The sequence below is a fragment of the Strigops habroptila genome, chromosome 11 (assembly GCF_004027225.2).
Source record: "Strigops habroptila isolate Jane chromosome 11, bStrHab1.2.pri, whole genome shotgun sequence".
NCBI lineage: Eukaryota > Metazoa > Chordata > Aves > Psittaciformes > Psittacidae > Strigops > Strigops habroptila.
The window spans coordinates 34171011-34597281 of record NC_046360.1 but is presented as its reverse complement, the minus strand read 5'-3'; the positions used below and the strand labels follow the sequence as shown (position 1 = coordinate 34597281).

At 41.2% G+C, this 426271-nt stretch overlaps 1 protein-coding gene across 1 annotated transcript; it reads left to right on the top strand.

Moving 5' to 3' along the window:
* The first annotated feature begins 890 nt into the window (after positions 1-890).
* On the top strand, positions 891-406307 carry PTPRG (protein tyrosine phosphatase receptor type G). The gene is made up of 29 exons (XM_030502207.1): positions 891-1481; positions 90414-90518; positions 213333-213512; positions 219077-219225; positions 263012-263107; positions 289840-289906; positions 300690-300847; positions 306853-307045; positions 320822-321006; positions 323005-323113; positions 324876-324925; positions 327307-328102; positions 335740-335872; positions 362819-362910; positions 375425-375516; positions 385474-385570; positions 387263-387345; positions 387570-387704; positions 387940-388074; positions 388467-388639; positions 389156-389291; positions 389631-389777; positions 391776-391869; positions 393145-393221; positions 393651-393779; positions 396171-396317; positions 397166-397308; positions 400309-400444; positions 401135-406307. The coding sequence occupies exons 1-29, from the start codon at positions 1397-1399 to the stop codon at positions 401279-401281; spliced, it is 4269 nt and encodes a 1422-aa protein (XP_030358067.1). The 5' UTR covers positions 891-1396; the 3' UTR covers positions 401282-406307.
* Positions 406308-426271: the final 19964 nt, after the last annotated feature.

Genomic DNA, 426271 nt, shown 5'->3' with positions numbered 1-426271 from the left:
TTCTGAATGAAATTTAAGCTTCAGCAGACCACAGCACCACCAGGAAATGCCAAGTACAAGCAGCCGTCCCTTCATCCTGAATTCACACCATTTTCTGTTTCTGTTTCCTGTGCAAAGTTATCAATCACTCGGAAAACTGTTGCCAGGAGGGAGGAGGGAGGGAGCTGTGGATCAGGCTTTGGATGCAGAGTGCCTTGGGACAGCCTTCACCTGACTCTGCAAAAACCAGACAGCTCCCTCATGTTGAGAGGGGGCTCTCTGGAAATATGTGGTGTAAAGCACGGTATTGGGGGGAAAAACAGCAATTTGAGGGGGGGCTTTTGGCAATACCCAGAATGATGAGTATTAACTGGGGGAGAAAAAACCCGATATGATTTGGGGGGAAAAGGATGACAAAAGGGGGTCTCTGGTAGTACCCAGTGCAGTACTGTGGGGAAACAAAGCTGTATGATTTGGGGGGGGGGACCTCTGGCAGTCTCTAGAATGATGCTGTGTGGTTTGGGTGAGTATTGCTGGCAGCACCCAGCGCAGCACTGAGCTGTGTGGTTGTGTGTGGGAACCTCTGGCAACGCGCAGCACTGAAGGGGATGGGGGAGAATGACAGGATTTGGGGGGCGGACATCGCGTGATGTACACATGAAGTGGGGGGGACACGGACACCCAACACGGAGCTTCAGCCCCCCGCAGCGCGCACGGAGGGCGCGCAACGACACAAGTAACCTCAGCCACACACGCGCAAAACCCGCGCAGAGCTCCGCGGCGCAGTCACGCACTTTGTCCCAATCCCCATCCCAACACACACGCACACTCCGCAGGCACAGCGGCGGCCGCAGGGGCAGCGGTGCGGGTGCGCGCACACGAGCGGGCGCGGCCGCTTTAAGGGCGGCGGGGGCGCGCCTCCGCCTCGCCTCGCCGCCGCGCCGCGCTCCCTCCTCTCCCGCTCTCCCTTTCCCTCTCTCTCCCTCGCCCCGCTTTAAAGTCTCCGCCAGGATCCGGGCTCGCCCGGCACTTCCTGTACGGCAGGATGGAGCGCGCCGGGGCCCCGGCTGACCGCCGCCCGCCCGCCCGTGCGCGGAGGCGGCTCTGAGCGCCCCGTCCGCGGCATGCCGCGCTCCCCGCTGCCCGCCTGAGCCCCGCACCCCGCCGAGCGGGGGGACCCCGCGACTCTGCCCTGCCCCATACCCGGGGTGAGGGGTTTATTTTTGCCCCCCCCGTTGAAGAGGCGAGCGGGAGCCCCCCGCTTCCTCCCGCAGGAAGAGAGAGGGCTGCGGGAGAAACTTATTTTCAACAAGTTTGGGGTTTTTTCTTTTAATTTTTTTTCTTTTTCATTTTTTTTTTCCCACCCTGTGCGTTAATTATTTCAGCCCCTCTCCCCTTTCGATGTGCGGCTTTGGACATGCGGAGGCTACTGCAACCGTGTTGGTGGATCTTTTTCTTGAAAATCACCAGCTCCGTGCTCCATGATGTGGTGTGCTTCCCCGGTGAGTGAGCGCGGCGCTTCGGAGCGGGGGGTCCCGCTGCCTCCGACACACGTGTCCGCGACCCCCGTCTGGGGTACCGGCGGGGCACCCCGCGAGTGAGGAGGATGCGCCAGGGACCGCGGTGGGAGGGTGGCTGCTCCGACGCCGGGTTTCCCCCAGCCCCGCAGCACCCTCCCGGCTGCGGGCAGCGCTGCCCGCGAGTGGGGCCGTGAGCGGTGCCCGGGCTCCCGGCGCGGTATCCGCGCTCCCCGGTGCACTGCAGCCCCCGATGGCGTGGAGCGGGCGGGGAAGGGGGGGTCCTGTGCGCTACCCGTGTTCCATGGGGCTGCTTGCGGAGCCCCCTTTGTGCTGCGGGACTGCCGCCCGCCGCCCCGCAGGGAGCGCGGCTCCGAGCCCTTGTTGCAACCCCGCGTCCCCCGCCAAAAACTTGGCCGTGCGCGGGTCTCTGTCCTCCCCACCGCATCCGTGTCCGCGGTGGGTGTCTCGCCGTGCCGGCGCCTCACCTTGGCGGGGCGGCTGGTGGTGGTGGTGAGGGGCGCGCCCGCTCCGCACCGGGGCTGCGCTGTGCAAGCCACCACCGCACGCCTGCGGGAGAGGGGTTATGCGGGCGAGGAGCAGCCGGCGCCCACCGTGCTTTACACACACACTTAACCCGCACCTCATGGCTTGTGCCTGTCGCTCGCACCCCGCACCGGAACGCAGGGGCCGGGTCTGCCGGGGCCGGGTGGGCGCCGGGACCCCACGTCCGGCCCCGGCAGCGCCCCCGGCCCGGGGGGAACTCGCGGGGCTCCGGCTCTCGCCGCCTCCGCAGTGCCCGCGGCCGGCCGCTAGGGGCGCTATGGTGCCGCTGGGCTCCCCCGCGGGGCCGCGCGTAACCCTCCGCCGGCGCGCGGCGGCCCCCCCCCCTCACCCCGAGAGCGCGCGCTGGATTTTACTGTCGTGTGTCCCGTCCCCTCCCGCATCAAGGGTTTTCCTGATCAGGGCTTCGCACCCCCCGGAGCCGTTTGGTTATTCCCCTGTTTGCTGGGCTTCGGCGGGATGATGTGGGGGGCCGCGGGCAGAAGCCCCCCTTCCGCCGTTCCTCTTGACCCTCGGTGGGCGCCTGATGCGGACCCGGCCGTCGGCTGTGTCTGTACGGTTTTGCGAGTGTGGAAAGAAAGAATTACATTTAAGAAGCTTCATTGAAACTTCCACTTCTCCTTTTTCTTTATCTGCTTTCCTAAAATACACTTTTTTTCCTAAGGCAGAGATAAGCAGTTAGACCCATCCTCTCCCAGTCCTTCCAGCAGCTTCTCACATGTTAAAATTATTTGAAGCAAAAAGAAAATAAGTTGGAGAGAGGGTTAATATCTCTGCAGCTCTTGAAGAAACATTTATCTTCTTTGTATTGATTTCTTCTCAATTTCAGCCCTCAGAGTGAAGCCTTTCTCTCTGGTTCTGATATATATTGTACAGTAATTACATCTAGAAGGCAGGCTCCAGGAATGCTTCAGGAAAACAAGCCGTGATGTCGGATTAATATGACAGTATTGTACGACTTGCTGATATAGATCAGCGAGGTTTGAACCAGACGATATTTGCGTTACAGTTTGAATACGAAGATGAATGTGAGCAGAGAGTAGTAGGTCTGTGGATGTTTGCTGTGTGTTGGTAAACTCTTTAACGCTGGAAGCACCGAGACAGCTGTGTAACACTTAGGAATGCTTCGGGGCTGTTCACGGCTAAAGGTTTGCTTGCAAAGCAAACTATTTTCCAGGAGGGTTTTTATGGGTTTAGTTTCTGTACAGAGCTACCGTGCTAGCCCTCAGTGCTTGCTCACTGCTGTATGCTGCCTTCTGAAGAGCAGTAATGTCTGGTGTGCGTGCATGTGTGCGTGCAAGGGGGTGTGAGTGAGGCAGCGTGATAAACCAGACTCTGATCCAGTACATCCGAGATGCCCGAGGCAGGGAAGCTGCAGGAAGCATCTCAGTGGACTATAACAGGACATTGGTGCTGACAGCATCCAATGGCAAATCATCGGAATTTGTCTTGGCGGGGAATCCCGGCCAGATATTAACTGTTTAGTATCTACCACAAATGTTTCGGTGCCTTTTCATGGCATTTTCTAGAGAGAATTAGTGAATTAAGGCATTTATTTTACATGTTAATTCACAGGCATCTTTCTTCCCTCTGCTTCATATCTAGCTCTCTTCAAAGAGAAGAGAGGTCACCATTTATTCTCTCCCCTGCAAATCAGTTTACTTTCTGAAGAAACATAAAGGCTATTCATTTTCTTTGTTCAGCGACAATAAATGAACCATGTAGAAAATAAGTCTTTGCAGTGTTCTTTTGTTCTGAGGACTGTAATAGGTTTTCACTGTTTAAGTAGGTATTTTTGCTGTTGTTCCTTTGGTTACATTAAGAGGAGGGAGTCATTCTTGCGCAAACAATATGTGGGTAAGGTTTTGCTCTTTCTGAAGTGTTTAGTGCATTTCTCTGTGGGCTTGTCACTGGTAATTGCATTGCTTAATAAATCAAACTAAGACAAGGTAAGAGAGGTTGTTTCCATGGGGTCTGTTTGCTCATTAATCTAAATTCACAGTACCAGAAATCAGTGAGACATAAATATTAACATTGCTGTGATATACTTAGTATCTAGTTTCTTAGTGTTTTACCAAGAGAGGATAAATATTTTTTTTGTGAAGGAAAAAGTACACATGTGTGCAGTCATTAGCTGTTGCTGTGATGATCCTGTCACCTAAGGAGTGACAGTTGTTAGCATTCTCTTGGGCTAGATGCATGAATGAAAGTCATTTTCCTGAGTCTGGATTAGCTCTTGGGTAATGGATCAAATTGTTGCTGACCTGGTAACTGCCTGTTAAATGGGTTTTGGGTTTTGAGTCTTCATAGTTCTGAGTTGAGAGTTAATTTTGCATGTAACTGCCTCCTGCTTGGAGGAAAAAATATACTAGGAGCTTTTCCCTACCACTAATCAAATGCTACTTCAGGTATTTTTAAAGGCACGGAGGAGACTGGCTTTCTCTATGAAAGGTTTTGCAGAGGAAGGTGCATTGTGCACGTAGAGAAACACGGAATGTACAGGAGAGGGCCCTCCAAGACTTTATTTAGTCCTGTGGCTTTTATGAAGATGACACTTCTTACATTTTAATTATCCCTTATTTTCAGTGCCTTTTTAAAATATGCTTTACGTTACGGGAAGTTGCTAATGGAGTCCTTGTAGATAAAGAATGTCAACTGAGCCTATCCCAGGCTATAAGAGCTGAGCTTGCTACATGCTTCTGGGGGAAAAACTCTAGGGAGAGCTTGCTACCCCTTAGCAGGTTTACAGGAGCTGATTTGTGGTTAATAGAGCCCGGACACAGGTTTCAAAAGTATTTGAGTACTTGCAGGAGCTGCCTCCGCTAGTAGCCAGGGTTAAGAGGCTATTGAAGTTGGAGAGGGGGGAAGAGGCATCATGATGGAAGGGGTTTTGCTGTATTCAAAAGAAAAAGGAACACAATTTGAGGATAACTGGAATTACCTCAGTGTCTACAAAGCCTGTATCCAGGCTGGGGACATTGCTCTGCTTGAAGGAGTGAGGAGAATGTTTGCCTATGTGTATGAGTTAGGATTTCTACTACTGCTCCTTCACCCCCTATCTCCTTTTTGTCTAGGAAATGGGGATGAAAGGGGCTTTGATCCTGTTAAGAAAATGGGTGTCTTGGTCAGAGGAACTTGTGTGAGTGTAGTGCAGGGATGTCATGCCATTCACCCGTCCCTCTGCAGCTATACTGGGAATGTCTGCTGGGCAAATAGGTCCTGCTGGCCAGCACAAAAATCACCAGAAAACACCTACTGATTTTGGTAGGGTGATGGTTTCACTCCTGGTTTCTGGGTCTTTGCAGGGGCAAGTGTCTGAAGTTATGTACATGCATTCCGTTAAAGCTGGACTGTTATCAAGATGTGCAAGTTTAGTGGTTGGGGTTTGTTTCCAATTACAGAAAAGACAGATAGCAGTGAGGACTCTATCCACCTTATGATCAGTGCTCAAGGGCTAACATACTTAGGGTTTTCTGAAATAAAGTTATATTAACATTGACTCTCATTTCAATGTTCAGGTTTTCATGGTTGAATTGACGAAATGGACTTCAAACTATTAATCTCAACTGTCCTTATTAAAAACCACTAATCATTGGGTTGCTGCTTTTTAGCAGCTGAATGATCACGTGGCATGATGTGCTCTGAAGCCTCAGGGTACAGTAATACTACTTCACTTTAGCTAATATATAACTTTAATCTGAGAAATTATGAAGAAATGAGGCTAATTTCTGTTTGCCCAAGTCGCCGTGCTTCCATTTTTAAAGATCCCAGTTGCTTCTGTGTGTTGACAAAATAGTAATTATTCATGTTTACATGCCACCCTACTTAAAGTTTAATTCTAAACAACAATTTTTAAGTATTTTGGGAAGTGGAATCTCATCAGACAAATGTTCTTAAAAGATATGGTGTCATCAGAGGATGCAGATATGCACCAAATGTGTTAATTTGTGCTTTTGTAGATCCCTTTTGGGGACTGCCTGCTGCTTTAGGTGCCTAAATATCTTTACAAATCTTTCCCTTCTTCATGGGGTAAACTGTCAATATGTCTTCCAAGTGAAAACTGTGAACCTGCATCTTCTTGCACCAGGTTGACTGGAATGTGACTTCATCGATTGCTGGAGTTACTCTCAGGAAGAATTAGCCTGTATGAGCTTCATGGAGACATGCAGGGGTTGGAAGCAAAGCAGAGAAGGAAGCTGTAAATTAATGCATTCTTTCAAACTAAGCAGAGGAAGCTGGGGCTTGGCCAACTGGAGATGCCCAACTAGAGACTAAGTGTAGATGAAACCACTAGTTTATGTATTCGTGTGTCAATAAACCTTTAGAGAAAACCTGAAAAATCACAGAATGATCCTTGCTTGCTCTTAATTTTTCCATTACTCAGTATATTCTGGTAGTGCTGACGATCATGTTATCCATGCTGTAGGCTACAGATACCCATCCACATTACTTACCCTGGGACAAGTCAAACTGGCTTGCTTCTTTTAATGCTGCTTACACATGATACAGGTCTCCAAAGTGATCTTGCCCACCTCAGTAAGGACAGGTGTATTCTTAGGTGAATCAGGGCTACTTCGGTCATGTCTTGAAATGCTTGCTTTTTGACATAGAGTCATCTTGTTAAGGCACAGCTGCCAGGACGCAGTGGTTTATGCCTTGAGCTCTCACATATTTATAGCCTAAGCAAAGGCTCTTCCCACCCAGCAAGTGAACAGATGAATGAGGGTGCAGATTGCAAGCACAGCAGTGAAGATCCTGCGATGCTCCATGGGTGTTGCTGTTCTTGTTTAATTTTTCCTTTTCTCTGATTGCTAACGGGAAACTGAAAGAAACAGTGGTGGTGAATCAACTCACCAGCTGACTGGAGGAGTAGGGAGGACACAGGGCAGTAAGGAAACGTAGAAGTTTGTGCAATCACTCTAAGATATGTTTTTATTACACCGGACGGGCTCACCTCACAGCAATTTGAATTACTCCTCAAGTGAACTATGGTTAAAGTAAAATCAGTTCATACATAGCCTTTCTTTCTTTCTTCATGTGGTTTTATTATGCACCTCTATGTTTGCTTGGGAGTTGAAGTACCAGCGTTCTTTATTACCAAGTCATTTGAATAATGATGAACCATTTTCTAGAACTTAAAACTTGACCGCATCGTGCACCTGCCAGCAGCACTGACACATAAAACCTCAATTGACATGGGTGTTGCAGGCTTTCTGTGCGTAAATGCTGCAGTGATGCTTGAATGTGCTTATCCTGTGCCAGTGTCCTTTGAGGGAGTTTGCATTCAGAGCATGGAGGCCTAAGTAAAGAAAATGTCGGTGTTTTGGGACTTGGGTGCTTAGCTTAGGAAAGCTGCTTTGCAAAAGTCCTTTTCTCTGCTTGCAGGTATGTAATGAGTGAGATCTTGAGCTCTGAAGAGCTGTGTTGGTATTTAGGAGCAAAATGTGGGGTATTATTTGGTCTTGTGGCAGCCAATTTATTCTCTTATTTTTAAATAGAGTGTGCCTGTCTCCCTGACAGAGTGTTGTTAAAGTTCTGTTGGGATTAGCTTTATTCTGCTAACAGTAAAGGAAAACTATCTGATGACTCCTCGCAGGCAAAGTGGGCAGTTGTTCAGTTTTTCTGCACTTCCCTCTTTCCATCTTCTGTCCATGCGGGAGGCTTGTAAGAGGCATATATAATGCTGTAATACTTGCTTTAATCAAAGTGATGCCTTGCTCTTTCCTTACTCCTATAGAAGCATCTGCAATTTGGATTATTGTATTTTTATTAGTCTGAAGTCTGAGACCTGGAGTTCTTTGGTCAGTTTGTCAGACTGGTTTAAACAACAGCGTTAGTTGTCCTGGAGTGGAAGAGAACTTCACCATGATAACTGGCGAACACTGAGTATGGGGATGTGAAGGTGGAATCCCTTGTGCCAGTGCACTGGACAAGCCATTTTTCTAATGCAGAGGTAAATAGAAACAGTTCTGTCCTGACCCTTGCTCATCCTTAACAGTTAGCAAGTTAGGTTTTTTGGGCCTCATTCCAGTCCTTTAGGGCAAGGATGTCCATGAAGTAAACCCTGCACTGCTGAGGACCAGTCCTGCCTTTGTGTCAGTTTGGTGTGCTTAGAAATGCTCTCCTTATGGATGTATATTAATCTAAACTTCAGTTTAATCATTATTTATCATGTGCCTCAGCATGAGACTGTCGTATCTGTCCTATTTTCCCTGTGGAAACGCCAAGCTGAGCCAATAAAGATACTACTAGCTTTCAAATAATTAAGTGCAGATCTACATTGCTATCACAAGCGAGTTTAGGGATTACATTTCTGATAGACTTTCATTGGTATTTAGATTCCTAAAGTGCTTTCAGACTTTGGGAGATTATGGTATAGATTTACTGCAGTCCAAGTGGAAGTAAGGGTTTGTGCAGACTGTCTCTTACCCATTGCATCCATTCAGCAGGTGGGCAGAGAGAGCCGGTTGAATGTTTGTTCTTGCTAGCCTCCATGCTACTTGTAACTAGTTTATTCATATTCTTATAGTGCAGTAGCTCCTGTATTTTGAATTTAAATCCAATGCTTAAAAATACAACTAAACTTTGCCTGTTGACAGCAGTTGCATCATATTTTAATTGGTGAGAATTGCTAATGGAGCGTTCAGGTTCTAAAATTAGTTGTTTATTTTTCCTTCTTTGCCCAAGGGTTTTGCATCAGATTTATACAGTTTCTGTATAACTGTTTGTGTTCCAAAGCAACACCTTTGTGCAGCTTTAGCTATTTAAGTAAGTGTTAAAAGGATGGGCTCAGTGACAGCAGGTTCAGAAACTGTGATTTTCTTAAAGTTGTTTCTTACTACATTGTTTATGCATTGTAAAGTGCTTCTCTTTTGTTTACTGTGAATTAATTCATTGTCATCTTTGTAAACCTGAGGTGCAAAATGTGCAAGTTTGTAATGTTTTATCTTAATGGCAGGTCCTCTGCTGCTGCAGATTGTCGTAGCACGATTGATGCGCCTGTGTCTATGGCATCTTTCATCAGGTGAGGATTTGCACCATAACCCTCATCAGGACATTGCTCTCAAATACAACTGTGCATATTCTCTTCAGTATTTCCATAGGCTGGCTTTGTGTCAAAGGTGCGCAGCTTTTATAGTGTCTTTATGCTTCTTGGAGGCTTTTACTATGTGGCGAAATGCAAACCCACCTCTTTGTGCTTGCTGTGAAGCAGAGGTGTCCAGTCCTTCCATTAAAATTCTCTTTGGAGGATGTTTTGTTATGTGTAGCAGTCCTGGGAATTGCTCTGTTACATTGTACCTAGTTTTTGACCAAAGCTTTAAGGTTTTCTGTCAACAGCTGTCTGTTGTTTGTGGTTTTTTTAAATCAGTGCCTTGTTTGATGCCCATTGAAGTGATAACCACCTGCTTTTCCTTGAATAGTTACCAAAATAAACAACCCAAAAAGTGATTGTTTGAATTGCTCACTGTAGCTGTGAATCTCAAACTGCAAATACACATCCACTTTAGCAACTGTCTTGTACGTTTTGCTTTTCTCTAGTAGTTTAAAGAGCCCTCTGATATTTTGTTACGGGGAAGTACTTACACATTACAGTAAAACCATGTCACAATGTTCTGATTAACTCAGTGACCAAACTCCACAAACCCTTTGCCATCATTTTTGTAGGAATCTTTTTCTTTTCCTCTTCTCTGTTTTTTCCGCCACCCAACTTATTTTTAGAAAGGTGCACACCAGAGCTCAACACTGATCTTCCTCACATCATATGTGCATGGTGCTGTTGCCCTTTCTGTTTGTCCAAGGATTTTCAGTGGCCTCTTTTTTTGCTGCAGCAAGAAAGAGCATGTTTATTGTTCGCCTAGTATGACTTCTAGGTGGTTATTGAAGTCAGTGCTGAACAACATAGTGTGCTGTTCAGTGGATGTGGCCTGGATCAGGAATTCTTAAAGGTTTTAACTTTATTAAAGTAAACTCTTTGAGTATATCTCTTTTTTTTTTTTTCTTTTTTTGGGGTTTTTTTTGTGTTTTAATGTGTATTGAATACTGCTGTAATGGTAATTTTAACAGTAGTAGGAAAGGCAGGCCTCTTTGGCTTAAGTCCTCTGCAATCTTAGTGTCATCATTTGTTCTGGCTTTGTTTCCTTTTGCAGCACAACAGTTTTTAAGGGAGCAGCAGTCAGTGCATCCCATAATAGTCCAGGTGCCTGCTGTGGAGTTATCTAAAATGGGTCTTTTTGGGTTTGAATTCTGTTAAGCGTTGTGTGAAGCTTTCAGTTTACAGCTGCAGAACATGACTGTGACTTTCTGGTCACAGTTATCACCTTTGTGTGATAACACTTATGTGGCTAACACTTGAGCTTCATCAGAAACTCAGGAGTGGGGGTTACAGCTTGAATGTAACCCCAAGGAGGCAATAGATTTCGTAGGAATGTGGGCTTTGTCCCCATCCATTCCCTCACCCCATTAACCCCATCTGCTCATGCTGCTGGTTTTGGTAGAAAGTGTTTCTTGTAGTGTCCTTTTTCTGCTGCTGCTGCTGGAGGCAGGGGTCTGGATATTGAGCCAGCTGCAAGAATTTAGATCTTCTCTGTTGCCATGGCCCTGTTTCCATTAGGGTGGCCTCCCTTGGATGCTTTTAGCTTTCCACCTTGATTGCTTTAGGCGAACTTGTACCATGCATCAAATGAAGAAAACCAATTCCTTCTCCACCAGCTAATAATACCCTGTCTGGGAAGACGCTGGTGTCTGTGAAGGTAGGTGAGAAGGTGGAGAGATCTGTATGACTAAAGTAGAGAGGGAGTTCAATCTTCCAAATATGATAGCCTTCACAAAAAAACATTGAGAACACCATATCCATACCTATCAGCTAATATTGGATCAACCTCTGGCATGCTGAAAGGATGATAATCTTAATCGTGCTTGATCAATACTGATACTTCTCATGTGCTTCAGGAGGATATAGTGCAGCATGAGCCAGGCAGGCCCTGGCAGCACATGCTGCCTGGAGAGCAGAGGGCAGTAACCAGGCAGCCTGCCAGGAAGGTTTCAACTAGTCTTTAAAGTGATGGACTAGATGGCCATCACCAAAAGTCCCTTCCAGCATTGTTCTATGCTTCACATACCTTACTGTGCACATGAAGCCCCTGGTTGTCTCTGGGGGCTGGAGGAGTAAAGTGGAACTGCAGCCTGTGTGGTCAACGAGCCTCTGCTGTGCGTGGAAGGGGAGCCTGATGCCCAATGGTACTACTCGCTAGAGCGTGAAGGCTGCAAGTAATGCTAATACAAATGTATTTCAATTTGTAACCTGGCCTTCTGTATCAAGATTGGACTGCTTCTGTTGCACATGTGCATCACTTGGGGAAACATGCTGATAGTACTTAACATTTAATTGCTTCTCTTGATTTTATTTGTAAATTAGATTCTAGAGGATCTGTAAGGGAAAAAAAAAAACCAGTAGAGCTTAATTGGACAACACTTTAAAGTAACAAAAAAAGACGTAACTTTCCAGCTTTTGGAGCTGAGACAAATGCTAACGTACTTATTGATCCATACGTATGATATCATATTTTAACTACTGTTTAAACTGAGGTCATCTCTATGCTAGATTGCTTCAGAATCTGTCTATCTTATCACATCTTGTACTCATTTACAGTTGTTTCCATTTCTGGCTTTGTTGCAGAGACAGCTAGTGTTTCAACCTAAATTAAAATCAATAAGAAGCAATTTCATTTGTTTTTTAACTACTAGAGCAGACTTTTTTTAGTAAACCTCTGTGTGTTCAACTAAGTCACTTTGTTCTTTCCATCAAGATAATTGCCAGACCTCATTAATTCCTAATTTTTGCATATGGAGGAAGGGGTTTATTTTCCAATGTACCTAAGAGAATGTCAAAAATAATTTAAAAATAAACATGTATTTCAAATTAGTGCTGAGAAATAGATGCAATAAAGAATTCTTGGCAATTAGAAGTAGTTTAAAAACATCTTGAGGGGAAGCATATGCTTGGGGCTGTGGTGAATGCTGTTGACACAGGAATCCTGCACTGGCAGGGGACCACAGGCTTCCCCCCCTGGTGCATTTGGGCAATATTCTGCAGGGATGACTTCCAGTGGAAAACACAGACTCTGGGTCTCTGTGCCTTCAGTCCTTGGCTTGGATCTTTCTGCATCACACCGATTCATGTAAGAAGCTGTTGTCATGTTGTCAGCTGGCTTTTACTGCACAGCCAGCAGATTGCCAGCAATAACAATTAACCTGGGTCAAATTCAACATGGAATTCAGGCTGGAGTAATGTTGGTACTTCCTAGATAAGGCAGTGGTGAACCATAATGTAATATTAGGGTAAATATCTGAAGGTAACGCTCTGATGAAGTGTCCAAAATAGGATGTGTTGATGCTCTGGCAAGTTGACCACGGGCAGGAAATCACCCTCCTTAGTCTGTAGTACGGGCTGCCCAAAGGGACAGAGATGGATACGTTACTATGGAATGGTTGCCCTCTATGAAGTTTCCAAAGGTTCAGTTTTCAATGTCAAGGCTTCCAGTCCCTGGTGTGGGTATCTAGTTGGAAGAAATAGTTGTGTCTTAAGAAACAGCATTTCAGAAAGGGCAGACCAGCTGCTGTGGTGGAGAATCTGGCTCTGGCATGGATGCTTTCTCTGAGGTGTTTGCTTCTTCTGGGTGAAGTTCAGCATCTGCCAATGTTGGGCCACTGTCTCTATGAGCAATTATATTCTTCTGCGTCTTCTTTTAAGTTGTCCAAGGTGAGACTTAAGTCCCTGGAAAAATGCATACTCATGTTTTTCAGATGATTCTTTGGGTTTCTGTGATTTTTGCCTAGTGCTTCTCAGAACATGAGAAACATTTAAGAATTCCTGGATATCTTAATTCCAAATACAAGAACCTTTTAGATGGTCTAAATCTCATTTCCTGTTTAGTTCCTGAGTATTATGAGCTACCTGTTACTTCAGTCTCTTGGGTTCAGTTTTCTCTCACTTTTGCTTCCACTTGGTTTGGTTCAGATACGTTAATGAATCAAGAGGGCAAAACAAGGGCAAAAAGAGGCAGATCTGGCTACTCTGATAATGAAAACAAGAGTCTGTTCCGTAAAGAAAACTGCTAAAGCACTGCTTTGTAGGAACAAAACATAATTAGTAACTAGATGACACTAGATGACACTGGATGACAAGGATGAAAAGCACATTTCCTTCATCCTTGAAGGCAACTGAAGAGTTGTGTGTAAATTTCTTGAGTTTGATATAAAAACGGCACACCGTTTCTTTTTAACTAATCACTTAAAACCACACAGGAATTCATGTTTATGTGCCAAGAAGCCAGCTGTGTTTAAAAGCACATAAGCAGACCTGGCACACAGTGATCCAGGAATGTAAGGTAAAAGTGACTTGCCTACGCATTAGTGACAGCTATTGTAAGTGAATCCCAAGCCATAGTTCAATACATGTGATGTATTACAGCACAAATAGGTTCTCTGTCAAAAAGGTAATTAATACCTCATGTCAAACACTATCTGCATGTGCTGCTTTCTCTATTTCATGTTATTAAGCAGTGTGACCTTTTCTCTTTCAACAATTAGCTTTCAAGGTGAAAACCAACTTAGAAAATGAACTTTTTTCTTTGGATCTGAGGAGTCTTATAGTTTCGCAGTAGTCTTGAGTGCACCTTCACGCTTTACAGTTTTGATTGCTGTCTTGATCAATGACTCCTTATTTCTGTAGTCTGACATTGCATTCCCCTGTTTGCTTCTGTATTTGGGAGGCATCATCAGGCATTTTGGGTGCAGACTGTGCCTGCAGAGCCAGATGAGGCTCGTGAGATAAGTGCTGTCAGCGGCTAACAACTCTAGCTTGTCTCATTTGCACCCTATTAGTAACAAGTTCACTTGCTAAATAATTCTGTTCTGATCTTCAGTTTTTAATTTACCTGACAGTTGTGCTTGCTGTTGAACTGAGATGATGAGCACCCACTGTAATAAAGCAGAGCTCTCTTTCTTTGCAAAACCAGATGTTTCTAAACTGCATACAGTGAGTGTGAGAAACAGGGCTTACAGTTTGATTTGCCTTTTTGCTTATGTTGTGAAATAGAGGCCATCCTGGAGTTTGCCACGTTTGGTTGCGTTCTTTGGAACTAATGTTGAAGCACATGGGCCTCACAAAGAGTATTCTTTCTGGATGAGCTGGAAATAAAATACATGGTTTTGGTGAACACCATTTCTGTAACCACTGACTGTCTGGGCCATACAATACTGAGCAAAATAAAGGATCAAAGCACTGTCCTGTCTGCCCTGGAAAGCTGATGGATTGTTCAGTGCTTCCCTTGGTGCCTTTCAGTGGCTTCTGCTGTCATTGATCCAGACAGCATCAACAAAATTTGGACCCTTCTGCTAGCTCTCATGCTTGCAAGTGGAGAAAGCTTGATTTGTTTTGCTGCTTAAGGCTTTGCTGTCCTTGCACATGGGCTATATGAGGTCTGCTTACATGTTTGCTTTTTATTATGTAACTCTGCTGTTCTGCTTTCCAGGATGACACTTCAGTGGTGCCAAGATGGTTGTGAAGTAGCTAATGCTGTGGCTATATATACATGTATAAAAAAGTGTTTCAGATAGCATTGAGCTGGACTGTAAAGATACTGCAGTGTTAGTGCCTTTAATGTTTGCAGCCTCGCAGAAAGAGCTTCGACTGAGGAACTGTCTTGTTCGTGACTATCAGTACCTTTAGAAAGATACTTTGCCATTCCTTTGCTCTTTCATCTTGACTGGCTTCCACTGTTGAATAGCTCCGATGGTCACTGGCCTTTGTGGTTTTTCTGGTAGTTTTGGCCGTGTGGGTTGCTGAGCCATTCTCCATGCTACAAGACCAAAGTCCAGCAAGAGGTGCAGTGCTGCCTTCCTGAGCATTGTAGTGTCTCTGCTGAAGGTGTTTGCCTCTCACCTGCATGAACACCGCTATTTGGACTGGGGGCTCCTCTTTGTCCCATCGCTCTCCAGTGTGACTGGGCCCTTATGCTAATGCAGGGTTTGTTACCCAGGCCTTCTTATGTGGGCTTCAAGCAGGAATCCTTAGTGCCTGAAAGTGTAAGCTGAGGCCTGCTGTCATTCATCCCCTTGTTGATGAGCAAGTATGTCAGACATCAGGACCTGATTGCTCAGGTATCTTGTATCTCACCCTTACTGGTAAGGAGAATGCTCTGCTGCTCTCTGATCAGTCTCTTGCTCTGTCTCCTCTGAGGTGCTATTTTGCATTCAAGTTGCTGTGTGTTGCTATATATATATTTATGTATGAATGCTACTGCTTTTAAAACCTGTCATTAATATTAATTAAGCTTAGGAATTATATACCTGAATAGCTGTCTTCCATTAGTAAAGCAGTTAGTAGGTGGTTTAGAACGAATATTCATCAGATGCTGTAGTAGTAGAGTTGACTCAACATCTGGGATTCATAATGTGTGTCTGAATTCACTGTTACAGACAAAACTCTGAAAAAAGATTTTATTGTTTTTTGAAGAATAGTTTTGTCCAAAGAACAGATGAGGCATCTTTATAGGGTAGGAAACTTCTTTGGTAGGTGATACTGAAGTCGGGTGGCCTTGCGATTCCTTTGGCAGAAGTATGATGTTTAGCTAATGCTTTTTGGTAAACTTTAAGCCAGGGTTGTACATAAGTACATAAAAACTGATAGCACCAGTTAATTCTGCACTGGAGATGAAGTGGTGTGGAGAAAGGCTATGTTATACAGTGACAGGTAATTAGTTATACAGGACTATTGACTTCGCTCTGGACAAAACCTCCCTGTTCAGTTCAGTGGAGATTTCCACCTTCAGTGTGGAATGGCGCAACATCGGATGGAATCTGACTAGTGAGTGATTTACTGCAATGTTGACAAGGAAAAACTGTCTAGTACAGGATATGTTGATAGAGGACAATGATGCTTCATTGCAGTTTCTTCCTTGAAAAGCTACAGTGGCATTGATGTTTTATTGTTTACATGTTGCTTCATCAGTTTGGGCAGCTTGTGTCATGGAGGGGAAACGTGTGGAGATTGTGTGTTTTCAAACACTAATGCCTGTTGATGCCTTCCTTTCAATGAGAAAAGCCAGGGAAGAAGCAAGCTATTTGTACAATCATTTTCACAGTCAGATTGCTTCCTCTTCCTGACTATGCTCCATTTTACCAACTATATATTTTCTTCAGTGTTTCAAGAAAAAGACTGAAAAAGCAACAGGAACAGTGGCAGCAGCCTCTGTGTAAAACACGTATTGGTGTTCTAAAAACCAGTTTAATTTTAGCATGTATTTTAATACAAACTATAGCTATATTTTTCTTTGCCACTTCTTCTCCAGTTCAGCTGTTTTCTATTCCAAGGAGTGTTTGTGAAGCCCAGAATTCTCACTGTGCAACACACGAGAATTCTGGAAGTGACAATTACGTGGAAGTTGTGTGATGTGATATACCAGATCATAGGGGATTTGCCCAAGGCATAAAATAATTCAAGGTACCTAATGATAATTTTGAGGGGAAAAAAACCCCAAACCCAAACTGTTGCTGGGGGACTGTATATTGTAGAATCTTAAACTATATAGGTTCAAACCAGGACACTAGAAACTTACTTTGAAGAAGTGTAGGCCTCTAAGAGCTGTGGGGTGTGTTGTTCCTCAAGACGTCTATCTCCCGGTGTTCCAGGATTCCAGGGAAGGGCACCAGCGGACTGGGCTGTAGCTATTTTCGAAATGACAAAGCTGGACAAACATGCTAAAAATACCTTCTGAAGTTGGCTTGTATGTAGCCAGCACTCCTCAGCTGACAGACTGCATTTCCATCACTTCAAGGATGTTGAACCAGGTTGAATTGCTCTAGTTTTTGTTACTGGAGTTGGATCTGACAGCTACAGAAAAGCTGAATCTGGTACCCTGCCTTCCTGGCAATGAAGGCCAGTGTGAACACACTGTACTTGTGACTGGTAAACTGAGCTCCTTTGTTTTCCTTAAACCAAAGTCACCCCTGATTTTAATGAACAGTTTGGACCATGTTTATCAGAATATACCCACGTACACAGTCTGTCCTGGCTCTTATTGTTCCTGTATCTTGTGGTGATGCTTAAAATATTGCAGTGAAAGGAGACACTAAGGAAGACATCCAGTGGTTTCCTTGCGTTCAGTAACAGGCATTGTTTTGGTCAGAGACACATTGTGAGATTCCTTGTTACATTCTCTCAGCTGTGTGAGTGTGGCTTGAAGGTTCTGGTTTGGTTAACGTGGGAGCTTGGGTGGCTGAAGATATATGTTTGGATGAGAAGCTCTAAGGAGGTGGCTGTGTTTTCTTCCTCCTAGACTGGCTCAGTAGGGTGCTGGCAAAGTTATCGATAGTACCTTGAAGACTTGCTGCACAAGGACGAGCAGTTGCATGCCCAAGCATATGCAGTCAAAGCTGACTGAACCAGCTTGCTGAAGCCAGGATGGCTTCTCTTACTATTGTGGCAAAGAGGGCAAGCTCCTGTGCTGCAGTTTGAGCCTCAGCTGAATTTAATGAATTTAATCAAATGGCAAATGACTTCCTCCTGCTTTAATTCCTGTGGAGATCAAGACCAAGAGAGCAGCCAGGGTACTGTGGAGCTTTTTGCATCCTGGGAGAGAGGAGCACCTTTCTGCTGGGGAGCTCAAGATCTTGATGTATTGCCATGCCATCAGTGAAGCGAGGCTGCCAGAAAGCCTTCTTGGCCTGTGAGTTGTACATGCCGGTACCAATCAGCCTAGCTGATTTCTCTCCTTGGGAATGAAGACAAGAAGTGTATGTTGCACAGCAATAGATTGATCTGAGTGGATCAAAGATGCTTGTGAGGATTCTGTGGTATCTGTGTGGGCAGTGGTTGTCAGGCTAGGAGACATCCTAATGTTTGACAGTGCTGAGTGTGAGTACCTTGACAATGAAGAAGAGATGGTGTATATTCCCCAGATAAGTTGTTTTTTCCTTTAATGGCTTGAATTCCTTTTGGATGCACCTGTCTATCAGACCACCCTACACTTCAGCAAAAAGAAGCCTTTCCTCAGTGTTATCTGAATTTCTCTGACCTACAGGACATTACAGCTACGCCTTCACCCTTTGAGCTTCTTTATGGTTGGCTTCAGGATAAATCTGGTTTGCTCTTGAGCTTCGTAATCATGAAGTCAGTGTTGATACTGAGCTGGTGGAGTTTTTCAAAGGGACAAATAGCAGTAGTCTCTCCATTTCTCTTGATCAGATAGCCTCTCTTCTGAGAGAGGCCTCTTCTAAGAGAGGCTAGGAGCTGGTGAACTGATGTGCAGTGGCTGAGACAGATCAAAACTGATGCATCCACTGATTGCAGAATAGTATCTGAAAAAGCAATTCTTTTTGGTGTATAAAATAAATTGTCTCTGGGTGATGGTATTGGTATGCTGTTGGTCATGCTACAACCATCTTCGCAAGCCCGAGTTTTCATTTTAAAAGGCATCATTGTCTGTTAAATATTTGGACATTCATACTCCCCCTGGGTCGATCAACTATTTGAAATGAATTATCTGACAGTGCTGTCACAATTAAAGAGCAGTGTGCTCAGGTGGAAGGGTTTGTCTGTTTCAGAGATTGGAACGATATGCTCGGTGAAAATGAACATCCTCCCAAGGTTAAATTATCTATTTAAAGCTCCTGCAATTACAGTGTTAGATAGAAAAATTTTTTTCTGTTGTTAATGTGGGTAAGAGTTAGCAGAGGACAAATGACATAATTGGAGGGGGAGAGAGAGACTTCATACGTGCTTGCATCTAAAAGAGTGAGAGATAAGCAGAAGGCAACTCCAGGGAACGGCCTTCAGACATCTTAGTCCTTTCTGGTTGCCTTAATCTGAAGCAGTCTCTGCAGATTGGGAAAGAAAAGAGCAAGTTACTTTGAGTGTAAAAGCTTCCTTTGACTTCTCCTGGGTGTGCACTGTGGGGCTTGTGAGTTGAATTGACATATTCCTTGTGCACACGTTGTAGCAACTTAAATGAAAATTACACTCGTAGCAGGAGAATGCACTCTGCTTAAATTAGATCAGGGGATTATGACAGAAAAAGATCATTGAATAAAGGGGGGTTTAAAGTAGCCAGTGAAATAAATGTATGACTTCAAACTTCATCTTGCCAGAATTTATTAATACAACACAATGAGGTTTTTGGAATACAATGCAGACCTCTTCCTTTGAAGGTTACAGTGTAATTTGTGTAATTGTTTGTGTAATTTGACTTCAAGACATTCCTTGCAATTTGGTAAACTGCGGGTCTTGCTCCAATCTATTTCATTTTTCTTGTGCCTCATATCGATGCATCTAATTACCTCGTAAGTATATACTCAGTTTAAAGCCATTGCACTGCTCTCTGGACCTTGAGAAATTCACCTTCCAGTCTGTGATGATAATGTCTGTATGGATCTTATCTGTGAAGGAGCTGGCCACCTTTGCTTGCTTCCTAACTAAGTACACACAGCTAACTGCTGTTCTGAATAACCAACTGCTATTCTGAATAACCTCCTTTTGCTATCATACAGCTGAAGCAATCTTAGTGTATGATGCCTTAATTTTTCCCAGCTGCAGGATGCCCTCTTTTGGCAGGGAAGCCAGGACACAGCACTCACAGGCATCCTCTTGTCAGGGGCTGGCTGAATCTCAGTGAGAATATCCCCCAGCATTGTATGTCTACAGCTCTGTTTCAGCGGATCCTTTACTGAATGTGTGTTTCCTGCTGGAATGGGGTAGAAGAGTAGCTTTGGGCAAGGCAGTGATCAGCATTGGTAGGATGTGTATGTTATTATGAATATATTATTACAGTGACGCTTATTAAATGGGGTTTAAACTTGAGGTTTTTTAGTATAAAACAGGTGTTGAAACATCTGGAAAAAAGTTATTCGTTTAGTGCTGCTTTGCTGCTGAACTGTTCTGAAATCAACAGAAAACGTGGGCAAATTATTTATATCTGGAGACACTAATACGATGTGTGTGTGTTGAGTTTGTTCACCTAAACAATCTGAGATGAGATTGCTCTTGGCTGGTGAAGCAGGAAGAAATCTGGGATGAAAGCTCAAAACTGCAGAGGGAGGTAAAACCAAATTGGGTAAGAGATGCCTATGGGGGGGTTGAGGGCAGAGAGTCATGTTGAGAAGTCAAGCCACTGGAACTTTGGGTATAGACAAAACTGACTTCAGATTGGGGTTTTACTGTGTTGCAGGGATTTCTTCATTCGCTTTACACAGCAGGGCCTGAAGAAATGGCTGTTAAAACCCTCAGGAATGTAAAGTGTCTTTAAATCTTAAAATTTCACACAATTTTGTACAAAAATTATTTAGGAAGGATACCTCTTCACATATGTATTGATTCTTAAATCAATGGTATGAGACTTGAAAAGAAATTGCACCATTTACAACTTATTTCTACATCCTTGGATTGAAATATTATGTATAGAGTTCAGAGCAGGAGACGTTGAGTGAAGTTATACAAGCTTAATAAAAATAAACCTACACATGACTTTGCATAAAGGGGGTGGGGGGGGGAATCGAAGGACTAACACATTTGCATAGATAGCATTTGAATTGTTAATTCCTATTGCACTTCATTGCAAGGATGTAATTTTTAATTAGAAATAAAATGTGGCAGATATTTGAAATGGGAAATGATTATAATTGCAGATGGAAATTGAGGTAATGAGAACTGGCTTAATTAATTGTTAACATTTTCCTTCTTTGTTTTTTTCTTTATAAGCTTGTGGTCTGTGGACACGACATTTGTTTTGTCGATGTGTATATTTAAGCATCTAATGATTAAGGCATGGAATGTTGGCAGCAAACACAGTTTTAGTCTTGAGTTGTATCAGTTACCTGAAAGGGTCTGTATGGATGGACTTTTGAGCATCTTTGGTAGACAGACTTGCTGTTCGCAGGATTGGTGTGAAATTGTGGTGTAAAAACTCTATTCTCAAAATGTCCTTTTGAAACCATATTTGTCTTTCGCTGTGGGTTTCACAGATGGTGGAGATACTTCACGGGACGGAAATGAGGTGGTGTTTGTACCAAACAACTGTTTCTTTTTAAAGTTCTCCATTGATGAATATGACAATACTGTATTGACCTGAATTTAACTCTGCAAGATTCTGTTGAGCTGTTGTGCTCTGTCTGTGGTTAATGGACATGGTCCTGCAGGAAACTGGGGGCAGCTCTTGCTATAGCTGAGCAGATGTGTGCCTACAGAGGAGGGAATGAGAAACCGGGTGGTGCAGCTCCTATCATCAAAAAGCCTGCGTGTGTCTGGGAGGGTTCCTGCAGCTCCAAAGAGTCCAGCAAAAGTCTGCCAGGAAGAAGATGGTGATACTGGAGGGAGGGAAACTCTAGATCTGTGCAGAAGCAGCCCTGCTACTTTGCTATGCCACAGGGGTATTTTGGACACAGCCTGTTCTGAACAGCGTTGGCTGCTGCGGTTATTGGAGAAGGTCCTTCAGCCCTGTGTACAGCACCAGATTATAGGCCCCTATAGGGAGCTGTGGATGGGATTTGAGTGGGGACTCCTCACTTTAAGTTCACATCACTTCTCAGTGTGCACTTGATCATTTTTTTTTTCTTGTTAAAACTTTGTCAAGGTTTCCTTAAAAGTTACAACCTTGTTTAAGGAAATGCCCCATAAAAATCTACAAACCAGTGACTTTCTATTCAGGTAGCTATGACATGTGAAGTAAAGAAAAATATTTGTGAAGAATTCTTACGATAGAGGGCACTTTACCAAGCTTTCACATGGCAGAGGTTATTTACCAAGCTTAGAGCTTTGCATCCAGAAAGGATTTTGAAGTGAATAAAATTAGTGTTGCCACTTCTGTTAAGAACCATGTATGAAGACTCTGTGATCTCTGGCTGCGGAGGGACTTGGAGAGAACAACAATTAGCGCTAATTGGAATTGCATCTGAATCTGCTGTCTGTTGGTGGAAAGAGGGACCCTTGGAGTGATTGGCAGGAACTACCTGCCTACTCTAATTCCCTGAAGAGCTGCTCTGTTGCATTGCAGCACATCACAAATGAGATGAGTGTTTACCAGGACCGACCATGCCTGAATTATCCATGCAGCACAGATGTTAAATTCAATGCATGTTACACAGTGAGTGGGGTACTTGTAGCTATAGTAGTAATAGAGATGCACTACGGTTTTCTTCTGAGAAGTCTCGAGTTTTGATCCCTGCAGATTTCATTGCTCTGTGATGTTCCATAGAATGGGTGGAAGAGAAGGTTTGGCATACCAAAGAGTTGTCTGAGCTTTTCAGTACGTGTGGGTTTTGGTTTGCTTGTTTTCTCTTTGTTTTGGACTCTTATCTTGCCCCTGGAAAGCAGCACTTCATCTGACATGGAGCTTGTGGTACCTCTGTTGGTCATGGGGAAAAATTTTGCCAAAGTAGATAAAAACTATATAAACATAAAGACACATTTCTGCTTGGTTTCGTTAGGTAAATAAAATAGAAACCCAAGGAATGAATCAGTAAAATGCTAAAAGAATTGAATGACAACATAGTGGTGGGTTTTTTTTCCTCTGCAGTATGCAACCAAAGATATGAAGTATGGTAATGTCACTAGGGTAATACACAGCTGATAGCAGTGCATTCATTTGAATTTCTTCCCCTTACCTTGTGTTTCTTTTTTTTTTTTTTTTTTCCCCTGAAGCACATGTGTTGGGAATCGAAAATGCAGTTTGCCTGTTATACACTGGCAGTGATCTTCCTGGTTTTTTAATGTAAAAAATGAGGCCACAAACATGAGCAGCCGCTGATGTATGGGGCTATTGATGGGAATTGAATTTGCAGAGGGAAAATGGGATTTGGTTGTAGTCTGAAATGATAATGATGTAGCCCAAATGGATTTGTAATGGTCATTAATTAATTCCCCCCCCCCCCCCCTGCAATTTTGTGGTTTGACAAAACATATTTATTCAGGTGACTATGAAAGTAGCATAGGTTCACTCTGAGTGGGAGTTAATGGCTAATGGCAAACAATAAGTATGCAAAGTCTGAGCTTGAGCCTGTTCCCACAACTTCATTAGGTGAAGGAAGGAATGCTGTGACTTATTTTCCTAAGGGGGGGGGGGGGGGGAATGGTCGGGTTAGTGCTGCTTTGTGAGATGTAAGAAATAAGAAGAACAAAACGTACCTTGACATGGATTCTTAAAAATGCATGGATTTGTAGTATCAACCTAGTGAACACTTTATGCAGCACAACAAATGTATGAGACAGCTTGCACAGTGTCTAGTAAAACATAGACTTTGACCTGAAGAGTTTCCAGTCTAACCATGATCAAACTAATGTGCATTACACTGAGGTGCTGTGTTGGATACTTGTGTCTCTATGGGACAATCCTCCCCAGCCTGTAGTCTGAGTCTCTAATTTGTGCTTCCCAGGGGACTGCAGAGTTTTCTATATATCCTGGTTGCAGTTTTTTGTGCCACTCTTTTGTGGTGACTTTCATGTTGGTCTGATTCCAGTGGACCTCTGTCTTCCCTCCTGTGAAAGCGAGGGGAGAATGACATGCCAGTGTTTGCATGGTCAGAACAAACTGGTGGTGACAGGAAAAGGATAATTTAATGGTGTGGATGGTTTTTTTGCTTTGTTTTCCTCTTGTTTCTATTTTTTTCCCCTCTTTTTTTGGACCAGTGGACGTCACACTTGTAAACTGCCTTCCTTTTTAACCGGAGTATAGCCTTTGTTAAACACCATATAATTTAAAAGTATGAATAGAAGTAATTATGGAGTATAGAAAAAACTGCTTCTGGTTTTATAAATATATTCCTTATTATAATTTTTTCCATTTAAAATCAATACAGCCAGTGGTTCAGATGCAGAGGCTGAAACGTGCCTGTGTAAGGAATCTTCTCTCAAGCTGTAGAAGACAGAAGGGGAGCGTGTGGGGAAAACCGGCCCTGATTTACCTGTAGTTAATATCATCCTCTTTTTTCCTCTTGCTGCTGATTAAAGCCTGAGCTTTCTGAAAGAGCTTGGCTTAATGCTCTGAAGCCAAGCTGCGATGCAGCCCTTGTGGGGCCTTCCTGGGGGAGAGCAGGCAGCAAGAGGATTGCTGGTGCGCAGCAGGAAACCGCCTATTGTAAGCAGAATCACTTGAGTATTTCCTGCAATGTAACTTCAGCTATTTTGGCTGCAGGCCTGACTGCTTTTGTCTTTTTCCTTATTTTTTATTTGGTGAGCATTCCATGAATGGTCCTGATGCAGAGAGGCTGCGAGCATCATAAGTCTGTTTATTTTAATTGGCTTTGCTATCCTGATGAAGCTCAAGGCAGCAAGAGCCAGGCGGCTCAGAGCGCTGTGGGTGGGGTTTCGTTTGTTTAAATACCAGCATTTGGGAACTGCTGGTTTGTTTTAGAACCCAGCAAGACTAATGTGGGCTGGGTTAGGCTGACATCCCGTCTGTGTGAACTGTTTGGGGCAGAGACTGTTTCCCTGCCTGTACAGTGTTCAACACACCGCAGACCTCTTCAGAGCTTTCGAGTGCTGCAGCAGTATAAATAGCATGAAGGGATGGTACTTCTCTCTGTCTCCTTCCTTTGTGAAGTATGGCAGTTTCCTCTCCTGGTCTATTGTTTTGGTCTATTTTGCACTACGATAAAGGAAAAGCTGCAAATACCAAGATGTGTCTGTCGCTCTTTAATAGTCAACTTTGAATGCAGAAAAACCTCTTCTGGGTCTGCCTGTAGAAGACTTAAAGGATAAGTGCTGAAAGACACAAAGAATTTTGTTTTGACTATGAGATTACTAAATGTTTCCCCTCTGAATTTTCAAATGTTGAAGTAAAAAAACTAGATTGGTTTACTTTAAAAATACTATAGTGACTTTTTAATACCTTAGTATTGGTTCTAATGGAATATTCAATATCTTAATATTTATTCTAATGGAGTGTGTTTTCTGTGAGAGATTTAATCTTATTTTTTTGCTACTTAGGACTTGCTACTGGGCAAGCTGATTCCTTCTCGTGTGTTAATTCACATTTGTGAAGCAGGGGTCCAGAACTGTCAGGTCTGTGGTGTAACTTGTACTTTTACTGAACATCATTTTGGGGGGATGTGGACCCCTAAAAGTTATTTTGCACTTTAACCCGGTGCAGTGAGTACTGTGAAAGGTCAGATGCCAGCAGTTGTAACGCTGAGCTGACACAGGCTTTGTGGGTGTCTCTTCAGAAGCAGTGTATTTGCAGGCACTGATTGGAAGCCATGAGCTCATGGATAGCACAATTCAACAGGTAGCCTATGTGACATTCTGACTTTGTGCTCCAGGCACAGCTGAATAAAGGTGGATGGAACCATCATGTTGCTGACTTGTTGGAGCAGGAGCTCTTAGCTCATGTAGGATGTTGTAAATTTAGATGAGATATGAGGAAGAAATTCTTCCCTGTGAGGGTGGTGAGGCACTGGAACAGGCTGCCCAACAAGGTTGTGGCTGCCCCATCCCTGGCAGTGTTCAAGGCCAGGTTGGACACAGGGGCTTGGAGCAACCTGCTCTAGTGGAAGGTGTCCCTGCCCGTGGCAGGGGATTGGAACTGGATGAGCATTAAGGTCCTTTCCAACCCAAACCAGTCTGGGATTCTATGATTATTGTTCTTTACAAAAATTATAAGTAAATTCTTTCTGAAGCCATGTAGGTGACTGTACTGCTTGGTGTTTCCCTTCTATTTTGGCAAAATAAATAGTTGTTGCTCTAATAACTTGCTGCATGTACACCTCAAACACCTATTCACACACTGCAAAGGGAAGAAACTTGACGTGCCATTGCAACCAAGTTTGCTCAGACAGAACTCCCATGAAGTGTCCGTTTTGCTCTGAGGTGGGTTGTCTTCTGTCTCCTGGAATTCAATAGAGGTTTGCACTTCTACACTTCTATTTTGAAGTGGTTTGGTGATACTATATAAATAAATTGGAATTGTCAAGTGTAACCCAGAAATGCTCTGGTTGACCAGTGAAAGGATTTTTTATGGTGTGTCTATGCACGTGCAAACATTTGTCCTGAATACTTTTATTCAGTGGCTCAGGGTTCAGTTGTTTTACTGGAAGTAGCAAGTATTTTCTTGTCTTTTCCTTACTTAGCACCCGCATAAAACATCACATTCATGAAACATTTATGGTAGCGATCTATTAACAGGAAGACAAAGGCTTTTCTCTAAAGAGAGTCGCCAGAATGTCTTGCTGAAATGAAACCTGTTCTCCAGCTGTTTTGTATGCATTATTGCTGCCTCTTATTGCAGGTCGAAAAGGTCCGTGTGATGTAATGCGATGATACCTTTGTGTGCAAAGCTGCTTGGAAGCAATCTGAGTCAACAGGAAAGCAATATCTTCTTAAAGCTTGTGACTCATATTAGTTTTGTGATCTCAGGTATGAAGGAGATAAAAAGGGCAAAGGTTTACTGTAGATTCTCTTGAAAGCATGTAGGGTTCTTGAAGTAGTAATAAATGGCAGATTAAAATTGATCTCGGTGAGACTTCCAATGTTAACCAGTGTTAAGGAAGTAAATGACTTCAGCTTTTTGGTCACTTCATCAAAAGTATCATGTTGTATTGTGCTGTCAAGAAACTGCTTTATCTGAAAATTCCAGCTATGGAAAGAGCCTTTCCAGAGTGTCTCTAGAACAGTAAGCTTAAAACTATAATGAATGATTGAACACCTATTTGTGTGTATATACACACACATCATTTTAATGGCAGAGATAATGTTCTTGACGACAAGATTAAGGATTCAGAGGAGCATTAAAGGCAGAAATATTATTTCTAAGTGAAGGGGAGGTGAGAATTTGGTATTAAAATGTTAAAATAATGATTAGTACTGCTAGGAAATAGAGGAAGAACTGTCTGGTTCAGCTGGTATAGATAAGCAGTTTTAAAACCACAATATGCCATGAATCTCTTCCTCAAAGTGACAGGAAGAGAGGGTCACTCGGTGTGTCGTTACCAGTGATGATTCTGTTGCCTTGTGAGCCTTTTGGTGGAAGAAGGGGAGAAATTTGGCTATATAATGTGCCTTTACAGTTGAGAGCAACTGACTTTGCAAGTGCTAGAAGAACGTGGTGATAGGCCTGAAATAAGCAGCTGTTTGAATACAGAGCCTGCACACAGAGCCCTGATCAAATTTACCATCAACCAAAATAAGCACATTTCCGCTGAAGTCAGTGGACTTGTGCCTATTTTCACTACTTCAGAAACTGGCAGATGCTTTGCTTCTGATGTTCACATGTGAACTAAGTAGTGCCGGAGAGAGAGGATAGGGGGAGATCCTTGGTATTCTCTGCTGCTGAAATACCACTTACTGGCACGGTGGGTTTCCATGAACCCCTACACTCTAAAGCAGTCACATGGAGAAGGAAAGTTTTAAAGAGATAAACATGGAGGATTTTTATAAACAGTTTTTTCAGTTTGTTTTGGTTTTAATTTCTTAATGGATGTGGGCAACATAGGAGATGGTCTAATAGTCATGCCTGGCGCTATTGCTACCTCAAGATCTGTTTCCAGCACTTTGGTCCTTCACAAGGATGCTCAAAGGTTTAATCTTTAGTCTTGGCAATTGCTCACAGAGCCCTGAGTGGAATTTTGTTATAAAAACTATGATGTGCTAAGTAGGTTATGTGTTTTGCCAGGCTCTATAGTTTCCAGAGGAAAGAATAACAATTATGTGAGTTCCCAAGTGCTTAAAATGTCCGAAATCTGATAGAGAAGTGATTGGTTTTATAGTGAAGACTAGAACTTACTATATTATCTTCCATGGGTGAATAAAGCTATTCTATTTTTGTTCTGCCACACTAGTGTTAAATTCATGAAATACAAATCTGAAGTGTACGTACTGTGCATATTTGCCTTAAGCCTGCAAAGGAATAGAAGTTTATTACCAAGTACAGAACAATTTTTTGAGGTGTTGGTTTACATTCCTTTTGCTTAGTAATGAACTATGGAAATTGCTTGCTAATGAGCTATGGAAATGGAGATTCTGCCTTTTCTCAAGTATGAAAGTGTTCTCTGCACAGTACGTAAAATGACTTGTTATAGGTCGTGGAGTACACGGCTATTCAATGTATTGCTTTTATGTTCTGTGGGGCCAGAGCTTCAGCAGCTCGCAGCTTTGCTGTTGCTGCCTGCAGTTTTCTTCTAATAGTTCTGAAAATAAAGGTATGTCATAGATGCATGAATCTGCAGAACTCTAGTAAGCAGGTTCTTGCATATAGAAATAATAAGCTAAGAGATGCTGAATATACTGAGTCAGAATTGAACTTAGGTGATTCAGGTTTGCTTGGAAGTGCTGTATTTCTAAACACTAAATGTTGTATATTGATCCTTGTGTGCTGTGTGGCCTGTGAGCACAGCTGATGTACTCTGATGTCTGGTTTCTTTTTTTAGCACAAAAACTAGGGAGGCAGGATGTGTGAGATCTGTACAAGGAGGTAGAATGCTGATTTTTCCAGCCATTTGCAAATCTGCTGGAGATATAGAAGACCTTTCATGAGAAATTAGGTTAAGAGCTCCTCCAGTTCTGCATATGGATTTCAGGTCTTGAAGCCAGTAAGTTTATGTGCAAATAAAATGTTAACCCAAGTTAGAGATGTTGAGTGTGTGTTTGTATACACACATGCATATAGTAATATTCAAAAGCTTTAGAAGGGTGGTTGTTTCTGTACTTAGAGTCATGAAGAATTAACTGATTAGGAAGAGAGTAAATATAAACAGAAATAGTTGGAAACTATTTAAAATCCCTTGGTTAGAGGGACTAGAAAATATAAATAATAAAAAGGAGAAACTTAGAGGGCAAAAAATATAAACAAGGCAGTAGTGGTAAAAGCTTTTACCTTGGTGAAGGAAGGTGTCAATTAAGAATCACTGGTCAACCGATCTGTGCTAAATGAGAAGGAATATTTTGAATGAAATGAGACAAGCCAAATATGAAATTTTATGAATGAGGATGGTAAATTTGCCAGTATCCACTTGTCTGTATCATACTAAATGAATGTATCTTTTGTTACAAGAGAGGAACCAGATGCTGTGTTCTCATAGTGCAAGAAAAATAACACAACTTTTCTTCCCTTAGTAAAGAGGGTGTTAAACAATCACTATTAAGGATAAACATTTTTTGACAGCAGTTTACACCCTCAAAATACTGAAGACTTCTAGGATATTTTAGGACACTGAGAAGCATGAGGGATTAGAGAACAACCATTATTTTCAGGTGGCTAAAACATGGATGAACTAGAGATAATGTATTGGCCTGAAATCCATCCCAGGCAAAATAAGGAAAAGTATATGTGGGAAGCACTGAATAGTGTGAATAAAGACAGTACTGTAATTGGTGCTGACCACTGATGTTTTATGGGAACCAGTCAGGCTTTCTGCAATAGAGCTTCAAGTTTGACTGAAACACAACAATATGATAGACTTTGATTTCTGTAAGGCATTTGGTTTAGTTTCTTGGGAAAGAGGATGGGGTAGAAGGGGAGCGGAGCAATAGGTAAAACTGGGCAAATTCAGTCCTGAAATGAAGCACACCCACTTAGTCCCTCTGGGGTGTAAGTGAGTTCGGGTGCTGGCCCAGTAGCACTCAGTTGTAGTATTCCTATGATAGCAGATCACATTCTTTCTCTAGAAGTGGCAGAATAAAAGATGCCTTTTCCCCCCTTACATGAGTAGAAAGAGCTAATGCAACAGGAAGCAATGTCTGATGCGAATACCGTCAGTTTGTTTGTTTTGTCAGTGTAATACTGTCGAAGCTGTATTGAATGAACTGACTTCAAGCTGTTGATATAGTTCAGACCTTGGCAGCTCTCTAATCTCCTTGAAGCTTTAGTGTTTGATTGCATTCGTTTGCCCTGCAAATAGTCAACTGTGTAAGTTATCTCGAAGTGAGAATATATCTAAAGCCTATATTTATAATGGACAAGGTTCACAGGAGTGCAGAGACCTAGTAAAACACACATGAACTCTTTTGAATATGCAGTGAAATACTGAGTTCTGCTTCCTGAAACCTGTCAAACCACGTGGTTGCAAGAACCCTTTGGACACTTTTGGCTCTAATTGTTTGGTGGCATGTGAAATGACTGCCTGTTGTTGGCGGGTCACTGCTTAGTTTGACGTTGATGTTACAGGATGGTGCTCTACCTCTTGTAGATAGGTAAACCATCATTTTTTGTCGCTATTGGAGGAGAGTGATGGGATATGCAAAGTGATTATTTGATTTATTTATTTTTACTTAGATGGTTGACTTCTGTTGTGATTGTCGTGTTTTGTCATCTGTATCCAACAAGCATTCCTTTGCAGGTTATTGTAAGGTATGGAAAACCAATGCATGTGATCAGTTCCTCATTGATAAACTGATTCAAATGCCTGATAACACAGGTATAATGCAACTACTTCAGTTGAGGCTCTGTAAATAGTTTCATTCTAAATGGTCCCTCTTAGGGCATTGTATCTTCTTTAGGGTACCAAGTGGACAAATCTGTGCTTCGTGCAGAATAACAGGGCTGAGAACTTGAGTAAACATATATTGTCTGCTTTTTGAGACTATAGAAAGAGTGTTTTAAGAAATGCAGACTTTTTTGCGTCCTTTTTTTCGTGAGTATGTAAGCTTCTTTAGTGAGTTCTTTAAAAAAAACAAAACTACTTTGAAGGGGAGAGAAAATGATAGGAAGGATTCTTTTCTGCTTCAAGGGAAATTATTAAAGCAAAGGGGTTTCTTCTCCCTTTCCCACCCACAGTTTCGTTTGAGGGAGTTGCTGTTACTATTCTGGAGGCAGTGGGTGAATACTGCACCCTTGAAAACTTTCTGTTCTAGAACCAGGGACAGATAACGGCAGTCTATGAAAGGAAAAGAATGCGGCCATTAGTCTTCTGTTTATACCTTCTTAGGACAATAGGAAACAAAAAGCCCCCATTAAAACCAACCAAACAAAACCCCATTGATGGTGACTGTCCAGGAGCCTTGATGTTGATTACCCTATATCCGATTACGACAGACTCCAGTAGTTATTACTGCAAATGTATTAATTTGTGTCTTGAAGGAGAGGAGTGGATGGATGGGCTGTCCTTTGTGTCTGCCCACCTGCAGTTCTGTGCAGTTTTTGCTGGAGGCTTTGCTGCTTTGTGTGGAGTCTTCCACAGTGTATTGGCTCAAGTATTCTCGTTGGCAGGGCAGTGATCAGATTTTGGGAGGAAACACCAAAACCATCGTTTTCCAGATGGATGTGTTTCTATCTGGTACATTGCACAGCTGTTCAAACTGCCGTGCTAAAACAGTGGGGGAATTAACTACTGGAAAGGCATGGGCAGGATATCTGCTTCCAGAAGTCTAAATGGAGAGTGCTGTTAAATTTCTGTGGTTGTTTCTCATTCAGCTGTAGTAGGTCCTAAAAGCTTCTGATCAATAGTACAAGCAGGTGATTAGCAGTTTGAGTCCTGAACACTTCTCTTAATTTGGCTGGTGCGGATTGCTGAATATTGAAGGCTGCACTAAAAGGCTAGGGGTGGAATGAATGAGGGAAGGAAAGCAGAATCTCAGGTGGTTTTGTGAACTGAAGTAATGCCAAGGGCTCATAAGCTGTCAAATTGGAACTTGTTGCATGTTTTGGAATGAAAAAAAAAAATCACTTGGTTACTCTGGATCGATGGACTTGCCAAGGTCACTTGATGTGCCACTGAAGGAAATCAGTGTTTGAAGAGAGCAATTCACTACATTGGATTGTGCAAAGGAATCATTTTCCCATTGATGACATTTCCATCAAACACTGAGGATTTAAGTTCCTCCCTCATGCCTCCTGATAGCACCTTTAGAAATTCCTTTGTGTCAAAATGTATATCAAAATTCAACTGATAAGGTCCTAAAACTAGTTGAAAAGAAGCAGAAATGCAGGTCTGTCAAGAATGAGCTTACTAAAATGCGACACAACTTGAAGCAGCTCTGCTAGAATCTTTTGTTTCTGCAGGTATAAAACTTGCAGGTAGTTTAGGGTGCTGGTGATGTATTCTTCAGTGCTCCCACTGCACTTGTGCATTGATTGTGGCATGAATCTTTTGCAAATACATGATTCGATAATTCATCTAAAGACTACAGTCTCATGCAAATACAGCAGGCTAAAAAGTCCCTTTTGTCTAATTTGCTTTAATGTTGCCACTTGAATGCTTCAATCTGCAGCCTTAAAATAGCTTTCAAATATAGCTTTCTGAATGGAATATATAAATAAATGCACTCTTCCTTTCCCAGAGAGGCAGGAAGGGTGTGTATGAGTTTAACTGTTTCATAATTCTTTTTCAGATGTGTTATTAGCACAAAACAATACCTCCTTCCCCCCATAACAGGTTTGAAAGAAGCACTTATTTCTTGGTGGAACACGTGGCTGTATCCTGATGTGATTAAAAGACTTATTTAAAAATCTGGTTTCTTCCAAGGCAAGTAGAAGTTCAAATGAACACTAAAAGTTAGAAATGGCAAGTATAGAAATGCAGAAAGGCCTCAGGAGGGTTGTTATATATATATTAACCTATAGAATTGCAGTCCTGTCCTTGCCTCGAAGAGACCCCTCTGTGAGAGCTTGAGGCATACATGTGGCCCTTCTACCGCACGACTCTTCTCATTGCATTTTTCAGTACTTAAATCTGCAGAAGTAAATTGGCTTCAGAACACGTGAGTTTCTGCTGCTTAAAAATAAATTAAGCAAACATGAAACCTTTCTTTTGGTTTTGCAACCCCAATTTATCTGCTAACTTTCTCCTTTCTTCCTTTCTCTCTCCTTTCTGAATGTTCAAGGTTTGTTATTACAGACAATTTAAATTCCTTTCCCTTCTAATAATCTCTTGCTTGCACATACAAGATAACAGTCACATATATGGCTTTGCTGACTTACTAAATTGACAGAACACCAGAGAAAACCAGCAATGTGTTGCGAGTAGAATGAGCTGCTGTTTAACCTCCTTTTTAATTTATTCAGGTTCTACTTGCCTGCTTGGCTCTAGTAAAAGCAGCCCAGTTGCTTGCTTCAGATCGTTCTGTGGCATGCAAACCGATTACAGCGACCTGTGAAGATGAATGCTTGGTGTAACTGGGAGAGCCTAGAGCCAGAATATTTGCAGGGTTTTTTTTTCGGCAGACATCCAGGAAGAATCTGCTCGGTAATCTGTAAATGTGTAATCCTTTTAATGCATCGACTTTGTTAGAACACATTAGTGTCAAATGTTAAGTGTAATGTTTTAGTCTGTGAAGCATATTGCTGAAACAAAATTAAACTGAAAATGTAACGTGGTGATGGTGGGGGGGGGGGGCGAAACCCAGTGAAATCTTCTGGAGATGAATCTGGATTGGCTTCATTAGGTGTTCTCCATCAGCCTCTAAATGCTGGTACCGTTACATTTGCGTGTGTTTAGGTTGAAGGTGTTTGATCTTTAACTAGTGGTGGCCTTGGGAGACCTTATCTGGTTTGAACTAACTGAAGATGAGACTATGTGTTTCTGGTCTCTTCTCCCAAGTAGCAAGAAATAGAACAAGAGGAAATGGCCCTAAGCTGCAACAGGGGAGGTTTAGACTAGATATTAGGAACAATTTCTTCCCCAAAGGGTGGTCAAGCATTGGAACAGGCTGCCCAGGGATGTGGTGGAAGTGTTAAAAAACCATGTAGATGAGGCCCTTGGTGACATGGTTTAGTGGTGGTCTTGGCAGTGCTGGGGTGACGGTTGGACTTGATGATCTTAAAGGTCTTTTCCAACCTCATTGCCTCTATGATCTAGGTTATCATAGTGTTTTTTCTTGTTAATCCATTTCTGCAGTGTACCCTGATATATTTCCAGTGGAAATTCAACTAGTTTATGGAGGTGCTTCTTGCTAAAGGTACGTCCCTTTCCAGTGGGGTGCAAGGATGCTTGTGGGGTTTGAGCTGTTATGAAACGTTTGAACTGTGTCCTTTCAAGTTGGTGTGTTTTTTTGGAAAGGGGAGAAAATGTTGTTCTCAATCTGCAGACTTTTCCTTCCTCTGTAATTTTAAACCCATTTCCTCCCTTTTCCTCCATGAACAATCCAATGTGCAGAACCTTATTTTTCTTGAGGGTTTTTTCCCTAGTTCCAGGGTGGGGCTGGGGGAGCCTGTGATAGCTGTCAGTGTAAGACTGGTGCAGCCAGGGCCGTAGCCACCTGCGTAATTGTTGTTCTCTACTTCTGTTGTGCTCATGTCTTCCTGCCCCTTCATTGATTTACTTGGTAGTACCCAACCTGTGTCTGGGCTGAATTATTGATGGGTTTATTTAGGCTGAGGATAACTGTCCTCACCATGAGATCCTCCCAGCTTGTAGTGTCTCCCTGGTGTTAGTGTACTGACAGGTATTAAATGGACACAGAATCTTTAAAATCAGAAGGAATTAGTATAAATCAAAGCTTGCTCGGATTTAAGCAGCATGCTTGTTTGAGCCTCTTTATCCGTAATGCTACATCCCCCAGCTCTGGCCAGACACTGTAAATCTGCAGCTTGCTCCAAGTGCCTTATGCAGATACTGAAACATCCCAACCTTTTCTCTTAAATTATCAGTGCCTTGACATTAAATATTTCAAGTGGGTTTTGTTGAACAGAGTGTAGCTTTTTTTGTGTGTTGTTCTTAAAGGTTACTTCTTGTTGGAATGAAATCGAAGGTTGGGAGTTCTTGTCAGATGTTATGATTAAATCTGACTGGTTGTAGGCTCCTTCCTCCCCCAGCTCCCAAATGTAGCATTTGGGATGATGAATAGCAGAATTTATAAGTGATGTCGGTAGGTCTAATTGTTCAGGTTTTGGTGTATTTGTGTGTGCAAGAATAAACTCTTTGAGCAAAAGCTGTGCTGCAAAAATGATGGTTCTTATCTGACTTGTAACTGTATTTTAATATGTCAGTAAGTCCCCTTCATATGGGAATGTCCTGATAACTGTGAATGAATGGTTTGATACATGACTTCAGTAGCCTCAGCTGAAGGTAAATCACAGAAAGGACTTGATGTGTGTTAAGTCTTTTCTATATGTCTGGTGGACAAATTTTATGTGCTTACACATTTTGGATAGGTTTTGTTGTTCTGAAGCACAGGAACTAGATATTACTAAATCTTACCTCCAAAGCAGCTCTTCTTATTTCTTTTTCTTCTTACAGTGAAATTGCCCGCTATCAGGCTGATGTTGACCCAGTCGTCTAATACGTGCCCCTCTCGCCTCCAGCTCTTCAGCCTTCAATTTGTAAAGGCATTGCTAAATTGAGCACAATTGAAAGCCTGAGTAGTCCACCAACTGCTAAAAAATTTTATCATCGTCCATGTACATAAATGTGTCTAAAGTCTTCAAGATACTGTGGGAGAAAAAGTACTTTTTTCTTGTCCAATATGATATTTAACTTGAGGTTTTAGTAGCAGTGCTGTATAATGAGAATGAAATCAATGCCCCTGTGGCTGAATCTTAGAAATAAGCATTATTAATAAACTTAAAAACAAGAGTTCATAAACTCATGCATGTGGGTATAAAAGCTTACACATTTGGATCAGGTGAAAACTGGGCTCTTCCAAGGAAAGCCCAGAACTTCCAAATTCTCAAAATTGAGTCACTTTGCCCTGTGAATTCGTAACATCTAAACCTACACAGGTTTATTTGCCTCGACTCTTTTGTGGTTTTTTCAGTTCTTAGACTTTTAAGATTTATTTTCAATAATGATTGCACTTCTTTTCACGTGATTTGATATTTGATATCCTACCAGTATTGCCCATATGAGTGTAGTGTTCTGAGTGACACAAAGCTATTGCAGAAGACAGTGAGCAGTGTTTCTTCCTTCATGAGGTCCCTGACCACCTTCTGCCATACATGCTGGGGAGTTGAGAAGGGTGGTAAGTATAATTATTGTACCTCATCACATGTTGTTTTAAATTTGTTTTGGTTTATGTAGAACAGCTAAGCTGTTTGCAGCCACTGCAGTGAGTTTCTAGTGCCAGCAGAGATTTCTGGGGTGATCTCTGTGGAGCAGAAACCTTTAGTTATGTTATGTATACAGTACTATACCCTTGCAGTGAAAAGAATGATCTGGGGCAGAAGTCCATTATTTCTGGACCAGCTTCATTTAAAGTTACTAGTTCACCTTTGAACTGCTGTGCATTGTCTGGTGGCTTTACAAAGGAGCAGGTAAGGCTTATTGAAACCTAAAAATCAATTAAAAGAAAATCCAGCATCTCTATATATCCATTTGTGACCTCAAAGTGGAGAAGGCACACGGATGCCAGACAGATTCTACTTTCATCTTGGATAAATATTGATACTGAAGTATGTTTTACAAAGATTGGCTGAAATTCCTAGAAACAGTATCTACCTACAAGAGTCTCTTAGTGCCCTGACCTAGCTGAAGATAAAGTATATTAAATATTATTAGCACAGAAAAAAATTAACCGGCTGCACACAGTGGGTTACAATGTCCTGTCTGTCTGGAGGAGCACTGAGAAGGCTGCTAATGCAACTTGAACACCACTGCTGATAGTGCTGGGTCTGGCACTCAGGATGAAGCAGGATGTTTTCAGTTGTCAGAATGAAAGTAGACTCAACATTTCATTGTCTCTGTTTATACAGCAGCAGTCTATATTTAGTGATCTTGAATCCCTGTTGACAAGCAATAGCATTTAAAAGAGGGGAAAAAAAAACCCAAACCAAGGAAGAAAAATCCCTGTGTTTGACAAATATGATGGGCCATAGTCCCCATGGGCCTTACTGCACTCTATAGGATGTACTAGGGTGTACTGTTTCAGGTAGAGGTGAAATAGCAAACGAAGGACCCTGAATTATCAAGCACTGAATTATAAAGATTTCCAGCTAGGATTGATCATACTGTTACTTTTACTTCTCACTCAAGTATTTGTCTAGCTTCTAATTTTAATGATTCTGGGAAAGTAATATATTACTTTTAGTCATAAAGTGTTTATTACATGGAAAATATATTATAAAAATGAGGTTTTGTTATTGCCTTCAACAGATGCAGAATTTCATTTGTTTCTTGATGCTTTGTTAAAAAGCTGTAAAGAAAAGACAATAATCTCTACTGATAGATGTGAATCTCCCTTGTACTGCTGCACATGCAGCCTCAGAGCAAGCTGCCATTTCAGTGAGACAAAACCCTATGATTCTTGGTAAAAGTATGGCCAGAACATTTCCACGTTAATGCTTCAGTGGGTGCTGCTTACCATGGTTCTGTTCTTTAGGATGCAGATGACATGTGCTTCTGGGAACATGTGGCTGGCTGCTTAGACGATGCCACTGATCTTAGAGTTTGATTGAGATGTCCTTTTGGGTAAATCTGTACTCATTATTTCTTTACTATTAATAGAATGAGACAATGCATGAAATCCTGGCTCCAGCAAACTGGATGGCAGAACTCCCACTGATTTAATATGCCTGGGCTTTTTCCTTCGTGTCTTGGTGGTTATGACTTTTTTCCCTTCCTATCAGTGTTGCAGCGATCTGTTCAAGGAAGGGAGTAGAGCAAGCAATCTCCACATAATTGAAACTGTCACTCGGCAATCGTGCTGCACAGCAGCTGAAGGAATGTGACACTTTTGGTGGTCATAGGCCTTGACGGTGAACTTGGACCCATAGAGACCTGTCCAAGAGTATGCTTAATCAGTGTTCCTCCAGAGAGCTTTGCCATTCTCGCTTGCCTCTTGCTTATGCCACTGTAAATTAGAAGTTACTCTGCTGAAGTTGAAGTAACTAAATCAGCATTAAATGGGAAGAGAATTAGACTTGTGCCTCTTGGTTTTAAACAAATGAAAACAACAAAACCTTAGTTATTTTTCAAAGGACCGTGTGAAACAAACATGTCTGGTAATTTCCAACTGGCAAGAGACATTTTCCTGTTAAACTGAATGACAGGCTTAACTTCACCTCCATCAGACTAGGAAGTATTGTCAAAACTGAAGGTCAAAGACCAGTGACATTTACTGACATAGGAGCTTGGGGGTTGGTTTGGTGGCTTTTTTTCTGTAGTTGCTCTTCACTTCCTGGTGAAACTGTTAGAATAAATCCGGGTTCAGTCAGGACAGTGTCATCTTCAGGAAGACACCTTTTTAGTGAGCATCTTGACTTCACCGGTGGCCTTGTTAAACATACTGTGAATAGATGTTGACTTGCTGTCTCCTTTAGACCTCACTTTCCTTACCTTCAGGAAACATGAAGAGTTTTCCAATATGTGGCAATAGGGAGCACATAGAGGCTGTATTAATGACAAAATGTGCTTAATGATCTTTGTGGTGGCTACATGCGAAGTATCTGGCCACACTTGAGAATTACTGCTGCGGATACAAAGCGAAGTAGTTTGAGGTCTTTGCTTTCATTTGTCATGCCATTCAGTTACTCCGGGCTAGACCTGCTGGGCTTTCTACTGTAATGTGATTTTTGCAATTGCTTGTTGCTGCAAGTAAATGTAAGCTGGCTGAAAACAAAAGTAAAATTATATTAACTTAGCATGGTTTAAAATAATGCAAGGTGCAAAAATAATTTGACCTGTTATTTCCCTTGGAGCATAAATTTGGGAACCTGTCTGCTGCTCGGCTCTTTGTGTTTGTGTAGGAACTTTGCACATCTGAGCTTCTAATCTTTGCTGTAAACTATATTAAAATACCAGTACAAACCTTTTAAAACCTCATTCGTATAAGAACAGGATTCAGCAGTCTAGTTTCTTTTTGTGTGGTATGTGAGGAACACGGTGGCAGTCACTCAATGGTAACACATACTCTTAATGATGCAGATAAATTGTGCTTGCTCGTCTCTCTGTATATACATTTATATTTCTTCCCTGCTGTGCACAATTTTATTGCCTGATTTATCAACCTCAATTACAGGGGTAGAGCTTGATCTCGTTTCCTACATCACTTCTATATGCAGCCAGATGGGTGCATTGGCTGCCATGTTTTTTAAAAACCAAAAACACTCAGCAGCCCATCTGGAATCTCGGTTGGCGTTGGTTAAAGCCAGCATCGAGCAGAGATTCCAGATAAGTGCCAGCAGCAACACATTTCTCACTGTTAAAAAAAATACGTCTTTTTTGTTCAGTTCTTGAGTTGAAACTTAAGATGGAATCAAAAACTGTGTTAGTTCCAAAAATACAGAAGCGTTGCAATGTTAATGCAGATGCTTTTTGAAATATTCAGGGACTGTTCTGCAAATGTGCTGAGAACCCTGCAGCTAGTAAGAGGCTGTGGTTATGCTGCACTTGAAATCTGGATTGCAGTTTATGCAGGCATTTATGTTGTATCTCTACTGTAGCTGGTGCGTGTACCACTTAGCAGGAACTTTGTAGTACTGGCTTCCACATGGAATATATGAGCCCAGCTGGGAATCTGATCACAGCTTTGAACAACCTTCCCAAAGTAAAAATGATTATTTTTAAGTGAATTGGAGTGTGTGTAGAAAAAATGTGACCTTCCCATTTAGCTGTGTAAGTAGTTGTTCAGTGTGGAGCTAGACATGTTTCTGCTCCCGAAGTTACTGATAGCTTATGCACAAATTCTTAAGTTGATATAATAAGCAATGTGTGCATGGGAGGTAAGGATGTAGGGGAAAAAACAAAGGCAAAAATTCCCCCTCACTATCTTGCATTTAGAGTAGGTATCATAAGATTATCTCACACTGCCTGTGTGAATGGAGAAAACCCCCACAAAAAATTTTGAATTTTTAAAAGGAATATTGCTTGATTGTAATTAATTGCTGCAAAAAGACATGTGGCAGGAGTGGGAAACACTCCAGGATCTAGCCTTGAATTCTTTTCTGCAGGTGTTACTCTTATTTTTAATGTGAAGTGAAATGGGAAGCTTTATTTTCTGACTTTGTGGAACAAAACTGGCCCATCTGAGAAGGAGCTCTGCCTGGCAATAGAGGGAGTGCAAGGAAATTCTGTCCCATCTGAAGTGCAATTACAGCTGTAATTACTGATCATACTATAATTCTGCTTCTAGATCTCAACAGACTATCTCAGTGTGATTTTGGGGGGGAAAGAGTTGATAGAGCAATTTAGATTGGTAAATAGCTGTGTTAATAAGAATTGAGATTCTTTAGTTCTTTCTTTAAAAGAATAGAAAGCTCAACCCAAAACTAAACAAAAAACCCAAAGAAGAATGGTTTTCTTTCCTCCTTAAAACATGATGCTTAATTCGAAGTTGTTCCAGCTTGATCTTCAGTTTCTCAACAAGGAGTTTCAATCTGTGAATATGTATTCTTTGAGTACGTTGTGAAGCCTTATTACCATGTGCATGGGATTTTGAAGTTGTTTCCATTTTCATCCATGATGAAGTATTCAGAGACTGTATGTTAACACAAGAGCCATAATGAAGTTAGCTTTATTTACATGCAAGTTATAGGGTATAAAATTCAAGTTAATTCATACTGTTTTGCTGCATTAACTCCTTTCCGTCTTCTTTTGGATGCAAGAGTATTTTTGTTTCTTTGGATTGGAAATTTACTTCTGTCATTCAGATGGAAGAGAGAAATGGAGCTGGAGACAAGCACTGAGTGTGCCTCATCTCTGCATCTGAACAATGCTGAAGCCAGTGCTATACACCCCTCTGGTTATGTCAACAACTTTGCCTTTTTTTGAGCCATGGTTTCCAATATATCAACTCTGAATTCTCCCCAGGCTATCCTTTTACATACTTTTTGTTGAAAATGCATGCATGTAGGTGAAATATAATAGCAAATACTGTTAACTTGGTCCTATACACTAGACTGCTGTATCTAGTGGAGCGGATGGTGGAGATGAACTGAGGAAGCCCTGCTCATCACAGGACTCACTGGCCTCATCCTGGGAAGCAGTGAGTGTCCTTGGCAGATCAAGGAATAGGCCTCCCATGGGTGCTTTCTCGCCTACCCTCTTCTTTAACTTTTTCCTCTCCCATCCCCAAGTAAAGAGGACATAACACATTACTGAGTGCTTAAGGGAGGCACTGGTTAAGGGTGGGGGGCTCAATTTTTGTATGGAAAGGGGGATTTGATACACGGGAGGTTTAGGTGTTGTGGACAGACTTGAGTCTCGCTGTCTTCAGTCACCGCTGTTGAAAGTGCTGTGCTTTGGCAGTCTGATGTGAGACTTGATACTGGAAAGTTCTGGTGTCCTGTGATCTGTGAAATAGGCTGGGCTGGTGGGTCATTTTGTAGTACAAGTGGTTGCTGCCTGGTTAATTGCAAACAAATTAAAACTCATAGGATTAGGGACTGAGCTTTTGAAACTTGCCTGGCTTGCTGTTGAAGGGTGCCACTGGCATTAGGTGGTTCCTTGGCCATGAAAAGCTTTATTGCAGTTGTCAATATTGTAGTTCAAAACAGTGCTACAGAACACAAGAGTCTGGTATCTACTTACAGTTTAGGTAGTCTGTTTCATTTAATGTTTTTTGTAGTCTGCCCATTTAGAGTGGTATTTGTGTCTTGTACAGCAGTGGAGAAAGACATTTGAAATTAGAGTGATATAACTATGAAACGTGAAATCATAGAATTGTTTAGGTTCAAAAAGACCTTTAAGATCATTGAATCCAACCATTAACCTGGCATTTTGGATTTTCCAGATTGTGTTTCTTTAAAACTGGAATGACTTTGAGCAGCCAGATAATGCTAAAGCTTGTAGCATAATAATGTGTGGGTGTGGTGCCAGGAACTGTTATTTCCCTTGAGAATATTTGTCATCCTTTGAATAAGATCAGAAATAGATTTGAGCACTCACTACTATGAGTACTTCTTGGTATTTATTTTATTCTTCTGTTAGGTGCTGTGTGCCTTATTGTTTCCTCCTCCTCCCAATACCTCTTCACCCTTCTGCATGTTTAGTCTCCAGCTTGTCCTGTCTGCCTTGTGGGTTATGACCTGTCGTGGCCCGGAACTAGTGAATTCCTGGAAGGGAAGTAGTGTTGTCTGTTTTTCCTCCTGCACCTTGCACAGCAGGGCTCTGAGCTTGGGAGTAAGCTCCAACACATTGCTCTAATGCAATGGTAAATATTCCTGCCTACTCTTCTAGGGTATTTCTCATCTTTTAAAGATAATTCTAGCTTAAAAGAAAACCAAACAAAACAAAGTGCCTACCCAGAAACAGCTCCCTACGCTGCAAGTAGGATAACACCCCATGTCCCTGCTGAACACTGGTCAGGCCAGTTGAGTTGAGAAACTTCCTGAAGAGTGCTGTGGTTAATAGTGGCTTCAGCATCCGAAGAGATGTGGAGGATGTAGTCTCAGCTGTGACTCTGTGTTGTAACCCCTGAAACCTTCTCATCACCTGGGCTTTCTTAGGTGCTGTTACCAGATGAGATATTTGACTCCCAACTTCATTTGGCTGGAAGGAAACAGGAGAGGAGCTGCTCTCAAATATATTTTAATCTGCTTTGGAAAGCCAATCTTAAACCATGTGTAGGATGTTTAATAAGTAGTCTGGGCATGAATCCGTTGCATAAGCATTGATATGCATATAATACCTTTCAAAATGCTGTTGGGTATTTGAGACAATGCCTCAGGGTCAGCAAATCTGACACACAACCTATGGGATGGATACCCATGTCCTTGTGAAGCAGCCTCTACAGCCCTGGAGAGTGATCTCAGAGCATCTTGGATGGGGTGCGAATGAGAAACTACATAGTTTCACATGTTTTCTGCCCACATTAGACATGAAGCCTCTGGATTGTGTGCTGATGGAGACAGGAAATATCTTCATCTGTATATTAGAATGAATCTGGCACAGCTTGGGTACCACATAAGCAAAATTGGATCTCATCATCCATAGCTCATTTTTATTAACTTTGGTACTGATATCAGCATTTCATAAATGAGAACAGCATCTTATATCAAGCCAGCTTTCCTTTCTGCTGCTTAGTTGATGGGATCTGGGTGGCAATGGGCCACTAACTGAAGGCATAATTTTGGTTAATACTTCAGTTTTATTTTTCCCTATTCAGGAAGTGCTGTCTCTCTCTCTATATATATGTTTTTACTGGCCTTTTCTGTTTACATGGGGGTTTGTTCCTTGCCCCTGGCAGGTTGCTCCCGAACTTTCTTAAGTATCTGTAGTTTCAGTGTCTCTTTCAACTTATTTTTTTGTTTGTTTGCTGTTATAGGGAAAGAATATTCATTGTGCTTTATTTCTGTTAGGATTGTTAAAATGGGGCTGTGAGCTTATTTTTTTGCTGATAGGGAGCTGCTTGCTCTCTGCCAAGGTAGAATTCCTTGTCTGTCTGTCTGTCTATTTATCTATCTCACTGGCTTTTTTTTCGGTGTCCCCAAGGAGTTTAGAATATGCAGCAGTTAATCATGTCCTATTTTTCTAAGCAATTGCAACTTTGCAGTCAATTCTTTTGTGCACGTAGACTCCCAATACACTTCTGTGTTAGTATATTGAGAGAGGGAGTGTGTATGTGGTTTTGTATTTGGCAGTCGGAATTCACAAGACCTGTAAGAGGTTACCTTGCGTATCTGGAGTTGGAATGATTCCTTGCATTAGTATGATTCTTTGCCTGTAGAAAACCTGGAGTGGTGCTGACAACTTCCGTGCTATATGGACAGGATAATGTGCCTTAGAATTGTTTTCTGTTGTCTGCTCAATAATTAGTAGGCAGAAGAATGCTTCTAAGCTATGTTTATTTAAATGTAAGAACTTACAGCAATTGATAGACACACTTGAGCACTGAAGTCAAGTCTGCAGTACACAGCAGATGTAGCCATCTCTCAAGTAGCATAAGGATGCCTAATAAATAAACTCAAATCCCTGAGAAAATTATCCTATGTTCGAGGGGATATGTGTGATCTCCTTTTATCAGCCTCTGAGCTGCTGGTGTTGTCCTCTCAACGTGGGATTAGTAATAGTGGGATTAGTAATAACATACTAGAACTAGGCAAAGGGAAAGGAGACACCACATTATAAAGCTGCATGGTGTCTGCAGGAGGAAGGGTGATTTGAGTGGTTAGAGGTCAGCTGTTGAAGCTATGTTTGGTGTGGGGATGTTTTTGAGAGCAGGAAGGACAGCTGTAGTCATATGTTCTCTTGCTGTTGACAGTAATGGGCATCTAATGTTGCTGGTCGAATGTGTTATAACAAAAGTTGTAATAGGCTTGTTTTTGAATGGCCAAGTGTTTGGTCCTTGACGCTTTGCCTCTTCTGTGAGATGATGCTCTTTTCAGTTGTTAATGTTCCCCAGTGATTTTTGAAGGGAAGAGATTGTTCTTAAGGCTTTATTCTTGGCCCTTCTCCTCTTCACCTTGATCTTCAGGTAGCTTCTACAATTCATAGCTGAACAGAGGATAGCTGATGCTCTCATATCTCTGTGCAGATGACTTTTAAAAGTGTCTCTGTCCTCTGCTAAGTTTCCTCTTTCATTGTTGTGTACTGGCTTGTCTCTGTAAATTGCCTTACAAATGTCTTCTTAGAGCAAAGAAGACTGTTAGAGAAACCTCAATATCTCCTGTGGCTCAGGACCACACCAGGCAGGTTATTCTGAATTTCCTCCATCTCTTCAGGGTGTTTTCTTGTTCAGGCATTGCTCTGCTAACCTGTTCTGATTAATATATATTAAGTAAATCTGTCTTCTCAGTCATAGTCATTACTCCTTTTGGTCCAGCCGAAACACTTCTACCCTACTTGTTCATGAAATTGCTTTTAGAAATCCCCTGTAAACTTCTCATCAGTTATTTTATCTATTTTTTTGTCAGTCTTGAAAGATGTACATAACTGTGAGCCTCTCCATTTAGCTTCCCTTGCTAGACTTTCCAAGGTCTCTTGTCACTTCTGCTCTGCTACTTGCTTGTCAGATGCTTTGTGATCCATCTTTGTGCCTCCTTCTCTGTGGCTTTCTCTATGTTAATTTGTGACCTTCCTGCGTTGATCTGTGCAGGTCCCTATCCTGTCGGCTTTGTAAGTCCCTCTTGAAGACCTCTGTGTACTGTGCTGCTCAGTGAACCGAGCTGACAGACATACAAATTGCTGACTGCTCCCTGAATCAAGGTTTGGAAAAGTGTTTGGAAAATGCCTCGCATCTCTCTTTGCTGGCAGCACCCAGAAAGCAATAATACTTGAAGTGGAAATCAGTCTGACTTCTTGGTACAACTTCTCCACTTGTAACTCCTGGCATGGATGGCTGAATCATCTTCGTCTAAATAGACAGTACTGTGAACAGATGGTAAATAATTTACGAAAAGTGAAGCTATGAGCAGGCCTGAGATTGAAATTTGTGTCATATCGTTCTTACTGTCATAGATGTAGACTTGCAGCTCTGAATCACAGCAGACTGTACTCCATTTCTAAGATGAATTTTAAGTCGTTTAAGAGTAAATGAGACAAAGCTGAATTTCTTGAATTAGGCTAATAACAGGCAATGATCCCCCAGAACAAAGGGCTGTGAAGGGACCGAAAAGCATTGCCAGAAATTCATCTTCTGCTTCTACCCAGAAGCCCTGGTCCAAAGTAATGCTGAAGCCACTTGTCATTTTCACTTCAGCTGTTCCACTGACACGCTTCAACCCAGCACTCGATGCTGTGTCAGAAAGCTTCTTGATGTTTGAAGCAGCAGCATTAACTGTGAATTGCAGAAGACACTGCGGGAGGAATAAATTCAGTATTGTAGAAGTAAGGGGCCATACTAGTAAATACATGCTTTAGGAATGTTGACCAGCAGTGATACATCTGTAAGCTCAGGGTGACTTTTATAGTAGTCCCCACTGTCCAAGATCATGGCATCTGCTAGCATTTAGGATAGACATGCAGGGGTCTGCAGTCCCTGGGTAAGTTACAAACCTGCTCTTGTAATAAGGGACTGAAAGTGGTAAATAACATTATTCTTTAAATTATTACAGTAAATCTTGTGTTTAATTTTTTTGTTGGTCCCCCCCTCCACTAATTGTGGTTCTCTATAAACTCTTTTAGGGGAACGCAGTATTAGTACTTGTTTGATGTCATACTCCAGCATATAGAGCACTAATTATCTTTCAGTTCTCATGTGATTGCTTTGAAAGCAGAACCAAGATAAGTCAGCATCAGATGCTTTCAAATAACCAATTGAAGAGGCTGCATTGTCTCAATGCTGTATTTTCAACATGCAAAATTGGTACTAGCTCTTTCAGGGAGGTGGTGGTCTGGGCCAGCATAACAGGTCTTGGAGAAAAATAAAGAACAACGAAGAGGTACAGTATATTTTCTCCTGTCTTTTTGATCAGTTAAGCCTGTCCAGATGTTTTATGTTTCCCACACTAGTTAAGGTACTGGATAGAAATAGCTGCCCAGTTTCTCCCTGCAGCAACTGTCTGTCAAAGGTTGGGTTGGCTGAGGACTGCCTGATCTCTTTTCATCTAAAAATGAGTGTATCTTTGCTGAAATCAGCAGGCTGAGTGTTGACTTTTATAGCTTGAAGTAGTCACTGTTCTTTTGAATAGTTCCCTCTTCTAGAAGAAATCATTACCTTCATAGACTTCTGCCACTGCATTTGTCCTGATGTAGATACTTTTTCCAGCCTAAGATCTGATTTTTGGCAGTGCCTACAGATCTGTTGACAAGACTTAGTGGAACCATCGCTTAATTTAGTGGCTTGTAGCACAGCCTGCCCAGGCTAGCCATGCTGTGTATTGATACCTGCAGTTGCAGTTACCTGATCCCTGCAGTAATTGCAGTTTTGCTGAACTATGGGTACAGGTTCAACAGGGACTATGTAACCCCTTGAACAAGTGCTTTGTTATTCACAGAGCCACAGCACTCCAGATGAAAAGTAGCTGGTAATGTTTGCTGGAAGTGAACTTAATCCAAGTAGCATCTGACATGCTATAGTCAGTGTTTAGCTCTAAGATGTTTTACAGAGGGAGTTTCATAGTGATTGATGTGTGAAAAGTCCTGGATTCAGTTTAGGCTTAAACACCTCCTTTTTTTTTTCCCAAGTTCTTTTATAAGTATTCTTTGAACATGCACCCTTTAATCAAAAAAGTCAGTTGTAAGGCTCCTCTGCAGTAGTAACAACGCTACTCCTCATTAGGCATGAAGACAGACTTAGGTTTCAGTCAAACTGATGAGTAGAAATTTTGTTTGGAATATCAAAGTAGTGATACTGTAGAAGTTTTATCACAGTAATGGGTGATTTTTTTGTCCTCTTTAGTCAGCCTTGTGGCTAATAGTACAACTTACATGATGATTCCTGCACAAAGAGAAAAAGGTGTAATTCTGCCAAATGAGAAGTTATATGATTCATTACAAGGACCTTTAATTTGCCTTATTAATTTTTTTTAGGAGTAATTATGAAGTGTGTTAAGCACAGTAGTCTGGCTGAAAACAGTGTGTGATCTCAAAATCCCCAAAATTCTCACAATTATTTGTGAGATGAGCGCTATCCTGTGCTAAAAATGCGTTGTGCCACTGCAATCATTTTGTAGCTGGATTCACTCCATCACACAAGCTCTTTATCTGAAATTGCTATAAGCCATAACATAAAGCTTTTTACTTGCACACATCTAATTGAGGGAATATTTATTTGGTGCATATTAAATTCAAACTGGCCTACTTCTGAAGGAATATTTATTACTTCAAATCTCAGTACTTTGAAGAGAGAAGTTTTGGAACTACTCTTATTCATATGACAAAGTTAATTAGAAACTTGTACTTTAGTTCCTGTAATATTTGAAAGGGAGTAGTGTAGTGTTTGACAAATAGGTATAGTAAATCATGGTTTGTTGACAAAATTAAACTGTAAATGAAAATTTAACTTTTATTGGGCATATTTTGGAATGCTTTACAGGATATGTAGGGAACTTCACAGACAAATCTGCTGTGTTATAGCTTAGAGCTTATAATTCAGCAACGTCTATTCTGGCTTTTACAGCTTGATCATACATTATGGATACGTAGTAAAACGGGGACATGTTCCCTGCTGTTGGCTTGGGGAAGCAGTGTGGCTAACAATCCCAGCATCTTTTATAGAAACTCTTGGGTTTTATGCATATGGAAAAATGTCAAGAACCAAACTATCAAGAACCAAAGCTTTGTCTCAAATATTTATGAAATACAGATTAACTTGTTAAATCTCACTTTGGCCATAAAGCTGTGCTTGTGATTTTTGAGTGGATCCTGTAGCACAGTATTTGGCTTCTTCCACTGAGGAATTACCAGCTTACTGCAACCACAACCACTTGTTTCCTCCCTCATAAACCCCTCTGAAGCAGTACTATGGGTGTATTTTGAGAGGAAGCCATCTTCCAGTATACTGTTCTCTCTTGCTGATGATAAAGATGAAACTTGCATGCTAGAAATCAGCAGTAATGAACAGCAATTATTGGGCTGAAGCAGTTGGAGTTCTGTGCAGCACATGTTTAAAAATAGGTGAGTGAAGTAATTCATTTATCATTACATTACATGGCAAAATCTTTGATGTCGCACGTCTCGGGCATCTGTAGTCATGTAATGGTGAGCTATTCCTGCCTTAGCCGGGGTTATGCTTAGGATTAGAGCTATTTGCTCTATGATTACATATTTCCTCCACCCAGCTAAGAGCTTTTAGCCTGAAATGTGCTAAATCCCAAGCAGTGTATTTGGGATGTTACACATTAATGGTGGGATGGGCTTGGATGGGGGTTTGGTGCAGCTCATGTGAGGAGTTGTGTTTGAGACAGATCACTTGCGATTATTTTCCACTGTATATTTATTTTGCTGGTAGTGTCCCTAAAACTGGCAAGAGTCTGAAATCTATACTTTGCTTCTCCTGGAGTTCCTAAATAAAATTCTTCTCACTTACCTGGACAGAGCTCAGGCTTCAGTGTGAACACTTAAAGGATTCTACTTTATCTGGGCACCTATAGGCATATATGTGCAGCTGTATGTATTTTTTTCAAGCCTGTATGTATTTTGCATTTCTGTGGTGTGTGTATAATGTTTGAGGTGTTGGGTAAAAAGTCCAAGGAAATTACAGATAAAAAAGAACAGCTAACAACTTGAAGTTGGATGTTATGTCTTTGACCAGATGCAGCCCAGGCGCAGATGAGAAAATAGAAATGCTCTCAGCTCCTTTTGTTCAAAACTATAGGAAAGCTATTTCATATTATTTAAAAGTTCAAAAGCAAAGATAAATCTTCAGCCACTTATGAACTAACAAAGAAGACTTTGAGACAGTATCTCTTTAGACCATCTAAAGTCTTGACCTTCTGTCAGACAGTTCTGGAGTACCTGGTAGAGGCACACCTTATGGTCGGAATGCCTCCTAAATTATTAAGAGGTCATTAATATATGTTGGAACTATTTGAAACTGATTTTAAATATGAATGCAACAAGTCAAAATGTAATGGGAAATAGGACGTGAAACCGAAGTGAAGGTTATAGTATGTGAAAGGCAGATTGGGGAAGAAGGGGTGAAACAGAAACGCTGTGAAAACTGGGCTCATGTGAGAGTCTGTAGCAGTTTTTGTACCAGACTGTTTAGAATTTTTATTCCTGGGATTTCTTGTGTATTTTAATTCCTTTGGCTTGGTACTCTTAAATTGCGTAGTATAGCAGTGCAGCTTATAGGCTACCAAAGCATAGATTCTCATCTTGTGATGTACCAGCAAGAATAATTTTCTAAAATGGTAAAAACCATATGCTTAGGGAAATAGCCTACCATAAAGTAACTAGAAGGCAAATGCCATACAGTATGTTCTGCATCTTTAACTATGTAATCATAGCAGAAATAGATCTGCTCGTGAAATGGATCACACAACCACAAATTCAAGGTGCCATTGGCTCTTGGCTATCTATCATAATATCATAGTTGAATTCAACCTCGGAATACTGTGGAAAAGGAGCAGTAATGTGGCTCAGTGATCTTTGCAGATAACTGAAGGTAGCCAGAGAAGTGCAAGTGAATCAGCCTAAGCTGATGAGTAAGTGTATCAAGAATTACTCTCTGAATGTTGCCAGTATCGTATTAGAGGTTTGGTACAGGTTTTTATATAGTTTGCCAGAACAGGGCATAGATATCTCTTCTCTGAGTAAACATTGGCCATAAGCTAGATGGGAAGCAAATACAGGAAGAGTAGACCTACTTTGAAAGTATGGAAATACCATCTCTTTGCCAGGCTTAAGCAAAAACCCCACTGATATCCCTGAGAAAGTTAAAGACCTAAGATGCTGAATGCATGGAGTTCACTACCTTGCACTTTAATAACTACTTACCTTGTGCTTTAATTACTATGGTTTTTAATTACTTGCTATGGTCAGCCCTGTTATTCCAAATAAAGATCCGTCACTGCTAGAGATGTAGATGTGTTCCTGGAGCACTACAAAACAAAATGTGATTGGGGATCTGAAGTCATGTGTGTGGGAACTGTTGAATATTCTGCCAACAGTGGGTTGTTGGTTTTTTGGTTTTAGGTTTTTTTTTAACATAGTTTCACTTGCGTAGAATTTTATTCTCTATCCTGGAAGGGTGAAAGGAATGTTAGACTAGTTGTTATACAAATGCACAATGTGATTTTAACTGTTTCTGTGTTTAATTTACTCACTAGAAAATCTGCTCAGGGCATGGTTGAGGCATGCCTTTGAGAAAATTGGGAGATAAAAAAAGCCTCAACCTCAGTACAATGGATTGCTGCTCATAGGACTGTTCTGTTTCTCAAAATGACTTCAGTCAGGGAGATGGGGAGTGTTTGCAGGCAGATGGGAATTCATGCTCTGCTTCACACAGATGTGGCTACACTCTGAGCTCTAACGGGTACCTGTGATCCTGTGGCTAACAGGGTGGATTATTGGCCAAAGTAGGTAACTCCAGTTTGGCCAATGTGGCTGCACAGGCTCTGGCCCAGGCAAGCTTGCATCTGACAGCAAAAGACGATGAGAACTACCTGGAGGGGGAGCAGACATCTCTGCTGCTTCATCTCCCTTTCTGAGAACTATTCCCTGTACCAAGCATTGCATGACGAAACCCAGCAACAGCACAGCATGTCTTCCCAGGACTGCACACTTGTTTCCACAAAAAGAGCTCAGAAAACTGCATACTGGTACCTCTTAAGATTCAGAGGCACCTGCGCTAGTAACAGGCAGGTTATGAGATCTTGACCCTTCTGAGATTATCTGGTGCTCCAGAAATCTTGTTGCATTCAGTGGGATTATTTGTGATATAAGGTGGTATGTAACACAAGTAAGGGATATCACAATCTGTCTCTTTAAATTAGCAATCTGTCACAAAAATCAAATTAAAATTAAGGTCAGATTTCCATTTTCCCATGCACGTACTTGGCTGACATGCAAGTCAACAAGAGTTCTGTGTGCGACTCAAGATGCAATTTGGCCCTAAATTAATTTCATTAGTAAAACTGAAACTCAAACATGGTGTGAATGAGACATCTGTTAGTCTGCTGATTCATGTCTAAAGAGAAATGTCATAAGGATTTTTAGAATGCGATGCTGCATATGAAGCAGCTGCACTGACGTTGCAGATCAGTCTGTTTCAAATGAAATCTTTAAACAATAAACCCTTCTGTGATTCTTTTTGTTGTGAATGTATGTCTTTGAAAACGCAGAGATGCGTAACAGTGAAAATGAGATGGGAATGCAGTGAAAGAAGCGTTGCAGCTTCCTGCTAGTGCTGACCCATCAAGCTGAGGGAAATAGTCACTGTCCCTCCTCCAAAGACAGGCTTTAGTTAGGTCTGGCAGCACACAGTAGTAAAGAAATAATGTACCTGGGAAATAACAGCTTGAAATGAGTCTGTTACCCTCCTGTCTGAGCTGGCATTTAATCTGCCTTTTCCATCTAATTTTATTGGATATATTTTGCATTGTGCTTTTTTCCTGGTTGGAAATGTATTTGCTCCTATTTAATACTCACATAATCACAAACCTTCACTAATGGTGACAAAATGTTATTTATTTATGTTTATTTGTTTTTTATTGGCTTTTATAGCATCTGTTTCCTTTGGCATGTGAGCCTCCCTGCTACTAAAACTGGGATTTCAGGAACATGAACTGAAACTGCAATGGGATTGCGCTTAAAACTGCCTTTAATGTGTTTTGGTGGGAGCCTGGATATGCAGGGATGGCCGGGTAGGTAGCATGCCTCTTCCAGTGAGGGTAAGCACTAGGAACACAGGAATGTCAGAGCAGTAACAATCCCGTTTTCATGCAAATTTCCCAGGAGTAAGAGAGGCATATTGTAGATGACACATTAACAGGCTTGTTTTTAAATAGAATGTTTTTTCAAAGTCTTTCTTGGGGCACCAATGACTGTTCAATGCAACATTAATGGATGCATTCTCCTGATGGAATAATAAGAATTTGGAGACTGAAAGAGGTACTAAACTTGCCTCCTGCCAGATTTTGTATATCTTTGTTTTTCCTCCAAATATGTACCTGGATTGAGGTCTCAGAGCAAGGGAAAACCCATCCTCATGCCCGCAGTGCCAGTGACCTCTATTAGAAGGAACTTTTCTACTGCATAACTTTGAGAGACTGTGAGCATCCAGAGCAGTAATTGCAGCTGCTCCCAATGATTTGAGTACCGGAGATGTACACTCCAGCAGCTGGAGTGCTATGGGGATGTGGAGTGTCTTCTGAACATGGCTTTGGTGGTGGGAAGATAATAAAGAGCCTGTACATTAGTGTAGTTCCTAGTACCCACAAGCACCGACCATCAGATTGGTTCTGCTTTGTCATGCAGAAGCCTTGTAGCTGCTTGGGAGTTCATAGGGTAGTGAACAGCTGTACCGCAAGCAGTGATAGAAATGAAAAGCAAATGCAAAATACAATTTGGCCTCTGAAGAGTGAAGCGTATTTCCTCTCCTCCTTGGCCCCAAGGGAGTTGCCCTCCTGCCCCATATGATTTGGCAAGTCAAGTAATTTTGCTGGTTTTCAAAATATTGGCTTATTTGACTGGTCATCTGTCTTTTTTTCTTTGTCCTTGCTCTCTTTTTATACCTTTTGTCAAAATCAGGAGCTTTGAAGGGTGTCTCTTTTCTTATTAAAGCGGGCGCTGCAAATCAATTTGGGCACTAAAACTCACCCTTTCACTCATCTCTTATTCCTTCTGCATTGCCATTGATACACCGTTATACCTTTGGTCTCTGATCACATTGTGGAAAGGCTGTATAGCATAGCATTATAGCATCAGCAGATTTCACTGGCTGTGATGATTTGGTACAACTTCCATCTGGATTGTGTGTGATTTCGAGGTCTCTCGTCCGAGGGACAAGAAGTGTTTTGTATTTTGAGAGGTGTGTTTTTTATTTACTTATTGGGATGAAATCATCAAGTTGTCTGGATGAAGGTGGCTTAAAGTTAGCACATCCTTAGAAAGCTGAGGTTGCTACAGTACTGTTCCAGGGACATGAAGTATCTCAAGCCTACCAAATGTATCTTCTGCTCTTTCAGGTTAAGTCTTTTGTTACTTGCCACTGAAGCTGTTTTACTCTACTTAATTTAAATACTCATTGTAGCAGAACCTGGAACTTGAGTTCTTTCCTCTTCTCCTTTTTCTGCCCCAGGCAATTGACTCTTTTTCTGATCCAATGAATATTTAAATATTTTATACAAATATTTTCTATATATTAATTGAGAACACATCAGCAAATGAGAATAACTCCGTATGCTGATGCTTACTATATTTTACTGGTAGTGAGGAAACAGGATGATGCCAGAGCTCCAGCACATGCTTTAACAAGTACTTGTTAGGTAGAATGAGTAGCTTTGATGTGATGTTCTGCCCCTGGAATATTCTGTAGCTCAGTAGTGTAAGGGTGCTCGGTGAGTAGGAGATCCAGATCTGCCAGAAAGGAGGTTTAAACCTGCTTGTCCCCAGGTGAATGTTTTAATTGCTTATTTAAATGTGAGTTAAGTTCATGCACAATTTTGGTTCCTTAAAACTGTATTTATTCTTTTTAATTCTTTGAGGGAGGAGGAAGACTGACTTTAGTACTAAAAGGACCATTTTCGACCTCATCAGCTTATGCTACAAGTCACCTGTATTTCTAAGACCTTCTTTACTTCTACATAAGCCTGGAAGAGCAGGGAAGTGCTGACACTAAAACTTATAAGATTGAAATGCTCCGATATACTCCAAGCACTTCTTTTTAAGAACATGAAAATTAGAATCCACCATATATGATAATTTAAATTATATTGCTTAATTCTTGACTTGGCATCTCTGATATGCTGGAAAAAAATGTCTACAGAGTCAAATGCCATTGTGGCCATTAATTTCTTCACCTTAATCCCTTTCTTGCTGAAGTATAAGCAGTAAGAGGGGAATATAAGAAAGTAGATGGAAAAGAAGTGGCTAATCTTTTTGTATTGTTTTATATGGTTAGCTGATGCAAAAGGAATAATTAATGAATGTTACTGCTTTATGTTCCAGTATGTAGGTGTGTGTTTAAATGTCACTCTCTTGTCAAGCAACCACCTCTGGCTAGTACTGAACTGTTAACTTGGAGTGAACAAAAAGACTTTTGAGGGAAAAGTAACAGAGCAGGTTTTCGTGTGGGATTTTGTTTTACTTGGTTCTTTTATAAAGCCCCGAGATACCTGATGAGAGAGAGTGCCTGGCAGAGCACCAGTATCTTGATTGTACAGGAAAGCTGCTTGTCTTTGTTGGCAATCATAATTATTCTTCATTGACAACAGGGTAGAGTCCTCTAATATTTTTCACTCTAGTCGTGGACTTTCAAGATTGAAACCTGTTATCTTACTATTAATTATTCCTGCTAATGGTGATGAATGTAGATGCTTCTCTGCAAATAAGCCCGTACGTCCATGAACAAGCAAGTCTGGCAATCATTCTGCTAGTAATGCTGCAGGAAACAATAAAACATATGAGTAAGCATATTACTATTTCTGCATACCCTTGAATGGAAATCAGTGGCTTAGACTTATCAGTCACTGAAAGAAAGTGCTGATACAGTGCGTGTGTCTCCTGTTAGATCTGAAAGACTTGAAGAAAACTTTCTCTTCTCAAGATCATCTATTTATCTTGGCTGAACCTAAGAGTAATTCTGAATTGTTTTGGCAAAGTGGGGGTGGGAAATGATGGACACAACAAAATCCCTTCCCAAAACAATTGTCTAATTCAGTAGATTTGGTTAAGCTGGAAGAGACATCAGGGCTGGCAAGTTTTGAAACATTGTCTTTGGAAACTTAGCTAAGCGTTTTCTTTTAAAGCTAACTATTCCCTAATCCTAAATTAAACCTTGCCTTCAGCCAAAACCAGAATTCCAGTAATACACTTGTACAGAGCCGAAGCAGCTGCCATGGTAAAGGAGTGGAGATTTTGTCCTTTATTTTCTCCTTTGACCATCCTCCACAAAAGTAATGCAGAACATTCATTGTATCCTACTACTTCAGCTCATGCGTTAAGAACCAAGACTATCCAAATAGTTAGGTGTTGAGAAACCACTGCAGTTCCTCACAGGATAATCAGCAGGGCTCCCTCATGGGAACAGGAAACACTGGATTGCTGTTCTCAGTGCTTTTTTCTGGATCTCTGGTAGAGTTGCTTGACCTTAAGTTTATTAAAAGGAGTTTAGTCAAGAGCTATTGAGCATCTGTAAGGGTGGAGCAACTTATATTCAGGTGATAGAGCTTCATTTGAATAAAAAATAATGAAAACCTGTTCCTTTTTTTTAATTAGATTAACAAAAATCTGAAGAATTTTTACATCAATGGTTGTAGGAAAACTTGTTTGGCACAGAGTACTAGTAACTGTTAAGAGCAGTTCACTGAAACTGCTTTTGAATGCCTTTAGCACTCTTGCACAACGGATGAGAGTATCACAGAAACAGTTTTGAGGTATTACATTAATAATATTCAGCAGCATATGATATAATCTCACGAATTGATTGATAAAATGGCTCTGCAAATAAGAAAGCTTAACTTCCTCATCTCTGGAAAAAGCCTCGAAGCTGTTGGCTCAAATCCATGTCAGTGTGGGAATGGAAGGTCTAATGATACAGAGCAAGGATATTTCACGCTGCTGAACAGTTTTGTCTCAGTTTTGTATTAAAATTTGATAGTCTGGTGCATCACAAACAGCTTCCTAGAGCCAGCAGTGAGTGCTGATGCTCCTGGGTTTGCTTCATTGCTTTTTCTAATTCGTGCCTTACTATTTTGAGAGATCTTTGTCAGCAGAAAGCATATGTTTTTAGGCATTGTTTGGTTCTTTGGAGGTTAGTATGGCTTAAACTAACAGAAAAGTTAGTTGCTGGGGAGCTCAGGTCATCTGGAAGGTAAAGATTCAGCTTTGCCTGGTGCACTGGGCCCCTCAGACCGAAGGCTTTGTACATCCTGTGCCACGTCCAGCTTGGGATGCAGGGCCACTTTCAGTTGCTAATTTCTCCCTGAGCCAGCAGCTTAGTGGGTTTGTACCTCTGGTTGTTAGCTGTGCTGCTGGCTAGAATTAGCCCAGAAAACCATGACTCTGAGGGGGCTTTTTGAAGGGAATTTAAACCTAATTTTGAGTCTGACTAAGCCAGGCGTTTGCTGGAGCAGTTACATAGCGTACACTCAGCAGACAGTCTTTGTACAGCTTACGGCTGATCCTCTCCCAAACTGGGGGAAGAAATCAGCAGTGCCTTTGTGCAGTGGGAGAGCATAGTTTATTACCCAGTAGGTGCAATTTAAAAAGATCTGAGGGAGAGATGACAGATGTGAAGAGAACTTTATGTCCAAGGAAGGTCAGTTATATTTAGATGCCCTGGTATATTTGTTTTTAGAAATGGCTTTTTCAGAAATAGCAGGCTTAAAAGGAAGACCAAAGCCTTGCCAAACAACATGCTGTTTGATTTTACATCCAACTTTTAAGACAGGATAATATTCACTCCAGGGAGAAAGAGTGGCTGAATAAACATGTAGAAACTTAAAGGTACTGAGGTTTTGAGTAATCAGTGTGCAGTGTCCAGTGATGACTACTGGAATCTTATGAAACAGCTCTGTCAATTTGGTTGGAGTGGAATTTAACCTACACTGTAATTATGGAGTTGGGGTTTTCGCAGAAGCAGTTGCCTCTGACAGGTTTGTACCAACATTTGCTGAGCCTGGGTGCTTTTGGTGGTAGTGTTTTTGTTGTTGGGGATTTTTAGCTTTTACTAAGTGACCCATGACTCTGCCCTTTCTAATTCATCAGCTGTTGAATCTTAACCTCCAGCCAACCTTGCCAAATGTTTTCAGCAAGTCGTTTAAGTCTCTGCCTTCTCCATTTTGGGTGACCTAAATTGAGTGTTTCTATAACTTCATGATGTGCTCCTCTGTTCCTGATCCCCTCTGGTATCCTTACCTATTACTTTTTAAAGTAGAGTAATAGCTCCTTGGGGGAGGGCACCTGAGTGTCTCTGTGGCCATGCAACACTGAGTTGGGTGGATTTCAGGTCATGGGCAGGGCCCACGAGCTTTGATTTCTTTCAATAATATGTTTTATTCACTAATGAAATAACTAGTAGGGAAAAAAATTATGGCATAAAAACAAGTGGCCAAGTTAGTAGTATTTTTTCCTAGGAGAAAAAATGGATGATCCTTCTGTTGTTTTCCTTGCCAATTTAATATTCCAATACGGACAGTTTTGTGGTTTTTTTTTCCCATAACAAGGAATTCTTGGCAGTTGTATAATGAAGTGTTAATTTTTAATGGTGTGTTTTGTTTGTTTGCTCACTTTGCTGTAGGGTTAGCCCCGTGTGGTGGGTTTGTTTTGTTTGTTTTGTGGTTTGCTTTTGTTTATTTGTTTTCCCTTATTAATTCATACACGACCTAAGTTAGGTGGTGTGGGACTCTCAGATTTGACGAACCTTCCCCTCTTCACTACTCAGCGACATCCTTATTTGCTACCTTAAGTTTCTGACTTGGTAAAAGCCATTGCTGTTGGTTTTGCTTCTCCCCTTTTGTCCCTCTGATGGGTGTTCCTGCAGCTGCTCTCTGTCAGTTTGAGGAAGAGCCTGGTGTGCAAGCAACCAGTTGTGCTCAGCAATAAGTGAAGCTTTCCATCTTCTCTACTAGAAGCTACCAGTAGGGGTTGGACATATTTCTATTCTCCCTGCAGTCCCCTACATCCAACTGATTTTCTGCTGGCTCTGTGTTCAGTTTTATTTACCACGTGTTGCTGCTGCTTCTTTCTAAGTCATGGAGACATGTTTGGGCCACCCTTGGTGACAAAACTCTTGCATGTTTTCCTGTGAAGTCCCTGGAGTGGTGTTTATGGTGTTACACAGTGCTTTGCCCCTGTGTTAGTGTAGAATGACTGATTGTAGATGAACATGACAGAGGGATGTGCAAGGAAGCTGTTTCAGGGTTTAATGATCCACTGTGGTTTGACTCCTTTGTATTGGTTGTGCCGATTCTTGTGATATTTAATCAGAAACCTACAGTACTGCTTCCCCAAGAATCTTCGTTCCTCGAGATGCGGGATTATATGAGAAGCCTGTCTGGGTGTTTTGTAGTTGTGTGCCTGTTGTTTGCCTTTTAGTAAAAAAATAGATCCCTTGGTCCTTAGAGCTTTAGAGAAAAGCTTAAAAATGTCACCCAGTAAGGTTCAAAACCTGAAGGGGAAATTAAAAAATAACATTATTTCCGTATAAAAACACACGACAAGAGAAAATCCTCTTGTGACTGTTCTAAGCTGTGTTTGTGAAAGGGCTGGGATGAGAGGTAAGCGTGGAGCAGACCCTGCAGATTTGTATCTTCTTGTATTGCTTTACCCCTTTTCCAGAAAGAAAAAGGAGGGGGAAGAAATAACAAAGGAGGCTTTGCAGTGAAGTGCTGTTGAGGGGGGTACTGTGCACATCCTAAAAAAACACATTCTTTGGCAAACAGCTGCTGCTCCTCTTTTTAAGTAGCTTTAAAATCATGTGCTAGATAGTGAGGAGGGTGGTACCTTCGCTTCTAGCTCAGAAATGAATATTTAGTCATGTAGAAAGGGTTTATGAAAGCAGATTCCCTTTTCAAAGATGATTGTCACAGTAGCTTAAATTGTTTGCCAAGCATCTTAATGGAGTTTTACTACTGTAGGAAAACAAAAGCAGAAGATAAGCTTAACTTGCTGAAACAAAAAGAGAACAAAGGGGGAAGAACAGCAAAGAGTCTCACTGATGACAAGAGAGCATGGTGATTTCCACGCAAGTAGCAACTTGAAAGGGGCTCCTAAAATAAGGTTAATACACTGAACAGAGGCAGAGGTGTTCCCTTTCTGCTGTAGGGCTTGGGTGCTATGGTGATAAGCATGGGGGAATGGGTTTGTGGGCTCCAGAGCAAGGCCACCCTCCTGTTCTTCGAGGTGGGGCTCTGAGGCAGCATCTGGGGCCACACGCACATCCAAAAGTCCTGTTGTGCAGAGAAGGAAAGAAATACCTAAGTGAGAGGAATCATGAAGTGATGCAGACGTGGCCCAAACCAATTTTTGACCACTTCATTTCTTGCAGTCTTTGTCCCTCTGCTGGAAATTGCATCAGTTGACTAATCTTGCTCTTTCACTGTTTTCAGTTGATACTAAAGGCATGGCTTAGGCCAAAAGACAACACGACAGAAGGTGTCTAGGTAAAGCAATGGTATTGGAAACTGTTTTCTTTTCAAGAAGATGTTTGCCTTTGCGATAAGCAGTTAGGAGCCACTAGCACTGTCAGGAAGCCAGAGCTCTCTACCAGTCTTAAAACAGCACGTATATAGTTTCTGTCTAGTCTTTGCAATCTCTGAGGCTTCCTATTTTGTTTTCATTTCTTAAATTGTTTATAAATATTCATTATCGCATATGAAATGAACGAGTGAATATCAACCAGGTGAATAGCTCCTAAGACTGTAAGACATACCGTCTATTGGGATGTAGCAAGCTGTCTCAGTTTCCAGAAATTCAGCCGTAATCCTGCATATGTTTAGACGTTTAGGCTTCCTGTAGTGAATATTTGTGTGACTAGACTTGAACATAGGATTTGAATCTGTGTGTTACAGCATTATGCTGAAGTATGGAAAGGCTTGCCACTACCTCACTGCAGTGCTCCATAATACACCTTCTGAACTCCACTTTCCTATGAAAATGGGAAAGTATATAATGCACAAAGCCTTAGAAGTAGCTTGACCACACCGCTTTTCCTCTTTAAACATTGTGTTTATGGTGGGGTTTTGTTTGTTGCTTTAAGTTTGCAAACTACATATAGAAATAAATGATGAGCAGAATGGCAGATGCATGACTGAAGCTCACGCCAAGCTTTTCTGCCTTCACTGCCCCTTGGAGTCAGTGGCGATGCTGCAGGTGGGGACATTGGATGGTTGAACCTCGTGTTCAGACTTGTGTAATTAATTCATCTCCTTCCTTGATAAGAGATCCCCAACACACATTCCAGAGCAGTGACACTAAGTATGCTGTTACTGCCCGTCTCCATTAACTGCACGCAGGACAGAGCTAAAAGGTTGATCTGTGGAAGTGCTCAAGGCCAGGTTGGACACAGGGGCTTGGAGCAACCTACTCTAGTGGAAGGTGTCCCTGCCCGTGGCAGGGGTTGGAATTAAATGATCTGTAAGGTCCCTTCCAACCCAAACCGTTCTGGTCAGGTGGCACCTCCATGCAGTGAGGCAGTGGGGTGAGCTGGAGTGCCTTTGTGCACTGGCTGTTATACATCTTGACTTCAGTGCCTTGCTGTGGAAGTACTGGTGGGTGTTGGATGCAAACTTGGCTAGATCATGGTGATAAGAGTTTTCTTGTCAGAGTTTTACTTTGAGAAATGTGCAGAGTAATGTCCTGAGCATCACTTGGAAAAGGCCTGTCCTGGTACCAGTTCTATCCAGTATTTCCATTTTCATAGTGATTGAGGTAATGCAGAAGGGAGTGTACTTCAGCTTGCAGATGATGTGAAGCTGGGATCGGCTTAGAAGTAAATCACATAAATCATCTTAAAAAACCAAAGTTCGGATGTGATTCACTAAAGACAAGTGTAGGAACAATCCCTTGGATTTGTGCAAAATGCTTGTGAAGAAAGATCTGGAGCTGTGGTATGTCACAAGCTGAACATGAGTCAGCAATGCCATTGCTGTGAGAGCACTTTTTGCAGTGTTGCAAGAAATGCAGTGGTTATGTTGGCTATGCTGCCTCCAGGTCACCTGGCATCATCCCTTTGCTTTGTGCTGTTCCTGATATCCCTGTGAAGTTATTGTGCCTGGTTTGGGGCCCTGAGCTTCAAGGGAAAAGGTGGGGTGGCTGAGTTGAGTTGACTGATGGTGCTTACACTGGAGAAGATTGTCATAAGGCATGATAATAGGCTTCAAGAGAGAAATCCATTCTCTGCACTCCCTGTGCAAGAAAATCAAGTATCAGGTACAAGGAACAGCCAAATGGTAAAGCTGGGAAGATTCATGATAGATAGTTTGATGGGGTCTGTTTGACAGCCAGTAACAGGCAGGTGAGGTCTGTTAGCTTTATGGTAAGCTTGGTGGCTTTGTAGTGTTTCCTGTGAATTACAGTTGATGTTACAGCCTGCTAAATCACTTCCTCTTTGTGAATGAAACCCACCCATTAGCAGTGCTTGGTGTGTCATATGCCTCTTAGACAAGTGCTCACTAATCCTACTGTCTTGAGAGCTCAAGGAGTGATGCTGTGGACATTGGGCAAACTGAGATGGGGGTTATGTGTTTTGTTTATCTATTTCCATGCTTTTTCCAATCCCAATACAAACAGTTGTGTTGAAAGAGTGTAAAATCCACGTGTACTTCTACTCCCTCTGCTGCATGTATGCAAGAATATCCAGGTGAGTTGGTACCTAGGTGCTAGAGTGCTGAGCAGGGTGTGCTTCTGCCTGTGTGGTTTCTGTAAGGGTGAGCTCTTTATTTTGGGAGCATGTCATGTCTGGGATTGGTGCTACAAAGGTGTAGGAGGGAACTCTTGTCCACTCCAAGGAAGCATGACAAGGGGAAATGCAGGAATCTATTACCTATGTGCTTGTGGCACGGTCTGCTGCCTCTCTATGGTGGTGGTGCATGTTCACTTGTACTGCTGCTCTTCAGTTGTGTTGCACCACTTTAGGCACTTTATGTGATCTTTACAGACGCACACAGTAACCCGAGTCAATGAAGTGATCTGAACTACACATAGCCATCAAAGAAAACTGTTATTTTGCTGAAGGCTTTTTTTGGCTTAAGTGTGGTTCCCCACTCGAACCCACAGGCAGCTGTACCAGCCCAAGTGGGTTTTTTGAGCAGGGAGAGGAATGAATGGAATGGGAGGGCTTGGAGGATGCCTGAACTTTTACTTGTGCCAGAAAAAGCATGCCTTGCTGCAGCCCAGAGGCTCCTGCATCTGGAGCAAGTGCCTCAAATACAACAGCTTTGGAAGCTGTTGACTTCAGGTGTGCCACAGAGGCTGTATGTAGCATGCAGGTATGTTGTCTGTCAAGTAGCAAATATGTAACTTGTATTCTGTCCCCATTAAATTACATGCTGTTTTAGTTATGGAAGCACTTTTATATTTAAAGCCATCTGAACTTTAATGGCAACAAGATTTCAATTACTCTTGTAATGATAAGGATGAAAGTTTCCTAGTTTATCTAGAAAAACCCCTGTTCTTTAATGAGCCTCAGTAATTAGAAATGCACTAGTTTATAAGTGAATTTCTAATGAATAATCTATAGATTTAGCAGCTCTGTCGTCTTTCCCCTTGTCCTTTATAAAAAGTTCTCAGTAAGCTACGTATTTCCCACTGTGCACTCATAGAATATGCTACTGTCTTGCCATATGGTTGCCTTCCTCTAGCAGTTAATAGGATTGTATGCAAAGGCCCCTGAATCTTTGGGGACTATATATTTGCTTGTGGTCTTGTCAGAACATGCAGCATTTCGATAGGCAATTTCTCACATTTATGTCCACTGAATAACAAGTTGCCCAGAAGGCAGCACAGGAACATAATTGTGCTGAACTTAAACAGGGCAATTTGGTTTATACAATCTAAAAAGATGAAATTTAGAGTGGGAATATCTTTTCAAGCTTCTTAGGTCGTTTTCTAGAACTAGTTTTTATGGCTGGATGCATGTTGCATGGAGGCGCGTAATCAGTTTCCCAGCAAATGTATTTACATGGCCATTATTTACAGTCATTTTTTCCCCCTGCATTATTTAAAAATGAATATGACCTCAAAGAAGTAAACTTGAGAGAGTTAAGTCACATTGATAGAGATGTAGTAAGGGAAGGAGGAGAAAGATTATGGAAGCAATAGTCAAAGGTCTTTGTGTGAAAAAGAGGTTAAATAGGAGTGTATTGATGTTGCTAAGCAGTGCACCTTTACCCCACTTACATGAGCACTGAAGCATTTGAAGAGTATTTTAGATAATTTCTACACCGGTTTTTCATCAGAGATGAGAAATACAGGCATCTTTTTGGAATAAATTTTGTCTGAATTATCTCTCTTGTGCTGCTGGAGTCTGCTTGCATGACATTTGAAAGTGGCCACGCATGATTTCCCCTTCCTCGTAGCTCTCATGGGCTATGGCAGAAGTAGTTCTACACGGAGACCAAGCAACATTCAGGGGTTTGAGCTGCTCTGTGTTGGAGCATCACCTCTGTGGTGTCTGTGTGGGAATGGCTTTAAGCTGACAGAGGGGAGATTAAGATGAGCTCGTAAGCAGAAGTTCTTCCCTGTGAGGGTGCTGAGACGCTGGCACAGGGCGCCCAGAGAAGCTGTGGCTGCCCCATCCCTGGCAGTGCTCAAGGCCAGGTTGGACACAGGGGCTTAGAGCAACCTAGTCTAGTGGAAGGTGTCCTTGCCCATGGCCAGGGGTTGGAATTAAATGATCTCTAAGGTCCCTTCTAACCCAAAGCACTCAATGATTTTTATGAAATATGGCTTAATTGCTTTAATGGAAATTGAATAATCTTGGCCAGTTCCTGACTTTTGGGCAACTCAGAACAAGCCTCTTGCTTAAAAACTATTTAGACTGTAACCTTGTGGAAGGTGGAGCATGTCACCTTCTGTATATACTACAGCGTCTAATAAAAAAGGACCTTTTTCTGCATGTCTCTGAGATAAGATTAAGGGTATCTTTTTGGGTGGAGTTTAGTCCTGCCAAAAGACATGGGATGTGGGAAAGATGTATTGCACCTTTTGCACAGAAATCTTAGCAGCACTGGGGACATAATGAGTCAACAGAGCTGACATTCTGAGCAAGTCAGTCAGTGTTTTAGTGCACCAGTATGATGGTGACTTGAAGGCTTGCTTACATGCCAAGGAATTCAGGAGGCTGTTCAAACCTTGTTTTCTTTAAGTACATCAGGAAGGGGAGGAAGAGAGGGGATGATGGCAACTAATCCTCTTGTGATGCTGGAGATGATGATTTGACTAAATCTGTTAAGTTTCTGTGGGTTTGCCTGGAAAGTGGTTTAGGGCAAGGGATTACAGTGCTTGTAACAACTATCAGATGCAGAGATGCAATGGACTGCCACTGGGTCCCTGCCTTAGCTTCTCCTAAGGTCATGTCAGCATGTGTCTGCTTTATGTGCATACCTTGATTCCAGGATACCTCCTAAGCATCTTGGGGAAGAGTTCTTCCCACACCTCCAGTTTAACTCTGAAAGCTGGATTTTTTTCTCTCCACCTGCCCTTCAGCCTGGAATGGAAATATCAGTATGTCATACTTGACTATGCCCTGTGAACATCAGGTAGTTTTGAGCAGATATACAGAGGATGCCAGGCTTATTTCTGTCTACAAACCTGTTGAATCTACATCAGAAAATTTGGCTAGAGGTTTTAATACTGAAAGTGCAGCTGTTGCTCTGTTGTTGCTGTTAAAGATGCTTATATGATCTGACAGTGTTAATGAGTGGGTAACATCAGCTAAGTCTAAAAAGCTATTGCACAGGGAGAATCCCTTAAATTTCATGGTCATGGGCACATTTTGCTTTTTTAGCTCCTCTGAGGAAAGAAACATATTTATTTTAGAGTAACCCAAACAAATTGAGCAGCTTGTGTCCCTGTCCCGTTAGGTTATGTGTCTTTAGGTAAAATGAACAGTGACTGGGCTGGACCTGGGCTGGAATGCTGCAGTGCTCCAAGAAAGGTTGACATAAATGCATGTGGTACAGGAATATCAAACAGTAAATGAGCAAATAGGAGCTGTACTAATACATTTTGGGCTTTTCTATTTGGCATGTGAGTGGTGGGGAGGTGTCAGCCCCCCTTCTATAGTGGTTAATTATGTTTCCCACATGACATTTCCCTCTCCTTGACATATCCCATCATTCGCATCAGTGATGATTGTCACCAGCCCCGCCGGCATCTCCTGTGCTTGTTTGGAAGATGAAGCCATTTGTTTAGGGGGAAAAAAATCCCAGTGTTTTTTTTTCCGCTGTCCTAATTTTCTCACCAGCTTAGTTGAGATGCTCTCTGAGGTTTTTGTTCTCATAAACAAGTTTATTCTCCAGATAGGCTTTTCCCAGCTGTCTCAGCCCTATTAGATACCTTGGTTTCCATGTGTCTGTTACCTATGAGAGGAGTGTGTTTGACACACTCTTTTTCCTAACTAGAGAATTTTCCTAACTAGAGAAATGTATTTATACTCCGTACTTAACAGAATACAGCTGTTCTGTGTATCGAGTTTGAGCTGGTGAAGTTTTTCAAGTAGGCATTCTCTACATGTCTAAGTGTCCAAACAGAAATATTCTGTGTACATAATGTGTTAAAAAATGACACCAGCCTTTTGTCTTCTGGAGGACAAGGCAGCTTTTATCATTTTAAAGGCCTCTCAAGGAAATGAGACAATACAATTGTGCTGGTTTATTTTTGTTGCTGCTGTTATACCAGTATCTCATTTAAATTGTTTTACTTCAGAATAAGAATCCACATGGAGGTAACAGCAGTCCTAGTAGCTATTCTAGGAACTAGTCCAACAGAAATGAATGCTGAGCAGCTTCCTAGGATGATGCTGACCTTTGGGTCTGGTAGAGGGGTAGCCCATCTGCCTAATCTTCCTCTGTCAAGTCTCATAGGAATGGGATCAACACAGTGACTTGCAGGAGAGTGCTGCCTTCTTTCTGTGACTTCAACATGAACATTGCTGAAAGCTGCCCAGATAAAGAGTCTTTGCCTTTGTTTTTATTAATGAAAATAATTTTCCCTATAATGTTGCCAAACTATGTTAAAAAGTTGTTTCACCTTTACTTAGGCACTGCTGTGCCAGCAGATGTCCAGTTTCTGCCTCTCTAATCGCCCTTTAAATGACTAACTCCCACCTTGTTAAATATTCCAGGAGATTTGAAGCTTCATGGTGTTTTTACCTCACAAGTCAGGGCTGAACCTTGGCCAAGCAATGGAAAATTAGATTTAGATTTGGGAAAAGGCTAATAGACGGGATCCCTGTGCTCCTTATGCTATGCATTCCATTTTTGTTTAAGCAGGGATGGGACATTATGCAGAGTCGTTTAGGTTGAGATTGAGGAGCTGTGGAAGGAGGGTCAGGGAGGCCTGGGAAGGAGGGCAGCAGTGTGGTGAGTACTGTATGGGGCTCTCAGCATAGGAGGCATTAGACCTGTCACTGCACCTGGTTGACTTCTGAATTAGCGGTAGTCTCATGGGGACAGAAGACTTGGGCATTAAGGTGAGCTGCTCAGTGCAACATGGTGGTGAATGCTTGATGGCAGTTATTGATTCAGGTCTCAGAAACTGGCGTATATATTGGATTTCAGAGGTGATGTGTTGGGCTGTCGGAGAGGAGCAGACAGTTTCTGCTCTCCCCCTGACGAGTGGATTCAGTCATAAGACCAGCAATTGCAAGGCATTAAGCTTGAATGGATCTAACTGCCTGGGGCAATTAGGGTGGTGCTCTTCTGTTTGTCAGAGTAGGGAAAAACTCTTCTGAGGTTAAAAAGGCAAAACAAAGCAGAACTTAAAACCATTCAGGTCTTTGCCCTTGCCAAAGGCACTGCTGAAAAGTACAGTACAGGAAGATGAGGGAATGTCATATATATATATATATATATATGCATGTGTGTGTGTATGAGGGGGTGTCATATATATCTGTAGATGAGGGGATGTCATATATATATGTGGGTATGTATGCATAAAAATATATATATTTGTGGGGGGGATGGCAGAGGGGAACTTGAAAAGGTTGCAACTCTTGGAAGCTGGTACTGGATCCCATCCCTTGGATAGCTAAATTGATGCCAGGTGAGCTCCCAACATATCATTAAAGAAGATGCTGCTGAAAAAGTCTGTGTGTCTGAAAAGTCTCTTGTGCCAAAATGTAAGATACATGAGATGCTGCATAGCTTTTGTTAATTATTCTTAGTTAAAGAGAAATGTTCCAAGACTGCTTTTAGTCTGCCTGACCTTGGACTCAGGTTCCCAAAGGATCTGTGCAGCTAGTCAAAACCCTATTGAACCTACATGGTAGTAAGTGGCTCAGAGTATATCAGGGCAGTATACTTTGGACATGTTCTAAAAATGAGTTACAATTAACCTGGAACTTTGCAAGCAGGTACCAGGATAGCAATGTTGCCCCTGGCTGTAATATATTGGTGGCTTCAGGGACTCAAGATTTAGTTAATGAAAAACCCTCCCCTGTTTCTTCAGTTGACATTAAATGCACAGTCCTCCACGACTTTTGAAAAGAAGACTGCAAAGTATGGTAGATGCAAAGGCAGAGGAGATGTAGGTATAAGAGGAACCTCCAGCTGCACTTGCAGTCTTACGACATTTTACACAAGGTGGCACAGCAGTGAAATACTATTCAACAGCAATAAACTCCAGCTGAGGTATTCCAATGGTTTGGGGAATTCCTCTCTAACTGGTATAAATCTGTAGATTCAGAGGGGTTATTCTGATTCAAAGTGCACAGTTTAGGAAAAGCTCTGGTCCTCTGTTTCTTTAGAGCTCTGCTTATCAGGGCACTTTAGGATGAAATCACATCGTTGTTGAAGTCAATGACAAAGCTCGCACTTACTTTGTTGGAGTCGGATTTCATCCATTGCAAATTGCTGAACATTATAGAATTCAGTCAGATGTAATCAAAATATAAATGCAAATTGGTATCATCATAATGTAGCAAATACAGGGGGAGTATCTTGTGAGTGGTGGTGTGAAAGACACATCTGTGCATATTTTTAATGCACCTATGCCGTGATGAACAGATTTAGATACTATGTCATTACGATCACGGGGGAGATACATTTGCACTGTCATTGACTGATTGCTTCTGCTTATTCCTTCTTCTTTCGTAGTAAGAAATCTAGGCATTATGATGGACAAGGCCCAATAAATAATCTAGCTGTTTGTGCTGTGTTTTCAGATGATGGGGACCTTCTCCCCGCAGCTTGAATGTCAGCTGCACATGAATGGTAAGAGGCAGTGGAGCTTCATCCTTTAAGAATCCAAGGGAGGGGAGAAAAAGTACCTAGCCATTATCAGGGAGTTACTGTGATGCCAAAATTACTGAGTGCTGATTAAGTACTGGCTGCTTCAGAGCCCTCTGTAGATCTTCTCAAATCAGTGTTATATTGGAGAGTGTTTTAAGGTAATTTCTTAAAACACAGGAAATACTTCCTGAAGCTTTTGAAAACTCAATCAGATTTTCACAACACTTTCCGGAGGAAAAACTTCTCAGGACAGTGAGAGTGCTGATGATGGGATTTAGGTTATTTACTTGGTACAATCAGTCAATTCACTGATTAAACTGTTCTTGAACCTTTAAGATAATCACAAGTTAAACCTCAGAACTATTATTTTAAAACTCAGCCTTCAAAAACATTGAGGGGGAAGACTACCTCTTCCAAGTTATCTGAGTCAGCGTGGGAACCTTTGTTATCCAACATGATTCATTTTAGGGAGTGAATCAGGGCTAGAGTTGTTCAAGAGGGGGAATCAAAACAGGGCTAGGGTGTTGAAGAGGGGGAATCAGAATAGGGCTAGAGTGTTGAAGAGGGGGAATCAGAATAGGGCTGGGTGTTGAAAAGGGGTGGAAAAGTATCCTAATTTATCTTCCAAGCAACAATTTTAACTTGAAAGCTAGTTCTTTCTTCTCCTTCCCTGTTAATATAATGGGACATAGCAATGGATAAGCTAGTTGGCAGAGCTGGAGACAAGTTGGACATTGATGAGATAGGTTTGGAAATAGTTGTGCGGAGTTGCGTAACTGTCAAGTACTGTAAGGAAATGGGATCAGTATGTTTCTGTAGTGAGAACCAGTAAACCTGCATGGGTTATGAGGAGCAGCACAGGTGGGGTTTGCAGGCAGTTCTGGATAAAATGAGCTATATATTTGTGGTCTGTTATTTAGGAAATTTTGATTAACAGCTCTCTGTGAGGTTTCAGAGTCTGTTCAGCATTTCTGTCATCAAGTATTTTGGGAATGAGAAGAATATTCCTGCTGTTAAGGCAGCCATAAAAGAATACGTAAATTAAGTATTTCTGATCGAATGGTGAGTCTTCTCACCTAGGGTTTTGAATTAAAATTTCTCCATGAATGTGTGCTGTGGTCAAAAGGAGAAAAAGCCTTGTAAGACTTTTGAGAAACAGGTAATATATCATGCTGATGCCTGTTAGAGTGTGACATGAGATTCCTTTTATGCTGTATCACCGTGACTAGAGGTGTTCCCTTCCTTTGTAGTGGTGGTTGGAAGCTAACCAGGAGATACAAGCTTATGTCTCATTTCTGTAATGTAAACCCTAAGTGCTACTGTGGGGCTTTTAATAGTTAACTGCATTGATATCAACATATTAAGCTGCAGGGTGGCCCTAAGTATTGCAAGTTATCGTAATAATAAACTTTATTTCATAGGAGTGTACCTACACCAGCAGGATGGAGAGTGGGGAGGAGGAGAAAAAGGAAGGCAGTCTTTTTTCCTGAGCTTCTAATAAAACTTGTGTAATTGAACATGTACTAAATGAGAGCAGCCTCTAACCAGAGTAGAGGAGCAGAATGACAATTGGGGCTATGCGCTTCAACCTTAAAACCAGGAACAAGGGCAGTAAACATACCTGGTATGAGCAATGTTCTTTGGGAACAAAAAAAAAGTACGGTCGTGATTCCTGTAGCACTGTATCATGTCCTTTCTTTGTCCTTAATCAGCTGCAGCAGAGGCTTGGAGTTCAATACATATTGACTTAGAGCATATGCTGGAGTTTGAACTACTTGGGTTTCAAAACACCGGTTGTCAGGAGCAGCATACAAATCTGGGTTAAGCTATCTGTTCTTTTAATGTTACTTCTGCAGTGTGGTCACACGTTTAATTCTAACATATTAAACTCTGAGGTGTTTAAAAATCCATGCATCCCTACCACAGAGCAGCTTGTTGGAAGAGCAAGCGTATAACTCATTACAGAACTCTGATTGCCTTTAGTACAGCATTGCCTGTGTCCATTAATCTCAGTAACATTATATACACATAATATATTGATAAAATGTTAATGACCTAACTTAATGCCAATAAAAGCAGGAAATGAGAGTGTAGGAGTTCAAAGTGTAGCACTCTTTAGCCTTCACTCTTTCTGGTTGGTTTATTTGTTTGCTTACTGATTATTTTTTTAACCCTCCCCCTGTATTGCATCAGACTGTATGCAAAAGCACACATTGTGCCCAGTTTCTAAACTAGCTATTCACACATCAGAGGATGAGAAATGTCCTCAGACTGGCCAGTGCACAAATGTTTTCATATTCAGATCTCCTTTGCCAATTTGTGCTGTTCTTTGGGCACCTTCTGTGCACGTTGCTTGTTGCACGGTGGCTTCAGCCAACAATCAGTGCCTGCCCTGCCCCTGTTGGCAATCGGGGATTGAGTTGTCTCATAGCATGCCAATCACTTATTTCTTTATTTAAATGGCAGCTGGTAGCTTAACAGGTTTTCCACTGGGAGTAAGAGCACACGAAGTTGAGTGGTCTCACTTGGAGCCTCTCAGAATATCTATACTTGTGATTGGTGAAAACAACAGCAAACACTTCTATATTGCTGCTGAGCCAAACTTTGCTGCTGGTACCTACACAGCACTGTGAAACCCGATGGATTTCTGTAGCTGGAACGCAAAGAAAAATGCAGCCTGGAGAGGTATTAAGGCTTCCAAGTATTTCAATTAAAACTTAAATCTGACTCTGCAACGCATCAAGTGGACAGAGGAGAAACAGAGCAACAAAAATCAATAGCTCATGCTAATGACATTTAACAGTCCTGCCCTGCGGTGTGTTCTCGTCCAGGGAGGAGGCAAGTGTATTGGTATTGAAGTCTTACATAAAGTGTGAAATGAAGAATGCGTGCTGGAGGGCATCTATATAAATATCATAATATGTTTTAATTTTTTCACCCCCTAATTAAACCAAACGAAGCTTATAGCGATGCTCATGGGATTTTCTTCTGGAAGAGAGGGAAAAATGAACTGCATCTTAGATTCTGTATGTTGAAGGTTAATTCTAATAAATCAGAAAGCAAAGATCTTGTAATAGGAAAGTATTCTCTGCACTCACCCAATTAAATGTTAGAAGCTGGATAATGGAATAATTGTAGTTAGTCAATTGCTACAAAGTCACAATAGCTTGAGTAGAGCTAAGACTCCAAGGCAGTAAAATGCCGGTGGTAAAATAATAAAACCATTATTTCAATAATAATCTCAAGTTAATTAGAATAAAGCAGTGCAGCGTATTTTTAATACTAGACAAAAACAATTAGCATAGTACTTAGTAACAACAATACCCTTATTATCTGAAAGACAAAATAGGATTAATACAGCAGTAAAGCATTGAAACCATATGTCAACAAGAGATCACAGAGGAAAAATAACTTTGTCAATAGCCCAAGACCCAACTCAAGTGATGGAAACTTCCACCTCCAAGGAAGGGAAAGCTTGGTTGTAGCAGATGTATGGTTGAGTTTCTTAATACAAGTGTGGTCTTTTCCCTGTGCCAAATGTTTGTTTGTGTGGATTCGTTCTTCACAAAATGTCTTGAGTCTGTTCTGATTATTCCTCCCTCTTTTTTTTATTTCTCTTGGCAAGATCGAGGGATGATATATCCCCACATGCCTGCCTGAGTACATAATAACTAAAAGTTAAGGCTAGAGGGATTACTCAAATCATGGTCTGACCTCCTGCAAAGCACAGACCAAAGAACTGTGCCCCATTACTCCCGTATTATCAGGCTGACATTTGAAGCAGATGTGTGTTGTAGATGCCTCAAGTTTCAGGACTGCTTTACAACATGTGGCAGTCAGTATTCTGACCCCATCACTTCTTAATGATAGGGCGAAAAACTGCACTATATTTTGTTGCAGTTGGCCTGATAGAGATCTGGAAGGCTGAGAATCCATTTAGCATTCAAACCACACCTCATCCTTACGGCTGCAGCAAGCTTTCCATGGGGACGTGGGAACACAGTCTTTTGACTTGCAGAGAACAGTCAAGAACAAAACGCTCATTTTTGTTCTAAAAAAATCTTTATAATAGCTTTCAAGATGATCCACAGAACATGATGGTATTGTCACTTTGGTGCTGCTGTTCCCTGGGTCATTGTTACGTTTTCAGGGTTTGAGGTGGAGCAATCTCCTGCTCACCCTTACCCTGCACTATTACTCATGAGGTAAATGAGGTACTCCTCCATGAGGGAAAACAATGATTAGCAGTAGTTTTTGCATTAGTTCAAGTCCTCTAAGCTTCACTGTCTTGCTGCCTCTGGCTTGCGTTCAGTTTCAGGCTAATCTCAGCTCAAAAAGCTGGTCAGCCTGGCTCTTCACCCCCCTTTTGAAATCTTAGGAAGAATCCAAAGTGCATGCTTAATTATGTCCAGGCCTTACCCTTGCAGGATGGGGTAATTTGAAATGCACATTCTTCTTTGTTTTTATGCTGAAATCTGTTACTTGGCTATCCTGGAATAGCACAAGGGAGAGGCTTTCTGCCTGTGCTGCCTGACTCTGTGCTCACCAAAGGCAATGGTGAAGGTCCTTCTGGCATGAAGGGGTGGAAGGTGCCCTTGGCTTCCCTGCTGGGACACCCAACAGATGCTGACCAATACTGCTCATTACCCAGTGTTGTGTGGATACCACCTCATGGTAAAGGCTGTCAGCTGGGGGTGGACCTGAGCAGATTCTGAAATGGTGACCTAAATGGGAGAAGCCTTGAAGAGCTGTGGTGTGGAGAAGAGATGAAGAAGTGGCATAGGGAAACTGGGAACATGTAGATCTTGCAACTTGTAGGCTGCTGCTCATCATGGTATAAATCAGGAGTGTTGGATGTCTGTGAGCTAGATACAATTCTTTGAAAGTCTTGGTCTTTTTGCCTTCTGTATGTGTTTTACAGAGAAATACACATGCTTGTGTTCTGGCAGATTTGTTCATTATTGCTGGTAAAAGAAGGGCAGTGGTTCTGGAGAAACTTGGCTTTTTCAGAGAAATACCAAGCATTCCTGCATAGCTACAGATATCTGGGTTATGTCTGCCACGTTGCAATAATATTTTGCAATTTAAGCCCCAAGATATAAATTCAGGAACTGCAGCATAGTCAATAAACTAAAAAATTGCTTGGTGTGGATAATTATGGCACTGATCTTACATTACATTTTAACCTACATGAGACCCTGCTGACTTGACAATGTTAGTAACTTCCTTTTCTTGTAATGCATCATGCTAGCCAAAAAAAAAAGGGCCATGGATCTGTTCCACTGTGTGTATTCCTATTTTACAGTACAGCTATTTCATAACCACTAACCAGTCGTATCCTCAAAGATCCAAGAGATGCGCTGTAGGAGGAAATATTCTAAAAGCATAACTTTAATTTATTAGAATGGGATCTCAGCATCTTATTCCTCTTCATTATCATTTATGATTTTGCTGCAAGTTGTGCATTCCTCTGGGTTCTATCACTGGGGATAACGGCTGACATTTGGCTGGGGAGCGTGGGGGTGGTGGAGAAGGTTAGGAAACTTCCCCCTTCTCTGTCATGACAGTTTCCTATTTGATCTAGATAAAATAAGGATCCTAATGAGATGTGTCCTATGAATGGTTTGTAGCATTTTGCATCCTGTTAATTATAACTAATTGTCTGGGGAATCGGTAAGAGAGGGCAAAGTCTCACATAAAATCAAGCATTTGAAAGAAATCAAAATATATAAGCTAATTCCCACAAACGTATCTTGGAGAGAGAGGCATCTCCCAAAGGCCCTTTACACGATGGGAAAGCTCTTATTTTCAGCAACATCCTAATGTCTCTGTGTTGCTTGAGATTTTCATGATGCTGTCAGCTGCTGCAGACATATGGCTCCAATTGATTTGTCCTGACAATAACAGTTACCAGCACTCATTTCTCCACACTCAGAATGAGGCACATCTGTTATAAATTTGTTGACTGTCAAGGACCAGTAAAGACCTATCTGAAAAACTTCATTTTTTTTTTTGTCTTGTGCTTCCACCGCTCTCTCTGCCCTCTCTTCAGTGTGGTTGTGACCTGTTGTCCAAGACCATGGCTGTTCAAAGGTCATTTCCTTGGTATGGTGTATATCCTGGGCATTGATTTTTATCAAGAATTTATTGCTGTGACTAAATAATTCCTGAGCACACTTGCTCATTTTATGCTGGGAATTCTCAGTTGCTCAGAAGGGGGTTTTGAGGGCTGCTTTGGTTTTTACTCGGAGACGGTAGCTCTGCCCCTTAGTCCCATTTCAGGCTGTAGGTGGTTATTTTAGTGTGTATTTTTGCCCTTGAATAGCAAACAGAGGTTTATTTTACTTTGAGTCTGGGCTAGAAGATTCCTGTAAACTATAGTGGGGACTTATAGCAGGAAAAAGAAAAGGCAGAATCTTTTACGATATGACAAATACACAGAGAAATGTTTCTCCTGCTTGTAGGCAAGTGTTACACAAGCATATGCAGCAGCAGGTTATCCCTCTGCCATGCAAACCCCCTTTGTTTCATGTGCCTCTTCCATCAGTTTCTTCCGTGGTTGACTATCTGGATGCACTTTCTGACCTAGTGCAGTCTGAACTTCTGTCATCACCTTGTGTTTAACTTTTGAAGGACAAATTGGTGCAATTGCCTGGATGGAATATTCCACTGGCATTAAGGTCTGATCCTGCATTTTAATTCTAATTTGGCTGATAGCCATCAGATGATACTGCGTAATGATTGCTCCTCTCTGCACCTCTGTTTTTCCAGCACTGAGCACCTTTGCAAAATGCTGCGGTATCTAACATTGTACAGGACTATCTAAGAGCAGTTTTATTTAGCTGTGATAGAAAACCTCCATGACTTGGTGGGAGCAAGGAAATGAGACTTTGCGCTTTGTGAGGGGTGTGTGGAATACAGTGATGCTTAATGATTTCAGCAGAAGTGTGGGCCAGGTCCTGGAGTGCTTTGTGGGACTGCTTTTTGGGTTCAGCTTTGGTGACCAAACTCTGTGGTCAGAGTTTGACCTACTATCAAACTACTCCTAGTATTTTCCACTCTGTAAGCCCCAATGTGTTCCCATTGCTCTCATCCACCAGAGTCAGGAAATGTAAGTATCTCACAGATAAGAGAAGTTTACCTTCTCCTCTGGTGGCACTGCAGCAAAACATGCCTTCTGGGTGGAAAAGGGAGTGGGATGGACAAGCACTGTGCAGGTATTTGCTGCTTCTTTGCCTGGCTTGACTCAATGGAAGATGACTTCTGTTGCCTTGCTCTGTACTTCCTGGCATAAGGATGACTATAGTGATACAAAGCAATAGGCTTTACCTGTTATCCTCTACTTCAGCAGGAGGAACATGCATCTTGTCTCAGGACCTTTGCCCTTAGATTACACCAAGATGATAGTTTTGGCTTTCTGGTATCTGTAAGACTTAATGAAGTTTAGTTTTGTCTTTTTGTTGAGTTTGCATAAAAATGGTAAAGTTTCCTTTCCTGCTTCTCATTCAATAGCTGAAGCTGGGATTCATAATACTGCAAGGGAAATATTAATTTAGAAGAAAAATCCTTTTCCTTCACTTGAAATTAAATTTCAAATGAAGGAAGACATCTCTATTCCTCCCGTGGTAATCTTTCTTTTGTTTTTAATACAATGTATTATAACATCATAAATAGAAATGTAATCTTATTAAAAGACATGCAGCAAGTGCTACTTTATTAGAAACTTTTTAAAAGGGATAATTTACCAAGTTGAAATATTAATGCAGCTGGCTGGAAATTGCTGATTTTTTACTAAGGCACAGTCTTTTTTTTTTTTTTTAAAGCAAATTAAAGTAGATATATTTTAAAGTAGTCACATTTCCGATAGCGCCAACCTTTTACTTGCATATTCTGGCACCACGATATGCTTATAAAAATATATATATTTTTTAAAAAGTTATTTAAAATTCATTCAAATGTAAATAAAATAATTAAAAATATTCTTTCTTTTTCTGTCCCCTTTTCCCCCTGTGATTTTAATTTGCAGTGTTTGTAAGTCTGGAGTAGGAACAAAATGATCTTAAAAAGTCTCAATTTGACTGTCACTTGACTTTTATATGGTCCAAATAAACTTACACCAACCAAGGCCCTTGCCTGAGAACGACAGTGTATGCGTGTAACACCTTCTCACTTATCTCATTCTAAGGGCCATGAATGCAGAGTGTGCTGCATCAGACCTCGGTGGCAATTAAGGACTTGCAGCTCTTCCAAGGATTTCTTTCCTCCCAAATTGACACGTTCCTTACTGCAACCTGAGAAGCTCTTTTTTCCTTTCCTTACCCACACAGAAAATAATGAATAGTTATTGATTACATGTTGCTGAATGGGCTTTAAAAAATTCACACTTTAAATAAAATGTGTTTCCAGATTAATGGGGACTATGTTCCTTTGCATTTAACACAGCTCTGCTGCAGTGGAGTGGCTAGAAATGGAGAAGTAGCCTCCTGCTCTGTCTTTTTTTGTTCTTGTAATATTTAGACTTACATGAGTGGGTTACTGACAAGAAAGTAATCGGTGCCATCCCAAATTCATGATGGGTACTCGGCAATTACTCTGGCAGTCCTTGGCCCTAAGTGGAGTACCAGTCTATGCGATATGTCTGTTATTCTTTGATTTGTCCTATATCTCGGCTCTCTCCTCCTGCCCTGTCTCCAATCTGCTCTGGCAGCGCTCCTCTGCAGTTTTGGCTTCACATTGCCCACCCTTCTGCTCCAGCTACCTGGAGCCAGAAGAAGCTGTTACGTTCCTGTCCCAAAACATTCTATTTTTTGGACTGCTGTGCCTTTGTCCTGCTGACCTGCCAGACCTGCTGCTGAATGTGTTCTTCAAGCCAGACCTTTCTCAGTGTAGCCAGGCTGTGTCTGAACATTTTGTGTTCTTTCTGCATGGCATCTTTAAGAAATAATCCTCCATCTCTTTCCACCCTGCCACATACCTACCCAGGGTTTTGTCCTTGAGCAGTCTGAATGATCTTTGCTGGTCTTGTGTCCATTTAGAAAGCTGCTGGGAAGTCTGGTTTTCAAGCCTGTCCCTTTGAGTCTGGGACCTTTTTCTCTTGTACCAACCAACGTCACATTCCTTGAGGCTCAGTCTTACCCCACATGTCCTAATTCCAGCTGAGGCTGACTCTGGTCTTATTGCTGCTGTTCAGTTCTGAAACCTCAGCCTCTGTGCCCCTTTTCTGTGCATTTTGTGGATTTGGTGAGTGAAAATGGGGATTGTTTGCTGTGATTTTTAGGCATGTTGCGTGGTTGGGTTATGGACTTCCAAAATCCTGGGAAGTCCTAGTATCCATCTTAATAGGATAATGGCTAGAGCCAGCTCTGCTGGAAGCTAAGCTTCTTGCAGTTTCTTGGTATTCAGTAGATCTGCTTAAACTAACTCCTTATCTCATGTTTGTATCTTTTACTTCCTTTTAGAGCAGTGCAATAATGAGGGGGTTGTGCTCCATGTGGACAAAGATGGTCTTTGTATACCCTGTATTAAGATGGATAACATCAGTTGCCAAATGTACTCTACATCAGTCTTTATTTTCCTGCAGCTTTAAATCTAATCACATACAGTAGATGATATTTTACTAATCACAGTTAACTTTTTTCTATAGCTATTTAAAGTCCTGTGCTCAAATCGGATTTGGTTGTCAGTTGGCAAGTCGCTTGAGTCTATAGATACCTCTTTGTAATACATCAGTTTGTTCATCAGAGAAAATTACAATGTCAAGAGTCCTCTCCTCTCTCCCCCCCCCGGAATGTTGATGCATGTTTTTTTGAAGAAGTCATGAAAGGATTTAAATCCAAAGCTGAAAAGCCTGACTGGAACTGATTGCTTTGAGCTTCTTGTTTACAAAATACGAGTTGGGGGTTAAAAAGAGAAAGTCAACAACATGAGGTTTTCTTATTAATAGTCTTACTTTTGATTTCTTTAGCAAAGGCTGTGGTGTTTATGTAGAATGTAAAAAAAAAAAAAGAATAACAATAAAGGCAGATTTAATGAACAACTTTTTTTGAGGAAAAACTCATGTTTGATAGTCTGTGCAGTGTTGATAGAAGTTCTTTATAGTTGTGAGGTGCAGCTTTGCAGATCCCTGTGATGGATAGGGCGAATACTGTCACAGAACAAGCACTGATGTGCTGTCAATGTATAATGCGTTTGTAATTTTAAAAGTAATTTCCTTATTATAATGTATTTTAAAATTGTTTAGGGTAAGATAGAGTATCTGTTGTGATATTAATATCTCCTTTCTGTGCACAAGCTAGAACATAGGATATTGCCATGAAGAAATCTGTTAAGGATTGCATGGAAAGATGAATCTGTGTTTTAACACTGACACCAGCTATAGGGGAGATGGGATATTGTTCCAGTTCACAGTAAAAGCATAAAAGAAGCATAAAATATGGAAATAGCAACTGTGGAACACATGCACACACTCTGGAATTAACTTGCCTGGAGGGAGTTCTTGAGTAATTAAACTTTCTGTGGGTTTTGAGGATCATTCTGGGGCTTTCAGAGTCAAGTGGGGACTAAGTACAAAGTTGTGTTGTAATTAAATAGCCAAGCCAATCTGCTTGGGAAGTGAGAAACCTGCAGCAGTCAACAACCTTGCTTTCTGCAGGAGGGCTGAAGTCTTTGTGAGGATTCTTATGATCCATCTTCCACAACACAGTGCTTTTGTTGTGTACTTTAAGTGCTTGTAATGACTGTAGGATTAGTGACACTGGAAGCTGGGGAGTGTTGCAGAGTGGTTGAGGATGGAATAGGAGGGGGTCGAGTTTCTGTGCCTGAGCCTTGCTGAGAAGCGGTGCTCTAGGGGAAGTGAAAGCTTGGGCATTGAGTGCGCATCTCTCCAGCTTGCTTCTACCCTGCCAGAGCTGACTTCACTCTTGTTTGCCTGGCAATGTGGGGCTGTTCATATTGGTCAGGGGGGCTGGTTGCCTCTCTACTGATGATCACTTAAGCTATGGTCTCTATGCTCAGCCAGAGCTGATCTGCCACTCAAGCAAAGCATGAGTTGTTCCCAGCACTTGTATGCACTGAGCATCTCCTCTCAAACCTGCCCCTTGCCTAAAAGATGCTGCGCAGTTGAGCTCTCACCATGCCTGCCACGAGGTGAAAGCATCTCTTTTGTTCCTTACGGAGCTCTTCATCTCCTCCTCTTTCACTCGTGTGCTGTGAGAGCACTTCTTGTCTCAAGATCAACACTTCTGAGTGCTCTAAAATCTAACTCTTTATGAGGCTTGTTATGAAAATTGATGTATGAAACAAGGAGGTGGAGAGTGGAGCATTTGAGACTTGAGCATATGAGCATGGGTCATGCTGTCCAGGCCAGCACAGAGCAGGGCACAAGGTTGGTGTTAAAGATGCTTTGATTCATTCCACGTGTCATGTGTCGTCCCCCGTTGTCCCTCCCTCCCCTGCCCCAGGTCTTAGATTTTTTGGTAAAAAATGGATTTTTTTTCCTCTTTTTCTTCTTTTTCCTTTTTTTTTTTTTTTTTTTTTCTTTTGAGTAATGGGCTTCAAACAGCATGTGGCACTGCAGTGACAGTCTTGCCAAAGACTGTCTAAAACTGAGTTATTGCTTCCAGTATCTCTGTGCATGTGCCCCAGGATAGCAATTGCCTTTTTCTGCAGTGGTATTGCAGCATGAACTTTCATCTAATTCATTATCCACCCTAATGCTCAAGTCTTTCTGCATTACTGCTTTCTAAACAGCAGTCTCTCACTTCATTCCTGCACTGATTATTATTTCTCCCCAACTGCATAGCCTTACATCTATCTTCAGTGGAATGTCTCACTTACATCAGCCCATTTCGCTGAGCTTGCCAGACAGCTGAATATTTTTGAGGCATTCTTGCTTGCTTCTCCTCCTCTTGGTTTAGTATCATTTACATCTACTGACTGTGGCATTAGCTTTGTCCTCCAGATGGTTAAATTGGTTGTATGGGAAAGAACAGTGACCCTGCTCCTTTTCAGACTGTGCTGCATACCATCGCTGTATGATTACAAAGTGTGCACCAGTGCTGGCAATTTTTATCTATTTACTTCATCTGAGCTCTAATACTGTTTTTTTTCTGTTCTTGCTGCCAAAGGCCTTTAGTGCTTTTGCTCTTAGTAGTATGAGGTTTTGTGTCGAGATCTTTATTGCATTCTCGGGAGACAAATGGCCACCAAGGAACCAAGTATTACTTTTGGATCCTAAACAGCACCAGATCCTCCTGCTGGGAGATATCCAGAAAACTTCTTGCCTGGGTGAAAAACTAACGGTGAACTGCAGAGTAAAGGTGGAAGTTTGACTCATTTTACAGATCAGCTGTGTAGTATTCATAGTGTCTTTTTCCCTTTGAACAATGGAACTAACTTGGAAGGAAAGCAGAGTTCTCTAAATGGTAGGTCATGTTTTTGGGGCATATATCCCTGACTAACAACTTGTTCAGTCAGCACAAAAAAAAAATCTCTATCTCAGTTTCCACTTTAGATTTGTATTTTGGGAAAAAAATGTGGATGAAACCCTTTGCTACAAAATGTGTATGTAACACAAGCTGTCAGCATAAAAAAAGATGAAAAAAGCCTGTTTTGTCGACCAGAAGCCAAATTAAATACGTTTTTACACAAATAAAAATGAATGCTTGTTTGCTTCGTTCTGCTCAGCTTTTAAGTTTGATCCTAAAATAATTTTTGTGGATCTGGCTGGAATTTCTGTCACATGCTGGAGGCACTAAATCTGGCTACCTGAGCTCTACTGATCTGTTTCAGTGTAGAGTGATACAAATCTCAAGTTATTTCTCCTCAATCCGGGGGAGCATGCTGGTTTATGCCCTTCCATCATTCCTCCAGGAGACTGTGCAGCTATAGATGGTGCGACCTGACTGCAAACTGAGAAGAAGATATGTCACAGTGGGACTAGAGCATTTCTCCTTTCTTTTCTTAAATAGTTCTTTATTGAGCTTTCCACCTTCTGCATTAATTTGAGAGCCTGAACCAAATAACCAGGAAGAGATTCATGTGGCCTCACTTTATTTCCCACAGTCAATAAATTGTTAAATGGGCCAAAGGACACGGGTTAAAAAAATCATTTTGTATAAAGAATGAGGGATTTTTATTAGCTGACAGAGCCCCTGTCTCTGAAGACTTTATAATGGGGCAAGTTTGATCTCATGCCATGCAGTGGGAGCAGCTCCATTGGCTTCATAAAGTGCCTTGCCGTTCTCCATGTGAATGAAATCGGCACTGTGCCCTGTATTTCCTGCTGAATGAATGCTGGGCTTGCTGCTCCTTCCGTGTTGGAGGCAGGTGAGTTTGAAGGGATGCTTTGGGGTGAGGACTCCCTGCGGTGTTGATGCTGAAGTCTTCCCCAGGAGAGATCTGGCATGATCTTATGCAAGAACAGAGTCTCCAGAGGAAGACTGTTGAAGTTTAGCACAGAAGGCCCTGCTGTATAGATATATGCTTGTCTTTACTGATAAAATGCAAAGGTGGCTTTAATGGGATGATGACATGAGTAAATGAAATTGAAGGCTACCTTTGGGGAAGCTGGCTGTCAAGAGGGCAGCCTGGGTGGACAAAAGTCATGCACAGAGCAGGTCTGCATCACAACATCCTTGCTATGTTTATTTGGATGAGTCTAGTAAATATTTGTTTTACCAAGATACTTCATGTTCTGTGATTTAGGGAAATCTGTTTTCAAAATGTAATAAGGCTGCACTACAACAAATACTGGCAGCGGATACAGGCAAATTATTTCCTGAGCAGAGAGGTGGGACTGGTGATTTTACATGAGTTTGAGTGGTTTTGTGAGTGTTACTGGATTTAGTGAAATGAAATTGGTATGATGCTGCATTAAACGAGGAATTGAAAATACTCCATTGAAGTCACATTTATTTGCTATTCAGACGCTGCTCTTCCAACACTGTGAATGCTACAGCCACCTAAGGAAGAGAGAGGTGGTTCCAACTATGATGTTGCCAGTTGTAAAACCCTTAAGGTTTAGCTACATGGGATAAGGCAAGACGTGAAATAAAGCCCCTTTTGCCGTAGTCAATTCATCGTACATACAAGTTCGCACTATACAGGCATAAAACCATGCCACGAATGAAGGGACTAAGATGGCCCCTTCTCAGTGTGCCTGTGCCAATGGATTCAGGTCTCTTCTGCACAAATACAGTGTGGTACTTCTGGATTCCAGCTTGTTCCAAGCTTGACTTCAGGCCTTCCCTTAGGGAAACAATGCACAGACATTGGAGCTGGCTGTGTGAACAGCTGTATTGCCCTGATAACTGGGTTATTGCCATGGTTCACTCTGACCAGGTTACCCTAGATATTGGAGAACTGAGTTTACCTGTTTTCTCCCTAATAGCTGCTGTGATTCAGTCAGCACTGGCTGAGAGAGCATCAGCTTTCTGTGGAGGTCAGCCTTGCTTATGAAACTCTGCTCTGAAGTTTTATTTCTGTGTCTGCATCGTGCATTGTTATGAAAAAAATTCGGAGGTGACATGACCCTTATGAAGTACAGCATGGAGAGGTGATGAACAAGGATGAGGATTCCTCCTTTTAAGAAATGCAGATAATGACGGTTAACAGAAGTCTGAGTGACTGTGAAGGATGCACAGACCAAGAGTTTTCAAGGTTACAGAGTTTTCGGGTGCTCCCAATTATTCTTCTGACTACCCAAATCAGAAGTGTCTAAAAGGAGTCCAGCTTTTACCATGTAATGTGCATTAGTCTTCTTTCAAGTATCTCAACTTAGAAGCCTAGAATGCCAGTCTGCTTGAAAAGTTTATCTTAAAGGTAAATGAAGTGTATTTCTGGATGCAAGGAAAAGCCAGGGAACATTTCAGTAGGATAAAGATTTTATTGTGGGTTTGGATCAAACACAGCTGGGTTTGATGTGTTTGCAGTGCTCAGTGATGGGGGATGAGTGTTTCTGGAGCTGGGGTCCTCAAACTTGGTTTCTGCAGCTGTCACCATCACACGCTGTTTGCCGTGTGACATGAACCACAGCCCCCTCCATCCTGAAGAAGTGCAGTTTTCTGAGCTGTTTTTTTCTGGTCAGCATTTCTGTGTTTTCCCAGTGGAAAAAATAACAGATTGGGGTGGGTTTTGGGTTGGTTTTTTTTTTCCATGACGTGTTGCTCACCCACGGGAAGATTTGAGCTGATTTACTGCAGTCCGAAAACCCTTAGCCTAAGGGTATTCCCCAAGTGCTCTGGCAGAAATTCTGCTACAGGGCAGAGGTTGATGTTGCAGTTGGTTTAATTTGTGTGTGTTTATCTTGAGATGGAAATCGTTGGCACTGTTGGTTATCTGGATGACTTTGCTTATTCGTAGCAGAAGCACTGCAGGTGATGCCAGTTGACTTCAGTGGTCCAAATTCACCAGCTATCTGTCATATCTTGCACAGCTGATGCTAGCAGAGTGTAAGCCATGAAAACACAAAATCAAGCCCTTTCTAATCATCCGGCAGCATCTGTCTCTTCCTGGCCTCCCAAGCTTCTTTTTCTGAGTCCCCTTGATGGAGCATCATTAATGCAACTTGAAGTTGCCTCACTGTCTTGCTAATGAGCTTTGCTAACCTTGCTTATGAAGCCAGGCAGGCTGAGAGAAGGATCCATGGGAACTTATGACTGAGGAAACTGGTTTGCTTTTCCTTGGGAGGGCATCTGCTCTGCTGGAGAATGGCTGGTAGCAGTAGGAATTGCGGTACGCTTGTGTGTCCTTGTTCTGGGTTGCCATAAGGCTTGTTCTGAACTAGGAGACTTTCCTGTGACCCTTAAACTCCATCCCTTGTAATGTAAGGAAAGGACTGCACTGCAAATCTGTTTTCTGTTGCTTGTCTACATCATCTCTAGTGCTTTGGGACTTGCATTGTGTTGATGCATTGGAATACTACAAAATTTCATTTCACTTAACTCACTGGCTTTGAACTCAAAGGTTACCAAGGGTTAATGCACCTAGTGACTGGGGTGTTCATGTCTGGGATAAAGGTTTTTAATTCCACTAGTTAATTTAATCTCCGCAGTTTGACAGCGTGTTCCCTGGACTGTTCTTCAGCTTCAAATTGCAGTCTGCTGGTTAGTTCCTGTAAAGGTCTGCTGTGCTCTGCATTTATGTTCTTGTTCTTAGGATTTGCAGTGTTTCCACATAATCTGTTGGACACGTGAACCACAGAGAATGGATGAGGTGGGAAGTCCCTATGTCATTTTTAGGAATAGACCTGTGGAATTAAGGGGTTGCCTGGGTGACCGTCATCTGGGAAAGGGATATACATATCTTGGCAGATGAAGCATCTGGATGTCTGTTATTTCACTTAGTCACGAGAAACTTATTTGTAACTCCCATATTACATTAATGGAAAGCTGTGAAAATTGCGTATGCATTCATAGGAGAATAGATTTTTGTCTTTTATCTGATAATCAGAGGAAATCTCTGCGGCATAATCAAAGGAAGAAGTCTCCTTCAGAATATAATTTGTTGATGTTGTCTGACCACCATATGTTGCTTTAACTTTCATCCTTCTTTGGCAAGATATAAAATAATCTGCAAAATATGGGAATCCATGGTTGAAGAATCTGTTTAAAAGTAATGCACTGTCAAAATGGATTAGCTGTGCCTAAATATTTCTAAATTTATTTGCTGTCCAAGGGTAGTAAAATATTTAAGGCAGATAGGCTAGTTTTGTTTAGGGAGTGGTCTGTGAAAGAGCTTAGAGAGATGAATTTAACCATTATTTACTTTAATTGTACAAAAATATTTTAATTGTTTAATATTATAAATTTATTTCCTATCAGTTCCCCCCCCCCCCCTTCCTCTCTTTCTCCCTTCTGGCCCTTTTGACAACATTTATTCTAAGAAATTGCCCAGAAGCCTAAGCTGTTTTCAGCAGAGCGTGTGTTACAGTGCGTAGCACTGCAGTGTCTTCAGCTTATCTGCTTCTCTTTAGCACAGTCCAATTAAAAATACAGTAAACGCACCTAGATAAAGATGCTGCTTTTTTTTTCCGTGAGGCTTGCTTGAAGCTTTAGGCTTGCAGATGGCTGAATGTCTTGGCTCACTGATCCCTTAAACTCCATTCAAGAGATGACACAAAAGCCCTTCGGGTAATGTGTCTGTGCCCCCTCCTCCTTTTAGAGTGTGGTGGTGTGCAGTCCTGCAAGAAAATAGGGGCTTTCTTGGATTTGAGAAGTTTCTATTTAGAGGAGTTGATTTGATACAGGACTAACTGCTAACCTTCCTTTAGTGGGTTGTTTTTTTACATGCCAACAAGATCTTATTTTTAACCCCCCCTGCTTTAAGTGTTTTCATAGGGTGACATTACTCTGGATTCCAATGGTCAAGTCTCTTCTTTCCAAAGGCTGGTTGTTTTCCAGGTTGAACCACATCAGTTAAGAAGTATGTCCACATTTGGGACTAGGACTAAAACCGATTCAGCTGCTAGTGTGGTCCGCAGTGGCAAATACAGAATGATTATGAGCTGGGCAATGTGTGTACCTTTGACTTTGTACCGTTTTAATCGGGACAGCTGGAAACAGATTTGTGTGCAACCCTTGTCTTCAAAGAAGGCTTAAAAGAATCCGAGTTTGGCACGCAATCTAGTTAATCTACCATCATAACTAATGATTTCACCATTCAGACATAAAGTATTGACCTTAAAGGATTTTTCTTACATAGCTGATGGCTTGATACCTTTTAAACACTAATGCTGAGGGTGTAATCTCTCCGAATAGTATAATAGCTTTATATTTAAGGTAGATTGGGGATAACATTTTGTGTTTTCAATGTGGCCTGTGAATACCAGTAAGGTATTCAGGCAGGAATTACCTGATCGTACCTTTGAGGGCACTTATCAAATAATTTTTATTGGAAAGTTAATACATTGAGACAGAGTGAATGGAAGGCTGATTGGAATGCTAAGGCGTATCCCAGCATTACATTGCTTTTGCTGTCTGCAGACCTGCGGCACAGGCTGATTCATTTACCACATCATCTGAAATCATGTAGCGTTCAGGACCGATTAAAATTATATGAAATTGTGTGTAAGAGATTTCTCCATGTTAGCTTTGAAGGATCCTCTCTTTGCAGCAGTAGTTCTGGAAGGCACAGCACAAACTTGACTGATTGCACGTGTCACGCTCCATAGGCACCAATGCTGCACCAGCAGCCAGAGAGTTGCTCAGGTTTTAATTTCACGCTTGTGTATCTGAGTGTAAGATTGGTCCCTTCTCTTTTAATTGTGTATCTGCAAGTCTCAGACCATAGATTATGGTATTCATTACTTCTCTGTCATCAGCACTGGTGTGATGTATCAAATGAAACCCTGCAGGGCAAGGGCTACTGCTGTCCCTTGTCGCTGCCTCCTGCTCTGTGTGTGTGTGTACCTGTAATCCACCCCACTCCTCTAATTTGGCTGCTCCATTTTGAGCCTTACTGGAGCATGTTCCTGCTGCTCCTATTGTCCCGATTTCCACTTCCCTAACTTTTCCAGGGCTCCCAGAAGAGGGGAGCTTCCATGTGTTTGCTCTGTGCCGGACCAGCCTAATTGTTGGCTTTTCTCCAGCATCCAGTTCTGCAGGAGTGGAGCAGGAAACCACTTGGCTGCTCCCTGTTCTCGAGCTGTTAACTGTCTCCCAGCTGAAAGAGACTTGTCAAAACCTGTAGTGATTGGTGCTCATATAACTTAACTTCCTTAAATGTTTTCTCCAGAACTTATCTGGACATTAGGAACACTGGAAAATGTCAGTTGAGTTTGAGTCCCTTGAAACTGTGGAATTGGAACATTTCACAAAAAAATGAATAAATGCACTCTAATGGCTGGAGCTGAACAAAATGTTTTCAGTGGAAGAAGCAAATTCAGCAGCACCAAGATGCCTATTAAATTTTCATTGGTGGTGTCATGTTGTTTTGGTTGGAAGGTACATCCCCCACCCCCCGCAGATCTGGCAGAAGTAAGGATTCTGCCTGAAAGATAAGATGGTTTTGATATACGAAGCACTTTCTTCTTTGAAATTACCTGAATGCTTTGGCTCTTCCAAACCTTTTATCTGAAAAGCTACTGTATGCTGTGTTCTGAACCTTGCACCTCTTCAGGAGTCCATTGACCCTAGCTGACACTGCAGAACAAAAGCACCATGAGATTTCCTGATGACTTTACCAGTCTAAGATATTGCCAACAATAGCTATTTGTTCCCACAGTGTTTTCTCAGAGTGTTTGTGTGGCCCCACACAAATGTATGGCCTCATCATGCGCAGGAGAACTGAGCTAGCTTAGGGAAGAAGGTGGTGTCATGATTTTTGATAGAGAATAGACCATTACCTTTCTAGTTCACAGCATGGCCTGGAGATCTTGACCTATCATCCTTTTCTCAGAGTTCCTGCAGCTCGCCAGTAAGCATACATCTTCTCTAAATTGCTAATGACTACTGAATTATCGCACGTTTGTAAGGGGACTGCTGACATTAATGTTGGGCTGCCTAACAGCGAGGCAGGATTTTATTTAGAACAGGATGTTCCAATTTGTTTCTTTTTCAGTCCTACAGAAGATACTTGCTGGTACAACCAGCAAGTTCCTTCCCACAGTTCTCTTGACAAATACTTGAGCTCTCCTCTTGGTTTGTAACAGCCTTTTTGGTGGAAATGAATCTGTGTAGAGCGTGGCTCTTCACCATTTATGAGTATAGATAAATGTACAAATCTATTGAGTGTCTATGCAGAAAACTAAAAGTGCATATTTTGACAAGGATGTCAGGTTTTTAATTGCATAATTAAGATGCTGACTGAAGCAAATATTCAATTTCACATTAAAGTTAGGCATTCATAAAGGCTTGGATTAGCATAATTTAGTTTTCTGCACAGAGGATACTGGAAATCAATGGCATGATTCATAGTCATACCATGGTTGCCATGTGGCTTTTTGATGGTTCAAGCTAGAAGTACAAAGGGTTTTAAAACTTCAGATGTTTTGCACTGACTTAGAGCCTTTTTGCCTTCAACAGATATAGATTATTTAGACATAGTTTCTTTCTTCTGATGGTAAACACACAGAGGGGCTCACTGAGCAGATACCTGCAGAAGTACCTTATTCCTTGGAGGAGGCAGGGTAAAATCTTCCTTCTGCCTGCAGAAATAAAGTTCTCTGGGTCACAAAATTCCAAAACTATTTGCCTCCTCTATGAGGAGGATGCTTGGAAGAAAGCTGCTGTTGTCTTTCACATTGTAATAAGGAGGGACTTTAGGTCTGTTTCTCGGCACATGTGATTTAAGTGAATAATCAAACCGCTTTTTCTAATAGCCTTTCCAGCCACCGACCCAGGTTATTTCTGTGTTCTCTTCCTTGGGATTTTATGGTCTCTGATCTTTGCTCGGGTTTTCTTGGTTTTGTCTGGTTTTGGTTTTTTTTTCCTTCAAGAAGGTTTGGGTCTCCACATCCCTAACCCATTATTTCCTGTTGAGTGCCTGTTGCCTCCCAACCTGGTAGACACATTAGTCCAAATCAGAAGATGAAAATAAGGTATGTGATATAGTGTTGCCTGCAAATCCTGGTAGCATGATGTGTTCCAGCATTTCTAGTTTCCAGCCTGGAGTGAATTAACATTTAGAGAGTTGCCAAGGAATTCTAATTCTTGGAAAAGTCATTCTAATCAGAGGCTCATAATAAATTTCACAATTAGTACCTTTGCTCACACAAGAGAAAATTTGGCAGGGGCAAACCTGTAATGCCTTTCCTGAGATTGCATGACTTTTCCTACCACTTCAGGATTCCAAAACCTGTAGAAACCTGGGATCCACGCTGCAGAATGAAGGTTGTCTACAGAGTTGTTTAGCTGGACAGCCCTTGGACACAGCTACTGTGGTACAAAGGGGTTGTCACCCAGGAGCTTTTCTGAAGGGAAAGCCAAATTCTGAGTTGCTGGTGCTTGCTGTTCCATGAAGTCCTGTTACAAGCTTTGTTTCAGCCCAGCTGTAATTGACCTGGGAATAGAAGGGATTTCAGTGCTTGGTGACTCCATACAGGTAGCAGTGCTTTACATGGCTTCCTGAAGTTTTAATTTGAATTACACAGCTAGTTTCTTCCTGATCAAATAAGTGGTTTGGGATCAGTTGGAATTAAATTTCCACAGAGCCAGTTGGTGCTTACTGGTTCTTCACATTTATTGTGCATTTATTATAGCACAGAAGTTTTCAGCTTTGATGCTCTGAGGAAGGTGCTTGAATTTATTACAGACTCTCTACTGACATTTATTTATTCACACATCTCTAGTTTGATTCAGTCAGATGCATAGAAGCAATAAGCAAACTTTGTACATAAACCCCCCAAAACAACCCATGTTCTCATGGAAGCTGTGCATTTCTCCACAGGGAAAAAAGTACATATTGATGTATGAAAGGAAAATCCTGGGTTGCAATGTAGGATGCATTCTTTTCTGGTTTGGGTGATGAATTTAGTTCCTTCTAGCTTGTGAAATTTTACAAAGACCTGAGGGCTGTACATAGAATCATAGAATCAACCAGGTACATGGAGGAGATTCATTCGGTCCTGAGTGAAACTGTTGTACTTGTGGTTTTCAGATGTGGTTTAAAATAGGTGCAGTTATGAGAACCAGGATAACACTGTACCAGCATATTCTACCTGCTTGCATCATTCTTTTAAGGATCTTGATAATTTCTGTGTTGAATTCCAGCTAGTAGTTTGGTAGTCACTAGCAAAGTAAAGTGCCTGTTGGGTCTAGACAGAGAAAGTTTGGTCATAAGTCACGGCTCATAATTGTTTGTTTGTGTATATCAGAATGTCCTTATGGAAGTTACTGGATTTATGCATGCATGTGCCAGATCAGAATAATGGCATCAGTGAATCCTCTCTCCTGTGAATCTTCTGGTGATGAGTTTTCATGGGTGAGGAACATGCCTATTAGATTTTGTTTTTTTTTTTTAAGCAATGCGCAGTTTCTAGTTTTTGCTTACCAAAGATTTAAGCTTCACAATGTAAACTTCAGGGAGTAAATATCACATTCCTAATGATTTCTGCTGCTTCCCTTTGCAGCTCTGACTGAAGGTTATGTTGGCTCTCTGCATGAAAACAGACATGGTAGTTCTGTGCAGATACGGAGGCGAAAAGCTTCGGGGGATCCTTACTGGGCATACTCGGGTGAGTTGACTTCTTCAGAGAACTGAAACATGAAATATCCCCCAAATCAACTTGTTTACTTGCTTCTTGTTACTGCTATGCTTAGAAATAGCTTAAATTACTTTTACAATGCATTTTCTTCAGCTGACTTCCTTACAAACTCCCTCTACACGCATCCTCTCCTTTCTTGCATTCCTGCATTTACCTGTAGGATTTGCCTTATCACTCTGCTCCCTCTGTGCCATCTTTAAGATTTTTAACTCAGCCTTTTAAAGGATTATTCCCACAAACTTTTCTTTACTCTCCCTGTCCAATCAGTACATTCACCGTTTGCTTACTCTGTCAAGGTTCTAGGAAGACTTAAGTATCCATATAATACATCCAGATAAAAAAAAATAACATGCATATTTTACAATTACTACTTTGTGTGCATGTATTTGTGGTAGTATGTAATGATGACATTGAGACCTGTCAGTGCAGCATCACACCAGGGTGTGATGCTGAGAAGGTAGGATATAGGTGGGTATTTTGTTGTTTGTCCTACTGCTCATAAAAGTCTTATGTAAAACCTGATGTATCTGATCAATTTTTAAATGCCCCAAATCAAAATATACTTCAGAATGATGTCTTTATATGGTTTGACAGTTGATTCTGGTCTAGAAAGTATCAGGGCTGTATTTGAAGTTAACATGATTTCAAGTTCTTGGATTTATTAATGGCTATGTTGACTCTGGAAAAATGTCTAATATCGAGAAAGTGTTTGTGAAGATTTTGAACATCATAATGAATTTGTGTGTGCTGTTTTGGAAGGTCTGAAATGCATTTCAAACGTTTGGTGCTTGTCCAAGAGGAATGTTGTGCAGTACTGGTTTTAACTGAAGGAAAAATATTACTTTCAAAGAAGTCTGAATACTGATACCAGATAAACAGGCGAATGTTATTTTTTGACTGCCAACTCCTCTCTTTTATGCAGACCATAAATCTCATTGGAAATCAATGATTATACATGAGCATAGAGGTTTTTTTCCATTAATAAACAAAATACCAGATGTGACAAGTTTTCTCTATTAGTTCTCAGAATATAAGCTATCTCATTTGCAAATGAGGTCCCACAAGTAAAAGAAATCTATGTATTTTAGTCATATAGGACAAATGATCACTCTTTGTTAAACTTTGAGATTATTGTGATGGACAAATATTGCCACAAGATATACTTCCATATTGCAGCTTAATAACTTCTTCAGATTTTAAGCCCCCAGATTCATAAAGAGTAGAAATAAGCAAATAGAGGGAAAATTTGTATGTTAGAATGAATGGCCTGTTCCTATTTGCCGTCCTGTGTAAAATATTACAAGTGCCACTTGGCAGGTTTGTTTTGTTTCTGTTACTGAAAAATGTATTTGAAATATTCATTTCAGGTAGTTAAATGAAAATGGTTTTAAAGAAGGTAGATCACTATTGGAATTATCCTGTTGTCATGTGTGTCAAAACTCTCTGCTTGAATTACTGGACTTCTTTTTACCAGTCCTGGTTTAAAAATAAAGGTGGGGGGGGGAACCAGCCCCAAAATAAACAAACCCCACAAACCCACCGCACACCAGTTGATGCATAGATACTTTTCCTTATTCTTTTTTTTGTGACGTTATTCTTCCTTTATGAGTAACATCACTTGTTCACCCCTCCATAAAAGCTTTTACCACCCACGAATCCTTTTAGATTTGTGTCAACATAAAATATATAGTCCTGATGTGTAATTATACCTTACATTTTGGCGTTTTTGCATCCTTTTGTCTATTGATAAATCTCCTGCTTCTGGGGGGAAAATAGCCAATCTGTTTTTCAGAGAACAGATAGTGACTTCTCAGCTGTCAATCACATGCCATTCTACCTGATTAGTGCTATCTAATTAGAAACTTTTTGTCACAATTGCTGATAGAAGGAGTACATTAGGAGATGGAAAAGGTGGAAATGAGATATTTACTAGCACTTGTCAAGAAACTAGAAGAGGATATAATATTATTTTCTCACGATGCCTTGTCAGTCTGCTATTAGAACAGTGACCTGGAATACCATTCTGTGGGAATGTGGTTTGGGATCAGGTATTCCAGGTACAGAACTTGGGTCTTCACTAAAGTTTCTGTGACATGAGATACATGTGTGAGTAAACAGCCTAGGTACTGCATGCCCTGGATGTATGGGTTGTGCATATACTGCATCTGAGCAAGCCCATCTTGGAAGTGGATGGAGATCTGGTGTCCTCCTGAGCCACGTTGTGGTCTGTGCCTGCAACGAGGAGCAGCTCTGCCTCACTGAGCCCCACACAGGATGGCCTGGGAGCAGGAGAGCAAGGCAATGTGCTGACTGTGAATGCTGAGATGTAGGCAACGATTTGGGTTCTGTCTGAGAGGGAAAACAGAGAGGCAAGTAGTGTGTTGGGAAAGAGTTATTTCTAAAGGAATTTTCCAGCGCTGATGCGGTGTCCTGCAGGAGACTCAGTACAGTCAGCATCTCCCTGAGAAAGGGAGGAAATTAAGATGAGCAATTAGGTGGGGAAAGGAACCCATGCTCTGTTAGAAATTAGATGTTTCTACAGGCTGCTGCTTTGTCATGGCTTTTTGTATGTAAGGGTTTCTCTTTCCTCCCCTCACTTGGTTCCTTCCAGCCCCATGTGGGAATTTCAGCCAGTTCAGCCGTCCTTATCTGATTTTTTTTCCCCCTATTTGCTCACTGAGGGCACCAGAGGTAATGAAAATGCCAAGCTTCTGTGTTTAGGTCGAAGATGGGAATAAATGGTGAGTAGCAGAGCCCAGATGCCAGACAGATGTTTGTTTCTAGCTGAGCACAGTGAGGAGGATGATCATGTTATCTGTTTCTTTCTCCTTGCTTCTTCGCTCTCCAGAATATTTCCCAGGAACCCTGAGCAGGGCTTGGCTAAGCAGTTTATGTACTAACGACGTTTGTCCTGTGGGTAGGGTTTTGGACATGACTGGGAAGTTGACATCAAATGAGCCTACAGAGAGCAGAAACTTTACTCTGCAGTAAGCAATTAGCCTTGTCAGTGGTTTCCAAGCTCTTCTACAGACATTATCTGGTAGGCTGCTTCTCTTCCCTATCCTCACATGGTTAGGCCAGCTCCCCTCTGGTTAGTTGTACAACATCTCCTGGCCCAGCCCCAGCAATTACAGCCAGTGAAGAAAGTTATGCTAGACTGTGTGCTGGTGAATCTGATGCTGCTTCTAAGGGAATTTGCCAATGGGAGTAAATAAGACCAGGATAGCTTCTGCCAGATCTCAGTGCACAGCTATCTGTTGAACCCCAATATTGACCAGCCTGCCCATGTGTCTGTTGAGCCTATATTAGGCTGAACTATGGCTTTATATTGATTTCAATTGAGCTGCACTGATTTATAGCGGCAGAGGCCTCTCAAGTTTATGGCTGCGCCTGCCTGCTTGCAGAGCGTTAGTATTTTTGGACTTAAGTGTTCTGTAATAAATCCTGAGGCAGGGTGCAGAGGTCTGGAAGCAGACAGCCAGTTGTGGTTTTCCTGCCTGGGGGTGGAAAAAGGGCACAGCTGTATTGCAAGGAGCCCTCAGGTCTTTATCTTCCACAGGATGTATCTGTCCTACGCTGTGCTTTAAGAGCAATTCCTCTGTGGCCTGTAGGAAACCCTTCTGCTGCTCCATGCTTTTATGGAGGGTGGATGGTTCAGGAGCTGGATTAACCACTGGGGAATTTTCATGGTTTTGCGAGCGATCTGTAGCATTACCATGCACTGCCTGGTAATATCCCTCCTCTAAGGCACAAGTGTTTAGAAAGGATAAATGTTAGTTATTGATCAGGAGTCAGATAACCTTCATGTGTGTAACATTTGTATAATGTCGCTGCAACTACGACTCCAGTGCTCATACTGTGTGTGCCCTAGACAAAGCTGCAGAGCAGCACCACAGAGCTCCCACTTCACTGTCTGATTGTAAAGGAAAGGTTTTTTAAGCCTTATAAAATAAGCCTGTTGTCTACAGACACAATTCTGACTATAACATTTATTCCAGTTCAGAAATAAAACCCGCAAAAAATAAAGACTAGATAATGAAATGAAGAAGGCCCATTTTAAATGGCTTCTGTCAAAAACACAGAAGAAAACACAATCAGCCTTTCAGAAGAAACTTCATTAAGTCCACACTAGCAGCTCTTTAAACCAAATTCAGAAGTGAGCAAACACTGAACACAGAAGAGTAACTTGTCTTTAAATAGGAACTGCAAGACTGAACAGAGCCTGAGATCTCCTAGATGTTCTTTTTAGGGTTTTTCAGGAAGCTCAAACTACATTTCTAGGGGGATTTCTCTGTGCATGTGTATTCGTGTATGTTTTGGCAAACTATTTATTCCATGATCGTGTCTTACAGTTTGCCAAAGACTTCCTAAATTGTGTCTGGCCACATTAGTTGCAGTGTTACAGGAATGTGGAATAGGCACAGCAAGAAGTAGGTGTGGATCCCTAATGTACTTCAGTGCAGTCTTTTCACAATAAGCTTTCTGTTAGACTAACCACTGAATGGACAAGTTTGAAGTGATTTTTAGCACATCCTTATAATTGCCACAGAACCACTATGTTTCTAATACCCGTAATAGCAACAAGCAGTACTTTAGGTGCCATAAGTGTGGAAGTATTTTTGTAAATATACAAGCTGTTTAAACAAACAAACACAAAATAAAACAAAACCTGAAATGCTACAGAAATATGCCGTTGAAATGTCTACCAGATCCAGGGCTTTCTGACTGGCCCTCCCTTGTGTAATGTATGCTACTTCACAGAGCATAATATTGCAGACATTTAAAGATGTCTTTCAATTTCAAGTGTTGCAAATGTCAGTGCTGAGAACACTTTGCTAGTGACCCGAGCAGACCCTTCGTTGCCTTGTAGTAGCCCCAGAAATGGGTAATGAGAGGGTCAGGACTTCAGAATGAGAGAACAGTATGAGATGCTGATGCAGATGCTTGTATCTTAAATGATAGTATCTCTGAAGGGCCTATACTTATATCTGTTTTTCTATTCTGTGAAATTAATGTGAGAATCATTGTCTGAGACTGCAGAAAGCCAAAAATGGCTCTGGGGAAATACTGCTCCTTACTGTTCCTCAAATTGGGAAACTGAGTCTTCAGATGAAAGATGCGGTGTGTAATTTTTCCCAGTATTAACACGCGTGATCAATGGGCATGAAATGGGAAGGCCCCACAGTCCTGGGGCAGGATGTTGTAGGCGATGGTGCTTTTGCCACTGGAGTTTCCCAGTTGAGTTGTGATGCTGGCACTGGTGGGACTGGGGTACCCGGCTCTCTTGGTGGCTCTGCTGCCAGCTGGCTCATTCAAGGAATACTCTCTTTTTAAGTAATCAAAACCATTTGGGCTTCTCAGAGAACAAAAAAGCAGACACTGGCCAAGGATGTATACATGTTCTTTTTACTTGTTCAACTATGGCTTTGTGAAGAGAACCCTATGTAGAAAATGCATACAGTTGTTTTTTCTCTTTAATCTTACAGAGTATTCAAGGCATCTCTTTCCTCTTTGTACCTTTGATCTCCTATTTTCTGTGTGAAATTATTAGCACTACTTACGATGCTTCTGTTCTTTATGCATGTCCTTTCTGATGTTTTTTCTGTCTAAAATGTTGGATCTTTTCTTTCCAAGATTCTGTGCAACTACCATGAACATTAGTAGAAGTTAATAGAAGAAAAGTAGGCTTCACAGGAGTAGGGATGACCCTGTCAGTGGGGAAAAGTGTCCATTAAGAATATGAACTGTGGCCATGCTGTCACCCAAGTGGACACTATCAGTGTGTGAATGCTTTGTCCTACAACACTTAAGCAGATATTGCTGTCCTTTAAGATCCTATTATTTAAAATATAATTGGTGGTGAATATAAGAATTGAGTGTTCCTCTCAAAAAGCAATTGCTAGAATTAAAACAGGAAAGATCAGTAAAGGTTATTTCCTGAAAGGATAGCAAATGGTGTTAACTGTGATGAAATGTAACTCGCTGATGTCCTTTGTAAATGTGTGAATTTCTCTCTCTTTGCTTAGATTGTTCTCATTAAATAAGCTGCTAATGTGAATTGGACAGGAAATAATCAGCACATAGTAAGGAAAGCATCAAGACTTATTGAACTGAGAGGTAACTAATGGCCTACTTGCTGCAGTCAGTATTTTACTCTTTCTGTCCCCTAGAATAATAAATCTTAATATTGACCAAAACTCTGGCATCCTGCGTGCACGGTTAAAGTTCCACTGTAAGAGCGCTCATCTCCGTTCAATGCAGGATGGCCAAAATGGGCAGGTTCTGGCTCCTTTCCTCACTCTTCTAAGCTGACTTTCTAAAGAAGAACCAAGATAAGAGAACTAGGAAAAATATTCCCATTAATATCTGATCAGTAAACTAAGTTTTGAATATTTCATTTGTGTTCATCAGAGATGAATGGTAGTCTTCACTGAACCCTGCTGAAACCAGCTGTGATGCATTCATTTCCATGTGCAATCTTATTAGAGTAGCAGTTGTTCCAGAAATCGATGCCACACAGTTTCCTAAGAGAAACATGGAAAACCATAGCTTGAGAATTTGCTGCTACTCTCTAAGCGTGAACCCTGATTTTTAATGTGCACAGCTATAGTACTGTACTGCTGTGTGTTTTCTCAAATAAGGAGGAAATACCATCTGTATATTTTGATTATTTGTATCTGACAGTACTGGGTCATGAGTCTCCATGTCCATGAGCAAGGCATTGTACAAATGTGCATCCTTGTTTGCAGAGTCTGTATCAAAATGTGCACTTACTAGGAGGATGTCAAGGAGAATGCTTTTTATCTGTCTTTAGCTATTCTGTTTGTGAAGTACCAAATACAAAATACTATCTTTTGTTTTTCTTATGAGAACGAAGAAACAAGTTTTCAAGTCCGTATCCCTGAGAACAGGATATATCTTCCTAACCACAAGCTAGCGTGAATAAAGAATTCATAATCACATGTTTGTGTTGAGCATTTAACATTAGCAGTCCTCTAAGGAGAGCCAGCCTTGCCGGAAGCAGTCCAAATAGTCTGTATCATTTTTACTAAGCCATATTGCTGGGGAACACAGCTCTGATTGAGAGTCTTGTCATTTACTTTGTTTGTCTGTTGGCAAGTTTCTAAATAATCTGCTAAGAAAACCTCAGATAGTAATTTAGTTCCTACTTAGACACAGACACGATTTCCTTATTGAATACCATTAATACTGTTTACTCTCTCTTCTTGCTTCCTTTTCGTGTGTGCCACGCTTACAGTTTGTTCCAAGTACTGTCACAGTCAATGCTGGTATCCAGTCTATAATGCAATGGTTGACTGAATTTGTAAATGTTGGACGCAATTATGGAGAAATTACTTTTTTTTTCTTTTGGCAGGATTCTTTCAGGAAGTTGATTTGGTTTTTGTACCTTAAATACATTAGAGCAAATCTCAGATTTTTTGAATGCTCTGAATTTTTTCTTTACTGTTATTGAGTAGATAGGCCATTGGCAGATAAACAGCTTTGAGAAGCTTAAATATAAGAGGTGCAAAGAACAAGATGTTCCCTCAACTTTCATTCTCTCATGAAATTTTTCCCTACCACAGCACAAAAGTATGAAATAACTACAACAGATGTTAGATGAAATCTTCAGAGCTTCAGATACGGTTGTTCCAATACTACATCAAAGTGTTTTTACTTTGCGCTGCTGCAATCACAGCTCTGGCTATCTGTGCTGAAATGAGGAAGCACAAAGAGCTGCTTTTGCTGGGGAGGGGGGACCTATCACTTCTTTAAATGTACTGTGCTTTTTGTTGCATTTTGTTTCAATGCGAACACTGGGACATTTGTAGAAAGCCTGTGGAATGATAACAACAAGAGCACTGTTTCATGAAACTGAAAGTGTGCTGAATTGCAGCAAGAAGTTGTCAATTTAGCTGATTTTTAGACATTGAAATAGGAAATGGTATGAAATATTTCAAGCTCTTTAGACATAAAAACATGTGAAATGCCTGTATTTTAAACATACAAAAGAAGGATGGAGTATTTGGGTAGCAGCTGTGGTACAAGCTCAGTAAATGGACTGGAGAATACACAGAAGGTTGGAGTCTGCTGTTGCCTTGAGGTTCCTGAATGATTGCAGTAATACATTCAACTTCCAATCTTGATTTCCTATGTAACCAAATGCATATAAGAGAATAACAATGGGGAAAAAAGTATGTGAACAGCACGGATACTGCAGGGAGAAACAAAGCAAGCAGGGAAGCTCTGAATAGCCTTGTAGTGTGTGGATAAAAAAAAGTAGCTTGGCACAAACATTATTGCAATAGTCCAAGCATGAAATAATCAAGGAATGAATCAGAATTCTAGTTGCAGGATATAAGTGGAGCCTTTGTACGAAAAGCCTGAGCAAGGCCAATACTGCAGTTGATGCAGTAGATGTAGAATTTTATCTATTATTTTCTGCAATGTCAGATGGCTGCTTTGTGTCATTCCAGTTGGTGTTCAGAAGATGTTCTTCTTTCCAGTATCTCTGCCCCAGGAATTGCCCCATCTCTCCTGATTCTCGGAAAGTGTCTCCATCTTGCAGAATGTGGCATTGAAGACTTGCAGTTTTAAATCATTATGAGCCTCGAAAAAGCAGCCCCTGCCTGTCAGAGGAGTATGTCTGCCCCACTGGATTCTCTTGCCAAGGGAAGCGTGAGCAGAGGCAGTGCCGCGGTGGGCTGCTGGGTGCTGGCAGGGCATTTCCAGCAGCACCTTGTAGGTGGGTGGAGGTGCCATGCATTTCTTCTATGTTGAACATCACATCCCTATTAGGGAAAGGCAGAATTAAAGAGAGTCTCATCTTTGTGTGTTCTGAGGTGTTCGTTGGTACTGCAGTATGAGTACTTGGCAGTTGAGGGTGTTCTGATTCTTATAATATCTCTGAGGTAGGCGTGTTTACGTGGTGGGAACTGAAGGACAGGGCAGTTGAAGTAACTTTGATGTACCCCACCAGCATACAGCAGAGTTGGAAAAGCAGCCGGAGTCCCAGTGCTGTGCACTGTTTCTTACGCCACACATGAACCTCATCAAATGCTAATTGAAGAGATCTTGGTTGCTTTGGAGACTGCCTCTTTTTGGGGGGCACCATGTCCATAGCTCCTGAGCTTACAGGAGGCCTTCCTGGAGGTGATCCAGCTGTGGAGCTTAATTCTTCCTCCAGCAGCAAACTGAACTTCTCCCTGTGCTGGCTGCTTTGTGGAAGCTCTCGGTCTGTTTGGTTTTTGAGAAGCTTTTGAGAAGCTTTTGAGAAGCTCTCAGTTTTTTCCACTGGGGTTGGGACAGTGTTGGGCTTGAGTCATAAGACATTCTTTTCCTATTCAATGCACTGAACGTTTGGCTTTAAATTACAAAGTTTTTTATTACAGACTTTGTGTGCCCGAAGAGTCGGATGGGCACACTTTTAACCATCAAATTAAATAAATATGAAATCCTGCAATGGAGTGCAGAGCTGTGCATATAAATTACATCTTTAAACAGCACTTGAGTGATTTTCTGGAAATGTTTTTAAGTCTCCTCTGAACTCTTAAGGGTCATCTCTGTAGCCTTCCTATCTGGGGGAGGCTATTGGCACTGGGATGATTTACTGGAGAGGTATGTCGCTCTGCGGTGTAAAAGTAATGTCAAGCTGTACTGAGAACCCGAGTCTCAAGCTTCTGTTTTTGTAGAGCTGGGAAAGCAAGTGGGTTTAATTCAATTGAACCCTGAATGGATGTTTCCTAAGTATGTGTTCTCACCCACTCCCATCTCTTGACACTGCCAAGTTGTGAGGTGAGTGGGACTGCGGGCTGACGGTGATAATGGGATGATAAGGACAGTTAGTGAGATGACTGATTTTGTTCATGAAGAATTAGGAACCCTATGTTCCTGTTGAAAAGATAAGAAGGTTCCATCTAGTGCTGCCATGATAAGGACTGGTGGGCATCACTGACTCGGAGTCCTTATGTTTGAACCCTCGGTACGGTGAGGTACTTTAGAGATATGCAACTCAGTTAAAAATACTTAGGTAGACTGACTTGACCAGCAAGCAGCTCTTCCACCAAAGGAGTCTTTGCTGCCACGAGTATTAGACCTTGTCTTTCTCCATCTCAAAGAAAATCCTGCCTGTTGTCTTCCAAACACTACTGGCAAGTTTAACCTAAGCCAGTCTGTCCTACCCGTGGTTGAAGTAAACCCTTCCTTCCCTACTTTTCTCTTTGCATGCACTCTTACTTCATGCATGTTTGCCCCACACTGCTATGGGATAACAGCCTTGCAGGCATGTACGCTGATGCACATCTATCCTAGCATAGCTGCTATGAAGTCATGTTGTAGTCACTGTCGTAAAGACCAGAATGTCACAGAGAGGTTGGGTGCTGTGTCTCACGTGTGGCTGAGCGGAGGGATGAACTGGGGTTCCTGATGCTGGCCTGTACTGCCTTTTTTTACCTTGCTGTAATGAGAGCATTTGGGCCAACATCTAAGTTGTCCAGCTGCCAGAAAGCTCAGGAGGAACTGTTTCACATGGGCTTCTTGATTACTGACTCACTTCCGAGACTTTCCAAACTGTCTTGGTATATAAATTTCCTCAGAAATGAACAAAAGAGGAGACGTCCCTGCAATTGAATGCCTGAAGGTAATGAGTATTGGCATGTGGACTGCAGTTTCTGTTGCTTTTCCTATGTGGAACAGTGAAACAAACGTCTCCTGTCTCTTTCCCAACACGCCTGTAATACACACACAGCTATAACTGTGGTGATGAAGGTCCCATAAATGTCAATCACGTGCTTTTGCACCATGCTGGATCAGGACCTCTCAGGACTCCTTTGCTGTATTCCACATCATGTGGACCTTCAGCACTGGGGTCAATCCCATGTGCTGAGCTTCTGTACAAACCAACCAGTAAGTGGATGCTCTCAGAACTGAATTGTTCTTTGTGTTTGTGTGGATATAATTGTCAAGTACAGAAATAAGACATACCCTGAGGTGATGATGGTGGTGAAGTCATGGAGAGTTTAGATAGATCACGTTCAGTATTACATGCTGTCTTTGGCTCCCGAGGTGTGGTGGTGTGTCTCAGGCTGCTGCTGAAGCCTTCTGGCCCCTTGGGGCATGAAAAGCCATTTTACATGCCACATGCTAGTCTGCTCCTAACCAGAGGTGACGTGAACTTTTCAGATAGATTCCAACTTGGAAGCTTCAGTGGCACTTCACATCAGGCTTTTAATTTATATTTCTGTTGCTGGAGACTTGAAATTGAGACACTTACATACATGATACAGTATAATCACATGCTGATCTCTGATGAAGGGGATTTGGTATGTGAAGCTTGCAGAGAGAATTGGATGTGACTTCTGTATAGAAGGGTTGGGTGTATGTAGTTCAGTTATTGTTTATATTGCGCAAGAGCTCCCCAGCTGTTAGCAGGGCTTAATTGCTCTCAGTGCAAACACAGAGAAGTTACCTCTATTTTTAAATTTGTACAAGCCGTCTGAGAAATGGCTTAGTATTAAATGCATGAGTGGCTGAAGCAGGGTGTAACGAGGTGAGGACTATGAGCTGGAGAAGGTACTAAGAGCCTTCCCTTTCTCTGCTGTTAAAAACGCTAGAACTGTGTAGCTCTATGCACAGCTAAGTGCTTCATATTCCTGTGAGAAGTCTCCAAGGCCAAGCTTTGGGCTTCGGTAGTGCTCTTTCAGTAGTGCTTCCTGCCTCAGTTCCCTGTGTTGATGCTTGTGCTTCACAAAACTGGTGGCTATGTGTATCACTCACTTCCCTCAGATCTGGTCAGTTAGCCAGCAGGTTCCAAAGTGGAGGGGGAGGAAAGGGGAATTGGTAGACCAGGCGCAATAGAAGGTTCAAATGCATAAGCTTGTTTCCTTGGGAAAGTAGGCTAATCCATTACGGGCCCCTGTTCAGAACTGCAAGCTCTCGTGAGTAGCTTTTCAGAATACCTGCCAGTTAAGTCTTGCTTCTGCATGGAAGTCCCTGTAACTTCAGCAGATGGGTTCTTAAGACTGGAGAATGTCTGGGTAGTTCAAGTGGTCAAAATACTAGTCACAATTCTGTCCTGATGTGCTGTGTATAACTGTTCAGATGTTGAGGTTTTTCTTTCTGGTGGCCTTGTTTCATCAAGACCATCCACTGTCTTGATGATACGTGCCAGTGAAGGAGGTCTGCACAGAAGCCCTTGGGGAGCGCATGGTATACAACCATCTATTTGGCATTAACAGAAGACATTACATTAGGGCAGGTGGTTGTGTTGTGGTGCCTGGACATGTGATTTGACATTGCATCTTGTGATTTCTGTGTGAACTGGAGGGCAGAGTACAGTAAATATTTTCAGCTTTTTTCCCCCCAAAGTACTATTGGAAACTGTAATAAAAAGTAACTGCTGGGAAAGTAGTTTTGCTGAGTTAGGCTATTTTTGAAAATGCATAATACTCCATAGGCTTTTAAGTGATACTGGGCATATTTAACATTCTTTGATGTTAATTTCCTGGTATATGGACATCTTGACTTATTAAAATAAATAAGTACTTTCAAATTTAATGAAATGATGGAGGAAATGGCCTTTTTTCACATTCGTGTCTGCTTCGCTAGGTAATTTAATGTTTTAAAATGTAAGTTCATATTAAAGTTTAAAATTCAAGTATTGGTTTTTGAAATTCTGTAATAAAAAGGTTTTGCTGTAGGAGAGATGTATGAATTAGTGAGCATGATAACACAATTAACAAAGTCTAGCTGGTGATCTCTTCTGTACAAAACGCTGGCTTTAAATCCTCCCACTAGGACCTACAGTGATGCTCTGGTGGTAGGATCTTCTGGTACTAGTAGCTGTTCCTTTCCTGGGGCATTACTCTGTAGGAAACGTCTTCTGTTCACCTTTTTTCCCCACACATTTTACTGTCTGTTGGAGCTTACACTGTAAGCTCCTTGGGTCATTTGTGTTGGCTGGCAACAAGATCTTTTATCTTCTTTTTGTACTAGATTTGTATGTTTGCTTCTAAGGTCTTTGTATCTAGTGGGAAGGATTTCTTTATAGCCTTAGGCGTTGCTGTGTTATTAAGTGAGTATAGGAAATGCAATTGGTCCTCTCTGCTGAGGGAGGGTAAGAATTCCCTGGAGGACAGGTAATGCTCAGTTTAATTGACTGGATATAAATATTTGAGTCCTAAATATTTAATAAAAATCTTTGTGTTTGAATGTAGGGATGTCCAGAGGATGGAAGTTTGCTCTGTCTTGCATTTCTTGAGGGACTGCTTACGTGCTGTGTTGAAGCCAAGGATGGCTTTATTTCATTTCAAGGCAGACTAGAGACTGAAGAACTTATTTTCAGGGAGAAAAATGGCAAGGGACCCAAATGAAAAACCTACTCAGCTGAAACAGAGGTGACAAAGTTCATTGTGATTATATTGATTTTAAATTACTGTGTAGAGCTGGGACTAGCCTATGTCTAGTCCTGATCATGATGAGAAGAAGAAAGGAAGAAGGCAGGAGTATTCCTCTCTCCTCTGCTTCCAAGTATTTTGTTACCAGTAAGATAACAGCGGTCTCATCCTCCTGATGTCCCTGACATGCAAAGGCAAGGGCGTTCCGGCATCCTCAGTGGAGCTGAAAGGGGATAAGAGGCACAGTGACTCAAATGTTTTTTTTTCCTCCTCAGCAGCCTACCCCTGTGCACTGGCTGCCTGAACCGGAGAAGCATGCAGTGCCCTGTTCAGTGTGTAACAGATGCCTCCAGTCTGTGTGTGCTCCCAGCTCTGAGAGATGACATTAATAGGAAACAGAGCATGTCTGAGTTTGATGTATTTTTGGTGAAAAGTACACCTGCCCATACCACAAATTATAACTAAGCTAGAATTAATAGCCATTAACAGCACCAGTATTAATTTACTAGAAGTTTTACAGAAGAGTCATTACTGTTTAGCTTCAGTTTTCATTTGTTTCACTGTCAATGAGAAAATTAGTCATTAATGTTAATGTTTTATTTTAGACCAGTCTTATCTATTTTAGTATCTAGTGTGCCTTTTGGGAACAAAACCTAAGAGCAAATAAAGGTAATTATGAGAGAAATTCGCTATTTTATTGTAATGAAACTCTTAGTTCCCACATGACTTAAAGAGCACAGAAAAAATGTCTTGTACCTGCACTAAATCCAGCAAAGTTGTGATGGGAGATGTTGTGTCTCCTTGTTTGGTGTGATGGAGAGAATGCCCGAGGCACTTGGGTAGGGAACATGACTATTTCTGTTTCTTCCCCATGGTTTTTGAGCAGTTTGACATAGCGTGCATGCCTGGGCCTATGCCAAGCAGAGATGCAGCCTCCAAGTGAGACTGTATTACTACAGTCCTAGATGATTAATTTTGTTCCAAATTGTATGGACCTGATTAACCCAGAACACGATAATGTTTTTAGAAGATCTTTAGTGCATCCATTGCTTCTATTTCCAGTGTGCTGCTTCGCAAGGAAAATGTTTGTCTCTTACCATCAAACCTTCAGGTAGAGTCTGGGCCATAAAAATCAAACTGAGCTCACAGTGGCTTGTGAGTTTCTTATGTTTAATTTTGACTTCATTGAGGGAATGTCTGAGATGTCATTACTGGTAACACTTTTGTAAGGCCAGAGACTATTGCCCCACCATTGTAAGGGGGAAATGAAAGCCATTATCTGTCTCGAGCCATCCAGAAGACTGAGAAAGCCGAGACTAGAATCAAAACCAGGGTTTGTGGATGTGCTTCATCTGCAGGCTACTTCTGTACGTGATAGCACGTGTGTCTGAGCCACCCAGGGCAGCAGGTGCTTTGTGCATTTTCTAATCAGTGAGGCTCTAACTAGTTGGAGCAGGAACTGTTATTCTCACAGTGCAGTATTTATTGAGGCTGCAGAGCTGGCAGGAGGATGCTACCTGCCTCTTAGTGCTGCATCTGAGGAAGAGGGAAGAGTTGGATGGTTCTTCAGGCGGGGCAGGACTGCTTTTGTGTTCACAACTCTTTAGCCTTTTTTAATAAGATGTTGCAATAGATTTGGGATGTGTTTGTTGGGGTTTTTTGTTTGTTTTTAATTTTAAATTCTGAAATACTGTGCAGCTCCCTTGCAGAAGTGTAGGTCAGAATAACCTATCCATATTTTGCAAATCACTGAACTTTAATACCTTTATCTAAAAGCTTTTCTTAGGCACTGCCAGGCTCTTAGAAACCCACTGTTTGTTAAATCACTCTTGAGGTTTTGTATAGTTCAGGTGTTTAAAAAATCAGAATAGAAAAACCCAATCTTCCTATTGTCCTTGGAAAAGCCTTATCAACATCGCCTGGCTTGTCTGGGGAGAGCAAATACACCCCCTTATGCCAAAGGCCATATACAGGCACAGTCTCATATTATTTGTGTAGGACCATGACTTCTGTGACCCCTTGCAGGTGAGTGTTTGCATGAATAAATAATATGTGTGCTGCCGGCTGAATGTACCCGTGCTGGGAGAGCAGTGATGGTGCGAAGCAGGGAGCACCTGTTCAGATGCTTGCTTTTATAAGCAGCAGCATTTTTGCCAAGTCTGGAAGAAGAAAGAATGGGTGTGAGAACCCTTTCTCTGTACAGCATGCAGTCTAGGTGTCACCTACATAACCCCATCAGAAGGCCCGTGTCATACTCAGAGGTTTCATATCTAGAAAGGAGACAGGTCAGACTTCATGTGGGCCTCCTGAGCCTTATTGATGTCTTCCGAGATGAGGATGCTTAGCAGAATCAGCTGAGGTGACCTCAATTTCCCAACACACAGCAGTTCTGCTTTATGCTTCTTTTCAGCCTAGGTCAGTCTTCAGCTAAAGGTGGTAGACTTGGGTCTCATTATCCGCTCTCATCAATACTCGGTTTCCTTGACTCCACACATCTTTCTTCCTTAAATATCTGTACCAAGGCAGAGACCTCCAGCCAGTTACACTGCTCAGTCTCTCCTGCAAACACTTTTTTGACTAATTGTGTCCTTTCTGCCCAAGACTGGCTTTCACAAAGGATGTATTGCTGACTTCTTAGACACCAGCTCTCATTATCTTGATGCAAAGACATTGTCTCCCTAAATGAAGGGAAAATTATTTATAATCAGTGAAACTCTAAATGCTGTTCCTGTATGGTTTTAAACCCAAAGTACTGGAAACAATCTGTGTTCTGCCAGCCATTGCCTCTGAGAGGTGTTTCTCAAGCGAGCTACCTGCCTGGAGGCTGATAGGGAAAGCTTACTTCTTAAACAAAATTGCTTCCAAAAAGTCAGGTTTTGGCTCCCTGGAAGCCTGTATTTTTTGCAGCCACCTGTCCCGGCTGCTTCCTGGTGTGATTTAAACCTGTGCAGTCTGCCAGTGTATGCTGATGGAGATTGCTTTATGGCAGGCTGGGCTGTGGGACTGTGTCAGGATGTGCTCTAGGAGTATTTCACTCCCTCCGCTTCATGGAGGTGGGCAAAAACCCAAAACCCCAACTCGAAACTCTGCATGGTTCATATCAAACTGTTAGGCTGTAGACTGAAGCAGCACACGTTGAACTGTCGGAAACTGGGTCCATCCTCGCTTACAAAAAGGACAGATAAAGGAAGAAGCATCTCCCGCAGGCAACTTCTATAAGTGGATTTTTATTACATACAGACCTCCAGGACAAACCAGATGAGGACTTTGATTTATGAGATAATAGTTACCTTTAAAATACTGAAGAGAGGATTCAGGAGATGGTTATTGATTAATTAGTGTTGATAGAATTGACGCAGGTATAATGTGACATTGCCACAGTGGATGGAAGCCACTGGGTAGACAAGCAGTGAAAGCATGTTTGTTTAGTTTTCTACTCACTTCATCTTCTTGTTGTACAGGTGACTCATGAACAAACCTGTACAGATGTTATGTTTTCACTGTTTAATGCTCTGATAAAAGATGAAACATTGAAGTTTTTATATAGGAAATGCATTATAAATTAATTTAAATGAAGTGCCTCTTTTCGTAGTTTCTCTCCTAATATTCAGTGATCCCTGTTTTTGGGCTTTTTGTATGGTGGGTTTTTGTTTGCTTGGTTGGGTTTTTTGTGGCGTTTTTCATTCCCTCCACCCCCCCCCGAATATGGGTATTAAAGCAAAGCCAACTGATGAAAAAGAGGAATATGCGTTCCACAGCACTAAAAATAGATGGAGAGTTTTGTCTTCAATGGCTTAAGAAGGGAGCTTTCAAGACCTTACAGTATGAATAAATTCTGCAGACTTAAAGTTTTTTCACTTGTGTAATCCAAAATAATACCAGTATCTCCTACAGAAATGGATAATACAAGCAAAGTGTAGGACTTCATTTTCAGGGAGATGAATTTGGTTGAATAAATGCTACTGGAAGGGACAATTTAGGAGAAATCTTAATAGAAATCTCCAATTAGTTGAATGGCTGGTTATCTTTGACAAGACATATTTACTAGACACTGGAAGCTGCATGAGTACTTACAAAGAAAAAAGTAAAATAAGATTAAAGTTTGTGTACTGTGTGTTGTGAAATGTGGGCAATCTTTGCAAGGCTTTATGGCTTAAATAAGTTTTAGAGAAAATATTGAGAGAAAGGTATTAGTGGAGCATAATATTATGAAAATGGCAATGTTTGGGTACCTTGTTAAAATCTTTGCCCCAGAGCCATTTTATTACACTTGGCTCTAATTCGATAAGCAAGGCTGGCAGAACTGGGCTCTGGGTTTTTGTTAGTAAAGGCAGCTCTGTGAAAAGGAGGAAGAAAATCTATCCTTTTCAGTGCATAAATAAAATAAGTTGAAACAAACTGAAAGCTACATGGTAAATGATATGAGGAGTCACCCCTAAACTCCTTTAATCAAATTAAAACCTAAAATAATAATGAAATTCCACAAGAAACAATTCTATGAAAATTGCAAAGTCTGTTCTTAGTCCTAGACATGACTTGAATCTTGCATTGGTTAGTCATAAGTGTGAGGATGAGGTGAAGTGGCACTAACTCATTTGTAATTCCAGGGGAAATTTTATAATGTGAAATGTCTATATGTGGCTGTATATGTAGAAGAAAAAAACAAGATAGGTCTCGAAACTGAGTGCTTCATATGAAATATGGGTCTGTATTCATCACTGACAGTTTTACAGGTAATTTACAAAGCATCTTTCAGTCCTCAAGCAGTGGCATTTTCTCCTTTTCCTATGCAGTGCAAGGTGAATTTAGGGTTTCACCATCTCTTCTGAAGCCAGTTAATATCAGATAGAAGCACACACCTGGGTGTAGCTTGTACCCCTGCTTTTGCATCTTGGGTTTTCTTTTTCAATAGGAGTTAAAGACCTGTAGTGATTTATGTTGTATAGTCCTGATGATGATAGAGGGCATCCAGACTTTTGAAGTACCCTGTTGTGGCTGGGAACTGAAGCAGCACAAGAGACTTTAACACAAGTAAATGAAATGCTCTAAGGCGAAAGGCATGAGATGAAGAGACACTGAAACAAGACTGTGGGATGGAAGTAAACCAGAGATGCATCTCCCCTTACTGTGTTTGGCTTATTTCACCACTAAATGTTCCTGCTTCTAGTAGCAGTTGGGCAGTAAGTGTCTTGAGAAATAGTCCTACAAAGGCCTCAAGTGCATGCTGTATATATCATTGCATCTGCTGCACAAACACAGAGTGGGAGGGGAAAGGGATGAAGGGATAAGATTTTTATTTATTTTTCCTTGTCTGGAAGAGTCAGAGAAGAAGGTAAAAGGGTGTTGAGTTGGTGGCCAATGACTGAGCATCACTGGTATCTCCTGGAAGAGCTGAACAAGGAGTTAACATTCCCTATGCTCCCCCTGCTACTCCTGCCCTCAATCAGAAGGTTTTCTCAAACCCTGTGTGAGTTGAAAATGCAACAGTCTGGCATGAATGAACACTGATACAGATCTGTCTAAGCTCCTTTCTCACTTCAAACTCAGTGATAGTTAAGACAGGATTATAAAGCAAGAAAACTTGTCTCAGAAGTCTTGAAATCAAAGCAGTTCAGTAAAACTAAGGTATTCTCAAACCTTTGTGCCAATTAACACTGGGCTGTGACAGCAGAGTCTCTTTTACCTCATAAAAATTCTAACTTGTGCTTATTTGGGTGGGTGGATTTAAGCAGGGGGAACCTCTAAGACTTCCTTTTGATTAGCTTTCCCCAGGCGTTACGTCAGATCAAGCAATGCTTGACAGTGGGATTTTTATCACTTCAAAGAAGAAAATATTTAGCATGATTCAGAGATTAGATGCCCATGCTGATGCTGTTAACTGTGCTGAGGACACCTTTTTTTCAGTCAGATATGTGTCTCAGGGGAGGTGTTTCTTACTACAGAACAGAAGCATTTGAATTTGGAAAAATTTCTATGGATTTGGGATCAAATTCTACAAACTAGATGATCTTAAGGTCCTTTCCAACCCTAACTATTCTATGATTATAGGGAATAAATTAGTAAGCTCAAATTTTGCAGTCACTTAAGCAATCATAAAATTTAATTCATATCAGTAGTTCTGTAGAACTAGTCATATGAATTTACACTGCATCTATGCTTTTAATAACATCAGGGCACTGGCGTCCAACTGTGCATGAAATAAATAGGAATATTGTTGTAATCATCTTCATGAGTGTTTAAAAATTACTGATTCAACCCAAGTAACATCACTAGCAATACTGTAGGTGTTTTTACAATGGACCTTTTCCATCTTAAAATTCAATTAAACTCGGCATGGTGTAATTAATTTTTTAATTGTATTCCTTCCAGGGAGAGAAATAATTGGCTGCTCTTACAAGATGGAGTTGCTATAAAGAAAAGAGTAAAATCAGATCTCAGTGTTTTCCAGCTACCTGGGATCCTCTGAGAGTAATGATGTGACAATATATAGAGTTCACTCCAAGTACAGCTGAAATTTGGTCAGCCAACTCCATGGTGAAATGAAGCAACTGTTTAACAACACTTAAGAAACAAGAAGCAGCACAAAACAGATCAGTACCTGAAGAATATTAAATTACATTAAAAGTTTTAGGTGGACAGAGTGTCATTATTAAAACTGAAATTGTCAGGCTCCTGGGATTAATATCTCTGTGCTTTAAAAATTGTCATAATATCAATGACCACAAGTGGTCACGACCTTGGTTCTATTTGGAGAGCTTTTAAAGGTCTCCTACTGACCTTAAAAAGTCAATTTCCTGTGTTTTAAATAAGCCCAGTCTTGGAAAGGTAGGAACACAGAAGGATCCATAGTGGAGCAGTGATTAGGTTCCTTAGTTCAAGGTTACATCTCCAGCTGTGGTCAGTGGTTTGTGCTTGTGAGTTTTTGATTAAATAAAAGTGATGCTACCTGGAATTGGAATCACCTCTTTATGCTGCTGCTCTGTGCAGTGTTAGGGCTGCCAGTGGAGTCGGAGTTTGCAGGGAGAAGAAGCCGTTGCCATGGGAATTCTGAAAGCTGTCATTGTTTCATCCTTTGCTAGCAACTGGGGAGAAACGTGACTCACTGGAGCAAATTCTTCTTGGGGTATAACTCTCAGCCATGCCGAGATACCCAGGCGATGCAGAGACTGGGGTAGCTGAAGAGGTTAACAAGAAGGAGCAGGCTTGCTTGTCCCTTGCCCAAATCACCAGCAGACTTTGCTAGTGACTGAGCTGATTCGGAAACTCATGACTACCAGGGTTATTAGGCCATCTTACTTTTTTCCCAGAACTTGTGCTTCTCCAGCAATCTCCAGGAGGAACTTTTCAAAGGAGTTCTCTATTCCTGTAGAAAATGGTTGTGAAAATGAAAAACTCTTTTGTAAAGGTCAGCCTGTTGGGTGCTGAACTGACATTTATGCCTTTCAGAAGTTCCTCTGAGTTGTTGCTTTGTATGATGAAGAAACTTACTTAAAAGGCATGAAGTAATTTTGGTTTATTGTTTTATTTGTCTTGTTTTTAACTTATAGCACCTGTTTGATACCTCTCTGGGCAATACTGTTCCAGCCAGCTGCTCTCGCTTTTCCTGGCAAAGTTCTCCTTCAGTCTGACACTTCACAAGCTTTTCCCAAGCCAGAGATGAATGAATACTCTTGGAAAGTCTGCTAAGATTCTTTAGCCTGCTATTTTCTGTGCTGTCTAAGAATTTAATCCAATAACCATTGCTAGTGGCTGTGTCAGGCTTTGGATCAGACCCAAAGCGTGCAAAAAAAAAAAAAAAGGGTTAGATGTTTATGGAAAACATCCTTCCTTGGCAGCAGAATTTTGCCAGGTAAGTTTGTGTCTATCCCCCTAATTTCTTGTGTGCCCCTGTGCTCAAAAGAGGTAGAAAGAGAATGCTACTTTTTCTTCCCTGCCCATCACCTGTAGTCTCCTAAGAAAGTAATGGTTTGCCTTCATATTGTTCTTTCTTCTGGGCTCCCTGTTTTCACTTCTTCGCTTTCCCAGTTTGCTCACTGGCACTGAATGTGTAATGCAGTGACACTTGCAAATGATTCCCCAGTTATTTTTATTTAAACCTTGAAAAGTTCTTGCAGATCTTTATGAACCTCTGTCATCAGACTGCAAATAGACATCATCACAAGGCAGTTTGCTACGTGTCTGATACCTGGCTGTTGTCCCATTTTCTGTGACTTTGTGGCTGGATAGAAGTTTTGGACTTACTGTCAACACATCCTACATCTGAATACAGAAACCAATAGAAATCTGAATCTGTGTTTCCTCATTCTGCTGCCTTTTTCTTGATCTACGGAGTATTTGTGGGCAATGAAATAAAGCAGATGAAGAGCCTTATCTTACATTGATCCGTGAGAAAAGGTAGAGCTCTGCTTGTGAAAACATCTGCTGGGATATCCACCTCCAGACCACACACATGTTTGTGGAGAAATCAGTGCCCGATCTGCTAATTTTATTCATGTACTTCTTACTTGCCCATTTACTTTCCCCCAAGCAAAGGATGACTTCTTCTTTGAGGGCTGTTTTTCCTCAGTTATCAAAGCACAAAATAAAGCAGCTGTTTATACCAATTTCTGCCATACTGTAAGGATCATTTAGTATGCAAGAGACCAGAAACTTCACTGAGTCTAATGATGCCATTTAACAGACAGTGTTTTTCTTGGCATAAATTAAGGCCCCTTAGAAAAAGGTTATAAAAGTTGGAAGAAGCTGTGTTGTCTAAGGAAAATGCTGAAAAAAGAGAGAAGTGGATTGAGGAAGACAATGCTGTAGTTTTAAGAGCTGATAAATCTTCAGCTGAGCAAGAAATTTATGTTGTCATACACTGAAGTTCAAGAATTGCTATTGTTTTCTGGGTTGAGATGAAGTTCCTGTGCTTATGGAAAGGCATTAAGTAGAAGAGTTTTTTTATCCTGCATTTCTCTAACTCTAGGGCATTGACTTTTGAGAGAAGACATTGCAGAGGAGACTGTCTCAATTAAAAGAGCTTTTCAGAAAGCAGTTAGGAAGAATTTGTATTTCTAATACAGACATGCAAAATATATGCTAAACAGGTTGATTAAAATGGCCACCCACCTCAACCTGACAACCAGAGCTATGTTGTGCCTAGAGCCTGAATTCTTAAAGGTAAAGAAATCCCTCTCTTGTGTGCGTGTTCTCTTATTTCCATAATTAAAATAGGCTGACACTTCCATTGTTTTTGGTTCCCTTTTTTACTGGGCTCTCTAGGATTTCATAAGGTTTCCCATTGCTGTTGTATGTGGTACCTTCCTTACAATGCAATCCTGAAAATCTCTTTTCTGTTGGTGTTATTCAGAATGAAGTTAGACTGATTGACTGATTTGTTTTTAATAGTAACATCCCAGAATCCTGCTGCTTATCTTTCTTGCACCAATTAGCCCTCTGTTAACCAGAGGTGCTATTGCTTTCAGTATGTCTTCAGAACTTGTAAAAAGATAATTGTTAACCTAGATGCCAATAGAACTTTAGTGAAGACTTGTTTAGAGCTCAAAGGTTTCAGCAGCAATCGATTTGATAAAATAATGGCTTCTGTTCCCATGTGGATATATTTCTGTCTTTTCAGGCACTGTTTGTTGAATGGAGGGAATTGGTCATCAGAGCCAGAGCCCTTAGTAGAGAGCTGCTGAAAGCAGTTGTGGTTTGTTCCCTGTAACTTGCATCTTTGAGACCTGTTCGATTATGGAACTGAAACAGAAGCAAATATTTTGTGTGACTTTGTCGGTGCTGTTCCCATGCTTGTCAGTGTTCTATGCTACACCTTCCTATCCAAGCCATTGCATTTTGCATATAATTTTCTTCTTTTTTTACTAGGCTTTCCCTGTTTAAACTCCTGATGGATGTAGGTGCTGATTGCTTTAAGCACATTTAAAAACCTGGCAAAAAAAATTTAATTGGCATCTAAATGTTCATACAGATCTCCTGCATAGCCTTTTAGGGATGTCTGCATACTGTCATGACAGCCTGCTGCTATTAAACAATTAGCTTCTGTGGCCTGCACAGGTAGGAAAGCTTGAGAAACCAAGGGATGTGTAGCTGTATTTAAGTGCTATATTGGCAGAATCCCCTGTATGAAGTGGTGATGCTGCTGCTTCTTTCCTCTTTAACTCTTATACTGCTGATGATTGAGTTGAATGCTTCCCTGCTGCTTGTTTGCAAGCAGTTGGTGTTGTTCTGAGGGAGCTCTTGCATTGGTTTGGCTTTTCATTTTAAGTTCATGCATTGTAGTTCAGAAGGACAAAATAGACTAACTCTTAGTCTCGCTAACTCTTCTAGCTAAATGCTAGAAGAGCCTATCAGTTTCTGTAAGAAATAATTTCTCTGCCTTTTAATTTATCCTATGGGAAAAATGAGTGCGTTGAGACATGTTACCAGGTTGGGAACTTGCTAGGAGATTTGCGGGTTGCAAACTGAAGGTGGTGGCTTTTCTCAGCTCCCTGATCCTCCCTCTTTTTGCCAGTAATGTTTTGGGAGAAGGTTCAATTTAACCTTTTCCTTCTTCCCTCTTCTTAATCTAGTTTGTTCTTTTGCTTGGGACTTACTCCTGAGAATAGGGCATATCTACACGAGAGATTTTCCAGTGAGGAGTAGGGAATGGTAATGGTGCCCAGATTTGCCTTTGGTAGAACAGCTCAGCTTTCTGATCCAGTCAGGTATGGGTAAGAACAGGAACTGATCACTCACTTGACGCTTCTCTCTGCTTGACTACTCAGGATCAGACTGTGACCACAGGCTACAGAGTCCTTCCACATGTTTAATAGCGCAAACATATTTTTACAAACTCTACTAATACATCATAGTTTGTTTTGACTTGAACATAGTCAAGAAAACTTACCATCATAGTATCGACTTCTGTGATGTTATAGAGAAGGGTTTAGTGATTTGAAAATGAATGAATTTAAAATTGGGTAGTTGAAGGTCAGAACCCTATAGTGATAACTCAGCTAATGTAATATTCATACCTTGGTCTAAAATAGCGCTGTTTATCAATATGCTGTCTCTGTCTGCCCTGATTATATAGGGTAGAAATGCATTTGTGCACTGACAAATATCTAAGGGAGAAAGAAACAGGGTGTTATACAGTCAATATATAGGAAAATTCAGGAGTGAGGCACCTGAGAGGATTCATAGGCCATGAACCATTATTCACTTCTGACTAAAGCAAACTGTATTGTTTAACCATTAACCAGTGTCAATACTTGTCACAGTAGAATTGCCTGGACCATCCTTCAGCTGGTTCTGTGCACCAGCTTAATGCCTCATTTTTATAAAAAGCACTGAACTAGGAGTGGGGGAAACACCTGATTTGCTTCTAGTGGGCTTAGTTCTCAAATCAGAAATGTGTCCTAAGGGCTGAGAATTATTGTTGCCTCTCCAATGTGGATGGACCAAATCAAACACAATACATGAGATATGGACACACTAACACCAGGTACTAGCCTGATACAATTTATTTCGGGTCTGAAAAGCAAAATCTCATGCATGCATTTACAAGTCAGAGGTCTGGTTTGTGCTGGCAAGGGTTTCTTGGACACTGGTTCATTGGCTGCTATCTCCCCCTGTCTTCTCTGAGCTACGTTGTCTGGCTAGGGAAATTTCCAGGCTACAGTGTTCAAAATCTGAATTATCCTTTGTCATCCTGAAAGAAAAGGTGTGATAAGTTTCGTGAATTGTTATCCGTCAGTTAAATGAAGGCAATCTGCTCCATTGGTTTTAAGAAAGGAACATGCCTTGCCCTAAAGAGGCATGAGATGAAACTATAGGACAAGGGTCTGTTTGGATCCCAGGATTGCTGGATGAAGAATGAAAAGGGAGTGCAATTGTATTTGCAAACATTTACTTGGGGAAAACCATACCAAAATTAGCATTTGTATGTAAACTCCAGTGAATTGCTTACAAGAGAGACTTAGCACCTGAACTAACAATAAACACTCAACCTATAGCTGGCTAGATGAACCTTCTGTATGCATTTATACTGTCATGCGCCAAAAAGAGCGCTTGGTCCTTTACTCTGTATCACAAGCAAAGGCCTGAATTGTAGAGTTAAAATGTCTTGAGGGAGGAGCTGTAGTGGTTTGTTGAGTTGGATGTGGTGGCATCAGGATTTGGTGTCTCTTTCTTGGTATGCTTCTAAGTATTCAGGGCAAAATTGAACTGATGTTGAGGAGCTTTTTATTGGTGTTTTGTTACGGGTTTTTGTTGTTGTTTTTTAAGTCTTTGGAATTTGGCAGTGAACTCGGGAAGTCTTGAGGCTCCTTTCAAATCCCGTGTCTCTTTGTACCATTCCCATAGGTATATTGCAAACCACATTAATGTGGTCATTGCCAGGCTAAAAACATGCCACCTCTCTGCTATCTTGACAGCAAAGGGTAGTCTGTAAGAGCTAATCCACCGCCTGAATAGGAGATGACTTATTTTTTATGGCTTTCAAAAGGGCACCTTTTATAGGAAGATATGACAGAGGATCTTCTGCAAAGGAGACAAAGCACTTATATGCAAAATGAGAGCTGAAAAAGAGAAGATCTTCAAACCAAATTATAAATACAAGTATTTTTCCTCTGTCACTGTTACCAGATTTCTCAAGAGTCAAGAAAATTAATCAAAAGTAAGCTTCCTTAAGAGGATATCTAAATAGATATTGATATTTTTTTTTTTTTAATGCAGTTTGTTTTGCACACTTTTGTAGTTTAGAAGCCCTTTTAACTCATGAAATGGGGGAAAACTCATTGTGATATTTGACAGGTGGTTGCGATAATGATCAAATGCCTGTCACTTCTAATTGTGCAGCAGTAAGGGGGAGAGGGGGAGAAATTTTATGCTTTCATACCATTACTGAGACTATTACGGAATTGCATTATTTGGGTGAATATGTTGAAAAAATTGCTTGAATGTCCTATATTTTGTGTACAACTAGAGGAAGATGGTGTTTTCTTTTCAAAAAGGATGCAGTCAGCTACTTTAAAAACAACGTTTGAAATTATAATAATCTCTGGGGGTTTATCTTCTGGATTTATATAAACAGATCTCTCTCTCTTGAAAGAGAAGAAAAGCAAAGAAAGGATTCAAATGAAAATAAGAATGAGAGGTGTGTTAAAAAGTCCTTTTCGGATTCTGGTGACCACTAGAGAGGGAAGAAACGACAAGCTTTGCCCCAGGCTCCCTGATTTGACGGTTTAGCTTGTCCATGATGTATGTGCTTTTGCTCCAAGCTGTGGGAAAGCTGTGTATGTGATTTTGGGTGGCTTGATGTTTTGTTTGCCTTGGTGGAGGCTCAGATACAAGGGGTTGTCATCTTCCTGTTTATTTGTTTGGTCTTAAATGGTTAACAGATATTCATTCTGGGCTTAGGCAACTTGTCTAAATAACTAAACATCTGAGGTTCATTATACCCATGGCACAGAGGAAAGATGAGTTTCAATAGGTGGCAAATGTATGCCCTGTGACAACAGGAGATGCTAAGTCCAGCTCAGCAGTGAAAAGGGCATTGAAACTTAGAAACCCTTAGAATAAGGAGGTTCCCTCTCCCACTTACTGTGAGGAATGAGAATTCAAAGTCCAGTCTCCAGTTAATCTGTCTGAGGTTGAGTGGTGGTCAATAGTGTCTTTTTGACTTCTCCATTCTCACTTCATCTCTAAACAAAAAGAAAACTGATGTGCAGTTATGATGAGCCAGGCATTTGGTGTGACCAGCCTGATGGTGCTCACTCAGTGCTTCTGGTGATGCAGTGAGGATCCCCATAGTGGTGGAGGATCATGTCCAACCCGTTGTGGCAATCTTCACATCCCAGGCTCTGTTCTCATCCTTATAGTGGGGGCTGAGTGTACCAGCCCTGTAAATCGGGCTTTCTGTAGCTGGTGGGGCTCCTGCAGGCTGACATTCTGTATGAGACATGAAAAACACCCAGTATGGCTGATGCTTTTTGTCTCTCATCAACGCAGGAAAAGAAAAGAACCCCAGAAAACCATCGTGTGAATTTGTTGACAGTTTCAATAGGGAGAGTGTAACGAAGTTGTAGATAATACTTCAAGTTCCTAATGGATTCTTTAAAAAGGTGTTTTTGTTGGGTTTTTTGCCTTTTTTAAAACATGGGCTGAAAAGTCACTGCTGTAAATGTATTTGAGAGCCATGAGAGATAACAGATAATTTTCTTTCACATAAAGCTTTAATGTTTTCTTTTCCCTTAAGTAAATAACACCTTGCTGAGGCATATTTAAGTGTGCCAATTTCTCTCTGGTAGGAAGACTGCGAAGGTGTTAATTACAGTGAGCAAACTAGTTATTAATGGTATTTTTACATTCTTGTCATCTATTGGTGGCTAAAGGAGGATGGGGGGGAGGGATGCTTCATTTGTAGTATGGGTTCATTTCTACCAGCATAAAAAGGGTAGCAAGGACAGGGAAGGATTATGAAGTTTTCTAGAAGGGTTAAACGAGCTGGCATTTGTGCATGGAGGGCTGGTTGATGGAAGTTCTGAAGAGTTGCCTTTACTGCCTTTCACTTAAGTGATCCGTGACCTAAAGTGTCCCCAAGTAGAATATGACACAACAACCTGTGACTTGCTCATTAAAGGCTCATATTAAGGCCTGTCTGGGAACTCTCTAATGCCAAATCGCTGAGACCATGGACCGGAACAGAGCCTTTAGAGCTATGATCCTTAATGGTAATGCCTCAATATCTGGCTCATGGGCAGAATATACAACACTGCTGCCCTGTGGGACTGTTAAAGACTGTTCTCAGAGACCCTTTCAGATGAAGATGATTGATACAATGGACTTAAAGTGGTTAGTGTTCTTTGTGCCAGTAATCTTCATCAGATGGCAGCAGAGCCATGAGTTGACAGATGTTATTGTAGCATAGTAATGCTATATACATAATCATAATTTCCTGACAGTGAAGCAAGGCCAGCCTAGGAGGTCTCTGAAAGATATATCTGTATGTTTACTGTATATTGCTGCTCCATATAACGTTGGTGTGCCTGTACCTTCAGTGCTCTGTGCAGTTCTGGTATCTGCACCTCAAGAAAGATATAGCACTAACTAAAAAACTTGACCTATGAATGGGAGCTAATGGGAATTGTCAGAGATGCATCTCTTAACATTCCTGATCCAGCACGCTTTCATGGACTTCCTAAACAGCTTCTTCAGTTAACACTGCTGGAGAGACAACAGTAGGCTGGCTGGGCATCACTCTGACCCACCAGGACATCTCATTTGTCCATACAGCCTGTTAGAGTGCGCTGTGCTGGAACCCAGTGACAGTAAAATTTGACCAAAGCTAAATGAGAAAAAACCAGCAGGGAATAACTTATGTTTGAACATTAAGCTGCTTTGATCATCTATTTCATCTCAATATTTTTGAAGATATACTTTTATGGTCAGCAAATGTGTCAGGCTATGTCATTTCATGCTGATGGAGCACATAATACAGGCTGATTTTTTACTGATAGGCCTTTTTCTGTGAAGAGATGCAACAGAACTTGAGTATAATCAGTTATTCAGCTTAGAACAAAGGTATGTGGTGCCATCTTAATAGAAAATGTTTTTGTGTACAGATGTGTTTTAAGGAATTCTGTTGTATTATGGAGAGAGATTAAATGTGAATAGAGTATAGGTAGTGCTTTGGGGGAGTTATATGATGTTTTGGGTTGGTTTTTGTTTGGGTTTTTGTCATGGTTTAAGCAGTATATATTTTACAGTGTAATAGCATGGGTTGTAGCATTTATGTGTTAGCAAAAGCAAGGATGGTAATTTTACATGCAAGTGTAAAGTGTAAATTCCCATCGTGTCTGTACTTCTGGTGTATGTCAACTGGACTGTGTATGTACAAGGCAAAACTCTCCAAGTTGCTGCTTATTCAGCAGCTCTTCAGGCCACAGCTAAGGTGCTAGTAGTGAAGTAACAGCTAAGCTAAGAGCTGTTGTTACAAAGTGAGTATCGGGAGTCTTGAATCTGGCTTAGACAAATCCTGAGCATTGGCATGGACTGAGTGAACCCTGGAAGGAATAAGCTGTGTTTGGCACAGCAGTAAACGTGGGCAGTGATGCTACTTCAGTCTAAAGCCCTAAAAGGATATGGACATGTCTGTAAATTGTGGGGGCTGATGCTCATACTGACAGGAAGTCCAATAGATGGAAAGTAATTTGGGGATTTAAAATATGTATCAAAAGGGATTTTGAAGACTGTGGTCCTTAGTCTTGATTTCCTGCTTTGAATGAGAAACATAATGAAGATGTATGTTGTACTTCAGTATTAGATGAAATTGTATTGGTTCAGGATCAGTGTTAGCCATTTGCTTCTCTTCACACCCCCCTGCCCCACACCTAGTCCCTCAGAGTTTTCTGATGTTTTCTCAGTATATTGTATTTTTTCCCCACTTTGAGCTTTTCCTGGTTTGGGTCTATCCACCTGAGTTAGGCACGTGCATTGTTTATTCATGTGCTGCTATTATTGCATGATCATTGGTTTTGATCCCTCTTATTTCCTTAAAGATAGTTATTGCTTCAATAGTTACTGTTTGGCTTTAGTTAGAGGTTGTTTAGCTCTAGCCCTTCCTCAGAGACTGGGGGTCAAACCTTTAGCTGGGTAAAATCAATGTAATCAATAGAGCACTGCTGATACACATCAGCACAGATGAGCCCTTGTGTAACATCAGCTCAGCAGAATCCTACTCGAATCCTTACTTTATTTCCCAGTTCAGCTTTTGGAAGGCATTTATGGTCACAAAACACTTGTTTTCTTTCTGTAAACCCTGTGGTTTTCAAAGGATAGAGCAAACAGAACTCAATTAAGAGTGATAGCTTCCCATTAGGCATGTCAGAAATGTGCCCTTTTTTTTCTTTACAATTAAATTGAAGCTTGGAATATTTTAGAGGAAGAATTGTGATCTTTTCCCCAGTGACTGAATATATTAGTTCACAAGTCCCATATTCCAGGCATTAGCCATTTGCCATTTCATGACACTCTACAGCAATAGTAGCTGTTTATGTGGAGTATAATTAGGAAAATATCTGGTGCCTTTTTGCCTTTGCCTTGGCAATAAATCCCATGTACATGTGTGGGAACAAGGAGAGCCAGCAGTACTTGGCCAGCCAATTTCTCAGAACATCAACCAGCAAATGTTCCTTCTGCAATTGATATGCCACCAACCACAACTTAAAACCACTGGTTTAAATACCTGACCCAGCTACCACTAAAAAGGCAGCAAGAAAACTACGGGTGAAGCCCAACAGTGGTGGCTTTTAGTCTCCTTTATATATGCTGCCTCTGTGTGTCAAGAGACAGTAATACATCTTCCTAGAATAGATGGCTGCAGGATGTGCTAGTAAATTTGTTGACTGATGACATGAGCAAAATCATCAAGAGATTTGAGGTACAAGCACCCTATCCTGGAGCATCTGCATGGGCAGTTAAGAATCTGTCAATTTTCAGTGAATTTGAGAGATGTATCGTCTTTTTTTTACATGTCCATTGTCTGCAAAGGAAGCTGTTAGGGTGGAAAGGGAGAATCTTTCAAAATATGACAGTAATTACGATTTGTTCTTGATGAAAAGCCTCTTCGCTAATGGGTGGATACCCTGCATGGTTCTTATGCGTAGCACACCCACTACCTGTCCCCGTTTCAAATAGGAAAGGCTTAAAACAAAGGAGGGAAGAGCGCTGATTACCAGGAAATTGCAGTACAAAATGAAGGAACATCAGAAGAGAGTTATGTTACAAACAGGCCTCTCTTTCTGACCTGACCTGCAATGACTTAAGGGTCATAGTGCAGAATTGAGTCCTTTATCTACAGGTGCTGCTGGGGCAGGCTGGAGTCTAGCAGGTTTCTTCTGGTGGAGATCATCTGCCAAGTGAGGCCAACTTGACATGAAAGCAGCAAAAAGCTAAGTTTGAGAGATGGAAAGAGCCAACATCATAGTAAATATTTGTTTTGCCTCAGTAAACTTTGAGTTTCCCCTCTTGCAATATCCTCCAAAGTCCCTGCAGGAAGCAGGGACGCTGTTTTTCCCCAAATGCTTGTGTCTTTGAGCACCTCTTGATACCCTTTTCACATACAGATGGAAATCTGCACTGGAAGGATGCATCTTCTTTCCATGACCTCCCCTCCTGTCTCCAGCTGGCCTTTTGTCAAGTTTCCACAATGTTTTTTAGAAATCTTGCATTTCCTCTTGGTTTTTCATGACCAGTACTCAAGGCTGTGTTGTCACCAGTGAAGGAGCTCTGTTACACCATTTACTCAATAGCATAAGAAGTGAGGATATGTTCATGAATTACGATCTATAAAAAGCAGTCCTCCCTAATGCACAGTTGTGCAAAACTTAATGCAGCATTCTCTTGAATGTTCATGAAAGTGTTGTATTCATTGCAGGCTGCTGGTAGCCCTTTCCCAGCTGCTCCCTGAAATCTAAATCCTTTGTGTATTTCAGCAACTAGTGTATAAATAAGAATTAGATGTTTAAATACCTTCTGGGATGTAAGCCTGAGGTTTTTTCCAGTTTTGGAAAATACTGTTTTTCCTTGGTTTATCTCTTAGCTTTGGGCTTAAGTGGTGCCACACATTAAAGAAATCTTTCTGCTTCAGAGAAACCATGTCTTTCAATCTGAAAAACAGTATCTTAGCTTGTGTCTCGGACCTATCTTTGAAGATACCCTTGATTTAGTTCATTAATACCTGTAAGGAAATAGAAAGGAAACTGCTCTCAGTAAATTCCAGAAAAAGAAATAATTACCTAGTCATGTACACATCAGAAAATTTCAGAACATTCAGGGTGATTAATGATATAATGTATAATACTTGGCAATTAGTGTAGATGCAGGGACCTGGCTATAAGGAGTTTTATGTCACAATTTTTAGGTGCCAAAAATAGGATAAAAATCTTACTATTTTTTAAAACATCTACTTAGAGACATAGATTTGTTTACATGTTTTAAAATACTCTTTGGAACTCTCTTTAGTGCCTGAGTGTGCATTACAGACCTGCCAAGATTCTTCCTGCAGTTACACGTTCACTTGTTAATGACTTTGTCTTAATCAATACTTTCTCAAATGGAGACGCTCCGATGTTCCAAGAGTCACCTTAAAAGACCTCTGGCAGATAAATAATTAAATGACCCGCTGGCTGCCTTCCTTTGTGCAAAGAACTCCTGGTTAGAAACCTAATTGTCTGATTGCAGAAATCCAAACCTGCCAACCTCTTGAAAAAGGCAGTTTTAGCTGTTTGAAGAATCTCATTGCTTATAACAGGTCATCGGAGTGTTGGGCTGTCGAGTGAAAGGAGGGATACTTTTAATCTTGAAAATACTGAAGCTTGCAGAAGAGAAGTGCGATGGAGGGCAGGAAGGTTGAAAACTAGGACATAAAATCTGATCTTGCCAGGTTGCTAATTAGGAGCTTGATCCTGGCATTTCTCAAGTGTTTGTACAACTTTGCTAGTCTGAATTGTGTTGACTGCATTATGCATGTACGTGTGTGCTTGAAAGAGGAGACACATGAAATCTGTTTCCTTTACTGCCCTGACATTAACTTCAGTGGTAGTAGGGGAGTCTGGTTGTTGGGGCTAATTCTATCCTATGTGTCCTGACCACTGGATCCTCTGCTCTGACTATTTTGAGCTCGCCGGAAATACCTTGGACATGATGATAGGATGTGTGTTAAGCTTCACAAATGCACATATTAATTTGATAATGAAACAAGCTAGTATTTGTCCTTGTTGTTTATTAGATTGATGTATTATCTATCTAGACAAGAGTCTGCATCTTTTGGAGGCAGTGCTCAAGCATGACAGCTGCCAGCATAGAGAAGGGATGGAAACTGGCATCTCAAACTCCTACTCTTCAGGGGAAAAGCATTTGCCAAAGCTGGTCTGTTAGTAGCCTTTCCACATTTTGTATGTCCTGTAGTTTGTAAATCATCGCAGGCTTCAGTAGATGAGTTTAGTCACTGCAGAGAGTATATTGGGGATTTTATTATGTTATTTATATTGGATTGATTATTAAGGTGGACTGTCGGATCATTTGGAAAATGTGACTGGTTCCTCCGAGGAGGTTCCAGCCTCCTTCCATCTGAGGAAGCAGGATGTGCAAGTCCACATTATTACATTTTAGGAAACATCTGACACAACAGTTGACTTGTGAATTATGTGAGTACAGTTGCCTGCTGCTTTGAGACTGTTCTGAATGCCAAAGGGCTCTGCTGTTACAGTCTGGATTTTAAGTATCTGTAAGCTGGTGGGATCTCTTCACCCTGTGTAACTCACGTGTGTGATGGTCAGATCTTCAGCACCATGCTGGTAACCTCTTTCCCATTAAGGGAGTCCGGTAATCAACCTTGCCAGGATGAATATTAGCCATGGTTAGGATTCACTGGTGAATGGTGGCTAAGTGATGTGTTGCTGTGGAGTTTGGTGGGATCAGCACAGCTAGGCTCAGCACAGAATCTTGGTGAATGGGGGATGGATCAGGTGGTATTAGTAGGTATGTGTTAGAGAGCAGAACTGATGTTCTTTGCCCTCTTTGAGTAGATTAGTTTTTAATCTTGGTTACCTGTTTTTAACTTCATTCATGTGTGTTTATATCACGTATAAAGTAGTACAAACGCTGTCTTTGCTTTACATTGAAGATCAAAATTAAAGTGTCTCAGATTTCCCCAGGAATTAAAATAATAATTTAGCACAATATCTGGAAATAAAAGAATTTGACAATCCATTAAGGGGAAAAACCCTGAAGTAATACCTGAGAACAAATGAAGGATTATATCACTGTGAGTTTTGAGTGTAAATGTAGTTGATCAGCAAATTCTTCTGAAGTTCATCAGGATCCTGAGTAGAAAGAATTCAGCTCTTGTACCTTTTGTATTTTTGAATCACGGTTTGTGTATTATAAGGCAGTGTGTGGTCCCCCTGCCTCTGAGCCATCCACCTCAGTAAAGGGGTGGATAAAAGTTGCTTTCTCTCTTCAGTTGCCAAGTTCTAAGTTTCTCAGATAAACTGTTGTTTTTACTTAACTAGTCTAGACCTTGATGTGTTTAGTTCCCTGCAGTTGTCAGATGAGCATCTTGGTTATAGCAGTTGAATAGGTGTACTTGATATTTATAAACTTAAGGAGGTTGGATAAACCTGCAGTCCAGCCATGCTCAGTATCCTCTGCAGAGCTCTCTGTTCAAATATTTCCTCCATTACCAGAAAAGCAGTTGCATCAGACTTTTCCTTCTTCCCTAGCCAAGAAGATTCTATTTCAGATAGAGCTGAAACTTGAAAAGGGAGAAATGTTTTCAAAGTCTTCTGTCTACTTGTCTGCGGCAGTTTTGTTCTGTGTAAAAGTTCCCAGGTCCTACAGTCATGAGCTGCAGTCACAAAGTTCGTGCAGGGATGGGGAAATAAATGTTACTTTATTCTGCTGCTTTTAACAAAGAGGAATGGCACTTCATGTTTAAATCACAAAGGTTCACTTTGAGCTTGATTTTGAACCCTGCCATCTATGTTATGCAGAAATGTAGTCGCTGTTCAGTGAGAACAGTTTTGCAGGTACAAGTTGCACTTGATGCACCCTCTAAAGCTTCCCATGGAGGTACTTTGGTTCAAAGTTCAGCAGATAATCCTCAAAAGATCCTCCAGAAGAGGCCTTATGGAACTTCATACTTAAAGCTGGTATCAGGTTTGTTTCACACTCTTTGAATCTGACAGTCCTCATGAGCATATTTGTCACTTGGTGACTGCTTGTAGGAGCAAATGTTCTCTACCTGGACATAGCTGAAGCACCACACTTTGTCCCAGTCCCTCTGTGTTGAGCCTGCAGATGAGTATTTTAGGTAGCAAAGGATTCTTCTTGACTTGTCCTTAGCTTGTCTATTCCCTTAGGTACCCATGGAAGCACAGGGATCTTTGCAGACCTGATAATCCAATAATAAAGGTGAAAGATGCTGTAAACTTTCTCTCCTCCTTCTGGTATCTTGCCTATCTCTCTAGTGAGGCTGAAAGTATTCAGATTCTTGCCGTTCTCTCAGCCCTAATCCGTGAAAAGCCCAATCTATCAGGAGACTGGTATTAAAAATCACACTATTGAGAGGAAGGAAGAAAAAAAATAATCCTCTGATTTTTCTTTTGAGTTTTTCTCTAATTCTTTTTGGGTGGTATTTCTTTAGGTTTTCTGTGGAACCTGAAAGGATTGACTTTTATTTCCCCCACCCCATATTCTGGGTGGAAGTTGATAAGATCTTCCCATAACGACAAGATCCCAGAAGTTGGCACATATATGCCGACTGCATTTCCAAAATGTGGTACAAGATACCTTCTGTCAGTTTTATTTGACTGTCACAAGTTTGAAGAGGAATAACTAAAGTACTCATGTCTTGTAAGGCGGTCAGCTCATGGCTGTAATGACTGTTTGTCATGCTTTTGGGCATATGGTGCCCCTCAGACCACATCTCATTGAGAAGCTCCACTGTGCAATACTCTTAGTGGACTCTTCTATGGATGCATCCCCAGGAGGGAGAGGGTCACTGTTTTGTGGGCCAAGTAGTCTGCTGGTAGTCTTCTCCCTCTGTAGCTGTGAGGGGCTTGGGTGGACCTGCTGCCGTTACACGTGCTCTGCAGGTCAAGGTCCTCTGATATATCCAGAGGGGCATAATTTGTGGTGAGGAAGGAGAGGTCAGTCTAGCAGGCTGCAGTTATGTGGCACTCTTCTAGTTGTCCCTCTCACGGTACGTTCAGGGCATTTTGCCTCTTCCTAAGCAGATTTTCCTCTTTCTTTGGAAGCCTTCCAGGAAAAAATGCAAATAGAGCAGTGTGATGGAGCGCATGGTAACACTGATTAGTTTTATTCTGGAAATGTCATACACACAATCTCAGCTAATCATGCTATATATATATATATCATTTTTTAATAAATTAAACTGTTTGTCTGTAAGGAGAAGGGGTTCTTCCTCTAGAAAATTAATTTTTAATTCCTTATTCTTACTGAAAAACGTGGCGTACAGTCCCAGGTTTAATTAAATGTATAGCAGGCTTTGTCAGTCAAGGGAGGCAGAATTCTACTTTGGCTACCTTCCAAAATGGCACAGGCTTAAAATTAAACCCAAAAAGCCTTCCCCAAAGTGTGTTAACACACCTTGACCATTATTGCAGCTCATGTTTGTTTGTTTTTCTTGTGCCAGTAAGAGAATGCCATTATACTGAAAATCAGATATAACAGTTTCTAGTTATCACTGGCTTGGAGCTTTAGATCTTCCTCTGCTGCTCTGTGTAGCTTTAATTAAGCATTAGGTCAATCTTGTAAGGGGGAAGCCTTTCATAAAGTAATATGTAGGGAATGGTTTTATAATATTTCATTCATTTCAGTAGAGGTTTTATTTGTTGTCAGGGTGAGAGATGCATAAAAATAATGACAAGTCTATAAGGAAGTATGTGTTGTCTTGTAATGATAACAGAGCTTTGTTTACCTGACCTTCCAATTAGTCAAGTGTGGGTTCGTGTTTGTATCCTGATTACCTGATCTCTGTGGGTTCAGCTGGTTCAGGTACAGATGCAGTTTATAAAAGGCAAAGCAACCCCCTTGAAGTTGATTTCCTGCACCCCACACCACCCCTGAGCTTGTAAAAGCAAATAAGATTTCAGCATGATATTAATGAATAGTAACAGAGTTGGAATAATTGGTATCTTCCTGGCTGTGATTAGGATTCAGAGGAGTTACTTAACAACCACTGTTTCTTAAATATGCATTCTGATTAATAACAGAGACCTTTTTCTCTCGTCTGCTGTGTCTGTTCCTAACACACTTTGCAGTTGCAGTACTTTGAAATTGTACATTTCTTTTTATGCACTGTCATGCTTTGAATTGTGATAATCGCAGTGGGAAGTTTTGAGCAGCTCATGTCAACATGACCTGGAGTTTTATTTATATTTTTTTAAATTGTTTTAATATATTTATTTGCTTTTGCCTTTATGACTGTGGATCACACTGGTTCTGTTTAAATCTTCTGCCTCTTGGAAGAGATACTGAGATAAAAGTTCTTGGTTACCTCTGGCAATAAACATGCTTTTGAGAGTGACTATTATGTAAACACATGGATGCCATCAGTGATTTCATTGTACCCAGTGAGTCATTACACATAAACTGTTAATGTCACAAAAGTAACTTAGGAAATAAACTTTATTGCAGGGTGTTTCGTTTGGTTGGTTTAGTCTTATGGAGGTCATATAGCTCAGGACAAGTGTTGGAGCTTTGACAGCAGTCCTGGACGTGTGCAATGCTTTAATCCCAACTCGCTGCCATACTCACTGCTCTCCTCACTGTTAGTTTGGTGCATGTCAATCTTCATTAACTGACTGTTTCAGGAATCTCCAGCCATTTCTAGGCTGCAGCTAATTAAGACTATTCTAGAGGCAGGAGTGCAGAAGGTCAGATGCTATTTTATGAAGTGTAGTTATGCGTCCAGCAACCCTCCAGCTGCTGCTCAAACATGTTGTGCTGTTCTGGAAATCTCTGAAGCGAGGGGAAGGAAAGACACTATCAGGGCATTTAATCTGCTGTTTTATTATGGGACATCGTGATGTGTTGGGCAGTGCAAGGAGTGCTGACAGATTTGGCTGTTCACCACGTTTGTTGGTGGTCTGGAGGGCCAGAACTATTTCTGTGTCTTGGGTTTTTAGAATTAGGTTTGAGGGTGTGTGAAGAAAAAAGTGCCGCATGGAAAATGGATGTTTCAGGGGGTTTGCATCAGCATAGTGAAATTTGCTGTTAAAAAGAGTGAAGCAGCAGGTTTTTCATACCTTTTGAACTTGCTAACAGAGTTTCATATAAATTTAAAAATTTCCCCACTGATGTCAGCAACAGATATTTCAGAACTTACTAGGTCAGTTACAAGCAAGGAGCACTTACTTAATAATAAAGTATTAATATTTATGAGGATTGCATATTTATTCAGGGATCTCAAATCATATTACAGATTAAATGAATTACTGCATACATCACAGGCTGAGATACAGAGAAGTTAAATCAAACGCGAGTCATCCAGGCTTGGAGCTGGTGAGGTTCTTCAGGGAGTGCAAGGATTTTATCCACATCCTGAGCATTTGCAAGTGGAATTGGGTTTAGTGAGTCATGGGCAAGGCTGTGAGTTGAGCATTGCAGGCTTGACTCCCAGGCTTGTGCTTTAGCCAGTAGACCACACTTCTGCACCTTACTTCAGCTTTCTTTCAGTGCTAATTTGAACTTGGAGTTATCCCAAGCAGAAAGTCAATTTGCCATTGTCAGACCTCCCTATTCTACATCTCTAGTTGATCAAACAGCAAATTCCGCTCCAGATGTAGCCACGTCCTGTTAGGGAGTTTCTATTTCTAAAAAGGAATGGAAATGAAAGACTCACCAAATCACGTAGAGATGACTCAGATAGCAAACTTTTTAAAACCTCAGGCTGCTCTTTGCTCTTCCCCCCCACTCCCCCACCCCCCTTTTTTTATTAAGAAAAAAAAAGAAATCTGTGAACAAACTCCAAAAGGAGTATCAAGAGACTTGGACTGAAAGGAAAGTGTGTGAGCCATTCAGACTACCATTAGAAGCTGGTGGTATGCCAGCCCGTGGTCAGGCACTGTTCTTTGCAGCATAATTTATTTTACTCCTAAAACAAACCACCCCCACTAATGGCAAACAAAAAAGCTTTTTCTTCCAGATTTGGATTGTTGAATGAAAGGATTTGGAGTAAGCAAACCCAACCCACTTAAATTTCATGGCAGGCACCTTTGTTGGAGAAAATTGTTTTCTGTTTTTGGATGGCCTGGGATTTTTTGTGTGTCTCTCCGTTAACTTTTCCACTATGTTGCTGTAACTGCCATTCAGATCACAGTAATACAGTGGAATTTGGTTCTGGGCTATTATCAGTGCCTAATCTGGGCATTCTGGTCCTGGTTTTTGAAGTGGGTAAATTGACTCATTCTCAAAGGTGTGAGTAAACAAGTATTTGTGGTGATCGTAAATCCCATTGAAGTAAGGGGGCTGCTCATACACTTACCGTGAAAGCACATACTTGGAAGGATTTATTTCTCTGGTTTGGGGGCCAAAAACTCAAAACTGAGTTAAGTGAATACATGTAATTTGGATTCATGTTTAACAGTTTATTTTAAAGCGGAGCACGACTGAGATGCTCAAGTCTTGAAAATACAGATTTGTGAATCAGGTATGAAAGCTTGGAAACTTTCCAAAACTTTGGGTGTGTAGAAAGTGGCTATGAAATTAGTATTTTGGAGCCTGTGTATGTGCCTCTGGTTGTGTTGCACAGCCTGTGTATCCTGAAAGGCGATGGAACTGAAGTTTTCTAGAGCAGTATTGTTTTGATCCAGAAAACAATCAAACTTTGTGTGGATGTATCAGCTCCCCTCTTTTAGCAAAGATTTGAAAACCAAGTGAATACATTCATTAAATAAATGTTTGTGCATTGTGTACGCTTTTGTGCATGTACATAAACATATGCAGAGATGCTGTATGCATGCAGTATATTTAAAACGCATATGCTGTATATAGATAGAAAATGCTATATGTAGCTATCAAAAAGTTTTGTAACTGACAATTACTTTTCAAGTTTTTGTACCATTTCCCCCGAGAACTAGAAAAATCCATACCTAACAAAGTAGCAGCTCTAGTTTTCTTTGTGTTAAGAATATTTTATATAGAGCTTGCTTTGCCTTTAGCCGTAAAGCCTAAAATTTAAATTGCTGCAGGCTTCCTTGATTTCCATGGTTGAAATAAATGCTCTGTATCATTTTGCTATTCATGTCATTACTCCCAGTAATCACCACACTCATCCTAGCACAGTGTAGTATGCTCAGCTGAATATCTCTGACTTTCAGGAGGCTTCGTTGCTGGCTGTTGTTTGTTTCTGAAGCAGCACAATGACATACGCTATTGGGCTAATTTGGTAGTTTGCACTCCAGTTGCTGTGAGTTACGACCTGTATTTTCTGTTTGCCATGTAAATGAAAAATTGGAATTTACAGGGAATCATTTGCTTCTCTGGTCTTTTCATCTGGTGCCAGTTTGGTGAAATTTCAAAACTTTCACCCTTTTCTCCTTCCTCCCCACCTCTGTAAAAGTTAATTGCTATTGCTGTGTATTCAGCAGAAACCTGGGATGGAAAGGCAGGAGAGTTAATTTCCTGCTGAGTATTGGAGCATGTTGCTGCTTGGACTCTCTTCCTGTGATCAGATTCACGCACCGAAGCATTCATGCCCTTGCATTCACATGGTGACCAGTTCATTTCCCTCACACGCATGCGGCTGGAGGTGCTCCTCGTGAGCAGGGCAAACCATCCTTGTCTGAAAACAAGCAGGGGTGGAAGCCAGGAGAGATTGCAAGATTATACTTAATGCTGCTTTAAGTACAGTTGGTATTGTGAGATCGAACACATGCAACTAGGTCTGTTGGTGAGAGAAAACAATTGAATCCTAAACGTTTCCAAATTTTTAATATGGTTTGAAAATGTTGGTTGTCTATCTACCCTATACTCCTGCATTGCCACAAAAAGCTTAAATTATGGCACAGGTAGCAGAAGCCCAGCAAGATGGGGTGCTCAGGGGTCAGTGCAGGTAGCAGATTTGTAAATCAAATTGATATAATTACAGGGTGTCGTGGTTAGTTTCCCTCTTCATGACCCCCCAAGGGAGAACAGACTGCAGACACATCTCCTTACTTCACGTTAGACAAAGGTAGACAAGTAGAAAATGCGATTTAGTACATTAACTTCTTGTGGCAGTGATTTACTTCACAAAAAGATCTTGAACAATACCCTTATTCTACTAGGAACACTTGGGAAGTACAGTGTTTCTCAGTGTGATAGACTATGGCTTTTGCAGTTGCTTATATTGTGAGAGTTAGGACAACCCATCCATTCTCAGTGTCAGAATAATTCTGCACCTGCTGTACTTACCAGGTTTGAGCTCATATTAAAGCATTTCATACTTGTAAGAAAGGATGTCTTTGAAATAAGATGGACTAGCAAATGAAAACTGTACTGGCATAACCTGCCCTTCTGGTGGTGATGACAGGGAAAGAAAACCTTGTGTGGAGATTGTTTGCTTGCTCAATATGGTATTGAAACAACCACTGAGAGCTGACATCTTGGGAGGTTCCTGACCAGAGGTTAGCTTAACTAATTACTGTTTCTATTACAATCCTGAGATCCACATCATGCCTGATGAGGGAAGCAAAAATAAAGGCAAATATGCCACTTGTAACCTGTTTCTTTTATAGTAGGTGAGGCACATGACTTTGTGCCCTGCTTACCATAACAAAAACAATGGTTTTAAAAATATGTGTGTAGATGGATATATAACACAACACACACGTATATATTTGTACTTAGGTTTATGAGTTTAATCCATAAAGGTATGGCGGTCCTCATCAAGGAAGCCAATTTTGAATAATTACATTTAAAGAGTAATACAGGGGAAGTCAGGCACAGCTATGGAGCAGAAAGCCTCCATGTGTTTTGTAGCTCTGTAATAGCTATTATTTATCACAAATGTGCCGTCTGTTTGTTCACGCTGAGTAATGAATGACCTTTCTGTTTCCACAGCTAGACCTGTGCAGACTTCAGCTGATGGGGGTGTAGTGCAGTAGCTATTTATCATGCTTCACTTATACTGATCACTGGTTTAAGCTGCACCACCAGGGAGATATCTTGGACTTGTGTTATGGTTCAAAAAAGGAGCTTTTATGGGGTTAACAGCTACGAAAAGCAGCTATTTTGTGTCCCTGGCTGCTGTAATTGAAAATTGACTTTGCTGGAATTTGAATCAAATTACTGCCAATATTGTCATAAGCAAATTTATCAGCCAAGGGCTTGTTTACTGTGTCTTAGCAATGCAGGGCCTGTTTTGTTGTCTTTTTTTTTTTTTTGGTGATTCCATTGTAAAGCTTCAGTTTCTTACATTGATAAATCGGATAGAATATATGAATGAGAACAAGGTAGCTCAGAAGAGGTAATGCATTTACTTTTTAGCACAAAAAAGAATATGAAGAAGTTACATTTTTAGCTCCTCATATTGTTCAGAAATGAATAATGTAAAGAACAGAAAAGATTGTATTTGGGAGGGCACGGGGGAGGTTAGGATGGGGTGGGAGATTGAAGTGACTGAACTGTTCTTAGGAACAATCAAGGTCTCCTGTTTTATTCTTGCAGATTGCACCAATTAGTTATGTTTTACTGGTGCAATCCCTGGGTGTCAGAAGTCAGTCTTTTCCCTTATGGCACGTTAAAAAGAATGCATTATTAATGCTTGAGGTGGGACCTCTGAAACTATGGTATAAAGTGTTAAATGACATTAATTTAGACAATAATACTATCATCACACTGTTTTACAAGCCAATAACCCAGCTCTTGTTCCCCTTAGTAGTTTATCTCAAGGAGGGAAGTGGATTATTGCCTTCTAAAATAGGCGTAATAGCGTTGGTGCTGTTATACTGCTATTGTTGCAAATGTTTCAGAAATACTAAACGAGGTAGCTGAACAAAAATAGAGAGAGCAGGAGACTGCAGCAGAGCAACATTCACCCTCTGTCATGTAAGTGAACTGAAAACTACAGAAAACATTTCACATGTGTAAAGACATGGATGGGAATGTCTTCTCCACTGTAAGAACATGACCCAGGAGGCACTCACGCTTTCAACACAGACCACTGGATTGGAAAGATTGCTGAGTGAATTTCGGTCTTGAGGCAGTACTTGCAGTTGTAGCAGGATGCATGATCCAGGCTGACTTTGTGCAGAGTTAGAGCAGATACTGTGATATCTTTTTACTACCTGCCTGTTGGCAAAGCTTTATCACCCAGCTTGTTCCTGGAAAGCTTTTGTTCCTCTAAATAACATTTACAGCCTTGGACCAGCAAATTCCAGATGCTGCAGGGTGTTTCTGAAGGGCAATATGAGGCTGAGACCACCTAATTCAGCACTGTAGGTGATGCAGGGAGGCTTGGTTTTGGAGATGAGAGGGAAAGCTGTAGGCTCTTGCCCTTGGACTTTGCTCTGGGACTTGGGGAGTTTGGGTGGGTGCTGCTGTAGCTCCTGCTGCTGAAGGGGTGAGGTGCATGGTAAATTCTTCAGAGGGAGAAATTCACTTTTCAAGGTACAAACCACTTTCCTGTTGTCTGGCAGACGAGCAGTATGTGGTTTGGCACAAAATACCTTGTAGCAGTGCTTTTCGCATGTGAAATTAATGGTCTCTCTGCTCATTTGATCCTGAACTCCTTTTCAGTAAAAGCTTTTCAATAAAAACCTTTACAGTATGCAGGAAGATAAGTGGTAAGACAGCAGCATTCGATTATCTAACCTTCCCTGTTATTTGGAACACAGTCGTGTCCCTTGACATTAGTTAATTACTCTGAAAATTACCTCGGTTATCCAAAACCTCAACTCTCCATACACATCCTGTGTCTCTGTGACATTCAGATGCCCAAGGTTGTTCTATATTAGCATAAATATCTGACCAGCTCCCAGGAACTGAACAGGCAGATTTTGGCTCTCATTACATCTATGTCTGTTTCTGCCAACCTCAACAAGTCTGCTACTTTATATTCATCCATTTAAACTGGTGATGTTTGTATTAAACTTATGGTCTCTCTGTGCTATATATTGCAGAAAACTGTAATATTGTCTTCACCTGATTTTTTTTGAATACCATCTAATACAGAGCCCCTTTTCCCTCATTTGTCAAAAAACTCCAAACAAACAACTTTGACTGTGTTTAAAGTTAAGTTGTATTGCTGCTAGTACTGCAAAAATACCCAGCAGAGCTGGTTCAAGAAAGAGAAACTTCAAAGTATTTGGTATTCTAATTGTATTTTCAAATGTTTCACTTTGCCCTTGAGTAACTGTTATCTGGAATTAGGTTTTGCCTTGTTTTTCAGTAAACACATTGGATAATGTTACTAGTCTCTATTTTTGACACTCTGTATTCAAAACCACTGTAAAAAATTTACATGACATTATGAATTGATGTCTAGAAAGTGTTTCTGTTATTCCACTGGAGTCAGAAGAACTGGGGAGATAATATGGGACAGGGATATTTTTCTATTATGAGGTTTTGTGTTAGAAGTGTTGTGCATATTGCAGTTTACCAAAACATTACTCAGGGTATGTGAGGTAGTTGTCATGAAGCAAAATGCTCAGTATGTTTTTTAGGTTTCATCATAAATTACTGAAGAGAAAGTAACATGCAAGATTTGTGGGAGAACGCAAAACATTATATTGATGTATCTGGGGTTGCAAGGGGATGGAGAGATTATTTGGAGTGATAAAGGTTAAATATGTATCTTCTAACCTCGGTATGATTTGAGTGAATGCTTTTTTTCTGTCCCCATAAGTGATTGTAACAGGAAAAATACTTACTTGCTGGGGGGGGGAGTCATGCTGCTGAGGGTGTGATTTATTGGGATGTTTTGGTTTCAGTTACTCTGTTCCCCGCTCACACCCAAACCACTTTGCGTTAGAGGTGCCTCTTATTGTGAAGGTCACACCCTATGTGTGCAATTATGCTTTGAATAACTGTATCTTGATTGTTAAATGCATCTTGATTGTTATTTTTCTCCTACTGGAATAAATAAGGAACTGGTAATCTATAAATCTGTTGATTTAACAGCATTTAGTAAGTGTTTTGTGTGGGTGAACTGGGTTGTCCTAAAAGTGATGCTTAAATATGAACCTCTGGAAGCGGTTTTGTTTCAAATGAATGAAAGAAAGTGGGGCTGCCATGTCCCTGCTCATTTTGGTTCTTTGTAATGTCTCAGTAGTAAGAGCTGAATTCTCTGGAAAGACTTATCCATTGAAAGTGGGACGAGCCTCTAAATAGGTTCAGAAATGCACTTTCACATTCTTGATCATAGTTATTTTAAAAATTGTTTGAAATGAAGGGAGCTTGTAAATAAGGGAATGTACTGATATTTAGATTGTAATTTGGGAAGCAGGGTGGTGTTACCATCCTTGTTGGAATACAGATACAGAGAATATACGTACCACTGGATCTTGTCTGCAGAAACTTGTTCCTTGCCAACATGCTGCTCACTGCACATACTTCTGTCTCCTTTCTCACAGCTGGGTTTGCAGAGGGTGGAAACCACAGCGCTCTCTGTTCTGGCTTGTGGACTGTTGCATAGATATCTTCCCTCAGTGCGGAGATGGCAGCTGAAGGCACGGCTGTCCCTTCTGCTCTCTTGGATCTTGCAATAGTGCATATCTATATTAACAAGCCAAGTCATGAACCCAAGTGCTAAGGCCTGGGCTTCTGTCCCATCTTGTCTTTTCTTCCCGCATCCAACTGAGGGACAGTGCAATATCATCCTAAGTCTTGCAGAAGGACAACAGTCAGAGCACAGCTCTGATTTTTTGCATTGCAGTGATTGATATCAAGGATGTTCTAGTCCTCTGCCTGCTTCAGAGCAAAGAACCTCCTTTTTTCTCATTCCTGAGCTAAACTCATGAATTCAGTTATTCACTGCTGAACAGTAGGACAGCGGACATTAAACATGTCATGTTTTCTGCTGTTCCCACTTGGTCTGTATAGGTGAAGAGGGTGGTTCTTATTTCACAGAGCTACCAGAACAGATGAACAAAGTCAATTCCTGCTGTGGTTCTCTGCAGGAAATACCAGTTATAAGCAGCTTAGTCTTGGTCATAACCACCATAGAATGAGATCTGTTACCACAGTAGAACCAGAAATGGTTCCCTTACCAAAAACAGCAAAAAACCCAGTAACTTTCTTGTATCTGAGAGCGATGTGATGAAACTGCTCTGCAAGAATTCAAATAACAAAACATGATAGTTTCTACCACCCAGAAAAAACACCATACAAAAAGGTATACCCTAAGAAATGTGTTATGTTTCCATTTTCTGCTTTTCCCCAAAAGCAGCTGCAGTTTTTTGAAACTCTTTATCTTTCTGGGTAGGTGGTATCTATTAATATCTGTATTGGGAGAGTTTTTAACTCTGATCAACAGAGTTAATAACTACAATATGCATGACCGAATAGTTATGGTCCAGGAAGACGAGTTATATTTCCTCAGCCTCCATACTTTTCTTTACATTGACTTCAGGACACCCACACACAAGCTTGCAGATGAGAAGCCATTACATAGGCTAATGGGGCATTGAACTAACCTGAGGCAATGTATGTAGGGAACTGCTTCTCTCTTAACATCTTATTAGAACTCTCTCAAGTATAACAGGAGGCTAGAGGTAATTAAGCTAAAAATGCAAATAAACACGGTGTGACCATTTTTATGCCAAGTGACCAGCTAAAAATAAGTATCTGCTTGGCATACATCGTTTCCATGGAGCAGGGTAAATACAAGCTTGCTGCTTGTGGCAGGGTCATGGTTTCCTGCTGTGGCCCAGCTTGAAAGGTGAAGATTCACAATATTTATCCTTTCAGCAAGTGTCTGGGGTCCTGTTACAGGAAACAGAAAAAGATGGATGATACGGTGGGTTGCTCAAGTAGTCTTCCTATGCTGGACCACTAGCTTACCAGCAGCAGAAGGGGGACAACCGTTACCAGTGCTGTCTCTGTGGAGACAGTAGAAACTAATTGATGGCTCTACTCCAGCTCCTAATAGAGCAACTTGCTGTAATTGTGCCTTTTCCTAGGCTGTTTGGCAGAACATAAAGGATTAACTATTTTGCCACTGGAAATCACTGATGGAGGAGAGCATGCACCATGTTGGAGGCAAGACTGCCATGCGCCAGCTTGTACTGCAAGCTCATCATCACCTGAGATTGAAATCAATCCATCAGTTTTCACAGGCGATATCACACTTTCTTAAAGGCTTCTCTCATGGCCCCTGGTCCTCTGTACAGCAATGGAAGCTTTGCCACTGGCATCCATGGATCTGGAATTCAAGATCTTTCATTTTAGTCATCAGATAGCTATTGATGGAGCTGAACGATGCTCACGTTTTGGGCTCCTTTTCGCAGTGACTTCACAGACCACACAGCTTCACAAGATCCGTATCTTCTCATTGAGTCTCCAAGGATTACAGTGCAGAGCTAATGGTGTGCTAGTTTCTTACTGCATTGGTTTTGAAGAGGAACAGTTTTCCTGGTAGCTCAGACTTTTCCTCAGCAATTGGAAGGTCTATTTTTCCTGAACACAAGCTTTTTCTCAAACATGCCAACTTGTGATTTGGGTTTGAAGTTGTGTTTACGTTAATTTTTATTCTCTCGGAAGGTTTTTCATTCAGCAACTGTCTAGCACCAGTCCACAGTAGGGATTTGCTTGGTGCTGAGTGCCCTTTCCTCCCATTGGCTTTAAAAGGACTTAGGGGTGCTAAGCTTCTTGAGGGATCATGCACCATCATTTATTCTACACAACAGTCTGTTTTACATAATAAGATTTACAACATCAAAGACAGCAAGAATGTTCTTTTTAAGAAAGAGAGTGTGAACCCTTTACACGCTTAGGAAAAACATTCCTATCCTGTATGTATTTTTCTCATACTGGAATGCCTCCTATTTAGCAGCATCTAGGGATTTAAATGAAAGCTGACAACAGAAATATTCCAGACATACATCTTTTGTAAATACCTTTAACTTCTTTTAGCTGCCTGTCTTCTGGCTTTGCTTTGTCACAATAAAAGCCAAAATGTTAGAACGACTTTGTTTACAGGATTTCCAGAATACTGCAAGTCATTTCTGTGCGTGGTAGAAACCCAATAAAGATGTATGAGAGCAATGTCAAAAATGCACTGAGGAGAATATACCTGGCATTGTGGGGCTTTTTTCCTTTCACTGAAGCAGTTGCATTCCTCTCGACTCAAATTCAAGCAGGACCAGGTGCTTTCCTTGACAGTTTTTGCCTAAGGAAGATTCTGAGGAGTACAAACCATGATTCACTAATCTTGGAAGGGCAGGGGTACCCCAGAGAAGTATTTGGAGGCAAGATGGGGACATCTGCTGTGAACAGAGACCTTGTCTGATCCATTTCTTAGACAATGTTTTTTTGCATTGCAGTGCAGGGGTGGTTGAAAAAATACAAAGTAGATGAGTAAGATATTTACAGGTGAAGTGATTAAATACACATTGTTAGATCCATGTCTTACTCCTAGAAAGAAGACAGTTACATACAAAGGGTGGAAAAGGTGGACTTGTATCTTCTGTGGACCAGGGTTCAGGAAGGGCCACTATAAAATGCAGGTTGTTCAAAGAGTTGTTTAGTGAGTAGAATATATACTAGGAGTAATGGGTAGCAGTTAGGTGTGGAAGTCTGACCAGTTGATTAAAACAAATAATTTTCAATACATTGATGTCTGAAAATGTTAGATTCCCCATCCACTGGAGTCCTTTGAAGTCCTTTGCTGTTTCAGTGTCCTCTGTCATGCTCCTCATAACCTTGTGAAACGTTCTGGCTCTGCAACCTGAACAGACTTTCTGGCAGCTGTAGCATCCCAGAACTGTGCATTTTGGGATTTCGTAGCAAAAAGAGATCCGTGGCAAGCAAGATCTTTACTTCCCACCCTCCCACTAGCCCCCAGTGTTTAGACCATTTCTGCGCAAGAAGCCACTCGTTCTTGCTAAGTCCCACATAGTTGTAGGGTTACTAATTTTGTTAAGATTTAGAATATGCTTTTAAATATACTCTGGAGAAAAATTTTGCCATGGCAGGAAATTGAGAAGATGAACTAATCAGTTGTCTCTGACACCGGTTTTACAATTCATTTTTATGATGCTGTGTCTCTATGAAATCATATGAAATGTATGAAATTGCCCTTGTTTGCGAGACTCCCTAAATGTTTTGGAATTCTTATTTGCAAGCCATGTTTCAGCTATAAATACATCAGCAGATTAGAATTTCATTGCTGCAGTTTTTCATAACTGCTTCAAGCACAATCTTCATGCAAATGGAGTAATTTGCAGTCTCTAGGTCAAAACTGGAAGAATGTTTGCAGGGACCTGACTGCCTTTTTTAGCTGGCTCCTATAGAAGAACAGACAGACAGTCGTTGGAACAGCTCGTGACATATGTTTGGCAGCAAATATACCCCTGATTCCAAGTTCCAGATTATACTTCTCAGCTACGGCTGGCCCTCTTCCTGGGCACTCATTAGCTTTTCTTTTAGTCATTTTACACCCTGCAGAGGTAGCCTCCTTCTGCTGAGATTGTCATGTTATTTGTTTTTTACTGCAGAAGACCAGTAATGTAATGGTATAAACATGCTGGGGTTTCCTTTGGGTGGAAGGGTGGCAGAAAACATGTATATTTTAATGAAGAGGGAAATGTGAACTATGGAGAAGAGTTAATGAGAAATCTGAAGTGTGTCATGAGTCTTGTCTTGCACCACATAGCCCTCATGTTTGCATGCTTCTGCGAAAGGCAGAACTATTTCATCCCCTCTGTCTCGGACGCCTAGGTACATGGACTGATTTCTCTAGGACCATATGAGTGGTGGCCACTTTTCAGACTTGGGGTCATCTTCCATTCCTGGCTGCAGCATCTTTCTGAAGAGCAGCATCAGAATGATGAAAACCACCTACAGCATTTAAAACAAGCGAATGAATAGCAACTAGAGGAACCTCAGAATGCAGAAAGGCGCCTGGGTGGGGTACTTTGAAATAAAAAATGGCTCTTGTCTAGCAGCTCCTTTATAACACATAGTTACTGTCCAGACTATCTCGGGAAACCATTTTGTATTCTGCTAGTGTAAACCTAGATAGCAGTTTTATCTTTAAAGATTAGGAGTTATTTGGGAGAGCTTCATTTCATTGTTTCATTCCTGCTGCTTTGTCATCTAACTGTGCTATATATTAAACTAATTACTTTGGTGAAGCTAGTTAAACAAATATTAGTAGACTGCATATTTAAGTCTACTTATGGAATTGAGATAAAAATCCAGTCATCCCATGTCATAAGCACTTCCCTTCTCTTCCCTCGACTTCCCCAAAAAAGGTTTAAGTTGTTTGGTTATTTGTATTCTTTGAAGAATACGAAGGTTTTGCACTTCAGACAAGCCTATTTCCTTTTTTAATGGGAAAAGCTCCAAGCATTTCTTTTCAAATAGAACTAGAAAGATTATTTTTGCAGACTTCTGTGGAGCAGTTTTTGGACAACACCCTAGAACAGGAAACCATGGCTTCTCCTGAATTCCTTCAAGATGAAAATAGATAACATTTCTGTTTTAAATTACTAGCCACAATTAATGAATTGTGATTATAATAGTAATATATAAGTTGGCTTACCCTTTTACTCCTCTTATATGAATGAATTTAGTCCGTGGTCCAACTTGAAGTTCATTATTGAACATAACTGTATTTGAATTTGCAAGTTTATTTTGTTACGAAGAATGGCTGAGATAACCAATTCCTCATGTAAAAACAACATTCCTAAGAAATGGGTCTGGGAGTAGACTTCGTGTTTAGTCAGTGTTGAGAGTAATACGTTTGAGCATAGGTTAGAAAGAAAGATCTTCAGTTAGAGATGATGGTGTGGGCTCTTAAGGAAAGAAGTGATAGAATTAAAAGAACAAATATTCACAGTTGTGTTGCACAAAAACATTTTGAACTTTCTCCAGAATCTTTTCATTTTGTATCTGCTGAGGAGTGTAGGTCACACAAATATTTCCAGAATGCAAACTAAACATAACCACAACTTAACAAACTAAATATAACCACAGCTTTATGAAATATCAAAGCATTTTTTCACATGGAATCACACAGTGTGGTCTGAGAAAGGATGTAAATGCCTATCTAATTTCAAAACAACTTTAGTTTGTATCTGAGGAGTAGTAAGTACTAAGTACATAATGCACAGTGATACATATGGATATCCAAGTGGTATTGCATGGGCAGAGGACCTCATATTTCTTCTTGCTGTTCTGGATATTGAGGGCCATGGGTTATTAGACAGGGACCAAGACTGAAACTTCCATCTACACTCAACAGGATGACAAATAATCTTGTGATGTCTTTTTTTTCTTAACCCATACAACAGAATAACATGATTCAGCAGTTGAGCCAAATTCCTAATATATGCTGAGTTTGGACTAGCAGTTTTATTCAAAGTGTGTGCCTTTGATGCTAAAGTGTAAGGTCAAGATTGAAGGACATGCAGCGGACAGTTTGAAGATTGAAGTGCTATTATTGAAAATCTTCAGGATTGCAGATGTAGGAGAAATTGTACTGTTTTATTAAAAAGAGACAGGCCCAGGACAGCCAGAAACTTCTTCGCAAGAACTGATTCTGGGGGAAGTAGAATGTAAACTGCTGAACTTCGCCTCCATTATGTTCTTGGTTCATCGTACTCCATGAAAGACTCATCAAGGAGAGTCCCTTATCTAAGATAGTTTAAAAAAATCAAAGACAAGCCCCCCTCGCCCCCCGTCACTAAAATGTGTTATATGATATTTAGATAAGCATGTTTTAAAAAGCATCATATAATACAGTTTTTTGTGGAATTCTGGAGTTCCAGAATCTTATATTAACCTCTTTTTCCTTTTCTTTTCTTCTCTTGTTTGTTTGAATGACAAATATGAAGCAGAAAATAGCTTTCTGGCAGCACATGCTCTCTGGCATAGGGAAGTATTTGATGGTTAAGTTAAGAATGAAAAATATGGGGTTGGAATATGTGGTGGTTGAGCTGCTGTGCTGGCTGAGCTCCTTTCCGGATGGCCAGACTTGTGCCTTGTTGCCATGAATTTATGCTATGGCCCTTGTGCAGAAGGCGGAAGTAAAGACTATTTCTAAATAGGGAAGGGAAAGGCTTTGAAACAGAGAAGCTGTTTTTACTTTGGATTTTAGATGCTTTCTGAAGTCATCGTTCATTTCTTGCCTTCTAAAACAGAACACCACTGAATAAGGGACTAATACTTTACAGATTACCTCACATTTGCACTTCCTTCTTCAGGGTTCATTGCTGTACCAGAGTTTCCCTCTTGCTTATTTGTAGAGCATCTAGCCCACGGAAGCCCAAGGCTAATGGAAGCCTATAGGCTACAGTTTATTAATGATATTAATGCTATGCTACCACATCAGTGTTATGTTCTCTGTGCTACAGAATTACCCTCTTAGCCTGATAAGTGACTTAAGTGCCTTCTTTCCTCTTTCCATTCCCTGCAAAAGTGAGGCTTGTTTCACTGCTCACTAGCTCAGGAAGTGGAGTTTGAACATAAATTTCTTCTGCAATTTCCACAGTGGGTCAGTACTCACATAGTAATGTAATTTCCATTGCTGTCTGAGGACAATTCCATGGTTTAAGCACTTCAGGAGCCACCAAAGCAATTTATACACTGGGTAGCCAAATGCGTTCTTGCCTGCACCCTGCTGTGTAGCAAATCTCCTCACAAAACAGAAATCCTATGCATTGCCCCACCTTCCTCCCATCATCTCCTCCCCAGCTACACTTGTGATGAGATCAGCTTTCAAGCCAGAGATGTCTGCATAAATGATCTTTGTTCCTGAAGGAATCTCCCTCTCCCACTGCTCCTGTCCGTTGAGGTGAGCAGCGCTCAGTGCTGTTCTTGCTGCAGCTGAGTATCACGGTGCCATGAGGAGCAAGGTGAGCAGGGGAGAGCCATGCGAGTCCCTCTCTGTTGAGATTAATTTAGTGTGTGTTGGAAGCTATAAAATGGTGATGATCTTGCACAGGCAGCCTGACCCAGAGTATGTCCCATGGAAGAAACTTATATGTAATTCCAAGTGTCAACTTAAAACCTCACTTTTATTTGTTACTAAATACATACTTTAATTGCCATTGTAAACTGGTTATGTGTTCTGGTAGTAAAGTACAGCTTATTCCTAAACTGAAACTGACTTTAGTGAATAACATCTTTCCTACAGCCTGCTTGCAGTGTTGTGGCTGAGCAGCTGGGGGGGGGGGGGGAAGAATGTGCTATTTCCCATAAATAACTGCTGTGCCAACAGGAGTGCTACCAAGAACTGAGATACAGTGGAGCAAATGATAGTTTGGATGCTTATACATTGATGTTTTTTGTTGTTGTTGGAGAGGAGAAAAGCAGCAATGACATTAGAAGATTTAGCAAAAGGCAAATAAATATAAAGGTAGTGATTGGCTTATATGGAAATACTGTTTTATCACATGGATACTTGATGTTTTATAACAACAGATGCCGGGCCAGTACTTAAAGCGTGTATAGCATGATTTATATTCAGGGGCCTAGTGACTGATACTGTTTTAGGAAGAAAAGGCATATGGTTTTAATATGTTAAAATTTGTCTTCAGCTGCAGAATGGTTTCTAAATACTAACGCCTTTCCCTCTCTCTATGCTTCTCCCATTTCTTGTTTCCAAAATTCTCCAAGGTCCAGCCATCTGGCTTTCTCATCTGGCTCATTCTATATTGTTACTCTACCTTTCTCTAAAGAAGGGGAGACAAAGAAATTACATATTTAATTCTGCATAGTTACTCATTCACTATTTGGAGTCGGATTCTAGTATAATTTATATTTCTTTATGCGTTTCTTGGTCCTGCCTGCTTGTACTCTGTGTTAGTGCCTGCTGATGCTTGCTAGCTCAGTGTGGAGGAAACATGTGCCTTTCATGGGGCATCATTTTTTGCTTGCTGTCTAGCTGTGTTCAAGGGCAGGTTGGACAGAGCCTTGGGCAACATGGTTTAGTGCTACACGTCCATGCCCTTGGTAGGGGGGTTGGAACTAGATGATCTTAAGGTCCTTTCTAACCCTAACTATTCTATGATTCTAACCTTTACTGGGTTTTTTTAACCCTTTGTGCAGCAGGGAGACATGCTTTTTCTATGGTTTGAGCACAGGTTAGGCAGCCGTACCTCTAGACTGGCCAGCCTTGGGGTAGGTCTTTGAGGGCTTATAAAGAAATCCAGAAGTATCCTCTGCTTTATTCCACGTGAATGTCTTGAAAATTCAGGTGCTATTTAGAAGCTGCTTGGAAGCACTGGGTAGGTTGGGTTGGATGAAAGCATTACAGCATGTGGTAGGGGCAGAGCCATTCCTATCTCTGCTTATCCGGGCTCTGTTCCACATGAGTTGGAAAGGCCTCTATGGCCTCGAGGAAGTACAAGAGCCAAGGACTGGGAAAAGTTAGCAAAATCCATTGACATTAATCCAGATTAACCTTTGAACACCTCATGTTTCTGAATGCAGTTTTTTAAATGGCAACAGACAGCAGTAAATGATCTTGTTTAATATTTCTGGGCTTTGGTGAATGTGAAACATTGGTATGAAATCTCCTTATTGTTATAATAAATATCTGGTTTAGCCTGATAAGAGGTGAGATGGCTCATAAAATGCTGGATGAGTAAGCCTAAAGAATGTGTTTAATTGAATCTTCTTTCTTACAACGTCAGAGTCGTTGGAAATAGAGGTCTGGGGAATTGTGGTAAAATGCTGCTGTGGCATTTTCTCATTGCCAGGCTGGGCTGGTGATTGTCCTGCTTCGGGCCCCCATGAAACCAATTGTAAGCAAGTCACTCTTAACAGCAAACAAGGCATTTTCATATAAACCTTGATGGTATGAAAATGTGCGCATGTGGGTTGGGAGGCACGTAGCTTAATTTCATAGGTCAAATAAGGAAGCAAGGTTGAATTTAACTGTAATGTTCGAATTAGCAGGAAACGTGTTTCTTAATGTCAACGTTTTTTCCTTTTCTTTTAGATACCCTGTGTTTTACTGCATAGGGATCACTTACCAGTTGTGTCTCTGAGTCCCTCTTGTTTACTGATGTGACCTTTTATATAGCTCTCAAATGTGGTGGGTTTTTTTCCCCCATGTAAAATGAAGCTTAAATTTGAATCTCCTGTACCACTCACACTGGCAAGGCTTGGTCTTACACAAGCTGAACAAGCATCCCTGTCTCGAGTGAATAATCTGCTGAAGCTAGTTGTCTGAGAAAAGGCTCTAAGAAAGGTTAGTACGTGCTACTTGAAAATATCCATATTGCATATGAGACCTTTGTTATGGGGGACAATAAAGGAATATAGAAGCACAAAAAAAATGTAGTCAGCTATCATGATACTTATAAAACCTAAACACTTCAAAGCAAGTTAATGAGTAGTTGGGGAGATCATAAATCTTATGCCTAGGTAGTAGATAGCCACATTATACTTGCCAGATACAAATAAATGCTTATTTCTTCACACACAGGTCTGAGCTCTGAACTGTAGATTTCTGAGACTTCTAAGAAGTTACTTCTCATTTTATGTCATGATCTTACTATTTCCTGCCATGCTTCAGCCTTCTCATCATCTGGGAAGAATCATGTCAAGTTGTCAAACAGACTAATTGGTTTAATATTTTGCAATTCTTTCACTTGGAAACTGATTCTTAGCCCATGATAAAATCACTTTTGTTTTAAATGTTACTGTCTTTGGCAGCTAGAAGTATTAGATACTTTGATAGGATTTTCAGAATTGCCCGTGGGTTTTTGGATGTTTAATTCCCATTAATTTCTGAGAGGTTCTTTGCTTCCCTCAGGACACTTTCAAAATCTCAGCCTTTGTAAACTTTCTGGTAATGGCTGGTTTTAAAATCTTTTCAGTTTCAACTTAATGGCAAATCTGTTTCTCACCCAGTTTCCACAACTATAAAAGGAATGCAGGACTTGTCCTTGGAGCACTGGGTAAGGGAGGCAGCCAAAACAAGCACAAATAGGAGAACAGTGACAACTTCACTGAGATCCTGACGCCCCTTTGGGAGGGAGCTGTCTTTGCTTTTGCGGTGCTGTGGGCAGAGTGTACATCCTCTACTTGAAATGGGCTGCTTCTCACTGGGACCAGTGAGAGGGAGAGGGCTTGCAGGCACAGAGGTAACCCAGTGCTCAGGAACCAGCAAGGACTGCTGTGGCTCCCACTGGTGTGCTGCACCTTCATGTCCCTCCATGCAGAAATTCCCAGTGGAGTTGCTAAAACATGGTGGTGGAAGAACTGGGGGTGGATCTCATCCCCTTGCATGGAATCACAGAATTGTTTGAGTTGGAAGGGACCTTAAAGCTTATCCAGTTCCAAGCCTTGTCCAACCTGGCCTTGAACACTGCCAGGGATGGGGCAGCCACAGCTTCCCACGGCAACCTTTTCCAGTGATTTTGACTTGTTATATTTCCTATCTTGGAGCACAAGCCTGTAATAGAAGGACACTCAGCTGGAAGGCTGCAGCTCTGAAGAGGTTAGAGAAAGGTTAGTATTAGCTGCAAAACCTTTCCCAGGATTTTGTTCAGAAACATACAGCTTGAGGAGCTTAGTAAATTCTGTGTTAAAACTAGTAAGTGAATTCAGAGGCAGACAATATGGCCTGTGAATTCTGGGCTGATGACTCTGAGAAAGCAGAATATGTAAAACAAAGGGGCTGGAAGCAGGCTGGGAACAGGGAGCCAGCTGCGCAGCCTTAGGCTAGCCTGGGAGTTGCAATACAGGTGATGAAAGCAGCCTGGTCCAGTAGGGAAGTTGTGCCTGAAAACTTCACTTCTGCCCTGAAATCATCCGCCTTCATCTCTGTATTTCTGACATTTCTTGGCTCAGCGATTTGACTCGTCAGTAGCAAAAGACAACGTGAGAAAAAACATTTTGCAATTCATGTTGTTCCTTTGCTTTTGTTCAGAATGGCTGCTGGGAAGGGAGAGAAAGTCTTCTGCCAAAGTTGAAGAAAGGGAAATGCAGCAGAGTGGCCCTGGGTCATAAGGTGTACTCTGGCTGTGTCAAGTATTACCAGTAGTCCTCCAGGAGTTACTCTGGAATGTCTGAAGCTCCCGAATGGTTTCCTAAATGTGCCTTTTCCTCCTAACAAGGAAGAGTGGGGAGACAAAAGTGACCTTTGAAGTGATCTTGTCAAACAAGAGGTTGCAAAAAAATGTGTTGTTGATCAGAGACACAATTGTACAAATAAAGGGCGTCTAGTATGCGTCTTAATTCTTCTGACTTGCGTTTGTCTGCTGTTAGTAAAGTCATGTCCTTTGTCTTCAAAAGCACTGGAGAGATGTGCAACATAAAAGGAATGATCATGGGGCCACCATAGAGTCCCGTCTTTGTTGTTGTTTATACCGAAGTATTATGTTATGCTATTGGCAAAGTAATTTTCAGCTCCAAGTGAGACAAGATCAGTCACAGTGGTTTTCACAAGATTGATGTGAAGAGCTAGAGTGGTGCTAATTAATCAGAGATGGGGAGAACGTGTGCCTGCATACTCAATTAGTGTAACATTGCCTAAATTGGAAAGGAGCTCTGCCATACAGTAATACCATAGCAAAGCCTGAAGGGTGCAGAGATACATTCGTAATGAGCTACCTCACCTCACTGCTTCAATGCTTGCACCCCAAGACACTACTGAAGGGTGAGCCCAGAGAGATTTTCCGGTGTAAGTACTGCAGTGCTGGGAGTCGACCAAAATGCTTGAAAGGCAGCATTTCCTTGTATTTAGAAGATGTTGTGTAAATACGCTCCTTAATTGTATTTTTGCTTAAACAGAAGGAGGAATGGGTGTTTGCTACAGTAAATCATCTTTGACATAAACCATATTTAGTTACAGCTGCTTTTCACTGTTTCTTTGAAATCCAGTGTCTTTTAAGAAAAACTGCAGGTTGTGATAGCTGCTACAAGACTATAATAATAAAATGATGGTTCCAGCTTTGTTTTGGTGCTGCACATGGAATCTTAAAAATGAAGACCGATCTCCAACCTAAAAAAGGTGTAGATGGTACAGTAGAATACTTGCTGTGCTTGGTATCTAGATTCATTTCACTCTTAAACTTCGTGCTTGCTTGTTCTTCTGTAGCAGCAAGGATACTTTTTCTCGCCTGTAGGTAGAATAACCTGGAAGCCATTGTGATCTGAAGTAACGGAAGATTTTTAAGTCTTTGGAAATAAAGTGATTTAGTGGTATAACAGCTTTAATTTTATCCAGATTTGTAGTTTACATCGGGCACAGCTGTTGAGTAAACCTGCAGAGTGAATTAGAAATGGATTAATGAAGCTCTAAGACAAATACATTAGAATATCTTAACCAGTTCTCAAGGAAACAGTTTAATTTTAGTCATGTAATGGCTTTATACTCTGAGCAAAATAAAGTGAAACAATAGACTCAAATTCTGAATTGACAGCCAACATATAATTTCTTCCACAGGCTTTTGAAGTATGCAAACCCATATAATTATTTTCTGACTAGTGAAATTGGTTCATACGGTTTATGAGGGAAAGAAGCCCTCCCTAACAAATACGGTCTGTGGCAGCTGGCCCAATACCTGCTATGCCATTCCAGTGGCTATAAAACCAGAGATAACTGGTCCAATTTCATTTGTAGTTATGCTGCTATAAATCTGGAGTAAGTTCATTGGTCTGATTCCAGCATTAGAAACCTAAGTTACTTTTCCTCTCCCCATCTCTGTCATTTTAGGCCATGTTCTAAGCAATATAGTGTAGATGAAATGTGCCTAGTATCGCTGATATCTTAAGTCAGAAGTAGGTCACTGATGTTTGATTCTCTAAGGGAAAAATACTCAGTTCAGCAGCCAGACAAGGGGAGAGAAGGGATGGTAGCTTCTGATAGACTTAACTTCAAAAATCCTCAAGCTGATTATGTGGCTTATTCAAGTTTCTGCCTCATTTCTGCTGAAAAGGTCCTTGAAAACATGAACCTTTGATGCTTCTAGGTTTGCTGGAGGAACCTGGGAACTAGTGGCTATCTTAGTCTTTGGTTTGTCGTTGTCATCCTTTGAGTATGTGTTACTAACCCAACAGGAGCTGCCTAGCAAGTTTAAGAAAGTACCAGCAGGTTTACATGTCTTAATCATGTTGCTGTAGTTAAATGGCTGCAGCAGATCTCTTGTAATTCAGAATATCCTCCTTTTTGCAGTTCAGCTGAAGTGTTACTACCCGAGAATTTAATTTGGCAGGAGGAAGACTGTACCTGTATGAAGGAGTGGTGGACTCCCACTGATAGACACACTCATGCTGAGTTGCTCTATAGCTGTTTGCTTGAAGTATGACTATTGAAGCTGGCTAGAGATGAAATTATTGTTTGTTCTGCTTAGTTGGGGTGTTTGCTTGCTTTACAATTGAACCTCTTCCTGTAAGAAGTTGAGAAGGGATCAGGAATGCTTGACAGAAGCACAGGTACTTGGGAATCTGGATAGAACAGTGTTTGTAAGGAATAATTATCCTTGCCTCACACTCCAGATATACAAGGTACCTAACCAAACATTGGTCAAGCTGAGCTTAACCCACTCTTGAGAGATTTGAAAAGCCTGTGCGTGTAGCTAAGTGCTAGTGCAGTGGAGCAAATCCTCTGGTTGACTTCCTTGGGTAGATTGTTATTCTACAAATGCTGCTGAAATTATAGAGCATATATAGGAGTTTGTCTTGGCCCACTCTTTCTTGTGTTGTTCAGAATTTCATACCCTTTGGCTATGGAGCATGGCTGATCTGCCTCAGAGTTACCTGCTCTATGCCCTGCAGAATCACCTGGAGCGACACACATATCAGTTTTTTCTTCCCTGCAGTGACTTGGCTATGCTTAAAGTCAGTGTGAGTGAAAAATAAGTACATCTCAAGTCAATAAAATACAATAAATAGCATCCCTGTTACAGGTACAAAATGATACTGCTGTACCTCAGTCACGCAGTTGTACAGCAGAAATGCTGCTTAGACAAAAACATGATCTTTCACAATCCAGAATATATTGTGTGACTTCATGGTCTAGCCAGAAAAAGCTCCAATTTTTTCACTTAGATCATACTTTGTCTGTCTTTGTTCTTACTTTGCTGAGTCCAGTAATCAATCCCAATTATCTCCACATCTCTACCTCTGATTTCAGAGGATGGTATCATGCCATACCTAAAACCATTGGCGTTACCACTTAGATAAATTATGTCAGAATGGGTTAACATAACAACAACTTTTGTTCAGAATATTTTTGCAAAGATAATCTGAGTTATTAACTAGCTGAACAGGGACACAAGTTTTGTCATCAAATGCAGCTGACTGAAGATGGAATGAAGTCATCTAATTATATGGACAAACAACCTTGGAAGCTGTTTCTGTTCAAGCTGTTGTTGTCTGATCAAAGGGAGTTTGTGATAGAGTAATCTTTTTTATGAGATGGGAAATGTGAGTTGTATGAAATGTACTACCTTAATGTCATCTGGTATGCACTGATGTTTTCATATTTCTCAGAATGAAACGTGATCCTATACTAGGCCAGTGATTGTGGATTTTTTTTACTTTGTATGGAAATCATGTATCTTTTTGGCTTTTCTTTGGTCACTGGTTTAATTTTAGCCTTGATGTAGGCTGTGCCATTCTGGTGGTTTCAGAGGCTTGTGTAAAATGGGGTGATGTTTTAGCCCCCCTTTCCAAAGGAGCAGACAGTAACTATCCATGAACAGAGCTCTTCAGGGAGGAAGCACTGCAGGCCTTTTAATCTGTGAGAGCAGGAATGAAAACTAGCACTCGCAAGATGGAGCCTCACAAATAAAAAAGATTCACAGTCACGGACCATTGGTCAGAGCATTTCTCATGTTCCCAAGTTCTTATGTCATCTCTCCAGGAACAGCCGTGTCAGGGTTCTGAATGCACTTTTTACTGATGGATGCAACAAAGGATGATTGTGTGCCAACAGCACTGTGTATCGGGCATGGGAGAACTGGGGAACAGCTTGCAAAATTGCCTCTGTTAATTCCATGCAGAACAGAGCTGGGTGTCTCCTCTCAGCTCTTTTCAGTCTTAGGGAGCAGGATGTTTAGGACCTGTATGTGAACTAGGAAGCCTCCTTATTAACCAGTAGCTCTGGGTTCTCTAATCCGGACACATGAGCTGGCTGCCTGGTGGGATCAGGTCCTGAACCAACAGTAGTGTCTGGGATTTTGTTTGTCTGTTTGCCAGCTGGTGAGAAGCTTGACTTGAAAGGCACAAATTAAAATCTAAAGAGAGCCTTAATGGAAGGGCCAAGCAGATGGAGATCAGCACGGAGACTGGTAAATGGGATAGTAAGACGTAACTTGCACCGTCACCCTCAGGCTTCATCTGTTACTGGAAATAAAACTTGGGGTTGTCATTATTTTACCTTGCCAAGTATATATGAGCTGACAAAAAGCAATTCTCATGTCTCTGAGCATTTTCATGATAATGCATCTCATGTTTCTGCATTAGGGGACAACCCTACTCCTGCAACTTCACTTTGTGATGCAGGCACTGAAGACATGAAGCAGTTGAGTGTATTCACACCCATATTCAACACCATGCATTTGCTGTTAATCATTGATAAATTGCATGCCAGGCCAGCTGTACAGTTTAATTTCTGCCCTCTGTCTGTTTGCAAATAACATGACTATGCATATCGAGTAATATTCCAGATAGTTTATTGACAGTAACTTTTTATAATGTTATACCCACGGCTGTGTTTAAGTGGTTTATCATTGGCTATATATCTAAGAAATAAATTAAACCTGGTTATTTATAACAAAATGACTCTTCAGTAAATCTGGGAAATGATTATGGTATTTTTAATAAGCAAAGGATTTGGAAACCACTATAGTTACCATTTTTACAAGTGAATTTGTATAATTATCCGTTTTAGTAGCTAAATTAAAAAACTAATTGCAAAGCATGTGTTTATTCTATTAATGAACTCGGCTCAAATACTGATTCTTTGAATGCGTTCTACTAGGTAGGAAAGGATGAGGTTAATAATAATAATATAGCAGCCTCGCATCACCTTTGTAGTTTGAAAGCCTTATTGATTTGAACTTTTTTTATGGATTTCTTTTTTTGTTTTGTTTTGTTAGATTTTTTTAGTTTGGGGAGGGGGTGTTGTTAGTTTTTGGAATAGAAAAGTGAAAATTACGTTGAGAAAATACCAGGGAGATGTAAAGATGCAAGTATAGTCCTATTTTGTTTCTAAATTGAGTGCTTTAAGTTACAGGTTATTCCTGTTCATTCCTTGTAGCACAGAGTGCAAATCGCCTATATAACATTTTAAACTTTCTACTTCAGGAGCTGTGATTTGAAAATGTTTTGCCTATCTCTTTAAAGGAAGGGTTTTTTGCTCATGCTTTTTAATTTGGAAAAGTATGATAGGGAAGGATTTAACTTTGATCAAGGATGATGTTTTAGTGCCCTGTACAAAGGTGTGTTTCAGTGGAGATGTATTTGGTATATATATAAAGTCTCTTCCTGCACTGGGACCTTGACCTTGAGTCTCTGCTCTGCTCCCTGTCCTGATTCTCATATTGGTAAAATGACGACTTCTCATATTGGTAAAATGACTTCTTGCTTATCTCTGTGAAGTCCTTTGAGCTTGTCAGGGGAAAGTGGTGGATATTTTACGAGTAAAGCATGTAAGGATAAAACACATGGGAAGTGGAATAGTGTCCACTGAAACTGATGGATGTCTTTCCTCTTAAACAGAGGTTGAATTGGAAGCTAAGACACACAGCAGTCCGTGTGTAGGAGTTCTGCACAGTACAGTGTGTGAATGTACATGTATACTGACAATCTGATTGTGAATGTGTTAAAAAAAATGGCTTTTTATATGAGCTGTGGCTTACAAAATGTTTCTAATGATTAGATTTTTATTACATAAACTCTCTTCTACTTTTGATTAGTGTTTGGGTATAAAGTTGTTTTTTTTTTTTGTAAGTCCTTTTATAATTTTATATAGGAACAGGCAAAATCTGAAGGGATTCAGCACTGTTTGTATATTAAATCAGTCCTGATGCTCTTAATCTCATCCGTAATCAAACCCAAAGTTAACTTGGTACTTGATAGAGATGTAAAAATGTTGGTAATTCAGTGTTTCCCTCTCTAGAACAGTAAAGTTTTGGATAAAGGCAGCATTTCACAGTCATTCCAAGAGGTTCAGTCTTATATCCAGGGGGGATTTTTTGAAGTTTTTGTGGATTTGGGGTTTTTTTTGTTTGGATGGAGTGATTTGGACTTGAACATACGGGTGGCAAGATCCACATAGGTCTGTGTTTACTGTGCACTATGCAGTAAGCTGTGTCACTTTTTAAAGCTTTTTTAGGGAGCGGCATCCTGAAGTAAAGGGGTGCAAGTGGTAGTGTAGTGAACTCTACAGACTGCATTGTTGCATAAGGGACTGGATGCCAATATCTTCCTATTCATATAAATTCTAGGGATACTGGAAGTATTGTGTAGTCTGAGTCCCTGTGTAGGATAGGCATAAAACCCTATCCAATACTTTCAAAGCCAAGAAGTCCTTGCCAATGTTTTTCCATTGCATAAACACAGTTTTTAACTATAGACTGAGTTTACAATGGTTTGGTTAATTCCGTTTGCTGCTGGGTTAAGCTGGTTTCTGTCCCAGCCCTTCTGGGGTAGGTTAAAACTGGATGTCTTCTAGAAGCAGTGAGAACCTACCAGTCACCTCTTGCTCAAGGAACCTGTACGGCTGACAAATGAATTTCTGCCTTATTGAAATTAAAAACAAATAATTACTACAGGGTGACAGTGCATCTTAATATAAGTAATAAATTAACTGTAAATTATATTTATGCTGAAACAGGGAGGCACCACGTATCTTTGGTGATTTATACACACAATCTGCCAAGTTACTGAGCTAATATTAATATGTGGGAGACATCAACCTTGCTCTGCAAGATAATTTAGATTATTCCTTGTGTGAGTCCAAAGCATTCACATGAACCTGTGGGAACAATAAAAATATTAATAAGGGACTTAAAAATGGGAATGCTTATGGGAAAGGAAAAGCCCCATATATCCCTGAATAAATCTTGTTCCTTATATACTGATTTATTTCTTAATTCTCATTCTGTTCTAGTATATTTTCTATAGTTTTCTAGCCTGTGTTCATCACTGTGGCTTTTGAATACTTTTGGATAGTCCATTAAGTAGCATGTTCATCAGATCATTATAAGCTGTCACTGAGGAGAGGATTAACTAGTGATATTGTATCTATTAATCTGGGAAACTGTGCGTCAATTACAGCAGACTGGAGAATGGATGAAGAGGTGCGTTTTATTGGCGTATGGCTTTGATAGAATATTGGTGGTTTAATTAATTTGGTATTTTTTCTAATGTATTTAGAATGAAATTGAAATTGTTTGAAAATCCACATACTGATGCAGGAGAATTACCTATCTCTGACTAGGTAATTATCAAATGTAATGTAATAGTCATATAAAGAAAAGAATGTCAGAATCTGGCTGTCTATCCAAGGAGAAAAAATAAAAACATTATTATTTAAAAAAACCATGCAAATAAACTGTCAATCTCCAAGGAAGAGATGAGGAATAGAAAAATCACTGAAATGTATTTAGATAAGAGTATAACTGCTGTAGAGGAAAACAAACCAGTAAGTTCCATCTCCTGGTAGTTAAAGAGGAAAAATTCCATCTGCCAGCACCTGAGATTGGAGGGCACACGAGCAAACATCAGCCACAGTTAGGATAAAATATTAAAGAAATATTTTAAACTATTCCCATGCAGCATTCACACTTCACTGCAAGTACGTGCTCAGGGACATAGAGGGCTATGTAGTGAGATTATATTAGCTGGGGCTAGATGGAAAAATTCAGAACTTATGCAAAGCTTTTCAAACCCAGATATTGCATCCCGGCAGGAGAAACAACAGTTGGGAATGGTGACATGTAAGAGTTATATACATTTTTAATTAAATTAGTTGTCTTTTTTAAGCTTTTGATTACATAATTGAAAGGGAAGTTTTCCACAGTGGTGGTGTTCTGCAATCCTTGCTTCTTTAAAATGGTACAAAGATTTTATGAAACTAACCTGTTAAAGGTACATGGCTCCATCAAGTTATGCATTTTTCATTGATCTTTATGTGAAAAGCAATCTTTTTAAAGCTTGGAGGGGAGAAACCAGCAAAACTTGTATATTCAGCTGAGACAGCTTTGTGGCCAGAGTTTTGCAGGTGCTATTAATAAGACTATGATTATATCAGCAGCCAGAGGGGCTGCAGTGTGTATTCTAAGCAGGCTATTGGCAGAGGAGAAGCAGTGTTGACAGTGGCTTTTCCAGCATTCAAAGGTACAAATGTAAAATAGGAGATTGTCTCATAGTATAATAGGCTTAATGTTGCTTTGGTAATTAAAAAATTGCTTATAATGGAGCCCTAGACTGGAATGGGAAAGGGTATTACACATGGGATCATGCTACCTGGGTTTGGTTGTCCCTGCTCTGTTCCCAGCACCTTGTATCATCAGAACCAAGGGTTTAGCAGGAGGTGACATGAGGAAAAGCAAAATGTGAAATGTCCTTTGGGTTAATATACCACCATAGGGAAAATGCAGAGACTGCTTCCTGAATGCTTCTGAGTGTGAATGTTTCTCATAAATGGAATGAGATTTAGTGGGTGTGTTATGTGCCTGCTCTGCAATAGAAACAAAACTATATAAAGAGGAGAGCAAAGTGCAAGCTTAGAAAATGCATTCATTCAGTGTATTGCTGTACTATCTATGTCTTGACACTTGTAATTTCTTTATCTTCTGTTGTTACTGAAACAATTAGCTCACTCCCACTATTCTCGCTGGAAGTGTGGGTGATGAGCAGTTAATTATGAAATCACTTTATCACAGTTTCTTAAATGCAGTTTCTTGATTGACCAGTGACAACATACTAATAATTACCTGTAACTCTTTCTGATTTATCTTGTTTTACAGTAAGCTACATTTAATAATAGCAACCTTGCTTTGCCTCCAGCCCTCTAGAGACTTGCTTAAGTAATAATTACTTGCAGATGCAGCTCATTTGTGCCCTGATTCACACCCATTCAGTCACAGTGAGGTCAGGCCTTTCACATTTGTGTCTTCCATCTGTAAGCAAAGCAATACGTTGATAGAGAATAGAAATACTGCAGGATTTGTGTATGAATGCTGCCAGTGGGAACAAGGGCTTTACCTGGCAACTTCTGGAGAGTCTTCCTCAAGGGATCCCTCCTGGCTCAAGGTAATAGGGATTTCACAATTTCACAGCTTGAAGTGCAGATCAGGTGGCTTAATTTCTCAGGCTGATGCTTCTTTCTGCCTGTTTGTTCTCCCAAAAGTGTTTGTATCTGCTGGCAAGGCTCCTGAATGTGATGGGACAGGAATAGCAGGGTTAGGAGAGTTGAATGCGTTGCAGTTAAAACAGAAGCCAGGGTAGAGAAACTCAGCTCTGCTAACGCCTCTCCCTGAAAGGAATGGTGCTGCAGGGACTGTGCCTTCATGAGACATCAGCAGATCCCCTGGGGAAAGAGCTGTTGCGAGTGCCTTGACTCTGGGATGGGAGAACCTTAAATCAGATTACACACACTATTAGACACTGGTGAAGCTAACCACAAGACGTAAAATCCATTGCAAATCCAAGTTCCATTAGTTTTGCTACCCAGCTTCCCGTCATGTGGGCAAGAGTCTGTTCCTATGAGAGGCTGAATACCTTTAGCTCAAGTTGAGTCTGATCATTGCTGTTTCACTTGCCTTCAGCCTTATGGCGTATCTTATGGGGATATAAGGGGTTTATGTTGCATAATGGAACCTCTACTGAGTAGGCATTAGCAAAGAGGACATGGGAAATCATCCCGTGACAGGTTTTAGTCATGAAATTTCAAAAGTGCTTTTGCCTGTGTGTGCCAAGTCAGGAAAGCTCCATATATTTGCATGCATTGCCTGTGGGTAGCAATGAAAAAGATAACTGACCACTTGGTTTTCTGGGAAAGAAAGGGGCATTATCAGGGAAGATACTGGAAAAATTAATTCAAATACTAAATGAGCAAATATTTTACTGTCATTACGTAGGGTTTCCTAGGAAAAGAGATAACTTTACATTAATTGCCTATCAGAGAAATGGTGGAGGATTATGACAAATGAATATATGGGATACCAGATGAACATTCAGATACAGGAGAAATAGTGCAAAACAAATAATATTAATAACAATAATTTGTGAATGTATATGTGTCAGAAATAGTTGAAAAATGTTCTAAAAATTTAATTAATCTTGTACGTGTGTGCATGTGCGTGCAATTTTTCTATTGAATTAGCAGGGACATCTTTCAGAATTATGAAATACAAGCTGTATTCGCCAATACTGAGAGCTCTTCTAATTGCCAGAAGTACAGTAAATGTCCCTATCATTCTCTGGGTTAAATCTCAGCATAATTAGCTCCTTGCACAATAGAGTGTTTAATTTGAATGGCTGCCAAGGCTCATTAAGTTAGTGAAGTAGTTCCTGAGATCTCTGTTGTAAAAATTGGGTCTCTTCTGTGAGACAGTTTTCACTGGAGGTGTCACAGGGTGCTTTTTGATATTCCAGTATTAATTTTACGTAGGAAACTAAACATTTAAAGAAATACTGATGTATCCTTCTACCAGATGCCAGAAGCTGGACTTCACACCTTGCTCAGAAATGTATCTGCAGTCTTAGCAGATCTTTCAGAGCAAACTGGAAATAAACACTGTGCAATTAGTACTGCCTTGAGCAATGAAAGAGCATATTTTTTTAAGGAGGGGGGTATATCCTTTTTTGTTGGTGATATCTGCAAAATAATTGCTCTTTTTAATTTGGAGAACAGGAATCCTTACAGTGAATGTTATTGTGATTTATTTGTGATAATGAAATCCTTTCATCTAATGTTTCACTCACATTGAACTAATGTTTAATATGAATTCTTGACTCTGATTTTCTCTGTTCTGTTTCTCTGAGTTGTTTTCCCACTGCAGAAAACTATTCCAGATGCATGTAACTGGCAGTGGGACTCCAGTGCTGACTGCAGGCAATTGTGTTCCTCAGGTTACCTGGCAATTACCTGTGACTCATTCATAGTGTCACGCAAATTAAAGCAATGCCAGACTGCATCATCTGGATGGATCTGGTATTTCTGTTTCTTCAGATTGGAATACTAACAGTGCTTCTTTATGTTTCTAGACTGTTTGAATCTAGATGTCAAAGGCTCTTCCAAAAATGTTTGAAAAATATCACAAGCCAGCCAGTGTGTTGGTAGAGTTTGAGGCTGATTCTGTGCAGAATTGTGTGCTCCTTTATGTCATTGGGACCCTGTTTATGTTGCCTGTTGCTCAAGGTGTAAATTAGCTATACAAATACAAGCTGACATGAAGGAAAAAAAGCCCCTCAAAACCCAACAACTGACACGTCTATGGACCCTATTATTTTTCTCTAAGTTTGGGTATTTTGTTCCTTTCTGAAGCCTGATCTTTTCTGATTTACAGAGGAGGTGGTGTCTGTTCATGGGCTTTGTGATGGTCTCAGGGCCATTAAAAGAACAGGGAAGAATCAGACCCCTTAAGAAAAGAAAATTACCGTGTTCATTGCTGACAGTGCTGAAGTCTGAAATTTGAGAACGCTATACCAGATGTCTTTACACAAGCACCTTGTACTTCTTCGTACTGACTTGTGTTTCCTACCTCTTGAGATTTCACAGCACTAGCCCAAGACTAATGGACATGGTTTCCATTTAAATTGCCTGAAACATACAGGAGGGTTACTGTTGGGGTCTGTCATGGTTAACGCATATATGAAATGTTTCTGTGGATCACATTTCTTCAAATGTGGCACTTTATCTGCATGAGGTTCTCAAATGCTTCTCCATGGTAGTTAGTATGCCTGTGTAGAAAAATACCATATTGAATCTCTTTGAGACAGTCAACTTAAAAAACCCTTAATTCTGTTCCTCACACTCTGGTTTGGAGAAGGAGGAGCTGTCTCATCTCTGTTTCTATTCTCCCTACGATCCTTCTACTATGGGGTTTTTTTAATACTGTGAGGTAAGAACCGTCTCTTCCTCTCTTTGCACTGGATATAATGGGACCCTGGGCTCAGCTGGGCCTCTAACTTCTATCAGAATATCAACATAATTAGTACTAGCTTCAGACTTCAGAAGGATATGGAGGATGAACTATTTGTTTATTTAAGAAAAGCCTGAAGAGCTTAGACGGCAGAATTTGCATGAATTATACATTGCCTCAAAGTGGCTCTTTAAATTTTCTGCTTATTCCAGTGCAGGTGATGGAGCTCTGGACGTCACTGTTTTTAGCATGTGATCCCATTGCACCACAATTGAATGTGTCTCAGCTTCATCTTTGAAAAATACTAAAATGGCTCTAGAGGTCAAAGCAGAGCTCTGTTTAGCCCAGTGTTTTGTGTCTTTTGGTAACTCAGTAAGACAGGCTACTGATTAGGGAAGAGTATAAGAAGGCGGAGATGTATCTGCGGCTTGCCCTGCCAGACAGTGATGGTCTGTGATTGAGGGGCTTCTTCAGTCGGAGCTTGTATCTGCATAATTGTTTTTCGTAGTCCTTGATTGAATTTTCTCCCAAGCATTTGTCTAATTGACTTTTTGCACTATTTTAATATTTTTGGCTTCTGCAATATCCTGTGGCAATGAGTGCATTTACAAGGAGGAAGCACTGTTTGTTGTAAACCTGCTGCCTTGTAATTCCACCTGATGCTCTGGAGCTCTTGTGTTGGCACAAAGCATGAACAGTAGCTCTCTGTTCATCTTCTGCATGCAATTTCTGATTCTTAAAGACATGCAGTATATTCTTCTCCACTCCAAATCATCTCTCTTCTGGGCCTAGGCTTCCCACCCCCCCCCCCCCCCCTTGCAACAGAAGCCATTGCATACTTGTTCTCATCCTTCATGCCTTTCCTAATAACTTTTCTGCATCCTCTCCGAGAGAAGGAAGCAGAACTGCTTCGAAAATTTGCGCCCTGGGTGTGTAAGATGGCTGCAGTGGTGTTTCGCTCTTCCCTAATTCCCACTTCCCTGGGTTCTGTTTGCCTTCAGGCTGCTATGGAGGTGACACATAGAGAACTGCCAGCCTAAGTGATTACTCTGAAGTCTTCTTTGAATATTAACAGCTAATTTCAAGTCCATCATTGTATATGTAATTAGAGTTGATTCTGCATTGATTGTCATTGAATTTCATCTGCTATTTATTGCACAGTGTTGTACAACTCTTTACAGTCATTTTTGGTGCAAGACAGGTGTCAAGATCTGCTGATCATCAGACATGTTTATTTCTGAATTATCCACAGATGACTTTTAAACTCCTTTTCCCAGGTAAATTAAGATTTGAGCTTCTGTCTTGAGTGGAAATCCCTTCAGTGCCAACTTCCTTCCATGGAAAAACCTTCTCATTTATTACCACTGTTTGTTTCCTTCTTTTAAACAGGGTTTCATCAATTTAACATGCCATATGAACATATTTCTTTGAACACATTAGTGCTGCCCCACCTAGGGTATGCTTATTTTAGGTAGAATTAGGTTGTATTGTTGCAAATTAATTGAAGTGGGAACATGGTTGAGTTCATTCACCTTCATACTTTCCCTACAAGGATTTGTACCAGTTTAATGCAAATGGATTAGAATTTAATTTAATTTGATATCATAGTACGTGAGAAACCTTTACAGAGATCAGTGTATGAGGAGCTGACAGCACCATTTAATTCCAAAAAGTGCAAAAAAAAAAATCAATAAAATATATTTTTAAATAAATTGGGGCCTTAAGGCAGCTGTTTAATATATAAAGTTTCTGCTCTGAATTTATATTCTCTAGATTTGTCTGAGTCACTGAATTCAGCTAAATATTTCAACATTTAATAAAACCCTAGCATATATTATTTTTTAAGGATCTCAGAAGCTGCCATTTAGAGATCTCTTTCTCTTTATCAAATAATTAAGAGGAAGGAATTTCCTCAGCCAATTTTAAAGTCAAGATAATGCTGGTCATTCTATATTGTTGCTTTAAAACTAAACTATATAAAAATAACCAGTGACACATGGATGCTTAAAATCTTCAGCTCTCCCTGCTTACAGGCTCTAATTAAGCCAGTGAAAGCAGACTGGATTTAAAAAGGCTGGGGAGAGAAATGAAGGTCCTCAGAGAAATTACAAAGAAAACTGCAAAGTTAGAAGTCTCTGTGAGTTGAGGAGCTGTGAAGAAGACACAGCTTTCATCCTAAGTGAGTATTTAAAACCAAGCATCATCTTGCAGTTTGTAGAAGTGTAAAACTGAGTTTCCTTACCTTGGTACTGCTCTGTACATATAGTCCACCTAGCAGTCCTCAAAAGTGATGTCCAAGGCTGAGGGGCAAAAAGTGTGTGAATACAAGAAGTGGTTATACTATGGGACTTTCCAACTCCAGTGGACATCCTGGCAAGGAAGTTCCATTTAAGTGGGGAAGGAAATGATTTTATAGTAGCTTGCATTTAGCCACATTTTTAATGGTAAATGTGGTTCCAGGAAGAAATCAATGAAGGTGGGTTTGCAGGCCTTTTGCTCCATGTGCCAAATGTGGGAATAGCTATTGGAAACAGCTCCTTGTGGGGAACATGTAGGTCTGGCTACGCGCAGGCAAGTAAAAAAGTTGCGGAATCATGTGATAAATTGCACTTGTGCCATAAATGTCACTGTATTATATTGCAATAGGACTTATTTTGGGTTATAGTATTTTATGTTTGAGGTTTTTCATGTTTAGGTCTGAGAAGCTGCCTGCAGCATTGCAGAGATATAGAAACTCCAAGGTGTAGGCAGAGCTGTTCTTGCCAGCACATTTTTTAATGTATTGTATGCTCTTTGGGGATTTTTGTAGAGAGAAGATAGTTTACTGTGACCAAGGGATTCTAATAGAAAAACAGAATTAGGTTTGTGGCTACTGGTAGTTTACAAGGAGAATCTTGCTTTTGCTTTTTGCTAGAACTGTTCTTCAAACCAATGCTGCGGCTGTTCTTCCATTAGCGCAGTGAGACAACTGCAAAACATAATATTGATTAGACGTAAAAGGGAGATCATGGGCCATAGTCCTGCAGCTCTGGGTAGACAAATTCTGCCGTTCCTAGTGCTAATGGCTAAATTATGACCTCAGCCCTGTCAGCCTGAATCTGGCCCTGCTGGAATTAATAATGCAGTTGGAGCTGAGCTGTATTTTGCCTTTCATCTCCATTAGGTCTGGGGGTTGACAGTAGAGAGTAGGAATTGGCGGTTTGCCTTGGACTACAGAGATGGCCAAAAGTATGAAAATATGATGTTGTTTTTCGCTCAAACAAACGCCTGCCACAGGCTACTGAATCTTATCACACTTGTTTTGCTTGTGAAATATTGTTTGAACTGCGATGATTACTCAGCCGCTCTTTTATTTCCATTCATTTTATCTATATCCTTCCCAAAGGAGGAGGGCACTTATTTTATGCTTAATTAAGTGTAAATAAGTGATTGCCTGTTTCCTTTTTTTTTTTTTTTTTTTTTTTTTTTTTTTTGCGTTTTCTGGGCTTTTATTTCCTTATTTACATGCCTGCTTTTGGTCTGTGCTAGAAAACTGATCTATGGAGGGACTGGCCTCTCTTAAATATGTGAAAGCTGGATCAAAGCACCAATCGATACATGCACGCAGTTCCTGGGTGCTAAGTAAACTAATGAAGTGCTGTGCATACCCTGCCAATAAAAGGTAAAATGTGGTTCCTGTTTTACTAATATTACTCTTGGAGTTTTGCAGCTGGAACTAAACTGCCAATTTTCTTGTAAATTGAGTTGTAAAGTACTTGTGCCAAAACGACAAGGAGTTGCTTGAGAAGTTGGATGAATGCAAGCTTTCCTTTGGCCAAATTACTGGGAGCCTAAGTTTAAGTGTATTATGAAGGTGAAGAATGTATCTGTTGTGTTCGCTGGGTAATGTGGGCTGCGTTGGCCATGAGCCATTGAACTCCAAAAGGGATTACGTAGGGTGGAGATTTATACAGGAGTTGGAGTCTGCAGAAGGGTTGACAAAGAAGGTACAGCAGAAATTGGAGACCTCTTCACTGCTCTTTTCTGACACTTTTTAATCATTTTGTTTCCTGCAAAGAGATTGTGAATTCTTAAGGTTGCAGTCTTAGAGAAATATGGAAAGCGAAAGCAGTCACAGACTCTTTGGATGTGGATGTGTCCTGCAAGAACTAATCTGGTATTAAATACAAAGCCTTTTTATCTTCTTAGTGATTATCCCAGATAGTATTAAAATAAAAAACCCCCAACATTTGCAAAGTCCTTTAACTTTTTATGCTCTGCTCAGTTATTCCCAAATTCTACACAGTTGGTTTGTTGGTTGGTTGGTGGTTTTTTGTTTGTTTTTGGATTTTTTTGTATCTGGAAGTTCATCAGATGACCCCCTCTTGCCCCATCTAGATTTAGCGGATAAGCGTGTTCATCTCTTTCACTAGAAGTAGTTCATTTACGTGAATATTTTGATCCGTGTTTCTTTGCAACCTCTCATTTCTGTATAGTCCAGGGACTTTACAGGAATGTTAGCTTTCATTTTTTATACAGAAGTAGTAGTTTTCTGGCTTTCTGCTTGGAAATTTAACTGCAGTGCACTTGGCAATTATGTCCTTTGATAGTCTCATGGTAATATTCCTTCTTATTTTAGCTTTGATGAAAAGTCTCTATAGTTCTACAGGCATTAGACTATTGCTGTAGTTGGTGGTGGAAATTTAACAGTGATGCTCCAACATTTAAAAATGTTCATTTCTGCTGTTGAAAAATGGCTAACAGAAATGGCTTTCTGATTTTCTGTTACTAACAAAAGCTTGTATGTATATAATCAAGTTATTTCATATGTGTAATGATACAGATTTTTTTGCTGCACAGCTCATGGTAGATCCTTTGGGTTGTTGTGGGCTCCCTTTTCCATGCAGTGTAGCAATCCTTTCAGCAGCTTTTGTAGAAGATTATTCCTTTGTGCATTCCCTGGCTGGTGCATTGTGATGGTGCAGTGTGGCTGTTTTTTCTTGTGAAATCACTGGGGGATTAGGTGCTTGGAGTAAGTACTGATATTTCAGTACACTGATATTTCTTGCTGCTCTGACAAAAAGATATTGCTTTTTTGTCAAGCAGCAAGGAGCAATCAATGAATAAAATTGCTGTGCATGGAGAGGAGGTTAGCAACAATATTATCACCACTTTAAAAAAAAAATATTATTAACGTCATTATCAATTACATCAATTTTTTTTTTTTTCCATTCTTAATATGCATCCATGGGCTTAAGACAGATGAAGGTTAAATCTGTCTAATGTAAGGTCTTGGACATATCAAAGTTTGAAATAGCCAACTACAATAACCGGAGCTGACTGCATTTTTGTTGAGTGTTACCATAAGAGCAGAAAATGATGGGAACACATTTTTTTCCTGAGATAACATAGATTTATATACCCTTTCTAGGTTCCTGTTTCTCTCCGTTGGTTTGGGAAGAAGCCTAGATGACTGACGTAGATGTTTCTCTTAGATAGCTTAGGTGAGGCTGGACCCCAATTTGCTCTCTGTGAAATGGGGCTGAGGCAATACAATTGCGTTTGGCTGTGGGGCTCCCTCACTGCTTGGGCTATAGAGAAGAATAGATTTGGTCTCTCTGTGAGCAATTACTACAGCACTAACGTGATTGCGAATAGCTGGCACTTCAACATGGGAAATGCTGTTTTTGTGTGATTTGTTGTACTAGTGGGCTTTTTCTTCTTGATCATTTTTATCGCTTAAATCTAAACATATTACGCCCTGTATGGTCCAACTGGGTAGCTCCGTGTCCATATATGTATTTGCTTCAGACTCTTGCATATGGTGGCATGATGGAAAAATGTTGCACTGTGCCATCTTCTGGGACCAGCACATGTGTTCTGGGTAACAGCAAGGCCAAGTCATGAGTTTTTGCTAAAAATCTCGTTTGGGACATATGAGAATAGGGTTGAAAGAGTGGTAGAGGAGAGACCCGAGGGAATGGTTCTGTCCTGGCAGGTGTGTGGAGCAAATGGCATAGAAAATCTTCTTTCTCATACTACTGTAAGATATTATATTGTTGAAATATACATTTGTGGTTTTAAAGTTAATTTTTCAGGCATTGCATTTTCCTGACCTCTTTGTGAAACATTACTCTGTGCAAGCAGGTGTTGGTAAGAGAAGAAGAGTGTTTTATATATAATTATCTGTTATCACTATAATTATGAATGGAGAATGCAGCCCAATTAAAAAGAAAGGGAATAACATAGGCCATGTTTATAACATAGGTCATTTCTTTATTTGTGTGCTCAGTAGTTTAGTTTCCTGCTTGTTGAATATGTTTCTAAAGTGTGTCTTTATTATTAAAGAAAACTATGAAAAGTTATCCTGTGCTGTTTAATTTAGCAGGATATGCTGCTACTTAAACTATGTTTATTAAAATTTACTGCAGTGGTTTTGTTCAATTGGTTTTAGCTGTTTTACCTAAGATATCACCATTTACTGTTGTCCAACCCAAAAGCAGAAGTCACAACTTGACTCAAAAACTACAAAATAGATAACATTAATTTTGTATTAAAATTTGTTCATATGCAAACATTATAGGACTTAGTTTGATAGTTCTTAACGTGTTAAGTGGCCTTATGGGTTAATGCTGGTTAGTAACTGAACAGAAGGTAATTAGAAGTCAAATTTTATGTGTTCAAAAACTATGTTACTGGTTTCCTAACAAAGGAATGTAACAGATGTTTTTGCATTCAGCCTTTTATCTTGATAGGTGACACATCATTATCAACAACTGTTGATTAAGAGCATTTAATACCCTAGGGACATGATGTTGTAGAGGTGAAGAAGCCTTCATTGGAACATGCTTGCGTCTGTCTGTGTTTAGCATTTAAAAGCTGTTATCTGAGTTATTAGGACTCTCCCCCCCCCCCCGCCTTTTTGATTCTTTTTCTCCTCAGAAAAAGCATTTGTATTCATTTGCATGAAATACCAGCACTGGAAAATGTTACATAAAGTCAGCTGATCTTGGCAAGTTTGGCAAGATTAAATCTCTCGTTTAACTTCCCACACCATCTCCAAGTCTTTTATGTTTGCAACTTATCATGAACTTGGAAAACAATCAAAAGTTTGTTGTATTTTTTGTTCCTGTTTGTAGACGCTAAATTTAATGTGTTTTCTATGGCTTTCTCTTGCTTTCAGATGCATGGATGAGAGTCACATTTGCTCAATTTGATTTGGTGCAAATAAATAATGTTCAGTAGCTAATTCTGTAAATTGAACCACAGTGCATGACCTTGCATTTTCACAATGAAAGCCCTAAGCCTAATAGATGCAGAATGTATTTCTAGAGCTGACTTCACTTTGGTTGAGCGTTAGCATGTTGCCATGTTGACAGAAAATCACACGCAGCAATTTGTTACAATTTAAATTCTGAATTCTGTGGCATTTTCACTTCTTTTTAATGGCAGATCTGTCATGGGTGTTGGGATGTACAGCAAGGTTGAGGGGGTAGGCACAAACAGTGCGTTCTGAGAAGTACCGTAGCTCTGGGAATTCATTAGGTTGGTTTTGATCATCCTCAGTTATTGGGGGGAGAGGGGGGAAAAGTGTATTTTATTTTAAAAGCTTCTTTTTGAAAAGATGCTTTATAGAATTACTTCTTTATATGAAGCATTGGTTTGCTATTATGCTGAACTCCTCGTGTCTCAGTTATGCGTTTTTGCTTATATAAGGCATTTAAGAAAGCAATATATGACTTGGTTGCTGCCTATAAATTCAAATAAATCCTCAACTGAACTATTTAGGGTCAATAGACGCAGACTTTTGGGAGAAGTGGGACTTCATTACATTCCTGAATGCATTTAGATACATTCAAACAATGTTAAAAGTTTTGTTTAAACTGACAAATGCTGGAATATCTCTGAGTCAAAGGAGCAATTAGGGCAAATAGACTGTGCAGATAGAGATGCGAATCCCTGCGGATTGAGATAAAATCCAGTTTTATGACCCCATATACTGGTATACAACTTCCTGACCTCATGCATATGGAAAATGATGCCAGAAGATGAGTTCTGCTGCTCTGGCGCTAGTTCCCACACCCACTGAATATGGGATATAGCAAAATTCAAGTACAGCCTGTGAGAAGCCAGGCAAGCCCTGCGCTCTGCCTGGGGATCACCTGCATGTGCGATGCCCTGAGGCCCAGTCTTAGCCCTGATGTGCTGCTTGTTCCTGGCTGCAAAGGGACTTTCTCAGGCAGGGACCGTTCTGAAGAACATTGGACCCAGAGGGGTGGGAATGTTTTTATGTGATGGATGAAAGTTCTTTAGCTGGATGACTTTGCTGGGATGAGTAATGGAAGATAACTAGTTCTACAGTGATGAGAGAGGGAGATGAAAGGAATTGCCGTATCTATTAGTGGCTTTTCTCTCCTTTCTTTTGATGCTGGAGTACGGGGTGCCTTACATGTTTAGCTACCTGAGAAATCAGGGAGGGGGAAACTGTAATAAAAGTATTGAGATATTTGTGGGTGTGATTTGAGAAGCTGGCAGGAAATACTTGAAGGGCAACATGCAGCTGTAGTCTGTAGTATATAAATGTAGGTACTTGTGCCTCTCACGTGTAATTGAGCGTCCAGACTGAAGTGAGCCCCCTCAGCACTGTAGCCCCAGTACCCTGTAGCAGCCACGACTACCACAATGAAAGAGTGCTGTGAATAGCTGTTTCTTGTTCATGAAGGGCCAGAGTGCTATAAAAGCAAATACTAAATTCATATTTATCATCTCCTGATGTCTAGAGACATCAACCTGACCTTCACATCCTGCTAGAATAATGGTAATGTCCCAATTTAGGAGAGTGAATCTTTCCCAAGCTTTTCACAATGGCATGGTTTGTTGCTAATTCCCTGCCCATATCCCTTGCAAAATGTAGTAAGGGTTTGCTGTGGGGCCATGCAGGTGGTGTTGAGGTTGGAGTGGACCAGGTGTCTCTATTCCCTGCCCAGGTTCCCCCCTTGAAGAGCTGTTGCCCAGCTGTGTCTACTTATTTGTGCCTTTAGTTGCCAAATGTTATTCCATTGAGGCTGATGGGGTGATAGGCATGTCAGATTCACCCAGAAATAAAATAAATCTTTCATCTTGACCTAAGGGGCTGTCAGAGTCTCTAATCAAAGGAAATTGCTTCTGCTGTGCTGGAGAGGAAAAGTAAAAGCTTTTGGGTCTAGCATCATCTCACAGCAAGGATTTTTCAGAAGTCCTGCTTCAGCATCCCCTAATTGTGCCTTCAGACTTTCTTCCTGAAGTGCTTGCCTGGAAGAGTTAAATTAATCACCATGTCCTGATGTTGTTTTCCTTGTGCTGTGAGATGATGAGCTGACTGGACAAGCTTGGCATCTTGAAATCTGCAACTGTCTCTTGGCATTTTTATATTGCTTTCAAATGTTGGTTAACTTTTAGTACGTAGTATTAAATACTACTATACCCTGGGTGTTCTAAAAATTGATAAACCCATTAAGAGAAATGCAGGGCAGGTGAGCTTTGAAATAATGGTTTCTCAGAAACTTTATATATATTTTATATGTACTGGAGACTGCTTTTTTCACATAGTAGAACTGACTGAGAATGATTTGGTTGACATCTGTTTAAATGCAAGTCTTTGTTACTAACACATCTTATGTAAGTTAAATTTTTCACATGTGCATGAAGTGGGTTTTAACTGACCCAAAGCGCAAACCTCCACTTCACATGTTTGTACAAGAAATGTACATCCTCCTCTCTTTCCATAATAGAGAAAGTATGAAAAGCAGCATTTGGAAATACAATTCTGAAATCTTCCTTTTATGTATCTCTCTGTACGTTTTGTTCCCACCTGTCACACTAAAACTGTGCAACAAATAGTATATTATCTGGCTCCACTAAATATTATTTCTTCCATAAAAAACGTTGAATGAGCTTCTTTCATAGTTAAATATGAATCTTAATAGTGGGTAAATATTTCATAGCCAAGTTCTTAAGAGCATTATACTAACATCTTCGGGTTTTGTTTTTTTAGATGTTTTTTCATCTCAAACTTGGTTTCTTCTTTAAAGACTTGAGCTGAATATCTAATTAGCTTCAGTGATATGAAGTTAATGTCTTGCTCTTTAGAGGTGAAGTATTTTTGGAAGGTTCTACTTCCAGCAGATTGCATTAATATACGTTACAATTGTCTTATTTACTAATAGTTAGAAAAGTGCTGAATTCTATACATAGTCTTGAGTAGCTGAGGAATTAAAGGGATCTGCCATTGTTGTATTCTTTCAGGAAAAACACATAGATTTTATACGTGTTTCCATACATCCTTTTATGACAGATCAAAGTTGGACTGTGATCCCAGTAATGCAAATAAGACCTTTCAGCCTTGCCTGAATTGAAGTAGTTTTTCAGATCTACCAGCTCCTACATTGCTCATCTTGCAACACTAAGTTGACTTCCCAGAATCTAAACATCTGTCAGAAAAATCCAAGTGTGGAAGGAAGGGCTTCGTTAATGCAATCTGTGTGAATCTCGTCCCATAGTTCACTCATTCACGTGATCTTTCCCGTTGCTTTTCAAGGCAGGTCTGTGCACTGAAGGTCCATGTAAAGCAGTGGTTGCAATTTTGTTCCTAAGTTAAATTTGGAGCTTTTCAGCTCCTGAGAAAATAGCAGCCTGTAGCAGGGGGCATGGCACAGTGGGGTGAAACAGCTACTTTCCTCTCCCTTTCCCATCTCACATTTTGTGACACGCTCTGAAGACCAAAAGGTCATGACTACTTTTAAACCAATCTTCCAAAGCAATGGGGAAAATGTGAGCCAAAAAAGGGAGCTCTTTAAGCTGAATATTGTATTAGTATTCCTTTTCTTTTTGTAGCATAGGGAGCCCAGTTCTAGTGTTTGTGCCTTGAAATGCAAGTTAGTAAATACTAAAGATTTATAAATTATAGGTTTCTTGGATGTGATTTTTGAGTTAATAAAACAGCAGTATTAATTTCTGTGTTCTCCATAAGCGCATAGACATATATTTATGCAGACTACAATCAGAGCTACATGGGATATCAAGCATGCTATTTATCCTACAGAGAGATGGCCCTTTTCTGCCTTGTCTTTTTTACTAACACAGCTCAGCAGTGAGCACTAAGCATCGATCAGATAGAGCAAATAGGAATCAATTATGTTTTATGAGGTTAAATGGACCATAATGAAAAGTCTGTTGATATAGCACATATTTATTATAATTAATCTACCTAAAAATGAATGATACTGATATAAAAATAATGTTAGCAATATCAGTGTGACCTGAATACTAAACTCCTTTTGAGGTCACACCATTGCATCTGCTCATCTCTGGCAGTGCAAGCAGGGATGGAGTAGTCGTATGGTGTATTCACAAAGTCTGATTGGGATTTTTGTATTGATGTGGTTATTCATTAGAAAACTCAGGAGGAGCTGCCCAAAATTTTTGTAACAATGGTTCTGTGAATTATACAACATTCCTATCCACAAGATAACATGCAAAGAAAGCTCATCAGGAAATGTGCCAGATAATTTCATTGCTCTGGTAAGTAAGAGATGCTCATTCGGAAAGGGTTCTGATGCTTTGAATTGGTTTCATTTTTCATCCAGCAGCTTTAAGTAAATTTATGGTTCCAAGTTTCTGGGGTAGAGGCAGCTTAATTTTAAAATATGTTGAGTTATTCTCCCTTTCACTCTTTTCAATCAGATTTATAGGTGATAGGAGCCTCTGGAAATAAGACACGTTTGCCAAATTCCAGGTTCTTCCTGACCTGTAAGTCACGCTAATGGCCACCAGGAACTGTGCACTTAGCAGAAGAGCAAACTAATTTGATTTCATATACCATAAAAATGCAAACCAAGCATAGCTATAATGATAATAATGCAAAGTGTAACAGTACTATTGTATTACACTAACCCTTTGACCCAGTGACATTTAAATCTTAAATATTTATGTATTAATGTTCTTCGAGAGGTTTCCTTCAGTATTGGAAAGCAACGTGTTTGGGGGAGGAATGTGGGGATGTTTCCATCTTAGTGAGGAGGAATGTTTACTGCAGAGTTTCATGCTGCTTCTGACTACCTGATAGCTGGTGATTATATTTAAGTGTTGATACTGTTGCACAACTGAGAAAATAAATGTTCAATTTTGTCTGGTTCTTTGGGGTTTTTTACCAATATTTGTCCGTAAAACAAACTGATGCTTTATAGATTTTTTTTAAATTAAAATTTAATTACAGATTCACATTGCAGAGCCTGTCATCTTTTAGTATTAGTTCTTCCTTATAAAACTGTAACCACAAATTTCACATAAGGGCAAAACAATTGCCCTTTAATTTCAGATTACAGATTTTTGTCATTATGATTGACTTGAATATACTAAAAAACAGTGAGATTTGAAGACATTTTGATGTTTTTATTTTCTCTTAGAATGGTGCATAGAACAATAAAGACAGTTTTCATTCTTTTGTTCATATCCTTAACATTAAATCAAGACTAAAAGCTTTAAAGACAAATAAGCACTTGTAATCATTCTTTTTTTTTCTATTTAACAAAACATCATAGATGTGTAAAGTTCTGAATCATTACAGAAGTTGGCAGAGCAGACAGTCAGAATGACTTCTGCAATGCAGAACATAATGGAGGTTCTTAAGCAAAATGCATAAAGATGTGGGAGTCCCACATTGATCTGATTTTTCTCAGAATTATGTCTTCTTAAGGTCTCAGTGGCTTTATCATTTATTCAGTAAACACTGTTTATTAGCATTGGTTTTTCAGTTACTCTACCTATGTATCCTGTTACAGTTTCTCTTGCTTAAGTTTTTCTTAGTATCTGCATAATCATCTTGATAAAAGACAGCCTTAGCGCATTTGGTCCCCACCAGTATGTAGCAAAAGGGCTTCTTGGCGGTTCAGGGCATGAATACACAAGGAAACGGCCAGGTAAAGTCATCTGCTCTATGGTTTTATTGCATTTACAGCCCTTACAGTATCCATGAGGCGTGTTTAGGAAACAGTGACCTGTTTGCTTTGCACTTGGCCTTTGAAAAGATTGTAAGCGCTGGCAGCTGATGCTTTCCATGTTCACACCCTCCTTCACCTTTTGTTAGCATTTTGTGCCTGAGATATACTATATGGTGGACCACTGTCTGACCCATTGCTGCCTGTGTGTTCTTCCCTTTTATGCCTTGTTCCCTAAAGCAAGTCTTTGGTTCTGCCATAGCTAATTTCGGCACATACTGCAGAGTAATTGCCCACTTAAAGCACTGCTCCTGCTTTTTTAGATGCTTTGGCTGGTGCCTGGTGAACACGGTTTCTTTTGGAGACTTAATAAATGAATAAACGAATGAGAAACTCTTGTAGCATACAGGGAAGGGCACAGTGCAGCTTCTGACCAACAGCTTTGTGTTATTACCTGCTGAATGTATTGCTGGAACGGAACATGTTGTGTGCAAAAAAATTGACTCTAATAGCCTGATAATAAGCAGACTCTTAAAAGGTAGCTTATTCATATAGTGTAATAAGTTAATCTTGTTAGCGTGAGTTTTATCTAGCTTCATAATTACTGAATTTGGTAATTTCCTCTTGGATGCTCCTCTTCCTCCTGTTTTGTGCATGCTGTGCAATAACTTCCCCTCTGCTTAAGCTAGAGCTAGAAGATACTAAACAGTTGCATCCCATTTTCTGCACAATTCAGAGCTGCAGAAGTCTGTAGGGCGAGTTCAGGGCTTCAGTCCTGAAATGGGCTGTGCCCTGTCACCTTTTAATGATGTACAAGACAATTAATTTTTTGCTGTATAAAGGTATCTAGTTCTTACAGCTGAATTCATAGTGGCAGTGCATTGGTATCATGTGTGCAGAGGGCAGCTGCGGTGCTCCTCTGGAGCAAGGGGCTCAGCCTGGCACTGAGGTTTGGTGCCTTCTCCTCTGCATGGGCTGCAGCTGCTTTCAAACCCCAGTCTTTGACTTCTTCTTTTTTCCCTTTTAAAGTTCAAGTAAAAAGCAGCAATGAAATTTTATTGAAAGCATTACCCTTCTTTGCATTACTGCAGTGGAAAATAACATCCAAGAAGATCGGACCGGGCAGGCAGGCCATGATTCTCAATTGCAATGCATGGCTTTTCATCTTCATTTTAAACAGCTAGATGGATCCATTAAAGTGTGTATTTTAATTTTATCAAGAGTGCTGGTTGCAATTAAAGAGCCACTGAAGGTCAGTAGTAAAAGGCTTGGAAGGGTGGGAGCTGACACCTGAGAATGTCAAGATTATAGCTTGCTGCAGTAAAACTGTGGATATTTGAAATGAATGTAAAGAAAAACTTATTCTTGGTGGACCTCTTTCAAGCTAGGATGTTTGATTCCTCCCCAGGGAACTCATTATCTCTTGAGTGTGCTCATCTTTACATAGGCTTTTTTTTTTTGACATGGGGGCTGTATCTCAGGCTGTTTGCAGCTGCCTTGCAGTGCTCAGCCAGTGTGAAGGGTTGTACGTACAGTGTGCTGTACACAATTTTGGCAGCATCTCTTCCGACTCCTGCTAATCTGATGGGAACCTGTGGCTGTGACAGTCTTCAGAAGGTGGTGAAGAGCGAGCTCCCGGCTGGGACCTATAACTGTTGTCGGGAGCATCCCAGCAGAGGGAAGATAGATGGATTTTGTTTGTTTGTATCTTTATTTCTGTGGGGAGGGGCATGCAGCAAAAGCCTTTTTCAGTCTCATCATTTCCTCCTTTAATTTTTCCCCAGCATTTAAAATGGGCAAACAGAAATGAGTAAAAGATGACTGGCTGCTCTCAGGGGTGTTGTGGTAATGTCCCTCTTTGGGCTACTGCAGCTACAAAGGAGCTTTGTTTGGGAAGATAATTGGTATTTTCAGTTGTGGTTACATCTATGGTAGTGAGGACCTATAATATCTGTTCAATCCCTGGGCTGCCTCACACAGCTTTCTCCTTGGAGAAGGCTTTTGTGTGATGAACAGCAATAATATCAATGTGCAGATAATCTACCCTTTCCACCTCCCCTCTTCCTCAAAGCAAAGCAGCAGTAGCAGTGTGTCATCTGCATTTCTTTCAAAAGACAAAACAATGATCTTGAACAAACACAGCAGAAAAGGAGAGGCTGCCTCTGCTTGTTTTTATTGCCCTCCTTGTTTCCAAAGAGCAAGAGAATTTCCTGATGATTGGTTTGAGAACGTGGAGAATTGTGCTGGAATCCTGATTAATACACAAGTTTTTCAAGCCTCTCCAGTGCTTTCAGTGTGAAAGGAATTGGAATTTACAAGAGAAAGAATCATTGTTTAAATAGCAATGGGAAATATCTTATTTTCACTGCTTTCATGATGAAGGTGAATGCTTGAAGCTTGCAGTCTTCGTTTCACGGTGCGCTCTGAGCTTTATATGAAAAAAGAACAGCAGAGGCATTATTTCCTTCTCAAATTTTGGTGATGGAAGAAGTGGTTTTAATTCTACAATTCTGTGATTGTTTTTAGGTAGAAGGACATTAATTTTCCAGCAAGAAAACTGAACCTACTGGGAACCCATTAGGAAGTGCATAGGAGACAGTGTCACTATTTTGATTTAGCATTATATACCTTAACATCTGCATCTTGGGGAACAATAGAGCAAATCTTATGCAATGACATTGAACTGCAGCCAATTCTGTTTGCATTTACTGCCCCTAGCTGAATAGCAAAAAATAATTGCAGCCAATTCCTGAATTAATGTTCCTGTGCCTCTGTGGATTGGAAAATATGTGGGAAAATAAAATACAGTAAACTGCTCATCTACTGGAGTTAATTCTAATAAATCCCAAAGCCAAGAAGCAAAGTCAAGTTAGGGCAGAAATTTTTGATATTTCTCTTCAGTAAATCAGATGATGTATTCAGATGTTGGTGATTTAACTATGCACCATCACACTGACAAGTAGGCATGATACTGGACAGAAGGTATTAAAATCCTTCATTTTTGCATCAGTGGGGACAGATAACTTGGATACAAGAGTTCTTGCAGAGTTGAGTTGATTTCCACTAAGGATGAGTGCTGCTAAATTATTTTGAAGGAGATGCATATCCAGCTAAGAGGCATGATGTAAGACTACTCTCTGCTATTCTGAGGCTCTTGACTTTCCAGGTCTGTGGAATTGGAGGTCCAGTGCTTCAGGTTCAGAGGTTGATGATCAGAAATCAGGTGTAAAACTCCATATCTTGTAAGCCCAACAGTGTTGTTGCTTGAGTCTGGATTTGAATTGCTACCCTCAAGTCCTATGAAACTCTCAAGTCTCAGGGGAAGTCTGGATAGCCTCCTGTGGTGGTTGTGCAGGAGAGTGATAGTCTTGTATTAAAACTTGGGAATATGATTCATGGGTTACTTTTTTTTTTGCTTTTCCTCTTCTTTCCATTTTGTGAATCCTTGGTATAATCTGAAATTTCAAATCAGAAGAGAACCCTATGCTTCACTCTCTCTTCCTTGCTAACACAACAGAATTTAAATACATTTTACAGTGAATCTCTAGGTCAAAAACTAATTTAAACATAATTACTACAAAGAATTGCCTTTTGAACTGTGCACTATGTAACACAGGAGTCTTTCATTTGCATTTGTAATTCATGCTGCTGAAATTGCACCAGAATAAGATCTAAACCTTTAAATGTCTATTTATTCCTGTCCTTTAAATCTTTGCAAATAAGTGTGACGTTCTTACCCTGACAATGAAGGTACAGACTCAGTTAAATATTTTAAAGCTCGTGGTTAGATCGGTATTTCATGGCCCCATGTGGTGTGGTGTATGTAGGATGTCATAGGTACTTGGTCTCTTTGAAAGCCAGCAATTCGAGTGATGTGGACTTTAAAGGTGTGTTCAGAAAAATCATCTAATTAGGTGTTCTGGCTGACAGTGGTTGAGATCTAGGTCAAGGCATTAGTTAATGCTTAGTGGGCTCACTGCAGCTGTTGAAACAATGTGAATTTGGTTGGTGGAGACGTGCCAAGACAGACTTGCATCTCCTTATTATGCTTCAGGAACTGTAGCTTTCAAGAAGCCTCCTGCCCTGCAGTGGCTCAGATCATTGCATTGCTATGTCATGCTGAATAATTCGCAGCATTTAGCACTTAAATTGGCTCATTGCAGACAATCCAATTAGAATAAAGTCTATTATCATTTTGGAACCTTGGGATGAAATAGTGTTTGAGCAATAAGCGTGCTGTACAGCTGCCTGTGCTTCCCGTAGCTTCCCCCTGGTCTTGCAGGTCTCATGTGCTGTGCTGAAATGGTGCCTGATGCATGCGGAGGGAAGCTCCCGCTCAGCCCTTGGTTGCAGGCTGTGTTTTCATCTGAAGATTATGGGAAACACAGTCTCGAGGGACATGAGGTGCTTCATCTTTTTATCTCTTCATATGTAAAACTTTCTAAGCATTTTCCTTTTTGTCAAGGCAGACAAGTTCAAATAGTTGGTGCTGTGATGTGAGCAGTACGGCTGGTGAAGGTTGGCATGGCTCTGCTGGCTTGGGCTAAGCTGGGCTGTTTCCCATCCCAGGCTCAGGAAGCCACGTGTTCTGCTGTGAATTTTGCTGTTGACCTTTTGCTCAGACTTTGAAAGTCAACAGACACCAAGTTTGAAAGAGATGCACTTTGGTGTGTAGGGGAATTCACAAACCACCTGAACGATTTAGGTATTGGAATCCCGTGGACTAGAAGGAAATAGTACCTGAGCTACAGAGGTGCACTTGAAATCCCAACTAGAAGCCACCGCTGGAAGTGTTTGGAGGTGGTTTTGAGTAACCTGGTCTAGTGGATGGTGTCCCTGCCCATGCCAGGGAGTTGGAACTAGATGAGCTTTAAGGTCCCTTCCAACCCAAACCATTCTATGATTCGATGTGTCTGTGCTGTTGGGCGTCTGTGCTGGACTTTAGCTTTTCTCTGCTTTAGGACATGTTTTTGGGTTGTATTTATTGGTGACAAATTGGGTATGAATGCTTTTTACCCCTCATCCCCCAGCTTGTACGCAGCCACATGCATCCCTCTTGTACCACTTTCTGAGCTATGCAATAAACTGATTTGGGAACTGCCTCAGGTTAAAAATAACTCTTTTCTTCATGAGACTTTGGCAGATGACGTAGCTTATACAATCAGGTATTTTTGCTTGTATTCAGTAGAACTGTATGTAATAAGGTAGATGAAGAACCATATATGAGCAAGTGCCTATGTTGAAGTGTAAAACACTGATGAGAGAATAATACATGAATATTACATTATAATACTAATATTGAATCCTAATGCTCAGATAAGTCTGTTGGCACTCAGGATGTTTTAGCAAGAGGAGATAAGGGCCAAATCCATTAACTCTGGTAAGATGTGGATCTGCTTACCTTTGGATTTCATGAAGCCAGGCGCTCGCATCTCGAGCTGCCATTGCACTGAGTTAAATACTGCTGAGGGGAGCAGGGACATGAGGAGCTCATAGCAAAATGGAGAAGGGAGTTTGGCAGTGAGAGTGTTTCTCAAGTGGGGAGATCAGGTGTGTGTTGTGTATATCATTCACCTGCTTGAAAGGTTTTTGTTTACGTACCTTAGATCTGTCTGTGTATCTAAACATTCATGCAGATAACAACATTTTCTCAGCCCTGCACAATGTAGACTGGGATAGATTTTTGTGGTGCTTTGTATTTAAGTGTTTGCCTTATTCCTCAGTGACATTAAAGAAATTTTCCACAGAATTTTCCATGTTAATCTTCCTATTGAAGAAAGCACAAGAGTTTGGCATGCAATAGCTACATATTACAAAAACCACTCTGACAATAAAATCCTTTTTCTAGTAAAAAAAAACCCAACCCAAGTGTAAGTCTTTGTTGCATACCACTTATACACTGTGACATATTGAAAGGTAGTATTTAATATACTAATTAAAAAGATGCCAAGTCTACACGTTAGGGTATCCTTGAATCTTGTAATTCAGGCAGCTCAGGATCTGTGGATGGAGATAGCTATTAAATATGGTCAGACTAGTTTTGCTGCAGAAGTTAGACTAGTTTTCTTGCCGAGTCTCATGCTATATGTGGTACCTGAGGTGAAGTGTTTTGGTTTTTAAGCCTTAAACACCTAAGCGTAGCTGAAACATGCCTTCTGTACTCTATTGGTCCATCAGTTGCAAAGGAGTGTTCCATTACATGCAACAGCTTTTTTGTTCAGCAGGAAGCTTTTAAAATACAATTATCTTAGAGCCACAGTTTTATGGTTCACCTGAGCCAATTCAAGCTTGTGCCAACCCTGGAAAGCGCAGTTCTGTCCTCTGCTCTGGCCACATGTGGCTGCGTCTTCCTGGCGTCTGGTGGCTACACTCATCTGACCTCCTTGTAGTCTCTTTAGGAAGAATTCACCTTAGGAAAAGAAGGGAATAGTTTCAGGCCCCTGTGGGATCAACCCAGCAGCCAGAGCAATGGGGAGGGTGGGAGGTACAGAGAGGAAGGTCCAGTCCTTTTAGCAGCAGTCCCTGGTTAGGGCAGCTCTGCCATGTGTTTGGATCTCACCCTTATGTACCGCTGCTCATGCTGTCATGGTATTTTGTAGTTGTTGGTGTTTTGTCACTGCTAGGAACTCTGGAGTTCAAAGAGTTTTCACAGTGTAAATGCCTGCTTTGTGTTTGAGTCTGAACAGTGCTTTGAGAAGAGCGTGTAGGACCAAGGAGTAGCATTTCTGTAGCATGGCCTTTTCTCCTCTGCTGACTGCAGCACAGCTCTAGGAAAGGTGGTAAAAGGATTGTCAGATTGAATGAACGCTGGTTGGAAAGTGAACTTAGTACCTGCTGCTTTCTTCCCTGCTCACCAAATGTGCTGGCCAAGCAGAGTCGGTTTGATGCAGTACCGGCTACATCACATGTAAGCTGGGGGATGCAGGAGTCTTCTGCTGAGGTGGTATTTTGTGGCTGCTTTTAATACACCTGTTGGTGAGAACTGGGGAAAAACACTACGTGTCATCTGGGAATACAGTGTGGTAAAATGCAGGAAAGAAGTGAAGTTTATGTTGATTATAAAGCCTCTTTGTTTATTCAGCGGTGATTACCTTCAGAGCAGTGTTTGGGCTTTGTTGTTAATTTGTACATTCAGAGTCTGTCATAGAATAGCCAATTAAAGAAAACATACATAATGAACATTTACTTTTAACCGTCCTAAAAATAGAGGTTTAGATTAGAAGTGTTATCTCAACTTTAACTACACAGTACCATGAGCTATAATAATGTGGTAGTAGCTGGAGTTGACACAGCAGGTAATGAATCTGGAGTTGAATATGAACTTTATTATCCAATGTATGGTTTCAGCTTGAGCCTGTCTTTTGTTGTCACAAGAGTAGCATTTGCATAATTAAATAAATGATCCTAAAACTGTCTGCTCCTGTGTGGCTGTGAAATACAGTGCTCTTTCTGTCAGTGCTCAAGCTCATACTCATGGATTATTGGAAAATGCATCACAGAAAATTAACATCAAACCTTTGGTCTTGATGAAATATACAGTAAGCAGAGGATTTACTGAACCAACAGCCTGGCTTTTGTTTCTCATCTCAGTTGATCTATCAGCAATTCTTCATTGAAGAGAAGAATTGAAAAGGGTATTTCAAAGGCCTTTTCACACTGGCTAAAATAAAAAATAACCCTGTGCAGTGGTAAGGAAGAGTGAAGGCATTAGGTATTCTTGAAAGGTGGGGGAGATAAGCTTGTGTTCCCGTTCTTTATTTACTTTCAGTATTTCATGAAGGAGATTACACTAAGACTCATTGCAGTGTGTTAGCATCAAAAGGCATTTCAAGGGTGTAGCTTCCACTCTCTTCCTGTGCGGTGGGGTTTTTCTTATTATTATTTATTTTTGTCTCATGTCTGTTGTTGCCAAGGGCTACATTTTCTGGTTTTAATGGAAAAATTCAGTGCAACCCATGCACTGGTGTGTTTCCATTGCCATATCCGTGGAGAAGATTGGCCTACCGTAGCTGTGCTCCAGAAGGGAGGTCTTTAGCTTGGGATATACACCTATAATCATTTTAGTTCTGGAAGTCACTGGTTCAGTCCATTGTTTTGGCCAAAGCAGCGTTAGAAACAAAATAGTTTGATAGCATCATTTATATTTCCAGTTTCTTTTTGTTGTAATGGTGACTATATTCAGTTGCAACGAGGTGTTTATCGCAGGGCCTTCACCTTCATTACATGCTCCTCACTTGAGAGGTCCTTGGATCTATCTTCTAGAGCTGATGAAGAGAGCTGTGCTCAGTAGCTTTTATTGCTAACAAAGCTGGCAAAGCACAGGGCATAGTGCCTAGGAGCAGGTGTATGACTAAGAAGGGAGAGGGTGTGTGACCCAGCACCCTTTTGGAATATAATGGAAGACTTTACTAGTTTGGGATGCTTCTAAGGCTGGGAGGGAGACCAGGATTAAATGAATAAAGAAATTCATGCTGAATTTCACAAATTGGTTTTTCTAATGGTTAGAGACAGCCATCCAGGGCATTGAACACAGGAAAATAACTGGCTGGTAAAGGAATGTCAGTGGCAATGTCATTGAAATTCTCCTTATGTCCTCATCCAGCACCCACTAATACCCATGGGAGAAGTTCAGCAGGATATGTAGCAGGGGCTTGTGTCACTTGTGAATTGTTACACAGGCATTGGCACTTCTCAGGGAGAAAAAGAAAAGAAAGAAATATTGCTAAAATGCCATATATGTTTCCAAGCTTTGAGTTTCTGTAAAGGTGTCAACTGTACCATGATATTTTCCAGACATAATAGAATGTCATATTTCTACCAAAAATCTGTGATTGATTGCCACTATAGTGAAAGCCAGTGTACGCTGATGTACACATTTGAAACTATTTTTGCCATTATGCTTTTCCTGTTTAACCTGACATTTCTGATTACTGTATCAAGGTGCCTAAACATGTCAAATGTTTATAGTGCGTAAAGAGCTTTTTTTGTTCCATTCTTTCTTTCTTTTTTAAAATAGCACTAATCCTGTTTGAAGCTGCAATTTCTTGAAGGGTTTTTTTCCTCTGTTGGACATTTTGTTCTGTTAAGAAAAAGAATCTCAAATATTGCTATGTGGCTTGTAAAGGGAGGATGGCTGATTTATAACAGTAGTCCAGTCCTCTTTTTTAATCCATCGACTGAATTCAGCTTGTTCATCCTAAATTTATTTCCCAAGACACAGAGCAAACATTTAGTTGAAAAGTGAGGAGCTTATTTCATTCCCATATGTTTTTAATTGTCCTGTTCCTCTGAGAAAAGACCATTAACTGAACTAAATTACAGTTTGGATGTGAATTTTTCAGCATGGATCTCTGCCCAAAAGGTGATAAATAAGATGCTAAACTGTCTTTGATAGTGACCTGAAAGATTAACACAAAACTATTTTGAAAACAGAAGGGAAGATTTGTTAGCCAGTCAGTGACTGTCAGGTTTGGGCATCATAAATTCCTGCAGTACTTGCCTTATTTGAAGCGAGTGACGATAAATAGGCAAATTTCAAGCAAAGTTAACCTTTTGGCATCCCCATAAATCTTGGAATTAAACTCAAGCAGCAGCAATGTTGAAATTGTAAGGAAACCAAAAACCTTCTGTGGACTACTGTTTGCTGGTTAGCTTTTGGGTACCTTTGGTGCAAGAGCACGTAGAGGGCTGGTGGGAATCTGTAAAGAGTCTGATAGCTGGAATCTGGGGGGAGCTTCGAGTTACAAATAAAGCAATAACAAAATACAACTGAACAATTAAATCTCAAGTCCTCTGTGGCTTTGGTTCTTGTGTTGTGATTTTATGCAACAACACAAGTAACAGAGAGGTATATTTTTCCTCCACCACTTTTAACAGCCCTCAAGTTAAATGAGAAGTGTTTAGAGTGTTTTGTGCAGCTGGGTTTGGTACATTAAATGCACAGACATGCTGGCTGTATTGACCTGCAAAAGGAGAAGATACGCATTCCTGTAATTTTAGCTGCTTTGTGGTCATTAGGAAAATGTCATCGTTTTCATGCTTACATCTGCTATTTGATGATGACCTTTGGTGAATGCTCCCAGTGCCTCTCAGCCCATTAATGCGTGCTGCTGTGTAATGCAGTGCTTTACTGCAGTGCAGCCCACGTACGGTCCATCATCTTGGTGATGGTGGTGTTGGAAAGTCTAGATGTGGTCAGTGTAGGACTCATAATTCGTAGTTGTCTTTAAGAGATGCTTGTTTATAAGGTTTCTGTAGCTGGATCTTCCTTCCAAACTGGGAAGAAACTCATTTTTGAAGGATGCTCATTAAACATTTTCCCCTTTAGAGAACATATCTCTTCCTTCAAGGGATTTGAAGAGAGCCTGGGCATGACACTGGAGTAGATAATCTTTGCAGCTGCCTTTTTCAGCAAGCCTCTGGGGAGAAAGGGGTGAAGCAAGTGTCTTGGAAGCCAGGAGACAGGGTATTTCTTCAGACAAGTTGAGAAATAATCAGGGGCTATGGGAGGCTTCTCAGGATGAGAATGAAAAGGAACAGATGGATTCTGGAGATTACTCAGTGGGATTTAGTGACCACATCAACATGTAGGATTGGGGGAGGATATTCAGTTTTAAGAAGTGCTCTGATTGTTTTTATTTTAAGGCAGCCCTAAAACTGGTGAAAAGGCTGGTGCTGCATGATCCTTGGGAGCTGCCAATGGTTGACAAGATTTTGACCAGATCAGCCTTAAATAAATGTGATAGTAATAAAGAGAGGGGCTGCTGGGGAGGAAATAGTGCCTCTTACTTTTAAGAAATATATTGGACTTGACATTATCATGGGACAGCTGGGAACTCACATCTGTTGAATTAAAGAATTCTCTTTTGTTTCCATTGGGACATTGGCGGGATTCAAGGCATGCAGCTTTCTTCCGAATCTCCCTGTTCTGGGTGTATGTTGTTAAAATCCCTGTCTTTGTATATTGGTGCCTTGCTCAAGTGTGAGAGCAGCAGGTCTGGAGCAGCGCGCCGCTCAACAGACAGGTTAATTCAAGTCCAATGCCACCTTATCTGCTAAAATGAAAGGAGGAGATCACAGTTTTCCCATTCTTGAATAGGGCAGAATTTTAATACTTTCTTCTGTGAGGAACTTTTTGTAATGACATAGTTTGGTTCTTTCTTTTTTTCTGAAAACAAATAGTTAAATTTGCCTCTGCAGCAGAAGGCTGATAAAAAGCAGCAACCAGCCAGGTTATTTCTGGTCTCCCAAGAAGAGTTGAAAATGCTGGATTTTAAGATAGTTTTTTTCCTTTTAAAATAAGTTTGAGCTATAATATAGAGCCATACCTATCAAACATTGAACAGCGCTATTTTTGGGCTGTCAGCAAAGACGTGAAGGACATCGGGAGACACATTTATCCCCTTCTCTTCTGATGACCCTATTCAACATAGTTGTGGGATTCCTACATTTTTCACCACCTATTTTTAGAGATGGTTATTCTTTTGTTTCTTGTTGCTTGGCAAAGCCACTTGAATGAAGAAAATCTCTGCAGAAGAGTGATTATAATTACATAGAAGCAAGTGCCTATGGGGTGATGCTAAGAAATTATTTGAAATGCTTGCAAAATAGTTTGAATTGATTGGCTGGATTGGTAAGTTACTCTAAAAGCACAATGAAGAGCAAATGTAAATAAAATGGGAAACACTGCTCTCAAAAAGCAGATAGCACTGCTGTCCATTCTGCTCAAAATGGCCTGTAACAGTCTCGTAGCTCTTTGTATAAATCATACTCCCATCAGCTCTGTGAAAGCTTTCAGTGGAGCTTTTGAATCTTAAACAGGCAAAGCAGTCATATCAGATGTAGGCTTTTTTTTCTTTCTCCTCAATAGGGCACATAACAGTAAGCAGATGTAGTAGCAGAGGCTGAGCAGACAGCTGTAATCCCCACTGCCTGTGTCACTGCTGTTGATCTGTTTTATTATCTAGCTCATTCTTGTACTTTCTGCAGTTCTAATGACCCATCTCCTGTGTTGCTGAATGTCATTTTTAATCTGCAAGAGCCTCCTTTTGGGCTTTCTGCATGTATCTCCACTTTCAGCTTTGAAAATGTCACATAATAGATACAACTCATAAACATCATTAATTACAGCTCCTCTCGAGACTATAGCTGGATTTAGTGCTGAATGTGTTTATCAGGTTGACTTTTGTAGCACTGTCGGCTGAAATTTTGTGCAACTGTAATGTAGGAACAATGAAAAGTTTAGATTTGAGACTGAAATCCCACCCTGACACTTGCCTTGCAAGTATCCATTTGTAGCCACATTTTGAAAAGATTCTGTATAATAATCGATTTGGGACAAATCCGTTTCGTCATATGGCTGACAACTACATGTGGAATTGACCTTTGTGGCGCTAGTGGCTTTGATTGAGTGAGCGTCCCTCTTCAGGCTTCCTTGTGTATTTATTAGTTCCTAAACCCATTGCAATTACGGATTAAACACGGAGTTTTTTGTCTTTACAAACTCCTAGTGCTACTAAGAAGCTTTCGGGCAACATAATGAAAGAAAAAGGAATCCTTGATCTTAATTTTGAGGAAGAACAGATTCTTTGCAGCAAGTACTTAATGATAACCCAGAGGACACCAGCATTTCGTCCTACTTTCTATCTCAAATTGGTTTCCTGTTTAAATCAAGATTGATTTTGATGCGATGTCTATTACAGTGTTCTGTTTCCTTCTCTGGACAGTTAAGTTTATATGTGCTACTTATCCATGTCCTTACAGTTACTGTTAGGTTCTTATGGTTTAGATTTGACTTGGTTTTTATGATGGATTTGGAAACAACTATGAGTTTCACTAGAAACGTCACCAGAATTCTTATTTTGCAGATATCGAGAAGATGCGGGCACCGTGTTGGTGAACAGATTGTGGAAACCTTGATTTGGGCTGCAGTGTTTGGGACAAAATAAAACTCCTGGCTTCAATTTTGCGTTAGGATTTTCTTATGCTTTTGTAATTGATATATAATTTTGACCTCAAGTGTTGAAACACCTTAATTTGAAATGTTAAAATCAACTGATTCTACTTGTGGAGTAAAGGAGAAGCTTTATTCCATTCCAGCCTCCGTTTGACTGCTTCCAGTCAAGATATCTGCCAAATTCATCACAAATCGTAAGCCCTTAGCCCCCAGATGGGATGGCTGGGCAGAAGTGCAGGAGAAGGCAGCTGTTTGCAGCTGTACAGAGCCTGTCCTGTCAGTGATGTGGAGACCAGCCTGGCTTCGCCTTCGTCTCTAGGGACAAGTCATGGTATTGATACTGATCTGTGGTGGTCTTTGTAGTTTGGGGCCTGGCTGGCGAGACTGCCTCTGGGGCCAAGAGCTGTCAGGATGGAGGAAATCAACGAGAGGCCTCTTTGTTATAGATCAGGAGGAGGGTCTGTTCACTCAAGCAGCCTTAGCTTGGAATTACCTTCCCCCAGTGCCTTGTCAGTTGGTATCTGCTGGCATTCGGGAGACTCTGGCAGGCTCATCTATCACCCGTGCTTTTGCTCACTGGGCTGATTGCAGGGATTGTGATAAACTTCATCTAGGGTGGGAAGTTTGTTTTCCCTGACATTAGTCAATAAGCCATATATATTCTTGTACACAGGCTTACAGACCATGTGGGATAATGCATTAACAAATCCCTAGATAGATGGCTTGCCTTAAATTTAATAAGTACTTTTTCTATACATGGAGAATGTAGCCACAGACCTCTTTCAATATAGTCAGCTTCTGCTTTTTTCATTTCTGTAAAACCCACATCACTTGATGCGTTTCCCACATCTGCTCTGGGATGGTACAGTCAGGAATATGTAGCCCAAAAATACACTGACTCAAAGCACGTCTCTGTCCTGCTTTACTTCTTCTCCCTTTGATTCCCACAATTGTGTGGACTGACTTGCTGACCCCTCCATGGGTGGATGTTGGCTTCATCAGATAGATCTCTAGCAGCAGCCCAGCAGCCAGCATGCCGTCTGTTGGGGTATAGGAGGAGACTCTCCTGTGGTCACATCTGCTGGCACTACAGGTCCTTCCTGGGATCCAACATCCAGCAGGACTGGAGAGAGGCTGCCAAGGTTTCCCACGTCTTGTCCTGTTGGAGCAACCTTGATGGTGTTGAATTCTTGCCTCTGTAGAAACAAAGGTAGCAGTGGAGGGGAGGAGGTGATGGTATTTTGAAGGGAGAGATAGAACAAGTCAACTGCAGCCCATGAGGGCAGAACATGACAGGGAGAAGAGTAAAGTTACCGTAATATATTTGTATATTGAGGAATTGCCTTAATAATATGCTGCCTGCCATGTTGCATAACTTTGCTTCAGAAGCCTCTCCTTTCACTAGCTGCTTTCTAAATGCGTAAAACAGGAATGTTTGCAAACCAAGTGCTTGCAGTTTGCGCAGATCCATATCACACATTAAGCACTCGCCAGGACCACTGACACATGGCTCTCCAAGCAGCCAGCTGGCCACTGCCATATATAAAAGTTTTGGCAAAATTGTAGAACAGATTTCACTTGGGAGAGAAAGATGCGCTGGCTTGAATATGTCTGATGAGCAAGGTGGAGTCACAGAAAAAAACCCCGGTGTTCCTGTCCCCCATCTCTCCTTCCTCTCCTGCATCTTCATCACTTTTTGGCAGCTGATATAGTTGTTTTAGTAACTTTTCCAAGCATACAAATACATACATGTACGATCTTGTGGTGTATCTGCTTTCCAGCACTAAGGTTATGAGGTTTTTTGAAGGTTTGAGCCTTAATACTGTGTGATGCTCTGTGTGTGCACCCTTTTGATCTCATAGGACCTTGAAAGTAAGTCAGAAATCTTAAATGAGGAAAAACTCTATTCTCAAAGGGACTGCTGGTGTGAATTTGTGTTTTATGTGAGCCTTTGAACCTCTGGCATATGAAATGATACACTGGACTGTGTGCTTTTCTTCTGCTGTGAACCTGCCTCTGGTGGAGGTAGCAGTTGGTCATACTGGTATATCCTGGTATTGTGGCATGAGCAGTTATTGCTTGGAAAATTGAAGGGCCAAAAATAGATATTGCTTGTTTCTGGATGGGGATTTCTTTCCCTTTTCCTACCAACATGTGCAAACACAAGCTGCATTGTTGTCAGGTAGCCTGTTTTCTTTGGACTGTAGATAGAGAATTCATCTTGGAAGCTTCTCAGGGAGAATTCCTCATGGCATTTATGTTGTGAAAAAGGGCCTTATCTCTCATCTTCAAAGCTAAACTTGACAGTATTGTGCCACCTATGTGAGACTGAAAAATAGTGAGACGATCATAACTGGAGAATAAGCAGGAAGATTAGAAAGCTCAGATGATAATGCAGCTCCCAAAGGAACAGCAAACACTGAATGTCACCTCCTTGTCAAGGCACATGTGTCTGGGGGTACGGCAGGGAGATAGACACAGGACTTGGCTGTGTTGTGTTTCACCCTGTGTAATTGAAGAGCAAAGAAGACTTAATCTCTTAGGGTCACAGATTAATTCCTCATGAACTTCAGCATCCCCTCCATTCTTGATGGGGCCTCTTTTCTCACCAGAACAGTCCTCATCCCATCAGACCTCTCTTCTGGAATTACCCATCATCTTCTGCATGCTAATGTCATGTTTCCAGGTGTTCTTCCCAACTTTAAAAAGCTCCCTTTCTGCCACAGTCTTCTGGCTCCCTTCCTGGTTGTCTACCAGTTGTGCAGTTTGCCTTTTGCTGGTCCTGCACCCGAGGCTTCTATGCTCTTTTTCTTTGAAAGAGGAGGACAGCAGCACCTCGGCTGCCCTAAGAGCACATTGAATCTTAAATAGGAGTCTTCAGCCAGGCTGAAGACCTTGGCTGACCGCTGGTGGGAAGCTTAGTTGTGCTGTGCTGGGCTGGCTGTGATGGCAAACTGCCACATTAAGTACCTGGGCTTAAAATGTCAAGGAAATTTATTCAGTTTCAGTTAATCTGCGAAAATACCTGGGAGCTTAGGTGAGGATCGGAATCTGATGTTGTAAAAGGATTTCACATGATGAGGCTCTTGATGCAATAGAATGTCAGCAATATTCCCCTTACTAGGGAGTGTAGCTGCCTCTGTGAAACTGGGAGGGCAGGAGACGCATACGGGGTTTCTGTCATTGCTGGAGCTAATGTCCGGGGACTGGGAGGAGGGAGAAATGGGGCCACCTCTTTTGGCAGTACCCAGATGTCAGATGAGCTCTGCTGGGTCGTCTAACCGCCCTCTGACCATATTTCTGAAAATTCAGAATCCTGATTTGGGTGTAATAAGGCTTAGGATTGTTTAGGGACAGGAAGCTTTACTGGGTGTGGGATCAGTTTCGTCTCGTTTCCCCAACAGCATGTTAATATTTTCCTCTACGATTATTTCTGAGGAAATGAGATTAAACTATTGGTAATGTTGCTGAGGAACAGAAAGACTTAGCGCCAGAATAACTTCTTTTAGGTTGTGTTTTACTGGAAACCATGATTTAAGTTTCAACAGAAAGCCAACATAAGGGGAACTTTGCAGCTGGTGGCAATTTTGATGTTGTTAGTTACTGTAGCTCTGGTATGTCTGTTTGTTTCTTGATACTGTCATCTGCTATTGAGTTGTCATGATAGAAACCTATACGTTTTTGGTGCATATTCCCATGTTTTGGGATGAGAGGAAGAGGCTCTGGCCCTCATGTAACTGGTAGGACAAGGCTGCGGCCTGGTCTAGCTGAAGGAGTGCAGCCCATGAGCACAGGACCCTGCCAGCTGTGTCCTCAGTGCAATAAATGTGTGGTTTCCTACTCTGCTTTCCCTCCATAATCCCTGACCTTAATGGATGTTTTCCCTATGATTTTTTTCTCTGTTTTAAACATTAAGGCTGTTTAAAATGAATCCGTTGTAATCCATGTAGCAAAGCTATGTGAGTTCCTCATAATGCCTGTTGGGTTAGTTTTTGGATGAAGATCCCGAATCTTTTATCTGGCTGTGTCTTTACACTAGATTTTTACATCTGGGATTATGTCTTTTCTGGGTAGCTGTATCAATAGTTCAATTCTTGAGACAGTTGCCAAATAGAAAAACAAGGGACAGGAGGTTGAAGTTGGGAAATGTATTGGATGGATCCTAAAAGAAGAATAACATTTATTAATGCTGAAATGTAAAACAAACCCAAAAGTTTTCAGCTGAACAAAATATTCCTTTGAAGGGTGTTCTTAACCCTTTCCAACTGCAAAGATAAGTATTTTTTCAAAGCAAAAAATAAACATTTAATTTAAGGCTGGTCAAAGCAAACATGTTAGCTTTAAAAATTTTGGTTTTTATTTTAGCTGAAAATACTCAGCAGATCAGACTAGTTTGTATTGGATTTGTTGGAGTCCAGTTCAATGTGGCCTTTTCAAGCAAATAAACTCTGTATATGAACAGACTCCCCAGACTAACTTGTGAGCATCCATGGCAAATACTGCTACCTTTGTCTTCTGCTGAGAATCAAGTGATGTTTAAAAAGGAGGAAAGAAGTTCCAAGTGAACAGTACATTGTGGGATAGAGGGATTCAGCCATCCCATGTTTCTAATTGCAGATCAAGTGGTTTGGTGGTGGGCTTGGTCACAGGGTGGAAATATTATAGTCAAGGGGAACCATCTGTTCCCCTATTAGAAGGAGGGTTGCAAGAGATGCCTGAAATAAGGCATCAGTCAGTATCGGCCAGTGGCTTAACAGAGGCAGTGGATGGTGATGAAAGCCAGCCGTGGAGGAGTCCTGCAGAACGTGTTGGCCTTTCTTCTGCCTCTTGCATCTGCCTGCTTGCACCGGGGTTAGGGACTAACAGCACCGTGTTTAGGAAAGGCTCGTGTATGGGGGGAAATTGTTCTATTAATTGCCATTGAGGCTTTAAAAGACTTATATCACCTTCATCCAGGAAGGCGAGTGGTATTCAATAATCTTACACTATGCCCTGGAGAAATGTCTCTGAGAACAGAAGCCAGGAATAATTTAATTTATGGATAACTTTTTTTTCTTTCTTTTTGGTTATGCTACAAGCACAGTAAAAGTTTTATAAGCTTCATAAACCTGACTGGCACATACCTTTCTTCAAACCTGAAGGATCACTATATATTACAGTGCTAAGCAGTGATCAATAGTACAATAACATCAGTTATGAAAGGCTTAAGACCCAAAAGATACACTAATGAGAAAGCACATTTTGCATCTTAAATGGGAATTACTCTCCTGCAGCCTGAGTGCTGGTGAAGGGGAATGTTTTTCTATTCAGTAGATCTTGCATTGTGTCAGACACTAGAATTGAAGGCTGAGACTGAGACCTTCAGTGAAAGAATGACAAAAATCCAGTGTTGAGGGTGTTTTGAGGGTTGTGGGATTGCACAGTGAGTGAGTGAATTGGGGTCAGGCCTTGTTCAGTCCTTGGTTAAGGTATTTGGCAAAGCTTTCAGAAACTGACTTTCCAAGAAATCACTATAGGTATTCGAAGGTATGAACCTTCATCTCTGATCACTTAACAGAGCTAGATACAAGCTCTCGGTGTGTACAAATAGTGAAAACCCTTCTGGCAGGACTTGCACCTCTTCTGAAGAATAAGTATGTAGAATGACATCGGTTGAATTTTGAGGAATTTCTTCCAAGACGTCAAGTTACGTGCCGGGAATAACCCAACCACTGGGAGTAGCACAATAACCAGTGCAGTAGTCAAGTTGTCAATACTGTCTTGTGCCAAAACATTTATTTACAACTTTAATAGCAGAGTCTTACCAGAACTATATTATTCAAGAATTAAAATGCTATGAACATGTTTCAGTAATTGTCGAGATGAGAATTTTCTTTGTTGCAAGCAAAATATTTGTAAAACATTTAAACATTCGGAAAACCTTAGCTCCCAGGTTGTTTCAACCTTATCTTATTCCATACCAGGAGGGACAGTTTCACAGACATCTTGTGGGTGTTGTATTGTTTTGTTTGTTTCAATTGAAATGCCACATTCTGCCTCACTTTTCTTCCTTGCTGAAAAATATTAAACTGAATGATAAGAATAACACACAAGCCGCTCGTTTCACAAAACTCTGCGGCTGCAAAAAATTCTCAGAAGTGAGTTTATTGCTGTTCATGGATAATACCAATTTTCCTTTGCAATTTGAATATAAAATCTGAAGGATCCTTAGACTTGATTTCAGCATATTGCTGTCTTCTGGGAAAGGGACTGTTATCGGCATAGGTATTTCTTCTTTAGACCTTGTGGTCTTGTGTGTTCTGCACAGTCCTTAGCGGGCAAAATGAGGAGTTAGCACAAAATTATGTGGTGCCTCTACCTTCTGCTGTCATTTTCACTTTTCTATTTATTTTTTAACCCCTTCTCCCCCTCCTTTTTTAATATTTGGGGTTTAAAACTTCAACCATGGGGGGGGGGGAGGGGGGAATAGTTCTTAAACAGGTAGTTCCAAATATACTGAGATTTCTCCGTGCTGCTAACTCTGGAGTGTGTATGTGTCAGACTTCCATATATCATCTCTTCCCAGCTTTCTCCCTCAGGGATTTCCCTGTTGAACTGTGCATCATCTTCACTTTGGTGGTGAACTGTTTCTCGTAAAGGTATTCACTTTGATGAACAGTCAAACCCATCCTGATGTTCACGGGAGATATTTTTCAGTTTTTATGGCATTTGAAGATGGGTTATCTGCTAAAAGGGTAGACATAGAGCAACTGGCTTTTTGTGTAGATCTACTTTTCATCTATTTCTGGAAGCATGGTTAATACTGGTAGCTTACAAGAAATATCCATGTGACTACTAACAGGCTGGATACGTATCTAAGATTTAAATGATTTTCTAAACGCATGCTAGGAAAGAAAGAACACCAAATTTGCTTGGATTCTTCAAAGAGCTGTTAAGAAAACACTGTTTCTGAAACAGAATTAAATGGGTTTGCTGTCTTCTTAGCCCCATTTGCCTTATGTGATACACAGATGGATCTAGATATAAAATAGGCCTATATAAGGCATGCATACATGCACAATAGATACACATGCACATAAACATTTACAGTGTGCATTAAACTTCTGATTGATTTAGGCTTCAGAGAGAAGCCCAGGATATGGATTTTTCAATGCTTCTCACGGTAGTTATTTCTCCTTTTGTGTGGAAGCAAATAGCCACTGTAAAAGCAGACTCCGCTGGAATAATTAAAAGCAATTAGGTCAGTATGTTTGTAAGTAGTCTAACAAAGTGTCTACTGAAAAATAATCAGTGAAATCATGGTAGTCCTGCAGGGGAACCTGTGAAGAGAATGGATACACAGGGGAGCACCAGTCAGCAAGGTGTGCAGTCCTCCAGCACTTAACAAATCAGCTGACAAAGGGAGCTTAGAAAAGAAAATCAATTTAGGTGAAAAGAATGCATTTATCAGAGTTGGATTAAACAATGTAAATATATCACAGGGAAAACAAAGGCATTCACACAGCTGTTAAAAAGTTATGGTCATTATAGGACAGCTGTGTGTGCCGGTGTCAGTGTTATGGATGTTCTGCGATACTGGATGCGCACAGAGTGTACCTGCTGTAATTGTCCCAGGTTTGGGTTTGTGGACCCTTGAGGATCCATGTTTTTTTTATAAGGGGTCCATGAATGGTATCTAAGACAAGAAAAACAATGATCGATAGGCTTAAATCCACAGTTACCGGGCTCTGCACCCGCTTGGGAGACATTTTGCAGTGTGCAAATCAAGAAGGTTGAAACCCTCGAGCCTTGCAGCATTTGCAGCAGTAGGAGAATTAGTAGCTGCAGGATTAGGCATATAGCCCATATAAGAACTCCTGTGCATATTTACATCCTTTCTTCAGTACCTCATTAATCTTCAAAAGTGCTGGTTTGGTTTTGTTTTGTTTTAAACCGGCTTCTCTTGAGTTTTGTGACCCTGAGAGTTTGTTATTGTAGCAACGAAATGATTCTCTTTTTTGTTTTATGAGAAGTAAATGTTGATTAAATTGAATTGTAATGTTTACTGTGGTCCCAAAGGAAGATAAAACCATTAGCTAATGACCATAATGATGAACATATTTTATTTGAATTTGGAATAATATTTGATCTGCTGTGCTATTAATGGTGGTTCTGTTAAAAAAAAAATCTCTGTAAATATAAAGGAATAAGTGTGATTTATGCAGGCAATATGAAGTTGAAATGAGTATAAAGAATCTGTTTGGACTGGAATTTATTTATATGCAAGTTTAGATGCTGAATATAGCTGGCAAAGCATCCTGCTTTGTAAAGTAGCAAATTACCCTGCAGTTACCTATTCCTTTGGAATATTCTTAATTTTACCTGAGCAATAGAAAGGGATTAGTAACTATCACAGAATGATCTTCCAGGAATTAAAATTCATAGTTCGGCACATCAGAGCTTTGATTTTATTTTTTTTATTGGAGGGATTGCAGAATCTACTTTAAAATATTTTAATCATGTTTAAGGTGTAGAATATTTATGCATTTCCCCATATCATCACAGAGGAAGTTTTCAGCGTTTCCTTTTTCTTGAATGTTGTTTTCAGTTGATAAACTGAAATGTGCAAGATTTAAAAACAAAGACGACCCAAGTACCTGTGTGGTGTCAGTTACCAAAAGCTGCTCAGAGAGATGGTGTTCACATGAGGTCCAGGCTTCCAAATAATGTATTTATGTATTTGCATGTTGGGCAAAGCCTTGGGCCATCTCTGTGAGGTTATTCAGATTACACTTGATGAAGAAAAAGAGTGCTGTAGATCTGGGCTTGGTGCTCTGGCATTTAGAAGAGCCTACCCTTGGGTTCAGAACACCAGGATGCTGCTTATCTCATCTGCTCGCACCGAGCAAGGATCTGTGAAAGATCCTCTGTGCTGCTAAAATCTCATTTAAATCTTCAGTGTGGTGCTGTGCGATGCAGTCTTCATCACTGTTGTAGTCTTCCCCTGTGCTGTTGAGGGAGTGAGAACAAGGAACCTGGGTTGTAGGGGCCTTTCAGGGTCCCGGTTAACATCTGGAATTGCACATGGAAGGAAATTGCAAGCCTATAGAGGCTCTGGAGAACAGATGGAGCATGTTTCCCACAGTTAAAGGGGTATCATTATCTTGAAATAAAATCAAATTAAATAAAAACTGGCCTAAAAGTCTTTTATTGTTTCTAACCTTGGCTGTCCTGCTAGTATTTGTTTTATAACCGTGATTTATGAGAGAATGAGGTGGTACTTATATCACCAAATTGGTGCTTCATCTTGGTACTGCTGATCCCAGCCAGATACTGATGATAAATCCAAAGAAATTCTCCTTTTATCTTGTTTAGCATTAGTGAACATGGATGCTATTTGGGACAGGACTGGATAGGGGCATGCTTTTTGAACTTATGTCTTCATAATGTCCGTGAAGGAAGCTTGCGCCTTCTGATGAAGAGTGGTAGTGCTAGCCAAATCTTTGCAACTCTGCAAGGGAAGGCAGACCTTTGCCTTCCTTGTTAAGCACAGACCATTGCCTGCTCCAAAGCACCAGGTTATTCATCACTTGAAGACATGTTGTGCCATGTGAATCTGGTATGGGAATGATTGACCCCTTCATGCTGAACTTTGGTGGAGCCGCTCATGAGAGCACTTTGGGGTGAAGCCTTTCCTGGCTCAGCACTTACATGCGGATTTAATTTGTGTATCAATTAAGCAACTACCTTTTAAGTGACTCTTTAAATACCCCTGTAATGAATTACTTACTGCTTGAGGGTTTGAAAATGTTGCAGTCACTGGCATACTCTGTAATGTCACCAAAATGTCCTAGAACATCAGCTTTCCTACAGGAGGTGGTGAACTGCAGCAGGGTTCCCTGTATGATCCTTGGAGCTGGTCAGATGGGCAGCCACGTGAACACGGACACTGCTTTTTTGTCAGTGTTTGCACATGTAGCCTGGCAAAGTTAGCTCAGGACGTTCAGCTGTAAGGAATTCAAAATATTGTCATACAGGTTAGAATGGAAAAACATACAACCAGGTCTCTAATGTCTTCTCATTACTGTGCACATTGAATAGTAATTGTTTTATGAAAATAGCCCACGGTAAATATTTATAAACAAACAGGCAAACAGTGAGATCATGGTGAATAAATAAAGAAGTACATCAAAGTCCTGTTTCAGAATACACTACAGTTACATTCCTTGCTATAATCAATACTTCTTTTTTCCTTTCACGGAGTTATACAATTATCAGTGTTCAGTTCCAGTGGGATGACACTGGATATTTCTGGCTAAATTTTGGTTTAATATCAAAGTAGTATTCCTGTTCCATGCATAAAAACAAATAATCTCTAAATATGGATATTTTTTTTGGTATAGCAATTACTGTTTCTCCACCAACTATAAGAGCAATTAAGCCCCAACTAATGAACAGTTTTCTACATTAGAGTTATTCTGCTCTATCTTCATAACACTTACTAAATAGCTTACTTCCTTTGGAAAAGAGATGTCTACATTCATTACACGTTTTACAGCTACTGGTCTGAAGAGCTTAATCCTTTTATCTTTTAAGGCAATTTTAGTTTCTTTTCTCAGGTGCATCTGGTTTTGTTTACTCTTTTTTTTTTTACCCATTTTAATTTGGCTTCTCCAGCCAGCTTAGAATATAAACTCGCTTTACCTGCAGGGCTGGGGCAGGGTCTTTCATCTGAAACAATGGGACTTAACGCAAAGGAGGCATTCTGCTCTGAAGAGTGTGAATTTCGTTCTTTGCCTTTTAATCTAATGTATTTAGAGAGCTGGCTTTTTAGAAAGTTGTGCTTTTGGTAGCTCCCCCCCCCCCCCCCCTTTATTTTGTTGTTTTTTTGGCATGCCTTCTTTTAATAATTGAAACCACCGTATTTTGTAACATCTGAAGCAGTAGCTAACAAACTAGTAAGGGGCCCAGCATTGTGTGGTTCAGTGGGGAGCCGCTTGCAATGGAAATGGCCCAAAGGGGTAATGCAGCACTGCCAGGTCTGGTGGTTTTATTGTTAGTCTCACAGTATTTGGTGTTTTTCTTAAAGCCGCAGCTGCTGGAGACTTCTAATGAGAGGAAAATTCATCAGCTTCCATGTAAAAAATGCAGCAGTGGTTCTGGGAGAGGAACTTGAAAGGCTGCCTCAAGTATTTCTTTCTGACTGGGGAAAGAAAAAGTCATAAGAAAAGACTCTCAGAACACTCTGGTCATATTTTTGTAATCAAATATCTTTATTTGGAGACTGAAATGCCTGGTGGGACTGGGGATGCTGTAACTTGAGAGCCAAGTTCTCCAAAGAGGCCCCTTCCTCTTCCTGATGTAGCATTGGCTGCAGCCCTTGTGCCAGAATATGGTTCTGCGTGACTTGGGAGAAGCCTCTGCAGATGTAGTTTTAACACAGGATATTTTATTTCAGGTTTGGTTTGGGGGTTTTACTAATTTTATTCAGCAAACACATCTCCTAAAATGGGTGGAGAAAAAATAATCCTGATGCTTTGTTGAACCATGTTGCCACAATTGTCAGTGCTAAATCAAGGTACCAATACTGAAGAAATTGCAGTAAATCCTATGGTTATTTAGTTTTCGTTTTTCAAATGCTTGACAGTTTAAAACTGAATTTGTAGAAGTGTTATTAAATAAACTCTGACTGTGGCATATTTGCTTTAGGACCTTGTTTAGCAAAGCGCTTAAGTAAATGCATAATGTGAAGCCCATGAATAATATTATATCTCTGTAATGAATAGAGCACATAAGTGAGTGCTCAGTGTCCGAGATACAGGGAGCTCTTGAACTGGAACTATTCACACGATTAAAGTTAAACATTTGCTGAAAAGACATTGGATTATTAAGCTATTTAAAGTAAAGCATGTGCTTAAGTACTTTGCTGAATCAGAGCCTATAAAGAGAAATGTTTATAAAAACATGTGAATGCTGAAAATGGAAACTAATCATTGGCTAACTGATATTGTGTCGCAAGGGCAAGTGAAATAAAGCTGGGTACAAGAGCATTGTCAGTTGAGTTAGTGCTATGCATCTCACAGTAAGGCTCTCGACTGTCAGTTTTGTTCTTGAGTGTTTGTGCTGGCTGCCCTGGGTGAGTAAAACTGGAGTCTCTTGTAGGGTGATAAATCCACTGCTTAGTTTGCAACTCATCATACTAGGAGCATTATGCTACATGATGTGCATACTATGAAATGCGAGGCTTCTCTGAACCACTTCATCGAGGCATAAACTGGAGCTGTGAGGTAAACTCCAGGGGCTGAGTGTGAGTAAAGAAGATCAATAAGATGTGTCTCAGTAACTACTAAATTAATAAACTCCTATTACTGATTTACTAGCTTGTCTGTGTTAGTGGAGTTAGAAGTGGTTACATCCAGAATTTACTTCAGAATAAGCCCTGCTTGCTTTTTCCCTGCTGTGAGAACCTGACATGACCAGCGAGACCAGAAGGTGTATTATGTGGGTAAAAGTCAGCTAGCATCAGTTGCTGACAGTTAGAGACATAAAAAAAAAAATCAGTTTTACTCTTTGCATTACCTTCTGTCCCTCAGAAAATAATCTTCTCCACCCAAAGCTGTGCATTGGGTTCTGCTTCCAAGGGCAGGCAGTTGTATAGGACACATCGCAACCAAAGCAGAAACAGGAGAACTATATGTGCTTCTAAAATATTCATTAAAAGAAGGCCTGGAAAAGATCCAAATAAAGCCAATTTTACCACCACCCCCCACCTCTCTTCTCACTAGATAGTATGAAGTAGATCGGTGTTGTCTAGAATACAGGCATCCCCAAGTATGTAGCAGTCTGGTTTTTCACCCTTTTGCTGTAGAGACAATGGAGGTGGCTCTGAGCCAAGCACTGAAGGGTGGTTGGCCTTTGGGCACCTCTGTGGATCATGTGTGTTAGCCCAGCTCTTGATATTGATGGTTTTGGTTTCTTTTGTTGTTTCCCCTGGCATTAGATTCTGTTTCGTGTTTGTCAATAAACTTGGATACACTGGAGTACTGCCAGGATCAGTTGCTCAAAAGTAGTGAGACTGACCAAAACAAATCAGGGGAGATTGAAAAAAGACAGTAATTTTAAGGTTCTTTCTTGCCTTCTGGCTCCTGGGCTTTTATTCTTTTGTGTTTTCAAATTTTCCTCTGAAGCCACAGACCCTGGAAACTGGAAACTTTCTGGTTTAAAAAGTTGGGCATAATTCATTCTTATGAGATCAAGACTGCAGACTCTGAAGTCCACCAACTATGACTTTAATAAGGGTGTTAAATTGACTAAGATGTGCTCTGTAATCAGGAAGGTTGTGTTTAATTACTTATTTTGGTCCATGTTCCCAAACACTGTTTCTGCAATTACCTTGTAATACTCAGAATACTCAAACTCATTCTTATAGGTTTGTGCTGGCAAGAAATTCCAGTCATGGATTGAAATCTATTTTATATTTTACTCTGAACAAAACAAAACCAGAAAGTCAATCTACTCCTCAAAAACCTCTTGGATTCAGTGTAAGATAATAGTTAGCACAGGAATACAGACAAGTGCAGTTATAGTGCACTTGTTATAGTATAGTAGGAAGTGATCTCACCCTCACTGTGAGCTTAACTGGCATCCAGATTGTGGTAGGTGAAACTAGTAAGAGTTGACCTAAAGGAATAAAAGAACTTCTGTGAATATTCGTAAGTGGTACTTAGTCTGGATCTCTTTCTCCCTTCCATTGCCTTTTGGCTCGTGCTAGTCCATTGGCAAAAGCCAGAACTAAAAATCCTGGCTTTTGGAGGATATGTGATTTAGAAGGCACAGAATTCCTTTAGCCATCTTTTGATCCTAGGAACATCCTCTCACTAAGGTAGTAGAAGGCTCTGCTTAGGTCTATTCAGTGTTTTCACTGAATTTCCAGCCTGGCTGGCTTCCTTATGGGATGATAGTTCTGGGCAGCATATCACCTTCCCCCAGGAGGAAAGTTGTCCATCCCCAACTGTATTTACTAACCAAGGCTCTGCAAATGTATGGATAAGTCCCTTGAGAAGCATGCTTCACCATAAGGGGAAGATGCTGTCTCTTAAAGACCTCTTGCAATTTACCACTAGATTGAGGTGAAGACCTGATTAGGCATTCCAAGAAGTAAGCATTAGAAGTAAGATGCAGATTGAAACTTCGAGAGCAATTAAATAGTGAAACAACCCTTCAAAACAAAACAAAACCAAAAAACCCCACACAGCAACTTGTTAAGTCTTGATTTCTTCAGTGTTGAATACCTTTCTGAATGAGGTGAATACTGTTTTGAAGGCTCTGTAGAGAGGTGGCTTTATGAAGTGTAATGACTCATGTTTATCATGTCAGTATGTGTTATCCAACTGTTTCTTCTGGCATGAAAATCTGTTACCTTCTACTGATACTGTAAGCATGGAAAACCAAACAAAACCTGAGATTCCCGCCCCTGGAACGCAGCAAGTTTCACAACAGCCTTTTGGAGATGTAACAAGGTTTTCCTTGAGGTAGTGTACTATTTACAGACCTGAGTAACTATCGAGGTTGCTGGTGGTTATGAAGCAAGGTAGTTCATTTCTAATGAAAATTAGAAATAACCAAACCTGGTTTCTATTCTATGCATTAATATGCCTGTCAAGCAAATGGGAATACTGTTTAAGGAACATCTAGTTTGTAAATGAATAAAGATTTCAGGCCTGGAGTAGAGAATCTGTATAAACTAAGCAGCCAAAGCTCTGTTGGAGGTGAAGTGTGTGGTTCTGCTTAACAGGTGAACTGAAAATAATGGGTATGACAGGAGCTATATTTAAATGAACCGAGTCGAAAGCAGTGCAGGAATAGAGGAAAATGATACACACAAATCAGGGTGAATTCTGTCCTCTGCAGATCTATTTCTTTTGTCACAAGCAAAAATTGCTGTGGTGGAACATGAGGAACTATCTTCTGTGACCGAATGAGTCAAAACAACAGTCTGAGTTTGGCAAATGTACATGCCTTGTGGCACATGAAAGGGAAAGGAACAAATGTTTTCTGGACAAAACTGAGCAAGAAAAAGGTTTCATTTTCCAGGACTTCTGAAGGATTTTTTCCTTGCATAGAAGGAAAACTTCAAGATCACAATTTCCAGTGTTTTAAGTCAATGCAGTCATAGAACTTCTAAGCAAGAATTTGTCACAAAAGGTCAAAGTTGGGATTAATAATACTGTGAATGGGTCTTTATCCTAGCCAAGTTCCTGCTTTTGTTTCAAGTATTTTCATGTACATTTTGGAGTTCAAGCTACTTTTGGTTTATAGGAAGGATACTGTAGAGCAAATAGTGTTGTGTACAACACTAGCCAGACTGCACCTGCATGGCGTGAAGATACTATGCTTCCCAGTCTCTGGTACTGAGAAAATATTAAGGTAATTAAAGTCATAGTTTAGAGTGGGTTTAGATCAGAGGAGCAGCCCACAAAGGCTCTGGTATTTTATATCCTCAAGGGAATTGTCCTGGTGTTATCAAAGTCAGTGCCAGTCCTGTCACTTCAGGCAAAGACCGCCTTTCATGTTTCATCTTACCAGTCTGCACTGGGGTCAGCCCACTGTCCCCATGCTGCTTCTGGACTGTCACCATCAGTTCGTACCATAATCTTTCATCCTACAGACAGATAAGTACAGGAATAACTTGATTTCAGTTTTACTTCTTGACATTACTGAAATGACTTGAGTATTTCAAGTCGTGTTCCTAAGACGGAGTCTTTTAGGTAGGGTATATAATAAAATTGTATGTTTTTATTTACAACGTTTTCACTGACATTGAACTAACTCAAGGCTAAAAAGCACTCTATGCTAAAAATAGCAAGTTACCTTTTTTATTTGATATAAAAGTTGAAATGCGCTGTTCTTCTGTACTTCCGGACACCAACAATCTCAGTAATGCTGCACTGAATTGAATCTCCTCTTTGCTTTGGGTTTTTTTTTTTTTTCCTCCTTTCTTCCTCTCTACCATATGGATCCTGTGTCCTTGTTATGGCAAACTTTCACAAGGGCCGCTCAGGTTGATCTCCATGATCATCCTTTCAGTGAACATCTTTACCACTTGCCAGTTTTCCCAGCTAAAGAAACTTCCTACGTATTGAACAAAAGTGATAAAAACTATGCATTTTTTTTCTTATCTCTCGAGAAGCTCCTGTTAGTTTGGGCAGTGTGTTGCGTGTTAGCATTGTATGGGAAAGAGCTGCATTTCTCCTAAGTAGGGCTTTGTTATGAAGTTCATTTGACTGAAAATATTTTGCATGCTTAACTACCTGCTGGTGAATTTTTCTATGCCAAGTAATATGTCAGGAGCTAGCAGAGCATAGTAAGTTAATTACTTGTGTGCATACTGTGAAGGAAAAGCAAACAGCAAGGCACCAGTGATACGAAGAATGAGACTTCATTTCAGTCGCCAGAGATTGTGTTGTTAATGAATCCGCTCAATCGCAGGGAATTGGTAATGTAGATAAGACCAGGTATGGCTGTGTACTGATATGGAGATTAGTCCCTCAACCAAAACATTGTTTTTAGTGAGGGTTTGCTAATATTAAATAGTTTTTCAAAAGCACCAGTGAGATAGAAGAACAGCCTGAATAATTATGGCTGTCTTCAAAAGGCACGACAATGATGAGGCTCTTCTAATGTGCTTTGCAGACACCATATAAATCCAGTATCTTACAGATTTCACAGTTAAGTGATACACTCCAGATTCCATTTTATGGTATATGTGACCGTGGGCTGCCCAAATGCTGCTGTGACTAAACAGCACAGGGAAGTGCGTTCAAAGCTGGCTGCTGCCTTCCTCACATCGGGATGAGAGGGGTGGGGATTGCTGTGAAAGCACCTGCCTTGCTCTCGAGCATCTGAGCATCCTTGATGGCAGTACATGAAGATACTCCCCTTGGAGGGAGTGGGCAGCTGTGTGAGCTGCAGGCAGGGAGGGGAAGACATGGGTGATGCTCTTACCTTGCCCTGGGGAAAATTCATCCCAGTGACAAGCTGTGGCCTGAAGCCTGCAAGCTGCAGTCAGGGGTGACTATCCGTAACTGAAATCTTCATGCAGTGCTGGGGGAAAGAATATTTATCACAGCTTTTTTTATTCTTTCTTTCTTTCTCTCTTTCTTTCTTTCTCTCTTTCTTTCTTTCTCTCTTTCTTTCTTTCTCTCTTTCTTTCTCTCTTTCTTTCTCACTTTTCACTCGGTGTGTGAACATGGAGTGAATCTCCAGCACCGCTTGCCCCTACTCCATCCATCACCACAGTCGCTGTGCTGCCAGCTCTCTGCAGCAGCTGGATGTTCCCCACAGCACCTGCTCAGCTGTTGGTGTTCACGTTCCCCACTGCAGGGCAGCACCCAGAGGGAGGAAAGGGGCTCTGTCTGTCCTGACTGGGGAATACTGCAGGGACAGGGGACAGCAGGACACGACGACAAGCCAGTGCTCTCCTCCAGCACTAACATCCATCCAGGCAGGAGGGATGCAATCGAGTAAGATCCACCATAGGAACGTTGAAGTTTTTAACCCTGAACTTTCCTAATTGGAAAACTAAAGCTGGTTTTGGATAGTTTAAGCCATTTAGTGTAACATTCTGGAAATTGATGATACAGAACAAATATGAGGAACATGGTTCTAAGCGTTCTCTGTCAGCTACAGAAGCAGTGCTGTCTGCTAGAATTCCTCAGGCTGGACACTGTGGCTGCTAATTGTCTTCCTATTTATTCCTACTCCTGATGCTCTTAAATTAATGGTAGAAACATAGACTGAATGTTAATGGAAGTTGAGGCCAGGGTTCACAATGTGTCGTTAAGTAAAAGCTGGCGATCTCCCAGGAACTCTCCCGGGAGCTATTTTACTGGTGCATATTACTGAAAGGGACATCTGGATTGAGAAGGCTGTTGTAACAGGGATGCCATTAAGAACTTAGTTGAGCAAAAGTTGTTTTTTGCCTAAAAAGGAAATATCATAGCAGAGCCAGTGCTTGTCAAGGTTTAATGAGTGATTTTGGGGACTGCAGTGTTGTCTGTGTTATAATTAAACAATAAGGTCCTAGGATGGTGGCTGTCTTCTCGTCAGGTTGGGATCAACAAAGAGTATTGGCGATGTGTTTTAGCAACAGATAATTTTACCTTCCTGGTTTTATGTTTTAAGCCACCCTCTGCTTTGGACGCTTCTGTTTATTGCAAATTATAAACCTGAGCCAAAGCAACAAGTCAAAATCATTTCTGTAGCAGGTTTCTTTTGAAATCATGAGTACTTTCACTCCACCAGAGCCTCTGGATAGGCTTTATTGATATCAGCCCTTCCCTTTATTCCCTTTCTATATTGCTCTGTGCTCTCTGTGGGTGTTTTATTAACCTGCATCCTGCAAAAATTCAATAAAAATATACAATTTTTTCCTTTCTTTCCTCCTCCTTTTCTTTGTTTTTTTCCTGCTGGCTTTCAGAGTCAGAGCTCTGGGGAAGGCTCCTTTGGTTAGTTACGAGGAACAGATGGGAATCAAGAAAAGGTACTTTCTGTTCCCGTCCCCACCTAAATTGGAGGTAATTAAGTTACAGTGAGGCATCATTTATGTTAGCAGTTGCTTTGGTGAGATCAAGGCTATTAAGGGTACATGTGAGAAGCAGTAGGATTCAAGTCTGTGGTGCTTTGAGAAATAATTGGAAGTGTGTTTTTCCCAAACCCATTTTCAGGCAGCCTGGCAGTGAGGTCCACAGTGGGACAGTTGAGTCTTGCACAGTTGGTCTGCTTTTTATCTCTGCAGCTCTCCTGAAGTTTTGAGCAATCCTTGCAGATGCTCTGATGAGAGAGGTGAAGTTCCCTGTTTATAAAGGAAGTAGAGAAATGGAACATGGAGCTCCTCGTGGTAAGGAAGGGGACAGAGGAGCAAGATTGGAATTTGAGATTTCCTGACTTAAGTGTCACAGCTTATTACTGTCACTGTCGTTCAGTGTTCATCTCTGAGCCACTGGGCAGGTTCAGCAGCGCAGGAGCTTTGATGCTTCAGCAGGGTCTCAGTCAAGCCCTCAAACAAGGCAAAATCTCTGGTTTAAAGACAAAACAGCCCTGTGGAAGGGTTCCTTAGCCCACCATGCCTTTTTGTGCAGGTTTCCGTCTTGCCTCACTCCTCCTGCAGTCTGTGGTCTCTCCATCACAGTTGCAGCTCGGGCTGTGTCCTATGGGACCATCACCCACAATCTGGTGGTAGGGTCACAGGCACAGAGCACCAAGCTGCGTGCTCAGCCCCCTCGCTGTTGCCTGCTCTGGGTGTTGGCAGGGGATGTTGTAATTAGCACCAACCCAATTTCAGATCCTCTTCCTTCCTCTTCTTTCAACAAAGTCTTTTTGAAGCCCCCCAGGCATCTAACAACTCTTGGGTGGGAATATTTCCTGCCCAGTTTCTTCCTCTTTTTCCTCTGTTTGATTTTCTCAGAGCTTTATTCATGCTGTGCATTCTCTTTGGAGTAGCCCAGATGGAACCATGGTTTACGTCAGCATTACACGTGCTTGTGCTGCTTCTTCATCTGTTTAATTCCATGAAAGACCAGATTCATTTCTTCTTTTATCTTTGCTCTTTGGGAGAATTGGCTTTTCCCTTCTCTTCTGTCCGTTAGGAAGGTTGGTCACCTTTCTGGTGTGCTAGTGGGTTATCTAGCTCAGGGAGATGGCTTTAGAGAAGAAAGCATGAAGCAAGGTTGGTACAGAATAGGGAGGGATAGCTCAGGAGGACTGTAAGTGTTCAAATTTGAGCTGCTTCATATTGGATTGCTTACACCTCTGTCTTACACTGTTCAGTTCTAAGCTTTTTGAGGCAGGAGCTGTTTGCTATTGTATACATGGAAGAATGGAGCCCCTCTTCCTTCTGCTGTATTTGGGCACTACAGCAGTATAAGTATTTCTGCTGTCAAAGTCCATCATTATACAACTATTGCCCTGTACAGGAAAAAAGGATAGTGAAAGAGAGACCCTTCTGTGCAGAAAATTGTCCTGGACATGACCTGCCTGAGGTACCCGTGCCCTGTCTTAGTTGTCCATTACTGAAATATATGTCTTCCTCTCAGGAACACAAAGTGCTGTCATTGAGCTACTGCATTGATTCGTAATACATCTTAATTCAGTAATTTCCATTTGGATTTATACTTTTAAAAATTATATTTAGGAAAAAATCTATTTTTATGTCTGTCCCTTGCCTTCATGGAGCTTTACTCAACTAGCATAGGAGTAGAAGAAAGTTAATTTACAATGTCTTCATAGAAATTAATCTCCTGTTTTCTCCTTATAGTGTAAGTTATCACCTCGTTTATTATATGCAGCTCAGAGGTGAGCAGTTTTAAAAAGCCCTCAGACAGTTATGAAATGAATGGTGTGAGATATCAGATACATCTATTAAAAATGCAGAAAATGAGAAAAAACAGAGGATGTAGATGTATATTGTCTCTGCCACTTGCCACCAGCAGGCTCCTCCTAGACCACAATTTATCCTCCCACTCAGTGAGTTCTGCATGATAATTTCATTGATATTGTTGTGCTCTGTGTGCTCAATATAAATAATATTGAAATATTAGAGTTAAAAACCTCCACAGCTCATTAGTCGTGTCTATCAAGAGTTTATTGTGTGAGACACCCCTTTAAAACCCCAAACTTTTTTGCCAGCGCAGCTAAACTTAGTTCCTTTTTCACTTTTGTGTGGTGGTAAATTATTCAGCTCACAAATGCTGAAACTTGAAATGTTTATGGAAAAAGCTTGTTTTAGTAATTACACTTACTCCACTTTATTGTGAGCTTCCTGAAACATTCGTCTTAAGGTCCTGGCGTTTCCTGGTGTTGGCTATTTATCATACATTTGTGCCACTGACAGGTTGATAGGTACAGTGGGAGCTTCATACAAGATTCATGGCAGCTTCGTACTTTTTTGAGGAACAAAATTATGATGCAAAAAGTATGTGTTTGGGAGGATATATATTAAAAACACCACGTGTTTGTGGCTGTTTAATACGGGTGTTCACACATACACTAAGGAATACAAAGGTTTTGAAAACATGTTAATATATATGAAAACATATATATAATGTTTAACATACATGTTAAAAATTTGCCTAAGATACTTGAAGATTAGAAGGTTTAATTGAAGAATCTAGCAACAAACATAGCATCTGAGGCTATGAGAATTTAAGGAGAATGTGCACCTCACTCTGTCTTCAGATTTAAAAGCTGCAGACGTTATAGGATAGTTTATATTTAGGAGCGTGATTTAAAGCCTTTCTTTGCATCTGCCACATTTTGGCAGGGAGACAGTGTCACTGACAGGATCAGTTTTGAAGATCAGCTTTGCTTTTGCAGCCCAAGGGCTGGGCACGTCTGTAGGTGTGGTGGCATTGGTGCAGAAAGGAGTCATCAGGGCTTCTGATGCTGGTAGCAGTTGCGCAAAGGTTATCTAAATCCAAACCCTTTTCATTCCGTCTTCCTGTATTTGTGTTTGTTCCAACAACTGCCGGTTAAGATATCCCTTATCAGAGATTGTTCTTGGGGAAAATTTCTTCCAGTTCTCCAAAAACCTGTCCTTGGCTGTTTTATGGCTCTCACATGTCTTGTGCACACTTTTCTGTACTGTGCTTGCAGACTGGGTGATGCTTAGACCTGTTTGGGTCTCAGCAAGCTCGTCAGGATTTTGCTCGTGTTATTTGGCCTCATTTTTCAAGCAGTAATTGGAATTTTCTGCAAGCATGAGTGTCTCATGTTAAACAGAGTGATGACAGAGAATAAAAAAATGAAAGGCCCTTTTCCCTCAGGGTAGGAAATCCTGAAATCTTTGTTCAAAACAGCACTGTGAACTCTTAACTACAGGCTCTCCTTCTCCATCTCTTTGATTTTGGTATGCCATCATTTTAGAGCAAGAGAGTAAAACTTCAGTAACTTTTCCCCCAAATATAATGATTCAACAACCTCATTGCTTTCTCTGCAATGGGAAGACCCTGAAAGATGCCACTGATTTCTATCAACCCTTTAAGGGATTTTTATACCTTTACTCCTGCAGCCTTGTGGTAAATCATTCAACAAGAGAGATGTCATTCAAATCATTCTTTTCTGCCTTTTATCTAAATGCAGTCATTAGGCTTCATCCTATAGGGTTCACTTTATTTCTTCTTCCTAGGAGGGAATGAGAAGTGAGAGGAGAGGGTAAAGAGAGGCTGTTTTTTCAACTGGTCTAGATCTGCAGTACGTGCCTGTTGTCCTGTCATGGTGTAAGCACCTTTTCTGGTGCCTTCCTGGATTTACTGATACAGTTACTTTTAAATGGCAAAAAGTGATGCTGAGGTCTTGGTTTATGGCATCAAGTAACAATTTCAATTTTTTTTCTTGTCACAGCTAACAGAGAGAAGCCCCAGACTGATATTTTTGAAGGATCATAAAATGCACTCAGTTCCGTAGTGAATTTCACTGGTATTTGTTTTAAACATCTCTTTTCCTGTTTGAAAATTCAGTGTGCTATTGTAGCTCATTGCCTTGTAGCTGAGCAAGGGCATCACTTTCTTGTTCTCAGTGTAGGGGAAAAAAAGAAACCAGTTTTGTGTACTGGTGGTGACATTTCTTTTCAGTGTTTCTTGAGATTTGGCTTGTGATGGAGCAGTTCGAGTATGACAGAGACTGAGAGGCAGAGATTTGCATCTTTAGTGTTGCTCAGCTAAAAGCTGAGATGGTTGGGCAGGTCTTAGCTGCCAGTCTGTGCAAAGAAAAGCATCCCTCTTATCCAGAGCCTGTAAAACTTGCAGAGGTTCTTGCCTGTGGTGGTCCTTTAAGTCTTTAAGCTACCCATCAGAGCTGTTGCAAGCAAAGGTTGGAAGGTTTTTGTGTGAAGGGGAAATGCTGTTTCATTCCATCCATGCTTAATAACTGGTCAGATTTTGTCATAAGAGAAGCCTAGAATTCTCCTTTTTATGCCCACTGGCGCTGAATGGCATGGTACCGTCACACATCTGAAATAGCGAGATATTTCTGGAAGTTCTGTGTCGGAGGCCGGCTGCGTTGACTTTCAAGTAAGATTTGGCTTTTAAACACTTGAATCCTTTCTGATGTTTTTGTTTGCCTTGTGCTTTGAGCAGGAAGGCATTCTTCCCTGTGAGGGTGCTGAGGCGCTGGCACAGGTTGCCCAGAGAAGCTGTGGCTGCCCCATCCCTGGCAGTGTTCAAGGCCAGGTTGGACACAGGGGCTTGGAGCAACCTGCTCTAGTAGAAGGTGTCCCTGCCCGTGGCAGGGGGTTGGAACTGAATGAGCTTTAAGGTCCCTTCCAACCCAGACCATTCTATGGTATATGAAGATGCCCAACGTTACCTCATTCCGTTTCTGTGTTGTTCTTGCATCAAATACTCCAGCTCCAGGATGGAGCTATCTGATGTTTACCTTGCTTGCAGGTTGTCCCACTGTCTCAGCAGAAATATATAGTATTTACTAACACAGGTGAGGACTCTTGTTTGGTTTTTTGAAAACTGAATGATTTCTCAGCCCTTAAAAGGCCAATTCCAATTCATTCCAGATTTTATTTGATTAAAGGCACCATGCTTACTGTTGAAAAAATGAAATACAAATAGCCGTAAGTTACTGTGTTTCAGATGGGTAAATGTCACACACAGAATGATGGGATTTTTTTTTTACTAGGTTTAAGTGAAACAGAGTCTTTATTTAGTGTCATGTTTTTATTTAAAAGCATTTATTTAAAGTTCTAAAAAACAAAGAATTCAATAAAGCAAGACAGGTGTAACTGCAAATGATTAATGATATAATTCTCAGTACTTTATAAAGTGTCTAACACTGAAGAGATTTATACAGTGCAGAATGGCAATTGTGCTTTGATGAAAGGAATAGGTAATCAATACCTTCAAGCTTAGAAAAAGTGTTCTATTTCCTCCTCTAATGATAGAGGGTTTTCTGCAAGGCAAGGATGTCTGGAGCATGAGACACTTGGAAGAAGAATTAATTTGAAATCTGTAGTGAAAGATCAGTTTCAATTAAAACTGCACTTGAATGTCCATGGCAAAAAGCAGGCAGTTAGGCCTAAACCTTCTGATGGCTACCAGTGAATAAATGAATCCATCTGCACTGTTCTTGATTAGATTTTGTAGGTTGTTGAGCTTTTTTTTTTTTTTTTTTAAATGGGTATAGGATATAATGTATTTACTTTGGTTTCAAACTCAAAAATAAACATTTTCTTCTCCCAGCCCTCACCCGCCTTTGCTGCTGGGATGGCCCCAGTCCTGTGCTGCTGGGAATGGAGATGTTGGGGTCATGCCCTCTATTTCTGTCTAGAGTTGCTGCCATAATGGTGTCAGTCAAATTGCATGTAACAATTTGCATATCAAAAACTTCTGAAGGAAATTAATGGAAAACCTAGCCGTTTATAAAATCCTGTGCTGATTCTAACGAGCAGGTCTTGAACCTCTAAATCAGAGCTTAGCCTTATGACTAATTTGGGATGTCAGGACTTGGAGTCACAGCACCAGCACTAAGTTGGGGGTTTGAATTGCTGAGAGTTTCATTGCATTAGATTTTTTCTTTAATAATTCAGCACCAGGATGGAAACATTTTATGCATGAAAACTAATATTATCACATGAAGAGAGCAGATACTGCTAGGCTTTTTTTTTTTACATTAGAGATTTAGAAGGAAGTGAAGCAACTGTATTTATAGAAGGAGATGTATTGCTATAAAATTAATCCAAGCAAGTTAAATTAATTTTTTAAAAGACAGAGTTAATTAATGTTGGGGTGGTTTTTTTTGGTTTTTTTTTGGTTTGGGTTTTTTTTGGGGGGGGGGTTTGTTTTTGGGTTTGTTTTTTTTTTTTAATGATACAAAGCCTTTAAAGGTCTGTGGAAAAGACATTTCAGCAAGAGCCAGTCCAGGTACTGGGGTCACTTGAGGTTTTAATTCCACATGGTGGTTTGTTTGTTTGGTTTACCCTTATGGCTTATTTTATTCATTTTGACAAGACAGTTTTCACGGCGAATTGGCTGAGAGCTGGCTATGCTTTTTAAATATATATATAAATTTGTGACAGGATGCATGGAAGGAACCCTGAAGTCCCTGTTAAAATGAATCCATCTTCTAAGGGAGAAAAAGAAATCTCCCCATTGACACCAGAATACTTAAAAAAGACAAATTTGAGTACACAGCTCCTTTTGAATGCACAGCTGAAACCACTGTGATAGCCTCTGTGAGCAGAGTGCTTTTGAAAAGCTCACCCCGTGTTTATAACAAAGCCAAAAAGCGGGAGCTGGCAGGTTTGATGATTATGTGTAGCACTAAACGTTTTAAAGCAAATTCCCAAATTTCATGGAGTCAGTGCAAGGTTATATGAAAAGTAAATCTGAATTGCCAATTAATTCACTGGAAACCAATTACTAAGAGCATCCTGCTTCAGGAAAGATATCTGTGTTTGAGTGGAACACGTTTGGTTTTCCCTGTGTAGGGTTTTTAATAATTCTGTTCTCCTTGGTTGTGGTATGTTGGGAAATTAACTGGAAGTGGCTTTTGCTGATATTACCAGTTGAACCATGAGATAAATGAAACTGATTTTTAACCTGGGCAGATGATGTAAATGATTTTTAAAGGATGTTGCAATTTTGCCTAATTGTAGTTGAAAGTAAAACACTTTCTTCTTGTTGTTTTGGTTCCCATAGAGCATTTGTGTGCGATGAATATAGCACAAAATCTTGCTATTGATTAAGTGTCCTGCTTTAGCCCATGGGAAGATAGGAAGAATGCATTTTGCAGCTAGACAGATTGAAACCCAGGGGCCAAAGGAACTGGCCTTCAGAACTACTGGGTTTGGATGGCACTAATTGAATTTACATACGCTTCTCAGATGAAAGGGTAAGAAATGCATATTGGTGCATAATTTGCTGCTGTCTGCCTATTGAACAGACATACTGACTCTGTAGTTCAGAGGTATGATACAGGTATGATGTCAGGGGTCTTGGGAGAGCAGAGTTCAGCTCTGGGTTGTACCGTGATTTTGGTAGATGAGCTTGGGCGAATTGCTTCCCTTCTCAGTCCATCAATTTCCCTGTCTTTACATGAAAATAACGTTGCTGATCCCTGCTGTAAAGCACTTCAAGAACCGTGAGCGAAAAGTGCTTTACAAGAACTCCGTGCTATTGTTTCAGGAGTTTAAATCACTGTTTGCACTTATAGGAAGATAATCTCTTAGTCTCTGTTAATACAATTTGAGAGTTGGAGAGGGAGGTCATAAGAAAAATCTGAAATTCACTGGAGATCCTCTCTAGAGTTGGCATATGGTGGGGATGACAAAGTCTTTGCCTGAAACCTTTTGTTTTTACATACTGTTTATTGTCTGTTCATGCTGGAGAACCTCACCAAATGGGCAGGGTAAGTTAGGGCTATGGCGGGCAACCTCTGGCAGATGGAGTGATTGATGGTTTGCGATACTACCTCTTGCAGCTCCACTGCCACACCGCAAGACACTGCTGCTTTCCTTCTCCCACAAGCAGTGCTGGTGCAATCCTGTTGTGAAATTTGGTTACACAACTTGGGGGTTGAGGATTCACAAATAGACCAAAAAGTAATCTGGAGCTGGTGAAAGCTCCGGAGCCAGAGCAGGATGCACTCCTCCTCCTCCTGTGCCTTGCGACTTGGATGGGTAGCTGTGATAACAGCTGGTATCTTAAACAACTAAAAAAGGACTTAAAAGTGTTATGCTGAGCCTATGAGGACCCTGATGTGCTGGGAACGGAGGCATTTCAGTGTAATTTCTCTTCACAGCTGTAGCATTGTCCACTCTTACTGACCTTGGAACAGTGGCTAGTGATGGGCTCACAAAATATAGAAGCTTTTGTGGCTTTCCAGAACTTAAACTTCTCCCTGCAGTTTTTTTAAATGAGAAGAGAGTAGAGGGGTGCGACGGGAGGAAAGGTGACAGTATTTGGCTCTCTGCTTTTGACTAGCTGTCACATAATATGGATGGCTTTGATGTGCCCAGGTACAGCCACATATACAAGACACTACCCATCAGTCCTTGGAGCTTCTCATTTACTGTTTGACTTGACTTGTTTTGAGAGAGTAGTTTACATGAGGTGCAAATAGACTGTGCTAATAGAAAAAGCAAGCTAATAACAAAAGAAAGTTACAGTATTTTTCTGGCAGGCCATTGTCCTCTTTACTTCCTCCATCCAGAGTAATTGTTTTTTCCTTTATTTTGTTCAAACTTACTAACATATGCTTAGCTTAATTCTTTCTTTTTACCTTGTCTGGCTTCCAAACATTTGAAAGAAATGTGATTATTACTAAAGATCATATTATCTTAGCAGAGTATTGCACAAACACAGGTTAATGGGTAGCTGGTTTGTTATTTGTCACATTATTATATCGTGATGTATTAAGGCCGAAGCTTTAGAAAAGTTCCTGTAACACCATGCTAATCGATAACATACGTACGAGGGGAACTTGGCTATCACGGATAGTTTTATAGAATAGTAAGTAAAAAAAGGCCATTGTTCATTACTGCCAGAGGCAAAGTTGGAGAACTGCACAAAGCTAATGGATTTCAAGCTCCTCGTAAGTTTAGAAGTCTTATGCGAGAGGTGTACCTGCAGTGGAGTTACCTGGGGAGCTGAAGTGCTTCATCCTCTTACTTAAGAGTTATCCCAAACTGTTGAGCCACTGGAATGTTAACTGGCATTGGTATTTTTTAACAGGTAACTCTGGTCCCGAGCACTGGGTTACTTCCAGCGAGAAGTGTGGAGGGTCTCACCAGTCTCCCATAGACATCGTAGACCATCAGGCCCACGTTGGAGATGAGTATCAAGAACTGCAGCTGGATGGTTTTGACAATGAATCTTCAAACAAGACTTGGATGAAAAACACAGGAAAAACGGGTATGTTCTTGTCTCTTTGTCTCCAGAGCCTGCCTGCAGTCAATTAAAAATTCAATCCATGTTCCACCCTCTTGCTTTTTAATTCTTCTGTTGTTTGGGTTTTGCTGCCTTTTTTTTCCTTTAATATAATTTTCCAGCAGCAGCTACCTATCTCTACCTCTGCATTCTGTGCAAAGGTAGTTCTGCAGATTGATTTTAAGGGGTTTTGGGGGGTTTTTTTAGTATAAAATAATTCTCTCGGTAGTCAGTTGTTCCTCAGAATAAAAGGCGGTATAAGAGTTTCAAGGTGTAACCTTGAATTATCAGCTTTGGGAGGCCGTAACATCTAATCCAAAAGAATGCTGAGATGCAAGGCTCAGGGGGAAGGAAAGGGGAAGTCTTAGAAATTGGAAAGTTTTAGAGAAGAAAGAGCAATAACTGCTCAGAGTAGTGGGGGTTTATTAATGTGTTTGATATGATTATAGCTGTGTGTTCTTCTCTGAACTGACTTCTCTTCTGCTCTGTCTGTTCTAGCTTTTAGAGAAAAGAACAGTCAAAAGCACTGCTTATTTTTACCAAAACAGTTCACTGAAAGGTCAAGGTTGATTTATATGCAAAACCACATGCATTTGATTACTTTTTAGTTCTAAAAATGTAAAAAGCAGAAATTATAAGGCCACCCTCTCCATTTGACAAGGTCACATCTTTTTTAGCGAATTGAATTAAACCACTAATTAATTCAATTTTATTTATTGGAAGTATATTTTTATCTTTATTGACATTCGACACGCATCTCTCTATAGTGCTTTATGTAATGCGTCCCTAGTCAGAGGGCTGCTAGCAAAACCCAGGGCAGGTACCTGCTCCAGGAGTCTGCAACACAGCTGTGATTGCAGCGTGACCTCAGATACACCCGTTGCTTCCAGGGGACTTTGGATCTGAGCCATAACCTGGAGTCCAGCAACCCCTTCAGATCCAGTTCCAACAATTCAGGATCTTAACAGGAGGTGGGAGTTATTGCCCCTCAGATGAAATGGAGCGACAGGCTGAGATCCTGCTTTCTTTCACTCCAAAGGAAAGCCAGTTAACATGAACCACCACCAAGCATAGCTGATATTTTGATGCATTACTGAGGGTTTTTTTCCCAGCTTCACTAAGAAATGCCTCCTGTTTGCTTTGAAATCCTGACTTTGTTGCCCTTTGTATCAGTGTGAGGTTCAGGCAAGGTTGAATGCTATGGAAATTTGGTGCTTAATTAATCTATTCATGTTATGCACCCTGCCCTTTTTGTCTCAGAGGGGTGTTTGTAGTAACCAGCAATAAATATAATTAGAAATGCCGCAGAAAAGTGATGGTGCTGTTCTTGTAAGAAAGATGCTAATGCTATACTGTATGTGTAATAGAAGCATATTGCTGTACATATAGTAGGAAACCATGTTAGAAGCATAGACTCATTTAGGTTAGAAAAGACCTGTAAGATCATTGAGTCCAACTGTTAACCCGATACTGCCAAGTCCACCATTAAACCATGTCCCTCAGTGCCACATCTACACGTCTTTTAAATACTTCCAGGGATGGCGTCTCCACCACTTCCCTGGGCAAGCCTCTTCCAGTGCTTGACAACCCTTTTGATGAAGAAGTATTTCCTAATATCCAGTCTAAACCTCCCCTGGTGCAGCTTGATTCTATTTCCTCTTGTCCTATTGCTGTTGTCCTATTTCAGGCAGTTGTAGAGAGCGATAAGGTACCCCCTGAGCCTTCTCTTCTCCAGACTAAACCTCCCAGGTCCCTCAGCCATTCCTCATCACGCTTGTGCTCCAGACCGTTCACCAGCTCTGTTACTCGTCTCTGGCCCCGCTCCAGCACCTCAGTGTCTCTCTTGTAGTGACAGGCCCAGAACTGAACGCAGGACTCAAGGTGCAGCCTCACCAATGCCAAGTACAGGGGGACAATCACTGCCCTGGTCCTCCTGGACATACTCTTGCTGATACAAGCCAGAACCTTGTTCTATTGAACCAAAACATGCCAGCAGATTTTCCAGTCTCCACACAGTTGGCAATGAAAGCTGTATCCTCACTCTTCTCTGCTGGGTGATTTTAGCACTGCTGCTATATTTGATTTCCTCACCCATTGGGGTATGGATTTTTGCTGACATGTTATTGCTTCACAGAGCAACAGTAACTGTCACTTTTTGTGGTAACTTATGGCCTTCTCCTGGTAATGTGAAGACCCTTTTTGCCTTGCTGTCATCCCTGATTACTTCTGCTGAGCTCTTAACTCCTCCCTTATTTTTTCAAATCCTTTTCTTGGTTTCCTGACCTGTTGAAGAAACTTGCTTGGGGTTGATTTTTAAGGTGGTAAGTGGTAGAGCAGCAAACCAAGTAGGATGTTTTGGCTTGTGGCTAGAATGTAGAAGCAGGCTGTGCCATAAATTGCGATGTATTTTGGCAGCAGAGTCTTGGAGCAGATGGCCACATGAGACCTTCATATTGCAGACTGACAGAGACAGTAAACTGAATATCTGTTTGAGCAACGGTGACGGATGTAGAGGGCATTTCTCGGCAATTAATGACTGGTTAAAAGAGACGGGGGTCCGAGGGGAAAGCCAAAGGCCCTTAACCTTGATGCTCATTAACTGGCAGGAAATGTGTTACTTGGGTTATTGTGATTGCTATTGGACCTAGTAAATTTTTTTAGGATAGAACAATTAGTTATTTTTATGGTCTGAAATGTTAAAAGGTAAAGAGGTTATTGCTCTATAGATTTGCTGTGCTGCTTCTTATTTCCACCTCCCTACCCCCATACCAGGTAAAGGGCAGACAATGTACAGAAAACAGTGTTTCATTCAGAAAATGGAATTGGATTTGTCAAGCCCCTGTCTCGACTAGAAATGAGTTTGTGCATGATGATACTGACAAAGGCACTAATATGGGTTCTACTGTTTCATCACCATAGTAGCTGGTTCCCAAGTGGTGAAGATCACTTAGAGAGTATAAGCACACTTCATAGTTGTATTTGCATTAGTTGGTTTCATTTGTGCCACTGTATAATTGTTAGCTGGTGTCAGCTGGGCCTGAGGCTGATGAGGCTTCTTCAAGCCCAACCTGCCCTGTGGGAAGAGTGCCCGTGGGAGCAGTACCTTTGCCAGCAGTACACAGACATTGCCACTTTACCCCTTTTTAGGTCACTGAGAACTTCTAAAACCTCCTTCCACTTAGAGAAACCTACTAAAATTTCTGCCAGAGGTGTGTTTTTGTTAAGTACTTTTCCTACGTGATGTGCATCACATTGGCTGGTGCTGACCATCAGAGCTGCTCTGCTAAGGCAGGGGAAGAGCTGCTTTGTATCCAGGTTTAGTTTTGCTCTCACGACGGTGATGGGCATACAGCTCCAGCCCTGATCCTGCAAATGGCATCATGCAGTTGTGATTCTAGTGGCTATGCACCCCCACCTTTGGTTTTATAATCTCAGTTAAATAGGGGGGTTTTAATTAGTGGGTTTTGGGGAGTTGTTCCTTGCTGTGCACTCTATAGAAGTCATTGGATAAAAGCAGTGCCTCCCAAAGTCCTGTAGGGTGGTGTTTGCCTAATTCAGACCTGAATACTAGAGATTACATGGGAGGGCAATCCCCAAATCATTGACAATAAGGGGATGCTGTTAAGATAGGAAGGTGATCGGAACATGTGTTGTGCAGCTCAGCAGTGTAAGAAATACTGTAAAATGAACAATTAGATGAACATTTCAGATCGTACATCCTCCTAATTATCCTTTTAATTATTCATCTAAAACAAGTAAAATGACCCCTGACAGAGCCATAAATGATTTAGGAACTATCAAATATTTATTAGATGCAACTGAATCCCCACAGAGGTTTTTAACAGATGCACACGAATCTGCTTTCCTGTATTGCTCATCTCCTACAATTTTATCTATGGATTTTATAACCAATTGAGTAAGATTTTTGGTGTTAAAATACTGCTGAGCTCACTGAGAACTTTTTAAAGGAGGAAGAGAGCAGTGGTGCATTCACAGGTTTAGTGTAAGAAGACAGTAACCACCAGTAGTAGTACCCTGGCTGGCACAGGCAGTATCCTATAGCCAGTCCTGCACCACCTGTCTTCCTACCCAAACAATTTGATGCAAAACCAGAAATCATGGATTTAAAAATAGCCCCGTGATGTTGCTGGCACAATTCAGAAACATCTGAACATCTGCATTTTAACATTTAGATGGTTTTAATATAAACAATTTAAAGTTGAGATGTGTCTACATGGTACAATTGCACCTGAGATGAGGCTGCCGTAGCCAACTGGCTGTACTCAGAGGAGGCAGCAGAAAGCCTGGCCCACAGCAAAGCTGCCACCGGTTCACCCACAGAGGAATAACTTATTTCACAATGAGCTGCTTTGGGTTTTTTCCACAGTAAATAAAATCCTCCCTCTTACATAATAAAATTGGATTTGTATTAATGTTCCCGTTCTGATGGCACAGTTGGCTTGAGAACACAGAGAAATCCTTGTGGGTTATGCTATTCCCATTAAAAAGAACTCAACAAAACCAACCCAAAAACTTTAATTGCAGGATTCTGGGCACAGTGAGCGGTGGGTCTGTAATGGCTTTTACAAGAACAAAATTCTAATTTTAGTTCTGTTTTTAAGCAACAGTTTTGTAAGGGATGAGAAGAAAGGATTTTGTAGGGAGGAATTTTTAGGAATCGTGTGTATTACAAACGGGGGATGCTAGGAAGACAGCTGATCTTGTAGTGAGACCAGCAGACAGGAATTTTTTGAAAGCTGGCTGCAGTTCTTGCTTGGACCAGAGACCTCCTCTGTAACATGTACCAGCTTTCACCATACGATTTTGCCCTCTGTTTGGACCTAGGGCTTTTATTGTCACATAAAATACAAAGGCTTCTGGACATGAAAAGAAAATACAAAGAAGATCCTTTTGACCCTTATTGAATCACATAATAATAATGTCAGAGTCACTGTATTAAACCCCAGTTCTTACGGAGGACACCTCACGAGTGGGTCTCGGAAACTGTATTATCACTCTCCCCATTTTACAGAAAGGAGGAGCAGGGAGCCTAAGGAAAGTACCCACCATGGCCAGCTATAGAGGTGGGACAGGGCACAGGGCTCCCCCACGCCCCCGCCCCCTGCAACAACAAAATAGAGGAAATCCAACAAACAGAAGATCCATTCTTTTCCTAACTTGTGATCTACAGACCTTCGGTGGTTTGTAAGGCCAAGGACCATGGTCAGCCGTTACTCTCTGGAAATGCATTAAACAGGTTGTGATGAATCTTGACATTTAAATTTTAATCAGAGTCCAATAAGGAGGGCAAAAAGTCCTTGAGATATTTGGGCTTTGGGATTTTCTGTAGTCTATGTAGCTTCATAATCAGTTTCATAATTAGCTAGCATTACTTGTAGACTTTTTTAAACCAATCCCTGTAAAAAGGAAAGCAGTGACCCAGCATTTTACTTGCATTAGAAGAAGTGTTTGAATATAATGAGCAGAAACTGTAAATGCTTCAGAAGAGCTGTGCTAAGACCGTCTTTCTCATTGTTCTGTGTGTGCAGTTGCTATCCTGCTGAAGGACGATTATTTTGTCAGTGGTGCCGGGTTGCCGGGCAGATTCAAGGCAGAGAAAGTGGAATTTCACTGGGGTCAAAGCAACGGATCAGCTGGCTCTGAGCACAGCATCAATGGCAAGAGGTTCCCTGTTGAGGTGAGTGGAAAAACATGCGCTTATGTTCTCTAAAAAAAAATAAAATCAGAATGTATTGCTGTAGTTTGAGACGACTGTGAAATAGGGCAATGTTTCCTTCAGTGAACATATCACTTTCAAGGCCCTTCCGGCCCTCGCAGCACTCTATCTATCATCTCTTATGTGCTTTTGCAATGTCAGCTCTGAGCTCAGCTTTGCTACCGTTGCCAGCTCTCGTGTCCCATGGGTTAAGTTGCAAACAGCCACTTTTCTCATTTCTCCCATAAGCTTTGCATGTGTGGGGGTTTCTCCTTGTGAATATCCGCAAAGTGACCTCATTGTCCTCCAAATCTTTTCTTTCCCATGATGCTTACAAACAAATAGCAGCGGTTTGGGAGCCTCGGTGCTGAGACCGCTGTCTTTCATTGCTATTACTTCCTTGCACACATAGGACCTTCACTCTACCTGCATTTCACTGCACTCCCTTGCCTTGTATTAATGGGATATCTACATAGATCTGTGCAAACAGCAGTGAGTTTGCTTTGCTTGTGCAGGAGCCACCTGGACCTGGCCCAGCCCTGGTCTAACAGTGCCCAGCTATAACAGCATGGTGCTGTGCCACACCAGGGGCAAGGTGTTGTCTTGGTCACAGCACCCTGTGAACATGCATGATGCTGGCTGACTGCCTACAGCAAGGATGTGCTTTGAGGTAGCAGGGAGGGTCTTGGCTTGTGACTGGTAGTCCTAGGTCCCTCTGTCCTTAGTGCAATGTTTTCTGTGTCAATAGAGTTTGTTGATACTTTTCACTCTGTATTCAAGGTTTTGCATGGTGAGATAAAACAGATGTTATCTTGGATTACCTTTGCCTGTTGTGAGGCAGATAAGCACTTTCAGAGCGTGACATGTGGATGTGAGCAGGTTGAGGGGAGCTGCACTTGTGGGCAGAAATGGTTGTTTTGTGAGCTGGGTCTTGCAAGAACTTAATTTAGTCCCCAACTTGCCATAATTTGTCAAAATGTGGCTTTCACCAACTCATGTTTTTCAGGAGGTGGGAAGGGGCTTCCAGAGGAATGTTGTAAAAAAACTCTGGAGCATGACCAGATCCTTTGGTTATCACCTCCCTGCTCCAACTGCCCCATCACATGAGAATTAGAAGCCATTTTTTGTCTCCCAATTCTGAACCTGTATGTTGGGTGTTCTGTGAGGCAGAGATTTTTTAATCTTAACGAGCTTGTCCAACAGCTTCTGGCTTGATGTAGCTGTGATTTCTCACAAGGAGCCACCCCTGAACACATGGAGTAAAGGCCCAGACATTGTCATGCTGCCCTGTCTGTCTCAGTTGGCGGTGCTTTGGAAACATATTTCTGGGTGGCAGAAGCAGCACTCGGAAAATTACAGAGCCAGTCAACTCCTCTTTTGAAATTTTAGGGAGTGGAGATAGTAAAGGAGCCTGGACCTTCGTGTGTATGTCAGAAATAGGGTTTGTGAAGTGGAAATACTTTCTTACAATGCCAAGGCTGTTTGATGCTGGCTTGGTGAATGGAAGCTAGTTTAGTTGGGGGAAAAAAAAAAAAACAAACCCAAATTCCTAAGAAATAAGTTTCCTTTGGTTTAATATTCTTCATTTCCTTTTCAGTTGGTTAGAATACTAATTTTTCCTTCTTTAAAATGTGGGGGAGGGAGACTGCCTTTTAGAATTTAGGTCACACTTTATGAATGCTGTGCAAAATAAATTGCTATATTGGATAGGTTTAGTGTTAATCCTAATAACGAAAATGTAATTTTCCAAGTGATTTGTATTCATTGCAATGACATGAACCTTTGTTCTCTGGCCTTCCTGGGTGTGATGGCATTAGCAGAATTCCCACAGCCTTTCCTTTACTATTTTGTAGAGGAGGAAGAGTTTCCAAACTGAGCCTTTCCCCATTGTCATGCAATCTACCTCCAGCCCAAGAATTCCAAATTTCAGTCATATGCTGAAAAGGATTTTCCTGGGTAGATTTTGAAGGACCCAGTTGGTCTAAGGTGATAAAACTGAGTCCTCCTTGCTGACACATGCAAAAAAGTCCTCACAATTGGGATTCGCCCTCTCGAACAGTAACTGTACGTGTATGCATGGTGGAGCTTTTAATTTGTAATACTAATTGTAGTTCAGCTTCCAACTGTCTGATGCAACCCTAATTGCCTGATGCTGGGAGGTCTGTGCCAGAAATACTGTACTTCCTTTGAGCAGTGGAATTTCTAGGAAGGCTGTAGAAATCTAAAAACAAAATCCTCTCCTACAGAGAGCAAAGCCCAAATGATTCTGGTTATTCTGAGCCCATGGAGGTAGGTAAAGCTTTTGAGGAGCACTCAACTACTGGCATTCCAGGTCTGCAGCAGTTACAGTGGCCATGCAACTGAAAGGAAACATTTTCTGAGTCTAATTGTGCGACCAGATGTGGACTATGCAAAACCCATTAGTTCCAAGGCACATCCCAAGGGAACGCAGATAGATCAACTTCATCCATAGAGTCTGCTCTGTGTACAAGAAGTTTAGAAGTTGTTTTTCCTCTGGGAAACAAAGTGCTTGCTGGTAGTCTTTTTTTCTTGTAGAGGATGCAGAAACTAATTAGAAATGTCAGATATAATACAAAGCGTTATTGTTTGACCATGTTGCTTGGTTTTTATTATTACAACTAATGTGTCAGATGGTAAGACTGTCTATGTTAATTGGTTTCCTTCATTGAAGCCCATCTGGATTTTATTTTTTTGTGATATATATGTTGAATTAGTTGGTAAGATATATGAGAACATCCTTTTGTTTCCTCCTTTCAAAGGCATGTTGGATCAAAGGTATATTATCTTACAGTACTTTTATGCATATGTAGCATATTGTGATTCCTTTTCAGACCGTGGCATAGGTAACGGTATTCCTTCATTATGTCGTCTTGATTGCTGATTTATTGATTAGATTTTCCTTGGTGATACTTGAGCCTCATGAAGCCATTATGAGCTTGGCTGTCTCTGAAGTAGCATTCATGAATAGACATGAACGCTTCCAACTTCCATCCACATCCAGGTTCCAGTTTGATACTTGGCCTGGTCAGCGTTAGCCTGAAGTTTCTTTTTCCCTCCTTTTTGCTATGTTAGCACTGTCATCGGAGTGAGGCCAGGAACTGGTGCTGTGACGCTGAAGATTAAAGCGACACCATTAGCTTATTGCTGTAAGTGGAGCACGAACCCTAATGAGGACGTGGGCTCTGTGCCAGTTTAGAAAAAGTCTCTCCTTTTTTCCTCAAGTTAAGGGAAGTTTTTAACATTGCATTCTCTAAATTTTAATAAATTGCTGACTCTTTTGTATTTTGTTATTGGTTTTCCCTGCTATAATTACTCAGGTTGTTCTTTTTCTTTCTGAAGTAGCAGCAATATAAATGAACATGCAAACGCTGGAAACCATTTAAATGGCGAAGTGACAAAATTAAAATCAAGATGATGAGCTTCCCCCAGGCCAGGAGAGAACTCAGGTTCCCCTCATTAGAGCCAAGATGAGTAATTGCAGAGCTTTAATCTCCCGTGTCACTGCACCGGTTACCAGCCCTGCCTGTGCAGAGCTTGCGGCACGCCGTGCCTGCTAGGAGGGAAACCCAGTGCTTAATATTTCATAGGCAAGAGAAGAGCTGACGTGGCATTGCTGTGCTGTGCTGGCGGAGTTGGGCACCACCATCCCAGCATAACTGTGCATTTATCTTTTTTTGAGCTGCTTCGTACTCATTTCTATGCAAAATGCTGATTATTTCTGTGAAGAGCAGAAATCAGAAGAGTGATTTTAATCATGACTCTGTTAATTTGATGTGAGCTTTGGCTGTTTATGAGCTTTCTCTTTAATGGTGCTAATTGTCAGTTATAATGTGAACACCATTATACAGTACTATACAGTAATTTATTTAGTAAATGAGAATCTTATTCCAAGGACCATACTGCAATATGCCATAGAGACCTCATCCCTTTAATCTTACATGAACAAACTTGCACTGTGTAGGCCAAATCGGTAATAGGAACATCAACTTGGCTTCTGAAATAGTAGTGTGATTTCGTACCCACAAGTGCCAACATGCATGTTTTTGGAGATCTCAAGTAGTTCTCCATTTAAAACAAAACAAAAAAAAACCCAAAACAACAAAACCCCACAAACCATCCCAGCAGAAAATGAAGAGCTTTAACACCCTTTCATGTCAATTAATGGGCTTTTATGTTATGTTGATAGATTCATTTTACTAAATTATTATTACAAAACAATCATTTGCATTAACAATTTTTGCTTTTCTTTAAGCCTGTTTCTTAGAAGGCTTTCCAGGTTCTAATGGTGTCTTTGTTCTTGCTACTTCTTTGATTTTCTTCCTTTTCCCTTTGAATATACCTACTGACTTCAGTGTGGTTTAGATCCTACGGCTAGTTGCTCTAATTTGAATGCTCAGGTCTCCTGACCAAAGTTTATCACTCTGTGCTATCCTGCCTCTCATTATATCACTTTAGTCCTGATGTGTTATATTATCACAGGCAGAAGACAGTGTCATTAATGTAGACGAAATGTCTGGTATTCAGGGCACAAAAACCTTTACTACAGGGAATAAACTGAGAGTAGTTAATGGTTTTTTGCTTTATGCTAGACGTTAAGTCTTTCTATCACAGCTGGAGTCCTCTATAGTGTATGTCCAGCCCTGTGTCCACCTGTGGATGGTAGGGGAGATTGACTTTTTCCTGTTAGAATTGGGACCTTTTCTGTTCTTTAATTTTACTCTTGGTGCATTTGTAAGTCTGTTTAGATTTGTGCATGCTTTTTGACATTAAAAGATGAATGTATCACAGTATTTTTTCTGCATATATTGTTGCCGTGTTGCAGCTGGGTTTATTATTTCTAGCATCCAGCATACCTGGTAATTGTAATTTTGCAAAGATCTCTTGCATTGGCTTCAAGCACAAGTAAAGACTAATTGTGAAACAGGGAGCCAGCCTTGGTTTTATTTCCTTGTATTTCGTTTACCAGTTGCTATTCAAATTTCCTTGCCTCCATCTGCCAGGACGTAGCAAAGTAGAAGTCAATAAATGATGGAGGGACCTAAAGAGGACCATTGGGAATCTATCACAGTGAGGGACTTGAAGTAATTTTACTGTAGTATTCTCTTGAAGGACCAAATCTACACTTACAGAAGGATACGTAGACCTGCCAGTGACTTTGATGGGAGATGTGCTGATCGAGACTCTGAGTGAGGATTTGGCTCCATACTCATGCTGCCTGTGCTGTAGAAAGTCTAGGGAATTTAGCATGCACTGCTTACTCCATCTACATCTCTTAGAGCACCCCGACTTAATCATTCAGACAAGGAGATGGCTTGGGGATTTTCACATTTAGTAATTTTTTTTCTTCTATTTTTCAAACTGACACTTCCCATGGTGGTTTTTTGTGGTTGGTTTTCTTAAACTTTTCTGTCCCCTTTTCCCCCATAGTCTCCTGGGGTCCAGCTAGCCATAAATACTCTAAAAATACGAGATGCTAAAAAGCCAAAACTGCTGCTGTCTTATCGCCAGTACTGTAAGATTTTACTCTAGGAGTCTGCAGACTTGTCTGCTCTTCACCACTTTTAAAACTTGTTCAGGTTTCTCATCGTCAGGAAATCAGCGTGTCATAATTTTAAGACATAAAGTGGATGGATATACTGGGCACATGGGTGAGTTTCCATCATGCTGCACTGTAAAGACTGCAAGCAGTGGAAGTTAAACATCATCTTATTACTGTCTGGTTTACTGTTGTATTTTCCTTAGTGTAGCTGATGCACTGTCTCCTCACAGTTGTCTTTAGTGCCTCCTGTATACTGACAGGAGAGTCAGTTGAGACTTTAATTAATGACTTCATTGTAATCAAGGTTCTGTTTTACTGCAGGATGCTTCATCTCGTACTAGTGAAATATTTAGTCTCCATCTGGCTGATCTTTTCTGCGAATGCCCCCTGATAGTTAAGAAGAAACATGAGAGGATGGTCTGAAATTAAAATATGTTTAGTGGAGGGGTTAACGTATCTTGGGACTGTTCGTGTAGAGACCCAGGCAATATTTAGGGACATAGAGCACTTTGGTTTTATGGCAGCATCTTCCTCCTCTCTGCCGGGCACCTGTAATTTCTCGAATGTGTTGCAAACGTTACAGTGCATTCAGGGTTTTATACTGTAATAACTATCCAGTAACACGAACCAGATATAGCTCTTTTCAGGTTGGGTGGGAATGTCCTGCTTTCCCCAAAGGATTTCCAGTGCCTTGTTGAAAAGGTCAGAGGCAGTAGCACTACACTGCAATTACAGTATGTTAATGATGAGCTAAGAGTTTTACATTCCTCTTAACATAAATCCCTGATTTTCTACATGATTAATTGGAATCTGAAAGACTGACAAGGAGAGGGAGGATCAGATGGGGTGAAAATAAGAGATAAGAGGCTGACAGCCAGCTCTTGTTGTAAAGGAGAGTTATTTTGAATAGGAGAAAAAAATCAATACAAAGGTTGGAGAATTTGACAGAGTTGTAAGAGCTACTTTAATGAAAGGTAGCAGATTCAATAGCATTGTTACTTGAAATGTGGGATTGTCTGAGTTAGAAAAATGGGACTGTCTCTCCCCAGCTGTAAAGGTGAGCCTTACGTGCTGAGCTTACTGGGTGCTTAGGCCACTGGATTTACTGGCATTCACTCTGGGCACTCAAATGTGTCAAGAAAAGGGAAAAAAAGTATGTATGGGAGCTTGATAAATTCCATTCTTCTGGAACAGTTATTACAGGAAGAGAAGGAAGAGGACAGGAGGTGATAGCTTTTTTTGCTGCTTCCCCACATTAGGTAGCTACCATGTTAGACTATCTGGCAGGCTTCTGCAATGTAAAGTGTTTCTTTAGAAGAAGGTGACTTCATTTGGCTGTAGCTGTAAGGAACAGGCTAAGACTTTGATAGACTCAAAGGGACGTGTAGCTGCAGCTCTTCTATGACATGTCCACATCAGCCTCCTTCCCTCAGCAGTGATGGTGAGAGGTGAGTGCAGGTAGGGAGGCCATGCATGAATGCGTTCTAACCTGGCTTAGAGGTGAGGAGTTAGCTGAACTTCAGCATCCCTCTGTGCAAATACATCTTGGGCAGAAGCACCACTTCATTTAGTATGGCTAGATATGGGTCTTCAGTAATGCTGCAGAAACTTGCTTCTGCAGGTATTAGAGGGCTGTTTTATTGCTGTTAGTGGAAATGACCACCTCAGTCTTCAGCAGGCAGCCAAGCTTTCCAAAATTGCTCATAGCTTAAGTTTGGGAACTCAGACACAGGATGTCCATTCTTTCAGAGTCAGTGCACAGCCATGAAGTGTTGGGAGGCTTATAGAGAGGTGGGCTTGCAGGTCAGTCAGTGTCTCTGGGCTGCAAGCTTGGAGCATGTATCTGGGTGCACTGAGTGTGCAGGTCGGGTGTGTTTGCACACCATACTGTGCCAGGCTGGCTGTACACAAGGGTCCTGGGATGCTGGTTAGGAACATGTGAAGTTTGGTAAGTGCTCAGCACTGTCCCTTTCCCTCAGGCAATTCTAGCAGTCCTGGGACTTTGGGATGTCCTCCGCTGGAGATGTATGACCCTTTGTAGTTATTCCAGTAGGCACTCTGGAGATAACAAAGATAAATAACATTTGGCCAAAGAAAAAAAGAAAAGAAACATTGCACAAATGTGTTAAGAAGTGATAATGTTTCCTTGGCACACAAAAAAATCACAACAAAACTTTAATGTGGTTAATGGGCTTCTTGGTAGCTTGTCAGCCAGTATTTCCCATGGAAGTCATTTCACTGGTTCTCAAACAGTGGGAATAGATTTCACCAATCTTAGTCATGATTTAAGGCAGCAAGCAGGAAATGATTTAAATCGGCTATTATACTGGTGCTTTACTGATTGCATTTTTGTTTTTTGTTTGGTTTTCTTTTCCTGAAGAATTCTAAACAGTTGCTATAATTTCATGCCAAGAGAATACATTGAGTCAGACGTGTTTTTGCAGTTAGAAAACTCAGTACATTTATTCGGGTTTTACTCTTTTTTCCCTGCTTTATCACATGGTAAAGAACTGTTTTCTAAGGGATGATAACCAAAAGCTTGTGTAAACCAGAAAGGAAGACTCGGTGTCTGGTTATTCATGTGTCTGAAAAGGTTTTCATTAAAATTGACTTTATAATGCAGGTCACAGAAAGGCTTTTCAATTCTAGGGGGAGGCACACTGTGAAATGCATTCACTGAGGACTGTGCTGATCAGTAGTACCATGTTTATGTTCTTGCCCTCCCACCTGAATCTCTCTGCTGTCTCTTATATTGAGTTTTCAAGCTCTTTGGGACAAAGAGCGTCTCTTCACTGGGTTTGTGCAGCGCCTGCCCCAGTGGAATTCCTGCTCTGGGGTACAGCAGTGCTGCTGCTATAACCACAGCCTTTGCAGGGATGAATTGCTTTGTTTTTTCTATGATAAAGCTTCACATGATGTAAGAGATCAGGCAGCAATATGATTGTAGTCCCTGTTATTTCCCCAGTTCACAGGCATTGTATTTCCAGACAGGACGGGAAGGTTAAATAAAGTTGAAAAAGGATTTAAAACACAGAAAGAGTTTACTGGCTGGTAGAAATGAAATAACAATCAAGTGGTTGAAAATGAGAAAAAAAAAAAAAGTATGTGTTTGCTCATGCTTTGAGACAAATAGCAGTCATCTTTCTGTAAAGAAAAAGCAATTTGGGGGAAATAGTTGTATCCCTGAATACACGTGTCCTCTTGCTCCCTATTTTTCTACCCAGCTTAATAAGGAAAATTCTGTGTTGTCTAATTATTCAGGATTTTCAGCACATTCCTCCGAAGGCCAATAATGTCCTTTTCTACCACCATCCTATCTAGGCTGGCTGCCCTTAGAGGGGGCTTTCCTTTATCCTCTGGCTTCAGAGAGGAGGCAAAGAGGGTTTGTATTTCCAGGAAATCCCAGCCCCTTCTGTTTCCTCCCTGCAGCTCACTGCCTGGGCAGGAAAGCCTTTGTTACCTCAGAGAGAGTTTGGGTATCATTGTCCATTGACTGCTCAGGAGGGGTTTTTCTATAAACCATAGCTCTTGGTCTACACATGTGTAAGAAATACAACTTTTGGCTTCCCACCAGAGTTAGAAATAGCATTACCAGGTGGGAAAGAGCTCTTCCCCCTGCAGTGGGCTACAGTTTGTTAATAGTTTAGTCAAGCACAGAAAATGGTACCTGGTCTGCCAAAGGAGCGTTAGTTTCTCCAGAGGGGCCTATTAATTGTCCAGGAAAAGAAGATTGAAAGTGTCTCCTTAGTAAGTTAAGCATGAATCAGTCTTCCCTGGGACTGGGGGAAAATATGGTTTTTGAACAGACTCTCAGACACCAAATAAGGGGTGGAGAAACAACTTTGCTCACCCTGGGTGGTGAATGTAACTTGAGAATTAAAAACATGCCTTAGCACAAGATCTGTCACACGTTTGTTATGGAAGGGAGAGATCTTTGGGATTTGAACATCTCAGGGATGAATTAAATTTCTTGAATTTTGTCGTCTTTTTTTTTTTTTTTTTTTTTTTGGTCTTTATAGAGCTTTTATCCACAATGTGTTTTGAAGTTCATACCTGCAACACCGCTTGTGTTTGCTCTTAACCAGACTGCTGTAAGGGTGATTTTAGTTGATTTTTATTCCTACATCAAGCCCTTCCATCCCTTCGGGGTGGTAGTGCCCACAACTAAGATGATAAATTCAGTGCTCCTTGCCTGCATGCAGCGCTCAAGGGTTTTCAAAGAGTAGCAGATTTAACATTTAAAATGCAAAACTACCTAGAGATGAGTAGCCAAAACTAAAAAATTCAGTCAAAAAGAAGAGGAAACCTTTTTTCTTTGGTTTCTCATCACCTCTGGTTAAGCAGGAAATTCTATTCTCTTTCCCCTGAAATCTAGACCCTCTCAGGGCAGGCCAGTGCTCTTGAGGAGAAAGTGGCTTGCTGAGAATTGAGTGACACATTTAATCTTATGGTGGCATGTACCAGGCAGGACCATAATATCCCTTACGAAAAAGAAATGTCATTACATCCAGTTTAAAATAGGAGATTGGAGATAATGGGAAGGCTTGAAAAAAGATTCATTTGAAATCCTTTGCTTGAGAGGTCTCATTCTGTTTGGGAGGCAGGAATGTGAGTGCTCACTTAATGAGCTGCATTGAAAAGATGAAATTTCAAGAGAGTACAAATAAAACCCATTATTTCCTGAACATAAATAGTCATCCATCCTCAAATCCACAGTTGTGTCTTTCTCCTCAACCTCATTTAATATTCCCTTTGCTCCCTGTTTAACTAGGAAAAAATTTAGGGGCCTTTGCCTCCGGGAAATACCCAAAGTTGATACCTTCAATCATATTAGTCACTGATGTTAAGCCACATGCTGTTTACTAAGTAATGCTGAAAGCTACATGCTGTTGTTGCTGGCATACCATTTATGAAAGGCCTGTTAGCCCTCCCACTGAACCATATGGTGATTTATCAGACAGTTTAGTAGTAGCAAGACCAAGACCCAACTTGGTCAAAACTAAAAATGGATATTCCTTATGTTGCCTCTGATAAAATGTTCCCATTCCTATTTCCTTGGTAGTGTAGGGTATGTGTCTGCTAAGCTGTGTGTCCCCTTAGTGGGCATAGCCTGGAATGGAGTTAGTGTATTTCTGGGCTATAGGATTATGATCTTACAAGTTCAAGAAACTACAAACAGCAATTTCTGGATGCTTGCAGTGCAAACAGCTGTTATTTGTGACCATTTTAAAGAAAAGAAATCTGAAATATATATGAAACATATGAAAGCTTAAGTGTGGGCTCAACTCTCAGGAGTTTGAAGGTGAGACCATGTTCTGTAGAAGAATAGCAAGCTCTCATTTCAAAGACAGCTTCCTAGCCAACTGTTTTGGCCTGCTTACCACTTGAGGTAGTAAAACCTCCACATGTGATCTCTGACATAATATTGCTGCTTTCTTAGCAGACTTAGTTCAGATGTTTTCCCATCATGATCAAGTAAGATAGAAGTGGAAAACATTTTGGTAACACTGCAAGGAATAATTTGGCAGCAGTCAGAAGTTGGAACTGGAAAAGGGCAGCAGGAGAGAAATAATTAGCAAGGATAATTTTCAGGCCTTGACAACCTGGCATGTCTTTCTAGCGGTGAATGGATTCACCTGACACCCAGAGATAGCCATCTGATAATAGCACTCATAAGATCAATACATCGATACTTTATCCTTGAAACAGTATTTAAAGTCTGTTCTTAGGTTTATTTCTTTACTTCTGTAAAGTTATAGCAATCTGGGATTTGAGATAATGCATTCATTACAGTCTTATCGGCCCTTCTTCATTTACTGTATTTTAATGCATCTGCTGTGATTGCTGAAGAAGGATGCTCAGTGAACTTAATCTGCTTATGCTTTAAAAAGAAAGGATGCTCGAAAGATGAAAATGAGGCCTCATACAGAACAGGTTTGGGAGTTCGCAGCGCTTTCAGTGGCAGGGTGCTTTGTGCAAGAGGTATTTTTGAACGTAAAGGACGTAAAGTGCTGGCTCTGCAGGCTGGCATGGTGAGGAGAGGAGGGGGAGCCAAGCACAGCCAAGATGCTGCTTTTGTAGATTGAGATTCTGCCCAGGCTCTCTCCACGGCTAATAATGCCAAAATGTCACTGGGTTAAACCTAATGCTGCTGCTGTCTGTTAATGTGTCTTGCTGGTCCACATCTCTTTGCATTGTGGGGAATTATTTGTGGGATTGTGATGCACACCTCAGGACACAGAAATAGTACGGGCATGCTTGAAATAATGCTTGTGAAGGTAATACAGTGAGAGATTTAGATCTGTCTCCTCTGTATAGACTCACCAGATTCCCCCAAATGCATGTGCTTTCAAAGAATTTAAATAGGACTGGAAATTTTATTAAGGAGCGCTGTTGTGAGGGGCAGGAGACATACAGCCCAGCAAGTTTGTCTCTGTGATTGCACCATGTACACAAGGAAGAAGCTCATGTTGACTTATTTATCTAATAGCATCAACAAAGAAATCCTTTTCCTGATAAAGCCCAGCAAGACCAGTGGCTGCCCTCTGAGTGCCCAGGAGGATTTGTGCATACCTGTGTCTCTTGGTATTGATGTATGCTCTGCTACGGCAGCCTGAGGGGTTGGTGCCATCCCCACTATGCGACCGCCAGCCTTGCCAGTGGGAGGAAGGTTCAGCACTTTCAAAACCGCTGGGTTTTGTTCATTTTTAAGCAGATCGTGGCATGAAAGATGGGAGAGGAGATCAGAACTGGCAGGAAGCTGTGATTTGAATAGGACCTTCAGTTTGACACATGTAATGTCCTTAAGAGAGGAGTCGGCGCCTGGTTTTTGTTGACAGGTATGGCGACAGCCTTGAGGGATGACGGGCACTTGGGCGAGTCACTAAATTGATTTGATAATCAGTAAGTGAATTTGCTTAGAGCGGGTACTACGAGCCTTCTTTGGGGCTTGGTTAACCTAGTGACAGCTTGTTTTAAATGTACTAGGAGGCTTCAGTTTATTTTTCCTTCTCTTTTCCCGCGAGAGCTCTACACAGAGTTGCTGCTAAAGAAAAGAAGCCATTTCTCCTCTGTAAAAGTCATCTGAAGATGGCCAGGCCTCACTTTTGCAAAGGAGTAGTTGTCCAAAGTAAACTCTCCATTTTCTCCAGATATGCCCAGGTAGTGGTGATCACCATCATCAGGTCTCTAATGTTTATGTCCCTTTGATGGCTGTGGCTAGAGGTGATTTCCCCCCAGCCTGTTTCTCTGTAACCTTTAGGCCATTTTGGTTGGATTTGCAGTTGTCTCCCCAATAGCCCTGCTATTTACTATGGAATCTTGACGTAGGACAAGTCTGTCACATTAAAACACGCTGCCTCCAGCATCAGGTGTACTTAGTAGAGTTTATGCTGGTTTATATTGAGCTATTCAGAAGCATTTCCAAAAGGCAATACTATTTGTAAAAGTTTACTATGCATTTATTTTCTGCTTCCCCAACAATGCCTGCATTGTTTGCTTGGGTTCAGATTAGACACGTCGGTGTTCCAGGTAACTCAGCTGCCCACCTATTACACATAAGAGATTTATATTTTCTTATGTGCATTCATAATGGTCCTCTCTTCTTAAGACATAAATTGAAATTGTGTCCTTCAGACCATGATGCTCAAATGATTTCCTTTTCAACACAGAGTACGTAATAAAGGTTAAAAATTATTTTTGCAATCTGTGCATTTAAGTATACATTACTATCTGTTTTAAGGATGGATAATCAATGTAAAAAAAATGATACTTCCGTGTATTCCTAATAGGTCACTGTGTAAATATCCATAATGGAATCGATCCCTTAGGTTATGGCAACCATTAGTACAGAAAGGGGTTTCACAATTAATGTATCAGACATTTGCCTTTCATACTTACACGCAAAATGATTATGTATTGATTATTTTCAATCCAGGTTAATGATGTTGAAGAGGTTTTGGTATCTCAATTTAAAGTACTTAAAGTGCTATTCGAACAGAAATACCCTATCCCTTTCAAGAAGTTGTGACTAATACCTGATAAGTGATTTTGCTCTATATTCTCTCTCATTTATATACGCATATGTATATATTATATATAAACGAAGGATGTTTGTGCACCTATAAAGTCTTGGTGATGCCTTCAGTATCAGCCTGGAGTGGTTTTGTTGTTTCTGTACTTTAGTGTTTACGTACAGCCCATACAATATTGCTATAGCCAAGCACTCAGGGGTTCACCCTCTCAAAGCATGTGTGAATCTCATTTGGGGTTAATGGGAGGCATGTTAATTGAGGTTAATGGGAGGCATGTGTCTGCCACAACAGGGAGGATTTTCTTGCTGAGTGTAGTTTTTATTTTAAACTGCACGTTTCCACAAGTTGACGAATGGATTAAGTTATTCCCGTTAAAAACATCCACATGAACATGGGCACTATTATCTCAGGTAACCAGCTGAGAGAGCGGGAGCAAAGATACGGCTTCTGAAAACAAGCTTATTTCCCTAATATCTGTCAAGCACCTTTTCTTGCAGAGAATGTGGAGAGCCAAGTCACAGGAGATTAGGGAACTGCTGTGTACCATCAAATATAGGCTGGTTTGGCTTGGAAGAGACCTTAAAGCTCACCCAATTCCAACCCCCTGCCACAGGCAGGGACATCTTCCACTGGAGCAGATTGCTCCAAGCCCCATCCAACCTGGCCTTGAACACTGCCAGGGATGGGCAGCCACAGCTTCTCTGGGCACCCTGTGCCAGTGCCTCACCACCCTTTCAGTGCCAAATTTTGAAATGCAAACAGAAACCCCTGCCCCAGAGGTCTTCAGGGTCTCCACTGATAGAGGGGCAAGAAAGACAATTGAGCATGGTTGCTTGCTGCTGCAAGGTGAAAAGACACTACGTTTACCTACACTGACATTGTTTTGGTAGTGATTTACCACCAAAGTAACAAACTGCATTGAGCCAGTGGGGGTGAAAAGTTGGCCAGGCTCAACACTTGCACCCCTGACTGAAAGAGTACTTGGCTGTGGAAGTGTAATTGCAAGGAAGAAAAACTATTGCATTTCATCCCAGTTTGGCAGTAAACAGTTTCCAAGTTGTCAGCTGAACTGGTTTTCTTTAGCTATCAGCTTTTGGGTCAGGAAAAATGAGTATATTTTTACTGTTACCTGTTTCATCTTTTAACAAATTGCTGCCTAGGGCTGTTTAACACTGAGCGTGAAAAGCACGTATAGAATTGTATGCTAAAAGACTTACTTGGTTATCACAGAACATTTTGTGTTTGTAGAGCTTTCCAACTGTATATCATAGAGCTCTTTGGCAGTATTAATGAGCAGTGGGGAAAAACATAAAAAAGTATTTAAGTGACTTAGGATCATGTGTCCCATTTGCAAAATGACTTGGCATGTGGCTCTGAATACTTTCAGTTTGATGTATGGTGGCTTCCTCAATTCCTGAAAGTCAACTCCACAAGGATCAACACAACTGTTAGTGCAGAAAGAGCTTGATCTCAACTCCTGGCACTGTGTGCCCCTTTGGTATGCATTTGTGTTCATAGCCTAGGTCTCTTGTGCAAAGCAGTACCTAAAACCAGAAAGATGTCTCCCAAGCAGCCTGTCCCACCACGGTCCAAAGGGATGAAGGATGAGTGAGATGAGACAAGGACAGTCTTTTGTTTTATTTGAAGTGGAGGAGATTTTCTTCCTCTGATATGAGACTCCAAAGAAACTGGGATAGAATCATAGGATGGTTGGCATTTGTTTCAGTTTGAAGGGGTGTTAAGCTGACAGGTTTACCTCCACTTGGTTGTATATACAAGCAGGAGGTGGAGCACTATGTGACAGCTTGGTGAAGTGGTGACCTTGGCAATGGAGAGAAGTGGGGATGGTGCAAATTCACCTGTCTTTTGAGAGGGAGAGATGGCATTCGAAGACTGCTGGCATGTGATGCTACAACTGCTGCATATAACCTCTATAAGCCTGACATCTGCTTTTGAATAAAACTCTCTGTACTGGAAGCTGACATCAACCCTCTACGCTGCTTTAAATTCATATTCTTTTGGCGGTGGGGGGGATCTAGTATTTCAGTGCAAGTTTGAAGTTTTTTGTATTTGTGAGTCTCATAAACATTTTCCTGCTGAAGTGTAGGCTCTTTTTCAATGAGTTTAAGCCTACTGACAGTAGACTGACTTTTCTTAATTATCTTCTCCAGACCCCTTTAAATTAGTCCCTCAGGGGTCTGTGAACCTCGTACTGAAAATGACAGCTTTAATATTTCCTTGCTAAATACTTACAGAGCATTACCCAGGGATGCTGACTCACATAAGATTGCTAATACCCACTGAAACAAAAACCCCCAAAGAATCTGATTTTAAGCAGGAATACATTTGAGGGGATGGGGCACAGTATGGATGAAAAGGAGAATGACCATCAGGTATGACCATGGCTTTGTGCATACTGAAAACAGGAGAGTGTGGGAGGGGAAAAATCATTTGAAACCATTGAACTCATGCATAAATGTATAGCTTTCAAATAGCTAATTTTTTTTTTTTATGTCATAAAAGAAAACTGGCTAGGGCTGGCTCCTTTTTTTATAGCCCTGTCATAAACTCTGAAAAATGAGGTTTATAATTTATGGTCTGAAACCACCTTAACTATTGCAATACAAACAGCATCACTGTGCTGCAGTTTATTTCTAAAATGCCTCCGGTGAAAATATTGCAGTGCCATAATTAACTAATACCAAGATCCTGTTTGTGGTGCTTTGTGCTGCTTTCTCCAGAAGTATGCAGTTAGTGTAAATCCTCCAGGCTCAGAAGATGGTGGTGCTTCAGAATAATCTCCCATCACCATGTCAGTTAAGACAATCACTAATATTGTTTCTGTGGCTCACCTAATCTGTCCCATCACTGCTTGGATTTATAAAGGAGGGGGTTCTATAGTTTATATATGTGTGTGTATCTGTGTATGTAAAAAAAGGTACAGAGAACAGCATGCATGCTGTCTCCTAATTACTTTGTTTTCTGATATGTCAGCAACATTGATCTTTCAAAATGATCTCTTGCTGGTGGCATCAGTTTTGTGTTGGAAAATATTCCTGCAATTCTGGCAATGATAAACTAATTACAAACTATACATTTTTAATGATTCAATCTCTTGTCATATTCCTAGAGAGAAGTGATCTTGATTCCAAACAAATCTCCCATGTGTGACCATTCATCATGAAATGTATGGTTTTCATTAAAGCTCGTTGTTAATACAGGCTTAGGATTGTTTTGTTAAAATGGGGAGAGGTTGGGGAGTAAAAGCATGCTGAAAGATTACTGTAATAATGCTGCAGTAAGCGTTTTGAATCACACAGAGCTCCCAGCAACATTCCACTGACATGTGCCTCCCATTACGGAGGGCTTTTGACAAGCCATATGTAATGCCGGAGCCACACGTGTCAAAGGGGCTTTCGATGGTGGCAATTAGAAAGATGCATTCGCGTTCCTTTTTCTGTGCTGGAAATCCAGGTTTGTGTCACTTGCCCCATCTATGTTAGTCTTTAGGTTTAGGAATTAGGCAAGCGGTGGGTCAAAAAAACAGCTTCAACTGATGTCCTTTTTGTTATGTGCTGAGATTTCAGCTCTGTTGCATGAGTGCAGTTTATACCCTTGTTGCCACCCCTGTCTCATGGCTGTGTGCCCTGGTGGGGAGTCTGCTTTTTCATCTTCCATAAAGACTAAAGCAGCGTGCCTTGGCCTCTGGCTGGAGTCTGAGGGTGGTGCTGCAATGGGGAAAATAAAACGATCATCTCCTTTGCAAAACAGAAATGGGGGGGAGTAAATGAAGTGTATGAAGTGGTTCTAGAGAAGACCCCTTTTCCTATCCCAGCACGCATATTGTAGTGAAGGGCTGAAGGGTCACGAGGAGGCTCAGGTGGTGCAATGAAGGCTGAATGGATTGGTGTTTAAAATCCCTATTTTCACAATTTCTGTGGAAGACCAGGGATGTGGAAGATGTGGATGGGGGAAACCCCTTGCAACTTTGGTCGTTGGACTTAGATGATCTTTAAAGGTCCCTTCCAACCCAAACACTTCTGTGATTTACTGGCGGGATTGGATCTGTAATCCTCATCAGTAGCAGCTCCTATAATTGCACATCAGAACCAGCAATGGAAGAGGGACTTGGTTCCTTTGAGAGCGCAGATGTAAGAGGTGTTGGAAAGATGACAGGGAATAACAATTGTTGGAAATTTCTTTTACCTAGGGGAGAAATTTCAAGTAATTTCAGTGAGCTGTAAACATTCCTGCCATTTTGCTTGCTTTCAGGTGCCTTTGCCCATTTTCCAGAGAGCTGTTTTCTTGTTTTTAATGCCTCCAATCTTCAGGAAGTCTGAAGATAAGAACAGCATTTAGAGGAGGCATTTAAAGCAAATCTTTGTGTATCTGGACTGGCTGCGTGCATGCTGATACACTTGTAAGAATTTGAGTCAGATGCACATGCTTTCACATAGCTAATAAAAATCAGAGCCTATAATTGACCTAAAGAAGTGAATATGTGGAGGGTGAATTAAGGTTCCTGTGAACTTCTTGTGGTTTTCCTGGCACACTGAGGATGAAACTGTTATTATGAACTAGAACTCCAATTTATTAATGTTCTGAAGTATGGAAGGAAGCAACAAATCTGATTTAAGTGAAGACATTTGTCTTGGCAGTGTGATTTACTCCGGGGTTGTAAATTTGACATGATGGAGACTAAAATGTACTGAAACTTAAATTTCTCCCATATCTCACTCAAAGTCAAATGATTTAAATAGCAGGAGATGAGAAATGACATGTATCCTTGGATGCAGATATATTTTTGGTGCTGAAGATTTTAATTTCATGTCTGAGGAAATTTATCAATTTGAAGACTAAACTTTTAGGAAAACAAGGGTCAAAGTTTCAAGGCATTGGTGTAGGGATGCAGCTATAATGAGTTCATGACTATATGCTGCAGTGAAGGTTTCCTGCCTGGTAGCTTCCTATCCAGGGTCCAGAAATGGTAGAACACGTATCAAAGGTGAAATCTGCTTTGCTGACAAAGATCCTGATAGTGCTTCTGTCCTGCAGTGCTCACCACACTCCCCTCTGGCAATGTGCCTCCTCTGTCTCCTGATCTGTGAAAGTCTGTTCAGGAGAAAACATGAAAAGGTGTTAAAGATACAAAAGTGTTATCAAACCAAAACCGTTTGATAACCTCTGGGGTGGGGGACTGAGTTACCACTGCAGGCAGAAGGCTCCCAATATGATGTAGCACTGAGCATCCTGCCTGCTCTCAATTTGGGGGAGAATTTGTTGGGGTTTTAGTTCTCTCAGGACCAGCTCAGGCAGGTGGATCAAACTAAGGTCTCTAACTTTGGACTCTTCACCCTGGTTTTCCTCTTCATTCAGTGACAACTTGCACCTTCCCAAGGGTCACAGAGCCCTTGGGATCATTTGCGCTGTGAAGGGGCCCTCTGTTTCCACTGAGAATTAGGAAAACTTATGGGAACTTCACTCCTTGCTTTCACACGTTTAGGGGTGCCTGAAGTTAATGTCAGGCTTTAACTTTTATTAATCAACAGGGAGAAGGCTTTTTCTGGTGAATATGAATTTAACCTTATGGCTATATGGATGATTTGACATAGCTCTAATTCTCCTATTCATTTCTTGAACAGTGTCTTTAAAAAAAAAATCCCCATATTCTGAAAGTAAAAATCAGAGCTTGAGTTTAATTTTATAATTATTATTTTTTAAGATAAACCAGTAACTTTTACGGCCTTGCTCTGTGATTCCGTGAAATGGGATTAATTTCTTAGCAGCACTGGACCTGCTCTGTCAGTTCAATAAAAGTGATGTGGACAATTTCAGTCTATTACTTTTAAATTAACTCAGCCCATATGACTCTTCCTAATACACTGCCACCTTGTGAAAAACAGGCTTGTGTTTTATTGATTCATGTGATAGATGAGAATATTAAGTGTTCCCTGGCAAACAGCACCCCAAACAACACGAGGCTCTTAGGCATGCCAGGACCGGGGAACTAATTATGCTGAGACAGAGGAGGTTATTTTACTCATATGTTGTAAAGTGGAAAAAATACTAAAGTAACTTTATAGCTTAAAAAACCCCACACCACCTTTCCTCCATCCCCCCACAGCCTGGCTGATACATTTTTCTTGCCATATTTTAAGTCTGTTTCTGAAAATGCAGAATTTAAGAAGGTCATTGGGGAGTGAGTAAGAAAGAAACCAAAGCAGGGAAAACCTCAAGCCAGTGAAAATACAAGGAAATGAAAAGAGGCCCTTGTAACATAACACACCTGATATTTCAGTGTGTGTTACAGCCCTGTTGCCCACAAAGGGAAGGGGAATAGCTGGTATTGCCCCTTCAGAGATGAAAACTTGTTGGAAAGGTTGCTTGTTAAGATTTCACTTGGTGAAAAATGAAGTCTGGAGAAGCTGGTGTGATGATCCTTTGAGGACATTTTAGAATAATTGTAACAATAATGCATTAAAATGTCACAAGGGGGAATGATTAATTGGAATTGCCTTCATTTTTCTCCTCCATTTGCTTGCATTCCTGCCCTTAGTTCCTCATATAAAAAATAAAAATAGTAACATCCAGGCCTAGCACTATATATGAAGTCTTTTATTACTGCAAAGTGACATATGTGAAACCCTGCTGCTGACATTCATGGACTTACATGCCTACTACTTCGATTGCTTTATTAATGTTTTGGCTTTCAGCATAAAAGCTAAAACACTGGAAACCCCTGAAAAATTCTGACCACAGCAGTGACATTTATCATTCTGTAGCAGAAAGTGTGGTAGGTTGTTTGCTGGCTGTTGGTTTGTTCTTTCCAAGGCAGAGAACCTAATTTTCAGTCATTTTTCTCTCCACTCTTGTCCTCATTTAAAGAGGACTAATCCACCGGCACGCTGTACAAAACAAAGATCAGCGCTAAAGGTGACTTTTGTTCTCGAGGCTCCAAAACACAAGCAAAGATGGAGTAAATGACAGACAGATGTAAGAGGAGCAAGAGAAACTGGGAGCGGGAAGTTTATTTTCATGAACTCTTGCCCGTGCTTGCTGGTTAACTCCTCCAGATGATGAGCTTTAAAATAGCCTGCTGGGCTGCCATCCGAAACCTAACCTTGTGTGAGTGCATCTTCCCTTTGTGCGTTTTCCTTTATAAAACCCATGTGCCATTAAGGATTGAAAACTCATCCCAGTGTTCAGAAAAATACGTGGTTCTGTATTTCATCAGAAGAACTAGAGGAGAAGAAAAAAAGGAAGCAACATTACAGATAAGTAAAATAAGCAATCTTCTTGTTGCTTTAGGCATGTTTCTGCTCATTTTAGTATGTTGTCATTCAGTTTGATTCACTGAACTGATTCAATTTTAATGGTTCACTTATGCATGCAACTACCTGGAAAAAAAGATAAAAAAGTGCCCCTAAAGCAAATCTTACTGAGATTTTGGTCAAAAAAAGGATCATAAATAAGCAGAAGTAAGAGCAAAAGCTAAAACAATATGGCACACATCAAGTAAAAAGAAAGTACAATATGTGAACTGAAGAGCAGAAAACAAACATGAGCTACAAAATAGAAGTTAAAAAATAGTACCTAAGGTAAAAAAATCAAATTCAGTTGGTTTTACAATTACACAGAAGAATGAGTTTCTTCAACCTTTAGATTCTTTCTTTATTCAGTTAATTTAAAGACAACAAGGCTGGAAGGGTATCTCTTCCAAGGCACCAGCAGTTTCTTAGAGCCCTTGCTGAACGCTGGAAAATATAGCAAGGGGGAAAATTGCATATCCTAAGAATATAACATGATGAATATGTTGTGTCACATACATACCATCTGTGAGTTATTCTGATAGACAGAACAGCTTGTCTGCCAAATCCTAAAGCACAGCTTTGATTAGTGCATACGTTGTAAAATAATAATCTTGGGGACTTTGGGTGAATTAAAGTATGACCTTCAGCTTGTACTTTAAAGGTCATGCCATCTGGGTATGGAAGGGTAACTCCATACTTCTGTAATTAGGTCTTTCTGTAATGAGTGCTGTAGAACAGAAGCTTCCACAAATGAGGCTGCTGGCAGTTACCAAGGAGAGGAGAACTACATCAGAAGATAATGCCTAGAGAACAGGGATGGTGGGATTGTGTTTTGCGGCCTTCATGATGGTTGTAAAACACGATGTGCTGTATCCAGTACTTCATACTGGGGGAGTGTAGTGAGGAGGGGAGTTGTGAACTCACCAGGGTTGCAGCCACTGAGAGAGGTGTCCTATGCACAGGCATTTGTTAGTCATCTGCGCAGCTCTGTAAATCATCTGCTTTTGTCGTGGTCTCAATGTTCTCAGCCCCATTGCAGACACTTACATGGTGGGAGGATGCTCAGTGCCTCACAGATTCTGTCCTTGCTATTCTGCTTTTCAGTGCTTCTGGAAGTTAATTTCATGTGTTATCATTTACTTAAAGTTGTTAAATGTTAGCCTGAGTTTTAAAAACCCCTCATTTTTGTGCAATAACATGTTTCAGCTGCGATGGCTGCTGCAGTAAATGTCTTGTAAGAGAGGTCCCTTCCTGAGCTATAGTGCCCATAAATATTAGCTTTATTTTTATAAGTAGTTGCTTTTTCAGCAGCAGAGTAGCTGTAACCATAAAAACGCTTAATAAGGAATGCTTTCTCAATCACTGCTTATATGTTTAAACATTTAAAAAAAACCCATTTTGTATTTCCTTGAATAGCCCTTAACATTAAATGTAAATTCTAAGCAATTGTTTTTCCTGTGGTTTGAGGATTTTCTGCAAAATGACTCTGAGCTTTAATTTTTTTTCCTTATGAAACTGCTGAGCAGCTCTGAGTATTGAAGGTTTAGGTTTTGAGAATGAAGAAACTTAAAAGAGGCTTCACACACATCTTCTCTCCACAAGTTGTTTTAATACACATGTCACCGAGCAGAATCAAGGCAGTTTCAAAACATGAACTTGCTGTTTCTAATTGGTACCTGTTCCAAGTCACCCTGACTCACTGTTGTGGTTTGAAAATCACATTTTACTGTCTTTTCACCTTTCTCTTGTTGCATTAAAATAACAGAGAAAGCAAATTAATTCAGGCTGCCTTTTGCTAATTCCATGGAGTGACATGTGAAAGGTTCAGGTAGTTTAGATGCCTTTCTCCATGGGCTTCAATGGGAACAAGCAACCAAAAATCCTGGTATGTCAAATCCCAGTTGCCTTTCTTAGTCCTTCCATGGGTGGAGAATCTCGGAACCTTCCTGATGCTGTTTGATAGGAATAAAAAGCTGAGACCACCACTCGTGACTCTGGAAACAGAGCAAAATCCTGTTAGATGGTTTGTGACTCATCAGTGGCACTTCTCTGTATTCAAGGTTTAAGAGCTTGGAGAAACCTTTTAAGTGTAGCGCACTTCAGAGTGGGTAGAGGTAGACTTAGTAAACTGCTGTGTGAGTCCAGTCCCAGGGTGTCTTGTGCTTTGCTGTATGAAAAGGAAATGATTCAACTGAATCCTCTGCAAAAGCTATATCCTACCCTGTTCTGCAAGTGTGAGCATTCACCAGCTTTTGCAGGGAGAGGAGAAAATCTATTTTTAAAAGTTTCACCCTGTGTGTTGGAATTGTTTATTCTGGAGTCTGCATTAAAAGAGGAAAAAAAAAGTGGTCATCAGCTTGGAACTTACCACTTGATAACCAGGAGGCATAGAGAAACTGCAGAACTCATTTCCATTGTCTGTTTGATTTGATCCTATAAAAATCGTGGCAATGAACACAAGCAAGCATAATATATTCTTCCATTATGCTTCTGTATTTATTTTGTATAATAGGCAGAAAAAATAAGTATGTCTCTAACAGTTTCCCCTTTAAGAATATTATAGTTCATTTAAATATATATATACTTTTAAAAACGCTATATATAGATAGTCTATTTTCACTTTGGAGGGTTTTGTTTCACATATTCCTGTTTTAAATCAACACTACTTTAATCAGAGGTTGTGCTCTTTCCTGAATAATATCTTTAAGGAAAAACTTTACTTTTAGCAGCCAGCACAAATGTCTAAGTTTCCTTCAGGCACACAGGGAAAGTCAGTAGCTGTCCCAAATAAGAGATGTCCTTTCCAACCCTAACCATTCTATGATTCTGTGTGATCACAACAAATTCATTGGTGATGTGCTATTAGGTTTCCTTTGCAGAACACCTGGAAGAACACCATATAGAAGCTATAGTTGCTTATGTTCTCCATTGTGAATTTTGTATCATCAAATGAAATAGTGTCAGTGGGTTTCATGGTTTCACTGCTTCCATATTCCTCCCTCATTTTCTGTACAGGGTGCAGTAATTGCCACAAATTCTGCAGAGAATTTGCAATCAGACGTGATTTCTGTTATAACAAGGGGGCCCACCTTGAATGCCTTTGCCAGCAATAGATCTTGGCAGCGAGTCCTTAGGGAGATGTTGTTCCTGGACAAGAGACCAACTCTTCCAATGAGTAAGCAGTCAGTACAGATACAAGAGCATTAGGGTCATATACCATAATCTAGTATGAAAAATGCTACAGTTCTATCTCCAAATGTCTTTCAGATGCTGCCTTGGCCATAGTATGGTGTATATGAAAAGAAAGGAAAGTTTTACATATTCCAGTTGGGACAGCATGGGAAATGTGAATTTTCACAGATAGATCAAGGTGTTAAAATTAGATCTGGTTACAGTGGAGACCAGTGGAAGACCATGTGTTAGGAGAAAATGTTCTAGTCCAGAATCAAGAAAACTTTCTAAGACTATGTCTTAAAATATACTCTCATCTCTAGAATCGCAGATGCTCTCCACTCCAGATACAGTGCATTGGAAGAAGCCTGCATTTTTTTTAGTTGCTGCTAAAATAATGTGTATTTCATTTCAGATTGGAGATACTTTGCAGTTCAGGAAGAAGTTCCCCAGATGGAAGGATGTGAATTATTTATGCAATGTTTATCTCAGGATTTACTTCCCATCACAACCAATTAAGGCCATTTCATTTCATTAAAGCTAGCATTTTCACATTGGGGAAATCATTTATCTAAGAAAAATGTTATAGTATCCACTATTTAAAAGCTTGGAAGCTTCCATCAATCATATTCTTCTAAAAAACTTCCAAGATGGGAAAGTAAAGATATTTTCCTATGTTAGGGCTTAGCAAATTGAATTATATTTAATTGGAATTTAGCAAATTAAGATTTTGTTGGTTTTTTCCTACTTAGTAGGAAACGATGGGGTTCAGAAGTGGTGTCCTGTCACTTCAGTCTTGTAGTCCTTGAACAAGCCTCAACTTATTCTTATCTGTATACATAGAGTACCAAAGGAGCCTTTTCTCCCACTGAATTGTCTTTAAAACTTTTTTGGGATGAGCAAAGACTGAGATCAAGCCTTACAGAAACAGAATGTATTGGGAAATAAAATTGGCTCCTTTGTATGTAACTCTGCGTCCAGAGTGGCTGTGTTTGTATGACAGTGGGGAATCTACCATAATGGTTGTCTGAGTGTGACTTGTGCAAAGTGCACCATTAGTATCTGTGATAACCGCAGTATTAAACTGAAACGTCGTCTTATTAATTTTAGAACTATTTTCCAGTTGAGATACTGCTAGGTCTCACTGAGGTTTCAGCAGATTAGATTAGGTGGTCTTGTGTATAGACCTGCTCTAAATGAATAGCATCAGTCCTGGGGAAGCGGGGAAGGGAGAAAGAGAGCCCATTGCTGTCACTTGACAACTTCGTTCCGGTTTTTGCCCCCAGTAATTATATCTCCTAGAAAAGCCAAATTTTGGAATCTGAGGAGTTAAGGTCTGGTCAGACAAATCACTGCCTGTCACTGGATTTTGAAAAGCCTAAAGTGACAGAGATGCAATCTATAGAATATCTAGGAAAATACAGGCAAAAATAACCAAAATACCAGGTGTACAGCTTTGTCTTGGTCTGTGATGGGTTTCAAATGATAGAATTAGCTGTGGCTAGCTTTCCTGGTGGTTCTTTGTGAGACATGAACACTATCATAGTAAGAATGTTAAAATATCGATTTGTTCTTGTGACGGGTGGGATTCCTGCTTTACTTCCATCCTCTCTGGGGACAGACATTAACAAAGGCCTTTGAAAGTCGTTCCACACTAGTTTGCAAATAGCTAAAATTTCTCAGTGTTTTATAAGCAGGCTGTAGTGGTCTGACAATCAGTTATTGTAATTTCATGCATTTAAGCGGAAATAAACATTGTTTTTCACAGCATCCTGCTGAAAAGGAGCCTATTGTTTCCCTACGCTTGTGGGTGTATGTGTGTGTTTATTTACGTGGAAGCTATGAATCTTTTAAAGCTCTATGCATATAGCTACTATTTCTTGGTGAGATATGACAAAATTCTGCATGTGATAAAGAGGATCTAACAGTGGGTGAAATTTCTTTATATCACGGATTTAGTAAAATGCCTGACGTTATTCCTGTGGAGGAAGGCTCATCCTTATTTATGCTGTGCTGCTGTTAACATGGGAAAGAGCAAGATGATAGTGATTACAAACTCAGATTTATATGTGACTCTAATCATGTTATGATATGGAAAGGAGGAGGGAGAAATGTCACCTAAGTTGAGTCAGCTCCATTAGCTGGTTATTTTATGCATTAGGTCTTCTTTAAACCATCGTCCCTCAGAAATGTTTGCACATCTAGTTAGGCCAGAGAAAATCCAAGTAATTCTTGCCTCTATTTTGAGGTTCTTCTATCTGAGCTGAAAATACTGTGCAGATGTCCTGTGATTTGCTGTCTTCTGTGGTTGTAGTGTCTTTTAAACCAGGCTTCATGTTTGTTGGGTTGGGTCCTGTGCAAACACCAAGCGAGGATGCTGCCCCTGGTCCGAGTAGTTTACAAATGTGTGGCTTCAAAGTGAGGGCTCTCCTGAAAAGAGCCCTCACTCTCACTAACTGTTGATTTTATTCTCAACATCAAACTTCTAAGATTTAATCCTTGTCTAGCATTGCACTGGTTTAACGTGTTTTATCTCTGTATGGGTAAAAGAAGAATATCGAAGTGATACAATTAAGACAATGAACCTAAACCCATCAATTGTGCCGTGTTATGCTGCTCGTAACTTATTGCAGTCATCTGGCACTTGTCAGGTTGCACTGGTCAAATGCTTTATCTGAAAATGTAATTTAATAGAGGCAGGACTCAGTATATGTATCTGTGAATACTCTTGCATTTGTCTGGAAGATTAAATTTGATATCACACAGTATAGCTAGCATGATTTTTTTGGTGTGGAGGCTGTTAGTATGACTTCCTGAGGAAGGAAACCTCACAGGTGGGTCCAGACATCAGAATAGTGAAGTCAGTGTGTTTAAGGACATTGTCTTCCTTCATATCCTCACTTGCTGAACCATCATTAACTGAAATTGTAAGATAGCTTTCAAAGGAAACTTTATCTGTACAAACTTACTTCTGAACACACTTCGAGCTTTGTTCCAGCAGGTCTCAGCAAAACAGCTCTAGAAGCCTCTTCCATGTAAGGCTCTGAAGATTGTCTTCTGCATTTATTAAATATCAATAAATTTCAGGATGGGAAGACACAGGGAGTTGCCGCTTCTGTTTCTCTTGATAACTTACTGATCCACACAAACTGAAGCTAGGTATAATACAGCTGTTTGGAGGGAAATCCTTCACAGGTCGAGGTGAAAGCCACATTTAGGTCCAGGAGAAGCGATTTCATCATGCGCTGAGAATGTTCTCCTTCCACTTCTATTCCTGTGGTGGCCATAGCTTCTACGTGCATTTGTGATTGAACCTCACACACAGACTGTTTTTTCTGTGTTTTCAGACCTTCCTTCTTTCCCACAACAGGGTTTAGCAGAACAGCCATACAGCTTTATTTAGTATTCAGCCGGGCTTCAATTGTCAGTGAGATACTAATGGAAATTTATCGCATGCTGAACGCGAAGTGACATATATATATGTTTAAATACTGAGTTTTATTGCATACCTAAAAATACTTCACTGTCCGTACTTTTTGAGCTTTTTTTATGTAAAGTCCTCAATCATTGCCTAAAATCTGGCACTTCTGTATTAATCTTTCTCTTTTTTTTTTTTAATGCAATTTTTCTAATGAGGAAGAAAGTTCAATGGAAAATTTTGATCACCAAGTTATCAAATCCTTCATCTTGTTTTCATTTGTCATTCCAAGCAGAATTAAGTACAGGAGCATTTCGTGACGCACTGTGAAATGATGATGATGAAACTACTTGAAACTAGGAGTCAGATAGTCAGCTGCTACAAATTGGCTTGACTGCAGTAATTTTAACTTCTGCTTTCTCTCTATAAGGAGTTGGCCTCTTCTGTGCATTACTGATGGCTGCTTTTGAGATGAAGCTGGGCCATTGGGTGAACTAGCACGAAGGGAAACACAATCTGACATGGTTTGCTTTGGAAAACTCTTAATCTCCAAAGTTTTCTGAATGGCCTGAGGGGTAAAGTGATGAGGAGATAAGTATTTTTATGCCTTTTGCTTCTATCTTTTTTGCTCTTGACTGTGAAAACTGCAACCTTCTCTACAGACAGGCATACTCTGAATCACTCTATTCACAGACCTCTGGTGACCAGAGAATGCAAATTTCTTTCCCCAGGCTCTTTTATGAGCAGTAAGTAGTATGCAAGCAGGAGGAGTTTTAGGAAAAACATCTTTAGGGAGCATGAATAAAGACCAGCATTTTATATGAACAAGAGGTCTGCATTTTCCTGATATTCTAGCAGTTTGTGTGTTACATAAAAGCAGGTTCATCTCAAAACTCTCTCCCCAGTCATGCCTTCGTTTACTGGCATGAGTTTGGGCTGAATACTCTTTCTGTTTCCTGTATTTTTCTGCTCAGCAATTCTTCCCTAGAATGACAGAGGGATGTTCTGGGGGAACAGACCAATTATTTATTGCCAGTTAATCCGTAGGGATTATGGCATTTCAGTTCCCACTCAGCTATCCCATCCAGCTTCCTCCGATATGTTTTGCTAAAACAGCTTTCTCTGTGAGTCTGAGTACTAATTTTGCTCTTAAGGAGCCTTTGCTGATGTCTGGAAGAACAAATTTGCATATCCTACCTTATTAAAGCGAGTAGGAGGGGCTACCCTCTAATTTTCTAAGGAATAGTCTTTGAAGTCGAGCTAACAGGTGAGGAAAAAATGGCCTATTCCTCATCCACATGAGGGCTAAAATTGAGTGTAGGGTATTTATCACCATCTTTGTTAGGTTTCTGAGAGATTTAATAGTCCCCAGAATTGTTCATTTCTTAAAAGCTGTGTGCTATTAAACTGAGGCATTATTTAGCAATTGGTGCTGTCTCAAGAGGATAATTACTCAGAAGTATCTATTTGAAAATTCATCTACTGCTAGTTGTATAAATGTCTACACTGCCTGAAGTATTTAAATACTGAGAGGCTTTATGATTAAAGTTACCATACTACAATATTTAACAGAATGGTGGATTTTCATTAATATTGTGTGTACTTAGATCCAAATGCTGGTATTTTCCCAGTGACTTGTGGGAATACACACCTACTGATGTCAGTCCTGCTGAGTAAAAGAAAGGAGATACATTGTGTGACCTGGTACCTTCCGGAGTGCAGAAATGAATGCAGTACAGCTCTCAAGCCAAAAAAGCCCCAGCTTACCTGTGTACAGCACTGCTGAGTTTGGAGGGAATGTGAAGTAGCTGCTATCCATGCTAGGCATGATGATGAAGTGCTTTGTGAAGGAGGACAGGGACAGTCTTCAATATTTTATCCATACTTGTGAAACTAATTGGGTCTCTCTTCAGCTTCGCCACTTAATTGCAAAAGAACTGGCATGGGTGTAAAGTCTTTGAGAACCCGAGTGAGCAGTCAGGTTTTGATGAAATTGGTCAGCGCACTCTGAAGTTATTACAAGGGACTGACATGTCATCTGCAGGCACACACAAAGCAGGATCATATAAATCTCATTTTCTAGTTTAACTAAGACTCTGAGTTTGCACATATAGTAATGAACATTAAATTAGTTATTGCCACTCAAGGAAATGTTCCCGGACTCACAGAGCTGTCTGAACATGTGAGCTCAGTGCTCAGCAGTAGCAAAAAGGCAAATAGGAAGATAAGAAGTTATTAGGAAACGAGTACAACCAACAGGAAAAATATTTGCTCCATGGTGCATATGATGTGGGCAGTTCTGGTTGCCCAAACTCAAAAATGATTTGTATGTCTCAGAAACATAGAGGATCTTCAGTGATATGAAACACTTCCCATGAGACAGGAAGCTAATAGTTGTTGACATCTCAGCTTGGAAAAGGTGACTTAGGGCACATGATTACAAAGGTCTGAAATCTCAGAGAAGTTAAATAGATATTACTTGTTATGTTTCACATTATAACTGAGGGTCTGAGCCCAGAAAGAGGGTGCACATTCAATAGACAGGAACAGTTTGCATGCTGTGTAACCACGCGCATGACTTGTGAACCCCTTGTGAAATGATCTTCTAGCAGTCAATATTGATAAAGGGATGGAGTTATAATATAATGCTTGTAATCTCCCAGTCTTCTGGGATCTCAGGAACCTGTAATACCAACACACCAACCACCATGTGACTGGGTGCTCTCTGAAGTCAGTCATCATCCTGAACGTGTTTTGATCTGCTCAGAGCAGCACTGTGGGACGTTACCAGCGCTGCCAACTGACTTCACCTAAATCTTCAACAGCCCTTTGGCGCAAGAGATGTGGATGCTGTCTCTTCTTTGTTTGTCTCTCCTTTTCTTCCCCCATCTCAGTTCTTTTCCTTCCTATCTCTTTCTTCCTTCTGTTCAAGACGAGCCTGGCATAGTAAGTCCAGACACAGTCCCTTTCACAGTGCTGTTGTGATCCCATGGCCGACAAGGCAGAGAAAAGCTGAGCCCTGTGCTCAGGACAGGAGTTTCCAGGTGTTGGCATGGCTGATAACAACCACTTTCGTTGCCTGTTTTCCACAGTAATGAAGTTGCAAGTATCAGTTGCAGCAGCTGTTATCTGTGTGTGCACTTCTTTTCTTTTTGCTGTGTTTTTCTGCAGACATTAGGACTGGACTCCAGAACTAGCTCTAACCTATCTCACCTGTTTTTTCTGAAGAAGAGTATTTGTCACCTTATTTAATACCATCCAAAGATTGTCCTTGTAAGAAAAAAAACATTTGATAACAGATGGGGATAAGGCATAGGGTGAAGCCTGAAAACTTAGTTGTTTATATTTGAAATTCTTTATTTTTCTGCACTATTCTTTACTTTCTCCTATATCTTTAGTAAAAGGTTATAAAGATGTTTTAAATCATTAGTGTTGCAATGGAGCTGAGCAGCCTGGGTCTGTGCTCTCAACTCAAACCAAGATTGACTGTTCAGCATTATAGACAGGGTCATGTTAACACCTTAGCCTATGACTCTTCATACTCTGTTTTATTGACATGAGTGAGCCAAGATGTTGGATGCCTTTTCCCCTGGAGTCACAGGCTCTGTTGCTGGAGGGCAGAAGGAGGCTTTGGGTCACTGGTGAATACTGTTATACGAACAGGGTAGTTCAACTCCCTCAAGATTGAGCAGATGACATTACAGCTGTCGATCCAGGTCGCATTCACCACCTTTTCTGTTCAGCTATGAAAGCGAGATGCATGCTTTTATTAAGTGAATATGGGGATTATTGAGTAAACACAAAGCTTTCTTATCTAGGGTTCTTATTACAAACCTGCAATATTTCTGTCATAAATTGACCTGGAAGGCTCCTCTTAGTGAAACGTTAGCATTCAATGCTGACAGCCTTTGGAGTGTGTGTGTTTGACTGGGGATGCTGAAACCAGGCACTCTGGATTAAAGGATGAAGCTAGCCAGGGCAGGGAGAAGAAAGCTAGGCAAAATTGAAACATGAGATGAACCATCTATCAGAGACAACAAACCCTCACCCTCTGCGGCAAGCACTGCTGCTCCTGAGGTGTCAACACAGGGGTCAGAAGGTGGTGCCTGGACCTAGTTGAGGGGAGAAAACACTGCAATATAAGTATTGACATGCTTATCTTGTGCATTTGGCGAGGAAGACCCTGTTCTTTCTCAGAAACGCCCCCAGTAATGAACACTAGCATACTAGTGATGTTTGCTAGTTGAGTGAGGGAATGGATAGTTCCTTGAAACTGAATATTTTGGAATATCCTCTGGATACACACATTTAGGTGTTTGGTTATGACCCAGGCTGTATAGTTAGAGCACCATTTGCACCATGTCATGTTACTATGTAGTAAGTTAACTTTCAAATTCTCTTTGAGATAACTGTCTGGGTTCAATCTTCTTTCAATATTTGCTGCAGCATACTCTCACCTTTTTCTAAACCTTTATTACAATAATAGGAAAGTTTAAAATTTAAATCAAGGCTTTAATTTTAGTTCTGTTCCTTGAGCCATGGTGTATTTTAAATAGGTGGCACAGTATATTTGAACAATCTGTCTGGCAATACCTTGCTGACCCAGACTGAGATTTATGCAAGCAGTTTTATTTCAGATTTGTTTTTCATAATATGTTTGTTATGAAAAGGTCAAGTAGAAGAAATGTAACTTTTATAGAACATAGGCTATAAACAGACTTTTGAATGAATCAGTGATTTGTAGGTTAATACTTTAATTTTTAACTTCAGTGCCACGCTTTTAATATATTTCAGGCTTCTTGATCCAAAGCTTACTTTATATTCTGAAGGTGTGCGATTGTTTGCTGTAATCTCAAGAGAAGATAAGCATGACATCTGGTTCACACCTGTAGTTTTAGGGATAAGAGCGTAGCTGCTTTATATATTATTGAGGGCACTCTGTTGAAACTGCAAGGAATTTGACTCTTTGAGGCCCTTTGTCCCTAGTTTTTTTTTATACTTGCTTAAAGTAAACATGAAATATAGGAGTCTTCTCTAGTAGGCATTGAATAGACTTTTTATTCCAACCTGTGCCTGCTGCCAGAAGGGAAATTAGTTATGCAGGTTAATTATCAGATTTATGATAAAGACTTTGCTTGTGCAACTCCCACATTTCAAAAGTTCCATCGAGGCATATTGGGTTGATACAGAACCATGACAGGAGAGGTAAATGTACCGGCAGCACATAGGATGGTGTGGTTTGGTATCACAGGTGATACCTCCGTGCCCACCACAGCCCCAGCCCTGGCCCCAGGCAGTGTGGTTCATGCTCTCTGTATCTGACAGTGAGAGTCTGCACCATGTTGCAGCATTTCCAGTCTCCATTGGTGGTTGCAGGTGCAAACCAAGTGTCTGGGGCTGGTGGAGACAGTAGTGGCATGGGCAAGAATTAATTTGCTTGGGCATTTCTAGAGCCAAAGACTCCTGAAGTCTGGAGAAAAGCCAGCAGCTGTCATACTGAAAGCCAGAACTTCTATGGTGCCCATTACCCAGGTGAATTCTTCAAATGTGAGGTGCTGAGGCAGAAAAGGTGCTTTCAGAAATAGGCAGATGTGAGCCAGGGTGGAAATATGACTCGCTGGCTTGAGACTCGTTTCTATTAAAATGCAGAGTAGAGGGAAGGGATGAAGCTGGCCCAGAGCCTGGCTGAGCAGGGGCAAAACTGTGCATGCCTCCCACAAGGCGCATACACTGAAAACTCTACTGAACCAAAGCCTCTACAGTTTGGACTCAAATGCCAGTCTGGTGGCACTGTTGTGTTCATCAGGACTCCAAAGAAGTTCAACACTTTTCTTTCAACATCAATGGGCCCGTAAAAAATTGGAAGTGTTAAAGCTGAGAGGATATTTAGTGTTAAAGCTTTAGTCACTTTAGATAAGGTGATGCCACAAGCGAGCAGTGGAGTCAGATGTACCAAGGGAGTCTCGGCAGGGCATTTGCAGAGAGGTACCAGCACAGGAGGGGCTGAGGGTTAGATTTGTGTTTCTATTTCACAGGCATGGAGGAATAACTTTGACATTTAGCAAAGGACTATTACAGAATGTATTTGCAAATGGGTCTGCAGGTGTGACAGTGGACAAGGTTCTAACTTTAAAAGACTACACAATTTCTAGCACCTAAACCTTCCCATAAGTTCTGCTGCTTACTTGAATATTTTGCTTCCTGCTGTGCTGAAGCCTAGTTCTTTTTGATTTGCTAGTGTTAATATAGAAGCATGTTCTTAAGCTGGTGTCATTGAGGTGGTGTATTCAGCTACTCTGTGTGTGTGCCTATACACAAAGTCGTGAAGACAAGAAGTTTACAAATTTCTTAACACTCGCTTCAGATGTGTGCAGACTTCACTTCCTGCTCTGGTAAAACAGTTGAAGGATTAGGGTAAAGAAAAGCTAGAAAATTAGAGACAGAATACAAAGATATTACGTGCAAGGTTTTCCAAGAGACTGGAGAATTTGGGAAGGCAGCCCATGGTGGGAAATCTGAAGTATTTTCAAGAGATCCTGAGTTTTAGAAAGGATATCATATACTCACTCCTTGCACGTTAAGCCTTTTTGGGAAACTTGAAGTAAAACACCCACATGGAGCAGTTGCATTGGAAAAATCCCTCTTGTGTTAAAATGCGAAGCCTGAGGCAGAACTGGTGCTGTCCCTGCAGCGCAGGCTGTCCCACCTTCCTCCAGCAAGTAGCTACTGAGACCTCTGATGCTGAGCACCTCTTTGTTTTACCTTTGGGCTGACATTGATGCCTTCAATCATAGAATCATAGAACAGTTAGCGTTGGAAAGGACCTTAATATCATCTAGTTCCAACCCCCCTGCCATCAGCAGGCATGCATCACCCTAGACCATGTTGCCCAAGGCTCTGTCCAACCTGACCTGAATAGATGTGATGTTAGATATTCTGCAAAATGTGGGAAAACCCATATTAGTTTTGCCCTCTGTTACAAAGCCCTCCAAGTAAGCTCTTCTTGTGGGCTGGTTCTCCTGTAATTGCCCCTCTACTTCACAGTTTATAAATAAAAGCAGCTCTGTAAGTGTACAGCCTGGAGGATTTCACATCCCCTCAGATATAGGAATGGCCTTTCGCCCAGCAAAATGCTTCTGAAAACGTGCCCCATCTGCTGCATGGCTTTGAATCCAGAGATGCAACAAAACTATAAATATCCCGAAATTCGTTCTGAGGCATTTTGAAGATCATTAAACCTCATGGAAGAGCTCGCCTTGCCTATTTATATATAAAAAAAAGGAAAGAAAACACACAAAACCCCCCAAACAAACCACACGGGATGTTCTGAATTCCACAGTACAAAAAGAATAATTTGAGCTAAGATATGAGCTCTCAAAGGAATGAATACTTGTGCCAATGCATCTTTAAAGTGAATGGTACATGAAATTGTATTAATCACCCATGCCAGGAAAAGTGTGCTTTTGTAAGGGTTTATATTTAAAGAGCAGCTCCTTTCTTTTCTCTGAAGAGCACTGGAGTGTTTTTGCTAGGAAATCCCAGCAGTTCTCTCCATTCTGGCAGCACTTCTTGATGTTTAAGAAAGTAAATGGATCCTTGAAAGACTGCTAAAGTAGGGACAGTTTGAGTAGTTTGAAGTTTAAAACACTTTCTTCAGTAGTTTAGTTCTCTTTGTAGGAAGACCATGGGAAACAGATGAAGATGACATCTGGAACAGTTGCTTTTGGGTTGAGTTCAGAGCTATTTTGTTCATACAGTCGGTCCACCCGGCTTGGTTTTAGTTGCTGTGGCATCTGGTGCTTAGCCACTTCCTAAATTGCCTGTTTGAGTTTTTCACCCCCACCAGCAGCTAAGTATTGCTGCTAATTTGTCTGTTTGGACAGTTTTAGGAAGAAAGTTTGTCTCTCACTGAGATGGGAGTCTCAGCGTTGTGTGTTCCCACGTCCATGTGCTTGCTGTCTTGTTTGGAATATGCCACAATTAGACAAAGCCAATGTGGGTGACACTCTGAACTACTCAATAAGTAAACCAAAAAGCCTCTGGCAAAGCCAGAGTCTGGTAGTGGAGGGAAAAACCCCAGTTGACTCCAGGAGCCTGGGAAGATGCCCTTGAGTATGTGGATACAGCACCTGGAAATAAGTGCACTGAGCTCCTGCGACATCAGCACTGTGTCAGATGTGAGCTGTTTAGAAGTTGGTACTAGTATTAAGAGGCAATGTACTGTTATCATGAGGTACTTGTGAGTCTTACTACAATATCAAGCAAATGAACAGCAACCCCAAGTTTTTTGTTCTCAACACCACTCCAAATATAGTTTATTTCACGTACTTTTCAATTCCATGTCATTCTTCCTATTTATTTCCAATCTTTTGGTGTTTTTCCTCATAAAACATCCAGTTAAAGGAGGAATGGGCAATGCCCGTAGTTTACGCATTGGGAAACAAACACAGAAATGGGCAGTGATTTATGCAAGGTAGCAGAAACTCTCTTGTAGTCTGGGAAGATGAGCCCTCGCAATCCAAGGACTAGTAGGTTGCTGCTTCTTCAAGTTGCCAAAAGACCTGATTTGTAAGAAATACTCCTGCTCCCACCCAAAACACAGAATACTGAGCTATTTGTTTCTCATTTGGTTTTATGAGCTGCTTATTCTTTTCAGGGGGGAAGGAGCTTTGCATTTTCCAGATTTTTCTCACAGGCACAAAGGCAACAGCCACAGGGATTTTTAAATTGCAATGAAGGTCCACCTGGAATCACTTCATTCCAGATCCTTGGATTTTAAGTGAAATACCGCATGTCAGGAACCCTCTGATGGAGAGGTACGAATGAGCAATACTGTGTGGTGTAATCTTTTATCCTTTTTTTCCTTATCTTTACCTCCTCCTCTCCTTGGATCTGTTCCATCCCTTGGACATGTGGTTCACATCCTCTTTACGAGCTGACTGAGCACCCTATTGTACACTTACCACCCACGTTTCCAGAAAAAGAGCCTCCTAAATTTGTGAGCCTAACAAGATGCTCTGATGTATCTGGATACACAGGTATAATTACCACAGGATGAAGATATTTAAACATTTTTAGAAGATGAGAAAAGGAGGAAAGGTTCAAAAAAGCCTCCTGCTTGTTGCGCTTCAGTGCTTGTTTACATCTTGGTATTAAGTTGTTAACATTATAATTTCCTGTGTTTGGAAGGAGGTCAGATATGAAACAACACTTGTAACAGGAAAGAGGATCAGAAATGAGAGGCACTGCATGGGAGGTAATAACCACAGCTCTGTAATTCAGAGGTCTTGTGTGTTGTGAAAGAGAAGACTTACTGCTGATTTTTTGTTGGTTTTGAATGATTTATGACATTTTACTTGTGGCGGAGTGTTGCAATCTATGTTGTCATGGAAATTCTATTGAATTTATAGTTCCATTTATCCAAAACGATTTTCCAGACTTCATTTCATGGTGAATCATATGGCTGTTACTCGGAGTACAAAGCAATTGCAAAAAAGTTTCATGTTATGGAAAGCATAAACACTGAAACCGTTATTTTCATATTATGGAAATACAAATGAATGCAACATACAGCTTTTTAGCATCAAATATGCTTTCATTGTGTAATGACTTAGTGGATGTGCATGAGATGGATTTTCTTGTTTGGGATGGGAGCAGGCCTAAGGGGTATTTGTTTCTGGCAGTAGAAATCAGGGAAATTTCTGGCTTGCCAAGGTACATCTCTTAACATTCAGGGCTTAACACTCAAGACACTGAGTGATATGGCCGTGATCCAACAATGAAGCCCAGGGCAATCCTACAAGCGTCGTGTTGCCTCACTGTTCCTACTGGGTTGTTACTGGACCGCTCACAGGTTTAAACACTGTTCAGAGTTAGCGGCAGAACGTGCAACAACTACCAACCGTGAGGTTGAAAATGACTATGAAATTGCTTTGTCTCGACTGCTAGCATAGATACACCTATGGCATTCTTCGTGGGCAACAAAGCAACGATTAATGCTTACTATTAAAAAAGATTAAAGGGAAATTTACCATACTTCTAAAGCATGGGAATGTCTAAATTGAGTTAAATTCTGTTATTTCACTTGTGTGATCTTTGCTCTTCCTGTTGTTTCAACTCCTTTCATTTTTTTTTATGCCCAGCATTGTATTCATTATCAAGTTGCAATTACGTTAGGACAAAGACCCTGTCTGACTCTTTGTTTTGCAATTTACCCAGCACACTTTAAGGCACTGTAAAATACTAAGTTATGACATTCAAAATACATCTCTGTACCTGCCTAACTATACTTAAAAAATTCACTGATGAATAATAGACTAGGCAGGAAAAACATGCCATTATCTACTCCTGTTCAACTTTATCTTTTAAAAAGAATGCAGTATACTCTCTGTTATTACATCAAGCTCTAGTAGGAGAACTGGAAAACATCACGATTTGCTCTTCCCCCCGCCTTTTCTAAGCAGGTTCTGAATATGTTATAAATGGTAAGTTTCATGGGGGTTTTTTCTTAAAAAGAATATAATGAGAAGTCAAACACCAGACTCCATCGCCCCAGTGTACATCTCACACTCCAGTAAACACACAGACTGCAGGACAGTGATTTTGAATTTTCAGTGCTGCAGTGAAGATTACATTATGTCTGTAGAAAATTTTTCTTCGAGCCAAATGGATCACATCCTCCAACTGGCTAGAAATCTCTGCATGTATTTAAAGCAGAAGTAAGCTACGTACGAGCTTTCAATTAAGAAAAACCATGTATGATTCATAATCTTAGCACAGGATTTGTTTTTGCGTGAGGGGTTTAAATCCAGTTATAAAAGTGGCCGGGAATAATTTATTCTTACAATATGAGCAACTAAGGTACTAATTAAGAATTAGTATATTCAGTGATCATCATTGAAAGCAAACACTGCAAATTTCTGTTTGGCTACTCTGCAAAGATTTGCAATCTACCTGCGATGCCTGTGTGCTTTGCTCTCAGTCTCTAAAGCAGTACATAATAAACCACATAGCTGTTGCCTCTGCATCTTGCCGCCTGATTCATCAAAAAATTGGCTGGCCTATAAAACCTTTTTTTTATTTCCTTTAGCCTTAAATTGCATGGTAGCCCATGGATTGCTGGAAGGAAATGAGCGGAAAGCTAATTCCGATGATCTTTTCCCTTCCACCAGCATTCCTGATACTATTGAATATTCTGTACTCCACATCTGTGACAGTACAATGAGCCTTTGTTCATTTTTTAATCTAAAGAGAAATCTGCTGTAGGAGGTTGCACAGGGTGATAGCAGCCCAATTTTAAAGTCTCAATTATTTATTTTTAAAATACTTGGCATCTGTCAATGGAAAATGTTCTTGCTTGGTTTCCAGTCTCCCAGAATTGCTTTGAACTCGCTCGCATCTTCTGGGATCTATCAAATGCTCATTGTGGCTTTTCTCTCGTAAGTGCTGAATGAGCTTAGCCATGATGGTCTGCATTGGATATAAACTTTCTGTCTTTGTAGTGGGGTAATAAGAGCAGAAGATGTCATGCACGGGAATGGTGATTTCTGTCTGGATGTCTGTCTTGCCAAGCAGAGGAGGAGCATCTGAGCGGAGAGCCAAAGCCTTTTATTTGTGGATGGGTGGCAGGGAGAAGTCATTCATTTGGAGCAGGCTCAGTTTTTGCAAGCCAGTGACATTTCATAAAGAGGGTTTAGTCATTCAGAGGCAATTGTACTTAATAAAATCAGAAATGATCTCTGGTGGGCAGTATTTCTCAGTAATACACATGCACATTTTGGACAGCCTGTCCTTACAAGCTCAGTGTGGTGGCAGCCCAATTTTGAGTCAAAATCTCTTAAGCACAGAGCAGGGTCTGATGTTTTGCCAGGTTTGGGGAACACCAGATTCCTCTAGAGATTGGAACAATGTGACTGAATAAAGGTGTTTCTGCAGAGAGTAGATTGATCCCAAGGATGAGGGGATTGCCTGCCCTGGAGCAGGGTGGAGGGGTATTGTAGCTGTTAGGAGCATGAAGGCAAATATGCTCCCGGCTGGGGAATTAGATGTTGGATGTATGTGGTGTATTCATTTGTTTAAGTGTTGTCAGCTGGAAAAAGGCCTGGAGTGCTTGGAAGCTGTAGTGGTTGGGCACTGGACCTTCCTGGACAGAACAGACCAGAAAACATGACACGGTTTTATAGGGTGACTGGCAATTATCTCCTGGGTTATGGTGGAGTGAGGGTTTTCTCTCTAATCCTCTCTTTTAAGGCACTTGTAACATTCTAAAGATTTTCCCCTTTAGTAAGATTTTTTTCCAGGCTTAATCTGTACTGTACAGCAAATCTCCCTCAAATTTGAGTGAAAACAAATTTACTCTTTTAGAGTGTGAAGAGTGTCAAAGCATAGAGTTTTTCTATTAAAAGCAGACTCTTGCCCTCTCCCTGCCTTAGTAAAGCTCTCTTAACTACAGTACTTGTTGGTAGCATTTTAGGATGGAGAGAGTCTTCCTGCAAGAAAAGTACCTTTGTGTCACTAGAGACAGTTTGTTTCAGCTTACCCATATCAAAATACTGAAAATTTCAAGTTGCTTGGACACTACGTTTTTTGTAATAGATCTTTACAAGGTACATGCAAGCACAGTGCTGTGTTGCACGTCTGAGATTAAGGAAGGTCTGTGTAAGCCCTTCCCAGCCTTGTTAGTTGTAACAGGGCTAAATGTGAAAAACTTACAAATCTAGTATATTGTGCCATAGAGAACAGGGCTCTCATGGCCTCTGGGACCTGTGCCACCAGGAAGGCTGTTTGGAGCACGATCAGCAGGGATGTGTGGAACCAAGCATTCTGACTGCAGACAGCATCACACTATAGAAACTACAAAGCATATTTCAGGCTTTCCCATTGCTAAGGGATTCAGAGCCTTTAAAAATACATATTTTCCTTGCATTTTGGAAAATAGAAGCTATTGTGAAATCACATGCGGAAATGTGCAAGAAAAAGATGGTTTGTAGTGCTGAAACCACAAGTCAGGTTGGATGAACAGGCTTGGATGATGCTCTGTTCTGCATTTCACAAATAGCATATTATAATAAGATCCAAATTTGCCTTTCCTTAAATGTCCCTTTGCATTCCGTACTACTGCTTTGTATGTACCAGGCAGAGATAGTAGAAGTCATTTATATGCATAATGCACCTTATATTGTATATACTAATTATATAATAAGGAGTAATAATGAAAATTTTCTGGCATGTTTAGGCCACTTAAGTATGCAGTGAAATTAATTTTATGGTTAACTGTCTTACTCCCAATTTGTACATAAAGAACATTATGCCATCCGTAGAAAATATTAAATTAAATATCTGGTGATAGATGCATTCAATATTATCTATATTATCTATAAAAGAACAAAAATACATCAGATACCTTTACATTTTATTGTGAATTGGGGAAAACAGATGAGACTGTATTATGGAAGAGAACAATGTGTGATCACATAATTAGAAAATTGTCATAATAGTAATGCTCAGTGGTGTCCAGGTGTGGTTTTATGAGCAGCTTTGAGGATGTAACTTTACCATCTTCTCAACGCTGTTTTTGCAGTGTATGTGTTTGTGTAAATGGTATAATAGCAAGTCCTAGGAGATTCTACTCCTAAAATGTCCCTTCTAGCTATATGAACACGTAAGGAAGCTACTAGATGACAGATGATGATAATTTTTCATACAAGACAGTTCCCCTTGACTTGATGGATGCAGAGAGAGGAACCACGCGCTCTGGAAAAACACTAGGGAGCAGTGGTAAGATGTATCAATGCGTATGGTAATCAAGGCAGAGCGTGGTTCTTGATTAGTCTGTGGAATTGCACTGCTGAGACAAGGGATGTGAATTAAGCACTTTTTTACCAAAGCCCTTTGCACTGTTATCCAAAAGTGTATTGTAAAAATTAATTCCTTTAAAATGCAGTGAGCAAAATTGATCCAAAATGATTTTGGCATATGCTGAACTCACTCAGTGATACTTTTCTTCATAAACTCCTATGAGGACTGTGTAGTGAAGTGTTTTATGTAAGGTACATCTAATTTTAGACTGTATTTTAAAGGCGAGTAAAATGTAATTTGTGAGTGTTTTGTGAGGTTTTGTCAGTGCTGGTGAAATTGAAGTTTAAGCAATTCTGCCTGAAACAAACTGTTTCTAATTTCTACATCAATGAATGGCTCTACCTTGGTCTACATTTGTTCAAAGCGTGAGCTCTCAGAACCTGGAGGCACCACCAACTTTGTGAGATATTGCCAGCAAATCTGTGTGCGCTGTGAATACACTGGGAATAGGAAGGCCAAAATAGGGGAAGAAAATTGCTTTCAAATTTTATGAAGCTAGAGTGAGTGCCAGACAATTTTTTCATGTTTTTTTGTGAGCCATTTGGTATGTGGTCTTATTTTATTCTCTACCTAGAAAAAAAGTACTTCTACCTCTGAAGAGACTGATCTTCATCTTGGCTTTTTCTTTATATGGTGGTTTTTATTAGATATATAGTACTGGCAAAGTGCCTATAGGTTACAGCCAATATATACAGTCAGAAGCCTGGGAATCAGTAAATATGAGTAGGAACATATCTAAGCAAGATAAAGGGGCATCATCTTATCTGGCAATATACAAAATTTTGGAATATGGGAAAAACACTTGCCTTTGTGAATATAGGAGGATTTGTCACACAGCACAATCTTGGAAAAAGCCCCAAACAAGTTGTTGGTGCCAGCAGAGCATTTGCTTGCAGTCAGATTTGCAGGAGGGAGTGACAGTCTGACCGTCAAAGTGTTGGGAGGCATGGACAGTCTCAGCTAGACCTGCTGTCTCCATTTAACTACATTCTGCATGGCTGTTTCTTATCACCTAGAAATGCTGTGGAAAGCCTGAGTAGGTCAGGTAACAGGTGATGGACAGCAGAAAGGCAGGAGTGAATGCACAGGTTCGGGCAAGAGAAGCCTGATGGGTCCATTCCTGTCTCATAGCCAGGAAGAGATTTTTTTTGGCTGGAGTCAGTGTACACGAGTATGTACATGTTGGTCAACCATCCTGCAGTAGTGTTGCCCCCACAGACAAACCAGTGGTGGTTTGGATTGTGAAATCTATCCAGGAGGATCCCTGAATGGTCCCCAGAGCAACCGCTGCAAGTCCAGATCTTGCACTTGGGCTGTTACGATGAGGCACATGTTTTTAATCTGTAGCATGTGGAGCACTTGTGCAGCTGAATTTATTTGATGAAAATGTGCACACCTGCATGGTCTCATGTTGAGAAGGGAGCGTTGCGTGTTTTGGGTGTAAACCAGATCCATTGGAGCAAATCGTGGCTGATACAGATGGACTAACACTAGGGGCTTCTTTGGGAATGGAAGGGTTGAACAACTGCTGGAGAAGCAGCAGTGTGTTAGGATGGCTGGCAGAAGTGGGAGCTCAGCTAATGCAGTAAATGGAACAAGAACCATTGAGGACATTCAGAGCAGTAGTGCCCACGGCCCTCTGAGTTGCCCTTGTTCATGGATGTGTGTGTAGTGAAGTGGAACTGTTCAACAGCAATGTGTATGAAGGAAGCTATTTCTTGGTCCTCCTGTATTTGTGTAACTCGGGCATTTGCTGTTTTGGGGTAGTCATTGTTCTCACCTGCCATCACTTTGGGTTTGCCTAAGTATTAATATTTATTATTCATCCTCAAATGACATCAAAATATCTGGGTTTCTCTCATACTTTTTGCTAATGCTTTGGAAATAAAAGTCATGAAATTTAACTGAAGGCAGGGAGAAGTCTGACCCTAACTGATAGTCCCGAATATCAGAGGCTCATAAAAATGCATTGCTGCAGAGACAGACTTTTATCTTACAAATTGCTTTAGGACTAAAGGAATAACTCTAAACGTTGAAATCATTCTCCAAAATTCTCTATGGTTTTTGAGATAAATATGTTTAGCACATTTAACAGAGCAGGAGATGAGCCTGCAATGAGCAGAGAAATGAAGAGATCCTGTCAGAAAGCACAAAATTTACCACCTAAACAGACTGACCATTCTGTTTATCCTTAGGTTTGGTATTAAAATGCATTGCATTGACTCTGTTCCCTGGTAACTGTCCCAGTAGGGCAGTCATGCTATTAATCAAGATGCTAGTTAAACAATATTGTTCAGCAGAATTCCTTTATCTCAGGTTCATAAGACTGGGTTTACGTACAACATGGATGCATTACCTCGTTTGAAAGCTTCATGAATCAACACTAATGTGATTTTGTTGTTGTTTTTAATTTTTACAGATGCAGATTTACTTCTACAATCCTGATGACTTTGACAGTTTTGGAACAGCAGTTCTAGAAAACAGGGTAGTCGGAGCCATGGCCGTGTTTTTTCAAGTAAGTTTAAACAAGAGCTATATCCATAAACCAAAGCATTCACCGTGTACTATTTAATTCATTGAATTGTTTCAAGCTTAATGGATGCATCTGTTTTCTTGTTCCCACCTGTCTAAGTGAAAGATATTTCATATTGTCTATGTGTGATTTAAAATGTAAATAAGTATATTTAAAAACATAATGAAAAATTTTGCATGAATTGTTCTGATTTTATAGCTGCTTTACAGATGCAGATTGGAGAACACATTTATCATGGAACTTCGTTCACTGCTGAAGCACATTGCTGCGGTCCCTGGAATACTAACAACCCAACATGAACTGGGGGTTCAGTTTGGAGAAAAACTTAAAATTCAAACATAGCTTGAGAGAAAATTAATCAATAAGTTTCATCAATCTTATCTGCAGCAGCTTCTTCTAAATTGTCATAATAACAAGTTCTTGAACAGACCAAGTTTCCGAATGAGCGAGTTTATGCATCTGCTTTTTTAAATGCATCCTCAGGAGCGTGACTGCTTTGGGTAGCTCATTTGCTGGTTCAACATGCTCAAGACCTGCAGTGTGGGTTAGAGACTGGTGCTTGCGAGGGCTGGCACATCAAGCCACGTGGCAGTGGTGTTCAGCAGTGGGGGCTTTCGTTATGTTGCATCAGAAACTGAGCTTTTCCTTCCTTACTCGAGGGTGAATTGAATGGAGTGAGTTGGAGCAGCTGCATACCACCAAGCTGTTGCAGACAGAGAAGTGGCTAATGAAGATTTGGAATATCTCAAGGTGTTGCTTTTTCAAAAGAGAGGAAAGAGGGAGGGAAGAGCAAAGGAAAATGCTGGTCCTCTGTGAGGTTTCACACTAGTTTTTACTGTGAAAGACAGTGATCTTCCTGTTATCCTTGTGAAGCCAGATAAAAAGGAATATGCAAGTACCCATATGTAAATACATCTCTCTTTCTTATGATGTTGGAGTGACAAGCCTGACTCTCCTGCTCAAATTAAGTAAGGTTGTCTTTTTCCATGTCACTGATTTTGATCAAATGCTTTGATAAGGAGAAAAGGACAGATCCTTGTGTTGCATAAATTGCTGTATCTCTGCTGACATCAGGCTAGTGGAAGTAGGCATGTTAAATTCATCACTGTTGAATTCTGAGCACTTCTGTGGCATTTCATGTTAGGGTAAAGTTGGTGGAGCTGTGATAATTTACAGTGGCATAGCAAGATGATTCCCCAGACTTCTTCATATGCTGTGAGGAGCATTGGGCAAATTGAATGTGGCCTTCCAAGACAGAAGTTTAGAAGCAGACCAACCAAAGGCACGGATAGTTGATTTATACCACAGTGAAGAGCTACATGTTATGTGTGTATGCTGTGTCAGAAGGATCATGTGCTATGCCGTGGTGTGCAGTACATGTTGTGGCATCTTCTGCTGGAATTTAATTGCTAAATTACCCTGATGTGCTTCACATAAGCCACGTGAAGCACTGCTCCATGTTGTACCATTCCCTGGTCTGTATGTGACATTTATTCCATAAACCCTGTTTTTAAAGGACCTTAAAATTGTAGTAGGAATGTATTTTGTATTCCCCACCTGCAAAGCCAGGTGCTGTACTTACTGCAAGTCCCACTTTGCACGATTCCAAGGGAGCCATTAAACTCACTAAAAATAACATAAAATAGGCTGTAATGCAGTTAAAAATGCCATCTTTGATTGTAAGAGACCGCAGGCTCTTTAAGACCACAATTGAGTGTTGCAGTCCCCTCAGGGAAGCAGAAATCTGTACTTTTCATCATTTTTAGCCCTGCAGGCCACAGGACATTAGGCTGTAAAGTCTGGATGATGGTGCAGCTGGGCTCCTCTGCTCCAAGAGCCATGAAATCTGAAGCCATTACTGATAAACAGGCTCTGATCTCTTCCAGAGAGTTTGGGGGTAAGGTATTTCTATGGCAAAGTGACCTAGAGACAACCTGTTTTGCATCTGGAAGGAAATGGGTTTATTTCTTTGGTGTTTTTTCCTTTGCCTTTGGTTGAAATGATAAATGAGTGGTGTGCTCTTAAACTTGTGAGTGCATCAAGTCTTCCTTCTGGTTAGCTCTGCTCCAAGATGGAAAGCTGCCGAGGAAGATTTGTAGAGCCCAGAGTCTCTATTCTGGAATGGCATGTGCTGAATTCTGGCCTGTGTAAGTAAACCTGAAGGACTTCAGTGTGGCACTGCTGTTTTGGCCATCATAAGGGTTCTCCAGAGTTCATCCCGTTGAGCTTTGTGCATAGGGTTGTTAATTGATGGTGATAATCCTTTGCACATCCACGCTGTTTGACTAAGGTGATGCTTTAGTTCCCTCAGCTGTGTATCGTGCTGGAGCTAGTGAACCACAACTTGGAAAAGCCTTTACAGTTTGGCTCAGAAATACCTGATGTTCCTTTAGCGTTGCTCCCCAGGGCGCCATGTGGATAAGCTCACCATGGCTGGTATTCCATGGAATTAATTTAAAAGCCGTCTTTTACAACTGATTCGTAGTAACTTTGGAATGAAAAGTCCCTAACGTGTCCATGGCCACGTTTTGATTGTCAGTTTTTACTATTTGAGTATTGATTTTATAGTTTGCTATTTTCCAAAGCTGTAGTTCCATCTCTAACTCATTTGTCTAGAACAGAGCTTTAAAAAAAAAACTTAGCAATAGAGGTCATACTGTTTTTTACAAATGCATTAGAAAACTGAGTTGTGCATGCTGTTCTGTGTAAATATTTTAACACAGAAATTATTGGATAGGTTTGCCATTAAGTCAAGACTTGGATTTTTGCTAATGCATTAATGCTGTGTTAGAATGAATGTGTACTGCACTGACTGAGTTTATAGTCTGGCAGCTGTTTTTTGTTTGACTGATGTTCACAAATGTTCCTTTGAAAATCAGGTTCTCCAGTGAGTGAACATTATACTGAACTATATAATTACTGGTGAAACATTAAATAATTAAGAACCCTCCTTCCTTCTTTTTAAATAATTTAACTTGGACTCTCTAAGAATTTTCCTTATTGAATTCACTGTTTCAAGGCAATTTCCAGGTAAAGTACATTGGTTCTGAACCTAGATAATTGAAGCACTTGGAACTTTATTGTAATTGCTAATTAAATCTCTACTTTTCTCATTGCCTTCATTGTAAACTCTGTTGATAAATTCTATTTCTATTTGCATGCAGCAGGTCGGTTGACCTGACAAAAATTAATAGTTAAAATCAGGAAACAATTCTTGCATATACAAACTGCTGTAATTGCTCATCTTTATTTCACTGTGGAAAGACACTCAGAGGATCTCACGTAAAATATCACTGTGGGGACTTTATAGCAGGTATTTCCAATTTGCAAATGCGATGAGCTGGCCTGAAATCTCTAACTGGGGCTTGAAAGCTGTTTCTTGCATTGGAGTACAAGTTGTGCAGTGAACAGGTATGTTGAGGAAGAGTCCCCTTAGTACTTGGTCCTCTTTCTGACTCTAGCATCACTTCAAGCATCAGACTTCCAATGCATAAAGGGGCTGACATGAAATCTTGAGAGCGGCTTTTACAAGAGCAGGTAGCGACAGGAAAAGGGGGAATAGATTTAACCTGCCAGAGGGGAGCTTGAGGTGAGCTCTTAGGCAGAAGTTCTTCCCTGTGAGGGTGCTGAGGTGCTGGCACAGGGTGCCCAGAGAAGCTGTGGCTGCCCCATCCCTGGCAGTGTTCAAGGCCAGGTTGGACACAGGGGCTTGGAGCAACCTGCTCTAGTGGAAGGTGTCCCTGCCCATGGCAGGGGGTTGGAACTGGATGAGCTTTAAGGTCCCTTCAAACCCAAACCATTCTATGATTGTGCTTGGGACTATTGTACATACAGGGACATGCAGCAAATAACAAAGTGACAGCTGATTTGGCTCTGCTGAAAATTCCTGCAGGCATTTGTTCTGTAGCTGTGTATTTGGGGTAGAATGAGGTGCCTGACTGTGCAAAAGCCGAACAGCAAACAAACAAAACCTTGCACCATGCCACGGCGATTCCTTCAAGATCCTCTCTCATCCTTACTGAGGCTCAGTGAGTGTACTACAGGAGCAAAGTGACTCAGGAACCTCTGATCTTTTAGTTCAAATTATTGCAAAAGCTGTTCAGCTGGAACAAGCTGAAAAGGGGAGAAGGGAACTCCAGCTTGCTGGTGGTGCATATAATGATTGTTAAAGCCCATTGGGGGTGCGGTAATCAGTGGGGAAAAAATGTCCTTTCCTTATAATGGGAATATCTGTGGGAAAAAGTCAGTATGTTTCAAGAGGGAGAAGGGATCAAAGTATTAAACAGCAGTGTGAGTCAAAAAGATCTTGGTTTTTTGTTGTTAAAGGAAACTCATTTATTACTTTAGCAAAAATCCAAATCTTCTGGAGACGAATGAGTACATGCCAATGATTTCTCTTTGCCTCCTGACAAGTTTCTCAGGAGAAAACAATATGACCATTCCTGCCAGTTTTGAGGGTTACTTCGTGTTTCTCAAAGTGGAACTAGTGCTAGTGGAAGGTGTTTTAACTTCGCACATCCAACAGTATCCTCTTGGTCTGCAGTAAAGGCTTCTGGATTTGCAGAAGCAGTAACACCACAGTGATGGGACCTATCTGGGCTTCACTGTGTTGTGGACCTTTAAAAGTTGCCTGTGGCTGCTCATTGAGACCTACCGAACTGCTGAAACATGTGGCAGGTCCCAGTCCAGTGTGGCACTTCTCTCTCAATTTAAATGATCCTAACTTGAATAGTTGATGCACATGCTTAATTTCAGCCCTCATAAGGTTCAACTTGTACTTAATGATTTTCTGGCTCCAGGCCTTGGTTAATTGTCAGGCTGAGCCAGTTTTGGAGCAAACCGGGAGTGGAAGGAAAGGCTAAGATCTCACACTGGTTTCTGAGTCATCTGTTCATATACATACATGTAATACATATTTGCAAGTCACATTTAAAATGAGTACTTACTTGGATTAAATGCATTCAGACATATTGCATGGCTCTGTTTTAACCATCTAACAATATAATTCATTGCACACTTCACTACTTGCTTTATTAAAGCCAAACTTAAATGTGTTCAAAACAAACATATTGCTTTTGCTTTTGAAATACTCATCTTTTTGGGCCTGCAATAGATTCATTACGGCAGAGAATACTTCACTGCTTGATTACTGCTGTGAAAAGACACAATACTGATTCCCTATGCACTCATCAAATATTCGATAGCTCAGAAATTCAGGAGGAGGTGATGGAATTCTTGTTCCTACAGGGAGGGCATATAAATCTATTTTATTATTTGCAAAGAAAACCATCAGTGATTAGTTACTGCATTTCAGGTACTCAAACAAATCATCTCTAAAGAAGTTAAAGTAAAAATGAATTTTAAAATAACTTTTAGCAATGCTTTCATCATTAAAATTATCTTCATAATGATGAGTGATGTTGGTACCTCCATCACTCAAGAGCTTTAGCAGTGCAGGGCTAGATTTTTACAGGTAATTAGGTACTTGGCAGCAAATATGCAACTAACAGTATTTTCAAAGGTACATGGAGTAAAAAGCAAGGGGCTTACAGGTGTTTTAGTGGGATGCCATTCTTAATGTGATTTTCCAATACTAACTTTTTTTTTAAGGTTGTTGGAAAAAATGCTTTTAACTTTTAGATCTATGCATGTGTTATTTGTGTGTAAATGTCTTTATATTTACTGCTGTATTTACTACTAGCTCGTATATGCAGAGATTTGTTCTTCATTAAAACAAATAATAATTGTGGCCTTGCTTTTTCATAAGATTTCTTCGTAGCAGTGCTTGGTTTGCTTCATGAAGGTGATCAATAATTCAGTTTTCACAGGGAGCTAAATAAGCTAAACACAGAATAAATTGGTGGAATACCATCAAAGCCATTGAATATTTGGCACAAATATGCTTCTTTTAATGTATATTTCTCAAATAACAGAATTCAGCTTTTCACTTCTGTAGAAGCCTTTTTCTTCCTTCTTCTTCCCTTTCATTAACTGTTTCCTGTGTTTGCCATCATAACCAGTGAATAAGTGTTTTAAGTACAGTAGCTGTTGTGAAAACTATATCTGGTAGGACACCCAGTTCCCATGGCCCTACTTCAATTCCTGGTGATTCCCTAATTCCACCTCTCCCTTACTATAATGCTTTTTGACTTGAAAATGAGAATGGAGAGGGAGATGTGCACTCTTCCTGATATATCATATCCATCTACATGAAACATAATCAGCACTTCAGTGTTTAGGCAGTATCTTAAAGGTGATTTGCAGTAGTTCAAATAACATGTAGCATCATTAACATGCTGGGCATCTTCCAGAGTCATTGAGAGGTTTTTCATTTATTTTAATAGAGTTCAGATACGTGTAAAGACCTTACAATTAAATTACAGTATTAATTCCTTTAATGGTTACATTAGAACCCGTGGTGTTTTATTAATAGTAGCTTATGAATAACAAAACTATTATTATTGATTAGCAGTATTATTTAGTAATTAGTACAGGTATTTTTTTTATTATCTTCATAATATGAAAATGTGTGCAGGCTAAAACTACTTATTCAGTGCCTTTAGAAACTATAATTTATATTTGTCAAAGTGTATGTATATGTGCTTGTAACTCTCAATGTAACAGAATACAAGCAAAACAATTAGAAATGTGTTCTCATTCATGGAGTCCACTTTCCCTGCATTCTGAAATTGTAGCAGCTGTTTCCAACCATTAGTTGTTACTAATAAAAGCAGTACTAGGGCCCTTAAATAGTTGAAAAATAGTTGAAAAATACGATAGGGATACAAAGTACCCTGACGTACAAAGATGAGTAAGTAGGTGTAGGTAGATATGGTCAGTACAGCACTGAGAGTACACTGTTCTGAGAAACACCTTGTACAACGCATGTAATGACGTGTAGTAACACAGTGCGTCTCTGGAGCAGAAAATGATCCTCCTAATTTTCCAGTAAATAAATGGAAATAAAACTACCAAAAGACAAATGTGATTTTGCATCATGGAGGATTTAAACATATAATTATGAGAGCTTCTTAAAGTCTGTTAGATTTGAGTTCAGTATGTGAATGGCACTAAGCAGCCTTCAGAAGGGTGGTTGATTTAGCCAGAACATGCAAGTTTGGGTGCCTAACAGTAAGTATTCATGCTGACCAAAAAACTTGCACTGAAACCCTTTTGATTGGAATTTGGGTTTGGGTAGAAGACAGAAATTCATGGGAAGTTTCTATTTCTAAAAAATATATTCTACCTTTCCATTAAAGAAAACAAAAATAATTTTTTAAACTAAGCCCAAAATTCAGATTTTTATTCCAACTTCTGTTGAAAGTTTCTTTGGGAAATATGAATATATTTGAATATTTTATGTAAAGAAGAAAGAAAGGGGAGAACAGATGGGGAATAGCTCTGTGAGTAAAAAATATATATATATCTATATATCTCTCTCTATATATATCTCCAGTTTCAATTTTGGTGCTTATTGAGACTTTAAATTTATTCTGATCCATACCTTTTGCCCAGGTTGGCCATGTTTCAGATGTTTAATAGTAAAACTGCTGTTTGCAGCAGAGATCTTTTAAAGAATAAAGGTTCCTTATAATAGGGTTCTTCATCCTTTAGTACAAAAATGAGTAGGCTGACTCTTGAGAGTACTAAACAAACAACTCCTGATGAAATCTTGAGTTTGATAGTGAAGCTTCAAAAGGTTTTTAGCTGGGGGGGAACATCCTCTGGTGAGGTGAGCAGAGCTGCATCCCTTTCTTGAACATCATTGCCTGAAGCAGGTGAGGAAGAGGCAGAGTGCTGGGGTGAGCCCTGGGACATCACTGAGCAAAAGCTACAAGTGCTTTGGAGAGCACAAGGAGCTGGGAAGGGGTTGGGGCTGTGAGCCCAGTGATGTACATCACTCATGTGATGATCATTTACGAGCTTAGTGAGCTGAATGGCACTGAAGAAACACTGGCCCTTTCATTTGTGAGGGTTTTTTACCAGATAATCTTCAATACTCACAATTTTCTGTCCATTGACAACAGCACTGATAGACAGCTTTGCTGCTGGGGTCACTCTGCAGAGCCTGAGCTCTCGCTAATCCCTCATTTCAAATCCCATACAAGCATGAGCAAAGTTTGTCTTGATTTGCAGGGTCTGGGCTTTCTCATTGACGTGGCTGCACATCTGTCATGGCTCATCCATGAGAAGGAGCTCACGTGCCTAACTCTAGGACTGCTAAGAGCAGAGGTGTTCACACAGCAGCCTGAACATCCTGAGCAAGTGTGCTTGGAGGAATGAGGTACAAATGTGTGAGCGAAAGGGGGGCTGGATTTGGAGGCAGACAGACTGACAGGGCGGCTGAAACAGATTGTTCTTGGAAGCAAACACATCGTTCTGCTTCTGCTTGCCTGTGTTCTGCCAAGAGGCATTTGCAGTCTCTAGATCATGATGGCTGCAACCTGCTGTGTTGAAACTTTTCTATCCACAGGCTGACTGTGCAGTGTAGAAAGATAATCTACCTTATGTGCACTTATCTTCTTCAGTGCCCAAGCAATCGTCTTCTTTTCCCTTCTTCTCTTCAGCTCTGCGAACTCGCTCATGGTATTTTCCACTAGCGCAGAGGAGCAGGAAGCCTGGTTTTGTCAGATGACCTCCAAAATGCAATACTTTCAATTAAAGCCTTTTTTTTAGGTTGAGTTTTAAAGGATATGGGCTGTGCAGAAAGTGGTGTCATGCAGTTCGTTTTACAGTGCAGAGCGAAATACCAGAATGCAGAGTCTTTGGCTTTTATTTTGGTTTTAACCTTACATCTATCTAGAGAAATGAACTTCCAAAGTGTCTGAAAAAAACTCTAATTGAAGGTAAAAATGCACTGTAAATGCTTTAACTGTGAAGCCTGAGATCATAACTCATGACTTGTGCTGTCACTTCTCTGGTTGGATGCAGTTGCAAAGGAGGATGTCTAACAATGGTGATGGGTTATCGAGTGACTTTTGCTTTGATAAATGATGGTCCTTGTTTCAGTTTATTTAATGGAAACCTCACAATTTTTGATGCTAGGAAGAAACTGTAAACTTTCTTGCTGTTGAGAGAACTTGGACTCCAAAGTTTGGCAATGCTACAGATTTAGAAAACACTTTGTATGTTTTGTGGGGTCTCTCCTCGATATCTTGAGCTATCTGTCGTAACCATTAATGAGAGCTGGTTGTGCGTGTTGCATTGGGAATAGATCTCTGTGCTCTTCTAGTTTAATGTTCATTTGAATGTCAGTATCACTGTCTTTCAGTTTACAGCATTGTAAATATTTTTGACTTACAGCTTTTTTTGCTTTCCCAATGCTTCTTAATTGATTAATGTATTACAATTAATCCCAAGTGGGATGCCATTATTAACTTGCTTCATTAAATTACATACCAATTTATTAGCCTTAATTCCCATAATTGTCCTCTTATATTTTAGTGGTTTTATTTGAATAACTTGTCCTTAGAACTTGATCAACATGCATTTGTGTATTCTTTTGCCTCGCTTTCCTTCTTCTCACCCTTGATGTTCAAAAGTGGAATCAGTTTAGGAATATTTATAGTGCCTATAGTTACTCTTAAACACAGTAATTTACTTCTCTGTGATTTAAAAATATCCTGTCTTTAAAAAAATAAACACAAAAAAAACCCCAAACAACCCCCTAAAAACCTAAACAAAACCACTTTTGTATACATAAAAATCTTTAAATTGATAGAAAAATATCTTGTGGAGCTTTCATTACCAGTCTCCTGCAAATGACACTTTAGTTGTCTTATATGTAAAACTTACAGTTGTCAGTCTATAATCTCACCCGCTCTGTGGTTCAGGAAGATTGATACTCAGGAAGTCTGCTGATTATAACCATTAGACTAAAAAACAAATTAGTTCCCTAACTACAGTAATGTTTTCTGTGTTTTCCTCTCTGGTGTGCTTTGTTGTTGCATCACTTTGTCACTTTATCAAACGCCATATAGCAGACCAAGAGCTGGATGCCATGAGAGCTGGGTCAAAGTGGAGGGACCCCCAGCCCTCACGCAGGCTGCTGTCACTCTCCTGTTGTCTGCTTTAGGGAAGGGCCAACAGCCCCTAGTAGAGTCTCTCTTTGTGTCTTTGAGCATTGAGAAGCCATTGAATATGGCTTGTTTTCTTTGCTGCAAGTACCTTTTCTTCTCTCTGTGATAGTAACGATAGGTTCATCCCCTTCCTTCTTTCATGTTCCAAATCTGGTGCATTTTGACTTGACCTTTATTGTTAAAAAAAAAGAGAGCGAGAGAAGCTGGAACTAAAGCATCTATTTTTTGCTACCCAAGTCTTCAGAGAGTTTTGCTAGATATGGTCTTATTTACAGAATCAAAGGAGAAGTTGGATGTTCATCTCCTTTCCTTTCTCCTAAGTTCAGTAGCTGCCTCTCATAAGTCCCTGTATTCTCCCTGTTAAACATCCAGCCTGGATGCCAGGAAGACAATTTTTAATGCCTGTCTGCCCACCTTTCTTTAAATCTAATTGAATTTCTCTTTCTGCAAAAGCCGTCCTCTGTAGCCATCCAGGACTTGTACCTGGATGGATTTATCAAGTATATTACATGTGGTTTAGTTTCATGGTACACAGAGGGAGAAATCTAAACGCTAGTCAGGAAACTCCAGCTTTCTAGTCCACACATTGCCCAGTTCTGCAGGATTTTGCACAGGATTTGTGTTCACCTTAGAAAAATTACACTTGTTTTCATCCTCTGTATCTTCCATGAAATTGTAGAGACTTCATATGTCTCTGGTTACCAGTTAGTGTTATGGCACATTTTAAGTGAGGGTGAGTGCAGGATCTGTTCATAAATGATTGCCTAGTTTCACTTTGTGCCATAAAAGAGAGATTGGTTGTAAAGTCTGAATGTATAAAATAGATGGGTAAAATTGGGGCTTCCTTTGCCTTTAGATCTTCTGGCTCAGATGAAAAAGTTATTCTTATTAAATTTAAGCTGTTCTGCCTGAAGAATTATTACTGTAGTTCCAAGATATAACAGTGCCAAGTTTCTCCTAGTATTGGCAATAATAAACAATTCAAGCTTCAGACAGAATTTCCTGGGTAGCATACCAAATGTTCTAGAAAACCTTCTCGGACAGCAGCTAATACATTTTTAATACAAATAAAACATAATTCTTTAGTCTTGTTTCATCTTGATCCCTAAGGTAGGAAAAGTATTCCAACTATGCATAATTGATGTATTTGTTTGAAGTGTTTACCCACATACCCCATTCACAAAGTCTCTTTTCGTTAATAGGTTGCTGTGAGATGTAAGAATCACTTAGGGCTCACATTGTACAAATAAATGGAACGTGTCACTGTTGTGCAATCAGTGAGGTGGGTACAGAGTCATCTTAGTTCTGCCTTCGCCTGCACTGCCCACCTCATCCATCCTTAGCCAAGTCACACAACAGGTCCAGCTGAAGTATCAGTATGTTTTCCCTAGATCACATGTGGTGGGAAAGCATGGAAGCATGCAAGGGAGGGAAGAGGAGTGTCTGGGAGCAGAGGGTGCTGCCCACCCCTATCAGGGACAGTATGAGTTCGTGTCATAGAATCATAGAACAGTAAGGGTTGGAAAGGACCTTAAGATCATCTAGTTCCAACCCCCCTGCCATGGGCAGGGACACCTTGCCCTAAACCATGTGGTCCAAGGCTCTGTCCAACCTGGCCTTGAACACCGCCAGGGATGGAGCATCCACGACCTCCCTGGGCAACCCATTCCAGTGCTTCACCACCCTCACTGTAAAGAACTTCTTCCTTATATCTAATCTAAACTTCCTCTGTTTAAGTTTGAACCCATTACCCCTTGTCCTACCACTACAGTCCCTAAGGAAGAGTCCCTCCCCAGCATCCTTGTAGACCCCCTTCAGATACTGGAAGGCTGCTATGAGGTCTCCACGCAGCTTCTCTTCTCCAGGCTGAACAGCCCCAATTCTCTCAGCCTGTCTTCATATGGGAGGTGCTCCAGCCCGCTTATCATCCTCGTGGCCCTCCTCTGGACTCGCTCCAACAGCTCCATGTCCTTTTTATGTTGAGGACACCAGAACTGTATGCAGTACTCCAAGTGAAGTCTTGTTGTGTCAGGTTGGTGTGTCCATGTAAACACCACCCCACTAATTACCAGTGATACGTGTGTGGTTTCTTGTCAAATTCCTAAACATTACACATGATGCAGAGGAAGCGTGCAGGAAGATATGCCTCAGTAATTTAATTATAATCTCCCCTAAATCACTGTAAATCCAGTGTTACAGGTTACTGGCAGAGGGTTGAGTTGTTGCTGGTTTTTCTCATCTGTAGTTTCTGTGCTGCAGGACAATGGGAGAGATGATTATCCAGGGTTTTCTCAACTGGTGGTTTTCTTTCCAGAAGTCAAAGAAAGGCAGTGGAAGTACATCAGAGTCTAGTCTGGACCCTTTTTTTATGTATTTGCACAGAGGTAGACATTTGTATGTATGGCTGATGGCTTAACTGATAACGCTGATGGCATATCACCCCCCAAAATAATTCTGCAGCTGAGATGGCGGCTTGCCCAGAGCAATCCCTGTATCTGATGTTTTACCTCCTGTGAATCTAAAGCAGGAATCTTCAAGTTATTAGGGTGGGGATACAGGTGTGTAAACCTGAGAACCCTTTTACAGCATAATTTTAGTAGCTTTCAAACGTACGTTCTACACCTGAGATTAACTGAAAAACACACTAATCTGACTGAAGTGATGGGTCTGAAATGAGCTAAATGGTCCCAGCTTGAGTGATATTAAACCTCCCTTTGTTTTATGTTCAGGTGTGCTCATAGCAGGTTTCCCAGAACAAAACCAGCAAAGAAGCTGGGATTTGCTTTTATGCGCATTAAGCTTTAGTGGAGATAGATAGGAGCTAAGAATGCCAATCACCATCTTATTCTGTGCAGAAAATTTAAATATCTGTTAAACAAAGATTGCTTAAATCTGTTCACAGCACCTCTGAACAGGGAGGCTTTACAAGATGGAGCAGGATTTTTCCTATGAGCTTGTGGTGTTTTCCAGTTCTGGGAGCGTGGAAAAGCCAAGGAAAAGCTGCCTGGCTGATCCCATCAGAAAAGTATTTAGGTGCTGATTGTAACCATGCCATTTCTGCGCATCAGAAATGCATCCTAATGTGGTCATTATCCAGGAGAAAAGAGACTTTCTGAGAGAAGGTATTGGTTTCACAACATCTGTACTGTATCAAATGAAGCCTAACTGGAGATTTGGCAAACTGTTCTTTATAAATAAAATGATGTACCACATTAGAAAGTAGCTTGGTTATTAGAAAGCTCAGTCTTGCTCATGATAAAATGGATTTCTTTTTCAGCGTAAAATTCATCTTTACTTGCTGGAAGAATATTGCTAGAAGAGATTAACTTTGGATCTCAGTGTATTTTTTAATGTGTCTCATTTTAAGGCTGTAAATATATTAGCTGATCTGTAAGCTTCACTTAAGTTACTGCGTTCTGGGGTGTTGAAGAAATAGGATCATGTTATGCAGGAATCAGGATGATTGAATTAAATCACCCCTTTTGATATTTATTCTCCCTCAGGATCACACTACCAGGTCAATATTTAAAACCAGCTATATGGGTGAGCACTGATTAGAAAGCAAAGCTTCATAACCCAAACAGTTAAGCTAGTGATTATTTCTTATTATTAATTTATCTGTGGTTTGTATGGCATTATGCACATACCTGTGTATTAGAAGCAGTCAACATAAAACTATTTTCTTACTCCTTCCTCCCCCCTGCCTACCTTGGCACCTGGCAAACCGTCTTTATCATATCTAGATCCTATAAAAACATCCAGCATAATTTGAAATGCTCTTGTGTGAAACACGATTAGACTACATCAGTCACTTCTCAAAGGCATTTTTTTTCCCCTGCATTTTGTATTCTCAACTGCTAAAAACACAGGCTTTTATATCCTGCTGCATTTTGTGGAAGGCATGAGCAGACAGATAGTTCCCCATCTTCGGTGAACCAGTCTTGTTAAGCACTCTCCTCAAGTGCATACCAGTCAAATTAAGCTTCAGGTTAATGTTTTGGAATTCTCTCCTCTTGCCAACTCATTACCAGTGATATGGCTAAGCACACTGTTGCCTTCTGCTATTCCAGCTATCTACAGAGATTTATCATCTTTCAGCTAATAAGCTTACTTTCTCTAATCACACACGGCCCACCCCGCCTTATGGCTAGACTTGTCTCTGCTCATAACTTGGGCAGGGAATTAAAGGCCAGAAGTAAAGCTGGCTTTTAAACCCTTCTAGGTAGAACTGTTTGGTGGTCCCTGTGTTGTGGATGGAAACACCCATCATTTTTGAGTCTGAACTCTCTTGTTACCTGCTCTGCACTACCATATCTCAGGTGGATACCGATACCTCTTTGTGGACAGATGGTGGTCGGATAGGGGGGTGATGCCTGCGCTGGTGGTACCACCTTGGTGTGCTGCAGGGCCATATGGGCACTTGGGTTTACAGAAACTTGGTCTGTGCATGCAGTACAGCTGGCTGCTACCACACCTGTCTAATAGAGATGCTGAAAGGCTATATAAATTCATGCTGAGCTGTGGAGATTATCTCTGTCAGCTGTTCTTGTGTCAGAAGCAATATTTTTTTAATGCTGCATTTATGTCATAAGTGCCCAGCCTATGCCTGCCTTTTAGGAAGTACCCTCTTTCTTCCTTCATTACTGCTGGCATTGGATCTGAGGCATAGAACTAGTATCTTACCTCTAAAAATAGAAGGGGTTTTATGCTTTCCTTAGCATGCCATATATTAAAATGCTTGCTGCCGCTCTTAAATCTGAGTGCAGACAGAGCTGCAAATGCAGGTGCATCCTACCAGTGTGATGGGGTCAGTGGCCAGTCTGCAGAGAACATGGGATGCTATGGCATCAAGCTTTCAAGCTCTGGTGCTTGCTGCCATTAGCTCTGGAACACCTCTCATCCTCACAGCAGCCATCAGTGCAGTGCTCCTCATGTGCATGTTACAGCTGGCTTGGAACTAAAACAGTGTTGGGTCTCAGGCATTTTGGGGAGAATTGTCTGTGCAACCTGGCAGTGAACATGTCATCGTGTGCCAGCCCTCTCAGGACTGCTTTTACAGAGCATTGGCGTTTTAGGTTGCTTCATACCAGCTCAAGCTTTTGACATGGAAAAGCGTAATGCAGGTTGTAGTGTCAGTCACAGATGGTTGTATGAGGGTGGTAACATCAAAGGATTATTGCAGCCTATTAGGTTTTGAGAAGAGGGATAAGAAACTTTTCTAAGAGAGAGAAAACTTTTTTCTAGAAGTGGATACCAAAATTGGGGTATTGGCAAAGCATTTGCCAGGAACCTGGATGGTCCAGCTGACTGACTACAGCATTGGTGATAGGATCATAACCAGCTACATGATCAGTGGACACCCAGGAGTTAAAGCGCTGGGGTGTGAAAAGAAGGCAAAAAGAAGGAAGCAAACACCTCAAATTAATAGGCAGGTTCTCTGGCAAGCAGATTGAGAGTATGTGAGAGAGGAGAGGAGGTGGGAGACTCTTCCTGAGAGCATTCCTGTGTATACCCACCTGCAGGAAGCATCTTCAGTGCTCTGAGTCAGACTAGGCTTGTTCAAAGAGCACCTTTTGTTCTAATGATGTTTCAAGTTTTGTTTTAAATCATGTTCAGTTGCATTTTGTTTCTTCTCTTGTACCTTCACTGAGATTTTTAGATTCTCTCAGTTTTGAAGTTATATCCCATGTAGGAGGAGGGCTTCCTGATCAGAAACAGAGCTTGAAAACCACCTCCATAGATGGGTCATGCTCCACAGGAGCACCAGAAAGCTGTAAGAAGCCTGTGGAGCAGAGGCATGAAGGCTAGAGCATCCTGAGGAGTTCTGTGGCTTTAAGACTATCAACTACACGCAGTGATTGAATAGCATTCACTTTGCCACTGCTGAAATGTAGAACATCTTGAAACAAGCATACATGTCATGTTTGTTTTTTGTATTTCTTTGTATTTCAAGAGGAAGAAACTGCTGCCACAAACTGAATGTTTCCCAGGCTTTTAATGCACTTGTGTTCTAAGAGCTTTTTCCTGCACAATAATTTCCCCATTTCCTCTAAACACAAGCCATGATACTTGTTGAAATGTTTTTGTAAGGAACTGAGTTGTTGGGTCATTCTAACCAAGTGAAAAATAAACAGCTTGACATACGAGCCTCACTGTTGTATGTAGTGTTACACCAGGTGAAATAGGGTGGTTTCGAGTTATACTTCTGTGGCTGCAGGAACTTGAGTAGGTTAGAAGCAGCTGAGAAGAAAATTGCAGGCCACATCCTGCCACTCTCAATTCAGTGGCTTGAAGGAGATTGAGATGAGGACTGCCTCATCTCACCTGCTTCTTTACTGCTGTGACTGCCTTGCTGCTGGTACCCTCCCTGGCTCAAGGATGCGGCTCTTAGAGCATCTGCACTTCATGCCCACTAGCTATGGGGTCCCTGGTACCCTGTCTGCTGGCATCCGAGTTTTCCCTGGATAAGCTTACTTGCCACCCTCAGTAACCAAGTCTACTTCTTTTTCCTGTCTCCATGAAGGATGTCTGGGTTGGGTTGGGAGGGCACAGGGACTTCCTTGGTGAGGCAGGAGGCAGTGGGTAGAGAGAAGAAGGTGGCAGCATCATGCAAGGGTGCACCAGGGCGTATGTGGCATGGTTTGGGAAGAGAGGATGCTGTAACATTGGAGGAGACAGAAACAGCTCACTGGGTGGGTAGAGCGAGCGAGGAGGATGTGGCAGGTGGGTGATGGAAGAGGGAGGCAGATCAGAAATGAGAGGCAGAAGTGAGGAAACTGAGGATTAGCCGGTGCTTTCTGCTTTAGGTACCGCGAGCACTGAACTGTGCAAGTTCATAGCATTTTGCAAAGCTGCAGACATCTGCAAGAACTTAAATGACACTGAAAATTTAGAGATGAGAAGTAAAAATGGAAGAACGTGCCTGAAAGAGAAATACAAAAATGTGTCATAGTTGACAGACTTGTCCTCTTGTGCCAGAAAGCTATTAATGATACACCACGGGGTTCTTGTACCACAAAGAGGCCTGAGAGCCCTCCCAGCCCATGGCTGCTCCATTAGACACAGGGAATTTGCTGTAGCAGTAATTCCTGCAGCAGTTTCAGTAGGTCAGTTCACACCTTAAAAACGAGGTAGAAGGAATGGCAAGAAAACTGCATTGGATCTTGATGTTTGAAAGCAGGAGATTAAAGAAAATATAAATAAATCTGCTCTAAACCAACTTGTTTTCACTGGATTTGTAATTTAATTGTGAACTGAGGTGTGGTTGTCATTGGGGAAGTGGCTATGTAACTTAATTGACATTTCTGCATCCTTTGTGTCTGTGACTCATAGGTGCCGCTTGAGTCATCCAGGGCTGGAGGGAGCCACTGCTGTTGGGAAGTGAGCTGAGGGCAACGCTGGGAGAGAAAAAAAAATGAGGACTTTTCATGTAGAATGAATGAAAGATGTTGGGAAGCTGAGAGTACTCTTTTTCTTAGTTTTAAAGGGATAATTGTTGTGACTTGTCTCACCAAAATCCTTTGTGTTGTCTGGAAGAGGGAAAAGGCTGGAAATCTCCGCTGCATCCTAGGCAAGCTTAGCTGGGGCGATTAAATTACAACCCCCTGCAAAATGGGGTTGCAGATGCCCATCTGAGCTGTTCCTTTCCACCCTTTGCATTTTGACCAGCACATTTTCTTGTTTAGCCACCAAAATTCATAGTTTTATTTTTAAAAAAAGGCAAAAAAAGCTGAAGATACTCTTTTCTCAGTTGCACACTGTCTGTAGCAAATTCAAGCCAGGAGCAGGAGAAAAGGAAAGTTAACTGCCATCCTTGGTTTCACAGTTTTGAGTTTAGCCTCTCCAGACGTGCGAAGCTGTGTATCAAAGAGTGGGTGCTGGAGAATGATCTGGCTGCAGTGCTCGTTATAGTTTTTTTCATTGCACCGTTTCATTTTTCTCCCTCCGTAGGTCAAAATGGTTATTTTAACCTAAAAACTCCTGTAAATTGAGCAGACTGCAGAAACTCTAAAAGAAACCCAACTCCTTTTTTCTCTGGGTTGTTTTTTTTTTTTTTTTTTCCTTAAACTGAGATGGTGAGAACAGTTTATAACTGATGGCAGTTTTTATAAAATAGCCTCCATCCTGATAAAATGTTACCCCCTGGTGTGTCATTTTTCCAGCTGAACTGCTGGTAGGATTGAGAGATCTTGCACACTGCTGTTTAAATAAGTAGACTACATGCTCTATGAAGAAATCATATTATTTCCTCAAAGGAGAACAAGTAGGCTCAGTGCACCAAAATTGCTTTAAATAAACTTGCAGCTTCTTTCTTGCGCAGCTGCAGATGGTAAAGTCTATCAATCAAGCTTTCCCAGCTTGGAGAATCTGCCACTGAAGCTGTCTCTGCTCTGTGTTGCAGTCACATTTTTGTCTTTTACAGAGCTTTGTATCTCAGATATTCTTTTGCTACTAATCAGAAGTAGCAGCTTTTGGGCTGCAGCTATCTTTTGTTTTGCTTCAGATATATGTGTATTAAGATCTTTCAATAATTTGTTAATTGAATGTGCTGTTCACTTGCAGTGAATTGGCTGCATCATGCTTTTGAAGTGCAAGGATGCTTTGGGGAAATTAATGCCTACTTTATCAATGGAGTGAGTCAAAGTCTGGGCAAACAAGTGGCTCACAAAAAGAAAGGAAAATACATTGCTGGCTGATTCTTACCATCCTGGAGGTTGCAAATCTTGTGATGGTGAATAGAGGTAATGCTGCAGAGGGGAGGCTGCAAAGTCTTCCTCAGCCCGGGGAGCTGATCCATCAGCTGACAGCATGTCTACAGTACAGGATCAATGTTTCTATCCGCTAACAAAGAAACTCAGTGTGCACAAACACAGTGTACTTTGAGCTGAGTAACTAAGCAGTACTTTACCTCTGAGCTTCATGCTCATGCTTTGTTTCAGGCAGTCTCTCTGGTGCAGATTCTCTTGTATGTTCTTCTGAGGTAGCCTGTGCTGTCCCTTTGCTCTTTTTATGACACTAATATTTCAGCCAACCTTTGGTGTAAGAGTAACTATGCTTGCATTTTCAAGCATCCCTACTGGACATAGTGAATGTGGCAGTTGCTGATCTATAACCTAGCTTGTCCTATCCTTGTCCCAGGTTGTCTGTAAGTTAACCTGGGTCTAGAAGTAGCAGGTACAAAGTGAGAGAGAGGGTGAGTTAAGGCTGAGAAGAGCTGTAGTTGCAAGCAGCTGCATTGCACTACACCAAAGTTGAGGGACAGCCAGAACACCTGACCCCAAAGTCAGCTCAATAGCTTTTGAAACCATTTTGGTCTTGAAAAAGGAAAAAAAGGAAGAAGGGCAGCTTCCTCTTTGGCACTGCTAGTTAATATCTTACTGTAGATACCCTCCAAAGTTGTGATGAAATATGAAGTTAATACATCACTAGCAAGCTTTCAGTCAGAATGATGTATTATTCGAAGTGGAATTAGCTAGAAGGATCAATGTGCACCCATTACTCTATTTAAAATAATCATTGGAAGACTCATTAACTTTTTTTTTCCCCCTCTCTTCAAACAACATAGTGAATGAGACATGTAGGAACACCCCCACCGCCAGTGTAATTCACCTCTGTGACTTCAGTGTGTTTTTATTCATAGCAGGATTATTAATACTTGAAGGCTAAAACCCAGATGTAACTCAACAGAATTTGCCTTCAAATCACTGAACCTGAAACCAGTTGCCGCAGGCAAAGGCGAGCTCAGCTCTAATGCACATTGTTAAAAAAACCAAAGGTCATGGCTGTATCCGTGTGAAATGGCACGTGTGCCAGCATAAGGTTCAGTGTCACATCTTGCCCGGGTACCTGTTATTCTCTCTGATCTTACACATGAGCAGCAACTTGTAGTATTAAGGGGGCTGTTTCCATTTCTCGTTTTCCCTTACAAACATATTCTGCAGGATACTTACTTTGGGCAGTCCATTCATTACACAGCAAATGCTTTCTCTCTCCCCGCTCACCCCTGTCAGGCTGCAGGCTCTTGGCCAGATTTGTCCTTTTGCATCAACTCATACGAGAGATGTGCAATTATAGAATATATGGGGGAGATGGAAGAAAATATCATCTGTGGAGGAGCAGGAATATATCATTCCTGGATCATTTAGTGCTTGTGAAGGTGAAAAACTTAAAGAGCACCAAATCTGGCTTATCACTGTGTTAGGAGCTCTGTAGGCATTTTCTTGCCTTCCCAGATAGCTCAGTGTGCTGTAGTGTTGACCAGTGTCACTTCTCACCCATCGGTTCTCCTGAAAAGGTCCAAATAAATATATTTTACTGTATTTCAAAGCAAAGCACATGTAAACTTTTCATATCTCTTCATCCATATTCCAGATCTGGCTGAAATCTTTCACTTCCTTTTATTCAGAAATGTTTAAGAAATGAGATATTTATCCACAACCAGCTTTTACAATGTGGACTTCAAAAGGGAGAGGAGAGAGAGGTGAGACAATGGACTTTGTGTAGAGCAGAAGGGTGCATACCGCAAAGCCAGGATGTATATCCTTTGTCAGTGCTGCAGACCAATGCAGGCTTAAAGCATCATCGTTCACAAGGATTATGAGTAGGACCCACCCAAGTTGTTAGCTAGCTCTAAAATAATTTGGCCCCAAATACATGAATTTGAGGAGTTTCACAAGAAATATGCCAAGTACTTACCCTTTGCTGAGAGAAGTATGGTTTTTTGGACTATGATTATCTGGGATTCTTTGAAATCCTGTTGCTGTGATGTTAAGTACATATTGTGTGACATAATGTTCGCGTGAATGAGATTCTTCTCATTCTTGCTCTAAAACAGTGAAAATTAGGTCCTTTCCCATTGAGACTGAGGACTGGCACCTGCCCAACACTTCAGAGCTGATAAGAGAATAAATTGTTTAACCATGTTGATTGTCCTGAAACCCTACAGGACAATTTAATCTCTGCAACCCAGTTAATTTATAACAGTTTTCTTTTTCTTCTCAGTTGTTTGTACAGAGCGTTTGGAGACTTGAGTATTTGGCTGGTGAGCTGTAGATCTTAACCGCAGGCTGAATGGGAGCTGAAGGCGCGTGGTCAGGGGAATATTACCCCTGACTTTCACCGTTGTAAGTGAAAGTAGAATTTGACACATTGGCATCTCTCAGTGTCAGCCATTGTCACTGGCTTCAGCTGCCACGGTTAAGTATGTAGTCATTCATCCTTGGCAGACACCGTCCTTTACAGCACAAGAGGATGGTCTCTGGATGTTAATGCTACAGCACTCTGGGAGCAGCTGGCTATATCGAATTCAAGGCATGCAGATTGTCTTGGCCATTCTACTTAGCAGATGGGTAAGGCTTGATAGATTGAAGATTTAGTTTCCAAGTCAAGGGCCAAATGTGGCAGTGGGAGAGAAAAGTAAATTATATCACTATTCGGAGGGGAAAGGCTCAGGTACTGTATCACAAAATTGTTGCCATTCATTTTGCTCTGACTTGCACAAAATGCGTGTCATTTTGCCTTTCAATATAACCGACTATGGCATTCTCCTTCATTTTGAGATGCTTTGCAATACTGTCTGTGAGCTCATTTAATGAGCTTGAAAGCAGTTGCTGCAAATTTATGACAGTTTAATAAGTCTAAACGCCATATTTTTTTTTTAAGGTAGAAGTGAAAGAGAAATCTGTATTTCATATCACCCCAAATAGGTGGGTTTTCTTCTGTTCTTTTTTCCCTCCACCCGTTTCTTCAATACAACAGATGTATTTCATCATATTTTAGAAAGGAAAGTGTATTCTTTACTCCCGAGCTCCTCAAGCCTATTAATATTCACTGACTTTTCACAAGGTCACTGGTACCAGTGATTGTTAGAGAGTTTTGTGGTGCTTTCCCCAGCCCTTCTTGTGTTGGTTGGTGGGAGGACAGCTTGGTTTTTGGAGAGGCTGCCCAGAGCCATGGGAAATGGGGGGAGTCTGGCCCTTTGGGCAGGGGTCTTGGAGGTAAGATCTGGTGTTGCTATGTGGCTTCTCTGACTGCCTCAATGTGTATTTGGGGCTTCCCCTGTTTCTATTTGTTTCTGTTCCTAAAATAAGCATTGTAAGCTCAAAATTTTTGCCTGAGACTTTTTTTTTTTTTTTTCCTGCTTTATAGAGCTGTTTCCAGCAGAAAGACAGGTCATGGATTACTCATATGACTTTACCATATGGTTTAAATTATATAGCATGTGGTATAAATTTTAACACTTTACAAGTCTGCTGATTTTTGTAAAATCAGAGGCTTGAAGTGGTTCTGAGTTTGTCCTATGAAATAATCAGCTGAACAGAGAGCTTCAGCTGCTTGATGTACAATGAATGATAGTTAATGAGAACTGGTTTTTTAACTCATCAGGACATGCTGAACTTAGTATTGCTGTAGCACAGGGACTTTCTATAGAGTAGTACCTCACCTAGTAAAGTCTTGGTGCCCATGGTCAGCCTGGCTGTGGTGCTGTCTGTCCTCTTGTCACGCTTCTGCTCTGCTCCTTCACTGGAACTTTCCTCTTTGCAGTATTAATAACATTAACCTGAGAAGGTGCTTGGCCTGCCACCTACCCTATCGACACTGAGGGTAAGCTGTAGGAACAGCATTTTAAAGCAAGGTGACAACAGGTTGTGCTGCTGAAAGGTGTTAATGCTGTTGTCAATAGAGTTCATGACTGATCAACCTTGTTCACCGAGGAATGAATCATCTCTCAGTCCCCACATTAGATGCGGCAGCTGTAAGTAAATGCAACCTGTCTGGGGTAATGATTTCCACCATGGCTTTGCTTGAAGAACGTCTCTAGTTTATGGGTGCAGAATGAAGTCACTTGTGCATTACCTCTTCCTACGTTTAAACACTTGTTTTGTTCATTGCATTAACATCAAGCTATTCATTCTACTCAGAACAGCAGGTGCACCGGGTACTGAAGTCACCCAAAGGGTATGCTAAACAAAAAGATTTTGCTTCCTCATGACATGTTCATCCCATATTTACCCTATGGTGAGTGCTCTGTTAGCACAGGAAACTGCTTAATGGTATCTCTGTTTATTTTTCCCTTGTGCTTGATGTGATAGTTACCTATTTATTCCTGCTGAAGAGGATTACAGGCATTTTTCAATTATAAATGATGCACGCAAGCATTATTTATTCTGTTTACTGCAGACCTGTAAAGTGTTAGTCTTTAGCAAAAGCATCTTGTTCAGGAAGCATTTGTCATAGTGGTACTGTGGGTATTTTAGGGCAATTTCAGGATGGCTTTCCATCTGTCTATTAATGTTTGCTATGCAGCATGCTCATGACCTGCAGTGTAGCAGGTTTGTCTTTGTGCATGAAATTCCTGTGCTTGGGAAACTTTCATTTGTGATGTTTCTTCTGTGTTGGCCTCTTGAAGGAAAGGGAAACTCATTGCTCTTCTCTCACAGGAAAAGAAAAGCTTTGTGCACCTTTGTCAGGTGTGTGTTGGGTGAAGCCTAAGTGCTGAGAGCCAGTTACAGATGTGTGGTCCTTCTCGAACTCTGCAGCCAAAGCATCATAAGAAATACGGCATGTAAAGTCAATCTGAAAAATTCATTGCTATTTTCCTACAGGATATATTCATAAGATAATAAAAAATACTCTTCTGTAATACATGTTATATAACAGAAGAAGATGAAAACAGTTCGTAGAAGGTTACAAGCTCAAGCTTCATGACATGGAATCATAAAGGAGGTCAGAAGGATTCTTATTCTAGATATTTTTGTCCCTTTTTTCCTTCAGTCTTTTCCCCCCCCCTTCCTTTCTTTTAAGTATCAGTTGTTGTCTGAGACAGGATTCATGTGTGGGCGAATCTCTGATCTCAACCAGCTCCAGGCCAGTTAAACCAGAGGCATACAGCAGTAGGGATAGAACTTGACATTTTGGGTTTCAGAAACCTCCATTTCTCTATGAACACAGGCATAAAAATGATACAGAGCAGTGGAGGAAAAATAAGAAGAAAATTCAAGGTGGTTTGGGTTTTTTTTTAAAGAACTTGAAGCAAACAAGCTATAAGAAAAGCTTTGCTCTGAAGCTTGAGCCATTGCACAGAATGAGAAAAGTTTCAGGAAATTTCTAATGGTCTTGCCAAGATCCTGAAACATTTGTAGTGCAGTGTGGGAGAGCAGGGTGTGAGTAGTTGGAGAAAAGGGGAGAGGTATCTGGAAGGAAAATAAGACTATATGGCATAAAGGTCTGAACTGACATCTCCACAAGTGGTACTTGTTTGCATGTGATTTTTAAAGAAACATGAGATCCCACTCCCCATACCCTCGATGAAAACATGATTACGCATCCATGGCGCATTTACTTTCCAGCTCCCAGAGAAATAACACGACTGTTGGTTTCATGCTGTTGAAGAACACAGCACATTTGCGGAATATGCTATCAAATAGATTGCGTAGCTGGATCTATATAGGCATAGCACCTCAGAAGATTAAAGGGATGCTGCCAGGGCTGAGATTAAGAATTGATCTGCTTTGACAGAAAATCCCAAAAGGAAGAGTTCTAACCTTTAGGATTCTTTCCATCTATTTGCTTTCTTCAAACTGATTGTAGCTGTCAGCAGAAATAAAAACAAGACAAACTCTTTACTACTTATGGTTAAGCAACAATAAATAAAACATTGTTCAAGTCCAGTGCAAGATTTTTCACAATCTTGTACTAAATTGGGTTTTTTAATGATTTTTTTTTTTGTTTTTTAAGTGGTAGCCATGGCTTAGGGAAACATGAATAAATGGAAAAGACGCAGGAACATGTCTTGCAACAGCTCTGCATTTTTAGTGTTTACTGTTCATTTGCCAGAAGCCAGACAGAACCTACAAAGTGGGTCATTGGGTCCAGCGTACTGTGATTATTATTTATACAGCATCCAAAGTGTACAGAGCCACCCCTTTGGGCACATAAAAGTTCATGCTTCAAAGAGTTTACAGCCTTCAGGGCTCATAATATTATTGTCAGTAACATCTAAGCTGTGTATATTTCAAAGTTGCTATTGCTACTTTCATTATTTTATTGCCTATCTAGCCCTATCTGATTGTTCGAAGTTCTGGAGTACTGTGATGAGAAAGGGATCTTCAATTTCCATTTAAAACACCAAACTGAACCAAACCGTTTTGTCTCTAGACAAGAGCACAAAAATGTGTCCTGAACACAGCAGAATATTTCAAAGGCCAAATAAACGGAGAAAAGAAAGGTGGTTTGTTGTGGGTTTTTTCAATGCAGTTGGCTAAGAACATAATGAGGTTTCTAAGACTCCTAATTAGTCATGGGGAGGAAGGACAAGAAGAAACATGCTTGTGCTTGTGAAACTTGGGCAGTGGATTCCAGTTTTCTCCTCAGGACATTAAAATTTTAGGAGTTTTTTACCATAAAGCATTTTTTGGATGTGCTGCGGTCAGTGATGTCCCCTTCCTAAGAGTGCTCTCCAAGCTGGTTCTGCGCTTCGTACCACAGTGTTTCCCTGCTGGGCACAAGGTCCTCTGTCAGAGATATTTTCTTTCGTCTCCACTCCTTTCCTCATATGTTAATATGCTATAAAGGGATTCAGCTCTGTTTTTCCTTGTGACATTGAGATCATGGGCAGGTAGCAAAGTCCAGAGGAGCTCTGTTGCGTTCAGTGTGTGTGCCCATTAGGAGCAGTCCATCCAGAAATGATCAACACTGCTCAGGCTTCTGATACTGACCAGTGGCAAAAATGTATGAAAGATGTGCCCCATGACTGAGGAACAAACCAGTATTTATTTCCTAAAAGTAAATTGGCAAGCGTGTTAAAAATGGAACATGGTCACAGAAATTGGAAGTTATTCCTTTAATAGCTCCGAAGAAGCAAAATATTAAAAAAAAATTGCATTATTGGTTGTAAATTCCTTGGCTGTGTTACAAGTGCTGAAGTGATGGGTTTAATTTGTAAGTTGTGGACTTCAATAGGTTTAATCCTTCCTTCTGCCTTCCCCTCTTCTCTCTGGTGCTGGGTTTCACTGTTGCGGAGGTTACAGATGATCGCTGGGTGATAGAAGAAATACTGCAAGATACCAGGTTTTGGTCTGGCAGTGCAGGCAATTACATTGTCAAAAATCAGATTCCTTCTAGATCCTCTCACAAAGGTTTTTTTCCTCTCTCCCTTGTCCAGGTGACACTAGATTAAATAAATGTAAAAATATGAATAGCGAAGAGATGCCAAGGCCCAACTCCGTTACAGCTGAGAGGGATCCAGCTTCACCAATTCCAGTGGCAACACAAGATTTATTCCTATATCAGTAAGGGGTGAACTGATCTGAGATGAATTCTGTTTATCGCAGCAGTTTTCCTCTGTGAAAGCAGAAGTAGAGAAAAATCAGCTCTCTGGTTTTAGGGGCTGTTTTTTGCTGGGCTGATAATATGGCTAATGTTTTAATGATTTCAGAGGACGCTTTCTTTTGATTTAACCTTCCTTACTTTATTACACCATGAAGCTTTGGCATTTGGTGAAGAGCCACAGTAAATGTGAGAACTAAGCAGCTTGTTAGATAACATCTTTTTTTTTTTCTCTTTAGAAGATTAAACTGAGACTATTCTGCCTGATGCCAGGATAGATGTAACCAATCCTGTATCCTTCGCTTGTAGGTCAGTCAGAGGGACAATCCAGCACTGGATCCCATTATCCATGGGTTGAAAGGTGTTGTACATCACGGTAAGTAGCTGCTTAAACTTTCTTCTTGCTGTGAAGGGGAGAAGGGCAGGAATATTGTCCTTAAGGGATCAGGTCACCCCTGGAAGGACGCGGTGAGCCTGCACATTCCTCATTCACTGATATTTAAGGGCATCACAGCCATTATTTGATTGGTAAAGATCGGAGTCATTTGTTACCTGAAAATGGTTTGGGGTTAACAGTAAACAATTTGTTTCTTTTCAGTCAGTGCTCTAGAATGCGTAAGTTATCAATCAAACCCTACTGCAATATATCATTCATATTAGTACTTCGAAGGCAGCGTTGATGCTTCACTCCTGCTATTTATCTTCTGCTTGCTCTAAAAATACTCCTCTCTGAAGTTTCTATTTGTTTATAAATTATTTGTCTTTCAAATTTGGGGAGCTGATAATGAAACAGAAAATTAACTATCTATAAAAATTAATTAAACTGTGCAGCAGATGAACATCTTTCTCATGCTGACATAAATACGATCGTTTGGCTGTTCTGATGAACATAAACCTGTTATCCTTGAACCTATAGAAGATACTGAAATAAATATTAATGTATTTTATACTTTTATGACCAGTTTTTACTTAGGAAGTTTCCTGAAACCTTACCATGGGTAATGCATCATTAGCAATGGCATCAAGATGCTGCAGTTTCCAAAGTGCTCTTGTCAGATTTTAATATAATGATTTGTAAAGTTTTAATAATCTCATTCAAAAGGCATCTGCTGGAATGCTGCTAGGTACTCCCAGCCAATAGATGTCATTATCTAGCTCCCACTGGGTAACAAAGCAGGCTAGCAAAAGTAAAGTGTGAGGATGAGTTGGGCTGCAAGGATTTTTCAATGGCTGTGTGGTTTGACATTGAAATCAAGCTGCCATTTAACTGGACCAGGATCTCTTTTAGCTTTATTTTCTACCTGCCTTGTATTTCAAGACTCTCTACCCCCTGCAAATGCAGCAGTGTTTTAGCCACCTCCCCGCTCCTTCTCTTGCTCCTTGCTGCTGCAGCCAAAATAGCCCCAAGTGGATAATCACACCGGTGTCTCCGAAGAGTATTACTCCATTCCCCAAAATAATTCTTTGGGTAGGATGTGACACGGTCCCAAGGTTGTGATTCCCTGACCACATAATGATTAGTCTGTCTTGGTGCTGCCTACCCACAGCAAAATCTGGGTGGATAAAAGGCGTTTATTTTTGTTTTGCTCACAATGCACAGAAGGCTGCTAGTGTTTCAAGTAAAGGAAATCGCTTGATATATTTCAATAGCTTGTTTCCTTTTCAAAACATTAAGGAAGAAAAAGAGGAAAATCTTGCTTTCCTTCCTGTTTCAAAGGCCCTGATTAAAGGCCTATTCTAAGGTTCTTTTGGTGGTTGGAGTAAGGGAATTTCCTCCTACAAAGAAGTTGTTCAAAGAAATCGTTCTCTTTAACTTAAATATTGACAGAATGCTTCAATGAAAGATTCTCATCTCATATCTCTCTTTTAATGTTATTATATAGAATAATAGTGAAGATGTGAGCTTTTATTCCAGATGCTCTCATTTCTTTTCTTGATGTAATATACTTATATCTCACATGAGCACATTTTTATGAATTTATCTGAAAAGGTGCTTCCTGCCTTCCATTTGGCTGCATTCAACTGGGACCCTAAGGCAACATGGACTTTTTGGCTGAAATACAGTGGAAAACTCTTGTGGTTTTTGGATAGAGTGGTTGGATCAAGCAGGGATCCAACAGAAGGAGCTGGAGAAAGGCAAAATTGAAACCTTAAGTTTCTTTGCATTTTGTAACATTTCCATGCTGGTGTTGGTTTTAGGTGTTCATCACAATACAGGGCACACGTCTAAAATGTAGAAATCGAGAATACGTATGAATGTTGAGATAACTACCTTGCTTTTGAATTAGACTGTGCTCATATATCCTCTGCTGCCTGGAAAGATCACCAACCCTTCAGCTTTGCTCCTCCCATGTGCCTCATCTCAAAACACCTATTTAAGTAAGACTTCCTTGGTTTTCTGTATCCTTCTCCCTCCAACCAGCAGAGCATCATTCCTAAATTGTACTGCACAATCATTCTTTCCTTGCAATCATTCAGTTTCAAAGAGGAAGTTACTCATACAAACACTCATCATCATCCTTATTTCATTTGCCTTGTGGTGGTACTAGATGGCCCGGTCCTATATGAGGACTCCAGTCTGCACCATGCCATATAGGGTACCCACACCACCCCATAATGGTGACAGATCCAGTGACCCTCAGTTAGATGTAGGTATGGTATTGATGGGTGGTGAGCTGGTTTTGAATTTCTCTTGCATAGCTTTTCCTTTTTTCTGTGAAGTCCTTGTTTTCTTACAGTGCCCTTCCAAGAGTAAGTGAACAATTCCAGTGTCAGAAGGACTTTCTGTGGAAGTGAAAGCAATTTTTGCTTGAGATTTTGTCAGGGATTTGAATTACTTACTAATTTGATGGAACATAAATAATTGTGCCCTTCACAGTGTCACCAGCTTAGTAACAATGATAGAGAAACGCACATAAAAATCAATACAGGCTTAGTTGCTACTCAGAGTTCACTTTGTTTCCTCATCTCCAGGCATAATTTTGTAGAATCTTAATGCCGCATTAAGCTCAATTTTACATGAGCAACCATATAAAGTTGCTTAGCTGGAAGGAAAAGCAGCGATGTTCCAAAACACCTAACAATGCTTGGATCAAGGATAATGCTTTTGGGTTTGCCCTGGATCTACCTGCCAAGCAGTGCATTCCCAGCATGTTGATGCTGGGAACATCAATCCCAAGTGCCGCACCCGCCCTAGCAGAGCATTGTAAAGGCACAGGAACGCCGAGGAGGCTCTTTTCAGAGCTGTCAGATGCCTGTTGCTGATTTTAAAGCTGCTTTTGGGTTTGTGCTCTGCCAAGGATTTGTCACACCTCCCGGCAGCGAGGTGCCTGCTATTCTCACTCCTGCTTTCCCTGCCGCAAAGTGCGTGGCAAGCGCGCGTCTGCCACGGAGCTCGCCAGGGACTGACAGCTGGGAGCGTGCAGCCCTCTTTGCAGAAGGGATATGGGGTATGGGCAGGAGTGTGATGGATTCTCTGATGCCAACTTGCCGGTGTCTTTCAGCTCTGACCACTGGGGGTATTTTGTAGCTCCTCTTCAGATGCTTTTCTCATCACGAAAGCTGATGGGAAAGGTCTCCAGCGGTGCTGGTGGGATGATACACATCCTTAGTTGAAGTTGGGTCATTAGGTAAAGTAATGACTAGCGCCTGGCTGCACTTGCACCACACGTGGGCCGGTCGCGATGCTGCAAATCAGATTGTTCAGCCTCAGTTTTGCTGTGATGTGCTCAGCTGGGTGCTCTGCCCTCAGCACCTCTCTGCTGCTTGTCCTTACTTGTGATGCTGAGGAACACAGAGCAGGACGGAGCTGTTCTTGTGCAAAGGCTGAGGAGGCTCCCAGGGGCTCAGAAAGAATGATTGTACCCTTGTGGGAACAGCGGAATGTGAAATACCAGGTTATGTTTTATACAGTTGATTTGCATTAAAATGGCTACTAAAGCTTTTGTCTGCCACATGCTTCAGCAACATCTCAAAGGAGCACCTAGCAGGATGGAGCTATTGCACAGAAACATTGCTTTTCCCCACCTTTGCCGTCTTTGACTTGCCCTTTTTAGTACTGTTTTGTATGTAAGCCTCTTAGTGCTGCCTTTTCCTTGTTCTTACAAGCTGCCTGAAAGGCATTAAAGTGAGTCTTCTCCACCCGGTGCATTTGCTCTCTCTCAGCCTGGGCATGGGTGCTTTGCACACTCCTGTTTTCCCATGCAGCATCCCACACTACCCCAGGCCCCTGGAAAATCCTTCAAGGTGATAGAAACCATGTTTTGTCAGTCTGTCCTGTTCTGCTGTGTCTTGTCACTAAGAATCTACACAGATCAGCAGAAAATTATTAGCAGAGCACAAATAAATTACCACAGCAGAAAAGCCTCTATTAATGTCACAAAAATGGGGCTCTTATTCCCTTCCTTGTCAAAAGTGAGTACTGAAAATCAAAGTGCAGCCAGATCAAAAGCTTTAGGTACAAAGTGAATTGATGGCATCTGTTGCTTGTTTGTGAATGTGGGGTGGGGTGAGGGGAAGAGAGGAACCTTTGTTTATTTAAAAGGGATTTTGGAAGAAAACCTCTGCCTTTGTATTGTTAAAATGCCATAACTTGCACTCAGCATGGAGCAGAGTGTGAGCTTGGGTCTCCCTTGAGATGAGTGAGAGGTGTTCAGACAAGTTGGTGGTGACCACCAAAGTTTCAGACTTACTGGGGAGACCAAAATATGTTGGGAACAGGATTGCTTTAATAATGAAAAAAGATAGAGAGTAAATATGTTGCACATCTCTCCACTTGTCCTAGGCAAAAATCAGTGAATAACCTGTTAAAATAAATCAGCACTAAAAAAGAAGCAATCCAGACAGTGTTAGTTACCCTGTGGATCTATCACACCAGAAGGCAAAATAACAAGAAAACACCATTAGCAGCATGACAGGTTTTTGCTTTTGTTTTTAACTTTAACCATAACACCACCTGACAAGCTGTTTGCTTTCTGCACCAAATATCCAGGGGTTGTAGAGAAGAAAGGCGGGGGAGAGAGCTGAGGGTGAGATGTGATAACTGTGGGACCTCATCTTTTAAAGTAAAACTTTGAAGCAAGCAGCAGCCCAATTTGGAACAAGGAAGGCCATCAAAGGAGAGCAGCACGATGCGTTAAACTGAGAAGGAAATGTGGAGGAGCATTTCTATTTCCTCAGGGATGATATGGATGTATTCTTTTGTTTTCTTATCCGTTCTTGTGTTCACAGCCAGAGTAGCCATGTGAAAGGGGCCAGGACACTGTTGCTGTGAATCAAAAGGGAGAAGGAGGGAAGTGGGAAATGAAGATGAGAGCAGAGGTGATAAGTTCACACCTTTATATAGGGCAGCTCTGTGCATAGCTGCAGGGGTCTGTATAATTTAAAAGAATAAATGATGGAAGTGTTGGAAATCTCTGGTCCTTCACCTCTCTGCTGTGTGGAAAGCAGTGCTAGTCACAGCTACAACCAACGAGCTGACATAGGTTTAATAAATTGCACAGAAAAACTAATTCATGCAGTTGTTTAAAGTTAAGAATTAAGGTTGATGCTGAATGTGAACAAAGCAGCTGCAGGGGGAAGGAGCTGGGTGCTTTGCTGATGAGTTTTAAGGATGTTTGTTGAGAGGAGAGGGGTGGTGAAGTCTGAGAACATGTGGTTGTGCTGGAGCAGACGTGAAGAGCCCATGGTCCTCTGACCACTTCTGCCTCACTTCACCCTACCTCTGCCAGGGTCCAGCTTGCTCCAGGGATCCTCTTCTCCTCTGAAGTCCTTGTGGTTTCTTTTTCTTCCTATCACTGGTGACCATTCTGTATTTCTTGGTTTCCATGTCCTTGTCGCCACATGTGCCTCTGCCTCAGGCGAGGTTTTGTCTCACTCCTGTCTAGAACCTTAAGCATTAAAGGTTCAGAATTACTTTTGACTAATTCAGAGAGTTAAGACCTCTCCTCCCCAGTTAAGCCTTTTCCTCCTGAGCTGTTTTAAAAGAAGGAGGGAGAAAAATGAAGCCTGAGACCAACACCTGGCATGGAAATGTTCAACTTCTCTTTCCTTTTGCATAGGAGACTGCCTTTTTTTTCTCCTCTTTTTTTATACTACTCACTGCTTGTCTCAGATTAAATTAGTCTGCGGGACTGTGTTGTTATCTCATTCCCTTCCTCTCTGCCATGCTGTGCATTCTGTGTCCTCACGGTTCCCTATTGTTCAGCAGAGGCCCTGGTTTGTTGTTTTTTTTTTTAGAAAACTAAATAAAAGTGAGAAAAATAATTGCACAATAAATGACAAGAATTACCCTGAGTACAGGGGACTGTCAGAAACTGCTGGATTTACACAGCAAGTACTCATCTACTGATCTTTCCAGTTAAAATAACATATACTATTTGTAATCTCATCTTTCAAATCGCCCCTGTGAGCCCAGTCCCTGGCTCTGGTGTGCAGCTTGCTTTATCTGGGGAGTTCTAGCTCAGTGGGTGTGCGACATGGTGTCCTTTGATTATTTTTGTGTGTTTGCTTTTTAAACATTTGAATGCAGAAGCTTTAGAATTACTTGGCTCATTGTGCAAATGGAATTGGCAGTAATATTGTTTAACAAATTTGGGAGACTTTCAAAGCTCTTCATACTGGTATTGCAGATTTCAGTTATTCAAAGCGGAGCTGGGTGACGTTTCCACCTATCAGGCATTGCACATACGTTAATTTTGGAAATAAGCTCATTTTAAGATATTGTTTTCACTGCAGCCAAGTTCCTGTTTTCTTACTGAAAAGCATGATGAAAGTCCCAAAGCATTCCATGAGATATAAATGAACTTGGCATATAATTATTTTCTTGTGATCTCCAATCCAAGTTCCTGTTAGATTTTAAAAAGGTTTTGATCAGAGATAGTTGTGTGCTGTTTACCTGCATCTCTCTAGAACCCCCTTACTCTGCAGTAATTTGGTAAAGATTCAGGTCTATCTTTATACAGTGTTTTACTGAGTATATTTTTAGCAAGTCAGTCCTTGGACTCAAAATGTTCGACTGATGGCTCTTGCAATATAATAATTGCTGGCATCAGCTTGTGAAAACTGCAGTAGCTGGTGGAGATTCACTTCTGGTATCTCTTTTAAGATCTGATTTTTAACTCTGCTTGGAAAACTACTGTGCACAATTCAGTATTAGTTCACATCTAGTGGTGATGCCTTGACAAATAAAGAGTGTAAATGGGTCAGCTTTTTAAAGCATGCCTGCAATTGCTCTGCCTTTGAGTTGTACAAATAATGGCCCCTTGGTGCCATGCAAACTAGTGAGGAGATTTACCAGTGCAAACAACAAATATACTGGTTGTGACCCTTCACATTGCTCTTACGGGAGAAGGAACAAGAGGTAAACATGAATGTTGTATCAGAAGGTCAAGTGTGTTACCAGCTGGCACTGTTAATTGTTTTTTGTGAATGTAAGAGTTAAAATACAATATTATCCTTTCACGCTGTGGAGCACTCAGTAGTTTAAATGTCACGTTCATTGTCTTAATTGTCAACAATGAATCTATGGTACTTGCTCATTCTTCTTTTGGAAATATTCAAGTGAACATGTTTCTATGAGCCTTGGTGTTGTAAACAAAGTATTGCTGATAAATGCTGCACTGCATTAGTAGGGCTTCTTAGTGGATGTTTGGGGTGCTGCTGGGTGCTGCTCTTCTCTGCATTGCCTGGGAGTGGTGGCTGCAGTAGCATGTTTATTGCTGCTTTCCCAGAGGAATGTTCTCTAGCTGAGGGCCTGTCATTAGGGTCACATCTCTGAGGCTCTGATCTCCTGGTCGTTTATTTTCTGCTTGAGTGCCTGTCTGCATTCGGGTGCTGAGGTGGGAATAGGAGAAGGAGCAGCAGAAGAGATGCTTCGGTGAGGCTCTGGTTTGGGTGTAAGAGCAAGCAAGTGGTTCACAGATTGGTTTTGCAGCATTGATAGCAGTGGTTCACCAGATTTGCAGGTGAACACATGTTTTCATTGGTGTGTCTTATTGCTTTTGTCTGCCAGTTATTTCTCAGTACCTGCCAGCAAATGCTGTCTTGTAGATCATGTGGTTCCCAGCCCTGTCCACTTTCTTTCTCCTAGAACTCCTCACCCTGCTCAGTCCATTCCCAGCCTTCCAGGCACAATTTGTGCCTCTCCCAGACACTGAAAATAGGAAATAGGAGCTGGTCATAAGACAGTGAAGAAAGGTTTGGTATTATCCCCAACCTTGTTCTTTCCCATTTAGTGGAAATTAGATATATACACATCTGTGTGTATGTATATAAAATATTTCTACCATATTCAGTGAATGCCTTCTAATCCAAGCAGATACCAACCACTTCTGCATCTCCAAAAAGGAAACGAATGATAAACACTTTTTTTCCTCTTCATAGCTTGGCATTTACTGTTTGTATATGCTCTTGAAGCATATTGGAGGTAGACTCCTGAATTTCTAAGTTCCTTTAAGCTTCATGTAAAGATCTGTTTGTGGCTCTAGATTCTAAAACTCTGCACCATGCATCTAGATGGAAGTGATACAAATGAATGGTCTGTTTTCAAAATGTTAGGTTATTAAAGTATAATCAATTGGTTATCATCTATTTTAGTAGTCATTTTAATCCAATTATGTGTATTTTTTTAATTTTAATCTTTGGAATTCATTAATGAAAACTTGAAGCATTGCTTGTAGTCATGAAAAATCAGATCGAGCACACCCTGCCCTACTTAACCTGTGTATTAACAAAGCTGCTTTTTCCTCAAGAAATACTCTTTCTTGCAGCTGACTGTGACTTTCCACATGCTTTGGAAAAAACCCTCCCTAATTGATAACCAAAATTTAATCATAGTCGGATACTTCCAGTTTGGATTCAAATAAGGTATTTCTCTGTCTAAATAAGCTTCCCGTAGTTGATTATTCATATTGTAGTTCAAAATGTTTAAAAATGAAAGACAGCGTTGGATGAAATGTAGACTACTTAATACAGTGTGTATTTAATATTAAAGTCATGCATTATTCATATTTGCAATTTGAATAACTTTGAATTTAGCATCCCTGTTCTTCATCTTTTCCTTTGATGAACAATTAATTATTAAAATATAATATTGTCAGCACATGGCACAAAAATCCTTGAAAGTGTAAAATGAGCTTCGTTCTCCTGCCATCCCTTGATAAAGGGATACTCCATATTCTCTGTTTCTCACAGAATGTTTATCCAGCATCTGAAGTGATCCCGTCAATCTAAATGCAAGGTTATAAAAGTTTAAAATAGTTAAATTGTTAATTTTAACTGAAACATTTTTCCTTAAATACAAGAGGGATGCTCTTTTCAAAGTGTGCATCTACCTCCCGTCTGTTTCATATATAGTTGCTGGCTGCGAACAGAAAGAGGATGATTGCGTGTTCTAATGCTCTTTCAGATTCATAGCGGTCCACTGTGTGCTCAGCTTCCATACAGAGAGAGACAGGTTCTTAAACAGAAACTCCATATCACTTTGCTATGCCGATGTATGTGTGCTGCATTCGGAAATCAAATCCTGGGACTGAGTTTGCAGTTTTTCCGACCAGTTTTTCCTGCATAAAAATAAGCCAATCAAATTAAATACGACCTTTTGCTGTGATTATGACTTCTTGATTAGAATCTCTTTGAACTTTGGCCAATCATATATATTTCACTATTTATTATCTAAGCACACTTTTTTTTCCCAGAGGTATGCTATGAAGAGGTAAAAATGTGGTTTATCATTTGTTTCCTATTTGGAGATGCAGAAGTGGTTGGTATCTGCTTGAATTAGAAGGAAAGAAATTGTTAATGAAGAGATTGCAGTATTCTGTCTCAGTGTATACTATGACTTTAGTAGAATTCCTCATGTTTTGGAATGCTAAGGGCCATAAAAACATTGATATTGGGCAGAAGACTAGAAGATGTCTGAAGTGCATCATGTATTTGCACCTTGCAGCAGCAGTGGAGGAAGAGAATCCCCCTGATGATCAGGCTGCTGCTCAGAGGTATAGGCAACTCTTGATTTGATCAAGACTTGTAGAAAGCTGTGAGATGCTGTGGAATTGAATTCTGCAGACTCCATCTTTTTTCTTTTCCTCCTGACTTTGGAAGACGTGTGTGTCAATCACCAGCCTACCTGCTTCTCTGCTCTGCTGCAAGGGGAGCAGGCTTGCTTAGCAGCTCTGATGAGACGGGTAAAGAAGAGTTCCTGCTACCTACATGTGTGCTCTTGTTTGAGGCACGGAGAATATAAAAAGTGAGGAATAGAGATGTATGGGAGAGCCTCACGTGTCCACATGCCCTGAGGCAGTGAACACCTTTGCACAGGCTGAGAGGGAGCTCTGGCCTGTGAGTCAACATAAATTGCAGAGGATAAATGCTCAGGGATGGCAGGGAAATTGTCTGCCTGCAGCTGTTCCCTCCTTTCATTTATTTATTTTTCCTCACAGTGTTAAATATTACCAGCTTGTCACTGTTACTTGAAGCTAAATGCTTTCACGCTTAGGTTTGCATTTCAGGCTGTCCAAGGAGCTTCTCAGAGCAAAGGGTTCGTCCCCAGACTGTTGGACCCCAGGGAGGGAGTTTCTTGGGTTAGGAAGAAAAGACAGTGGTTTTGCCTTTGAAGCTTATTTCTGCGGCATGGCTCTGCCTCCTCCATCTCAGCAACTTGCAGAGGGATTGACCCTGCTCCTGCATCCCTTTCTCTCACTGGTGCGGATGGGATGGGTGCGCTACCTGATGCTCTTTGGTCAGGCAGCAGCAAGCAGGACCACTGCGGCCTGCTGTGTCCCTGCCAGGTCTTGGTGAACCCTCACTGCCGTCAAGCTGAAGAGCCATTTACTGAGCGCTGAAACCACTGAATATGATGTTATTTCTATTCTAGCATAAACCAGTGGGATAACAAGGGCACTTCACACCTGCACACATTCAAAATAGGAGTGTGCGTGTTCAGTATAGGATTGACTAGCATTTTGGCTGCTCTTTTAATAATCAACACATCAACTCTTACAGAGCCTTCCTGATAGGGTGTTTTCACCTTTCATTATATATATATGATAAAACATGTTGTTGCTGTTACACCTTGTTAGGCTGCCTATCAGTGTGATGTCTGCTTTAAAGACATGTAAAAAGAACCAAAGTGTAATTCTGCTTGTCAATCTTCCCTGCAGAGAAGGAGACCTTTCTGGATCCCTTCGTGCTGAGGGAGCTCCTGCCGACATCACTGGGGAGTTACTATCGCTACGCAGGTTCTCTGACTACTCCTCCGTGTAGCGAGATCGTGGAGTGGATCGTTTTCCGGAAGCCCGTTCCCATCTCTTATCATCAGGTGTGTTTATTTTGTTAGTAAAGTCCATATCTTGATTTGTTCTCATTAAAACAGTGTTTTCAAAACCTCCCGTTTTAATTTTGAGAACAAAAAATGTTTCTGTTGACAAAAAAGGAAGTGCTGGTGATTTCTTTTATTCTTTTAAGTAATATTGTTTCTGAACATGAGCCATCAGTCTTAAGAAGACAGTACAACATGAAACCCGGTTTCCTTTCAATGATTTATTTGGTATTGTTTTTGTTAAGATTAAATTAAGCTATGATATAAATATTTACACGGAGTTCCTTTTTATTCTTTTTAATTGAAACTTTCTTTTCAAAGTACAGTGAGTGTTTTCAGTTCTGCTCAGATTTAGTAATTTGAACTAATTACAGTAGAAAAGACATCTTTCCATTAATTCTCCATGCTTAACTGTTTTTATAACACAGTAAAGCTGCCATTATGGGCTCAGAAAGCGGATGCACAAATCTTTGAAATTAGCACATAGTAGCTTTTAATGCAAATAGGCGCAATGTCCCCTCAGGGATCGGTGTTGGGACCGGTGTTGGGACCGGTCCTGTTCAACATCTTTGTCGGTGACATGGACAGTGGGATTGAGTGCACCCTCAGCAAGTTTGCCGATGACACCAAGCTGTGTGGTTCGGTTGATACGCTGGAGGGAAGGGATGCCATCCAGAGGGACCTTGACACGCTTGTGAGGTGGGCCGATGCCAACCTCATGAAGTTTAACCAAGCCAAGTGCAAGGTCCTACACCTGGGTCGGGGCAACCCCAGGCACTGCTACAGGCTGGGCAGAGAAGAGATTCAGAGCAGCCCTGCAGAAAAGGACTTGGGGGTGTTGGTTGACGAAAAGCTTAACATGAGCCGGCAGTGTGCACTTGCAGCCCAGAAAGCCAACCGTATCCTGGGCTGCATCAAAAGAAGCGTGACCAGCAGGTCGAAGGAGGTGATCCTGCCCCTCTACTCTGCTCTTGTGAGACCCCACTTGGAGTACTGCGTACAGTTCTGGTGTCCTCAACATAAAAAGGACATGGAGCTGTTGGAGCGAGTCCAGAGGAGGGCCACGAGGATGATAAGAGGGCTGGAGCACCTCCCATATGAAGACAGGCTGAGGAAGTTGGGGCTGTTCAGCCTGGAGAAGAGAAGGCTGCGTGGTGACCTCATAGCAGCCTTCCAGTATCTGAAGGGGGTCTATAAGGATGCTGGGGAGGGACTCTTCCTTAGGGACTGTAGTGGTAGGACAAGGGGTAATGGGTTCAAACTTAAACAGAGGAAGTTTAGATTAGATATAAGGAAGAAGTTCTTTACAGTGAGGGTGGTGAAGCACTGGAATGGGTTGCCCAGGGAGGTTGTGGATGCTTCATCCCTGGCAGTGTTCAAGGCCAGGTTGGACAGAGCCTTGAGCCACATGGTTTAGGGCAAGGTGTCCCTGCCCATGGCAGGGGGGTTGGAACTAGATGATCTTAAGGTCCTTTCCAACCCTTACGATTCTATGATTCTATGATTCTATGTCTGGGATTTGTCTGGAGAAGAATGCTCCCGATCAAGTAATGGCTGGATGGAATCAGATGTTTACCAGTTAAGTGTATTTTGACATTGTAAGACTGTTGTCTTCTGAATGCATCCTGCTGAAGTTTGTTGTTCCTTTTATTCAACTGGCAGAACCCACTGAAAACAAACTTTTAAAATCATAGAATCATGGACTGGTTTGGGCTGGAAGGGACCTTAAAGCTCATCCAGTTCCAACCGCCTGCCACGGGCAGGGACACCTTCCACTAGAGCAGGTTGCTCCAAGCCCCTGTGTCCAACCTGGCCTTGAACACTGCCAGGGATGGGGCAGCCACAGCTTCTCTGGGCACCCTGCGCGAGCGCCTCAGCACCCTCATAGTGAAGAATTTCTTCCTAATATCTAAATCTACCTCTGTCAGTTTAAAGCCATTCCCCCTTCTCCTGTCCCTACACGCCCTTGTAAAAAGCCCCTCTCCAGGTTTCTTGTCACCCCTTTAGGCACTGGGAGCTGCTCTGAGGTCTTCTCAGAGCCTTCTCCAGGCTGAACAAGCCTAGCTCTCTCAGCCTGTCTCCATAGCAGAGGTGCTCCAGCCCTCGGAGCATCTTCACGGCCTCCTCTGGATGTTCTCCAGCAGGTTCACATCCTTCTCATGTTGGGAGTCCCCAGAGATGGATGCAGTACTCCAGGAGGCTGTCTCACGAGACCAGAGTAGATACACTAATTCTGTAAAGCTAAGTGAATAGTTCACTGGGTGATCCTGACTGACAGATGCTGGTTCTCAGAGATCTCAGGCTTTTTTTCATGTTTTCTAGATCCCATTGCTTCTACTACAGACTCTCATCTATTTTGAAGCACTGTATTCAAAAGCAGTAGCAGCGCTTCAGCCAGGGCCCTCCCCAGGCTGAGGGACATGGCAGGATTCACATGTCCGGCCACCCTTGCTGATGTTATTTTGCCCTTTTCACAAAAGCATGGTGTTCTTACCCGTGTTCACCTCCTGGCCAGCAGGAACCCTTTTGCTAGAGGCTTTCCCCAGCGCCCTTTCTAGCAGTGCTGAGCACATCATGCATTCCTGCACCCATGATTCTGGCTGCAGCGTGGGACTCTTTGCACATGATCCCGGTTGAATCGGACCCTTTGTTTTTCAGGCTATTTCTCTGATTGTCGAGATCATTTTGAATTCTGTCCTTGCCTGCAGGATACTTGCAATCCCTTGTAGCTTTTCCCTACATCAATAAGTTTACTGTTTATTATTTGGTGCCTGCGAGGCCTGGTCCATGCTCAGTTTTATACCCTGTGTACGCATCAGGTGGGTCATGACTTTCTGCTTTTTAAACAAATGCAAATAAATAGGTAAATCCCAATTATGGCCATCACTTTAATGGTATAAAGGTACTTTATCCTGGCATAGCTTCTTTCCTGTGCTGTGCAGTAGTAACTGTGCCAAGTCAAGCCTTTAAAATTTGGCGTTGTGCTGCTTTATGCATGCATGTGAGGTTGAAGGGCTGGGAATTCTCTGTGTAGACAGACTTTCATTGATACTACAACACATGTGGAATAAATAATAGTAGTATTCTCCTTGGCAGCTCTAGATGGGTGTATTTTAAGAGCCTGCCACCCTGCCATTGCTATGATTATTATTTGTTCCTCCAACAGCAACAGTGCAATATAATCCATTGCCATAGTTTAACCTGCTTTATCACAAACCCTGTGAAGCAGCCTGTAATCCCAGAGGAGGAAAGTGATATTGTTTAAGCTTTGTTGCCATTCTAATTAAATCCTTGCTTTTGTTCGAAATACCTTGCTGTAAAAAGGACGGTACTGAAGTGTTCCATTTGTGGAGGCTTCTCTATTCTCAGTGCTCCATCATCATCATCTTTCCTGATAATGAGAGAACAAAACAGGACAAGCTGTGTCACCCTGCAGATGCATTGGAAAGCTAAGTGCATTCAATGACCCAAAGCGTGGCATTATGTCTCATAATGCATACCTCAGAATATCTCATTGTGCTTGTAACAGTTTCAGTATTTTTAATTGCCATTTGTATATCCAACCCATAGAAGACTCTGCATATTAGGCTTTAATGGTTTGTAATTACACGACTCAGAGTTTTAGATCAGGTTTCCTTGTATCTACAATAGTCTTACAACAGCTTTTCATTTCTTCTACTGAACAGGAGCTCTTGTACTCCTTGAAGAGCATGAATGTCGCTCCTTGACTGCAGCTTTTTTTTTCTGGCAGCTATAGATAAATTAATTTCTCATTTATGTAGATAATATTTTTATAGTAAAAATGAAGTTAAAATGACTTATCTGTACTTCAACACATAAAAAGGGGAAGGTTAAAAATCACATTTGAATTGGCAGTTGTTAAAATGCAATTATACCTCCCCAAGGTAGCATGGCAGAAGAAAATATTGTAAAAGTTCTCTCTGAAAGTTTAAAAATTCAATTAATGTCATGGATGTGTAAGCCGAGAGACTCTACTTCAGAGAAGCAGTTGCTACCCAAGATCTTGAGCTTTATAAAGTAACCTTAAGCCCTGTTAGCTGGCTTCATCAAAACTGCTTCCAGTATAAGAAGTGCAAAAGATATGTAAATATTCACAAGAGTTTTGGTCTGTGCTTTCACTGAAGGGCATAGCAGGATCATCTGTTGGGTTTTTTTTCCCTGAAGACAGAAGTCTAAGATAATAGTCCTTTTATCCCATTTTTAACCCATCTGTCAATGCTTCTGAGGGGCTCCTGCTAATAATTACAAATGGTTTTCAAGGTTTTTCAAGATGTTTCTCTGAAGAATCAGAGAATTGCAGCTGAGAACCAGGGAATAAGGCGTTCATCTGAGATGCAGAAAAAGTACAATCCACATCCCACCATCAGTACCTGCAAGGCTGGAAGCAGTACCTGAGCTCCCTGCCTGCGATGGGAACTGGTCACTGGCTGACCCCTTGCTGCTGTCCCCCTGCCTCAGTTTCTCTGCTTGTACAGTAAAAGTAGTTGTCATTAGTAGTTCGGATTACACTAAAAATGTACAAGTTGTGCTGTTATTTCAGAAGTGATTGCCTGTAGCGGGGCTTGGTTCCCTTCATTTTGTGTTGTAGTGCAGAGTTGCCAAACTCAAGATTAGAGCTATGAGGTCCATTGTTTCTCCCTCCTGCTATCTATGTGCTGCTCCCAAGGATAACGTTCCTATACATATCTCCATCAGCTGGCTCAATGTATCACCCACTCTACGGGGACTTGAAATGAAATGTGTAAAAATTAATTCATTCCTGCCCTGGAGGTCAGAGGATTTGTACAGATCTCAGCCTAGTAACTAGGATCGTCAAGCCCAGCAGACTGGGCAAGGTGGACAACAGCAGCAAAAGGGGGTTACGATTACTGGTTTGAAGGGAAATTAATGGTAGCGAGTGCTTCTTGAGTCAGTGGAGGTGCTTAACTACTCTGTTACACCTTTCTTTGATTGTTTTTATCAGTACTATCAACTGAAGCTACAAGAGTAATTTTTCCTAGTTGCAAGTTTCAGGACTCTGACACACTCCTCCATAGCTTTTAGAGCAAATGCACTTAAAGAAAAGGGTGTAGCTTTCTAAATGAGCTGTCATTAAGCTAAGAGTGTAATTCAAGTCCCTTTTTAAAGTTTTGGGCCAAATTCTGTACTCTCAAAATCCATACTATCAATATATGTAATTGATGTTGATGTAAACAGTATCGGGATTGAATCCTTCTCAGCTCTGTCCTGCTTAGTCTTTCCAGCAGCAACATAACTCATTCCAGTTCTTGATGTGAATGATAACAAATGATTATCAAATGCTATACTGAACTTGATAGCTATGAGAAAAACTTTAGCTGAAAACATTTTCACCTTAGTTTGCTAGCTACTTCTTTCTAAGCAACACTAACTTACGAAGCAGCAGGAAAGTTCTTCCTTACAGGTTAATCCATTTCATTAAAAATAGCTCAAATCTGAATCCAACAGAAGAAACGTATTCCCAGAGGAATCTATGCTAACTGTGCGTAAAAGTGCTGCAGGAGCTGTCTGTAAAGCTTAGCCTGGCAGCTAAACCTCATATGGTATTTAGAGACAAGGTAGTGTTGCCCTGTCCTGGAGAAGGCTCTTGGGGTGGGATAACCTGGAAGCACTTTTTGACATGATGCTGTGAAACAAAGCAGTGCCAGGGTGCGGAGGGCTTGGCGAAGCCGTGTCAAACAGAATCCTTCCAGACAAGGGGTCTAAGGGCAAATATTTCCCTGCCCACGACAGACATCCACAGGTTGCTAGAAGGCCTTCCCTTGTTGGGCAGGATAAGCGCTGTGCTGAGATAAGGCGGTTGGCAGTGATTTCAGTGGGCAGCCTGAATTCCCATGTGGTTTATCAGTCTTGGCATCAACATTTAACTTCCTGCCATTTTACTTTCTTATCAGCCACCCAGATTTCGCTACATTGTTTTTCTAATTAATGTCCTTTCTCTCCCCTGCCATGATGGCTGCGATCAGCTGGAGGCATTCTACTCCATATTCACCACTGAACAGCAAGACCACGTCAAGTCCGTGGAGTACCTGAGGAATAACTTCCGACCACAGCAAAGACTGAACAACAGGATGGTGTCCAAGTCTGCCGTGAAGGATGCTTGGAGCCAGGATATGACAGACCTCTTGGAAAATCCACTCGGCACAGAAGCTTCCAAAGGTAGATTGCACTTACAAATGTTGCACTTGACTAATAGGGCAGTTTTCTTTGTCTCCTTTATCATCAAATGGTGGCAAGGATAGCTGCGAGCTACCAAAGAAATAGCGGAGGTTAAGTAGGCATTCCTTGTTGGTGTCAATAAATTAACTAATCCTGTGGGTGCCTGCAATTACCTGTGGAGCTTGCTGTCACAAGGTGCCATGGCAATAAAGCCCCAGAATATGTGAGTCTCAAACTGGCAATGTCCCTGTTTCTGCTGACTGGTTGTAGGACCTTAGAGATCCCTGCCAAAAAGAGAAACATGAAGGACAAGGTCAGAGGTAGAATTTCAGCCCCATTAGCATTGACTCCCTGCACGTTTGAATAGGAACAGCATATCCAGGTATGGTTATGGGTTTCATTTTTACAGTAACAAGACTTTTGAAGAGCTGTCGACCTTTTAATTCAGCATTTGCATCAATCTGTTGGTAATGGTGGCAGGGAAGAAAAAAACTCTTCCTTATAGGCAGGTGATTTTCTAATGTCTTGCTGAAGTGTTTCATGTGCCTTTTTGTAGAGCAGCTGGCACTTGCTTCTGTCAGACACTGGATAATGAGCTGGATGGAGGGGGGTGTGAGGGAGGTTGCAGTCTTGTTGGCATAGACAGCCCTGCCTAGAGGAGCACATGAACAATTCTGAGGGAAATGTGTGCTGGATAAAATAAGACCAGAAATAAATATCATTTACTACCTTTATTTGCCTTTATTTTATTGAATGGTGGTGTTTATAGGTAGGAGAATGACATGTACTTCCCACTCTTCAGTCTCAAGAAGCGGTTGGTGTTGAACCAGTTCTGGGTAGAGGTAAAGAAGAGAGGGGCAGTTTGCCAGAAGGAAACAGCTAAGCAGATTTACAAGCTTTCCTTTCGTACGTGGCATTTTCACCTGGCCAGGCACAAAGAGCATAGTTTTTAGATGATGTGAATCATGAAAACGTCTGCATTCAGCAACTTCACCTTCCCAAGAGAGTGCTGGAAGAGTGTATTCCTCAGGGCTCATTATTCCGTGAGCATGCATATTTTTTTATATATATATATATAATTATTATACACGTACACAAACCTCATGTACGTTAAAGGCATCCTTGGGATGGAGAATTTACGTTAGAAGTGAGAAGGAGGTCTTGGGAATGAAGAAACCCTGCTGCGCTCTGCTGCTCTGGCCTGCAGTTTTCAATCAGTGTTTTAACAGCAACATGTGTCAGTATGTATTTCTTCAGTTATATCCTGTGTACATATTACTTACCCACAACAGTGATGAAAGTTAATGGGTTCCTTTATGTTAGGAGTGACAAAACTGACTAGTTCTCGAGTGCAGCCAAGATACCTCTGATACATGTGGTATAACATTCAAGAAGATTTTACTGCTTTGGCCACGTGCCTGCGTATTCCTCGCCTCACTGAATGGTTTTTAGGATTATAAAAATGCTTTAGGTCATTTTCACCCCCATAGTAACTAACTAAGACCTACAATTTTGACAGAGCATTATAAACACTAAGGTCTGTAGTTAATGAGCTGACCTTGAAGTTGGAAGTGTTGATGCCAAAGGAGCACTTGAATAACTGTAAAGATTGACTTTGATCTTCAAGAACTCTGATGCCCAGATTCAACCAAGCACACACGGCTTAGTTAACATGATGTGAGCCAGTCTACAGGAGCAAGGGAGCTGCACAGCCATTAGTACGTGTTTAGAGACCTTGATGCCTGGATGCTTGACACCTTACATGCTTGGGGATTGGTTTCCTGAGCAGATGCTCTCTGGGTCCTCTTCCACGATGTCCAGGTACTCTCATGCACTGTACTCCTGCCTGCCTGGGAATTTGAGCTTAGGACATGCTCAAGAGAGCCTCTCAGGTGGGGGGCATGCACTTCCTGTGATCTGACAACATTCAGCATGCCATCTAATGGCAGGGATAATGCTGGAGTCGGTGATTTGTTTTCCCTTGAGCTTTTGCAATAGGAGGCTAATGGCTGGGCAGCCAGCCTTTTTGTACCGACTCTGTCAACTTGTCACTTTTTGGGTTGTGTGCACACCAGGGGACACTGCAAATAGGTGCATTTTTTTCATGAACTTAAAAATAAATAGGTTGCTGCAATGTTGCTAACATGAAATGGATTGTAGCGTATCCTCCAAAGGTTACAAGATGAGTTACAGCTGTTCCAGAGGTATAATGACATGGATGTTTCTGGCCCCTTCTTTGACAAAGGTGAACAGTGATGATGTGTCTGGTCCACTGCACATTCCGAACTACTGACATATAAATAAAAGGAGTTGAAGTCATAATACTTGAGTGAAAGCAAAACCTATTGTTTATTCAGCTAGTAAATACAGTACCTCTCTATATATAGTGTCATTCATGCAAGAGTACTGAGGAGCTGAGCGCACAGAGTGCTTCTCAGGCAGGCAGTCGAGCATACAAATATAAGAGTGTAGGGTTAGCATAACATTTATTTTATGCAGATCCTTCTGCACACCTCACAGTTGCATCTCGATGCTTTCCACGTTGCGTTAAGTAATGTGACCAACGGCTGTCACATGTTGGCTGTTGTCTGCCCTCCCTGTCCTTAAGTTTGTGTGTTGTAGAAAAAGGCAAGGTCACAAGAATGTGTCTCTTACTTGCTGCAAGGTGATATGGTTTGTGATGGTCTTCAGCTCTGGAGGGGAAGTTTAGGCTGGTTTGTCGGTGTGAATTGTTGCAGTTTGTTTCCTCTGTCACACTCTATTAAGTCTGTGGGCAGTATTGCTAATCTGGAACACAGTGCAGTGTTCATTTTGTAAGGCTTTCTTATTTGGGAGGAAAATGTGCCCAGAACAATTTGCATAACGTTCAGAATCATTTTCAGAATTCCCTAGTGAATAGGGAATTTCAGATCAGCACAAAGCGATGCAGCTCTGCATTGTGCCCATTCACAAACGTGCTATCCTGAACAGTTTGGCACTGAACAGGAATGTCTTTTCTCCCAGCTATCAAAGCTATCTCAGGTCATAGAACCATGACCAGCGGCATAACCTGCAGATACGCTGGAGGAAAACTACTTCTCACTTTATGTCAGTCCTCCGAGTATTTCCTTAGCAAAGCCCTGTAAGTGGTGGCATTTGGTAAATAAAATGTGTTCTGGGAGAGGCTATTTTAGGGAAACCAAAACTGTCAGTGCATTTGGGTCCAGTTTGTAAGCCAGTGTGAATGTTATCAGCCTTTTGTTTTGCAGTTACTCTCTCTTCTCTTTTTTAATTGGAAAGAGGCAATGAAGGGAGGGAGGTGTTTTCAATCATCAGAATACAAGGTGGTGAAAATACTTTAGCTAATTCGAAATAGCGTAGAGGGCTAATTTTCCACTTGGGAGTGAAAACTCCAGTTTTCCTTTCCTGTTAATATTTAGCAAGAAGAACCAGTTTCTTTGGTTGCATTATCTCATTCCTTCCTCCTGTTGGCAAAAGCTGATTTAAAACAGTTCTCTTGAGGACTTGTATGATGTCTAGAATAAGAGCATATGCACGAGACTGAATCAGGCCCCGTGAGCTGAGCTTAATTCTTAAGTTGGCCCTGGAGCTGTTTCAAGAGACCAGAGAGATCATCTTTAAATACCTTATTTCTGGAATATACCATTCAGGATAAACACTGTTCAGCTATGTAATTGTAGCAACTGGTTGGTAATATACCATCATACCACAGTATTTTTTAAGAGATGAAACTTTCAGAGATTCAAGGTATACAGTGGATCAAGCTGTTAAATCACACAGATCATCAGGCCTGTAAAAGCTAACAAGAGAGCTCACCAGTGTGACGGTATTGATTTATATAAAGTTTGAAAAGTTAGAGGTTCTCTGTACAGACATATTAAACCAGAATGTATTTGTAAAATATTCATCAGATAGATGCTGGAGGTATCAGTGACAGTGTTTGATTTTCTCCACATGCCCATCCCAGTTAAACCTGCCTCCTTTTTCTCTGGCCTGTCCTCTGTGGCTCAGGACTGTGTTGCTCTGTCACATTGCATATCATGGTTCTGCCTTTTTGTGGGCTGCTTGCAAGCAGCTATGCTAGAGGGATTGCTAATTATTTATCAGTTTAATAGTGTACATTGCTCTACAGGGACAAATAGACAGAGTTCTTACATTAAAAAGTCCATCCAGTTCAAGGACCTGAGTCTGCATGTTCCCTACTACTTTCACATGTTGTCCCATCAAGCAGAATATATTTACAAAACATTACCTGCTTCAGTAAAGGTGTAGGCATGGAAACTCAGGAGGAAAAGGTGTTTCATTTCCTTGTTTCGGGAAGTACCCTATGTGCAACAATATTTGTCCATTTTATTTTGCTGCTGATTAGGACGATCAAATGTTGTTTCTTGCTCTTTATGTTTTTTAATGCTGAAAAAACCCAACCCTTTAACCTTTCTGTCTCATTAAATGTGCTGCAAGCCATACAACACTTAAACAAGCATCCCACGTGAGGGGCTCTTGACATCAGAGTTTTCTTTCACAGATGCCTGATTACTTCCCCAAAGGTGTCTGATTACTCTTTGCTGGAGTCTCAAATGATGCTGTTTCCCATCAGTGGGAATTCGCCTCAAAGTACCATCTTGTCATGGTTTAACCCCAGCCAGCTACTGAGCCCCACACAGCCGCTCACTTACTCCCCACTGGTTGGATGGGGGAGAGAATCAGAATAGTAAAAGTGAGAAAACTCATGGGTTGAGATAAAGTCAGTTCAATGGGTAAAGTAAAAGCTGCACGTGCAGGCAAAGCTAAACAAGAAATTCATTCACTTCTCATCACAGGCAGGTGTTCAGCCAGCCCCAGGACAGCAGGGCTCCATCACGCCTAACGGTGACTCAGGAAGACAAACATCATCACTCTGAATGTCCTGCCTTCCTTCTTCCCCCAGCTTTACGCACTGAGCATGACACCATATGGTCTGGAATGTCCTTTGGGTCAGTTGGGGTCTACTGTCCTGTCTGTGTCCCCTTCCCAGCTCCTTGTGCATCCCCAGCCCCCTTGCTGGTGGGGTGAGAGGCAGAAAAGGACCTGACTCTCTGTAAGTTCTGGTCAGCAATAACAGAAACATCCCTAAATTATCAACACTGTTTCCAGCACAAATCCAAAACACAGCTACTACGAAGAAAATTAACTCTACCCCAGCCAAAAGTAGCACACATCTTTAATTATGATCCTGGACTAAGTTAAATAATGAGCAGACATAAATTCGCTTTAGTAAAACTTACTTAGCTTTGGACTCTAAATTAAACAGCTGGGAGATTTCTCTAGTAGGGCACAGGCAATCATTTTCCTTCCTGTTCTTTGTTATGTGGTAGTGCTGTAATTTGGAAGTCCCTGTAACTGGATGCTGCTAAAACATGGATAGAAGATACTTGGATTTTCCCTCCCGTGTGCTTTGCACTGGAGGCATGGCTCCAGCTATCGACCTGCAGTCAAAGGTACAGCACTGCTCAAGCAAAGCAATTTAGTTCTTATTCGCTGTTTCATGGCTCCTGATGTTAGAAATTAAACTAAGGCCTCCTATAAAGGTACTGCCTTTTCTGCGTGGTGTTGGAGTGCACCTCCACTGCAGCAGCATCCAAAGCCCCTGACATGCAGTGCAGTGACATCATCATTTTGAGGCAGATAGTTTAGAGCATTGGTGGCAGTGTTTCTGAATGAGAACAAGTTATTTGTCTCATTTATAGCCTCTGTTATTACTTCCAGTAATTTGTTTTTGCTTTCTAAATGCCCATGTTTTATGAGAACTCTCTCAAAACAGCTTTGCAGTCTCTTCATGCCCTCGGGTTCTCTCTGGGAGGCCAAAGAGAGTGTTAGGCTGAAAAGTTCTACTCTTGCAGAAAGCATTTATGTATTTTAGTCAAACCTAAATGACCTCAAAATATTCTATAGCATTAAGTGGACTCTATCCAAAACAACAGCATAGTAAATCTAAATTGAAAATGATACATGATTGAAATCTTAACTTGGGATTGCTAAAACAGAATGATAACTATTTTCTTTAAATATCTTAGGGAAAATGAAAATAAGCAAGAACCTTTTTTAGTTAGTTTATGATATGCTTACCATTACAGTTGGTTGTTCTTGTCCTTTGGAAGAATCTTGGAAGATTTCTTCATAGATTACCTTATAGATTTACTGTGAGGGTGGTGAGGCGCTGGCACAGGGTGCCCAGAGAAGCTGTGGCTGCCCTATCCCTGGCAGTGTTCAAGGCCAGGTTGGACGGGGCTTGGAGCAACCTGCTCTAGTGGAAGGTGAACCCCATGGTAGGGGGTTGGAACTAGATGAGCTTCAAGGTCCTTTCCAACACAAACCTTTCTATTATTAACAAGTCCTTCCCATCTTCCTTCTATAACCGGACTTATCCTACTTCCCTTTTTGATTTCATTTTGTTATGAAGACTATCCTTTCCTAATTCCATTCCCCTTTAATCAGGTCAGCACCCTAGTGCAGTGTGCTGGGGCAGATGGATCTATGTATCATCATTAGGAATGCTGTTGGCTCAGCAGATTGGCTCAGTGCAAAAGGTTGCACATGAGGGTGGTAACACCGTGCTGCTAATTGCTTGCCCTGCATCATCTCTGCACTGCAGACCTGCCCGGCTGCCACTATGCCTCAGTGCTCCAAGTAAATGTACTCACCTATTGCTGCACAAGTCTCTGGATGCGCACCTTGAGTATGTGCTGTAATCACATTTTAGGCAGAAATCAGTTTTCTCCTTGTGCATATCTCATCCCTTCCACCTCTTTGTGTCTTGCTTTGCAGTGCTGGGTCATTGTGTATGCAGTTGTGTTGGAGTACATCATGCAAAAGCAGGAAAGGACAGGCTGCTGCCTTCCAAAGAGCCTCAGATGATCCAGGTGGAAGGCAAAAGATCTCAGGGAAAAACCTGACCCATTTTGAGGGGGAATCAGGTACAAAAAGATGTGCTAGATATACCTAATATAGGTCTCATGCTTCCCCTCCCAGGGGCTCTGTTCTACAGGGTTCTGTTTTCACCTCTAGTAACTTCCATGGGGTTGTAATGTGAGCAGTGCCTGTATGTAGCAGACATAGATTTATTAATAAACAATAAGTGATTACTTGCACATGTTTAGAGATTCTGAAGGGTGCAAACCAAAAGAGCAAGAGGAATTCAGTGTGGAAGTTTAAGTATGGTTTATGTTCACAGCTGCCAGTAAAGCTGGAAGAGCTGAGTACTTGTAAGGGAGCTTGATGATTTGTTCCATTTACACCTGCAGGGAATTCCTTTCTGCACTGCCTACCTGCTGCTCCGGCTGTTTGGACCACAGACGTACTGGCTAACATGGCGAATCCATGTCCTTCTGGCAGGAAATCCTCTTTTCTTCCCCTGTTGGTGTAGCACGTGCCACTGAATGTGGTTACACGTGTTGCATCAGAAGCACTGTATAAATAAGGACACGGGTGTACGTTTTAAACACAAGTCACTCTCTGCGTGTCTGCATGTATGTGTGCAATACAAACACCAAACTTGCAGGGCAGATACTTGGCAGACATTAGTTGAGCCCAGCATGGCATCCGATGGTGCAAGGCTGATCTGCACCCACTGAGGAGTCAGGTCACAGCTGTAGAAACAGCGTTTGTGAAATATATGAAATATTTGGGCTGAAATACAGCATAGTAAAACACACAGTCCAGGCCTTTCAGTAATACAGGGTCTGCTGCTATGATGCCATGGAAACTCAAATGCTAGAAAGCAAGCCATACAGGAATGAATCCAAATGTTGGTTGTGTGTTCACCTCGAGAAACGAGCAGGCAGCAGAGGGGCAAAACCTGGCTTGGTCAGAGCCCCTCCATCAGAAGTGCCCCACGTGCCAGTTTGCTCGTGAGGTTATTCCACAGGCGTCAAAAGAAGTGTAGGGTCTATCCGTGTCCCTCACACCTTGAGAAGGTTTGAAGCACAGTGAAAGGTAAGAGCAGGGAAGATAAATAGTCCATCTCCTAGCTACATTCAGCCTGTGGATTGAAGTAGATGAACACAAATATTTTTGTGTACGGCATGCTCCAGAGCCTGCGATTGCCTGCTGGCGAAGTGCAGGCAAAGGTAAAGGAAAAATACATGCTTCTTTTTAAAGCAATTATCCTTATATATTAATAATGTCATTTATAAGCACTCTGAGAAGTTAACAACATACACTAAAGCAAAGCAAAAAAAAAAAAGCAAACGTATTAAAAGGAGAAAGGGGGAAAATGCTATAAGTGTGCCTCAACACTTTTCTATGTATTAAAGCCTATGTTGTCTCTGTGTATGATCCTCGTAGTCTATTCATTATTGTTTGGGAGCACAGCCCTTGCTGAACTCTGAGATGAATCCCACAGCCCAGAGCATGCTGTTGTTTGTTATGGATCAAAGTCTCTTTCCAAGTATCTCCACTGCAACGCAAGGTAGCTTTGTCTGGTACTGTGTCTGGCACTGTCTCACTTCCCTTACCATGACACTGCTGGTGAGGCACTGAGAACAACTGTGAGTTTTCTCATTGCAGTATAACCCATAGTTCCCCATTTCAGGGCAGCTGTATCTATAGTTGAAAGTATTTTTCTTCTCTTCTCTGTTGGTGGCATCACTTTTGTCTTGTCTGCAGCCAGGTTCCTGCAGGGGGCTGCAGGGCGGAGTGAACTTAGTGTAGTGTTTTACCAGTAGCACTGGCATCAATGTCAGTTTTCAGGCTACTCCGAAATTGGGTGGGAAGCTTGTGGCTGAGTTGGGTGGTGTTATGGTTGGCAAGTGGTCCATCTGTCCTGCAGGACTGGCCCTTCCCAGTGCCAGGGCAGAGGGGAAAGAAACAGCCTTTCTAACCCAAGAACTTGTTTGCTCTTACAGGGAAGAAAGTCATGAAACCCCCATACTGAACTCTCACCTTACAGTCAGCAGCTTCCTCACAGAGCAAGACAAGACCCTTGTCCTTATCTTTTAGCTACCTCTGAGCAGTCCTGAGCCAGTAATGTGCTGTGAGCACATCCTGATGCTCACATATTCCTCCCTTCACATATCAATTGCCTTAGAAGGTCCCTGCCCATCTTGCCATGAGGGATTCAGGACTTCACTGGTGTGTTGCTTTATTGTCCTGAAAATTGCGAGGGTTTCATCACACAACATGTATCCCACGGTACTGAGGAGAGGAACGGCATGACTGAGACACCCAGCAGCAGTGAGAGAGTGGGATTTTCCAAAAGAGGGTATAGCACAGCTAGAAATAACTGCCTTTATAAAGTGGTGACATTTTTATGCATGGAAGAGCTAGCTTAGACCATTTTTAGAGAATTTTATAAATCCCTCTGAGCCCAGTGCAACTGGATTCATCATATGAGGCACCTGTTCTACAGGGAGAAGGTATATGAGCAATAACCGACTAGACAGTTCTTGCAATCTTTCAGGCTTTCCCTAAATAGCTCTTTTTATAACTGCAGGTAGCATATGCAAAAAGCATGATGAAACCCAGAAAGTTTGGCTGGTTTTGCATTTCTGTCTTTGAAAGAGCAATGTAGGCTGCTTTAAAAAGAGGAGAAAAAGCTGCAATGTTCTCTTGCAAAGCCCTTTCTGCATTCATGGGTGTGTCTTAATATCAGTGGTTAGTTTCTGCAAAACAATAAGCCCCCTTTTTGTCTTTCAGCTCTCTGAAATGGAGCTGCCAGGAGCTTTTGGATTAAGCTTTATCAGGCTTCAGTTAGGAAAGCCTCGTGGAGGTTACATAGCCAAATACAACATACAAATCAAATTATGGGAGAGATGAATGCAGAGTCGTTAAATTAATTTTGTTTGTTCCAGCCCATTGGAATGTTTTTAACATGAAGAAAATAATTCTCTGCTGTGTGGCTGGGCTGGCCAGCGCTTAGGGCTGTATTAGCATGCTGCATTTGTCTGCGAGTGGCAAGCAGGTTTTCTCCAGGCTTGAGTGAGCCTGGAAGACAAGGCTAGCCAAGATGCTCGCTTTGCCCCCTGCCTTCCCCAGCAGGCTGATCTGCAGAGAAGAGTCTGTGTGAAGCTCCTACACATGGTCAACAGCTGGAAACACTGGCTGAGGCTGCCTGAGTCAGGTCAGAGGGCTTCCTCCAGATGCAGCTCTCCCTCTTCTGCAGGACTTCTCCACGAGTTTCTATAAGCCAGCTTGTTTGCCAGGTTCCCAGTTTAGGTCTTCCCCAAGGGGAGGGTGAGGGGTTTTCAAGAGGTCTGAGGCATGCCATGCGCAGGGCATCATTGCCTGCCATAAGGCATGCCCGTGGTACTGCACCCATAGTACTGCAAATGCGCTTACCTGCTGCTGGGTGCCTCCAAGACGTAGTTCTGTGGCCCTGGAGAGGCTTTTCTGCTTCCAGGAGAACTGGCACGGATGGTCTGTTAGCCAGGACGTAGTGGCTTTGGTGTCTTGCTAGACCTATGCAAGGCCAGTCCAGGTATCTGCTCACCATAGAAAGACATTCTGAAACCCCCCTCAATATTTTTATTATCCTTTGGGATCAGAACTTAAAAGAGAGCATTAGTAGTATTTTTTTCTAAAAACAGCTGACATGCTTTATCAATGTGAAATGATGCTGGTTGTTGGTTTTGGTTCTTTTTTCCTTCTCAAGCAGTCGTGACTGCACAGGCTTATGTTTCCCTTTAGCATGTCCTCAGTTCAGAGCAACATCCAGACCTCTCCCTCCCTGTCCCAACCTCTTTCTGCATTTCTGTTTGTCCTTCAGCTGCACTTCTTGCAAAATCAGTAGAAGTTCTTTAGCATCTAAAAAAGAAAAGCAAGCAAGGAGCCTGTAATTCTTTTAATCTTCTTTCAGGAATCCAAGGCACACAGAGTATTGAAAGGAAAATCAGATCTCTGGAAAATGCCAGTTATTTTATAGATGGTCAAATCATTACACTTTTTTTTTCTTGCCTTTCAGACATTTGCTGCGTTATTATGTATCACTTTAATTAAATCATCAAATTGAATTATTGGATCAAATGGGTTTTTATTCCACTGTGTCCTGAGCAGGTTTGGTTAAATAAATAAAACCATATGTTTCATTTTATAAAAAAGATTTCTTTTTTTGCCCATTCATAAGCTGTAAAAAAAAAAAAAAGCAGCTGAACAGAAGAGGTTGGTTATTACTTAATTACATCAGGTACTGTTCTGTGCCTTGGAGTAATTGGAACAAAGTCATACTAAGTCACGAAAAATGTGTAGTATTTACTGTGAAATAGCAGCATCGTAAATTGAGGCTCCTTTTAGCTGTGAATGAGGTTTGTCCTCCTCAAAACTTGTCTCAGTGAAGTTATTGGGGTCACTCAGGTGCTTAAAAGTTCTCATGAGCTTCTTGGGTCAGGGAGGGTCTCCAGACTTTGAGCCTGTGAGTCCTCTATTTACCCTTCGGAAATACCCACTTGTTTCCTCTGCTTGGCATGAGCTATTCTGAGTGGCATCAAAGCTGGCTGCAGAGTGGCATGGAATAGAGAACAGGACAGTCCATTCTCCCTTGGGTGGCTTGGGGTCCTTGTCTGAAGAGCAGCTGGCTAGCCACGGTTCAGAGGTGTTGCAATTAAGGTAGATCTGTCTCTCATGAAGGTTGCCTGGATGAATTATTTCTGAAACTGTTTGATGCATGATTACTTTAAATATATAAATCTCTGCATGTCCTCCTGGAGGACAAGGACTGGGTAAGACTTTCAGGTCTGGGTAGTCCTTCACCCTGGGCTCCTATCTTTGGATTTGATTAGGTGGAGCAATAAAGGCTGGCCTGGCATTTTGGAGCATAATTCTGTGATGACAAAGAGCTTCAAAAAGGGGGCAGTTATGATTTATCGGTGCTGTTATCAATAAACAGTGATGTCAGTGAGAATTGATCTGACTATCTCAGCAGAAATTGGTGAGCATGGAGAGGCATAGCAAGGATTGTGAAGCTCTGTAAACAGTGACAACAAGGACTACTTTCAGCTGTGCTCTCTTGGCTGGGTCCTCGACACCTTTATGCCACGTTCACTGCAGAGACCAGGAGGGAGCAGGAGGGAAGGGGTCTGTCTGCAGGCAGCAGACTGAGGTTGCTTCTGGCTTTGCAGCACTGCCAGCAGAATGCTGTTTTGTTCCCTTAAACTCAGTGTAAATAGAAACTCGTATTCATTTTGTCAGTGATTTGAGGTACTGCAGGGTTTGTTTGCTTTGCTGGATCATCCTTCTGGGTTGAGCAGAAGGATCGGTTGCAGAACTCCAAGATTGTCACTACTCATGGCAGGAGCAAACACCAAAGATCTTTCCTGCCCAAGCATATTTCTGCAATAGATGTTCTCTTGTTCAGGCTAGCTACAAAATGTGAGTTATAACTGCACAAATGCATATGACAGGTATTTTTCTATTGTACTGGTAATACTGGTGTTTACAGCATTTAGTCATTTTTATTTAGGAATTGTAGCTATTTCAGTAATGTAACATTAGAGCTACACAACCAACCTGCAAAGTCCAGGCATAGGAATAGACATTTCTCCCCTTCAGTGCTGCCAGAACTCTTTCGAAGTGAAATAATGGCCAAAGATACACGCAGTCACATACCTGCAGAGCACAAACAAGCTGAATGTGTTGCCTTTAAATGCAAAAGTCCTATTGGGAAAAATAATTCTGCAAACAATGTCAGCATGATGGGCTGGGTGACACTTTGACTTTCCCTGGCAGAAGAGACCAGCTCCTTTGCCACGGCACATTTAGGTGTTTAGGTATCTTGGCAAGTGATTTTTCTTGGTTCAGAGTTTATACTGGGAAAAAGAATGTGAGAATCTGTCCTGAATTGTGTATTTTAAACATGATTTTAAAGCTTGAAAAAAATCTGAACTCTTCATACGTGAGGTAGTTTTTTGGTAGCTTATGAGTGCCATCTAGTGTTCTCCGTTAGTACCCTGACCTTTACATTTCAATGGCTTGAAAAGTGTTTTCTTCAACGGCTGCAAGTGGGCTGTGCACATCCCACTCCTCTTGAAGTGAAGGCTGGTTTGTGCCTGGGCTTCGTCTTCGTTGGAGAAGTTTGGGGGTTGATGTCTGCAGTAAGCAGAAGCTGTGTCTTTGCCCGCTGGTTAAGCTGTTCCTATGCTGACATCCCCAGCAACTTAAGCTTGTGGAAGGCTCAGATTTTGGAGGCTGGCTGGAGGGTTCCCCTACCTGTTATAAGAAGGAGATGGTCATCCAGTGCCGCTCTTCTCTGTGCTGGTAATATGTTACTGACAAGCAGTTGAGAATCTATGAAGGGAAATAGAGGAGTATAAAGTAAGTTCTGCTCGTGCAAAAATGTACTAGGGTAAGAGGAAAATACTTCCTGATCCAAGAGAGTCACATTTTCACAGGTTCCAACTGTTTCCAGGGTGTGCAGACACACAGGAGTATTTACCTCCATCATACAGCAGGAGATTGTGGGTCAGGGAAGCTGGGGCGCAGGTTGATTTGACTTCCTAATGTTCCACTGCAGAGCTCTTAAGTGACTGAGTTAAAGTGTACGTGCAAATGTCAGGACTGAAAATAAGTCGAGAACTAAGCAACCTGCCTGCAGAGAAGGGTTTCTCTTGCTCCCTTTACTCTGGAGAGCAGAAAGCAGCTGCAGGTGGTATTAAATCCCATTGGTCTCAGTGGATTGCAGTCTAAGCTATTACTGTAGGCAAGGGCATTAAAGAAAATCTTGGCTCTTTAGAGCGAGGCACAGTTCTTCCTGTTTATTTTCTCGTGGATATTTAGGAAGGCTTCATGGGTTTTGCTTCTGTTTTTCAGCTTGCAGCACTCCCCCGGTCAACATGAAAGTGCAGCCTGTGAACAGGACAGCATTACTTGTAACCTGGAACCAACCAGAAACCATCTACCACCCTCCGATCATGAACTACATGATCTCTTATAGCTGGACTAAAAATGAAGATGAAAAGGAGAAGACTTTCACCAAGGACAGTGACAAGGACCTGGTAAAACCGCAGCATCAACTCCAGACATATGTATCAAGCTATCCTTATATTGTTATTTTTCTCAGTAGAAGGAAGTAGAGGAGGAAAGCAGTTGTTACCTTATAGACAGGCTAGTGTTTGACTCACAATGAATTGCTATTAAAACGTTCAGCTTTAGTTGAACATTGCCTAACGACTACCCAAAACACTGGAGTGTGAATTTATAGTTTATGGGAGTGCATAAAGGACTAAATCTGCAGACGCTTTTTCATATACTGTTGCTGAGAAGCAGCTGGCTCAGGAAGCGGTTGGGCTCTGAATACCTTTTGGCTCATGTTCAGCTCACAGATTTTCACACTAAAAGTATGATCCCCCCAAATCTGTTCCTGGGCTCAGGCTTTTCACTGTGCCTAGCCCCTTGCAGTCTTTGGAGCAGTTTCTGGCAGCAAGTGCTGCCAGCAGTAGGAGGTGCATGGTCAGGGCTATAAGATCATTGCATAGTAGCCCTGGACAAGCCCTGCCTATGTCTGGCAGCAGGAGAAAAAGAGGGAAGAGCGAGACAGTTCCAGCACAGATTGAACCACCGATCTGTCTTCTCCATTTAGGATTTGATCTGCTTGTCATTCTTGTCTAAGTGGAAGCAAGTATTGTACCGGTCTTTAACATTCTCTGCATATAAAATCAAAGTGACATACTTGGATTTGAAAGGCCTCCATTTATTGTTAATCAAAGAAAGCCTCTAGAATAATGAAATCAGTAATTGTATATGCACATGAAAAATGCAGCAGCACAGAGTGTTATTCCTAATGACTGTTATAGTTTGGATTTTTTTTTTCAAATACACAGTCCTCTAGGCCCATTCAATCAGTTATACAATAATACTTCTCTTATTCCCTTAGATGAAGATTCTTTTACTTCATTGCCATTTATATTTTCAATTTCCCCACTAGACATTGTTATCTGGGTCACATTAGGGAACAATCTGCCTCACAAAATCAGAAAGGAATCTATTGAAAGGCACCCAAGGTTATGATGTGTTGTAACCTCTCTCTTGACATAACTTCACACTCTTAAGGGAGATTTTTATTAATCAAGTATAAGGAGGAGAGCCTTAATCAGCAAAAATGAGGTGGGCACAGTGAAAGCGTCCTGTTTTATGTAAGAGAAATAATTAGAAGTGAAGGGTGTGTGATGGAGTGATAGCTTGGAAATAAATTGCAGAGAGACCCTGCGCTGTGCAGCAGAGCTTGGAGGTTAAGAAAGCAATGACAGCTTAGTCTATTTTAGGGGCAAGAGAAGGAAACTCTTTTTCAGAGGAAAGTGCAATTTGCTTTCAATGCTCTGGAAGAGACAGTTGGGCTGTCCCATCTTGAAACAAACCTAGACAGTGTTTTGCTAAAGAGATCACCGATATTTCAAGTGACCAACACAGCTACTGCTGCTGTCTGCTGCAAGACATGAACTGATGTGATTTTGGACTAAAGCAACACAAAAGACTATGTGGAAGGCATCAGGGCAGTATCTCAGGTCTAAGAGTAAGCAGGGACATCCCAGCCCACGGTGCTGAGCCATCATGTTGTACAGGCCACCGACACCAAATTGCCATAGCGAGGTTTGTTGCAAAATAAACAGTCAGTTTGAACATAGATTGACTTTTCTGGGCTTGTCCCATGTTTGGGACTTGGCTCTCCACCTATAAAAATCTTATTTTAATTCCTGTAAGGTCAAATGATTGGAGATTTATTCTTTTCTAGGGAGAGCAGACTTTCATGCATGAAGACTGCCATGAGAGTAGATGTGGGACATGTTCATTTCTTTCTTATGGGCATAAGAAAGTTTGGGTGCATCACTTTGGCCTTACCCTCTTCCAGGGGACCAGTGAATATTCCTGTATAGAAATAAGTTTGTCTTACATGGCATAAATGTCCTGTGTTAGCACAATGCTTTATATATTTCAGACTGATCGTGGACAGTACTGTGGGGGTAAAAAACTGAATAATATCTATTTTTTTTAAACAGAAGGCCATCATTAGCCATGTCTCACCTGACATCCTTTATCTGTTCAGAGTTCAAGCAGTTTGCCGAAATGAAATGCGTAGTGACTTTAGCCAGACTATGCTCTTTCAAGGTAAAAAACCCACAAACATATTTTTACATTAAGTAACTCTTTGTTTGTTTAACATTTTCTTTGCAGAGTGCAAAATACAGTGTGGAATGGTTTCAGAAGATGTTTGAATGCATGTAGACAATGCTGATTTCAGATTCTGGACACTGAGTTTCAGAGTCCTGTTTGAAATGATGGGGGTTTGCCTGCATTTGCCTACAGAGAAGCCTACTCTGCCTCTCTGCTGACAGTTTGACAGGTTTTAGGAGAATTCAGAGCTTTTGTTGGTATAGTTTTCTAAAATTAATTCATCAGAGACTGCTTATGCATCAGAGGCACAGCTATAGCAGAATGTGAGTCTGATCAGTGTCTGTTTTATGTAGAGAGAAAAGGAGATCAGTCCTACCTTGACAACCACATGTGGAGACGTTCAGGTTTTACCATGCACACAACCTCAGTGATTTCCAAAACATACCTATTTAAATGAAAGCAAAATAACTGGAGGCTAAGCTGTCCTTTGTCGTGGATTTCCTTTTAAGTTTATTGGAGAAATCTGATAACGCTGAGATTTGGTAGAAAAACTTGATGTTTTCCAGTTTAAATGCCAAAGTTTTGCTCCTTCCTGGGAATTTATTTCTACTTCTTTATTAAGGTGGGCAAAATTCACCTCTGCTGAGAGCATTCCCTCCCACTCCAGTTTATAGATATATATAAACCTCGGAATGGGTAATGGAAGAACAAAAGAAGCAGAGACTTACAAATTTAAATCCTTAAGATGAAGCAGAGAGTTAAGTCACTTGGGTCAGAGGCTGTATATGGAACACAATAACAGATGCAGTGTGATTTTTGGAAAATATGGAGGTTTTAATCCTACTCTGTTGGCACTTAGCATCTGAAGGATATCAAGCTGTGGACACAATTTAGTTGTGTTCCGGTGTCATGCCACAGTGTTAGCAGCACTGCAGAGAAAACAGGGATCGGACAAGAAATGTCTTATCCAAGCAACATCTCCTGTGTAGCTCTCAGTTTCTTAGTATGTCAGCGCAGTGTTTTGGACTTCACTTTAAGTGCCAGGCAGAAGTTAGAAACTTGTCTATTACTGATTATGGGCTCTTTTGGCAGATAATAGAATGGAAAAAATACTTGAAATTTGACCATGATTTAACTGTTAATGAAACCAACTGTTTAATTACAGTTAGGAATAAATCATTAATAACAGTTTTGCTGTATACTCTTGGGTACTCAAGCCCAGTGTTCGAAGCAGTGGAAGACACACATCTACATGGGATTAGATGTTGTGTTTCCTTCCATGTCTCCCCAAAAAGGAGCCGTTCTTTTAATCTTTGGCTGTACTCAAGATTTAACCTAGAAAAAGAATCCACTTGAGCTTTCAAAACATTCTTCAGAAGCTTATAGTTGTAGTTGAGATAAATAGCAATAAATAATGATAATATTATAAGGGCAGCAAAAAGTATTATCATCAGCTGCTCTTGCTTCCTGTGCAAGTCAGGACATTTCACCCAACTTGGGTTTGAAGGAGAGCATGTGTTTTCTGACAGTGCACTTAAACCAGCATTGCCAGGCCTGCCTAATTAAAGACAAACGAATCTGTCTTTAGACACAAGTACAAAGGAAGGTGAGTAATACTAAACGAGCTTTAGTTACTTTTACTACAAACTGAGACCCACTTACCTATTTTGTGGTAGCAATGTTCACCAACTGAATAGCAATTTTAGCAATGCCTCCTTCCCGGTGTGCTGACACGCTGTTGTTCTTTATTTCTCAGCTAACACTACTCGAATTTTCGAGGGGACCAGAATTGTGAAAACAGGAGTGGTAAGTCCATATTTATGATGGGCCATAAATCGGTGCGGATCATGGATGGGCAGCGATGATTTTGGGGTGGCATTCCCACCAGGTGGCAGCATGATGTTGTAAATCTGCGCCAGGACCCAGCTTTCCTGGGGAGGTGGTTCAGACCTGCCACAAAAGGTTTTATAAAGAAACCGCAGTTATTGGAAGGGGTTTGGGTTTCTAGCTTCATGGCCCAAGGGGCTTTGACCAGCCAAGAACCAAATGTTAAAAAATCTTCCCAAATAGGTATTCAACCCATTTAGAGGGGATTTGTAATCTTAATGATGACCTGTGGAAATAAGTTTAATTTCTTCATTAACTGTATGACCAGAATTATATGCAACAGGAATAAGGCTTCACGCACAGCATCTTAGTTGTTCCACTGCTTTAAAGATACCTGCTACTATGCGAATATAGCCTTAAAGGGCTCTTTGTTATAATTTTAATTCAGATGAGACTGTAACAAGTTATTGAAGCTTTTGTATTCCAGAATCAGAAATGTTGATAGATTTACAGTAAAACTGGAATACAGTTTTAGTTTTGAAAGCACCTTATTAGGTTATTTAACATAAACTATCCATAACCTAAATTTCTTGGCATTCTGTATACCAAAATGTTCAGTCAAATTTATGGGCTGAATTCATACTATTGAATTTACTCTAAGTACATTGCTTCTGGTCTTATTCTGTTCCAGTTTGATATACTCCCTAGTAAGCAAATAACACATACAAAGCTTGAATTTGAATGATTAATGTTTGTTTAATGATGTATAGAGGTATTATAGACATATAAAATCTGCTGTCAAATTTTGATACTCAGTCCAGCTTTGAGACTGTACATGCCAGCAAAAAGCAAATCTCACAGTGCCTTAGGGATTCACACTGATAAGTACCCAAAAGTTTAGATGCTTATTTAAAGTTTTGGCTTGAAATCTCTAAAGCACATGTTTTGTTCTGAGATCTCAGGTTCTCTGTGATTGCAGCTGGGCAAAAATAATGTGAGAAAGCTGCCTTTCTTGGTTTGCTGCAGCATTTCAACTACACAGCCTGCCTGAAACTGGGAATTGCCGAGATGTAGAAATACTGTTAGGCTATAAATTTCAGTTCCAAAAATAAACATTTTACAGTTTAGTTCAACGTTCATTAGCGCCTATTTAACCCTTGTTTGTCCTCTGATGCATATACCTTTCCAGCTAATGCTCCTCCTGCTGATGAATTCAGTAATGTGAGGCATTTTTCAGTAAGTTGGAGAGGGAATGTGGTCAGGTTGTCTAGGCTGATCCTGGCTTTTCCACAGAATTACTCCTTGTCTTTAGTCAATTCACTTCACTGTCATTTTCACATATAATTCAGGAAGGGGAATTGTGTAGTATATACCAAGACTTTTTATTTCCAGTAGCGTATGCACATGTGTACAGAGACCCACGTGCGAGCATGCATGTACTGGATTGACATAGAATAACAGTGGCAGGGTGCAGAGGATGCCAAGTCCATGGTTCATTCTCTGCTTCCTCTCAGCTCCCGGAGGGAAGTGGGCAATGCCAGCCCTGACTGTGAGTCACTGGTGAGGGAGAGCCCTGCGGATGGGGAAAGCTGAGCCTATACATGAGTGTCACAGCCTGATGGTCCAGGTAGAGGTTGTCGTGACTTGCTGAAGGGCTCCTGATGCTCTCCAGGTCCTTCACAACTGCCCAGCTGGCCGTGTTGCAGGTCTTTTCTGTCGAGAGCAATGCCTCACAGCAGCACCAGCCCTTAGGAGAATAATGCTGATGGGTAAATTAAGGAAGTAAAAATAGTGCCATTCGAGGCCCTCCCAATGTGTGTGGGAAGAGCCAGAGTTCCCTGTCAGAGCAGACCCAGCAGCCACGGATGCTCACGTTGGCAGCACAGCCCTTATTTTGGGACAGCCCTTATGTAACGCTGTATTTTTAAGCTTCTGTGTTCTAAGGATTAAAGCACTGTGAGTAATGCAGCTAAACTCATTAAACTCCTTTACATCCTCCTCACCCCTGAGAGGAAATGTTACTCACAAGTCACTGGTGACGTGGGTGGAGAAGGTCCCGCTGTAAAATAAAGATAAGGATAAAGAGGTTTTTTTATGATGATGATTGTTTGCAAGCGGCGAATGTGGGGAGGTTTCCTCCCTTCGTGGTTTGCTGTGTAGCTCTGTGGCATGTCCCGTTCCTGGCTTGGTCCTGCATCCAGCTGATGTTAAGTCTCATTTTAAGAGAATAGCAACCAGAACAGGGTGTGTGTGGAAAGGGAGGGTAAAGCAAAAGAATTACCCCAGACTGTACACTGGGACCCCTGCTGATGCTCTCTGCTGTGTTTTTTTTCCCCTCTGCTGCTGCTGACCTCCTCAAGCCCACAGCATCTCCTGCCTCCTCAGCCGACATGGCTCCCATCAGCTCCGGCTCCTCCACATGGACCTCCTCGGGGCTCCCCTTCTCCTTTGTGTCCATGGCCACGGGGATGGGGCCTTCCTCCAGCGGCAGCCAGGCCACTGTGGCCTCAGTGGTGACCAGCACCTTGCTGGCAGGGCTGGGCTTCAGCGGTGGTGGCATCTCCTCCTTCCCCAGCAGCGTGTGGCCCACCCGGCTCCCCGCAGCGGCTGCCCCCAGCAAGCAGGCGGGACGGGCTGTGGTGGCTGTCACCGAGGCTTCCGCCGCCGCCTCCCCAGGGCCAGAGCGGGACTCGGCGCTGACAAAGGACAGCGAAGGAGCCGAGGAGGGGGAGAAGGATGAAAAGAGTGAAAGTGAGGATGGGGAGCGGGAGCATGAGGAAGAGGAGGAAAAGGATGCTGAGAAGAAGGAGAAAAACAGGGTGACAGCGGCCGCGGAGGCGCGCAATAGCACGGAGCCCAGCGTGGCTGTGGCTTCCCCCAACCGGACTGCTGAGGAGGAAGGAAATAAAACCATATCGGGGGAAGAACCAAACCAAAATGTTGTCCCCACGGCTGGAGGTGCCGAGGAGGAGAGCTTTGCCGAAGCAGACACTCAGCCCCAGCCGCTCCCTTCCACCCAAGTGCCGCCAGCATTCACCGACGAACTGTACCTGGGGAAGATCCCAAGGAGACCAGAGACAACAAGAAGACCCCCTCCGAAGGACAGGTTTCCAGAGGAATACCCCTCAGATAACAAATTCATCACCATTAACCCAGGTGAGTGACCTCCAGGGAAACTGTTTTTACCAGCATAAGACTGTTGGTATCATCGAATGGTTTGGGTTGGAAGGGACCTTAGAGATCATCTAGTTCCAACCCCCTGCCATGGTGAGAGACATCTTCCACCCGACCAGGTAGTTCAAAGCCTCATCCAACCTGGCAAATGGGAATTTTGGGAATAGATAATGACACAATTCAAATTCCTTACTAATTTCCTGTATATACAACATTTTTTGGTGCCTGGCTTCATGCCGTGGGCAGGACCAAGCCCACAAATTGTTATTGGGGGGAGTAAAGGGGGAAGAATCATCCTTTTATATTATTGGGACACATTCAAGGTCCTTGTAGTTTCTTAGAAAGAAAAATCTGGAAAAATGTTAACCCCCAACATGCTGCATTAAGAATTTTGTTTAAAAAATAGAGGGGAATGCAGTGAACTATAGCTGTGAAATTAATTTGCAAGAGCGGGTGCTGTGCTGAGCTGGTGTTTCATGGGAAGGTTGCTATATATGCTATAAGCTAATTTAATTTATCTGCAGAATTCTCCCTAATTGGGCTTTGAGATATTCTCCCAAATACAGGATCATTGCTGGTTTATTTCTCACCACAAAACCTATATGCTCTGATCTTCCAAGACAAGGCACCTTTGGCACTAGGGCTTACTTTTAACTGTTAAAAAAAGGAAATAAAAGCTTAGCCGGGCAGAGTCTGCGTATTTTCTATGTTTGTCCTGATGAGAATTACCAGTGCTCCTGTACACACCAGCTCTGGATGTATGTCACAACTCCACAGTATGTACACAGCAAATATGACCTTTTGGAGGCATGCCCGGGTGATCTGCATGTGCACCAAGCCCTGCGTGGTCAGGATTTGCTGCACAGGCTTATGCAAACACGGTGTTTGCAGAAAGTCCAGTGCATAGGCACATGTTTCTGCTTGGGGAGCTCCAGGCACAGATCTTGTAACTGCAATGAGCAAGTGGAGTGCAGGCGTATGGATTCATTTGCAGAGTAAGGACTGAGATTTAGATACAGTGATGAGTTTAACTGAGTGATTATGTGTATTAGCACAGCATTTATAAGATAGTGTACATCTTTTTGTTTGGGTTTTTTTTTTTTTTCTATTACTGTTTATTTTGCTAATCTATAGACTGGTTTGTATTTTTGTTTTTCCATCAAAGCTGCTCTAGAGTCAGAGTACTGTGAAAAAAACTCACATATTTATTTTTCCCTACATCTATAAACACAAAACTGCAGACATTGTGCACTCAGTTATAGCTCAGAACCAATTTCAAGAACAAAGCTCAATCCGATCTTTAATAAGATTTGTTGCAGAAATCCTGACCTGACTCTAATGCTGTGAATCATAACTGTTTTGTAAGAGAACAGATTAACAATGCAGAAGCCAAGAAACCTTCACCAGGTGGTGCTGATTTTTTTTGCAATACACTACTGTTTTTCTTACTCCTCAACTAGAAACCTTCTTCAAAGTCCAGTGCTCCCACTGAATATGGTTTGAGACGGCTGTCAGGCAGCTCTCAACATGCCATCTACCATAACCACCTTTTTATCAGGAAGGAGGGAACTTGTCCTAGCCATGCTTTGCAATGTTGGGCGTAAGCATTCAGCACCATTTAGGTTCAAACTCCAACAATTCAATCTGCCTGGGTAAACCTACCTCTGAAATAGCTGTCTTCAGTTTTTCCTGTCTTCTGCTTCTCTGTTTTTCATGTGCCAGTTTCTTGGGTGGCCCAGGTACAGTGTCCCTTATATAAAACCTAGAAAGGGCCTCATGGCTTATTCTCAGCCTAATAAATTGGAGGAATTGGGTAGTTGGTCTTGTTTATTAGCTCATGACAAAGGGATTGATTATTAGATTGGTTTTTATTCTGTGGTGAAGTTAAGATGAAAAGACGAAAATCAGTGAGATGGGGAAATATTGTTAATCTTGCTACAGAGTACTTACTGGTTATTGTGAATTGTACCCCTTTAGTCTGTACTGATTTCTGTCTCTTTTTAGCGTGTAGAGAACTATCACTGAAAGTAGTTCAGCACAGCTTTGCCTCCTACTAGACAGGCTCTTTTAAGAGCTCTGCTCACTTGCAGGATTGGAGTTTGAAGTGACCCTGCCTGAAGACTGCACGTAAAGACGATCGGTCTTGAAAGGACACTGCAAATTAGGTTTTCCATGCTTATATATGGAGGGAGGATAACTTAGTAAGATCACTGTGTCTTTATAAAATGGCTTCCATGTGTGGGAAGTGACATCTGAAATAACCAGCACATGTTAGCTGGAGGAAAAGATAAGTGAAAGAGAACATTGTGAAATGTTTCTTACTGGCTTTGGGACAAAGGCTTTAAGTGTGAATCATTTTGTACCAGGTGTGAGGACCTTGTCCTTCAAAGTCTCTTCAGGCAAGTCCTTTTTTCCTTTGCATCTTGTGTCACCAGGCATCTGCACTGCCTAGCTGAGGTCTACCTAACCTGGAATTTGCCCAGATACTTTGCTAGATGTGTCTGAGTAAGGCCTGCTGGGAGTGCAACCCCTGAAAGAAGACTTTTGGGAATGCAGAAGAAGGAGCTTTCCTCCAGGCTGGTTCTAGGTTACCAAAGACACATGCCAGCAAAACCCACAGCTAGTCAATTGGCGCATCAATCAATCACTAACATGAAGCCTAAGACTAGTTGCTTCAGCTAAATTGTTTTCCACACTAATATGGAAATTGGCAATTCATACAGACAGACCTGACCTAGCTCACACAAGGAGTTGAGTTCAATGAAACTCCAGACATAAGCAAGACCTCTTCCTATAAGAAAGGGCTTTAAAGGTTTTCCATAACAAGGTAATCTTGATATCAAGACAATGACCAGCAAATCTAGAAGTGTCTGAAAGCATTCTTGAGCATCAGGACAATTAAAGGAGGATGAAGGCCACTTCCGAAGTGAGCAGAAAGAACTCCTGCAGCTTTCTGTATCCCATAGAGGGCAGGAACTCTTTTGGATGCATCTTTTCTGCATGAAAGCAGTTTTTAAAAAGCTGTCGAGGTTTCAAAAATGTTTTTGCGAGCAGAAAGTTTAATCATTTTAAAGAGTAGAAAATTGTTTCATAACAATGTACACTTGTAAAATTAATTATATAGCATCAAATTAGCAGTTGTAAGGAGATAACTGAATGGGGAAGTACTCGTGAGTGTGGATGATTAGAGGAGAAGAGGGAACACATGAGAAATTACAGGGAAAGTGCAAGGCCAATTAGTACAGCAAGGCTCATTTTCTTTTAGTGCTTATTTCACAGGCACATAGACACACACCTCTCCTGAGGCCATGTCATTATTATATTCCAAATGGCATTGGCCTCTTCTTGTCTGGTGGTATCGGCCAACACTAATGATTTTCTGCTGTCACCGAACGCTCGCTTGCATTCTTCTCTTTCATTTTCCTGCTCATCCTTTTCTCGGTTTTGGTGCCCACATTAGACTAATTGTACCTTTGATCTGCAACTGTTACACACGCAGCTGCTCAGCATTGTCCGCGACTCTGAAACCTGAACATTAGAAAAGCAACGATTAGAAAGATACTCTACCAAAAACAAAACAAAAAAGACAACCAGCACTATTCAGTTTAGGCTAGAGCAGATATCGTCCCACAGGCTTTTGGTTTGTTGTGCAGACAGTTAAACACACCCTTTGTATTTGAGAGGAGATAACAAATAGTCTGTTATGAGCAAAGGAATAAGCATCCGGTTGGGGCTTTTGCCCATATCGTGAGCTGGGACTGAGAACACAGATTGTGGGTTTGGCCCTTGATCCAGACTTCAGCCAGGTCCTCCCATCCCTCAGTGCTCACCCGCCTCTGCCGAGTTCCTCCCACAGGAGGGCTTTGTAGGGGGATCATGATGTGCCAAGTTACATTTCAAACCTGGTGTATGCTTTAAGCAGAGCCTGAATTTAGGCATTTAGAACAGTCTTTGCCAGGTCTGAGATTACAAAAGCCTTTTGGGGATAACCTCATTAAGATAATGAAACATCTGTGTAATTCTTTCTCCATACATGGCAAGGATTATTAAACTGTATTTTTGTGTGGCACATGAGACATTTTGCATGGCAACTTACAGGAGCAAACAGCAGAATGGCTTGAAAACAAAAGCATTGAATTACTTGATGTTTGCAAGCAGTTTTCAAATATCTGACATCAGGATTAAATATGATTGGCATCAGTTTACAAAACAGCGAAAAGCCATCCTTAGTTGTGCAAAACCTTTAAGTATGACTACTGAAGGATGGCCTTTAAAGAAGTAAGGAGAATATAGATGCACAATGGCGCAAGCCTGTATCAAAAGTAATACTTTCTTTAAAAACACAGGTTTGCCTTTTCATCAGTTAATAATATGGCTCATGCTATTTTCCAGAGTGAATTGATACCTTTGTATAAGTCCATAATTTCATTTACTCAAAGCAAGGATGAGCAGGTGACTTTCTTTTAAGAGACTGGATGGTCAGAGGCAGTTTGGCAGCAAGGGTTTTCTTTTGGCCTGCAGAACACACATATTGTCCAGGTTAATGGTATCTGCAACGGTACAACAAACAGGACTTTGTCCTGGTGATTTGTGCAATGGCAAGGGATGATAAAGGTAGATAGGTTATATATTACAGCTACGGTTGCTTATTATAGCAAGCAGTGTTACTTAAGGGGAATAAACACATTTCTATTCTCAGGAACCAATTACCAAGAATACGTGGAAAATCGGTACATTTCACAAAGTGTAGAATGCCCCTTTCTTGCCTTGACCTTTGTGCAAGAGCTGCACTGCCAAAGCCTCTCTTGCTGACTAGTGCCCTCTTAATGCTCTCTGTGCCAATGCCTCATCCATCGATGGCCTGGGTGGAACTGCTGAATGGGTGATTCACAAGAGTTACGGATTTTTCCAGACACAGGAGTGGATTTAGCAGTACCAGGGCTTGTATTGTGTGGGACCTCCTGAAACAGATATGCTGTAATAATTTTTATTCCTTCCTACTGGGATGGGTTCCAAGCCAGTAAAAGGCAAACTGAATTAATGCAACGAAGGCATATGCCACTGGAAACTGTTTACATTTCTTAGCAAAAATGGAGTTTCCTGGTCCATTTTTTAAGCTTTCCTCCCCCCCAAATACAGCGTATGGTGGGCACCGTTACAAGGATATGCTGTTGACACTACCGAGGCTCAACATTCTTGCTTTGGAAAAGAGTGAAATGCTGACTATTTTTTATTTTATAATATTTTGTAATGTAGGAGAACAGGAAACTGTAAAGGCCTCGATCTGTCTGGTTTCTGTGTGTATTTCCTTCAACTCTTTCTCCAAGTTATCCAGCTTTTTCTTAGGCTCTTCTGCCATGACACTACAGAGACAGGCACCAGCACTCCAGCTGCACTGCTGTTCTTCTGGCACCAGCTGTCATTCTAGTACAATTTTTATTGGCATTGGTTTGTTTAAGCTCTCTCAACGCTTAAGCCATAGAAAACACCTAAGCCAGCACAGGATCAGTCTCTTTTTTATTGAAGCAGATCACTGCTTGGGCATTCCCAATTGGAATTTTGGGGCCAGCCATCAGCATCCAGGAATGTCATTTGCTATTCTTGGCACTCAGCATCCTGAACACTTTCTTGTCCTCACATCTGTGGTATAGGGAGTTGGCAGGGTCAGGTAAGTGTGTTCTCCACAGTAGACTGAGTAAGAGGAGCATCATGAGCACTGCAGAATTTACTAGTGTGCCCTGGGACTCCAGCCCATGCTGTGCTTACAATGGAATTTAATTTTCTTCCCATGCAAACAGAAACATATGTTTTTGTGTTGAAATATGTGGAGGTGAAACTAAACAGAACACTGTCCTTTGAGAGAAATGAAGCAACATTCTAATGGATGTAAGGTGGTGGGACTATTTAACTCTCCTACAAAGTTTTATTACATTGCATGTTTTTTTTGCTTTGTCCCTTTTACCATTCTGATTAGTAACACTTACCTCACAGGCTTAATTTTTTCATGCTGTTAAATGATTTGAAATGCACTAATAAAACCCTGATGCCTCAGGGCTTATGATTTTTGCAAGTTTGGCAGATACAGAGAATAAGCCTTTGCTCTAATTTTGGTCTTGTTCTTTTCCTTATTCTTTGCTAGTCAAGGAAATCAAAGACATTCAATCAAAGTGTGTGTTCACTTCCCCCAAACATCCCCCTGATTAGCACCTCATTTAGGCTGCTTGCTAAAGGGCATTACCTCCATCAGCCTAGTTCTTAAAACTAGAAAGATTTCTTGCTGGGCTTGCAGCAGCCTGCAGCCTTGCTCTGTTTTCAGCAGTCAGGCAAAAGCATTTACAATTAACCTTTACTTCCATGTTAGTTGAATTTTACTCCTGCCTATGGAGGAGTACAATCTAAATGCTATTAAAATAGAGTATGACTTCATATTATGTGACATCTGGTGACTTCCAATTATCTGTGTTTTGCCTGCCTATGGTGAAAAGGCAATTATGTTCTTCTGGTAAGATTTGCAGCAGTTTCAGAAGATATGATAATACAATACTGAACGAGGGCAAGGAAGCACATTGGTAAGGAAGGACTCACGTAGGCTAAAAGGTGGAAGTCAAGTGCACACATTTCAGTCCTCATTGAAATCTGAAGCTGTTTGCACTAATCCTTTCCCATTACATCCTGTTGACAGGTATTGATCAACTACCGCCTGTTTGTTAGGAAACATGAATAAGCCACAGAATCCGCTTCTGTATCTTTCTTTTATTATTCTGTCTAAAACAATTTATTCATCAAGTCTACATGAATTTGCACAAATTCGATGCCTTTAGAAATACATTGGTACAGTGTCTGTGCTCATTGGCTCCAGTGCTTGCAGAACCTCTAGATACTCCTCTTCTATATGATATGGTAATTTTAACGAGGTGTCATGTGAAAAGTAAAATGGAGTTACTCGGCCAGATCTCAGGCTATTGACCAACTTTAATTTTGTTCAAAAGCTGTGGCATAATGATGTCTTCTGTCAGTTACAACACATCCTATCCATTCATTCATCCATCCATCTTGACAATCCATATGCTGACAAGCGCTTTCGTATGCAGTAACTCACCAGATTGTGACAATTCTGCAAATGATGTGGCATGACACCCAACATGTTGAGGATTTTTTTTATTTTAAGATAGTTACCAAGAAATTCATTTCTGAAGCAAAGTATTACACTGAGCTCTGCAAACAGGGCTGTCCTGTAGTGTTGAGAAACAGAGTGCATTTATCTGCAAACACTGATGACGGAGCAAAGCGTTTACTTTGTTACTGTGGTGAAGTGACTCAGTGGGGTACTCTACGTCTGATAATAGGTGCTTGCACGATAGAGACCTAAAATTGTCTATGAGACTGTAATTACAGGCAGTACTAAAATCCAAGCCATATGTGGCAATAAACACCATACTTCTGTACTCTCATGTCTCAGACTAAAGACAAATGGAGTCCCACCCTGCAGTTAGAAGATCTTTGCTCTGTTTACTCATACCATGTAAAATGGACAGACTACTTGTTTTGCTTACACATTTTTCCATGCAACAATTTGCTTTCCATTCAGTGATTGGTTTTGTTATGTGTTTAACACACAGCTGACAAGAACAGCTCCAGCATGGCCACGAGACCTTCTCCTGGTAAAATGGAATGGATCATCCCGCTTATTGTGGTCTCAGCACTGACCTTCGTGTGCCTCATTCTTCTCATTGCTGTGCTTGTCTACTGGAGGTGAGCCTGTTCCCTCTTGACTGGAAACTGATTATGTTTTAAAACACATTTCAGGTGGTGCTTTCTAATGTGGTCCTGTGTTTTTTATATTATTAGATGTTATGGTGATAGATGCATTAGATAACTCTGGATGCTGGAACAGCTCTCTTGGTTAACTATTCAGCTGTCTTAAATACAGGGTTTTGTGTCATGAACATGAGCTTGGTAGAGCTCTAGCAATGGTAGAGCCAGCTGTAATGCTGACAAATATTTTCACAATTGGTCCCTCTAATACAGCTATATTAAAAGTGTCTTTGTCTTGACTTCAAGAAAGGTGGTTGTGGGAGAAAAGCCCAGTGAGAATGGCCTTGTTTCCATGGGTGGCTTTGCCACAGACCTCCGGTGTGATCTTAAGCAGTTCTTTTCTTTCTTTGACTGTACTTCAAGAAAAGAGGATAAGCTTATTTCACATTACATAGCAATAGTCTGAGTAGGAGTTCTTTAGCATTGGTGAAGTGTTCACAAGTGCAGCCTGCAAGGTCTTGAAAAGTAAAGATTGGCTCTTGCAGAGAGATGCTGTCCTCCACACCAGCGGGCATTGGTTCAGCTGTGGAAACTAGGATTAGCATCAACAAATCCATCTGCATTAGATTTAGAGTAAATCAAAACCTGCAGCGCCTTCCTGTGCCAGAACCAGAACCCAAAGACACCTCATTTGTCTGGTAGTGAAGATAAACCAGGAATTAGCATCATTTATTTAGGAATTATTTCAAAATCTGAATAGATGGGACACAGAAAAGTGCCTTTGATGAGAAATAACAGTCCATTGATCATAATATCTGCAGAATCAATTAAAAACCCCTACCAAGCTGTTTTTCAGTACACCCATTTTGCTGACAGTTAATTGGCCAAATTGTTGAGGCTGGGAACATCTGAAAGAATATTAATAAATTGATGACAATAGTCATGTGAAAATCATTTCTATGAATATTTGCAAGTAATTAATATCAGTGCAGTAAGGCAATGAATAAAATTGCAGTGATTGATGTACAAAACCTGAAATTGGAAAGGTTCAGAAGATCTCATTGTAGTGTCCTGTCCTCCAATGTATATTTTCTTCATTTGAAAGACTAAACGTGGTCACATCCACACCAGGCAAGCTCTTGAAGGATATGGTATATCCTGAAGCACTGTAATGTAGGGTTAGCAATATTTATCTTGTGTTGATACCAAATGCTCTTCTGAGGAGGAAAGGTTTTGAAATAAAATGCTAAATGCTATTATCAAGAAGAATGTTGATACCTCTCATGGTTTAGAAAATGTTTCCATTCCCTGCCATGACACTAATGGATTGTGAGAAATAATTGCAAAATTGGTGTTTAATTCACTCAAAGAGTAACAATACCATCCCCGAGAAAATATTAAAGTTGGAAAGCATTGGCTTAGTGACCAATTGTTAGAGACTCATCTTTTATACATACTGGCTGCTGCTATAGATCATAATATTACCCGAGTCTAGAATTAAGTTATGTTAATTGAAGTTAAATACTTTTTATCTTCAGAATTCCTAACCATCCACCTCATCAAATCTTTATTTTCTTCATAATAGCAAACACACACATAAATCAAGGAAGTTACATGAGCAAAGACTTCAAGTGAAAGTGAATCACTTTTCCAGTAACGTTTGTTATTTTGCATATGGACAGTAATTGTTTCTTATCTGCGCTCCATAATATGCATGGGTAGTTAACATTCATCAGTGGCTTTGGTAAAATTACAAGCATTGTCATTAATACCCTTGACAGCAGTGGGTATTTTTTTCGTGTGGAAAATTGAGACTGAAAAAAAAGGTGGAGATTAAAAATTAATATAGACATGGAAAGTATGTTATGTAAAAGTCAAAGTTTTTAGATAAATGTGAAGCAACAGATTGAGGAACGATAAACAAACTTGAGAGCACATGTGTACTAGCTTCAAAATCATCTCCTGTGTCTGCCTTCATAGTTCTGAGGGAGGTTTTTTAACAAATACAGAGTGTATGAAAAAGTAAACGTGTGTGTTAGGATAAATCAACAAGCAGCTACAACACAAATCGTCCACAGTAACGTTTCATGTTGTGCAGACCATGTCATTGAAGTAGAAATACAGCATTTTGTATGCCCTTTTCAGTGTGATTACCTTAGGAGGAAAAAAATGTTTATCTCTGTGAGTGTTTTAAAGTAAGGAAAAAACAGATCTTCAAACACTGCAGAGTCTAATTTACAAGTTTGAAAGGAACAGTGATTGGGATTTTCAGGAAGAAATACTTCGCTTAAAAATGTAATGGGCAACATATGGAATAATTTGCTAAATAACACTATCAAAGCAAATGGCATGAAAACGAGTTTGAGACAGATATTTCAGTAGGGGAAGCATGGTAGTGAAATGCACAGCAGAGAAACACTTGTTCTGAAAGGATAACCCTCAAGGGGACAGGCACGCTGGACCAAGGGGTCTTTTCTTGCACAGCAGTTCTTTGTTTTGCTGTGAGAAAAAGCATTGCAAAACAAACCCCAGAGAACTAGAAAATGCAGAAGACACATAGCTACCTTCTGGCAAAACATTTTGAGGGTAAAACAAGTGATATTTTCACTTTTGCATCTTTGAGCATTTGTGGGATTAGATGATTTGAGACCAGAGGTGACATAAGCAGAACAATGAAGCAGAGAGAAGCCTTCTGCTTGTTTGCATTGCACTGATGCCCTATTATCCAGGGACCAAAATAAGGAGTTAGGGAAGTTGCCTGTGAAGGTTTGGCAAAGTGTTTATCTCAGTTTGGATCCTTTGTAACTCATTCCATGATACAGCCATGAAATAAGTTTTGTGATGATGTCTTGTTGTAAGAAAGCTTCATTTTCTGTTCCCTTTATTTGAAAAGGAGAGTGATAGGAAGCAATCATTGTTTGATGAAGTTTTTCCTTTCTTTATCTGCTGAGCTTCCATGCCGTGTTCATTAGAGACTTCTCGTAATTGAATATGTTTGGAAATGATCTGTGCCATTTCTGAATGAGACTCCCTTACTTGCAGAGGTAATTTGCTGTTCTCAGTTCCTTTTCCATGTGGATGCTGGACAAATGGTGAAAGAATATGATTGATATTAAAGAGAAAGGGTCACTTCCATCTTTTTAGCATGATGGCCATCTCAGTAATGAAAAGGGATGGGAACTTGCAGGCAAGCAGCAGTTCTGAATTACCTTTCTACTAAAGTTCCCTTGAATTCAGTACTTTTAATGGCACTGCTGTGCAAAGGGCTATGTGATTTTAAGTTGGTCGAGTGGAAAATAAACTAGGTCAGCATAATGAAGCTTTAAAACTTGTGCTTTCATCCCAGAACAATGAAGAGAGCACCGTTGCAGGATGACCAGGAGCTGCTGGGGCTGGTTGGCAGTTGGGTTTCCGGGGCAGGAGGGACAATGATGTCTGTAGCTTAACTTTGCTTCTGTGCATCTTTGATTCCTCTTGAGGAAAAGCTGACCTTGGCTGGTCGTTCAGCTGTCATGGGAATGGTGAAGGGGACTGTTGCTCCCAGGACTTCTAGTGCTTGAAACTTCAGCATCAAGCTGAGAATTTGAGTCTTAGCAGACAGAAGAGGTGAGGAGACCACATCCTTGTTTTACTCAGCATGTAGATTCACCATTCGCTTCTGCAGTAACACAGTGGTATTTCTTTTTCTGCTTTCATTCCTTTTGTACTGCTTCCTGAAGTTGTGTGCTGTAAGGACAACCACTGAGTATTTCTGAGAACTATTCACTGGGATCGATCTTTCACTGGAGGACTACTAGCTCATGTAGAGCCTGTTAAAACGTGTGCATTGTGAGGTGCAGTTTCCCAAGCACATTATTTTTGCATTTCTGGGCATTTGTTTTGCATCTGTGATTTTCTACCCAGACTTAGTATCATGAGATCCTTCTGCAGTTCTTCAAGGTCATTTTAAAACTTGACTCGGATTGTCTGCAGTCTTTGCCACTGTTATTCTCACAGCCTTTTCTACGAGCTCTCAGAATTGCAGCGTGTGTTTGGTAGTGACCTCCAAACTATTTAGGGATTGAGTGTGACTTCAGTTTTTTTGCAGCAAGGCATGTTCCTGTAGCATGCTGAGCCATAATATGGCTTAAAACATGTCTTTTCTAGCACTTCCACTATATTCTGTTGCAAATTGAACAAGTCCTGAGTATTGACACCTTAAGGGAAACCCAGGGTCAGTGTCACTTTGTTTTTCACAGAGGTGCAGGAGGGTGACTAGAGTTGGGAAATCAACTGAAGTACTTTGACACACATGAAGTTCTGTCATTTAAGAGAGAAAGCATATTTTAGGAGTGACTGGTGACCTTCCACTGTTTATTTTCCATTCTGATTTTTAATCTAAACACTACAATGCTATAGACTATGGTTTCGAAGGGAAGAATAAGCAGAGAATATTAAGAAGCAATTAAGATTTTAGAGTTTAGCCAACAGCAACTTTCAAATGGGAACTAAATTATAGCCATTTCTCATTTTCAGCTAAGAGGAAGAAATTAATTCACAACTATAGCTGGAGAGTTTTCTTTTTCTTTCTTTCGAACAGATACCATAATTCACCTTGAATTATTGCCGCCATCAACATCGTGATCCCAAAGACAAAGCGGGAATATTGTATTGCATTTCTTATTAAATCAAGCTGTTTATACAGTGCTAATATGTTTACATTCAGGAGGGATTTTTGGAACAACACAGCTGCTGCCTTTCAAAGAGCAAGCAAGCTTGCATTGCTTGTTTATAGTCATGTGTGTATATGAGACAGCTTGGGGAAAAGATGCCTTTAATTTTCCTTAGGCAAAACCCTGTAGAACTTAGCAGACAGTAAGAGTTTTCTTAGTTTTGTTTGTTAAACATCCTGTTGAATTGAACAAAGTGCTTGGGACAGGTCCTGTGGCAGATTCTCATACTTCTCCAGCAGCACCTTTCTGTGCAGAAGAAATGACACTGAGCACCACGAGATGTGGGTTCTTTTTCTGACTCTGTCATTGATTTTCTGTGTGACCTGGGGCCAAGTCACTTATGGTTTGACAGTATTGCTGTTGAACTCAGTGGCAAAGACCTCACTGGGAGCAAGCTCAGGTGTTCAATATTTCAGCATCTGAGTTCTGTCACTGGTAAAAGAGCACTGAAGAAGGTTGGTCAGCCGTGCTTGTAATACAGAAATGAAAGCTGCAACGTAAGACCAAGGACTGTTGTAGTTACCGTGTCTGGTAAAGCTGCCTTGGAGAACTGTGTTTGGTCTGGGGAACCTGCACAGCTCCATAGCTAAGAGTGTTAAAACTTCACTGGGGAAGAAAAGAACTTCTGCCTCTAGCAGGTTGTAAAAAGTGCTCAAATTGTTATTTGAACCTATCTCTAGGTTTTATTTTATGAGTACACAATGTGTTGTTCATCTACTGTGCTGATTGAGAAAGGAACATTGCAAATTTACAGACCATTGTAAAATTGCTTGCTTACAATGATAAAAGCTGCTTTCATCTTACTCTAAAATATTCTCGATTCTGCTCATTTTCTCACTCGTGGAGGATTCTAGGTGGTAACACTTTCTGAGAGCCTGTCTGTTGATTTTAGGAACGCCTCGGGTGCAGTTGCATGAGTATTTATTTCCGCAGCAGTGGTTCAAGCAGCCTCCTCCGTTCCTGCCCTTGTTCTGCCCTCTGTGATACCAATGCAAATGTTTGTACAACCATGTGAGGAGCTGGGTTGAGAAATAATCCACGTTAAAAAAAAAATAGAAGAGAGGGGCTTTTGTGCCCTGATTTAAGCCAGATTAGCTCCCAGTCTGGTTCCTGTAGTAACCAGAGTTGCACCAGCATAACTGAGGGACCAGCACGAGGCAAGAATGAGCAGGAGGAATGGGGTTGCTCACCTTGACACTGCTCCCAGTGATGCCTGAGAACCACATCCAGGTCCTTGTGCTGAGCTTGGGGATGGCAGTGCCCCAGAGTGCAACTCCTGTCATCACAGGCAGTGAAAAGCATTAGCCGATGAGAGAGAGATTTCCTAAGCTGGGAGACAGGCAACACCACAGGGAGACGAGGAGAAACATGGAGGTGAGTGGCTTGCCTGAAACCTCTTACAGCTTCCATCTCCTTTTTAGTGACCAGATGTGCCCTGATCATACTGAACAGGGCATGCCTTCATTTTCCTCTGGGAATGGCTACATCTAGTCTCATATGATGACAAACAGCCTGAGAGGGATGGGGACAGTGCACATCACTGCCTGGCAAGTGGGATGCAGCCCAGCCTGAATCGGAGCCCTCTGATCTCCCTGCCTCAACCCAGGCAATGCAGGAAAAGCGCTTCAGCTTTTATTGCAAAAGATCCAGGTTGTATTTGATTTTGCCAGTGCCGGAGGTAAAGGTACTGAAATATTAGGCCCTTTTGTGTGCTGTATCTCGAAGCACTGGTCGTTTTCATTAAAAGGGAGCAGGCCTGTGATCAGCTCCCTCTTATCCCACGCGGGGAACCGAGCTCATCCTTTGTGCTGACGGCAGGCAGCTTGCTTTCAAGCCTGGAGCTTAGGGCAGTTGCCGGTTGCTTGTTCTAGCTGTTGGTATCGTTCTTTGAGCACTCGTCATTCTTCCATTGTGAGGAAAATCAATATGAAAACTTCTGACAGCATCTGTGCTCTTTCATCCAGCAACACACAGCCTGGGGCGAGGCGGGGAGAGCCCACAAGGAGATCCACTGACACCAAATCATAGCGTGCTGCTGCTGTTCCTCCCATTGTTGACTTGTGGGCTTTTATCTTCTCATGTAGGGAGCCGGAAAGGGTCTGGTTTGGCTGTTTGCAAGGGCGGTGGGATGCCTGGGTTTCCTCTGCACAGGAAGGGCTGGAATAGGTGAACAGAACTGTGCGCAGGGGATGCTGGGATACGCACCCAGCACCAGCCATTCCTTCACAACTCCTTGCTCAATAACCATTTCCCAAATGGCTACTTTAGGGCCTTTCAGAAATCACAAGAGTTGTCAGTTGTTATAGTAACGGACCCCCTGCTGCTGAATTGGCCCTGAGATGCCCATTTGGGCTTTTGAACAGACTAACTCAAGCTCATTAGACAAAAAGGAGAGAGAGACAGATTTGCAGATGGGAAGTTGCTTTTTAAGCATGCTGGATGATCTGTTAAGAGCTAGACTGTGGAAAGGGGCATGTTCTCTCATTATATGCCTGTTACTTTTACTCTAATTTAATTAACACTAGTTTTACTTTTTCTTGCAAAACAAAGTAACACAAGATTTCTATTTCCTCACTGGTGAGCCAGTAGTGAGCTGCCACTTCACAAACCAACAGTTTTTGTCTCGAGAAAGGAAAGATGTTGGAGGGGGATTTGCCAAGCTTAAATGCAGATCAGTGGTGATTTCCAGAACTATCAGGATATCTAAAAAGCTTGTAAAATAGCGCCTTTAATCCTAATTATGCAGCATCAGGAGCAACATCAAAAATCAGTAAGCACATTTTGACCCAGGAATGTCCCATTTCAAGGAAATAGCACAATCTAGATTTTGCTTCATGTTTAAACCTGAGCAGTCGCATTGATTTTAACATAGTGACTCCTGAATAACTGGTATCAGCTAAATCAGACTTTGCCCTTGTAAATTTGAGTCGACATGACTGAAGAACCTGTATCACCTTAAATTGAGAGTATGCAGTTGCAATAACAAGTTCCTTCTTGCCAGGTGTTTGAAACCAGTTTCTTCCTGTGTCACACATGTCCAGCCTTCATCTGAATTTCATGAAGCAATGTTCTCCTCTCAGCTGTCCTGTAAATGAAAAACAAATTCAGATTTATAGCAGGCTGGTCTATCTCCAGGTGTAAATAAGAGACGACTATGGTTGTTCTTGTGTGATGATATACCTTTTCTACGAGGAACTTGGTTAGACCAGGGCAGGCAAAGTTGTTAGCTGAGAGGGGAAGCAAATTCTCTAGTACGTGAAAGAGGACTGCACAGAGTACATCATTTTCTGCACCCATTGTGCTGGGGATGAGGAGCCTTTTGCTTAAATTGCTGCAAGAGAGAAATTTAGGTTTGACATTAGAAAAAGCTTCTTGATAGGAAAGACAATAAAGCGGTGGTCTACAGAACTGCCATCATTTCTAGGTTGCAAAACAAGGTTAAGCATCCATTTGTCAGGAGCACCACAGGAGTCACTGATTCTGTATGGGAGCTCTGAGGCCCATTCTCCACTGCTCTGTGGTGTGAGCTTTAAAGCACACGTGCAAACATGAGAAAAGAGGAGGAATGGTGTAGTGTGATAAATTGTGCTGTAGATCACAGACTAGAAGCCTGAAAAATGTTTGGAAAACATAGTTTAAATGCATCATGTTTAAAGTGAGTAACATGAAGAGCACACCTAAGAATTGAGGGGAGGAGGGCTCTAGCATAGGAGGGAAAGGAAGATAGAAATGGGCAGGAAAGAAACTGCAAAGGCAGCTTGCAGAGGACAACTGTGTCAGGAGACCCACAGGTTGGTGGAAGAAAATCAGTTTGGAGTTTTGTTCCATCTGTTCTCCTGCAGCAGGGAGCCTAAAAGTAGGGATGAGTAAAGAGTACAACAATGATTTGAAGTTTAAAAGCAAAACAGAGGAGAAGAGGTTGGTATAGCTGTGGTTTGTTGCCCTCGTTGTGTGTTATCTAAGGCACCATCTGCACTGCACGTGTCAATACTTGCGCTGTTACCAGCTGTGCTTGCCAACATGAGGCCACCCCTGGTGCCAAGGGCAAAGACCCTGTGAGCAAGCACCCAGGGTGACTGAACCTAGACATCTCTGGAGAGGCTATTATATGAAAATGCTTTCTTGCAAAAGGAATGGCAATTGCCTGAAGAACCAAGATTTCACATCTCCCATCCCAGCACCAACAATCCTGGTGCCTGCTGTGTTGTGACTATTTTTAACAGTACCTTTAAAGGAGAATTCTTACTCTGAAACTGTGCGTGTTCTCATCTCCTGGGCTGTTCATACCATGTGGGTCAGTTGTGTAAACATCTTTTCTGCAGGCACTTTTGTGGATGTGGCCATTGAACTCAGTGGGAGCCCAGATCTGCATCACCTTTATTTTCAGAGATAATGTCAAGCATGCAATTGTAAGTCAAACAACAGGAGAATAGATGCTTCGGTTGTTGAAGACTAGAATTCAAAATACCATGTTTGTCACCTTGAAAACTCCCAAACTAAGAAAGTATACTTTTTTAATTTGCTGTATGTCTATGAGAGCTGAGACACTTAGGCTATGCTTCGCCCACAGGCCCACACAGGCCATCCCTAAAGGGGATGAAGTTTATGCAAAAGCCTTGGCATCAAGTTGGAAAATTGCTGTTGACACCCTCCTCCCTGCTTTGTTTAGAGGTGTAACACTGCCAGAAATACCTTCTTCTGCAGAGAGAGCAAAGGGGAGCAGACAAGGGCAGCCGAGGTCAGGCAAGGAGGGAGCAGCAGCACAGCTGCAATTGATCTTTCTGTTTTGTTTCTGTGGAACTAATTAAATGGATTAATTGCAGGCATTTTGTGTTCGGGAAAAGCCTTCCCCAGTGCTGTTGTAATGGTGAGGTCTGAAAAATAACCAGAGCAAGATTTTATCTGCGCAGTAACTGGATTAAAGGTAGTAATTTACAAGGCATAAGTTTGAACAAATATTTTTTACATATTCAGATGTTGTAGTTAAGCTCCATTAAGAACTGGTTTGTATATGCTGAGAAATAGCGTGCCAGGAGGAGTATGGGTTTTCTCATAAGCACATGGATAGAGGATGCCCACTGCCACTGCCTTCTACTCGTGTGTTAGGTCTTTTGTAAGCTGTTCTACAGGAAATTTTCCTATGACTTGAACATTTTTGAACTCTGGCTTTTAAAGCTATGATAGGAATTTTAAAAGAGAAACAAATTTCACAAATGCTTCCTGTGAAATTAAATCACTTAAAAGACTGTTTCTTAGGAAGATGGATGCATTCTTTTTCTGTTCCCCTTCTGAGCTCAAAGGAGAAATTTAACCCATTGTTGTTTGATCTGTGCTAGCTTATGTTTTCTATTGTTCTGTTGCTAGTTTATCTCTTTTCTATAGTATTCTTAGTAAGTAAGAGTAAGTGTTAAAGTGTATACAGGTATCTCTGGAGCAGAGTGGCTCTGGTAAATTGGTAGGTTCCGAGCTAGAGGAATGTCTCGGACAAACTGTAAATGAAATATCCTATAATACAAGTAGATGTACCCGGAGGGAACAGTATACCTCTGCTGTGAAACTGTGAATTAACCACAGCAACCAGATAAATTATATTTTTTCTCTCTCCTTATAACCATAAAATATAGCTATTGAAGGGCCCTGTGCTGTCCTAAGTCCCACAGCAGCATTTGGACTAACATTAGCACTAGCTATTTCACAGCAGGATGTGGTCTGAGTGTAAAATTATAGGGTAAAAATATTAAATCAGTTCAGCAAGCTTAACTGCTTGGATAAATACTAGGGATCAGCAGACTTGTAAAACAATAACAAGCAGGGGTGGACTTAATTTTACTTCTTTTAAAACCTGAGCAATTCAGGGAAAAACCAATGCCTTGGAATGCACAGCACATGTTGTGCTGCTATTACAGATAGTGCAAGAATGTGAATTCATTCAGTTTATTGTAGAACACTGATTTTGTTAGTTTAAAAGAAAAAATCTCCTCTGTTGCTATGAACAGTGTGTATTTTACTGACTTAGAGGTTAAAAATCCATTTGAGGGCTAACATTTAAGCTGAAACAGGCGTAGGTGGCGTGCCTGGTTCTTGATTGGGGGGGTTATTTAATGTTTTGGAAATCCTGCCTTTTCCAAAATAGGACTAAAACGTTTTGAAATATGCTACAAAGTGACATTTACAAAGTAATAGAAATATGCCCAATTTGAATTTAAAAAATATTGTTAATGTTAAAAAAGGAAAAAAAAGAAATCAGAACATTTCTCAATAATGACAAATGTTCTATTCCCTGAGGGCTCAAATTTGTTTCTTATTTTCCTTCTGATCAAATTATCAGTTAAATGGAAATATTTCTGTACAGTGAGTCAGTCTCTAAAACCATTTTTAACCACCATCAGAAAGTTTCCAGTGAGTGCTGGTAAAATTCCTCATGTTTTGTAGCAGCACAAGCTTATCTCATTCACCCTCACGTCAAATACATTTTAAGCTGTTACAGATGAAGGCATGTTCTGTCATGCCACAGGTTGGACTTTGGGCTGCTATGCTGAATCCCTGCAGAGAGGAGCTTCTACAAGGCAAGTGTAACGAGATGTCTTTGCTTTTGCACATGGCAAAAGTCTGGTGATCCAGGTGCTCCTCAGTTGGAGCAAATCTCTCACTAGTAGTGGATGGAAATAGGGAATGGAGTTTACCCCGCTGATGGATATTTGGTAGAAATGTCAGGTTTGAATGGGAGTGAGAGAATAACCCTCCGCAAGGAAGGCAGAGGGAGTGCATCACCTAAACACGTGGGAAATTACATCTGCCAACCTCACAGTTTATTAGGAGCTGAGTGGTTCGTCAGTGAAGAGGATTTTCAGCTGTTAGAGAAGTGATCAAAGTAAACTAGCCCATGAGCTTTCCAGCTGCCTTCCAGCTCTTCTTAAGGTATTTATTTCCCCAAGCCAGTTCCACTGTAAGGAAGAGAGGAGGAATGTGGAGGGATGGGCACCACAAGGGTAAAGGATGGTGAGCTGGGGCCAGGGAGAGCCTCATCTCCCACAGTGCCAGGCTGTGTTCCCACAGCAGCAGTGGTGCGGGTGAAGTTTGCAGCAGCTGTCTAGTGCTGAGGGCATGGAGGACTTCCAACCACATCATAATTCAAAATGATGATCATTTACTCTTCAGATTCTTACAAGTTTCCTGAATTTCAGTGATCATCTGTAATAGCAACTGGTATTGTAGACATGAAGTGAAAGCTGTGAAGATACTGTCCTCATACCTGTCAGTTTTTGGATTTTTGTTGCTTGTTTTAATAAAAGCCTAGGACATAAATGTACTAGAATAGTTAGCCTCTTCCCATTCACACAGCTCCTTATTTTGGAAGCATTCAAGGTGCTATTTCAATCAGGGAGTAAATGGGTTTGCTTTGCAGTTTGCTTTTCAGAGCCTTCAAATGCTGGTTTTGTGAGTTAAGGCTGAATTTAGGCTTCTTTATCCACATAACCAGCACTTACACAAAAGCAAAAAAAAAAAAAAGATTCTCCTGGCCCTGCTATCCTTATAGGCTTTCTATTCTTGTGAATGAACTGTTTTCACCACTTTCCACACTATTACAGGTACAAACAAACCTTTTAACCTGAAAGGGCTTTTCCTGCTATCTGTTTATTCTTCAGCAAGCTTCTCTGTAAGCTTTGCATGACAGAAGTTGCAGTCATGTTTTCTGCTAATGCCTTGTCTCCCTACAACTGTACACTTGTCCCTTGCCTTTGTTCTCTCTAATTTTAGGAATGGGAAGAGGAAGGGAAAGAGAGATTAACAGCCTACCAACCATCAAGGATATTTACTTAGTTTACATCTGCCACAGGTACTCTGAACATGCTGTGTAATCTTGAGGGGTGTATACACCTTCTATTCATCAACAGTAATTCCTTATTAGAGAAAAATCTAAAAATAATAAAGTAACACCATTTTCATGCACAAATCAGCATGTTTTGACTTGGGTGATATTTAATACTGAATCTAATTGGGCAAAGCAATTGTATCTCTGTGGAGGTCAATCCTAAAGGAGAAAAAAAGTTGAAAGGCCTTTTAAAATAATTTTAGAAAATATTCTTTCTTTTTTCTGAGACTGTGGAAATCAAGTTTCTGCTTTCCAAAGGAAAATACAGTAATTAGGAAATTTGCAAATGGAAATTAGTCTGTGTTGGGCTTCGTCTTTATGTCATTAACTGGAGTCTTTAATTAGCATATATATTATTCATGTTTCAATATAATCCATTTTATAAGTCCGAGTACAAATATAAAAATCAAAATGGGCTTGATGCACCCTATTGTTCACATGCAAAGCAGCTAACATAGATGTAAAGATATGAGGTGAATTGAAACATTCATATTTCATAAGGATGCAGTCTACATTTTCTGAAATTATGGCTTGAACTCTTATTTTTAACTTTTTCTCATTTGCATACATATTAGTCCCTGTTTAAATGATGTGTTAATTCTATTCATTAGACTTCAGTGAATGCTTCTGACTCTCTTGATAATCAACTATAGGTCCCTGGAAAGCAAATGATGAACTTTCATGTTGCAAAACCCATTGTAAACGTGACATTTATCACTGCAAAGCCAACTCATGTGGAGCACTTGGCTGCAGTCAGGAGGGCAGAACCCTTCCTCTTGTGCTTACTGTAGTGATTGTAGTCTGTGAATAAGAAGCGGGCACCAGGTCCCCAATGTCTCCTCAGAAATGATTGGGCACTTCACAACTGCACCACCCTCTTGATGGTAAAAATGCCAATTCAGCTCTTTGGAGAAGAAAGAGTAACTTGACTCAGGTCCTCACACAAATACCTTCAAGAAAATGGGCGATCAAGAATCTTTTGTTCCACATAACCTGGTGGTAGAGACGAGAGTTTGGGGACCCACTAGGGCTCTGCAGCTCTCTGTTTAGTTGATTTGGCTGTCAGTGGCTTAGCTTGGCTTTGTTGGCATCCAAAATGTGCTTGTGCTTCAGAATCTGCAAGAACAGTAGCCCTGAAATGAAACACAGGAAGGTGACAGCAGTGCAACAGGAGTCCTTCTCTGGTTCTCTGAGCCAGACCCTATAGCAAATGCAGGAGCAATCTGTGGGAAGAGGCAATGAAATAGTATTGGAGTCAGGTATCTGCTGTTGTATATTGATTTGCCAGGCTGTGACAATTCATCTTTTTAATTCTAGGTATAAAAGCATTGTTATCCCAGTGTAAACCTGAGGTGATCTTTTGGGAAGGTTTTATGTTGATGGGGTGAGCCCTGAGTGGTGCCACACAGGGAGTTGCCATGTGTGCTCTGATTAGTAAAAAAACTGATGGGAAGAAGAAAGATTCTTATGCTATCACTACGAGGAAATGCTTGACATCTTTAAAGGCCCATAAGTTTAGTTTCCATCTGGTTTTTGCAGAGTCTCGGCCTCTTCAAAAGCAGCACTGATTTGCTGTGGGGAATTAGTTAAGCTCTTTGTGGTAGCAGAAGGTTAGAGTTCAACATCACTGTTTTTGTTATCCACAGAGCTACATGGAACAAGTTCCCTGTTGTATAGTTTAAAGGAATAGGTGGAGACTACTAGAAAGAGACGTGTTGTCCCTGCAGTATAGTTTTATTCGAGGTGCATGGAGTAAGAGAACAGATGAAATCACAGTATTTGATATACACTCTCAGCAGCTGCTTCATCTCACCATGTCTGAATGTGTAATCTCACTCTCAGGAGCATTCTGCATGAGAAGCAGCTGGGAGCTTCTGAACATACAAAAAATGCTCCCATTTCACCAGCATTTCCCATAACCCAAGCTGCAGCCAGGCCTGCGGGGAAATGAAGAGTGTGTTTTATTCCGACTGAGATTTCAGTGAGTTGCAGTGTGTCTATAGGATTTGAGCTTGCACTTGGATGTTCTCTCTTTCATTAGCAATGCTTCCTTGTACTGAAAGTGTGCAAGAGAACCCCTGAGCTTTATACCAGCTTTTTTGAAACACTTGTCTGCAACCCTCTCCTTCACTCCTTGGATGGGAAATGTGAGGTCCCATCAAGTGCCACACTGTCACTCTGGGACAGGCTGTGTGCTGAGCACAGAAAAGGATGCTGAAGAAAAGGGGCTTTAAACTAACCATGGTCCAGGGTATACAGGAAAGAAGCCTGGGAAGTAGACAGCTCAGCTCCCAGGGGAATAAAACAGCTTATGAACCTTCCATGCCTCCTTCCAGCATCTTTTTTCCTTGGTGCGCCAGACAGCAAGTCCCCACCCCAGAGAGATGTGTTGGCAGCGTCACTCCTCATTTTATTGTGGTGACTGGATTAACTTCAGCATTGTCATTGCTCTCTGCCAACCTCGTTTCATTTACTTAGTTTTCTGTGAAGAAAGAGTTAAATTCATATGGGTTGATGTTTCTGTTACAGCTCATGTTCTGTTCTGACCTTCTTGGCTTCACATATTTTCCCCTTTAAAGTTACTAGCTGTATCTGAGATCTTAACATCAGTGGGCCACTTTGTGGAAATAAATATTAATGAGATGGCTGCTGATAGCATCATATGGGTAGAAACAAATGCTTTTATAGTAAATGGAATTGAATATTAATTGAGTGGCTTGGAGTTAAAGCAGGATATAAAGTGACGAGCTCATGGCACAGCAAACTGCCCTTTGCAGGGATCCAATTAGAAGCGAGAGCAGCAAATTCTAAGCAAACTTGTTATAATCACACAAGGGCAATACAAGAGTAGAGTAGAATTTGGAAGCTGGGACCTAACCCCTTGAATGTCTCATAATTTCCAGGAATCAACATCTAGGTACTCTGTGGTGCCAAGTTTGCATTCTTCAACTCTTTACTGGCAGTGCTGCATCCCATTGCTTTAATCAGACCAGAGGGGGACAGTAAGTTTTGCAATAAAAGGGCACATCAGTTAAATGCACCGTGTTCTGCTACATGTCTGTAGGAGAAAAGCGACTCATTTGTTAGCCTGCTGAAATTACTTTGCATTGAAAAATCCTGGGCTGGTGTTACGGGGTTTACCCTGATCACTTGAGGGTGTTACCTCTGCCATTTCCTCAGTGAAAAAGACCGAGAGTTGTTCCCTTTCCAAATTGCAGTGTTTGTTCATGACTTGGAAAAATAGATGATATGCTGAGATATATTGTAGATAGATAGCTAAATGTGCCTGGAGTAACCAAGTGCAATTGCCACAGATATATCTCATGTCCTAAAGAGCGACGGAAAGTGTTCATTGGGTTTGAATTGTTCAAAAATAGATTCTCTAAATATTATGTATCATTTTCATTTGGCAGATGGAGTTGCAGAAGCTGCTATAGCGAGAGCTTGTTTGTGGCATTTCAGACAACCTGGGTATTGTGTGAAATTGGCTTAGCAAGCCTCTAAAAGGGGGGTGCAGGGGGTAAAGCGACGGTGTAGGAGTGATAAAGACTTAAGCACAGCATTGGGGAAGTTGGGGCAGTGCTTCCAGGCTGATGGAGAAGCACGTGAAAAAAACAAAACAACAAGGAGCAAGTCAATTTATCCACTCTGTCAAAATGGCTGCGATCAGCCAGGAGGCAAATGAATAAATGGATCAACAAGTATTTCACACTTTTGTGTTCTCGACAGGAAATCACAGATCTGAAACCAAATGTCTGGGACAAAACTAACAGAAATAGTGGCAAAATACTCTGCTGTTTAGTCTGCATTTTAAACATTTTTAGCTCACAAAACTCCTTGAATTAAAATACTGGAATAAAACAGGAACTGTTACTACAGTTCCCAGTTATGAGCAGAGATGAAAATACTTGGAGTGGGTCTAACAGCAGGACCTCAGTCCCCGCTGGAATCTCCTTTTGCCTGCATACCTGAATGTCTTAGTGGCCAAGGTGATTGCTGCTGTCTGTTCCACCCCCAAGCTTACTGTGTAATTGCTGCACTAATGGCAGCAAAAGCACCACCAAAGATCACACCAGAACATGGAAATGAAATGCATAAATACAGTAGGAGGAAAATGAATATGAATTGCTAGAGGTGTCAGGACTGAACAATTCACCTAGGAGCAGACATGTCCCACGTTCCTTGAGGACAGCGCGTCTGCCTGTGCAGCCATGTCACTTCATGAGCTTCAAGAAAAGGAAATACTGAGCCAAGAGCTTGTGCTTCATTTACATGTCTGCTTCTGAGCAAGTGCCTGATGGATCCAGGCGCTTTTCTTCGTACATTAAGAAGCCTTCATATGTTTTTGCTAAGATGCAAACTGCAATTCTTGTGGGTTTTCTTTCGCCTTTTCCCCAGCCCCACATTTATCAACACTGAAAGGTTATAAAGAGCTTAATAAAAGGTAGATTTAAGATTTGGAAACAGTGCAACTAAAGAGAACAGTCTATAAATAGAAAATATATTAAACTGTATCTGGTGTTAAGGGATCTAATAATTAACATAGGTTGACTGAATTTCTCCTGTTTCGCTTATCTGCAATGAACTTTTATCTTGAATCAAAATGTTCTCCTCCTGTGATTAGTTTTGTTATTAGTTGTTTCCACAGACAATGGGAAAGCAATAGTTTATTTGCCCGGGTGTATACTTACTGAAAAAGCATTTGTCATGAGGATGAAAGCAGTTTCTAATTTTCAGCATAATTTTGACTGATTTCTTAAAGGCAAAGTCTCTTCTACCTCTGTTACTTCATGATTTTTCAATTCTCGACTCTCCTGTGTAATTGGGGGTCTGCTAATAGGCTTCATGGTAACTTTTCTGATATCTCTCATACTTTGAGTCCTTTTTGTTTAATAATTGTGTATGTCCTTGACAGTAAAAATCAAAGGAGTTTCGAATGGGTTATAGGCCTGGAACTTCAACGATGTCCTGTTCTTAATAAATATTTTGGAAAGGGAACTCTTGCTCACTTCATTTCAAGCACTTTCAGGATCATCCTTCTAGTCCCTTCTGCCTTGTAGTTCAGTGGATTCTACCTCCATTACTTGCTTATAATTTTTCTAGAACTTTTCTTATGGCTTGTTTGGTCTGTGAAGATGGTAATTTAAAACAGACATTATATTCTGTCCTTCTTTATTATGCCTAAGTATGCTTATTACTGCTTACTGCTTTTTGGTATTAATTAAATTTTTCTTAAAGTATTAATTATCATGGAATTTATTTCATATTATTGCTATTGTTGACACTATTTATTCTTTAGAAGCATTCTCGCAGAAAATACTGCACTGTTTAATGCAGTCCTATTGGAAGGATCCTACTAATGCAGCGACTTTTTATCCTGATGTATTAATTGATGTGTGTCCATTGTGTTTAGCCAGGGGAGCCCCGTGGATATGTTCACGCTACACTGATTGTTCCATCTAAGCAGAACACCACTTCAACGAATACAACTTGCTTCTCTGTGATATAGGTCTATTAATGCAGAGCTATGCCCAAGGTATTTAGCCCGGCAGATACGGAGTATTAGAGCAGGCAGAGCTCACACTAACATGCCTGCATGTCTCCTGGCATCTGAGATAGGTCACTGGGGTCTGACTCGGGTATTTTTACAGAGCTAGTTAGAGATGTATTCAGCATACCACAGCAGAATACGCAACGTGGTATTTCTCAGTTGGTTTGGTTCAGTGGATGGTAGTTTATTGTCTCTGATATTTGTGTTTCCTTGTCACATTTGTTAACCTTTGAATGCAAGAAACTCATTAAAGCAATTCCTCAGACATGAGTACTCCAGGCTTCCCCTGAGCTCTCAAGTCACTACCAGATTAGCATCAGCAACAGCAAGAAGCGAATCTCCAAATGGGTTGATTGATAGCGAGATTAATGATCCTCAAGACTTCTGTCTAGGTTTATTATTTGGCGGCTTACAAATCTTTGCTTTCAGGGAGATGGGTGGGGAAGGAGGACCAGCTGGCTGCCACTCGGTCTGTCTCTATTAGCGTGATGAGGTGATGTACATGGCCCTGCCAGAGCACTAGCATTAAGTAGTGTATTTTCAGTGTTCTCATTATCTGCCAGGTACTAAATAATTTGCTTCTCTACTCTTGGTGCCAGCTGCTCTTTTCTTTTCCTTTGTGCTGTGCTTCCAAAGGTATCTTTGTGCCATTTCTAATTGCCTTCTAAACAGAGTTAACAGAGAGACCATAACAATTTTTAAGTAGCTATTTCGTTTTGAAATGACCAATGAAAAAAGCCCACCCTCCAAACACAGTGATGAAGAGAGAAAGGAAATAGTAACACTTTTGATATTTTATCTTGGCCCCAAATAAACATGAAATATGTCCAGCGGTGTTGGGAAATCTTCCTAGTTCTCCCATGTAGCTCTAGTCCAGGTGCACGTGCACATGGCTGTTGAGAAAAAGGGAGCTTCCCATTGAGTATTTCATTGTATTTCATTATATTTAACAAACTGGCATTTCTGCCTGAACATGGGCAGGGCCATCAAAACAGAGATAAAAATGGTGCCTAAATTATTATCACCTTTTTGTGTTATGCTTGGGTCTCAGGCCTAAAATAATAGGGATACCTATTGGGATACCTAAAATGATTGTCAATTGAATGTCCTGGTGTCTCATTCAGAGGAAGGAAAGAATATTTTTGCAAAGGAAAGAGCAGGGCTCTTCTATTTTGAGAGTAATTAGGTGGAAGTAATTAGGCACACTTAGATGAATGTTCTAAAGAGAGACCCAGTTTCTGCTGTCATCTTTTGTGTGGGATCATCTCTGTATTGGTTTCCTTATAACACAATTTCAATCCAGATTAATTACAATTTGTATTTTAAAATTCCTGTATTTTAACCTGCCAGTGTGCCACCCTGTTTTTGTTCTTTCCTTTCCTGAGGTTCATCCCAAAGAGAATTCATGTCCTGAAATGATAATATCAAGTGTGCCCAATTTTGAGTTCTTAGAGGTGCTACTAAAAGCTCCTTTCTAGTAAGAGGCAATCTTCATTGATTGCTGCAGTTCTTGTGATTACAGAACAACTCTTCACTTGGTTAAATTTAGCTTCCTTCTGTGAGAAAGTTTTAGGCTCCTTTTTAATATTACATGATGTTTAGGGCATTGGAAGTACACATTTTATAGGAACTGCCTCAGGTATTATTTGATTGGAAAAGGCACGTCTTTGTTTTCCTCTGTGATTTTCTAGTCTTTGTTATGAATGTTGCATTAACTAAATAGTTGGCTCAGGGAGAGGAAAATATATACATCAGGCTTCCTTTTGGTTTTTAAAACCATGCCTAATTTTGGAGCCATGTCAGGATACCACCTATAGGTTTCTCTAGCCCATTTTTGCCTGAAGACATTAAAATTTTGAGTCGCAATGCATATAACCAGGGAGCTTGTTCTCTTGCGATAGAAAATACTGATGAGTAAACCCATTCAGTCATCTGTAAAATTGCTGAGTGTATCCAACACAGCTGTTGTGAGCATTGATTAAAGCAGAGGGAAAGGTCTGATGCTGCTAGCCCTGTCAGAGGTCACCAGGAGAGTAATTAGCTACCAAGTGTTATGGGGCCAAGTGTCATTGCAAATAAGGTTTCACTATTGCCTTCGCTGTTCTCCAGGGACACCAGGAAGATGGGACAAGGAAGTGTGGAAAATGTTTGTGCTGAGTTAAACTAAGATTTATCCACTTAGAATTTGCAGCTAAAGAGCTTTCTAAGTGCATTTCTGCACTGGCCACCTGGGTGCTTTCTGGTTGCACAGCTGATGAAAGGGAGAGGGCTTGAAAGCAGCTCATCTTGGTGTGTGGTGTCATTTCTTAACTGTTTCATTATTTGAATACCCTTCTAAAAATGACTATTTCTTGTATAATGTCTGAGTTCAATACTATATGTGATGTAAATGGGTGTCCAGTCTCTGGTGCAGGATAGGATCTCAGAGGATCAGGAGAAGAGGGTTTTTAATTTGCGGAGAGTTGTGTAGTCAGCTGGCAAATTTGGGCCATAAATATTAAATTAGCTGTCTTTCTATGCCAGAAATCCCTAGTCTTGTTTGGCAGATTAGTTTTTCAGATGGATAATTTTACTAGTGGCGTGTTCACAAATCACAAATCATCACAAATACTGTCTCAAAGTTTTGTCCACCTTCTTCTTTTTCCATCTGCCTTTTCCCAGCCTTTGTCCTGTCTTTTATTTCCCTATGATACTGCAGAATGTGTGGATGTAAGTATGTGTGGTTGGATTGGTGATTAGTGTTTTGGTCCTTTTAGCTGTGTGGGTGCGCAACAACTCACTAATGTGAAGAAGTGTTTCTCCTTACTCAGAGGAAGTCCCCTGAAAGGGACAGTCTACTTTCCACTGTTCTGTCTAGGAAAAGATGCCAAGGGCTTGGCACACTGTGAACACCTGAAAAACCTAACCATGACCTCTCCAGTTATCATATCTGTGCGATGCTTAACACTGCTCAAAAGATTACAGGCAGAAATTGCTTTGAAGGGAGAAGGTGAATTTTCTTCGGGAGGGATATGCAGGAGAATCAGCATCATTGTAGGGAAATTTTCCTCCTTTTTCAGCTTTCCTTTTTTCTCTGGTTTTTATGCATTCGTGCTTTGTATATCCTCCCGTAGCTCAGGTTCAGTCAGCCCTCACTGCGTTACCGCTGCAGCGTAGCATAGGTTCTTTTACAACTCAGCTTTTGAATTCTGATCATTAAGCTTTCAGACCTGGGAAGGAAAATAATTGTAGAAAATTGGGGCAATATAAGCCATTTTCTGGCCAAAAAAAGAGTAAATGCAGATGCCCCTCTGATACAATGAACGTAATATCACTGCTCCATGCTGGTCGCTTATTCATATTCATAAGACCAGCTTTTTTCATGTGGTTTTCTCTTCTCTTTTTCTTCTTAACGCTTGAGTCAGTTTTATTGCTCATAAAAATCAGTGACTGATGACCCCAGCTAGAGCACTGCAGACTGCAGACAGCTGTTGTCCAGGCTCCCATCCACTGCTCTGCTGGTGACATGGTGGTGATTTGCAGTGCTTCTGTTGTTCCGTAGTCTGTGGTTCTTTTCTGAGGAGTCATTGCCAATTCTGACAGTGACAAATGTTTGCCAAGGAATAGTGAACCTAGTTTAAAGTGCAGAGCCATGTGTTACTAGTACACTTGACTGCATACATCCTCTGCTTTTTGGTGCCAGCAGAAACCAATCTTAATTGTGTCTCCTGGAAAACATGCAAAACAGTTTAACGAGAATCTGAAGCATCTTTTCTTCTATTGAAAGTGAGAATGAATGTGCAGAGGTAGTGAAAGGAATCGTTTCCTGTCTTTGGATCTTTGGGAGTTTTTTGCAGACATCCCCTGCCCTGTGATGGAGGAGCATGATAAATGTGTGTCTGTATCCACGTTGCATTTGATAAAGGCGAAGCCATATCCTGTGCAGCCTGGTTTAGAAGTCCATTACAGATCCTGGTTTGACTCCTGCTCTGTGCACCAGCTAAGGATTGTGTGTGGAAGTGGGGTGCGTGCTGGGACTATTGGCCTCTTCGTTAATAAATGTACATTCTGCAGAGTGGCTGTCTGTGGGAGGCTGTTTCTGGAGAAAAGGTACCCGGAGGACAAGGTTTGCCCTGCTCTGACAGTAGTGAATAGGCCTTCAGGACCCTTTCAAGCCATCTGCCCCGAAATTGGTCATGCTTTAGGAGGTAATGACCCAAGAAGTGAGTAGTTGCAAGATACCAGGAGCTTACAGCTCCTAGATGCTATTACAGAAATAAAGTAGTGTAAGTCTGGCTAGCCTTGGAGAGGGAATAGACACTGCTCCAGCCAACAGAAATGCCTAGAAGGAGTAGATCCCTAGTGAACAAGGGAGCGATGAATGTGCCAGTCGCTTCAATGTGTGAGGCAGGACATGGCTCCTGGGTATCCCCAGAAAGTAAAGCATTCCCCATGGATTTTCTTCCTCTGTTCAGCCACTGCCCTGGTGGTTTCAGCCAGCTGCTGTGGAGACAATCACTTGCCCCTCCACAATAATCCCTTGCTCCTTCTATCCCTGCCTCCAGAGCAGTGCAGATCCCTTGCTTGTCATTACAGATCAAGGGATGCTGCCTCTGCTAGACAGAGTATGGAGGAGTAAAGGCCAAACACTGCCCTCAGAGCTATTCCCAGCACTCCCATCGACTGCAGTGCATGCCGTGTGTTTGTCTTTGAGGCAGTATTAACTAAACACGAACGTGCTATCTCCTACATGAAAATAAAATGCATCCATGCTTTCAGGCCATTATGTGATCTGGTTCTCCCTCTTGCTTTTCGATGAGTATAAAGGAGAAGCTGCTTGAGGTTTATTAACTAATAACCAAGGAAACCTGTTTTGAGTGTCAAAATCTCATGAGGCATCTCTTCTTCTGCAGAAGCTAATCTGGTATTTTGCTCAGCGGAGATGGAACAAGCATTTAACCCAGCTAATCAGGACCATCTCTTGGCATATTTTTATGCTTTCAGCTTGATAATAAGGTGCTGCTGCTCTGGACTTTGCATCCTGATAGTTTGCTTTAATAAATCACTGCCAGTATCTCTGCAAAAAGATTCTGGGTAGGGGGATGCTCTCCCTCGTGTTGTCTTTGCATTCCAGCCCCTGCCTCTGCTCCTTCTCCGGGGAGATGCTAATCTCGCAGTGTTTTACTTTCTGCATTTTGGTCCATATGTGGCAACTGTGTGTCTGATCACCACAATCTCGCACAGTTATTGTACCCCAGGGAAAGAGAGCCAAAAAAACATATGGGGCTAGAGAAAACGGTGTGCTTCACTGCACACAGGCTTATTTCAGAGACAACAGACTCTTTGGTATTTCACAGAAAAGATATGGGTTCTCTGAAATCTTCTAGAAGTGAAATCAAGGCTGAGATTTGCTTTTCCACAACCTGTGCTGCAGAAATGCAAGCATCATTCTAAAATCAGTGTTTCGGTTGTAAAAACTTTAATAATCATTTATGGCATTGACAAATCCCAATTGCTCATTCACTAAGGGCTGCTTCTATCGGAAAACAAATCTGTTATTTTCTTCGTATTATGGTGTTGGTTTCCTGATCAAATGGGCACACCTGCACTCAGATGTACACACCAGGATTAAAAGTTACAGGCTGAAGCACTCGTGTGAAAACAGTTGTAGACTTGCACCTTGTCTAGCCCTGTATCCACTCCCACCTCTCTCCGTGGCTGCTTCTCCAGTGACTCAAAATGAGCAATTTTCTGCTCTCATCCGTTTATCCAGCCCTCCCCATATAGCACAGAGATTTACTGCAGCCTTTTGTAGCCTTAGCAACTGCTGCCACTTAAGGTTTGTATACTGAGGGAAAGGTAATGGGTAGGGGAAATGCCAGGGATAGAAAGGAGCATCCTAAACGGGGGGAGAAGGCACATACTATATTGTCCAAAATGCCTCTTAGTGGCCTTGATCCCAGCAATCAGTATTTATTACTACAGACTAGACAAGAGTTTGCAAAAGGCTCCTCTTGGGCCCAGGCATTTCCTCACTCAGGAAAAATGGACATTATCCAAAACTGGGGGCATGGAGGCATCTGCCTGGTGCCCCAAGATGTGTGCTCCCTCCTGGAGCTGTGCAGACGAGAGATGCAGGAGTAGAAAACAGACCCAGTAAGCAGAACTTGCTGGAGAATTCATCCAGTGAGTTTGTAAAACCCACTGTAAAAGCTTTTGTAAAGACTGTTCCACTTTATCCTGCTCTGAAGTTTGAGCCTGCATAGTCCTATCAGTGCTGCCTTCTGCTGTCATGGGGAGCCCCTGAGACATGGAGGGAGTCACCAGGACAGGGATGCAATGGGCTGTGCACGGCGAGCTCAGTTGTAGAGGCTGAACTTGGCATATTTGCAGCCATTATGAGCAGATTAATTAAAAAAAAAAGAGTTTGAGAGGCATGTCTTCACTTAACATGCCAATATCCAGTACCGTTAAAGTAGTGAACATGCTGCATTATGTATGTATATACATAAGACAAGTCTATTTTAGTGTGATGTTTGTGACTTGGTGAGACCTTTAGTCAAATTCCATGGTGACTGCCTTTTCAAAACAGCTACAGAAAGTCTTCCAGGAATAAAATACAGAATTGTTAATGACATTAATGATTGGAGCAAACTTTACTATGTGAAATATTCATTTAATACATTGTTATTCCAGCATTGTGCTCAGCAGAGATATGCTAGACTGGGTATTCAGCTATTGCCATCGCAGGCCTTACAATATCGCACAATGTGATTATCTAACACTATTGCATGTTTTGAGGCTATTAAGAAAAAGCTGTCTTATGGCTGCATAAAAAACCATAATGCCAGCCTATCAGAGCCTCTCAGAGTATAAAATCACAAATTAACAAAAAATACCTGCTTTTCTTCAGTATCATCAGCTTAAACACATCCTATAAATCCCTGCGTAAAGGTCTTGTCTTTTTATCAAACACCTTCTTAAGGCCTTCATTACCAGGAGAAGCCGTTCAAGGATTTTTGTAGTATTGACTCAAGGGAAAGAGCCCCAAATACATCAAAATCAGGAACATTTTGCCTGCTTCATATTCATAGTTTCTTCTTTATGTGTGACTGATTTATTCTGCTGCGTGCCCCCAGGGTATGCATTGTCCAAAATAAAGGCTGCCAAAAGAAGAAAAAATAGAGAACAGGGAGCAAGAAGGGTGGGGGGGAGGGAGTTCAACTGATGTTTTTAAATGCTGTGAGACTATTGCACGTCTTGCATCCCCGTGTGTGAATTCACCTTATGGTGTTTCTTAACAAAAGCATACTCACTAAATAAATAACTTCAGCACAATGCAAGACATCATGTCTTGAAAATAGAAAGCTGCTCCAAGACAATTACTCCATGCTGTGAAATCCACTCTCTCCTGCTTCAGTATTGTCTTAAGTTGTACTTGTGCTGCCATAGCATATGCATTATAAAGCACTGTGGCTGTGCAGAAAGTACAAATGCATAGGAAGCAAGCACCAATGGTTATTTTAGGTTCTGGTTTTGCCTAAGGCAGTGGTTTGATTTCCAGTGACTTTTTTGCTCTCTGGCACGTACGGATGTTGAAAACAAAGGGAGCGCAAATTACTTTGACAAAGTCAGCAGAGAGGGCTCTCCATGGAAAGCACACTGCCCGAATTACCGGGAAGCAGACTGCAAGGCAGAAACTTGGAAGGCACTACGTGCAAATATGTTCCAGCAAGGGAACCAGCAACTTGTCAAAAGGCACAGCTCGGAAGGCCACCTGCAAACTTTGCCCAGGTATTGAGGAGCAGTTCATTAAGGGCTGCAATGAGGGGGATCTTTCTGCAACGGGAAGCTATTGTGAAGCACCCCGACAGATGAGAGCAGACCCCTCTCCTGCCACAATAGCTGCTCACACCAAGCAGGACTCATTAAATATTCAGTTCCAGCCTCAAGCAGCTCATTAAGTCAGCAATGAGCAGTGACGCTGGTGTTGGAAAACCCTGCCTCAGTTAACATCACCATGCAGAGTCTCCTCGGATCTCTTGATGTTATTCTGCTCAGTACCTTTTCTGTGATGACCAGCTTGTGCTCTCTGCTTTGCATTAAATACAGGTAAAAAAAAAACTCAGGTGGATTTCAGTTCTGCTGTTCTTTATAGGCCTTTTCAGAGATGAGTCCTGGGGCCCAAGCTAAGTGTCTATTGCATTTTACTGTAGCAGCATATGTAATACAAGTTTGCAGGAGGAGGATGGGATGAGGGTTATATGGCTTTAGTGGCAACAAAAAATAGCCTTAATGTTTGAAGGATAACTTTCATAGCAGAACATCATGACATACGGCAGTTACAGATGCTGTATTACTGTCTGTTGGTTGCTACATAGCAGAAACTTCTACAGTAAGTGTATTTTCCCTGGAAATGTTAGTGTTTTAGGTGGATTTTGGCTTGAACTGTATCCTGAATATGTTTCTTTAGTGCAGAGTTTCTTTCTGAATGATGTATTTGAAACCTGTTTTGCAACCACTAACTTTTGTGAGTATAATTTCATATTCGGTAGTACTTAGCAATAATATACAGAGGCATTTCTGATGGGTGGATGTCAGATGTCAATGAATTAGAGCACACAGAATCTGGAATTAGGGTTGTAATTGTAGAAAAGGCACAAATGTTTTCACACATTGATGTTTTAAAAATATATCGTCTGAAAGGATGGAGCAGAAATGGAACAGAAATGGAGAAGCAAAACATGTGCGAAAGTTTTTGGCTGTTTTTTCAGAGGACAGCTTTTCACACCCTGAATCTATTTTCTTTGTTCTTTTTCCTTTAACAGAAAGTGTTTTCAGACTGCCCATTTCTATGTGGAGGACAGCAGTTCCCCTCGTGTGGTCCCCAATGAAAGTATTCCCATTATACCTATTCCAGGTAAGACGGGCTTAATCGCCTGTGTTTGTGCTGCTTGGAGTCTGGTTTAATTACAGAAAGAAGATTATGTTTGTGACAAATCATGGGGGTTTGGTAGAAATTTGTTGTATCAGTGCTGCTTCATTTAATTCAAGGTGCTTTGCAATGGGGCTTTGAGTGCCAATGCTGTGTTTTTTCACCTCTTCCACATTTTAATACACAATTTCAGAATAACCTTTGTGAAATACTGAAATCACGAGCAACACTTCCTAAAAACACTAAGGCTGGTGATAACCAGCTGCTTCATCAGGGCAGGTTGTGGACGAGGGATATGCAGCTCTCTCTTGAGGCAGGGGACTTGCCCCCCACTTGCAGTGTGTGCAGAGGTGCTGTCTGCTGGGTCTCAGGGCGCAAAGCAGTACACAGGGGTCTCAAGGAAAGTCCAAAGCCATCTGTTAATTTGATATTAATCAAGTTACCAAAGGTTAAATTCTCCTCTTGGCTATACTGAGAGTGAAGCTGGAAGCACAGTTTAGCGCTGTTCTCTCTTCGTGAGGCATTTCCCCTGGGAATTATTAAAAGCAGGATCCAGCTCCCTTTAAGCTGTGGTGACAGAGAACAGCTTGGCATTACAGTGGCCTTCGCAGCCGCTGCTGTGTTTGATGTGGATCAGTTCTCCTGGCAGAATTAAGATACCCAAAATGTTGTATTGACCTCAGCCTGTCAAATGCTTGTACTTGTTGCTTCAAGGTGTTTTAAGTTTCCTTGTCATATTCTGTAATTTGTGTCATTGGCCTAGGATTCAGTCTGCTAATTAGATTAATTTTACCAAAGCCTGTCTCCGAGACACTGAAGAAACATGCTGCTTAGAAAAGTGAGAGAACCCACTTATCTTTCCCTTAATTTTCTTCAGTAGACATGTGTGACTTCTTTCTAGAAAGAGTCTTTCAAAGTACCTATGGGAACTGATATGAAAGGTTAGCTATTACATTCCTACGGAAAGCGTTTGGCAGTTTGCCTTGCAGTCTGATGCTGTGCCACTGAAGAGAAAGAAAAACGTGCCATCATCTCCTCTCCTTTCTGTGACAGACTAAGGTGCGCATCCTGGCCACCTCACTTCCCTTCTTCCCTCCTTCTCCTTCATTAGGGTACAGGAGATGGGAGGTTTTAGTCCTTGAGTATCTGCAATGGATTTTCACAAAGTAACCTAAAGAGTTGGAGAACTCTGTTTTCCCTACTCTAAAACCAGGAGGAGTGCTTCCCTGTTGGGGCTGCTTTGGGCAGTCAGTTTAACGGCCCCGCTATGACTGCTCCCATGGGATACCTCCTTAGAACTTGTGAGGAAGGGGAGAGTGGGTTTAACTTGGACTCTGTGCAGAGTAGTGTCAAAACCCAGGGGATTGCGAGCACAAAGCAGTGGGAGGAGGGAAATTCTACCCTCAGAGAGAAGTGTCTTTGGCCAGTGTATGGTTTTTTACTGTAATTGAGATAAAGAAACCAGCAGAAAGCTCCATCTTTTTCATGCTGCAGTCTGTGTTGTTGAGGCAGCAGTTCTTTCCTGTTTCACAGGAGTGTTTTGATGGTCAGTCCATTAAAGACTGGATGCCATTCATAGCAATTGTAATGTAGGCTGAAGAAGATTCGTTAAAACTGTGCAGGTGGTAGATCCCAGCACAGGCACTAATGCTTCTCCAGCAGCCACTCTAGCATGTGACAAGTGACTGAGAACAGAAACACATTGCCTTTTGGAGACGTTTTCCCATGACTAGAGCAAGCTAAGCTGTTGGACCACAGCAGCTTTGAGACTGACATGATGCAGGGCATACTGTGGTCTGCTCAGGCTTGGTAGGGCTAAGAAAGAGCTGCTCACCACTGATAATAGGCACTGCAGATTAAGGCATCTGCTGAGAAAGTGCTGCAAGACACTTCAAGAAGCTTTGTAGTTTAAAATCTACAAGGACTGTTGATGAGCTCTGAGGCACGTGAAGAATTGGGCTTTAGACAGAGGTTTAGTCTAGTCAGATGCAAAGGTGAGTCCAGTCCTCGAATTCCCAATCTAATGACATTTTTGTGGGTATTTAGACGCCTGCATACAGACATCCAAATGGAGTTGCCTTAATCTGAAGCTGAATCATGTCCAGAAAGTCTTAAGAGAAAAAAACTGATGAACTTGAATATCTTGGCACTGACAATAAAGCCCTTCAGGCCATCAAAAGCCTAATCACCCTCTGGAAGTGCCTCTCTCGGTGTACTATTACCTGTACAGGGAGTCTGTAATGAGGCTCAAAGTTAGTAGAGATAAATTCCAGCTATGTTGGCTTTTTCCAAAGGTGGGAGACACTGCCTGGAAAGATCTTGAAGCTCTCCTAAACATTTTCCTTGTTTGGAGATGTAGAAGAGGCCTGTTTTCCCCCATATACCTGTTGCTAAATGACAGTCTTCTCTGATGTCAGCTGCTGCTCCCACATAAGCAGCCCACTGAAATGTCTTAAAACATTAAATGATAAAATTCTCCTGTGAACTGATTGTGACTGATGAAATGATAAGCCTCTGAACTCTTCCTCTGGAAGCTGCCAGAGGGTGTGAGAAAGTCTTACTTGCCATGTTGATCCTAGAAGCAAAATAGAAGTGGCATTTTCACAAAAGCAAGTTTTTCCAAGTAACCTCGTTAGGTTGTGAAACCCTATCCTTACAGAAGAAATTTGAATAGATCCCCGTGGGACCATCCATCTACTTCCTGCAATTCAGTGGACCAACTTCTGCTCTCAATTATGAGCAAGCAGCCACCCTGATGGCAATTTAGAGCACTGTGTCTGAAGATGTTTAGTAGATGTGCCAATGCCCATCTACAGCCCACAGTGAGCTGCTGGTTGGGGTAAGCTGAGTGGGTTTGGGCTGGCTGGTTCTGGCTCAGGTGTGAGGTGGTTCTGCCACGTGTCTGGGAGCCAGGAACAGCCACATCCTGACACAGCTCGAGAGGTTTCAGAAGCAGCACTGGTGTCTCTGCATGTCACCGCTCTGCTCCGTGACTTGTCAGCATGCTCGGAGGTAGCTTTTGTGTTTATTTCTGCACCACATTCTGCTCTTGTTTAGGCAAACCTGCTGTTTTCTCAGGTCTGTGAACTGTAAAATCAATCTGCCAGCTACCTGCAATAGGCATACAGTGCAACTTTTCAGGTCCAGAATCTAAAAAAGTCTTCTTGGAAAGGCTTGATTTTACTCATTTGCTATTTCACCTCCCACAGTGTATGTGCTTAATTATTGTGCGTGAAGGCACATCACCCATAGGTGTATGCTTATCTGTGCAAATTTGCTCTGAGACGCAAATCACTATCATTATTCATAATTATGTGCACTGCTTGATCTGGAGAAACACAGGACAAAGGAGATATCATTAACTGAGTCACCTGCTGGATATTACAACTGAGGTATAAATCTAAACTCACATAAGCCTTGTGCCTGACAGTAATGCATCTGTAATCAATGGCAGATTTCTGAAGCTCCCCTGCCATTCAGCTCCACAAAATTGTTTCTCTAGATCTTCTCTCTTTGTCTCCACACTCAGTTAATTTTGACCACATCCACATCATCTTTGCCTGGATCTCTTCAGTGTAATATTTGATCTTGGCAAGATCTCTTCCTCAGCAAACCAGCTGCTATTCCTGTTTGGGTCTTTTTTATTCCATAACTGGGTCAGTATCTGGTTAAAACGTTTCTGGACTTGGTCCTTTTTGGTAGAGCGTGTGAGTAAGAGTAGCAGCAGCATTGTAGGTGCAGACCTGTATGTTTTGCAGCACTGCAAAACAAAATACATCCCTTACCAGTTTTCCTTCCTTCTCATTGCAAGACCTGTTCCATGTCAGCAGTGCAGAAGTGCACCTCTGTGCAACTTAGATGATCTCAAATAGTGGAACTAGCACAAATTCCACTTCAACCCCCCTCCTCCCCTTTGTTTCAGAGCTCTCCTGCTCTTGGGTGGTGCATTGTTCTGGATCTTGCTGTGGTTTTACTGGTTCCTTGCCCAGTCCAGAGGCACAATGGACCATGTGGCCCTGATGTCAGCAGGACTTGTTATGAGATCAGTACAGAAGATAGTTGAGGCTTGACCCTATGGCAAAACTCAAAACTCTGCATAGTCTTGACCACAGTCCAGAGAGACGTGGATCATAAAGAACACAATAGCTGGCCAATGCAGCTGATTGATTTCGCGTATTATTCCAGATGTCTTTCACCATTTTTAGTATAAGTAAAATGTCTCAGATGTGATGCCAATCATTTTAGCTGTGTCCAGACTGCAAGACTAAGGAGCACTTCGCAGTTCTTGCATCAGGGTGTGTGCAGTTTTAGGTTTAAATGGTAGTAAATTCATTTTTTAACTAGTAGTGGAGTTCATGAATAGTGTATGTAAAATAACTGGTGGCAGAATCTGGTAGAGGAACAGTCTCATGTTTCTTCAAGAAGGACTCAGTGTGGGTGCATGAGCCCAGGAAATAGAGGAGTAGCCAATTACATTGCAGTAAAAAGGTGTCTTGACCACCTTATGCAGACATGTGAGAGTGTGAAGGCCAGTGCATCCATCACCCTTCTTCATTTCCCTTTGTCTTCTAATGGTTGGAAGAAGGACTCCCATCAAGAGTTAACTCTTAGCTTCTGTTCAGTCTCTGCAGACTTTTGAAACCTTTATTCCCTTAATAACCGTGGTTGCATTGGACCTTTCCTGACGAATGTCAGTGGTTAGGCTTGGCGTGTTCTTTACAAGCTCAGCTCCTGTACTTCTGGTATCTCCTGGTAGCATCCAGCCGGTAACAAACTGTTCCTCTTAAGACCTGTAACGAGGTATCTCATTTGACAAGGAGGTTCCCAATAGAGGCTTGGTATCGTGCTGTTTTCTGCTAAGATGTAGCTGTCTCAAACTGCATTCCAAGAGCTAAAGAGCAAAGCATCAGGACACATCTGTGGCCACTGCAGTGACAGTGTAGTGAGCACAGTGATCCTCTGTGCTAGAGACTGGCAAGGTACAGGGAAAAGTGCTAACTGCAACTGAGGACTTATTTCTCAAGGGCATGAAGCTCTTCACTGAGCACAGAGGTAGTGCTCTTCAGCTGTTTAAGACTTTATTTCTGCTTTCTGCTCCCTGCGGATTTATGTTCCAGCACCATATTGTGAATTGTACCTATCTTCAGCTTCAATTAAATTCATGAACGCAATATTGCAAACACAGCTGTCCTCTGAAGCCAAGAAAATATCAAGGTGTTTTAGGGAACACCCACTTTCCTTTTTCTCTGCTACCAACCCTGCTCCTGCAGTACACGGAGGAATTTATGATACCGTATCTAATCATGGTACTTGTAATGGAGGCTTCGGGAGTTGGCTGAATCACCCTAACCCATGTTTGCATGGTGGCCATGTGAAATGCAGATAGATCCTTTTCTGAGAGCTGTCACATTGGGATGCAGAGCCCTGGAGTTGAACCTCCACATGCTTAAATGTAAGGCACCGTAGGTGACTGATGGCATTACTGGGACCTGAGGGTGGGAATGTGTGAGATGATTAAAATTGTGTTCCTTAGCAGGCAGTACCAAACAAGATTGTGCTTAATATCTGTGCTAAGGGAAAGTTCACATTGTTTCATTCTCTTGGACTGAAATTGGTTTTTTGCTTAAAGGGAAGAAGTGTATTGCTCTCACATTTATAATTAATGATAACCTAATCTAAGATTTGTACAAGCAGATTTAAACTGAGCTCTTATTTTGACACATGGAAAATTTTATCATTAACATCTTCATATTCCTGACTGACACATGGCTAATAGCATTGTAGTAGATTAAATCTTGAAGCAAGAGAGATGAATGTAGCTACAGTATTACACAGGTGATTTTTCATATTCTGCTTTTTCATGTGTCTCGCCTTTATCACAAACCTGCCCTTGTGTTCATTGGACTTGATTAGAACAAATAGATAGCAATTATCTTGCTGGAAGAACTTCTGTGGTTTTCTTTCAATGCACCCACCTATCTAGGACTTTCAAATGTATTCAAAGTTTTTTCAGTGCCTTTTCACGTTGAAAGGTGTTTTGTATTAAAAACAGTACTTCATAGAATCACAGAACGTTTGGGGTTAGAAAGAACCTTAAGATCATCTAGTTCCAATCCCTCTTCCATGGGCAGGGACACCTTGCACTAGACCATGTCACCCAGGGCTCTGTCCAACCTGGCCTTGAACACTGCCAGGGATGGAGCATTTACCGCTTCTTTGGGCACCCTGTGCCAGCGCCTCACCACCCTCACAGTAAAGAACTTCTTCCTTATATCTAACCTAAACACACCATTACAATAATGTGAGCATTAATGAGGAATACTGTCCCCAATAATCAACTCTTTGTAATTTATTATTTATTTTAATTCATAATTTATCCTAATTATGGAGATCAGTGACTTCAGGAGGATGCCAGCCTTAAAGGGCTTCAGCAGGTAGTTTGATGTCCTAGAATGAAACCTACTGTATTGCCTTTTCAGTATTTATGCAGAACATTTCTATGCCACAGAAAGCAGACACCTTCTCAGTATTAAGGGGGTTTTAATGACTTTGTTTTATCATAAGTTAATTGATAACTCATGCTATACAAATAAAACTCTTCCTACATTTCTGGCAGTTTTTTATACAGCAAGTAATGTGATCAGTCAGGAAAATTAATTGCTCCAAATGAAATACAATGGCTTCAGTTGCATTATTTTAAATAGTTAAGCAAGCAGAGCCAGTCCACTGTAGAATTAAAGGCTCTGACTGTATAAATGTGTCTAATTCAAATGCATTAAATCTAAAATAGTTTGAAGAAAGCTGGGCACCACCCTCCTTTACGTGTAGAATTACTCGTGGAGTCCAGTATTTGCGTGACTTAGGGCAGGATCTGGCTGTGGAGTTGCCTGCTCAAATGTTTCGGATTCAGTCAGTGCCAAAAGTTGAGCTGCATGTGATGAAGTTTCTGGTCCCTGTAAGTGTGTGCACTTTTGAGTATACACTTTATCTGTAGGTTTAGAGGATTTTGTCTAAGCTTCTCTGTAGAGGTGGACACCTGAGCTTAATGGAATTGATATGAGTTTGTCAATAACTTTTACTGGGGCAGAATTTTACCCAAGGGTGTGTTATTAATCCTTGCAATATTCTTCATGATCAGCTGCTCCTCTAGAGACAGACCAAATACAGACATAGCTGGGCTTACATATCCCCATTTTGTGTTGTGTGCATTCTCATATAGTGTGGTACAGCTGCATAGATCCTGTTTAATCTGTGCTATGAGTGCCCCATTGCTGGTTGTGGAAATGAATGTGTTGGAATCATATTCCACGTGGTTACTTCTGCTGCAGTGCTGCATGTGAAGCCAGGCTTTTGCTGTAGCTCTGCAGCCTTCTCTCTGATCTGTGCTGTAGCTAATGGAGTGGCTGTTAGACTCAGTTTGAAGTAATATGCATCCTAAATATTGATGGTAGGTATTCCAGCTGCTTGCAGAAAATGAGTGTCAAATCTGTTATTTTTCAGTGAGTTAAGAGGCCAAATCCAGTCCTACTATGATCCTACTGGTAGATATTTCTTTCCAATTGGAAAAACTTATTTGCAGAAGATGAAAACTGCGAAGATATGCTACTGAGAGTGGATTCTCCACAATTAATGTCACTAGCAATGTCACTGGTTTCATGACTGTCATGAGCCAGGTCAGGTTTGAGCTGTCTTCAGAAAGGGCAGTTTCCCTGTCACTTTGCTATTCTTCACGCTAATGAGTAGGATCAACCCATCTACCCCACTGACAACTAATCCTTCTTCCCTTTCCCCACAAATCAATTAATCCGTTCTTATAGTCATCAGCCAGATCAGCAGGCTGATGCAGTTCACTGCTCAGCCCCGCAGGCAGGGAGAAGGGAGTGGGAGAAACCCCTCGTCCTTTGGCTGAAGCCAGCTGTGAAGAGCACGCTGAGAATTGATGGAGGTGCTTCTGAGGCACAAAGGATGGCGCAGGATTGCTGAGCAGTGCAGTAAGTGGCTGCTGTTGGAGCAGATGGGCCAAGCCACGTGACAGCTATGGCACATGAATCCAGGTGGCTTTGCAAATGAGAGACTGAACTGCAATGACTAACAAACAAATGGGATGAGCTTTCACATTAAAAGTAAGGTGTAAGATACAAGAAGTATATTGGGTTTAGTAGACTGGGTAAGATAATAGCTGAAAAACAGAAAGCATTTACAAAGAATGAAAGACATGAGAATTTGCTTACCAAGACTTCTTCACGTATGTCAAACATCTGGTCTTCAGAAACCCCAAAACTCCAAACTAGACAAAGGTAATATGAGGAAGCACTTTGGTTTTGACCTTCTGGATTAATTCCTCACCCAAACCCATCTATTTCAATCCAACGCCACGAAACTATCCAGTGAGCTCTCAGGCTGTAAATGAATCAAAATGTATCTGAGATCTTATTGTGTGGAAATGCCATCTCTTATACAATATCCTATTTTTCTTTGAAATTGGCCCCTATGGCTTTAACATCACAAATGCAGCTTATTAAGTGGGAGATATGGGGAAATCCTTCCTGGTAGGATTACTAATTATCCAAACCTGAAATGTAACCCCATTCAAACTTCATTGCTTTTATACACTTTGGGTCTCTTTTGAAGGTGGCTGTCTTCTGAAAGAATGTATTAAGTATCATGCATTGTCAACTGCCATTTCTTAACAAATTAGGTGCAGGCAAAGGTTTTGCTCTACAATTGTTTTTTTAAACAAAGACAGCTTTCTTCTTGGCACACTCTCTTTGTGGCAGGAAATGAGCTGCATCGTGGTCCTCTTTGGTTTTGTGGTTTTGATACCCCTCTCTGGCACTTATCTGGGACCAGCAAGTGAAGATGAGAACTCTACCAATGTGTTAAATAGCTAGCATAGTAATTAAGCCTAGTCCCCACCTGTCAGCTTCAGTAGTGCCTGATTATAAAGAATATTATTATAACTTATTTATAATAAGAAGTATATATATGTATTTATTAAAGTTCTGGAGACCTTTGCTCCTGTCTATCTCAGATTACTTCTTTCTCTGCATAACACAAAGGGTTAGTATGTTACTGTGGTGCCAGATTCAGCTCATATTTTGAGGTGACATAAATTCAGAATTGCTTTATTGACACTGATAACACAGATGGCTAAACCCAAGCTAGACAGAACTGTAATTATATCTACAGTGTTAGAGGTGAGGGTATGTTATTAAAACATTTCCCTCTTCTCTTTGAATAATGTGTAAGTCTTGCAAAATGTGAGGATCATACTGACAGTATCAAATGTCACTCCAGCTTCTGGATGGGAAAAAGTATATGGTGCAAAAGGGAATATGATCAGAATGACTATGAGCTCCTAATTAGCTATTATAGGATTCCATTAATCTCTTCCATTGACTAAAAGAATTATAGTCATTGAAGTCTATTTGTCTTAAGATGGCAAGAAGGCTTAACAAAAGCCTTTGGACTGACAATAGTGCAAGGAAGAGCATATTCTGTGCATCTAGCTACATCTGTTGATCACAGCCATCTTCAGATAACCTTGGAGCAGATACCACTCAGGAGTGCTGAATGAGTATATTAGTGCATATTTTACCAGAGGTCTGGCAGCTGCCCATGGCTAAGCATGCGATATACCCCAGCTAACGTTATTTGTGTTCTTGGGGGGGAGTTTGGAGTTGGAGGCCCAAATTACTTGAATGCTTTTCTGTTTCATTGGTTAGTATAACAGAGTGTATCTTACATACATCTGCTTTCTTGTGGCTAGCAGGAGGGGACAAGGTAGGCGTGAGGCGGGAAGCAGCCATGTCCTGCCCGGCTTCAGGGTGCCTGTCCCCTCTGAGCTGGGTGTCTCTCAATAGGTGGCCTCTGCCTGGCTTCTGTACAGTAGCTGCCAGACCTTGCACAGTCAGTAGGACCACGCTATCCCAGAGAAAGCTCAAAATCATAAGCCTTTCTTTTGAGTTTCCGACATTTGTGCTTCTGATTTTAATCTTCCTAATATGAAATAATTACATTTGCTCCAATGTGGTTTTCCTGAGTTTGTGGACAGCTTCAGCAGCATTAAGCTCGCAATGAGCTCATATGACAACAGTATTTCCTATTTAATTTATTTAATGTTTAATTGTTGCCCATGTTATCAAATAGAGTAGGAAACTGCACTGAGTTAAGGCTTCTGGAGGGAATCAGAAGTGAAAATGCAGAAGAGGAAAAAGGGAGGAGACACAATAAAGGATAGTGAACAACAGAGAAGGGAGTTAGCAGTGGCTATAAAGGTGGACACATACTGCCACCATGCAGTGATGATGATAAAAAGAAAACTAACCATATTTTGCCATGGATCCCTGGTGCAGACCCATCCTTGAAATTGGTGGGAATTCAATGGACCGGAGAACATGTTATCTCTAATGTATTTTTTGGCTCACAGATCACAATTAAAATTAAATTCTGCCTTCTGCAAAATTAAATTGACACAGTGGTCTGCTGCAGAGAATCCTTGATCTGGGCTGGTCTCAGTTGAGTTGGACCACTCAAGAAAAAACACAAATGGTAACTATGGAACTTTGCTTGTGAGAGTATATGAAATTGCTACCACAGCACAAGGAAATCTAGTATGTATGGGTTACTTTTCATGAGAGATTGTTTTACAGGCTCTTGCTATTGACTGCTGTTCCTATAAATCATTCCATTCAAGTGTCTTGGCTGCAAAAATATTAATCTAAATGTTGTTATGAGATGATGACGTTCTCAATATTATATAGCAAAATGTTACCATTAAATATTTTAAAGTGCCAGCATTTCTGCATGCTGCAGCTTTTTGCTAAGATGAGCATACACTTGTCAAATGTTTTGAATTCTGTATTTATTGAGTGAATGAGCATGTGGTTAATTAAAGTAGCATTACTATACCGGGAGGTGATCAGATTGCAAACATATCTTTAACAATTGGCTCTTGCAAATAAAATAGAAAAGAGTTCTAATTGAAATCTGAAAATGTCAATGGATGCAAAAAGCCACCTTAGAGCGTTACCTGATAAAATAAGAGTTGAGAAGTAATGACATGGTCAATATTAACTGCCATCAGCTGGAAAGAAATCAGATTGTCAGGGATCTATAAAATTCTTGCCAAAGTAGAACCTCATTTACACATACAGATCTTCATACCCTTTGCTAAGAAAAGCATATGTGACAGCTTAGAGGTTTTAGCTGCCAAAGATCTTTCACTCTGAATACAGTAAATGTCACATCTATTTATTTATCGTTAAATTTTGCTAAGTATCTGTAGAAATATTTGGATTTTTTCTATCATAATGTAGATGTTTAAAAGGAAAAGAATCCAGATTATAATGCAGCTGTAGCACCAAACCATATGGCTGCAAAATGGGAGCAAAAATACACCACTGAATTACTGGGAGTAAACATAAACTGGATGCAATCTTCGGAAGAATATTAAATGGAATATATAAATACCAGAGTATTGCCATAAAATCATGCAATCAGACAATAGTGTCATGCAATCAGACAATAGTAGCCATCAGGCAGTAGATTATTTCACATGCTGAAAGTGATCACAGTTGTATAGCAATTTATGTTTTCTAAATGCCAGACTGAAAATATTAACTACTGAATCTTGGCAGGCACAGTGTTTCTAACTGCAGTGGTGGTTATAACAACATCTAGGCCTTCTCTGAGGGAGAGAAGGAGAGAGAAATAAGGCAGCCATCCTGCACCCGAGCTTCATTAGAATCTGTCCGGAGTCCCAGGTGCTCAAAACAGTCCTGTTTGGTTTTAATTCAATTCAAGCCTTTGACTTCTTCTTTTAAAGAAACTGTCTGTGAGTGATTTATTGTTATGTTGGGTATATTTGCACTGTGCTGAGCAAGAACAAATGGTCCAGTGGAATACATACATATTCAATATTATGAATAGTGTCTGCCATGAGAGAGAACTCAAATTAGTGTGGGTGCTGTGTTGCCTGTTCTTTTCTCAGAGAAAGTTTAAGTCCATTTGGATTCTCCATTGTTGTGTAAAAAGGAAGAAGTTAATAACTTTCAGAAGAAAAGCCTGTGTGTCTGCTCAGTCTGGTGAAAACTTGCTGGGGGCAATTGTCAACTATACTTTGATATTTTGGGTCTCTTCTGTTCTTTTTATACAATGTGGAAGGAGAGGAGACCTCTTCATCCCATCCACATCCCATCTTCAAACTATGAACAAGAACTGTATGATCCTTGAATTTCAATTGGGCTTTGTAAATTAGCAGCCCAGGGAATAGACTTTCACTATTCATAATTGCAGTGCTTAAAATTAGGAATATAATATGAAGAGTTTACCTCAAAATTGGCGAGATTCATCAAGATTTCTTATTGCTGCATATTGAACTAGCTCTGCCCTTGGGAACTCGGATCTAAATGATACTGAGTAAAGGCTTTTTTCTCTCCTGAAGTTTTCTGTGTGAGGCACATAGCAACTCTAAATACGTCTTTCTTTCTTTTTACAGATGATATGGAAGCAATTCCAGTCAAGCAGTTCGTTAAACACATCAGCGAGCTGTATTCTAATAACCAGCATGGGTTCTCGGAAGACTTTGAGGTACGATTTAATGATCCACTAATGAAGTGTTGTTTTCCTAAAGTTAATTATGTATTAACAGTTACGGACCGTGCGACATCTGTGTGATGCTGTCATGTCAGGTGAATGCAGTGCTCAGATGTATCAGAAGAAATAGGGACATACCAATTTGCCACCAGGTATGAGCAGTGTGGGGCTGGACATTTATGGATGCTTTCTAAGCACCACAGATTCTGTACCTTTAAGGGGGCATCCTCCTAAGTTTTTATTAAATAGGGAAAGCTGCTTGCAATCCCCCAGGAACAGCATTGAAGATACAAGCAGTGTTTTTTTACTCCAGGTTTTTCTTATAATCTGCAGCTTATTTTACTCTTGTTCGCCCAGAATGTGTTCCTCTGAGTCACACTGAGAAGTCACACACTGCCTGAGTAGCCCAAAAGGAGTAAAATAGTGCTCACTATGAGTAACAGTAGTAGAATTTGGTGTTTTATGAAAACCCAAACTATGGGTCCATTCCTGGAGTTCTTATTCCTGCTCTGTTCAGCCAGGAAAGATTTCTGTTAGAGTCATAAGTTTCCAGCAAAACCAAGGAGAAAGGCTTCAGGATTTAGTTGGCAGTATTTATCCAATGTGACTGTTCAAAAGTTTGTATCTTATTACCTGTTTAGGACAGATTCTGACCTATAAATCTGCAATAAATTGGAGGTAATTCCAATGAAGTGAAAGCAATTTTCCACCTCTAGGTTACCAAATCCATATTATACAAGCATAGTAAACATCACAGCATGAGGACGGACTGCAGAATCAGGCTTTAATAAGCACAAGTCAGGATTATCTGGGAAGTTTTTAGGCATTTCTTTCATTCAGTCTAACCACAGTCTCTGCTGAACTTTTGGGAGTGTTGAGAAGCAGGAGGAGCTGCAGGAAGTTGTGCAGAGCTGTGCTACTGGCTTCCCCACCAGCAAAAGGAGGTGCGTTTGTGTGCTGCATGTGAATCAGAGAGGCAGCTCTGCTTACAAACAAGGCAGTGAACCAAAATAGGTGGCCTAATATCTACGGCTTCTTCACTTACTGCAGTAAAGACAAGACTGTATGCAGGAATTGTTTTTAATGGGATCATTTAAAACATTTATTGTTGCTGTTTGGTTACTGTCTATAAAGAGTAGCTGCTTTGTCTGATGCCCAAAAACCGTTGTGTAAGTTAGAAACATTTTGTATTCATGAGGAAGGCAAATGTGGAAGGTGTTAAAGTGATTTAGTTCAATTGACTGCTGGCTGGATGGCTGAGCAGGAATATTGAGGCATTTAACAATGTTGATGGTATTCAGGACAAACATTTATTCTCCAGAGAGTAGAATTTGATCAGGATGATCAAATGCGACTCACTCTTCTCAATTATTTATGAATTGCGACCCCAGTGCTATTCATCACCGCTGGGTTTTACACCATTTAATTATTCAAAATAATCAGCAACACATCTGTAAACTTGGGCTGGCTTTAAGCAGGCTTTGCTTCAGCTGTCACAAAATCACTGCTATTAACAAATGTTGGACACCTTCTGCCCGTGTTTTAGCAAAGAAAAACACTGCTCTAATAGCCTTATTTTTCCCTTCCTCCTGGAGCTCCGTGCTGCAAATGCCATGCTTTGGCAGCCAGTAGAAGAGATGGCTTTGACCAACTAATCCTGTTTTGGGGAGCACAAGGTTCCCTCTAAGGGGAAGTTAAACTCTGACTGCACTGCACATGCCAACTTCTATTCTCTGTGCTGGCTTAAGATTTGGAGCACGTGTTTTGAAGACAGTATAGCTACTCCAGATGTGTTTCTCCATAGCTGCAGTCTTGGCTTCTGAAAGAGTAAATGAAATCTCCTCCTAGAGTAAGGAGGAGGAACGGGAACAAGACAATCCCTGTCTGGTGAACCATCCAGCTCCCTTTCATTGCTTATGTTCTGTCCTGCTGATGCCTTGTGCGCCTGATTTTCTTCCTTATGGTTCACAGTGATAGGACAGAAGGGTGAAACCTGGGGTTTTTCACAGAGCCTGTAGGTAAAATGCTTCTCATGTGCCTAAACTGGCTCAGAGATGAGAATCCCAGTTTTGAAAGCAGCTGAGGGATAGAGGACCCTAAGGTTACATTTATACAGTAGTTATTGGAGGCAGCTAGCGGTGTAACTTCTCACGTCCGGTCATATCCAGCCATGGTCTACGTGCTGGAATTGTATCTGCCAGCTACAGTGAAGACTTAGCTAATGTTTTATGGAGAAACAGCAGGATTCCAGCTGAAACAGAAAACCCAGTGTTACAAGGCCACTAGCCTTAGGTAAAAAGTACCACAGTCATGTCATGCCTGGGGAGCTTCTGAAATGAGGTATTAGGTTCTGCAGTCATACCTGCTTTTTACAACTAAAAAGAAGAAAGAAAGGGGTGGCAAAGAGATGCTGAAAACATGTGATCAATACTACAGAATAAATCAATCTTCCCAAAGATAGGCAGTGCATAGGGTGTTTTTAAGGAAAAAGGGTCAAAATCTTTTCAGAAATTCCTGTGGCAGAAAGTTTATGGTGGAACCTGTGAAACAAGAGACCAAGCTGGGCACACACATACTCTGCCCAATGTAGAAGGTAAACATTCCTCATGTGTTTGTTGCTAGTTTTTGGTGTTAGTCTCTTCCTGTGTTTTTGGCAGCGTGTTGTGGGTTGTGTTGAGTTGGTTTTTACATGAAGATGACTCCTTTGAAAGTAAATGGTGTGAATACTCCCTCATCCTCTTAAAATGAGCTGTAATTACAGCTAAATATTTTGTGAACGTGCTTAGGAAGCGTTTCATGTGCAGAGGAATAAAGGACTTTGAAGTCACCAATCTTGCCTTGGAAAGTACGTACAAAACAAATTCTTATTCTCTTTGGGTAATCATAGTACAAGTAGCCAGCTTTATTGTCTGGCGATAGCTGGGCTTTCTTGTATATATAGAATGGTTAAGATTTCCTTTAAGTCCAGTGAATTTTCCATTTTTGCTATAGAAATAAAGGGCCCGATTTAATACCGAACAACAAATAGCTTTTTAAATTAAAGTCAATGATCCTGCATCAACAGTGCTGGTCTTCTGATATAACTTAGTATTTTACCTTGGAATTTGTTCAACCTAATACTGAAAACATTTCAAGGAGGTTTGGCTTGCTCTCGGGCAGCTCCAGCACTCTCCTGCTATGGTATACAGGGTGGCGTATCACATTTTTACAGGCAGCACTGGGGCAGGGTTTGGTGGCAAGACTGAACAGAGATTGAGAGGCTTCCTGAGCCAGAGATTATATCTACCCCTTGTCTAGCCAGAAATTTTCTTGGCATCATTATGCTTAATACTCTGTAATAGACCTTTCTACCATAAATTTCTCATTGCCTCTTGAACCCTTTAGACTTCTGGTGTCCAGAGCATCGCATGGCAATGAATTCTACAATTTGTTCCACAAGAATGGACTTCCTTTTGCTTTTAACTCGTGCCTAATAACTTATCTTGATGCCTCTTAGTTTTTTCATTACAAAATACATTGCTGTTCACTTAAATGCCTCACAGGATTCTGTCTGCCTCCCTCACATTCCCCCTTCATCTGTTTTCAAATCTGCAGAAGTCTAAACTATTTGTTTGTTTGAGGAAACTATTCTAGACTTACGATGACTTGTTCCCGCTGTAGCTTTTTTTCTTCCTTTACCATATCCTTTTCAAGATGAGAAGGCCAAAACTGTGCACAGTATTTAATGAGTGGGTTTACTGAAGAGTTCTGCAGGAGCACAGTGATGTTTTCTGTTCGGTTTTCTATTACTTTCCTTCTTCCTAACATCCCATTTGTTTTTTAACAACTACTGAACACTCAGCTGACACCTCCAGAAAACTATCAGCTGTGACCCCAAGGTCTCGTCACTGAATGGCAATAGCAAATTGGGAACCTGTCAGTATGTATGTATAGTTAGGGTTGTTTTTCCCAAGTACATCACTTTGCATTTATCAACATTGAATTTCATTTGCTGTTTTATCACTCAGCCACTCAGTATTGCGAGATTGTTCTGCTTCCCTTCACAAACAGCTTTCCTTCTAATTATCCTGAATAATTTTGTATCGTAAACACACTTTGTCTCCTCTGCAGTCCATTTAGGAATAGATTAGGTCTCTATAAGGTTCCACTGGTGAAATCTGAGCATTGACAATTCCTGGGCAGGCGAGTCCCACCTCTAACCTGTTACTATACAAGGGGAGTTTTCTTTTTGCTCCAAGATGTATCAGTTTTTTAAGTAATGTTTTCTGAGAGGCCTTTTCACAAACATTTTGGAAATCCAAATATACTATTCTATTCCAGACTGTGCTTACCTATAGACATCTTCAGGGACCTCTCCACAGTCTGTTAGAGACGTTCACTAGCTCTGATATTTATTACCAGCGTCTAGCAGTTTGCCCCACAGAGAAGTCGGATTTAGTGGGCTGTAGTGCCTGAAATCCCTTCTGGATCTCATTTTAAAAACTGATGTCACATTTGTCATCTTCTGTTCCCCTGATAGCCTGACTATATAGGGCATGTGCCCTCTGAATTCTTGTATCAGAAAGAGTGTGAAGTGCCACCTCCCACAGTAAAGCTTTTCACTCCCTCCCCCTGGCCGGTTACTGGAATAACGCAGTAAGTTTTTTGAATAGTTGTGTCCTTTTGCTCTGAGAAAGGAACACTAAGCCAAGAAATCACCCTCCATCCCCAAAGCCAACTGTGAATTTTTAGACTATAATGCAGTATTTGGGGTTTTGAGATTGGACAATTTTCTTTCCCCTCCTCCCTAAGATTGGGTTGGTCAGTGATGCTGCAGGGACGATTAGACGGGGTGAATGCAATCTCTGCAGACCTCTCCTGCCTGTGGCCTTGTGAGTGTAATGATTCATTGCCAATTTGGAGTCTGCACGGGCTCGCTGAACTTGGAGGCAGGCTGTCTAGATCCCTCATCACATAAATTGAAAATATCTTTATACTCCAGTGGCACTTTCTTCTAAATGTCCTGAAATGTAAGAAAATAACATAAATCTATATCTGCAGTGATATGGCAGGGATTTGCTAACGTTATCCTCATGGTTGCTGATGCTCGGGGCAGGGGTCACTAGCTCTTTTTAACTGGTGACCTCAGAATGTTATTCTCTGGTGAAGGGCTGCATTGAAGACAGATAACGCTGCACTTCACACATTTCTTGAGACACTAAAAACACTGTGTAGTTATACTGGCATCCCTTATAGATTAGACACAGCTTACACCAGACACATGCTTATAACTGCATCTACACCGAGGAATTTGGCAGTAGAAAGATGCCATTTCAAAAGCATGCTGCTAGCAGGCATTACTGCACTGGGAAATGTTTTATAACCTTGGCCCAAAATTGCCATAATTAGAGGTATTCTGAGCCTGTGCGTTGCTGTACCGAATCCAAAGGGAAGCAGCACATTGAATCTGAATGAGGAAGGATTGCTGCGGAAGAGGGTCTTCCTGGAGTTCTCAATTCTTATCTCCCCACATGACCTTACGTAAGAAATTGGCATCATGGATTATGAGATAAAGTTGAAGAGAAGCAATAAAAGAAGTTCAGCTATCTGGGCTTTCCGTTACTAACCATAGTACCGCAGTGTACCCAAAGTTTCTGCCTGGAAGCCCTGCATGAGCGATGCAAGAGTTCAGTCAGACTGACACCTCCCTGCCATGTGAAGGGCAAGATACCACAAGCAAATATTTCTCCTTCACCATCCTCTCCTCTCTCATTCATTTACATGAATTTTTAGCTATCTAAGTACTATCGTTCTTGTGTTCAGACCTTTTGGTTTGTTTATTTTCCTCTTCTTTCGAGGCTGTTCCTAGCTCCCCTCTCTCTTGAGTGCCATCAGAGAGTTTGTACTACTGCTAAATTTTTCCAAAAATCCACACTATTCGTGTGGGATATCTTCAAATGCTATCTGCTGTCCCTGTTGGTATGCTGGCTTCATGTTTGCTCTGATAAAACAAACAGCAAGAGCACTACCATAGAATTCTCTAATTTGGGATTAAAATAATAGATCAAACCTGACTTTAGGGGTGGATGAACTAGCTGCTTTCGTGCTGAAAAATATCACAGTAATATCAAAACATAGCTATGGATCTTATTTAATTTAGTCCTTCAGATTAGGATCCTTTCTTTGTTCATGATTCCTCCTCATTGCTATTCATAGGCTTTCACAGTTCAGCCCCTGCTAGGACATCGGACTGAAGTAATGGGAAACAACAGCAGCACTGCATAAGGCCAAATCAAGAGATCGAGTTCCTGCTCAGTCACTGTAGCAAAAATTCTTGCTCAAACCTTATATTGCCAGCAAGACACTGGAGCAGTTTGATTTTACACTTAAATGGAAACTCTCTGAAGTTTAGAAGAAACTAATCTGTAACTTGTTTCAGAAAGGCAATGAAAATGGGTCGTTAAACCTGGGTGTATCAAATTCCAATTAGCATTAGCATGGACAATATAATTAAAAGGTAAATCAGCCATAATAGCAGAGACTAGAACACTTTTTACAGTAACTAACGGTCAATTGAAACCATGTACTTTGCTTTCTTGGGTTGTCAATGATAAGTTGAAAAGACAGAATAAGAGCCTGTATCCATTCATCTTCGAACAGTAATGTGTTCTGCAAAGTTAAACATGAAAAGCAGCAGTGTCCTAGCCAGCTGCCATTAAAATCAGTGGAAGGGACTAAGTGGGATTAAGGAACGCCAAAGAAAATACTCTAGAGCAGAAAAGTTTGCGGATGTGGTTCTATGGACACTATCTGTCCTACTCCAAGGTGCCAGTAGGAGTTTTGTGCTAACTGGAAGAGGAGTTTGTATAGGTTGCAGTGAGCAGCCTGGGATCAGACCTGCCTGCAAACTTAGGTTGTAATAATAATATAATCGTGGTGATGTTTTAAATGCAAATGAAGGACTTGGTAGCCAGTAAGATTTAGAAATCTCAGGGTTTTCATTGCATACGCAATAGAAAATGCTGGGAAAACAAATATGTAATATACATAAATGTGGTAAAACGGCGTAATTAAGATGGTGACTTTTTGGAACTTTCTCCAGGGTGATTTTTATTAACACCAGGCTGCCCTCTTCTGCCAACGGGTAAATAATCCTCTGAACAGAGGCATAAATAGCAGGCCGCAACCAGTCTTGTCTTGCAGCACTTTGTGCATTGATGAAAGACAACCATGTTGGCTTTAATAACAAAGGAATGTTAACTTCTGCCTTACTGTCTGGTGGGGGGAGCCTGTGGTTTAGTAATTGCTGTTAGAATTTGGAGAGATGAACCAGAGACGGTAAGAGAGTGTGGATAACCACCTTCTGCTCTCAAGCGCATCTGTCCATGCAACACTTATAGTGGACAACATGGAGCTGGAGGATGCCCTCAGTTCCGTTCTCATTGGACAGCTTCAATGTCCCAAAGTGCTGGTTATGTCCTGGACTCGGGGGGGAAGGCTGAAGTCAAAATGGCCTTTTACTGTTCCACACTGATTTTTAAAAAGACAAAAACAATTGAAACACATTGGCAAGGGGAAGGCTTTTCTTGAACAGACTCCTTTTGCTATGCTTTTGCAGTGTGCAGACATAGGAATCCACCATTATAGCAGCTTTCCAAAGTATTAAAAATCGCTTAGAATGTTATGTGTTAAGAAAAGCCATTTTCAGCTAATCAGCTCTCACAGCATCAGACCTTCCTTTCCACTGCCTTAGCTTAATCTTCCTCTTCTATTAACTTTATATTGGCCAGCTGGGAACATGTTCAGTTGAGAAAACAGTCAGCATCAACATAAAAAGGTTAATTAAAATGATTAACCTCACCAACAATTCCCTTATGGAAGAATCCTATAGAATTTAATAGAAAGTGATACATTTACTATGTAGTATTTAAACTGTCAGAGAAAATTCCTTAGCAGGGAGGTAATTCCCTGTTAAATTCGTTAACTTTTTAGAGTATTCTCCACAGAATCTTACTGGATTTATCTGTATTAAATTCTACAGCATTTGGCATAAATATTTCAATGCTAATAACTTCTACAAAGAATTCTGTAGTGATGCAGGGATGTGGAGTTTGACGTGAGGCTTTTGAGAAGCAAGGGGGTATCTTTTAGGAGCGACCTACAATGGTACAGCAGTGATGTTATATGATTTCTAAATGCAAAGGAAAAAAAGGTAAAATGAAATTACATTAAATCAACCTAACATGTAAGTAGTGCTGCTTTTCCAGTTATGACTTCAGCTGAACTGATCCTGCCCCTTGTGTAATCAGAAGTCCCTTGCTTACTGGAGCTGACAGGCAGAATTAGGGGAAGCGCACACTTTAATGGTGTTTTTTATTTCTGTGATAGAAATGGAACTATGAAAATTCTATTAGGGCCAGCTGAGAGTTTGGCTTGATTTGTCTTTGTCTTTGCTCAGCTCATCTCCTTGAGCGTAGTATGTTTCTCCCTATGGAAGATGGGGAAGAGAGAGAAAAGCAATTCTTATTTCGGAGTGTCATGTGGATATAAAAGCTATAAAATGTTCAAGGTTTTAGTATACTTTGCACTTTTAAAATGTAAATGCTGGAGAAGATATCAAAATTGCTATGCAAGTCCTTTGTGAAATGTCTGCATAATGCTGAACTCTGTTACATCTGCTGTTTGTATAGCATTTCTCTTGATAATTTTTCTCTGTCACTTAGCTTGTGATCTTTGTAGCAGCTGTGAGCTTCTAATGACTTTCCCTCTTAGGCAGGTTCTATACTGTTATTTTTAAAGCCTAAAGTACAAAGTAATTTGGCACTTCCCCATATATCCTTGGGGGAAATTGGTTCCGTTAGGTGCGATCTCATAAAAGATTTAAATAAATATAGTTTCTTCCACAACTTTATGAACTCCAACCACTGATATATTTTTCAAAAATTTGGGATTTTAACCAAATATTTAGTGATAAAAAGGGATTTAGTTTATTCAGGAAGATTGTGGTTAAATAGAGAATAGAAAATACATCTTGGAGATGGCAGCACACAGGAGTTGTGATTCAGTTTGTAAGACAGTCTCTGAAGTGTGTAACTCTCCAGGACAGCCTGGCCAAGGGGAATAGCTGCTTTTCTCTAGGGTCGGAGAAAAGACCCTCCATTGTCCCATTCCAATAGCCCTGTATTCTGTGGTTGGACAATGTAAGTAAGAGGCAAGTTAAGAACTAAAATTATTAATGGGAATTAGGTATCTAACCTACAGCCTTAACTAGGCAGCAGTCTGCATCTCTGAACACCTTGGCAAGCCTGGCCTCTTTCTGCTTTGTAAATATATAAATACATGAATACAACCTTTTATCTTTTTCACTGTATTGTGGGCTGTTAATCAGTGTCCCAGAGGAGGTATTTAAAGTACTTGCTGTTATCTTCAGAGGTCTGTTTTATTTATATTTCATAAAAGGCATCTCTCTGCAGAGAACTAACAAAAGGTCAGTGCCAAACTTAAATGTCAGAAACCCTTTTTTGAGAGATTATAAGCAGAGTTGTCGTCCAGCGGTCAAAGTCTTGTGCTGAAATGCTTTTTGTGCTTAGTTTCTTACATTGCACTGGCCACTCTTGCCTTTGAGGGACTCTGTCTTCCCTTCCCAAGGAGGGACAGAGTGAAGCATCACAGGGGATGCAGTCCAGAAGACAGATAGACTGCTGGTCAGAGGGGACAGTTGGTCCTCAGAGTGCTCAGAGTCCATCTGTCACCCAGTCTGTGGAGAGGAGCATAACTGTACACCAGGGAGCAGATAACACGGCTCAGTTTAAGCAGACCATGTCATACAGGACAATACTGAAAGACTGTGTTTAATCCAGAACTTAAGATATCAATATATAAATGCAGTTCTTTTGAGCTGTTGCAAAAGAAGATGAAGCTCTGTTTTCTTGGACTGATGCATTTTCCATTTGAATATTTTTTTATACCCAGGAAGTGCAGCGCTGTACGGCCGACATGAATATCACTGCAGAGCATTCCAACCACCCCGACAACAAGCACAAGAACAGATACATCAACATCCTAGCCTGTAAGTAAGCACTGGCTGTAAGCACAATGAATCAAGGCACTCTCACAGGGTGTCTGTGTGTGACTGGAAAAGGCAGGTAGCTTCAAGTTTCCTTACTACACGGTAAAATGAATAAACACGTCAAAGTGTGGCTGGGAGATCATTTCCCTACTAAAGGCAGGGGATGTTTTGACCTCTCTGTCACTCTGGATTGTATTCCTGGATTTCACTCCAACTTTTGTTCTGAAATATGTTGCAGTTGGATGGTCCAAGAGTAGTTTTAGAAGTATCAGTTTGGTATGAACTTAAGTGGAGGAATAACTGGGATAAATTGATGATCAGAGTTCTTCTGCCTGCTAATGCCTGAAAACTGGCCTTTGCGTGGTGGAGCAAAGAGTTTTATTGATGATCCCTGAGATTCCCTTATAACCCCAAAGGTGCTAAATCTTACAGAGTACATCTGCTGTATTTCAACCTGCTTCAGCTGTGTGTATGACTTGGACAAACAGTGATCTCTGTAGCACAGTGCAGGCTTTGCCTGTATTCCTCTGAGAACTGCAAATCTGGGCTCTGCTCTAGAATGCAAATTATTGCAGGTCTGGGATGGAAAGCAGTAACTTCTTCCATATTGTTCTCTGATGTGGAACGAATGGCAGATGCAGCAGTCACTGTGAACTAGGAACAAAGATAAAGCCACTGATAAAAAGTTCACAGTGTTCACAAACATTGCAATAAATCTGGAATGTTTTTGATAGTATAGGAAGAAAATGCATGTCTCTAACAGATTCTCAGAAGTAACCAAGGTGCCAGCTAAGGCCCAATTCCCAGACCTGTAAAAGACTTGTTGTGTGGCCCTGCGCAAGGGGATTCATTGTGGTTGTCCCAACTTTGATTTTAGACATAGATGTCTGGTCCCTCTAGGCACAGAGGGAGAAGTACAATTGGAGGAGAACTGAAGCAAGCACTTCAATCTTTCAGATTGCCCCTGGAGGAACCTTATTCTCTCTATTGAGAGGTGCTTAAGGAAGGCAACTGAAACCAGATTCCTCATGCTTAAAGTGAGCCCAAGTGTCTCATCTCTGCACATGTTGGAAGTGCCACCCAGCCCAGTGCTGCTGCCTTGGAGCAGAAGGACTGCAATATTTTTTCTGATTTAAGCCAAAGTCAAGCATTTGGGTGGAACAAAAAGGGGAGCTAAAGAGTGTGACCTAAAGTCTAACCTCTTGGTGTGATGAGGGTGGTGAAAGAGTGAGGATGTTGACTCAGCTTCCAGAGCCTGTAGAGCTGTGTGAGCCCAGCAGTGGAGGATAATGGTGTCAGACAGTGAGCCAAGCAAACGCAGCAGCAGTGCCTGCAAGAGCCAAGCCGGTGTCTCCACACGGTGTTACACAGCCCTGTGGGGCTGTTTGAATCACACAACACTGTGTGATGTGGATGATCCTAGAGATCGTGCTCCTGGGGCTCCAGTGTCCTTTAAAGAGAAGCTGTCCCAGCATGAACCACATACTTAAAGGGATGTGAAGACTTAGGACCTGCCACGATGAGCAGATGACCAAGACCAGATAACTCCCATCTCCCTCTCGTGTCCCATCCAAGGCCAGTTTCTTCCATGTATTAGTAAGGGCTACTCCAGTACCTGGGAAATGGGATGTTTACCTGCAGTTCTGCACTGTGTTTCCTTAATGCTTCTCTGCTCTGTTTTTCATCCTGCAGATGATCACAGCAGGGTGAAGCTAAGGCCTTTACCAGGGAAAGATTCGAAGCACAGTGACTACATTAATGCTAATTATGTCGATGTAAGTTGTTTGAATTAGTTTGATTTCTCTAACTCTGAATCCTTCCACAAGGAGGGAGTATTGCTGCTTGTGAAGTGGTTGTGTTTTCCAACTTCACCTGATAATTTTGCTATGAATTCCTCTCTCTGAATGAGAAAGGCACCTTTCTTTGTTACCTTTAAAATATTAATATGTCTGCCATGATATTTCTTTCATCTCACTTGGCATTATGGTTTTCTTTGAAGGGTTACAACAAAGCAAAAGCCTACATTGCTACCCAGGGACCTTTAAAATCTACCTTTGAAGATTTCTGGAGGATGATTTGGGAACAAAATACTGGAATCATTGTCATGATCACAAACCTTGTTGAAAAAGGAAGAGTAAGAGATTTTCTAGTTTATTAGCAGTTGCTCCTTAACCACTTTCCCGAATCATGGGGGCAGAATTTGTTTTTAAATGGTTTGGGATATGATACACATTGATGTATAATACATAACTAACACAACAGAGGGATACATAGCTAGCCATGAGTTTACTTTTTTAAAAGCACTAAACACAAATACAAGGCAACAGCTCAAAGCCCCAGCCAACCCACCCAACTATGTCTTTGTTCAGAGGAAATGCGATCAGTACTGGCCATCAGAGAACAGCGAGGAGTATGGGAACATCATCGTCACGCTGAAGACCACAAACATTCATGCCTGCTACACTGTGCGCCGCTTCACAGTCAGAAACACAAAGATGAAAAAGGTGAGTAAAGCCTTCAGTGTTCTCACCCAGATGCCTTCTGGCTTGTTTAGGATGCAAGGCACACACGAGCAAAACTCAGTGTTTGCACAGGCAACTCGAAGTAGCAGGTGGATGGGAAATAAGTAAGCAAAGCTGGGATTACAAGGAACCCAGTGAAAGGTTTAACCTGTATTTCTTTTTCTCAAGTTCACTGCTGCTTTGGCGTCACACTTACTGCTGTTATTACCTGTTCTCACATGGATTTTTCCTTGAACTCTGTCTCCACCTAGCAGGAGGCAGAGCTGCAGATTTCTTCTGTTAGAATCCAGCAGTTTTTCAGCTGAGCATTGAGTATCTTTCCGCGCTTCTCATCCCAAATCTTTCTGTTCTTTCTGTGCACACTTTGCACACAGGGTCAGAAAGGAAACCCCAAAGGGCGGCAGAATGAGAGGACAGTCATTCAGTATCACTACACCCAGTGGCCTGACATGGGTGTGCCAGAGTATGCTCTGCCGGTGCTGACCTTCGTTAGGAGATCCTCTGCAGCCAGAACCCCGGACATGGGACCAGTGGTGGTGCACTGCAGGTATGATGGGTGTGAGTAACTACTTCATGGCAAGCATACCTAGTGCACAGTGGGTGCTCTTACACACCAGGTAAGATAGACACAGGCTGGAGGAATCTTAGTGGCCCAGAATAGCAGCAGTTTGGTCCGGAGCAGATCTCTGTATGGCTTCTTCCAGCCAGTACCAGTAATAACAGCAGTGGAGACAGGGGCAAGTGTCAGAGCAGGTGAAATCCAAGACCATGGCAGCCCCATCCTCACTGTCGTGGCCTGTGAGGCCAGCTTTGGTGGCGCAGGCGTGATGGCTTGTGTTGCATTCATCCTCATCGTGCAGCACAGAGATACCCACAGAAGGGAGGAAATACATACCTGGTAAAATTCCCAGAAAACCAAAATATTTTGCTGAGAAACATTCATGATTGGGGCTAGCAGGAAAATGAAAGCCTGTGAACAGGAATATTTGCTTAGTTCTGCTGTTGTGATCATTTACTTTCATCTGGCTGCATTACATGGGTTTCTCTTATGTTTTTTTTATAGTGCTGGTGTTGGCAGAACTGGTACCTACATTGTGATAGACAGTATGCTGCAACAGATAAAAGACAAAAGCACAGTTAATGTCCTGGGTTTCCTGAAACATATCAGGACACAGCGCAACTACCTCGTCCAGACAGAGGTAAAAATTGCAGCAGGGTTGAATTTAAAGCCATGTCCATTTTATGTTGTAATCAAAAAGAAAACAGATTTTTCTGTTACATCCCTATAAAAATTTAATATATCATTGGCACTTTTTGCTCTGGAATGTCTCTCTTCTTCTAGACCAGAAACTTCAGATTTTGGTTTTTGATTTATTGACAGTTGCATGTGCTACACTTGTAAATGTTTATTCTGGACTTGGCAGTACTTGCATGGGTGGCTTGTTTTGCACACCCTTCCTTTAGTGTGCTCTACCCATCAGTTAAAGCCAGCTCTTTAGCTTATTCCAAGTGCCTACGTGACGTGCTTGTTTTTCTAGGAGCAGTACATTTTTATTCATGATGCCTTGTTGGAAGCCATCCTTGGGAAGGAGACTGAAGTATCTGCAAACCAGCTGCATATTTATGTTAACAGCATCCTCATACCTGGCATAGGAGGGAAAACGCGACTAGAGAAACAGTTCAAGGTAAGGCTTATCGCTGCCATCCAGAGGGACTTTATTTCCCTACTCTCTTTTGTATGATCTGGCTTCACTGTCAGTTGTCATAGATAAGGAACCAAACCAGAACGCTTGATTAGCACAGCTCAGCAGCTTGAGAAGTTTCGTCCTCCACAGTCTTAGCTAACGCTGCTGGAAATCAGCATTAATACTCTTGAAGGCAGAAGTGAGCAGAGGGACATGGACACTGGTGCTGATGGTCTCTCTGTTCCCAAAGGGGCTTGCATGTTCCTGAGTCTGTGGTTAGCTTGACTGGAAGTCTTCCTCCAAACTGTGGCTCTCCTGCATATATATGGAGGAGGACATGAAATGAGCTGTGGCTGCTCCATCCCTGGCAATGTTCAAGGCCAGGTTGGACACAGGGGCTTGGAGCAACCTGTTCTAGTAAAGATGTCCTTGCCCATGGCAGGGGGAGTGGAACCAGATGATCTTTAAGGTCGCTTCCAACCCAAACCATTCTGTGATTCTATGATTTTATGAAAAATGGTTTAAGACCAGGAAACACAATATGCCTTTCTCGTTGCTGTTAACTATGCTTGCTGCTTTTCCCTACTATGTCATAGCTGCTTTCATCCCGGCCAAAGTAATCTTTTTTGCTCAGATCTCCTATTTGAAACCTAAGATTTTCTGATTACATTTTATTTGAATGCCTTTAAAAATATTTTGTGAGACTATGTATCATAAGATTATACATGACATCTGTTTTCACAGCTAAACTCACTCAGTTAATAACTACCCAAGGAACTGAAACCGTTAAATTATACCAGGTGCCAAGCTATTCAAAAACCAAACAGGCTCTTCTCTGAATTCACTTGTAGAAATTTCAGTACTTCTCCATCAGTCAAGACATTCCAGATGCTTAATTACTAAATTAAAGAAACAAGTGCAAGCACAAGCACACACACACACACACACACAAAGCAGCAGGAGAAAAGGATTTCTCGTTAAAAAAAATTATATGTATAAATATAAATGTATACATATAGATTATATGTATAAGTATAAATGTACACATATAAATTGTACACATTAAGATGTTTTCTGATGACTTGTGGCAAACTTTCAATATCTTAAGTGCCATTTTCACAAATTACTTTCTCTGCCAGCGTTGCACAGGTATTTAGAAACCCCATAACTTCTAATGGGGCTTATGCCAGTACACAGATGAGTTGAGTGCTATCTTGTTTAGAGTGCATTTGAAACTGGGACGTGACCAGCAGCAATTATTAGATCTTTCTCTCGTTTCTGCTGCTGCCACAAAGCTGGCAGAAAATAACTTGTGCTCATGCCCTGGTACATTGGTTTACATTCAACCATCTTAAAGTAAAATTATGCTGAGTAATGAGTTGCTAGTGCCGGAAATGAAAAATCCACCTTCACTCTCTTTGCTCTGGTAGAGTCTGGAGGAATATTCAAATGCCAGTCTGCCTCCCTGATATCTTTTTCTGTGCCTCTAAGCAGCTCAGAATGAACTTGGCAGACCAGAGAATGTAACCCATGGCCTCCCTCAGATCTCAGATGCTGGTATGGTGGGTTCCCCAAAGGCCTAGCAGAAAAAAGAGATTCTGCAGGAATGATCTGGCTTTTATTTTGGAAGAATACATAGTTTTGTTGTTCTATTTTGCTAGCTCTTCTTCCTTGAGACCTGCTTCTGATTGAACACACCTGCAAGTCTATGAAATATATTCTTAAAGATACTTAAATGTAGTGTTCAGTGAAAATACATTTTGATGGAACTTCATTTTCAGGATGTTTCGAAGCTGAGAGCTGCAGAAATCTTTTTATCCATTAAACATGTTGTATAAAAAGGATGATTTCCATTGGCATCTTGAGTAGTTTAAACAAGTTTAACAATGCAGTGTATTCTTCTACTAATGCATCTTCGCAGGAGTTGGCAGAGAAACCTCCTCTCTTCATTTAGAGCGCTGTGAGGACTGGCTTACTTACTACTTTATTCTTTTTCAGCTGGTTACACAGTGTAATGCAAAATACGTGGAATGCTTCAGTGCTCAAAAAGACTGCAACAAAGAGAAGAACAGGAACTCATCAGTCGTGCCATGTAAGATCACATCTTTGGTTTGATTACTGCCTAACATCACTTTTTGTACTGAACTCTCCTGGTGTTATGCATGAAAAGGCATAGCCACTAGGAAGGAGAAATGTAATCTTTTGTTCAGGCCAGGCTGTCTTGTCTTACAGAATTACCCTGATGAAACTGAACAAAAGAAAATAGTGACAGTGTCAGCCAGATACACTGTCCAAGTGAAATGTTAATTTGAAGTGCTTAAGTATTTGAATGATTAGGTAGGGGATAAATCTATGGAATACTGAGAGAGTTACTTTGATACTGCTCCCAGCTCAGGTGAGATGTCCCCGTGTGATTGGCACAAGTTGTTAGTAATTCAGCTACTACACTCAATTGCTTCATGTGAGTCTTCCCCAGATATGAGGGTATTTAGTGCCCAAGGACACAATCTCACAGTCATTAATATGGACTCTGTGCATGGTTGCCAAGCAGTATGAGTTTGCACCAGACCAAGTGTGGGCACAACGTCATTGCCATCACATTACCCAGGACGTACAGGACGTGATAGTCAAGCTTAGCACAAAATAATAATGGCACGGACATGGAGTTTGTTAATTGAAGGGAAAGTCATCACGATATATCTTAAAAACAAATGTGAATGGGGCAGAAATAATCTATATGGCTTTGCACTGTGTGTCCTGTCACTGCAGTGATTTCAGTTTGGCACTTTGGGCCTCTCAGTTGGTTTGAGGATGCTGTTGAACCCAGCCCTCAAACACAGAGATGTGTAAATTTGCTGAAGAACACACACACGCTTCTGGGTGGTTACCCATTAGGGAAGGGTTTTGTCTCTGGAGGTTCTCTCACCCTCCAGCTGGGAGGAGTGAGTGATGGTGGTGCTGTGGAGTGATAGGGAAAACAAAATAAATCAGCTGGGTTTGTGTGCTGCTGGAGACAAATGGAACACTACAGTCAAGAATTACCTGAAATTCCCTGTTATCACTGCATATACTGTTATTTGGTAATTCAGCCTGCTGTGAAAATCTTTGCTATAGTAAAATTTGATTCCTGAAATTACTTTGTCCTTGTGGGAATATTGTGCAACATTCTCTTTTATATCCTGTGTTAGCAGGCAATGCTTTAAGTCAGTTAAAGTGCTGGCCTGCTCCTGCGGGAGATGGGAGCTGCTCGCTGTTTGGTTTGTTAACATCTGAGAAATTCTTACTTTCTGCATTGTGCCATGACCAGACTTTGATCTTTCTGTTTTCTTCCTTTCCTTTTTTTCTCTGTTTTATTTTAATCTTACAGCTGAGCGTGCTAGAGTGGGCTTGGCACCACTGCCTGGAATGAAGGGAACAGATTACATTAATGCCTCTTATATCATGGTGAGGAAGCCAACACCTAATTACAAAGTAAAATCAATTCTAAGGTGCTAAATGCCAGATGCCTGTAATTGTCTTAATTCTGTATGTAATGGCTGCGTATTAACAGATGAGATTTTAACACCTTCCCCATAATGTAAAGCTATTAACTGTGTTTTATTAAAGATTGTTGCTTAAAAAAATTAAATACAAGGTGCATTTAGGTGGAATGTGTATTTCCATAAGATAGAGTCAAATAAATACTGGGATTCAGAGTAAATGAAAACATCAGGGACTCTTGCAGAATGGAAATGGAATTATGAAATTATAGCCTGTGTGAAAATATTGTGGAATAAAATGAAATAGAGTCATTATGTGTCCCCAAAGATGAAATTAATGCTTTAAAAGTATCGAAGGCAGTAAGTAACCGTGTGGTTTGTTTTGCTGCAAAAGGGCTACTACAGGAGTAACGAGTTCATCATAACCCAACATCCGCTGCCACATACGACTAAAGATTTCTGGCGCATGATCTGGGATCACAATGCACAGATCATTGTCATGCTGCCAGACAACCAGAGCCTGGTGAGTGAAACTGTACCTCCCTGCACGGTGCTACAGTCACTTAGCCCAGGACAGGGTCACTTAGTTGCATGTTGATATTTTCTGGTTGAAAGCAAAGCCAATTTTGGAGCTACCTTCTAAAACTTCGCTATAGCTTGTCATAAAAAGACAGGTTTGAGATGTGGGGCTTGATTTTTGCCCTCCCCTTCTGCACTCACCCCTGGGAAAGACATCCTGAGCTGCATGGGTCACAGTGCTCACAGGCAGCCCGCTGGTGATGACAACCTTTTAGAGGCCAGGTTGGATGGGGCTTGGAGCAACCTGGTCTAGTGGAAGGTGTCCCTGCCCGTGGCAGGCAAAACTCAGGCAGATGAGTTTTAAGGTCCCTTTCAACCCAAGCGATTCTATGAAAGCTCCTGAGGGTTGCCAAGCTGGCAGGATGCAAGGCACCGAGGTTACTGAGTGGCCAGGGCCACAGGTAAGGACTTTGAGAGGAGCAGAAATACAAAGCAGGGACAGTAGGATAGTTGCTTGTTTGCCCAGGAGCTTAAGGCTCAGCCATGCAAGACTATGGCTGTGCAAGGTTACAAATGCTATTTTTGATGAAAGTAAAAAGCAAACATATATGTTAATTTAAGTGGAAATAATGAGACAGAGGGAGAGAGAATAAGGAGACCCAGGTGAAGTGCTAATCACTACTTTCAGATTTACTAGCACATCTCAAGAGGGCGTGTTGAAAAGGATTAAGAACTAACCGGTCTGTTTTTTCATGCATGCATCACTGAGGTGAATAGACGGTTGTAGCTGAGAGTGGAAGAGAAACCACCTTCATTACAGCAGGAAAATAGCAGTCATGAGGGGCTACTAAAGAGGCAGCAGTCAATATGCTTCCTGCATGCGATGCAATGAAAGGGACTGCAGGCACTGCAAGGCAAAGAGCCTTCAGAGCAATCCGATCGAATCAGAAAGCACTAATGAAATGAAAGTGTGTCAGGTGGAAATGAAGAGGCTGATCTTGTCTTTACAAGTACATGGAATAGCTCTGCAGAACAATAGTGATTAAAGGGTAAAGGAGGAATGCTGGATTCAGCCACATCCCTTGCAAGGATGCCTGGTCCCTGCTTTCACCTCCACTGTTCCCAAGGTGGAGGCTGGCCTGCAGGGCAGTGGCACCCATGTGTTAGCTTGGTGTTTAGCGTGAGTTGTGTTGGTTGGCAAGGAAGAGTGACACTGAGACTGTGGCAAGGTGCTGAATGTGTAATGCCAAGAGACAAGGTGATAATGCAGGCTACTTTCTGCATGAGGACCTGTCACTTTCTCAGCCATATTACAGTGCTTGCTGGCACCTCTGCTTATTGAGAGCAGGTTGTCAAGGTACTCAGAGGGCTTAGGACCCCAAGTCCCGTTTTCAGAATAAACATTTAAGGCCCAAATCTTGCATATCATGTGCATTGAGTCTCCAGGCCCACAGAAGGAAGCCTGGTTTTAAAGATATGCTCATAGCTGCAGCGAGATGAAGTGGATTCGTAGCTCATGTTTTCTCATGAGTATAACATGGGTTGTTCAGACACAGGTGTGCAGTGCTGTGCATGGTGCCAGAGCAGCTTCTGTGCTTACACTGCAGGGGTGATAGGCTCCTGAAGCCAGGAGGAGAAACAGGCTTTGCAGGTATGTGGTGACAGAGCCTAATTTCCTTTCTCTGCTGTAAATGAAGAACTCACAGTTATTTCTTAAAGAAAAGCTTTGACAGTATGTTCTCTACATCCTGTCAATTAGGCTACTGCAGCACTGAGCTTCCTCCACCGTTCACAGTCTCACTGAGGTTTTACATTGTCCCTTCAGGAAAGGAGTTTTTCTGGAGACCTTGCATTAAGTTAAGTGAATCCAGCCAATGTTTTTTTCAAGGCTTAAGAATATTTGGGTTTCTTCCTTCCTCCTCACTCTTTCCCTTGCTCCTAAAAACTCAAGCGCTACCTAAGTATCCATCAATCTTCTACTAGACCTAATCTACAGACCTTGAGTTTTGGATTAGACCACAATAAATGCAAATTAAAAATAATAAGCAATTAATCTTTAAAGATCAATTAGGTTTTTTCTAAACAGTATCTGACTTTCATGCAAAACTGTGTAGGCAGGAGGTAATAAAGCCTGGGATACAATATAAAGGTTCAATATGAGTGAGTGAAGATAACCATTTCCCTATGAGATCAATTAAAAAGTGGACACACAAAGAAAGGATCTGACAGGCTTCCTGCCTGCTGTAATAGTAAATCTGTTTTAGACAGAGATGGTTTTTAAAGGTCAGCTTCTGATCATCTCTATTTATCAAACCAATTTTTTGATCCACTGGATTTTTCAGACACACACAAGGTGTCTGGAAGGCTGTAGTACTGTGTTGTTTCATTCCTCTAGGCAGAAGACGAGTTTGTGTACTGGCCAAGTCGCGAGGAATCCATGAACTGTGAGGCCTTTACTGTGACCCTTATCAGCAAAGACAGACTGTGCCTCTCTAACGAAGAGCAAATTATCATCCATGACTTTATCCTTGAAGCTACCCAGGTAAAATAAAACTCCAAATGTGGGTCTTGGCCTTTCACCAAAATGTTATTGATGTCCTTTAAATATGGAAGAAGAGTTCAGAAACAGTTTTGAAGATAATTTACTGGTAAATGCGTGTGCATGTATGTTACTCGCAGGGGAGAGGTATTCTCGTTGGCTCCTTCTCCCTCTCACATCTTCTACTTCCAGGTAGATTGCTGTAGCTAGTGAGACCACAGTAGTAACTGTTTGTCTTATTTGAAAGTGAAGACACTGTTTTTTCATTTTGGAATTTTGGAAATCTACACAAGTAGATTTAATTTTTCTTTGTAAAGTACAACCAAGGTTTATTGTCCTATTTCTGCTTATAAAATTCTGGTTATATTTATAAACTTATAAACTTATAGTTTAATTTTTTGAGGATCTTAATTAAGGGGTTTTACATAAGGACATTGGTTTTGAGCTATAAAACTGCCTCTAGTCTGCTATCCAGAATGCGGCTGGATGTTGCTGCAAAACATCATTTGCTAGCCCTTTTGAATTTGAATTCCTTGGTTGCTCTTCTCTTGTTTGACTTTGGAGCTATAAGGGCTCTGAGGGAGGTTTATATGGATATAAACCTGGAACTCAAATACAAAATCTTTTACAAATACAAAATCAACTAGACATTTTGTTAAAGTTGCATGATTTTAGGGCATTCACTGTTACAGAGATGCTACAGCCTTGTGTCTGTCATCTTCTTTCTATACAAACTGTTTAGAAGAAGAAGATATCTCTTCAGTTTGTAGTGAGGCTCTTCCCTCTTTCTACCTGGAGTGGATAAATGTGAAGCTAAAGTAGCTAATGCTTAGGCTGGTTTTTCATTGCAGGATGACTACGTTCTGGAAGTCCGCCACTTTCAGTGTCCTAAATGGCCAAACCCAGATGCTCCCATAAGCAGTACCTTTGAACTTATCAATGTAATCAAGGAAGAGGCCTTAACAAGGGATGGCCCCACCATAGTTCATGATGAGTATGTCATCTCTTTTCTCCCATTTATGTTCTCCCATTTAGGTTGTAGAAGGAGTTACTCAGCTATAGGATACTTGTTGGGACTGATGTCCATTCTTGCATGGAGTGGATGGGGTTTAGTGGTCTAGAGAACAGAATCAGAAAATTTAAACTTCCAGGGGTGAGTTTTCAGTTGGCAGCTGATGCTAAATACATTTTGCTTAGTGTATTCATTTAAGTTGGTCATAATCTTAGGTGGACTCAGGAAGTGGGGATGTGTTTGCTTTGTATTTTCGGTTCTTCTGCACCTGGAAGTATCCCAAACAAATCCTACAGCCCGTTTCAGAACCCAGCAGAGCCCTGGTTTAGATAAGGCCCAATACGAGCTTACGGAAGCCAGTTTCAAAGCAGCCTGAGCTCCTGTCTGACAGCTCAGGTTTAATGTGCCATGTAAGACAGAACAAGCTCGGCTCGGCTTTGTCTCAGGGAGCAGCGGAAGTATCTTGTGACAAAGGGCCCAGGTTTTCAGAGAGCAGATTTATCCTTCTTCCTTCTGCTTCCCCATAACCCTCCAAGGGGCCCATATGGTGCCAAGTGGGAGGGTGGGAGCCTGCTAACACAGGGCCAGCATGCCCCAGCACTTGTTTCTTTTGAAGTGCAGTGGTGAGCATTGTCTTGCCAGCTATGCTTGAATGCCCAATTATAAAGGATGCTAAATACTGCATTGCATATTATTACTTTGCACACATTATGAAGCTGCATTATAGCGAAGCTAGAGCCTCCATCCAACAGGATTTCGTTGGAGGGGCTTTTTCCTGGCAGGCAGAGCACTTCCTGGAGTCATTCTGCCCTTAAAAACCCAGGGAAGCCCAATTTCTGGTACTGCTTGAGTTGCCTTTGGAGTGAACACTGAGCCAGCATCAGTGGCTGCTATAACTGCACCTCCCTGTGCTCCAGTCCATTAGACCTTGCTACAAAATAGAATTAGTGGGAAAGTCTGGGAAATCTTCACCTTTTGTGCTGTTGCTGAAAGAGCTTTTGCTTCACACCGGTGTGTTGCTGCTGCAACAGGTTTTTCCCTGACTCCTGCAAATGGTGCCTTGGGCTGCAGCAAGTAGTTTTTCTCCCACCAACTCTTGCTTTGCTAATGCACAGTGTAAGCTCTGTTGCCTTTTGTCAGCACTGATTAATTCCAGGCTAGTTTTAATATTCATGCTTTGGGTAGTCTGAAGTGAGGTTTTGCTACTCTTGCAGTATTTAAGATTGTGTTTTACAAAATTAGGACCATTATTGATTTGGCCATTTCATGCTAGACACCAAACAAAAAAAAATCAAAATCACATTCCTAACAGTGCTGAGTCATTCCTTCTGTAAATTGCTTTTTTTGGTTTATTTGTCATATTCAATGATTTTATTTTTAAGCCTAACACATAATGTGGATTCTGCTTTTCATTGGAGCCTAAGCAAATGTAGCTGAAAATGAAAATTTCCCTTTACTACATGCAACAACTATATCACATAATCCGCCAATAATTACAACTGCAGATTAATTCCAAATATATGAATTTTCAGACACTAACTCCATGTGGTATTTAGGAAGTACATGGTGGGATGAACTTAACAACATTTCAAAGGAGTTCAGATATTCCAACTCAAGACAGTTGTCAAGATTTTTAAATATAACTGCCCATATGTAGGCAACTAGATAAAGATTTGCTGCATAATTTTCTATGAGAAAAGCCTTCAGATTGTTGGGAGCTGGAGGTTATCAGCCCAAGTGAAAATGAGGCCACTGATCCCTCAGAGAGTCGTGTCTCATCAGGCACATGCACTGGCCACCTCGTCCACTCTCCCTGTAGGTGATCAGACACAGCCAGCTATATGGTTCTGCTGCTTCTCCTATAGACTTTTCATCAAATATAGCAGATCTGTTGTAATCTGATTTCTGTTTCCCATTCCTAGGCAAATTGAGTTTGCAAAAATCATGTGAAATTAAGTCAGCATATGTCTTGATTTCCACAGGAATGCTGTAAAAGCTCCTAGTGGTAATCTTATGATACCAGATGGCATTGCAGCACTTGCTGATTATTTAAGTTCTCATGTACAGCTAACTCTGCAAACGATTTACAGAGCAAGTCAGCACCAATGTCCCCTTTTACAGGTGGGGACATTCAGACACAGACTTGCTCAAAGTCGCAGAGCAGGCCCATAGCACAGCCAGGATTCAGTCTCCTGAGTACTGTGAGAGCAGAGGAGAGCTGAGGCTCCTCAGAAGCAGTTATGAGCCCCTGTTGCTTAGGATGCTTTCTGCCTGCAGCTGCACGTATGGTTCAAGCATACCCACAGATACAGCAGCAGCAAGATTTCTAGCTGACCAGTATCTCAAGGACACACTGAGTCGTGCTCCTGATGAATAACCGTTGCTCAGGTTCTTACCAAATGACAGCACAGCTCAACTCTTCAGAATCCATAATGTCTCTTGGGTGCCCAGCTCAGGGATGTTGTCTTTGCTGATGAATCAGACCTAAGGAATACTTTGAGATGTGCCCCATTTACTTGCAAGCACCTCATATTCGTGTTAGCTTTCTATAATTGTCAGATGTGGAAGAAAACGCAAAGTCTCACTTCTTTCTAATCATTTCTGTTTTGCTTGAGCTCCCACTAATGAATTTAAAATACACTCAACTATAATTCAGATGCTTTCAGGACATGTGGCATGTAAGAACTGATTTCAGTGTTATAGTCTCCAGCGTTATAGGCTGGGTATTTTTAAATTGCTCACATTCTTGTGCTGATACAGTTCTTTGTGTTGAATACTGCAGATACCCAGAGATGACTAGTGTACCATCAGATTTCTTCTATAAATTAAAATGACTAAGAATCAGCCAGTATAAAACAAGCATTTAATAGAGACAAAGATGAACTACAGTAATCAAATAAGACTATATCAACATTTTCATGGCTCTGTGGTGGTGCCCAGGTCTGTTTCTGAGTAACTTGTTCCTTTGGTGTGGTTTTTCAGGTATGGAGCTGTGTCAGCAGGAACGCTATGTGCCCTTACCACTCTGTCCCAGCAACTGGAGAACGAAAATGCTGTCGATGTTTTCCAGGTGGCAAAGATGATAAATCTTATGCGGCCTGGAGTATTTACAGACATTGTAAGTCTTCAAATGGAATATAAATGGATAGTTTACAAGGTTTTCGTCTGTGACCAAAAGCATGAACTAAAACACACACTGTGTATGCTATCAAGCCCTACAGCCTCTGCTACCAAGCAGACTTTGCATTTGGGCTTTCTTTTGTAAGTTGTCACTTTTACGAACCCGAAGCCCACACTGCTGTACAGGCAGCCCTAGCAGAGAAAGACCTTTCAGCTTCTCATCATCCCCCTGCGAGCCCTGTAGGTTAAGTTGTGGTATTTAAACAATCTGAAGGAATGCAGCAGAGCAGCTAGAAGTGCAGGGAGATAAAGCTTCAACAGAGGTTCTCTTCACTTACTCTGCAGCGAGAGCAGCACCCTTGCCTCGGTGTGCATGGCTCTGTTGTGCCAGGGAACAACCTGGGGCTGGGCTCTGGGCTCAGGTAGTGTCCTACCCTCCTGTAGTATTTAATACCAGAAATTATATTAAATAATTATATAAGAAATTATTTACCAGAAATAATATAATCTACCCAAAACTGGACTTTTGGGTTGATAAGGTTAAACTAGATTAACAGAGGTGATTGCTCTCTTTTTCTTTGCTACATGTATGCTTCTAGTAGTGAATATCCATGACTTTCCCTGGAAATGCCAAATTTGAGTGGCATTTGTGTATGTGTGCTTAAATAACTTGTTCTTTCTTTTCCAGGAACAGTACCAGTTTCTTTACAAGGCAATGCTAAGCTTGGTCAGCACTAAGGAAAATGGAAACGGTCCCATGACACTGGACAAAAATGGTGCTGTGATGGCCAGTGACGAATCTGATCCCGCAGAAAGCATGGAGTCTCTTGTCTAATTGGAAACCTGAAAAGGCACTTAATTTGTAGAACTTCTGAAGACTGAGTGAACTTTTTTGAGGCCTTTTTTGCCAGACTCTAGGTTATACAATAACCCAATTACTTTTTTACACTGATAAAAGTTTTGATATTTATTTTTTGCCATTTTATGTCTTAATGGTATCCTACTGAGCATTTGCACCTCTGTTTATTTCACACAGTGAAACGCAATTTTATCTAGTTTGCACTATATGATCAGTGTTACTGCCTATAATATTCTAATCCAAGACAAGCCCTGATGTGACATTCCATGACAGCAAGCATACGCTTTTTTTCTCTTTCGTTTAAATGCAGTGAAGTTTTGCTAACGACAGTGACCCTCGAATCTTAAATCTTGAATGCTAGGCCAGATGGATTCTTTCTACAACAGATACGAACCCCTTCATACCATATTTATTCTTTTAATGATCATGTCACAGTTTTGGTATTCTACATTCCAGTGGAGCGGATGAGCAGTGTTCATCCTTTCTTGCAAAAGGTGGCAGGTGATGATTAGCTGCAGCGAAGGTGTAATAGCCTTGTGGAGCTGAAACAATTACTTCTGTATTGTTTCAAATTGCTGGTTTGTCCACTTTACAGGCCTAAGACTTGCTTCACATGGAGTATATAAATTACCTACGATATAATTATAAATTAGATGCAATTCATACGTGGGACGCAGTGACAGGTTTTGATTTTACAATTTCAAAGCTTCCCCGTGTATCCAGAAATACATCGGTTTTAGCTTTTTAACCAGCCCTGTGATGGGAAAGTGTTTTGGTTTTATTCTCATCAGAGCCAATCCAGTGAGAAACCTACTCCAACCCCCAATCAGACCTGTTTTCAGCTATATTGAAGGTAGCAATATTTTACAGTACTAAGCTATTCAATATTTTAAACACATTAATTTCCTTACTATTTCTTGACTATGACCTCACACCTAATGGTATGTTACATGATGACAGGCGTTTCTTAATTTCATAACTGTTAGATGCCATTTTTACAGGTGTGTAATTTTCATACTTTAGTGCTAAAACATAAAGTACTGATCCATATTTACTGGTGAAGCAAACTAATAAAAAAAAACTACCTATAAAGTTACATTCTCCCTCTTTTTTTTGCCAGACTAATTCTTTAGCACAAACCAAGCTTATTGTGTTTTCCCTCCCACACCAATAAAATCATTTCCCCCAGATTCTATAAATAATTGAATTATTCTTTGGAGTATTTAAGTGTACATCCTCACTGGCTCCCTTTTCCTGTGTATTTGGTCACAGTTCAGCAAGGTCCATCCCTATTTAACAGGATAAGTAAGCCTGTTAATCAACATACTTAATTCTCCTGAAAATTAAAGCTAATGGTGTCCTTTGTAGCTCGGCTGAGTAGGGAGGGGTGACTGAATCTGCCTTGAAAAGAGGAAATATGTCATTTCAACCATCCTGACATTTGGTATACAGATAAAGGCACTATCCCTTATCTATGGCATTAGTTTCTTTACTTCTAAATTTCAAGTGCACTAAAGATGAATTGGAATTTTTCAGGACTTGTCAAAATGTTACAGCATATGTTTTTTTTTCTTTTCATTTAAATATAAACCCATTAATTTCTGCCAGTCCAGTCTTGCTGCAATACAGCCATTGGGCAAGGCTCTGTGCATTTCCACTCGCAAGGAAGCTGAAAGTGAACTGCTTAAGACTCAGAGTAGGTATTTTGGTTCAGAACCTCACGAGGTACAACCCGATGCAGCCTCGCTGAGAGCAGAGGAGCTATGCCAACTGGAATGTGCTAACATCTGGCCTCTTGTTTTTAATAAGGGAAAGAGTTCCTAGAATGGACACACTTGATTAACACCAAAGTATTCAAGAATTCATCAGCAAGCTTTTTACACAGTCACCTTTTACTTCTGTTTGAACCCCTCCATACAAGCGATCCAAATACCTGCTCATGCTGAACAGTGCAATATATCTCTGGTTTCAGTAAGGAAATCTCATGTCCAGCAACAGCTAAAAAATGTGCAAAATGTCTCAAAACAGTGCGTTGTAGATTGCATCCCCTTTGCACTGGGACAGCCCAGCCCCAAGGAGGGAGTCAGTTAACGTCCAGTAGGAGTTAAGACTGGCTTTCCAGTCACTACCTCCCAGTAATGAGAATGGTTGAAGTAAGTTTCCATGTACTGCTGCTGCAAGGTGGTGGTGTGTGTTCTGCTGGCCAGGGTGCATCAGGGTAAGAGGCTGGGGACCCCCATTTGTGCCCCCAGCAGTGATCCTGGCCCCAGGCAATTCCAGCTGTTAGCACAAAGGGACTCGGATGAGTTGGATCAGTTCAACCTGAAGTATTTAAGTTCCCGTTGAGGTGTAGGCAAAAGTTAAGAATTCAAACCCTGACAAGAGCGAAGTGACACAAAGATTATGGCAGGCATCAAGAGGGTTGGATTTGTTCAGTACTTTCAGCTGATTACTTTTCATTTCAGTGGTGTGATGGAAGATAACTGTGGTTCGTGATGCACTGCCTGAATATCCTTGGTTTAATCCCTTACCTTCTCACAGCTTTCAAAAATCAATGAAAGAAGGCTGAGGGGGTTGAACTTTGGTAGATGCTTTGGAAATCCATGCATTTGCATTGGCATTTTCCCACATCCCAAATACTTGCTTGGGGTTTAATCCATGGGGAAATAATGTTCTATGAGTTCTCCATGGATTTTTCTCTTAAGGGGGCTTAAGCTGTGTGTTAAGTGCTGTGCTGACAGTCAGGAAGCCAATAGATGATAGTGATACATTAGGCTTGAAGTGGATGAAGCTAGGAATTGGTTGTGAAGGTCAGGATAAGAGAGTGGAAGAGCTGACTCTATCCTACTGGAAGTAGGTGCATGACTCCATGAATGTGTGTTCAGAGAGGTGCTTTCAGAGCTCTGCTGAGATACTCTCGTGAGTGTGTGGCCAAAGTCCCACTCTGCAGCTGTGCTTTTGCCACACCAGCCACTCTTACCCCCTCTGTAATCACTTTGTTGGCATTCTGTCGGGGTGGCTTTCAAGCATCACAACTTCCCAGGCCTGAAAATTAAGAGAACCCGAGTATATCCCATCACTATAAAATGTGTTCCTCAGCACCAGCCCTGAGAAGTAAGGTCATAAAGGACTCATGTGCACATCCATATGTGTGTCTACATTTAGAAATACTCTATGTCCATGTCTTGCATGTGTACTGTGCCCGCAGAGCATGTGAAAGACAGAAGATTTCTGTGCATTGAGCCCGTAAGAGCAGCCAAGCTTTCCAAGAGGGAATGCTTGGAAAACTGCTGTGTCATCTGAGCATCTAAAATGGGTGACAGTTTCAACTGAATGCCCCCATCCTACAGACACAGGGTGTGGGTAGGAGGAAGGTCTGGGAGAGCTGATTCTTCTGCAGGGCCAAGGTGTAAAGAACATTCAAACAGCGTTTGTCCTTAGTATTTCAGTGTCTGTTTCCAAATACGTATTTAGGAACAGGAAAAAGAAAAATTCAAAACCCTTAAGCTAATTCTGTGTGTGACTGTTTCTGTGCTGTGGGTCTGTTCTAGGTTAGTGGGATCATTTACAGGATCTGCAAAATTTCAGTTTCTGACTGCTTGAATTGCTTGAACCCTGGGTGGTACATTAGAACATTAGGAGAAGAATCTTTATGACACAGCACAACTGCCTTCTTATCAATCTTTTTGTTTCTAAGCTGATACATTTTTTTAAAAGCTAAAAAACAGATATTGATTCTACCAAAGATACGTAACTACTAATTCTCAGCAAAACAAAACCAACTTAATTTCAAAATTAAGAAATACAATGTAGTTGTCTTAAAAGATTTAGCAGTCTTTCTCAAATCCGTGTCCTTGGACATCAGATCTTGTGTTCCGAAGTTTATGTTCAAACGGTGCCAGTGAATTTTTATATGAAGGGAAAATGCCTATTTGTTAACCCACTGCATTGCTTTGCTTCTTTTCCTTTTCTTTTTTGCCACAGACATAATTCAACCCTTACTGTTACCCCTTTGCTCTTCTTCTCTTTGTTGCCATTCTAACAATGTGAACTACATTGGCTTTACTTATCAAAGGAGAAGGAATGCAAACATAAAGAGAAGGAACTGTAATGAAGAGATTTGGCCTCTACTTTGTCTTAGCTGTTTAAACTGTTTTTAGTGTTTTTGTTAACTCTTTGCAAAGGGAAGCGTTTTCTACAGAGGATAATTAATTTCAAGAAAAATGTCTTGAGTTTTACGAATAAAACGTCTCCAAAGGAGGAGACGAGTCAATTTTATACAACGTCACAACTCTCCAACATTTGGGGTAGTGACTCTTTATGTTGTGTTTAGGACATTTGAAACTAGCGAGCAGCCATTGTTTCTAAAGACCGAAGCATTCACGTGTACTCCTCGTTTCTTTTCTCCTCCATTTTTAAAAGAGCAAAGTCATTAAAACTGTAAATATTTTGTTGCTTGGATATAAGCATCTTCTGGGAACTTTGTATCTATGGTATATAATCATAGAATTTTATATTTTCATATAAAGCTAATTTTTTTCTAGTTTCACCTCCTCCCTAGTTCTGTGGTGGTTATGTGAATACATACCTTCTGTGTACCCAGGTAGTGAGACGCCATCAGCACACTCCAAACAAGGTTTCCACACACGTCATTTCTTTGGGGCAGTGATTGTGACAAGTTGGGGTTTAGTTTTATTTTGATTCCATTGTCAGTGTGTGCAATAGGAATTAGACTTTAGCCAGTCACTGGATACGTTTGTCTCATTGATCCATTCAGAAGAAACAAAAGCAAATGTGGTGTTTGGTTTGGGGACAGGGTGGGAGGGAGTGTTTTGAGGGAGATTTTTTGGTTCGTTTTGGTTTGGTTTTTGTTTGGGGGTTTTTTGTAACTTGAAGAATCTTTTTTTTGTTATGTTAAACTATATCAAATCATTCTATTATAGTGTTATTTAATATGTAAATTGTATTGCTATACATAAAATAAAGTATGGTTTTTGATGTATTTACAGACTTCTTCCTTATTTGCATCAGATACACACACAGAACAGATGCACCAGTCAGTATTTCATGGTCCCAGGCGTGCAGGAAGAATGATGAGATCCAAGGCCTGCTTTAATTAGATCTCAAATCTCCAAGCAGTACTCAGCTGGGATCTGTCTCTCAGTCACTTACAGTGGAGATCACCATCCCTTTCTAATTGTCTCCAGCTATTAGCGAGCTGCTAGTAACCCCCTTCCCTCTCCACCGCTGGTCCTGCCCAGGCTGTTGTGACCCATCAGAATCCCTTTCAGAAAGGAGATTTATCTCCACTCAGACGGGACCTCAGAGCTTCCTTGCCGGGTGCTTTTGGTGTGCTTTTCCTTAGAGATAACTGGTTTATCAGCAGATGTCTGCCTGGATGAACAGGGGCTTCCACCCAATTTATTGTGATAACCTGCATCTACTCACTGCTCGGCCAACCCCAGAGCTGTGGCACACAAAGCAGAAGTACTCATCCCCATCTCAGGCTGGGAAGGAGGGACTGATGTTCCAAATCCTAAAGATAAGCCAGTAAATACTCCCCATGGAGCACATTGGTAGTCATACTTCCCTGCTGCACCTGAGCCAAGGCAGTCACTGAAATGGGCACACATTACACCATTGGTACGATGTTTGCAACAAAACCTCAACAGCTCTGTGCACTGCTTCCCATGCTGATGCTGTGCTGAGTGTGTGTGTTAGTGCTGCTGTTGTTGTGGGAAAACTGCTTGGGTTGGTGGATATGTTCTCCTCCAGGTCTGCTGCCAGCACGCAGCCTCCAGAGCAGTACCCGCACATGGCTGAACAGCAGTAACAGGAATTGCTTGTTGATGTAAAATTGCTGGTTACAATCAATACGCTCTATGTCCGTCACCTTTCATGTTGCTGCATTCTCACCTCTATGGTCCACATCCTGGTTGACTGGGGGAAGAGGGAGCCTGGGACACTAGATGGGGACTGTGGTGAGTGTGACATGGCAGTGCTGGCAGCACAGCCTGACTCCTGCAAAGCCCCTGACCTCGTAGCATGCTTCCTGCAGCCCTTGTTTCAGGTCACTGCCTCATGTTGCACCCCAGAACAGCCCAACACTACCCCAACAGCCTTGCTGCCCATCAAGTGTATATGGGAGCTGCTTCCCTGCCTGCCAGTGTGTCCTGGGGGATGCTACAGCAGTAAGAGATTTGAGGCCAGGAGCTGGCTGCTGGGGAAGGCTTCTCTGCCCAGCTTGGCTGCCCTATCTCCATGACAGCCCCTGCACACACAGGTAGGTGCGTACATAGCACTTCATAACAACAGTATGGGAAAAGAGCTGCTTAAATACCACTTGTCCAGGCAGCACCTAAGGGATGGAGCTGATGAGAAGCAGAACACAAGCCACCACCATCTGCTGCAAGAAAAAGGCAGAACACAAACCTGGCAGGTCTAACTCAGTTAAGGAACCAACCCCCCCTCCCCAGCCTATTCACAGCAGGTTGAAAGCTGTCTCTTTTGGGGAGGGAGAATCACACAGGAGAAAAATGTAACCCCACTGAAGACAGGCAGGAGGAAATCCTCTGAGCAAAGACAGGATGAACTGGGATGTTGCCCAGTGAAATGCTGGAGAGACAGCCTGGGAGATGCAGGAGTGAAGTCTGGGGCCTGTCTCCTGTTATTTAGAGCACTGCTCCTGAAGAAAGGGTGTAATCGTCTACCTAAATCACTGGTAGCTGTGACAAGAAATAGAGCTGGAACAGCCACAAGGAAGGCAAGGGTTGGGCAGTGGGAACATCACCTGGGACAGCGGTGCAACAAAAGACCAGATTTCTCAGTAGCAGCTACAGAAATCAGGGCAATCCAAGGCAGCCCCTTCAATGCCCCTGGATTCTGTGCTTATGCTGGGGTATAGGCCTGGCTGAGATCTATATCCAGTGGAAACATAGAATAAGTAGTTCACGGCAACAAAGAGATGATTTACTAGCACTTCACTACTAACAATATGCCTGACGTAGTTGGTATCAGGAGATCCCAAGTTCTTCTGTAATAAAGAGCTAACGAGTTTAGGCTTTAAGGCTCGCAGAGGCTGCTACAGCTGTGCTAAGCAGGCACAAACAACAGCAGCATTTGTACTAAATGGATTCAAATGCCAGAAGGTGTGCTTGCAAAACCTTCTGCAGCATAAAAACCGATTCTGATCAATGGGTTGGTCCCACTCCTATTCCTCAGCCACTTCAAGCTCCACAAAGTACTTCACGCACCAACGTGTCACCCCCACCTGCTGGCTGCTGCCTTATTGATCATTTGTGGTTTCTGTTTCCCCTCTGCTGCCAATCAATGTTTCTGATGTCTCTCTGACTTTGTAATGCTTTAAGCAGCACTTCACAAAGCAATCTCTTCCTGACACTGTGTTCAATTAATCTGACAGTCACTGGGCTCGCTTTTCTTTCCTGAAGTTGTTGTCTCCCTTATGTCTTGAAATCCTTGTTTCGGAGCCGATGCTGGCTCTGCTGGCGCTTGATGTTCTGGGCTTGAATTCTGAATAGATTCTGCATTTCAGTTCCATGTCTCTTACGGGAGCAGTTTCCAATACTTCATATTTCACCGTCTCCGTGTCTATGTCTGGCTCATAATGTCTGTCACTCCCAAATTCAATTGCTGTTGGTCACATGTCTGATACCACAGGATATTCTTACACAATATCTAATCATAAATATTTCATTCCTTTATCTAAGGGGCCGTTGAAATAGTTTCTGAGTCAACAAGAGAAGCCAGAAGGTATGTGTGTTTTGTCTTGGAAGGATAGTGCTGTTGGCTGGAAGCCCAAGGCTTGATAGAAGGGAATGTGGCACAACCCTTCACCAGCTGTTTTGCTGGGGTTTTATGATGTAAAATGATGCCCCATCTGAAAGATGAGGCCCAGCAGGCTCTGAGTACACAGGCTGCTATGTAATGTAGCTGTTGTTCTGCACTGTTTAGGGCCTATGAGCCCCAGCTTTCCCTGGGCTCATCAGGGCATCGTGCTGGCAGACAGGAGTGAGCAGAGCTCTGAAGTTTTTCCTACACATGAATCTGGCTTAGGAGATTCACAGACCATGCATTGCCCCACTGCCTGCCCCATCTCCATGTGCTGTTATGGAGCAGGTGACAGCTCCACTAATACTTACGTGGAAAGAGCAGCTTGACCAGCCCATTGCCTATTGATTTACACTAACTTCACGCTGGGTCATCAGCAGGCTGCGTGTGGGGGACAGATGGAGACTTGACAGTCTGCTGGAGTAAGCAGTCAGCATGCCCCACAGTGTTCCACGTGTTCTCACCCATCAGTTGATGTGCTGCCTTTTAGTGAGGCAGCAAATGCTGGTGACAATGACAGTAGCCACGAAGGAGGGAGAACTCTATTTCAAATGATACCCATTTGGTCTGTGGCATGGGACGTTCTGTAGTTCAGCACCAGATCCCTGATGTGCTGCATGCTCCTCTTCACAAGGAGAAGGCTGCAATCCTCTTCAGCTCCTTGCTGACAAGGAAAAGCAAGGGAGGAGCTGACAAGCTTGACTGCAGGATAAAATGAGATCTTTAGCGTTCCCTCAGCCAATGCATGGGAGGGAAATGATGATCTCTTACAAAGAGCCTGGCTGTTTTCTCTCTGCAAAGAGGTTCCTAAGTGGTGCACGAGAGGGTTGGACTGGGGGTGTCCTGCATGTACAAGATAAATGAGCAATTTCCTGTAACAAGGTGCTTATCAGGTTCCATCAGCAGACGACCAGGAAGAATAGAAAAACATAGAAAAACGATAAATTGAGGCCTTCATTACATGCAGCCTGAAGGGACCATCGGCACCACGCAGCTTCTCCCTCCAGGGGTTGTTCCTAACAGGCTCCAATCCTTACTTTTAACAGTATTGTCTCAGTGTCAGAACTGCTGAATGAACTCCGAGCCCCTCAGATGAACATTCTGATTCTAAGCCGTAGTTTTAATTTAAAATGTCATTTAATGTCATTTAAATATCATTTTATCCACAACTGCGAATCCATTGTGACTGTGACCAAAACAAGTTGTTGGCTTGTAGCTGTAATATAGCAAGCTGTACAAAAGCAGGTGACACAGAGTAAAACAGTTAAGCTATTCAACGCTTTATCTAGGTATGGAAAGTTTTACAAGTAGAATATAATTTCCTTAGGTTTGCTTCATACTAGCCTTCCAGCTGAAAAACACCATTTGGGGGGGGAATCATAAAAGCTCTTAAAAGTTCAGTAACTTAGGTTATGAAAAGCTCTGCCTTCTGAGTTTTAGTGCTTTAAATAAGCTTCCTTATTACCCAAATCCAATTTTCTAGATAGCCTCTTACTTTGAGACTGTTAGACATATGTTATGCCTTTGCCTGGAAGTCTCCTAGTGACCCGTAAATTGATTGCAGTCAGTGAAATTGGCCATAAGTAAATCTTTGCTCTTCTTATTTTTCCCCCTATTTTCTTTTTCTGAAACAAACAGGGTGCAGGTGCCTCGTCTACTATTAGGCTACAGATCCTATTGTAGAAAAGCTATTGATGAGCTCCTAGCAGTGATGTACCTCCTGAAATCTGTAGCAGTAAGCTCTTATATTATGAAGCTAAGATCACTGCATTCACTGATAATTCCATATGTAACAAAACCCTTAAGTTCTTCTCAATCTTTGTTTTTTGTCATCACAAGTACATTTGCAATAGGCAGGGGGTTATTCATCTGATAGATTTACATACCTCATAGTAATCTGCTGTGTAATGTTTATGTCCTTATTTGTGTTTACCATTTACATGTGTTTGTTAGAAAATGCCCAGTATCTTTCTTGCACCATATTGTGCTATGGCACAACAGCCCCATGCCATAGCCAGCTCTCCTGTCAGTACATCCTCATAACATTCACCTAGCAAACAGGGAGAACACTTCATGAGTGTGTCAGGTAGCACAACTGATTCAAGTAACCCGGTCAGATGAGCAGAGCCCTGTCACAACACAGTTTTTCCTATTTGCCAAGAATTCTCCTCCTGATTCCCCAGCTTGAGTCATGGGTGCATCAGCCAGGGCTCACCACCTCCCAGTGCCCAGCAAAGATCAATGACTGGTCTCTGATTCATGTGCTTTAATAGGTTGTGAAACATACTGTTGTGCTGGTATCTGCAGGAATCATGAAGATTAAGTATGTAACTGCCAAAAGAAAGACATTAAGCTGGAGTTTGTCATGTAAAAGATATGACAGAAAGAAAAAGAATAAGCTCCAAAATGACAAGCAAAAAGAACATGGTGATTTAATATAAACGGTATAAAATTGTTCAAATTACACCAAAGTTCACAAATAAGGGATATCAATAGCTTCCCCCCTTTTATCCCTTTATTTCTTTCAAGTTATCCCTGATTTTATGCTCGTGCCACTACATGTGCTTGGGAGGAAAACCATGTGACACAATATGATAGAGCTAATATTGGAAATGATCACAAAGTCACAGACACATGGCACAGATTGGTGACCCAGTCCAATGCCCTCCTGGTGGTTTCCAGTTTGTTCAAGGAATTGCTTTGGGGAAGCTGTATCCCCATACACTTTACAACTGATGAGGAAAGTCCATTCACTCACAAACGGCATAAAACCCTTCCCTTTGGGTGCTTTCACCAGGTATTTGTTAGTAACAGGCACTTAACCACAGCCTCAGCAATGAACAGCCCTGAAGAGGGCTGATGTCCTCACATCACAGCCAGGAGGACATCATGCCTAAATTTTCTGCCTGAATCATCTCTCACCCTCTTTTTGTTCTCAGACAATACAGTGATCCCTTTCCAAAATAGAGACCAAAATCCCATTATGTTATTTCCTTCTTATTATGTCCAAAGATCATGTCCCAGAAAGGTAATATTAACTTTGGCAACTGGATTTTTTGCCTTTGAAGCTCTTATTCCACATTCTGCCTGCACTTATGGAGACTTCAATCTTTATTGATTTTCCTGTGCCACCTCTCAGCACCCTTCCTAGGCAGCATGATGTGTTAACTTTCCATATAATGAAGATTCCTGTTTGGTTCCATACTCTGAAATACACCCATCTCCCAATGAGATCTCAACACTCTGCATTGCTGATTTCCAGCTGCATGCCATGGCCCTTCTTTTTCATAGTCTGGGAACACCAAATGAGCCCTCTGGACCCAGAGATTCTGCTTTTAACACAATCACTGTTGTATTGGGGCAAGGAGAGCCTTTCTATTTTTTTTGACTAGTTCCAACATTAAAGTTATTAAAGCTATTTCCCACCTTGCAAGAAAGCTGCCTGATGATGATATTCTTCCTGCTTTTTAAACTAATTTTATTTCAATGTGGTACATTTGCCGTCATCACAATCCTATTGTGGCATGTTATTCCCAGTATAATGACTGAAAATGCTATTGCTCAGGGGAAGGGGTTTGCTCTGGTTTTTGTGGGTTTGGGGTTTTTTTCTATTTGATTTTATCTACTGCTGTAATATCAGAAGATAAGCCAATTTATTCACTACAATCTTTCCTATCCATTCCTTTGTTGACTTCAGTTTCCGCTGAAGGATAGAAGGTAACTTGTCAAAGTGATGTGAAGAAAGGCCTACAGTCATTCTGCTAAAGGTAGGCTGCATCCACACAGCTAAGTGTCTGTCCCAGCCACAGTGAAGAGCAAGCAGCATCCTTCCTAGCAGTTCAGGTTCTCACAGGAGATGAGAATATATAGATGTAAAGTTACATAGTCACCTCCTCCACGCTGGGTTTGGCATATTGCGACACTAAACCCATAGCATCTCCAGAGTTCCCCACAGCACTGGGACATTGTAGTCTTCCTGAATAGCAGCTGAACCTCCAAATAACAGAATTCCAGACATTTTATTTTATACTCTTAATTTCTTGCTGGATTTTTAAAATTCATTTTCGGCTTGTGTAAAACAGGGTGATGGATGGTTTCACACTGTGTCATTACAACTGTTATAGCTTACACTATAGCACAAACCCACTATTTGGAGGCCCAGACTTGAGGCCATTTAGACAGTAATGGAGAGAGGAATTTTAGCCTTCCTGCAATTATGACTTTTGTGTTGAGCGCACAAACCCCAAAGTCTTTCTCAGATACCCAGGTGAACGTGAGATCCGAGTTACTCAGCGGCCAGGCACAGGAGTCCATTGCTCTGCTTGGGTACCCAGCTCTCCACCTGCAGTTAGGGGCTATGATTTGATCGATATGGAATAGTCATTGCAGGGGAGGTGACTTCCAGAGGACGTCATTTCACATCACAACTTACTTGCACAGCTGTTGTATGTGCTGCTGTAACAAACTGTTCCTTCATGAAGCCATTACTGCCTCTGCCCAGCTCAAAACCTGAGCTTCCTAACAACATACAGTAGAAGAAAGATGAATTTCTCTCTCTCCTCACGCTTGAGTTCTAGCTGACACATTTCCTATTTACAGCAGGATCTTGTCTTGAAGGATAAGCAAGTGCAGAAAGACAAAACAGTAATAAAAAAGTGATCTCCTATTATATGCCCATTACTGTCATGTTTAGTATTAAACTTCCTTTTATAATAGTAAGAATTACTAGATATTTTCACAAATAGGTCTCAATTGTTACAGGTGATTACAGAGTTCAGCAGGTTGATTATTACTGCAAAAAAGCATTATCTGTTGATGAGAATAACCCATGTTATTCTTATCTGTTAGGTGCTCATGTTACCTATTAATAATTTATAAACTAACCTCATTATAAGGTTGTAATACAGACTGTGACAGATTCGAGAGATTCCAGCACAGGCAGTGTTCAAGCACTAAGTTCCTCTATGCAGCTAATCCCGGCTTCATTATGTGTTAGATTTTATCATACACTGTTGATATTCTGGAGGGCTCCACTTCTTCCTAGGACGTGGTTATCAATAATCTGTGTACTGCATTTGCCCACGTGGCAACTGATGCCTATAGCAGAAGTTTACCTCTTGTTGTTTTATCAGTATAGGGAGATTTGGGAACAAGAGCAAGAGGTTGCTAAGAGTCTTCAGAGTAAGCAGAGCTCTACACAGGTTTGTGGGTCAGTGGCCAGCTCTGCTCTCATTCCATCTTTGAGCTGGTACCTGCAATCCTCCTCTCACAGGAGTTCTCTCTAGTGCCTCAAGAAACAGCTTCACCAGTGCACTAAACTGTGTTTCCCATCCCTGTCAGCCATGCTCTCAATAGATCTATTTCACTAAACCGGCTACAACATCAAGTACTAAACCTACAAGCAGAAGCACTCACTGTAAAACGGCTGGAGAAATTGCCAAAGAAGGGCTGCGAGTGGTTCTTTTCCTGACTTGTATGTACAGAAGATGGAAAGCTTGGGGGAAAAAGAAGTGGTTTATGGTCAAGTCTGTCATTTTTCACACCACTTCCCAGTGCTATCCAAATAGCAAGCCAACATCTATTTTACAAAAGATGTAAAATAGAGAGCCTTTTGCCAGCTCTCCCTCACAAGGTGGCACGCAAACACTGGCAACTGCGAGCACCTCGCTGCAGTGTCTGACTTGGTGAAAACTCATAGCAAATCTGGAAGGAGTAGGTTGTTCACACAAAGAGCAGCAGAGCCATTCACGGTGCACACATGCTTGTTAAAATTCAGCTTTTTGAATGCATGACAGCACACCTTTCCTTGGAGCCCCTTCAGGCAGGACATGCTCACAGGACATCCAGGATGAGCAGCTGGTCTGGGCAGATTCTCAAGGCAAAAATCTGGGCTTCACTGAATCCACTGGCAAAGTTCATTTTGACTTTAGCGGAGCCAAGATTTTCCTGTCACCTTATCGCTACATCTCTTGGCTTTCAGCATTACTGCATATTTTCCTGGGAAGTTTTATGCATACCTAGTTCAGTGTTCTGACAAAGATATTTATGATGAATAGTAATTATTCTGTTGTAGTAGTACCCTGGGACCTTAGCTGTGGACCCATGTGCATCATCAGTAGCAGTGTGTGGATGCATAATGAAGAGACATGTTTGCTCTCTATTTATGTATGGTGCTCTTTACCTTATCCTCAGACATTTACGCAAAGGAGTTTAAACTGAGGAGTAAACACGAAGATGTGGATATAATCTCTGGTTCAGGATGTGCCTAGTCGCCAGACTGTCAGAGCCTGTTAAGAATTAATGTCTGATGCTCTTTATCACTTTCCCTGGATATCCTCTGTTGTGCCATATTCTGTATGAATATCCCTACACTCTCAGTAATGAAGATTTTTCTGCCTGTGTTACATTGGAAAGCTGTGTCTGGAACATCAGTGCTGGTGTGGCAAACAGATCTGAACCCTGACTGCAGATGGATGGTTCTTCCTACAGCACTTCTATGATGTGTGCCTTATTTTTCCATAACTACAAATGGGGCTTTGTAGAAAAATATGGCAGTTTAAAAAGAATGATGCTATTTCTAACTTAAGTGTTTCCACTGAGATTAATCTGATTTTCAGATATGTATTTTGGCCTACAAAGTAGCTGGTAATCTAACTGCCTGTTAGAAATTTTACTCAAATTAAGCAAATAATTTTCCCAAGCCACATTTATTGTAAATCTCAATCTTGTGGCTCTGAGATATTACATTGTCTCTCTTCCTCCTCACCCCCATATCATGGTAGGCAATTTTCTAAACCTAATCCAATTGCTTTTCTATAAATTAGTAGATGAAATCTAAACACAGACTACACCAGGAAGATGAGAAGGCAGGCATATGTTACCATAACTTCCCAGCCTTCCAAGGGCTGTATTTCTGCATAGTCTTGCAAGCATATGCAATGAGACCAACCAACCAACCAAAACCTCTCAATAAACAGTAGGGAAAAAAAAACCCTTCTTTTTTCTTAGAACCTGTGTGGGCTTTGCAAAGATATGGTTCATTAGAAGATAATTCCTTATCCAGGGTTACTTATCAGGCTGAGACAGGAGCACTTAGGTTCTGTGGTAAAAGCACCTCAGTGTGTGGGGTCAAAACAAGGTGGAGAGCACACCCTTGGATGGATGTTTAATTTCTGCTCTATTCTAAACACCAGCAATTAACGCTCTTTCAGCTGAGAGGAGCAAATTCTGCAGCAGCTGCTGGTTCAAGTGCATGGTGAGAGCTGCTCATGGCCACATAGCCTGGGGTCACACATTCAGCTCTGCAGACTCCCACGGAGGAATAGGGATTGCCTGGCCAGAGGCTGCTCCAGCTGTGGTTCCAAGTACACCCTGCTGTACACTGTACTGGTGGCTGTTAGCCTTTAGTTTGGGTATTATGCAGAGCATAAAAAAGGATGAAGATCAAGAGCAATATGTTGCTGTTACCACACACGCAGACACTAGTGTGAGATGGTGTGAAATGACTGAATGGATCACCAGCTGCAGCTTCTCATCACCATGGCGAGTGGGTATTGGTGTGGGTATCTCGTTTGGTGTGCGTGCTCCTCTTCACTGGCTAAGATGAAGGCACATGGAAAAGAGCAGTTCGCCGAAGAGCCAAAACCACCAGAGCAGAGCTGAAGTCCTTTAAGATTTCTCTTTACTGATTCACTTTGGTTCTCTCTCATAATGCGTCTCTAAAAAGACTCAGTGACTGCACAGTTCCTGACTTATACGATTTCAAATTTATTGTCCCAAATTAACTGGCTCTATTTAAAAAAATAAACCAAACCTCAGTTTCCTTTCATAATGAATTCCTGTAGTTTCTTTTCTTCGCATGGTCTCCAATTTCAAACGAATGTTACTCCTAATTCTATGCTGTATCTACAGTGGGAGATGTCCCCCAGAAATGACTCCTCTAGTGTCCAAAAGTGCTTGATAAATAATACCTAGATGACATTGAAAATTATCTCTTACTGCCAGAGATTACATTTGTGGGAGGTACCTTCAGCACTTTGCAGTGATGTACCTTGCTACCTACAGCTTATTGTGAAGATTTTAGGCCAACGCTTTCATGATCTTTCCTACAGGTAACATCCATGGACTCTCATACATGAACAGAGACTATTAACCATTTCTTTACTGGGCTATGCATCTTCTAGTACAGAGATAATGGTCCCTTCTCAGAGTCTGTAACTGTCTAAGACAATTCAAAGTATATAAAAGTTATGGACTACATATCTTAATGGAACTGGGGAAGTATAATTTTAATCAGCCCTGTTTGATTATTCTAGTTGGCACAAAGTGTAAAAAGGTATCACAAATTATTTTGAGAGATTAGCCTATTACAAAGAGCCATTTCCAGGGAGGAAATTTAGGGCGTCTCACTAACGGCATGATTTATACAGCAGTCCATATTTTAGTGATATATCGCTTGATCACTTTATATAAACTGGTTTCATTTCACTTGCTTTAAATACAGGAAAATTGTAAGTAGATAAGCAGCTCTATGAATAACAGAACCAAGCAGCCTGGTTTCCTACGGATTTGTAGGAAAACCTCCTACATGCACCCTCTGACATCTAGCAAGTGGTAAGCAATCCTTATAGCCTTTCTTTTTCTCTAAAAGCCATCTACTCTCACAAAATTTCACAGCTGCAATGTCTTTGGGACTAGTAACTCTGGTGTTGAATTTGGCTGCAATTGGTCAACTTCTAATATTAATGCTAAAAGAGACATGCAACGTGTGTGTGTGCATGCATGTGTGCACAGCTACACACACACAGCATGACTGCATAAGCCTCATTTAATTAGGAAAACATGCTCTTTAAAAACGGATATAAACTGCTGTAACTACAGATTTTGCCTGTCATGTCCATTTTAAGAAACTGAAGAGCTAAACATCAACTGATACCCTTCTGCAATATGGTTTAATGAAGAAAATAAATGATACTCCCTAAGGAAAGTAATTTTCTCATTCCTTGGAATGTATTTAGTTTCTCATATTTCTCACTGAACTTACTGCTTCAGCTTTCCAAAGAAAATCTCCTTTACTACATTATTGCTAAGCTGAAACATAAATGACAGAAAACCAAGCATTGACCCTTTTCACGTCAATGGCAGCACTGACATTTTTACCCGCTTATTTTAAAGCCTCGAGTCCATAACTCTGATCACAAATAGAGCCCTGTTCAGTAAAGCCAAAGACACTCAACTGGGTAAGAAAGTCCAAGACTGTTGTTAGAACTTGCTGTTATTTTAATATTTTAAACTGACAGCATTTGAAAACCAACTTGAAAGCTCAAATATAAATTCACCTGCCTTTCTGTGCCTTAGGCTATGGAATAGGTTCAGACAAACAGCCAACTACAAATAATGTCATGTAGGACTTTGTAATATACAGCTTATAGGGAGATCACAGCAAATAGAAGTTTACATTAGGAAGCCTACACAGGCAGATCTTTAGAACACAGAGATATTTTGTCAGGAATATTCTCCTTCCAAGGCCTGAATGGTGCAGCAGTACTCTACACACCTCCACAGCATTGGTGTCAACTGCAAGCAGGCTGGCTCAGCAAGCAAAGCTGAGGAGACTGCAGAAGTTCTGCATTACATGGTTTATTACTGATTTTCCCTCTGCAACACTGTTCATAGCCAGAGGCACAGAGCAGCAGGTGACTTGGAGCTTTCATTTGCAAGCGTTCTCTCAGAGACAACTAGCAGCTGATTGCAATATTGATGCTGGTGGTGGGATTCTGGAATTTCACCAGCACTGCTCATAGAACATGGCTGCTGTAGAAGACTTGCCATTGGAAAGGCTCTGCAAGCCAGGCTTCCCTTTGAAGGGCATGCAGAAAGCCATGCCTTAGACTCCCAGTCACAAACTGGTGAAGGTCTGTGTTAAAATGAATCCCTTTTCTTGCTCTTTCTCCCCCTCCATCCTGTCTAAGGGCTGTCCTACATGTTCACTTGTCTGATGCTTCAGCACTTTCCTCAAACTTCTGTGTCCAAGAGAACGTTTCTTCATTCTGTGATTAAATCAATTTGTCCTCCTGCTAGCCCTAGCTTTTTGCTCAGAAAGCTTTTTTTTCTCTCATGTTAACTCTACTTATATATTAGTATAAAACAGATACTCTTCCTGTTTTCGTTTTGATAAATAAGCCAAACATTTTAATCTCGTCTCAGAAAACAAGCTCGCTTCACTATTCTGATCATGCTGAAAGCTTTTTCTATACCTCTTCTTTTTCTTTAACTCAGGTGACCAGAAACACACCATAACCATCACAGCTGGTCAAAGAACCTGTAACAAGCCTGCAAGGAGCTCAGCTGAGCAATTCTCTCAGGAGCAAAGAGGGGTGAGGTAGTCCATCACTTCCTCCATTTGCTGATTATGAGTAGACCTGAAAAGTGGATTTAAATTGAAGTATGACGAATTGAAGTATGCTGTAATTTGGGATTAGAGCAGATTATTCATGTCCCTTGGAAGTATTCAGTAACTACACTTTTATATTACTTGAATAACCCTTGCCTCTGTCTGCTTCCCATTCATCCATACAAAGCAAATATGATACATTGCTACTTATTCTTTACATAGTGTTACAAAGCAAAGTTGATTCATTTTATGACAGAGGGCTTGAGATATTTAGATTCTGCTTGGTTTTCTTAGATTTATGTGATCATGCTGCTTGCTTCTCTGCTTTTAGTACGGTTATTAATATTCTAAAGGTTTGGTTGCATTCTGGTTACATTCATTCATTCAAACTTTAAAGCATGTCCTGAAGAGAATTGTTTATCAAAACAGTAGTTTGTATTCCTAAAAAATGTAACTATTCTCCTAAAAAAAAAAACCCACAAGAAAATCAAACCAACAACCAAATTTCATAGAAGAAAAATAGAGGAAAGAGATTAGGCAAAAGAAGAGATTTGCACATCTTTTAAAATCTGCTATAAAAGCTATTTCTGAGGGTCATTTCTGCTTACCTAACAACATGCCATTAGACTATTTTTTTTAGCAGTGCTAAGGGCACCACTCAAAATTATTTAAATTGCAGTTTTTAGCATTCAGTTACTCTGAAAATCAGGCCCTAAATGGGTCAAGTTGGTCATTTCATGTGAATGAACACTTAAGAAAACATCGGCTTTAAGCGAGTTGGTTAAGACTGTGAATCCACCCTGGCAGAGATGGGAAGAGAACGTGGGTTTTTGACTGACTGATCAAATGACTTGCTTATGCTATCACCAAGAAAGAGTTTAAAGAATGACTCTGAAAGGTTATTTTCACTGAATTGCTGAGTACATAAAATGTGTTGAAAGAAAGGGTGAAACTTCTTGAAAGGGTTTAGAAATGGTTATATTTATAATCTGTTGTGGTAGGATTTTCAAGTCCAGTGTTCAGTGAAGCTAGACTGACAAATTTATTACAGTTATAAGGCTGAGAAGCCTATTAGAAGAAATATAATAGAAGGTACCTTTTTTTGTGAAGCTTTAATAGGAGCTGAAACAATTCAAACAAAAGACTAAATTTGGTAAGGGGGGGAAAGTCATTTATTAAATCTTTCAAAAAAGATTGAGTGACCTTTCTTTAAAAAGAGTGGGCTTTTTGTAAAAAATGAAAAGCTTGACCTTTATAACAACAACCTGGTAAAAGGGTTTATTAGAAACTGGCTTCTTTTGCAAGTTCAGTTATTTTTATTGTCAATAAATGGTGTTATGCAATAAGAGAAGCACTGTTGCCTCTCTAATTTCTCTCAGGGATTGAAGAAACTCATAATAAAAGCATTCAAAATCTAAACTGGAATAAAAAAATAGAACACTCAGGTTTGTACGGCAAAAGCCAGAGACAGAAACTATGGGCTAAGAATTCAGTTCATAAGGAAACTGTGCCAGAACTGTGAAGGTGGTGTGATTTCTTCTACCTCTGCTTACAGTAAAAGTCAAGCTATTAATATCAGGCATCTTGACAGTCACATAAATGCATATATTAAAATTCAAAGTACTTTTTGCTTCTGTAGATGTATAATCATTACAGAGTAAGACAAATCTAATGTAAGACCAGATGGCAATAGCATTACTTACTTAGAGTGAATAAAAGAGGCTGACTTGTATACCCAGTGCAAATGGATTAAGACTGAAGATGGTGCCCATCATCATCCCAGAGCAAGAGTGGACACAGGGTTAAACAGTCCAGTCTGCTCGAAGCAGTGTGGGGAAAGTGGTTGGAAGGCTGTTTAAATGACCGGTACCTGAATGGGATTGGATTCACATGAACATTACCAGGCACTGTCTTGCTCCTCAGTAAACTTGCTGCAGTTTCAAACAGGAATCTCAAATCAGGCCAAAGCTGACGGGCGTTCTGCCCATGTGGCTGGAGAGATCAGTGTTGAGGAACTTGAACCTCCACTAGGATGGGAAGACAGAAGCCGTGGTTGGTTTTGAAGGAGATGATCATGCACTGATCAGGTACATAAGTAGAGGCAGTAATCTGAGGAAGTCAGCTTCAAAAGGTTCCCTGCAGAGCCCATAGAGAAAGATACTTCTGGTTTCTCAGAGTACCTCCAAATGCTCAGCCTCAAGCCCTCCATCACTGTCAAGTATCTCTCTGCACTGACTAAGGAGGCAGCCTAGGAAAATCGGCTTTCTCATGTATAAATCATCTGATGTGACTCTCTCACTTAAGAGCCAAAAGGTGTATTTCTGTCCCTCTTGTTCACATGCATCCTCCCATTGCTCTCAGAAGAGTATGTTCTCAGTTTGCAATGGAAGACAGATGCAGTCTACAGAGGTAAGTGAAGTGCTGCTTGTTAGATCAAAGCTAAGCATCCCTGTTCGACATACTTCAAACAGGAACTGAGGATGGTGGTTCTCCAAGTGTTTGTTTTTTATTGGGTTTCCTGTGTTTAGTTTAGGGAAAACAGACAACAGGAGTTGTTTGAAATAAAGCTGTATTTTACTATCCTAACGTGCTGAGAAGCAATTAGATTCCAGCTAATTACTGTAAATAGTTTTTATAATTACTTGTAAAACATTCTACTACCTGTACATCTGCTAAAGTCAGTTGAGGCCTGTAGTATTATTTTTTTTCTCTAAGAGAAGGCTTAATGTTATTACTCAAGGGCCAAACCATTTTCCTGAAATCTTCAAAAAGGAGTAGCTATGCTGTAGAAACTAGTGATGGAAAGCATCTGTTAGGACATGCATCCCCTTGACAAGACTGTGTGTATCAGTAAACTGTTTAAAGAGTTGTCTAGGCTAGTTTATATTTCACAGCTATCTCTACTACGACCTGGAAAGACTGTTCCAGAACCTAAAAAGATCTTCCTCAAAAGAAAAATAAAATAATTTTCAGCTGAATGCTGATTTGCTCTGTCCTGTTAATCAGGTTTTTCTCTCTACTTGAAGCATACAGAAAACATTCTCTTCTTTATGTCCTTCTACCACAACTATTACTTTTTAGTTCACGACTGGTAAGTTTGGCCTGGCCTCATCTTCAGTTTTATACCACACTTTCACAGGCACACAAGCCAGCTGGAGTTCCACCACCTCTGTGCCCTCATGGTCACAGCTGTAAGCTCTTCTTCTTCCCACAGGTCTGCCAACTCTTGTTCTGAACTTGACCCAATGGTCTCCAGTTTGGACAACTATTTCTGCACTCTGATGGGTGCTCAGCCCATCCTGGTCTATTGTTTGGGTTTTGGTTCACCTGGAAAGGTCTCCTGATGTCTGGGGACAATTCCAACAAGTGCTCATGGATTGTTTGCATTGGTTTATTTAAGCATACAGTAATGCATCGGCAATTTTCTTCAACAACGGGTGACTTCCACACGTGTACAAGTCTTTCCCACACCAAATATACATCTTAGCTGTCAAATAATAAAATGCAAATACAGGAATGTGTTGTTGGGTTGTCCTACCAACTTCATCACTGCTCTAATCTTACTACACAGAGACTACTATTTTTAAGCCTGCACCGCGAATGGCATGGGACCTGCCAATGGTGAGGTTGAGAGCAACTCCCTGTATACTCGAATGTGAGGGGAAAGAGGAACTAGAAGTCCGTTTTTTTACTAACTTGCTCCTGCAGCGGGAGGATACCTCCTTGCACACCTTTGCCTTTTTAGCTTGTTGTAACCTAAAGCAGCTTCACACAGGTCTTGTGCAGTTGATAGAAATGTTGCCGACTGCTTCCACAGTTGATAGGAAAACCTGCCAGAAGCCAAGGTGATGGCCAGAGGCTGCTCTGGTGAGATTCCACAGCTCTCAGACTGTCCGATTGGCCTGGTATATCTTACCACTGGTATCACTTCAGAAATGTTTATGAACAGATAGACTTCGGACCTCCAAGTGGATATTAAGCTATTATAGCAACAGAGGTGTACCTCGAGAAGGTAAGTGAAGAAAGAATATGAAACCAAAGCAATTAGGAAAAAACCTAACAATATTATCTTAAAAGAAGTTTTGAAGTGGTTTCATATAAAAACCTCATTTCTTACTGTTTTTCCTTTGAAATACTCCTGGTTTAAAATCCAGATACACAAAACCATTCCATTTTTTCAAAACTGACATATGGCAAAAACTGGTAGCAGTAAATAAAAGCACATAAAGCTAAATCGCACTGTTCTAAATGTTAGTAAAAACGACAAAATAAAATAGTAGCTATATAAACTACGCACAGGTGTGTAGCATATTACAAGCAAAAAACATAGCTCGCAATTATAAACCTACACTATTTATTTCACTTGTCTGTAATTACATTTTATACATGTTTGTTTAGTAATATCAATCCAAGACATCATTTTGAGGATATAATTAACTGCATGTTAGAACAGAATGTGTTTGACTGGTTTTGTGTGTTGCAAGAGAGGAAAGTCTTTCTTAGCTGTATTTAAGTGCCACCTAGTGTTACAATCCACCAATTTCGCCCAGAAAACCCTCAAATTTTCAGAACAAAACCGAATTGCAGGCTTAAGAAAAAACGAGGGTCACAATGCCCACGTTTCAGTCCTAACAGGAAGTCCTTAATACATGTTTAGGCACTCATGGAGTACCCAGTCTCACACGTAACACTTCTACTGCAGGCTGTGGCCAAGCAACAGCGAGACCACACCAATGTTAAAGTGTACACTTGGGCATAGCAGCACAATTGGGCAGTAAATATGGATCTCAGGCTCTCACTCACAGTTACCTAGTTTTTCAAATGTTTATACCAGTGATCCAACACTATAAAGATAGAAGCATCTAATGAAGACACAGTATCTGGGGGGGGGGGGGGGGGGTGGGTGGAGGGGAAGGGCTTTTAATAAAGATTAGTTTTTTTCCTGTAAGATGCAGTGTAACTGGAAACCGTCAGGGAGGAGGCACGGACAACACACATGTAACAACAGCGTACGCTGGCATTAGGTCCCAGTGCATTCAGATATGCAAGAGAATGCCTTAAACTTAAATAGGGTAAGTTCAGGTTAGACATAAGGAAGTAGTTCTTTACTGTGAGGGTGGTGAGGCGCTGGAACAGGTCACCCAAAGAAGTGATAAATGCTCCATCCCTGGCAGTGTTCAAGGCCAGGCTGGACAGAGCCTTGGGTGACATGGCCTAGTGTGAGGTGTCCCTGCCCATGGCAGGGGGTTGGAACTAGATGATTTTAAGGTCCTTTCCAACTCAAACCATTCTGTGATTTCCCTGTAAGTGATCTCCATCTAGAAAGCTCTGTTTCTGAAATGACCCTCGCTGACTTTACTCACAGATACAAAGAACTACCTATCCAAACTGGCCTGGGGAGTTCTGGCTGTTACTAGCAGTCTTTTAACAAAAAATAAGTTTAAAGCTTATGTTCTTGACAAGTTCAGAACTGATCTAGGTTGGGTTGCTCTTCTAATAAAAAAAAGGAACAATACTGAAAATAAATACATGCAGAGCTTATAGCTCATTAGCGATGAGTGTTTCATGAACTGTCACATAAAGCAGTAATTAAGAAATGATGGTTTCCATCTTATCTCTGTTTCAGCAATACTGAACAATTGACAGTATCTGTAGCTTAACTAAAATGCTCTTTGCATTCTCCCCACAAATGGTGTATATAATGGTTTATGTAAAGCAAATTTCAATGTGTCTCTATTCTTTCTGAAATTCATTAAGTGCTACAAGAAAGAAGGATCACTGCCATTACAGAGAACTGGTGCAGCTCAAAGTAGTATATGCAAAACACTTAGGCTTCCCGTTGAATTTAGGGAGGCCGTGACCATTAGCTTTTCACACCATTAGGAAGCAGGACAGACTCCTATTTCATTTGTTGGAAAGCCTTATCTTTAAATCACAGTGGTAAAAAATAAAAATAGGATTTTAAGTACTATTTAACCTGACTGCTACAGTAAGCTGACTAGTACATCAAAGAACTTCTATTCAATTATATGTCATGAAGGGAATTAATATGCATTTGTTGCAGAAATATAAAATCAGAGAATGGCAAAAAAATGGAGAAGATAAAGAGCTGAAGAATCACAAGTAAAATCTTATCATCAGCGGTAAGAAAAGCTTGCGGTGAGGCATCTTAAACACTAGGATCAGAGAATGTTTAGAAGGGAAACAGGGAAGACAGGTTCTTTCAGAGTAGCTTTCACAAATCACCTGCAGCTGCAAATAGGTGTAAATCAGGCAACGATGATGACAATCAAGAAAAATGAACCTTCAGCTGTATCTACTTAGAATTATTTATGTTTTTTCTGTGAAGTACACACACACATAAAAAGTGGATTGTGCCCTTTTTTTAAGTACACTTTGATGAAAGTTTGATTATAGAGAGCTAGAGTCAGCCTCTAACTCTTGAGCTTTGAGGCCTGGAAGAAATTCTGGTCTTCAATACACATTATTGTATATTGACAATATCACACCACAGGGTTTGGAAGCACATGTGGACAATCTGCCTGGCATTCCCAGCACGCTTCCTGTGCCAAAACTATAACCCCGTGCCTTGCCCGGGAAAGTTAACAAGAGGCTTCAGACGTGAGTCTAGCTCCCTAAAAAACATGAAGGGAACGAATGGGAGGAGCGGAACAGGCAACGCTACCCCTCGGCAGCAGATCACCCCCTTGGGGTGAGTTCACTCG

Coding starts and splice junctions, on each gene's coding strand:
- PTPRG (XM_030502207.1), top strand. CDS start 1,397: ATGCGGAGGCTACTGCAACCGTGTTGGTGGATCTTTTTCTTGAAAATC. Junction 263,108..289,839: donor CCATGGCCGTGTTTTTTCAA/GTAAGTTTAAAC, acceptor CTTCGCTTGTAG/GTCAGTCAGAGGGACAATCC. Junction 396,318..397,165: donor TTATCCTTGAAGCTACCCAG/GTAAAATAAAAC, acceptor TTTTCATTGCAG/GATGACTACGTTCTGGAAGT.